The sequence below is a fragment of the Ambystoma mexicanum genome, chromosome 10 (assembly GCF_040938575.1).
Source record: "Ambystoma mexicanum isolate Mex_15411 chromosome 10, UKY_AmexF1_1, whole genome shotgun sequence".
Taxonomy (NCBI): domain Eukaryota; kingdom Metazoa; phylum Chordata; class Amphibia; order Caudata; family Ambystomatidae; genus Ambystoma; species Ambystoma mexicanum.
Genome location: NC_090932.1, coordinates 1,053,191,709 through 1,053,768,424, shown reverse-complemented (window position 1 = coordinate 1,053,768,424; position 576,716 = coordinate 1,053,191,709). Strand labels below are relative to the sequence as shown.

Sequence of the window (576,716 nt, the reverse complement as noted above, 5' to 3'; positions counted from 1 at the left end):
TAGGGACCTAACCAGTCTCTAGGGCACAATTGGACTGAGGGGGAAGTGTGTGGTCAACAGTACCATGTTTTAGTTATTTGTTGCGTTGACAGTGTTGAACCCAGTTCCAGATGCTTATGCAAGCAGATCAAGCTCAGTTTAGGTATGGTGTATCGTATGGGCCCAGCAGCAATTTGGCATGGAGCAGGGGTCTGTGGTTGAAGGGGGAATTTCAGCGATGCAGGTTGGGTGTTTCCATGATGCCTTTACTGTTGGGCCAGGGTGGTTGTAACTTCTGGGAAGGGATAAGGAGTGACTCTCCAGTGGTTCAAGTCGGTAGGTGATGGTCAATGAATTGGTGATCTGGGTGCTCCAATGTGCAAGTCGGTGATGAGGCCATTTGAGAGATAGTAAGGTCATAGATGTAACATCTGGGTAGGATCAGCATTTGATCTTCCAGTGATTTGAGTTGGGTCCTGGCGTTGAACATGGCAAGTGATGGGCTCAGCAAGAGCGCGATTATAATTATAATTATGATTGTTCATTTATAACACGCTTAATACCGGAGAACAGTTTCTAAGTGTGAGAGCGGGATTTGGACCTGTGTTGCTAAGCATTGTCTTGCTTCCAAGACAAACGTGTTGCCCCTGAGCTGTCCTCCCGGCACAATGCATTATTGAGCTGGTTCAAGATGCAGGTGATACAGTTCGAATGGGTGGAGGAGGTCAAAAGCCAGCACCAGCATATTCAATCTGGTTCTACGGGTGATGAACACGGGGAAACCAGTTTGGCAAGGCAGAATAGGGAGCTTCAGCTGGTCTGGTCCTCTGGAAGCTATGAGGCCCACTCAGGGGGACTTGAGGATAGTATGATTCAATTCAGGGTCTGCTCTCCCATTTTTAGGAGAATATGGCTCAGAGTGGCAGGTCCTGGTTCAAAGCAAAAGTCACCCTCAATGCGCAATGGGAGTGGGTAGGGGCAGGGCTCTCCTCTGCCTTGGGCAGCTTCTTCTTCATCTCAAACTGACTGATTTGGAAGGTATAACTCTTCCGAAATAGGTCCAGTGAATCCTTCTCAGGTGTTCCAGAGTGAGTCAAAGAAGTGGTAATAGACCTCTTGTTTTAAAGGTAAAAGTTACCAGGTGATTAGCCTATAGCAAGCCTGCCTTATTGGTTCAATCCCTTTTCTTTAAAGAAGTGGACTTTGCTCTTCCAATGTCACACCCAAAGTGCTTTGCTCCAGAGAAAGTAGCGGAGGAGATCAGGAAGGAGAGATAGAGACAAAGAGAAACAAAATGGTGGTACCCTCCTTCCTTTGGCCACAGCCCTCCTGTTTATTATAATGCCACCCCCTTCCCTTACCTCTATGAACAGAGGCCTTTACAGATGCAGCACCCTGTTGTGAGGCTACTCCTTTCAAATGGTTGTGCTCCTTTGATGCCTGGGCCCAGATAGCAGCCTGTTGTGCAGCTATTCCTGACAGATGTTGTTACCTCCTCTCCCAAAGTGAACCAAGAATAGGCATGGTCATTTGAATTCCTGTCTTACCATTTAGCAGCCTCAACCCGTCAGGCGAGAATAAACATCACCTTCCACAGCACAGCTGACTCATAGGTGATGACACATGGTGATATCCATTTGGATGCAGTGTCCATGGTCATAAGTAAGGCTTCCAGTTTTCCGTTTTTACTGATTTTTACACAGAAATACAGACGGAAATGTATTTGCTTTCTGTCTCTATTTATACAAATAGAAAAAAAAACTGAAAAACAGGTCGTTATGTCTGGCTCTCTATGATGTCACTCAAACATTGCAGGCCAATCACATTGCAGATTGGCAGCATGGAGAGTGTACAAGTTGTATAAAATAGCATTAAAGTTGTTTCAAATTGCTGACAGCATGCATCTTAATATAGTCTAATTTGGGTACTTATCACCTTTTTCTTAATATCGGAGGACCTGTATCAAACGGGGAAGAGATAAAAAATTCAAAAACCAAAAAGGCTACCCATAGCTTTTCCAAGTATTTAAATATTTTTATACTATGTTCAATCCACCATGGTTAAACAATCCACTGCCACCAGCCTGAACTCTGTTAAAAGCAGTTTAATATTTTAAGGAAACATTTCACATTACACACAGACAACATATCATATTGCAGACACCACATTGGAGGCGACCCTTTGTTGACTGTCATGGATGCCCCAATGTAAGGTACATCAATAGATTGGCCATGTGTAAACCACAGTTGAATTTGGTTCAGGACAAAGGCCATATCGTATTTCCTAAAATCCAGAAAGCCGACACCACCAGATTTTTGTGGATACTTAAGTTTATATATCAAAATTCTATGCTTCTTAGCTCCCCAGAGAAATGTTGTCAGACATGAATCTATGGATTTGAATAATTAGGATGTAAGCGGTAATGGTAGCATGTACAGCAGGTACATTATAATAGGAGATACCATCATTTTAATAGATTCCAATCTACCCCATCAAGACAGAAATAAGGGAGACCAGGAAATAGTGAGCTCTTTGATTTTTGACAATATAGATGTGGTGTTTAGTTTTATGATCTCCTTGATAGAATTAGAAATGTGGATTCCTAGATATTTTAAACCATATGGGGACCATTTCATTCTGATGCAAGGGTATGATGTTTAGTACAGTGTACATTTAGGGGTAGAATCTCTGATTTTTCTGCATTCAATGTATATCCTGATGCTAGGGATAATACTGAAATGTTGTTCAGAAGGTGTGGTATGGAGAGATCTGGGATGTATAATAGTAACAAAATATCATCAGCATAAGCTGCAATTTTAATTTTTACATTGCCACATTGTATTCCCATTATGTTTTCATTTTGCCTAATGCTTTCGAGGAATAATTCCAGAGCTAATATGAATAGGCGTGGGGAAAGTGGACAGTAAGGGGACATTTGTCTGTTAATGAAAATGGTAGTTCTGGGATTGAATAGAGTATTCTTATAAGGGAAATAAAACTAGAGTCAAAACCTTGCCACTTAAGGGCTTCAAACATATAACTCCATTCCACTTGATCAAATGTTTTCTCTGCATCAAGAGAAACTGCAGCAAAAGGGTCATTGGATTTATGGATATGCTCTAGTCACTGTGTTCAGGAAAGGTCTAATATTTGAGGATCACAGCCTACCCTAATGTAGCCCCCTTGATCATGTTAGACTAACTTAGGTGATAGGGGGAGAAGTCTATTCGCCAAGATCTTTGCAAAAATCTTGCAATCTGTATTGATGAGAGATATATGCCTGCAGCTTTGAGGCAGCTCCGGATCTTTATTTGGGTTTTGGAAAAGAAATTAGCATAGCTTCCAGAAAGGAGCCTTGTGCTTCATCATTTATAATGAAATGAGAGAAAAGTTCATTGAGTTTGGGCAACAACAGCTGTTTAAAAGAAAATCAATAGAAAAGCCATCTGGCCCTGGTGTGTTTCCTTTTTTAAGATCTTTGATGGCCTTTTTAATCTCCTCCAGGGATATAGGGTTACGAAGCATCTGCAAGTCAATCTTTGAATAGCTAGAGGGAGGTATGCATTGAAGAAACTCCTCTAGCAGAGTGTTATTTGGAGGTGCCTCTGACGTATATAACATTTGATAGAATTCAGTAAAGACTTTGATGATATCCTTGTCTGCGAAGACCCTATATTTAGCTAGATCTTCAACAAACGCAATTCTGGCTTTTTCCTTTTTAAATTTGAGGTATGATGCGAGAGACATACTAATATTGTTTAGAATAGCTTCCGAGTTGGTACGTGCAAATATGAATTCTTAGGTTTTGAGTTGTTTAAGAATATTTTTGGATTTTCTGATTCTTGTTTAAGTAACCTTTTCTTTCTTGCAGCAAATGATGTAATGGAGACACAAAGAACTGCTTTATAGCAATCCCAATTGTTGGTTACAAAAGTATCTCAGGTTATATTTTCTGCAAAGAAATGATTATGTTGTTGGGATATATAGGTTGTAAACGAGGCATCCATTAAAAGGGACAAATTTAACCTCCATCTATTGGATTTACATGGAAATTGTGGTTAAGTGAGTTGGATGTTAACCGGTGCATGATCAGACAGCATAATACACTCAATATTGTCTTGCGATAGGTAGCTAGTCATGGATTTCGATATGAATATGTAATTGAGTCTAGATAAAGTTTTGTGGGGATTAGAGACAAAATTGCAGTCTAAATCTTAAGGGTGAGTGATGCGGCAGGTGTCAGCGATTCCTAATTCAGATATACAATTAGTAAAGTGTGTGACGGATTTGGTCTTTTTTAAATAAACATTGGATTTTCTATCAAGAAATGGATCAACAATTGTGTTACAATCTCCACAAATAATTAAGTTGTTTGGATTAGATTGGAGAATATGATTTCTAAGGTGTTTCCAACATTGGGGCTCTGGCAATGTAGGACCATACACATTTAGAATAGTATATTCAACAGATTCAATAAGCAATTTAACAAGCACCCATCTCCCATGATCATCAGATTAATTTGCAGCAACCCTGCACTTAAACCTCTTATTTACAAGAATCGCTACTCCATTATTCTTACCATCGGCTGCACTGCAGAAAACATGCCCAACCCAATACGGTTTGAAATGAATATTTTCCTGCCATTCCAGAAGAGCTGCTTTCATAGCTTAACTTTCTCTATTATAAGTGTTACATGTGTGTAGTCTAGTAAAGCAAAAATGAGAGTCCTGGCCGGATTATTGGAAGGCTGTATTTTGTTGATAGGGCCAATGCGATGGGCTCTTTGAATGTAAAGCTGTGTCGATGTTGGCAGATCCAGGAGTTTGCTGAGCATTTAGGAATATGCTTGTGTTATCGCCTTCAATGCCCTCCAAAAGGAAAATGATGCAAAGGTTATTCCTCCTATTGGGGTTTTCAATATTTTCTGTCTGTTTTTGAGGGAGTTTGACAGAGCTCTCCAACATTTGGACTTTACTAGCAACACCTTCTGCTTTACCGACACGTCTCTCAACCTCTGTGATTCCTGAATCAAAGACGGACCATTTATCACTAGATTGTTGTAACTTAATATTTGTGTCTTCCATGAAAGGTTTCAGCACTCTGATTTTGCTGAGAATAGCTTGCATTCCTGGGTCTAAGGAATCATCATTAGGAGGTGGTAAATCACTTGTTTGAGTATTGGAGAGAAATGCTGTTATGTCTTTCTGCTGACCCTTTTTAGATGCCATTATAATTAAGTGCGTAGTAATGGTTCACACCTACTGAGTGAGGTGTATCGGCAATCTGCCCCCAGCCCAGAATAATATATCCGACAACAATAATAAATATTAAATTATAATTTCAGTGAAAAAAATCCTCAGTTTCTGTGAGGATTCTATGAATGGAAGTTTTCTGGTGAAAGAGGAGTAGAATTGCATAAAATTAAGCTACAACACAAACATTTTTCAAAAGTAAGCTTTTAAGCTAGTAGATAATGTAAAAAATCCTTACGTGTGTGTGTAAACCAGCATTTCTTATAAAATAGCACTTGTTGTCAAAGAAACGTGTTATCATTGAATTAGTGCTCTTCGCGCAGTACTTCTCTCGACCAGCTGACAGGAGACATCCACGGGTCTCCGCTGTACAGGCCTCGCCCACAGAAGTCCCCAGTCATGGGAGGTGAGTTCATCCAGCTCATCACAGAGACGCCACAGACCACCAGGCACACAGAAGGATGATGGCAAAACCTTAGTTAAAGGTTAGTTAAGCGCAGAAAAAGCTTTATGAAGCTTTTGAATATTATAGAAGCCGCAGGAGCGCACAGGTCAGGCTGCCACGCCCATTGGTGCCTAGCCACGCCCCCCATATTTGTTGCACTTCTTAAGCGTACGCACTGAAAAGAGGATTAGGAGTGTGGGGGTAATATCTTCATTACCCCTGGACCAGCTCTTCTTCGTCACAGTTCTTACAGCTACCTCACCTATCTTAAAGGAAATTGATATGCCCCATTGGGTATCCTACAGAATTAGTTGGTGCATGGTGGACACAATGTACATAGATGCGGGCGGGACCTTCGAGAGAGAAGAAAAGAACAGGTACATGTTGGAGAGACTTTGATTGGAAGACTAGATGCTTTCATGATAATAGGTACTGTTATGAGGAAGAGTGGGTAATGAAGGTAACCTGTATGTAATAAAGACATTATTTCGATGAATGCAAGGTATTTGGGTTCTTATTTCAGGATAAAGACGAACAATGTGTAGACTCTGTATGAAGTCATTTCTTTTCGCGCCCTGTAAAAAATGGTGTGTTCCTCCAGCATACATTTTCTGAATAACGGATGACATACACATGCCTTTCTTGTATGAAGTGCCCACAATGAGCAGATGCAACACTTCTCTGACCTGCTGTGTCGATTTTGTATCATTAGGACCCGCACAAAGCAGTCAGTAAACCCAAATGCAACTCATTCAGCGTATCTGATTTTCTAACCCTGGAAGTTTTCCCTCAATGTTTTTCAAGCCTGATCAGAGTTGGTAGTCAACGTTAAAAAACACATGACTCATTAAAGAGCGAGCACAGCGCCAAGCAGTGATGTAAAGCATCCATCTTTAAACGTACAGATGTTCTTAAATCTCTGGTTGGTAAATAAAATAGGGCACTCTCTGTGACATATTCCTATGATCTCTCTCTAATTTCTTACTCCACATTCCAGTATGCATGCACACAAATAAAGTTGGTGCTCAAGGGTGGCCTGTCCTCATCCATATTTATGAGGCCGTTTGTACCACAGCCTGTGCTGTCCTGGAAATTATCCAAATTCATGCCGGTGCCTTAGAGCAAACTTTGCAAGATCACTGGGTGATGATTGGAAGCAAAGTTGTTCAGTAACAAGTGACACATCTAATATCACAATCTGCATTCAGCACATGCCTGCAAAATATAAAGAACTGAACAGTCATGCTACCTAATACTGTTCTTTTGCTATTTCACCTTCTGCACCGGAGCCACAGTCTTCTAATTCATTAAATCATTAGCAGATAATGTGCTTCGCTTATGGTTACTGGCAAGGTCAGAAAGAGCAAAGATCGCATTAAAGTATGCATTTTTTAACTTTTACTCATGCTTAATGGAATCACATATCTTCTACGCTTTGGCAAATCTCATGGCCAATTCAACTCTGCATTTAGTGTGAATAACATACGATATGTTATAGATATCAGTGTGGTAATAAATGTGCACACAGACACACACACACACAGCCTAACACACACCACACCCCACTCACTATTAAGTCACTCAATCATTCAGCCACTTAACCATTCTTAGTTATTGCCCAGCCTTGTGTGAATAACATACGATATGTTACAGATATCAGTGTGGTAATACATTTGCACACACACGCATGCAAACACGTGCACACACACACAGACACACACACAACCTAACACACACCACGACCCACTCACTATTAAGTCACTCAATCATTCAGCCACTTAACCACTCTTAGTTATCCCCCAGCCTTCAGCCTTCAGCCAGACCTCAATCTGGGAGATCAGGGGAGGCGGGGGGAGGGGGAGATTACCCTGCATGAGGACATCTCTCAGTAACCTATTCTGAAATCCATACCCTTAATGGATTCGCCATACCTCCGCTCAAGCAGGCTGCATCTATAACTCAATTGGTCTATCCTGTAAAGACCTGCTCAAGTAGATATTTTCAAAATAATTCCAATTTAAAAGCAGAGTTGTTGCCAGCAGCACCAGAGTGATCGATCCCTTTAAAGAGCTTAGAGTACTCGGTTAGAGGGCATTGCTTTCATAGGCCCACTAATTAAATCACACCCTTGCCTTTAGATGAACCCAGATAGGCTGCTATGAAATCTGTGACTTTTGTGGAATTCAGGGTAAGAGAAGCAAGTAGGGTAGATTGTACTGTGATCCTCTACATGTTTCCTGGGCCCTCATTTTCTAAATCTCGACCAAAGACTTTCAGAGAAGACATTCAGCAAGACGTTGGGGTTCTTTGCGCTTAGAAAGCATGTCTCTGTCTGTTCTTGGTGAGGGCACACAGTATTGGCAGTTATTCTTTTTAAAGACAGGGATTTCTATTCTCCTTCGAACTTGTGATGTTAAATGCATTTGCCAACAGGATTCTCACCAAGGAAAATAGCTAGGTGATCCCAGCCTCTACCTTTACTGCCTTCCACGGTTGAACTTGCCTACTTAGTGGTCACAGGGAGAATTGCTTTGATCAACATAATACACCACTAAATAGGTTGAATCTAAGAATGTGAATGTGCAAGAGGATATCAGGATGGAAAAAGGTTTACACAGTCTGCACTAATAGACCACCACGATATGCTGCCTCCTCAACAAAGAAGTACAGGAGCTGTACGATCATCAGCCTCATTGATCCAAAACACTGAAAGCAGAACAAGGATCAGAGATTGTGGGATAAAAACAGAGGGTGACTGCATTTTTATGGATATAAGAAAAAATATATATATGTATATATATATATATATATATATATATATATATATATATATATATATATATATATATATATATATATATATATATATATAAATATATATATATATATATATATATATATATATATATATATATATATTATTCTGGAAAATATTGTGTATAATGAACACAACAGAACTCAACAAGATTGTGACTAGACAAAAATAACAAAAATGCAACCTGGTCAGAGGTTTCCAGACTGTGTATTCACTCCACTAAATTGTGTGCTGAAATCAGGATTGAAATCCATCCGATCAAACTGATCCCTGTCTTTGCATTGGTGGCCTGAACTTCAAAGATCTATGAATAGAGGGGTGCTGTTCTTAGTGAAGTGGGAGAATGGGAGAAAAAGCTCCCCCCAATCTCCTCGCAACCATGGTCTAGAGGATCGCGGCCCAGACACCCGCCAAGAGATGAATTCGTCTATCTACCAGACGACCAAATACCCTGGTTCAAGAACATAAGGATATGCCCACCAGCCTGCCCTACTCAAGCCGACACCTGCGGCATGTATGAACTCGACTAAGACCTCAACAACAAGCACCCGCATTGTTAGAGATGCCATGACGAGCCAACTGCCAAGAACACACGTGCCACCATGCACACTGGTCACTCACGCACCAACCCACACGAAGAATATATTCAGTGCTATGACGTAGGTGACGGATACACCCATTGATGCGCATCTTTATTATTTTTCACATAGGTCTTTCCGTAATGCAGAAACGCAAGACACATAAAGCACTCGTGTATACGCTTGCTGATGCTTCTCCCACCCCTCGCATCGTGATGAGAATATAACGAAGACGTAATACTGCCTATGAAGCCATGTCGCACCGCGACACAGGTGCCGTGCATCACACAACCCCACCCATGAAAGAGGTCCAAGTAGGCCGCAAGCAAGAACCGCCATGAACACTGAATGAGCGAGTGTACAAGTGCTGATCCTGCAGAACGAGCCCAGCGAGAGCTCACAGCCAAGGGGGCGATGTTGCAACTCGTATGCTACCAGCCGGTGCCAAGGTCACACCTGTAAGCAAAGCCAAGCACACAGAAGAAAAATACAACTTTAAATGTGCAGAATAATGCCCCAGCCACGGTCTCTCCACACGTGACCAAGCCAACCTGACAAGGTGCCAGACTCAGGAGGGAGATGTCGCCTGGGTCCCACGTCTGGGACACAGGTTGCAACAATGAAATGACCCGATGGACACCTACAGCGATGCGAATGGTCTGCTCTCAAGCCTATGAGCAAATCCGCACATTGTCTGCACGAACACATAGTTACACATTGTTGCTAGTGACAGGTACACCACGAGCTGGGAACAACGATGGTCCCAGACTGGGGGGCTCGCGGGTGGACCAATCAGAACATGGGGGCAGTAATCACTGATGCCACTAACATTAGCCAATCATCAGGGGTCATCGTGTAACAATTTTCAACTATCTAATAGAAGGGACAACCCAAGTATACCACCTGACTCACCCTCAACCACTAATATTGCTCTCTATATGTATACTATACTAACCCTACCACTCGAGGAACCAATCCGGAGTGGTAATAGGTTTTTCGCTAACTTTCCCAGGTGACGCAAGTAGCGCGTCATACTGAGGCAAAAAGGTCCTGCGAACCCCGCGAATTTTGAGAGTCTGGACGGACGCGTACGATCCTAGACCCATCCCTGCGTTGTTTAATAAACAGCAGAACCGCCTTGCTTCTTGTGTGTGTCTCATACTCATTTTTGGGGAACACGGGAGGAGTTGGGGCCTCAGCCGACCCTGGGATAATCACCCCGACAAGTCTTAGCGTCTCCGTCTACACCCTTCCAACCCCATTAACCGCATGTTCTTATATATTAGTTTTCGTTTTTTTTTCTTCTGTATCTATGTCACCTTGTTCAAGGTGCAAGGTTAAAACAACTCTAAAAAATATTACTTGTGACATTACAGCACATATCAGCATCAGAAACTGAAGAAACTATTGTTAAGTTATACATCATTAAAAAAACAGGGTTCCATACAAGAAACAATCATATGAAGCGATAAACAATTGGATTCTTTTTTGCAAATTAATTCTTTTCATGGCGGGACCATATACTGCAATTATGGTAGATACTACTCAAGTGACCCCAATTAGTCTGTGACTTGCAAGATGACATGCAAGAGCGTCTAGTTACCAGACGTGTTATTGAGAATGCTGCGTTCATGAGCAAGCACAGTGCAAATATAAAAGTCAGCAGTGATTATGTTTCAGTGTCTTTCGTTATGGTCAGATCCAAATGCACCATTAACCAATGTGCTCACACAAACGATGTGCCATATTGCAGTCTCCACTTTCTCAAGAAAAATGTCATAGGCCATCATTCCAAGTTTGCAAGTAACCCGCTGGTGCTACCGGCTGGTTACCGGCATACTCGACCTACCGTTAGTGGCGCTCAATATCCAAGGGTTAAATGTTAAATGTTAAATGTTAAAGGTATTTGTACCGTGCACCGTCACCAACGGAATTGGTCCCCAGGCGCTCTGGTGGATCTGTAAACGATAAGGTGGGATGGGTTAGTAAGGTAAAGAGGGAGTAGGATAGTGAGAGGAGTGGTGTTCTGTTGGCAGCTTCAGCTCGGTATACAATAGATACTGAGCTTTGGTGCAGGTATTGTATCTGTGTCAGTCCGCGTGTGCTGTTGCTCCGGCTTATGTGTTGTTGCAGTGTTGTGAAGTGCGTGCGGCTTGTGATGCGAGAGATGGTTGTGTGAGTTTTTGAGTGCGATAAGTATGCAGAGTTTGAGGTTATATTGGTTAGTGGAAGAAAAACAAAGATGTTCCCAGTCTCACTGCGCCAAGAAATTATAATTAGTTGTTTCTGCAAAGAGAAGCCTTTATTGTTTGTGCGAAGAGAAGCCTGACACGTGTTTCAAGCTGTGTAAAGCTTTTCATCAGAGGCTTAGGTTGCAGCAAGAACTCCACATTTAAAGTAGGACAATGCCAGATACAGTTCTCAAAATGCCTCGCAGTTGCGGAAAGCTCAATGACCGTGTGTTTCAGTCTACTCGTGTTACCATTGCACGTGCAATGGTAACACGAGTAGACTGAAACACATGGTCATTGAGCATACAGTTCTCAAAATGCCTCGCAGTTGCGGAAAGCTCAATGACTGTATGGTCACTAACTGTCCACAGTTCTAAGTGTGGCACATGCTATCCTTCAAGTTTCATCTGGGCGCGGGCATGCTATCCTTCAATCAAAACCTATCTGGATGCGATGCAGGCTAATGTTCACAATTCTGGCTAAGTGTGGACATGCTAATATTTACCAATCTGTCTAAATGTGGACATGCCAATATTCACAATTCCATCTAGATGCGACGTAGGCTAATGTTCACAATTCTATCTAAGTGCAGACATGTGTCACGATGCCCGCTCCCGGGGAGCCGGCTCAGGCCCTGCGTCCCCGAAAGCGGACATCAAGTCCCCAGGGAAGGTCCCAGCAACCCCTTATAGGGGCCCTTTGGACAGCGTCCTGGCACCTATGGCACCAGGCTCATAGAAAACGTCAGTCCTGGCACCATAGGCGTCAGGCACATTATGAAAGTGTTTGGGTGCACTTACCTGATGCAGACCCTGCTTCAGAACCCCGGCCTCCTTGAGGCCTGAAAGGAACTACTTTACCTGTGGGACTCATTTACCACCCGGGCGTGGTCGGGGAAGGATACATACCTGATTGGAGGAAGGACACATTCTAGGAACTTCTTCCAAGGCTATTTAAACCACACCCGATCAGCCACACGTGCTTCGCGTTGTTCTGCATCTAGCAGCTGAACGCTCACCGTGTCTGCTCCTGCATCCTGACTTCTGCCACACCTGCCAGCATCCTGAATCACCTGCAAAGGAAGGGAACAAGAGAACAGAAGAAGGAAAAGGCCTTACCTGCTAAATCTGCATCCCAGAGACATTTCGCCGACGATCCTGAAAAGGAAGACATTTATTTTTAAAAGCACATCGCATCGATCGCTGCAGCGCCTCATTCTACTCACCTTACAGGGTGCTTCCATGTTCTGCAGCGACCATCCGGATCCGCAGTCGCGCTCCAGCGCCTAGGAGAAAAAGACAATAACGAAGGTGAGAGAAAGAAGGGAAAGGGGAAGCTAAATCTCCATGTTAAGACTTACCTGCTGGGTCATTCCATTGTCATTTCGGGTACCGCGCCGCATCCAGGCATTTTCGGACCCCGGCCCCTAAGGGGAAAAAGACATCAGCGTTAATGAGCGAATGAAAAGACATTACCAAGACGCTCATTAAAGACTTACCTGATTTCCACAAGGATTTCACCTCTCATCTCGGGTCGGTGCCTGTTCCCCGGCATTCCGTACCCCGGCCCCTATGGGGAAAAAGACACTAGCATTAGAACATTAATGCATGGACACAAGGGGAACCACTTATCAAAAACTTACCTGGAAGCCAAGCAAGTTTGGTTCTCACCAATCCGAAAATCCAGTGAAGTAACAGGATACCAATGCGCCCCCGCATCAGAAACCACCAATCCCAAAATCCAGTGAAGTAACTGGATACCAGCGCGCCCCTGCATCAGAAGCAGGATGGAGAGCTCGTCCTTCCAGACCCTAAGGTTAGACGCTACGGGGAAGCACAGAAGGGTTTTGAGGAGGGTGAGAGGGGTAAGTGGGAGGCCGATTGCATTACCCCGCAGACAGTTAACCCCCTATTTTCACCTACAGAAGGATACTTCTGCGAGTCAGACAAGCCAGATTTGGGGCCCGGTCCAGTCCGTCTTCCGACCCCTGCGCATCACCTTAGACGAGGTCACAACAGCGCGAACCAGGCCAGCGCCTCCGTGGGAGTCAGGTGAGCGTTACAACATGCCAATATTCACAATTCCATCTAGATGCGACACAAGGCAGAATTACATGAAGTACCCTTGGGGAACACTACACACAATTAAGACTACAGGTGTGAGCACAATCTCACCTTTGGTACAAGCCTGTAATACACAGTTATATGGTAGCAGTGGCTGAACAGCCAGACTTATGTCAAGAGGGATGTGAGCAGTACAAGATGGGACTGCAAGGGACTTGCAATCACAGTAGTTTAAACAAACACTTACTCAAGGTTTCTTGGTAAAGGAATATACATTTATTTACACATTTAGTTAGAAAACATTCCACTGGTAATAAGCAGCTCAATATCACACTATAATACACTACAGTACTCAACCAATACGTTTCTGAACAAGTTAGGCTCCCCTGAAGTGGGAGCAAAATGGCACTTCTGTAACTTCCAAAAGGAGTAGAAAGACAAAGGTTATAAGAATCAAGGCACAGTTACTTTCATAGGCAGGGAAAATAGTTTCAGTTCACTACAAGAGGCAATTCAATTCAATAGGCCTGGGCCAAGGTCAATGGTTCAGTGTCTTGGATAGGATAGCACAGTTCTGGTAGTAAACAGTTAAGTTTTTGCCAATGTTCTTGGAAGTAGTTTGAATGGAAAAGAGTTATATGTCGGATTAGGAGAAAACAAGATTCCAAAGTTGGGAAAGTTTCACAAACTTTTATTGCAGCAAAGAGGATTTCTCTACCGTATTTGCACAGTAACTTATGGATGAAGAAAAGCTGTAGCTGAGGCAGTTGTTCCAGGCATTTCCTGCAGATCTCGCTGTTCTTGAGCATCAGTCGTGGAGACAAGAGGGAGGACGTCGGGAGGTTCCTGCACCGCACAGGGAAGAAGACACCAGCTTGGCAGAACATCGGTTTAAGTTGTGAGTGCCTTAAAGTCCACAATCTGGTATCTTTCTCACTGGCTATCCAGCTTGCAACATCACTCTGATGAAAATTCGACCAGTATGGAGATGGTTTCCAGGTGGCTTGCAAGTTGGTTGTTCCCAGCAGCTCAAGGAAAGAAGTCGTCCTTGAAGGGCTTCTCTGTCGAGGGAGTTTCAGGCAATTCGGACCTGCAGCAGGGCTTCACCAGGCAAACCAATGGTCCAGGAGTTGCAGCAGTCATCTTCCTTCTGCTCGTCTTCGGTTCTTTCGTTCCAGTGGTCAACTCTGCCTTCCAAGTCCCAGGGACCTGCTTTTAAACAGTTTTCTCCCATTCAATCCAGCTTTGCTGTCACTCACCCAGCAGGGTGGCTCTCCTTGCCGGATAGTCAGCCAGCCAATCACGCCAGAGTGCATTCAGGTCTCCTAGAAGCCTAAGCACAGGGAGTTTCGGGCACCTCCCTCACATCCTGTCCACCCCAGACAATCAGGTGCCAGAGGAGGGCTTCAGCACCAAAGCCCGCCAAAGGGCAACAAACAAAGGGACCAAACCTGGTTTGGTGCACAGAGACAAACACTAGAAGGACCTTTCCAAAAAGAAATGGCAAAAAAAGTAGATCAGAACCTGTTTTTACAGAGGGGGCTCAGACGCCATCTTGAAAAACATGGCTCTGGTGGATTTTAGCAACCAGAGCATTTAAACGGGTCGTGGTCGGGAAAACCATGTAACTACCATTACCACAAGCCATTCTAAGAGGAAAGGGTAGCTTTTGAGGGCTACATGAGTTTTCTAGGCCTAGGGAATACTAGGCATTCCCTCCAGCACTCTGCTGTAAGGCAGTGTGTGCTGGGTCTAGTAATGTAAAAGGACTACTAAAGTCAATTTAACTTTACATTCACTGGGAGACAGTAGTCAGTCCCAGAGAAGGGATCTGAAACTTGGGACGTCTAAAAGACATCCCGGTGCTACTGCACTGAGGGTGCTATGTGAAACACAAGGAAAAGATGATGCCTATGGAGTTGTCTAAAACTCCATATCCAAAGAACACAAAAGTAAAGCACACATCAAAATACATGAAAGAGTGGGAAAAAAGGCTCATACTCTTTCAAGATGAACATTAAAGTCCTAGAAATCCAGCAAAGTTGCTGGGAGTCACAAAAGGTAAGGGAAATTAGCACATTCCTGAGAATTCTCCCTAACACTAGGCAACAGCGGTAAGTTCCAATTCCATGGAGTCCTATAGGACAATATGTAAAGGTAAAGGAACTTTCGATAAAGGAACTCTCAAATAGAGTTTGTCAGTGGAACACAGCTCTTCTGGGCTTTAGAACACCCAGACATTCTCCCTCAGAAGTAAACCGGGAGTCCTCTGGCAACCTCATCCATTAATTCCTGAACTCCAGACCAACACCAGGGAATTCTGGTACACATGTGCTAAGATACCTGAGACAACCCCTGCTGAGTTAAAGCAGACTCAGCTTGTCTGTCTTTGGTAAAAGGGGTTCCAAATCAAGCAGTAAGACCTCTCCATTATAGAGAGAAAGTGTGAAAGAAATGTCCAAGCTCCCACACAAACTTCCTAAAGCAGCACAGGAGATGTAGAGCAGCCAATAGCAAAGTGAATATTCAGCTGATCTCACAACATACAGAGCATAGTTAAACCCATAGTGTGAGGTCTCAGTGCATGCTGGTGGGGGCGGGAGAGAGGGTCAGAAACCAAGGGTGGGAGATCGTGCAGGCAAATTTGGTGAAATCCTGCTTCACCTCCCTAAATTAAGATAGTGCCTTACATGGCCCCTAGTGCCCCAGGGAAGTACTATTGAGCAAAAGGGACTATGGCACCAGAGAAGATGGTGCCACTGACCTCCTACACCCAAGAAACCTGTGAAGTCCTGAGTTGGAGACATCCTCTCAGTCAGTCCACAGTGCAGGAGGGACCCCTACCGTAGGTAGCAACATATACAGTGCATGGGATAGCCACCTGCAGCCCTGAACACTGCATGCTTGCCCCCCTTCACTGCCAGTTGCACAGAGAACATTTTTTTAACATGAGAAAGGTGACAAAGAAGATTGCACCACCAAGCCGATCCCAGAACAGCTTAACAGGAGTGTTTGCATAGATATTGATTTTGACGGACAGACATACTTTACTGTTTCCGTCAACCTCTTCACACCTGCTGGAGGAAGGCAATGTGGGTAGCTGCACACCTGATTCTGTATGAACTTTGCACCCTTGGCCTGTGAGGGCTGGGTGACAAGTTGATAAAGAGCATGATAGTTGCCCAGTCTACTCCATACTGGAGGCAGGGAGAGGCTAGGTTGTTGCTCAGATAGCATTATCATATGCTTGACACTGGTCTGTTCATCAAGGTCCAATTGTGGGCCTCAAAATTGGCAACACCATCAACACAATAGATATTTCTAATGCTGGAGTACTCTGGGGGTAATCCACAGAGCATCAGATGCTCCTCCTACTATTTAATTTAATGTTGTAATTTGTTTAACGCCTTTACCATGGGTATGATCTGAAGGAAATGATGGTTGAAAGCACTCAGAGGGACCAAAGTCCCAGGTACGATAAAGTTAGGAGGTGCTAGTTTATGTGTGTGCATAATTCCCATGAAAGGTTAAGAGGGCTTGGCTGAATCCCTGCTACCCACCCATGTCTAATTGAAATGAGTATGGGTGGAGAGATGTACGCTAGGGAAGTAAGCTGGGGTGTGTGTGTAAGAGGATATTCAGTTATGTGCATAGCTACAGTTCGATTATCTTTGTCGTGACAGGTAGCTACATTCTCATGGCAGAGGTGTTGTGCATAGTGTCAATCATGTTGAATGTGAAAGTAGATGTGTGTGGATGTGTGGCCGCGCATTTGACTAATTCCAAAATCGCTGAGTGTTGTAGTATAATTTAGCGTGTTTTGGATAGCAGCGCCAATGCATGGGACCGCATTATAGCTGTAAGGTGGTACAGCAAGTCATGTGTTGCCAGGGTAACATATGGACAGGTATATGAAGACAGGCTATCTATGAACATCATTTTTTTCCATTTTTCAATACTTACTTTAAAAGAACACAATTTTTTTCTCAATTGAAAATGCCTCAATTACAGGAGACACATTAGATACTTGATTAATTAACTTAACTAACAAATACTAATCACTAATACTAATCAAATAACATCATAATGTGGTCTCCATGTGAAAATGAGGTAGAAAAAACAGGCTCTGAAAGTCATTTTAAACGTGCACTTGGATTCATTTTTTTTTTCTGTTCACTGTGTTAGCTGGATGCAAAATCTGTATGCCAGGAAATGAGTAGATACAGTTTCTAAACTGTATAAGCTAAGCCATTGTTGAAGAAGTAGGATAGATTATTGTGTATTTCGATTGGTGACACGTCACCTTAGGGGCTGTAACAGAGGTTTCCGGAAGCAGCTCGGGGAGCGGGAGAGGGATTAGACATTTGGCGGTACTGCAGTGAGGACTTGGCTGAAGCTGCAGAGGTCGCCTGGCTGGGCTGCTGACCTTCAGAGACTGGGGTTTCCCAGTTACTTGGCACCGGCTTGAGAACCTAAGATTGCAGATTGAACTGCATGTTCTCGCTGGGTGCTTTAAAAAGAAAACCCTGGGCCTTTTCTCGGAGGCGACAAGCCAGGAGATCGCGTGTGGGAGAGCTACAAATAGCTGGTAAATATTTGAATGGAGTGAGTTTGCTGTGACGGACAAATGATTTATTATTAGGCAGGCAGTGTAGCGATAGTCACTATTGGGGAATCACTGTGCTTAAATGCCACATTCTAATGTTGCCATCTAAATGCAAGTCAATTGATGTACTGTTCTTTTTATTGTTGCAAAGAATTTAATGAAATGCCTTGTATTTTTGCAATTGTTTCTCCTCTGTTTATTCTAGAAAAGGCTGCCTCGCAAAGCTGGTAATGTATGATTTTGAAATGAAACTGGTATAAATCACAACCTGTGTAAAGTTTTTTTTTGCTTCTGTCTTTCTCTGGTGCATCTAGCCCATATCACATAATAAAAGGGGAGGTTATTAGGTGATATATGTGCCAAACTGCCTATGTAGATAAAGTAATGTTATGAGCAATTATAAATAGCTGTGTGTGTGGTTCCACTCAGTGTATATGTATGTGTGTGTCTTCTGAGTGGAATATAATACAATAGTCTGCTGTGCGTATATGAATCAGCAGAGAGAGGCAAGGCCTCTGGAAACATAGTCTCACTAATGTAAATACATTAGTGATAACACCACATGTTATTGTGAATACTTTACGAAAGCATAGCTCACTGGTGTAGATAAATCAGTGATAACAGCCATAAGTGGCACTCCATATGAAAATGTGGTGTTATTGAATAATGTAGAAGCCTGAGGCTTCTAGAGATCACAAGAACAGTCTAAACAAAAGAAAGGGGTTTTGTACGTTGGGGCCACAAATAAAACAAATAAATGATGCTTACCACTATACCACAACGAAATGTATACCAACCAAATGTATCTGTGTACTGAAATAATGCATAGCCACTATACCACTATAATACCAAACCCAATCTAAATACAAGGAGGGGTTATTACTAAATTATTTTGTTTTTGGCGGTGAGAAAATACCGCTAGGTCCCAAATATACACAAAATACCCAACAATGTTTGAGGAAAAATGCATTGGTTATAGTCAAATGAAAGCCTAGAATCGGTATATTTGGCAACATGCTAAGATACCAGAATTGATAAATTATGGTTGAAACACAACAATGTATTCATCAATAGGCACCTGTGAAAGTTCCTACTCTGTAAGCATTAAATCTGATCCCAGAAAAAAGGTATCACGTTCCTACACACAATCTTATCGACATGATAAATCACACTTGCAGAAAGATATACAACCTTTTTTGAGGGAGATGAGCAATTCACGAACAACAATGAACTCTAGCTTCCACGAAAGTCATTAGCAACAAACCTCACAAGCCAATAGTACACTGACTATCTGATCATGGAATACTTGTGGCCATGTTCACTGATATCGAAGTAGCAGACCAGATCTAACAAACGCTGATATTATATGTCTACAAGAGACATGGCTACACTAGAAACCGGTGTGCGATGGTTTCACTACATATATGAACCCGGCCATCTGTGGATGTAACCGCATGATTACTTATTTTAATCAAGATGGGAGTGCAATTGAAGTAATTGAAACTCAGAACATTAACCCATAGATCCAAATAGTACTACTGCTGCAAGATTTGATGGCCAGTAATGCCAACCACCAAGGTCCCACAAGTCGCCGGAAACAGTACTTGGGAATGCTAAATACTTACTGGAATCCCCCAAAAATTCTAGATGAAATCTTCATTGACACATTTCTAACAGCAATGGACAAAGCCACAATTAAATATCCTGGCATCGCCTTCATTATATGTGGTGACCTGAATATTCATTTCTATTCCATAGATGGTCAAGAGCTTGAGGAACACAGGATAGAACAGCACGGTCAAAGATGTACTAAAGAAATGCTCTACAGAAATATGAAACGGCTTGATGCCATTAACGACACCACCAAGATCCCGACTCCGACTTGGTCACGCAGGAAGAGTACTGGGATCATTGGCTATATATATCGATCAGAGCTCATAAAAGAACCGTTACAATGGGCCGACAACCCAAAACATCAACAACTTGCAGGTCCAACAGAAAAACATGATGAGGGCTGCACTAAACATGCTGACATGAAATCATACCTCAACAGCCACAAGAAATGTGCATTGGTTGCCGATTCAGGAGCTCATTCTATTCAAAACCCCAGCTATCATGCGCAACAGATATCTCTCACAAAAGTGCAATAAAGACCAGTCTGCCGCACTCACTCAGACTTCCAACATGCACTGCCTCACTATCCCGAGATTTAGACTGCAAAGATCGGGTTGTCTGAGGTTCCTGGTAATTTCCACCAAGAATTGAAATGCCCTGCCGTTGACTCTAAGATCGGAACAATTTTACTGGGCTTTCCGTAAGCCTCTTAAGACACTGTTATTCTCCCAAGAGACCTTGGGGAGTTGTATCCCTTAGCAATGTGTCACTATGATACCCAATCGACTTCAGACTTTGCACTAAAATGTTTTGTGCTGTTGTAATGTTGTATGTAATGTTGTAACTCCTGTAACCAGTGTCTTGATGCCTCTAGTTTAGTGCGCTTTAGAAATGATTGAATGAATGAAATAAATAAATAAAACCTTTCATGTGCTATACATTGCCTATCACAAGAGATCCTCTGGTGCAAAGGCTACAATCTGTGCAATATAATGGCTACCCTCACACAATCCTCTGAGAGCAGCCCACAGATCGCCCTCCAGAATTATTCAAAATGCACACGTCTTCTAAGTGTAACATGTTGGCTACCCTAGTTTATATAGGACATAAACCTTGGCTACACTTATAAATCATCTAAGAGCAGAAGCAATGTTCACCCTGTAATTGTGTGGTCCAACAATTTGGCCACCATCAGAATACCTCCACTGCAATACATTGCCCACCCCCAAAATCCATCTAAGTGCCAAACATTGCCCACCTCCAAAATCCATCTGAGTGCAATACACTGCCCACCCCGAAATACATCTAAGTGCAATATGTTGCCTACCCCTGAAATCATCTAAGTGCAATACTTTTCCTACCCCTAAAATCCACATAAATGCAATACATTGTCTGCCCCGAAAATACATAAAAGTGCAATACATTTCCTGTCTCCAAAATACATATAAGTGCAACATGTAGCCTATGCCCAAAATCCATCCAAGTGCAATAGATTTCCTGTCCCCAAAATACATCTAAGTGCAATGCAGTATTCACCCCCACACTACATCTATATCCAATACTTTGACTACGCCTGAAATCCATCTATGCAACACATTGCCTACCCCCAAAATCCATCCAAGTGCAATACAGTGCCTATCCCCAACATTCATCTAAGTGAAATACATTTTCTGTCCCCAAAATACAATTAAGGGCAATACATTGCCCACCTCAAAATACATCTAAGTGCAAAATATTGCCAACCCCAACAAATACACTAAGTGCAATAAGTTGCCTACCCCTGAAATACATATAAATGTAATACATTACCGCCCCCAAAATCCACCTACGTACAATATATTTCCTGTCCCCCAAATAAATGCAAGTTCAACCAACCACCCGCCCTCAAAATACCTCAAGTGCAACACAATGTCTGCCCTCCAAAATACAGACACAGTGTTCTGATTTGAGAGTAGCAATGAAGAAGTGGCAGGGTTTTAATTGAGCACAGTAATGGCTGTGCTCGCCGCCCGTACCACCTTACCTTAACTTTTGCTACAGGGTGCTGTGTCAGGTGTCTATGTGTGAACACGGGCAAACAGGGAGGGGGCTGCCCAGAGGGGAGCTGCCAGTTGTATTGGACCCTTACCTGCTGCCTGGACAAAGGCTGCCCCTGGGGTTTTCTCTGATGTAGTGGTGCTCACTGCAAGGTGGAATACCTAATCGAGTTAGTACTGCGATGAGGAAGAGGGATGCACTGGTAATGGTTTTCATACCTGTGTGTCTTTTAACATATTTTAGAAGCAAAGTCTTTCCTGAATGGATGACTTAGCATGTTCTGCTCACTGAAAATTTAAGCAGTGCTACAAGGTCTATGATCCCATTGCTTGATTGTAATATAGTTCTTGTCAGATGTTATATTTACTGAGCAGTAGCTACATAGATGTCATATAGTGTGCTACTCTTGAGCACAATACAATGTTTGAATTCATGTTCAACTAAAAGGGCTTTCACATGTGTGCCTTTTGAGCAGCAGAGCATTTTGTTGATATGTCACGGTTGGTTGGACGGCCACTCTCAACCCATGGAGTTCCTTTCCCCCCCAACCAAGGTGCCGCACAACTAAGTGCTTAGCAAATTCAACTTTAGTAAGGCCTCTAACCTATATAATACCATTCAGCAGATACCCTCTGTACCACCGATATGCTAGGAACCAGGCCGGTGTAGAGCAATAATATATATATATATATATATATAGATGAACATGGGGCCGGTAAGTGAGCTTCTCCAAGCTAATTCAGTGGTCCTACTTCAAGAAACATGGGCCATTGAACCCCCACACCTCGATGGTTTTATCTCTTACGGTATTCTGGCGAAGAAAAAACCTAGAGGTAAATATTATGGCGGCTTGTGTATTATGATCAAGACAGCCCTCGAATGTAGGATAGAGGTGATTCCAACGGGGATGGATTTTTTGCAGGCGGTGTTATTATCAACTGCAAAGGGGGTTGCAATTTGTATTATTAACTTTTATAATAGCCCCCACATCTCGGAATTAGACAGACTAACAAAGGTTAAGAGGTTCATAGAGGACCTATTGTCCAAGAGCAGGAATAAAACTGTATCATACATTTGGGGGGGGACTTTAACATTAAAGTGGGAGGAGGGGTAGCTATGGATATTTTGGATCCCCTGGAGGATATGGTAGAGAATATCCCGCCCAGGCATATGAGGGACGAGAGAGTGTGCCCCAAGGGCCTCCAGTTAAATCACTGGCTGCTGGAATGGGGCTTGGGGATTTCGAATAGTTAATGGTCGCCTAGCCCCGGATATTCCAGGCGAGGTGACTTTTAACAATCATAAAGGCTCAGCAAACCTATGGGAATTTACTGAAAGCTTTGAGGTGATGGAAGACATACATAGTGACCACTTTCCCATCTGTTTGTCATTTAACGGTTTGCTGGGGGAAGGGGCCTCGAAGGTTATAGCCCCTTGTCCATTGATGGGCGTCCCCATTGGTTCAAGACAAATTAAATGGGGGACAATTTTAGAGGAGGAGCTACACTACAAATCGATCAGTGAGAATGAAGCTCTTGTGATGGAAATTTTGGGTGATCACCTACCAGCGAAGGGTAGTCATTGAGAAATTTGTAGAATTGTTGGCTGCCCTCACAACGAAATTCACTACAGCCACAAGGGCAAGGGGGAACTCAATGAAAAGGGGGTGGTTCGATGAGGCTTACAAAAGGGCAAAGAAAATTCTGTTGTTAACCCTCAAGGATCCTTCCAGTAGCAGAACTGTGAATGCTCAAGTCAGAAAAGCTTACCAGCAGGAGCTAAAGAGAAGGAAACTTGAGATAGAAGGGGTGGCCTGGGAAGGCTTTTTGAGTGCTGCCATGAGAGGGGACCAAAAGGCATTCTGGGAATTTGTAAAAAAGGGCCGGAGGAGTGTTGGTCTAACATGGGTAGTGGTACCCACTTGGAAGAAGGGGCATGGCTAACCCATTTCGGGAATTTGTTTGGGTCAGAAAACACACAGGCTCATGCAGACTTTACTGGGCCTTGCCTGAAGTTTGTGGTGGAGGAGACAGAAAAGGCTATTAAGCTCCAAGCACATAATCGAGCCCCGGGTCCGGACATGATCCCTTCAGATTTGTTCCAAGATCTGGTAGATATGTGGGCACCTCTTCTAACGATAGTGTTCAACGCCTCACTACAATCAGGGAAGTATCCATCCTCCTGGAAACAGGCGATCATCTTCCCAATCTTTAAAAAAGGGGACATGTCCAGCCCTGGCGCGTATAGGCCGATTTCTTTGCTGGACTCCTCCTTCAAGATTTTTGGGAGAATCCTGCTGGCCCGTGTAGAAACCTGGATTGGTGAACAGTCAATTCTTTCAGACATTCAATTTGGGTTTCACCCGGGAGTGGGTACAATGGAACAAAGCCTCAACTTGTATATTCTAGTGGCCAACTCAGTCTATTGTCGGGGTGAGGCAGTCTATTTGGCCTTTATGGACCTGAGCATGGCATTTGACAAGGAGGACAGATGTAAGCCCTGGGCCGTGCTTGGGTCCTTAGCGTGCCCGGGTGACATTCCATGGGTGTTGGTTGATATACACACAAATAGCGAGGCTTGTGTACGTAGAGGCCCAGGGGGGCATTGCACGGCCTGCTTTCAGGTAGGGTGTGGTGTAAGACAGGGCTGAGTGCTGGCCCCTATTTGTTTTTGCCTCTACATTAATGGCCTTTCCCAGGACCTTCTTCATATTTTTGCCGACTTCCTGGTTTTTGGGGGAAGGGGCTTCCCAGTATTGGCCTATGCGGATGACACAGTCCTACTAGCAAGAACGCCAAGGGCTTTACAGGCTCTGATAAATGCCTATTCAAGTTTTATGAGTCATTTGGGCATAAAAATAAATACTAAAAAATCAGCAGTAATGGCATGTGTAGGCAGAAAACGCTCGGTGCCCATGAAACCGATACTCTGTGCCGGGGAAATCATACCCAGAGTTAAGGTTTTCGATTATTTGGGAATTAGTTTCTCCGAAGCTCTAAATGGTAGGGCCCATGTGGCCAAACAATCTGTAAAGATGAGCCAGCAACTAGGTGGAATTTACAGATTTATGTCAAAGTGTAGGGGCCAGCCACTGGATGTGATTACAAAGATTTATGGTGTACATACTATGGCAACTACTACGTATGGTGCCCCCATTTGGGGCTTCCAGTTCAAAGTAAAGAGAGAACATTTTTCAAAAAACTGTTAGGACTTCCAACCTGTGCCTCTGGAATAGCAATGCATAGAGAATTGGGTGCTGAGTTCTGGGAAGATCAGTGGGCGACGGTACCACTTTTATTTTGGGTGCGGTTGTTGGCCAATGAACATGCCTCTTTCTGTCATTTTATTATTCGGTCTGTGTTGGGTAGAGCCGGATGGCAAAAAATCCCCTGGCTTGCTTATATCTCTAAGAATTTGGGGGAGGTTAATCTGAGTGTCCTTTTCCCGCCCGCCTCATTAATAACTTAGAGGGAGGGGGCAGCATATAAAATCACTCTGGGGGAGATTGCAGTGAGGAAGAGAATCCTCACGGAGTTTAGCCATAAAGCCGGCCAATTCCATAACAGCATAAGTAGGCCTACTGGAATACAACCATATTTAACATGGAGCCCGTACAAAAAAGTCAGGTGACTGATCACAAGGGCCCGGTTTGATTCCCTTCAGCTGCAAGGGAACACCTACGAATGGAAAGGATTTTCTGATTCTGCGGGCTGCCCGGTCTGTGGTCACTCTCGAGAAGACCTATACCACCTGTTGTTCTTTTGTATGTAGACATTCGAAGAGCAACTTTGATTCCTGCTCTTAAGAAGACAGAGATCCGCACTCATAAGGAAGCACTTTTGTTTCTTTTGAGTGCCGACACGCTCTACAGAGCCTGGGCACTACTTATGTTTCTGAAAAGGGCAATGGATTTTAGAAACAGTAGTTTAAAACTTCAAGGTGGTGCTAATCTAGCTATATGTCATTTATAACATCTGTAGTAATGGTTACAATATTTTTTAGCTCTGTATTTTTGTTTGATCTTATTATTGTTTTTATTGGGCCTCCGTATCTGAAGTATTGTGTGAATTGATCTTATTTTAGGTTGTTTTACTGAGTATGTCTATTGATTCTACTGATTCAGAAGTATTGATTTTTTTAATGAAATTGTATTTTTTATATGTGTAAAATAATGTTTTGTGTCGTTTAATGGATTTGTATATCCGAATAAACTTGTTTGACCTTGACCTATATATATATATATCAGTAAAAAAACTTTGTTAAAGGGATGTTATGGTTAAGTTGCGCTACTAAAAACCTATCAGATTCAGTAAAAAACTTTGTTAAAGGGACGCTATGGTTCCAAGTAAAACCAAAAAACCCCTGAAATTCGCCAGTTATGGTAAGCTAAGCAACCATAACTCGCGCCACCACCGTGCACTGCTAAGTACCCAGGACATCAAAGATGACATCACACATGTCATCGATGACATCACTGATGACATCACATCTCTGGCTCCCCCTTTTTTCCTTTACTGACATATCTAGGCCACATGGTTTTCTTCAGTAACAGTCAGGAATTAAATGTGGAAAAGGTAGTATATTTGTAGACGTATCCTTCAAGTATGTTCTTACAATAATTCCCATAGGGTTCCAGTCATATCATATGAAACATATACATAGGGGAAGACGCAAGCATGAAAGACAGCAATCCTTTCTGTGCATTAAAATTATCAGTAGAGTTATCAGCACTTTCTGATAGTTCTGTTGTTTTTTATTACTGTACTTTCCCTGTATATGCACCTATTTTTATATCTTATATTCACACTACTTTCCTTAGCGTCCAGTCACATCATGCGATATATACACATAGGATAAGTAGCAGCTTTGAAACAGAGCAATCATTTCTCTCCATAAAGGTAATCAGTTAGGTTATGAACACTTTTTGCTACTACTGCTGTTTTTTTTCTTACTTCAATTTCCTTGTATATACTCATATTTGTATGTGGTGTTGTCGCTTTGTGTTTTGTCTATAATAATGCAATTATGTAGTAAGTGGGTTTTATTATATACTTATCACATGTTTTACAGTATGCAAAAGTCTAATAAGAAAACAGTTATCATTTCACTATTCAACATGGCAAGCTTATGAATATTGAACAACCATCATGTATGCTGCACACAATGCCTATGTTTCTATATGAGCACCTTAGTATACTGGATGGACTAATTAGCCCTTGATATTTATTCCAATGATCCTTGACACTTTTTTTTATTAACATTACAATAAGAAACCCTTGTACAGACTTTTCATGAAAGATAAATGCACATGTGATGTCATCAGTGATGTCATCAATGACATTTGTGATGTCATCTTTGATGTTCTGGGTGTTAGTCTTAGCAGTGCACGGTGGTGACACGAGTTATGGTTGCTTAGCTTACCATAACTGGCGAATTTCAGGGGTTTTTCGGTTTTACTTGGATCCATAAGGTCCCTTTAACAAGGTTTTTTTACTGAAACTGATAGGTTTTTAGTAGCGCAACTTAACCATAACGTCCCTTTAACAACGTTTTTTTACTGAATTTCATAGGTTTTTAGTAGCGCAATTTAACCATAATGTCCCTTTAACAAATGAACAATGTTTTTTTACTGAATTTCATAGGTTTTTTGTAGCGCAACTGAACCATAACGTCCCTTAAACAAAGTTGTTTTACTGAATTTCATAGTTTTTTAGTAGCACAACTTAACAATAATAACTTTGACTTTATGTACATGTAATATGGAACATACTGAACCCTTTCTACTGAATTTGACTGTCCGCGGACATGTTCAGACAACAGTACCACCACCTAAAAACTCTGGGGGGTATGTGTGATTGTTATATCATAACATAGGAACATTTAACAAATTCACAAAGCAGCACACAAACAAAGTATATGTAGTAATACTTAAGAAATGTAATCCATATATGTAACATACTAACCATTCATTTAAATACAATATGTTCTAAAATGGAATATACCAAAAGAAGATAAAGTGGCTTCCAACATAATTGCCTCACAGACACTCCACAACTAAGAGCAAGACCAGACGTACAGACTACTCATCACATATCTTACCGGAAAAAGTAAGTGCACTTCATTTTACTCATATATTTATAAACTTTCTGTATTAGATAAAAAAAAATATTAACTTTTTGTTTTCTCACAGAAATGTGTAGTACTCTGGAGTGGCTAGAGGAGCATTTCCCACGAGAGGAAATGTCAGAAGATGCACCTAATGGTACACACTTTACTATATTAACCAGTTAATAAATATTATGTTGTATACATTTAGCATATACTTTTTTTTTTGTACAGACCATACAAAAATTGAACCTACTACAGAAAAAGAAGCGGTGGATAACACTCTGGAACACATAAACGAAAAAATTGACCAACTTATGGCAAATTTTACCAATTTAAAAAACTTTGTGGAAGATCACTTAAAACTAACAACAAGATACCATTGTCCCACCTGTACTTGTCCCCCCTCACCATATCCCACTCATTTAACCCCAAACCCTCTCCATGGACCAAAACGTTTTGATGACATTTCCATCCCTTCTTCACTTGATCCCAATTTATGTTGAAATCCCTAATTCTCCTGTTTTTGTTTCCATTTCTGCCCCACCTTCTCAGTCATAAATTGTTAATATATGTCAAATGAAGTAACTTTTTTATATTGTGTTGTAATTGGTTTCAATTCTTTTTGTTAAAACCAATTTAGGTGTCCATGGACAGCACGGTTGTTTGGAAATGTTCGTAAATAGATGAAAATGTAAGTGTCCTGAGGACACTGTCTGCCTGATTCATGGAATTATGTGCACCGAAAACGCAGATGTGCGCTACTTTCTGGCTGAAAATCCCTGTTTAAAGTATGGGGATTTTCGGCCAGAAAGTCGCGCAAATCTGCATTTTTGGCGCACATTATTCCATGAATCAAGTTGTATATCTGTCCGTAATGTTCTCATGCAAGTTGAAACTGTTCTAAGAACACTCGTAGTGTCCTGAAATGTTCGTAAATAAACAAAAATGGAGATGTCCTTAAGAACACTATGCCTGTTCGTAGTGTTCGCTAGCAAGTTGAAACTGTTCTAAGAACACTCGTGGTGTCCTGAATTGTTCGTAAATAAACGAAAATGGAGGTGTGCTGGGGACGCTATGTCTATCCATATTGTTCGCAAGTAAGTTAAACTGTGCTAAGAACAAACGGCTGTCTGCAACTGTTCATTTTGCATGTGACGCACTTTTAATTAGTTCAGGACCCGAACACTGTCCGTAGAACATCAACGCGCATGCGCAAAAGCAATGTCCGTACATTGGGTGTCCTGCGGACGGCCGCTTCCTTAGCGAACATGCTCACGAAGCAATCATGTGACCGCGCCCACGCTGATCGCGTGTTCTGAATGCGGACACTGTTTGTGTCCCGAACAGTTTAAAAGTACATTTCCAAGTAATCCACAATATTTCTCATTAAAAACTCACCATACCACAAATCCCACATACTAATCCTAAGTTTCCACATAGTTTTTGTGACTTTTTGAACCTTTTTTGGTGTTCGATCTGTCTTGCGGACGGCGCGCATGTCTGCGAACCGCGTACAAGCACCCCTATAAAAGACCACGCCCTAGAGCTCATTCTCATTGTGTTTCTGGCTATTCCACAGAGCACACTGCATTTTGCTGCATACTTTGCAGATTTTGAGATTTCCATCTCCAAGCCGATGACATCCATGGCTCCACTATTGCCACCTGGTGCTACATCTGCCTCAGCACCACCACCACCCCCTCCCCCACCACCATCTCCCCAAGGACCTGAAGAGGGGATCAGGAGTGAGGATACAGAGGAGGAAGAAGAGGATGACGAGAATGAGGTAGAGGACATCCCTACTACCTGTCCTTGGCATGATTCTTTGGTGTGGCGGTTGTTTACCGTTCATGGGAATGGTCCTAAGGCTTGTGCGAACCGTGTCACCTGCAATGAGTGCAAAATGGTACTCAGTCGCGGGAGGCATGGTTCGTACAGCTTTGGGACCACTACCATGAAGCGACACCTCAACTCATTCCACACTGGGACCTTTCACCAGGTTGTTCCTTTGCGAAGAGCGTAGTAGGTTGATTGCCTCTACTTCATCCTCCGTTTCTGATCCTGTCACCACAAGGAACACCTCTGTGGGACAGCGTCTTCCTCAAGCTGCCTCACAGGCCATACAGAATTCTGATGACCCTTACCTTTCGAGGGTCACAGTTGTATGTATGTACTGTGACACAGTACTCTGCAGGGGGGAGCGATTTCAGAGTGCTTTTGAGACTATCGTCTCACAGCACGAGAAGACCTGCTCACTACCCAAATAAAACCCACTCTACATCTTCCTCTCCCAGCTCGCCCTTTCTTATCCCTGTGGTTGGTCCCCCCCCTTTACCCTCCTTTTCCCTCCTCTCCTAGTGTGTCGTGTATAAAAAACCCAAAAAAATACAAAATAACTCAAATCAAAAAAATAAGGCTCTTTTCAGAGCCGCCTTTCACAGTTAAAAAATAGAAGTGAAGATAAATAAAGCAGGGCCCTTTGTATTTCTTGAAAGTCCGCGGACAGTTCGCGAACATTAAAAAATTTGGGGTACTACCCTATTGTAACCATTGCATTTTTCTCTGGGAGGAAGTGGTGGCTCTGAAAAGAGCCTTTAGGAGGTGTTTGTATGTCAAAAATTATAAATACTTAACACCTACTTCAAAATGGATGCTGTATTTCTAAAAAAGGTCGCAATGCATTTTGTACATTTCTCAGAAAAATCTGATTGGCAGCATAAGTAAGATGGACTCCATCTCTGCGAAAAATGTATGAACTACGAAACATAATATTTTCATTGTGAAAAGAGGACATGCCAAAATCTCTTAGGAAGGCACAAGCAGCCTTATTAACATTACACCTTGCTTTCTCCATTTGTGGACCACATGAGAAAGAACGAAGCCACATTTGTTTCTGCGCAATCCGTGAAAAAATTACTTTGGAGTTTGGAAACATGTCCATGATCTTCTGAAGTCCTTATTTCATTGCAAATGGCAAAGAAATTCCAGACACATGTCCTAAACTGTTCCCTCCATAATGAATTACAATTATGTCTGGATGTTCCTCTATCTTCAAAGTTGCACAGAGAGGTAGCAAGTCCAACCACTTCATTTCACTCACTCCATGCCAGCGCACTTCCACATGTGCAAATCCAAGATCTATAGATATTCCACAGCTTTCTGCATGCACCTTCAACCAATGTATCCACGAGTCTCCCAAAATCCACACAATCTGTTTTTTGAAACACTCAGCCATAGCTATCTGTTCTTCTCTCAGCAAAAAGAATATCTAAGAAAACCTCTCCTAGCACAACACACTCACTAAACTTCACTGACCAATCCCTTGTTACATTCAATCTCATTTGCATGCCTGCCCACCCCAAATTCCCCGGATGTAATACGCGGTGTCCTAGAACTACTGCCATGTCCGTGAACATATCGTAACATGGACAGCCCTTCTACCATTTCCACTTCACTTTCTGTGCCATTCCCTCATTGGATGTAGCTAAGAAATCACATGACCATCCACCAATCAAATCCAAGACCTCTACATGTAACTACATCATCATAGATCAGCACTGCAAATTTACGGTGAATCTCTCGGAGTACAAGTCTCATACCATTGGCAAGCACGATCTACGAGAAATACTATACAAGTCTCCAAGATTTCTACTTGCAGCTTCGTCCATATCCATATGCATGAACACAAACTACAGGTATGCATATTTTCTATACAGTACATGAACACATTTTCTAACCGACTTTTCCCTTGTATAATCTGTAAAATGAATCTACGATCATTTTTTCATTGAACTAAAATGAACTGTGACTTACAAACCTTTATACCGTTTAAATTCTTCATGCACACACACACACGCAAATAATGTTAAACTAACATTTTTGAAATAAAATATATAGGGCCTCATTCCGAGTACGGCGCTAACCAATGGCGCTATTAACGCCTTGGTTGACGCCGTACCCGGACCGGCAGCGCCTTGGTGGATGGCGGAATTACCGCCCCATTCCAAGGTTGGCGGGGCGGTAATTCCCCAATCCCCATTTACCCTTCCCCATTCCCATTCTTGCCCCATAGGGCATAATGGGAGTGGGGAAGGCGTCAATTACGCCACCGTAAATTACGGTGGCGTAATTAACATCAAGGTCCCTTAGCGCCATGGTTTTTAACACCTGCTAAAAGCAGGTGTTAAAACCACCATGGCACAAAGGGAACTCGGAGTATGGCGGTAAGGGATTTCCGCCACCGCTCTCGTTAGCGGTGGCCGCTATCCCTTACCGCCATACTCGGAATGAGGCCCATAGACTACATATAATCAAACAAAATTACATGCACACTCTATGATCAAATCTCAAACAATAATATTTGTACAAACACATAATTGGTTTTAATTTTTTTAATTTATATAATTACTTACATTTATATAGGACAAGCAGGCTATGACATTGACTCACTTTTACGTGGAAAAGCATGCTATAACATTGACTCACTATTACGCGGAAAAGCTTAGTTACAGTAATAGTCGTATACAGTGGTACATTAGATACTTTCTTTCCTACAGTTAGTCATAAGATAGTTTTAATGGTTTTGAGGAAGGCGCAGAGCATTTCAATTTAAAAAATCTATGTCTAAATTAAAAACAGTGCTATATACAAACCAAATTACTGATGTCTTTCTTTTACAATTGCAGTGAAGACCATTCTCCTGAAAAGAAGCAGCCAAATTTGAAGTACAAAGAACAACTAAGAAGCAAACTGCTCATTTTAGAAAAAAGTAATTAGAATGTTACCATAATATTTGAATTATTACTCAAACACACTGTAAGGTTAATTCATGCTATTTCTGTGCCTAAAAATAGAGATTCTGCACCATTCTGACCAAAAATCCCCCCGTCTCAAACAGTGATTTACTGGCAGAATGGCCCACAAATTCCTATTTTTCGACACACAAATTACCCAACTCAGCCGCTAGAATTTAGATGTTGTAGAACAAACAACTGTTTTAATTGTATAGCTTTAGATATACTATTTATACTTCTCCACACCACTGGCTTACATTTTTCTGTCATCTGAACCCCAGTTTAGTAACACATTAATTCAAGAATACCCATCCCTAGTAGTTGTACTTCCCAATGCACAATCACACACCATTACATACATCTTTATCATCTTACTCAAACACTCATGCACACAACACACATGCATTGCAGAACACCCCGACCCATTCCTTCTGTATTTCTTTCAACAGACCCTAAAGAATGCCTACCAAAAAGCAACTCCGTAGAAAGGAACGCAGAAGTAGAGCAAATGAAAAGAAAAGTCTCCAACATAAACATCCATCTATAGCAGAATTTGTAAATAAAGTTGAAACACAACAGCTAATACAGTCATGTCGTGAAACAGAAGAAGTTTCTAGTACAAAAACTTTGCCTCCTCTATCAAAAAGTAAAACAACCCAAAAAACAATTAACAGAAAATCAACTATCACTACAAATAAAACTTCTTCTATAAATCTTGATATAGTACAAAGTAAGCCAAAATGTTCCGTCACAAAGTCCTTCAAAATCTTATAAAAACAGGAGAGAAACCAGGTTCAACACTTCAAACCTATCATAGGAAAGTAATCTTAGAAGTGTTGATAGACAGTGCAATTCTTCTCAAAAGAAAGTTATTTATTTTAGTGTTAAACAGAACGAAACCACTAACAAAACTAATACCTAAATTACAAAAAAGACTTCTCAATAAACGAAATGTCAACAGAAATAACTTCTTAAATATCTGTGGAGGTGAATGAAGTCACACTACAAGCACAGAACCATACTTTAATGAAGAAGCGTACAAACAAAAGCAAACAAATACAATTGCCATACATAGCAGTGGTCGAGGTTATGAAAAAGTTAATAATACCATAATTGAATAAGAAGTACTCCTTACAAAAATATGCCCTGAAAACGTAGATTTACCCCTCCATTCAACTGAATCAGAACATCTAGTGTACAAATGGCCTTGCACGTCAATGTGTAACATTCCCAAAAAAAATGTCAAGTCTTTACGCCAATTCCTCAATCAATATGTGAAAAGCAAAGACAAAATCAAAATTAAACTACTGCAAAATATGGATGCTTGTCCAGTACGCAAGTACACAGGACTACAAGGACATTCATTGGCCTGCATTACAGGACCTACTTGCAAAACAACCTTCCATGATATCAAAAGGATATCAACACATCATGCAAGTATAAGAAATCTAGTTTATAAACTGTACTATGCTAAAAGTCCTGCTTTAGCACTAGCCAATTTAAATAACATTCTTCTACACTGTACAGCAAAAGAGCTACTAGAAGAAATCGACTATATCCAGACAAAATATTTTGGAAGTGAAACCCACTTACAAGATGAATTAGCTGTAATCCAACTTCGTAACAATTCTGCACATGGCAACCTTTCACTACACACATACAAAAAAGAAATACTAAAATTTGAAAGTACTTCAGCTGAAGTACCAAACCAACGCGTGTGTATGTTGCTGCAGAACTTTTTATAAAAGTAACACAAAAACTGTAGACCTATCATACAAAATAGAAGACAATGAAGATTCTAAATGGTTTGAATTAGCTCTCTACCTTGTAGCAGAAAACAAATGCGAAATAACTGACCCCATAACACTTTGCAGTTACTGCAAACTTGACAACAACCAAACTCCTTCACGTGCTATCACAAATAACTTGGAATTATATCCACTACCAAAACCCCTTCAAAAACTTAATTTATATGAGAGCATCATAATTAAAAAAGTGCACCCATTTCAAGCAATAATACGCCTTCAACCAAAAACTGCAAAATTACCTCCCTCTGAATTAGTGAAAGGTATTCGTGGAAAAGTAGTTTGTTTACCATTAGATCTAAAAGAAAATGTGCACACTCTAGGAGTGCAACGTCCAATGCAACAATCTTTAATTATCTTGGTAAATGGAGTACCTACAAAAGACAAAAGAATTTGGCAACAACTGGTAGATTTACATAAAGTTAGAGAAAACCTGCAATATCTTAAAGAGAATATTGAATATTACAAAGAAATTAATATTGAAGAAAACTTGAAAGATACAACTGAAATAATTCAAGAGACACAAGAAGCTGGTCAATTTGAGCTCCTAGATCCTGCTACAATATCAAACACTTTAGACCATTATACAATTCATCAATTGCACTCTATTGACACCATAGAAGATGCACTGGAAACGTACCAAATGCGTCAAACAAAAGGATCACCAATCAGCATATGGGAAAAAAGTATAGAAGCACGTGCTTTTCCTATACTCTTTCCTACTGGCAAAGGAGGAAGATACGATGATAGACCTATTCAAATATCAGCATCAGAATATTGCTCATTACGAATGTATTCTGAAGATCTCAGATTTCGACAAAATGTGGAATACATATTCCACCTACTCTTTGAAAGTGAACTAGCAACTTTATGTTACGGAGTTGCACACATATTAAAATCAGGATCACACTTTCAAAATATGACAGCTACACAATTATTACAAAAAGTTCAACAAAAAGATAAGGTTTTACAAGCAAATCTTACAAATCTATTAGCAAATATCGACGTCATGGAGATGTACTTTGTATGATCAGAAACCTTCGCCCAACCTCTTGGTTTGTTACATTAAGTTGTGCAGAATATGCATGGGAAGATTTACATGCTTTCCTACGCATATCAAACGAAAACAAAACAAACATAGATATACTAACACCTGGAGAACTTTGTTCTCAGGATCCTGTCAATGTTTCAAGATATTTTCACCATTGCTTCATTGCTATGCTACATTTTATTTGTAATAAAACTGTTCCTCGCCTTGGAGAAGTGCAACACTTCTTTTGGAGAAAAGAATACCAAGACAGAGGAGCACCACATGTCCACATGCTTTTATGGACTAAAGATGCTCCTAAATTTGATCAAGACAGTGATGCCACTGTTTTACAGTTTATTGAAAAATATGTCACTTGTGAAATTCCATCAGAATCCACAAATAGTGATCTTCATGCAAACATTTTACAATTCTAAAGACAGAAATGTGGCAAATACTGTCGTCGCAAATACAAAAACAAAAGGAAATACTACACCAAATGCTGATTTGGTTTCCCTAGACCAGTTACAAATACAGGTCAAGTGAACAACCTCATGTCTTCAGTTAGACATAGTGTTAAAGGTAAGTCACCTAAAAATACATATTGCATAAAAAGAAAAGAAGAAGAAAAATATATCCATGATTACAATGCAATCATTGCCCACTTATGGAATGCAAACATAGATGTGCAGTACTTTGCAGACAATTCTACTGCAGGTGCACGATATGCCACAGCATACTTAACCAAATCAGAAAAGACAGAGCTCCAAAACCTCTGGAATGACCTGTCATCAGATAAAACAGTGTCTCAGAAATTATACAGCTTGGGCATAAAAATGCTGTCCCATAGAGAATGTGGAACCTATGAAGCAGCTGATCGATTAACTGGTATGGTAAATCTGAAAATATAGTATGGCTAACTTTTGGTCCAGCTAAATCTAGAAAATGAGTTCTAAAATCATACGAAGATATAGAAACAATAGCCAAACATGATCCCAACAGCCAAGACATTTTACAAAACAAATTATTGGACACATACTACCCAAACAGGAGTACCACTTTGTAAACCATGTGTCTATACCACATAGCCCACAACTACACATACAAAAATAATATAAAACCTGATGAACAAAACCGTAAATACAAAGTGACAAACTGTGAAGGCAGCTTAGTAAAACTCACCAAACCAAATTTATTTAATCATATCAAATTGTCATTAAAGACTCCTCAACATAAAGAAGTATATTTCATGTCCCTGCTACAACTCTTTAAACCATGGAGAAAAGAAGAAGAAATACTAGATAACTATGACTCATATGAAGACGCTTTCAAAGCAAATATGAAGACGCTTTCAAAGCAAATGAAAGCAGTATAACTGATGTAAACTTTGCACAGTACAAAACAATGTTGCACAATGAACAGCAACACAAAGAAGAACTCCAGGCCCAACTAGATAAAGACACTCCTGACAGTAGTCAACCTTCTGTCACAGGAAGCCAAGAACCACTCGGAGACCCACTAATAACAAATGAGGCAGAATTAGCTATGATAGAAGTAGAAAACACCATGTGTCAGTATGAAGATAAAGAAGACTTAACTACACTACAATCAAAGCTAAACAATGAGCAACGTAGCATTTTTCAAGAAGTAACAAAAGAAATTGCACATGGTGTAAAACATGAAAACAAAGAATGCACCTATCAAAATTACAAACCTATACTATTGTATGTCAGTGGTGAAGCTGGTTCTGGCAAAACATTCCTAATCAAAATCATCAGTAAGTTCCTTCAAAAATTGACAAACAACAAACTGTCAGCTTTTGTCACTGCCTCCACAGGTTTAACTGCCTACAACATAGGTGGTGTCACTTTACACCGATTACTACTCCTGCCAGTAGAACACCAAAACAAATTAGATTATTACAAACTTTCTGCAGAAGCTGCAATGGAACTACGCAGAGTATTGAAACAAATGAAAATGCTACTAATAGATGATGTGAGCATGGTGTCCAACCTAATGTTGGCTTTGATTCACCTGAGATTACAAGAAGTACTCAAAACAAACTATGAAGAGGTCTTTGCAGGAAAACACATTATTGTTTTCGGAGATCTTCTTCAATTGACACCAGTGAAAGGTGAGCCTATTTTTAAAAAATTAGGACACAAACTCTGCCGTAAAACTGTTGGCAGCATTGGAAATGTCAACTTTGGCAACATTTCCAATACAGAGAATTAACAGAAAACGTGCCAATCTGCAGATCTCACTTATGCCAACATCTTAAAAAGTATCAGAGTTGGTATACTTTCTAAAGAAGCAGAAGCAATATTGAAAACCCGGCACATTCATGCACTTTATGGTGATAATGCATGTGCTACAGATGTTATGGTACAATTAGCCCACACAAATGTCAATTGTATGGCCTTAATGCCAAATCTTGCAAGCTGTTTCAAATTCAATGAAATAATGTTAAGTAAAGAAATGCAACCAATAATGGAAATTAGCGCCACAGACAAACTAGACGTACATGGAATGATACTACCCATGTGTGACCAAGCCACAACAAGACTAAATAGTTTAGAAAAATCAATCTCAAACACAGCAGGCTTGGAAAAGATATTAAAATTATCCTTAAATTGCAGAGTAATGCTGAAACGTAACCTTGACGTGGACCAAGGACTAGTTAATGGAGCACTGGGTACAGTTGTTGGCTTTCAAACATACCCACGTGACAACAAAAGTCAGTTTGTCAATATTCTCTTTGACAAACTTTCAGAAGTAAAAAGAATAGGACGCTCAACAGCTCGATTCCTTCTCATCAAAGACATGTATGTACGCAGAGAACAATTTTCTCTAACTCTTGCAAATGCAGTCATCATTCATAAATCACAAGGTCTTACCCTAGACAAAGCAATGATAGACATTTGTAACACAGTCTTTAAAGAAGGCATGAGCTTCATAGCACTATCACGCTTACGTACACTTGACGGTCTATTTCTAATCAACTTTGATGCAAGTAAAATAAACGCTGATATTCCTTGCATTTTAGAATGCAATAGACTTTGTTCACTATACACTCCCGATCTAAACACATATTCTGTTCCACAAAAAGTAAAACATTATGGGGGTAATTCATAGAATTCAGCGCACAAGTGGCGCACGCGGCTGGCGCACAGTGTGCGCGTGCGAATCCCTGCGCCAGCCGTGTGCGCTAAAATACATTTCCGCGCACAGCGTATTCATGGATTCCAGCCACCAAAACCAGCCGTGGCGCACAGTGGCGCAGCGATCCTGCAGCAGCGCCAGTTACGCCCCCAAGAACGCCCCTTGCGCAGGGAAAAGCCATCAAAATCCCCAATCCAGTGCAAAGGGCTGCGCTAACCCTGTACCAGCACAGCAAGCGGGCTACGTGTATCACTGGGGTGCGCGGGAAGTTTCTCACGTGATTTCAGCTGGGTACGTGTTTTACTGGGGTGCGCGGGAAGTTTCACACGCGATTGGCCCTGTGCGAGCGGGGTACGTGTATTACTGGGGTGCGCGGGAAGTTTCACACGCGAATTCAGCAGGGTACGTGTATTTCAGGGGTGCGCGGGAAGTTTCACACGCGATTTCAGCAGGGTACGTGTATTTCAGGGGTACGCGGGAAGTTCCACACGCGATTGGCCCCGTGCAAGCAGGGTACGTGTATTACTGGGGTGCACGGGAAGTTTCACATGCAAATTCAGCAGGGTATGTGTATTTCAGGGGTGCGCGGGAAGTTCCACACGCAAATTCAGCAGGGTACGTGTATTTCAGGGGTGCGTGGGAAGTTTCACACGCGATTCCATCAGGGTATGTGTATTTCCGGGGTGCGCGGGAAGTTCCACACGCGATTGGCCCCGTGCGAGCGGGGTACGTGTATTACTGGGGTGCGCGGGAAGTTTCACATGCAAATTCTGCAGGGTACGTGTATTTCAGGGGTGCGCGGGAAGCTCCACACGCGATTGGCCCTGTGCGAGCGGGGTACGTGTATTACTGGGGTGCGCGGGAAGTTTCACACGCAAATTCAGCAGGGTACGTGTATTTCAGGGGTGCGCGGGAAGTTCCACACGCGAAATCAGCAGGGTACGTGTATTTCAGGGGTGCGCAGGAAGTTTCACACGCGATTCCATCAGGGTACGTGTATTTCATGGGTGCGCTGGAAGTTCCACACGCGAATTCAGCAGGGTACGTGTATTTCAGAGGTGCGCGGGAAGTTTCACACGTGATTCCATCAGGGTACGTGTATTTAAGGGGTGCGCGGGAAGTTCCACATGCGATTGGCCCCGTGCGAGCAGGGTACGTGTATTACTGGGGTGCGCAGGAAGTTTCACACGCAAATTCAGCAGGGTACGTGTATTTCAGGGGTGCGCGGGAAGTTCCACACGCGATTTCAGCAGGGTACGTGTATTTCAGGTGTTCTGGGGAGTACTACACGTGAATTGGCCGTGTGGGTCCTCCCAGGTGTTTGCTCTACAACCTCCACGGCCCCTGCAGGCAGCCCACACCACGGGGGACTACCCTGCACCCCTGCTCATGTCCCGCAGGCATCCACCATGGGCATGCCCCCCAGCCAAGCCACATGTCACCTTGCACTACTGATCAACAATGCATGTCTCCCAGCACCCCCACCCCGCAGCAGTGCAGGGCACCCTCCACCATGCCCCCACCCCCCACCAGTCAGGGGCACCCTCCACCAGACCCCCACACATGTCTCCCTGCATCCCCACCCCCCAGCAGTGCAGGGCACCCTCCACCAGGCCCCCACTCCTGTCTCCCTGCACCCCCACCCCCCACTATTCAAGGGCACCCTCCACCAGGCGCCCACACATTTCCCCCTGCACCCCCACCCCCCAGCACTGTGGGGCACCTGCCAGCAGGCCCCCACTCATGTCCCAATCATGTCCCCCTGCACCCCCACCCCTCAGCATTGCGAGGCACCTGCCAGCAGGCCCCCACTCATGTCCCACTCATGTCCCCGTGCACCCCCACCCCCCAGCACTGTGGGGCACCTGCCAGCAGGCCCCCACTCATGTCCAACTCATGTTCCCCTGCACCCCCACCCCCCAGCACTGTGGGGCACCTGCCAACAGGCCCCCACTCATGTCCAACTCATGTTCCCCTGCACCCCCACCCCCAGGCACTGTGGGGCACCTGCCAGCAGGCCCCCACTCATGTCCAACTCATGTTCCCCTGCACCCCCACCCCCCAGCACTGTGCGGCACCTGCCAGCAGGCCCCCACTCATGTCCAACTCATGTTCCCCTGCACCCCCACCCCCAGCACTGTGGGGCACCTGCCAGCAGGCCCCGACTCATGTCCAACTCATGTTCCCCTGCACCCCCAACCCCCAGCAGTGCAGGGCACCCTCCACCAGGCCCCCACCCCCCACCAGTCAGGGGCACCCTCCACCAGGCCCCCACACATGTCTCCCAGCACCCCCACCCCCCAGCACTGTGGGGCACCTGCCAGAAGGTCCCCACTCATGTCCAACTCATGTTCCCCTGCCCCCCCACCCCCCAGCACTATGGGGCACCTGCCAGCAGGCCCCAACTCATGTTCCCCAGCCAACAGGTCATCACAATCTAGATCCCTGGTCCCTATGGTCAGCCTCCAAATGCAAAACACCCACCCGAGTATTGCATCCACCCACTTAGAAATGGCAATAACATGATAGAACACCAATTGCAAGTTTGGAAACAAACACATGTCCCTCACATACACTCAATGGGTGTCAGTGAATCTCAAAACCCATATCATGATATGCATGAAACCAATGAGATGATACTACACATTGAAGTTTGATCAAAAAATATGTATTAAAGGAAACATGAATTGAATCAAAAATAAACAAACAGAAATGGGAATGTAAAAAAATAAAAAGAAGCATGTCCGTGAAAAAATGCAAAACCAAAAATCATAATCCAAAGGAATGGTGTCCAAAGTCACAGTCCACAAAAGAAAATCCAATGGGAAATTATAATTGAAAGCCATTGCTCCATGGGTAAATTGTAAAATGAAAAGAAAATCCAACAGTGAACTATGTACATATGAACAAGCCAGGGTCCATGATCCAACAAAAGAAATGAAACCTATCTAACAACACTACCTAATAAAAAAAACTATATACAAAAATGTGGCCCATTGTCCAAAAGGTCCAAAAAAAATGCTAAAACAAAGGAAACCTAACACTAACTACATAACTATTTACAAGGGCAGCGGGCTAGTCCAACGGCTCACTGGATGTTGTCATGGGCCAGGGCATCATCGAACTCCTGTTCAATGGCTTGGAGGCGGGCATGTTCCCTGGCCCCGAGGTCTCGCAGGGATAAAGCAGTGTCCAGCTCCAACTCCCTGCGAAGACCCTCGAGGCACTCAGCCCGCCTCAGCGCCCTCCGCATGGAGTTCTCCGCCCTGACCATTGTGAGCCGTTCCTCCTCTGCCCGCTGCCGCTCCGCACCTATCTGCTTGCCCAACCGCTCACACACGGAAGCCACTCCCATTCCAGGGTTCTCCTGCCCTCCGGCCGATGCCTGCACCCCTGATGTTGATGGCCACGAGCCAGGATGCCTCCCACGTCGAGCCTGCCTCTGCCTCCGACGCAACTGCCTGTGCCAGCACGACGGCATCCAGGCTGATGGAATCCACCGACGCCGTCGTGCACGTGCCCTGCCCGATGATGCTGTCACATCCTCCATCTGCTGGGGTCCAGTTGCTGGTGTGTCCACCCCTGCTGGACCTCCGACTCCCGACTGTGGCAGGGATGGGATCCCCACCGAGCTAGCTGCATTGGTCGGGGCAGGTCCACAGGGGGCCCTGGTGGCATCTGGGCCGGAAGACGGCATGGAGAACGACTGGTGCATAATCTCCACAGAGGAGGAGAGGGTCGCCAGATTGGCCGACACATGTAGGAAACCCCCGACCATGGCCGATCCCAACTGGGCCACGTCGGCACGGTGCTCTCCGTGATGACGTGCATGCTACTCCCGGGAAGCACGCACCTCATCACGAATTGCACCTGTGCGCAACGCGACACCAATCAGGACTTTCTCCATACGGCCAGGGGTCCCCTCGTCCGCAGGTGGAGGGGAGTCAGATGACATGGACATCCCCCCTACCTTCGGACGGGCCTGTAATGGGGCATCCCTGCTGGTCCATGGTGGTGCAGTCACAGTGTCAGGGACAGTGACATGCACAGGCCCCTCCACGGCAACCTGTGCTGCCTCCTGCCTCTGCCCCATGTGCGCCTCAGTAGCGGCCTCCTCCTCCTCTGTAGAAACCACCAACCTGGATGGCTCCACCCCGTCTTCCGCCGTTGCAAGCCCCTGTGGGGGCTCACCCACCGCTTCCGCTGCAGCCGTGGGGGTATCCCCGCCGCTTTGCTCCACAGCGCCGTCTCCGCCCTCTTCTTCACGTGGCGCTGTGTAGAGGGAGACATAGAACACAAGCATCAGGGTACTGAACAATGGTCCCCTAGACAGAAAGCAATAGCAGATGAGGGCACTGTCAAAGATCACTTCCATCATGTCCATCCACAACACATGGGTCAGTGCAGGTAAAACACATGCGTTAACAGGCATGGCGCATGCTCTGGACATTAGCATACATGTCCAATGGATTCTTGAAACATACAATGTTGTTTTGGAACTTACATGCATCATGGGCCATGCCTATCACATGCACACACTTCACCCTAGTTTCATCCATCTGGCCTCGTACACCACAGACACAGTGGATACAAAGATGACTAGGCTGCATCAGTGAACCTGAACATTGCGACAGACATGTGTCATGCATCCCTGGCATTCACAAGTCACAGACACGCAGGTCAGACACACAGACATGGACAGCATACATGTACATGGCATCAGCACCCATCCCTCACCCCCACCCATGTCCAGGAACAGAGACTGGCATGCTTTCATGTGGCCATTCCACATAGGGCAACCCATGTTGCATTTGAACACATGCACCAACCGTGTGGTTCACACATTACTGGTCTCACATGCATGACGTCCCTGCACACACACATGCATGCATGGCCTATGTCACACATACAGGCAAGTATCAGACAACCAGCACACTGCGACATGCCCTGTCTCTCACAGCAATGCTTGGCCACTTACCGCTCAACTCCAGACGGGTCTGCCTCTCAAGGATCTGGGCGTGGATCTGGATGGTACTCATGCGGCCCCGGCCCCCCTCCACGAGGCGCCGGGCCTTCAAGAGGGTCCTGGACGTGCAGTCATCCCAGCGCTTCTTGACATGTTGGTAGTCGCGGACTGCCACCCCCTCCGCGTTGATGGCAGTCATGATGTCCGTCCAGATCCGCGTCCGTCCTTCCTTGTTGGCGCGCTTATTTCCGAAGAGGGCATCATACTGCCCCAGGACTTGCTCCACCAAGACAACAACTTCGGTGGTAGTGAAGCTGATGCCCCTCTGCCTCTCTGGCCGGGGTTTGCCAGTGGTGCCAGATGTTGCAGTGCCCGACATGGCAACCCCAGAGGCAGGAGTGGGTGGGCAACTGGGTCCTGGGGCTGGGCTGTGGAGCGATGGTATCCCAGTCGGGAGTCTTCTGTTCCAGCAGGGGTGGACACAGCAAATGGACCCCTGCAGATGGCTGATGTGCAGGCACCAAATGGCAGGGCACGGTGGCAACAGGCAGGCAGGCAGGCAGCAGCAGATGGCTCGTGGGAGGCTGCTCGGGGCTCTTGGGGGCAGTAATTCGGCCTTTTGGGCAGGCGCGTGGTCTTCCGTGTGCTTACGCGTGGCCAGCTTGATACGGAGTGATTTGGCACGTGAAAATCTTGCACGTCTGCGTGTAAATCGAGGAAAGGCCCTTAGCGCGTAAGCGCGTCAGCACTCATACGCAATTTCATTGGACCAAAGGCCCTTAGCGCATAAGTGCGTCAGCACGCATACGCAATTTCATTGGACCAAAGGCCCTTAGTGCGTAAGCGCGTCTGTGACGTTTCGCGCACGGGCGTTTCCCTGGCAGGGCTTGTAGATCCCACGTGCCTTAACATTGCTCTGTATGTGCTTTTCGTGGGGTGCGGTGCGTGTTTTTTCCAGCCGTTGGGGTTCACACGCTTTTACTTCACAGCGGGTGTTGGCTACGCATTGTTCTACACGCAAGGCAGACGGTGAGTGGTAGCCCGCTCCCCCAGGCCCGATCGCGTGAAAAAGTTCACGCGAACCCCTGTAATACACGTAGCCCGCTCCCCCAGGCCCTATCGCGTGAAAAACTTCACACGAACCCCCGTGATACACATAGCCCGCTCCCCCAGGCCGGATCGCGTGAAAAACTTCACGCGAACCCCCATGATACACTTAGCTCGCTCCCCCAGGCCCGATCGCGTGAAAAACTTCACGCGAACCCCCATAATACACGTAGCCTGCTCCCCCAGGCCCGATCGCCTGAAAAACTTCACGCGAACCTCAGGCACAATAGCAGTATGGGACAGTCATCATTGCTGTATATTGGCGGTTTTGTGATGCGCAGGGACGCTACCGCCTGCCTTCGTGTGGCGGACGTGTTTAGGCCTGTGCGTTTCTTTGGCCGTGCGCAGCTTTGCCCTATTCGATTCCATGAATACGTGTGGTTCGCGTGCGTGTGGGCATTGCGTCTGCTTCCCAGCAGTACATCCCAGTTACGCCCTTATTTTTGCACGTTGTTCCCCATTCCCCGCGTTACGCCCGGTGTTCCGCCCCCTTTTTGGTGTGTGCGCCGAGTTTGTGCGCTTTCACTGTGCGCGTCGCGCACGCCGTTCGGGATGTTTCAGTGACCTGTGCGCCATGCACGGGTTTGGCGCACATCCCGAGGAAAACACGCGCAGGGACTTCCATGAATCGCACGTGTGCGCGTGCGCCTGTTTTATCGCAATTGCGCCTGCTTGCGCATAGATTTTCGGCGCACGTTTGTTCCATGAATCGGCCCCAAAAAAAGAAAAATAAATCAAACAGAAAAGCAACAGGATGTCACTGCAATTCCTCCAAAGAGAGTAAAAGAAAGTAATACTTCATCAAGTGCCACAAGCAAAAAAGAATCAATTAGGGAAAGTAAACCAGGTACTTCTTCAAAGAAGGAAGACAAACTCCAAAAAAAGCAGTCAGATACAGAACTACCTGGTCCATTTAAACTCTCAAATATAGTTGGTGTAAGTTGCTACGCAAATGAAGCAATGAATATTCTATTTCAATTACCACCAATTGTTGAGGACATTTACTTACACAGTACAGACCCATTGTGTTTGCAAATGTTAGCACTTCACAGAAATGCAGCAAACAATCCTGACAAGTATAGTGTTTATGGAATAAGACAACAATTGGACTACACTGCTAGAATGGTGAAATTCACTATAAACTCACAGGAAGATCCACAAGAATTTCTAATGTACTTACTATTAGTACTGGAAAACAAAAACATAACTATAAATGAAATCTTCCAGATTTCATACATCTGGAAACATAAATGCACTCTCTGCAACAATGTGACACAAGAACAAATCCCCAATGAACGCTTTGTGTATATATCAATACCTAATTGTGAATCTGTTCCATTTCAGCAACTTGTAAAAAATGCAAACCATGGTAGATTATGTTTGACCTGCAATTCAGATAATCGCTCCACGTTAGTAATACAAACAAATAGTGAATACGTAATACTAATGCTTCTACGTTACAATGCAGATGGTACCAAAAACAACTGCAAGCTCACTGGATTCACACATGGTCAAATATCACTTGGTAGGAAAACCTTCACAACAATAGGTCTAATCTACCACGCAGGAGCCACAACCAATTCAGGGCACTACACTGCATATATAAAAAAGAAATGTGGATGGTTTGAATGTAATGATAGTACCATTACTCTAAAGCAGAGATTACCAGCAAATCTTACAAACGCTTATTTAATGTTCTTAAAACCAAAATTTGATAACTAAACTGTACTTAAACCTTAGGTACACTTGTAGTAAAATAATATTAACTGTCACAATATTCCAAAAGCTATCTAACTGCCCAAAGATGCTACAACAACTAATCAGATAAATTAATACCACTAAAATATAAAAATAGACAGTTAGAACACGCCAATTGTTATCTAACTGTCCAAAATTTAGAAATATCCAAACAAATAAATCAATACCACAAAATGATATAAAAAAATAAACAGTTAGAATACGCCTGCTGGTATCTAACTGCTCCAAAATTTTACAATATCCAAACAAATACCTAATATCTTACTGCTCCCAAAAACTAGAACAATCCAATGTATAAAGCATTAGCCAGAAACAACAAGTAAACACTGAAAACAAACAAACAAATAAACTGTAGCATAACAGAAAAAGTTTTTTTTTTAATCTACCATGGGTTTTTTTTCTCCCACAGACCCAATGATTTTAGCAACAAACACAGAAACTGAGCAAATTGCACAGTACTCTGGTTTGTCATCTACTAAATATGAGGGTAAAAAAAAGAAGAAAATGTTAATTGTACAATGTAATAAGTCTTTATAAAATACTAATACTAACATGCTATTTTCTTTTATCGCAGAAATGAACAAGAAAAACATGGACTCCCGTTACTAAACCAAATAGTAAGTATAACATGATAAATACAACCATCGCAGCATATCACACCCATACTGGCTTATAATATTGTTCCTTATAAATTTGTTTTTGACCCAAAGTTATAAGCCACTATGAGTGTGATATGCTGCGGTGCTTGTGGCCAGGGCATAGACTCTTGGGTGCATGGCATATGAGTTTGATATGCTGCGGTGGTTGTGGCCAGGGCATAGAGTCTTCGGTGCATGGCCAAATGGCCATGCACCCAACATTCTATACCCTGGCCACAACCACCGCAGCATATCACACCCATAGATTCAAGCATTGCAACCATTTTAATGTCCGTGGACACAAGGAAGTTCCTAGAACACATTCAACTTGCCAGAGGACGATACGGACAGCGTCCTCAGGACACCCCCATTTTCTTTATGTACGAACATTTCAAGACACTGCGAGTGTTCTTAGAACACTTTCAGCTTGACAACGAACAATACAGACAACGTCTTCAGGACACCCCCTGCGAACATTCCAGGACCCCACGAGTGTTCTTAGAACACTTTCAACTTGACACCGAATCCATTCTGTTTATTTACGAACATTTCAGAACAGCCGTGTTGTCCGCAGACAAATCGAACACAACAGAAGCGTCTAGCACATAAAAAAATACAACATTGCACCTATCTCATACTCCCCCACTCTCCCCAAACACTCTTACACACCAACACACTCCACTAAATACAATTTTTAAACCAAGTTTCACCTCGCTGTCTGCGGTCGTCCGCTAATGCAAGATGTCGGGCGCCACCAAAAATCCGACGTGCTCCACGCCCCACGCCGTCCAATCAGCGATCACGTCGGATGTCTGCGGACATCGCGCAAGCCGCTCGGCCAAACAGGCCACTGTCCGCAGAGTGAACCGGGAAGTTTGTCCGCGGAGCGAACAGAGATATCACTAATTTTTTTGCCTTACATTTTGGTCATTTAAAAAAAAAACTACTGGACGGATTTACACCAAATCTGCAAAAGCACGCTTTCGGGACCAAGCCCCCGCTCCTGCCGCACATTTGGTGTAAATCCGTCCAGCGGTTTGGGCTGTAGGCGTGCGCAAAGTTTTTTCCCATTATGTCTATGGGAAAAAATAAAAGTTTTGGGACCCCCCCTATAACTTTGCCCCCCCGGACCAAACCTCTCCAAACTTTGCAAAAATATTCAGAGTGGGCCATATACTTTTTTTTGCAAAGTCTGGTGAGGATTCGTCCAGAGGGAGCGAAGTTATAAGCCACCCAAAAGATGCTCTTCCTATGGAAACACTAACTTAACCATAACTACATGGACGCTACCGGGTCCATGTAATATATATATATTGTTTTTATTTCAATTGTATTACAATTAATAATAAATCAGTAACAAGGACAGCCACCAACTCCGTGGCACAACACAATAATCACAAATGCAAATTCATGGCATCAATTTACTGACTATATTTTCAGTTGCCACAACAAACACAGGTTGAATTTTAAGTCAAAACACATCTAGGATTTCTTTGCACATTAACAGATAGGACATTTTAAACACACAGTGGTTGATTGGGTTATCAGAATGTTTTTCATTCCCAGCAACCCACCACCCCCAGACATCAGTTATATATAATGCCTTAGTTTGAAGGCAAGCTACAGGGAGTGAGAATGTAATGGGACATTCGTTTAGGCTTTTTATTAGTAAGGAAAGCTCTGGGAAATTAAGTCAATGGGACAATTGTTAGGGGAACACACAGTCAAATCAAATGCAGGGTTTGGGGAATTTGGAACGAATGGGAACATTTGTTTGGAACAATTTGTTTTCACAGGGAATGCAGGGAGTTAGGATGTTTGTTTTGGTGACACAAGCACCTTCAAATGAACAGCAGGGTTACCCACTTACATTATAGACTAGGATCATTTACTGTGCACTGGGATAATCTTTTTCAGTTTTTTATTTTGACAAAAACATCATCCCGTAGTAGCTGACCCCATGGGAATTAATTACATTATATTTGTAGTTAAATAAGCTAAGGGTATAACGCTTTTATCCCCTTTCCTACTAATGGAAGAGCATCCATTAATGAAAAGGAATGGTTTAACACAGACAGCTTCCTCTCACAAATCCAGTTAATCGTATATGGTGTTTTTCTCAAAGGGAATTAATTAAGTGATATGTTTAGTCAAATATGGTCAGGGTCTACACAGTTTTGCCCCACCCCCACCAACTAATGGAAAGGGATTAAGGCAGCCAGCTCCCTACACACTTGATAGCTTTGGGATATAACTACTTTTATGGGAGATATCTGTTCTTAGCTCAGGGGGGCAGTCAGATTTTAGATCCTCTTTGAGGAATAGGTAGGCAGCTCACACCTCTGGTCTCTATTCACAACAAGGTTCATCCAGCCATATTTTAGACCTCTCTCTCAGATAGTGCTTCCAGCTTCCCCAGCAATTGTCTCAGGGTCTCCTATCTATCTTTTCTCCTGGGTGTCAGCCTTCCCTCTGCCCGTTCTTTGTTGTCAGTCTGCTCTCCTCTTTTCCCCTTCTGTCCCCTTTAGATTGAAAACTGATATTATATAGTGCTGATGACACTTAAATATTATGAATATTCCCAGGCTATGGATTGGACATCTCTCTTTCTCCCCGTCCTATTAATCTGCCCACTGCCAGCTAAAATGGCAAGAGGTTTAGAGGTCTGTATTATGGACTACTAACGCTCGGTCCGAGAGATCACATCTCCCCAGCCCTCAAAACTCTGCACTGGCTTCCGGTGTCTCGAAGGGTGACCTTCAAAACCTTATGCATTTCTCACCGAGCACTGCATAAAACCGGACCTCAATATCTTCAAGACAAGCTAAAACCCTATCACCCTCGACGTAGTCTAAGATCAAGCTCAGTCGGCCTCCTAGTCATACCTAAAACAAACTCAGTCAGGTTAGGCGGATCATCATTATCAGCCTTGGTCCCCACGCTGTGGAACACTCTCCCACCCCACATCCACCTAACTGAGGATCTAATGTCTTTCCGCAAATTACTGAAAACTTGGCTCTTCCCCTAAAACCAACCCTGTACTCAAACTAACTCAAACTGAATAACAGCATTGCAGTGACACCAACACAACAAACTACTAGATCTTGAATAACAAGAAGACAAATAACAATACAACATCAAGATCCAAGCGAGAAATCGACAACTAATAACCGCTAATGTAAACTAAAAGGTCAAACAGAATAGAATGAGTAAAGTAGATCAAAGTGGTGAAGTGGACAAAAAGAATAAATTGTACGAAAACAGTAATGCTGTTTAAATTAATGAAATGGATGTAATGATTGCAATGGACAAAATGAACAAAATGGACGAAATGAATAAAGACAAGAGGATGGAAATATGAATACAGGAGACTAATGAGTACACAGACAGATGGAATGGAATGTATGAGTGCATGGCATAAATGGAAAGTACAGAATAGACGATTCAAGTACATGAGACAGGTGTAGTGCATGAAACAGATAGAGAGCATGTAACGGATCCAGTGCGTATGGCAAGTGACATGGACTGAACCGATAATGCATGATGAATGAACGAAGTGAGTGGAGCAGACGTAATCGGTAGAATGGATGAAGCGCATGGAATGGATGAGTGCGCTGAGCGGATTAATGTGTTGAGCAGAGGAGTGTGTAGATCGGATGAGTGTGTAGAGCGGATGAGTGTATAGAGCGGATGAGTATGTAGAGCGGATGAGTGTGTAGAGCAGATGAGTATGTAGAGCAGATGAGTGTGTAGAGCGGACGAATGCATAGACCGTAAAGCAGAAGGGTGCTCAGAGCGGATGAAGGCATAGAGCAGACCATTGCGTAAAGCGGACAAGTGTGTTGAGCGGATGACTGTATAGAGCAGATGAGCGTGTAGAGCGGATGAGTGCGTAAGAGCGGAGGAGTGTGTAGAGCGGATGAGTGTATAGAACGGATGAGTGTATAGAGCAGATGAGTATATAGCTCAGATGAGTGTATAGAGCGGATTAGTGTATTGAACGGATGAGTGCATAAGAGCGAAGAACTGTGTAGAGCAGATGAGTGCATATAGCATATAAGTGAGCGGAAAGGACAAATGCATAGAGTGGATGAGTGCGTGGAGCGGAAGAGTGCATGGAGCGGATGGGTGCGTGGAGCGGATGGGTGCATGGAGCAGATGAGTGTGTAAAGCGGATGGGTGCAAAGAGCAAATGGGTGCATAGAGCAGATGTGTGCGTAGAGGGAAGGTGTGAGTAGAGCGAATGAGTGCGCTGAGCGGATGAATGCGTTGAGCAGATGGGTGTCTAGAGCGGATGAGTGCTTAGAGCGGAAGGGTGCTTAGAGTGGACGAGTGTGTAGAGCGGATGAGTATGTAGAACGGACGAGTGTGTAGAGCGGACGAGTGTGTAGAGCAGACGAGTGTGAGTGTGTAAGAGCAGATGAGTGCGTTAGAGCATATGAGTGCGTAAGAGCGGATGAATGCGTAGAGCGGATGGGTGCACAGAGCGGATGGGTGCGCAGAGCGAATGAGTATGCAGAATGGATGGGTGCGCAGAGCGGAAGAGTGTGCAGAGCGGACGACTGTAGAGCGGGTGAGTGTGTAAGAACAGAGGAATGTGTAGAGCGGATGAATGCGTAGAACGGACTAGTGTGTAGAGCGGATGAGTGTATGCAGCGGACGAGTGTATTGCGCGGACGAGTATATAGAGCAGATGAGTGTGCAAGAGCAGATGAGTGCGTAAGAGTGGATGTGTGCGTAAGGGCGGAGGAGTGCCTAGAGCAGATGAGTGTGTAGAAAGGATGGGTGCGCAGAGCGGATGGGTGTACAGAGCGGATGGGTACGCAGAGCAGATGGGTGCATAGAGCGTATGGGTGCATAGAGCGGGTGAGTGCGTAGAGCGGGTGAGTGTGTAGAGCGGATGAGTGAGTAGAGCGGGTGAGTGAGTAGAGCAGCCAAGTGCGTAGAGCGGGTGAGAGCGTAGAGCGGGCGAGGGCGTAGCAAGGACAAGTGCTTGGAGCGGATGAATGCATGGAGCGGATGAATGCCTCGAGCGGACGAGTGCCTAAAGCGGACAAGTGCCTAGAACGGACGAGTGCATAGAGCGGATGAGTATGTAGAGTGGATGAGTGCATAGAGCAGATGAGTGTGTAGAGCAGATCAGTGCATAGAGCGGATGAGTTCGTAGAGCGGATGAGTGCATAGAGCGGATGAGTGCATAGAGCGAATGGAACGGAGAAGTATGTGGATGGAATGGGTGATATATGTAGATAGAACGAGTGAAGTATGTCTTTAGAACGGGTGACGTATGTGGATGGAATGGGTGACGTATGTGGGTGGAACGGGTGAAGTATGTGGATGGAACGGGTGAAGTATGTGGATGGAACAGATGAGGTATGTGGAAGGTACTGGTGTAATATGTGAAAGGTATGGGTGAAATATGTGGAAGGTACGGGTGAAATATGTGGATGGAGTGCATAAATTAACTTAGAATAAACGGAACGGATCGGAGTACATGGAACAGATTAGAGTGCATGGAACGAATTTGAGAGCATGGAATGGATTGGAGTGCATGAAACTGATTGGAGTGCGTGGAACGTATTGGAGTGCATGGAACGGATTGGAGTGCATGGAACAGTTTGGAGCGCATAGAATTGCGCGACATACATGGAATGGTTTGGAGTGCATGAACACAGAGATACTATGAAACCATTCGGTATAGCTATTCTCATACCAACATCCGCCTCATACTCCCCATCACTCTAACTAAACACTGCTGGTTACACACTCTCCAGCCAGGAGGCATTCTCCTCAGGCCTAACGCAGCCAGAATCGGTCTGGATAAAACTTGCCAGAACAAACACATACTCTTGATCTCTCATCCACCACACCTAACGCTAAGAAGCAGCTATTACATGAATGCCACACCAGCTGCATACATATCCGGTGCTCACATGCACCTTTGACACTCTCTACTCTCTCAACTGACTTGAACTTCGGTTCCTGAGGGCATCCAACCTACCAGCACCTTGAGACCATACCAATGGTACATAAGGCACTATATAAATGCAAATTAACATAACATAACATAATGGGGGAGGAGGAAAATGCATCATTTCAAAATGACATGTTTTTACATTTTGTTTTTTTCTAAAAATTTCACTACATGGAAACTACCTTCTCTTTTCAGGTAACTGCATAAATATATATTTTTGAATTTTACATTTTATGGCCAGTCGAGGAATACTTATTTCACTTGGGCATGCCCTTCCTGGGAAGAGCTATTGGTTTTTGTAATTTTCTTCTGAGCCGAAATAGCGAAAAATATGCCACTTCACAATTACACAATTCAAACATTCATTTCACAATATATCACCTCACCAACTTTCCAGTTCCTCGGAATTATGAGAAGGTCAGGCTCATGGTTTTCTTCTTAACTCAAATTCTATACATCACAGAAAATTAAGAGACACATAGAACCAGCAGGAATTCAGTGATATTCAATAGGAGTCCTGGATGAGCTTGGTTATCCTATTCAAGAAAAGGTGGCCCAATGTTACTCAATAGCAATGCATACCTATGGAAGTTTGTAGTTTCGTATCCCAACAAATCCCCTCATGAGTTTCATTTCTCCCCAGTGACAAGTGACCTGAACATCTGCTTACCAGTAAATGTATGTTTCTACACAGTGTTCGAAGGTCCATTAAGGCTCTGAGATGCCACTCATTGAGTCAAGTCAGCCCTAAAAGTTCATTTCTGTTGGCAGCTTATCTGCAACCTCCACAATTCTGATCTAATTCTTTATATGACTTTGTATTTTAAATTAAATTGAAAACCAGGCCTGTCCTCCTACTGGGCCTCAGCCAAAGGTCTGGAGGTCACAGTTCCAGATACACAGCAGTTGAGGGGGGGGGGCAGAAGCAGACAGTTACATGCACAATTCTAAGAAAGACAGTGTTTTAAATCGAAAAGATGTGTTTACATGTAACATTTTACATGTCCATGTGCTGATATATTTCTTTAATCTGATGGTTGAAAAGACATGAGTGTTGCTCTTGACTTGTCCACACATAGGGCCTCATTATGACCCTGGCGTTAAGGGTTTAACGGCGCCGTAAAAGGGGTCGGCGCCGTTAAACCCTTAACGCCTGATTACGAGGTCCCTTTGCGGGACCCGACCTTAACGGCTGGTTTTACCAGCCGTTAAAGTAGGGTGCCATAAAGGGACCTTGGTGCTAAGTACGGTGCCGCAAATTGCGGCACCGTACTTAGCGCCTTCCCCATTCCCATTGAGCCCTATGGGGCAAAAATGGGAATGGGGAAGGGCCCATGGTGAATGGGGAATGGGGAATTACCGCTCCGCCAACCTTGGAATGGGGCGGTAATTCCGCCATTCACCATGGCGGACCCCGGCATGGACCATGGTGCTAATAGCACCATGGTTTAGCGCCGGGGTCGTAATGAGGCCCTCAGGCTATTATTTAACATGGGAAACCAGTGTCCATTTAAATCAAAGTAGGGCTTTTCATTTAAATGTCAATTTTTTGTCGAAAGTAAGCGCCTTTCTCTGTGTCAAATGAAATATGTCACTTGGCTTCACTTTTTAAATTTAAGGCACAATTCCTCCTTTTTATTTTTCAAATGCACAGCATTTCAAGGCACCCTTTCCCATGTGTAGTACTGCAGTTTTAAATCTGTCAAAATGTGCCTTTTCCCAGTTTTCACAAAGTCAGCATTTGCAGCACCACATGTCTTTTTGGAATCCATTGGACACAGTTAGCAATATTACAGTTCTGAGGCACACACTCCTTTCCATTTTGTCAAAGTTGAGGGAGGCCCATTTTCTTTCATTCACTAGGCCTCATGTTGGTAAAGAAGTGTTTTGGACTGGTCTGCATATTCTAATATGTATACACATCAGCCAGCTTCATTATTACAATGGGGCCTTGAAAGTCTGTCAATCACAGTGCCTCTGTGGCTGTATTTTCACCCCTACAAGTCCTACAATCGGGTCTTTCACTCAGGTGACCCATAGAAAAGAGCAAGGGAGATTGGGGTTTTTGTTTTCTTTTAGCTTAGTATTTTCCTGAATTTCTACATAGCAGCATGGCCGCTCTATTCCCCATCCTGAAGTAGTGGCACTCTGGCCTTCACTCCACCCATTTTTGGATCTTGGGGTTTGGTCCTGGAGTAAAATCGAGGTTAAGTATATTATACAGTGATTCTTTCCCCAGTATTATAGACATACAATTCAAAGACATAAAACAATATCACTTTCTACATAGACATTTATTAACCCTTACATGAACATTTCTATACATGTTATTTTCTCATCCTGATTTTCATACATTCTTTTTGAGTATACATTACTTTACTCTGAGTATATATGTAATATTCTCCATCTGGGTTTCCATTATTTCCTTTCATTCTTCAGATGTTCCTGTGCTCTACCCTACCTGGGGTCCTCAATCATTCCTAAAGTCTGTGTGGGGTGACAGCTCTTTAACTGATTGATATGGACCAATTTCTCTTCCATATGTTCTCCTTTAATGATGTGGATCTTATAGACAACAGAGGAAATGTTATAAATGATTTCAAAGACACCGCGCCAAGAGGGAAGGAACATCCGCTCCTTGGTCTGGTTACTTTGAAAATTGGACAGGTAGACCCTGTCACCTACTTCATACTCCTTCTTGGCAGTTTTTAAGTCATAGTAGGCTTTCATTTCTTCTGCTGACTTTTCTAAATTGTGAGGAGCATAAGCAAAAGAAAACTGAAGTTGTTTCCTGAAGTGTCATTAAATGTTCAATTTACTAATGGGCAGTGGACGTGTTTATCAGTGTCTGTTCTTGTGTTCTGTAGAGCAGATGCTGAGGTAGCCCCATCTTTCATCCAGTCATAAGCTCAAATGGAGACATTGTTGTTGCAGAAGATGGTGTGCACCTAATGGCCATCATGTCCCAACTAGGATCAGAGTCTGCCACAAACTTTTTCAAGATGCCCCCAATTGTCTTATTTTACCTCACAACTCCCCTGCTTGAGGCTGGGTAGGAAGCATATGGAGTTTTCGTTTCACCCCTACAATCTCCCACATCTTGGTTATCTTGGTCATCACCTCGCTGGTAAAATTACTTCCTTGGTCCGACTCAATACTTTGCGGGAGGCCGAAACGAGAGAAGATGTGGTTTATCATTCTACCCACTTCTACCCACTTGGTAAACAAGCATGATATATTCACCATGTACTTGTTTCCTCTAGAAAAGCGAATCACTGTCCCGATGAAACTGATTTGCAAATCAGACCAAGGCAGCGTCATTTCCCTTTTCTGTAGGGGCGCTCTGTGTGTGAGAGAACCTGGTTGAAACTGAGCAAACATAAGTCTACCCTTTAATTAGATGTCGAGGTCCTGACCCATGTGTACCAGGTCATCACTTAATTGGATTAATTTCCCATGCTTTAGCGGTTTATTGTTTGCAAACAGCATGCATCGATTTTTCCAGTTAATCATGTGTTCTACCAACCCTTTCTTGATATAATCAGAATCAGTGATTTGACCAGTTTGTTTGAGTTGGTGGTGTGCTGCAGAAAGGATGGCTTGATTTGCTGCCATCAACACTCCCACCTGACTACTTTAGGGACCTATTTTGTCCCCAGTAGAGTATTCTGGGCATCATTCACCCAGGCATTCCCAATGCCTGCAACTAGTCCTTTTCCTCATGATAGTCAACATGGTAGGAGCACCCATCCACATAAAATGTGGATATCCCCTGGCACGTGTCTTCCTCATAGACTTTGGGCATCATCATGAGTTGGGTGCTAACCATGGTGTTATTACCGCTCTGGCTATTAGCCCTACCAACAAACCTCTGGTGCTATTAGCACGGATCACGGGTTTGGCAGAACGATAAGTCCCCATTTCCCATTGAGCCCATTCGGGAATTTCCCATCCCCCATTGGGCCAAATGGGGAATGTTCAGCGCTATTACCACCAGCGATATCCCGTCGGCAGTAATAGCACTGAAAATTGGCAAAATCGCAGCAGGTCTGTCCCAGCTCAGAGCTGGGGGTAAATCTGCCAAGCCTGTGATTTGGCAGACCCTTTAATGCAGCAGTAATAGCATTACTGCTGCATCTAAGGGTTACCGCCAAACTCGTGATGAGGCAGTTTGTGCAGGGAAGTAATGTACACCTCCATATTGTCATTGGTCCTTAGATTTTTCATCCTTGAGACAGTTTTCTTGCGCACAGTCATGCAAGTCAACCTATACTTTCCTTAGGGGTATCTTCAGTTTTTAGCCATATCTGACCTCCACATAAAAGCCTTGCATGGACAGAATCCAGGAAGTTATTCTGGAATTACATACGTTCCCTGTTAGAATTTGGTCACTTTGTAAGTATTGCAAGGACTGGTCAGGAGTCTCCACAATTATGTGCTCTACCTGTATAAACAGGCAGTCATTTGTCAATGCCTACATCGTTGCCAGGAGTGCCTTTTCGCAATCTTTGAATTTTTCCTCTACAGAGGACAAGGTCTTCCTCCCCTACGAGATTACTTTGTTGACCTTGTCATGCTTTTGGTACAATACGTTAAGCAAGCATTGGAGAACCCTGTCTCCATGAAGAAATCCTTCTTCTTGTTGGGTAAGCCAAACAAGAGGCTTGTGAAAGGCTTCTCTTTAGTTGTTTTACTGACTCGGATTGTTTCAGACCCCACTCCCACTTGATCCCAGCCTTTAATATTTGGACCAAGGGTCGAGTGATATCTGCATAGTCTTCAATTACATTTCTACTATTATTAGTGAGTCCAGGAAGGCTTCTTCATTCTCGCAGAGTAGTAGGGTTTTCAATTTCAATAGTGCTTCAACATTTTTCGCCTGGGGACTGAGAGCCTCAGGAGTGATTTCGTGCCCTAAGACGTTCAGACAGGTCTTTCACCACTGTTACTTCTGTAAGGACAGTTTTTCTCCGGATTTCTGCATCTGGGTCAGAGTATTTCTGCTGTATGTGCCTCCCTAGTTAAGTTTTTGATTAAAACATCATCTGCATTGGCCAAGTTTCCCCTTTTGCCCAAATCAGGAATAGCCTCATGTAGGAAGATGTTACATTTGTTGCCTGTGTTTATGTATCCAAAGGGGGTTTGGGTCCACATGTATTGCTGCCTGCCAAAGGTAAAGGTAAGCTTGTACTGGTCTTCCTTACTCACGAGTACTATCCAGTAACCATTGGTCAGGTCAATGGTGGTGTACACCTTTGACCCTTGGATCTGTTCCAGCCCTTGATCTATGTAGGGAAGTGGCCATCTTACTCATTTGTTCTACTGCCTCAGGTCTGCACATAGTCTTCATTGCCCGTTGGGTTTGATAATCCTCAGCACAGGGTTGTTAAAGGTACTGTGGATTAGACAAATTATCCTACGAGATTCTAGGTTTTTAATAATCTCTGTAAGTGACTCCATGGATGCAAGAGGTAACCAGTATTGGTTCACAAATACTAGAGCCATCTCAGGGTCTGTGGGTATGGTGGTTGAATGTATATCTGTGTGTCCACAGTCATATAAGTCCACTGAAAATATATCCTGAAAATCAAGAAACATCTGTATTAGCTTCTCTCTTTGCTTCTTGGTCTCACAGGCATCAGCAAGATTGATCCATTCTTTGACCATCTGATTAAAACCTGGAAAGACATTGGGCTTGTCAATTTAAGTGGTATCCTCCAGTTGGGTGGAGAGATCTCTTGTTATGGTGTTGGCCTGGATGTGAGGTTCCAAGAATGGGAGCTATTTACTGTTGAGTTGGAATACTACCTCATCCTTCCTTGTGTCACATAGCAACTATTCCACCACATAAGGGCAGGAAGAGTACACCAAGAAATTACCCCTTGCCTGGTGAAAATATTTTCAGGAGAGATACTGTTGTTTATATTGAGGCAGTCCTGTGGGATTTGTCCAATGATCTCATTACCTTAATCAATAAAATAATTTTGGGCATTAACCGCTGTTCCAATAAAGGTGTCTGCACCCAAAGTGATACTTAACTGATGTTGTCGGAGATAATTCAAATTTATATAGCCATCCTGGTTTTTGAAGTTCTGTCCTCACTTAATTTTTAGGGTAATTGTAAATCGCTGCACCTGTCCTGGGATGGTAACCTTTTCTCTCACTTGAACTTCAACCACATAAGGCAGCAGTTGAGCTGACCGGAATGCTTTCTCAGTGTTGTCAAAGCCATGGGGTTATTAGGTCCAAATGAATTGTGAATTGATTGAGAATGTAAAAGGCAGAGTAACATCTCTCACGACCCAACAATTATGTTCTATGCTTTTGTTGCCAATTGAAATTTTTTTGCAGACACCTGCTAGACAGGATATGTTTGGAATTTTGGGTTTCCAGGCCTACTTCCAGGAGGTTGTCATTTAGGGTTTTCCAGGGGTCACACATGTGACCCCTGAGGTCTCCCTTGCTACCCCTGTGGTCTCCTCTGCTACCCCTGAAAAAAGAATGTAAAAACATTGAAGCTCCTTGACTGTGGCCAATGCCATGTGGTTCTTTGTGTCTAGAGTGGGTGGCTTTCTTTTTCAGGCTTCTTTAAAAAAAAACAGGCGGTTCCCGAAGTGTAACACTTGAGCTGTGACCCTAAATAAGAAAGAATAGTAGTTTCACATCATTTTTCTTTCTGGAATTCTATACAATAATTGCTACCCTCATTCAAGTTTTATTTCAGGCACACATCAGGGAGTGAGTCACTGATTTAGTCTGTTCTTAAACACCTCAAATTCACAATGCAAACAAAATCCTCGAAAAAGCATTTAAGAGTAGGATAAGCATTAATTTCGGACTATGGGCCTGATCACGACTTTGGCGGTAACGCCGGTGGTATTACCGTCGGCGGTATTAGCCCTACTGCCGTACTCCCCGGTGCTAATAGCGCCAGATCACGAGTTCGGCAGTAATGTAATTCCTCATTCCCCATTGAGCCCATTCGAGAATGCCCCATTCCCCATTGGGCTTAATGGGGAAAATTTGCGCTCTTACTGCCGGCGGATTTCCCGCCGGCGGTAATAGCGTGAATTTTCAGCGGATTTCCCCCACCCTAAAGCTGGGGTGAAATCCGCCAAAGTCCTGATTTGGCGGACCCTTAAATCCGGTGGTAATAGCGTGACCGCCGGATTTAAGGGTTACCGCCAAAGTCGTGATGAGGCCCTATGTATTTTGCTTTTTTGCAAATTGCAGCTATAACATGCTTTTTTTCTACCGATACATATGGTGATCCATTCTTGTATGAAATGTATATCACATTACAGGGATGAAGTAACTGTATTTTTAATAGTGTACTTTGGAACAATGCTATGTGATACCACTTTCTGTTTTGTCAAGGGGTACAAGCTTGCGTTCCATCGCATCACATTGGGGTGGGGTCAAATTACATCCCTTCTTGTGATGTCATCAGAGGTCAAGGGTCATGTGATGTCACTTCCACAACTCCAGGCATTTTGGTGAAATGACATCCCTGTACTTCCCATTTATCAATCAATGTAAATGTGGGAATGGTCTGATCTTTTGGGAGTTTCCAAATAATGATTCACTGATTATGCTTCTTCTGTTATTCAGGCATATTCTGGCAAGAATAGGCTCCTCACCCTCATTTTTCTGAATGAGGAAAAATAGCTATTCACCCTTTACCTGGATGTCAATCAGACTTTGAGCTGGTTTTTCATCATGTGTCATGGGATTTGGGTTGTCTTCTGATTTTGAATTTGTATATCATTTCGGAGTCTTCCCTTCCAGTGTGGAATGCCACATAAAATTGGGAGGGAGGTTGATTTTCAAGAATGGAGAAGGGTTCTCATCACCAGTTTGTTCTCCGATAGAGAAGACAGTGATGTCTGGGACTTGCTTGTTCCTGAAATGGAATTCTATTTTGTCAGACCGATGCTCAATCACATGGCATGTGCCATTCAAACTCACATCATTTGTGCTTTTACTTTAGTTAGATCAGCCGATTAGTCTGGGTTCAGAGGACCTTGTTCAAACAGTCAATCAGGGATGATAACCTCTGAAGGAGGTCATTCCCCAAGAGACAAGGTATCCCCTCGGGAGTCACAACTATCACTGGGTGTTTCACCCTATCTCGCCCAATTTTTATTTCCTGATCCATAGTCCCTTCGATATAAATATCATTCCCATCAAAGTTTTGGATTTGTCCTGGAAGAGGTGTCAGGGGAAGGATAGGAGGGTGGCTTGGGATCCAGTATCCACCAGCGCTGATAATACATGCTGACCCTGTGCCTTGTTAGGAGCATAAAACCTCCTTCTCTCCAGAAAGACAAACATGGAGTTGGGGATCCTCTTTCTCCCCTGATTCTCCCTTGTCCCCTTTTCCTGTAGACAGTTCCAAGAACCTGTTTGGGGTGAGGAGACCTCTGTGATTTCAGGCTCATCTCTGTGACATTGTTGGGGTTTTCTTCTTACTCTGGGTCAGTCTCCATGCTTACCCCATCAAAATCAGGGTCTTTTGGGACCCCCATTTTTTTGGAGGGATCCATCCATCCCTGAAAGAGAAGATTTGTTTTCCTGAATCCTCCAGGGATTCTTCTACTTCAAAAGGGATGATGTGGACTTCCTCCTCAAAATGAGTTTTCTTTTGTTTTCTCCTACTTACCCTCTGTTCTTTAGGTTCAAGCCTTTCAGGGGTAACAGATTCATATTCAGGCTCTGAGATTTCCAGGGGTTTTGTTCTGTCGGCAAAGGACACTTCCTCTAGAGCTTCATACCTTCCTTCCCTCTGAGCCCCCTTCTCAGGAACCTGTTGTTTGTCATAATTGTATTACAGTCACTGCCCCCCGCTCCTTGGGGCCACAGACCCAGATGTTAGGTTATTCTGGGCAGCAGGTTCCAGTTGAGGGTTTGGGGTTTGACTGAGTGTGCAGCATGCGACCCAGGTCTTGTGTTATTTGTTGGACCTTCTGCTCCAGTTGTGAGAGTTTTTCTGGTTGGTGTGGCGGTCTAGATTCATACCTTTGCTGCTCCCCGAAAGGGTAACTGTCAGTTCTCCTTGAGTAGCTCATGTGTTGGAAGTTTCCCTGATAACGTTCCATCCTAGGTTTCCCTTCTCCTGGGTTCAGAAATGTATTGTCCTGAAAGCAGGGAGAGAGAGGAGGATTATTCTGGAAATTAGAGTTCGGGGGTATCTGGGAAATACGTTCAAGTTGGGAAGTGGAGTATTACTTAAGTTTGGAGGGATGTTTCCTGGGGCAGTACTTACCAGATTGGACCCTACTCCTTGTGCCAGTTGAATCCATATATACCTGGTTATAGGTCTTGTACCTTTGTATTTTGGACTTACATAGGTGGCAGGATCAGAAGGGTCATTGGTTTGGTATAATTCCTGACTCCCCCTCGATTGGGTTTAATCCAAGCGTCTCCACTTCCTGTCATTCTGCTTGTTCACATAAAGTGATTTTTAGGCCCCCAATCTCCAAGTCCAATGGAGGGTTATTTTTCACCTACGCTACATTTGTAGCGGCAGGTGTGTTGGATGGTTTGGGGGTTTTATGGTTGTTTTTATTTTCAGAGGACTTTTGGACCTCATAGATCCTGGTGGCCTGTTCAATCACCCAATCCAGGGTCCTACGCTCATTAAAATCCCTTACTAATTGGGTCATAATATATTACAGGAGCGCATGGAAGTATGTATTGATGAACTCCCTGCCTTTGATGTTCACCCGCCTAGAAGTTTGGAAAAATGCTTGTTTCAACTCCTGCACAAACTATCTAGGTGCCAGGTCTTCGCCACACTGATGGTTGTAGCCACCTTGTGGGCCTCCTGTGGATTTCTATGAATGGAGACTTTTTTTTAAAAAGTGGCCACCTTGTAGGTGGATGATTTATGGTGATCTTCGCCCTCCAGCCCTGCAAAGAAGCTGGAGTACTCAGGGGAGAATTTCCACTTGACAAACTCCATGCAAGGTCAATCATTCTTAATTCCAAATGATGTCATAATTTGCTCATAAATCTGTAGATGCTTGCATACCGAATATTTGGCCTTCTTATGGTAGGATGTCATGAAGCTCTTTATGGCCTTTGTCTGCTGAATTGGGTCTTTCACAAGACCTTCCTTCTGTTTGGCAGACTTCCTTTTCCACTGCAACTGCATCCATTCAGCCTCTGACTCAGAGCTGCTACTTTTGGGGGTCCATTCCCAGTTCTCTAGGTGCTCTCTACCTCTGTGAGACTGGGAAAACCTCCCAGAATGACTGGGTCTGGACTATTCTCCCCTGTGGTGCTGTGAACTCTCAGGGTAATTTCCCTTGTAATCCCTTTTTCGTACAGGACAGTACTCATCCTCCTCATCCCTCCTTCCATGTATGCTGGGGAATTACGCCCATCTCCCTGAATATGTGGCGTTTAAAAAAAGAAAAACTGTATTAAGGCTTGAATTCTGGCGCTTCTGTCTCTGCAAAGCAGACCAGGTTGTCAGTTTGAAGCTTAATTTTCTGCCAGTCCAACTCCCTGATCTTTTCATCATAGGAGTCCTCCTGGTCAGAATTACTCGCTCGGGTATTTTTGATTTCTCCAATCCCACTGGTCCTGCCACCTTTCCTTCTGCTTGGTAACCCTGAATCCTCATTGATGTCAGATAAGGACTGGCCTTTTGGCTCAGTTTGGGTAGGCCTGGGTGAGTCAGCTGCCTCATGTTTCTCTGTTCTTGATAATTGGTACGCATGAGGTTAGCCACACTCTGGACATGTAAAGTGGTTAATTGGCTTGAGGTCCCCGGTAGAGAGGTCAACACTTCATGATCAAAGGGTGCTTTTCAATACCCTGACTGGTCATGGTGCCTCAAAGCCTATTTGTATTTGGCTTTTTCATATGCCATCCTCTCACACCTGTTTTTCTCGGTCCCTATATCTTGGTGGGATGCATGAGTTTTTAATGTTGACACAAGTGCTTGAGTGGCTTCTAGCACTTTATTTTGGGCCATTAATCTATCTTTTAGTCACTTGATTTCTGCAAGATTTTACTAATTTTTCCTTTTGTGAGACTTGCATTGTGTGCGCATATTGAGGGCATTTCTTTTTCAGAAGACTAATCTCTTTTTCTTGTGCATTTCTGCACTGTGTTGCCTGCACTAGGTCAATCTCTGCTTGCTTCGCATATCCCATTAATTGCACATTTTCTAGCCTAATGTCAATCAGTTCCTGATAACATGGCTCCCTTTTCTCCACATCCATCCTTAACTGGCGCACTTCGTGAAAAAGAGCACTATTCTCTTGGTTTAATGTGTCAATTTTTTTCCCTCAACTGTTTTCTCTACTTTTATAAAGTTATCGGATCTTGGTTTGTCTGATCAAATTGACTGTGAGAGTCAATCCCTTTGATAATTAATTGGCTATTTTTGGCTTTCAATTTTTTTATTTGCAATTGGACTGTGATCATGTCCTCCAACATAACTCTTTTATGAGTAACCTGATCAGTTAATTTGTGTTGCAGTAAGCCCATATTTTGCACACATTCCCTATGCTGCTCTCGCAGTGCAGAAAACTGCATTGCATACTCCGCATTTTCTTGTTGCTGAGTTTTTAACTCATTTATGAGCTGCTCAATGAGACTTTCTTGTTTTAACTCTAACATGTGCCTCTGAAGCACATTAGTTCCTAATTGTTTAAGCTCTTTCTGGGCTTTATTCAAAAGCTCAGCTTTTTTCTGCATAGAGGCCACACTATTTTGATGTCGTCCTCCCACTATCAGCAAATGGGAGTACATATATACTGTGAGCTGAGCCATTTTAGTCTGTTCATCTCTAGTAGTTTGCGTCATATAAAAGTCTGTTAGAGCTTAATGCAACAGACCCTTATCCTGCCACATGTCAACATTTTGTAATGATCATCTGGTATCCACAGGGACGCCACCCGTTCTGGCTGGACTGCTTCCGACCTGTATCCACCTCCCCCGGGTTCTCGTTCTGCCGAGGATCTAATCTGCAATACAGGGTTTCGATTTAGCCCACAATCTCTTCCTCACTGGGCCCACCTCCCTTATGAACCCAACAACCCCCTTAGAGCTTTCCTCACCTTGGATTTCGATATGGTGCGCTCTCTGTCCTGCAGTTCTGTGCAGGGGTGCGTCCTGGATGGGCGCTTCCCCACTGAGTTTGCCTTAGTGGCGCGGCCCCGTGAGTCCAGACCTGCTGTGACTCCGTTTTTCAGGTAAGTCTATGGTTTTGATAGTTTGTTCGTACTTGTAATTGCCCCTGTTAATGTCTTTCCTTCTCTCTTAGGTGTGGGAGGAATGATAAGATACCGAGCTGGCTGGGGCTGTGCTCAAGATGGTAAGTGAATACGTGGGGCGCGGCGCTATGTGCGTTTTTGCGGTGTGCTAACCTGTGTTATCCTTCTCTTACAGGCCGCCGTGATGTTCTGGATGGTAAGCTGCCGGGAGGATGCGGAGCGATGAGTAGATGTTGTCCAAATCACTATTGAGTAAGTATATGTATTAATCAGCCTTGGCAGGTTGATGGAAGGCCGGAACGGGAATAAACCAACAGCGAGTTCCGCTCAGGTAACCATGCTTCCGAATGTTGTTTAAATGAGAGATGTGAATGCTTACTAATGCTGTCTTTCTATTTCTTTCCCCAGGTTGCGGCTTTAAGGAGAGAGCGAGCATCCGCCGAGATGCTGGAGGTTCGGGACACTGGATTGAATGACAGGAGCTGGAATAACTAGCAGGTAAGGATGGCTAATGATGTTCTCCTTCTTCTTCTTGCAAGTGCAGGCCTGGAATGCAGAGGACAGACCACAGTGAACATCACGCTGCAACTGCAGAGCAATGCGAATTGTGGTCTGCAGCTCTGGCGTGGCTTAAATAGTCTGCAGGTATTGCAGGTGCCTTCAGGCCTGACCACACCCTCAATGCTAGATGGCATGGTTCAGTTCTGGAACTGAACCATGTGGGGGCATCCATGTTGTGATTGCCATTGAAAGCTCCAGGCCCCCTTTCTGCCATATGAGCCTGGCCCCAAAGGAGCCAGGAATGACTCCAAGAGAGTCTTGGGGGCCATGATTGGGCCCTTGGGCCCAAGTAGGGACACTGTGATGTGGCCCAGAGGCCCCGGGTGCCAGGGCCAGGAGCAATGGTCATGACAGCACTCCCCCCCAAGACCCCTCTCAGGGTGGTTTTACTGTCTGGTCCTGGCTTGGTGGGGTAATCATGGTGGAAATGTCGTATCAAACATGGTGCATGGATGTAATTGCTAGGTTCCCATGTTCTGTCCTGTGGACCATATCCCTTCCAGTCTACTAGGCAGTATAATTTTGTTCTGACGTACTTTGAGTCCAGAATGTCTTTGAATTCAAATTCCGGTTCTCCATTGACCATTACAGGTTCAGATTGTGTGGTTACTCACGTTCCAGGCTGAACTGGTTTTAAGAGAGATACATGGAACACAGGGCAGTTTAACTGCAGCTGGGTTTATGATGGATTCAATGACAAAAGGTCCTAGGTATCGTGGGCGGAATGTCTGGGTCCCTTTTAGAGGTACATGCTTAGATGCTAGCCACACTCTGTCTCCTACTTGGTAGTTGGGGGCCCTTTCACGATGCAGGTCTCAATGGCTCTTGTGAAGGCCTGAGAAATGATGGCGTGTAAGGTTTTGATGGCCGGCATTTCCAGAGTTGTAGGGACGTCCAGTTCGGATGTGCATGAGTGTGTGCCGTATATAGTATAAAATAGAGTCTGTCCAGTACTGCTGTGTTGGGAATTATTATAGGCATACTCGGCAATCCACAACAAGTCTTTCCAATCCCCTTCCACTTGATGGAGCATACAGCGCAAGTACTGTTCAAGTGTTTGGTTCATTTTTTCCGTTTGGCCATCCGTTTGGGGATGGTGGCTAGTGGATAGCCTAATGTCGATTTGGGCCATTGAACAACATTTTCTCCAGAAGTTGGATGCAAATTGGGTACCTCCATCCGAGATCATTACTAACGGGAACCCATGGAGCCGTACTATGTGTTCTAGGAATGTCTTTGCCAGGCTGGATGCATTTGGGAGACCTTTAAATGGCAAAAAGTGGGCCATTTTAGAGAACAAGTCTACGACCACTAGGATGGTATTGTATCCTTGACTAGAGGGTAGGCTGGTGATAAAGTGAAGGGATAGAGTGTGCCATAGAGCCAGCGGAAAGTCCAATGGTCGGAGGAGCCCAGCTGGTTTTTGTTTTGATGACTTATTCTGTGCGCAAATACCGCAAGAGATGATGAAGTGAATAATGTCCTTGGCCACGTGGGCCACCAGTAGATCCGGTTCACCTTGGCCAGAGTTTTGGGAATTCCAGGGTGGCCTTCCTGAGGGAGTCATGATATCCCGAGATTACCTGTTCCTGAAGCTCTTTCTTGGGCAGAAATAGACGGTTCCTGAAGTATGGTAGTTGGTCCTTGACTGCATAGTGTTCTCCCCGCAAATCCCATTCTTGTAACAATTCAGGAGTCATCGCATGTCAGATTCCTTGCAGAAATTCGTCTTGAGTCATGGTGGTTGTAATGCCTAGAAGTTTGTCACTCGGGATAATGGCCACAGGATCAGGGTCATGTATACCAGTTCATCTGTACTCATGTGCGAAAGGGCATCAGCTTTGCCATATCTGACCCCGGGTCGAAACTTGATTAAGTAGTCATACTCCACAAAGAAAAGGGCCCAGCGTAGTTGCTGTTAGGACTGAGCCTCCGCACTGTTTAAGTACTGTAGATTTCGATGGTCAGTTATCACGGTGATAGTGTGCCTGGCCCTTAGCAGATAATGTCGCCAGGCCTTGAAGGCTGATTGTATGGCCAGAAGCTCCTTGTCTGTGATGGCATAATTGAGTTTGGGTGGTGAAAACATATGTGACCAGAAGGCTACTGGATGTAACTGGCTGGTGTGTGTTTCAATTAGCGATAGAACAGCACCCATGGCCATACTGGAGGCACCCGTTTCTACCACATACGGAAGATCTGGGCGAGGGTGTTGTAAGATTGGAGCGGAAGTGAATCTCACCTTGAGTTCCTGAAAAGCCTTTTCAGCCTCTTCTATCCACTGGAATTTCTTATTGCACTTCCTCAATAAAGACGTGATTGGATGTACTATTTGAGAGAAACCCGGGATGAATCGACAGTAAAATTTTGCAAAGCCCACCATGCTCTGGACCCCTTTGAATGAACTTGGGGCTGGCCAATTCAGAATGGCGTCAACCTTGTGCACATCCATTTGGATTCCCTTTGGAGTGAGGATGAACCCAAGGAACTCTACCTCAGTAATAGGAAATGAACATGTTTCAAGTTTGGCATAAAGGTTATGTTGGCGAAGCTTGGTAAGGACGGAACGAACATGCTTGATATGGTCCTGTTTTGAGGCCGAATATACTTGGATATCGTCTATATAAACTAGAGCACAGATGTCAATCAGCTCACTTATGACATCGTTCAGTAAATACTGAAATGCGGCGGGGGCATTGCAAAGGCCTAATGGCATCACCTGGTATTCATATAAGCCATATTTGGTACGAAACTCGGTTTTCCATTTGTCTCCCTTTTTAATTTGAACAAGATGGTATGCCCCTCTAAGTTCCAATTTCGTTTAGATTTGGGCATCTTTGACTTGGTCTAACAATTCCGGAATAAGGGGCAAGGGGTACCGATTTTTAACGGTGACTTAATTCAGTGCGCGATAGTCAATGCAAGTCCTCAAATCTCCTTCCTTCTTCGGCACGAAGAATAGGGGAGATGCTGCAGGTGACTTCGAGGGGCGGATGAAACCGTTAGCCAGGTATTGTTCTAAGTAGGACTTCAAATGTTGATTCTCTGGTTCTGTAAGCGCATAGATTCAACCACAAGGGATTTGTGCACCAGGTACCAGGTTGATTTGGCAATCGTAGGGTCTGTGGGGTGGCAAGGTGTTAGCTTCTTCCTTTTGGAACACGTCTTGAAAGTTCTGATATTGGCTTGGTAGGGTACCAACCATACCTAAGGCACTTGGCGCCCCTTCCTGGACAGACTAGCCTGCGTTCATTGACTTACTTTCATTATAATAGCAAGTGCATGTACAGCCTTTGGAAAAAGTCAATTCTCTTGTACTCCAGTCCATTTGTGGATTGTGTGTGACCAGCCACGGCATCTCTAGGATCAACAGGAACTGAGGTGCATTGATGAGATCAAAAGCGATTGATTCCCGGTGGCCGTCCTGATACAAGAGGGTGAGAACAGTGGTACATTCAGATACTGGGCCGGAGGCGATTTCAGTACCGTCTACGGTGGTTACAATCTGGGTGGTTGATTTAGGGCAGAGTGGGACCCCCATCTTTGCTGCAAGATCCTGGTCCATGTAATTCCCCACAGCTCTGCTGTCGATGTATGCTTCTACCGAATGCATCCTTGACGGCTGCTGGTGGTTGATTAGGATCACAGGCAACACAAAATGGGAGGTCTGTAGTTGACATTCTTCGCTCGACAAATGGACCCCTACATTTGGCGGGCTTGGTAGTTTTCCACCTTGTCACTTGGTTTCTCCTTATCCGTAGCTCCTATGGTCCTTCTTGGTAGCTTTACAGGGCACTCTCTGAGGAAATTACCTGCTTTTCCGCAGTATAAGCATAACTGCTGTTCCCTCCTCTTGTCCCTTTCAGCTTTGGTTAAAGGGGGTCTTACCCCTCCTAGCTGCATTGGTTTGACGGAACTGTCTGTCCCTCGTTGAACATGGTCCTTGGAGTGAACAAACATGGGGCGTGCGTCTGGTCTGCTTCGATCCGTTTTTTGATCTTGCAACCTATGATTAAGTTGAACCACCAGGTTGATAAACTCAGCACAGTCTTTGGGTGGATCCACTACTTGGGCAAGAACATCCTTTAGCTCCCCCCTTAAGCCCCGGTGGAATAGCGTGGTCCTTTTGTCCTCCGGCCACTCTGCTTCAACCACAAGCCTGTTGAAGGTCACTATGTATGACAATAGGTCTTTGCTTCCTTGATGGAGGGACAAGAGTTCATTGTCTAAGACCTGTCCATGAGAACAACGGGCGAAGAGCTTTTCCATCTCCTGCTGGAAGCCCCCAAAAATCGCATAGCAGTGGGTCATCCCAGCTAACAAAAGGTACAGACCAATCTGCAGCACTACCACTCAGATAAGACAGCACAAAGGCCACTCGTGACTGGTCATTAGCAAAAGCCCCAGGTCTGAAAAGAAAATGGAGGCAACACTGATTCATAAAGGTTGCATACTTCCTAGGGTCCCCCGTCAAACGTTCCAGTGCGGCTAAAGGGAACTGCTCCAGGAAGGGTGATCTGCACCGGATTACTCGGTGGTGCTGGCATCGATGGAATGGCCCCAGCAATGGGGTTTGTCCGGCCTGCGTTTGTAGGAGTTGTCTACTTAGATCAACAGTGCGTTCTTTGGCCACTATTAGTTCTCTCTGCAAGGCATAGGTCTCCTGTCTGGCTGAATGCACCTTAGCGCGTAGCTGCCCCAGCATCTGAGCTAAGTGGTCGGTTTCCGAGGTTTCCATGCTGATCGCCTGGGAGGATTATAGTTGTGAGGCTTCGCATTCTGTAACGCTCACCTGGTATACACAGGGACGCCACCCAATTTGGGTGGACTGCTTTCAACCTGGATCCACCTCCCCCGGGTTCTCGTTCTGCCGAGGATCTAATCTGGAATACAGGGTTTTGATTTGGTCCACAATCTCTTCCTCTCTGGGCCCACCTCCCTTGTGAATGCAACAACCCCCTTAGAGCTTTCCTTACCTTGGATTTCGATATGGTGCGCTCTCCGTCCTGCAGTTCTGTGCAGAGATGCCTCGTGGATGGGCGCTACGCCGCCGAGTTTGCTTCACTGATGCAGGCCCGTGAGTCTAGACCTGCTGCGACTCAATTCTTCTGGTAAGTCTTTGGTTTTGATAGTTTGTTCGTACTTGTAATTGCCCCTGTTAATGTCTTTCCTTCTCTCTTAGGTGCGGGAGGAATGATGAGACGCCGAGCTGGCTGGGGCTGTGCTCGAGATGGTAAGTGAATGCACGTAGCGTGGCGCTATGTGCATTTTTGCCGTGTGCTAACCTGTGTTATCCTTCTCTTGCAGGCCGCTGTGATGTTCTGGATGGTTAGCTGCTGGGAGGATGCGGAGCGATGAGTAGATGTTGTCCGAATCACCGTCGAGTAAGTATGCGTATTAATCAGCCTTGCCTTTTCTTGCAGGTTGATGGAAGGCCGGAACGGGAATAAACCAATAGAGAGTTCCGCTCAGGTAAGCGTGCTTCCGAATATTGTTTAAATGAGAGATGCGAACGCTTACTAATGCTGTTTTTCTATTTCCTTCCCCAGGTTGCGGCTTCAAGGAGAGAGCAAGCATCCGCCGTGATGCTGGAAGTTTGGGACACTGGAGCGAATGACAGGAGCTGGAATAACTAGCAGGTAAGGATGGTTAATGATGTTCTCCTTCTTCTTTTTCTTGCAGGTGCAGGCCTGGAATGCAGAGGACAGACCATAGTGAACGTCACGCTGCAAGTGCAGAGCAACGCGAATCGTGTTCTGCAGCTCGGGCGTGGCTTAAATAGTCTGCAGGTATCCCAGGGCCTTCAGGCTTGACCACACCCTAAATGCTAGACCGCATGGTTCAGTTCTGGAACTGAACCATGTGGGGGCATCCATTTTGTGCTATTGCCATTGAAATCTCCAGGCCCCCTTTCTGCCATATGAGCCTGGCATCAAAGGTGCCAGGACTGACTCCAAGAGAGTCTTGAGGGCATGATTGGGCCCTTGGGCCCATGTAAGGACACTGTGATGCGGCCCAAGGCCCGAGTCCCAGGTCCACGAGCAATGGTCATGACACATTTGCAGAGGTAATATCCTGCATAATTCTGGCTTGTCACATTTCATTTTCTTCCTCCACCCATTCACCTTTGATAAACAATTTAGATAGGAGGTGCTTCCTGGCCAAATTCATGTCTATGGTGCTCATTCTGAAATGCGTTGTGCAAACATATATACTCTCTATGATGGGGCACAACCTGTGCCTGCTTAGTTTCCACTCACAATGACTGCTTAAAATCAACACTGTTCAATCTGTACATCTCCCTGTTACCCAGGCTACAAGTCTGAGGGCAACTTAACAATGCAAACACAACTTTCTATCCATTGCAATGCAATTACACCCAAATGAATAGTCTGTTGCTACCGCAAATGTCACAAGTGAAAACTCTAAACCAATTCCCAGCCAAGACCAGCCAATTTGCATGTGAAGGAAGAGTCAAAACTAACACTTCCTAATGACTGGCTCTAATTTAGTTAGACCTGTGCACACATTTCAACATGGCTACCTGCAGGTAACACAGCAAAAATGAATTACCTGAAAGAAGACAATGGGCCTCATTCCAAGTCCAGTGTTAACCCTGCTGGTGCTTCCAGCTGGTTGAAGCCAGATTCGCAACACTTTTCCAGCATCTGACTTCCCGTTGCCACCTGGACATTACAAGTCCCGGCAGATTGGGAAGTCAGGCGCGGGAAAATGTTAGTCCCCATTCTCATGGAGTCCCTTTGGACGCCAAGGGAATGAGAACTCGGAAGCACTTTGTAAAGACTGGAGGGGGGTACCTGTACTTCTGCCCTCTATATGGTAGGGTAAAGGCACAGAACACCCCAGCAGGGCTCTCAATTTGCTAACTATGTACGAGAAGCCAGGTTTAAGCTTTCAGGAGGTGATGCAGGCAGGTTCATTAGTACAGTGTTTCCCCAAAGCCCCCAGAAAGGAATGTCTGTACACTATGTTAGGTGACAACACAGCTTCTTTATATAAAATAAGGTTTGCTCCTTCTACTAAATATACATATAAATAATGTCACTTTGCACATGGAACACTTATTCAGAGAATGGTAAATATATACACTTTATGTGGTACCACACACTACTCAAACTCAGTAAGAACTGCACTAACTGCAGAACGTTTTAAATGGCAGGTGAATTATTAAGTAAGTTGTAACCAGCATAGAATAGGAAAGAAAGGCAGGTTAGTTATGAACAATGGCAGAATGTGTTCTTTAGACTAGACAAGCAATTCTGAGCTGGGATCCTCCTACCTGGGGAACCTGTAATAGAAAAGTTAGGGAGGAACTTGTGTTGTCTTTTACATACCCAGTCCAATATTGTTAAATTACTTTGTGCCTTCTTTAAAAAGGTTATACTACCCCAAAGTACCTGAGCGGTCACAGAACAGGATCCAACACATATCTGGGACCCCTGCGTGACTCCTGAGGCTAGGAGATGTTCTTCCTTGGCACAGTACCTTTGGTGCCCTGGCAGGCAAAGTTGCAGAGTTTCTTTGCTTTACACGACAATGCACTCTGAGGATGGACCCCCTTTGGAAGAAGGAGCCACTGGGATGCTGAGTCCAAGAATAGGGAGGAACCAAAGTCTTTTGGAAGTGCAGCAGTTTGACTTTTTGAGGTGCTCTCCTTTGGTCGATGATTTCTCAAACTGCAGAAGTCCTGTGGAGGTGAAACTTGCTGTGCGCTCCTTAATGGCTTGGCAGATGGGAGTAAGACCCCTGAGACCCTTTGATGACTTCTGGCAGAGACCGGTGCATATGTCACTTTTGGTGTTGGGTTTCGGAATATCACGTTTTTCCAACTTTTGATTCTTCAATACTGCAGCCGCAGCACAGACCTCTTGATGGCTTCTGGTGACCTGGGCTCGACCACTGGAGTGAACTTGGACCCTCACCAAGTCTGGATCCTCGTGTCAACTTCAATCGCTACTGGTGGAGGGAAATCCACCAGCTGACATTCCACTGCACCCAATGATTCCGGGTTCTCTCCAATAGGAACAAGTGGTCAGTGGGGACAACAAGCATGTCCAAATGTTCTTAGGCAGTTTGGAACTTGCGCAGCTATGGGTGTCCAGCAACACTATGCCAGGGTACCCTCTCTTCTGGGCAGTAGACAGCAATAGCTTCCAGCGCTCACAAAATGCACCTCCAGACCCTGGGTGACACCAATGGACTTCTCTGGTCTGAGATGTCTGGCACTCCTCTTCTGGACTTCAAAGACCACTTTTCCATCTGGCATGCACACGGGACTGGCCTCCAGGATGCTTTGATGAAGAATAGCAATTTTGCATGATGGTCCCTCGTACTCAGGAAGAGGTCTCCATTGCAGGTCCTCTCTGGATCAGTCCTTGGGAGACACGCCAACTTTCGGATTATTGAAGAAATGCATCAGCAAACTTGTGTTCCAGCTGGGCTTCAATGAAGAGCTTCTTCTTGCTAAACCTTGACTTCAGCTACTGAACAAATTGGTAAGTGAGAGGTCCCCAGATATACATATCTGTCCCTCATTCACTCTGCCTGAGCCAGGCTTAGTCAGCCAAACACACAGTAGGGCAATCATGCGGCAGGCAGCCAATCAGGCTCACAGGCATCCTGGTCACTCACTCCACCCAGACACCCATATCAAAAGATGTGGATTGGGGCAAGTACCCCGCCTTTCAGCACACTACACTGCATTCATGTCAGTTCCAGTCAGGGCTGTTTCATTCATTGGGCCTCATTCCGAGTATGGCGGTAAGGGATAGCGGCCACCGTTAAAGTCGAGGGCGCAAAGGGGCCTCCAAGCCAATAACGGTGACCGTAATGAACGGTCACAGTTATTTGCATCTTCCCCATTCCCATTGAGCCCTATGGGGGCTCATTTGGGAATGGGGAAGAGCCTTGGTGAATGGGGAATTACCGCCCCGCCAACCTTGGAATGGGGCGGTAATTCCGCCATCCACCAAGGCGCTGCCGGTCTGGGTACGGCGTCAACCAAGGCGTTAATAGCGCCATTGGTTATTGCCGTACTCGGAATGAGGCCCATTGTGTCACACACATATTATCCAGACACCCACAACACAGAATATGAGTTCACTTCAGACTGCATTCACACAGGTCCCACCCCTAGGGTGTACCCACAACACACAACACATGGGAAAGCTTCAGTCAGTCTGACAGAAGGCAGCTCCAGAGCCATATATGGTATTTCCACCCAACAGCCAGTCTGTGGGAAAGGGAACAACAAAGACATATATGGTGTTTCCACCCAATAGCCATTCAGGAGGAAGGGGCAGAGTCAGGGCTTCCCAGGACGTTGGGAAACAAGGCAAATGGCCATAGAAACCAAGAGGCCACAGTGACAATCCAGCCTTCTATCAGGAATCCATTGATTCCTATAGCAGGGTCTGGGTGTCCCACAAATGGAGGACGAACAGAGCCACTGCCAAGTCAGCATGTAGCTGCCCCCAGCCTAAACCCTGCTCTTTGGGCAACACATAGGGGCCCAAAAACACACATAAGGGGTACAAGTGTGTACCCCCACCCATGGGTGCCATAAGAGTATCCCATCAGTGATGTTCACCAACAAATAAAAAATGAAGTGCTACACTGCCAGAGGTCCAAGCAGAACCTCAGTAGCAGAAAACCTGGAGACACGCACAGAGAAGTGGTAGGACAAGGACAGGAGGCCCTGTCCGTCCATTAGACATTTCCAGCATCACACACCTGCACCGTTGCTAACAGTGCCAGTGCTTCGGTGACAACTCTGCTTTCCAGGGCCATTGGGCCTGGCAGGTCAGAACTGCCGGGTTTGCAGGCCCCAGAAAGCAGAGTTGTAGTCTGCCGGTCCCGAAAGTGTACCGGTACGTTGCTATCAGCACCCTTATTTCCAGACCGGCAAACTCGTAATGAGGCCCATTGTCAACCAGCAGTGTCACTCCTGGTGACAAGTGCACTGAAATACAGCCAGAAAGTCAACTATCGAAGTACAGGAAGAACTTGCCATCATGCGTGGTTGTGTCCTCATGGATTCTCCCCAACAGCTGCACATTTAGGTAGATTCCGAACAACCGTTCCCAACTATAGCTAAAGAGCCCCAGAATATGTGCTTAGGAAAGCAGCAGAATTAGATACTGAATGAATTCGGAAAAAAAATCAAAACATGCTGCTTCCCCTCTAGGGTGGTCTCTTTGAACACTTGACATGCAGGGCACGTCAGAATGAGAAACAGATCTCGTGGCATTGTTTGTCTCATTGTTCACAACTACAAATTAGTCAGGGGGAGCTGAGGTGAAGGCAGACTATTTATATTTGGGGTCTGACTTCACAGGAAGAGCAGAACTCAAATCAGGCATTCGAAAGTCAGTATTTACTGGGCCAGGAAATAAAGCGTGAAACCCAAGCATTGAGATGTGCTAGCGTTTCAAATATAGCACCCTTGCACATGTGAGAGTTGCACTAACCTCCCGGGCAGCACTTAAACACAAGCCATATCAGACAATGAAAGAATGAGATGGCCAATGCCCTGTTTGCAAACATATCACTGACAAAGGAGTGGCATACCGAAATCCTTACCCATGTGATAGCTACCTCGAATCCTCGGGATTGACCATGGCAATGCTCCGAGGATTGCGACTATTCTGTCTCCCCCTTAATTTAGGAGACATGTATGCACTTGTTTATTTATTTAATAGAGCCGTGTGTTTGTAGCACGCTGTTGAAAGCGCAGTTATAACAATACATTTAAATGATCGATAAAGCAGAGCCAGGGTGACATAATTTCTGGACAGTTCACTCATTATCTTTTGACGATTGCCTTCGGCAAAACACAGCCCGAACCCGTACATGTTGGGTTATTTGTGCAAGGAGCGAGTGTGGATGTGGATTGGAGATTACTGTGGGCTACTATGAACGGAATGGTTGATTGGCTATTTTCTATTGCTCGGTTTGGAGAATCGCCCTATTTCTATGCTGCCTGCTTCTGGTAGATCATGTTTAAGCCACTTGGTTGAGTTTTCTTGTTTTTAAGCAGGTGCCGTAGTTGATAAGCAATGATTTAAAGGTGGGTTGTAGTATGTGTCAGGTGATTGCTACTCACTGAAGGAGCGCATTTGGAAAATGTTTCTCACCTACCCGTGCTTGTTGTCGGCTTGCCCTTAGATCCTCATTAGGCTCCCCTTCTGTATCAAGCCACCATTGATCCTCGCCTTTCTATACCCTGGTAAATGCTGTTGACCTGCTGTTGAGAGATTGAGACATGGGCAGTGGTGTTGGCGACAGACGTAGAGCCAGCCGCACACAAGCAATATGCAACACACACGAAATCAAAGGTGCCTTTCGATGATACATTCGTGTCTGATTCATGGAGCGTTTTCCAAAGGGATTTTGCCATTAAAACACGATTCTGGGATCAGGCCCTTAGCAGCTAATGTCACTATTGCTCTGACTTAAGAAAGAGCAAGAGCAGTGCTTTTCAGTCCATCAAATGAATCTCTGGCACAATGCACTTGGGTTTACATGCAGTGGCAGAGGAAGCTGTTGGTGCCGGGGGTAGGGGGGCAGCTAATAGGGCACCAGCAGGAGTCTGAGGGGGGGCACTGGGCCGATGATCTCTTACGGTTTTGCAACTCACTAATATGTTATCTCTCTTAGGCTAATATCACGCCTCTTACACTGCTCTTACTTTGCTAACAGGACATAGACAGACCAAGTGGTAGTCTATACAAAACAATAGACGGAGGGCATAGCAGCGAGGGCAATAGTGCACATATCTTATTGAAACATATTGGGCGCTGTTCAGTAATAGTGCCTGGGGCAACGTAAATAAAGCACACATATGTCCTTAGCATGATCATGCATTGACACAGGATTAGAACACCCATATGCACAGTACACATATCTGTAGAGAACACCTAGTTAATGCATGCTTGGGCAAAGGAACTTCTGGGTTAAGAGCAGTGAGAACACACTCTTTTTGCGTTCCGCCATCAACAATGTGTTCTGCAGTACCACCCCTGCTCTGGTAAACAATGGGGGGGGGGGGGTGGAGGAGGGGTTGTGTGCATAGCACATTGCGAACAAACTCGTCTCTAAGAACTGAGTGAGCAAGGGGTCAAAAAGGTAGCAGGCTACTCGGATGCAAAACTTGCTCAGCAAAACGAAGCAAAGAACAATATTACGCAAACCAAGTATACAGATGAACATACCACACAAAACAATGGTATTTACATAAAGTGGTAAACAATGTCATGGTGCGAAATTAATATCAAAGCGCTGTATCCTTTATTACAAAAGCCGTCAGAAAAACACACAAAAAAATCTCGAGGTTTAACGGATAAGTATTGGAACTGTCATTATTCTGAAAGCACGAAAACAAGTGTCCTGAGAGTCTCGTGTCCTCATACCAACATCAGGAAGATATAAAGTCATACATGAGTATGGATTAGCATACCGCGGCGCAGCTCATCAGGGGGCTGCCATTTTGAACAGGATGCATATTTCCATTCAATGTGCGCTTCAAGCTGCGGGTGAACACGGTAGATGGATTGTCACTCAGCTGTTGAGGTGGCAGCCTCCGTGCGCCGCGGTGCTGCTCTGTGCGCAGACTGCAGATAATCACGAATGAATCAACATACCGATTTTCTGAAATGGCCACATCCGCGGGCTCACATCAGAGGTGGAGTTTATATCGGTGAGAAATAGAGGGCTCATTGCAACACCCCCCCCCTTGGTGCGTCAGTGCATACATTTAAATCCATATTCAATAAAAAAGGGCAAACAAAAGGAGAGGGAACACAGTGCACTGAACAGTTTATGTAAATGTTTAAAAAAAGAGTAGTACAAACAGAGCAAAGGATATAAGAGATACACATTTGGGGTATTTGGAAAGGGGGATTCCTGTTCACTCTGGATAAATGCTAGCATGCAGATAAGAACGGTCCTTCATTATCAATGCCTAAAGCTTGGTTGGTATCTTTTACTTGGTCCATGGCATTTATTGGCTGTGCATCTCATAGGAAAACAGAGGTCACACATGCAAGAAAGATGTTAATGTTCTCAAACTCGTGTCGACCTAGACAATGCTCCAATCCAAAGAAAACACGTATTGTGTGCTGACACTCATTAACTTTGTTCGAATACCCAATCATTTCCTGATGTAATCGAATTGAGTTGGCTAATTATTTTTGAAGGCACCACTTTTCTGTTACTTCCACTTTGTAACTTGCCAACCTTTTACTCCTTCCAGTGCTTCTGTTGACACACATTTGGAAATGTTCATCAATCACGGTAGATCTTAAATCTGCTGCTCTCTCTCTCTCTCTCTCTCTCTCTCTCTCTCTCTCTCTCTCTCTCTCTCACTCTCTCTCGCTTCCACTTTTTTCAAAGGTTGGACTGATGGAGGCGGTGGGGGGGGGAGGCATTACGCAGAGGATCCACCTTGGAACCTCCATCCTTCTTCTTCTTAATTATCAGAAGCGTGGGCGGACCCACGCAGGCGCTTCCCCATCCTATAGGATGATGTGCACCGCACCCACTAATTATTATTTGGCTCCATTTAAGCTCACAACTCCTCCCACCTCCCCGTCTGTCTCACAAAATCCAACATCACACTACTCCTCCTCCTGCCTCTCTCCCCATCACCACCCAGTATAATCCTCTCACTCAGCTCAGCCACTCCCAACGCATTCAACCGAACCCTCATCAATTCTCTCTCCGAAACATGTCTTTCACACCTAATCAAAAAATGTCCCACCGTTTCAGGTACCCCACACACCGCACAGTCCCTTGATTCCCGCTTCCCTATTCGAAATAGACAGTCGTTCAGCTCCACATGACCTATCCTCAACCGATTCAGCATCACCTCCTCCCCCCTCCTCCATTCTAAACTCCCTGCATCCACCTTCACCGACACTTTCCCACAAACACCGAACATCCACCTGCCCTTCACCCCATTCACCCACCTCTCCTGCCATTCATCCAGGACCCGTCTCATCATCACAGCTTTCACCTCATTCATACTCAAAGGCAACCTCACATCAATCGCTCCCCTCCTCATACCCTCACCCACCGCCAGATCCACCAACTCATTTCCCAAAATGCCAATGTGGCTATGAACCCACACCAACTCTAAATCCATACCCCCACGCACACACCGATCAATCTTCATCCTAATGTCCAAAATCACATCCTTCCTATCACCATCCCCTGCCACAATCGCCTGTAACCCACTCAATGAATCTGAGAACACCACCACTTTCTCATACCTCAACTCATACACCCTGTCAATCACCAATGCAATCGCCACCAACTCAGCCGTACAAATAGACACATCATTCGTCAGTCGTCCTATTTTATACTCCCCAATGTTTTCTATATAATACGCCATTCCCACTCTCCCAGACATAGGATCCTTTGAACCATCCGTAAACACCTTGTATCCTTCCTTTCCTGCCACATACTCCTGACCCAAAGCTTTGATCTCTCCCCGCATACCTCTCTTCTTCGATACCACATTTGCCAACTCCAAACACACCTTTGGAGATCTCATCATCCACCTCGGCCTTCTCTCCAAATCCGTATCTGTCACAATCATCAAATCACCCACACCCCACTGCACTCCCTTCACCCACATGTGAAACCCAAAAGTGCGCCCCTTCCTCCTCCACCGATCCCTGTAATAGTCAAACCTCCAGTTATACTTCAAACATTCACGCACCGGATGAGCCACACTCTTCGCACTACACTTCACCCACCATCTCATATTTAACGCATCCCTCCTCAACCCCAATGGCATCTCTCCCACAAGCACCTGAACCGCATTCACTGGGGAGGACCTCATCACACCCGAACGGGTTGATTCGAGCTTTGGCAGGAATTGGGTGTCAGGTGGATTTCTTCGCGGATGATGGTGTGGTCTGGATAAGAGGGCGGTGTTTGTTGTTGGTACAGAGACGGTTGCAAGCTACGATTGTACGCATGGAGGAGTGGTGTGGGAAATGGGGTTTCTCGGTGTCTGTGGATAAGAGTGAGAGTATGGTGTTCTCAAGGAAAAGAGTGCAGCAGGAGTTGAATTTGGTTTTGAAAGGTGTGAGTGTGAAGAGCGTGGAAGAGTTTCGGCACTTGGGGGTGATTCTGGATAGAAAGTTGAATTGGAATGTGCAAGTGGATGGTGTGGTGGATAAGTGTAAACGCAGGCTGAATTTGTTGAGGGCGGTGACTGGGAAAGAATGGGGTGCGCTACAGAAGTGTTTACGAATGTTGTATAAGGGGTTGATTTTGAGTGTGATGGATTTTGGGTGTCAGGTGTCAGTGGGTTATACGTCAAGTCAGAAGTTGCGGTTAGATAGAGTACAGGCGAGGGCATTGGGAACCTCCATCCAACTAGCCCACCTGGAATTCAAATCAAAGGAACTGCTGCCAGTATATGACTCCGAAGCTTCAGTGAGATAATACTCACCAGTATATGACTGAAGCTTCAGTGAGATACTATTCACCTCAATACCATTAACAGAATCTCAAGTGCCTGTCATACATTTCTATCAACAATAGACATGCTATGGCATTGCATGGAAGATTCATATTACGCATGTTCAAACCCTTGCAATTACAACAGATACACCCTTAACAATGGGGTTGCCGGAAATGATGTGAACAGCAGGATGATGTGAAAAGCATGCTTCTGAGACCGATCAGTTTACCAGAGAATGTGCTCCAGCCTGGTTCCTGACCAGAACACCTTGAGTGATATGGTATCAAATAGCTGATTGAGCTACATATATCAATACATTCATCCCTTCCTAAAATGTGGCCCCGCTTATCCCCCTTGCCAAGGAAGAAAATCCAGGCACGGTTTTTACTGTGGGATCCCGTATAGGTGGGTTCATACAGGTGGGTGTTTTACTCTCTGCTATAAACAATTGCCTCAAAGTACACCAGAATATTAATAATGAATACCTGGAAAATACCCCCGTTTCTCATAATGTTCCCAGCAAAGTATAAAATGTGCACACACCTTTTAAACCTAAACAAATGTCCAAACATGTTTCCTACATGTTTCCTGTAGCTTGAAATATTAACACAGGATTTCACAGCACTCTTCTGGGGCATTGTCTTGCCTCTGAACCTAGCGGAAACGGTTCAAACCACAGCACAACAGCATAGTTTAAACTCATTGCACCATTCTAAAATAAATGTTGGGCGCACATGGACTTCTCCATATTGGAGAGCTGACTGATGCCAGCACTGGATCTTGGTGCTTCCAGAAAAAAAATGAACTGCTGATTATTACCATTCACTGATTAGCTGTATGTCATTATGTTCTCTTGAACATCTTACTAGACTAAGATAAGAGGACCCCTTGAAATGAGGGAACTTGGTTATTTAGGAACAGCTCTTCATGCCACAGTTAACCTGAAAATAAACACAATCTGAAGTATATTATATGCTAGACATGTTCAATGACCTGTTATCTGAATCTCTCCTGCAATAATCTGGAAATATTTTAATCAATGTGTTTCAATCAAGAAATGCAGCACACAGAGACAATAACATTTAACCACAATAGAAATGAAACAGCAACTCAATGTCTCGAAAAAACCCACATTTCACACTGCCTTCTTAAATTAAGCACACGCATAAAGCTGCACACCGGGAAGGTGACATCAAAGGGTGGATACACCACAATCAGTGGGAGAACAGAGGGAAGATTGTGGGAGAAAAGTGGGTGAAGAGACGAGGAGAGGGGAAGTGGAAGTCGAACACAACCAAACTCACCCCTACAGATCACAGGGACCCCATGCCAACAGAAGGAGTCCTATCAGGCTATCAAGTGTGTGTTTCATTGATTTGATAGACCCTCAATTTCCCTCATATTCCCCCAGGCCATCATTCCACTTGAACTGAATCCTTGTCAACTTTGACTGAAGACGTAAAGCATCAATTCACACCGGGATCTGTGGCTTCACTACACCCTAACTATGATGAATTGGAATTTGGAAATTATTAAAACCATGATAAACCCAAACTTACTGTTCTTATCCAGCCTGAAAAGAAGCCTGTGTACAGGCAACATGACTGGCCCCTTGTCCAAAGGAAAGTCACCATTCAGCACCAAGGTAACCCTGTCTGGAAAGACTGGAGTGGGTTTGTTATACTGTCCAATGTGGTTTTGGGTGGAAGCACTGAGGTACCCCTGCCAAGGCTCTCAACGGGTAGCAATGGATGAGCAGCCAAGGCTGAGACTCACTGGGAGGTGAGTCAGGCTGGTTCCTAGGTACATTGACCCCCAAAGCCTCAACAAAGGAATGCCTATACACAATGTTATGGGCTAACAGAGTTATTTTATAAAATGTCATAAGATTTAGGTGGTTATTTACAAATGAATAAGATTACTTTGTGCTCAAGACACTCTACTCCAATAGTTAACACAATGTATACATTGCTATGTGGCACCGCAGTTATTCTTAGTTTCAGTAATACTGCACCAACTGGTACTGGTTCTAAAAATGTAGTAAGGTTATCAAACACTGTTTAACCACACAAGCATCAATGCAGAAATGAAGCAGCACTTTAAAACACTGGCATCATTTCTTTAGAGTCAAGATGGAATACTGTGTGGAGATCCCGACACCTGGGTGCCCTGTAAGAAAAGGTAAGTTATACTTTGCTGTTATGTTACTGCCCAGTCCTTATATGTTAATTAATTGTCTTCTTCTATCTTTACTGCCCCCCCCAAAGTAGCTTGGAAGCAAAACGGCAGCTGGGTCCAAGATAAATCTGAGACCGCTGGATGGACTGCTTCCTTGTCACAGTACTTTGCATTTTACTCAAGAATGTCCCTCGAGGATGGACCCACTCTGGAAGAAGAAGTCACTGGGTCATTGCTGTCGAGCAGGAGAAGGGAATCAAACAGTGTTGGAAAAGCAGCGATGATGGTCTGTCACAGTGGTCTCCTTTTTTGTCCTGCTGTGCTAGCTGTGGATGTCCCACAAAGACAAAACTCACTGCGGACCTCTAAAATGCTTCCAAGGTCACAATGAGTCCTTTGGTTTTCATCGATTGCCTTCAATGGGGACCGGTGCAGCAGCAGAATTCAGTGATTTGCAGTTAGCTGCTGTTTGATTCCACAGCACAGATAAAAGGATGGCTTCTGGAAACACTTATTCCATAACTGGTCTTGCCTACAGGCCCCTACCAAGTCTGGGCCCTCAGGACTCTTTCCCTGATGCAGAGTGGAGGGAAACCGATTGGGCAGGCCCTTATCTACATGCAGCAACACTGGACTTCCTTTGCGGTGGAAAAGTGGAATGATGTTCGGTCTTCAGTGCCACTTGATGATTTCTTTAGTTGGTTGGAACTTTGCAAGCTCCAGGCATCAAGCAGCACTATGCTAGGGTAACCCCCTCCTAGGCGATCAACTGCAATCTAGCTTCCAGCCATCACAAACAGCCTGCAGACGCTGGACGTTGCTGGTGGATGTTTGAGCACAAGATGTCTGGCCACTCGACTTCTGGAAACACAAAGATACCTCTTTAGGATGGCATGCACTCAGGACTGGCTTAATTGATTCCTATGGCAGGGCCCACGTGTCGCAAAATAGAGGAGATCCAGAGATCCCGAGAAACCCATATGTAGCTGTCATCAGCCCATACACACATTGTCCACAAAAACACACACTAATGGTACTATGGTGCAACCCTACCCCTGGGTGTCCAAGTGACATACCATGGGCCTTGCTCACTAACAATGGAAATTAAGAGCTGCACTGCCAGGGGTCCAAACTGGACTCCTGTGTGGAAAACAGACAGAAAACACAGGGTAGGGGAGCAGTGGATCAAGGATGAGGAGGCCCTTTCCCTTGAATGCATTTCCAGCATCACGCTGTCCATCACATAACTGTCATCACAGAACTGTGTGACTTATCGGCAGCTCCAGAATGTATGACAGAGAGACCATGGTGCTCACCCGCATTAACACCATAGGTAATTCTGCAATAAACAAAGCCAAAATATCCTAACCACCATTCACTAGAAATGAAGGCAATGGGCTGAGGCGTATATCTCAGAAACAGATCAATTCCAATGCATGGCCAAATGTGCAAATTACATTCCACTGCTTGATGGTCTGATGTCTAAGTCCTCGTTCCAGCCATCAGGTGTCCTACGCTCCCCATCTGACATCTCAGGATTCATTATGATCAAGTACATGAATATCAAAGTAGAGACACAGAAGTTCAGGATATAGTTTGAATAGATCCAGTATCTCAGCAAGTTCAGCAGGCTTTCACCGGACCACCCCCTTAAGAAGGAGCCAACGCTACATGTCTGTATGTATCTATCTACTTTCATACCTGCTATACCTGCCAGTTTGTATTTAAGTCTGAGGTACTTGAAGTCTACCATCCTCTGCCTTTTCAAAATCTTGCAGATACAGGTGGGCCAAAAGAGCTTGAGACTTTGCCAAGGAGAGGTTTATTCCAAATTTTCAATTATAATTAACACAGATTTCATGTATAGCTCTCTACGTGTGTTTCACCTTGTTACATTCACAAGGCTTGCCAGGAGAGACTCTTTGCTGCGTGCTTTCAAATAATATTATCAAGAAGTTCCAATTTAATTATTGTGCCTTGTTGTACTTTTTTTTTTGGTAATTGTTATACCATAAGTAAGTCCTAATCTTCCAGTCTGATAGAAAGGTTTGTAGAAAACGAGTGAGGATGGAATTGTCCTCATTCTGGTACAGCCGATCCGATGCAGAGCTATGCATGGAAACTATGTTCATTATCATTGGAAATTTTGAATAAATCACTCCTTGGAAAAGTATAAAGTGTGTTTATTATTCACTTTGGATATTAACTTGGAGGTACTCCAGAGTAAAACTATAGTAACACAAAAGGAGCCTAAAGCAGATAAAGGAGCAAAAAGGCGCAAAAGGATTAATACCATTTATAATAAAACATGTTCTACTATTAATAAATCAAGATAGAGGTAAATACCTGTGCAGACAACTCTCAAACACTATTCCCATCGCAATCTTTCAGAAAAGATGGTCGAAGGTACTGTGGACCTACTTAACATTGAAGAACATCAATACTACACTAAGGACATTTTCTTGGATGAAAAAGGCATATCAACATATCTAACAGAAGAAACTAGTCTTAAATCAAAATCAACCTTTGTACACATCACATCTTCAGAAAATGTCATAGACATCTTTCATAAGGTAATTAGTAGCAACATTAGGAAGAACTATCTCAGTAACAACTATACAAAATCAACAAATAATTTAACAAAGGAAGAACAACTGGCTATTAAGGAGCTGGCAGATGATAAATCAGTAGTAACAAAGGCAGCGGACAAAGGAGGAAAAATAGTTCTATTCAATAGAATTGACTATATTAAGGAAGGCCTCAAACATCTCAACATGACAGAATGCTATGAAAAGTATCTGAAAACCCTATACCGGACTTTGAAATAGTGTGGAATGAGACAATTAAATCATGGCATGAACAAGATCTTCTCAGTGACAAAGAATACCAGGTACTGATTTGTAAAAACTCTATTTTGGCAGCAATATACATTTTACCTAAGGTCCACAAAGCTTACCAAGACTTTCCACCACTACAACCAATAATAAATGGCATTGGCTCTTTAACAGAGAAAACCTCTCAATATTTGGACACGCACCTGAAACCTCTGGCATCAAGCTTAGCTTCATTTGTCAAGGATTCTAAGCACATAATTCATCAGATAAACCTCATCCCATGAGAACAAAACTATCTGTTTGTTACTCTAGACGTTGTTCAGCTGTACACCAGCATACAGCATTATAAAGGCTTGTAACGTACAATGTTTTTCCTAAAAACAAGATCAGTCTCTTACCTAGAGCAAAACAAAATGATAAACAATAACATCTTTACTTTTTATAACAACATCTTTAAACAACTCCAAGGCACCACCATTGGGTCTAAATTTGCTCTGTCATGTGCTAACCTATTTATGTTTTTTTTTAAATTACAACATGCTTGGAAACATCCTCTTTTTTGCAGCAACATCAAATTCTGGGGTCGCTTTATAGACGACATTTTGATTATTTGGGAAGGAAATACCAAACATTTAGACATTTATGTTACTCATCTCAACAACAACCCTTACAACTTATCTTTCACAAAATCAGTCAGTGCAACAAACATTGAATTTCTGGACTTGGAACTATTTATGGAAAATGCGTAAATCCAAACCAAACTGTTCACCAAATCGTAGGCTGGCAACAGTCTCCTTTTTGCTACATCACATCACCCTAAACATACCATCAATAACATCCCATATGGGGAGATCCTCAGAATCAAAAGGAATTGTAGTACACCCCTCAACTTTCTAGACAACCTTCAACAAACTTATCATACATTCAAACAGAGAGGCTATGGATCCAGGATCATCAAAACTGCTATCAGCAAAGCAGAGCAAATCTCAAGAGATTCTCTACTTATAGACAAACCAAAAACTGGTACATCAAGACCTAAAACCCAGTTTATTACTACATACAGCACAGAAGCCAAAAAAATCAAACAAATACTATCAGACCATTGGAATATACTTCTCACTGATTCAAGTCTACAGAAACATTTGGATAATTTCCCAAGCATTTCTCTCCGAAGAGCACCAACTATTAAAAATCTGATTAGTCCAAGCTTTCTTAGTCCAATTACAAACAAAAGAAAAATCTTCTTTCAAACTACTATCAAAGGCACATATAAATGTGGGCACTGCAAATTATGCCCATTTTTACAACAAGGAAAAAAGGACATTCTTCTTCCAAACGGAAAAACTAAATCCATCAATCAGATGATCAACTGTAACTCGACTTATGTTATATACGTAATGGAATGTATCTGTGGGAAACTATATATTGGGAGCACCATTAGAAAATTAAAGGTAAGCATATTTGAACACATACAAGCCATCTGAAATAAAGATCTTAGATCTCCAATCTCAGTTCATATCATCACGAACCACCCAACCTTTGATATTCCCAACTTAAAAATCTTTGGCTTGGAGAAAGTGATGCTACCCCCTCGAGGCGGTAACGAGGAACTGCTACGCAAACAGGAATGCAAATGGATCTCTATTATGGACACATGTGTATCAGATCTGAATTGTGACACTGAAATGTATAATTGGCTGTAGTTAACACTTTTGTTTTTTATTTCTATTTTTCTTTTCTGCATATTTCTTGTAGGCAGGTGATTTATGACCTTAAGGATATCTAATTGTATGTACCCAAAAAGTTGTTCTAGGTAACGTATGATGTAAATATCTAACCTGCCTGCAAATACCTCATCTATAATTTTCACAATCTACACAACAGGATATGTCTATACATGTTGAAAACCGTATTTCAAAATTATTTTCTCCATCTACTAACCACCACAAATGAAATCCCCAACAGGACACAATAACTAGATTTCTCTTTATTACCGATTTTTAGATTCCTATTTAAACCATCACTGGCCCTTCAAGCCTCAAATTCTTTTTTATGTATCTAACTATAGATGGTTAATTTGTTGAATTGTTAAGTAATAAATAAAAAAAGAAATAAAGTACTAATACACATGTTCCCACTTTAATGAACCCCCTTCATTCGAAAATACATCCAATACCAACTAGCATTTACTTAATTTAGCCCAAACCAATGTATTAGAAAGTTTAAATTACGTGCTCTAACATCACTTAAACAAAACAGCCGAATTATATTTTCACTTCGTTCTACCTGATCCAAAATGGGTGACAATCACGTGCCCATGTGTGATGATATCATCGCGTCACGCTAGACCAAGTTGGGCATGGTGTGATGACATCACTGCACCGCTCAGACAGTATACATAGCGCGCGCATTAATGCCTGCATTGTACACCCGCCCTGGCAACCTCTCCACAGCTTATCATGGCTAGAACAGGACTCATGCAACTATCAGGATTGAAAGAGATAAAGAGGTACCATAGATCCTATTTTTAAGATAAAAAGCAACCTTTTCTTTGCTCCAAGCCCTCTCTATGTATATATTTTTTCAACTTATTCTAAACAGAAGCTATCTGTTTTTTTCCTCTTCCCAGTAGCATTTTGACCTTATTGAATCTAAAAATAATGAAATCAGGAAATCTTGTTAAACTTTCTCTAAAGAGTATCTGTACAAACTAGCTATTTACCATTTATCTGAAGCCAGTAAAAAATCAATTGGATAGAAATCTAACCCCCAAAAATTGCATCACAATCAGGGTGAGTCAAATATTATGACTACTTGCTAAGGTTTATAAAGAGACTGCTAAATAACATGATTTGCAAAACTTACGCTTACCCCCTTTTTCTCAATTCTAAGTAAATTACTTTTGGTCCCCCCCTTCCCCTCTTTTTTCTTTGTCAGAAACAACTTTCCTCTCCCGGTGAACCATTGACAGTTTCAATGGGGAAACACGTGTCGAGCGTTAAGGACATAAAAATTGAAGTCTAATAAGGATCTGTGCATGTCAACTGATTTGAAAATCATAAGGTGTGAAGTAAGGTGTGAAGTTAACACCAGGCAGGATATGATTTGTTTGTTCTTTTTTAATTAAATTATGACAATAAAGAGGATTTCAAGAATACTACTAACATTGAACTGGACTTTCCCAAACAAACCACTATGGTGCAAGGACCCCCCCTTTGTTATCCAATGCATACCATTCCTGCAATATGAAATGTTGAGGAACCCAAACTACCACCTTCAACCTTTTAACTCATTGCCCAGTCTGCTTCCCATCTGTGCATAAAAGGGGTATTAAGGATCTGTTACACCGTAACCATACCCATTTAATAGATGGGTAAGAGAAGAGCTTGTAAGATATACATAACTTTAGTCAGAAAACACATCTTTACGGTATTAATATTCACTGAAACAGTAAGGTGATGCTTTTCCAGGGTCAAAATATCACAGATAATAATGTCTAAATCAGCAGTCAGACAGCTACTTTCTAACATTGTCTGTCATACTTATTGACAGGAGCATTAAGCAATTCTCGCACCATTTCATAACAGATTTTGCCAAAAGGGCTTGAAGGGATAAACCCTCATTATCTAGCCAACCCCTACATAATAATAACATCATGTTTAGATCCATACACATTAGTATCTAGGCTTAAGAGGAATGTAAATAATATACCCTCTGCACAAATGAAAAACTAGGGGATGACAACTTACTGGTCAAACGTCCAGCAACATTTCAAGGGAAAAGATAGGGAATCTGCACAAATTCACTGGAAGATAATTGAGGAAGATGTAATTTCAGCCAACAAGTTTACCACATGCAAAAAATTTGGCTGATTTGGGATTCAGCCATATTCTACAGCAACAAGGAATGCAGGTCTTCCAAGTAGATCCGTCAGACCTGATGGTACTAGAGCACATGGTTTGTTGATAAACTTTGAAGCCTGTAACAAAATGCCTTCTGGGAACAATCTGACTGTGAACGGATTTAAAGCCATGAGTGGAATGGGATCTGACATACTTAGAAGCTGCTGCTCTCCATGTACATTCAGAAGTGAACACCTCCAGTCGAGCAAAGGGATAGTATATGCCTAGTTATTGCTAGAGCCAGTTGAAATTTAGCTTGTGGGTACTAATAAGGTTTAATCAGTATCATGTTGCACTTCCTCTTCTGGCCATGGAGTAATGTTGGTATTCATTTTGTGAAGGGAAATGGCACAGTTGCTGCCTGGTCTCCAATCCTGAAAGAAGGCATCAGTCGCTTATGCATAGGTCCTATGCCTCCTGCTGAAATATCCCAGCAGATAATTGTTGAGTTTGGAGGCAAAAATGTCTACCCGGAAGACTCTCTGATGATGCCAAATGTGGCTAAAAATGTAACCCTACAATTTCCAACTGCTGCCATCCATAGACAGAAAGGAACCTAATCTGCCAGCAGATTGTGAATCCCCAGATGGTTCTGCTCTCTTACCTGTGTGTGAAATCTGACATAAAATTCTCAAAAGCTCACAGCCTGATACAACAGACTTTACCTTGTGTAGTCCTTAACTTGTTTATCAAATGCAATTCTGATACATTGTCCATGATGAAGCTTAACATGTAATAGGTTCAGTGTTGGTGAAGACTGTTTCCTGCAAAGAACCCAGCTAGAATCTCTAAATAATGTATGTGCTAAAGAGAAGCGTGTAATAAACAAGGACCCTCTGTCCTAACTAAATTGCATCTGGCATATAATCATATCAACTGGATATTCCACCTCAAAAGGCCTGAACAAAGAGAACCAATGGCACAATATGTCCACGATGCTATAGGCTCTTTACACACAGGGGGGACCCTCCATTGAGGAATATTTATATCTGTTCTATTCGTACAGGGATGCATTCCCCTTATGGCCTATTATGTGCGTAGGTGGGTATATGAAACAGTACACCCTAATGCCAAGGTGCCTTTTCTGCTGACTTGGCACCCAAAACTCAGATCATCTGGTGGCCTGACCTACTGCCACAAAGCACTGCCATAATCTTCACAGCAACATCTATTTTTAGGATATGCACCTTGTTGTCATATGCAGACATAATTTTTAGTTACATTTTTGGAAATACACATGCATCGATAATGTATATGGCACTGTCTCCATAGCATGATACTGTGCACCTGGTCCATCTCTGTGACCATAACACTGCAACTAAGATCTAACAACACCTGTTGCAACATAGTGCCCGCCAAAGAACAAGGATAGTGCATACTAGAATAACCATGCAAAATCCTGATTGGTAATCAGTGGGACTACATCTCCCTCTTTAAAGATTACTGTCTCCATATTTGGACCTACTAGAGAAAGATATATACACAATGACATCATAATACCAGCGCTGCCTTGCACAATCAGTTTGCTGGCGCCTACTTTTTATCTCGGTATTGTATCTACTTATACTGCGATTGTCTCATTACCCAGTGATTTCCTCTGAGTATACAGGTAGGCTGCGCTTTTGGACCTTCCATACTTATGTCCTGTGCATTATTAGCAGAAGATACCAGTTAAACCCTCTATTTACATGTGGGCCAGACATATACATTCAAATGTAACAGGTGTTATCCTGTGTTATCATGTACATGGCTCGATAGAAAGCACATGTGTGGATCTTAGCAGCTCTAATATGGCGCCCAAGTTGAAATGGGTATCCTGGTCCAGGCTCAGAATGGGTGGACTGAGGTCGTCAGGTGACCACGTTCACCTCTGATTCAAAGTAAATAGAATGACACGGGTACTAACATACTACTCTGCATTTCCTGCACCACTATCTGTAAGCAGTCTCCATCTAAAAATTACTGCTAAGCACGCAGGATCGTTGCATGGTTACAGGGAGGATCCTTCCCCATTAATGTGGGCACACCTCCCCAAAAAAAAACACCAGATGCTCCTACGTATAGTTACAGAAGGGTACGCTACAGATACAATTTGGAAATGTTCTATCATTCTTTCCAGCAGGTCGATTGGAAAGCATGTCAATACTACCTCTATCTCCATAGCAAGACATACATCTAACTCCAATTGGAAGGAATGTGGGTTGGACTTATATGGGAATGTGGCTACCTGTTTGGGCTGCATTTAATAACACCATCATTTTATTGTTTTTTTGTATTAACACACAAAAAGGATTATTGATGTGTTATTTTGGGGACACATGTCTAGAGGTCACAGGTCAGCTGTCATATCAATATTAAATTGAGCAATAGGTCTCTTTGCAAAAGCACTAAAAAGAAGCCACTGGTCCTGAAGAAGATGACGCATTAATAGATGGGTCATCAAAACCGGTCGACCTTAGTTCCTGTATATCCTTTCATTAATTCAAAATACAACATATACTTTGTAACCAAATGTTCTAACACTTCTCGGTATGTGCATTGGGTGATGTATCACATACACACCGCCAAACATTTTTATGGTTAGTTTGTTTTTTGTAGATACACGTTGCCCCACTTCTTCTGATCCCAGTACACTGTGGGTGAATAAAGGACTTTTTATGAAATTCCTCTCTGAAATGTTCTGAAATTTTTCATCCACACTTTTTCTTGCCCTGTGAGCTATTTGGTGTTTTATTTTAACAATATATATTATTGGTAGTTTAGTGGAAAGATAGCACTCTCTCCTTTTCTTTTTGATAGGAGGGACTACACCGTTGACCTAGGGACAGCCCCCCAGTCCCGCTCCCACTAATGATAACAGGGTGTTCGTTCATTTAGGGATAGCACTAGTTTTAGTTGGCAGTGGATTTATACCTGTAAATGTGTCCGCTCTTCTCTCCAGGCACCCCATGTGTGTTACCTTTGATTATGTTTATAGTGTTAGAGAAAGCACTTATATTTTGTCTCTGAACATTTTCCCTATTAGTTGTTTTGACATCATCATATCAGGTATGCATCATTCATGTTGCGAAGATCTGGGGACAAAGAAAACATGATTCTTTGGATTAATTCTTCCAAATTTGCAAGCCACCATTCTAGCTTTGCTTCTGCATCTGTGCAAAGTGGCACCCAGTTTGAATAATTGCTCTGGCAAACATTTGAATCTAGAATCTAGAAGAGATATTGGTCTATAAGAGGCACCATTTTATAAATAAGGCAAATTACCATCCGGGAATATACCCAACAATAGAGTTGAACCCAACAGTTAGGAGTGGGGCCCAAAGATCTTCTAAACCTGAGAATAAATAAGGCAGAATGCTATCTGGGCCTGGAATTTTATCAAAAGCCTGCATCCTTATAGCTTCCAGTATCTCCATTGTAATAAAACAAATGCACGTAGTCCCTTGCTGCCACCTCTAGCTAATACAACAAATGTTTTTAAAAAAAAATGTTTTATTAAATATACTTATAGCCTAAGCGGCTTTGTATATATACATGTTTACAATACAACCCATCATCTATATCAATTTATGCATTAGTTAATAATATCCTATATCACAAATCACAAAATGAAATCAGGTTTTGTAAACAGACACAGCTTCCAGAATGTTGCACCACTCTGTGGCACCACTCTTCATAATAAAAACAGTGATCAATGTTCATCAATGATGTAAAATAATTAAAAGACACCTCTTGACAGTTCTTCTAAAATCTCAATATATTGCATATCAAATCTCACCATATAATAAATACATTTGTTGTCATTACCTTCCACTAGTTTTTGCCACATATTGGTTATAACATCACAGTCAATTTTATTAATTTAAGATTTTATCCATTTACTTCTCAAATTATTTAGAATTTCTCAATCTACCAAAATGGGCTCCAGGGACTCAATTATGTGATTGCCGCATAAGCAACATAAGCAAGCTTCTCTATTTATTTGAAGACAAGCTTCCAGAATTTCAAGCACCGGGCACTTGTTGAATTTTTTCAATAGACATTGCCTGATTATCGGGGTACTAGGGTACACCATTAAACAGCTTGTCATAGTGACACACTGCATTCTATATGCAATATCTTGCCCACTGTTCACAATAGTCGCAAATTTGACTAGATGAGACTCATAGCTATAATTTGTCATCTTCTGTTTTAGCCATTTTTTGCATCACCAAGTTTGTGTCATACTACTGTCCCGACTATAACCAGTGATCCAGGTTGTGTGGATCTTCCTGATCTTTTTCATGGTACCCATGTATTCATATGCTTTGATAGATACAGAGGCTTTCAAATAGCTCACAATAATAGTGCAATTATCCAAGGATAACACTCTTTTGTACCATAGGGTAACTCTAGAAATGAACACAGCCATGGTTCCCCTTGATGTTAAAATCCAACTCAATGCGCTTACTATTCTCATGCATTTGTTTTTTGTCTAATTCCATTGGCCCTTCTGGGTAAGAGTGTCTTCAAAAATCACTCCCAAACATGTATATTACTTGACACATTCAACAGGCATGCCATCGTACTTAGACACATACCTTGAACCAGCTTTTCTGGATTTCCCCCTGAATATCACAACTAGGATTTACTGATATTCACTTTGAGGGCATTATCTTTGGCGCATATTTGTAAACTCTCTAGTAGTTTGTGAAGACCCTTTTGGGTTTTATCTAGCAGCAGCAAATCTTCTGCATAACCTAGACAGTTCATTTTCTGGTTACCAATCCTAATTGGGTAAGACTCCAAACTACGAAATGCTGCTGGCAGATTGGCTAAGTAGAGATTTAACAGGGTTGCTGCTTGTATAGAACCCTGTTTATCTCCTCTTCCACTGGGGAAAAACTCTGAAAGTTTACCTTCACCATAAAGACGGGTTCAAATACTGGTGTCCCGACAGAGGAGCATAATCATGTTTAATAGGCCTCTGGGGATATCCCACGCTGTCAGCTTTGACCATAACCTGTTGCACATCACCGTATCAAAGGCAGCACTAAAATCAATACAGGCTCCATTAACCGCTGATTGTTAATCACATTAACACATCGAACTGCTGATACTAGTATCAGCAGGTTATGGGTAGTGTTGGAATTAAGTTTAAAGCCAAACTGGTTGGGTGGCAAGATGTTATTGTCATTAATCCATTTCATAAAATTCATTAATAGAATGTGGTAAACATTTTAACAGAAATGTCCAACATTGCCAATATTCTATAATGAGCCGAATTAGCCCAACATCCTTTCTTGTAGACTGGCAAGATATGACTCTCCCTCGAGGACGTAGGGAGAATACCACACATACCAATCTCTGTATGTGCAAGGCCTGTGAACCAATCTCTTAGAGATATTTCCATTAAAATTACAATTTCCTTGTGGACCTGCCGCTCGAGATGCATGTAATTTAACAATAATACCAGTCAAATTGTCAACAGAGGTTTTGCAGTCCATGCATTCTCAGCCACAATATCACCCTTTTTGTCGACCATCTAATCACTGGCCAGACCCTGTTAGTGTTTCCAATGCGAGTATGATTAACCAACTGAGTCCAGATTTCTCTTTCACATGCTATTTGATGTGTTTTAAGCCCTCTATGATAGGTTCTTTTTCCTTTTTAAAGCTTGTGCTCACCTCATATTTAGAGGTGTTTATGCTAGAAAAGTTTAATATACTTCTCAGCAATTTTTTTGCGGCAGAAATGTTCAATTCGAAATGATCAGAATGAGTATTCCTATACAATGGCCCAAGGTTTTAGAGCAGGAGAGGTGGTAAAACAATCGAGCTAAAAAATCACTGGACATCCAGTCCAGCCCAATTACCCTCAACCCGCTCAAATCGACTCACAGATTGATTAGGTCAAAAGACACTGGCCCTCATTACGACCCTGGCGGAAAGTGACTGACCGGAGCGCCACAGCGTAAATAGCGTTTCCGCCATTGCACGAAGGAGCAAAGTGCGGCCCATTCCGACCCATCGGGCACGAGCACCACGCCACGGCGGAAGTGCAAAGTCCACGATGGCGGAAATGACCCCAAAACGGCCCACACCGCCGCCGTACGGCGCCCTAGGTGCAATACCGCCACCCCTCTTAGCGGTCACCGCAGTGTGCGCCTACCGGAAAGTACGGTGACCGGAAATATACGGAAACGGAAGTTAAAACATGGGCCCGGAACGGGAAACATCCCGGCGTACACCTATAAAAACACTAAAACCACACAACCACTAAAATCACTACCCTGAAACACACCCCAACCCGTCAACCACTCTAGCGAAACCAAGAAAAATGGGAAAAGTAGCGAAGAAAGCGTGCGACCGCAAGCGGCAGGTCCACTTCTCCCGTGAGGAACTCACCGTGCTAACAGAGACCCTCCAGGAGAATGCTGCCGTCGTCTTCTGCACGCAAATGACCAGGACGGCACTTGCAAACAAGAAGGCCATATGGGCTCTGGTGGCACAGCGGGTAAGTGCGGTGGGGACCGCACCCCGCACCCCACAGCAATGCCGCAAGCGATGGGACGACCTGCGGATCCGCGTCCGCAGCATACTCTCTGCCAACCGCAACATTGCCACAGCCACCGGGGGAGGTCCTGAATCACCCATCAAGTTGACCCCCTGGGAAGAAATCTGTGCCTCCACCATCGGAATGGAGAGCATAGAGGGAGTCGGAGGGATGGAGAAAGGAGTGCAGACATCCGAAGATTCAGGTAGGTGGGCCAGATAAAACAATGCCAAATCCACACAGTCCATCCATGTGAAGTACCATGCGTCCACATAGTGCAACAGAAACACATGTCCAGGAGAACGTCCACACACATCGGCCTGATAGCGCACGTTAAAACCCACAATAAATACATAAATAATTAAAAACCCCTAATACACGCACTACACGTGCAGCAGGCACACCCTAACTGCAGGCTGCCAAACAACTGCACCCTCACTCCACACACAAATCAAAGCACCTCCAAGGCCCCGACCCAAATCACCCTCAGGTACCACCCCAAAGCATGTGATACAATGCCATTCCAATTCCCACAGACCCATCAATAACCCTCGCCCTCCTTTACTCCACCACAGGGTCAGATCCAAACGACGAGCTACAGGACACCCCTACCAGCACACCTGCAAAGAGGGCCAAGACCAACGGCCAGAGACCCTCCACCTCAGCTGCACGCATCAAGACACGGCAGCAGCACAAATCAGGTGGCAGCACAGAGGAGGGAACATCAACAGGCACCCCAGCAGCCAGCATGCCCACAACACCACCACCACAGGTCCCCCCAATGGATGCCACAGAAGGCACTGCCTCTGGTGGCAGCAGCACCATAGGTGACACCCCATTGATGGCAGCATGCTCGGACACAGAAAACGGGGATGCCGAAGTCAGATCCATCCATGACCTGTCCCAATCCCCCTGTCTGTCCCATCCCGTACAACATGAGGATACCACGCAGGGGCACCCACAAGACGACGACTGGCCATCCCACACAAGCCCTGTGGCAAGGCAACATGAGGACAACAGCCCCTCTGTGACACCCCCGCAAATGGCCATGGCCCAGCAGAGGCAACAGTCCCTCGACCAGTTGATCGAACAACAGCAGCAACTGGCCACACTCCTCAAGGACCATGCCGATGAATGTGGGGGCACTAAGGCAGACATAGAAACATCAACTGAGACACTTAGGGCAGAAATGGAGAGAGGTACAGAGACGCTAAGGGCACAAATTGAGAGAAGCACCGAGAGCCTGAGGGGGGAACTGCATGCGACGTCCAAAGACGTATGTGCCGAACTTGCCGCAGTGCGCCGTGTGCTCACTGAGCTCTCGCAAACCCTTAGGGACATGCATGGACGTGAGCTGGCAGACACATCATCCGTTGCAAGTTCCGTCCAGGGCAGCCCCCAACGTAGATCTGGAAGGAACCTGCGCTCCACAGGCAGGGGTGCCCCTGATACCCGCAGAGGGGGCTTGCAATAGCGACAGCCCACTGACAATGAGCATCTTTGGACACTGGTGTTCGGGGGGGAGGTAGGAGGGTGGAGGGGGTGTGTTGGGCTCACTTGGGTGGCGGGTCGATAGGGTGTTCAACATGACATCACATATGCCATAAAAAGTGCACGATAAACCAATGAGATGTGTGGACATTGATCTTCGTGTACTAGGCCATCATAGGCGTAGAGTCCATATTGTGCATGTCCCAGACACACGCAGTGCCACGAGTCCCGTGTCCATGTATCAGCCACCAGGCATGAGTGCTAGAAGCATACATCAATGAGATGCTGACGAATGTCACGGGCCTCCGGTGCCTCGCAGACTCCATGAGGTGCTGCCACATCCCACCCTCATCATGACCATCATCAGGTGCTTGCAGTTCTGCGTCAGGGGGCATGGGCACATTTCTACGTACGCACATGTTGTGGAGCATGACACATGCCATGACCATCTTTGCAACCTTCTCATGGCGGTACAGGAGTGCCCCGCCAGACCTGCTGAGGCAGCGGAAACGGCCCTTCAGTAGGCCGAATGCCTGTTCTATGACTACACGGGTACGTGAGTGGGCATGGTTGTAGTCCTCCTCATGCTGGTCCCGTGGGTTCCGGACTGGTGTGAGGAGCCATCTCTTCAGTGGATATCCAGCATCACCTGTATGTGGACGAGAAACGTATGATGTGGAATGCCATTGATACGTACGCACACACCCCCCCCCCCTTCCTGCCAGGTCATTGCCAATACACATACCCCACATCATCATGCATGTAATGAGACTCACCGAGTAGCCAGGATCTGTTCCCTGCGTGTCGCTCCATGTAGCGTGGTATTGTAGAGTTCCTCAAGACCATAGAATCATGGGTTGATCCAGGGAATCGGGCACAACAATGTGTAATGATCCTGTTGGAGTCACACACCATTTGTACATTCAGGGAATGAAATTGTTTTCGGTTGCAGTACTGGGCCTCCATGGCATGTGGGACGACCAATTCAACATGGGTGCAGTCGATGGCACCAATGCGACCCGGTATGCCGGCAAGTGCATGGAATCCCACTTTTGTGTTGGTAATTTCCTGCTCCGAGCGTGGTAGAGAGATGTAGTCGTCTGCGTGCTGCAGGAGGGCATCGAGCACTTGCAATAGTGTCCGTGAGAACAGTGGCTGAGAAATGCCATGCAACTGTCCGACTGTGTGCTGGTAGGTGCCTGTGGCCAGGAAGTGGAGTACAGACACCACCTTCAGTAGGGGTGGGATGCCGGTTGGGCTATCTATCATGCTGACAAGGTCAGCCTGTGTCATGTCCACAATGGCGGCTATGGTGTCCCGGTCCAAACGGTAGAGGGTGTGGATCTGCTCATCAGTGAGGTTGAACGGATGTGCTCGGAGGCGTAGGATTGCGGGCTGCCTGCGTGGTGGTAGTGGCTGTGCTGGTGGGCCTTGCTGGCCCTGCCTTGGCCTCCTCCTCCTCCCGCGTCTCCTCCGTGCGGCTGGTTGTAGTTGGTGTTCGTCTTCTTCTTGGAGTCGGAGCACTTGCAGTGCTATCAGGTCCCCCAGGGCCAACATCGCGAGTCCTGCCGGTAGCATTTCGGTGTGGTTGTGGGAGGAGACTGGCTGTGCAATTTATGTGTTTCCAGGCTGTATGGCCTCCACCTGTGGTGATTAATTCCACCTGTGCAAACTGCTCTCCCCTTTGGCCGAGCACGTCCCGCGCACAACGCTGCAATTCGGGGAATGGTATCTTGCTATTGCAATCATGTATTTGTACCCGATGGCCGTGTAAGATTGGTTGATATGTTCATTCTGCTGTGGTCCCATTGTTTCCCATACTATCTGTGCAGTCGCGAACAGACTTGTGAAGGGTCAGTGGAACGTAGTACTCGAGTAACGGTGGGCCCTCATGCATCACTGTACCGAGTTGCAACGACGGGCGGGGCGTCCCATTTGTGGGTGAAGGCAGTTGCCATTTTCACACACAGCCGCACTCGATGGAATAATTAGTGATTTCAAACGGCCACAGATGCCTTTTCGACGTGATGTTGCAAATGAGGAATTCGAAGGGCGGCGCTTTCGGTTTCCAGCTAGCGGCGAGGAGATGCCCACAGGTCTGACTGCAAATATAACGTTCTATTGTTCAATGTCCTTGAGACAGGGCCCATGGCGAGGGAGCAATGATTGATATGAATAGTTTGGGATGCGCAATAGCTACGTGGGCGATGAGGCCGGCCGTTCCCAAATACATGTTACTTCACAACACTGGAATTACGGGCTGGGGCACTGTGGATTTAGCAGGCTGCATAACGCACAGACTCAATGGATGTTTCTAATGTTATGTGAGTAATTATTCAGGCGTTTTGATCCCGGGATGAGGGAATGATGAATGGATGCATGGGCAGGTGATTTGATACAGAGTTTGCCATGTACAGGGCTTCTTGGGATCTATCCGCCTCCCCTACGCTATGTGATGCAGGGCTGCCATAGTGGGACCATCGTCTATCTGGCCTTGTTGAGCCCTCCCTGTCTCGAGGCGCCCTCAGACACTTGTGTCCATGCACGTTAACATTCCCATCTGATGGATTCTGTTTTGACAGACGCATGCACAGGTACACTCGTTTGTGATGGTGTTTGCACCTCGATATAGATGGTTATGAGTCGCAAGTGGTTTTGGGGTGGTGATGATCCTTTGGAGTGGGCTAGCATGCATATGGCTGTGGATTTAGTGTGATCATTGAAGTGAGTTGTTCGAATGTAGTTCTGATGGCCATTCTGTTCTTGTTCTTTTCTTTTGGTTGACAGGTATCTCCTCCCCTTTTGCCACTGCCATCTGTATGCCACTCCTGCAGATGGATTTTACTCCCGACACCTGCTGCTTCGTGTTAATCAGTGGAGCAGCATTACGATCTTATGGGACGATCGCCAATGGCCCACATGCCCTTACGCAGTACTGGTGGCTCGGAGCAACATTTCGGCCTTTCAGCTGGACTAGTGCCTCCCCATTGGGTCGGCCCTGCGGTTCTGTGCGCTTCCATGTTGCCTTTTCGTACGTGAATGTGGCTCTGTGTACCATGGGGGAACAGGGCGACACACAGGTAGTGGCTGGTCATTTCTTGCGGATGCAGCCCACAATGGTGATTTGTGTTTTGGAGTTCATGGCCTGATGGCTGTATGGGCTTGGTGACTTTGATGTGCATAAAATTTCTATTCTGATTTGGCCCGTGTAGCGTTTTTCTTTGCAAGTGATGTGGCATATGCCTATTTGGGGGGCGATGTATTGTGAGGAGATCTGCATTGGGTTCCAGCTTCGGGGTTTAGTTGCGTGGTACTGTGCTGGGCGCGTTTGCCTACGAAGCCCAGTGAGGTCAGGGATGGGGGCTGCCAATATGACTGTTTGAATGTTGTCATGCTCAGGGGCGGGGGATTGGGTTTTGTGTAACAGATGCCGGTCAGCCAGGTGGACTGGTGGAATGATGTGATTTTCGGAATATTGCTGGTCACAGGTGCCTGTGTTTGCGTGCGTTTCTTGGTGGGGGACTGTGGTCATGTCCATTGGGATGGCTTCTGTATTCGTGCCATCTGTGCCCTGCAGCTCCCATTGGCCCCTCTTGTGTTTCTTTTGTTCGTTGCCATGCATGGGTGACTTGTACATTTCAATGGTTGCATTGTGACTTCATTGCACCTACGGGGAGTTGTACTTTGTGGGCAGGGAGCGGTGTACAGGCACTCAGTGGGGCCGTTTACGGTTGATTCGCGATGCCGTACTTCTCGCCATGGCGGAATGGTACATTACGCCATGCCTGATGGCGTTAGGTACATGTCCGCTAGGGTCGGAATTGGCGTACCCTTGCGCCATGGTGGTGTTTGCGGTTTGGCATGGCGCGCGCGCGCGTGCTTGGTGCAGTTAGCGTTGGCGTTCACTACGGTGTCGCTAATGGCTTCGTACTTTGCGGTGACGGGTCATAGTCGCACCGAGCGCTATTCGATGGCGGTATTGCATTTCCGCCATCGTTTTTCGATTTCCGCCAGGGTCGTAATGAGGGCCACTGTTAGACTGCAAAAAGTTAATGACATTAGTAAGCTACTGGTTAGCAATATTAGAGTGGATGAGTGAATAAGAAAGGGATAGGATGGAAAAAGAAATAGATTAGCTTATAGTCTATACAGCTACCCTGGTAATCTGTGAACAGCGAACAGCACTCGATGTGGGCTCACTTGATGCCAACGCGCACCTTTGCTCGTGGTCATCTGTTAAATACAAGTCCACGTCAAGAGTGGGTTTGGCTTATCGCTTGTGGTACTAAAAGCAAAACAAAGATAACTACTTAATACTAGTTCAGCATACTACGATCAGAGCACTTTGTTATGTACTGTTGTAGTCTATCCGTACAATTCACTTGTGTAGCATACCGCTCAGATAACAGAGTCCAATATAGTCCAATGTAAAGTCCAAGCAGAATTACAGAGCTTGTAATCAAATCTGGCAATTTCAACAACACATAGCAAAGCTTCCACAACACAGCGAGACACCATAAACAGCACTCAATGTGCTCTCGCTTGAGGCACGCACGCGGGTGCGTGCTGCTGTCTGTTAAATACAAGTCCGGGTCAAGAGGGGGAGTGGCTTGTCTCTTGCGGTACGCTCAGATAGCACAGTCCAATATAGTACAATCTAAAGTCCAAGCAGGATTGCACAGCTGGTAATCAAGTCCTGTGATTTCAACAAGGCAGAACAAAGATTCCACAGCACAGCGAGACAGAGCGAACAGCACTTGATGTGCTTGAAATTACAAGCCTGGATGACTATACCCAATGTTTTTGGCATCTAAATTGAAAAAATGACATATCTATTCAGAAACCTGGACAAGAGTTTCTACCAACTTATTTCAGTTTCTATATGTAGAGCCCTTGTGTACCAGTTGCCGGAAAACCCCAGAGTTAGAAATTCTGGCTGCGTTTTTCTAAGTGCATCCCTGACCCACTTGCCTAGTTCAGTTTACCATAGCAGTATAGCTTTTTGGGGGGTTAAACAGAAAATGCTTTCACAATAGTTAAACTGTCAGAAGAGGGATACTTACATAAATTAGCTCGGTTTTTAGGCACAGTGACAGTGTTCAGCGTCCTAGGAAGCCTACTGGCTTATAAAAACAGGATCATGCCAGTAAAGGTCGGAAGAACCCGAAGAACCTGTGTGTGTCTTACTCAAATGGGAAGGATTGCATATCAATTCAATCTTACCTTATACGCTGCCTCTTTAATTGCCAGTTATCTGGTGATTTGAGGTTGACTGTAATTTGTTCCATTCCTCTTCAGTGAATAATGTAAATAATGTGTTTAATATTCGTTTCACATTTCTCCATATGTATTCCCATTTGCTGTATCACTGCTCATATTTCATTTTTTTACAGGTCCGTTATTAGATGATTGATACCATTACGAGTGAATACCAATTTTTCAGACACTGTGAATTGTCTACATGTGGGTTGTCTAGTTCATGGTTGTAATACCTAAAGTATACACATAAGTAAATCTGTCCAATCAGTGGTTCAAACTGATTCCTTTCACTGTCAACATGTTTGAATGACTGTGCTAAACGTATCCCTTGTTATGTCACAACTACCCTGTTTGCATCTTTTTAAAGCTGGACCCTTCATAGTTGGTATGCATGTACGAGGTCCCACATGTTGAGCATGGTGCTCATAATGTTACTGGCATAGGCCTTGATAGTTTGGTCAACTAAAGAAGATGTTTCAAAGAAGTGTTCTGTACTAGATTTTCAATCTAAGCCTATTGTTGAGGGCGAATGTGATCATTCGCATATCTGCTGCATTACAATTTGTACCAAAGCTGGGGAATGGAAGACCCCCTCTATTCTTCAGAGGTTTTAAGAATGCATCAGAGAAACTCGAAGATTTCTTTCCCCAAAAGAATGATGCATTTCATTTCTGTGGGTGCATTAATAAAGATCAGGGACTCTGATAGGCAAAGCATCTAAGCAAACCATTCATTGTCAACGTTTCTGTAAGACCCAACCAACACTTGTTTAGATGAGATCCTTTGACGAAATTGTCCTTTAACTTAGAGAGAAGCCTCAGATAGTTTGATGCATAGAGTCTACCAAGATCATTATAACATTCGAACACCCTTATTTTATACTGCTCCCTGCAGGTTTGAATGACAACAATGCAGCAACGAAACAATAATTGGTCAGGAGGCACCATAGGTTGGATCAACAGCAACTTGTTAACATGTATTTTAAACCAGCTACAGAGTTATACTACTTTAGACTACTTACCAGATGTGGTAGAGAATGGAGAGGTCTGAGAGGCCTGAGAGGAAATCATCAGCAAACATGGACTCAGCAAAACTCATACCTTTAATGTGTTGGTTAATTCTAATATTATTAAATACTGGTTTCAATGAGAGCGTGAAAAAAAGGGAGGTAGAGAGCAACCCTGTTTGGCACGATTTAAAGGGTGGGAATGGGCAAGAGTTATGGAGTTAAAAGACATTCTAGCCACCTGGTTTTTGCAACATATTTAAAACCTCAGCCTCAAACCCCATAAACGTCAATGAGTTGAATAGGAAGAATCAGTCAACACAGTCAAACGCGTTTTTGGTGTCCACTGTTATGAGTACTGCTGAGGATTTTGTATGTTGTGACTTCTCAATCAAGCCCAAAAACTCTGGATATTTTCAAATGATTATTTGCCTTGAATTGTGCGATGTTGGTCTTCATCTCAAGTTTTTTGCTCACGTTGTTTGTGTAAAGGCAACCATCCATATGTATTAGCTTGAAGGGCCAATTTGAACTGCATTCCATGGCTCCTTCCACTATGTATGAACAAATATTATTTTGGATTCAGACATAATGGGAGTGAGAGAGCCTGTTGTGATAAAATAATGTGTCATTAAGCACCCGTTCTAAAGGCTAGAAGGGGTGGCAACAGCCTGGTGGCCAAAGGCAAAGGCCCCAGCAAAGCAAGGGCTTTTAACGTGGGTCCTGGGCTGTTACCACACATTTCAGCCCTTTCAAAGGGTCCTTAACACCATTAGCACCTGTCCCTTGAATGGGACGGGGCTAATTGAAAGGATTTTCATTCCGCGAATGTGTTGCTTTGCGGCATCCTGTTCAGGGAACGGAAAGACTGTTCAAAGATGACCACCATGGAAAGGGAAGGCAAGGCTCCATGCAGAGCCCCTCTTCCCTTTCCATGGTGGCCTCACGTATGAAGAAAGTAAGAAGGAAGCAGTAGCAGTGACAGCAGTGAGTGCCGCCACTGATGCAATGAGGTAAGTGGGGAGAGGGGTTATTTAAAAAGAAGTCCGGGGTGGGGAATAGATGGTGAGTGGGCGAGGCAGCCATCTGGTGGCTTGAAACACAGGAAAATATCGGAAGATTCAACCGCCTGATTGGTTGGGTCCCCTGCCAAGGGTGCTAATTGAACAGACATGGAAGGATTAGGACTGTCAATCAGTATTATATTGGAATAATTTAAGACATTAGAATAGAGCATACTGAGAACTAATATAGATTGTTCTACTCTTTTGTTATGAAGTAAATTAAGCTGTCCCTTAACATCAATAATGTATTGAAGAGTTTGCTTATTACAATTTAAGTTGTGTATTTTTTAAATATTGCAGTCCATACAACAGTTGGTGCTCCGCAAAATGAGATGTTCTGAGTGTGTATCCTACCATGGAGATATCTTACCATTGGATTACCATCCTGAATGAAGCCCAGCTGTTAGAGAGGCCCTCTGAGAATCATTTTCAGAGGTGAATTGATTAATGCAAGTCTGCGTTTATTCCTTAAGTATGGGATCTCTAAACAAATTTACATCAACAAACCAATCTGGAGTCTGGTCTCTTTGTAGGTCCAAATTAATTCATGCCTTCTAGGTTCATGATAAGAGATATCCACAGAGCGCCAATGTATGCATTCAACACCATACCACATAATCCGTAGTTCAGAAATATGACACCAAAATGTAACAGTGATGTATGTGAGAGTGAAAAGAGAAGCCATTGTCCTCAATGTAAAGAGATGGGCATGCTATTGTAAGATCCACTTGTGTGATGTTGTTTCTAAAAGGTTTTGACATTGCAATGGAGTGAGTATCAATGTGGAGTGCATGACTTTTTTTGTCAACTAAAGCATGTCTAAATCTCTTGGCAACATACCGTTGGCTTCTGTGAGGGAGGCCAAGGTGTCCAAAAAGCCAAACAGGAAATTATCCTGTTGGGGGTTTGGGACAGTATAAAGATGCCACTGTAAAGTCTAAATCATGCCATATGCCTTTAGCCGTAATACACCTCACTTCAGGATCACCAGTAACAATTGTCATAGTGAATTCGAAAGACCTTTGGAAATCCAAAGCAACTCAAGCTGTCTTATGTATTGCCAGGGACTGCCAAATATAATGGTAATGATCATGTTTGATTATGTATTGACTGTGCCGGCATAAGTGCCTCATGACCACATAATATGTCTGTTTGGACATCTAAGCCATGGGATCAAATGTTAACACTTTTAATTGGTGCATTTAGACTCACAAACAATGATAGGACTTCCACCATTGTGTAATTTATGGAACACTGCGGACAGAGCAAAGAACAATGCCATCAACATTCTATTTGGAACTATATGAGGAGCCCAGCAATAGATAAAACCTGGAGTAATTTCCCGAGAATATTGCCAACCCATCCAAGCACAAACGTGCCATTGTGAGTAGATCAAAGAATGTCAACATGTTTTTCATCCTTATCATCAACAATGATCACTCTCTTTGGCAGGGGCCTCTCTCTGGAACAGCTTCAGGGAACTTGCCTCCCTGAAACTCAAGGAGAACCATCTCCGGTTTCTGAAACACCTCAAAACCTTCCTCTTTGCTTCTGCTTTCTCTCCTCCCCTCCCTTGCTGAATTCCTGACTGAAATTGCACTGGTTACCTGGCCACCCTTTCTTATCTCTGGCCCAGGCCCCATCAATTGCCCACCTGCACTGCCTCCCTGGCAACCCCTGCACCTGGGGATCGTTTTTCTGTATCCCTATAGTCTCCCTACCAGCACTTATGTCTGCACTTCATTGCACTTGCCACTAGCTGGCTGTTTTATTTGTCTTGTTTATCTTATTTATTCCACTTTCCCATGTACTGCACTTTCCCCTTTCCCTTCCCCCCGCGCACTTTTCTTTTCCCCCTTCCCATGCACTTGTGCGATCTGAATGACACCTGGCCTAGTAGGATTGTTGTCTGTCCTCCCTTTGTCACCCCCCCTTGCCTCATCGCGCCTTCAACACTTGTGTATAGGCGCGTTATAAATGACATATCATATCATATCATATCATATCAATGTGGTGTGGCACCCAGTGTATTTGTCATTAAAAATGCAGAAACCATACTACATGTTAGAGCAAAGTATGTTAACTGTTAACATGTGCATTGTGTGACCAGTTGGACTAAGCATGTCTCCCGAGGTGGGTACCCCTGCCAGCAGAGAACGATGCAGGCAAAGTATTACAATGCGTGTTTCCTTTGCCACCTCCCTCCCATTATGAGCATAAACATATTTACTCAGAACATTCTGATTGGAGCCTGACAACCTTTGCAGCAATGAACAGAACCTAGTCAACATCGGAATGTCATGGGCACCTTTACAAGAAGCACAACACAAACAGAAAACAAGCACCATTCATCTTCACTGGTAATCATTAAGACCCATTGGGGAGAATATCAAGGAGAAATAAATACATGTATCGAGAAGGCCCCAATGTACATCTGTTTGTTTTAATGCATCAAAGGTAAAAGCAGACGTAATATGAGGGGAATAACAATGGTAGGATATGAATTTTCTCATGGAAGCTTTCCTTTTGGAACTAATGTTCCATTTCTATGGACTGAGTAGTTCATATTGTTCTGCTGCTCTCCGCTCTTCTTCTTTCTAAATTGTGACATGAAACAACCATGGGTAGCGGATTTGGAGTAGAGCTGCTAAGGATTAAGAACGTTATGGGAGGTAATAGCGAGCCCTGGCTAGAATGGGCTCTTACTATTCCATATTGTTTATACAATAAATCAATGACTAATTTTTAAGATGAAATCAGAAGCCTGCAGGAGCTGCAGAACCACACGATCGATAGGAACAGAGTCTGGGCCAGAATGTTTAAGGACATTAAGGACATTTTGTTATTTGAAAGTATTGACGATCTCCGACCAGTGTAAATTCCAGCACTTCATCAGACTCAGAAAAGTAAGGACCATGCCACACTCGAAGTGCATCATACATAAGAGCCAGGAACCAAATATAAATGTAGAAAAAATACTGAACTCATAGAGAAGGGGCAATGTGTCTATTGACTTCTTCTGTAATTTATTTTTAACCCACCTTCTACCCACGTCAACAATTTCCCATTTTTTTCGTAATATGCAACATATGGTATGATTTATTGGTTATTTATAATGTGCTTAATACCCAAAGATTTATAAACGGACCAGGGGATCGAACCTGTCTTGCTCCATGTCGTTTTTTTCCAAGGCAAGCATGTTGCTGCTGAGCTATCGCAGCATTCTGGTTCCTTGGGGCCTGTGATGCTGAGATGGTGTTAATTTCTCAGGTATTCTGAAAATGCACCATCAAGTACTTTCCACTTCGAGAGAAGGCCTGCCCTCACAGCATGAGACGAATGGCCTGAAGTCAGACTAGCAGCGACATGCTCAAGTCTTGTGAGATATGACACAGACAGGCAGCTTGGTGGTATATCGAATATGGTGAAACTAGGGAGCCACCTGAAAACTGCTGATAACTCAGTATCAGATTCTCGGATTTAATTAATTCCCAGGAATGTTACTCATGCCACTGATAGATATTATGCGTGAGGGCACCAGGTCACATGTGATCTCTCTAATGTAGACATCCGCATAGGAATACAGTGCACGCCACAGTAACAGGCTTTACATAGTGGCACAGCTTGGTTTCTACATGTTGCAGCCAGAAGCCAATCAAGCGCCATACGTGTAAGAATATATAACGTTGCTCGCCACGCACATGCCCCATCCTATTGCTGGGACGTGGCTGTTGCTCTTGCTTGTTGCATCCCTCCAGGGTAAAGACTCCAGATTCTAAAGAAGTCATATCATACATAATCTGGACCGGAAGCCAAGCCTCACATGAATGCGCCCACAGTAGGCTACCACCGTTGCGTCGAATTAGACTACAGGGCATTCACGAAATACAGGCCCAGCATACTAGTATGGGACAGTTCTTTGGCCAATGTGGATACTTTGATGAGGTAGTTATTTTTTTTATTTTTTTTTGACCAGTGTTACTGAACAAATATTCGTCGAAATGCACAATTTGCAGGCATTTTACCAAACAACTCTCCTTGGTTACTACTCTATCTTGTCATAGCATTGGCAGTTGTAATTGTGGGACACTTTTTCATTAGTGCCAGAGACCATTTCATGTACGACTCCTACGCTGACCACCCACACCAATACTCCTTATTTCTTGACCTTTCTGCTGAGGCTGACCACGGTTTGACAGTTCTGCTTTAGGGTGAAAAGAAGCAGGAAAGAGTGGTGCATTGCTTTACGGTTAGGCAGCTTAAGAGGGAGAAGAGAATGACATGCATGCCCTGCAGGTGGATATGGGTGAGGAGCTGCTGACTTGGGAGAGGAGGTGGGAAAGAGTGGACTACCGAATAGAGAAGCACCATTCTAAAAATGTAGACCATAGAGGGGATTGTTGTCATATTGTGTCCTTCATCTGATTCATGGAAATGAAGGTGCAAAACGTGATGGATTCAGAATGGTAATACATTTGAATTTGTTTAAACTGGAGATACTGGAAATATACTCACATACATTGTGAACATGGCACATTGAATTGTGTGGGAGAAAGCCACATCTTTTGGACAGTATCTGCTGTGACCTTTCCATTGAAAGACTGCAGTGAACAGAGGGGTTTCCTGTGCTTAGCACCTCATGTTTGTTTTCTCTATAAGATGACCTTGATAGACCTTATTGCCATTTCTAAGATTTGTGAACTCATTTCAACTGTTACTGTAGATTTGAGTATGTGCTGATCAGCAATTAAGTATTTTGTAGGCGTGCTGCTTAAAGAGGAAACAATGTCCCTTTGCAATGTACGCACTGTTAATAGTTCATATGTATTTAGCCTAATTCACCGATCAACTTCCTCATGTATTGATCATGAATCGAGGAAGATGGCTATATCCTTATGATCAGTAAACAGTGTGTGCATTGCAAAGGAGTAAAATGTTGCATGTTTGAGTAAAAGAATTATAAGAAATACAGTACTACAGTGATTTCTGCCCATTTTTATTCTTACCCTTTCATGTGTAGGGTACCAATCAAGCTGGGTATGCTGACAACATTCTGTGGGGGTTTGACCATCAAGAACAAGAGTGACATTAGAAACTTTACATGTTGTTTAGTGAAGTCCCACAATGCCTACATTTAGGACCCGATTCATAGAAAGTGTGCATTGAACCCGCAAAGTAGCTGCATCGAACTGACTTTGCAGGCTCTATGTGCACATTTTCCTATGTGCGCTCCGTGTATTCATGGAATGCAAAGTGCAAAGTAACCCGACCCGCAAAGAAATACGAGCTGCGCAAGGAACGTTCACAACACGCCCCCACGCAATCCAAAACCATTGTCAAAGACAAACGTTCATGCAAATCTTCACGTCCACCTCTGATACACCTTCTAGCACTCCTGCAAAACTGCACGCGCCCCCCGACAAGTCATGACCGCACCCCTGTGAAACTGCGAAAGGTCCCCTGTGAGCAAAGGATGCACCACAACAAAACTGCACAAGGTCTCCTGTAAGTAATGGATGCACCCCAGTGAAACCGCGCGAGGTCCACTGTAACTAATGGCTGCAACCAGCAAAACTGCACGAGGTGCCCCCTAAGCAATGGCTGCACCCCAGCAAAAAGGCACGAGGTCCCTCATAAGTAGCTGCTGCACCCCAGCAAAAGTGTTAGAGGTCCCCCATATGTAACAGCCACACCCCAGCAAAACTGTGTGTGGTCCCCCGTAAATAATGGCTGCACCCCAGCGAAACTGTGCAAAGTCCTCGGTAAGTAGCAACTGCACCCCAGAGAAACTGTATAGCATCCCCCTACTCCCAAGGCATCTTAACTGCTGCCAGATCCCCTAAACCATAGCAGCCCCAGTTGCCCCAACACCACCCACCAGCCCACATCACCACCGACACATCCCCCAGGCAGCCCAGTCAAGTCCCAACACCACCCACCAGCCACCCTCACCTTTGACAATACTCCCAGGCAGCCCTCTAAGTCCTGATATAACCCACCAACCTCTATAACCTCCAATACTACCCCCATGCAGTCCCCTCAAGTCCAGACACCACCCACCAGCCACCCTCACCTCTGACACTACCCGCAGGCAGCCCCCTCAAGTCCTGACACCACTCTCCAGTGCCCCCACACCTCTGAAATGACCCCCAGGCAGCCCCCTCAAGTACCGACACCACCCACCAGCCCCCCTCACCTACTACACTACCCTAAGGCAGCCCCTTCAAGTCCTGACACTACTCACCAGCCCCCCTCACCTCCAACACTACCGTCAGACAGTCCCCTCAAGTCCTAACACCACCCACCAGCCCTCCTCACCCCCAACACATGCCCCAGACAGTCCCCTCAAGTCCCATAGCCACCCATCAGCCGCCCTCACCTCTGACATTACCCCCAGGCAGCCCTCTAAGTCCTGACATAACCTACCAAACCCCCCTCTTTCGATACTACCCGCACGCAGTCCTCTCAAGTCCAGACACCACCCACCAGTCACCCTCAACTCCAACACTACCCCCAGGCAGTCCCTTAAGTCCTGACACCACTCTCCAGACCCCCTTACCTCCAACACTACCCCCAGACAGACCCCTCAAGTCCTGACACTACTCACCTGCCCCCCTCAAGTCTGACACTACCCCCAGGCAGCCCCCTCAACTCCTGACAATAACCACCAGCCTCCCTCACCTCTGACACTACCATCAGGCAGCCCCCTCAAGTTCTAACACCACCCACCAGCCCTCCTCACCTCCGACATTACCCCCAGGGAGTCCTCTAAGTCCTGACATAACCCACCAACCCCACTCTCCTCCAATACTACCGCCACGCAGTCCCCTCAAGTCCAGAGACCACCCATTAGCCCCCCTCACCTCCAACACTATACCCAGGAAGCCCCTTAAATCCTAACATCACTCTCCAGACCCCCACGCCTTGGAAACTACCCCAGGTAGCCCCCTAAAGTACAGACAGCAGCCACCAGCCCCCATCACCTCCAACACTATCCCCAGGCAGCCCCCTCAAGTCCTGACAATACCCACCAGCCTCCCTCACCTCCGACACTACCCCAGTCTGTCCCTGCCACATTACACCACTACAAGTTCAATGTTGACCAACAACTTACCTCAGCTCCACTGGCCTGCCTCCAACAAGAAATACACTGGCCACATATCCTCCCCCAGCCTCAACAACTGGGGACACTGCTGCAGAGTCCATGTCCGTAGCTCATCACAGGACTCCCTGATACATCACACTCAGTTGCATATCAACAGGATAGCAGAATGTAGCACTAGCTACACTGTGAACACACCATGTGCATGTGACATAGTAAAGCAATGTAATGCAATGTGATGTATGTTTGTGCAATAGCCTCAAAAAACTGTAGGTGAATGACCTTGGAAGATACAAGTCCAAGACATCACTGATAGGACAGAGTCACATATAATGTGTGTGTGCATAGTAGCCTGGGCAAATCAATGAATGAAGGGAGTCAGGTAGGAAGTCATAGCTGTCAAAGTCCCTGCAAGTAACACAAGTAGAAAAGGCATGTGTTTGAGTGATGTGAAGGCTGTCTGAGACTGTGTGAGCCAAATAGATGGATGATGTATACAGACAGACTTAAAAAATCAATCATGTGAAAATGTAGCATTTGAGTGGTAGATGTGCAACAAGACATGAGAGCATTTACTGATTACTAGCTGATGTATGTAGGTTGGTGGCTATGTATTGGGATGGATACACCTACCAAATGACGACTTCACCAGTGAACACATCCACAGTGAGACCCCCAACCCACGTGACAGTCAAAGAACAAATGCATTCCTAAACCAATTTTGGGATGGAAATGAGATATCCCACCAATCTAAGCACTTTCAGGTGAGGCAAATTCCCTATGAGACAATGTAGTGTATAAGGGGGAAAGAACCGCAGTATGAAACTCAATATGAAAGTAATATAGCGTGAACAGCAGATGCATGACACTAGAAGGCACATAGAAAGAAACGCTGCACCAGTCGAGCCCCATTGAAAGATTTCTCTAGGCCAAATCATTAAGGAAGAATGAATCTGCAGCACCAGTGCTCATGGAAGTTCACTGACCCCTGTCCCTTCACCGTTGTAAAAAATGTGTATCTTTGGGAGGAATGTGCTCTGCAAGACCATGTGACAGCAGCATCCTCCTCGCAGTGCCTATTCATCATGACCAAGCTGCTAGCAGGCCTCTAACCCCTACCCAGTCAACCCGGAGCCCACACCACTGACCTGACCCCCACATTCCTGCATTCCATGATAAGCTTGTGACTCCCCTGTCCTAGCATAAACCAAGTAACCATAAAAGAACTAAGCATGCACAACTGTTTCACCCCTCAGCATAAAACACATCCGTTACAACACAAGGCACAGGAAAGGATACATTATAGATCAAGGTAAGAGAGGAAGACTTGGGTGCGGGAGGTGCGGTATCAACATAGCCCTGAATGTGTGGGTTAGTATGACTGTATTTCTTCCTCCCTTCCCTCTGGCACTGAGTCCCAAACCGCCCAGGTGCATGCCATAGTGATGTAGTTAGAGACATAGGATGTTAGTTTAGCTTAGACAATGTATCTTGTGAGCAACCCGACATTCACTCACGGACAAGATGAGCCAGCGGACACACGTGGAGCCTGATAGCCTGGCATCCTCAATGGTGCAGGCCCATGTATATGGCTGCACTCCTTTTTACTGTATGTGATGGCGTCATACTGCTTTTTAAGCTTATACCTCCATGAATATTAACCAGAATGTTCTTGAGCAGCAGAGTCCGTTGCTGATTTTTGTATCTTGTAATATTAAAACCTTGTTATCCTTGCAAAGCTATCACCTGGCTTATTTCCCTAGAGGATTGGATTCACTCTGGAGTGTGCATGAAAATGGACTTGCCTTCATATTGGTGACCCTTGCAACATGACTCCATCTCTCCCGTACCTGTGTAGATATCCAGGCGGCATCTCCGGAAGGGCCGTGCCCACCTATGGTTACCAGTCCCAAAACGTGTATACGGAGTGGATTTGTGGCTGCCGTCTCTGCTGAATCCCATCTGCACATTGCAGCAGGGTGCAACCCCCAAGGAGAGGTGCAGACTTTTTGTGGATACCCCTTAACGGAGGCTTTCCTGAGAACGTAAACTATAGCCTGCAAGGGTTAACAAAGTAGGGTTGGTTGTATGGAGCAGTCTGAATAGTATGAACTCGTAGTGAATGAAATTGAGAGTGTGCGCAGTTCGTGGATTGCGTGGATTTTTTTCTGGCTAGTTTTTATTTAATTTTTAAGGATATTAAGGAAAAAGGATACGGGAACCCCCCCCGAGGAAGGGGGGAGGGTGGCGCCAGATGCACTCTCTCGTCCAGTGTGGGAAAAATATAAGGAGAAATATAGGAGCTCTGTATAAGTATAGAGGTTGGGAACAGTAGTGGTTGTTATTTTAGCCTGTTATTTTAGTTTGTTTTGTTGGATTATTTTAAATTGTCAGGAGGAGAAGGCCCAGGATGGGCACGTATGATGTATGTGGAAATACAAGGAGAGCATACAGTGAATGTGTGAAAAAGCTATATTATGGAATAACGGGTTCTGTACAAGTGAATTGATGTCTTTTTGTGAGCTCATTGACAGTATTTACACGTATTACAGACAAGACTGAACAGCATACATTTTAACAAATTGTCTTACATTGTGGCGCAATAGCACAGGTGTGGCCTCATTACAGGATGTACATGAGACACAACTATGGGGATTGACAAGCCCCTCGATCACATTCGCAAAGGCCCTGCCACTATACTGTGATAAGATTAAGAAGTATCACAATCAATGGGTGACTGAGACTAAAGGGTGAGTGGTGCCCCACTCCTGGCCAGAACAAGGATCTTTTGACAGATGTGCTCTGGAACACATGTCCACTTACTTGACTGCAAAGGATAAGGGGAGACCAGTGCAAAATAGAAGGGAAGGGCAAACTCCTAGAAAAGCTGGCCATCTCCCAGCTCAATCTCCACACTGAATCTGTTGGCTCCCTTCATGACCATCGGTCTGGCTTCAGAGCTGCCAGAAGCACGGAAACCTCCTCTTGAACATCCGTGAAGACATGCTCTCCAACCTTGATTCCAACACCCGCTGTGTCCTCATCTTACTTAATCTCTCCTCTGCCTTTGACAGGGTCAATGATGACATCCTGCTCAAATGTCTCTGTGATAACCTGGGGATCACCGGTCTGGCCCTGGTGTGGCTGACTTCTTTCCTCTCTGATCGACCCTCTCAGGTTCAACTTGTGTCCTTCCTCTCCTCTATCTCCATATCTACCTGTGGTGTTTCCCAGGGGTCTAACATCTCCCCCTGGCTGTTCAAACAATACCTGCCACCATCAGCCATCACATTGTCGCAGTCTGCCCCAACTTCCAGTGCTATGCAGATGACACTCAGCTCATTTTCAGGCTTCCCTCAGCCACCTCTTCTCAATCTATCATCTCTGACTGTCTGTCTGCCATCCAGGAGTGGTGTGCTGCCAATGATCCCTGCCTTAATGCCAGTAAGACTGAGATTCTCCTCATCGGCTCACCAGCTCCCTCCTTTCCTGTCACTCTCTGGCCGGCCTCTCTTGGCATTCTTCCTACTCCCACCTGTGAGGCCAAAAACCTCGGGATAATCTTCAACTGCACACTCTCCTTCTCTCCTCACATTTCTGACGTCTCTAAGAAGTCTCACTAGCAGTCGCACCTCCTCAGAGGTATTCTTCCTTTCCTCTCCATCCCCCGGAAGCTCACCATCTCCAGAGCTCTGGTTCTCGCTAGGCTGGACTATTGCAACAGCCACTTTCTAAATCTGCCTGATTCTACTCTCTGCCCTCTGCAACTCATCCAAAACAGGACTGCGAGACTTGTGCTTGGCCTCAAGCCCAGGGATCACATCTCTCATAGGACTGAAATCTGTGCATTGGCTCCCAGTGGTTGCGAGGATTAAGTCAAAACCCTCTGCATTGTCCCTAAGGCTTTTCTGGGGCCCTGGGCCTCAATACCTTCAACCCTCCCTTCCTAAATATCTTCCTTCTTGAGCTCTTCGCTCATCCACCTCCAACTCCCTCCGGGTCAGACGCTTCTCCAAGCAACGAGTTGGAGATAGATCTCTTTCTTCGGCTGGGGCCTCCCTCTGGAATAGCCTCCCTGCCTCCCTGAAACTTGAGGAGAATCATATCCGGTTGCGGAAGCAACTCAAAACCTTTCTCTTTGCTTCTGCTTTTTCTCCTCCTCTCCTCTGCTGACTCCCTGGCTGATACTGATACTGCACTGGTTACCTGGCCTCCCACTGATCTCGGGCCCAGGCCCCGCGCCCGGCAGTCACACTCCTACACTGCCCTCCTGCCAACCCCTGCACTTGGGGACTGTTACAGTATCCAAAAAGTCCCTTAGCAGCACTTGACGCCAGTTGTCTGCACTTACCCTTGCACTTGCCACCTGCTGGCTGTACTTTTACTTGGTTATTTATCTTATTATCCCATGTACTGCACTGTCCCCTCTCCCCTCCCCCTCTGCACTTCCCTCTTTCCCCTTCCCATGATCTGAATGATACCTGGCCTAGTGGGATTGCTACTGTCTTTCCTCTGTTCCCCCTCCCTTGCCTCACTGCGTCCTGAAACACTTGTGTATAGGCGCGTTATAAATGCTATATCATATCATATCATATCATATTGGACCTCTTGAGAATGTTTGAAGAAACAGAGGACCCAAAAGGGGACAGGGCGACACCCGTCAGTAATAAAAAATATGAGTACAGGGGAGACTGGGAAGAGTGGGGAGACAGAAAAGTGGATATATCCATTAGAGACGCTCCCAGCAGAAGGGTATACAAACCTGACATGTGTCGGCGGGCACTAAGGTGGCTACCCCAAGCACGGCCAAACCCCCACCATATGTCTCACCTCCTGAGGTTACTGCTCACTCGAGGGTGAGCCCAAGAGATCTAGAGGTAGCACTTGCATCAACACGCACTGAATTAGTAAGGTTACAGGCAGCATGTAATGCAACGAGGGTGGTATAAACACGGATGTTGCCCTCCGTAGCACCCCCACAACCACCCAGGGATAAGTGGAAGTACGGTGACTTCCTATTCAGAATAGACAGTGCGCCTATATGAACAGTCCAGATAGAGGGTGACGGGGATAACGGACAGCTAGGGTTCTGAGAATGTAGGGTCTCGAAGAGAGGACGAGGAGTATTGGAGTGATTTTGAAGACCTTGAAGAAGAGGGAGAGGGGGACTTCCAGACAAGCACCCCAGGCCACACCATCGCTAGGAAGCTTATGGGATGGAAGATTGGGGGAGGGATTTGGCAGAATAGCTTAGCGTGTAAAAAGGGAAGCGCAACTAGGGGCGGGAAATGAAAAATGAAAATGCATAGCCCCTAATACACAAAGGCGCAGTGTGACTGGCAAATATGGACAACAACAACCTCCTTAAAGCACTCTCCCAACTCACAGCGGGGCCTGGGAAGTGGATCTCTCCATTAAAAAAAAATATAGCAGGGGTACCCTTGGCAATAGGGAACATCAAGAGCTTGTTGGCAGCAGCAGTTGGAAACCAAGCAGACACTGTGTGGAGCAAAGCAGGGTACCCGGGTGTAACACTGAGTAATGATGCCCATGATGGAGCATCATTTAGCAAGATTAGAGCACAGGTATGGGATGCGTTGACGCGAATGTTCCAGACACCCCATATTCACAGTCGATTATGCAGTGCACAACTGGAGATGAGGAAGAAGCTGCATACTATATTTTTAGGGTTCAAGTGATGTGGAGAGCTGAATCTGGCAGCTCCTGGAATTAATCTACATCACTTTTCTATTTCATAGTCAAGCAAGGCCTACCCAAGGAGGTGCAGAAGGCACTCAAATAGATAGCTAGGGTAGAAGCTAAAGGGTGACCCAAGATTCAAAGTATTATAGTTCAACACTTTAGGAGGATCAAAGAGTGAGAGAAGGAAACAGTACAAAGGCGGCAGGCTGAGGAAGTGAAACTAGTTCAAAATAAACTAAGGAAAGTGGCTGCAGTATCAACAGCACCCACGCCAGAACAGACGGAAGAGGGAGGGTGCATTTCAAATGCAGTCCACACAACAATAGCGGTGGTATGGGCTGAAGGAGGACAAGGGCAGTGTGGAGGAAACAAGCAATTTTCAGGACCGCAGAGGCAAGGAGGACAACAACGAGGATGAGATGGGTTCTGAGGGCCTAGAGGAGGGGGATTTGGAGGACTGGGAGCGAGGGGAGGGGAACCAGTGCAGTGTTGGACATGCAGGGGTAGGGGCATTTCTCGAGAGAATGTCAGAGCAGACAGGCAGGGTGTTACAACTACAACCCGCAGAATTATGGCTCTCTCCATCCAGGTAGCTCCCAAAGGCCACCCCCCCAGAATGACTTTGATACCATATGAGATCCACAAGGCTTGCACACAGCTACCACCACAGAACCCCGGCCCTTGTTACCCACAGCATCAGCAGCAGGGAGTCTAACCCTACCAGTACCACCCTAACCCACAGCCAGCACAGAATAGGAATGCTTTTTCCAATCACCTAACGGCACAGCGGCGCATTTCAAGGCCCGACAGTTGTGGGGGGAAATGCTTTCACGTACCCTGGGACAGACACATATCCTGACAAGGACAGCCCACAGAGAGCACTTGCGTGTCCAGTCCTGTCAATGACCCTAAATCAAGAAGAGGAGGTATTGGTGGGGGAAGAGATAGGGAATTAACAATTCATCTTTATGGTGGATTCAGGAGCAGAGAAGTGGTGCATCAACAAAAGTGACTTCCCGCTATCAGGAAAGATCTCTACATGCAGCGATTCTCTGGGCTGTTTTACTGGTTCCATACACAACAGATCTATACGCTAAAGTGGGAAGGAAGGTCGTAAGGGCCCCCTCCTCTACTCTGAGATTTCTCCTATCAACTTTCTCAGTAGGGATATGCTTAGCAAGTTGAACATGACAATCTCATTTACAGATAGAGGCATTGCCTACACCCCACCTGGCATTTGTTGACTGAGAGCAATGCTCGTGATACATGCCTTAGTGGGTGAAGCAGCAGTGCAAGCTATCCCTGTTAACCATGACTTGTTCATTTATGGCATCAATGAGCTCAAATGAGCCGTTCCTCAGATTACAAAAAACTGCTGCAGAGTGCCCACTGACTTCAATGTTCAACCTGTAGTAGTCCCCAAGCTGGTTGCAAGTGCGATACTCTCATTAGACTTGGAGGGCCTACTAGTGTCCGCAAAAAGGATTGTAGTACTGAGTACTGAGCCCCATGGGTGCCAGTGGCGCACTGTGCTATGCATAGATCACACTATGCCTCCAAGGGAATTAACGGTTGAGGAACATTTTGAGGATGACAACATTGATGGGGAGATCATCCTCAAGATCTGTATACCCTGTGAGATCATGGTACAATTCAGAAAAGTTCAGAACACCCTCATGGCTGCTGTCACACCACCCCCATTCAGCCAGGCAGATCTGCAATATGTCACCACACATTTATGGACCACAAACCCACACAATATAGGGATGCTAAAGAAGTGACTCCAGTGAAAAACACACTTGAGCCAATGCAATACTCCTATGGGTGAAAAAATACCCGCTATCCAGAGAAGCAGAGGAAGGGAAGAGAGAAACACTACAGGCCTTGCTAGAGCAAGGGATCATAGTACTCTCCACATCACCATGCAATATGCCCATTTACGCCATTAAAAAGGCAACAGGGGCAGTTGGAGGATGATCCAGGATCTCTGCCCCTTAATGACATAGTACAGAAGAAATTCCCACTTGTCCCCAACCCGGCGTCCATTTTGTGTCGCTTCCCCAAGGAGGCGACCCACTTCACTGTAGTGGATTCAAAGAATGCCTTTGTCTCAGTATCTCTAAAACCAGACTCACAATACCTCACAGCCGTAACCCTGGGTGGAAAGTGCTACAAACACATTTGCTTGCCCCAGGGGTACTGGGAAAGCCCCGGAAACTGCACAAAGTTTCAGCCAAAAATGCATGTGCCCAGCACAATAATTCAATTTGTAAATGACCTACTGGTCTGCAGCGACAGCAATCAGGGTGGTCAGAGGGATTCTATTGCACTACTACAGTTGCTGGTACAGAAGGGGTAGAAGGTAGGCAAGTCAAAGCTCCATTACTTCCAGCTGGAAGTACTTTATCTGGGGCAGCTCATTTCCAAGGACGGAAAAAGAATAATCCCTGACAGGGCAGCAACAGTGCGTGTCACTCCCAAACCACTCACAGTAAAAGACATGCACACAGGTTTGTGCAATTATTGTAGAGCATGGATCCTAGATTATGCATCATTCACAAAAAGGCACCCCTAAAGGGCCTCAAGGAGGTACAAAAGGAAAACAACGAAATAGAGTGGACCCGAGAAATGATAACACGTTTCAATGACTTAAAAGAAGTGATCTCAACAGCACCCATTCTAGCCACCCCAGACTACACACAGGAATTGTATGTTTTCTTCCACTCCAATGGTACACTCATGATGGCAGTCCTCACACAGAGGAGTGCCATTAGCCACAGGCCACTGTCATATTAAAGTGGCACTTTAGACTCTGTCATGCACGGACAGTTCACATGCAAACAAGCTCTTGCAACTGCAGCCTTCACCATTGATGAAAGCCCCACAATTGTCATGTGGTGCTCCGTAACACTGTACATGGAACACTCAATGTTTGCAATCTTGGACCACTGAAAGTCAACACTCACCCTCTTTGTTGATGGGTCTGTGTCAATTGATCAAGAGACAGGTGAGAGGCATGTTGGGGCTGCAGTGGTACGCCAAGAAGAGGGTGAATATGAAACCCTCAAAATAAGGAGATTGCCCATATATTATTCAGCTCAAGCTACTGAATTGGTAGCACTCATTGCATCACTGCAGGCATCGAAGGGGTGCTATATTACCATCTACTCAGACTCTGCCTATGTCACCACAACAGTACACATAGGTCTGTGCCCATATGTGCTGAATACGTTGTAACTACATCACACACCAGGACAGATGCAGTGGCATACACTGCTCTCCCCATTGCACAGATAATTGAGCTAGAGCGTAGAGTGCCCTCAGATAAGCAGGAGATATGGCTTAAACCTGGGTGTGTGCAGTCACCCGCAGGCCTCTTATTGAGGCAACATCACCCGCAGGCCTCTTATTGAGGCAACAGAGTACAGGAAAAGCAGTAATGCCAGTGGAATTATTACACACAGCTTCTGAGCAATTACATTTCCCTTCTCATAGTTCTAAGCAACACATTGTGGTAGACATTCAAGAAGATTGGTTGATCCCCAATTTACAAGAACACCTCACTAACATGGTCATTCAATGCACCTCCTGCCAAGTGTTTAGTACAGGGATGACACTCAGAACATTGTGAGGAATTCTGCCCCACGCCATTGGCCCATTCCGTGAGCTGCATGTTGACTATTCAGACATGGGGGAACAATGCAATGGGGTGCGATATTTGATCGTGGTGGTGTGTCTTTTCTCAAGGGGGGTTGAGGTTGTGCCATGTGCCCACCCAAATGCCAAGTGTGCAGCAAAATTCCTCATCAGAGAGGTTTTCCCTTGCCGGGGAGTGTGTGACATTTTGAGAACAGATAATGGCAACCATTTCTTCAATGAGCTCTTCAAGGAAACAACTGCCCTCCTAGCATTTAAACATTGCATGTGTTCTATTTACCACCTACATGCAAATGGGATGGTAGAGAGAATAAACAGCATCCTTAAGAGCAGACAGACTCTCCAAGTTATCTAACACCCTAAAAAAGAACTGGGTGTATTGCTTGCCCCTGGCACTGTTTCATCTGCGCACACAATCCAGTATCCCCCACAGAATAGTGACTGGTAGGCGCATGCAGACACCTCTATAACCTGTAAGGACAGTATCAGATGATCATAGAGCAGCGGCAATCCTTGGGAAATAATTAAAACAATATCTGGCTCAACTGACACGTACGATAGTATGCTTTGAAAAACAAATGGCACAAAAAACACACAAACATCAACTGCCCCACAATCTGACGCCACACCCATGCAACCACTGTCACTGGGTGAACTGGTCTATGTCAGAAGCTTTGTGCAAAAATGGAACAGCCCGAGGTTCCATGGACCCTACAAGGCTATGTTTTCCACCCCCTTGCAGGGAAAGTGAGGGGGCTCAGATATTGGATACACCTCTCAGACATTTGCAGGGCCCCACAAGACTCGACACTAAGTGTCCAAAATGAAGACAACACCACCGACTCAGTTTGCATAGCTTCTTGCTGATCATATGAAGTGCATGTGTAAAAGTACAAAATAAATGCATTGCTGCTAAAGCACCAGTTACGTGAATTAAAACAATCTCTCTATCTCTCTTTCCCTCCTTCCTTTCCCTCTCCCCCTCCCCACATCATTTTTCCCTCCCTTCCCGTTCTTTCAAAATCACAGTAAAAACAACGACGAAAATGACCACGCCAAGATATTCTTCAACTGTTGATAGAAATTGTATTAGTAGCACCAGAATGTATAGCTAGGATTGTGGCCTCCACTGTGTGGCAATTTTGTACACAAAAATGATGTTTTTGTCAGGGATTTATTGGGGAACGGCTTTTATCTGGGTTGGCCATCTAAAAGAAGGGGGGAGGGGATCGCAGGGACCTGGAACATAAGTAGGCCATCAAATATCACTAAATGTCCTTCAAATGTCACTGAAGTTCCTTTGAATGTCACTGAATTACTGTCCAATGTCGCTGAATGGACCCCTGTACGGTCCAATGTAACTGAATTCACCCTAAGCCCTATACCCTCGATGGTAATGACACTGAGTTCCAGCCCTAACCCGAATGAAAGGACAAATGAAAGCATGCCATTCAATCCCTCAGAATCAAACAATATAACTAAAGCAGTAGTAATACATAATGTGACTGCTGCAAATAGTAGCAACTCCCATGCAACTGTATGGACAAGCAAAATGTTCCAAATACTAATGTCAGATGTAAAAAATCTCTTTGTGTAACAGCAGAAACAGCAGAAGTAAAGGAGTGAAAAGACACGCGCTATGTAGTAAAAGAGTGAAAAGACAAGCATGCCAACATAAATATGATGCATACCATGGTTTAGGCTTAGATGCAGTAGAAGATATTCATCATCCTGAGCACTCAAACAGTTGGTACTCCAACATGAGTGCAATAGGTAGACAAACTATTTATGGAAGCGGCTATGTCTGTTCCTTAATACTGCACGCATCTGGGGCCCCCAAGGTTTTAGTACCGCAGGAAGTATCAATGATAGAGAGACAATGTATAATTCATCTTGCTCTATGTAAGATCAAAGGCACTTTCCAGGCATGCAACGCCCACCTAGAACTCATTAATCCTGACACCTGAAAATGCAAAACAAGTTCAACTAATCCCAACTGTCTGAAAGAACCACATCTAGTGAATGAATGGATGAGATATGTTAACAACGCGTGGCAAGAAACAACACAAACATGCAAAGCTGAAGGACTTTTAGAGTTGTCCAAAAAGATTCTAGCACTCGTGAAGCAGACTTGCGCACAAACATGGACAGAGCACATCACCAAATTCCCTTGGATTGCAGCTGTTGAAAAACCAGTAAAAATACAACAAGAAAAGACTTCTGAAATATGTTTTTACAGTGAAGGAGCTGTTTCTGTCAGGTGGAATGAAAGGTGTAACCGAACACTCTTAATCCCAGACCTTAGATAAGGGACTACAGCCCTGATGGACTATTTATTGGATCTGCGGCCAGCAAGTGTACCTGCACATCTGGCATTCTTGGAGGGGCTTTTGTTCGCTAGGTACGATGCACTCCGCCCTGTTAGTAGTACCAGAAGAACACCTGAATGGGGGGCCCCTGCCTGATGAAGTGCTCACAGTACCTCCAACAACCGAAACGCAGCACACAATGTCACCACCAGACTTTTGTATCCTCCATGGAAAGAGCACTATGACCAGCTGCGAAGAAGAAAAAGATCCTCAAATTACCTATCAATAGACTTATCGGAAATGCTTGTGCAAATACCTGATGAATACAAACTCTTCAATTCCACAGAGACATTTTTTGCATCCCTAATACTCAGCATCCAGAAGCGAGCCAATGCAAAATGGCTCTAGATCATAGAATGGGAACTGATCCAGCTGGCTAATGACTCCAAACAAGGGTTCAACATCATAAAAGTGGAGCTGAGAGCCTTTAGTCTAATGACAATGCAGAACTGGTATTTGCTGGATCTCATGACAGCCATTGAAGAAGGTGTTTGCAAAACGATCAGGAGTTCATGTTGCACATTTGTACCTTCCAAAGACGGTGAAAGTGGGACATTGTCACACATCATTGCAGCAGTACTTGAACTAGGGGTGAAGATGTTAAAGGAAGCTGGTGTTCAAGGAGAAAATTGGATCACCATGGCCTTCAGATGGGCCACATCATGGCTTGGAGCAGTGGTGAAAATGATGGTGTTCATCATCATATTTACCTTAGTGGTATTCTGCACATGCCTATTGGGTCTCCAGTGTTGTGCCAAAGCAGTACCTAATAGCGCAATGATGATGGTTTCTGTTGGTCATACTAATGTACCTCGTGATGCAAAGGAAATACAAATACAAACTGACCACTACGTTCATCACATGATCCCAATGCCTGTTGGAGATATAGTTGATAACCTATACCACACAACCATTGTTCCTCCCCCCAACCCCGAGAATTACAAAGAAGTGTGGGTAGACCTGGATGGAGATGGGGTATGCATTTACATAACATGTACATCTGAGCAATACGCACAAGCAGGGGAAAGCTTAAGACATGTGTGTAGAGCCTCGATGCCAATAAAGTGAACACCCGCATGGGATGAAGCAGTCAGGCAGGCAAACAAGCATAAATATCGGGGGGGATTTGTTACTGTAGAAGTAACGAAAGGGGGGAATGTTGGAATAGAAATTAGCATATTCCACCCCATAAGCACATTCAGGTGAGGCAAATTCCCTATAAACCAATGTAGTGTATAAGGGTAGAGAGAACCGCACTATGAAACTCAGTGTGAAAGTAACATAGCGCAAACGCAGATGCATGACATTAGAAGGCAGATAGAAAGAAATTCCATTTTGTAATCATGGCAAAAGCACATGCTTGTCTAACCATGCTGTACCAGTCGAGCCCCATAGAAAGATTTCACTAGGCCCAAATCATTAAAGCAGAATTAATCTGCAGCACCAGTTCTTATAGAAGTTCACTTCCCCCTGTCCCTTCACTTTTGTGAGCAATTAGTAACTTTGGGAGGAGTGTGCTTTGCAAGGCCACAAGACAGCAATTTTTGTTGCATAAATTAACTTAGGGTCTAACCCTAAGTTACCAGGGCGATCCAGACGTGGACCCCTTGCTCGCTGTTCTTAGAGAGGCGCAGCTTCACCTCACTGATGATGCCCAACAAGGCTGAAACACGTGTATGGGGTTGCTGTGGTACTCTTGTTCAGAGGAGAATTGCCTAGCATTTCGGTGCTGGACTGCCCCTGGGCAGGACAAAGACTGATATGCGGGGAAATTTCTTCTCTGTGAAAAGAACAGTGAGCTAAAGACTTGGTTGAGACTCTCCCAGGGGCCATCCACCCAAGAACCAGTCAATGGGCTATGTTCGTGCTGGTAGAGAGTTTCCCAGACACCCCCTTTTTTTTGCATAAATTAACTTAGGGTCTAACCCTAAGTTACCAGGGCGATCCAGACGTGGACCCCTTGCTCGCTGTTCTTAGAGAGGCGCAGCTTCACCTCACTGATGATGCCCAACAAGGCTGAAACACGTGTATGGGGTTGCTGTGGTACTCTTGTTCAGAGGAGAATTGCCTAGCATTTCAGTGCTGGACTGCCCCTGGGCAGGACAAAGACTGATATGCGGGGAAATTTCTTCTCTGTGAAAAGAATAGTGAGCTAAAGACTTGGTTGAGACTCTCCCAGGGGCCATCCACCCAAGAACAAGTCAATGGGCTGTGTTCGTGCTGGTAGAGAGTTTCCCAGACACCCCCTTTTTTTTGCATAAATTAACTTAGGGTCTAACCCTAAGTTACCAGGGCGATCCAGACGTGGACCCCTTGCTCGCTGTTCTTAGAGAGGCGCAGCTTCACCTCACTGATGATGCCCAACAAGGCTGAAACACGTGTATGGGGTTGCTGTGGTACTCTTGTTCAGAGGAGAATTGCCTAGCATTTCGGTGCTGGACTGCCCCTGGGCAGGACAAAGACTGATATGCGGGGACATTTCTTCTCTGTGAATAGAACAGTGAGCTAAAGACTTGGTTGAGACTCTCCCAGGGGCCATCCACCCAAGAACAAGTCAATGGGCTGTGTTTGTGCTGGTAAAGAGTTTCCCAGACACCCCCTTTTTTTTGCATAAATTAACTTAGGGTCTAACCCTAAGTTACCAGGGCGATCCAGACGTGGACCCCTTGCTCGCTGTTCTTAGAGAGGCGCAGCTTCACCTCACTGATGTTGCCCAACAAGGCTGAAACACGTGTATGGGGTTGCTGTGGTACTCTTGTTCAGAGGAGAATTGCCTAGCATTTCGGTGCTGGACTGCCCCTGGGCAGGACAAAGACTGATATGCGGGGACATTTCTTCTCTGTGAAAAGAACAGTGAGCTAAAGACTTGGTTGAGACTCTCCCAGGGGCCATCCACCCAAGAACAAGTCAATGGGCTGTGTTCGTGCTGGTAGAGAGTTTCCCAGACACCCCCTTTTTTTTGTTGCATAAATTAACTTAGGGTCTAACCCTAAGTTACCAGGGCGATCCAGACGTGGACCCCTTGCTCGCTGTTCTTAGAGAGGCGCAGCTTCACCTCACTGATGATGCCCAACAAGGCTGAAACACGTGTATGGGGTTGCTGTGGTACTCTTGTTCAGAGGAGAATTGCCTAGCATTTGGGTGCTGGACTGCCCCTGGGCAGGAAAAAGACTGATATGCAGGGGAAATTTCTTCTCTGTGAAAAGAACAGTGAGCTAAAGACTTGGTTGAGACTCTCCCAGGGGCCATCCACCCAAGAACAAGTCAATGGGCTGTGTTTGTGCTGGTAGAGAGTTTCCCAGACACCCCCTTTTTTTTGCATAAATTAACTTAGGGTCTAACCCTAAGTTACCAGGGCGATCCAGACGTGGACCCCTTGCTCGCTGTTCTTAGAGAGGCGCAGCTTCACCTCACTGATGATGCCCAACAAGGCTGAAACACTTGCATGGGGTTGCTGTGGTACTCTTGTTCAGAGGAGAATTGCCTAGCATTTCGGTGCTGGACTGCCCCTGGGCAGGACAAAGACTGATATGCGGGAAATTTCTTCTCTGTGAAAAGAACAGTGAGCTAAAGACTTGGTTGAGACTCTCCCAGGGGCCATCCACCCAAGAACAAGTCAATGTGCTGTGTTCGTGCTGGTAGAGAGTTTCCCAGACACCCCCTTTTTTTTGCATATATTAACTTAGGGTCTAACCCTAAATTACCAGGGTGATCCAGACGTGGACCCCTTGCTCGCTGTTCTTAGAGAGGCGCAGCTTCACCTCACTGATGATGCCCAACAAGGCTGAAACATGTGTATGGGGTTGCTGTGGTACTCTTGTTCAGAGGAGAATTGCCTAGCATTTCGGTGCTGGACTGCCCCTGGGCAGGACAAAGACTGATATGCGGGGAAATTTCTTCTCTGTGAAAAGAACAGTGAGCTAAAGACTTGGTTGAGACTCTCCCAAGGGCCATCCACCCAAGAACAAGTCAATGGGCTGTGTTCGTGCTGGTAGAGAGTTTCCCAGACACCCCTTTTTTTTTGCACCAGGCTCCTCTCAGTGCCCACTCATCATGACCAAGCTGCCAGCAGGCCTCTAACCCCCACCCATTCAACCCAGCACCAGAGCCCCCACCACTGACCCGACCTCCACATCCCTGTATTCCATGATAAGTGAATGAACCCTGTGTCCTAGCATAAACCAAGTAACCATAAATGATCTAGGCATGCGCGACTGTTTCACCCCTCAGCATAAAACATGTCCTTTGTAACACGAGGCACAGGGAAGGATACATTATAGATCAAGGTAAGGGAGGATGGGCCTCATTACGACCCTGGCGGAAGACCATGGTGCTATTAGCACCATGGTCCATGCCAGTAAGTTACTGGGCCTCATTACGACCTTGGCGGAGGACCATGGCGCTATTAGCACCATGGTCCATGCCGCTAAGGTCCCAACTCCGCCATGGTGGATGGCGGAATTACCGCCCCATTCCAAGGTGAGTGGGGCGGTAATTCCCCATTCACCAATGGCCCCTTCCCCATTCCCATTTTTGCCCCATAAGGCATAATGGGAATGTGAAAGGCGATAATTACGACACCGTAAATTACGGTTGCCGTAATTATCGCAAAGGTCCCTTTGCGGCATGGTTTTTAACGCCTGCAAAAAGCAGGCGTTAAAAACGCCATCCCACAAAGGGCCCTCGGAATCAGGCGTTAAGGGTCGGCCCTATTTACGGCGCCGTTAACCCCTTAACACCTGACTCGTAATGAGGCCCACTGACTCCGGCATGGAGAAAGGGGGAATTATCACCCCATTACAAGGTTGGCGGGGTGGTAATTCCCCCTTCCTCCATGGCCCTTGCCCATTCCCATTTTTGCCCCATAGGGCTCAATGGGAATAGAGAAGGCGCTAAGTACGGTGCCGCAAATTGCGGCACCGTACTTAGCACCAAGGTCCCTTTGCGGGTCCCTATTTTAACGGCTGGTTTTGGGTCCCACAAAGGGACCTCGTAATTAGGCGCTAATAGGTTAACAGCGCCGAAGCCTTTTACGGCGTCGTTAACCCATTAGCACCTGGGTCGTAATGAGGCCCGATGTCTTGGGTGCAGAAGATGCAGTATCAATGAAGCCCTGAATGTGCGGTTCAGTATGACTGTATTTCTTCCTCCTTTACCCCTGGCACTGAGTCCAAACCGCCCAGGTGCATGCCATATTCATGTAGTAGGATGTTAGTTTGGCTTAGACAATGGGCCTCATTACATGGAAGGCGGTAAGGGTTAACGGTCACCGGTAAGGATACCGGTGACCGTTAACCCTTACCGCCTTATTACGAGGTCCCTTTGCGGGTTGGTACTTTAACACCTGATTTTAGCAGGCGTTAAAAAACAAACCCGCAAAGGGACCTTGGTGCTAATTACAGTACCGCAATTTGCGGTACCGCAATTAGCACCTTCCCCATTCCCATTATGCCCTATGGGGGCAAAAATGGGAATGGGGAAGGACCTTGGTGAATGGGGAATTACAGCCCCCGCTCACCTTGGAGTAGGGCGGTAATTCCGCCATCCACCAAGGCGGACACAGTAAAATACCGGCGGCAACCATGGCGCTAATAGCGCCATGGTTACCGCCTACCGTGTAATGAGGCCCAATGTGTCTTGTGAGCAACCCGACCCTCAACCACAGAAAAGATGAGCCCAACAGAGCCACATGGAGTCTAATAGATGGCAGAGAAACCAAAGATTTGTAGCCTGTCATCCTCTATGGCGTAAACCCATGTATATGGCTATGCCAATCAGTGGTGCTAATTTGTACTGTATGTGATGATGTCACACTTCTTTTTAAGCTTCTGCCTCCACAAATATTAACCAGAACTTTCTCGAGCAGCAGAGTCCTTTGCTGATATTTGTATCTTGTAATATTAAAAACTTGTTATCCTTGCAAAGCTACACCCTGGCTTATTTCTCTAGAGGGTTGTATTCACTCTGGAGTGTGCATGAAAAGGGACTTGCCTTCACCATAGTAAACCAAATTCAGCACCTGAACAAACAGACAGCAACAGGTGTGTGATCACGAATCAGAAATCTGTATTACAAACATATACACTACAACAACCAACTATGTGGAAGGAGTAAGGGCCTCATTACACGGACGGCGGTAAGGGTTAACGGTCACTGTTAATGGTACCGGTGACCGTTAACCCTTACCGCCTTACTACGAAGTCCCTTTGCGGGTTGGAGACTTTAACGCCTGCTTTTTGCAGACATTAAAAACCAACCCACAAAGGGACCAGGGAGCTAATTACGGTACCGCAAATTGCGGTGCCATAATTAGCACCTTCCCCATTCCCATTATGCCCTATGGGGCAAAAATGGGAATGGGGAAGGGCAATGGGGGAAGGGGGAATTACTGCCCCACCAACCTTGGAATAGGGCGGTAATTCCCCTTTGCTCCAAGGTGGTGCCGGTATTTTACCGGCATGGACCAAGCTGCTAATAGCACCTTGGTCCACTGCCATCCGTGTAATGAGGCCCAAAATGTCTAAGGATGAAAAATAAAAATAAAAATGCACATGAAGAACTATTTACACTGGCAGCTGGCTCAAATGTATCTTAACGCGTCCTCCAAGGCAGAGCCACATTCATCAGCCTCCGCCTGGAGGCAGGCCTCCATTCTTGCCTGGATGGCTTGTAGGCCCCCACCCATCTTCCTCTCCTCCTCCTCCACATCCCTGCCTATCTAGCCTGCTACCTCTCTGTCATCAGCTGCCACCGAAATTCCATCCTGACACACACCATATCCTGGAGTCAACTCTGTTCCTTCCTCCGTATGTCACCCCTGTCCTGTCCGACTTGCCTCCTCATTGAAGATTGGCCCTGCATGGATTGCCTCTAGACACTTCTCATCTACTGCTGCCTGGCTGAGTGTAGGCTGCACAGGTACCCCTGCCATATGGATGTAACATGTCGAGGGGCACAGTGCCAGCACTGTCCTGTTGTGCCAGATCTCAGTCTGATGCCTGTCCCTGTGTAGTGCCTGGGAAGCACAGTGACTACCTCTTATGTTGCACGTGGGACTTCCACCCGAGGCAGGGAAATGCTAACCACCAGACCGGCTGGTGCAGGTGGGATTGTCGTAGAGGAAGCCTTCATACTAACTGGCAAGGAAGGCTCCCCGGAGGAAGACTGGGATACAGAGGAGGGGGTGGAGGAGTGGGCAAGTTAAAGCGCCAGAGCACAGAGACCCCCCAAGAGTAGTGCATGTGCCAGCTGGCCCAGGTAGAGACACATTGAATCATGATTTTGAGCCAGCTCCTTACAAGTAGCTGTCACAGCATCACAAATTGTGCCTGTCTGCCTCACCAGGCCAACCACCAGTGTGCACACCAATTCTGGGCTGGTCTCCTCTGGAACAAGGTGGGGTATTGTCTGGATGGAGGCATCCATGATGGTGATCACTACTGCAGCAGATGGACCAAGAGCAGGAGGTTGTGCAGCTCCCTCCATGGTGCAAAATCTTCGGGTCGCTAGCCAAGGTGTGCAGCCTGAACACCATCCTAGATGCCCCCACCAGACCCCATGTGCTGGCCTTAACATACCTCCACCTCTGTCACCACCTCCATCTCCCTGGATGACTCCCAAGAGTCTCCCTCCTTTGTTGGCCCGTCTGTTCCTGCACCCTGGCCCACAGCCACTGAGGAGTCCCCCACCACATCCACCTCCTAGGATGTACCCCCCAGGAGCTTCGCCTGATGGCACTTGTGCTCCTCCAGCCAACTCTCCCTCAAATGAGGTGTTGTCAATGCTGACTCACAGGGGTGTGTGCTTGGGTCTGGTGGCCAGGTCCCTTTCCTTCTGCTGCACAGCATTGCCTCTGCCCTCTTCACGATCTGCAGCAACTCTTGAAAATGGGACAAAAGACATTGACATCAGTTATCTTTGTCAATGCATGTTTGGCATACACAACATTAACATCACCAATCATGCAGGATTTTGCAACCAGAAACGGACACACACACAACACACAGATACACAGACACGCCCATGAAAACTGCATGTCTACTGTCACATGAGCATTGTGTCAATGTGAATCACAGTCATGACAGTCACAACCAACACAAGTATGACATGCAGCCAGGGGCATGGGAACTGCCCAAGGGCACCAGCCATACAATCACTGTCACTAACACGAATCTCTGACAGCCTGACCTACAAGCAAGCAACATGTACCGGCACACATATCTGGGAATCAATTGCTCATGTTCTGTGGACCAGCATACACATACTGCATGTACACACTTACACGTGTGCTTCAAATGCAGTGGGATGATAAGTCACATCCCTGCCCCTGATATTATGTCAATGCAAAAACTTGATATTCACAGACGTCCATGCATATGTGTCACTCTCAGCTAATGTGTCTGCATGGACACACTTGCAGGTGTGCCACATATGGAGATGTCCATCATGCACAACCCTCACATGGCCACAACATACACTGCCCAAATCTGAACTGTCCCTGCATTGATCCATGATCTCACAAAGCATGTGCCTGATTCCAACAAGACATTGAGGAACAATTTCGCAAATGCCCATGCGTATGCCAGAATACAATGCCTGATGACAGATACACCCAGCATTGGCATGAGGCAGCATGCTGCTGAATCTCACACCACCACACATGGTGCATACGTAATGGGGACATTTGCAATCATGCATGCCACACATACACTGTAGCGAATTGCTCCACATGGGTTCTCACCAGCAGCTTCAAAACGACTTCTCCACACACAGATCTGGGTATGAAGGTCTGGGTAAAACCTCTCAAGGGTCCACAGCTCTATCCGGGGGGAGAACCAGTTGCAGCCTGCATGGTACACCTCCATGGTGGGCTCTTTGGCAAGGACTACCATCACTTTCAAATGTGCCTTTATTGGAGGGTCTGCCACCCCCTCCACATTGATGGCAGCCATGATGTCGTCCCAGATCTGTTCACGTTCGTCATTACCAGCTGTGTTGCTGGATTGAAGACAGCATCATAGGCTCCCAGGACCTGATCCACCAGGATGCCAACTTCGGTGGTGGTGAAGTTGGCAGCGCTCTGCCTCACTGATTTAAGGATGCTGCACTCTTCCGAAGAGGTAGATGGTCCAGACATGGCACCTCCCGAGGCAGGTTTTGCTTTGCTGGGTTCTGTATATGTGCTGTGGAGCTGTGGTGGTGGTGGCAGTGAGAGGTGGAAGGCCCACACACATAAGAGGTGGTCACAGGCCCAACACAGGAGTACAGGCAATAGGAGGACAGCTGGCACTCTGAGACAGTGCTGGAAGCGAAAAGGCCCTCACGCCAAATCAGGCAGCAACAGAGTTAGAGTGTGTGAAGCAACTCAGGGCCGGAGGAGGCAAAATCAATGGATGGCATGCAGGAGGAACTTTGATGTGCGTCTATCATCCGTAGCAGCCGAAAAACAGTAAAGGCCCTTACAGCGTAGATTACATCCCACGCCCTGGATGCAGAGCACGAATGTGGTCATGGTACTGATGGTGTAATTTAAGGAACACAATGTGCATCACTGGTTTTGCACACGAAGGTACCAGTCAGACAAGTATCGCACACACATATTTGGGGGTGCTACGCAAGCCGAGTCCTTCAGGTACCACATTTCTATTTTGGGGGTTTCCTCTGCGAATATGCACATGTATTATTTTTCCATTTTGAGGCATATGGAGTGTATTGTTCACATTTCTTGTATTTTCGGGTGCCTCTGCATATCGCATACTTCTTTTTTTCACATTTCAGAGCTTTCCAGGTATTGCATATGCAATTTCTGTTTTTATGTATGCCTCTGCATATAGCGTATGTATATTTATGCTTTTGTGGCACATTGGAGCCTTGTTGGACCATACATATATGTTGCATCACGTAGACTGTTCCCTGCACCATGATTGGAAAGGCCCCAAAAGGGAAAGTAAGTAGACACGGGTCGGGCACTATGTAGCTGATAACCATTGTGAGATGTTCCCGTAATCGGGGAGCAAGTCTACATTTGCACAATGAATGGTGCATGGTGGTATGTCACAGACCCCATCAATGAATTAGGTGTGGAGGTGCAAACTTCTGAACAGGACCAAGCATAAGCTCAGTGTCAACCTTGCCTCTGCACAAGCAACTGGAGGGTGCCAACAGAGCATGAGTAGCAGATGCCAATCAAAGAGACCACGAGTCAACTCATCAGCATTGAGCAGGTGCAAGGCGTGTGAGGTGTGGAGACCCATGAGGACACATCTGGTGAGTGGAATTTGTGTGCATTTTAAGTGTGGACAATCATGGTTGACCTACCCATATTTGTGTAGTAGTACAGCTGGCTGCATTTTTCAGCCATCTGTGGACAATGCATATTTGCTACTGTGAACAATTTTGTCACATGGTATGAGATTGGTGATTTTCCTGTGTGGTCCACATGTGTGGCACATATAAGCATGACTGTTCACATCACTGTCTGCTGGCTTACATAGCCGTGACAGTACTTGCATGCAGGGTTTCTAAATTCAAACATGTGCAAATTGCAACACCCTATGATGTGCCCTCCTGACATGCACACATCACCCAAAGGGCACACTTCTGTGTCATATCAAACAATGCTACATCCACATGGATCATTCATTTCCACATTACAAGGGCCTGTTTCATTGCACTGTACATCAATTGCATGCAATATACATCTACCACACACATACTTTGCTTGTTAGTTTCTTGTTTGTATTATCACCTGCTCTTATGGGATGTTTTCACAGGACGCATATCCTGCCATGGGACTTTGTGGTGTGAGCTGCCTGCCGGGGAATCAGCGCCCACCGACATCTGCCATGTGTAGCAGGCGTTCTGAAGATGCAACTTGACTTGTGTAATGGAAGGGGTAACACTACACAAAACATGGTGAATAATAGTTGAAAGTGGGTCATCATGGCAAGGTGGGCAGTCTGGTAATCTCCAATTGAAATGCCTGTAGACAGCCCATGCCAAAGGTCAGGGCTGTGAAAAATGCCAATGTGTGTGCCTGTCTGCATTGGATATCATGTAGGTGCATGGTCAAATTGCAAATGTGTTAACACATTTCAAAATGGTACCACGTGTCTGACATGATAGCCCTGAATGTGTCCATCAGTCAATGCATGACAGACACATGCCTTCTCACTTGCATTATTGTGTCTGCCACTTTAGTCCGCCTATATTTCCACTAACAGCATGGACAGGAGCAGGGGTGGGTTGGTGCTCCATGTCAGCAAATGCCATATATTCGTGGATTACATCTCACAGTGTACCAAGTCACGCAGTCAGATACATGGGTGCCCTGCCATTTCGTGTCTGGCTGCCCTTTGATGCACATGTGCATGTTTGCCAGGGCACAAAATGACAATCTCTGTCCATATGCGGGTGATGATGCACTGGATACAAAGAAGGAGCAGGAAGAAAAGGTGCTGGTACATCAGTCCAGCAGTGGAGACCATCGTGTACTTCACCATGAAAATCCACAGGTGCTACAGGCCATTATCAGTCATGCTCCTGCCTCTTCAAATTCTTCTGACTCTGCTAATTTGGATGTAGAACCAGAAGCGGAGGACTCACTGAGGGAGAAGGTGAGTGCCTCAATGAGCAGGTCAGATGAGGCCATTGAGTCTGCGATGGTGTAGCTGGCTTCACAAGGCCAGTCAGTCATGAGCCCCACATCCAAGTTGGTTACGGTTGCAAGGCCACTCTCCCATAAGTGTCAGGTTGTAGGGCTGATGTCCAATGGAGGGTTGCAGACCTACAGCCAATGACAGGGGCACCACAGCAGCAGGCCTTTCCCTTGCATCACACCACCATGGGCGCCGCCCATGTGGTGGACATGTGCAGGCTGGAGAGACAGTGTGGGAGCAGCAAATGTCACAAACATCTATTCGGCATGACAATTTGTTGGATCAAATTGCAGAGAGCATGGATCACCTGGCTGAGAACATGTCCACACCAGCTTCCCGGATTACGCAATAACTGCAGCACCTCAAGCCGCACCCACAGACTGGGCATGGGGGCCAACATCAAGGGCTGATGGGCTGGTATGAGGTCTCTGCAGGAGTCCCTGGATACAAATGCTAGGGCACATAGGGAGGTCCTGAGGTGTGAGTTGTTATCTCGCAGATCCAATTGCCATGAGATGGAGAGCTTGAGGACTGCACTGCATTATGAACTCTCAGCCACAAGGACACAGCTTCATGAGGTGATGGATGCCTTGAGGCAGACACTGCTGTAGCAACTCGATACTTCATGAGTCAGTGTGCATACGGATTCTGTGGCCATTAGTGATGAAGCGCATTAGGATCTCACCATCTTTGGGGTTCTGGTGTATGCATCCATGTCACGGCTGGCCCTGGCCAATGAAGACCAGGCCTTGGCACTGCATGGATTGGATCCACTGCCACCACCACAACCACCTGCAGATCAACCGTATGATGGGGGGCCCAGCATACTGACACCTGCTCAACTACCATTGCCATAATGTCCATGAGCCCATGGAGGGATTTGTTTTCTATTTTTTTTTGTTCTCTCACATGGATATTGCCACATAACCTCCCCCTGCCTCCTCCATGGTGGACTTGTTTTGTTTTCCCCCAGTCCAGCATGGATATCTTTTTTTTTTTTTACCTGACTGGTATGTTCTGATTTTTGATTTGTTTGACCTCTTGATCGGGATGGGCCCATTCTTATTTTTCCATATCCCTGTCCAGGGTGAAGGCATGTGTTTTCTTGTCACCTGTCCCCTATGGACTCTTTTTATTTTTTTATTTTGTACTTGATTGATGTGCTGTTGCCGTCTTAAAGGAATACTGAGTGCAGTAGTGGAGATGTGGCCATGTACAGTGGTGTAAACTGCCATGGTTGCCTTGAGAACAACAGTATGACATGTGCAGGTAATAATGGTTTGGTGGCCTTTTTGCACATATGCACAGTTATGCACTCCATGGGAGGTCCGCCATGCACCCTTTCCTCTCTAGTCCTCATGCCATCTGCTAGGCAGTGGCCCTCTTTATACAAATGTGGAGGTACGATTTCCAGTGGAGGTGATGATGGTATCACATCAGGGCAGCTCTGTCAGCTTGTAAGCATGAGCTCTGTCTTTCGTGTTATATCTATATTAGTGGTCACCACGATCTTTGCATGCATTCTCACACATTTGCTTTCTGTGGGTGTAATCATTGAGTCACAGCATCAGTGCAGATGTGTGTTTGTTGACATGCATGTGTGTGTATGTGCCCGTACCCTTTAATGCATGTGCATTGTTTCTGAGGTTGCACTTCCACAATTGCCTTCCAGAAATATGGGAATGGGCAGCACTAATCACACTTGAGCCATTGGCAGTATTTGCCACATTCTGGATGTCCATCCTCATTCACATCCTGCATTCTCTGTCATCTGGTGTTTGATTGTTCACCACTTGCCTCACTTAGCGTTATGATGTCTTCTTGCTGTCACTCTTCTCCTACCCCTACCCCATGTGTCCTACAGGGCCCTGCAGGTGTACTCCCTGCCCACACTACTATTTGACCTCTGCCAGTGCCTGTTCTACACCCTAATCCCCTCACATGGCCTGCCTTGCTACAATTCCAAATCTTACACACATGTCCATTGTCAGGTCTACACAACCTCGGCTTCTCACCTTCACAGCCTTGCCTCTGGTGACACCAATATGGCAATGTGTCTGTGTTGAGTCCACAGGACCGGTTTGTCACACTTGGTGCATCTAGGGTTATATAGCTATGCACATATGCACGCCTAGTGGACAGTACCTGTGTTCCCCAATCAAGTCACTTGTTGTTCATTGTTCATTTCAGTATGTTCCCTCCACTTGGATGTATTGCATGACTTCTTTTTTCCATTACTTGTTGTTCAAATGCAGCACTGTGAGTGAATGCACGTTGTGCGTGCACATTGTAGGCACATGCATGTGATACATCATCCACTCCCCCAACATATGTTCATCTGTTGACCCTGTAGGTGTTGCATGTGCACCATATGATCCCTGAAAACTTACTGGGACTGGCTTGTCCAGGGTCTGTGGTCTGTTGGAGGGAGAGTCAGCAGCTGGGTATCGTTGTCATGTTCATTTACAGTGGTATGCAACGGGGCGGGGGGTTGTTGGGTGGTTCTGGGTATGAGGCTGTGGTTGAAGGCACTTATTTGTGGGGATGTTGCAGACATGGGTCTCTTTCTGGTTTACATGGCATGGTGAGTTGAGCATGTTTTATCTGTGATGTGAAGCTGATGATTGACCTTTAACAGCTGGCCTTTGTTTTACAGTCTGCCCTTCTCCCTCACCCACTTTTGTCCTTCCTTGCCACAGGCATGTGCTACATTTCCATGTATGTACCTTCAAGGCTCTCCGACCATGCTTCTTTTTTCCAGTGTTTCTGTCTATATCTTCCTCTCTTGACCACCTTCTCTCTGCCCTCACTCACTGTAATGGCCACCATATCATCTCCCCACCAGCCAGTCTCCTCCTTGCTTTTCTCTGGCTCTCTCCCTCTTTACTCCACAGCTATTCATTCATCACTCTGTGTCCGGTCTCCCTCTTGCCCTCTGTCATCCTTCTCATAAGCTTCCACAATTGTACTTCCACTCCCGAGACCGTCCCCTCCTCACTTGATGTCCTTTTCCTGTCCTCCATCCATGGGTGACACAAAAGAATGCGTTAAGCCTGCAGGCATACAAGTCCGGCACACCCACTGACAATCAATGTTCCAACTTGTGGCCGCATCCCCGGGCTGACTGACACCTGTTTCCCTGAGTGCATGTTGTGTTGTGCTTGTAATCTGTTTGTTTAGTTGCCAGTGGTTTCTCTGTTTGTGAGTTTTGGCCATTGGGATGTTGATAGTTGCTCACCCTTGGTGTTTTGTACTTTTGGACATTGACACTTGGTGGTCCATGGCTATTTCCTTGTTCCATACGAGGTTGTCAAGGATGTGCAGTTTCTTTACATTGATGCAATGCATGTATTTGCAAGTTCAGAAGTTTGTTTCAGGTGGGATGTTGTGGATGCGAGACAGGTGGGTTCCTTGTGCAGCTAAGTCAAAGGCACTCAGAGTGGCACTCATTGTGGTGTTTTGGTGTCATGGTGTCTGGCAATGTGCGGGGTGTTCTATTTCTTTTACTTGTATCGAGGTAAGCAGGTCTGTTTCATGGGTGAGGGAATACATGGTAATGGTAGGCTGGTGAGTCTATGCTTGCTGTTTTTGCAAGGCAATCAGGGGGCACTGGTTGTGGGGGATTGTTGTGAGTAAGTTTGTTACTGTAGGGTATTTATTGCTAAGTTGTCATGAGGGTGGCCGGTTGGCCTGCATGGGTGTTGGAACACATGGTGATGGGAGTCTAGCGAGTGATTTGTTGCAGTTTTTGCATGTGTATTGCGTGTCGCAAGGCATCCGGTTCACTCATCTGTTCATGTCATGTCTACCCACGCTGGAAGTCCATTCTTGTTACTTCTGACCCTTCTGGAGGTGCTGTCCCCAGAAAAATCCACACACAGTAAAGCATTGTAGGCCATTTGGGGGATGCAATTTTCACCATAGACACCTGCAAACGCCATTGGCCTGGTGTTGTTGATTGCCATGGGGATATGTTCCATGCACACTGGTAGATATGTTGCTGCCTGTTAACTGCTATTCAGACCATCTCAATGCTCACTTCAGTTTCCAGAACATTCCACCACATTAGTCCCCATTCAGTCCAGTCCCTCTGAACTCTGCCTTCCCCTACTCTTGCCTGTTCGCTGCTCCCTTTTGTGTGGTAGACTCCTTGGTCTCCATTTCTCATTTATTCTTCTTGTCTGCTAATCCCGTTTGTGCCAGTTGCCTCTGTGCCCTGCCTTCCTGTATGAGTTGCCTCTTTGACCAGATTCCTTCTGCTGGATGCTGTCTTTACTACAATTGATGAAATGCTTGCATCCCATCATCTTGGACTTGCCATCATCGGCTTCCCTGCCATTGTTTACTGCACTGTCCTGATGCCATGTTAATCAGGGGATGCCATTTTGTGGCATTGAGAGTGCTTCCAAGGGGATCCTGGGTTTCCAACCTCTCAGTGATCGCTACTTGGGAGTCCTTGCAATGTCATTCTGACTTAAGCTGGATCATAGATTTCACAATGTCCCCTTACCAGAACAAGGGGCAAGTGGTACCTAGTCCTTCACTACATGGCACTCTGGGGGGCAGGCAGTGCAGGTGTTGTGGGTGGGGAGTGTCATTGTGTGGGGTGTTTTCATTGCATTTGCCTCAGGTGCGTGGATCTGGCTGCATGGGTGCAACAGCGCATGGTGGTGGGTGGCTGGGGAGTTTGTATTTGCCTTTGTTGCATGGCACTCAGTGGGGCACATATTGCAGTGTAATTGTGAGAATGGATGTGTTATCTGCCGTGACCCTTTGTTGTTGTTCTCCTCTGAGGTATTCTGCATAGGAAGTTGGTTGCTGAAATTGAAGGGGACATTATTGTTGGATGTGTGCACCCAATAGATCAGCAGAGTTGGGTGGTTTGCAGACCTATGGAGGGGATCATCGATGCATTCCATGGTATAGCTGGTGCAGGTTCAGAAAGGGAAAGATGTGTGGTGAGATGTGCATGATTCTTGCAGTGCACTTGCATTTCTCAAAGTCTGCATGACTATATTTATGTGAATATGTATTGTAAGCATACTTGTTTTCACATAATGGGGTGTCCACTCCACCTGTATATTGTTGTGAGACACGCATAGGGTGACCAGGGCAGGCCTGACATGTGTCAGTTGCTGTTTTCCATTTTGTGATGTTCCTTACCACATGTGTTGTTGGGGGTCTACATGCACAATTGTTGGTGGTGTCCATGTGACAGTGGTTGGGGACTTTGTTGCTTGTATTGTGTGCTTTGTTGTGGACAATGTAGGGGAACTTTACAACAACCAGACATTGTAATAACAGCCACTTGGGAAAAAGCCTTGGTCCACCATTTGTTGAGAAGAACAGACGCTTTATTTTGTATTCAAAAAGAAAAATGACAACTGCCGTTGTCTCAGTTTTCATCAAAGCAAGCAGCATGTTATTACCATGATAATCGTCATGTGTGATGCATTTTATATGCAGTGTTCATCCCCATCCACATTGGCTACCACCTATTTACATGCTAATATTCACATATAGAACCTTCTCCCTTTGGCCGTATCATCTTCTTCTCTAACTTCTTCACAGATGGGTGACTGTCTCTTCACCTTGGGTCACTGTAACATGATTAGTTAGGCTTTCGAATACACCACCCTATCTTAATGTCCAACCACATGATGTGCACCTGGCCGTCAACATGAGCTTGGAAGAGAACTTCGAGGTCAGCCTTGTCTGTGCAAACAAAGCAACTCTTTTCTCATACCAGACACACAGGTGGTAAGATCCTATCTTCCTTCCGCAATCTTATGAATTTTGGCATCGTCCTTTGCTCTCCCTGGTACAAATCATGGCCTTTGTTGGTCTTTGTTCCCACCTTAATCAGGTACTCCTCCAAGGGGTAAGCCTGGAGTTCCTGCATGTCCCCCAAATCCATCTAATTCATGAAGGATGTAGGAGCTTTATCCCTGGGAATCTGGTAGCTTAAATGGGATGACCATTATCCTGGGGTGAGCTGGTCTCCTAAATCTCAGCTTGTGTTTTGGCAGCTCATGACCTCTGCCGTGGTTCCCATGGGTATGGCCTTCAAAATGGGCCTCAGCCCTACTCCCATTTGACTGCTTGCATTCCTGTGTAATTGTATTAAGTTCTAACTTGATACATTAGTATGTATGTGTACGTGCATTTTCACTGCCTTGCCTATGGGGTTGGGATGTGATAGTCATGCAAGAGAAGAGGCCTTGTTTTGTGTTTCCAACAAGCCATGCAAGGATTCAGGCCTACATTTGATTACAGTGTTAGTTCATGTTATGGATATTATGCACATGCAATGTATTCTATGTGAAACTTCTGTAATGCTAGTGGTTTGCTTCCCCTGAATATGTATGTGCTTCTACAATACATATGTCTCCCGCCAGTCACCTCTATCCACAAGATTCCTCCCTCCCCCTATTCCCACCTATTTGCATTCCCCATGTGTTAGCATTCTTTCCACAGTCTGGATCATTTGGGAGGGGCTTGGATCTGAACGTGCATCCCAACGATGACATGGATACGGTTGTTTGCATTTCCTATGACTGTGTCAGTGTTTGGTGGCTGTTATTTTATGTCTAATGGACATGCACAGTTTGGCTTTCCAGGTAGGTTTTCATGTAAACTAAGTTTGTACCAGCTGGTTGTGTGCAGCCTCTCCCTGTGCCCTTTGGCGAACCAAGGGCAAGGGTGGTGCCTGTGGCTGAGGGCGATGTACCATCTTCATATAACTGGTATGCTTACAGACTATTGGTTGGCCATGTAGCAAAACCCCACCAGAGTGGTCTAGGGAGCTGAAACGTGACTTAAGCACCTGGAATGTGCACTCCAGTATGCCTCAAGTGGCTACATGTGCTGCATTATATCTTACCACAGCTGGTGTGGTATGATTCCTGTATGGCATCAGCAGGAACGGTAATAGCGGGCAGGCACTGTCCCCTGCAAATGTGTACATGTTTGTTATTGGCACTTATTGTCATTGTCTGTTGTTCAGAGTGTCACCTGCATGCATGCATGCATACATGTGCGTGACAGTTGATACTCACCAATGAGCCAGGTGTTGCCATATTTTTCCCGATGCCAACGACCGGTAGAGTGGTTACTGGCAGTAAATGTAGCTGTCATGCCTGCTACCAGGGAAATTTGGATTGACTTGCATGATCACTCCATTTTCAACACAGGCAACCTGCACACTGATTGAATGCCAGTGCTTGCGATTGCAGTACATGTGCTCCGTCAATCGGGTGGGCTGTAGCACAACATGTGTATAGTCGATGGCTCCAATTACATATGGAAAGTGTGCAACCTCATAGAAATCCTGGCATCCTCATTGCCTTTCCTCCAGTGTTCTCGGCATATATATGTGCCTACACACACACACACACATACACACACACACACACACTTCGGGCCAAGAATTGGTGGAGACAGCAGGATTGTGTTGCCTGAGATATCCCACCAACTAAGACAGTGGTGCACTGAAAGGAGCCTGTGGCAATGACATGTAGTGCTGTCATCACCTTTTAAAGGGGGGTAAGATCCTGGGAGCAGATGGTGAGTGATGGTAGGTCTTGCTTCCACTCCCAGACAAGGTCTAGGATAACATGGGGTGGGAACCGGTACCTAGCATACACCTAGTCATCAGTCCCAAACAGTGTGGTGCATGGTGCGAAAATCTGGGGCCTAGGCATCCTCCTCCTTATGTGTTTATGTACATGTCTCCCACTATTGCAGCATTCATTGTAGTTGTGCAAAGTTTGTATGGTGTGCTTTGCATGCTTTATACGCTTTGGTACTTTGCCCGATTGAACTTGATGCCTGCTATCATGTGGTGGTGGGATAACAGGGTTTCCGTGTGACTTTTCCAGATGTGAAGTTGGACGTTGGAATTCATTTATTCGGTTGATTTTACAGAAGATTGGGCGTGCTTGTTTCACCCCCTATTTTAATCTCTGTGCAGGCCACATGCGCACTCTGCGTGGAGTCTCATTCAATGCGATCGACTGCACACAGTGACATGCCAGACCACAACTGAGTCCCGCAGGGTCCCAAAAATGCCTTCAAAGTCGATTCCATGAATTGACAAAGGGGGGTTTGTGCACAGAATGATGATACAATTCAATGAATCAGACCCTTAAGGGGGCAACAGAACACTTTATAGTGTATCAAATAAACATGAAAACACACATGTTCAATTTCCCTTGAAACGGAAAAGTCAAAGGGAAAAAGAAGTGTCTCACAATGAAGGTGGAATAGGAACGTAGCTAGCATGCACTTTAGCTCATGGGACAGAGCATTCCCAAATCCTGCACCCACAATCTGGAAGGCACAGCAATCCAGTGTCGAACATATTTGCCTGGAACAGTGATACACATCTGAAGGCATGTGGTAAAGTAGCCCATTTCCATTGCAGAACCTTCAGGGACTTAATGCTTACCTTCTATTTCACGTGGAAAACAACCAGTAGCAGACACTACACATTGCACCAAGTGGGGCGGTTTACTCGAAGAACAAAGCACCTCATTGCATTCCAACAGAGCATTCTGCACTATGTAAATGTTCCAAATAAGAGACACCAACATCTTTGCATACAATGCATTCCTGTAGTCAAGATGCAATGTACCATAAAGGTGAACTAATTCATCAGGCTCAGCCAAACACATGAGGGTGCCTAAACCTCTTACTGTCCTGAGATTTAAAACAAAATATCCAGCCTTTACCATTGTTGCAACTTGTCCATGGAGATTAAGGCTAGGCTGTGCATTCGGAACGCGGTGGTATCATTGCATACTTATCGAGAATCAATTGGAAACAACATCATGAGTTAGAATTGAGGATAGCCAAGGCAAAGATTAAGGGCCTGATTCATGGAAGTGTTTTATAATGGTGCAATCTCATATGAAAACGTTCCAGGAATCAGGCACTTAGACGCAGTTAGACGAGGCACTTTGAGATGCAAGAGGTGGGAAAAAGAATTGGCGGGGTGTGGGGAGGGAGCTGTTTCTGTCTCCCACCTCCATGAAGCATGGTAAATGAAGCGTGCCTCATAGTACACATTGATTATCTTGCTCAGCTCACAGTCCTTCCTCCGGCACACTCTGCTTTGTTTACATGTCTGTTTTTCATGATTTTCGGTATTATTGTATGAATGCATTTATGACTATGGAGCCTCAGAGTACTGAACACAGAGATGTAAAGGGGCACGTTGGTGCTATTTTGAATGTATTGAACATTTGTATAGTGACTATACAGCAACAAGTGTTTCCAGGCACCATAAGACAAGAGGGTGTGGTGGGGGGGGGGGAGTGGAGAAAAGCAACGATTGATTCCTGCTAGGCCTTGTGACATTCTTATAATGCAGGTGCAGTGACACATGCATTCACAAATGCCTAGCAATTGTAACCACCCTGCTGAGCAATTCTGCCCTGAGCAACCATTGCAAAACACAATTTCCCTCTGTCAGTGTGCTCAGCACTACCAGACCCCGCCGAGTTTGCATCAGGAGGGAATTTATTATAATTTTCTGGTGTAGAAGCCTCCACACCTCTGAGCCACACTGAGCACAACTCAAGGCCATTGTACATCTATAACAAGATTTAAACTTGTAGCACAACGACACTATGCTAGTGCCTACCTTCAGGAAAGTTTTCCTACCTAAAATGGGCAGTCTTCTTTCTTCTCTAGATCATTTTCTTTTGCTTTTCAATCAAAGCACATTTTAATTGTTCATGCATCCTTTTTTGAAGTTCCTCCTCTTCCTTCACCCTCTTGCCCTTCCCATTCGTCCTTTCTCTATTTCCTTTTCATCGTCCAGACCATGGGTGGGTTCACAAATGTCTACCATTGGGACAAGGTTTGGGCTTTTAAACGAGTAGACTGGTGATGCGCACTGTTAGGGAGAATTCTCTGTTTAGGCTGAATTTCCTAACCTAGTGAGTCCCCCAGCAGCTTTGCTGAATTTCTGGAGTTTGTTTTTTTCCATCTTGCCAAGAGTGGGACTCTTTTCTCCCACTCTTGGACATGTATGTTTGTGTAATTCCTTTGAGATGGCAATGTGTTCGATGAGCTATGGGGTCTTTTACTCCATAGGGTCTCATATGTTTTTCTATGTGTGTTACACCGCACCCTTGGTGCCGTAACACTGGGGCGTCTTAGCGGACCCCCACCATAGACTCCATACCCGGGGACTGACTACTGTCTCCCCGGGCATGTAAAGTCACCATTGGCTTTACTAGACCTAAATTTACTAACAGGACTAGTACGAACCATCTTATTGTGGACGTACTAGTAGGGGTAATTCGATTACTCCTAGCCCTGTTACTCGAGGGGGCACTGTCCCGTCCCCCCTCGTCGAGTTTTGGCTGGTGGCAGTGGAAACTACTTGTTATGTTCGACCCCGAGAGGACCATGCGCGGAACTCTCCAGGAGATGATGAAGAAGGATATCACTCCTGCTCCACTGGAGTTGTCGGCCGCTGTCTCCAAGAAATCAGAAGCGAAAGGGAAACCTAAGACTTCTATCCCGAAACCAGCCGCCAGCATTCCAGTGCAGCCGACACAGACTTCCCCGCGGTTGTCCAAAGTCACACCCGTAACTCCACCTCCAGACGAGGCTGAGAGGGAGGTACAACCCTGCGTGGTAGAATTAGACTCTGAGGAAGAGCTAATGGAAGGCCAGGAACTCATTGGAGATCTGGATCCTGCTGACCATCCTGAGCTGCAGTCGTTACTGGTAGAAGGTGGACCCAGCAGGGCAGACTTCAGTAAGGGACAGAGAGAATGTCCAACTCTGGAAGGTCTTCGCCACCAGGCAGAAGCTCAGGCTGAAGGGCAAGAGCCTGGGAAACACAGGTTGCACTGGGAAGATGGCCTCTTCTACAGTGAACCGACCGAGTCTGCACCTGGAGACTACAAACGACTTGTAGTACCCCAAGAGAACAGACCACAGTTCTTGCAGTTAGCCCACGAGATTCCTTTGGCTGGTCACTTGAGTTTCAAGAAGACTAAGGAAAGGCTCTCTCTCTCCTTCAAAGATGGGGGCCGAAGTAGAAAAACACTGCAGGAGCTGCCACACCTGCCAGACCTCTGGTAAGGTTGGCTCCAAGAATGTGGCACCGTTAGTGCCTCTCCCAGTTGTGGGAGTCCCATTTGAGAGAGTAGGGATTGACATCGTTGGTCCCCTTGATCCTCCAACCTCCTCAGGCAACAGGTTTATACTTGTTTTAGTAGACCATGCTACTAGGTATCCGGAGGCAATTCCTATGAGAACTGTTACAGCTCCGGCTGTGGCTAAGGCCCTCCTTGGTATTTTTACTAGGGTCGGGTTTCCTAAGGAAGTAATCTCTGACAGAGGGTCAAACTGTATGTCCCACTACATGAAAGCCATGTGGAAAACCTGCAGAGTTACTTACAAGTTCTCAACGGCTTACCACCCCCAAACCAATGGGTTGGTGGAACGGTTCAACCGAACCATGAAGAGCATGATAGGTGCTTTAGAGGAACCCCTTAAGCGTAAGTGGGACCTTCTACTGCCATGCCTTCTCTTTGCTTATAGAGAAGTCCCTCAGGAGGGAGTAGGTTACTCTCCCTTCGAACTACTCTATGGTCATCCCGTCAGAGGTCCATTGGTCCTGATTAAGGAGGGGTTGGAGAGTGCTTCTTCCCCCAAGCCAGTCAGAGTGACTGACTACGTGATAGGTCTCCGGAGGAGAATGTCGCACATGATGACAGAAGCAAGCGATAACTTGAAAGCTGGACAAGCATTGATCAAGCATTGGCACGATCAAAAGGCTAACATGGTTGAGTTCGCTCAAGACCAGCTCGTTCTCGTTATGATCCCAACAAGGCAGAGGGCCTTGCAAGATAAGTGGATGGGACCCTTCCGAGTAGTGGGTAAACTCGGAGAGGTTAGCTATCTGGTGGACTTGGGCAATCCCAAGGAGGCTCCGACAGTCTTCCACACCAACCGACTTAAAGCGTATGTCTCACGACCTGATGTAGGAGCGTTGCTTCTAGCATCATCCGAGGAAGAAGAAGAGAGTGAAGCTCTTCCGGATCTCCTCAGAGGTTTACCTTTAGATGAAAAAATTGAAGGAGTGAATCTCTCCTCCAATCTGACACCCGAGCAACAAGAAGAGTGCAAATCTATGTTGAATCAGTTTGCCTCTCTGTTCTCGCTTTCACCAGGCTTGACCCCGTGGGGCCAGCACGACATACTCACTGGTGACTGTCTGCCTGTCAAGAGCAGAGGATACAGAATGTCAGAGAACGTACGAACCCACATCAAAGGTGAGGTCAGCAAGATGCTCGATCTCGGGGTAATAGAGCCCTCTACTAGTCCATGGTCTAGCCCAGTTGTGTTAGTACCAAAGGCCGGATCTAAAGAGCTTAGATTCTGCGTGGATTATAGAGCTCTTAATGCAGTCACCAAGACTGATGCCCACCCTTTGCCAAGAACAGATGAGTTGGTGGATAAACTTGGCGCCGCCAAGTTCCTCAGCACATTTGACTTGACGTCAGGCTATTGGCAAATAGCCCTGACAGACCATGCCAAGGAGAAAACTGCATTTTCTACCCCCGTTGGCTTATACCAGTTTAAGGTAATGCCATTCGGATTGAAAAATGCACCTGCAACGTTTCAACGGATGGTAAACCAGGTTCTGAATGGGATGGAGGACTTCTGCATGGCATACTTGGATGACATTGCAGTGTTCAGCAATTCCTGGGAAGAACATGTAACCCACCTGAGAGATGCTTTGCAGGCTCTTGGACGAGCCAATCTGACCATAAAGGCGAGTAAATGCCAAATTTGACAGAGTAAGGTAGTCTATCTTGGGCATGGGGTAGGCGGTGGAGAAATAAGGCCTTTGCTCAGTAAGATTGAAGCTGTGCAAAATTGGACAACACCGACTACTCAAACCCAGGTGAGAGCCTTCCTAGGCCTCACCGGGTATTACAGGAATTTCATAGAGAACTATGGGACCATAGCTTCTCCACTGAATGTCATCTCCTCGCCCAGATTCCCTAAAAAGGTTAAATGGAACGAGGAGTGCAATCAGGCTTTTGAAAACCTGAAAAAGGCTCTTTGCCAAGCCCCAGTACTCAGAGCTCCTGATTACCGCCAACACTTCATTGTGCAGACAGACGCTTCCAATGTAGGGATAGGTGCCGTACTCAGTCAACTGGATGGGAAAGGTAGGGAGCACCCCGTTTGATTCATCAGCCGCAAGCTGAAGGATCCTGAAACAAGGGTTTCATTTCACCATTGAGCACAGGTCAGGGTGTCACCACCAAAATGCTGATGGTCTCTCTAGGATGTATGTCATCGACTAGAGGTATGAGATTCATCCAGGAGTGGATTAAATCCTCCTGTCCCTTAGTCTGGGGGGGGGGCGAGTGTTAGGGAGAATTCTCTGTTTAGGCTTAATTTCCTAACCTAGTGAGTCCCCCAGCAGCTTTGCTGGATTTCTGGAGTTTGTTTTTTTCCATCCTGCCAAGAGTGGGACTCTTTTCTCCCACTCTTGGACATGTATGTGTGTGTAATTCCTTTGAGATGGCAATGGGTCTTTTACTCCATAGGGTCTCATATGTTTTTCTATGTGTGTTACACCGCACCCTACATGCCGTAACACTGGGGCGTCCTAGCGGACCCCCACCATAGACTCCATACCCGGGGACTGACTACTGTCTCCCCGGGCATTTAAAGTCACCATTGGCTTTACTAGACCTAAATTTACTAACAGGACTAGTACAAACCATCTTATTGTGGACGTACTAGTAGGGGTAATTCGATTACTCATAGCCCTGTTACTCGAGGGGGCACTGTCCCGTCCCCCCTCGTCGAGTTTTGGCTGGTGGCAGTGGAAACAACTTGTTATGTTCGACCCCAAGCATAACCCTATGGGATTCGTCCCATTGTTGGAGATTGATACTTTTTCTCGTTAATCTCTCACATACCACCAATCTACTTATCTTAAATAAGTTTATCGGATGGTATTTTCTGCCAGAACTCGGTTTGTAAAATGGCGTCTGTGTTCGTCTCTGTGACTCCTAAACCAAAGGTTGAGCCCTTTGTTCCACTTTTGGCGGGCCTCTGTACAGAGACCCTCCAAAGTGGTGTCATTCTGTCTGGGTTACCTCAGGGGTGTGGGAGGGGGTTTAGGCATCCTGGACCGAGTTGCCTTGCCAACTCAGGTCGCACTCTGGAGTGATTGGCCCAAGTAGTGAGCGTTCCCGCTCACCACTTAGCATGTGTTGATTGACAGCTAGGCTGAATGAATGGGGGTTTCTGCATAAAAGCAGGGCTTTTGGGACTGGATCTTCAGAAGTCGCCACAGTACCTAAGAATCCGACGAGGGTAACGCTGAGCCGACCTCCACGACGACACCTCCGGTGGAGCCCTGCGGAACCGACTCACCACTTCCCGATGACAGAGGAGATCTCCCTGCTGGAGAGTCTCTTCCCCTGGCTGGTGGGAACAACCAGTCCCCTTTGCTTTTTATTCGCCTCAGGACGCAGTGGTTGAATTGCCCGTGCAGAGCACCCCGGCAACCGGATAGCCACTAACCCTGTACCGCGACCAAAAGGTGGTGCCTTGTGACGGAGCACTCCGCGGCTGGTCTCTTCCCTGGTGGTGCACCGGACTTCATTTTCTTCGACGACGAGATCATCTCTACTCTTGGCAAAGACCCGACGTGCATCCACCACCAGGAACAACTGCCCCCGCCGGAGCTGCCCTCCACAACAAGGTACCGTGTCCGCCTGGCTTCCCTTTCGATCGGTTCGAGCGAGGTGTCTTAATCCTCTCCGTTCCGTTGGGTCGCCTCCAAGCTTTTCTCATTCATTGTTCTGAACGGGTTCAACCAGCCGATAACAATTTGCTACACAGACTTGAACGCATCTCTACTAGAGACTTTTTGGGACATCGCGCCTTGCCTCTCTCCGAGTGGGCCTGGCCTCTGAACTTTACGATCTATTGTGATTCTTGCCTTCCTGCCTTGCATTTTATCCGCTAGGATTGAACTGTGTTGACTTCATGACCTGCCTATCTTTTTCTCTCCCGTCCTAATTAATATTCGAGTGTCATCAGGGTTGAGGTATACACCTCTGTCTGAAAATAAGTGGTACCGGTAGAACCTAGAGTTGTCGATATTGCTAGGGGGATTGATCGTCTACTTCGTAGAGTAATTGTGTTTGATTTGTTTGCCGTGATTTGCCTTAGTGTTTTCCATAGATGTTCTGTTATAAATAAATGCCTTAATATCTTTACACTAAGCCTCGTTGCGTGTTTGCTTGTCTTGCTGTGAAGAATTGTCCTATTTTGTATACTCCACATACTGCTCAACTTTTCTTGAGAGAAGTCTGACTGCTCAGCCACAGCTACCACGTGAATCTGTGTGGTGCAGACTGCTACCAAGTGGGTTCACCGCCAACGCCTGTAGTCCTAAATCTTTTGCAGTGGTCCCAGAGGGAACTGCACAGGTTTCCGCCTAACACGCACAGTGCAAAAGACTAACAACATGCCATAACTTACTAGTCAGGGAAACATGAAATTGTTCTACTTCCAAAATGCTCGCACCAGTTTGGAATTGTACGGCACTGCTGCAATGTATGTGCCCAAGACCATAATAACAATGTGATGTAAAGGAAAAAGCACACACATAGTGGATACAATCAACCGCTAAGAGCAAGAGACATGAAACGTAAAATGGCAGCAGTTAGCACTGGCACCCTCATGGAAAAAATGCCGAATCCAATTATACTGAAAACTCCTCTAAATTGATGGGACTGACCTCGTCGCCCTCGCTGCCCAGTGTTTCGCAAGATTAGCAGAACTAAAAGTCATGAAAAACACAGACAGGGCCCATCAAAGGCGAGTTCCTCTTTCCAAAAAAATGGAAGCTTGATTGGAATAAAATTACCTGAATAATTACACCATCAAATACTATTCATCATAATGACCTTGAGCGAATGGAAATGCATTCTCTCTCCCTACGCACAAAAGCGCTACCATTAGGATTCCCGTTGGAGCCGAAACGCTCTGGGAAGCCATGGCGCAGCACAGGTATGAGAGAGGAAGTAACATTACTTTTCAATCTAATATTTTGGCTAGGCATTAGATCGTGTTTAATGCATTTCTTCAGTGACACCAATTCTCCAGAAGAATGACAGAAGAAAATACCCAAGGCTCTCATTATTGTCGTGCAATGTCATGAATCATCCGGCAGTACTAATTAAAACAAAGAGAGGTTTTAATGCTGGAGATAAATCTCTTAAGCCCAGGCCTTTTTTGACAATAAAGAGGGAAGTATTTCTCCTCTCTGACACTGCGATATTCAGTGGATTGGGAACATCAGCTTCTCTGGCCTAATATGTGAGCAATGGGGAGAGTGAACCAGGGCGATGAGACACAATCCACAAGGCCATAGTCATTAGGATTGCTCTTCAAATGAACATCACACAGAATTACTGCACTGGCAACTTGAGGATGAATTGGGTCGCAAGCATTTCAGGGACATCCACTTTACATGCATCAAAAAAGAGGCAGGTTGGCTGGGCACGTGAGAACTGCACCTTGCTTGGCTCTAAATCGACAGCCTGTTTCAAGTAATAGCGAATTGAGTTGCTCGTTCTGTTGGGACATGTTAAGTACCGAGCAAGTAAGGCCTAGTCATACATGGGCTTCTTCGCATTACTCACAGTTCTGGACCTTGTTTTGCAATAGAAACAGAAAAAATCCTTTAACAACACTCATTTGTATACCTGAGAGGACCCACCAAAAAGCACTTGACGTGATCCTATATGTCTTCATAACAAATCGTTTGAGGTCTGAGAATGTGAGCACATAAAAAGAATGATGACAGTAGAATAAAATGCAAACCAATGTAACACATGTATATTATGGTGTGTGTATATATACATTCTGTGAAAAAACTTTGTTAAATGGACGTTATGGTTAAGTTGCACTATTAAAAACCTCTCAAATTCAGTGAACATTTTTTGTTAAAGGGACACAATTGTTACAAGTAAAGCCGAAACACCACTGAAATTCACCAGTTATGGCAAACTAAGCAACCATAACTCGCGTCACCACTGTGCACTGCTAAAACTAGCACCCAGGACATCAAAGATGACATGACAAATGTCATTGGTGACATCATAGATGTAGTCCACTTTATTTTGTTCACTGGCAAATCTAGGCCTGGCGATTTTCTTTACTCGCAGAAATAATTTTAAAATTTTAAATATGTTTTAAATCTAGACATTTACCTTGTCCTATGTTGTTAAGGTACTTTCCTTATGATTTGCCCTCAGCTCATGGTGCACATAGATGGGGGAATAAGCCAACTCAAAAGCACAATTAATTTGTATACATGATAATAAACTATAATATTATTCCAATTTTCAAGTGATACTCTTTCTCTCCTTCTTACTGCAGTTTCACTGCATGTGCCTCAAATTCAAACGCATTATGTCTCTTTATATGTATTATTTGTACTTATACAAGTGTGTAGTGCATCTTCTATTGTAAGCCATTCATTTCAGGTTTAACAGTAGACAAAATTCTGATACCCTTGCAATACTTATTTTACTGACCAATATGACCAGAGTATAAATATTGTGCTTTTGTGGTGCATGCTGTCCCATTTCCTATGTGTTTCTATTATTAGGTCATTTTATTAACAAGACCCCTCCAATATAACGTTATATTCAATAAAAGGTTCATAAGAGGTCCCACAATCATGTGTAATATGTTGTTACCAACACTGTACACACAACCCCATCTACCGACTTTTCATCAGAATAAATTTGATATGTGATATTTTATGTCCTCAGTGTTAGTTTTAGCAGTGCATGGTGCAGTGCAATTTCAATGGCTTTTCGGTTTTACTTGTAACCATAATGTCCCTTTAACAAAGTTTTTTCACTGAATTTGCTAGGTTTTTTTTAGTGCAAATTAGCCATAACATCCCTTTAACAAAACAGTTTCACTGAATTTCATAGGTTTTTACTAGCACACCCATAATCTGCTACAAGATTCTTACATTATACTCACACCCAGTCTAGCAGACAGTATAAATGTCAGCGGACAGAAAGTAGCATTCACAAATCCTAGAAGCCCAGGGGAGAACAGAAAAAGTTCAGTCCCTCAACCAACAAACACATATACTTAAAGCAATGTTACTTATATTTACTGCACCCAAATATACTTTTTTGTACAAATGATTACTTGAAAATGTACAAATATTTTATTTATTTATAACACACAATATAATGGAATGCATAAACCATACGAGTACACCTCATATTATCACTTCAATACAACTGTTCACAGAGACTGATATACACCATGCACTTATTCTAAATCAATATCTCACCAAACAGTAAGTACACTGTATTTATTTCTATATTATTACCATTTATTATATAAACATGTATTATAAAGAAACAGCACTAGTTTTTCTTTTTGCCAGAAATCGCAAACACACGTGAGTGGTTAGAGGAGAACTTCCCAAAAGAAGAAATTGGTGACAATAACATCTCTAATGGTTTACAATACATCTTTTAATATAACCAAATATTGTAATTTGTACAGACCTCACTAATATATATATATATATGTTTTTCTTACAGTGCATAGCTTTCATGAAGAAAGCACGCTCCAGATTAATTATAAACAATCCTAATAATCACAACAAGAAGCCCTATCCCAACTGTGCATAATCAAATCATGAACGTGTGTACAACATTGGATGAACTCAGTAATGATTTTAAATAACTGTTACAATATGTGAATAATCAAGTCATTACAAAAATATTCCCTATCACTGTCTTTCTTGCACCTGTGCCAATATCCCAAGCAATCATCCCCATCAAATGCTGAACATTTACATCAAAGATACTTTGATGAAACTTCACTCTCTTCCTAATCTGATAGTTATTGTTCAGAAATTCCTAATTCTCCCCTGTATATTTCCCATCCCGATACCCCATACCTCTCATGAATAAATACATCTTGTTATACTATAAATGTATTGCATATTGTTGTGTGATATCTCTTTTTTTTTTAATCCCAATTATGAGTTTGCAGACACTATGACTGTCCGGGCTGTCCGCACTCAAACTGGAGGTCTCCCTGCACAGTTGCGATGTCCGGTTTCACATGACACACTTTTAATTAGTCAGCTGAGACCATGCCTGTTCTACGGACAACCAGCAAATGCACACTGTGATTTCTTCCCGATGGGTGTTCCCAGATGGCCGTTGTGGCGGCCAGGGATATCCCCAGATGTCATCATGTCACCGCACCCATTCATCATGACAGCTTGTCCACAAACATTGTCTGCGGTGACCATGGACAATTTGAAAAATGCATTTTCAGCTCGTTTAGGGTATTTGAAGCTGAAACATTACACTTGCTCAGCTCCCAGACCCATTTGTGATTCATCTGGCAAGTTTTTACAACTTTTCAAGACCTATTTTCTTGGCGTCTGTTACCACAAAGGATACTCCTTTGAGGCAGAGTATCCCAGGAGTGGCATCACTGGCCATACAAAACACTGTTGACCCTTACCTTTTGAGGGTCACATTGTTATGTTTGTACTGTGAAGCACCGATCGGTAGGGGGAAGCAGTTTCGGAGTACATTCAAGGCTGCGGTCACAGAACACGAGCAACTCTGAACCCCACCTTCAATTTAAGACCTGCCCAATATCTTCCTCTGTCCACCTGCTCCATTTTCTCTGTGGTTGGTTCCTTCCCTTACCTTACCCTGCCTCTCCTGGAAAAAAATACAAACAAGCTAAAAAAATACAAACCAAAAAACACAAAAAAAGTTTTCCTTTAGGAGCGGCCTTTCCCAGATAAAATATAGAAGTGAGAAAAAAAAAGTTACAGGCCCCTTTGCAGCCTGCACAGTCATTGGAGAGCGTGGTAGTCTGCAGACATCTACAAAATTCCAGCAGTGGGTTAGGGACATTAAACATTTTTTATTTGTTTTTTTAAAAAAAATGGTGGCTCTTAAAAGACCCTTTTTTGTCTTTTTGACTTTTATATATTTGTTTGACTATTTTGTTTTATATACTGAACTAACACAAATACTACACAATATAATTATGTGTCCACAAAAGCTGTTCAATGCATTTTGAACGTTTTCCAGAAAAAATCTGGTTGCCCACATCAGTTAAATGCACTCCATCTCTCTGAAAAATGTTCACAATATCAAATGTACAGGGTAATTCATAGAAATTCACACAAAAGTGGCGCACGCGGCTGGCGCACAGCGTGCCCGTGCGAATGTCTGTGCCAGCCGTGTGCGCTAAAATCGATTTACGCGCACAGCGTATTTATGGATTTTCGCATCCAAAACCAGCCGTGGCGCAGCGTGGCGCAGCGACCCTGCAGCAGCGCCAGTTACGCCCCCAAGAACGCCCTCGCGCAAGGAAAAGCCTTCAAAATCCCCAAATAATTGCAAAGGGCTGCGCTAACCCTGGACCAGTTCACAGGGCTGGCAAACAGCAAATGCCAAGCGGGGAACGTGTATTTCAGTGGTTCGCGGGAAGTTCCACACGCGATTGTCCTGTGTACGTGTGCATCAGGGGTGCGTGGGAAGTAACACACGCAAAAGCAGCAGGGTACGTGTATTTCAGGGGTGCGCGGGAAGTATCACATGCAAAAGCAGCAGGGTACGTGTATTTCAGGGGTGCGTGGGAAGTATCACACGCAAAAGCAGCAGGATACGTGTATCTCAGGGGTGCGCGGGAAGTATCACACGCGATTCCATCAGGGTACGTGTATTCCAGGGGTGCGCGGGAAGTATCACACGCAAAAATAGCAGGGTTCGTGTATTCCAGGGGTGCACGGGAAGTATCACACGCAAAAGCAGCAGGGTATGTGTATCTCAGGGGTGCGCGGGAAGTATCACACGCGATTCCATCAGGGTACGTGTATTCCAGGGGGGCGCGGGAAGTATCACACGCAAAAACAGCAGGATACGTGTATTTCAGGGGTGCGCGGGAAGTATCACACGCAAAAGCAGCAGGGTACGTGTATCTTAGGGGTGCGCGGGAAGTATCACACGCGATTCCATCAGGGTACGTGTATTGCAGGGGTGCGCGGGAAGGATCACATGCAAAAACAGCAGGGTACGTGTATTCCAGGGGTGCACGGGAAGTATCACACGCGATTCCATCAGGGTACGTGTATTACAGGGGTGCACGGGGAGCACCACATGTGAATTGCACGTGTGGGTCCTCCCAGGTGTCCCCTCTACACCCTCCACGGCCCCTGCAGGTGGCCCTCACCACAGGGGCCTACCCTGCACATGTCCTGCAGGCACCCCATCCACCATGGCCATGTACCCCAGCCAACCCACATGTCACCTTGCACTACTGCCCACCAACGCATGTCCCCCTGCACCCCCAGCCACCAGGGGCAGCCTCCACCAGGCCCCCACCCATGTCTCCCATCACCCCCACCCCCCAGCCACCAGGGGCAGCCTCCACCAGGCCCCCACTCATGTCTCCCATCACCCCCACCCCCCAGCCACCAGGGGTAGCCTCCACCAGGCCCCCACCCATGTCTACCACCACCCCCACCCCCCAGCCACCAGGGGCAGCCTCCACCAGGCCCCCACTCATGTCTCCCATCACCCCCACCCCCCAGCAGTGCAGGGGCAGCCTCCACCAGGCCCCCACTCATGTCTCCCACCACCCCCACCCCCCAGCAGTGCAGGGGCAGCCACCACCAGGCCCCCACTCATGTCTCCCATCACCCCCACCCCTCAGCAGTGCAGGGGCAGCCTCCACCAGGCCCCCACTCATGTCCAACTCATGTCTCCCTGCACTCCCACCCCCCAGCCACCAGGGGCAGCCTCCACCAGGCCCCCACTCATGTCCCCTATCACCCCCACCCCCCAGCAGTGCAGGGGCAGCCTCCACCAGGCCCCCACTCATGTCTACCACCACCCCCACCCCCCAGCAGTGCAGGGGCAGCCTCCACCAGGCCCCCACTCATGTCTCCCATCACCCCCACCCCACAGCAGTGCAGGGGCAGCCTCCACCAGGCCCCCACCCATGTCTACCACTACCCCCACCCCCCAGCAGTGCAGGGGCAGCCTCCACCAGGCCCCCACTCATGTCTCCCATCACCCCCACCCCCCAGCAGTGCAGGGGCAGCCTCCACCAGGCCCCCACTCATGTCTCCCACCACCCCCATCCCCCAGCAGTGCAGGGGCAGCCACCAACAGGCCCCCACTCATGTCTCCCATTACCCCCACCCCCCAGCAGTGCAGGGGCAGCCTCCACCAGGCCCCCACTCATGTCTACCACCGCATCTATGGCGTGGCCCAACCGCTGCCACACGGAAGACACTTCCCGTCCTGGGTCCTCCTGCCCTCCGGCCGATGCCTGCCCCTCCGATGTGGAAGGCCCCGAGTGTTAGGCGGAAACCTGTGCAGTTCCCTCTGGGACCACTACAAAAGATTTAGGACTACAGGTATTTGGCGGTGAACCCACTTGGTAGCAGTCTGTACCACACAGATTCACGTGGTAGCTGTGGCTGAGCAGTCAGACTTCCCTCAAGAAGAGTTGAGCAGTATGTGGAGTATACAAAATAGGGCAATTCTTCCCAGCAAGACAAGCAAACACGCAACGAGGCTTAGTGTAAAGATATTAAGGTATTTATTTATAACGAATCATCTATGAAAAACACTATGGCGGATTCACGGCAAACAAATCAAACACAATTACTCTACGAAGAAGAAACGATCAATCCCCCTAGCAATATTTCGACAAGTCTAGGTTCTACCGGTACCACTTATTTTCAGACAGAGGTGTATACCTCAACCTAGATGGCACTCTAATATTAGTTAGGACGGGAGAGAAAAAGATAGGCAGGTAATGAAATCAACACAGTTCAATACTTTGCGGATAAAATGCAAGGCAGGAAGGCAAGAATCACAACAGATCGTAAAGTTCAGAGGCCAGGCCCACTCGGAGAGAGGCAAGGCGCGATGTCCCAAAAAGTCTCTAGTGGAGATGCATTCAAGTCTCTGTAGCAAATTGTTATCGGCAGATTGAACCAGTTCAGAACAATAAATGAGAAAATCTTGGAGGCGACCCAACGGAACGGAGAGGATTAAGACACCTCACTCGAACCGATCGAAAGGGAAGCCAGGCGGACACGGTACCTTGTTGTGGAGGGCAGCTCCGGCGGGGGCAGTTGTTCCTGGTAGTGGATGCACGTCGGGTCTTTGCCAAGAGTAGAGATGATCTCGTCGTCGAAGAAAAGTGAAGTCCGGTGCACCACCAGGGAAGAGACCAGCCGCGGAGTGCTCCGTCACAAGGCACCACCTTTTGGTCGCGGTACAGGGGTAGTAGCTATCCGGTTGCCGAGGTGCTCTGCACGGGCAATTCAACCACTGCGTCCTGAGGCGAATAAAAATCCATATACGGTATGGCAACCCAACAGGCAGCATCATCAGAGATGATGGCTCAGGCCATGGATAGGGTGGCCACTTCCATTGTCCCCCCGAAAGGCTGATGGAGCGACTGCAGCAGGCAACCGACTCCATCTGCCAGTCACACAGGGAGGACATGTTGGCATCCAACAGGGACAGGCGGGCGGCACTGGCGACTCTGCAGGAAGCCATCTCCATAGAGTCCCAGGGCCACAGGGAAGCCCTGAGGGTGGAACTCCTTCACCTCAGGACGACTCTTGTTGAGCTTGAGGCTTCAACAAACAGAAGGACAGAACAGCAGCTGGAGCGTCTCACCCGTACGCTCTCAGCGGAGATGCAGGCAACTAGGGCGGAGGTCCGGGCATCCCGTGAGTTGTTGCATGGGGACCTCCGCACACTTATCCTCCAGAACGAAACCTACCACACCCGCATGCTTGCAGCCATGGAGGAACAGACTAGGGCTTTTCATGGGCTGCCTCCCATAGTGCCACCACCTCCTGATGCAGCTGCAGAGGGTGAGGAGAGCGACAGCAGTGATACTCCCACAATAGGGTAGCCGTGTTGGCCATGAGCCCATGGAGGTGTTTTTTTTCGCAAGATCCACACAGGTGGGTTTTGGTGTGCACCCTGTCCTCGGACCTCCTGGGTGGCCTCCCCCACCCCCGGGCCCATTAATGGCCATTTTTGATTTTTTTTTTTTTTTTGGGACAGTGTGTTGCCTTGTGTGGCTCCCGTGGGCATACGCTGCATTGTGGCTGGGCACATGCAGGCTTGTCATGGATTTGGTTCAGATGCTTTGGTTTTTGTCACACACACCCCTCCTGCTTTCCGTTTCCATGGGCTTGCAAAGGGTGTGCCCAAGTGACATTGACGTACATGGTGACATTGGACTCCCATGAGCTGTGTGGGCAGTCTGTAGTCAATACTGTGTATACATTCATAGTGCATATTGTTGTTGTATTGTACACTGCATTGTGTATTGATATGTGCCTCTGCATCCATCTCATCCTCCTAATTTGCAGGTCCATTCCTCATGTCTTCACAATGCGGTCCACCTTGGAACTGGAGTCCATGTTGTAAGCAGTGCACCTACACTCTTGCGTGGCGCTAACACTGTATACTTGGAAGTGTTCGGAGGGCTGTCATCATCAGGTAGTGAGGCTAGCAAATTTTTAAGTCTGTAATGTCATGTTTAAGGTAGGTTGGAGGTTGTGTAGGTGATTGGTATTCTTGGTAAGTATTTGGTAATGTGGGTTGTAGGTCCTGCATTACTGTGAGCATTTCATGTGTGGACATGTTTCCATTAGGCAAAGGGATTGTGGGGGTAGGGCCCTATTCAGGAGTGCGCACACCTGGAAGTCTAAATGGATGATCAGATCAGATATTGGTAGAGCTGCTGTCGTGTGGATGGTGAGGTGATCTCCCACTATCACCTGGACTAAAACAAATTGTAAGGGGTAACCATCTGCACAGGCTGCGCTTGTTACCTGTAGTATGCTCACTAGGTGTGATAAGTTTGAACAGAGTGGATGAGGAGTGTTCACAAAAAAAGACACAACTGATTTATGGTGCAATTGATTAGTGAATCAAAGAGCCCAGCTTTTAATTCCTCAAGTCAATACTAGGACATTTTGATTTAAAGTGCCCCAAAAACAAATGATACATTCTTGGTACACATGGGTACACATTTCATGTAAGAAGCTTAATACTAAAAACAGATCAGTGCCGGGCAGTGTCCTGCCGGGCAGTGTCCAAAACAAAGTACATGCATATAATGCCAAAAGTAGAGAAAATGCCAAACAAATGTCAAAAAATGCAGAAAATGCCTCAGATGTCAAGAAATACAGAAAGTGCCGTCAGGAAATGCGAAAAAATGCCAACACGTGTTTCAACCAATGAGGTCGTCATCAGGGCATATAGATACATATAGTACATTGGGCTATAGTGCTGATGCTAAATCCTGAACTGTGTTCATTTTAGAAACCTGCCAGGGGGGGGGGGAAGGGTGTCAAAGCAAGGAGCAATTGGAAATGGGAGAGAAAAGAAGAAAAAAAAAGAAAGACATACTGTTTAAATTACTGCGTGCATAGCATGACTCTGAAGGTAAATATGTAGGCTATGAAAAATAAAGCATACCTTATTGTAATTGTTCTCTGTCAAACTATAGAAAAAATGGAGCAACGGACGGTTCCAAAAGCATGTTACTGGTCAGTTCAGTGTACTGTGAAATATAAAGCATATAGAGCGTATTTAGTCTATTCAGAAAAGCTTGCTTAGGTAGATAATATAATCACCGATTGTTAGTATCATGTGCAATAAATGAAAGGCAAAGAGTTATTACCTTTACTTCTAGACAGGTCGTGGTATATTGCTCGGCAGAAAAGCCGTTGGTGTGGCAATAATGCAGTAAACAGGTTCGTGTTGGGTGTGCTGATTCCGGATATCTGGCCGTAATCTGTGAAATGAATATAACACCGTGTTTATGTGAGATGGGTTTAAATGCGAGCCGTGTAAGTTGCTAAATGCGATAATAAATGCTTACCGGCTTGTGAATTAGACATGCTCAGTGGCAGGCAGTTTCTCCAGTGCTGAAGGCAATCTCAGTTACGAGGGGTTACTATAGTAACCTCTGCAGGGTCAGTCAGGTGACATAGTCACCTGACCTGGTTGCTAAGACTCATGAACCAAGCCGGAAGGCAGAAAAAAGCTGGTCATTCCGTGAAGTGCTAATTCAAAGTTGTGAATGGTGCATCTGGTGGGACAATAAAGCTAACATGTGTGCCTGCTAGTGAAAACCCGTGATTGTTTAATATGCAAGTATTAAACAAAATATGACATGTTAGAGAACTGATACATATTCCAAACCGGCTTCAAATTGGTTTTTAACAAAAAGGTGCGTGTTGCACAGACTGTTGCACCTGATAAGCAATAAGTACTAAAAGAGTGCAAAGATATTGAAAGCCAATGTTGGCTTAAACGCAAAGAGAGTTGTTGCCACATTTATGATATAAAGGAAAATTATTGCCAACAGGCACCGAGCGCTGGGGTTTGTTTTGAGGGTGTTGGATATTCAGTTATCCGCTGAGAAGAGAATATATTTTTAGTGAACTGGAAGTATTGGTATGAAAAGTGAAGATTAGCTGTTGCGGGTAAAAATACAACAGATAAATCTATTATAGTATGTAACTTGGGCTGGGGAACCAATAAATGGGTTATGTGTAGGGTGCCATCACACTTGTGTCTTGTAGTATTAATTGAATTAGGCAAGGTACTTTTAGTAGTGTTGATATAAGAAATATGTATAAAAAATGTGTATAAGGACATGTCATGGGTGACAAAGTCAAAAATATATGATCAAGTGTGTTCTTGTTAGGCAGTGCGTTTGGATTCTCAAGAGTTACCCAGTCGGAGCACAGAAGTGGTAAACCTCTAAGTCTGAAAGTGTTCAACATTTATAGAAATTTGCATGGATTGCAAGTCATACCAGTAATCTAAAAGAAGCCACAAAGTTAGATTACTGTACCACCAGACCGACTCCTGATTTATAAAAACACATTAAGTTCGGAATCTTGGTTCAGACCAAGCGATAAACAGCGTAATTTGCAGATCATTCTTGCTTCCTGCTGCCGTAGGGTCAGTTCTCTGTTGCCACCACTCTGATGTTGTTTGATGTGTTGTAATCCAATAAATTTGATGTCTTTAGTATTGTCCAGTTGATGATGTTTCTGCCAGTGGGAGGCCAGGGGAAGTCTCATGTCCTGACTACTAAGATGATTAAGGTGTTCCCGGATCCTGAAGCGTACTTCTCTAATCGTACTCCCAATATACACTTTCTTACAAACACATATAATAGCATAAACAACATATTTCGTTCTACAATTGATAAAGTCAGATATTTTGGTTTGGAGGCCATTGTGACAACTAAAAGTTTGGGTTGGTGCTATGGCATGATAACAAAAATTGCAAGAGCCGCATTTATGGAAGCCTATTGGTTTGGACTTGGTAGAAAGCCAGAAATCCTGTCCAATAGGATCAGGTTTGAGGAAAGAGGGACTCAAGATATTTCGCAAAGTGGTAGCTTTGGTGAAAATGATATTCGGTCGACCCGTGATATATGGTGTCAAATCAGAGTCTAAATGCAAGATGTGCCAATGCTTTTGTAGTATATACTGAATGAATTTGTAATCACTAGAAAATTTAGTGATGAAGTTGACATGTGTCGGATATTGTTCTCGAGTTGATTTTGGCTTCTCGGTCAATAACTGCGATCTGGGTACTTGCATCGCTGCATTGGTTGTATTTCTGATTAGTGATATTGGATACCCTCTTTCCCGAAATCTGTGTCCTATAGACTTACATTCTGTTAGAAATGTTTCATCTTGGCTGCAGTTTCTCTTAGCTCTGAGTATTTCACCTTTAGGGATATTGCGAATAACACTATGTTTGTGGTTACTGCTGGCGTGTAAAATGGAGTTTACTGCTGTAGCTTTCCTAAACGTACAAGTTTCAATGGTATTAGAGACAATTTGGATTTTCAAATCTAGAAACGTGATTTCAAACGGGTCAATGTGGCCTGTGAACTTAATGTCAAAGGTATTATCATTGAGATAAAGCATGAATGCTTCAAAAACTTCTCTACTGCCATCCCAAATGGCCAGTACATCATCAATGTACCTTTTCCAACTGATAATATGATGTTTGTAGGGATTGTTCTGAAAGATATAACTTTCCTCAAAGTAGGCCATAAATAAATTGGCCAGAGAGGGCGCATACTTAGCCCCCATTGCAATCCCCCTACTTTGTGAGTAGTAATTACCATTGAAGAGAAACTGGTTGTGTGAGAGAGTAAATTCTAGGAAGTTTTTAATCATCTGAAAATGTGTGTAATGAGAAGCAGAAAAAGTTCTAAAGGTAAAGTCAATCGTATCCAAGGCCAGTTTATGTTGGATAGAAGTATATAGAGATGCCACATCCAAAGTCACTAAATAATAAGAAGGTTTCCAAGTGATCCCTTGTAATATTTGCAACGTGTGCGTTGTGTCCTTAAGGTATGCTGGAATCTCAGGTACCAAATGTTTGATACTGCTGTCTATATAGTCTGCAAGTGGTTCCGTGACACCTCCTGGACCACTCATAATTGGTCTAACCTGTGGGAGAGTCAGAAAGGGTTTGTGAACCTTCGGTAAAAAATAGATCGTTGGCATAAGTGGTTTAGCAGTCAACAGAAACATTTTTTCCTCATCTGATAGTAGACCTTGGTTGTACCAAAATTGAAGTAGGGTTTGTAATTCTTTTAGAGTTTGAGTGGTAGGGTTGGACGTAAGTGTCTTATAGCATCCTGGTGTTCCAAGGTGTTCCATTGCCATTTTGATATAATCTGATTTATTAAGGATGACAATATTGCCACCTTTATCTGCTTCCTTAATAATGATGGTACTGTCTTCACAGATATCTTGTAGTGCTTTTCGTTCCAATTTAGTTAAATTCTGTTTTTTACTGCTACAGTTTTGTTGGAGACCATCAATGTGTTTATGAATTTCTTTAGTAATTGTTTTATAAAATGTATCAATAACGTTGTCTCCCGTGATAGGTGGCAAAAATTTGGATCTGTTTTTGTGTTCCGTGATGTCCATATTTCGTTGATGGATGCCAAGTTCTGCCTGAATTTCACACAAACTTTTAGAGTCTTGCCCCATAAGGTTATGGAGCAGATGAAAATTTTAGTTAAACACGCCGAACGTGAACATGTTCGAGTAGTCAAAGAGATAGAAAAACTCAAAACTGAAATCAAAGAAATGAATAACCCGGCGAGTTCGAAAGAAAAAAACTTCGCTAAAATGAATGAGATCCTGGTCGAATACCAGGACGAGATCAAGTTGCGCAAATTTAGAAAATTCTATAGAGATGAAAAAGACTACCTGAATGATAGAGTCTACACCTATCAACCTAAATCAACGAAATATGGACATCACGGAACACAAAAACAGATCCAAATTTTTGCCACCTATCACGGGAGACAACGTTATTGATACATTTTATAAAACAATTACTAAAGAAATTCATAAACACATTGATGGTCTCCAACAAAACTGTAGCAGTAAAAAACAGAATTTAACTAAATTGGAACGAAAAGCACTACAAGATATCTGTGAAGACAGTACCATCATTATTAAGGAAGCAGATAAAGGTGGCAATATTGTCATCCTTAATAAATCAGATTATATCAAAATGGCAATGGAACACCTTGGAACACCAGGATGCTATAAGACACTTACGTCCAACCCTACCACTCAAACTCTAAAAGAATTACAAACCCTACTTCAATTTTGGTACAACCAAGGTCTACTATCAGATGAGGAAAAAATGTTTCTGTTGACTGCTAAACCACTTATGCCAACGATCTATTTTTTACCGAAGGTTCACAAACCCTTTCTGACTCTCCCACAGGTTAGACCAATTATGAGTGGTCCAGGAGGTGTCACGGAACCACTTGCAGACTATATAGACAGCAGTATCAAACATTTGGTACCTGAGATTCCAGCATACCTTAAGGACACAACGCACACGTTGCAAATATTACAAGGGATCACTTGGAAACCTTCTTATTATTTAGTGACTTTGGATGTGGCATCTCTATATACTTCTATCCAACATAAACTGGCCTTGGATACGATTGACTTTACCTTTAGAACTTTTTCTGCTTCTCATTACACACATGTTCAGATGATTAAAAACTTCCTAGAATTTACTCTCTCACACAACCAGTTTCTCTTCAATGGTAATTACTACTCACAAAGTAGGGGGATTGCAATGGGGGCTAAGTATGCGCCCTCTCTGGCCAATTTATTTATGGCCTACTTTGAGGAAAGTTATATCTTTCAGAACAATCCCTACAAACATCATATTATCAGTTGGAAAAGGTACATTGATGATGTACTGGCCATTTGGGATGGCAGTAGAGAAGTTTTTGAAGCATTCATGCTTTATCTCAATGATAATACCTTTGACATTAAGTTCACAGGCCACATTGACCCGTTTGAAATCACGTTTCTAGATTTGAAAATCCAAATTGTCTCTAATACCATTGAAACTTGTACGTTTAGGAAAGCTACAGCAGTAAACTCCATTTTACACGCCAGCAGTAACCACAAACATAGTGTTATTCGCAATATCCCTAAAGGTGAAATACTCAGAGCTAAGAGAAACTGCAGCCAAGATGAAACATTTCTAACAGAATGTAAGTCTATAGGACACAGATTTCGGGAAAGAGGGTATCCAATATCACTAATCAGAAATACAACCAATGCAGCGATGCAAGTACCCAGATCGCAGTTATTGACCGAGAAGCCAAAATCAACTCGAGAACAATATCCGACACATGTCAACTTCATCACTAAATTTTCTAGTGATTACAAATTCATTCAGTATATACTACAAAAGCATTGGCACATCTTGCATTTAGACTCTGATTTGACACCATATATCACGGGTCGACCGAATATCATTTTCACCAAAGCTACCACTTTGCGAAATATCTTGAGTCCCTCTTTCCTCAAACCTGATCCTATTGGACAGGATTTCTGGCTTTCTACCAAGTCCAAACCAATAGGCTTCCATAAATGCGGCTCTTGCAATTTTTGTTATCATGCCCTAGCACCAACCCAAACTTTTAGTTGTCACAATGGCCTCCAAACCAAAATATCTGACTTTATCAATTGTAGAACGAAATATGTTGTTTATGCTATTATATGTGTTTGTAAGAAAGTGTATATTGGGAGTACGATTAGAGAAGTACGCTTCAGGATCCGGGAACACCTTAATCATCTTAGTAGTCAGGACATGAGACTTCCCCTGGCCTCCCACTGGCAGAAACATCATCAACTGGACAATACTAAAGACATCAAATTTATTGGATTACAACACATCAAACAACATCAGAGAGGTGGCAACAGAGAACTGACCCTACGGCAGCAGGAAGCAAGAATGATCTGCAAATTACGCTGTTTATCGCTTGGTCTGAACCAAGATTCCGAACTTAATGTGTTTTTATAAATCAGGAGTCGGTCTGGTGGTACAGTAATCTAACTTTGTGGCTTCTTTCAGATTACTGGTATGACTTGCAATCCATGCAAATTTCTATAAATGTTGAACACTTTCAGACTTAGAGGTTTACCACTTCTGTGCTCCGACTGGGTAACTCTTGAGAATCCAAACGCACTGCCTAACAAGAACACACTTGATCATATATTTTTGACTTTGTCACCCATGACATGTCCTTATACACATTTTTTATACATATTTCTTATATCAACACTACTAAAAGTACCTTGCCTAATTCAATTAATACTACAAGACACAAGTGTGATGGCACCCTACACATAACCCATTTATTGGTTCCCCAGCCCAAGTTACATACTATAATAGATTTATCTGTTGTATTTTTACCCGCAACAGCTAATCTTCACTTTTCATACCAATACTTCCAGTTCACTAAAAATATATTCTCTTCTCAGCGGATAACTGAATATCCAACACCCTCAAAACAAACCCCAGCGCTCGGTGCCTGTTGGCAATAATTTTCCTTTATATCATAAATGTGGCAACAACTCTCTTTGCGTTTAAGCCAACATTGGCTTTCAATATCTTTGCACTCTTTTAGTACTTATTGCTTATCAGGTGCAACAGTCTGTGCAACACGCACCTTTTTGTTAAAAACCAATTTGAAGCCGGTTTGGAATATGTATCAGTTCTCTAACATGTCATATTTTGTTTAATACTTGCATATTAAACAATCACGGGTTTTCACTAGCAGGCACACATGTTAGCTTTATTGTCCCACCAGATGCACCATTCACAACTTTGAATTAGCACTTCACGGAATGACCAGCTTTTTTCTGCCTTCCGGCTTGGTTCATGAGTCTTAGCAACCAGGTCAGGTGACTATGTCACCTGACTGACCCTGCAGAGGTTACTATAGTAACCCCTCGTAACTGAGATTGCCTTCAGCACTGGAGAAACTGCCTGCCACTGAGCACGTCTAATTCACAAGCCGGTAAGCATTTATTATCGCATTTAGCAACTTACACGGCTCGCATTTAAACCCATCTCACATAAACACGGTGTTATATTCATTTCACAGATTACGGCCAGATATCCGGAATCAGCACACCCAACACGAACCTGTTTACTGCATTATTGCCACACCAACGGCTTTTCTGCCGAGCAATATACCACGACCTGTCTAGAAGTAAAGGTAATAACTCTTTGCCTTTCATTTATTGCACATGATACTAACAATCGGTGATTATATTATCTACCTAAGCAAGCTTTTCTGAATAGACTAAATACGCTCTATATGCTTTATATTTCACAGTACACTGAACTGACCAGTAACATGCTTTTGGAACCGTCCGTTGCTCCATTTTTTCTATAGTTTGACAGAGAACAATTACAATAAGGTATGCTTTATTTTTCATAGCCTACATATTTACCTTCAGAGTCATGCTATGCACGCAGTAATTTAAACAGTATGTCTTTCTTCTTTTTTCTTCTTTTCTCTCCCATTTCCAATTGCTCCTTGCTTTGACACCCTCCCCCCCCCCTGGCAGGTTTCTAAAATGAACACAGTTCAGGATTTAGCATCAGCACTATAGCCCAATGTACTATATGTATCTATATGCCCTGATGACGACCTCATTGGTTGAAACACGTGTTGGCATTTTTTCGCATTTCCTGACGGCACTTTCTGTATTTCTTGACATCTGAGGCATTTTCTGCATTTTTTGACATTTGTTTGGCATTTTCTCTACTTTTGGCATTATATGCATGTACTTTGTTTTGGACACTGCCCGGCAAGACACTGCCCGGCACTGATCTGTTTTTAGTATTAAGCTTCTTACATGAAATGTGTACCCATGTGTACCAAGAATGTATCATTTGTTTTTGGGGCACTTTAAATCAAAATGTCCTAGTATTGACTTGAGGAATTAAAAGCTGGGCTCTTTGATTCACTAATCAATTGCACCATAAATCAGTTGTGTCTTTTTTTGTGAACACTCCTCATCCACTCTGTTCAAACTTATCACACCTAGTGAGCATACTACAGGTAACAAGCGCAGCCTGTGCAGATGGTTACCCCTTACAATATGTTTCCATTAGGGACACTGTAGCTGGTGACACTTGGGGCATGTTGTGGGGATTAATTTCTTTCCTCTCACATTGCATGACATGCCATGGTGTGTTGTGTGGCCGTGCCGGGGAGGGGTTGGGTGACATGGCACTGTTTTCATGTAGTATTTTGCGAGTGGGCATTCATTTCTGCAGCATGGAAGTGTCTTTTGATGACACTGCATTGGTGGTGTTTGTGTAGGTAGGGATGCACACATTGTGACACTTCCACATGAACAATCTCAGGCTGCTATGGTTCTGAAAGTTGACTGTCCCTTTGTTCGTCTTAATTGTCAGGTCGAGTCATCATTGCTTATCAGATGGTATGTGCCAGGGCTGTGTGCACTCCACTGGGGTGTGATTTCTAAGTGAAGTAATTAGCCACCAGCTGCGTACAGGCTGCCTCACCCCGTGCCCTCTCCCCTCCCATGCGCAGCGGGCGTGCATGTGGTTGGGGATGTGGGGGCACCACCATGTCCACAGCCAGGCCCCGGCGTGTTGCAACATTGTGCAGGACACATGCTGCCACTATGATCCTGCACAATATTGGGGGCGCATATAACAGCTGCCCGCCAGAACGGTCAAGGGAGCGAAAGCTTGACTTGAGCACTCCGAATGTGCACTCCACTATGCTCCGGGTTGCAATATGGGCTGTGTTGTATCTTACCTCTGGAGGCGTGATGGGGTTCCGAATTGGCGTCATCATGTGGGTGCTCAGAGGGTAGGCACTGTGCCCTGGTGAGGAGGTGATGGGTATCATTAGTGGGGTAGTGACATAACTCTGCATCTGACATGCATGCATGTGCAGTGGCATTCATACTCACCAAGCAGCCATGTATCGCCATGCCGCCCAGCTTCTAGGTCCCGGCTTAGGGTAGACATTCGGTAAATGAAGCTGTCGTGGGTGGACCCTGGATAGTTGGCATATACTGAGGTGATGATTCCCTTAGCATTACATACTACCTGCACTTTGATGGAATGCCAGTGCTTGCGGTTCCTATAGATGTGCTCAGATGCCCTGGGGGGACGTAGTGCCACATGGGTGCAGTCAATGGCACCTAGCACTTTTGGGAATTGTGCCACACCATAGAAATCGAGGGTGGCAGCCTGCCTTTCTGCAGGTGTCCTGGGCAGGTATATGTGCCTACGGACTGATGGGTGTGCAGTGATGATGTTCAAGACCTGGTGTAGGCAGCGTGACTGCATGGCCTGTGACACCCCACCCACTATGGCACTTGTCCGCTGAAATGATCCTGTGGCCAAGAAGTGCAGTACTTTGAGGACCTTCTCCAGGGGGCTGAGTGCTTGGGAGCACAGGGTGGGTGATGTGAGGTCATCCTCCCACTCACTGACCAGGTCCAGTATTATGTGTGGTAGAAACCTGTACCTCCCATATACCTGGTCATCAGGCATCCCAAAAAGGCTGGTTCTGGGAGTGAAAATTCAGGCCCTCACTATCCTCCTCCTCCTCCTTTGGTAACCCACGGCCACTGCTGCTAGGAACGGTATATTCATCCTGGCGTATGAGCTTGTTTGTTGTTTGCGCGCACTTTTATGCTGCGCGGGTCGACGTACGCCTGCTTCATGCTGGCATACGTGTTTCAGGATTGGACCATTTATTTTTCGGCATGTCGTAGGCGAACGTGTGAATCTTCCCGCCCACACCAGGAATACACGTAGCACGCTCTCCCAGGCCCAGTCGCGGGTAAATATTCCCGCCCACCCCTGGAATACATGTACCCCACTCTCACAGGCCCAGTCGCGTGTGGAAGTTCACGCGCACCCCGAAGTACACGTACCCAGGCCAATCGCATGTGGAACTTCCCGCGCACCCCGAAGTACACGTACCCAGGCCAATCGCGTGTGGAACTTCCCGCGCACCCCGAAGTACACCTTACCCAGGCCAATCGTGTGTGGAACTTCCCGCGCACCCCGAAGTACACGTACCCAGGCCAATCGCGTGTGGAACCTCCCGCGCACCCTGTAGTACACGTACCCAGGCCAATCGCGTGTGGAACTTCCCACGCATCCCGAAGTACACGTACCCAGGCCAATCGCGTGTGGAACCTCCCGCACACCCCGTAGTACACGTACCCAGGCAAATTGCATGTGGAACTTCCCACGCACCCCGAAGTAAACGTACCCAGGCCAATCGCGTGTGGAACCTCCAGCGCACCCCGTAGTACACGTACCCAGGCCAATCGCGTGTGGAACTTCCCGCGCACCCCGAAGTACACGTACCCAGGCAAATCGCACGGCTGGGGGGTGGGGGTGGTGGTAGACATGGGTGGGGGCCTGGTGGAGGCTGCCCCTGGTGGCTGGGGGGTGGGGGTGGTGGTAGACATGGGTGGGGGCCTGGTGGAGGCTACCCCTGCTCTGCTGGGGGGTGGGGGTGCAGGGGGACATGTGTGGGAGCCTGGTGGAGGCTGCCCCTGCACTTCTGGGGGTGGGGGTGATGGGAGACATGGGTGGGGGCCTGGTGGAGGCTGCCCCGGGTGGCTGGGGGGTGAGGGTGCAGGGGGACATGTGTGGGAGCCTGGTGGAGGCTGCCCCTGCACTCCTGGGGGGTGGAGGTGATGGGAGACATGAGTGGGGGCCTGGTGGTGGCTGCCCCTGCACTGCTGGGGGGTGGGGGTGGTGGGAGACATGAGTGGGGGCCTGGTGGAGGCTGCCCCTGGTGGCTGGGGTGTGGGGGTGGTGGTAGACATGGGTGGGGGCCTGGTGGAGGCTGCCCCTGGTGGCTGGGGGGTGGTGGTAGACATGGGTGGGGGCCTGGTGGAGGCTGCCCCTGGTGGCTGGGGGGTGGGGGTGCAGGGGGACATGTGTGGGAGCCTGGTGGAGGCTGCCCCTGCACTGCTGGGGGGTGGGGGTGATGGGAGACATGGGTGGGGGCCTGGTGGAGGCTGCCCATGGTGGCTGGGGGGTGGGGGTGGTGGTAGACATGGGTGGGGGCCTGTTGGAGGCTGACCCTGCACTGCTGGGGGGTGGGGGTGCAGGGGGACATGTGTGGGAGCCTGGTGGAGGCTGCCCCTGCACTGCTGGGGGGTGGGGGTGATGGGAGACATGAGTGGGGGCCTGGTGGTGGCTGCCCCTGCACTGCTGGGGTGTGGGGGTGGTGGGAGACATGGGTGGGGGCCTGGTGGAGGCTGCCCCTGGTGGCTGGGGGGTGGGGGTGCAGGTGGACATGTGTGGGAGCCTGGTGGAGGCTGCCCCTGCACTGCTGGGGGGTGGGGGTGATGGGAGACATGGGTGGGGGCCTGGTGGAGGCTGCCCCTGGTGGCTGGGGGGTGGGGGTGCAGGGGGACATGTGTGGGAGCCTGGTGGAGGCTGCCCCTGCACTGCTGGGGGGTGGGGGTGATGGGAGACATGAGCGGGGGCCTGGTGGTGGCTGCCCCTGCACTGCTGGGGGGTGGGGGTGGTGGGAGTCATGAGTGGGGGCCTGGTGGAGGCTGCCCCTGTTGGCTGGGGGTGGGGGTGGTGGTAGACATGGGTGGGGGCCTGGTGGAGGCTGCCCCTGGTGGCTGGGGGTGGGGGTGGTGGTAGACATGGGTGGGGGCCTGGTGGAGGCTGCCGCTGGTGGCTGGGGGTAGGGGTGCAGGGGGACATGTGTGGGAGCCTGGTGGAGGCTGCCCCTGCACTGCTGGGGGGTGGGGGTGATGGGAGACATAGTGGGGGCCTGGTGGTGGCTGCCCCTGCACTGCTGAGGGGTGGGGGTGGTGGGAGTCATGAGTGGGGGCCTGGTGGAGGCTGCCCCTGTTGGCTGGGGGTGGGGGTGGTGGTAGACATGGGTGGGGGCCTGGTGGAGGCTACCCCTGCTCTGCTGGGGGGTGGGGGTGCAGGGGGACATGTGTGGGAGCCTGGTGGAGGCTGCCCCTGCACTTCTGGGGGTGGGGGTGATGGGAGACATGGGTGGGGGCCTGGTGGAGGCTGCCCCGGGTGGCTGGGGGGTGAGGGTGCAGGGGGACATGTGTGGGAGCCTGGTGGAGGCTGCCCCTGCACTCCTGGGGGGTGGAGGTGATGGGAGACATGAGTGGGGGCCTGGTGGTGGCTGCCCCTGCACTGCTGGGGGGTGGGGGTGGTGGGAGACATGAGTGGGGGCCTGGTGGAGGCTGCCCCTGGTGGCTGGGGTGTGGGGGTGGTGGTAGACATGGGTGGGGGCCTGGTGGAGGCTGCCCCTGGTGGCTGGGGGGTGGTGGTAGACATGGGTGGGGGCCTGGTGGAGGCTGCCCCTGGTGGCTGGGGGGTGGGGGTGCAGGGGGACATGGGTGGGAGCCTGGTGGAGGCTGCCCCTGCACTGCTGGGGGGTGGGGGTGATGGGAGACATGGGTGGGGGCCTGGTGGAGGCTGCCCATAGTGGCTGGGGGGTGGGGGTGGTGGTAGACATGGGTGGGGGCCTGTTGGAGGCTGACCCTGCACTGCTGGGGGGTGGGGGTGCAGGGGGACATGTGTGGGAGCCTGGTGGAGGCTGCCCCTGCACTGCTGGGGGGTGGGGGTGATGGGAGACATGAGTGGGGGCCTGGTGGTGGCTGCCCCTGCACTGCTGGGGTGTGGGGGTGGTGGGAGACATGGGTGGGGGCCTGGTGGAGGCTGCCCCTGGTGGCTGGGGGGTGGGGGTGCAGGGGGACATGTGTGGGAGCCTGGTGGAGGCTGCCCCTGCACTGCTGGGGGGTGGGGGTGATGGGAGACATGGGTGGGGGCCTAGTGGAGGCTGCCCCTGGTGGCTGGGGGGTGGGGGTGCAGGGGGACATGTGTGGGAGCCTGGTGGAGGCTGCCCCTGCACTGCTGGGGGGTGGGGGTGATGGGAGACATGAGTGGGGGCCTGGTGGTGGCTGCCCCTGCACTGCTGGGGGGTGGGGGTGGTGGGAGTCATGAGTGGGGGCCTGGTGGAGGCTGCCCCTGTTGGCTGGGGGTGGGGGTGGTGGTAGACATGGGTGGGGGCCTGGTGGAGGCTGCCCCTGGTGGCTGGGGGGTGGGGGTGGTGGTAGACATGGGTGGGGGCCTGGTGGAGGCTGCCGCTGGTGGCTGGGGGGTAGGGGTGCAGGGGGACATGTGTGGGAGCCTGGTGGAGGCTGCCCCTGCACTGCTGGGGGGTGGGGGTGATGGGAGACATAGTGGGGGCCTGGTGGTGGCTGCCCCTGCACTGCTGAGGGGTGGGGGTGGTGGGAGTCATGAGTGGGGGCCTGGTGGAGGCTGCCCCTGTTGGCTGGGGGTGGGGGTGGTGGTAGACATGGGTGGGGGCCTGGTGGAGGCTGCCCCTGGTGACTGGGGGGTGGGGGTGGTGGTAGACATGGGTGGGGGCCTGGTGGAGGCTACCCCTGGTGGCTGCGGGGTGGGGGTGGTGGTAGACATGGGTGGGGGCCTGGTGGAGGCTGCCCCTGGTGGCTGGGGGGTGGGGGTGGTGGTAGACATGGGTGGGGGCCTGGTGGAGGCTACCCCTGCTCTGCTGGGGGGTGGGGGTGCAGGGGGACATGTGTGGGAGCGTGGTGGAGGCTGCCCCTGCACTTCTGGGGGGTGGGGGTGATGGGAGACATGGGTGGGGGCCTGGTGGAGACTGCCCCTGGTGGCTGGGGGGTGAGGGTGCAGGGGGACATGTGTGGGAGCCTGGTGGAAGCTGCCCCTGCACTGCTGGGGGGTGAGGGTGATGGGAGACATGAGTGGGGGCCTGGTGGTGGCTGTCCCTGCACTGCTGGGGGTGGGGGTGATGGGAGACATGGGTGGGGGCCTGGTGGAGGCTGCCCCTGGTGCCTGGGGTGTGGGGGTGGTGGTAGACATGGGTGGGGGACTGGTGGAGCCTGACCCTGCACTGCTGGGGGGTGGGGGTGCAGGGGTTCATGTGCGGGAGCCTGATGGAGGCTGCCCCTGCACTGCTGGGGGGGTGGGGGTGATGGGAGACATAAGTGGGGGCCTGGTGGTGGCTGCCCCTGCACTGCTGGGGCGTGGGGGTGGTGGGAGACATGGGTGGGGGCCTGGTGGAGGCTGCCCCTGGTGGCTGGGGGGTGGGGGTGCAGGGGCCATGTGTGGGAGCCTGGTGGAGGCTGCCCCTGCACTGCTGGGGGGTGGGGGTGATGGGAGACATGGGTGGGGGCCTGGTGGAGGCTGCCCCTGGCGGCTGGGGGGTAGGGGTGCAGGGGGACATGTGTGGGAGCCTGGTGGAGGCTGCCCCTGCACTGCTGGGGGTGGGGGTGATGGGAGACATGAGTGGGGGCCTGGTGGTGGCTGCCCCTGCACTGCTGGGGGGTGGGGGTGGTGGGAGTCATGAGTGGGGGCCTGGTGGAGGCTGCCCCTGTTGGCTGGGGGTGGGGGTGGTGGTAGACATGGGTGGGGGCCTGGTGGAGGCTGCCCCTGGTGGCTGGGGGGTGGGGGTGGTGGTAGACATGGTGGGGGCCTGGTGGAGGCTGCCGCTGGTGGCTGGGGGGTGGGGGTGCAGGGGGACATGTGTTTGAGCCTGGTGGAGGCTGCCCCTGCACTGCTGGGGGGGTGGGGGTGGTGGGAGACATGAGTGGGGGCCTGGTGGAGGCTGCCCCTGGTGGCTGGGGGGTGGGGTGGTGGTAGACATGGGTGGGGGCCTGGTGGAGGCTGCCCCTGGTGGTTGGGGGGTGGGGGTGGTGGTAGACATGGGTGGGGACCTGGTGGAGGCTGCCGCTGGTGGCTGCGGGGTGGGGGTGCAGGGGGACATGTGTTTGAGCCTGGTGGAGGCTGCCCCTGCACTGCTGGGGGGGTGGGGGGGTGGGAGACATGGGTGGGGGCCTGGTGGAGGCTGCCCCTGGTGGCTGGGGGGTGGGGGTGGTGGTAGACATGGGTGGGGGCCTGGTGGAGGCTGCCGCTGGTGGCTGGGGGGTAGGGGTGCAGGGGGACATGTGTGGGAGCCTGGTGGAGGCTGCCCCTGCACTGCTGGGGGGTGGGGGTGATGGGAGACATAGTGGGGGCCTGGTGGTGGCTGCCCCTGCACTGCTGAGGGGTGGGGGTGGTGGGAGTCATGAGTGGGGGCCTGGTGGAGGCTGCCCCTGTTGGCTGGGGGTGGGGGTGGTGGTAGACATGGGTGGGGGCCTGGTGGAGGCTGCCCCTGGTGTCTGGGGGGTGGGGGTGGTGGTAGACATGGGTGGGGGCCTGGTGGAGGCTACCCCTGGTGGCTGGGGGGTGGGGGTGGTGGTAGACATGGGTGGGGGCCTGGTGGAGGCTGCCCCTGGTGGCTGGGGGGTGGGGGTGGTGGTAGACATGGGTGGGGGCCTGGTGGAGGCTACCCCTGCTCTGCTGGGGGGTGGGGGTGCAGGGGGACATGTGTGGGAGCCTGGTGGAGGCTGCCCCTGCACTTCTGGGGGGTGGGGGTGATGGGAGACATGGGTGGGGGCCTGGTGGAGACTGCCCCTGGTGGCTGGGGGGTGTGGGTGCAGGGGGACATGTGTGGGAGCCTGGTGGAGGCTGCCCCTGCACTGCTGGGGGGTGAGGGTGATGGGAGACATGAGTGGGGGCCTGGTGGTGGCTGTCCCTGCACTGCTGGGGGTGGGGGTGATGGGAGACATGGGTGGGGGCCTGGTGGAGGCTGCCCCTGGTGCCTGGGGTGTGGGGGTGGTGGTAGACATGGGTGGGGGCCTGGTGGAGCCTGACCCTGCACTGCTGGGGGGTGGGGGTGCAGGGGTTCATGTGCGGGAGCCTGGTGGAGGCTGCCCCTGCACTGCTGGGGGGGTGGGGGTGATGGGAGACATGAGTGGGGGCCTGGTGGTGGCTGCCCCTGCACTGCTGGGGCGTGGGGGTGGTGGGAGACATGGGTGGGGGCCTGGTGGAGGCTGCCCCTGGTGGCTGGGGGGTGGGGGTGCAGGGGGACATGTGTGGGAGCCTGGTGGAGGCTGCCCCTGCACTGCTGGGGGGTGGGGGTGATGGGAGACATGGGTGGGGGCCTGGTGGAGGCTGCCCCTGGCGGCTGGGGGGTAGGGGTGCAGGGGGACATGTGTGGGAGCCTGGTGGAGGCTGCCCCTGCACTGCTGGGGGGTGGGGGTGATGGGAGACATGAGTGGGGGCCTGGTGGTGGCTGCCCCTGCACTGCTGGGGGGTGGGGGTGGTGGGAGTCATGAGTGGGGGCCTGGTGGAGGCTGCCCCTGTTGGCTGGGGGTGGGGGTGGTGGTAGACATGGGTGGGGGCCTGGTGGAGGCTGCCCCTGGTGGCTGGGGGGTGAGGGTGGTGGTAGACATGGTGGGGGCCTGGTGGAGGCTGCCGCTGGTGGCTGGGGGGTGGGGGTGCAGGGGGACATGTGTTTGAGCCTGGTGGAGGCTGCCCCTGCACTGCTGGGGGGGTGGGGGTGGTGGGAGACATGAGTGGGGGCCTGGTGGAGGCTGCCCCTGGTGGCTGGGGGGTGGGGGTGGTGGTAGACATGGGTGGGGGCCTGGTGGAGGCTGCCCCTGGTGGTTGGGGGGTGGGGGTGGTGGTAGACATGGGTGGGGACCTGGTGGAGGCTGCCGCTGGTGGCTGGGGGTTGGGGGTGCAGGGGGACATGTGTTTGAGCCTGGTGGAGGCTGCCCCTGCACTGCTGGGGGGGTGGGTGTGGTGGGAGACATGAGTGGGGGCCTGGTGGAGGCTGCCCCTGGTGGCTGGGGGGTGGGGGTGGTGGTAGACATGGGTGGGGGCCTGGTGGAGGCTGCCCCTGGTGGTTGGGGGGTGGGGGTGGTGGTAGACATGGGTGGGGGCCTGGTGGAGGCTGACCCTGCACTGCTGGGGGGTGGGGGTGCAGGGGGACATGTGTGGGAGCCTGGTGGAGGCTGCCCCAGCACTGCTGGGGGGTGGGGGTGATGGGAGACATGAGTGGGGGCCTGGTGGTGGCTGCCCCTGCACTGCTGGGGGGTGGGGGTGGTGGGAGTCATGAGTGGGGGCCTGGTGGAGGCTGCCCCTGTTGGCTGGGGGTGGGGGTGGTGGTAGACATGGGTGGGGGCCTGGTGGAGGCTGCCCCTGGTGGCTGGGGGGTGGGGGTGGTGGTAGACATGGGTGGGGGCCTGGTGGAGGCTGCTGCTGGTGGCTGGGGGGTAGGGGTGCAGGGGGACATGTGTGGGAGCCTGGTGGAGGCTGCCCCTGCACTGCTGGGGCGTGGGGGTGATGGGAGACATAGTGGGGGCCTGGTGGTGGCTGCCCCTGCACTGCTGGGGGGTGGGGGTGGTGGGAGTCATGAGTGGGGGCCTGGTGGAGGCTGCCCCTGTTGGCTGGGGGTGGGGGTGGTGGTAGACATGGGTGGGGGCCTGGTGGAGGCTGCCCCTGGTGGCTGGGGGGTGGGGGTGGTGGTAGACATGGGTGGGGTCCTGGTGGAGGCTACCCCTGGTGGCTGGGGGGTGGGGGTGGTGGTAGACATGGGTGGGGGCCTGGTGGAGGCTGCCCCTGGTAGCTGGGGGGTGGGGGTGGTGGTAGACATGGGTGGGGGCCTGGTGGAGGCTACCCCTGCTCTGCTGGGGGGCGGGAGTGCAGGGGGACATGTGTGGGAGCCTGGTGGAGGCTGCCCCTGCACTTCTGGGGGGTGGGGGTGATGGGAGACATGGGTGGGGGCCTGGTGGAGACTGCCCCTGGTGGCTGGGGGGTGAGGGTGCAGGGGGACATGTGTGGGAGCCTGGTGGAGGCTGCCCCTGCACTGCTGGGGGGTGAGGGTGATGGGAGACATGAGTGGGGGCCTGGTGGTGGCTGTCCCTGCACTGCTGGGGGGTGGGGGTGATGGGAGACATGGGTGGGGGCCTGGCGGAGGCTGCCCCTGGTGGCTGGGGTGTGGGGGTGGTGGTAGACATGGGTGGGGGCCTGGTGGAGCCTGACCCTGCACTGCTGGGGGGTGGGGGTGCAGGGGGACATGTGTGGGAGCCTGGTGGAGGCTGCCCCTGCACTGCTGGGGGGGTGGGGGTGATGGGAGACATGAGTGGGGGCCTGGTGGTGGCTGCCCCTGCACTGCTGGGGCGTGGGGGTGGTGGGAGACATGGGTGGGGGCCTGGTGGAGGCTGCCCCTGGTGGCTGGGGGGTGGGGGTGCAGGGGGACATGTGTGGGAGCCTGGTGGAGGCTGCCCCTGCACTGCTGGGGGGTGGGGGTGATGGGAGACATGGGTGGGGGTCTGGTGGAGGCTGCCCCTGGCGGCTGGGGGGTAGGGGTGCAGGGGGACATGTGTGGGAGCCTGGTGGAGGCTGCCCCTGCACTGCTGGGGGGTGGGGGTGATGGGAGACATGAGTGGGGGCCTGGTGGTGGCTGCCCCTGCACTGCTGGGGGGTGGGGGTGGTGGGAGTCATGAGTGGGGGCCTGGTGGAGGCTGCCCCTGTTGGCTGGGGGTGGGGTGGTGGTAGACATGGGTGGGGGCCTGGTGGAGGCTGCCCCTGGTGGTTGGGGGGTGGGGGTGGTGGTAGACATGGGTGGGGACCTGGTGGAGGCTGCCGCTGGTGGCTGGGGGGTGGGGGTGCAGGGGGACATGTGTGGGAGCCTGGTGGAGGCTGCCCCTGCACTGCTGGTGGGTGGGGGTGATGGGAGACATGAGTGGGGGCCTGGTGGTGGCTGCCCCTGCACTGCTGGGGGGTGGGGGTGATGGGAGACATGGGTGGGGGCCTGGTGGAGGCTGCCCCTGGTGGCTGGGGTGTGGGGGTGGTGGTAGACATGGGTGGGGGCCTGGTGGAGCCTGACCCTGCACTGCTGGGGGGTGGGGGTGCAGGGGGACATGTGTGGGAGCCTGGTGGAGGCTGCCCCTGCACTGCTGGGGGGTGGGGGTGATGGGAGACATGAGTGGGGGCCTGGTGGTGGCTGCCCCTGCACAGCTGGGGCGTGGGGGTGGTGGGAGACATGGGTGGGGGCCTGGTGGAGGCTGCCCCTGGTGGCTGGGGGGTGGGGGTGCAGGGGGACATGTGTGGGAGCCTGGTGGAGGCTGCCCCTGCACTGCTGGGGGGTGGGGGTGATGGGAGACATGGGTGGGGGCCTGGTGGAGGCTGCCCCTGGTGGCTGGGGGGTAGGGGTGCAGGGGGACATGTGTGGGAGCCTGGTGGAGGCTGCCCCTGCACTGCTGGGGGGTGGGGGTGATGGGAGACATGAGTGGGGGCCTGGTGGTGGCTGCCCCTGCACTGCTGGGGGGTGGGGGGGGTGGGAGTCATGAGTGGGGGCCTGGTGGAGGCTGCCCCTGTTGGCTGGGGGTGGGGGTGGTGGTAGACATGGGTGGGGGCCTGGTGGAGGCTGCCAATGGTGGCTGGGGGGTGGGGTGGTGGTAGACATGGGTGGGGGCCTGGTGGAGGCTGCCGCTGGTGGCTGGGGGGTGGGGGTGCAGGGGGACATGTGTTTGAGCCTGGTGGAGGCTGCCCCTGCACTGCTGGGGGGGTGGGTGTGGTGGGAGACATGAGTGGGGGCCTGGTGGTGGCTGCCCCTGCACTGCTGGGGTGTGGGGGTGGTGGGAGACATGGGTGGGGGCCTGGTGGAGGCTGCCCCTGGTGGCTGGGGGGTGGGGGTGCAGGGGGACATGTGTGGGAGCCTGGTGGAGGCTGCCCCTGCACTGCTGGGGGGTGGGGGTGATGGGAGACATGGGTGGGGGCCTGGTGGAGGCTGCCCCTGGTGGCTGGGGGTGGGGTGCAGGGGGACATGTGTCGGAGCCTGGTGGAGGCTGCCCCTGCACTGCTGGGGGTGGGGGTGATGGGAGACATGAGTGGGGGCCTGGTGGTGGCTGCCCCTGCACTGCTGGGGGGTGGGGGTGGTGGGAGTCATGAGTGGGGGCCTGGTGGAGGCTGCCCCTGTTGGCTGGGGGTGGTGGTAGACATGGGTGGGGGCCTGGTGGAGGCTGCCCCTGGTGGCTGGGGGGTGGGGGTGGTGGTAGACATGGGTGGGGGCCTGGTGGAGGCTGCCGCTGGTGGCTGGGGGGTAGGGGTGCAGGGGGACATGTGTGGGAGCCTGGTGGAGGCTGCCCCTGCACTGCTGGGGGGTGGGGGTGATGGGAGACATAGTGGGGGCCTGGTGGTGGCTGCCCCTGCACTGCTGGGGGGTGGGGGTGGTGGGAGTCATGAGTGGGGGCCTGGTGGAGGCTGCCCCTGTTGGCTGGGGGTGGGGGTGGTGGTAGACATGGGTGGGGGCCTGGTGGAGGCTGCCCCTGGTGGCTGGGGGGTGGGGGTGGTGGTAGACATGGGTGGGGGCCTGGTGGAGGCTACCCCTGGTGGCTGGGGGGTGGGGGTGGTGGTAGACATGGGTGGGGGCCTGGTGGAGGCTGCCCCTGGTGGCTGGGGGGTGGGGGTGGTGGTAGACATGGGTGGGGGCCTGGTGGAGGCTACCCCTGCTCTGCTGGGGGGTAGGGGTGCAGGGGGACATGTGTGGGAGCCTGGTGGAGGCTGCCCCTGCACTTCTGGGGGGTGGGGGTGATGGGAGACATGGGTGGGGGCCTGGTGGAGACTGCCCCTGGTGGCTGGGGGGTGAGGGTGCAGGGGGACATGTGTGGGAGCCTGGTGGAGGCTGCCCCTGCACTGCTGGGGGGTGAGGGTGATGGGAGACATGAGTGGGGGCCTGGTGGTGGCTGTCCCTGCACTGCTGGGGGTGGGGGTGATGGGAGACATGGGTGGGGGCCTGGTGGAGACTGCCCCTGGTGGCTGGGGGGTGAGGGTGCAGGGGGACATGTGTGGGAGCCTGGTGGAGGCTGCCCCTGCACTTCTGGGGGGTGGGGGTGATGGGAGACATGGGTGGGGGCCTGGTGGAGACTGCCCCTGGTGGCTGGGGGGTGAGGGTGCAGGGGGACATGTGTGGGAGCCTGGTGGAGGCTGCCCCTGCACTGCTGGGGGGTGAGGGTGATGGGAGACATGAGTGGGGGCCTGGTGGTGGCTGTCCCTGCACTGCTGGGGGTGGGGGTGATGGGAGACATGGGTGGGGGCCTGGTGGAGGCTGCCCCTGGTGCCTGGGGTGTGGGGGGTGGTGGTAGACATGGGTGGGGGCCTGGTGGAGCCTGACCCTGCACTGCTGGGGGGGTGGGGGTCCAGGGGTTCATGTGCGGGAGCCTGGTGGAGGCTGCCCCTGCACTGCTGGGGGGGTGGGGGTGATCGGAGACATGAGTGGGGGCCTGGTGGTGGCTGCCCCTGCACTGCTGGGGCGTGGGGGTGGTGGGAGACATGGGTGGGGGCCTGGTGGAGGCTGCCCCTGGTGGCTGGGGGGTGGGGGTGCAGGGGGACATGTGTGGGAGCCTGGTGGAGGCTGCCCCTGCACTGCTGGGGGGTGGGGGTGATGGGAGACATGGGTGGGGGCCTGGTGGAGGCTGCCCCTGGTGGCTGGGGGGTAGGGGTGCAGGGGGACATGTGTGGGAGCCTGGTGGAGGCTGCCCCTGCACTGCTGGGGGGTGGGGGTGATGGGAGACATGAGTGGGGGCCTGGTGGTGGCTGCCCCTGCACTGCTGGGGGGTGGGGGTGGTGGGAGTCATGAGTGGGGGCCTGGTGGAGGCTGCCCCTGTTGGCTGGGGGTGGGGGTGGTGGTAGACATGGGTGGGGGCCTGGTGGAGGCTGCCCCTGGTGGCTGGGGGGTGGGGGTGGTGGTAGACATGGTGGGGGCCTGGTGGAGGCTGCCGCTGGTGGCTGGGGGGTGGGGGTGCAGGGGGACATGTGTTTGAGCCTGGTGGAGGCTGCCCCTGCACTGCTGCGGGGGTGGGTGTGGTGGAGACATGAGTGGGGGCCTGGTGGAGGCTGCCCCTGGTGGCTGGGGGGTGGGGGTGGTGGTAGACATGGGTGGGGGCCTGGTGGAGGCTGCCCCTGGTGGTTGGGGGGTGGGGGTGGTGGTAGACATGGGTGGGGACCTGGTGGAGGCTGCCGCTGGTGGCTGGGGGGTGGGGGTGCAGGGGGACATGTGTTTGAGCCTGGCGGAGGCTGCCCCTGCACTGCTGGGGGGGTGGGTGTGGTGGGAGACATGAGTGGGGGCCTGGTGGAGGCTGCCCCTGGTGGCTGGGGGGTGGGGGTGGTGGTAGACATGGGTGGGGGCCTGGTGGAGGCTGCCCCTGGTGGTTGGGGGGTGGGGGTGGTGGTAGACATGGGTGGGGGCCTGGTGGAGGCTGACCCTGCACTGCTGGGGGGTGGGGGTGCAGGGGGACATGTGTGGGAGCCTGGTGGAGGCTGCCCCTGCACTGCTGGGGGGTGGGGGTGATGGGAGACATGAGTGGGGCCTGGTGGTGGCTGCCCCTGCACTGCTGGGGTGTGGGGGTGGTGGGAGACATGGGTGGGGGCCTGGTGGAGGCTGCCCTGGTGGCTGGGGGTGGGGGTGCAGGGGGACATGTGTGGGAGCCTGGTGGAGGCTGCCCCTGCACTGCTGGGGGGTGGGGGTGATGGGAGACATGGGTGGGGCCTGGTGGAGGCTGCCCCTGGTGGCTGGGGGGTGGGGGTGCAGGGGGACATGTGTGGGAGCCTGGTGGAGGCTGCCCCTGCACTGCTGGGGGTGGGGGTGATGGGAGACATGAGTGGGGGCCTGGTGGTGGCTGCCCCTGCACTGCTGGGGGGTGGGGGGGGTGGGAGTCATGAGTGGGGGCCTGGTGGAGGCTGCCCCTGTTGGCTGGGGGTGGGGGTGGTGGTAGACATGGGTGGGGGCCTGGTGGAGGCTGCCCCTGGTGGCTGGGGGGTGGGGGGTGGTGGTAGACATGGGTGGGGGCCTGGTGGAGGCTGCCGCTGGTGGCTGGGGGGTAGGGGTGCAGGGGGACATGTGTGGGAGCCTGGTGGAGGCTGCCCCTGCACTGCTGGGGCGTGGGGGTGATGGGAGACATAGTGGGGGCCTGGTGGAGGCTGCCCCTGTTGGCTGGGGGTGGGGGTGGTGGTAGACATGGGTGGGGGCCTGGTGGAGGCTGCCCCTGGTGGCTGGGGGGTGGGGGGTGGTGGTAGACATGGGTGGGGGCCTGGTGGAGGCTACCCCTGGTGGCTGGGAGGTGGGGGTGGTGGTAGACATGGGTGGGGGCCTGGTGGAGGCTGCCCCTGGTAGCTGGGGGGTGGGGGTGGTGGTAGACATGGGTGGGGGCCTGGTGGAGGCTACCCCTGCTCTGCTGGGGCTGGGGGTGCAGGGGGACATGTTTGGGAGCCTGGTGGAGGCTGCCCCTGCACTTCTGGGGGGTGGGGGTGATGGGAGACATGGGTGGGAGCCTGGTGGAGGCTGCCCCTGCACTGCTGGGGGGTGGGGGTGATGGGAGACATGAGTGGGGCCTGGTGGTGGCTGCCCCTGCACTGCTGGGGGGTGGGGGTGGTGGGAGTCATGAGTGGGGGCCTGGTGGAGGCTGCCCCTGTTGGCTGGGGGTGGGGGTGGTGGTAGACATGGGTGGGGGCCTGGTGGAGGCTGCCCCTGGCGGCTGGGGGGTAGGGGTGCAGGGGGACATGTGTGGGAGCCTGGGGGAGGCTGCCCCTGCACTGCTGGGGGGTGGGGGTGATGGGAGACATGGGTGGGGGCCTGGTGGAGGCTGCCCCTGGTGGCTGGGGGGTGGGGGTGCAGGGGGACATGTGTGGGAGCCTGGTGGAGGCTGCCCCTGCACTGCTGGGGGGTGGGGGTGATGGGAGACATGAGTGGGGGCCTGGTGGTGGCTGCCCCTGCACTGCTGGGGGGTGGGGGTGGTGGGAGTCATGAGTGGGGGCCTGGTGGAGGCTGCCCCTGTTGGCTGGGGGTGGGGGTGGTGGTAGACATGGGTGGGGGCCTGGTGGAGGCTGCCCCTGGTGGCTGGGGGGTGGGGGTGGTGGTAGACATGGGTGGGGGCCTGGTGGAGGCTGCCGCTGGTGGCTGGGGGGTAGGGGTGCAGGGGGACATGTGTGGGAGCCTGGTGGAGGCTGCCCCTGCACTGCTGGGGCGTGGGGGTGATGGGAGACATAGTGGGGGCCTGGTGGTGGCTGCCCTTGCACTGCTGGGGGGTGGGGGTGGTGGGAGTCATGAGTGGGGGCCTGGTGGAGGCTGCCCCTGTTGGCTGGGGGTGGGGGTGGTGGTAGACATGGGTGGGGGCCTGGTGGAGGCTGCCCCTGGTGGCTGGGGGGTGGGGGTGGTGGTAGACATGGGTGGGGGCCTGGTGGAGGCTACCCCTGGTGGCTGGGAGGTGGGGGTGGTGGTAGACATGGGTGGGGGCCTGGTGGAGGCTGCCCCTGGTAGCTGGGGGGGTGGGGGTGGTGGTAGACATGGGTGGGGGCCTGGTGGAGGCTACCCCTGCTCTGCTGGGGGGTGGGGGTGCAGGGGGACATGTGTGGGAGCCTGGTGGAGGCTGCCCCTGCACTTCTGGGGGGTGGGGGTGATGGGAGACATGGGTGGGGGCCTGGTGGAGACTGCCCCTGGTGGCTGGGGGGTGAGGGTGCAGGGGGACATGTGTGGGAGCCTGGTGGAGGCTGCCCCTGCACTGCTGGGGGGTGAGGGTGATGGGAGACATGAGTGGGGGCCTGGTGGTGGCTGTCCCTGCGCTGCTGGGGGGTGGGGGTGATGGGAGACATGGGTGGGGGCCTGGTGGAGGCTGCCCCTGGTGGCTGGGGTGTGGGGGTGGTGGTAGACATGGGTGGGGGCCTGGTGGAGCCTGACCCTGCACTGCTGGGGGGTGGGGGTGCAGGGGGACATGTGTGGGAGCCTGGTGGAGGCTGACCCTGCACTGCTGGGGGGTGGGGGTGATGGGAGACATGAGTGGGGGCCTGGTGGTGGCTGACCCTGAACTGCTGGGGCGTGGGGGTGGTGGGAGACATGGGTGGGGGCCTGGTGGAGGCTGCCCCTGGTGGCTGGGGGGTGGGGGTGCAGGGGGACATGTGTGGGAGCCTGGTGGAGGCTGCCCCTGCACTGCTGGGGGGTGGGGGTGATGGGAGACATGGGTGGGGGCCTGGTGGAGGCTGCCCCTGGCGGCTGGGGGGTAGGGGTGCAGGGGGACATGTGTGGGAGCCTGGTGGAGGCTGCCCCTGGACTGCTGGGGGGTGGGGGTGATGGGAGACATGAGTGGGGGCCTGGTGGTGGCTGCCCCTGCACTGCTGGGGGGTGGGGGTGGTGGGAGTCATGAGTGGGGGCCTGGTGGAGGCTGCCCCTGTTGGCTGGGGGTGGGGGTGGTGGTAGACATGGGGTGGGGGCCTGGTGGAGGCTGCCCCTGGTGGCTGGGGGGTGGGGGTGGTGGTAGACATGGGTGGGGGCCTGGTGGAGGCTGCCGCTGGTGGCTGGGGGGTGGGGGTGCAGGGGGACATGTGTTTGAGCCTGGTGGAGGCTGCCCCTGCACTGCTGGGGGGGTGGTTGTGGTGGGAGACATGAGTGGGGGCCTGGTGGAGGCTGCCCCTGGTGGCTGGGGGGTGGGGGTGGTGGTAGACATGGGTGGGGGCCTGGTGGAGGCTGCCCCTGGTGGTTGGGGGGTGGGGGTGGTGGTAGACATGGGTGGGGACCTGGTGGAGGCTGCCGCTGGTGGCTGGGGGGTGGGGGTGCAGGGGGACATGTGTGGGAGCCTGGTGGAGGGCTGCCCCTGCACTGCTGGTGGGTGGGGGTGATGGGAGACATGAGTGGGGGCCTGGTGGTGGCTGCCCCTGCACTGCTGGGGGGTGGGGGTGATGGGAGACATGGGTGGGGGCCTTGTGGAGGCTGCCCCTGGTGGCTGTGGTGTGGGGGTGGTGGTAGACATGGGTGGGGGCCTGGTGGAGCCTGACCCTGCACTGCTGGGGGGTGGGGGTGCAGGGGGACATGTGTGGGAGCCTGGTGGAGGCTGCCCCTGCACTGCTGGGGGGGTGGGGTGATGGGAGACATGAGTGGGGGCCTGGTGGTGGCTGCCCCTGCACAGCTGGGGCGTGGGGGTGGTGGGAGACATGGGTGGGGGCCTGGTGGAGGCTGCCCCTGGTGGCTGGGGGTGGGGGTGCAGGGGGACATGTGTGGGCGCCTGGTGGAGGCTGCCCCTGCACTGCTGGGGGGTGGGGGTGATGGGAGACATGGGTGGGGGCCTGGTGGAGGCTGCCCCTGGTGGCTGGGGGGTAGGGGTGCAGGGGGACATGTGTGGGAGCCTGGTGGAGGCTGCCCCTGCACTGCTGGGGGGTGGGGTGATGGGAGACATGAGTGGGGGCCTGGTGGTGGCTGCCCCTGCACTGCTGGGGGGTGGGGGTGGTGGGAGTCATGAGTGGGGGCCTGGTGGAGGCTGCCCCTGTTGGCTGGGGGTGGGGGTGGTGGTAGACATGGGTGGGGGCCTGGTGGAGGCTGCCCCTGGTGGCTGGGGGGTGGGGGTGGTGGTAGACATGGGTGGGGGCCTGGTGGAGGCTGCCGCTGGTGGCTGGGGGGTGGGGGTGCAGGGGGACATGTGTTTGAGCCTGGTGGAGGCTGCCCCTGCACTGCTGGGGGGGTGGGTGTGGTGGGAGACATGAGTGGGGGCCTGGTGGAGGCTGCCCCTGGTGGCTGGGGGGTGGGGGTGGTGGTAGACATGGGTGGGGGCCTGGTGGAGGCTGCCCCTGCACTGCTGGGGGGTGGGGGTGATGGGAGACATGAGTGGGGGCCTGGTGGTGGCTGCCCCTGCACTACTGGGGGTGGGGGTGGTGGGAGACATGGGTGGGGGCCTGGTGGAGGCTGCCCCTGTGGCTGGGGGGTGGGGGTGCAGGGGGACATGTGTGGGAGCCTGGTGGAGGCTGCCCCTGCACTGCTGGGGGTTGGGGGTGATGGGAGACATGGGTGGGGGCCTGGTGGAAGCTGCCCCTGGTGGCTGGGGGGTGGGGGTGCAGGGGGACATGTGTGGGAGCCTGGTGGAGGCTGCCCCTGCACTGCTGGGGGGTGGGGGTGATGGGAGACATGAGTGGGGGCCTGGTGGTGGCTGCCCCTGCACTGCTGGGGGGTGGGGGTGGTGGGAGTCATGAGTGGGGGCCTGGTGGAGGCTGCCCCTGTTGGCTGGGAGGTGGGGGTGGTGGTAGACATGGGTGGGGGCCTCGTGGAGGCTGCCCCTGGTGGCTGGGGGGTGGGGGTGGTGGTAGACATGGGTGGGGGCCTGGTGGAGGCTGCCCCTGGTGGCTGGGGGGTGGGGGTGGTGGTAGACATGGGTGGGGGCCTGGTGGAGGCTGCCGCTGGTGGCTGGGGGTGGGGGTGCAGGGGGACATGTGTGGGAGCCTGGTGGAGGCTGCCCCTGCACTGCTGGGGGGTGGGGGTGATGGGAGACATGAGTGGGGGCCTGGTGGTGGCTGCCCCTGCACTGCTGGGGGGTGGGGTGATGGAGACATGGGTGGGGGCCTGGTGGAGGCTGCCCCTGGTGGCTGGGGGGTGGGGTGCAGGGGGACATGTGTGGGAGCCTGGTGGAGGCTGCCCCTACACTGCTGGGGGTTGGGGGTGATGGGAGACATGGGTGGGGGCCTGGTGGAGGCTGCCCCTGGTGGCTGGGGGGTGGGGGTGCAGGGGGACATGTGTGGGAGCCTGGTGGAGGCTGCCCCTGCACTGCTGGGGGGTGGGGATGATGGGGGACATGAGTGGGGGCCTGGTGGTGGCTGCCCCTGCACTGCTGGGGGGTGGTGGTAGACATGGGTGGGGGCCTGGTGGAGGCTGCCCCTGGTAGCTGGGGGGTGGGGGTGGTGGTAGACATGGGTGGGGGCCTGGTGGAGGCTACCCCTGCTCTGCTGGGGGCTGGGGGTGCAGGGGGACATGTTTGGGAGCCTGGTGGAGGCTGCCCCTGCACTCTGGGGGGTGGGGGTGATGGGAGACATGGGTGGGAGCCTGGTGGAGGCTGCCCCTGCACTGCTGGGGGGTGGGGTGATGGGAGACATGAGTGGGGGCCTGGTGGTGGCTGCCCCTGCACTGCTGGGGGGTGGGGGTGGTGGGAGTCATGAGTGGGGGCCTGGTGGAGGCTGCCCCTGTTGGCTGGGGGTGGGGGTGGTGGTAGACATGGGTGGGGGCCTGGTGGAGGCTGCCCCTGGCGGCTGGGGGGTAGGGGTGCAGGGGGACATGTGTGGGAGCCTGGGGGAGGCTGCCCCTGCACTGCTGGGGGGTGGGGGTGATGGGAGACATGGGTGGGGGCCTGGTGGAGGCTGCCCCTGGTGGCTGGGGGTGGGGGTGCAGGGGGACATGTGTGGGAGCCTGGTGGAGGATGCCCCTGCACTGCTGGGGGGTGGGGGTGATGGGAGACATGAGTGGGGGCCTGGTGGTGGCTGCCCCTGCACTGCTGGGGGGGTGGGGGTGGTGGGAGTCATGAGTGGGGGCCTGGTGGAGGCTGCCCCTGTTGGCTGGGGGTGGGGGTGGTGGTAGACATGGGTGGGGGCCTGGTGGAGGCTGCCCCTGGTGGCTGGGGGGTGGGGGTGGTGGTAGACATGGGTGGGGCCTGGTGGAGGCTGCCGCTGGTGGCTGGGGGGTAGGGGTGCAGGGGGACATGTGTGGGAGCCTGGTGGAGGCTGCCCCTGCACTGCTGGGGCGTGGGGGTGATGGGAGACATAGTGGGGGCCTGGTGGTGGCTGCCCTTGCACTGCTGGGGGGTGGGGGTGGTGGGAGTCATGAGTGGGGGCCTGGTGGAGGCTGCCCCTGTTGGCTGGGGGTGGGGGTGGTGGTAGACATGGGTGGGGGCCTGGTGGAGGCTGCCCCTGGTGGCTGGGGGGTGGGGGTGGTGGTAGACATGGGTGGGGGCCTGGTGGAGGCTACCCCTGGTGGCTGGGAGGTGGGGTGGTGGTAGACATGGGTGGGGGCCTGGTGGAGGCTGCCCCTGGTAGCTGGGGGGTGGGGGTGGTGGTAGACATGGGTGGGGGCCTGGTGGAGGCTACCCCTGCTCTGCTGGGGGGTGGGGGTGCAGGGGGACATGTGTGGGAGCCTGGTGGAGGCTGCCCCTGCACTTCTGGGGGGTGGGGGTGATGGGAGACATGGGTGGGGGCCTGGTGGAGACTGCCCCTGGTGGCTGGGGGGTGAGGGTGCAGGGGGACATGTGTGGGAGCCTGGTGGAGGCTGCCCCTGCACTGCTGGGGGGTGAGGGGTGATGGGAGACATGAGTGGGGGCCTGGTGGTGGCTGTCCTGCGCTGCTGGGGGGTGGGGGTGATGGGAGACATGGGTGGGGGCCTGGTGGAGGCCCCTGGTGGCTGGGTGGGGTGGGGTGGTGGTAGACATGGGTGGGGGCCTGGTGGAGCCTGACCCTGCACTGCTGGGGGGTGGGGGTGCAGGGGGACATGTGTGGGAGCCTGGTGGAGGCTGACCCTGCACTGCTGGGGGGTGGGGGTGATGGGAGACATGAGTGGGGGCCTGGTGGTGGCTGACCCTGAACTGCTGGGGCGGTGGGGGTGGTGGGAGACATGGGTGGGGGCCTGGTGGAGGCTGCCCCTGGTGGCTGGGGGGTGGGGGTGCAGGGGGACATGTGTGGGAGCCTGGTGGAGGCTGCCCCTGCACTGCTGGGGGGTGGGGGTGATGGGAGACATGGGTGGGGGCCTGGTGGAGGCTGCCCCTGGCGGCTGGGGGGTAGGGGTGCAGGGGGACATGTGTGGGAGCCTGGTGGAGGCTGCCCCTGGACTGCTGGGGGGTGGGGGTGATGGGAGACATGAGTGGGGGCCTGGTGGTGGCTGCCCCTGCACTGCTGGGGGGTGGGGGTGGTGGGAGTCATGAGTGGGGCCTGGTGGAGGCTGCCCCTGTTGGCTGGGGGTGGGGGTGGTGGTAGACATGGGTGGGGGCCTGGTGGAGGCTGCCCCTGGTGGCTGGGGGGTGGGGGTGGTGGTAGACATGGGTGGGGGCCTGGTGGAGGCTGCCGCTGGTGGCTGGGGGGTGGGGGTGCAGGGGGACATGTGTTTGAGCCTGGTGGAGGCTGCCCCTGCACTGCTGGGGGGGTGGTTGTGGTGGGAGACATGAGTGGGGGCCTGGTGGAGGCTGCCCCTGGTGGCTGGGGGGTGGGGGTGGTGGTAGACATGGGTGGGGGCCTGGTGGAGGCTGCCCCTGGTGGTTGGGGGTGGGGGTGGTGGTAGACATGGGTGGGGACCTGGTGGAGGCTGCCGCTGGTGGCTGGGGGGTGGGGGTGCAGGGGGACATGTGTGGGAGCCTGGTGGAGGCTGCCCCTGCACTGCTGGTGGGTGGGGGTGATGGGAGACATGAGTGGGGGCCTGGTGGTGGCTGCCCCTGCACTGCTGGGGGTGGGGGTGATGGGAGACATGGGTGGGGGCCTTGTGGAGGCTGCCCCTGGTGGCTGTGGTGTGGGGGTGGTGGTAGACATGGGTGGGGGCCTGATGGAGCCTGACCCTGCACTGCTGGGGGGTGGGGGTGCAGGGGGACATGTGTGGGAGCCTGGTGGAGGCTGCCCCTGCACTGCTGGGGGGGTGGGGTGATGGGAGACATGAGTGGGGGCCTGGTGGTGGCTGCCCCTGCACAGCTGGGGCGTGGGGGTGGTGGGAGACATGGGTGGGGGCCTGGTGGAGGCTGCCCCTGGTGGCTGGGGGGTGGGGGTGCAGGGGGACATGTGTGGGCGCCTGGTGGAGGCTGCCCCTGCACTGCTGGGGGGTGGGGGTGATGGGAGACATGGGTGGGGGCCTGGTGGAGGCTGCCCCTGGTGGCTGGGGGGTAGGGGTGCAGGGGGACATGTGTGGGAGCCTGGTGGAGGCTGCCCCTGCACTGCTGGGGGCTGGGGGTGATGGGAGACATGAGTGGGGGCCTGGTGGTGGCTGCCCCTGCACTGCTGGGGGGTGGGGGTGGTGGGAGTCATGAGTGGGGGCCTGGTGGAGGCTGCCCCTGTTGGCTGGGGGTGGGGGTGGTGGTAGACATGGGTGGGGGCCTGGTGGAGGCTGCCCCTGGTGGCTGGGGGGTGGGGGTGGTGGTAGACATGGGTGGGGGCCTGGTGGAGGCTGCCGCTGGTGGCTGGGGGGTGGGGGTGCAGGGGGACATGTGTTTGAGCCTGGTGGAGGCTGCCCCTGCACTGCTGGGGGGGTGGGTGTGGTGGGAGACATGAGTGGGGGCCTGGTGGAGGCTGCCCCTGGTGGCTGGGGGGTGGGGGTGGTGGTAGACATGGGTGGGGGCCTGGTGGAGGCTGCCCCTGCACTGCTGGGGGGTGGGGGTGATGGGAGACATGAGTGGGGGCCTGGTGGTGGCTGCCCCTGCACTACTGGGGGTGGGGGTGGTGGGAGACATGGGTGGGGGCCTGGTGGAGGCTGCCCCTGGTGGCTGGGGGGTGGGGGTGCAGGGGGACATGTGTGGGAGCCTGGTGGAGGCTGCCCCTGCACTGCTGGGGGTTGGGGGTGATGGGAGACATGGGTGGGGGCCTGGTGGAAGCTGCCCCTGGTGGCTGGGGGGTGGGGGTGCAGGGGGACATGTGTGGGAGCCTGGTGGAGGCTGCCCCTGCACTGCTGGGGGTGGGGGTGATGGGAGACATGAGTGGGGGCCTGGTGGTGGCTGCCCTGCACTGCTGGGGGGTGGGGGTGGTGGGAGTCATGAGTGGGGGCCTGGTGGAGGCTGCCCCTGTTGGCTGGGAGGTGGGGTGGTGGTAGACATGGGTGGGGCCTCGTGGAGGCTGCCCCTGGTGGCTGGGGGGTGGGGGTGGTGGTAGACATGGGTGGGGGCCTGGTGGAGGCTGCCCCTGGTGGCTGGGGGGTGGGGGTGGTGGTAGACATGGGTGGGGGCCTGGTGGAGGCTGCCGCTGGTGGCTGGGGGGTGGGGGTGCAGGGGGACATGTGTGGGAGCCTGGTGGAGGCTGCCCCTGCACTGCTGGGGGGTGGGGGTGATGGGAGACATGAGTGGGGCCTGGTGGTGGCTGCCCCTGCACTGCTGGGGGGTGGGGGTGATGGGAGACATGGGTGGGGGCCTGGTGGAGGCTGCCCCTGGTGGCTGGGGGGTGGGGGTGCAGGGGGACATGTGTGGGAGCCTGGTGGAGGCTGCCCCTACACTGCTGGGGGTTGGGGGTGATGGGAGACATGGGTGGGGGCCTGGTGGAGGCTGCCCCTGGTGGCTGGGGGGTGGGGGTGCAGGGGGACATGTGTGGGAGCCTGGTGGAGGCTGCCCCTGCACTGCTGGGGGGTGGGGATGATGGAGACATGAGTGGGGGCCTGGTGGTGGCTGCCCCTGCACTGCTGGGGGGTGGTGGGAGTCATGAGTGGGGGCCTGGTGGAGGCTGCCCCTGTTGGCTGGGAGGTGGGGGTGGTGGTAGACATGGGTGGGGGCCTGGTGGAGGCCTGCCCTGGTGGCTGGGGGGTGGGGGTGGTGGTAGACATGGGTGGGGGCCTGGTGGAGGCTGCCCCTGGTGGCTGGGGGTGGTGGTGCAGGGGACATGTGTTTGAGCCTGGTGGAGGCTGCCCCTGCACTGCTGGGGGGTGGGGGTGATGGGAGACATGGGTGGAGGCCTGGTAGAGGCTGCCCCTGGTGGCTGGGGGGTGGGGGTGGTGGTAGACATGGGTGGGGGCCTGGTGGAGGCTACCCCTGGTGGCTGGGGGGTGGGGGTGGTGGTAGACATGGGTGGGGGCCTGGTGGAGGCTGCCCCTGGTGGCTGGGGGGTGGGGGTGGTGGTAGACATGGGTGGGGGCCTGGTGGAGGCTACCCCTGCTCTGCTGGGGGGTGGGGGTGCAGGGGGACATGTGTGGGAGCCTGGTGGAGGCTGCCCCTGCACTTCTGGGGGGTGGGGGTGATGGGAGACATGGGGTGGGGGCCTGGTGGAGACTGCCCCTGGTGGCTGGGGGGTGAGGGTGCAGGGGGACATGTGTGGGAGCCTGGTGGAGGCTGCCCCTGCACTGCTGGGGGGTGAGGGTGATGGGAGACATGAGTGGGGGCCTGGTGGTGGCTGTCCCTGCACTGCTGGGGGTGGGGGTGATGGGAGACATGGGTGGGGGCCTGGTGGAGGCTGCCCCTGGTGCCTGGGGTGTGGGGGTGGTGGTAGACATGGGTGGGGGCCTGGTGGAGCCTGACCCTGCACTGCTGGGGGGTGGGGGTGCAGGGGTTCATGTGCGGGAGCCTGGTGGAGGCTGCCCCTGCACTGGCTGGGGGGGTGGGGGTGATGGGAGACATGAGTGGGGGCCTGGTGGTGGCTGCCCCTGCACTGCTGGGGCGTGGGGGTGGTGGGAGACATGGGTGGGGGCCTGGTGGAGGCTGCCCCTGGTGGCTGGGGGGTGGGGGTGCAGGGGGACATGTGAGGGAGCCTGGTGGAGGCTGCCCCTGCACTGCTGGGGGGTGGGGGTGATGGGAGACATGGGTGGGGGCCTGGTGGAGGCTGCCCCTGGTGGCTGGGGGGTAGGGGTGCAGGGGGACATGTGTGGGAGCCTGGTGGAGGCTGCCCCTGCACTGCTGGGGGGGTGGGGGTGATGGGAGACATGAGTGGGGGCCTGGTGGTGGCTGCCCCTGCACTGCTGGGGGGTGGGGGTGGTGGGAGTCATGAGTGGGGGCCTGGTGGAGGCTGCCCCTGTTGGCTGGGGGTGGGGGTGGTGGTAGACATGGGTGGGGGCCTGGTGGAGGCTGCCCTGGTGGCTGGGGGGTGGGGGTGGTGGTAGACATGGTGGGGGCCTGGTGGAGGCTGCCGCTGGTGGCTGGGGGGTGGGGGTGCAGGGGGACATGTGTTTGAGCCTGGTGGAGGCTCCCCCTGCACTGCTGGGGGGGTGGGTGTGGTGGGAGACATGAGTGGGGGCCTGGTGGAGGCTGCCCCTGGTGGCTGGGGGGTGGGGGTGGTGGTAGACATGGGTGGGGGCCTGGTGGAGGCTGCCCCTGGTGGTTGGGGGGTGGGGGTGGTGGTAGACATGGGTGGGGACCTGGTGGAGGCTGCCGCTGGTGGCTGGGGGGTGGGGGTGCAGGGGGACATGTGTTTGAGCCTGGTGGAGGCTGCCCCTGCACTGCTGGGGGGGTGGGTGTGGTGGGAGACATGAGTGGGGGCCTGGTGGAGGCTGCCCTGGTGGCTGGGGGGGTGGGGGTGGTGGTAGACATGGGTGGGGGCCTGGTGGAGGCTGCCCCTGGTGGTTGGGGGGTGGGGGTGGTGGTAGACATGGGTGGGGGCCTGGTGGAGGCTGACCCTGCACTGCTGGGGGTGGGGGTGCAGGGGGACATGTGTGGGAGCCTGGTGGAGGCTGCCCCTGCACTGCTGGGGGGTGGGGGTGATGGGAGACATGAGTGGGGGCCTGGTGGTGGCTGCCCCTGCACTGCTGGGGTGTGGGGGTGGTGGGAGACATGGGTGGGGGCCTGGTGGAGGCTGCCCTGGTGGCTGGGGGGTGGGGGTGCAGGGGGACATGTGTGGGAGCCTGGTGGAGGCTGCCCCTGCACTGCTGGGGGGTGGGGGTGATGGGAGACATGGGTGGGGGCCTGGTGGAGGCTGCCCCTGGTGGCTGGGGGGTGGGGGTGCAGGGGGACATGTGTGGGAGCCTGGTGGAGGCTGCCCTGCACTGCTGGGGGGTGGGGGTGATGGGAGACATGAGTGGGGGCCTGGTGGTGGCTGCCCCTGCACTGCTGGGGGGTGGGGGTGGTGGGAGACATGGGTGGGGGCCTGGTGGAGGCTGCCCCTGGTGGCTGGGGGGTGGGGGTGCAGGGGGACATGTGTGGGAGCCTGGTGGAGGCTGCCCCTGCACTGCTGGGGGGTGGGGGTGATGGGAGACATGGGTGGGGGCCTGGTGGAGGCTGCCCCTGGTGGCTGGGGGGTGGGGGTGCAGGGGGACATGTGTGGGAGCCTGGTGGAGGCTGCCCCTGCACTGCTGGGGGGTGGGGGTGATGGGAGTCATGAGTGGGGGCCTGGTGGAGGCTGCCCCTGTTGGGTGGGGGTGGGGGTGGTGGTAGACATGGGTGGGGGCCTGGTGGAGGCTGCCCCTGGTGGCTGGGGGGTGGGGGTGGTGGTAGACATGGGTGGGGGCCTGGTGGAGGCTGCCGCTGGTGGCTGGGGGTAGGGGTGCAGGGGGACATGTGTGGGAGCCTGGTGGAGGCTGCCCCTGCACTGCTGGGGCGTGGGGGTGATGGGAGACATAGTGGGGGCCTGGTGGTGGCTACCCTGCACTGCTGGGGGTGGGGGTGGTGGGAGTCATGAGTGGGGGCCTGGTGGAGGCTGCCCCTGTTGGCTGGGGGTGGGGTGGTGGTAGACATGGGTGGGGGCCTGGTGGAGGCTGCCCCTGGTGGCTGGGGGGTGGGCGTGGTGGTAGACATGGGTGGGGGCCTGGTGGAGGCTACCCCCTGGTGGCTGGGAGGTGGGGTGGTGGTAGACATGGGTGGGGCCTGGTGGAGGCTGCCCCTGGTAGCTGGGGGTGGGGGTGGTGGTAGACATTGGTGGGGGCCTGGTGGAGGCTACCCCTGCTCTGCTGGGGGGTGGGGGTGCAGGGGGACATGTGTGGGAGCCTGGTGGAGGCTGCCCCTGCACTTCTGGGGGGTGGGGTTATGGGAGACATGGGTGGGGGCCTGGTGGAGACTGCCCCTGGTGGCTGGGGGTGAGGGTGCAGGGGGACATGTGTGGGAGCCTGGTGGAGGCTTGCCCCTGCACTGCTGGGGGGTGAGGGTGATGGGAGACATGAGTGGGGGCCTGGTGGTGGCTGTCCCTGCACTGCTGGGGGGTGGGGGTGATGGGAGACATGGGTGGGGGCCTGGTGGAGGCTGCCCCTGGTGGCTGGGGTGTGGGGGTGGTGGTAGACATGGGTGGGGGCCTGGTGGAGCCTGACCCTGCACTGCTGGGGGGTGGGGGTGCAGGGGGACATGTGTGGGAGCCTGGTGGAGGCTGCCCCTGCACTGCTGGGGGGGTGGGGGTGATGGGAGTCATGAGTGGGGGCCTGGTGGTGGCTGCCCCTGCACTGCTGGGGCGTGGGGGTGGTGGGAGACATGGGTGGGGGCCTGGTGGAGGCTGCCCCTGGTGGCTGGGGGTGGGGGTGCAGGGGGACATGTGTGGGAGCCTGGTGGAGGCTGCCCCTGCACTGCTGGGGGGTGGGGGTGATGGGAGACATGGGTGGGGGCCTGGTGGAGGCTGCCCCTGGCGGCTGGGGGGTAGGGGTGCAGGGGGACATGTGTGGGAGCCTGGTGGAGGCTGCCCCTGCACTGCTGGGGGGTGGGGGTGATGGGAGACATGAGTGGGGGCCTGGTGGTGGCTGCCCTTGCACTGCTGGGGGGTGGGGGTGGTGGGAGTCATGAGTGGGGGCCTGGTGGAGGCTGCCCCTGTTGGCTGGGGGTGGGGGTGGTGGTAGACATGGGTGGGGGCCTGGTGGAGGCTGCCCCTGGTGGCTGGGGGGTGGGGGTGATGGTAGACATGGGTGGGGACCTGGTGGAGGCTGCCGCTGGTGGCTGGGGGGTGGGGGTGCAGGGGACATGTGTTTGAGCCTGGTGGAGGCTGCCCCTGCACTGCTGTGGGGGTGGTTGTGGTGGGAGACATGAGTGGGGGCCTGGTGGAGGCTGCCCCTGGTGGCTGGGGGTGGGGGTGGTGGTAGACATGGGTGGGGGCCTGGTGGAGGCTGCCCCTGGTGGTTGGGGGGTGGGGGTGGTGGTAGACATGGGTGGGGACCTGGTGGAGGCTGCCGCTGGTGGCTGGGGGGTGGGGGTGATGGGAGACATGAGTGGGGGCCTGGTGGTGGCTGCCCCTGCACTGCTGGGGGGTGGGGGGTGATGGGAGACATGGGTGGGGGCCTGGTGGAGGCTGCCCCTGGTGGCTGGGGTGTGGGGGTGGTGGTAGACATGGGTGGGGGCCTGGTGGAGCCTGACCCTGCACTGCTGGGGGGTGGGGGTACAGGGGGACATGTGTGGGAGCCTGGTGGAGGCTGCCCCTGCACTGCTGGGGGGGTGGGGGTGATGGGAGACATGAGTGGGGGCCTGGTGGTGGCTGCCCCTGCACAGCTGGGGCGTGGGGGTGGTGGGAGACATGGGTGGGGGCCTGGTGGAGGGCTGCCCCTGGTGGCTGGGGGGTGGGGGTGCAGGGGGACATGTGTGGGAGCCTGGTGGAGGCTGCCCCTGCACTGCTGGGGGGTGGGGGTGATGGGAGACATGGGTGGGGGCCTGGTGGAGGCTGCCCCTGGTGGCTGGGGGGTAGGGGTGCAGGGGGACATGTGTGGGAGCCTGGTGGAGGCTGCCCCTGCACTGCTGGGGGGTGGGGTGATGGGAGACATGAGTGGGGGCCTGGTGGTGGCTGCCCTGCACTGCTGGGGGGTGGGGGTGTTGGGAGTCATGAGTGGGGGCCTGGTGGAGGCTGCCCCTGTTGGCTGGGGGTGGGGGTGGTGGTAGACATGGGTGGGGGCCTGGTGGAGGCTGCCCCTGGTGGCTGGGGGGGTGGGGGTGGTGGTAGACATGGGTGGGGGCCTGGTGGAGGCTGCCGCTGGTGGCTGGGGGGTGGGGGTGCAGGGGGACATGTGTTTGAGCCTGGTGGAGGCTGCCCCTGCACTGCTGGGGGGGGGGGGTGTGGTGGGAGACATGAGTGGGGCCTGGTGGAGGCTGCCCCTGGTGGCTGGGGGGTGGGGGTGGTGGTAGACATGGGTGGGGGCCTGGTGGAGGCTGCCCCTGGTGGTTGGGGGGTGGGGTGGTGGTAGACATGGGTGGGGACCTGGTGGAGGCTGCCGCTGGTGGCTGGGGGGTAGGGGTGCAGGGGGACATGTGTGGGAGCCTGGTGGAGGCTGCCCCTGCACTGCTGGGGGGTGGGGGTGATGGGAGACATGAGTGGGGCCTGGTGGTGGCTGCCCTGCACTGCTGGGGGTGGGGGTGGTGGGAGACATGGGTGGGGGCCTGGTGGAAGCTGCCCCTGGTGGCTGGGGGGTGGGGGTGCAGGGGGACATGTGTGGGAGCCTGGTGGAGGCTGCCCCTGCACTGCTGGGGGGTGGGGGTGATGGGAGACATGAGTGGGGGCCTGGTGGTGGCTGCCCCTGCACTGCTGGGGGGGTGGGGGTGGTGGGAGTCATGAGTGGAGGCCTGGTGGAGGCTGCCCCTGTTGGCTGGGAGGTGGGGGTGGTGGTAGACATGGGTGGGGGCCTCGTGGAGGCTGTCCCTGGTGGCTGGGGGGTGGGGGTGGTGGTAGACATGGGTGGGGGCCTGGTGGAGGCTGCCCCTGGTGGCTGGGGGGTGGGGGTGGTGGTAGACATGGGTGGGGGCCTGGTGGAGGCTGCCGCTGGTGGCTGGGGGGTGGGGGTGCAGGGGGACATGTGTGGGAGCCTGGTGGAGGCTGCCCCTGCACTGCTGGGGGGTGGGGGTGATGGGAGACATGAGTGGGGGCCTGGTGGTGGCTGCCCCTGCACTGCTGGGGGGTGGGGGTGATGGGAGACATGGGTGGGGGCCTGGTGGAGGCTGCCCCTGGTGGCTGGGGGGTGGGGGTACAGGGGGACATGTGTGGGAGCCTGGTGGAGGCTGCCCCTACACTGCTGGGGGTTGGGGGTGATGGGAGACATGGGTGGGGGCCTGGTGGAGGCTGCCCCTGGTGGCTGGGGGGTGGGGGTGCAGGGGGACATGTGTGGGAGCCTGGTGGAGGCTGCCCCTCACTGCTGGGGGGTGGGGGTGATGGGAGACATGAGTGGGGGCCTGGTGGTGGCTGCCCCTGCACTGCTGGGGGGTGGGGGTGGTGGAGTCATGAGTGGGGGCCTGGTGGAGGCTGCCCCTGTTGGCTGGGAGGTGGGGGTGGTGGTAGACATGGGTGGGGGCCTGGTGGAGGCTGCCCCTGGTGGCTGGGGGGTGGGGGTGGTGGTAGACATGGGTGGGGGCCTGGTGGAGGCTGCCCCTGGTGGCTGGGGGGTGGTGGTGCAGGGGGACATGTGTTTGAGCCTGGTGGAGGCTGCCCCTGCACTGCTGGGGGGTGGGGGTGATGGGAGACATGGTGGAGGCCTGGTAGAGGCTGCTACTGGTGGCTGGGTGGTGGGGGTGGTGGTAGAAATGGGTGGGGGCCTGGTGGAGGATGCCCCTGCACTGCTGGGGGGTGGGGGTGCAGGGGGACATGTGTGGGAGCCTGGTGGAGGCTGCCCCTGCACTGCTGGTGGGTGGGGGTGATGGAGACATGAGTGGGGGCCTGGTGGTGGCTGCCCTGCACTGCTGGGGGGTGGGGGTGGTGGGAGACATGAGTGGGGGCCTGGTGGTGGCTGCTCCTGCACTGCTGGGGGGTGGGGGTGGTGGGAGACATGAGTGGGGGCCTGGTGGAGGCTGCCCCTGCACTGCTGGGGGTGGGGGTGGTGGTAGACTTGGGTGGGGGGCCTGGTGGAGGCTGCCCCTGGTGGCTCGGGGTGGGGGTGGTGTTAGACATGGGTGGGGGCCTGGTGGAGGCTGCCCCTGCACTGCTGGGGGGTGGGGGTGCAGGAGGACATGTGTGGGAGCCTGCTGGAGGCTGCCCCTGCACTGCTGGGGGGTGGGGGTGATGGGAGACATGAGTGGGGGCCTGGTGGTGGCTGCCCCTGCACTGCTGGGGGGTGGGGGTGGTGGGAGACATGAGTGGGGGCCTGGTGGAGTCTGCCCCTGGTGGCTGGGGGGTGGGGGTGGTAGTAGACATGGGTTGGGGGCTGGTGGAGGCTGCCCCTGGTGGCTGGGGGGTGGGGGTGGTGGTAGACATGGGTGGAGGCCTGGTGGAGGCTGCCCCTGCACTGCTGTGGGGTGGGGGTGCAGGGGGACATGTGTGGGAGCCTGGTGGAGGCTGCCCCTGCACTGCTGGGGGGTGGGGGTGATGGGAGACATGTGTGGGAGCCTGGTGGAGGCTGCCCCTGCACTGCTGGGGGGTGGGGGTGATGGGAGACATGAGTGGGGGCCTGGTGGTGGCTGCCACTGCACTGCTGGGGGGTGGGGGTGGTGGGAGACATGAGTGGGGGCCTGGTGGAGGCTGCCCCTGGTGGCTGGGGGATGGGGGTGGTGGTAGACATGGGTGGGGGCCTGGTGGAGGCTGCCCCTGGTGGCTGGGGGGTGGGGGTGGTGGTAGACATGGGTGGAGGCCTGGAGGAGGCTCACCCTGGTGGCTGGGGGGTGGGGGTGCAGGGGGACATGTGTGGGAGCCTGGTGGAGGCTGCCCCTGCACTGCTGGGGGGTGGGGGTGATGGGAGACATGGGTGGGGGCCTGGTGGAGGCTGCCCCTGGTGGCTGGGTGGTGGGGTGGTGGTAGACATGGGTGGGGGCCTGGTGGAGGCTGCCCCCTGCACTGCTGGGGGGTGGGGGTGATGGGAGACATGGGTGGGGGCCTGGTGGAGGCTGCCCCTGGTGGCTGGGCGGTGGGGGTGCAGGGGGACATGTGTGGGAGCCTGGTGGAGGCTGCCCCTGCACTGCTGGGGGTGGGGGTGATGGGAGACATGAGTGGGGGCCTGGTGGTGGCTGCCCCTGCACTGCTGGGGGGTGGAGGGAGACATGAGTGGGGGCCTGGTGGAGGCTGCCCCTGCACTGCTGGGGGGTGGGGTGCAGGGGGACATGTGTGGGAGCCTGGTGGAGGCTGCCCCTGGTGGCTGGGGGTGGGGGTGATGGGAGACATGGGTGTGGGCCTGGTGGAGGCTGCCCCTGCACTGCTAGGGGGTGGGGGTGATGGGAGACAGGAGTAGGGGCCTGGTGGAGGCTGCCCCTGGTGGCTGGGGGGTGGGGGTGGTGGTAGACATGGGTGGGTGCCTGGTGGAGGCTGCCCCTGGTGGCTGGGGGGTGGGGGTGGTAGTAGACATGGGTGGGGGCCTGGTGGAGGCTGCCCCTGGTGGCTGGGGTGGTGGTAGACATGGGTGGAGGCCTGGTGGAGGCTGCCCCTGCACTGCTGTGGGGTGGGGCGCAGGGGGACATGTGTGGGAGCCTGGTGGAGGCTGCCCCTGCACTGCTGGGGGGTGGGGGTGATGGGAGACATGTGTGGCAGCCTGGTGGAGGCTGCCCCTGCACTGCTGGGGGGTGGGGGTGATGGGAGACATGAGTGGGGGCCTGGTGGTGGCTGCCCCTGCACTGCTGGGGGGTGGGGGTGGTGGGAGACATGAGTGGGGGCCTGGTGGAGGCTGCCCCTGGTGGCTGGGGCATGGGGGTGGTGGTAGATATGGGTGGGGGCCTGGTGGAGGCTGCCCCTGGTGGCTGGGGGGTGGGGGTGGTGGTAGACATGGGTGGGGGCCTGGAGGAGGCTGCCCCTGGTGGCTGGGGCGTGGGGGTGCAGGGAGAAATGTGTGGGAGCCTGGTGGAGGCTGCCCCTGCACTGCTGGGGGGTGGGGGTGATGGGAGACATGGGTGGGGGCCTGGTGGAGGCTGTCCCTGGTGGCTGGGTGGTGGGGGTGGTGGTAGAAATGGGTGGGGGCCTGGTGGAGGCTGCCCCTGGTGGCTGGGGGGTGGGGGTGGTGGTAGACATGGGTGGGGGCCTGGTGGAGGCTGCCCCTGGTGGCTGGGGGGTGGGGGTGCAGGTGGACATGTGTGGGAGCCTGGTGGAGGCTGCCCCTGCACTGCTGGGGGGTGGGGGTGATGGGAGACATGGGTGGGGGCCTGGTGGAGGCTGCCCCTGGTGGCTGGGCGGTGGGGGTGCAGGGGGACATGTGTGGGAGACTGGTGGAGGCTGCCCCTGCACTGCTGGGGGTGGGGGTGATGGGAGACATGAGTGGGGGCCTGGTGGTGGCTGCCCCTGCACTGCTGGGGGGTGGGGGTGGAGGGAGACATGAGTGGGGGCCTGGTGGAGGCTGCCCCTGCACTGCTGGGGGGTGGGGGTGGTGGTAGACATGGGTGGGGGCCTGGTGGAGGCTGCCCCTGGTGGCTGAGGAGTGGGGGTGGTGGTAGACATGGGTGGGGGCCTGGTGGAGGCTGCCCCTGCACTGCTGGGGGGTGGGGGTGCAGGGGGACATGTGTGGGAGCCTGGTGGAGGCTGCCCCTGGTGGCTGGGGGTGGGGGTGATGGGAGACATGGGTGGGGGCCTGGTGGAGGCTGCCCCTGCACTGCTGGGGGGTGGGGGTGATGGGAGACATGAGTGGGGGCCTGGTGGAGGCTGCCCCTGGTGGCTGGGGGGTGGGGGTGGTGGTAGACATGGGTGGGGGCCTGGTGGAGGCTGCCCCTGGTGGCTGGGGGGTGGGGGTGGTGGTAGACATGGGTGGGGGCCTGGTGGAAGCTGCCCCTGGTGGCTGGGGGTGGGGGTGGTGGTAGACATGGGTGGGGGCCTGGTGGAGGCTGCCCCTGCACTGCTGGGAGGTGGGGGTGCAGGGGGACATGTGTGGGAGCCTGGTGGAGGCTGCCCCTGGTGGCTGGGGGGTGGGGGTGATGGGAGACATGGGTGGGGGCCTGGTGGAGGCTGCCCCTGCACCGCTGGGGGGTGGGGGTGCAGGGGGACATGTGTGGGAGCCTAGTGGAGGCTGCCCCTGGTGGCTGGGGGGTGGGGGTGATGGGAGACATGGGTGGGGGCCTGGTGGAGGCTGCCCCTGCACCGCTGGGGGGTGTGGGTGATGGGAGACATGAGTGGGGGCCTGGTGGAGGCTGCCCCTTGTGGCTGGGGGGTAGGGGTGGTGGTAGACATGGGTGGGGGCCTGGTGGAGGCTGCCCCTGGTGGCTGGGGGGTGGGGGTGGTGGTAGACATGGGTGGGGGCCTGGTGGAAGCTGCCCCTGGTGGCTGGGGGTGGGGGTGGTGGTAGACATGGGTGGGGGCCTGGTGGAGGCTGCCCCTGGCGGCTGGGGCGTGGGGTGCAGGGGGACATGTGTGGGAGCCTGGTGGAGGCTGCCCCTGTACTGCTGGGGGGTGGGGGTGATGGGAGACATGGGTGGGGGCCTGGTGGAGGCTGCCCCTGGTGGCTGGTGGGTGGGGGTGCAGGGGGACATGTGTGGGAGCCTGGTGGAGGCTGCCCCTGCACTGCTGGGGGTGGGGGTGATGGGAGACATGAGTGGGGGCCTGGTGGTGGCTGCCCCTGCACTGCTAGGGGGTGGGGGTGGTGGGAGACATGATGCGGGGCCTGGTGGAGGCTGCCCCTGCACTGCTGGGGGGTGGGGGTGGTGGGAGACATTGGTGGGGGCCTGGTGGAGGCTGCCCCTGGTGGCTGGGGGGTGGGGGTGGTGGTAGACATGGGTGGGGGCCTGGTGGAGGCTGCCCCTGGTGGCTGGGGGGTGGTGGTAGACATGGGTGGGGGCCTGGTGGAGGCTGCCCCTGGTGGCTGGGGGGTGGGGGTGCAGGGGGACATGTGTGGGAGCCTGGTGGAGGCTGCCCCTGCACTGCTGGGCGGTGGGGGTGATGGGAGACATGGGTGGGGGCCTGGTGGAGGCTGCCCCTGGTGGCTGGGGGTGGGGGTGGTGGTAGACATGGGTGGGGGCCTGGTGGAGGCTGCCCCTGGTGGCTGGGGGGTGGGGGTGGTGGTAGACATGGGTGTGGGCCTGGTGGAGGCTGCCCCTGGTGGCTGGGGGGTGGGGGTGCAGGGGGACATGTGTGGGAGCCTGGTGGAGGCTGCCCCTGCACTGCTGGGGGGTGGGGGTGGTGGGAGACATGAGTGGGGGCCTGGTAGAGGCTGCCCCTGGTGGCTGGGGGGCGGGGGTGGTGGTAGACATGGGTGGGGGCCTGGTGGAGGCTGCCCCTGCACTGCTGGGGGGTGGGGGTGCAGGGGGACATGTGTGGGAGCCTGGTGGAGGCTGCCCCTGGTGGCTGGGGGTGGGGGTGATGGGAGACATGGGCGGGGGCCTGGTGGAGGCTGCCCCTGCACTGCTGGGGGGTGGGGGTGATAGGAGACATGAGTGGGGGCCTTGTGGAGGCTGCCCCTGGTGGCTGGGGGGTGGGGGTGGTGGTAGGCATGGGTGGGGGCCTGGTGGAGTCTGCCCCTGGTGGCTGGGGGGTGGGGGTGGTGGTAGACATGGGTGGGGGCCTGGTGGAGGCTGCCCCTGGTGGCTGGGGGGTGGGGGTGCAGGGGGACATGTGTGGGAGCCTGGTGGAGGCTGCCCCTGCACTGCTGGGGGGTGGGGGTAATGGGAGACATGAGGAGTGGGGGCCTGGTGGTGGCTGCCCCTGCACTGCTGGGGGGTGGGGCTGGTGGGAGACATGAGTGGGGGCCTGGTGGAGTCTGCCCCTGCACTGCTGAAGGGTGGGGGTGGTGGTAGACATGGTTGGGGGCCTGGTGGAGGCTGACCCTGGTGGCTGGGGGGTGGGGGTAGTGGTAGACATGGGTGGGGGCATGGTGGAGGCTGCCCCTGCACTGCTGGGAGGTGGGGGTGCAGGGGGACATGTGTGGGAGCCTGGTGGAGGCTGCCCCTGGTGGCTGGGGGGTGGGGGTGATGGGAGACATGGGTGGGGGCCTGGTGGAGGCTGCCCCTGCACCGCTGGGGGGTGTGGGTGATGGGAGACATGAGTGGGGGCCTGGTGGAGGCTGCCCCTTGTGGCTGGGGGGTAGGGGTGGTGGTAGACATGGGTGGGGGCCTGGTGGAGGCTGCCCCTGGTGGCTGGGGGGTGGGGGTGGTGGTAGACAAGGGTGGGGGCCTGGTGGAGGCTGCCCCTGGTGGCTGGGGGGTGGGGGTGCAGGGGGACATGTGTGGGAGGCTGGTGGAGGCTGCCCCTGCACTGCTGGTGGGTGGGGGTGATGGGAGACATGGGTGGGGGCCTGGTGGAGGCTGCCCCTGGTGGCTGGGGGGTGGGGGTGGTGGTAGACATGGGTGGGGGCCTGGTGGAGGCTGCCCCTGCACTGCTGGGGGGTGGGGGTGCAGGGGGACATGTGTGGGAGCCTGGTGGAGGCTGCCCCTGCACTGCTGGGGGGTGGGGGTGATGGGAGACATGAGTGGGGGCCTGGTGGTGGCTGCCCCTGCACTGCTGGGGGGTGGGGTGGTGGGAGACATGAGTGGGGGCCTGGTGGAGGCTGCCCCTGGTGGCTGGGGGGTGGGGGTGGTGGTAGACATGGGTGGGGGCCTGATGGAGGCTGCCCCTGGTGGCTGGGGGGTGGGGGTGGTCGTAGACATGGGTGGGGGCCTGGTAGAGGCGGCCCCTGCACTGCTGGGGGGTGGGGGTGCAGGGGGACATGTGTGGGAGCCTGGTGGAGGCTGCCCCTGCACTGCTGGGCGGTGGGGGTGATGGGAGACATGGGTGGGGGGCTTGGTGGAGGATGCCCTTGGGTGGCTGGGGAGTGGGGGTGGTGGTAGACATGGGTGGGGGCCTGGTGGAGGCTGCCCCTGCACTGCTGAGGGGTGGGGGTGCAGGGGGACATGTGTGGGAGCCTGGTGGAGGCTGCCCCTGCACTGCTGGGGGATGGGGGTGATGGGAGACATGAGTGGGGGCCTGGTGGTGGCTGCCCCTGCCCTGCTGGGGGGTGGGGGTGGTGGGAGACATGAGTGGGGGCCTGGTGGAGTCTGCCCCTGGTGGCTGGGGGGTGGGGGTGGTGGTAGACATGGGTGGGGGCCTGGTGGAATCTGCCCCTGGTGGCTGGGGGGTGGGGATGGTGGTAGACATGGGTGGGGGCCTGGTGGAGGCTGCCCCTGCACTGCTGGGGGGTGGGGGTGCAGGGGGACATGTGTGGGAGCCTGGTGGAGGCTGCCCCTGCACTGCTGGGGGGTGGGGGTGATGGGAGACATGAGTGGGGGCCTGGTGGTGGCTGCCCCTGCACTGCTGGGGGGTGGGGGTGGTAGGAGACATGAGTGGGGGCCTGGTGGAGGCTGCCCCTGGTGGCTGGGGGGTCGGGGGTGGTGGTAGACATGGGTGGGGGCCTGTTTGAGGCTGCCACTGGTGGCTGGGGAGTGGGGGTGGTGGTAGACATGGGTGGGGGCCTGGTGGAGGCTGCCCGTGGTGGCTGGGGGGTGGGGGGGATGGGAGACATATGTGGGGGCCTGGTGGAGGCTGCCCCTGCACTGCTGGGGGGTGGGGGTGCAGGGGGACATATGTGGGAGCCTGGTGGAGGCTGCCTGTTAGGGAGAATTCTCTGTTTAGGCTGAATTTCCTAACCTAGTGAGTCCCCCAGCAGCTTTGCTGGATTTCGGGAGTTTGTTTTTTCCATCCTGCCAAGAGTGAGACTCTTTTCCTCCCACTCTTGGACATGAATGTGTGTAATTCCTTTGAATGTCAATGTGTTCTATGGGCTATGAGGTCTTTTACTCCATAGGGTCTCATATGTTTTTCTATGCGTGTTACACCGCACCCTCCGTGCCGTAACACTGGGGCGTCCTAGCGGACCTCAACCATAGACTCCATACCCGGGGACTGACTACTGTCTCCCCGAGCATGTAAAGTCACCATTGGCTTTACTAGACCTAAATTTACTAACAGAACTAGTACCAACCATCTTATTGTGGACGTACTAGTAGCGGTAATTCGATTACTCCTGGATCTGTTACTCGAGGGGGCACTGTTCCGTCCCCCCTCATCGAGTTTTGGCTGGTGGCAGTGGAAACAACTTGTTATGTTCGACCCCGAACATAACCCTATGGGATTCGTCCCATTGTTGGAGATTGATACTTTTTCTCGTTAATCTCTAACGTACCACCGATCTACTTATCTTAAATAAGTTTATCGGATGGTATTTTCTGCCACAACTCGGTTTGTAAAATGGCGTCTGTGTTCGTCTCTGTGACTCCTAAACCAAAGGTCGAGCCCTTTGTTCCACTTTTGGCGGGCTCTGTACAGAAACCCTCCAAAGTGGTGCCATTCTGTCTGGGTTACCACAGGGGTGTGGGAGGGGGTTTAGGCACCCTGGACCGAGTTGCCTTGCCAACTCCGGTCGCACTCTGGAGTGATTGGCCCAAGTGGTGAGCCTTCCCGCTCACCACTTAGCATGTGTTGATTGACAGCTAGGCTGAATGAATGGGGGTTTTCTGCATAAAAGCAGGGCTTTTGGGACTGGATCTTCAGAAGTCGCCACAGGACCTAAGAATCCGACGAGGGTAACGCTGAGCCGACCTGCACGACGACACCTCCGGTGGAGCCCTGCGGAACCGACTCACCACTTCCCGACGACAGAGCAGATCTCCCTGCCGGAGAGTCTCTTCCCCTGACTGGTGGCAACAACCAGTCCCCTTTGCTTTTTATTCGCCTCAGGACGCAGTGGTCGAATTTCCCGTGCAGAGCACCTCGGCAACCGAATAGCCACTACCCCTGTACCGCAACCAAAAGGTGGTGCCTTGTGACGGAGCACTCCGCGGCTGGTCTCTTCCCTGGTGGTGCACCGGACTTCACTTTTCTTCGACGACGAGATCATCTCTACTCTTGGCAAAGACCCAACGCGCATCCACCACCAGGAACAACTGCCCCCGCCGGAGCTGCCCTCCACAACAAGGTACCGTGTCCGCCTGGCTTCCCTTTCGATCGGTTCGAGTGAGGTGTCTTAATCCTCTCTGTTCCGTTGGGTCGCATCCAAGCTTTTCTCATTTATTGTTCTGAACTGGTTCAATCTGCCGATAACAATTCCCTACAAAGACTTGAATGCATCTCCACTAGAGACTTTTTGGGACATCGCGCCTTACCTCTCTCCGAGTGGGCCTGGCCTCTGAACTTTACGATCTATTGTGATTCTTGCCTTCCTGCCTTGCATTTTATCCGCGAAGGATTGAACTGTGTTGATTTCATAACCTGCCTATCTTTTTCTCTCCCGTCCTAACTAATATTAGAGTGTCATCTAGGTTGAGGTATACACCTCTGTCTGAAAATTAGTGGTACCGGTAGAACCTAGACTTGTCGAAATATTGCTAGGGGGATTGATCGTTTCTTCTTCGTAGAGTAATTGTGTTTGATTTGTTTGCCGTGAATTTGCCATAGTGTTTTTCATAGATGTTTCGTTATAAATAAATACCTTAATATCTTTACACTAAGCTTTGTTGCGTGTTTGCTTGTCTTGCTGGGAAGAACTGCCCTATTTTGTATACTCCACATACTGCTCAACTCTTCTTGAGGGAAGTCTGACTGCTCAGCCACAGCTACCAAGTGAATCTGTGTGGTGCAGACTGCTAACAAGTGGGTTCACCGCCAAACGCCTGTAGTCCTAAATCTTTTGCAGTGGTCCCAGAGGGAACTGCACAGGTTTCCGCCTAACACTGGTGTACAGCGGTGGGATTTGTATCGAGTATACAGTTTAGAGTGCTTTTCGACACTGTAGGATAACTAACCACAAAACTTTGCACAAAAAGCAACTTTCAAAAAACATGTCTACGATGGAAACTTACAGTCAAGAGTCCTTGTCAGGTGAAAATACTGAGAGTCTGCGAGCTCTCTGTAGGCAAGAGAATCTTCCTGTAAGAGGCAAGAAGTTAGAACTAATCGAGAGATTGCTGGCGAACCAAAGTCTGGGTACTGGTTCAGAGGAACCAATCTCTCCAGCGAATGTAGATAACAGTAATGGTGTTGATCTGAATCGTAATTCTGATGATAGCGATGAAGAGGCTGACGAGGACGGAGAGGCTAACGAAACTGTCTCCCCTGCTCCTCTACCTGCCTTACCAGCTGTGCCTACGGGGCCCATACCTGGTCCCACAAGTAACCCTGCTTATTTTGAACTTGAAAAAATGAAGCTCGAACTAGAATACAAACGGTTCTTGGCTCAATCTGAACGAAACCAAGAGCTCGGGTTCAGACGGATGAATGCCCAGGCTGAGCAGAAGCAAGCTGAGTTAAGACTCAGGGAAATAAAGAGGTTTAGAACCCTCAAAAAGCATGATGGTACCCCTTGGGCTACCTGGGTGAGTGAAGGGTTGAAAAACTTAGAGGGATGGATTAAGGGTTACAAAGTGAACACTTATGAGGGTATGAGGAATCTTTTTATGTTGGAGTCTATTTATGATGCCTGTTCTCCTGAGCTCAGACAGCACTTGGCTGATTCGAAGGAATTGGATTCCAGGGAGCTAGCTAAGGCTGCTGACTTATGGGTTGCCAACAGGGCTACTCATAAGGATTCTGGGGCAACTCAGAAAAAGGATGAGGGAAAACAGCTTAAAAAAGACTCAAAAGAGAATTCTAATAACTCACATTCCAAAGAGGGTCCCAAACAAAACCAGAAGGGTAAGCCACCGGGAAAACGACAGCAGAATAGTGTGTCTTCTGGTGCCAAACCGGAAGGAGGTCAGAACAAGCTGCCATTCCAGAAAGCATTCGGTAAATGCTTTGTTTGTGGCTCGACTGATCACGTGAAAGGAGATCCCAGATGTAAGGGTAAACCTTCAGGGGTCCAGCTTGTCTCCTTAGCCTTTGCTCCAGAGGAGGAAGTCCAAATGGCAAGTGGAAACTTTCTACTGCTAGCTGACGAACCCATTGGAGTCTCAGCCAGCATTTCTTTAGTATCTCTGGGGTTGTGGGAACAACAGAATTTAGATGTCTATAATTCTATCCCCGATAATACTAAAGAGTATTATAAGGACAGTGTCCAGGTGAATGGTCAGGAGACTCCTGCCATAAGGGACACTGGGGCCAGCATAACTGTGGTGGATAAATCGTTTTTTCAGGCTGAGGATGTTGCTAAGGCACCCAAACGCCTCACCAAGTTAGCTGGAGGGTCTGTGCAGATATTTCCCCAATTACCAGTTCTCATCCAGTGTAACGACATGACTGTGAAGATACCTGTCAGCATACAGAGTGAGGTACCAGGACGCGTACTGTTGGGTAACGATTTAAAAACTCTCGTAGTTGTATCGCATACTCCCAGACCTAGTAAACGGTTACAGGAGCTAACCAGACCTGCAAGAGAGAGGACCATGCACGGTACTCTCCAGGAGATGATGAAGAAAGAAATCACTCCTGCTCCACTGGAATTGTCGGCCGCTGTCTCCAAGAAATCAGAAGCGAAAGGGAAACCTAAGACTTCTATCCCGAAACCAGCAGCCAGCATTCCAGTGCAACCAACACGGACTTCCCCGCGGTTGTCCAAAGTTACACCTGTAACTCCACCTCTAGCCGAGGCTGAGAGGGAGGTACAACCCTGTGTGGTAGAATTAGACTCTGAGGAAGAGCTAATGGAAGGCCAGGAACTCATTGGAGATCTGGATCCATTTGACCATCCTGAGCTGCAGTCTTTACTGGCAGAAGGTGGACCCAGCAGGGCAGACTTCAGTAAGGGACAGAGAGAATGTCCAACTCTGGAAGGTCTTTGCCACCAGGCAGAAGCTCAGGCTGAAGGGCAAGAGCCTGGGAAATACAGGTTGCACTGGGAAGATGGCCTTTTCTACAGTGAACCAACCGAGTCTGCACCTGGAGACTACAAACGACTTGTAGTACCCCAAGAGAACAGACCACAGTTCTTGCAGTTAGCCCACGAGATTCCTTTGGCTGGTCACTTGAGTTTCAAGAAGACTAAGGAAAGGCTCTCTCTCTACTTCTATTGGCCGAAGATGGGGGCCGAAGTAGAAAAACACTGCAGGAGCTGCCACACCTGCCAGATCTCTGGTAAGGTTGGCTCCAAGAATGTGGCACCTTTAGTGCCTCTCCCAGTCGTGGGAGTCCCATTTGAGAGAGTAGGGATTGACATCGTTGGTCCCCTTGATCCTCCAACCTCCTCAGGCAACAGGTTTATACTTGTTGTAGTAGACCATGCTACTAGGTATCGTGAGGCAATTCCTATGAGGACTGTTACAGCCCCGGCTGTGGCTAAGGCCCTCCTTGGTATTTTTACTAGGGTCGGGTTTCCGAAGGAAGTAATCTCTGACAGGGGGTCAAACTTTATGTCCCACTACATGAAAGCCATGTGGAAAACCTGTGGAGTTACTTACAAGTTCTCAACAGTTTACCACCCACAAACCAATGGGTTGGTAGAACGGTTCAACCGAACCATGAAGAGCATGATAGGTGCTTTAAAGGAACCCCTTAAGCGTAAGTGGGACCTTCTACTGCCATGCCTTCTGTTTGCTTATAGAGAAGTCCCTCAGGAGGCCGTAGGTTACTCGCTCTTCGAACTACTCTATGGTCATCCCGTCAGAGGTCCATTGGCCCTGATTAAGGAGGGGTTGGAGAGTGCTCCTTCCCCCAAGACAGTCAGAGTGACTGACTACGTGATAGGTCTCCGGAGAAGAATGTCACACATGATGACGGAAGCAAGCGATAACTTGAAAGCTGGACAAGCATTGGTCAAGCACTGGCACGATCAAAAGGCTAACATGGTTGAGTTCGCTCAAGACCAGCTCGTTCTCGTTATGATCCCAACAAGGCAGAGGGCCTTGCAAGATAAGTGGATGGGACCCTTCCGAGTCGTGGGTAAACTCGGAGAGGTTAACTATCTGGTGGACTTGGGCAATCCCAAGGAGGCTCCGACAGTCTTTCACACTAACCGACTTAAAGCGTATGTCTCACGACCTGATGTAGGAGCGTTGCTTCTAGCGTCATCCGAGGAAGAAGAAGAGAGTGAAGCTCTTCCGGATCTCCTCAGAGGCTTACGTTTAGATGAAAAAATTGAAGGAATAAATCTCTCCTCCAATCTGACACCCGAGCAAAGAGAAGAGTGCAAATCTATGTTGAATCAGTTTGCCTCTCTGTTCTCGCTTTCACCAGGCTTGACCCCTTGGGGCCAGCACGACATACTCACTGGTGACTGTCTGCCAGTCAAAAGCAGAGGATACCGCATGTCAGAAAACGTACGAACCTACATCAAAGGTGAGGTCAGCAAGATGCTCGATCTCGGGGTAATAGAGCCCTCTACTAGTCCATGGTCTAGCCCAGTTGTGTTAGTACCAAAGGCCGGATCTAAAGAACTTAGATTCTGCGTGGATTATAGAGCTCTTAATGCAGTCACCAAGACTGATGCCCACCCTTTGCCAAGAACAGATGAGTTGGTGGATAAACTTGGCGCCGCCAAGTTCCTCAGCACATTTGACTTGACGTCAGGCTATTGGCAAATAGCCCTGACAGACAATGCCAAGGAGAAAACTGCATTTTCTACCCCGTTGGCCTCTACCAGTTTAAGGTAATGCCTTTCGGATTAAAGAATGCACCTGCTACGTTTCAACGGATGGTAAACCAGGTTCTGAATGGGATGGAGGACTTCTGCATGGCATACTTGGATGACATTGCAGTGTACAGCAATTCCTGGGAAGAACATGTAACCCACCTGAGAGATGTTTTGCAGGCTCTTGGACAAGCCAATCTGACCATAAAGGCGAGCAAATGCCAAATTGGACAGAGTAAGGTAGTCTATCTTGGGCATGAGATAGGCGATGGAGAAATAAGGCCTTTGCTCAGTAAAATTGAAGCTGTGCAAAATTGGACAATACCGACTAGTCAAACCCAGGTGAGAGCCTTCCTAGGCCTCACTGGGTATTACAGGAATTTCATAGAGAACTATGGGACCATAGCTTCTCCACTGAATGTCATCTCCTCGCCCAAATTTCCTAAAAAGGTTAAATGGAACGAGGAGTGCAATCAGGCTTTTGAAAACCTGAAAAAGGCTCTTTGCCAAGCCCCAGTACTCAGAGCTCCTGATTACCGCCAACACTTCATTGTGCAGACAGATGCTTCAAATGTAGGAATAGGTGGCGTACTCAGTCAACTGGATGGGAAAGGTAGGGAGCACCCCGTTTGCTTCATCAGCCGCAAGCTGAAGGATCCTGAAACAAGGTGGGCAACAATCGAAAGAGAGTGCTTTGCTATCGTGTGGGCTCTGAAGAAGTTTAGGCCGTACTTGTATGGTTCTACTTTTGTCATTCAGACTGACCACCAACCCTTGAGATGGTTAATGCAAATGAAAGAGGAAAACCCAAAACTATTGAGATGGTCGATCTGCCTGCAAGGGTTTGATTTCACCATTGAGCACAGGTCAGGATGTCACCACCAAAATGCTGATGGTCTCTCTAGGATGTATGTCATCAACTAGAGGTATGAGATTCATCCAGGAGTGGATTAAATCCTCCTGTCCCTTAGTCTGGGGGGGGCGAGTGTTAGGGAGAATTCTCTGTTTAGGCTGAATTTCCTAACCTAGTGAGTCCCCCAGCAGCTTTGCTGGATTTCGGGAGTTTGTTTTTTTCCATCCTGCCAAGAGTGAGACTCTTTTCCTCCCCCTCTTGGACATGAATGTGTGTAATTCCTTTGAATGTCAATGTGTTCTATGGGCTATGGGGTCTTTTACTCCATAGGGTCTCATATGTTTTTCTATGCGTGTTACAGCGCACCCTCCGTGCCGTAACACTGGGGCGTCATAGCGGACCTCCAACATAGACTCCATACCCGGGGACTGACTACTGTCTCCCCGGGCATGTAAAGTCACCATTGGCTTTACTAGACCTAAATTTACTAACAGAACTAGTACCAACCATCTTATTGTGGACGTACTAGTAGGGGTAATTCGATTATTCCTGGATCTGTTACTCGAGGGGGCACTGTCCCGTCCCCGCTCGTCGAGTTTTGGCTGGTGGCAGTGGAAACGACTTGTTATGTTCGACCCCGAACATAACCCTATGGGATTCGTCCCATTGTTGGAGATTGATACTTTTTCTCGTTAATCTCTAGCGTACCACCGATCTACTTATCTTAAATAAATTTATCGGATGGTATTTTCTGCCAGAACTCGGTTTGTAAAATGGCGTCTGTGTTCGTCTCTGTGACTCCTAAACCAAAGGTCGAGCCCTTTGTTCCACTTTTGGCGGGCTCTGTACAGAAACCCTCCAAAGTGGTGCCATTCTGTCTGGGTTACCACAGGGGTGTGGGAGGGGGTTTAGGCACCCTGGACCGAGTTGCCTTGCCAACTCCGGTCGCACTCTGGAGTGATTGGCCCAAGTGGTGAGCCTTCCCGCTCACCACTTAGCATGTGTTGATTGACAGCTAGGCTGAATGAATGGGGGTTTTCTGCATAAAAGCAGGGCTTTTGGGACTGGATCTTCAGAAGTCGCCACAGGACCTAAGAATCCGACGAGGGTAACGCTGAGCCGACCTGCACGACGACACCTCCGGTGGAGTCCTGCGGAACCGACTCAGCACTTCCCGACGACAGAGGAGATCGCCCTGCCGGAGAGTCTCTTCCCCTGACTGGTGGGAACAACCAGTCCCCTTTGCTTTTTATTCGCCTCAGGACGCAGTGGTCGAATTGCCCGTGCAAAGCACCTCGGCAACCGGATAGCCACTACCCCTGTACCGCGACCAAAAGGTGGTGCCTTGTGACGGAGCACTCCGTGGCTGGTCTCTTCCCTGGTGGTGCACCGGACTTCACTTTTCTTCGACGACGAGATCATCTCTACTCTTGGCAAAGACCCGACGTGCATCCACCACCAGGAACAACTGCCCCCGCCGGAGCTGCCCTCCACAACAAGGTACCGTGTCCGCCTGGCTTCCCTTTCGATCGGTTCGAGTGAGGTGTCTTAATCCTCTCCGTTCCGTTGGGTCGCCTCCAAGCTTTTCTCATTTATTGTTCTGAACTGGTTCAATCTGCAGATAACAATTCGCTACAAAGACTTGAATGCATCTCCACTAGAGACTTTTTAGGACATCGCGCCTTGCCTCTCTCCGAGTGGGCCTGGCCTCTGAACTTTACGATCTATTGTGATTCTTGCCTTCCTGCCTTGCATTTTATCCGCGAAGGATTGAACTGTGTTGATTTCATAACCTGCCTATCTTTTTCTCTCCCGTCCTAACTAATATTAGAGTGTCATCTAGGTTGAGGTATACACCTCTGTCTGAAAATAAGTGGTACCGGTAGAACCTAGACTTGTCGAAATATTGCTAGGGGGATTGATCGTTTCTTCTTCGTAGAGTAATTGTGTTTGATTTGTTTGCCGTGAATTTGCCATAGTGTTTTTCATAGATGTTTCGTTATAAATAAATACCTTAATATCTTTACACTAAGCTTCGTTGCGTGTTTGCTTGTCTTGCTGGGAAGAACTGCCCTATTTTGTATACTCCACATACTGCTCAACTCTTCTTGAGGGAAGTCTGACTGCTCAGCCACAGCTACCAAGTGAATCTGTGTGGTGCAGACTGCTACCAAGTGGGTTCACCGCCAAACGCCTGTAGTCCTAAATCTTTTGCAGTGGTCCCAGAGGGAACTGCACTGGTTTCCGCCTAACACTGCCCCTGGTGGCTGGGGGGTGGGGGTGATGGGAGACATGTGTTGGTGATCAGTAGTACAAGGTGACATGTGGGTTGGCTGGTGGACATGGCCATGGTGGATGGGTTGCCTGTGGGACATGAGCAGGGGTGCAGGGTAGTACCCTGTGGTGTGGGCTACCTGCAGGGGCCGTGGAAGGTGTAGAGGGAACACCTGGGAGGACCCACATGGCCAAATCAAGTGTAGCATTCCCAGGCACCACCAAAATACACGTACCCTGCTGAAATTGCGTGTGAATCTTCCCGCGCACCTCGGAATACACGTACCCAGGCCAATCGCGTGTGGAACTTCCTGCGCACCCCGAAGTACGTGTGGAACTTCCCGCGCACCCCGTAGTACACGTACCCAGGCTAATCGCGTGTGGAACTTCCTGCGCATCCAGGAACACCTGCACACGCTATTTTTCACACAGCGGGTGTCCGTGTTTGTCGGTGCCCCTTTGCACCTCATTTGTCCTAGAGGGCCACAGTATGGCCCATTCATCATGGCTGTAAATGGGTGCTTTTTGTTAGTGCACATTTTGGCGCACATTTTTTTCAGTCGCAGGGGCGCTACCACCTGCTTTCTTGTGGCGTACTTGTTTGGCCCTGTGCGCGGCTTTGACCGTGTGCTGGCTTGCCCTATTCGATTCCATGAATACGGGTTGTAGGCGAGCATGTGGGGGTTCCGCGCACTTGCCTCCTGTACTTCCCCCGTGACGCCCATATTTTAACGTGTTGTTCCCCATTCCGAGGGTTACGCCCCGTGTTCCGCCTACTTTTGTGATGTGCGCCGCGCTATGTGCGATTTTGCAGTGGCCGTGGCGCACGCTGTTGGATGACCTGTGCGCCGGCGTGCGTGGCGCACATTTTTAGCGCACATCCAATGTTTTTCTCGCGCACGGACTTCCATGAATCGATGTGCGCTGGTTTCCCTGCGATTTTCGCACTTGCACTGCGATTTTCGCACTTTTACTGCGATTCGCACGTTTTGGCACCTCTGCGCGGGAATTTTCGGCGCACATTATTTCCATGAATCGACCCCTTAATGTTCTCATTATGAAAAGATGTCATGCCAAAACCTCTCAAAAAGCACACACGGCTTTATTAATTTTGTACCTTGCTTATTCCATTTGCAGACAAAATACATAAAGCATCCACATTTGTCTTTCAGGGAATCGAGACCAAATTATTGTAGAATTTGGAAACATTTGCATCATTTTTTTCAAATGTCTCCTTCATTGCAAACTGCAATGAAATTCCAGAGACATACCCCAAACTGTTCCCTCCACAATGAAGAACAATGATGTCCAGATGTTTCAAGTGAACCATAGTCTCACAAAACAGAAGCATGACCGCCCACTTCATCTCTCACATTCCATACCATGACATTTCAAATTCATGAAATCCAAGATTTTCACCCAATCCACAGTGCTCAACATACACCTTCAGCCAATGGATGCAAGAGTCCCCCAAAATCCATACACTCTGCCTCCTCAAAGACATAGCCATAACCATTTTCAGTGCTCTCAAAACTCCTGTGAACAAAACTCCTGCTACCCTCTCTTCCTGTACACCACACCCAGTAAACATGATTGGTTAATAGCCACAATCCCCTTTACATGCCAGGCATCCTTAAAACGCCCAGATGTGCACGTGCCATCTGCAGACTATCGCAGTGTCTGCAGACATCACAGCCACTGAAAGGGGTGGGAGAGGGAGTTTAAACTTAATTCAGTTATTTTTTCTGTAGTGGTATCTCTGAAAAGAACCTTTTTTAGTAGTTTTTTCTGGGTTTGTTAACAAACACCTTTTTTTCTTTTTTTTGTTGCTTTTATGTACAGTAGAACTATACACTGTACATCTTCCCTTTCAATTTTCTTACAAGAACTTTTTCAAAGCATTCCTAACATAAATCAATTGCATTTCAGATATCAGTAAAATGAACTCCATCTTCACAAAAAGTATTGACACCATCAGACCTTATATTGTCATTCTCAAAAGATGACATTCCTCCAGAATATAAAACATCAGATACAGCTTTATTGACAAGCTGCCTCAATTCTTCCATTTCTCTACTGAACAAGTTTGGACATCTCCATGTTTGCCTCTCAGAAATAATAATCTTTGCATCAGGAAACCATTCCATTAGGCTTTTCAAGAAGTCCTCATGGCAACCTGCAAATACATTGGAGTAACATACCCCTAACTGACCCCTCCACAATGCACAATTACAATGTCTGGACATTTAAAGTGAGCCATACTCTGACAAAAAGAGAACCAGCTTGCCCAGTTTAAGCCACAAACTGCATGCCACAAAACCTCCACTTCTGCCAATCCAATACTTCCCAAGATGCCATGATTTTCAGCATACACCTTCAATGAATGAATTGAAGAATCTCTCAAAGCTATCTTTACTACACACAACAATCAAAACACCTACTACGCTCTCTTCCTGTAAACCACAACCAGTACACCTCATTGGCTAATCCCCACAGTCCCCTTTCCATGCCAGCCATCCTTAAAGACTTTGATGTAGCATGTGCCGTTTGCTTACTACGGCGGTGTCCATGTACCTCATAACACAGGGGCAGCCCTTCTACCCTTTCCACTTTCATGTTCTCAACACTCCCTCATTGGCTGCTTTCAAAGAGTCACGCATCCATCCACCAGTCACATCCAACAACTCTACACCTAACTCTGTCATATCAGTTCAACACTTCATAAGTATACTTGAACTCTGAGAGTACACATCTCCTGTTAATCATAGCCATCTACATCAGAACCACTGTAAAACTCTCCATTTATATTTCCAGATTCAACATCTGCATCCAATAATACATAGTACAGGTATGCTTATATTTATTAAAATATTTTCTGCAACTCTTTTACATATATATATATCCCGCTGTGGTTTTTGTGGGTTGATTTCTATTTTAACCTAATTTCTTTTCCTTATATGACACTCACACATAGGTTACAATTGAATATTCAAATTGAGATGCATTTTTATGTCGTGTGCTACATTAGCCAATATTTGTCTAACATGGAGATCCGACTGTAGCCACATAAGTTTATTCAAGCCTTAGTAGATTGAAATATTTATTCTGGTATGGTGGTCATGAATACTGTTAAGACGGATTTCTGAACTCTGTCCTGGTGGCGCAGAGGTTCAGAAGGCCAACCTAATTACTTGGAACAGGGTAACCTCTGGACAAGCCAGACCAATCAAGGTAGCGATCGCGGCGGTCAAGACTAGGTCTCAAGAGGGGTGAGGGTGACTGAAAGCCCGCAATGAGCACACAAAGCAAGAGCGCTTACAAACTACTCCAAACAGTTGTTTATATCAAAAATAGATACACATTTATTATAAGGCCTTGAAACTAATAACTACAGTAAAAGCAGCAATATACAACGATATTAAACCAACACATACACTATCCACCCAATATATATACAGAATACACAGTTTCACAGCATTAGCAGCACGAAATATGTTATCCACCTGCAGGGGAAGGAAAACAGGCAGTGCGAACCAATGCGAGTGATATGTCCGCCTTCTGAGGCCCCTAACTGGATGGTAGTCCAATCCCTACGAAGAGTGGAGCCTAGCGCTCAAAAGTACCTGCACACGCCGGTGCCAATGGGCAGAAGGTGAAGCTCTTCGGAGGACGTTGAACAGCTCTGTAGGGAGCTCTAATGAAGGAGAACACGGTCCGCGACTCTAGCGCAGCCTCCACTGTGAGGCAGAAGCAGGGCGCGAGTACGGACAAGGGGTGCTGTATTCACAGCGGGGAAAAGCAAGGGGCACTGCAGGAGGGCGACCAGATCCTAGCTAATCTACTCACCGGTCCCCGAAGCAAGCAGGCCCGAGCTTCTCCTCGATAGATGCAGCTTCTGGCAGGTTCTGAAGAGCAGGGAACGTCTCGTCGTCGTGCAGAGTAAAAAGACGTCCCGATCGAAGAAACAAGCACAGTTTTGTCGCCACAGCAGGGCAACGGAACGGCCGGGTGTATTCAAGCCAAACGAGCACTGCTCACCTCTAGCTTAGGGTTGCTAAGCAAACGAAGCGTGTGAGCGTGCCCCGGACTCAGAATACCACCCAACCTGTCGGCGATTACAGAGCAGGCCTCCTTAGTAAGCTGGTCAGTCAACTGGATGGCCCAGAGACACTTCCGAAGGCTTACAGCAGGAGTTGATGAAGGTGCCGGGAATAGCTGGTCCTGCTATTCCAATAGGTCGAAGCGCCAGTACAGGCCTTCTTGTTCGATCTTAGGTGGAAAGGGCTTCACCGGACGACAGCAATGAGGAGCAGAAGTTCTTCAGGGGGTCACCAGTGATTCCTCGGTCCAGCCTCGTGTTCGCAGGATACTTGGCTCCTGTATCCCTGGGTTCGTAAGAACTCAGGAGATCGACATGGTAGTGGTGTTTCCAGCTCCCTCTTATCCACGGTTCCCTTCGCGCCAAAACGGAGGGGAGCCAATGGGAGATCCGCTCATCAACACACATACCATACGTGGACCAATCACGGACCACAGTGGTCCCAGGCATTCACACCACCCTAGACTCTCTGGCACCCAGGATGTGTATTGGGACCAGACAGCCCAGCCCACATCCTGGGGGCACTCAAACGACATGTAGAAGCCCGCGAAAGCAACCGTGTTTCGCGGGAAACTACATGCCCAAATAAGGAAGGCCCCGGGTCGCCTGACCCGGGGGAAGGTAAAGGGAGCAAGACGGACAGTGGACGAGACAAAGGAGCCTCGTGGTCCGGCCATTTTGGGTAGCCGGGCCACCCTTTTGTGTTCGCGGCAAAAAGGTGCTCAGAACGGCAAAAGGAGCTCAAAATAAACCAAATGATCGCTGCCACCAGCCCAGTCCCTGAATGACTTGCACCGATCCAAAAACCATCCTACAAGAGTGTCTAGGGTCTGTAGAAGGCTAGAGACCCAAGAGAGCTGTAACTTAGCTTACAGTGCCCTCTTGTGTCGTGTTGCTCTAAAATGGCGACACGATAAAAGAAACTACGGGAAACAGCGTTCCCCGGTACTGACTGTCTTAAGGGCATGTCAGTTTCCCCGTAAGAAAGGAGCGAAAGCCCAGAGGAGTACAGCAGAAGGCTGCACTTCTCTGGCAAAGTCAAGAAAACAGGTTGAAAACAATAGCAAAAAGTTTAGGGGTTGCCACATGGAAGGAAAGTTCCCTACAATAACGAAATCTTTCCTAACACTCGCCCCTCCCAGACTATGGACAGGGGGAACTAATCCACCCCTGGATGAGTCTCTTGTTCAGGTCGGTAAAACATTCTGGACAACCCATCAGCATTGCTATGTTGGACACCTGGCCTATGCTCAATAGTGAAGTCGAAGCCTTGTAGACTTATGGACCACCTAAGCAACTTTGGATTCTCCCCCTTCATGTTCATTAGCCACTTTAACGGCTTATGGTCAGTCTGCACAGTGAAGTGGGTCCCATAGAGGTAGGGCCGCAGCTTCCTTAGGGCCCACACAACAGAGAAACATTCTTTCTCTACCGTGGACCATCTGAGCTCTCTGTCCTTAAGCTGGCGACTAATAAAACCGATAGGGTGTTCCTTACCCTTCTCATCTACTTGTGATAGTACAGCTCCTATCCCAGTGTCAGAGGCATCCGTCTGCACGATAAAAGGTCTTTGATAATCAGGGGCCCTGAGCACAGGGGCCTGGCACAAGGAGTCTTTCAAGCCATTGAAGGCCTTCTCACACTCGTCAGTCCAAGTTACCTTCTTGGGTTTCTTCGGAGTTGTGAGGGCAGTCAGAGGAGCAGCTATGGTGCCATAGTCTGCCACAAAATTGCGGTAATAACCCGTGAGTCCTAAGAAGGCTCTCACTTGGGTTTGCGTAGTGGGGGTAGGCCAGTCTTGTACTGCTTGTACCTGACTGAGTAGAGGCTGTCTCCTCCCTCCAACTACTTCATGTCCAAGGTAAACCACTGAGCCTTGTCCATTTTGGTGAGGGGCCACTCGGACACCCTCAAAAGAGCTAACTGAAGGACTGCTTGGGAACAGGTCGGGGAGAGGTTCAGACTCCTCTTCCCCAACATCTGAAGCCAGTAGCAGTGCTGCGATTTCGACGCTTGGGCCGAAAGCCTTCAGCCTATTCACGGGAAGCACTTTTGGAGCCTGTCCAGGCCTTCCAAGGTCCACTGAATAGTTAACCTCACCCAGGGGCTCCACCACTGGGTAAGGGCCTGACCATTTGTCCTGTAAAGCTCGAGGCCTTATGAGATTCATGATCAGGACTTGCTGACCAAGTGTAAAGTTGATGAGGGAAGCTTTCTGGTCGTACCAATGTTTCACCAGCGCTTGCCCTGCCTTCAATTTATCACTGGCCAAGCCCATCAGAAGTACCATCCGTTTTCTGAGCCCTAGCACATAGTCAACTACATTGGTAGTAACAGGGGGAGTGGGCATCTCCCATCCCTCCTTGACAATGGCTAAGGGTCCCCGTACGGGATGACCGAACAGAAGTTCGAAGGGGCTGAAGCCAACACCCTCCTGTGGTACCTCTCGGTAGGCAAACAGTAAGCATGAAACAAGAAGATCCCATTTTCTTCTCTGATGCTCCTCCAGAGCCCCAATCATGCTCATTAACGTCCTGTTGAGACGCCCCCCCAGACCATTGGTCTGGGGGCGGTATGCAGAAGAGAACCTGTAGGTGTCCCCACATTCTTTCCACATAGCCTGTCTATACTTCGACATAAAGTTGCTGCCATGATCCGACACAACTTCTTTAGGGAAGCCAACCCTAGTAAACATGCCGAGTAAAGCTTCTGCAACTGGCTTGGCAGTTACAGTTGTAAATGGGACGGCCTCAGGATACCGGGTTGCATGGTCGACCAGCACCAGGATAAACCTATTGCCTGAGGATGTTTGCGGGTCAAGGGGACCAACCATGTCGATCCCTACCCTTTCAAATGGTACCCCCACAACTGGGAGCGGTACCAACGGAGCTTGGATTGTCGCGCCAACCTTACCAGACAACTGGCAGGCGGCACAACTCCTGCAGTGACTTTCTACTTGCACCCCCATCTTGGGCCAGTAGAAGTGCATGGATAACCTTTGCTTGGTCCTCCTCATACCAAGGTGACCAGCAAGGTGAACGACATGCGCCAACTGCAGGAGGAAGGGCCTAACAGCAAGGGAAACCACCAACCTCCTATGGTCTCCTTCTGTAGACTCTGTGGGCTCACTATACAGGAGTCCACCTTCCTGGTAAATCCTTTGCAACCCAGGAGGTTCACCCTCAAGCTGGGAGCAGGCCTGTCTCCTTAGGCCTTCCAGAGATGGGCACTCACGTTGGCCCTTACTGAAGTCGTCCCTATCAGGACCTCCTTCAACTAACAAGTCTTTTAGTTCAGGATGGTCGTTGGGGTCGACCACTTCAGGCATCGCCACCTCCTCGTCAGGCTCGGGCGATTGACCAACTCCCTCCACCGCAGTGGTAGGCGAGCTCGGGGGAATATTCTCTTTCCCCCGTCGGGACTTGTTGACTCCTTTCGCCTTGGGTTTCCCCTTCGGCTGGGGCGGCGTATTGGACTTGGCCAATGCTGCCCGTGCTTGAGACCGTGTGTAGGGTCTTTCGGCAGTGTCTCCTACGAGCCCTAGAGCTCTGAGATCATTGCCCAACAAGACCTTTCCCGGGACGTTTCTCTGAATGCTCACTGGAATCCTAACTGCTGTACCATTTAAAGTTAGATTAACAGGGATCACGGGAAACATACGGAGGGGGCCGTCAGCCAACTTAGTGGGCATCAGAGTAGCTCTGGCAACTTCCTCTGAGTCTACCAAGGTAGAATCCACTACAGTTCGACTGCACCCACTATCCCTAAGAGCTGGAGTATCCACTCCATTGATCAGCACACTGTCTTTAAAGTAGTGCTTGGTATTATCCGGAATCCTAGCATACGCCTCTGCGACTTTAGGCTCCCAGGAACCCAGGGACACTAAAACTACCTCAGCCTCTATTCCGCTGGGAAATGAGTCTGAGGAGAAGGATGCTCCTGTAATCTCTTCTTCCTCGTAGGAGGAGAAGGCCAGATTAGCGGAGTGGACCCCCAAAGGTCTAACCTTACAACGGGGATCCCCCTTCACATGGTCAGTTGCTCCACAAGAAAAACAAGCCCCATTGGGTCTGTTTACGTAGGGAGGCTTATTATAACCAGAGTTCTGTTTCGGAGGCGAACCTCCACTACCCTGTGAGTTCTCGGATGGCTTACCCTTATTTTTCTTTTTGTGGCCCTTATGGGAAGAAGATTTAGCAGATTCCCCACCCTCCACATCTTTGGACTTTTTCCCTTCCTCCTGCTTACCAGGATGAGTTTTGTCCTTATGGGACACTCGATGTGACACCCATAAATCTGCTGCAATGGCCAGCTTCTTAGGATCTATCTCCTTCGAATCGGCCAAATGCTGCTTAAGCTCCGGGGAAGAAGAAGCAAAAATGTGTTCCAGCATGACCAGATTGATCATGCCTTCGAAGGTAGAAACCTTATAACCTTCAACCCAGCCAGTCAAGTTTTTCAGGGACTCAGCTACATACGACACCCAAGTACCACCTTCCTTTTTCTTATACTCTCTAAACCTTTTCAAATATTGGGTCGGAGTCTTCCCAAACTTTAAAATGAGAGTCTGCTTCAACATTGCAAAATCAGCGCGCTCAGCCTTCGACATTTCCATAATGGCACTGCAACCAGAATGGGGCAGTCTGCTGAGTAACCATGCAATCTTATCCGCATTATCAACCTCTTGAACCTCGCATGCATACTCAAACGCATTTAACCAGTCCATAATGTCATTTCGTTCCTCATACACACTGAGCAGATCTTTTGGAAACCGTGGATGAGAGGAAGCCCCAGAACCATGTCCAGGACCCTTGGACCCATTTGCGAACTGAAGCTTGGCCAGTTCCAACTGGTGATCCCTGTCTTTTTGTTTTTCTGCCTGGTCGATTTTCAGTTTGGCTATGCTGAATTCAAGCTCCTGCTGCCTAAACCGCAGCTCTTGCTTCTTGAATTCAAGCATAGCCTCCCCATCAACACTGGCAGAGGAAACGTTAGACATTACATCCTCCCTGTCCTCGTGGTCGTGATGGATCAGTGCAGCGGCAGAACCGTCGGTTCTGCCAGTGAGAGCAGCCCCACCACCTTCTGCACTGTCCTCGGAAGTTATAGCGTCAAGCTGCGCTTCTTGCCACGCCACGATTCTCTGGATCATTTCCAATTTAGTGCCTTGAGAGGAAACCCCTCTCTCCGCACACATCTTCTTCAATGTTTCAGATTTCGAAGCATTTAAGGTTAATAAAGTATTCGTTTCCATACTGTCGATAGGACTATGGCCTTTTTAACGTTATATTCAATACTTTACTGCGTGTCCTGGTTGGAATAACCTGAAAACGCCTTAGCTCGTGCGCAACACTGGATACCCTCAGTCGTATCCCACCGCTGTACACCAATTTGTTAAGACGGATTTCTGAACTCTGTCCTGGTGGCGCAGAGGTTCAGAAGGCCAACCTAATTACTTGGAACAGGGTAACCTCTGGACAAGCCAGACCAATCAAGGTAGCGATCGCGGCGGTCAAGACTAGGTCTCAAGAGGGGTGAGGGTGACTGAAAGCCCGCAATGAGCACACAAAGCAAGAGCGCTTACAAACTACTCCAAACAGTTGTTTATATCAAAAATAGATACACATTTATTATAAGGCCTTGAAACTAATAACTACAGTAAAAGCAGCAATATACAACGATATTAAACCAACACATACACTATCCACCCAATATATATACAGAATACACAGTTTCACAGCATTAGCAGCACGAAATATGTTATCCACCTGCAGGGGAAGGAAAACAGGCAGTGCGAACCAATGCGAGTGATATGTCCGCCTTCTGAGGCCCCTAACTGGATGGTAGTCCAATCCCTACGAAGAGTGGAGCCTAGCGCTCAAAAGTACCTGCACACGCCGGTGCCAATGGGCAGAAGGTGAAGCTCTTCGGAGGACGTTGAACAGCTCTGTAGGGAGCTCTAATGAAGGAGAACACGGTCCGCGACTCTAGCGCAGCCTCCACTGTGAGGCAGAAGCAGGGCGCGAGTACGGACAAGGGGTGCTGTATTCACAGCGGGGAAAAGCAAGGGGCACTGCAGGAGGGCGACCAGATCCTAGCTAATCTACTCACCGGTCCCCGAAGCAAGCAGGCCCGAGCTTCTCCTCGATAGATGCAGCTTCTGGCAGGTTCTGAAGAGCAGGGAACGTCTCGTCGTCGTGCAGAGTAAAAAGACGTCCCGATCGAAGAAACAAGCACAGTTTTGTCGCCACAGCAGGGCAACGGAACGGCCGGGTGTATTCAAGCCAAACGAGCACTGCTCACCTCTAGCTTAGGGTTGCTAAGCAAACGAAGCGTGTGAGCGTGCCCCGGACTCAGAATACCACCCAACCTGTCGGCGATTACAGAGCAGGCCTCCTTAGTAAGCTGGTCAGTCAACTGGATGGCCCAGAGACACTTCCGAAGGCTTACAGCAGGAGTTGATGAAGGTGCCGGGAATAGCTGGTCCTGCTATTCCAATAGGTCGAAGCGCCAGTACAGGCCTTCTTGTTCGATCTTAGGTGGAAAGGGCTTCACCGGACGACAGCAATGAGGAGCAGAAGTTCTTCAGGGGGTCACCAGTGATTCCTCGGTCCAGCCTCGTGTTCGCAGGATACTTGGCTCCTGTATCCCTGGGTTCGTAAGAACTCAGGAGATCGACATGGTAGTGGTGTTTCCAGCTCCCTCTTATCCACGGTTCCCTTCGCGCCAAAACGGAGGGGAGCCAATGGGAGATCCGCTCATCAACACACATACCATACGTGGACCAATCACGGACCACAGTGGTCCCAGGCATTCACACCACCCTAGACTCTCTGGCACCCAGGATGTGTATTGGGACCAGACAGCCCAGCCCACATCCTGGGGGCACTCAAACGACATGTAGAAGCCCGCGAAAGCAACCGTGTTTCGCGGGAAACTACATGCCCAAATAAGGAAGGCCCCGGGTCGCCTGACCCGGGGGAAGGTAAAGGGAGCAAGACGGACAGTGGACGAGACAAAGGAGCCTCGTGGTCCGGCCATTTTGGGTAGCCGGGCCACCCTTTTGTGTTCGCGGCAAAAAGGTGCTCAGAACGGCAAAAGGAGCTCAAAATAAACCAAATGATCGCTGCCACCAGCCCAGTCCCTGAATGACTTGCACCGATCCAAAAACCATCCTACAAGAGTGTCTAGGGTCTGTAGAAGGCTAGAGACCCAAGAGAGCTGTAACTTAGCTTACAGTGCCCTCTTGTGTCGTGTTGCTCTAAAATGGCGACACGATAAAAGAAACTACGGGAAACAGCGTTCCCCGGTACTGACTGTCTTAAGGGCATGTCAGTTTCCCCGTAAGAAAGGAGCGAAAGCCCAGAGGAGTACAGCAGAAGGCTGCACTTCTCTGGCAAAGTCAAGAAAACAGGTTGAAAACAATAGCAAAAAGTTTAGGGGTTGCCACATGGAAGGAAAGTTCCCTACAATAACGAAATCTTTCCTAACAAATACTTATTTATCTTTCATGAACTTGTCATCAATCATTTTAATTTCTAAAATCTTAGAGAGACTGTTTTACAATAAATATGACAACTTTATTTTGTTCACATTATATATCCAGTGTGAAACCTTATAACATAACACCATCACTTAGGTAATGCTGATTGGTGATAAATGTCATGATAAAATAGCTGGGGTAATGTTACGCTACGTAGAAATATCGGTTTTATTAAGTCTAAAGCACTTGCACTTTAATTGATGATGGAGATGTAAAAATCTGGTCAACTAACCAAGCTGCTATGTATGTTTTGCACTATGCACTAGCACTTTAATAATGGTTTTTACTTATATAGAACTACATAATGCCATACCATTACCTAGTACCTCTGTATCTCAGCCTGATGGTCTCGCTTTTGGTTTTGGAAAATTGAATTTTATTTATGCATATGTGATTATGTTAATTATATGCCAGTACATATAGCGTCACTAGGACGACTAGCACAATTCTCCCATTGCTCGAAAAATCATGTTGGTAACATTGAAACTTAGATTTTATAAATCATTATAAACCTTTACAGAATTTAGATTGAATATATTAGATATCTTTCTGTGAAACTTACCAGTGTTGGAACAAATCTCACTCATGTAGATACTGTGATATACTTGTACTTTGCACTTTCAAAGATGGCCGAATGTAAGAACAGCATCTCTATAAGTCACCTTTTCTATGTCTGTTGTAGTGTCATGGGTTAAAAGAGCTCCCACAACAGGGCGGGGTTACTGTGAGCAAGCCAGAGGAGTGTGGCAAAACACGTCAGTTAGTCTCCTTTGCGACTCGGAAGCCGCTTTTTTCTGCAATATTTCTTAAATAAAGCTGAACTTTTTAAGCAAACTCTTGCTGTTCAGTTGTCTGCTGTTGGTTCCCCACGATTGAATTCCTCGTTGGGCAGCTATTGCTGGATGCTATTGGATTTCGTAACTGAATGGGAGTACAGCTTCTAAAGAAACAAGACTCTGCAGTCTTTGTTTGCTTTTATTTCCATATATATATTATATATATATATATATATATATATAAAACACAGTTAAATTGCTGTTTCCATAGGAAGAACACTTTTTGGGTGGCTTATAACTTCGCTCTCCCTGGACGAATCCTCACCAAACTTTGCAAAAAAAAGTATATGGCCCACTCTGAATTTTTCTGCAAGGTTTGGTGAGGATTGGTCAAGGGGGGGAAAAGTTATAGGGGGGGGTCCGAAAACGGCTTTTTTTCCCATAGACTGAATAGGGGAAAAACTTTGTGCACGCCTACAGCCCAAACAGCTGGATGGATTTTCACCAAATTTGTGGAAGGAGCTTGGTCCCGAAAGCGTGCCTTTGTAAATTTGGTGCCAATCCGTCCAGTAGTTTTCTTTAAAACGACCAAAAAGTATGTCTCAAAAAATAAGTGATATCTATGTTCGCTCCGAGGTCACACTTCCCTGTTCACTCCGCGGACAAGATAATGATTGGCTAATGGGCTTGCGTCATGACCGTGGACACGTGACGTGTCCGTCGATTGGCTGGAGTGAGGCATGATCTGCATCAGATTGTTCGGATGCGCCCGACATCTTGGATCTGACGACAGCGTGGCAGCGAACAGAGGCAAAATGCAGTTTTGGGGAGTGTTTCGGTGTGTCAGAGTGCTTGGGGAGGTTTAGAGAGTAAGAGATGGGTGAAATACTGTATTTGTTTAGGCGGCAGGTGCTAATGATGTATTCGCCATGGCCGTGCTTTCCGGGATGTTTGTAATTACTGAAAATGAGGGGTCTCATAAGGATAGTATTTCAGTCCGTGCTATGCGCAGGCAAGTTGAAACTGTTCTAAGGACACGCGTGGTGTCAGCGGTCATTAAAATTGAGTTCATGCCGCAGTTAACATTTTTGATTCTATGGGTGTGGTACTGAGTTATAAGCCGCCATGGGTGTGATATGCTGCAGTGTTTGTGGCCAGGGCGTAGAGATTTGGGTACATGGCCGTAGGCCATACACCCAAGACTCTAGGCCCTGGCCACAACCACCGCAGCATATCACACCCATAGCTCATACCCATAGATTTGAATATGTACGGCCATACACCCAAGACTGTAGACCCTGGCCACAAACACTGCAGCATATCACAGCAATAGATACACTCATAGTATTGAATATCTATTAGGTGGTTGTGGGGAGCGCCTAGAGTCTTGGGTGCATGGCCAAAGGCCATGCACCCAAGACCACATTTTTAAGTAGTGAAGTTATAAGTCACAATGGCAGTTATAAGCCACAATGGGTGTGATATGCTGCAGTGGTTGTGGCCAGGACCTGGAGTCTTGGAAGTTTTAAGTAGTGAAGTTATAAGCCACTATGGGTATGATATGCTATAAGGAGTACAATTATAAGCCACCATGGGTTTGATATACTGTGGTGGTTGTGGGTAGGATGTAGAGTTTTGGGTGTATGGTCACAGGATGTAGGCCATAGGCCATACACCCAAGACTCTAGGCCTTGGGTGTGTGGCCGAAGGCCAAGCATCCAAGAGTGAAGTTATAAGCACTGAAGTTATAAGTCAGCATGGGTGTGATGTGGTGCGGTGGTTATGTGCACAACCTAGAGTCTTGGGTGCATGGCTGAAGGCCATACACACAAGACCAAAGTTGTAAGTACTAAAGTTATAAGCCACAATGGGTGTGATATGTTGTGGTGGTTTTGGCCAGGACCTACAGTCTTGGATGCATGGCCAAAGGCCATGCAAACAAGATCAAAATTCTAAGTACTAAAGTTATAAGGCACAATGGGTGTGATATGTTGCGGTGATTTTGACCAGAACCTACATTCTTGGGTGCCATGCACCAAGACCAAAGATATAAGCAGTGCAGTTATAAGCCACCATGGGTTTTTTATACTGTGGTGGTTGTGGGCAGGATATAGAGTCTTGGGTTCATGGCCAAAGGCCATGCACCCAAGACCAAAGTTGTAAGTACTGAAGTTATAAGCCACAATGGGTGTGATATGCTGCCGTGGTTGTGGCTAGGACCTAGAGTCTTGGGTGCATGGCTGAAGGCCGTAGGCCGTAGGCTATACACCCAAGACATTAGGCCCTGGCCACAACCACCGCACCATATTACAGCCATAGATCACATGTACAGATTGGAATATGTATGAAATGTTTGAAAATCTACCTACTGTTTCATTTGTTGAGATTCAATATTTTTTTTATATGACTTTAGTACTTGGAGGAAATATTCTTTTTCTATTTCTGTGATAAAAGAAAAGAGCATGTTAGTGTATGGCCCTCATTAGGACCCAGGCGCTAATGGTTTAACGGCTCCGTAAAGAGCGTCGGCGCCGTTAAACCATCAGCGCCTGATTACAAGGTCCCTTAGCGGGTTGGAGGCTTTAACGCCTGCTTTTTGCAGGCGTTAAAATCCAACCCGCTAAGGGACCTTGGAGCTAATTACGGCAACCGTAATTTACGGTGACGTAATTAGCGCCTTCCCCATCCCCATTATGCCCTATGGGGCAAAATGGGAATGGGGAAGGGCAAATGGTGAATGGGGAATTACCGCCCCCGCCAACCTTGTGATGGGGGCGGTAATTCCGCCATCCACCATGGCGGAGACCGGCATGGACCATGGTGCTAATAGCACCATGGTCCAGCGCCTGGGTCGTAATGAGGGCCTATGTATTTTATAAAGACTTATTACATTGCATAATAGACATTTTAGCTTTTTTTAACCCTCATATTTAGTTTACAAACCAGTGTCCTGTGCATTTTGCTCAGTTTCTGTGTTGGAAAAAAAAATTCTTGTCGGATTAAAAAAAACGTTTTTTGTTACGCTACACACGATTAGTTTGTTTCCTTTGAGTGTTCACTTGTTGTTTCTGGTTATTGTTCTATCTGTTGGTTTGTTGTACATTTTTGATGCAGTTAGATACCTGTTGGCGTATTATAACTGTCTATGTTTTGTTACACTTCAGTGCCATTCATTTATCTGTGTGGTTGTTATACAATCTTGGGCCAGTTAGATACCTGTTGGCGTATTCTAACTTTTTATAGTCTTTTAATTGCATTTTTGTTAATGTTGAAGTACAGATTAGTTATTACATTTTGGCTTTAAGAAGATTAAATAAGCGCTTGTAAGATTTGCTGGTAATCTCTGCTTTAGAGTAATGCTACTATCATTACATTCGAACCATCCACATTTCTTTTTAATACATGCAGTGTAGTGACCTGCATTGGTTGTGGCTCCTGCGTGGTAGATTATGCCTATTGTTGTGAAGGTTTTCTTACCAAGTGACACTTGACCGTGTGTGAATCCAGTCAGCTTGCAGTTGTTTTTGGTACCATCTGCATTGTAACGTAGAAGCATTAGTATTATGTAGTTACTATGTGTTTGTATCAGTAAGGTGGAGCGATTATCTGAATTGCAGATAGTACATAATCTGCCATGGTTTACATTTTGTACAAGTTGCTGAAATGGAATGGATTCACAATTAGGTATGGATACATACACAAATCGCTTATTAGGGATTTGTTTCTGTGTCACATTGTTGTAGAGAGTACATGATGTTTCCACATGTATGAAATGTGGAAGATTTCATTTATAGGTATGTTTTTGTTTTCCAGTACTTGTAGTAAGTACATTAGAAATTCTTGTGGATCTTCTTGTGAGTTTATAGTGAACCTCACCATTCCAGCACAGTAGTCCAATTCTTGTCTTATTCCGTGAACACTATACGTGTTGTCAGGATTGTTTTTTGCGTTTCTATGAAGGACTAACATTTGCAAACACAATTGGTCTGTACTGTGTAAGTAAATTTTGTTAACAATTGGTGGCAATTGAAATAGAATATTCATTGCTACATTTGCATAACAACTTACACTAGTTACATATGAACATTTGAATGGACCAGATAGTTCTGTGTCCGAGTGATTTTTTCGGAGTTTGTGTTCCTTCTTTGAAGAAGTTCCTGATTTACTTTCACTAATAGGTTCTTCTTTGGTTGTGGAAATTGATGAAGTATTAGCTTCTTTTACTCTCTTTGAAGGATTTGCAGTGAGATCCTGTTGGATTTCTGTTTGAATTAGTTTTCTTTTACAACATTTTCCTTTTTGTGGAACAGGATATGATTTCAGATGGGGGGTGTACAGTGAACGTAGTCTATTGTATTCTAAAATGCAAGGACTATCAGCGTTCAAAGTCCTTTGCCTGCATCAAAGTTGATTAGAAATAGACTGTCAAGTGTACGTAAGCTTGATAGTGCTAAGTAGCTCATGCCTTCTTTAAAGACTGTGTTTCGAATATCTATCAATGCTTTGTCTAGGGTAAGACCTTGGGATTTATGAATGGTGACTGCATATGCAAGAGTTAGAGAAAATTGTTCTCTATGCACATACATGTCTTTGAAGAGAAGGAATCCAGCTGTTGAGGCACCCTATCCTTTTTACTTCTGAAAGTTTGTCAAAGAGAATATTGACAAACTGAATGTTGTTGTCACGTGGGTATGTTTGAAAGCCAACAACTGTACCCAGTGCCCCATTAACTAGTCCTTGCTCCACGTCAAGGTTAAGTTTAAGCATTATTCTACAATTTAAGGATCATTTTAACAATTTTTCCAACCCAGCTTCGTTGGAAATTGAATTTTCTAAGGTATTTAGTCTTGTGGCTTGCTGACACAAGGGTAGTGTCTTACCATGTACGTCCAGTTTGTCTGTGGAGCAAATTTCAATTATTGGTTGCATTTCTTTTTTCAACATTGTTTCATTGACTTTGGAACAGCTTGCAAGAGTTGGCATTAAGGCCATACAATTGACATTTTTGTGCGGTAATTGTTCCACACCATTATTAGCACATGCGTTATCGCCATAAAGTGCATGGATGTGCCGGGTTTTCAATATTGCTTTTGCTTCTTGAGATAGTACACCAATTCTAATACTTTTTAAAATGTTGGCGTAAGTGAGGTCTGCAGATTGACACATGTTTTCTGTTAATTCTCTGTATTGGAAATGTTGCCAAAGGTTGACATTTCCCATGCTGCCAACAGTTTTACGGCAGAGTTTGTGTCCTAAGGTTTTAAAAATAGGTTCACCTTTCACTGGTGTCAATTGTAGAAGATCTCCGAAAACAATAATGTTTTTTCCTGCAAAGAGTTCATTGTAGTTTGTTTTAAGTACTTCTTGCAATCTGAGGTGAATCAAAGCCAAAATTAGATTGGAGACCATGTTCACTTCATCTATTAGTAGCATTTTCATTTGTTTTAACACTCTGCGTAGTTCCATTGCAGCTTCTGCAGAAAGTTTGTAATAATCTAATTTGTTTTGGTGTTCTACTGGAAGGAGTAGTAATCAGTGTAAAGTGACACAGCCTATGTTGTAGGCAGCTAAACCAGTGGGGGCAGTTACAACAGCTGACAGTTTGTTTTTTGTCAATTGTTGAAGGAACTTGCTGCTGATTTTGATTAAGAATGTTTTGCCTGAACCAGCTTCAGTACTGAAGTACATCAGTATAGGTTTGTAATTTGAGCAGGTACATTCTTTATTTTCGTGAACGAACACCATGTGCAATTTCTTTTGTTACTTCTTCAAAAATGGTGCGCTGGTCTTTGTTAAGTTTTGATTGTAGTACAGTTAAGTCTTCTGTATCTTCTTCATAGTGACACATGTTGTGTTCTACTTCTGTCATAGATAATTCTGCCTCATTTGCTATTAGTGGCTGTCCCAGTGGTTCTTGGCTTCCTGTTAGAGAAGGTTGACTACTGTCGGGAGTGTCCTTATCTAGTTGGGCCTGGAGTTCTTCTTCGTGTTGCTGTTCATTGTGCAACATTGTTTTGTACTGCGTAAAGTTCACATCTGTGATAGTGCTTTCATTTGCTTTGAAAGTGTCTTCATAGCAGTCATAGTTATCTAGTATATCTTCTTCTTTTCTCCATGGTTTAAAAAGTTGTAGCAGGGACATGTAATATAGTTCTTTCTGTTGAGGAGTTTTTAATGACAATTTGACATGATTAATTAAACTTCGTTTGGTAAGTTTCACTAAGCTGCCTTCACAATCTGTAACTCTATATCTACCTTTTTTTTCATCTGGTTTTATATTATTTTTGTATGCAAAGTTTTGGGCTATGTGGTATAGACACATGGTTTCCAAAGTGGTATTCCTTTTCGGGTAGTATGTGTCTAGTAAATTATTTTTCAAAATGTCTTGGCTGTTGGGATCATTTCTGGCTATTGTTTCTATGTCTTCATATGATTTGAGAACTCTTTTTCTAGATTTAGCAGGACCAAGACTTAGCCATACTATATTTTCAGGTTTTCCATACAAAGTAGTACCGGTTAAACGATCTGTAGCTTCGTAGGCGCCACATTCTCTATGAGACAGCATTTTTATGCCTAACCTGTACAATTTCTGAGATAGTGTTTTGTCTGATGATAGGTCTTTCCAGAGGTCTTCAAGCTCTGTTTTCTCTGCTTTTGTTAAGTAGGCTGTAACATATCATGCAACTGCAGTGGAATTGTCTGCAATGTACTGCACATCTATGTTTGCATTCCATAAGAGGGCAATGATTGCCTTGGAATCATTGATATATTTTGATTCTTCTGTTTTTTTTATGTAATACGTGTTCTTAGGTGATTTACCTTTAACACTATGTCGTACTGAAGACATGAAGTTGTTCACTTCACCTGTTTCTGTTCCCTTGGTTTTTGTATTTGCGACGACAATATTTGCCACATTTGTGTCTTTGAAATTGTACAATTTGTCCATGAAGGTCACTATGTGTCGTTTGTGAAGGGATTTCACAAGTGACATATTTTTGGATGAACTGCAAAACAGTGGCATCACCGTCCTGACCAAATGTATGTGCACCTTTAATCCATAAAAACATGTGGATATGTGGTGCTCCTCTGGCTTGGTATTCTTTTCTCCAAAAGAAGTGTTGCACTTCTCTGAGGGGAGGAACAGTTTTATGACAAATAAAGTGTAGCGTAGCAATGAAACGATGATGGAAATATCTTGAAACATTAACAGGATCTAGAGAGCAAAGTTCTCCAGGTGTAAGTATATCTATGTTGGTTTTGTTGTTGTTTTATATGCATAGGAAATCATGTAAATCTTCCCATGCATATTCTGCACAACTTAATGTAACAAACCAAGTGGGTGGTCCAAGGTTTCTGATCATACAACGTACATCTCTGTGATGTCGGAACCAGTATTCTTTAGTACCATGCATGTTTGCAAACAGATTAGTTATGTTTGATTATAAAACGTCATCTTTTTCTTGCACTTTTTGTATTGATTGCGTAGCTGACATATTTTGAAAGTGGGTTCCAGATTTCAATATGTGTGCAACTCCGTAACATAGGTTTGCTAGTTCACTTTCAAAGAGTAGGTGGAATATGTTTTCCACATTTTGTCTAAATCTGGGATCTTCAGAATACATTCGTAATGAGCGGTGTTCTGATGCTGTTATCTGTGTGGGTCTATCATCGTATCTTCCTCCTTTGCCAGTAGTAATTAGTAGTGGAAAAGCACGTGCTTCTATACTTTTTTCCCATAAGCTCATTGGTGAACCTTTGGTTTGTCGCATTTGGTAAGTTTCTAGTGCATCATCTATGCTCTCATTAGAGTGCAATGGATGAATTATATAATGGTCCAAAAGAGTGGATACTGCAGCAGGATCCAGAAGTTCAAATTGACCATTTTCCGATGACTCTTGAATTATTTCAGTTGTTTCCCTTAAACTTTCTTCAATATTTATTTCTTTGTAGTATTCATTATTGTCTTTCAAATATTGCAAGGCTTGTCTAACTTTATGTAAGTCCACCAGTTGTTGCCACTTTTTTTGTCTTTTGTAGGTACACCATTTACTAAGCAAATTAAAGAATGCTCTATTGGACGTTGCACTCCGACAGTGTGCACATTTTCTTTCAGATCTAATGGCTAACTACTACTTTGCCACAAATGCCTTTCACCAATTCAGAGGGAGGTAATTTTGCAGTTTTGGGTTGAAGGCGTATTATTGCTTGAAATGGTTGTACTGTTTGAATTATGATGCTCTCATTCAAATTGAGTTGTTGCAGGGGTTCTGGTAGTGGAAAATATTCCAAGGTATTTGTGATAGCACGTGAAGGAATTTGGTTATTGTCAAGTTTTGTAGTGCAGTAACTGCAACATATTAAGGGTTCACTTATTTCGTATTTGTTTTCTGCTAAAAGGTAGAGGGCTAATTCAAACCATTTGGAATCTTCACTGTCTTCTATTTTGTATGTTATGTCTATAGGTTTTGTGTTACTTTTGTAAAAAGTTCTGCGGCAACACACGTGGTTTGGTACTTCAGCGGATATACTATTAAATGTTCATATTTCTTTTTTGTATGTGTGTAACAGAAGGTTGCCATGTGCACAATTTTTGCTAGTCTGTTCTAAAGCTATTGCATTTTGTAAGTGGCTTTCACTTCCAAAATATTTTCTCTGGATACGGTTGATTTCTTCTTGTAGGTATTTGGGTGTACCATGTAGAAGATTGTTATTTAAGTTGGCTAGTTCTAAAGCAGGACATTTAGCATAGTACAGTTTATACACTAGATTTCTTACATTTGAATGATGTTTTGATATCATTTTGATATCATGGAAGGTGCTTTTGCAAATAGGTCCTGAAATGCAGGCTAATGAATGTCCTTGTAGTCCTGTGTATTTGCGCACTGGACAGTTATCCATATTTTGCAGCACTTTCATTTTGATTTTGTCTTTACCTTGCACATACTGATTGAGGAACTGGCGTAAAGATTTGAAAAATTTGTTCGGAATGTTACACATTGACGTGCACAGCCATTTGTATACTGGAGGTTTAGGTTCAGTCGATTGGAGAGGTAATTCTTTGTTTTCTGGTGATACTTTTGTAAGCAGTGTTTCTCGTTCCATGATGGTATTATTGATTTTTTCATATCCTCGTTCACTGCTATGGATGGCAATTGTGTTTGTTTGGTTTTGATTGTATGCTTCTTCATTAAAATATGATTCTGTGGTTGTGGTGTGACTCCATTCACCTCCACAGATATTTAAGAATTTATTTTTGTTGACATTCCGTTTATTGAGAAGTTTCTTTTGTAATTTAGTACTTGGTTTTGTTAGTGCTTTCATCCTGTTTAAATCTAAAATAAATCACTTCCTTTCGAGAAGGATTGCACTGTCTATGAGAGCTTCTAGGAATCATTTTCTACGGTAGGTTTTAAGGGTTATGGATGGTTTAGTTCCTGTTCTTATTAGATTCTGAAGGACTCTGTGGCAGAACATTTTTGCTAAAATCCTTTTTTTAGTATGGTTTCGTGCTAGTATATGAGGATTTATAGGAGCAGTGTAAGCAGTAGTGGTAGCCAAATTCTTGTTAAGCATTTTCTGCTTCGTTTCACATTTTGATAGAGGAGGCAAAGTTTCTGTAGTTGAAGCTTCTTTTATTTCGCTAAAAGACTGCATTAGCTTTTTTGTTTCAACGTTTTGTACAAACTCTGGTAGAGATGGATGCTTATTTTGGACACTTTTATTTTCATTTGCTCAATTTCTGCGTTCCATTCTACGGACTTGCTATTTGGTAGGCATTCTTTGGGGTCTGTTAAAAAAAAAAAAAGAAGGTATGGGTTGGTCTGTTTTACAATGTATGTGTGCTGTGTGCATGTGTGTATGAGTTTGATGGGGAAATTGTTTGTGGTGGTGTGTAAATGTGCATTGGGTAGTTACAATGAGTTGGGAAGCAACTTTTCTGTTTGTATGTTACTACACTCTGGTTGAGATGAGAGTAGAAAGTGAGCTAGTGGTGAGGAGAAGCATTAATAGTAAACATAATGGTATACAATTAAAATGGTTATTTGTTTTGTAGTACTAACATTCTAAGGCTTCAGTATGTTATTTGTGTTCCAAAAAACAGGGATTTCTGTGCCATTCTGCTTGTTAATCTCTGTTTACTAAATGGGGATTTGTGGGCAGAATGGTTCAGAAATCAATGGTTTTTTTTGTTGGTGCGCAAATTACATGAATGACCCACACAGTCTCTTTGAGGAGCAGTAAGAATATAAAGGTATTAATCCACTTACTTTTTTTGTTGTTGTAGAATGAGCAGGTTCGGGGATATGTTGTTTGTAGTTTAGATGCTGTTGATTTTCAGGAGAGTGGTCTTCACTGCAATTGTAAAAGGAAGTGTTTATAGCACAGATATTAATGTAGACCTTAACTTTTATGTTTTTGTGGTAGTATTCTCGTTTGATATCTGAACATAGTGTATGCAACAATTTTATTTGACTATGTGCAGCCTTTATATGTTATTTGCAGTATGTTAGTTCAACCTGCTTCGCAAATGAGTACAATTTTAAGTTCATGAAATTCACTTGTTTTGCAGCTGTGTTGTAGATAGCAGAGAGGTTTGGAAGTGATAGTTCATTATAGTAGATGGGAAAAATTTGAATAATTTCATATAATAACTAGACATGCAAACGATCGGGAGCACCTGAGAGGGAGATTTCACCACAGAAATCGGGAATGTTTATTTTTCTCATATGATCGCATTGGGATTAGCTTTAATTTAGGTGGGAGACACTAAAAAATTGTGACATTTTTTAAGGAAAAATTGAGTTTTGCGCCTAAATCGGGAGGGTTGGCATGTATGTATAGGTTATGGGGGGGATAGTAAAAAGTAGTGCGATTTTTTAATTAAAAATCGGAAGTCTCGTGCTTAAAGCGGGAGCGTTGGCATGTATGTATTGGCTATGTAGATTTAGTGGCATTACTTTTTTATATGGATTCATAAGAGTTGTACATGTACTCTGAATAAAATATGCATACCTGTACTTTGTAATAATGCATGTAGATATGCATGGAGCTGTAAGTAGAAATCTTCGAGACTTGCACAGTAGTTTTTGTAGTAGGTGCTTTCCAATGATATGAGACTTGTATTGAGAGTGATCAACAGTACATTTGAAGTGCGGATCTCTGATGCTGGAGTTAGATGCAGAGGTCTTGGATGTGAACAGTGGATGGTTGTGTGACTGCTTAGCTGTGTCCAATGAGGGAATGGATTTGTGAGTGATGTGGAAAGGGTAGAAGAGTTGGCTAAGAGTTACGTGCCGGGGGTAGGGCGCGCCACATACAGGGTTTTACATCAAATCCAGCATGGAAAGGGGACTGTAGGGATAAGCCAATCAGATGTTGACATTGTTGATTTGTGAGAGGGTGTGGAGTGAAGATGGCAGAGGTGGAGACAGTCAGGGTGTTGGTGCTTGGAGATATATTTGTCCATGGTTTACAGCACTATTCTCAATGCAGGCATGTTCGATATTAGAGGAGTGGAGGTGGTGTGGAGCGCTGTGACTGACTGCAATGTAGAGGCAATTCTTCAAGTTTGCAGAGACATGCGTAGGATGAATAGTCCCCATGTTATTGTTATTGTTATTGTTATTTTGCACTTATATAGCGCCTTATATACCATTGGTATGGTCTGAAGGCGCTGGTAGGTTGAACGCCCTTGGGAACCGAAGTTCATATCAGTAGAGAGAGAAGAGATAGTCAAAAGGTGCGCGTGAGCACTGGGTATGTGTACAGCTCGTGCGGCATCGGTGTGATAGCTGCTTTCTAGCGGTGGGTGTGGTGGTTGAGAGGTCAGGAGTATGTGTTCGTTCTGGCCGGATTTATCCAGATCGGATGTGGCTGCGTTAGGCCTGAAGAGAACGCCTCGCTGGGGGGGGTGTAACCAGCAGTGATTACTTAGAGTGATGTGGAGTAAGCGGCGAATGTTGATATGAGAACAGATATACCGAATGGTGTCATAGTATCTCTGTGTTCTAGTTGAATGGTGATGTAAGGACAGAGTAAGCGTGTTTGTGACATATGATGGGTTACATGCCCTTTCGGAGACTTCTAATTCATAGAGAGGCTGTTGGGCATGCTTCCAAAATTCACAGAGGGTACATTTCTGAATTCAACTTTCACAGAGAGGCCAATGGGGACATTTCTGAGTTCAGCTTTCCACAGAGAGGTTATAGGGCACACTTCTAATCTCGGCTTTCATAGAGAGGCTTTTCGGGCGCACATCTAAGTGCAACTTTCCACAGAGAGGCTATTGGGCACACTTCTAAATGCAGCTTTCTAATTGTACTTCTGAATTCAACTTTCACAGGGAGGCTATTGGGCACATTTCTGAGTGCAACTTCTAAGTGTACCTCTAAATTCAACTTTCATACTCTTCAAAAATTCATCATCTAACTGCACTTCTGAATTCAACTTTCCACGGAGAGGCTATTGGGCATACATTTAGATTCAACTTTCACAAAGAAGCTATTGGGTGTACTTCTAAATGCGACTTTCTATTTGTACTTCTGAATTCAACTTTCACAGGGAGGTTTATTGGGCATATTTCTAAAATCAACTTTCCACAGAGAGGCTATTGGGCATACATTTAGTTCAGTTTCACAAGGTTAATGGGTATACTTCTAAAATGCATCTTCTAAATGTATTTCTCAGTTCAACTCTCACAGAGAGGCTATTGGGCGTCCTTCTAAAATCGGCATTCGCAGGGAGGCTATTGGGAGCGCTTCTACGTGCAACTTCTAAATGTACTTCTAAGTTCAACTTTCACACTCTTCTGAATTCAACTTCTAACTGCATTTCTGAATCCAACTTTCCACAGGGAGGCAATTGGGCATATATTTAGATTTAGCTTTCACAGAGAATCTATTGGGTGTACTTCTAAATGCCACTTTCTAGTTGTACTTCTGAATTCAACTTTCACAGGGTGGCTATTGGGCACATTTCTAAAATCAACTTCCCACAGAGAGGCTATTGGGTACACTTCTGAATTCACTTCTAAGTGTACTCCAAATCAACTTTCACAGAGAGGTGCACTTCAAATGCAGCTTTTCCCAGAGAGGCTGTTAACAGTCAACTTTCTGTCTAGATGCGGCGCGAGCTAGGGTTCAGAGTCCTGAGTGAGGTGCATGCTAACAGTCACAGTTCCATTTCGATGCGACGCGGGCTACAGTTCAGATTTAAGTGCTAGTGTGGCACAAGCTAACAGTCACATTTCTATCTAGTTGCAACACAGGCTAGGTTCGGAATTCTATGTGTGGTGTATGCTATGAATCATATATGCTAACAATCACATTTCTGGCTAGAATTGGCGCATACTCAACTTGAGAAATTCCGTCTAACTGTGGCATAAGCTAACAATCACATTTCTGGCTAGATTTGGTGCAGACTAAACTCAAGAAGTTCCATCTAAGTGTGGCATATGCTAACAATCACATTTCTGGTTAGATTTGGCGCAAACTAAACTCAATTCCATCTAAGTGTGGCATAAGCTAACAATCACATTTCTGGCTAGATTTGGCGCAGACTAAACTCAAGAAGTTCCATCTAAGTGTGGCATATGCTAACAATCACATTTCTGGCTAGATTTGGCGCAAACTAAACTCAATTCCATCTAAGTGTGGCATCTGCTAACAATCACATTTCTGGCTAGATTTGGCGCAGACTAAACTCAGGAAATTCCATCTAAGTGTGGCATAAGCTAACAATCACATTTCTGGCTAGATTTGGCGCAGACTAAACTCAAGAAGTTCCATCTAAGTGTGGCATATGCTAACAATCACATTTCTGGTTAGATTTGGCGCAAACTAAACTCAATTCCATCTAAGTGTGGCATCTGCTAACAATCACATTTCTGGCTAGATTTGGCGCAGACTAAACTCAAGAAATTCCATCTAAGTGTGGCATAAGCTAACAATCACATTTCTGGCTAGATTTGGCGCAGACTAAACTCAAGAAGTTCCATCTACGTGTGGCATATGCTAACAATCACATTTCTGGCTAGATTTGGCGCAAACTAAACTCAATTCCATCTAAGTGTGGCATCTGCTAACAATCACATTTCTGGCTAGATTTGGCGCAGTCTAAACTCAGGAAATTCCATCTAAGTGTGGCATAAGCTAACAATCACATTTCTGGCTATATTTGGCGCAAACTAAACTCAATTCCATCTAAGTGTGGCATATGCTAGCAATCACATTTCTGGCTAGATTTGGCGCAAACTAAACTCAATTCCATCTAAGTGTGGCATCTGCTAACAATCACATTTCTGGCTAGATTTGGCGCAGACTAAACTCAGGAAATTCCATCTAAGTGTGGCATAAGCTAACAATCACATTTGTGGCTAGATTTGGCGCAGACTAAACTCAATTCCATCTAAGTGTGGCATCTGCTAACAATCACATTTCTGGCTAGATTTGGCGCAGACTAAACTCAGGAAATTCCATCTAAGTGTGGCATAAGCTAACAATCACATTTCTGGCTAGATTTGGCGCAGACTAAACTCAATTCCATCTAAGTGTGGCATCTGCTAACAATCACATTTCTGGCTAGATTTGGCGCAGACTAAACTCAAGAAGTTCCATCTAAGTGTGGCATATGCTAACAATCACATTTCTGGCTAGATTTGGCGCAAACTAAACTCAATTCCATCTAAGTGTGGCATCTGCTAACAATCACATTTCTGGCTAGATTTGGCGCAGACTAAACTCAGGAAATTCCATCTAAGTGTGGCATAAGCTAACAATCACATTTCTGGCTAGATTTGGCGCAAACTAAACTCAATTCCATCTAAGTGTGGCATCTGCCAACAATCACATTTCTGGCTAGATTTGGCGCAGACTAAACTCAATTCCATCTAAGTGTGGCATAAGCTAACAATCACATTTCTGGCTAGATTTGGCGCACACTTTGTGGTTCTCTCGGGGTATGGTACTGGTTAGCATTATACTGAAGGCCATTGAAGGGTAAGTTAGAGTGGCAGGAGCTTTTTGGAGTAGAGTAATTGCTCTACTCCCCACCTATGCCAGTACTTACAGTTTTGTTGGAGTCTGGTGGCTTCATTGGCTTCCCCTGCTGACACCTGCAGACACTCTCTGGAGCCGCCATCGTGGGAGCCGCCCTTGGCCTTGGGGCCCTTCACTACAGGGGCTGCCGGGCAGAGGGCTGCCCTGGGAGGGTTCAGGATATAGGCCCTTTGACCAATCAGGGGGCGATGGGAGGGTTGGGAGCGTAGGATTCCGGCACACCAGGCACCAGGAAGAGGGGGCAGCCAATCAGGGAGGGTGTGGGCGTCAAGACAACGAGGGGAGGCGGGCGGGAGAAAACAAAAGGGAAAAATTACCGGCGAGCAGCGAGCCGGGCCCAGGGGGCCACCGGAGGCACGCTGCGGGTCAGGATGGGGACCCAGGAGGGTCTCAGCCGTGTTGGAGACGCTGCAGCACCCGCTCACTCCAGGATGGAAATGGAGAGCGCGGTGCGCAGGATTCCGGCACACCAGGCACCAGGAAGAGGGGGCAGCCAATCAGGGAGGGTGTGGGCGTCAAGACAATGAGGGGAGGCGGGCGGGAGAAAACAAAAGGGAAAAGTTACCGGCGAGCAGCGAGCCGGGCCCAGGGGGCCACCGGAGGCACGCTGCGGGTCAGGATGGGGACCCAGGAGGGTCTCAGCCGTGTTGGAGACGCTGCAGCACCCGCTCACTCCAGGATGGAAATGGCATGTGATAGTTTTGCACTATGGTGCTTTCCATTTGGGGTACGTGAGTTCCCCTACTTTGTTGGGAGATTTGGAACAGTTGGTTGAAGCAGTAATCAACATCTCTACAACTGTGAAAGTATTTTTTTCTGGATTACTTCCTAGAGCAAAATGGGACAACAGTTCTGTTTTTTGTCCTGATCAAAGCATTGCTAGGTGTGCAATCCATCGAGGCATGCTTGCTTTCATACTAAGAACTGGTATGTTTTTCTGTAGCCACAAGAACATTGTTTCGAGTAATGCGGGTTATTTTGAAGCAGATGGTGTTTCTTTATCTTTTTTTTAGGAAATGCCATGTTTTTTTGGAATGTAAGGGTTGCTTTGGAACAGGTTATGTGAAGATTTTAGGAGTGAACTAAGAAGAAAAAAACCTGCAAAAAATACAAAATAACAGGTGTCTGTCAGACATTTGCAAAAAACCCCAAAAAAAGGCTCTTTTCAGAGCCCACCTTAAGGGGGAAATGGGGAACACTATTTAAATGTACATTCGCCATGCTCAGATCTTCTACATGTCCGGGGACATGGCGGTAGTCTTTGGACAGCACGTATTACATACAGGGATTCTGGGGTGGAGAGGCATGCAAATGAGAATGAGCGGAGCTAGGGATTGGTCAGTAAAGTTTAGTGGGTGTGTTGTGTACGGAGATATTTAGTGAGGATGTCTTTTTCCTTAGAGGAGAACAGACAGCTATGGCTGTGTGTACTCGAAAACAGATTATCTGGATTTTGGGAGACTCATGGATACATTGGTTGAAGGTGCATGCAGAACGGTGTGGTATATATGCAGATCTTGGATTCCCTCATGTGGAAGTGCACTGGCATGGAGTGCATGGAATTAAGTGGCTGGACTTGGTACCTCTCTGTGCTACTTTACAGACAGAGCATCACCCTGACATAATTATAATTCATTGTAGAGGGAACAGTTTAGGACATGTGTCTGGAATTTTTTTGCAATTTGCTATGAAGGAAGGATTTGTGAAGGTGATGGACATGTTTCCGAATTGCCAAGTATTTTTTTCATGTATTGCGCAAAGACAAATGTGGCTGCGTTCTTCTTCATTTGGTCCACAAATGGAGAAAGCGAGGCGCAATTTCAATAAGGCTGTTTGTGCCTTTCTAAGAGATGTTGGCATGTCGTCTTTCCACAATGAAAATGTTATGTTTCGCAGCACATTCATTTTTCGCAGAGATGGTGTCCATCTTACATATGCTGGCAATCAGATTTTTATTCAAAATGTATAAAATGCATTGCAACCTTTTCTGGAAGTATAGTCATCTATTTTGCATTACATGTTGACGAATCTAAGTTTTTGAAACACACAAAACACCACTAAAAGGCTCTTTTCAGAGCCACCACTTACTCCCAGAGAAAAGTGCATTGGTTTTGCTAGGGTTGCACCCCAATATTTTATCTGTCCTAGGACTGTCCGCGGACTTTTAAAAAATGTGCGGGGGCCTGCACCGTTTACATGATAGTTATATTTTTAAACTGAGAAAGGCGGCTCTGAAAAGAGCCTTTTTTAACACCTTTTGTTGTTTTATATATTTTTTGTGGCTCTTTGTACACCCGACACACTAGGAGAGGAGGGGAAAGGAGGGTAAGGAAGGGACACCAACCACGGGGATAAGAAAGGGCAGGTGGAGAGAGGAAGATGTAGAGTGGGCCTTATTTAGGTAGGTAGCAGCTCTTCTGGTGCTCACTGACCGTAGTCTCGAAAGCACTTCAAAGACTCTCCCCCCTGCAGAGTACTGCGTCGCAGTACATACACAATATTGTGACCCTCAAAAGGTAAGGGTCAACAGCATCGCGAATGGCCTGTGAAGCAGCTGGAGGGATGTGCTCTCCCACAGGAGTGTCTCTTGTGGTGAGAGGATCGGAAACGGAGGATGCTGCGGAGGAACTCAACCTACTAGGTTCTTTACATGGTACAACTTTGCGAATGTCCACACTGTTGAACGAAGTTAGGTGTCGCTCCATGGATGTCGTACCAAAGCTGTATGAACCACGTCTTCCACGACTCAGCACCAATTTGCACTGGTTACAGGTGACCTTGTTCGCATTTGCTTTCGGTACATTACCATGAACGGTAAACAACCGCCACACCCACGACTCCCGGCGAGTGCTGGTAGTAGGGAGTTCCTCAACCTCATTCTCTTCATCCTCGTTCTCTACATCCTCACGCGTATTCCCCTCTGCAGGCCCTTGGGGAGGTGGAGGTGGAGGGTTTGTGGGTGGTGCTGAGGCTGATGTAGCAACAGCAGTCATGGATGCCATTACGGTTGGTGAGGTAATCTCAGCAAGAGCACTAAAGGCAGCAAACGTCAATCTGCAATAGCAGATGTACAATGAAGATGAGGTCTGGGGTGTGGCCTTTTATAGGGGTGGAGGGGTGCACCTCTTGACCATATCAATCAATCAAAAGTGATCAAAAAAGTTCAAAAAAACCTGTGGAAAGCTAGGGCCAATGTCTGGAATATGTGAAATGGTGATTTTTTGCTGTACAATAATTTGGATTGTCTGCCTGAGTTCTTTTAAAATGTTAAAGCAGACAAAGTGCACAAATTAGGACACACGCTCAGCGTGGGTGCGGACACATGATGACATCGTGAACATGTCCGCGAAGGGAATGGGTGTCCGCAGGACACCAAATGCACAGGAACGGTTGTGCGTATGCGCGCGGCTGTTCTACGGACAGTGTTCGGGTCCTGAAACTAATTAAAAGTGCAGCACAAGTGACACAGACAGTTACGGACAGGCGCGATGTTCGCAGGATTTACGGGTATAGTGCGCATGTGCATAGATGTTCTGCAGACTGTACGGCCAGGTATAGTGTCCTTAGGACACCTCAATTTTGTTTGACTACGGACATCGCGGCCACCGCGCCTGTTCTATGGACATTTCCATCTTGGTTGCGAACGGTACGGATAGGTATAGTGTCCTTAGGACACCCCCATTTTGTTATTTTACGGACATCCCGGACACCTGGTGTGTTCTAAGAACAGTTTCATCTTGGTTGCGAATGGTACGGATAGGTGTAGTGTCTTTAAGACATCCATATTTTGTTAATTACGGACAGGTCGGACAGGTGCGCTGTGCGCAGCCATTTTAACTGTTTCTTAAAAAAAAAAATAGACACAAACAATTTCATTAAAACTAACATAACATTTATTTTATTGTACACATATACACAAATTATGAAAGAGAGGGGGAAGCAGAAACTGATACAAAAACAGAGGAATTAGGGGTTTGGAGAGGATGGATGGGAGGGGATGAAGGGATGGAAGTCTCATCAAAACGTTTATCTTGTTGTTGAGGGTTGGGGATAGTTCACTGGGACATGGAGAGGGGGCACAGGTACAGGTGGGACAATGGTATTTCATTTTTTCTTTTATGTGGTCCTCCACTAACTGTTTCAAACCATTGAAGTTTTTTCCTTGAGCATATCTATTTTTTGTTCCACGCATTCCAGAGTCTTTTCCAATGTGTCTTTTGGTGTAATATTTTCAATGTTTGTATGGTCTGTTAAAAATAAATATATATATGTTAAGTACGCATAAGGTAATGATTATTAATTTGCTTATATAGAGAAGTGTCTACCATTATTATCACTGTCTTCAGACATTTCCTCATGTGGAACATTTTCTTCAAGTCACTCCAAAGTACTGCACATTTCTGTTTGAAAATCAAAAAAATATTGATTGCACTGTACCTCATACAAAAAGTATAGCAATATATTAAAAAAATGAAGTTTACTTACTAGTTTATGGTAAATTGTATTTGTAGTTTTGTGTAGGTCTACTGTTGCTTCTAGCTCTGCAGTTTCTGTGAGGTAATTATGTAGGAGGCATATCTTTTTTGATGTGGTATAATCCATTTTATTACATATGGTATTTAAATAGATGGCTGATGTGTTAGACGTGTAGTTTGCACTGCTTATTTATTATTACTTACAATGCGTTTACATGCTGCTTTTTTTAAACTTGTCCAGTTTTTCTATGGTATGATCGAACAATTTCAGATACCCCCTGAGTGTTTGGGTAGTGTTGATGTCGTCCGCTCCCTTCCGCGGTCATAAGCACAGTCTGTGGCCTTCAAAAATCATGAGTGCAGGGGTTCAGTATGTTCTATGTTATATGTATATAAAGTAAGGGAATTCTAGTAAACATCTCCCAAATTCACATGATGCAAGTGTATATTCAGTAAAAAGACTTTGTTAAAGGGATGTTATGGTTAAGTTGCGCTACTAAAAACCTATGAAATTCACTAAAAAATTATTAACGGGACGTTATGGTTCCAATTAAAACCGAAAAACCCTTGAAATTCTCCAGTTATGGTAAGCTAAGCAAGCATAACTCGTGCCACCACTGTACACTGCTAAGACTAACACCCAGGACATCAAAGATGACATCACAAATGTCATTGATGACATCACTGATGACATCACATGTCTGGCTCCCCTTTTTTCCTTTACTGACATATCTTTGCTCAGTAACAGTCAGGAATTAAAAATTGAAAAGGTACTATATTTGTAGACTTATCCTTCAAGAATGTTCTTACAATAATTCCCTTAGGGTCCAGGCAAATCATGTGATACATATGCATAGCGTAAGTAGCACCTTTGAAACAGAGCAATCATTTCTCTGCATAAAGGTAATCAGTTAGGTTATGAACACTTTCTGCTACTACTGCTGCTTTTTTCCTTACTTCAATTTCCTTGTATATACTCACTGTGTATGTGTTGTTGTCTCTTTGTGTTTTGTCTATAATAATGGTTTTATTACCTACTTATCACATGTTTCACAGTACGCAAAACTCTAATAAGAAAATAGTTATTATTTCACTATTCAACATGGCAAGCTTATGAATATTGCACCTCCAACATGTATGCTGCACACAATGCCTATGTTTCTACATGAGTACCTTGTTTTCTGGATAGAACTTCATAATAGAATGCTATTTATATCAACACATTGCTTAATGCACTAATTAGCACTTGGTATTTATTCCAATGATCCTTGACACTTTTTGGTCAACATTATAATAAGAATACCTTCTACAGAGTTTTCATGAAAAGTAAATGTACATGTGATGTCATCAGTGATGTCACCAATGATATTTGTGATGTCATCTTTGATGTCCTGGGTGTTAGTCTTAGCAGTGCACTGTGGTGGCGTGAGTTATGGTTGCTTAGCTTACCATAACTGGCGAATTTCAAGGGTTTTTCGGTTTTACTTGGAACCATAACATCCTGTTAACAAAGTTTTTTTAGTGAAACCACTCCAGCAAAATCCATGCATTTTAGCATTCAGCACCTGCTCACACAAAGCAGCAACTGCTAACAATACATTTAAAAAAATATATTTTTAGGAGCAATATCATGAAAGTTACAAAATGCATATGTCCGTTTATCGCAGCACTGTGTGTAACATGTTTCAAACAGAAAGAAAAAGCAGCTGCAACACATTTGCAGAACATTTTTCAGGCGTACCCGCTCTGTGCAAGTTTAATATATTACCTGTACATGATTACCTGCCAACATAACCCATTCTAATCTGTAGGTGTTTATCAAGTCTTCGTTTATTCCTTTGCATGCTTTGACTTGTAATTCCACTTCCCCCATTATAAAACTCAGACTACAACTCCCACAATGCAAAAAAAAAACAATACAGGACTGAAATAAAATATCCAAATGTCTGACATTAATATCAAATTAAAATATAAATAAAAATATAAAATACTGTGTGCTTAAAAATGTGACTTTTTAGAGAATTTTCATGAAAATTAAAAAATGCATATGTACAATTATAGAAGCGCTGAGAGTAACTTTTTCCTAAAACAAAGAAAACGCAGATGCAAAATATTTGTACACGTTTCTAAGTGGCACTTGGTATGTGGAGGTATAATATGTTGGCAGTACTTGCATACTTGCTAACATAACCCATTTCAATCTACATGTGTTTATCCAGTCCTGTTTTTTTTCTGTACAATCTTGAACTACTAGTCCAAGTTTTATAATGGAAAAAGTGGAACTGCAAGTCCCACAAGGCAATCAAAATAACTAGGACGGTATAAACACCTAATGGAATGGATTATGTTGGCAAGTATGCATGTACTGCCAACATATAAAACTTACACACACCAAGTGCTACACATTTGTTTCATCTACTTTTCTTTTCTTTTACAAAACAGTTGCACATAGTGCTCCTACAAATGCACATATGCATTACAATGCTCCTAAATAGAAACATTTGTAAACGCTCAGCATTTTCTTTTTTTCATTCAATATAAATATCACACTTTGCAACCTCACTCATTACATCCCTTACACTACCACCATTCTCCATCTGCTCACACATATGTGTATACCGACAAAGTATCTATATATTGTTGAATAACCTTTATTCAACAAAAAGTTATCGGGTTCCAAACATCATAAAATACATAATATTACAATAGAAAACATAAGAAAAATTAGAGACATTCCGTATCTCACATTAGTAGATAAGAATCACTGTTTGCAAAAGTTAAAAGTCAAATAAAAACAAATCTAGGAGAGCCATGCTCGCAGCCTAGGACACTTAGTAATTTCAGAATAATAATACAAAAATGAGCATATGGCCTCATCACATTATTAGCATCTTCCTGCACTGCAGCCATTCTCTATGCAAATAACGGGCAACAGCATACATTACTGAAGATTTAAAACATTGGCTTAGAAATAGCTGTGTTGGGCTAAGTGTATAGATACCGGCCTCCAGCAGGCTAGGTCTCAAATACATCTGTCTAAGCCACAAGATCACCTTACAGAGGGGAAGATAATGTGAGGCTGTCTCATTTCCAGCACTGCACATTGGGCATTTTTCAGAATCTGGCCCTTGCATGTGTACTTAAAGGCATTGATGGGCAAAATTACTAGTCTAAGCCTTGCATATAGTGATCTTTCATAAGCAGGCATAATTACATCTCAGTATGCCTTAAAGCCAGACTCCTGCTCATGTTCCAAGTATTCCAGGGCCTGCTTTAGTCTTGAGTCATCGAGCAAAAGATTATCCCATTCTCTTTGCTTCAGATAATGTTTTAGCCAAGTCAGGCTTGAAGTACAGAGGCTCTGTGGGTGTTCCCAGTACTCACTCGCTTTCAGGTTGATCAATAGATTTTTCATATGGGATATCCATTTCAAACTGTTGCCTCCATCAAGGGACATAATGTGTAGCAATGCATCCTAACACTTCACCTTACATATAAAGTACTCTTCTTTTCCAACCTCTACTATAATACACCAAACAATGCTGCAACAACAATCCACCATTTCATTACCACTAGGCCACACTTTCCCTATTTATAAAAACACATTACAAATACATTCCCCACACACAGCACTTCTTTAATTGAAATCAGCAGTACTAAAGTAACCTACACATATTCCTTTTTCTTACAGCCATTTCTGCCCTATTATTTATAATCCCCAAACACCACTACTCATACTCCAATTGTTCTAAGAACATACTTAACATACGTATACCATCCATAACACAACTTTATTAACTCTTTCTCCAACAACTCCTCTTACCTTCATAAACAACAACCTCTCTTACTAAAAGTATTTCACCATTACCATATATACCTACCAACTTTCTTTTACAATTACAAGAAAGAAAACAATTCTTGAAAACACCTACCAAAAAAAAACACTCTTCACATCCTACAAAATAAGTACATTACTAAAGAATTCATCTCTGTACTATTGTATTAGCCTAGAGCATTATTTTCAAATTAACAACATTTATTTCACTCTTACTCATTATATTGTAACATGGACACCCTTTCTATTCCCATCTCAACACCACGGGTATAACACCCACTCTTTTCCTCAAAACATCACAATGTCCGTTCTTCCTCATTTGCACCACCACACTCTTGCTCACTAACTCAAACCCATCACACCTGTACACACTCTTACTCTTACAAACTTCCCAAGAACAATGTCATCCCATTACACAATCACACAACATGCTATTCATCTCTCCAATCACACAAACACACCCATTCATAATACTTCATATAAATTCCACATCTTTCAAACCCAAAATTTCTTTTTTCCAACAGACACAACACCATGCCTACTAAAAACTCCATTGGAAAAAAGAAAAACTAGAGCAGATTAAAATAAAAGCAAGACATATACGCATCTACCGATAACATAATCGATAATAACCTCACAAAAAAAAACGAAACCAGCCACGACTGAAAAAGTAAGGCCCCTCCTCCAGAAACTAAAAGTTAAAAAAGATGTACAAAGAAAGGCAGACCTGCAAATGAGCCTAACACTACACCTACCAGTGTTGATGTAGCCACTGTAAAGCAATCCAAAACATGTATGTTACAAAATAATTCCACTGTAGAGTTCTTCACAATCTTATCACAAAAGCTGAAAAGTCATGATGAACCCTTACAAACTACCACAGGAGACGAATCCTTCAAGCTCTAATTGAGAGCATATCTAGTAAAGAGAACATTGTTTACATTGATTTTATACAGAATGAAACGACTAACGAAATGAATTATTACATTATTTTTTAAAGTACTTTTAAACATGAGCAATGTCAATATAGACACCTTTTCAAACTTCTGTGACGGTGAATGAATTCACACAGGCAGCACAATACCATATTTCAATGAACAGGCTTATAAACAAGAACAAAAATAAACAATTGCCATTAACAATAACTGAAAAGTGTATGACATTTAGGATTTCTGTCAGGGTTTTTGGATGGGCACTGCTGTGATTCTGTTGTCTATTGTGGTGTTAGTTCTTATTTACTTAGTTATTTGGTCCTGTTGCCAGAAAAGGCTCCACTTGCACAATGGAGAACAAAGTGATTAAAGAAGATGTTTGTTTGGGTGAGATAACCCAAATGACTGGAAGGACCTGTGTGTGGTATCACCTATAATTCACATACATTTTTCATATTCATACAATTTAGTATATTTTCATACTCTTGTGAAGGTATTCCTTTTCACGAACACAGCAGTATATGCATGGTACATTTCAAAAATATTTCTTTTACAAAGACAAAAGTTCTCCTTTGCGTGTCCAATGCATTTCGGTCCTAATGAACATCTTCAGGGACAGTATCTAGAAAAAACTATTAATAAACAAATTGTAAACATTTGCCAAAAAGAAAATTCTGCTTTTTTCTACTTTGTTATTGTTCTGACATATTTACCAGGCTTTGTTTCCCGTTCTATATGCCTTTTTAGTGGTGCTTTTAAATTTAAATTGGTGCAAGTTGTCAATTCAGAAACCCCATTAAGTATCTGTAATTTAAGTGTGCAGTTAAATTTTCACCTTTAGTTCTTTAAATTCACCCTTTGTCCTTTCAATTCCTGAATGTTCTAAGAAAATGCTGAACTGGGTAAATACCATATATTGTTTTCCTTCTGCAGTTATTCTTGGGTTCTTGTCCTAGTGACCTCTCCTGGTGAATTGTGTCAGGGATATCTCTGGTTAGAGTGTCTATTCAGAGACCTATGTCTAGCATTGCTTAAAGACTACAATTACTTAATTGTATTACCTTCAAAGTATTTTGTAGCATTCTCACAGGACACCAGGACTGCAGTGGTGTATCACCCTGTGTTTCCAGTTTCGCTTTTATTTAAAAAATGGCACAGTTGATGTGTGTGTGTGAGGACTTTTAGAATTCTGCGTAGTTCAGTAGCAGCTTCTGCTGTTAATTTGTAGTATTCTAAATTGAATTGGTGTTCTACTGGGAGGAGCAGTAGTCAATGTAAAGTTACACTTCCTACATTGTAGGCAGGTAAACTTGTAGGGGCTGTTACAACAGCTGAAAGGTTGGTGTTTGTTAAGTCTTGTAGAAATGTGCTGATCCTTTTAATTGAGAACATTGTGCCAGAACCAGCTTCACAACTTCCATGAAGGAGCAAAGGTTTATAATGTGTACAGCTACAAGTTTTAGTTTCATATTTAAAACCATGTTACATTTCTTCAGTGACTTATAGATGTATGGTGAGTTGTTCATCATTTAGCTGTGATTTGATCACTGACACGTCTTCTTCAGAATGTTTAGATTGATGCATTTTTTTTCTACCTCAGTCATGGCTTTTTCTTGTTCATTTAGAATGAGGTGATCTCCAAGTGCTTCTTTGCTTCCTGTAAGGGAAGGTTGACTACCCTCAGGAGTGGCTTTATCTAGTAGAGCTTCAATGTCATCTTGTGGTAGGCGTTCATTGTCCAACATTTCTTTGTATAGCTTCAAATTTCCCATAATCCTTCCATTTGCTTTGACTGCAGCTTCAAATTAGTCATAGGGCCTCATTACGACCCAGGCGGTAAGTTACCGCCTGGGTCGTACCCTTACCACCATGGTGTAAACTACATTTACACCATGGTGGATGGCGGATTTACCTCCCCATTCCAAGGTGAGTGGGGCGGTAAATCCCCATTTCCCATTTTACCCTTCCCCATTCCCATTTTTGCCCCATAGGGCATAATGGGAGTGGGGAAGGCGCTAATTACGCCACCGTAAATTACGGTGGCGTAATTAGCACCATGGTCCCTTAGCGCCATGGATTTTAACGCCTGCAAAAAGCAGGCGTTAAACTCACCATGGCGCAAAGGGACCTCGGCATCAGGCGTTAAGGGTCGGTGCCATTTACGGCGCCGTTAACCCCTTAACGCCTGATTCGTAATGAGGCCCATAGTCTCCTACCAATTCCTCTTTTCTCCAAGGTTTATAAAGTTGCAGTAGCGCCACGTTATAAAGTTTTTTATTTTGCATATATTTAAATGATAACTTTATATGGTTAATTAGGCTGGGGTTGGTAAATTTCCGCAGGCTTCCTTCACACATTGATACTGAATATTTGCCAATTGTCTCATCTGGTGTGAGATTGTTTTTGTATGAGTAGTTTTGGGCCAGGTTGTACAGGCACATGTTTTGTAAAGCAGTACTCTGTTTGGTTAGTATGTGACAAATACATTGTTCTTTAAAATGTCCTGGCTTTTGCAATACTGTGTGGCTATTGTTTCTATCTCTTGGTAGGATTTTAGTACTCCTTTTTGGGATGAAGCTGTAGGAAGGTTTAGCAAGACTGTGGGCCTCATTACAGGTTGAGCGGTCTGGAATTAACAGTGGCGGTAAACCTGCCGCCACTGTTAATTCCGGACCGCCCGATCCCGAGTCCTGCAGGTGGGAGGTGATCTTCCCGCCAGGTCTGACCTGGCGGGTTGAACACCTCCCACCTGCAGGCATACGCGGAAACACCAGCACCATCACGAGATGGTGCCGGTGTTTCCACTTTCCCATTCCCATTGAGTCCTATAGGACTCAATGGGAATTGGGATTTACATCATTCTGCCTCAGGGATTCCCAGGACACCTGGGTCGTAATGCCCTGGTATTTCCAGGAGTCACGGAGGCGGAATGGTAATACGATTTTGGCGGTAACAAGGCAGTTTTACCACCGCGGTTACTGCCAGACTCGTAATGAGGCCCAATGTGTTCAGATTTGCCACATGAGTCTGTACCTGTTAAATGGTCTGCAGCTTCGTAGCACCCCCATTCTCTATGGGAGAGCATTTCTATATCGAAGCAGTACAATTTTTGTGACAGTGTTTTGTCAGATGATATGTCATCCGAGTGGTCCTTTACCTCTGTTTTCTCAGCATTGGAGAGATAGGCTTGACATAATTTGCAACTGCAGTGGAATTGTCTGCAATGTATGGTATGAATGTGTTTACATTGCACAAGAGGGCAATGATTGCATGGTAATCATTGATGTACTTGGATGCTTCTTCCCTTTTAATGGTGTATGTGTTTGTAGGGAATATGCATTTTAAACTGTGACATCAATCTATTGACTTGTCTTTTTTTTTAAACTGTCTAGGGAAGCCAAAGCAAAATTTGGTGTAGTATTTACCTTTGTTTTTATATCTCTGTCGGCCGTATTTGTCAATCTTTTGTTTTTGGAAGTGTAAAATTTGTGTATGTAGGTCTATTTGTGTAGTTTCTGAAGTTATGTCACAGGTAATGAATTTTTCAATAAACTGTAAAACAGTGGCATCACTGTCATGGCCAAATTTGGGAGCTTCTTTTATCCACAAAAGCATGTGGATGTGTGGTGCTCCTCTGGATTGATATTCTTTTCTCCAAAAGAAATCTTGCACTTCTCCTAGCCGAGAGGTCGTTTTATTGTAGATGAAGTGCAGCATGGCTTTGAAGTGTTTGTGAAAGTACCTTGATACTTTGACATGGTCAAGAGAACAGAGTTCTCAGGTATTTTTATATCTATTCCCTCTTTATTTTGGTTTGCAGTGCATCGGAAAGTCATGCAAGTCATCTCATTTGTATTGTGCACAACTTTAAGTAACAAACCATGTGGCTAGGCCTAGGTTCCTTATCATACAACATACATCAGGACCAGTATTATTTTGTGCCACGCATGTTTGGCAAGAGATTTGCGATACTTGACTGCAAAACATCATCTATGTCTTTTATTTTTTGAAGCAGTTGTGTAGCAGAGATGTTTAAACAATTAGAGCCTGTTTTTAATGTGTGTGCCACTCCATAACAGAGAGTTGCTAGGTCACTTTCTAAAACGAGGTGGAAAATGTATTCTACATTTTGTCTGAATCTGGGGTCTTCAGAATACAATGTAAAAATGTAGTTCTTTCATCATGTCTTCCTCCTTTTCCTGTAGGAAAGAGTAGAGGAAAAGAATGTGCTTCTATACTTCTTTTCCCATGTGGTCATTGGGGATCATTTGGCATCATGCATTTGAAATGTTTCTAAAGCTTCTTGTAAGGTATCTTTGGAGTGTAGAGGGTGAATGGTATACTAGTCTAAAATGTTGGCTGCAGTAACATGATCTGCACATTCATTTGACCAGTTGCTAATGAATCTTGAATTATTTGGGTGTTTTCTCTAACATTTTCCTCTTTGTTTATATCTTTGCAGTATTCATGGTTTACTTTAAGGTATTGTTGGGCTTTTTAAACTTTGTTTAAGTTGACTAGTTGTTGCCAAATATTTTTGTTTTTTGTTGGTACACCATTACCTAGTACAATCAAAGATTGGCCTTTGTACTCCTAGAGTTTTTAAATTGTCTTTAAGATTTAATGGCAAATGCACTACTTTGCTACGGTTGCCTTTTATTAACTCAGATGAAGGCAATTTGGCTGTTTTCGGTTGAAGGCGTATTATAGCTTGAAATGGGTGTACTGTTTTGATTATAATGCTCTCATACAAGTTAAGTTGTTGGAGAGCCTTTGGAAGTGGGAATATGTATACGTTATTTGTGATAGCACATGATACCTTTTGGTTATTGCTAAGCTTTCTATTATAGTACGTGCAAACTATTGAGCGGATAGTTATGTTTTATTCATTTTCTGTTATTAGATATAAAGCTAATTAAAAACTTTGGAATTCCTCATTGTTCTCTATTTTGTATGCCATATCTACTATTTATACTTTCAGATAAGATTAGGTTTCTCACATGATTTTCTATAAATGAAAATAACATTACCATTTTGAAATACTATTTCCCTCTCACCTCTGCTCTGTCTTGTTTTCTCTTGTTTTTTTTCTTCCAAATCATTTGTCTATTATAGGCAAACAAAACATAACACACTGAAAATATACTGTTAACTCAGCTAAGAAAAGTGTGAAATTGAGAATTATGTGGATACTTTTTCCTGAGTTAAGGAGTGATTCCCTTATTTTGAAAAGGGTAAGTGTTTTAATTTAGAACATCTACATGTCTTTCCTTTGTTTGTGTGACAAGCGGAATCAATTTAGATTTGCTTTGCAAAAAGTCCAATTTTACAAATGCTAATTGCAAAATGATTTTATTTTTTATTTGCAGATTCTATTTAATTGGAAATGTGTGTTTGAAACTAAACCTCTCCTGAAGATCCGTTCCAAATTGAATAGGAACGGTGAAACATGTGTAGAGAGGCAACATTTTGAGAGGCAAATCGAAAGAAAAGCATGTTATACAAACATATTAATAAATACATGGCATAAATAATAAAATTGTATGATCTCCTTTTTTCAAGTTGAAATGCAACAGACAAGGGAATTATAACATCTATAGTTGGCGCAAAAAACATTTTTGTCTAACCTACATTATTCTCAATTTGTCATTGTGTAGCAGCCACAACAAAAGGGATGAATAATATTTTGCTTGACAACTAACTTGCATTTACAATAATTATAAAACAAACAAGGAGCTCTTCGGGAATTGGATATCATCAACTGCTATTTAGAAAGTTAACTTGATCTCCCATTCATTCTGCTGTGTCGCACTCAAGCAAACAATCACTCAGAAGGGCATTCAGGCAGTCCGGCAGCCAATCAGGCGCACAGTGCATTCATGCTATTTATCTCCATCCAGACACTAGAATGTGTATTCAGACAACCTCATTACAAGTCAGGCGTCAAGGGTTTAACGGCGCCGTCGGCGCTGTTAACCCTTAACACCTGATTCACACTTTAACGCCTGCTTTTTGCAGGCGTTAAAGTCCAAGGCGCTAAGCGACCTTGGTGCTAATTACGGCACCGTAATTTACGGTGCCGTAATTAGAGCCTTCCCCATCCCCATTATGCCCTATGGGGCAAAAATGGGAATGGGGAAGGGCAAATGGTGAATGGGGAATTACCACCCCACTCACCTTGGAATGGGGCGGTAATTCCGCCATCCACCATGGCGGAATCCGGCATGGACCATGGTGCTAATAGCACCATGGTCCACCGCCTGAGTTGTAATGAGGGCCAATTACTCTGCCATTCAGCACTACACACTACATTCATACCAGTTTCGGGCAGGGCTGTCTCAGTCATTTTGTCAAACACCAGATATTAGACAACCATAACACAGAATGCGTATTCGTCACACACACTCCATTCACCCAGCTCCAACCCCACGGGCGTACCCACACCATACGGTCATTGGGAAGGATCTAGCCAGTCTGGTCAGCACTTCCCCACACTACCATATATGGAACTTCCACCTAACAGCCAGCCAGGGGGAAGGGACAGAGTAAGGGCTTCGTGGGACTTCAGGAAAAGCAAGGTAACAGGCGATAGAAAGCAAGAGGCCACAGGGGCCATATTGTTTTCTATAAATAATCCACTGATTCCAATGACAGGGCCTGGGCATCCCAAAATGGAGGACACTCAGGGCACCTGTCAATTCAGCACGGAGCTGCCACCAGCCCGTACCCTGTTCTGTGGGCAACACACATGTGCCCAAAAACATACTCTAGGAGTACAGGGTTGTACTCCCACCCATGGGTGCCATAAGGGTATCCCAAGGACCTGTTCACCAAACCGAATACAGGAAGAGCCGTACCTCTAGGAGTCCCACATGAACTCCTGCACGGAAAACAAGACAGAACATACATGATAAGGCAATAAAGGACAAGGATTTGGAGGCCCTGTCACTCAGATTAATTTCCAGTATCATAGTATTTAAGGGTAGACCGTGACTTTTCAACTGTCTTTATAAGATTGCGAATACATCTATGGTGGAATTTCTTTTTGTGAAATATTTTTTGTAGTGCTTTACTGTGGCTACATTAACCTTTGGTGATATAGTCTTAGGTTCATTAGTAGGTCTGCTTTTGTTTGTGCATCTGTTTTCATGTTTAGTTTTTGCAACAGGGGACCTAGATTTTTTTACTGGTGGCTAGTTTAGTTTTGTTGCGTGATGTCCATAGCTGTTTTGTTTTAATGTTTTCTATACATTGTTTTAGAAGTGGTTGACTATGTGGCTTTTATTTTTCTTATCTGCTCTATTTTTTCTTTGTTGTATTTTAGTAGGCATTCTGTTCTCTCAGTTGGGAAAAATGAAAGTTTGGGTTTGAAAGTTGTGGAATGTATATGCATGTATTGTACATGGGTGTATGGGTGTGATTGTAGAGATGAATAGAGTGCTTTGTGATTGTGTAGTGGGAAGATAGGTGTGTTTGAGAAGGTTGTAAGCATAAGAGTCTGTACCATTGTGATGGGATTGGGTTTAGTGAGTAAGGGAGTGGTGGTATGATTGAACAAGTGTTGACATTATGATGTTTTGAGGAACACTGTCATGATGCCTACTCCCGGGAAGCCAGTTCAGGACCAGCGTCCCCGAAAGCAGACATCATGTCCCCAGGGAGGGACCCAGCAACCCCTTATAGGGGCTCTTTGGACATTGTCATGGCGCCTTTGGCGCCAGGCTCATAGAAGGCATCAGTCCTGGCACCATAGGCGCCATGCTCATTATAGGAGTGCTTGGATGGACTTACCTGATGCAGACCATGCTGCCGGATCCAGACCTCCTTGAGGTCTGAAAGGGACTATTGTACCTATGGGACTATTTTACCACTCGGCCGTGGCTGAGGAAGAATACTTACCTGGAACTACTTTGGGGGCTATTGGTACCACGCCCAGACAGCAGCTCACGCTTCGCGTTGTTCTGCATCTAGCAGCTGGACGCTCACCGTGTCTGCTCCTGCATCCTGGCTCCAGCCACGCCCACCTGCAACCTGGAACACCTGAAAAGGAAGGAAAGGAGAGAAAGGTGAATAATTGAACTTTACCTACCTCCATCCGGAGTCCGGAACCATCACTCCGACGATCCTGAAAAAAGACATTACTTTTAGATGCGCATCGCATCGCTCGCTGCAGCACCGCGTTCCACTCACCTTCACGAGGCGCCCTCGGGCTCTTCAGCGACCATTGGCACCATCCGTCGCCTTTCAGCGCCTAAGGAGAAAAAGAGACAAAACAAAGGTGAGCGAAGGAACAGATTGAGGAAGGCCTGATTCTTCCACCTTAAGACTTACCTGATTATTGTTGGGACAATCTTTCCTCACCTCGGGTCGGCGCCACTTCTTTGGCACTTCCGTATCCCGGCCCCTAAGGGGAAAAAGACACACGCATTAGTGGGTGAAAGCAAGATCACTAAGGGAACCATCCATCAAAAAGACTCACCAGAGTTTACCTTCGGCGAATCCATTCCTCAACGCGGATTCTTCATCCTGCATCTGAAATAGAGAAAAGGACAACGGACAATTAAGGCTTGAACTTTTGCAACTGAATACTTACGGCCTCATATCGGAAAAGTCAAGCAGAGTTGAATACTCACCAAACCCGAGATCCAGTGAAGTAACTGGAAATCAACGCACCCCTGCATCGGAAGCAGGATGGAGAGCTCGTCCTTTCAGACTCTAACGTAAGACTCTACGGGGAATCGCGGAGGGGGTTTGAGGAGTGTGAGAGGGGGAAGGGGGGAATCCGACACATTATTCAACAGTCAGTTAATCCCCTTTTCCATCTACAGAAGGATTCTTCCACGGGCCAGACAGGCGAGGTTTGGGGGTCCGGTCCAGTCCGTCTTCCGAGTCCTGCGCATCACCTTAGAAGAGGTCATAGCAGTCCAGAACAGGTCGGGCCTCCGTGGGAATCAGGTGAGCGTTACAGAACGCGAAGCCTACCTACAATTTCCCACCCGGGTGCTATGGAGACTTCCGAGACAGACCAGCTGGAATTACGGGCTGAAGTTCATTCCGCTCGCCAGGAGACGAATGCCCTCAGGAGAGAGTTAATTGTATCTAAAGAATGAACTGATGATCTTGCCAGACAGCTATTACAAGGTCAGGCTGGTCAAACTCCTTTACCAGGTTCTGGGGGTAATTCCACCCCAGTGGTTTCAAATAACCCCGTGCAAATTAATCTACCTGGAAATATGCCACTGGCCCCACCGGAACGTTTTGCAGGGGACCCCAAAAGGTTTGCCGTATTCATGAATCAATGCCGATTGCACTTCCTCTGCAGACCTGGGGCCTTCCCTAACGACCAAACCAATGTCGCTTTTGTACTATCATATCTCAGCGGCAGTGCTGCGGATTGGTCAGTTCCACTGGTTATTCAAGATGACCCAATTCTTCGGAAGTTTCAAGCCTTCCAGACAAGCATGGAAAGACTTTTTGCGCGGCATTCTCAGGGACAGGCCCTGGACAACGAGCTTCTATCCCTACGACAGGGTAACCTGGACCTCTTAGCTTATATCGCAACCTTCAATAGGTTAATTGTGGAGACTGGATGGCCGGAGGAAAAAAGAATCACTTTATTCCATCGAGGTCTACGTGGAGAACTTAAGGATTTCCTGGCCCAGGTCGTAAATCCACCCCAAGATTGCTCTGAATATATAGACTTGGTGGTCCAATTAGATCACAGACTTCAAAACAGAAAGGCAGATCGGTCCAAGTTTGAGACCCGGGTTTTGGTCAAAACCCATGTTAACCCCAAGGGTGCCGATGTTACTGAACCTATGCAAATTGGAGGAGTTAAAGGACCTTTAACTCAAAAAGAGCGTGAACGAAGACGGCAAATGCAATTATGCCTTTATTGTGGGGCTTCTGGACACTTTTTACGAGATTGCCCTATAAAACCGTCTAAGAAGGCGGTAGGAGTCGCTGATAAGAACCTGATGGAATCTGAGTCGGGAAACGACCACGCCCGATAAGCGTAGGGGTCCGCTTGCCGAGCTTAAAAACTAACTCTCTAACCTCGCATTTCATCATGCCAATGATCCTCGTAAATCCGAAGCAGCCTGGGCGGTTACATGCCATTAAGGCATACATCGATAGTGGGGCTATAGGAAACTATGTGGATCGTGAATTGGCTTCCAGGATCAACCTCCCTCTTTGCCCTAAAACCAGTAAGGATGTCATCACCACATTGGATGGAACCGAATTCGCCTCTGGGCTGGTAACACACTCCACTACTGAAGTGACATTGTTGGGTCAAGATGGACATCGGGAGACAATTGTGTTTGATGTAATCAAGGCTCTGCAATTTCAAGTAATTCTAGGAATCCCTTGGTTGGAAACACATAATCCTCGATTTGACTGGCGAGCAAAGAGGATAACCTTTCTAGATTGTGCACAAACCTGTTATCCAAAGAATCCAAATATTGACCTAGCTACAGTAACCCCTGTCATTGTGCAAATACCGCCAGAATACCAAGAATTTCAAGACGTCTTCCAAAAGGAACAGGCCAACACTCTACCGCCTCACAGGTCGTACGATTGCCAGATCAATCTATTGCCCGGTGCACAACCCCCTTGCAGCAGGATCTATGCCCTTACCAAACCCAAGAATCTTCATTTACTACAATATCTAGATCAGTACCTAGCCAATGGTTTTATTCACCCTTCTAAGTCTCCTGCATCCTTGGCTTTATTCTTCGTGCCTAAAAAAGAAGGCGACCTCAGAACTTGTATTGACTACCACGCATTGAACCAGATAACTGTTAAAAAACCGATACCCTTTGCCTCTGATCCCTGAACTCCTTGACCAGGTGAAGGATGCCTGCATATACACCAAGTTAGATCTCCGGGGGGCCTACCATCTGGTGCGAATAAGGGAAGGCGATGAATGGAAAACTACCTTTCGCACCAAATATGGGCTATTCGATTACCAGGCGATATCTTTCGGATTGTGCAATGCACCGGCTGCCTTCCAATACTTCATGAACGATATCTTTCGGGAACTCATCGACGTTCGTGTTGTTGTATATATCGATGACATTCTTGTGTACTCCTCTTCAGAATCTGATCATAGAAAACATGTCAGGGCAGTTCTCGAGAAATTGCGCCAACACAAACTATTTGCTAAACTTGAAAAATGTGTTTTCCATGCCACAGAAGTCGAGTTTCTTGGTTTCATCCTGACACCTAAAGGAGTCCGCATGGACTCACGAAAAGTGGATGCTATCCTCAAATGGCCATCGCCTAGCTCCGTAAAAGGGGTTCAAAGCATGCTTGGCTTTGCCAATTTTTATCGCAGGTTTATCCCGGAATTTTCTCGTGTGGTTCAACCCATCACTGTGCTCTTAAGGAAAAATAAACGTTTCGAATGGTCTGAAGAAGCCGAGCAGGCCTTTCAGGAACTAAAAGCTAAATTTACCTCTGCACCTGTATTGAAGCACCCGTGCCCAGATCTCCCTTATGTCGTCGAAACTGACGCATCCAGCCTAGCCATGGGAGCTGTCCTGTCTCAAAGAGATCCCGAAACTAACCAACTGCATCCCGTTGCATTTTGGTCCAGAAAATTCTCGGCACCCGAGGTTAACTACGCAATCACTGACAAAGAACTGTTAGCCATTAAATCCGCCTTTAAAGCCTGGTGGCATTATCTACTTGGCGCTAGACATACCATCACAGTGATCACTGACCAACGGAACTTACAGTATTTAAAGACTGCCAAGGCTCAGTCATCTCGACAGCTCCGTTGGGCTTTGTTTTTTGCGGAATTCGATTTTGTAATCACCTACCGTCCTGGCTGTAAGAATGGCAAAGCGGACGCTCTATCCCGAATAGGAATGGGAGAAACTGATACTAACTCAGAACCTGTACCGATAATTCCCAAACAGAGAATTTTGGGCATGACTTCTTTACAAAAGTTTGAAGACATTCAAGCTAGAGTTAAACAACTCCTGGACCCTACAGACTTACAGGATTGGGTACAAAAGGGATCTGACTTTACTATAAATAATGATTTACCTTATTTCCAAGGACGCTTATTTCTGCCACATAAGGAATTACAAGAGTTCGTTATTTCTCGTTATCATGATACACTAATAGAGGGGCACCCCGGTATTGCCAAGACGGAAGAAAAGGTGAAACAACAATTCTAGTGGCCTTCTTGGCGAAAAGATGTTAAATCATTTGTGATATCCTGTGGTGTTTGTGCCCAAAATAAAGGCCAAAATAAAAGACCAGCCGTTCTCCTTCAACCTTTAGACATTCCGCCAGCACCTTGGCACACCCTGTCATTGGATTTTATTACGGACTTACCTCCTTGTTCAGGATATAACACTATTCTTGTTATTGTGGATTTATTTTCCAAAATGGCCCACTTCATTCCATTGAAAGGTTTACCTTCAGCTTCAGTTCTAGCCAAAGAATTCCTTGAAAATATTGTTTGTTTACATGGATTCCCGTCTGTACTAATCTCAGACCGGGGAAGCCAATTCATTTCCCACTTTTGGGGTAGATGTTGTCAATTGGCACAAATCGATGTAAGATTATCGACCTGTCACCACCCTCAGACCGATGGTCAAACAGAGAGGACGAATCAGACCCTTGAGCAATATTTACGGTGTATGTTGCAGCAATCTGAAAGTAACTGGAAAGACATTCTTTGGATAGCCGAATATGCATATAATAATTCGGTACACTCTGGAACTGGGCAAAGTCCTTTTTATACTTTATATGGGCATCACCCTCGAACCTCAGACCACGACTCGCCTCAAGGCCTCGGAATGCTCGCAGTGGACCATCTGCATTCTACAATTACCCAAGCCTTCAAAGAAGCAACTACACATTTACAACAAGCCAAGAGAAAATACAAGAAGAATGCTGACCTGCATCGGAGTGAAGCACCTCAGTACCAGATTGGGGACCAAGTATGGCTGGCTACCAGGCACTTATCGCTCAAGGAACCTCAAACTTTTAAGCCAAAATATCTGGGGCCTTACTCCATTACGGCCATAATCAATCCAGCAGCCGTTAAACTTGATTTACCAGCTAACATGCAAATTCACCCTGTTTTTCATGTCTCACTTTTGAAACCAGTGCAACCTGGAACCAGACTAATCAAGCCTCCAGAATCCATTCAAATAGATGGAGAACCTGAATTCGAGGTGAAGAACATTTTAGATTCAAAGATGTTAAGGTCAAAACTTTTCTATCTAATCGATTGGAAGGGATACGGGCCTCAGGAGAGGTCGTGGGAACCCAGTGACCATGTACATGCACTTCGATTAATTAAGAAATTCCACCGGATCTTCCCAAACAAACCAAAACCTCCGGAGGGAACAATCTTGGGAGGGGCCTTGGGGGAGAGTGCTGTCATGATGCCTACTCCCAGGAAGCCAGTTCAGGACCAGCGTCCCCGAAAGCAGACATCATGTCCCCAGGGAGGGACCCAGCAACCCCTTATAGGGCCTCTTTGGACATTGTCCTGGTGCCTTTGGCGCCAGGCTCATAGAAGGCATCAGTCCTGGCACCATAGGCGCCAGGCTCATTATAGGAGTGCTTGGATGGACTTACCTGATGCAGACCATGCTGCCGGATCCAGACCTCCTTGAGGTCTGAAAGGGACTATTTTACCTATGGGACTATTTTACCACTCGGGCGTGGCTGAGGAAGAATAGTTACCTGGAACTACTTTGGGGGCTATTTAAACCACGCACAGACAGCAGCTCACGCTTCGCGTTGTTCTGCATCTAGCAGCTGGACGCTCACCGTGTCTGCTCCTGCATCCTGGCTCCAGCCACGCCCGCCTGCAACCTGGAACACCTGACAAGGAAGGAAAGGTGAATAATTGAACCTTGCCTACCTCCATCCGGAGTCCGGAACCATCACTCCGACGATCCTGAAAAAACACATTACTTTTAGATGCGCATCGCATCGCTCGCTGCAGCGCCGCGTTCCACTCAACTTCACGAGGCGCCCTCGGACTCTTCAGCGACCATTGGCACCATCCGTCGCCTTTCAGCGCCTAAGGAGAAAAAGAGACAAAACAAAGGTGAGCGAAGGAACAGATTGAGGAAGGCCTGATTCTTCCACCTTAAGACTTACCTGATTATTGTTGGGACAATCTTTCCTCACCTCGGGTCGGCGCCGCTTCTTTGGCACTTCCGTACCCCGGCCCCTAAGGGGAAAAAGACACACGCATTAGTGGGTGAAAGCAAGATCACTAAGGGAACCATCCATCAAAAAGACTCACCAGAGTTTACCTTCGGCGAATCCATTCCTCAACGCGGATTCTTCATCCTGCATCTGAAATAGAGAAAAGGACAACGGACAATTAAGGCTTGAACTTTTGCAACTGAATACTTACGGCCTCATATCGGAAAAGTCAAGCGGAGTTGAATACTCACCAAACCCGATATCCAGTGAAGTAACTGGAAATCAACGCGCCCCTGCATCGGAAGCAGGATGGAGAGCTCGTCCTTTCAGACTCTAAGGTGAGACTCTACGGGGAATCGCGGAGGGGGTTCGAGGAGTGTGAGAGGGGGAACGGGGGAATCCGACACATTATCCAGCAGTCAGTTAATCCCCTTTTCCATCTATAGGAGGATTCTTCTACGGGCCAGACAGGCGAGGTTTGGGGGTCCGGTCCAGTCCGTCTTCCGAGTCCTGCGCATCACCTTAGAAGAGGTCATAGCAGTCCAGAACAGGTTGGCGCCTCCGTGGGAATCAGGTGAGCGTTACAAACACATTGGGTGTTATAATTGTTGTGTTTAGATGGGAATAGAAAGAGTGTGAATGTTGCAATGAAATGAGTAATAGTGAAATACATGCTGTTGATTAGAAAAGAATACTCTAGGCCAATATATAGTGAAGTACATTGTTACAATTAGAGAGAAACACATGCTATATTAATGTACTTACTTTGTCGGATGTGAAGAGTGTTCTTTTTTGGTAGCTGTCTTTGGCAATCTTCTTCTTTCCTGTAATTGTAAAGAACGTTAGTGGGTATAAGTGGTAATTGTCAAGTACTTTTAGTATGAGAGGTTATTTATGAAAATAGGAGGAGTTGTTGGGAAAATAATTAATTTGATCATGTGATGGGTGGCACACTAAAGTATGTTAACTATGTTTTTAGAACAATTGTATTATGAGTAGTGCTGTTTGGAACATTAGAAGGAAGAGGGCAAACATGGGTGTGAGAAAAAGGTGAGTGTCCAGGTTATTTTTGTGCCACTGATTGTAAGGAAAGTAGTACTGTGTGTGTGGTGCAATGTATTTGTTATGTCTTGCAGTGTTTGTAAAGAAAAGGGAAAACGTGGCCTAGTGTAATGCATTGGTGGATTGTGTTGCTACAGTGTTTGGTGTTTTACAGTAGAGTCTGGGAAATAAGTGTACTTTATATTTAAGGTGAAGAGTTGTATTTAGATACTTTGGTGTGTACACATATTTGTGTGCATGTGGAGAATAGTGGCAGTGTAAGAGATGTAATGAGTGAAGTTGGAAAGTGTGACATTTATATGGAATAAAAATGGAAAATGCTGAGTGTTTAAACATATTTTTCTTTTTAGGAGCATTTTCATGAATATTAAAACATGCATATGTGCGTTTATAGCAGCACTGTGTGTAACTTTTTTGTTGTTAAAGAAAAGCAGATGGAAATAATGTTGTGTGGAAGTTTCATATGTTGCATTACATGTGCACTTGCCAACAATATGCATTCCAATATGTAGGTGCTTTTCATGTCTTGGTTTTTGTCTTTGTATTGTAGGAGTTGCATTTGCACTTTTTCCATTTCAAAATATGGAAAACAAATCCAAGAATGCAGAGAAAAAATTAGGACTGGATAAGCAGCTACTGAATGCAATGGGTAATGTTTGCAAGTATGCATGTACTGCTAAGGAATTACACTTCCACACACTAAGTAGCACTTACAAATATTGTACACATCTTTTGCGCTTGCTTTTTCTTTTTTTTACAAATAAGTTATACCGGGAAGCCACAGGGACTATGCAAAGATCGAACAATGCAGCACTCTAGTAATTGATCATGGGGTTAAGGCAAGTATAAACCCCAATGTCTTAAAAACGGATATGGATGAAAAAGGTTCAAAAGGGACCAAGCTGGTCCCTAGGGCCCAATATGGATAAAGGGGGCAGTTATGCGAGTGGATCATGCTCAGTTTGTGTATGTTGGATCGTGTGTGCCCAAGCTGCAAGAGTGCATCGTTTTGTCACAGGTTGTAGTTCAAGGTCGAGCCGGGTAGGTTGGGGTTTTAACCACCAGGAAGGGTCGATGAGTGGTGCTCCAGTAGATCAAGTCAGTGGGCAACGATTATTGAAACGGTGATGCTGTTGCTCCAATGGGCATTTTGGTGATGCAGCAGGTCGGGTCAACTTGTTGCATAACACCTGGTTCTAGTCACCAAGAGACTTTCCAGCGGTTCAAGTTGGCTCTCGGTCTCGAGCATTTTATAAGAGCCTAGCAGGTGACAGGATAAATGAGGGCACAATGCTGCATTGGGTGTGATCAAGAGACAGGCACTTGTTTGAAGTTTTCGAGGAGTGCTGAAAAGCAGCGCTGGTGGCATTCCTCAGCGTCAGACGCGGCTCAGTGTCAGTTCTACTACCGTAAAGGCAGCATAACAGAGAGACTTGGCTAATATTGACTTCCAGATGCTGTGGGACACCCTTTGGGGCCTCAGGGATATGTTTTGGTCCCTGTTCTCTTCCCCAATTATTAGCAGGCTTGTCCACTATTGCAGGTGTCGTATAATGCTGTGAGATTCTTGTTAACGTTGAAGCTGGCAGAGAGGTAGGTCTTGTACCAGCAGCAGGTCACCCCCAATGGTCCCTGTGGATGGTTACGGGAAAGAGCTTGCCTTCAACTTCGATACTCAATATTCACCTCAATGGCAGGGGACTTTGGAGAGATCAACTCTCCCAACAGAGTTTCAAAGAAATCTGCTTGAAGGCTTAGAGTACAAAGGATGATTCAAAGACATGGTGTGAGACCTCTACTTTTAAAGGTAACAGTCCACATGTGATTGGACAAAAGCTAGCCTGATTTAGCTGTCCCTGTTCGTGAAAGAAGTGGACTTTGCCTTTCCAACATCACACCAAAAGTACTTTGTACTAGATGAAGTGGAGGACATGGGAAAGGGAGGCAGAGAGAAACACGATGGTGGAAACCTCCCTCAACTGTACAGAGCTCTCCCTGGCTACATTAATCCCACCCTTTCCCTTCTCAATAGGATCAAAGGCCTTTAGCTATGCAGTACCCTGGTGTGAGGCCTATCCTTTTGTGCATCAGTGTGCCCTTTGATAGGTCAGAATCTTGTGGAGTGGTTGTCCCTGGAAAAGTGTGCTACTGGCCCTTACGAAGGAACAAAGTGACAAAATACCAACTGGCTACCTTTCTACCAGTAGGGCAAAGTCCGACCTGTGTGAGGAGAATACACATAACCCTTCCACAGTTGAACTATACCTCCAGGGCTGACACGTGGGAAATTCAAATTGGGATGGAATGATAATGAGCAGTGCCATGCACCATGCAATATACCAGGCATGGAGTATGTTGAGTGTGCCCTTGGTCTGTGGTGTATCCTGGTGCCTAGCCAAGAGCTTTGTCTCCTGTAAGAAAGAAAAAAAAAACTCAGAATCAAATCGACGCATGGAAGCAATGAATTGTCTGGATTTGACATTATCATTTAACCCCATGACTTTCCAGAACGCAAACATTACACACAAATGAAACATGTGCAAAGATACAAGCAATGGCGGTGTAAATGTGGCGTGTGCACAAAGCCTAACTTCCTCAAAAATGAACTTTAATGCAAAAAGGTAGTGCTGTGATGTTCATATTGCAGAGCTGCAGATCTATACATGGTTGACAAAGTCATGCATACAATATGCGAACATTTTATACATGTTTTTATACAAGAATGCATACGTCCTGGTACTGTGGTAGAAGGATATAAAGGGTTTGTGTTGATATTACAGGCTCTCATGGATTACCGGATAATCATAGATCGTTGGCACCAAGGCAACACAATGTACAACAGGAATTCCTACTTTAGCAGTACATGAAAGAACACGTGTATTATAATGGGCATGGAATTACAATTTTAATTTAGAAAAAGGTTCACTAATGGAAACCTTCAAACTATCATTGTATATCTCATTAAAAAAAAAAATATATATATATATATATATATATGTATATATATATATATATATATATATATATATATATCCAATTATATATTATTATATATTATTATATATTGTCCAATTTAACTAGACAAGACTCTTCTGTTTAGTTGTATTGATTGTTTTTGTTTGGAGATAAACATTTTTCTGTTCTTTTTGACGCGGTTAATATTGTGTGTTCTTTCCTAGACGACATATGAAGACACATCCCACTTCCCAGGGGTGCATGACATTCTGCTATGCCTCATGTGTTGACTGAGATATAGAAGACACAACCTGGCAAGCTGAAGCACACTCTGCAATGGCATAGACAGCAGACTTTCTTGCATATTCTAATTGCCAGACACATTGGTGCTTGGTCCACACATCTGCTGCCTCTAATCTGCACTTGTAGTGCACAACATTTTAATTTTTCTTCTCAACTAAGCGTATACGACCAAGACCAGTGCAAAGAGGCATGCCAACACTTTCGAGTCTCAAAGTGCAAAATGGGGGCAGAATCCAGATATAAAAGTCGGAAAAGAAATGAGATAATACGTGGGGAAGATGAAATCTTGTAAATTTGAACGTGGATTTTTTTTTTTTTTAACAGAGGAATGAAGGCATCGCCATCATAAACAATATCAAACAACAAACGGTGCACTGATTGCATGACTAGAGACCACACACTAGGATTTTAATGTGTTTAGCCAAATGCAATCCACATTATCTTTCTTGATCACGCCTGCATGCCAGCAAGCTAAATATTTTGAGCTAGTTAAAAGAACCCGATGCGTGGTTGGGATAACACTGCCTTGCAATCTGAAAGTCCAGCTTCTGGAATTATCCTGACTAGCTTAGTCTGTGCGTTGTCCCCCCCTCACAGTATTGTGTTTGCTCTAAGACATCTCCAAACAATGAAGTGCATGTTGAACGACTGTAATGTGGTCTGGCTGAAAAGGGAAATGCTCTCACCAGTCCCTCAATTGCACATTGATATTGATATTTTGGGGCTGATTCATGGAATTTGTGCGCCCGAAAAAAAGGGTATTTGTGCACCATCCTGCCCGCAAATCCCTGTTTCACAAATGGGGATTTGCGGGCAGAATGGCGCCCAAATCCCTGTTTTTCGGAGCACAAATTCTATGAATCAGCCCCTTTATGTCTATCGCGCTCGTACACAAGTGTTTCAGAGCGCGACAAGGTAAGGGAGTGGAACAGGGGAGAACAAAACAACGATCTTACTAGGCCCAGTGAGATTGAGAACACGTAAGTGCATGGGAGAGGGGAAAAGTGCATGGTAGGAGGTGAGAAGTGGAAAGTGCGAAGCAAAGGAGAAACAGATAAATAATAATAAATAAATACATAAATAATAAAGGCAACAAACATTTGTAGTGCAGCCAGCAATTGGCAAGTGCTAGGTTTAAGGCAGCAGACAGGGTAGGTCTGACAAGTGCAGGAAGAAAAATGGGGTGGAGGGGCTGTATGGGTACAGATACAGACCCCAGTGCAAGGGGTGGCCTGGAGGCAGTGCGGGAGGGTGGCAGGGTGAGCAGGTACCTGGGCCCGGAGGACAGTAGGTGGCCAGGTGCACGGTGCCAAGAGAGAACAGATCAGCAGGGGAAAGGGGGAGCGACGGCAGACAAAAAGAGGAAGGTCTTGAGGTGCTTCCGGAACCAGAGTTGGTTCTCCTCAAGTTTTAGAGTGGCAGGGAGGCTGTTCCAGAGGGAGGCCCCAGCCGAAGTCAGAGATTTACCCCCAGCTTGCTTCTTTGAAAAACAACTGACCCTGAGTGAGTTTAAGGTAGAGGAGCGAAGAGCTCGAGAAGGGAGGTATTTGCGGAGGGATAACTGAAGGTAATTTGGACCCAGGCATCAGAAACCCTTGTGGACAATGCAGAAGGTTTTGAATTTAATCCTTGCATCCACTGGGAGCCACTGGAGGGATTTCAGAGCTGGAGAGATACGATCCCAGGGTTTGAGGCCAAGGACAAGTCTCACAGTCCTGTTCTGGATTAGTTGCAGAGGGCAGAGAGTAGAGGAAGACATATTTAGAAAGAGGCTGTTACAATTGTTCAACCTAGAGAGAACCAGAGCTTGGGAGACCATGAGCTTCTGGGGGAAGGAGAGGAAAGGCAGAGTACCTCTGAGGAGGTGCAGTTGGAAGTTTGACTTTTTGGAGACATCAGAGATGCGGGCGGAAAAAGGAAAGTGAGGAATCAAAGATGACACTGAGGTTCTTAGCCTCGCTGGTGGGTGTAGGAGGAGGGCCAGGGCCTTAGACATATATACATTTTCCCCACATCATGGTTGGCCATAAGGGTTCATTATATAATGCCAAGGATGTCTACTGAAAAACACATTTTCAAGCCAATTGATGAAACGAGTCAACTAAGGTTTCAATAAGAACTTCTGGTCTAGTGAGAACTTCTGGGTCCCTTTGTAAATAGTTGGGCGGGTGAAGTTTATTAATCACTAGATTAGCCCACGGGCTACCGGCGCTATATAAAATAAAATACAATACAATACAATACAATACTACTGCTGATCCTTGTCTACATGTACAATCAAATCTGCCAAGAATGTGGCAACATACATTCACGGGTGGATTATTTAGCAGCCTTCTATCACTTACCAGAAAGTCTGCAGCTCTAGCTTTATGGTCTAAGAAAGAAAACGCCATATTTTAGAAGATTGCAAGACCCTTCACTGGAAATCTATTCAACAAGTAATCAACTTTCAAGTGGACAACAATTACTCAATTTGTCTCCATCAATATGTTCTGTCCCAAGGCACAGCTCATAATTCTCAAAGGTGGTTGAGATCCTCGGAGATAATGCTCGGATTAATCTGGGCTAGTGTGTATGTAGGGAAATTCAGGGGGTACTTAATGAATGGGCATGTTTTCTATCCCTTACTGCCCTATTGTCTGTGCTCAACTCCAGAGTCTAGAAACTTAATGACAACTTAATTAACTAAACAAGTATCTTTATTCAATAGTTCATTCACCTCAATCTTGGATGCTTAGGTAGAATTTAGCTTCCCAACAGGTGGTCGGTCAAAAGACCGAAAAAAAAATCTCGAAATACAATAATCTCGAATCCTAAATCCCGAAAAAAAAAAAGTCGAATTTTTTATTTATTTAATTATATGCTTTTTTGGGGTCAGGTAAGTAAAAAAAATGGGTTAAAATAAAAAAAAAATAGAAAAAAGGGGGGTTGGGGGGGGAACCCCCCCATTTCGAACAAAAAACGTCATTAAAAAAAAATTCGACTTTTTTTTTTTCGAGATTTTGGATTCGAGATTATTGTATTCGGGATTTTTGTTTTCGGTTTTATTACTATAAACCTTCCCAACAATTGACTCCGCCCACAGAAAATAAAGGGATACTCAAGGTTATCTCAATTGTAATTAGAGTGCATTTTTGATCATTTCAGTTGTTTTTTAGGAATGTTATGAAATGTACTAGTTAGTTTGCCTGTCATATTCAGATCACAATGATGTTCCATCGCCACTGCTGCGCGAAGCAACACCCCCTGCCTAACTTTATTTTTGTTTGATTGATTCACACAGAGGGATGTGGGGAATTGTCCACATAATGCCTTACCTTCAGTAGAAATAAAATAGGGAACTCTTCGAAGCCCTTTTTAAGCACCACAGTCCTATGTGCTCTTATGGGTGTACAAAGAACACAACGGGCCTCCTTATGACCCTGCCAGTCTGGTAAAAAGTGCTGGTATTTATGTATACCAGTAGTTTTTCTGGATCAACAGAGTACAAGTATGCCATTGGGGGTAACCTGACTTTCCACCAGCCAAGAGTTGGAGGTAACTCAGACCCCACTAGTATGAAACAGCCAGTATTTTCGCAACTGTCATTGCCGGTGCCGAAAATATCATCAAATCCCCCTATAGAATGGGGATTTACGGGTGGTTCTGGGGCCTGTAATATCCCGGTATCACCGGGATATCAGGCAGCAGAAATGGTAGGTGCATATGCCAGTATCCTGTACAATTTTCCGCCAGGATACCGGCAAACTTGGAAGGAGGCCAAATATTTCTAAATGCAAAGTGTTTTGAACCTGATAAAGTGCTTCTGACATTTTCACACTGCAGACCCTGGTAGCAACTAATTATCCAGTGATTCTGCAGTGGTGTACTATGGTCTTTGATGCGCTAGGGCTAGATTGTTGGGAATCCACAGACCATGCTTCAAGGATTTCCTTCCTGAAGCAACTTGGGGAGGAGAATGATACAATTAGGCTGGTGGGGATCTACAGAGTATGTTTTGGGTGCTGTATAAGGACAACACTGTCAGAGAAGAGAACACAGGATGGTTGTGATTCAAGTGCATAGTATGTTAGACAATCACTACAGACATATGAAAGAGAAGGTTAGTGGAAGGGCAACACCTTATATGAGAGAGATCCAGATGACAACCCTATGAATGCAAACCAGTGCAATTCGGAATACTGTGTGGGCCATGAGGATATAGGGTTGGGACCCCTATTAAATATAAAACAAATAAAAATAGTTGAATTCATGTCAACAAAAAGTGGACAAACAAACTTCTGGATTTAAACAGCATTTTATGAAAACATATAGAACGATAGAGAGCATGCATCAAGGTTGAGAAGCTTCAAGAAAGAGGATGTTCCTTCAACTACACTGGACAGACTTTGGACAGGGATCATTAAAATGGAAATGAGTTGAACGAAGATGTAGAGGAGCAGGTAGACGCTATGTCAGAGGTTCCCTCCGCCTAACCGCTGGTATACTGGAACAGTCAGATAAGAGCAATACATCGGACCTTCTGCATTGTTCCAATACCGCATCAACTGTATGATAGATGGTATGCACTCAGACAGCCATATAGAATGTACCCTTGCACTGAAAGTGTGAAAAAATGCTACATTGAAGGCTGTTGCCTGCCAAGTTGTCAGAATGTGTCAATGAATATTTTGGACGGACGTTAAAGTGAAATCTGGAGAGGACCAAGTGAAGTCATAAAGAGGATATATGAACCTATGGTGAAACAATATGAGCATACTTAGGAGTAGCAATGTAACTGAAGCACTAAGAGTAACATTTACCTAAAGCTAAAGTAATCATGGATCTAAGGAAGGTGAAATAACTTAGTAATAACTGTAAATATGCAGTAACAGAGGGTAAAAATAAAACGTATAGAAGCTTGCTATAGGAAATATATAATATGGCAAGGACGGCCATAATAAGAAAATTGATGCTGGCTCACAATGAACTTAACCAAGCTACCTCAGAGACAGGCCAAGCCTGTAGAATCTGGAGATGTGAAAAAACAACTCCATGTGGCGAGCTGACAATGAGTCAAGTTTGGCCCAGAGTTAAGGGTGCTATTTTTAAAGGATAAGTACAGAGCACAAAGGGTCTACCTGGATAAGCTCTGAATGTGGGTCATTCTTCATAGATTAAAGAAGAAGAAAACATCTGTGAGAGCCAAACTGTTGGTCAATTAAAAGTATACAAAACTAGAAATAGAGTGTGCATTTTTCTAGAGGCGAAAAGGAGCAACACCACCGTGCATAATGAAATCAAATAGCAGAACATAGAAGCCTGAAATTGACACATTTGTGGTCTCTTCACATGTGACTGAGAAATAAAAAGCAAAAGCTATTCCTTAGAGCCTCAAGTTAAGATAGTGTTGTGCCCACACTTCTTTGGATGTTCCAGGACAGTGAGCAGGCATCAAAGTCAACTACAAATGGAAGACTTTGGCTTATGGCCTATCAATAAGAGATGATAGACAAATAGGTAACATGGGGAGTAGTCTGACGGGATTGAAACACCTAAGTTGCGTTTCATGTAGGTGCTGCTAAAGAGTCAAAAGTCCAAGGATGGGATAGCATGCCAACCAATCAGTGAAGTTGAGGGAAAACCTAACATGCATAGTAGCATAGCCCAATTGACTTCTTTAGAGGTAGTTAAAGATGTGCCCTACAGATAAGGGGTAGCCAATGATTTACTAACCCTTATATGTTGTATAAGTAGATATGTTCCCTTAACCAATCCCTTGCCTTGATAGGTTTTGTATTTCACCACATAGAATGACATCATAGATGATGCAGAGTGGGGTAAAAGACTTCCATGTAATCAAGGTGCAATGCTAGTGTACATGCATCAGTCCGATGTCTGTGAGATCTCCCCACTTTATTAATTGAAAATAAAGTAGAACTTTGCCATATTCTTTGAGACTGTCAGATTATTTGGTTTGGGATCATTATTGTAATTAGATCTAGCACAAACAGAAGCTTCAAGGTGCAAGAGCACAAAAAGATTAAGCAACTCTATATGAGTGCAACATATTGATTGCAAAGTGACAACTTCTAGGGGAATACACAAATCTAGGTTTGCATGATACTCGGATGCAATAGTCTAAAAGCAGGATCAGTAGTGTGGGATACCTTATGAAAACACTCCAGGCTGAAGTTCAGAAGGAGAAAATCATTTCCAATACTTTGGAAGGTAAGATGTAATATGTGGAAGGAATTTCTGGGAGGTAGTTGAACAGGACGTTTGCATGACCAGAGGACAGTAACGGAGTTATGAACTACTCATGTATTAATCCAAGGGGCTATGCAAGTCATACATCACCAAAATAGCATGTGAGGTTAAAGTGTATATAGTGTGTGTACACACAGAGATGGCCTTAGTAGAACACAAACACAGGACATCATTTGATGAACCCATGAAACCTTTCCTCGTGACCAGACTAGTACCCTCCTCCGAATAATTAACTAATGTCCGGTACAACTGGAGTTCTTCCGTAGCCATTGTCCAGTGGCATAGGCTCACTTTGTTTGCTTTCAGAACCCTCTCCCATTCTTCAATCCACCCTCAAACATCTCATGGTGTACTTCTCCCCTCAAATTTAGCCAATCCACTTGCAAGGTGTATATAGTGTGGTAACACAATCAACCAGCTCTTCCTTTTCCCATGCAACCAGAACACTCGGCACTGCCTGATGATTCTCACCCTTGTAGCTGTACACCTGACCGCTTATATTGCAACTTCTGTTATGGAAACATGTTGCAATTCAAGAGCTCTTCTTAACTGGGAACAAGAGACCCTATAAAAGAAAACACTACTGGAACGCCACTCAGATGAGGATATTTCCATGAATGTTTTAGCTCTGTTTCCCTTAGTTTCTACAGTAACAATTGAGCGGCCAGTCCTTCAGTGGGGGCAAAAGTGCCACACCCTATAAAGATTTCTCTGATTGCACTTCAACATTACCACCTTCATCTCAACCAGTGTCCTTCGCCTTCTCGAATGCTGGCTTTGGATTTGAAACATTACTTGTTACATCAGCCATTTACGGATGCCTGGGATCCTACTTCATGCTGCACCCTCAACCAATCACTGTGTGTCCTTTCACACCACCTCCAGCTGAAATATCTCAAGAATACAGCCTATTTCAGAGCAGTAAACTCTGAGTATTTTCTGCTGCCTAGTCATCTGCAATCTCCAACCTGACCAATTCCATGTTAGCAAGAACCTCTGCTTGCTGTTGACACACCTCTATACGTTTCTTTATACATTATTTAAGCAATCTACTTCCCCTTGCCTGTCACACGTAACAAACTTTCAGCTACTGGGGGTGCCTGTTTCACTTCTTTCTACTTCCAAAATCTACATTAGTTCTCATCAGCCACTACTTTGCCACACATCTGTCCCATGATCCTACCTGGCCTGCCTCCTACTTATGGTACATACTTTGTCACTGCCCTACATGTCCTCATAGAATTGTTCTAGAAAATGCATGTGCACCTTACACAGCTAATTCGTAGCAGAGTAGTCACGCCCAAAGACAGAACCCTATGCATTGCCCACTCTCCTTACTATAGGAACTTCCTCAACCAGTACTTTCACATTTTGGACTTTGGACTTGCATCCCAACACCTGGCTATGCCCGAAACTGACTGGTAGTCTCTACATTTGCTGTGCTCTTCTCAGGGGCTCCTGAGAAGAGTTTAAACACTATGGGATTTGTTTAAGGATATGGCTACTAATTCTTTGATAGACATCAAAGCAGTTAGTTGCCGCTGCCTGTGATGGATCAGTTACTGGACACATCTCGCCCAACTCTGTAAAATTCAACAGGACCTCCAGAAGGGCCAATTTACATACTTAAAGCTCTCTTTGTTTTTGGCAGAGAATTTAAATGTGAAGCTCTTATGAATTGTCAATTCCTGGTTGATGACTGGGTGCATTTGATTCTGAAATCACACATGAATCACCTGTGCACAAACCAAATTCATACCTTTTTTTAAGAAACACAAAGATATACACTGCTTGTTAGTTTTATGATGTGGGCTTATTGAGACACTGAGAAATTGCTTTGTTTTTTTGGGAACATCAACATTTTCGTTAGAACATGTAAAACAAGAAACCTGGGTGTCAAACAATGACTACAAAGAAGCAACCTTTTCAGACCATATTTTTGTTATGTGCCTTTAAGTGTTAGAAGTACACATACTAAACCAAGTTGACCTCTTTATGCTCGCATTACTTTTCTTTATGATATTTGTTCTATTTCCTTAAGGGGGAAAACACAGCTTAAATCATACACTTTTTGTTTAAAAGGTTTCTATAAGGATTTACATATGTGTACATTTGTATTAACATGTATTGTGCACTTTTCTAGTTATCTCTATAAGTGAACTCGAATGTAACATATTAACAGACAGTTCTTCCACCTAGACTTAAGAAGATGTTTGTGCAAGTGCCAAAGCATCAGACTGCCTCCAATCTCAGCTTCTCCATTTAATTATAGTGTGGGATCCTCGACAATTCAGTTTGTCTCACTGTGCATTAAATAGGGACTTCTAACAATACCTTGTTAAATTCTGATTTTCCAATTAATAGATGATTATATAATTACTGAAAAGTGAGAATGTGTGCATTTCTTTAATTTCTAACAGAGCAGTGATGCAAATGATGATGTAAAAAGAGATGTCATAATTGATGTAATCAGTGATGTAAACAGGGATGTCATTAGTGTGCTCATGGAGTGTGCAATGAGGTTAAGGTTGCATAGCTTCTAGCACTTGGGGAGTTTCAGGAATTTTGCTTTGTTAATGCATCAACATTTTTGCTGCAACTCATTTTCATCCATTGAATTTTAATGGGTCCGTTGAGTTACAGGTTTTCAAGTAAAATCTCTCTCAACTTATATTATATTATATTATATTATATTTTATATTATATTATATTATATTATATTATATTATATTATATTATATTATATTATATTATATCATATTATATATGTATATATATTACAGGATCCATGATAGTGACCCTGTAGTTGTGGTTAAGTTGTCTTTCCCACAGGAAGAACATTTTTTGGGAGGCTTATACATGCGTCACCACTTGATAACTGCTCACCAAACTTAGCAAGACAAGTATAGACCAAACTGGAAATGGTGTTGCAAAGTTTGGGGCTGATTCATCAAAGGGGGCATAGCTCTAGGGGGGTTCCTGACTTTAATTGGAAACATTTTTGCTTCCAGCGACAGCCTGTACCGCTGCATGGATTTCCACCAAACCTGTGTACAGAGTGGCTCTCTGGTCCTGAAAGCATGCTTTTCAATTTGGTGTAAATCTTTTTATTACTTCTTTTTTTATTGCCAAAATAGAGGTTAAAGAAATGTGTGATATCTGAGTCCAGTCTATGGACACGCTTTGTGGTTCAGTGTCTGCGGACGCCTCTCTGCCAATCAGGCAGCCGCATAATCTTCTTGGACATCGCACGTGGCCACTGATTGGATAATTGAGAAAGGTGAAATGCGCCAAAACATTTGAATCCATAAATATTGCCCTTTGTTTGCGGACACTGCAGTATGAAAAAGCTTAAATACAACACATTTCTTACTATGTTGAAGATAAAAGAGTGCTTGAGGAGAGTGGGGGAGAAAATAAAGGGAACACTGTGTGTGTTATTTTATGTAAAGGTGGCAACATGGTTGTCTCCATGCCCGGAGTCATGTTTACTGTCTGCAGATGTTATGGACAGCCATAAGTGTTCACGGACATCCATTGAGAATGGTGGTGTTATGATGGATGCTGCGACAATAAATAATGTGGGTTTAATACTTTTGTAATGCAACTAGTAAGTGTGACTGAAGATTGTTTGGGGCATGGCCACAACAGTAAATTTACTTTGGTTTAATGCACCCAACAATCTGGCCCCTATGTATGCTGAGAAAGGTATGCTTACTTTGGGTTTAATAGTTATGTATTGTTAGCTATGTAACCCCTGCCTAGAGGAGGGGTGCCAAACCTGTAGTTCACAAAGTGAGAAACATACCAATAGAAACAAGAGAAGCTTTACAGAAGGAGTTGACGAGATTGTGTGAACAAGACATAATAGATCCAATTGAGTGTTCGGAATGTTTGTTCCTGATTGTCATTGTCCAGAAGCCAGACAGATCAATCAGGATGTGTGTGGACTTCAGAGACCTTAATAATAATATATGGGTAGATTGACACCCATTGCCGAACTTAGGAGAAATGCTCACTACGATGAAACCAGCAAAAATGTTCATGACACTAGACCTGTCTTCAGTTTACCATCAAGTAGTACTGGATGAAGAGTCGAGACATCTAACCTCTTTCATCACACTGATGGGTGCATTCCAGTATAAGAGGATGCCATTTAAGCTGGCATCAGTAGCTACCATATTTCGAAGTTTGATGCACCAGCTGTTAAGAAGCCTCCAAGGAGTGTATTTTTTCCAGGATGACATACTTATATCGGCAATGTCGGAGGATGAACATAATGAGAAATTGTTAGGCGTTTTGCAAGTTATTCAAGAAAAAGGTCTTACTCTCAAGATAGAGAAGTGTAAGATAAAGAAAAGTGAAGTGACGTACTTGGTACATTGCATAAATGCTGATGGGATAAAACCCAAGGAAGCTTTAGTGAATACCATTTTGAACATTCCAGAACCCAACAATAAGGATCAGCTTTGCAGTTTTTTGGGTTTAACTGAATATTACTCGAAATTCATTGATCACTACTCTGACAGGAGAAGACAATTAAGAGAGTTGATGTGCAAAGGAATGAGGTTTACATGGTCGGATGGATGTAAAATGGAATTCGACCATATAAAGAAACTAATAAACAAAGCCCCAACTTTGAAAATGGTTGATCGTAATGCTAAAACCATAATATCAGTGGATGCCAGCAACATTGGCTTAGGGGGTGTACTTGAGAAAGTTCAGGATTGGAAACAGTGGTCCCAATTGCTGAATTTAGAAAGGTGCTGAAAAAAATTATTCAACCATAGAGGGAGAAGCACTGGGAGTTAAATGGATATTGAAGCATTTTAGAGGACTCATTTGGGGTATTCCTGTTGACCTAAAGACTGACCACAAACCACTCATTCATGTCTTGAATTCAAAGTATCCACATCTGACATCACCACGAATAAGGAGGTGGACATTAGATATTACGCAATATAATATAAGGGTGAAGCACACACCAGGAAAGACCAATCTAGTTGTGGATAGTTTTTCTACTCTATCGTGGGATTGTGAGGATGATGATCATTTTAGTAATGATATGATATGATATGATAGGTTATTTATAATGCGCTTAATACCCAGAGGTTTCTAAGCGCGGACCCAGGGATCGAACCTGTGTTGCTCCGTGTCATTTTGTTTCCAAGTCGAGCACGCTGCCGCTGAGCTATCCTCCTGAGCGATGAATGATGATGAATTGACAGAAGAACAAGGTGCAGCATGTATCATTGCACACATAAATCCAGGTTTTTCTAAAGAAGAATGGGTCATAGCTACAAAAGATGATGCTGAACAAGGATATCTAAGTACGGATATTGAGAGCAATTGGAAAAATGTTGATGCGTGCATTAAGTCGTGGGAGAAGACAAAAGACGAGATTTCTAGCTACAACACATGCGTTTACAGAGGTGATCACATAATCCCACCATCAATATTGAGAGAGAGAATAATGGGAGTCGCCCATGAAGGCCATGTGGGAAGAAGTCTCAGTAAGAGAAGAGTGAGAGAGGCATACTGGTCGCCCAACATGTGGAATGAGTTAGAAATATTAGTTAAGGATTCCACTGCCTGTGCAGTGAGTGATAAGGGAAAAAGAACACAAAACACACTTTTGCAACCTGTGGCAGTGCCAGTTTCTGTATGGTCTAATTTAGCCATTGAGATAAGGTGCCCGTTTGAGGTTCTAGAGCCTCAAAAAATCTACTTCATAGTATTAATGGTCTACACATCAAAATGGGTAAAGTGGGGAGTTGCAGAAGGAACAGTTAAAGCATGGAAGGTGGTGAAGTTCTTGGAGGAAGTTTTCAACAGGGAAGGTGATCCACAAGAATTGTATCAGACATGTCTTCTGATGTACAACATTTCTTGAAGGAAAGAACCATCACACATAGAATGACAGCATTATACCATCCTATGGCCTATAGTTTGGTCGAAAGGATGAATGGTTTTATAAAAGGTATCATGTAATTGGCAGTAATCAACTATTTGCCTGGGAAATAAACACTCAAAGAGGCATTGAATACGTAAAGAATCACTCCACATTCAGTGACTGAGGATGAACCGTTTATGCTAATGAGAGGAAGAACAGCCACCAACAGACTTAGACCTGCTGGATTGTATTGAAAAAGAATAAAAGAATCAATTTGTAGCAGATTGTGGAGAAAGTAAGGAAAAGGCAAGTTGAATATAAGAGATACTATGATGCCAAGAAACATGTGTCAGAGAACAAAGTCAAGGGAGGAGATTGGATCAGAGTAAAGAGCCGAGGAAGGTAATGAAAGGTGAATCCATGTATCGACCTCCACAAAGAGTGGTGAAATGTTCAGACAAATCTGTATTTTTAGAGGACGGCAAGAAGTGGTCTTGTGATGACATAATACCGGCAGAAAAAGTGGACAACATAGAAGAAGAAGTGGTGCAAGAGTGTTCCGGGGAGAGGTTGGGAAGCAACCGTATGTCATCAAAGAACAGACAAATTGTGCGGAAGTTCAGGGACGATTTCATTTACTACTTGTAAAAGATGTTACAGAGTAAGAAACTGATGAGAACCAAATGGTTTAAGGAACTTATCGACAATTATTATATCCTTTGCAAAATATTTGTATTAGCCATATTCATGTACAATTTTGTGTAATTGAACTCTAAGTTAAGTGTGGGGTTGCCCTCACAATTGTTCAAAGTTGCAATTGATAAGATGCTCATTCGTTATTCGATTGTTCATTTACTTTCACCCACATGCTTTCCTCTCCTCTTGTTTATATTCCACATTTTCACTTTCTTTTCTAAACAGTGTAGTGTGGGAGATGTTATGATGTATAGTAATCTATGCCCGTGCTAGCATTCTGTATGATTCTCAGTGTTGTGTTTTGAGAATCATACGAGATGTGAGTATGCGAGAGAAGGTCCATCCACCTGGGGACTCCTTTATTACCAATAAACTAATTAATATAATGAGCTAAACTGTGTGAGCAAGCGATATATGTGCACAACAGTCCTCTATATAAAGAGGAGGTTATTCCCCTGAGAGAAGAATTATGCAACACTTGAACTTGAAGCCAGTGCTCTCCTCCCATGTGGCCAGTGGAAGGCAGCCTCTATCTGATTCTGATGCTGGGTGCAGTATTATGAATAAGGATTACATGGAACGAGTCAGCTGTCGGGGAGATGTGTTGAACTCATCAGGAAAGAAGCAGTTTTCTTCCCTTCCCAATGAAGAAGACCCTATAATTCCAAGATTCTTGATGGCCTGTTGTCACTATACAAATCCCTCCCTTTGCAAAACAATAAATCCCCAAAACATTCTAGACAGAATACCGTTCACACCTCATTTGTACATGACACACACATGACATCTCCTGTCTCTGATGTTTTTGCGCTAACCAAAAATCCCAAACACAATGACCCGAGAAGTTCGATAAATCCTATGAACTCCAATTCCCATAAAGCCTCAAGTACTGAGAAGAGGAAGAGGAAGATGGAGTTAATATGGATCTAGGGAAATACTAAGCTGAACATGCAGGCTAGTTGTTGTAGGCCCACATGTGCAGGACATTTAAAAATGGTGTCAGCATTGGAGGAAAGGAGAGAAGTCAAATGGAAGAAGAAGGTAGCCCAACCACAGGAGCAGAAGCATTGGAGGTTCCGTTAGCTTGGGCCATCACATTTTACCACATAGCAGCAGTCTAGTCCTCCTTTTGTTCCAGCGCTATAAATAGAGGCCACGCCCCCTGCTCCGAGGGTTGCAACTCATGTTGTCGGAATGCTCGTAGTTTGCTTGTACTCTTGTGTGCTTGTGCTACTTTGTTTCCCTCTGAGCACCCTCTGCATCCGGCTTGCCAGTACGCTGCTCCTTTTTCTCTTTTCCTCTCAACTACGGGCAGTGTCTCTTCTCGCATCCCTCCACTTTGACTCCTATGGGATAAAAGGACTCCCGTTCCTGTGGAAGGAGTGGATGGTTCTCCCCTTACCTCAGGACCCATTGTGCAGGAGTCCAATCCCATCACAGTATCCATGTTTCAACACAAGGAGCAGATTGTTTTTGATGTCATTAGGGTGGCTATCTTCCCTGTTATACTGGGCATGCCCTGGTTACGGAAACACAACCCCAGGATCGACTGGGCAGCCAATACGATCTGTTTCCTCTCACCTACTGTGGCCAACATTGTCTTTAGCATCCTCTTCAGGCTCCCAGATATGGGACTAAGGTATCCTTATCCACTTCTGTGGTGAAGTCTATACCCTTGCACTACCAGCAGTTCTCGGACATATTTGAGAACAATATCCCTCGTACCTTACCACGCCATCGGCTAGAGGACTGTTCTACAGAATTGATTACAAGAGTTTCTGTACCTTTCGGAAGGATGTACCTGATGTCATTACCCAAACGGAGAGCCCTTAAAGAATACCTTGATGGCAACCTCCAAAACGGACTCATACAGGAATTGTGGTCTTTAGCAGGGGCGTCTATGTTCTTCATACCCAAGAAGGGTACCCTGGAACTTAGACCTTGTATCGACTACCGCAGATTAAACAGCCTCACTGTGAAAGATCAATATTCCATGCCGCTGATCAAGGAAGTCCTAGAAGCCGTGCAAGGGTCCTGCGTCTTCACCAAATTAGACCTTAGGGGAGCATATCATTTGCTGAGAATAAAAGAAGGCGATGAGTGGAAGACGGCTTTTAGAAGCACTTTAGGGTACTTTGAATACAAGGTCATGCCATTCGGTTTGGTGAATGCCCTAGCTGTCTTTCAGCACTTCATGGACAGGGTGTTCGCAGATATGTTGTTTTCCTCAGTGGTAGTCTATTTGGATGATATTTTGATATTTTCATCCATGGTTTCCCAACATCGGAGACATGTCTGCGAAGTATTGCTGTGTCTATGTAACAATCAGTTGTTGGTTAAGCCCGAAAAATGCGCCTTTGAGTCTACTACGGTGTCTTATCTGGGCTTAATCCTTTCCAATGATGGGGTTCAGATGGATCCTGGTTAGATAAAGGCTGTATTGCAATGGCCAACACCATTTAATACTTAGGATATTCAACATTTCCTGGGCCTAGCCAACTTCTATAGGAGGTTCATACCGGGTTTTTTGGACATTTTTTGCCCATCACCACACTACTGAAGAAGGGAAGGACATTCGAGTGGAACAAGGAAGTGGAGGCTTCATTCAGGTTGCTCAAACAAGCCTTTACTTCGGAACCAGTCTTAGTCCAACCTAACCAAACACTTCCGTTTGTAGTAGAGACAGATACTTCAGGGGGAGCAGTTGGTGCAGCTTAATTACATGTAGGAGAAGGCGGTCTTGAGCACCCTGTTGCTTACTATTCCCAGACTCTCACCCAAGTGAGAGAAATTACTCTGTTCTTGAGAAAGAATTACTGGCCATCCGTCAGGCTTGCGAATAATGGAGACATCTACTGCAGGGTGCTGCTCATCACTTTTTGGTGTGTACCGACCATAGTAACCTGCGTGTTTTACAACAAATGGAATGCTGCAACTCACGTCACGCCTGCTGGGCTTATTTCTTCTCCCAATTTGACTTTGACATTACTTACCTGGCCGGCAAGGAAAACAACCTTGCTGATGCCTTGTCTTGAAGTTTGGGAGCTGATTCCGACGATTATCAAGGACATTAAGAGTTAATAACTGGTAAACGGTTTCTGGGAGAGGTCTGCACCTTCTTACAGGAGGTAAGGCAAGCGACCCATCTCATGTCTATTCCCCACAAACAAAGGCAGTCTATGGAAAGAAGAAAGGATCTATACTTTCTTGAAGGGAATCTGTTCTTTCCTTCAGAAAAGCTACAGACACAGGCCATCTCTTGATGTTACAACCTCCCATCTGCCAGACGCAAGGGCCAGAAGGCTGCCCTGGACCTCCTTGCTAGACATTTTTGGTGGCCGACCATATATAAGGATGTCAAGGCATAAGTGTCTGTCTGTCCCATTTGTGCGTGGAAAATATATTCCACCTAGAGGCCCATCGGCTTGCTCCAGCAAGAGCATCCACTGTCAAGGCCATGAGAACCCATATCCACAGACTTTATAGTTGACCTCCCACCGTCACAAGGTTACACAGCCATAATGGTCACGGTTGATTCCTTCAGCAAACTTGCGCATTTCTCTCCCGTACAAGGACCTCCTTCAGCACTAGAGACCGCTTCAGTGTTTCTCCGTGACATAGTTTGCCTTCATGGCATACTGTGTACCATAGTTTCTGATTGAGGAGCAAAGTTTACCTAAATGTTTTGGTCTACACTGTGTAAACAACTGGGCATTCAACAGGCACTGTCTTCGGGTTATCACCCCCAGAGCAATGGCCAGACTGAATGTCTTAATGCCACCGTCGAGAAATATCTCGGTTGCTTCTGCATAAAGGAACAAGAGGACTGGGCAGAATTCTCCCCATGGTCCGCATTCACGTACAACAATGCTAAGCACTCTGCTATCGGAATGAAGCCTTTCTTTTTTACTTTTGGGTATCACCCCAGACACATCCCTTTTTTTTACGGCACCCACTATAGACCCTCATCTAGAAAGCTTCAAGCACACCCAAAAGGAAGCTCTCCAAAACCTAAAACCAGTAAGAAGATATACAAGGAATGTGCTGATAGAAGGAGAAGACAAAAACCCCTGTGGGATATCGGTACCTTAGTGCGGATGTCCACCAAGTACCTGCCTCGGTGGGTACATCCAGGAAAGTTCTCCCCTAAATAAATTGGGCCATATCTGATCCAAGGTGAACCCTGTTGCCTTTCTCTTACGCTTACCACAAAGGCTGAAGAAGGTACATCCTGTGTTCCATGACTCCCTCCTGAAGACTTATTTACCATACCATCATGGACAATGATTACCAAGTTTGCCAGTACCCAGGAGTCAGGAGCCGGAGGAGTATGAGGTGGCCAGGTTGATTGATTCCAGATACAAGCACAGTACTCTACAGTACTCTACAGTATCTAGTGCATTGGAAGGGTTATTCCCGGCTGAAAGAACTTGGGAACCCAAATTTCATATCCATGCCCCTCGTCTCATTCGCCTGTTTTACAAGCAACATCCAGGCAAACTTGGGGGTACACTGATGAAGAGGGGACATACTGTCACGCTCTGCCCCTGGAAGGTATGGCTGCATTGGTGGCTCAGTTAGCTTGGGCAGTCACGTTTTCACCCATAGCAGCAGTCCAGTCCTCCTTTTGGTCCAGCGCTATAAATAGAGACCACGTCCCCTGCTCCGAGCGTTGCAACTCTTGTTGTCGTAACTCTCGTAGTTTGCTTGTTCTCTTGTGTGCTTGTGCTACTTTCTTTCCCTCTGAGCTCCCTCTGCGTCCAGCTTGCCAGTACGCTGCTCCTTTTTCTCTTTTCCTCTCAACTACGGGCAGTGTCTCTTCTACTGTCCCTCCACCTTGAATCTTACTACAGAGCTAACTCTCAAGGGTCATTATATCTATTGCTTCCCCCTTTGCTGCCTGTTGCACGGCTCGCGCTCCCCGCTTTGGTCACCCTGCGGAGCCGGCAACGACTACAGCATCTCTCTTTGGACCACCCCTTTTGTTGCTATTGCACGGCTCGCGCCTCTAGCGTGGTTTCCAAGTCTGACTTGCACCCTCTCTGCTTCCCCGGCGGAGTCAGCTGAGTCTGCATTGCTTTTCTGTGGTTCTCCTTGTCACGGGTTGTAGTGGGGCTTGCCCCGCTCTTTTCTTTCAGACTCACTTTACCACTGCAAGCACACAACTCTTTCCTTCCCTTTCTCTATTGTTGGTTCTGCTTCACTTCTGCCTCTCCCATTCTTCCTCGAAGACTCACTCTCCCCCTGTTGCTGGCTCAGGCAGTTGCTTTGTCCTGCCGGTTCAAGTGCCTTCAAGACAGCACTTACTTGATAGACCTGTAATACCTTCCACATCAATACAGGGGTTGTTCTGCCTGTTGTATTTTTCCTTGTTTGGGGCTGTCTCTTCTGTGTCCCCTCTTGTCTGTAGTGTATATACTCACTCAAGGTGGCCTCTGGGGGAGCCCACCCTTACCTCTACAAATGGAAGAAGGAGAAGAAGGATAAGAAGGAAAAAGAGACTAAGAAAGGCTGGAGAAAGAAGAAGACTGAGATTTAAGACAGCTCTACCGACTGTCCAGGTGAGGAGAGTCAGTGGGAGGATACCACCGAGTTTGAGACTTTCAGCCTGCCGCTTACTAGTAGTACTTACCAGAGTGGCATGAGTCAACAGAAGACCCTGCAGGCACCGTAAGAGAACCACTTAGGAACTGGCAGCAACAGCAAAGCTACGGGGAGCATGGTCATGTCCAGAAGCAACAGGCTTACTGATGGACAAACACGGAGCTGGCAGAAAAGCTGAAAGTAGATCTGCAGTGTGGAGAAAGAACACCATCCCAAAGTGAAAGCTTCACCTCAGCAACATGCCACCAGTTGGGAATGCTACAAGACAATGGCAAGTCTGCCTAGAGATGTTGGAGACTCCAGGGCATGCCAACAGGCATGTGATCCATTAAGAACTTATTTTGAATACTGACCCAGTTGAAAACAAAGACAGAATTTGCACAAATCATCATGCATGAAATGTCAATATGAGGAAGGTTGGAACACGTATTGCCACAAACCAATGAATACTAATGAAGGAATTAAAAAATAAAACTTGAGAAATCCTCCATATATGAATGTGGGGAAAGGTGGAAAAATTACTACCTTAAGCCAAGAAAGTATAGACAGTAAAGGAATACAACTGTGCTATCCTGAAATACAGCAAAGGCATTAAACAATCCCTGGTGAAAGAAGCACATCAGGCAGTATGCATTTGGGGAGACAATAAATGGCAGAAAAGCATACCGGGGATCTCCAGGCCCCATATGGGGATTCCTGGCAGGGAAGTATACCAGGTATTCCATTTTAAATATACAGAGGAATAAGACATTGTGGACAGATACCTGGCAGGAGAGTATACCAGGGGATCTGATGAACTTACTAAAGGCTTCTTGGCAGGGGAGTAGCAGGAGGTTCTTCGTAAGAAGTTATTACTTGAAAGAAACATTTTTGCGATCTTTAAGAAGTGGTTTCTTAATTGAGACAAGTTTTTCATCTCTAAGTAGTCATTATTGAAATTGGACACTGTTGCCATCCGACCTGAGACATCCCAGGGAAGGGAACCTCCCTCTGGATCCAAGGATTATTTTGTTAGATTTATCTATTTCTTTTTTAACAATTTTTACGAACCCTACACCAGAGACACTCTCCTTATATCTTTAGTTGTTCCGTTCTAGTGTGTGCGTCAGATGAATGTTTTGGACATAAGTACATAAGTACATTGTATATCATTTTGATGATGAGACACAGAATGATCATTAGTTTTATTTTCCTAGGGAAACACTCTTGAGGATAGGGGACAGATAGCCCTTTATCTAAACCTTGTACTTTTAATAAAGATGTCTGATTTTGAAAATACTACCATTTTGTGTCTGCCTCTAAATTCTGACCTCTCACAGGCGGAAGTGATAAATAAAAAAGGATGTAAATGTTGTCACAGCAGTACAGGCATTATCATAATGGATACATAAGGACAGCATGGCAGAGGATGTGAGGGCTTATTGGCAAGTCCGATAGGAATTGTGTATTGAAAATGAGACACTATATTGGTCTGGAAAAGTAGTATTCTTGTTAGATTACAGGAAAGATTGGTAGAGGTGGTGCATGTTGGCCACGTTGGAGTTTCCCAAACCAAAAGGGGTTTTGAAGACAGATTATTGGTGTGCAGGTTTGGTTAGAGTGGTGGAACAAAATGTGGATGTGTGTTTGTAGTGTGAGTGTAATATGCTTTGTGCAAGGGCAAGGCCAATGATTTGTTCTGCAGTTTCTCAGAATGTGTGGTAGGAGTTGGCCCAGTTGATGTACCTGGTGGAAGTGGAACATATGTTATAGTTTTGGTAAATATGTTATCTTGGTGTGTGGAGATAAAGTTTGCACATGAGGCAAGTGCAGAAGCAATTGTGAAATTTATCAAAGTTGTATTTGGAAAGGGTGCCTGTTAATGGCTACAGTTCACAGTTTTGTGGAAAGGTGATGGAAGAATGTTCAGGATTTGTGGGGTTAAGCATGTGAGGACTTCTTTCTATAATCCTGATTGTAATGGTACTGTGTAAAGAGTAAGTAGGAGTAGAATGGCTGATGCTTGTGGGTGAGCAAAGATTGAAATGAAGGACGAGAGGATAAGAGGGCTGAGCAAGTCAGCTCATGCTGTGACTGCGGAAGTATGTTATGTTATGTTAAGGGAATTTCTAAAGTGCACAGTCAGCCTAAGATTTCTTGGCACTAGAGGGCAAGGTTACAGGAAAACCACTCGGCCTAAAACAGAAAAGTACCATTTGAACACATGAGCGGAAGGAACGGAAATTCTCATGCTTGTCCATCCTTGCTGGGGTGGGATGAAGTTAAGTAGGTGAATTTTGATCAGATGAGGAGAAGGTGTGTTTTATACAAAGGTAAAATGAAGAGAGGAGTGATGCAGGGAGGAGAGTGAAGGAATCTGAGGTGAGGAAGGGCGATTGGGTAACTGTGAGAAAGGGTGTTTCAGAAGAAAAGGATACGTGTTGTACAGTGATCCCAAGTAGATGGAAAGGGTCTGTGCAGGAACAATGAGGCTTAACGATGGCCAAGTGTGCAATTTTGGGAGTGTAGTGAAAGTAAGAGGGCTGTGGTTGAAGTAAGGTTATATTTAATACAATCTGGAAGGTATGTGTGTGGTGTAGCTATGTGTTTATAAAATAGGGTATAGGTTCTGGATAAGTTGGATGTGAGTGTTCTAGAAGGGCAGAGTTTTGGGAGAAGGACTTTCTGGTAAGAGTATTTGAGCGGTGGAGGAATGAGGAGGGATGAAGCTGGTGGGGGCACTCTCCGTGCATTTTATTTAAGATACAGATTTTCAATAAACGTACCTAAAACAGTTGCACCTGGCTGAGGATCTGTATTAAACTTATGCTCCTCAGAATCAAATATATAAGACACAACATAGGTCTATGAGTACATAGACTTTTCCCAAAGTCCTTTTGCTATTAACTTTTGACTCGCGTGAGGGATATGGATGACATGTTTTACCCCAAAATTTTGGGAACATTTGGTTAAAAGGTGAAAGTTTTTTTAAGAAAAAAGCTGTTTTCAGTGTAGTCCAACTCCCTTTCCCAGAGAAACAAAGTTCATTGATTGAAAACCTATAGTGTGAAAAGTGCTGGACTGAGCAACTAAGAAAGAACTTGGGCAGAAATGGCCTCAGCTGGTATGGGGTGAACAGAGGTGGGGATGCCTTCTGCTCCTGAAAATGTTTTATTTATCGCTCATGGAGCTTTGTGACAGAGGGGCTGAGCAGCTATTCAGCAATGAAAGCCTACATTTTAATTGTGCTCTTTACAAGCAATTCTGTTGATAATACCAGGGGAAACTGAAAATGAAAAGTGCTCACAATGGTTATTTGGGGGAGGAAAAAGGGTCTAATCAAACCAGGGTAGAAGTGGGGAGGGGGAACGAGGGCAAAATGTGAAGTGGTGGAGTTAGAGGTGGGCTGATGAGCCCATTTTGGTTAGAGCATGTTTGGCTTATTTGGGGAATACTTGGGGAATCTCTCAAGATTACCAAGGTAAAGTTGAAATACGAGCTCCAAAAAGAAAGTTTTCTACATGAAACGAGGAGAGACATCATGTGTCCTGGGGGTAATGGGAGAGGGTCAGAGAAAGAAAACACAATGGAGAGTGGCGGAGGCACCAATAAAACAGGGGAGGAACACTTGATTAAAGCCAATGAGGACAGGAAAGACTTTGTAATTTTGAAAATTATCGGGGAATTTCAGGGGAATTTTGTGAGATTACTGCACAAGGGAGTGGGGGAAACAAGAAAAGAGGTGGCGGACACACAGGGAGTGCCAATAAGGACAGTAAAGACATTTTAATTTTCAAGCATTTTCCTGTTACCGAGGGAATCAGCGAACATAACATTGCCATGTGAACCAGCATACTCGGGCATGGTTATCGCAGAAATAGCAATAGGGGAAACAAAGGTTCCTCAGGCTGTCTTTTACACCTGGTCATGTAATATTGTCTAGGCAGGAGGAAATGTGTTTTTGGTAATACTAGCTGCAACATGTATATTGGACACAGTTGTGGCCAGTGGAATACAATGGAAAAAGCCATGGCAAGTGGAACCTGAAGCCATTGGGCATGGCTAGTGGCCACTGGAAATGGCCAAAGGCAGTAGCTAAGGGATTTGGAGACTTGGCTGGTAATTCGGGGCCAATAGCCAAAGCCATGGCTAATGTATTTCCCCCTTTTAAAACCATAGTTCCAACATGTACAGTGGCCACATCCAAAGACCATATCTATTGGTTCCCAAAGAAACTGTAGTATAACAATAACAAATGCCTTGAGATTCATTGAAAAAATGTTTGCTAAGAGAAAGTTAAGGTGCTCAGATTCATCACAACAAAATGCTTCTAATTCAGATGGGTTGAAAAGTGATGACAATTCCCGTTCAATTCCGCCCACCCTCCCCGAGTTGAGATGGTCATCACCTTCTATACCAGCTGAATTGCACAAGTGTTGCTATGATATAGATTAAGCACTGTGCTCTAATCTTTAAGTTTTAGCATATATGCACACTCCCTTCCAACATGGCTGCCCCTGTTCCCTTGGAGTTGGTAACAGTCGTTGCCATCGACATAGTTGAGGGACTATCATTGATGATGTATTCACACTGTCCAACCCTCTCCCCCTTACGTGATCAAGCGCTCAGTATAGCGCGAAACGCGTTGTTTGCAGGCTGCTGCCCCTAGGCGTCCTGTTGTTGTTCTGTCTTCTATGTGCTGCTATGTGTCGTGCATTTGTTTTTTGCACGATGCTTTTGTTTTTTAACTTATTAAAACATTAAAGACATCAGTAATTCCTATACTGTGTCTGTTTGTTTTTTCCGAACCTTTTTGAACCTGGCATTCATGTTTGTGCCTGCGTCAGTGCGATTCGTTCTTTCCTCCCTTTTCTCTCTCTCTCTCTCTATATATATATATATATATATATATATATATATATATATATATATATATATATGTATATATATATATATATATGTATATATATGTATATTCAGTGAAAAAACTTTGTTAAAGGGACGTTATGGTTAAGTTTCACTACTAAAAACCTATGAAATTCATGAAAAAACTTTGGTAAAGGGACGTTATGATTAAGCTGCGCTATTAAAAACCTATGAAATTCAGTGAAAAAAAACATTGTTAAAGGGACGTTATGGTTCCAAGTATAAGCGAAAAACCCTTGAAATTCACCAGTTATGGTAAGCTAAGCAACCATAACTCGTACCACCACTGTGCACTGCTAAGACTAACACCCAGGACATCAAAGATGACATCACAAATGTCATTGATGACATCAAACTGCTTCTTTAAATTTTGATATAGTGCAAAGTAAGCATACCAAGAAAAGTATTTTAGCCAAAATGTACCGTCACAAAGTCCTTCAAAATCTTATAAAAACACGAGAGAAATCAGGTTCAATGCTTAAAACCTATCGTAGGAAATTAATCTTAGAAGCGTTGATAGACAGTGCAATTCTTCTCAAAAGAAAGTTATTTATTTTAGTGTTAAACAAAATGAAACCACTAACAAAACTAATAACTAAATTACAAAGAATACTTCTCAATAAAGGAAATGTCAACAGAAATAACTTCTTAAGTATCTGCGGAGGTGAATGGAATCACACTACGAACACAGAACCATACTTTAATGAAGAAGCCTACAAACAAAAGCAAACAAATACAATTGCCATACATAGCAGTGGTCGAGGTTATGAAAAAGTGAATAATACCATAATGGAACAAGAAGTACTCCTTACAAAAATATGCCCTGAAAACTTAGAATTACCCCTCCATTCAACTGAATCAGAACATCTAGTGTACAAATGGTCATGCAGGTCAATGTGTAACATTCCCAAACAATTTTTCAAGTCTTTATGCCAATTCCTCAATCAATATGTAAAAAGCAAAGACAAAATCCAAATTAAACTACTGCAAAATATGGATACCTGTCCAGTGCGCAAGTACATAGGACTACAAGGACATTCATTGGCCTGCATTACAGGACCTACTTGGAAAACCACCTTCCATGATATCAAAAGGATATCAACACATCATTCAACTATAAGAAATCTAGTCTATAAACTGAACTATGCTAAAAGTCCTGCTTTAGCACTAGCAAATTTAAATAACATTCTTCTACATGGTACAGCAAAAGACCTACTTGAAGAAATTGACTATACCCAGAAAAATATTTTGGAAGTGAAAGCCACTTACAGAATGAAATAGCTTTAAACCAAGATAGCAACAATTCTACACATGGCAACCTTTTACTAAACACATACCAAAAAGAAATACTAAAATTTAAAAGTACATCAGCTGAAGTACCAAACCATGTATGCATATGTTGCCGCAGAACTTTTTATAAAAGTAACACAAAAACCATAGACCTATGATACAAAATAGAAGACAATGAAGATTCTAAATGGTTTGTATTAGCCCACTACCTTGTAGCAGAAAACAAATACGAAATACAAAACTTGACAACAACCAAACTCCTTCACGTGCTATCACAAATAATTTGGAATTATACCCACTACCAAAACCCCTACAACAACTTAATTTATATGAGAGTGTCATAATTCAAACAGTGCACCCATTTCAAGCAATAATACTCCTTCAACCAAAAACAGCAAAATTGCCTCCCTCTAAATTGGTAAAAGGCATTTGTGGAAAAGTAGTTTATTTACCATTAGATTTAAAAGAAAATGTGCATACTCTTGGAGTGCAACGTCCATTGGAGCAATCTTTAATTATCTTAGTAAATGGAGTACCTACAAAAGACAAAAAAATATGGCAACAGCTGGTAGATTTACATAAAGTTAGACATGCCTTACAATATCTTAAAGAGAATAATGAATATTACAAAGAAATTAATATTGAAGAAAACTTGAAGGAAACAACTGAAATAATTCAAGAAACACAAAAAGCTGGACAATTTGAGCTCCTAGATCCTGCTACAATATCAAATACTTTAGACCATTATACAATTCATAATTTGCACTCTAATGACACCATAGAAGATGCACTGGAAACGTACCAAATGCATCAAACAAAAGGATCACCAATCAGAATATGGGAAAAAAGTATAGAAGCACATGCTTTTCCTCTACTCTTTCCTACTGGCAAAGGAGGAAGGTACGATGATAGACCTATTCAAATATCAGCTTCAGAATACCGCTCATTACGGATGTATTCTGAAGATCCCAGATTTCGACAAAATGTGGAATACATATTCCACCTACTCTTTGAAAGTGAACTAGCAACTTTATGTTACGGAGTTGCACACATATTAAAATCAGGATCACACTTTCAAAATATGACAGCTACACAATTATTACAAAAAGTGCAACAAAAGGATGAGGTTTTACAATCAAATATTACAAATCTATTAGCAAATATGCGTGGTACTAAAGAGTACTGGTTTCGACATCATGGAGATGTACGTTGGATGATCAGAAACCTTGGCCCACCCACTTGGTTTGTTACATTAAGTTGTGCAGAATATGCATGGGAAGATTTACATGATTTCCTACACATATCAAACAAAAACAAAACAAACATAGATATACTAACACCTGGAGAACTTTGTTCTTTGGATCCTGCTAATGTTTCAAGATATTTTCACCATCGCTTCACTGCTATGCTACATTTTATTTGTAATAAAACTGTTCTTCCCCTTGGAGAAGTGCAAAACGTCTTTTGGAGAAAAGAATACCAAGCCAGAGGAGCACCACATATCCACATGCTTTTATGGATTAAAGATGCTCCTAAATCTGGCCTAGATAGTGATGCCACTGTTTTACAGTTTATTGAAAAATATGTCACTTGTGAAATTCCATTAGAAGCAACAAATAGTGAACTTCATGCACACATTTTACAATTTCAAAGACACAAATGTGGAAAATATTGTCGTCGCAAATATAAAAACCAAGGGAAATACTACACCAAATGCCGATTTGGTTTTCCTAGACCAGTTACAAATACAGGTCAAGTGAACAACCTCATGTCTTCAGTTAGACATAGTGTTAAAGGAAAGTCACCTAAAAATACATATTACATAAAAAGAAACGAAGTATAAAAATATAGCAATGATTATAATGAAATCATTGCCCACTTATGGAATGCAAACATAAATGTGCAGTACATTGCAGACAATTCTACTGCAGTTGCACGATATGTCACACCATACTTAACCAAAGCAGAAAAGACAGAGCTTCAAGACCTCTGGAATGACCTGTCATCAGATAAAACAGTGTCTCAGAAATTATACAGCTTGGGCATAAAAATGCTCTCCCATAGAGAATGTGGATCATATGAAGCAGCTGATTGTTTAACTGGCACTGCATTGTATGGTAAATCTGAAAATATAGTATGGCTAAGTGTTGGTCCAGCTAAATCTAGAAAAAGAGTTATAAAATCCTACGAAGATATAGAAACAATAGCTAAACATGATCCCAACAGCCAAGACATTTAAAAAAAAACAATTTCTTGGACACATACTACCCAAACAGAAGTAATACTTTGGAAACCATGTGTCTATACCACATAGCCCAAAACTACACATACAAAAATAATATAAAACCTGATGAAAAAAAAGGTATATACAGAGTGACAAACTGTGAAGGCAGCTTAGTTAAACTCACTAAACCAAATTTAATAAATCATATCAAATTGTCATTAAAAACTCCTCAACATAAAGAAGTATATTACATGTCCCTGCTTCAACTCTTTAAACCATGGAGAAAAGAAGAAGAAATACTAGATAACTATGACTCATATGAAGATGCTTTCAAAGCAAATGAAAGCACTATAACTGATGTAAACTTTACACAGTACAAAACAATGTTGCACAATGAACAGCAACACGAAGAAGAACTCCTGGCCCAACTAGACAAAAAACTCCTGACAGTAGTCAACCTTCTGTAACAGGAAGCCAAGAACCACTGGGAGAACCACTAATAATAAATGAGGCAGAATTAGCTATGACAGAAGTAGAAAACACCATGTGTCAGTATGAAGATAAAGAAGACTTAACTATACTACAATCAAAACTAAACAATGAGCAACGTAGAATTTTTCAAGAAGTAACAAAACAAATTGCACATGGTGTACAACATGAAAATAAAGAATGTTCCTGCCATAATTATAAACCTATACTACTGTACGTCAGTGGTGAAGCTGGTTCTGGTAAAACATTCCTAATCAAAATCATCAGTAAGTTTGTTCAACAATTGACAAACAACAAACTGTCAGCTGTTGTCACTGCCCCCACAGGTTTAGCTGCCTACAACATAGATGGTGTCACGTTACACTGATTACTACTATTGCCAGTAGAACACCAGAACAAATTAGACTATTACAAACTTTCTGCAGGAACTGCAAAGGAACTGGTATTGAAACAAATGAAAATGCTACTAATAGCATGGTCTCCAACCTAATGCTGGCTTTGATTCACCTCAGATTACAAGAAGTACTCAAAACAAACTATGAAGAGCTCTTTGCAGGAAAACAAATTATTGTTTTCGGAGATCTTCAATTGACACCAGTAAAAGGTGGCCCTATTTTAAAAACATTAGGACACAAACTCTGCCGTAAAACTGTTGGCAGCTTTGGAAATGTCAACCTTTGGCAACATTTCCAATACAGAAAATTAACAGAAAACATGCGGAACAATTAGCCCACAAAAATGTCAATTGTATGGCCTTAATGCCAACTCTTGCAAGTTGTTTCAAATTCAATGAAATAATGTTAAGTAAAGAAATGCAACCGATAATGGAAATTAGCGCCACAGACAAACTAGATGTACATGGTATGAACCTACCTATGTGTGACCAAGCCACAACAAGACTAAATAGTTTAGAAAAATCAATCTCAAACAAGAATATTAAAATTATACTTAAATTGCAGTGTAATGCTTAAACGTAACCTTGACGTGGACCAAGGACTAGTTAATGAAGCACTGGGTACAGTTGTTGGCTTTCAAACATACCCACGTGACAACAAAATTCAGTTTGTCAATATTCTCTTTGACAAACTTTCAGAAGTAAAAAGGATAGGATGCCCAACAGCTCGATTCCTTCTCTTCAAAGACATGTATGTATGCAGAAAACAATTTTCTCGAACTCTGGCAAACGCAGCCACAATTCATAAATCACAAGGTCTTACCCTAGACAAAGCTATGATAGATATTGGTAAAACAATCTTTAAAGAAGGCATGAGCTACGTAGCACTATCACGCTTACGTACACTTGACGGTCTATTTCTAATCAACTTTGATGCAAATAAAGTAAACGCTGATATTCCTTGCCTTTTAGAATACAATAGACTTCACTCACTATACAACCCCCATCTAAACACATATTCTGTTCCACAAAAAGTAAAATGTTATAAAAGAAAAATAAATCAAACAGAAATGCAACAGGATGTCACTGCAAATCCTCTAAAGAGAGTAAAAGAAACTAATACTTCATCAAGTACCACAAGCAAAAAAGAATCAATTAGGGAAAGTAAACCAGGTACTTCTTCAAAGAAGGAAGACAAACTCCAAAAAAAGCAGTCAGATACAGAACTACCTGGTCCATTTAAACTCTCAAATATAGTTGGTGTAAGTTGCTACGAAAATGTAGCAATTAATATTCTATTTCAATTACCACCAATTGTTGAGAAAATTTACTTACACAGTACAGACCCATTGTGTTTGCAAATGTTAGTACTTCACAGAAATGCAGCAAACAATCCTGATAACACATACAGTGTTTATGGAATAACACAACAATTGGACTACTGTGCTGGAATGGTGAAATTCACTATAAACTCACACGACGATCCACAAGAATCTCTAATGTACTTACTACAAGTACTGGAAAACTAAAACACATCTATAAATGAAATCTTCCAGATTTCATACATGTGGAAACATACATGCACTCTCTGCAACAATGTGACACAAGAACAAATCCCCAATGAACGCTTTGTATATATATATATATCAATACCTAATTGTGAATCCATTCCATTTCAGCAACTTGAACAAAACGCAAACCATGGTAGATTATGTTCTACCTGCAATTCGGATAATCGATCCACGTTACTAATACAAACACATAGTAAATACGTAATACTAATGCTTCTACGTTACAATGCAGATGGTACCAAAAACAACTGAAAGCTGACTGGATTCACACATGGTCAAATATCACTGGGTAAGAAAACCTTCACAACAATAGGTATAATCTTCCACGCAGGAGCCACAACCAATTCAGGGCACTACACTGCATATATAAAAAAGAAATGTGGATGGTTTCAATGTAATGATAGTACCTTTACTCTAAAGCAGAGATTACCAACAAATCTTACAAATGCTTATTTAATGTTCTTAAAACCAAAATTTGATAACTAAACAGTACTTAAACCCTAAGTAAACTTGTAGTAACAAAATGTAAACTGTTAGAATATTCCAAAAGCTATTTAACTGCCCATAGATTCTACGACAACTAATCAGATAAATGAATACCACTAAATTAGAGCAAAAAATAGACAATTAGAATATGCCAATTGGTATCAAACCGTCCCAAAATTTAACAATATCCAAACAGATAAATCGATACCACTAAAATATATAAAAAAATAAACAGTTAGAATATGCCAATTGGTATCTAACTGTCCCAAAATTTAACAATATCCAAACAAATAAATCAATACCACTAAAATATATAAAAAAATAGACAGTTAGAATACGCCTACTGGTATCTAACTGCTCCAAAATTGTATAATATCCAAACAAATAAATAATATGTTACTGCACCAAGAAAATGCAACAAGCCAATGTATAAAACATCAGCCAGAGACAACAAGTGAACACTGAAAACAAACAAACAAATAAAATGTAGCATAACAGAAAAAGTTTTTTTTTTAATCCAACATGGATTTTTTTTTCTCCCACAGACCCAATGATTTTAGCAACAAACACAGAAACTGAGCAAATTGCACAGTACTCTGGTTTGTAATCTCCTAAATATCCAAAAAGAAAAAAGAAAAATGTTGATTATACAATGTAATAAGTCATTACAAAATACTAATGCTAACATGCTATTTTCTTTTATCACAGAAATTAACAAGAAATACATGTACTCCAGTTACTAAACCAAACAGTAAGTATATTATACACTCTATGCCCTGGCCACAACCATCGCAGCATATCACACCCATAGTATCTTATAACTTTGTTCCTTATAAATTTGTTTTTGACCCAAAGTTATAAGCAACTATAAGTGTGATATGCTGCGGTGGTTGTTGCCAGGGCATAGAGTGTTGGTTGCATGGCCAAAGTACTCATTTGATCTCTTTTTGCCCTCAGCCACCGCCCACTGGAAAGCCCAGCCCATCACCATTGGATTCACCCGGGGAGAGGCACTGGTCTTCCTTCCGAGTGAGTACACTAAACTCTAGCAGTACTAGTCAAAAAGCTGAATCATGTTTGAGAACATTTACACACCAACACACTCTACTAAATAGTATTTTTTCCACCAAGTTTCACTGCACTGTCCGCGGACGTCCACAAATTCAACATGGTGGGCGTTCCCGAAAATCTGACGCGCTTCACGCTCGTCACAAATGGCCATGCACCCAACACTATATGCCCTGGCCACAACCACCGCAGCATATTACACCCATAGAGTCAAACAATTCAGCTATGGTCTATGGAAACTTTTAATGTCCGCGGACATTGTGAGTGTTCTTAGAACACTTTCAACTTGCCAGCGAACAATACAGACAGCGTCTTCAGGACACCCCCTACGAACATTTCAGGACAACGCGAGAGTTCTTAGAACTCTTCCAACTTGACAAAGAACAATAAGGACAGCGTCCTCAGAACACCTCCATTTTGTTTTTTTACGAACATTTCAGGACACAGCGAGAGTTCTTAGAACAGTTTCAACTTGACAACAAATTCAGGACACCGCGAGAGTTCTTAGAACACTTTCAACTTGACAACGAACAATACGGACAGCGTCTTCAGGACACCCCCTACGAACATTTCAGGACACCACTAGTGTTCTTAGAACACATTCAACTTACCATCGAACAAAACGGACAGCGCCCTCAGAACACCCCATTTTGTTTATTTGAGAACATTTCAGGACACCGCGAGAGTTCTTAAAACACATTCAACTTGCCAGAGAACAATACGGACAGCATCCTCAGGATGGACAGCGTCATCAGAACACCCCCTACGAACATTTCAGGACACCACGAGTGTTCTTAGAACACATTCAACTTGCTATCGAACAATACGGACAGCGTCTTCAGAACACCCGCTACAAACATTTCAGGACACCGCAAGTGTTCTTAGAACACATTCAACTTGCCATCGAAAAATACGGACAGCGTCTTCAGGACACCCCCTACAAACATTTCAGGACAACGCAAGAGTTCTTAGAACACTTTCAACTTCACAACGAGCAATACGGACAGCGTCCTCAGGACGGACAGCGTCATCAGAACACCCCCTACGAACATTTCAGGACACCACAAGTGTTCTCAGAACACATTCAACTTGCTATCGAAAAATACGGACAGCATCTTCACAACACCCCCTAGGAACATTTCAGGACACCGCGAGTGTTCTTAGAACACATTCAACTTGCCATCGAACAATACAGACAGCGTCTTCAGGACACCCGCTACGAACATTTCAGGACAACGCGAAAGTTCTTAGAACACTTTCAACTTCACAACGAACAATACGGACAGCATCCTCAGGACACCCCCATTTTGTTTATTTGCGAACATTTCAGGACACCGCAAGTGTTCTTAGAACACATTCAACTTGCCATCAAACAATACAGACAGCGTCTTCAGGATACCCCCTACGAACATGTCAGGACAACGCAAGAGTTCTTAGAACATTTTCAACTTGACAACGAACAATACGGACAGCGTCCTCAGAACACCCCCATTTTGTTTATTTACGAACATTTGAGGACACCGCGAGTGTTCTTAAAACATTTTCAACTTGACAACGAACAATACGGACAGCGTCCTCAGGACACCCCCATTTTGTTTATTTGCGAACATTTCAGGACACCGCAAGTGTTCTTAGAACAGTTTCAGTTTGCTTCCAAACAAAACGGACACATATTGAGTCCTCAGAACCCCCATTCAGTTTATTTAGAACATTTCAGAACACCCGTGATGTCCGCAGACAAATCGAACACAACAAGAACGTCTACCACATGAAAAAACACAACTTTCAACCTATCTCATACTCTCCCACCCTACCCAAACACTCCTACACACCAACACACTCTACTAAATACAAATTTTGAACCAAGTTTCACCGTGCTGTCCGCGGACGTCTGCGAATCCAAGATGGTGGGCGCCACTGAAAATCTGACACGCTTTACGCCCCACACCGTCCAATCAGCGAACACGTTGCATGTCCGCGGGCATGACGTAAGCCGATCGGCCAATCAGGACACTGTCCGTGGAGCGAACAGGGAAGTGTGTCCGCGGACCGGACACAGATATCACTATTTTTTTATGACCCACTTTTTGGTCATTTTTTTAAAAAAAAGTACTGGACCGATTTTCACCAAAGTGTGCTTTTGCAAATTTGGTGAAAATACATCCAGTAGTTTTTTTTTAAAAATGACCAAAATGTAGGTCACAAAAAATGTGTGATATCTATGCTCGGTCCGCGGACACACTTCCCTGTTCGCTCCACGGACAGTGTCCTGATTGGCCAACCGGCTTGCGTCATATCCGTGGACATGCAATGTGTTCGCAGATTGGACGGTGGCGAGCGTGAAGCGTGTCAGATTTTCGGGAACGCCCACCATGTTGAATTCGTGGACGTCCGCGGACAGTGCAGTGAAACTTGGTGGAAAAAATACTATTTAGTAGAGTGTGTTGGTGTGTAAAAGTGTTTTGGGGAGGGTGGGGGAGTAAGAGATGGGTTAAATGTTGTATTTATTTAGTTGGTAGACCCCCCTGTTGTGTTTGCTTTGTCCGTGGACAACGCGGATGTTCTGAAATGTTCTAAAATAACGAAATGGGGGTGTTCGAGGACACTACGCCTATACGTATTGTTTGCAAGCAAGCTGAAAGTGTTCTAAGAGCACTCGCAGTGTCCTGAAATGTTTGAAAATAAACGAAATGGGTGTGTTCTGAGGACAGTAAGCCTGTCTGTTTTGTTCGCAGGCAAGTTGAATCTGTTCTAAGAACACATCATGTGTCCTGGGATGTTCGTCAATAAAAAAAATGGGGGTGTCCTGAAGACGGTATGCCTGTCTGTACTATTCGTAAGCAAGTTCAAATTGTTCTAAGAACACATGAAGTGTCCTGGGTGTTTGTAACTAAATGAAATGGGGTGTTTTGAGGACACTACGCCTGTACGTATTGTTCGCAAGCCAGTTGAAACTGTTCTAAGAACACTTGCAGTGTCCTAAAATGTTCGAAAATAAATTAAATGGGTGCGTCCTGAGGACGGCATGCCTGTCCGTTTTGTTCGCAGGCAAGTTGAAACTGTTCGAATAACACATGCAGTGTCTTGAAATGTTCGTAAATAAACAAAATGGGGGTGTCCTGAGGACACTATGCCTGTCCGTACTGTTTATAGGCAAATTGAAACTGTTCTAAGAACACTCATCATGTCCGCGGACATTTAAAGTGCCAATATGGCATAGTTAAAATGTTTGACTCTATGGGTGTGATATGCTGCGGTGGTTGTGGCCAGGGCATAGAGTCTTGGGTGCATGGCCATATGGCCATGCACCCAAGACTCTATGCCCTGGCCACAACCACCGCAGCATATCACACCCATAGTGTCTTATAACTTTGGGATCCAAGAACAAATTTATAAGCAACAAAGTTATAAGCCACTATGGGTGTGATATGCTGCTGTGGTTGTGGGCGGGGCTTATAGTCTTGGGTGCATGGGCAAGACCAAATTTATAAGCACCAAAGTTATAAGTCACTATGGGTGTGATTTGCTGTGATGGTTGTACTTATTATAATATACTTACTGTTTGGTTTAGTAACTGGAGTACATGCATTTCTTGTTTATTTCTGTGATAAAAGAAAAGATCATGTTAGTATTGGTATTTTGTAACGACTTATAACATTGAATAATCAACATTTTTTTTTTACCCTCATATTTAGTAGATTACAAACCAGTGTACTGTGCAATTTGCTCAGTTTCTGTGTTTGTTGCTAAAATCATTGGGTCTGTGGGAGAAAAAAAAATACATGTTGGATTGAAAACAAACCTTTTTTTTATGCTACAGTCTATTTGTTTGTTTGTTTTCAGTGTTCACTTGTTGTTTCTGACTAATGCTCTATATATTTCCTTGTTGCAGATTGGAGCAGTTAGATACCTGTTGACATATTCTTACAGTCTATTTTTTGTTATAATGAAGTGGTATTGATTTATCTGTTTGGATATTGTAAAATTTTGGGGTAGTTAGATACAAGTTGGCGTATTCTAACAGTCTATTTTTTGTTATAATGAAGTGGTATTGATTTATCTGTTTGGATATTGTAAAATTTTGTGGCAGTTAGATACCAGTTGGCGTATTCTAATTATCTATTTTTAGATATGATTTGGTAGTATTGATTTATCTGTTTAGTTGTTGTAGAATCTTGGGGCACTTATATAGCTTTTGGCATATTGTAACAGTTTATAGTTTTTTAATAGAAGTTTAGTTAATGTTTAAGTACAGTTTAGTTATACATTTTGCTTTTAAGAACATTAAATAAGCGTTTGTAAGATTTGCAGGTAATCTCTGATTTAGTGTAATGGTACTATCATTACATTCGAACCATCCACATTTATTTTTTATATATGCAGTATAGTGACCTGCATTGGTTGTGGCTCCTGTGTGGTAGATTATGCCTATTGTTGTGAAGGTTTGCTTACCAAGTGATACTTGACCATGTGTGAATCCAGTCAGCTTGCAGTTGTTTTTGGTACCATCTGCATTGTAACACAGAAGCATTCGTATTAGGTATTTACTATGTGTTTGTATTAGTAAGGTGGAGCGATTATCCGAATTGCAGGTAGTACATAATCTACCATGGTTTGCATTTTGTACAAGTTGCTGAAATGGAACAGATTCACAATTAGAATTGATATATACACAAAGCGCTCATTGGGGATTTGTTCTTGTGTCACATTGTTGCACAGAGTGCATGTATGTTTCCACATGTATGAAATCTGGAAGATTTCATTTATAGGTATGATTTTGTTTTCCAGTACTTGTAGTAAGTACATTAGAAATTCTTGTAGATCTTCCTGTGAGTTTATAGTAAATTTCACCATTCCAGCACAGTAGTCCAATTGTTGTCTCATTCCATAAACACTATACGTGTTGTCAGGATTGTTTGTTGCGTTTCTATGAAGTACTAACATTTGCAAACACAATTGATCTGTACTGTGTAAGTAAATGTTGTCAACAATTGGTGGTAATTGAAATACAATATTCATTGCTACATGTGCGTAGAAACGCACACCAATTACATTTGAAAGTTTAAATGGACCAGGTAGTTCTGTATCTGAGTGCTTTTTTTGGAGTTTGTCTTCCTTCTTTGAAGAAATACCTGGTTTACTTTCCCTAATAGGTTCTTTTTTGATTGTGGTACTTGATGAAGTATTAATTTCTTTTAATCTCATTGGAGGATTTGCAGTGACATTCTGTTGCATTTCTGTTTGATTTAGTTTTCTTTTAGAACATTTTACTTTTTGTGTAATAGGATATGTTTTTAGATGGGATGTATAGTGAAAGAAGTCTATTGTATTCTGAAATGCAAGGAATATCGGCGTTAAATTTACTTGCATCAAAGTTGATAAGAAATAGACCGTCAAGTGTAAGTAAGCGTGATAGTGCTGAATGTTGTTGTCACATGAGTATGTTTGAAAGCCAACAACTGTACCCAGTGCTCCATTAACTAGTCCTTGATCCACGTCAAGGTTACGTTTAAGCATTACTCTGCAATTTAAGGATAATTTTAATATTTTTTTCCAATCCATCTGTGTTGGAGATTGAATTTTCTAAACTATTTAGTCTCGTTGTGGCTTGTTCACACATGGGTAGTGTCATACCATGTATGTCTAGTTTGTCTGTGGCGCTAATTTCAATTATTGGTTGCATTTCTTTTTTTAACATTGTTTCATTGAATTTGAAACAGCTTGCAAGAGTTGGCATTAAGGCCATACAATTGACATTTGTGTGGGATAATTGTTCCATAACATATGTAGCACATGCATTATCACCATAAAGTGCATGAATGTGCCGGGTTTTCAATATTGCTTGTGCTTCTTGAGATAATATACCAACTCTAATACTTTTTAAGATGTTGGCATTAGTGAGATCTGCAGATTGCTGCATGTTTTCTGTTAATTATCTCTATTGGAAATGTTGCCAAAGGTTGACATTTCCAATGCTGCCAACAGTTTTACGGCAGAGTTTGTGTCCTAAGGTTTTAAAAATAGGCTCACCTTTCACTGGTGTCAATTGAAGAAGATCTCCGAAAACAATAATGTGCCATGAGTAGGTCAATTTTTTCTTCTATGTGCTGAAGAGTCTTATCCAATACTTCTTTTTCTTTAGCATTTTCAATTTTTGTATGGTCTGTACAAAAAAATGTAAATGTGAAAAGTATATAAAAAAATATTTATTAATTGGTTTATATAGTAAAGTGTCTACCATTAGGTTCACTATCTTCATACATTTCCTCACGTGGGAAATGCTCCTCTAGCCACTCCAGAGTACTAGACAATTCTGTGAGAAAAAAAACATAATATCACTTTTTTTGTATCGAATACAGCAAGTTTACAAATATATGAGTAAAATGCAGTAGACTTACTAGCTTCTGGTAAGGTGTGTTCTTACTGGTCTGTAGATCTGCTGTTGCTCTTAGTTGTGGAGTTTCTGTGAGGTAATCATGTTGGAAGACTATCTTTCTTCTTTTGGTATATTCCATTTTAGAACATATTGTATTTGAAAAAATGGTTAATGTGTTATATATATGGGTTACACTTCTTATTTATTACTACATATAATATGTATGTGTGCTGGTTTGTGAATTTGTAAAATGTTCACATGTTATGATATAACAATAAAACATACCCCCCAGACTTTTTGGGTAGTGGTGCTGTTGTCCGCATATGTCTGCGGAAATTAGAAGAGTTCGCAGACATCAAATTCAGTAGAGGGGGTTCAGTATGTTCTATGTTACTTGTACATAAAGTCAGAGATATTATTGTTAAGGTATGCTACTAAAAACCTATGAAAAACAGTAAAAAAAACTTTGTTAAAGGGACATTATGGTTAAGTTGCACTACTAAAAACCTATGAAATTCTGTAAAAAAACTTTGTTAAAGGGATGTTATGGTTAAGTTTCGCTACTAAAAACCTATGAAATTCAGTAAAAAAAACTTTGTTAAAGCGAAGTTGTGGTTCCAAGTAAAACCAAAAAACCCTTGAAATTCGCCAGTTATGGGAAGCTAAGCAACCATAACTCGCGCCACCACCGTGCACTGCTAAGACTAACACCCACGACATCAAAGATGACATCACAAATGTCATTGATGACATCACATTGATGACAAGAAAGTGCGCAAGACACAATAGCATTGGACTTTAAAAAAAGTAATGAACATCAGAAAAATAATCTGAGGGAGAGGATGATCCAATAAAAGGTGAAACGAGATATGGCAGCACAGTGCACACCTTATCTAATTCAATTTAAAGTAATATTTTTAGATGAAATAATAGTGAAAAATGTTCAAATTCAAGGTGCAGGGGAAGGAAAAAATTGGTCCTGGCACATGGACCACACAATGATAGAAAATAGTCAAAGTTCCCAAGATAAGGGAACTCCCGTCCCGCACACTATCACAGGCCTCTCAAAAGCAATGTATTTAGAAGTCAATCAATTTTTAACAGATTATGCATATGTAAAATAACTTTGAATAACCTTGGTATGAATTCAATGTAAAGCAGCATTTCCTTATGTATTCAATATCAATTTATATATCACAATGGACATTAGTATTTTAGTAAAACATATGTTTTTATTCACATGTGGCCCAACACATTTCGAGAAATCTTTTCTTCATCAGGGTTCTTGACACACTTTTATTATCTACAAGTGATCAAAAACAGAATCATTTGTCTATCAGTATTGTTGTAAGCATTATCATACAATACAAACCAGAGTAATTATAGACATGGCTAATTGTTGAAAAAACCCTAATTACATAAGGTTATTATTTCTCACAATAAGAATCTAAATGGAATTACAACTTTCACTTAAAAATAACATACATTGTTACACAGTACCCCATATCCCTGGCATTTTGCTAATTAATATGTATAAATATGAACTTTTAAGATGTCCACGATCCTGATGGACTTAATTTTCTGCATAGTACAAAGTAATATGCATTTTCAGCGTACCATTTTGGCACCTTAAATAAATTATGTGGATATCATAAGGTGTAAGGACACTCAATTAAACATGCACTTGCCCTTACTAATTAGTTATGAAATCCAATACTTCTGTACCTAGCCTAATGGCGGTGAGAATGTCAATTCCAAAATGAAAAGTTGAACTGATTGACAGTCTCTGGGGGACTCTGGGTAGACAAAGGGTCTATCTGCAAAGAAATACGTTCACCATTGAGGTGTGCCAGTATGGGTGAAGTCAAAGTATTCACATACTTTATGAGTAACAAAGCTCACCACAACTGAGGTATATCTGGTGTTCAGATAAAGATGTCCAGGAAATATCCAAGAAGGGGGCCTCCCATGCTACAACTAAGGAGTGAACTACAGATTTTCAAGGTAAAGTGTGTCATAAGACTCCTAAAAATAGTGACTCTTCTGTGATTCTCTGTAGGTCGAATGGTCTTGTATAAAGCTAAAAGCTTACCAATAATGTTTAGTCAGGGTTGCTAGTAAACGCTGCATTTGGCTGCTGTCTCAATTCTCGGTCTTCAGTGTTCAATATGTGACTAAAATGTCTGCTTAAAGTGTTAGCGTCTCTTTTGAACGTGATGACATCATGCCGTGGTGACGGCAAAGACGTCATACATGTAAAAAAAAGCGGTGGCCGCATAAAGCGATCTTGTGAATGCTGGAAATTGTGTCCAAATGTCGCCAATGCGAAGGAGGTAACCTTTGTAATAAAGATAGTCACATGACTAAATGTATTTCTGTAAAGAGTCCAAAAAGAGTGTAATGAAGATAGTCAAATGCCTAAATGTGTGTCTGTGATGAATACAAACATTAGGACACCTGCAGCGACCCTCAATGTGAGACCATCAGTGCCTGTTCATATATTGCTAGACTATCCTAAAAGATGTAGTATCAGAAGCGGATGAAAGAAAGGTCAACTAGAGAAGATGTGGCTAATAGTCCTCAATAGGGTGTTATACACTAAATGAAGTGTAATTAGATCCGCCATGGTGGTCTCTACCCAAATGAAGTAGGGTGCACATTCCGGAATTCCAACACCATAGGTCAATCCTTCCAACACATATTACCATGGTATGAGTCTTATTCTTAAGAGTGTACAATCCCGTAGTCTATGCTAGTTGTAATCTTCTCAGAAATACAATAGATGGTGTCCTCATTTCTTATTAAGGGATGTACATACTGCTGTTTATTATTCTCGTAATACATAGACCAACAATAAGGTACTGTCAGCAGTGACTAACTACCTCAATGTATGCACTGGACTCAATTGTGTGATTAGTGATGACATAGTATAACCCATCATGCAGTTGTTATAGTTAAAGGATATCAAACCCCAGTTTGTAGGCCTAATTGATAGTGACGCCCTTTTGTCTAAAGATATGGACCCACATAAAATTCTTTGCTCATGCCAAGAGGAGCCACGGCTTAGAAGAAAGTGTGCAAGACATAATAGCATTGAACAAAAAGTAATGAACAGCAGAAAAATAACCTGAGAGAGAAAATGTTCCAATAAATATACTGGCCAAGTATAAAATGTGCTCAGCTTTTAAACTCAGCAATGTTTGCATGAAATATTTCCTGGAAAACAAAATCCCAATTAGAAACAAGTGCTTGTGGTCTTGTGGGTAAGAGTCTGCCCTGGGAAAATGACAACGTGAGTAAAATCCTGGTAGCCACATACTTGAGCAAGCTTGCCAAGCTAAACAAAAAACAAGGGGTTGCGTCCACCCTCTGAAAAAAAGTTACGCTGTCCACATACATGTGTCCTTTACTTGTGTCCTGAAAATCAGCCACAATCAGGGTAAAATAACTGCACCTGTGTCCACGATTGCAAACTTTCTTGCCACATTCTGGACAAATACTCAAGACTCACTTCCCTCTCATCATTTCCCCTCCTCACCCCCATGTCTTGCTTTCAACAATACGCTGCTTTATAAAGATAACTTGAAAAGTACACATAGCATAGTGTCACTCAAACATATAAATCCTTATAGAACTGTGTAAGGCAAAACGTGTACAAATGGGCATTATTCCCCCCATTGTGACTGGGAGACTACAAATACCAGAACGCAAGCCAGCAAAAGGCAAAACAACAGTGTCTGAGTGCAAAACATTCAAGCACTGACAGTAGCATGGTTTACAAAATTATAATTATAATGCAGCTTCTGTGTGTTATGAGATATGTAAAACTAAGAAAACACACAGCATTTGGGACTGTGGACTGTCTCCCATCCATGCAGTAACCAGGACCAACCCAGCTTAGTTTCAAAGCAAGGTAGGATCCACCCCCCCCTTAGGCCACGGTGCTCTAGGTGGTCTTGTAACGTGACCTCATTTGTAGGTAACATGGCCTTAGGGGGTTGGTGCCTTTTAACATGGCCTTAGGTGGTTGGCGTCTTTTTTGCTTTCAATCTGTGCAGGTTTGGTCCTTGTTTCTGCATGGATTTGAAACATACTGGGGGTCATTATGAGCTATTAGCGCCATAACTACCCCCATACCGCATACCGGGTCCAGGTTTCCTGAATGGGGAAATCCCGTGCCATTCCAACCTTGGAGGACCCGGTATTTCCCCATTCAGGGAACCCGGACACTGTACTTCCCTATTCCCATTTGAGCCCCCATAGGGCTCAATGGGAATGGGGAACATGCTAACAACGGCCCCATCAATAACGGCCATGTTTTTTAGCATGCTGGTTTGCTTGCTGGACCTGCTAAGGGTGCCTGGTTTTACCAAGCGTCCTTAATGGGTCCCGCGAGCAAACCTCGTAATGAGGCGGTAGGGATTTAACGGGGCCGGAAGCTCTACCGGCCCCGTTAAACCACTACCGCCAACCTCATATTGACCCCCACTGTAGCTTTAAAAATATCATTCTTTTGTTATTATTGACCGGGAGACTACAAATACCAGAATGCAATTCAGCAAAAGGCAAAAATAATTGGTCTCTGAGTGGAAAAGATTCAAGGACTATCAGTAGTACAGTTTAAAAAAATAATAATTTGTATGCCCATTCGGTCGCCTATCCATGCAGTAACCGGTACTGACCTTGATTAGCTTCAAAGCAAGGAAAGGGCCGACCATTTCTCTAAGTGGTATTGTAACTTTTGCTCATTTATAAGCCAACATTGCACTTTGAAGCTAAGTAAGGTATGTCCTGGTTACTGCATTGATGGGAGATGACTTACTCTCAAACCAAAACTCTAACTCTCCTTCGATTCTCATCCTCCTCGATCTGGCCCACTTGATCTCCACCTTTTCTCCTCATTTCTAGTGTTACGTTGTTGACACATAGCTATCCTTTAAGATTTCCTCCACTACCTCCTTGCCTTCCTCTCTCATTTCTCTCTGTCTGGCTGCTGTTCAGGCATGGTGTGCTGCTAATAATCACTGCCTTAATGCCAGTAAGGTTGAAATACTTTTCATTGGGACTCCTGTTGCATCCTTCCTTCCAACTCTCTGGCTGCCCCCGAGGGCACCCTCCCCACACCTTCCTGTGAGCGAATAAACCTGGTTGTCTTCTTCAACTGCTCTCTCTCCTTCTCTCCTCATATCGCTGACCTGCCAAAACATTCCACTTTCAGCCTTACCTCCTCAGAGGCATTCTCCCATTCCTCACCTTTCTCCAGAAACTCAATGCCTCCAGAGTTCTGGTTCTCTGTAGGCTGGATTACGGCAACAGCCCCTTTCTTCATCATCCTCTTTCCTCACTCCGCCCTCTTCAACTAATACAGAATAAGAATGCAAGACTTATCCTTGGCCTCATGCCCAGGGACCACATCTATGAGCTCTAAAAGCTCTCCATTGGTTCCCATTGGTGGAAAGGATAACATTCAAAACCCTCTGCATCATACACAAGGCTTTCTGTGGCCTGGGACCTCGCTATATCCTACTTTCTCACCCTACATATCTCCATGCTGGAGTCCTTCAGTCCTCTAACTACAACTCTCTGCTGATCAGACATTTCTCGAAGCAGAGAGTGGGTGGTACATCTCTTTCTTAGACCGGAGCCTGCCTCTGTAACAGCCTTCCAGCCCCTCTATGACTTAAGTCGATCTCCTTAAGTTCCGGAAGCTTCAGACCATCATTTTCTCCTCCTCCTTCCCTTTCCCACTCCCTTGCTAAACTCCACCTGCCATTTGTGACTAGTTGCCTCTGTCCCTTATGAGTCTTACTGCCAACAGGTCCCCTTCAACCAGTTTTTTCCCCTTCACCCCTTACCAGTGCTTGCCCTTGGGCACCCTTCCCTGACAAGTCTACTGATTCTGGTCCTCCCCTATCCTCGCGCTTGTTGACCACTACCACTGTTTCCCTTGTCACTTACAATCTTGGGCTACCTTTAGCACTTGCCCAGCCCCTGAGGCAGCATCCTCTTGCACTTCTTCCTCTTCCCCCCTAGTCCATCCCTTCTCCTTGTCCCCCCTCCACCTGCACTTTTGTTACTGCACGTGCACAATCCAAATGTCACAAGGCCTAGTAGGACTGTTATTGTTGTTAACGCCTCTGCTCCCCCACCCCCACTTTTTTGTCTGTTGGCGACTGGAAACACTTTTTGCTGTATTGGCACCATACAAATGTTCAATAAAGAAAATAAAGAAATACATCCCAAGAAGGCGGCTCCCTATTCTCTGTCAAATGTTTAAATAACTACTGCACGGAATAACCCCAAACCACAAACAGCACTCTTTTGAACGATTCATGCCCAACTTGTTTTGGATATGGTCCAAATCCATTCAGTGGTTTGGGCTGTGCACTTTGGCAAATCATGTACCTTGTTTTTCTATGGGAAAATGAATGGGAAGTAGGCCACAACTTTGTAAACAAATGATTTATTGTTTTCTAAATAACTTTTTTAATGGTTTAACAATAATTTACTAAACTTTGCATTCTGGGGCAGAGGCGCAAATCCCTAAATCCCTTTGAAATTTTGCCCAAATCTGTTACTCGAATCAAAAGCTATTAACAATATAATTATAAGGTATTCCTATGGGAGTCCGACTTACCTTAACTATAGGACTTCCCTGTGGTTATGGTTAAGTCACTCAACACATAGAAAGAGCAATTGTTGGGTGGCTTGTAAGTTTACCCTTCCTGGATGAATCCTTAACAAACATTGCAAAAAAAGTATATGGCCCCCTCGGAATGATTTAGCAGTTTCATCCTGGGGGGAGGGTAAAGCTGTCGGGGGGGTCTCAAAATGTGTGGAAATCCTAAAACGCAATGGAAAAAAGTTTCGCTTGTGCCTACTGCCCAATCCACTGTACTGATTTTCACCAAATTAGTGCCAGGAGTGGCAGCTTGGTCCCAAAAGTCTGCTTTTGGAAATGTGGTTTAAATCCATAAAGTAGTTTTTGTTTTTAAATGGCCAAAAAGTAAGTAAAAAGAAGCTTTTGATATCTGTGTTTGGTCCGCTGACTCACTTCATAATGTGTGTCTGCAGACATGTCTGGGCTAATCAGGGGCGCCGTGAAGTCCACTGACATCGTACATGCTCGATGATTCGATGCTCAAAAGCATGAGGTGAGTTATATTTTTTTTAACGGTCATCATGTTGGATCTGCAGACATTCAGCTGTGTCCGCATATAGCGGAATGGGGAAAAAGAATGATAAACACATTTGGGGTTATTTGGTGGCCGAAAGAGCGGCTGAGAAGGGTGGGGGAGTGGAATATAGTTCATATGGAAAAATGGTTTGCCGGGGCCGCCGAGTCCGCGGTTACTTTTGGTGTCCGCGGACATCATTTGGTGTGAAGGGTGTTCAGGATGAGTTTTGTTGTGATGGTGTATTGTACATACAAGTAATTTGGTTTAATTCTATTCTGGTGGTTGTGGCCAGTGGCCAGAAATCTGGCCACTGGCCACTGGCCACACACACCATATTAATATGTGTGTAGTAATTATTGGTAATGTACTGCGAGTATACAGAATGTGTAATATGGTGGAATTATATAATTGAAGTGTATATGACATTTAGGATTGTAGTACAATTGAGGATAGTGCTTATGGAATACTTATTTGTTTATACTTGGTATGGTTACTCATTTGCATACAATAATAAAGCTGGCATCTCTCGTTCTTTTTCTGTGAAAAAAACCTAATGTAATTTGTTCAGCAGGATAGTTTAAAAGCTTTAATTACACACAAATGTACATATACATTTACTTTTGTTGACCCTCATAAACAGTACATGTTATGTACTGTGTTTGGTACAACATTAGTGTGTGCTACACTATTGTTGTATTGACATGAAATAATCATTTGGTCATTGGAAAAAACCTATTACAATTATGTGAGTATAAGTGTGATAGTATGTTTGTTGGAAATGTGTTGTAATTGAGGAAATGTTTAAAGTAGTTAGATACCTGTTGGAGTATCTTAACTATTTAATACTTTACAAGAAGTTTTGCAGTAACAGTAACTGTGATGGCGTATTTGTAGTGTATTGCAATGCAGGGTTTTTGAAGTAGTTGGATAGCTGTTGGTGTATTCTAACTATCTAGACTTTTAAAAATACTATTGCAGCATTATGGATGTAGTTCGATACCTGTTGGAGTTTTCTAACTGTTTATTGTGCTACAATTTAGTGAGTAAATTTGGGTTGAAGAAATATTAAATAGACATTTGTCAGAATTGCTGCTAACCTATGTTTTGGAGTAACAGAGTTACATTCAAACCAACCACTTCTTATTTTGACGTATGCGGCACAGTGCCCTGAAGTGGTTGTGGCACCAGTGTGGAATATTATGCCTACTGCTGTGAAGGTTTTCTTGCCAAGAGATTCTTGGCAGTGTGTAAAGCTAGTTAGCTTACAATTATTTTTGGTACCATCTTCACTGTACCTTAGAAGCATTAGTATGACATATTGGCTATGTGAGTTTATTTGTATGCTGGAACAATTGCCTGAATTGCAAAAAGGGCATAATATGCCATGATTTACATTCTACATAAGCTGGTGAAATTGAATGGATTCTCAATTTGGTATGGAGACATATACAAATTGTTCATTACAAATGTGCTCTTATGAAACATTGTTACTGGGAGTGCATGTATGTTTCCACGTGTATGAAATCGGGAAGATGTCATTCATAGGTATGTTTTTGGTTTCCAGTACTTGTAGTAAGTACATTAGGAATTCTTGTGGATATTCCTGTGTGTTTATGGTACATTTTACCATTCATGCAGGGTAGTCCAGTTCTTGACTTATACCTGAGACGCCGTGAAGTCCACTGACATCGTACATGCTCGATGATTCGATGCTTGACTTATACTGTCAAGTGCTGTCAATATAATTAGCGGCATATCTATGAAGGACAAGCATTTGCAAACACAACTGGCTTGAGCCTTTTAAGTAAATGTTGTGAAAAATTGGTGGCAATTGGAAGAAAAGTTGAATGCTACATCTGCATAGCACTTTGCTCCAGTTGTTTTGTTGAATTTAAATGGACCAGGGAGTTGTGTCTCTGCATCCTTTGATGGGCCTGCAGTTCTTTTTTGAGAAGTGATATTTGTTTGTTTGTCTTCTGATGGATGTGTAGTTGAGTTTGTACTAGACAGTGTTGTGCTTGTATTATTCGATAGTGAAGCATATCATAGTTGTTTCTTTGGTTGTATTGTTGGGAGATCTGTTCTAGGTGCTGTTTGTATTTGTTTTCTTTTTAAAGGTTCCCTTGTTTTAAGTAGAGGTTACATATCGAGATGGGGGAGTGTACAGTGGACATAGCCTGTTGGATTCTAGGATTCAAGGAATGTCAGCATTGACTTTGTTTGCATCAAAGTTAACTAAGAATAGACCATTGAGTGCAGGCGGACATGAGCAAACTTTGTAACTCATACCTTCTTCAAAGACTGTGCTGCCAATGTTAATCAATGCATGACGTAGGGTTAGGCCTTGCGATTAGCATATGCAAGAGATAGAGAGAATTGTTCTCAGCCTACTTAAGGGGGTAATTCATAGAATTCGGCGAACAAGTGGCGCACGCAGCTGGTGAACAGTGTGCGCATGTGGCAGTCTGCGCTAGCCGCGTGCGCCAAAACCCATTTCAGCGCACAGCGTATTCATGGATTTCAACATCCAGAAGCAGCCATGGCGCAGAGTGGTGCAGCGACCCTGCAGCAGTGCCAGTTACGCCCCCAACCCCGCCCCGTGTGCCATGACCAGCGCACAAATCCAGTACATGGCGCAAAGGCCCCCCAAACACGAAAACGCATGTAAAACATCTCACGCACACCCAGAATACACGTACCCCTCCAGCGGCAGCAAAAACACGTGTAAAACTCCTTGTGCACCCCTCAGAATACACATACCCCTCCCGCGGCAGCGAAAACATGTGTAAAACTCCCAGCGCTCCCCTCTGAATACATGTACCCCGCTCGCGCCAGGTAAATAGCGTAGAAAAAGCATCCCCCCTGTGGCGTGGGCTGCCTGTGGGGCATGCCCAGGGTGGATGGGGTGCCTGCGTGTATTTGGGGGGTGCGCATGAAGCATCACATGCGATAGGACTTATGCAAGCAGGGTACATGTATTCTGGGGGTGCGTGGGACGTTTTACACGCGATAGGCCTTGGCCGAGCGGGGTACGTGTATTCAGATGGGTGCGCGGGAGTTTTACACATGATAGGCCTTGGCCGAGAGGGTTACGTGTATTCAGAGGGGTGCGCGGGATGTTTTACACGCAATAGGCCTTGTGCGAGCGGGGTACGTGTATTTCAGGGGTGTGCGTGAAGTATCACACGCGATAGGCCTTGGGCGAGTGGGGTACGTGTATTCAGAGGGGTGCGCGGGAGGTTTTACACGCGATAAACATTGTGCGAGCGGGGTATGTGTATTTCGGGGGTGCGCTTGAAGTATCACACGCGATAGGCCTAGTGCGAGCGGGGTACGTGTTTTCTGAGGGGTGCACGGGGAGTTTTACATGCATTTTTGCTGCCGCGGTAGGGGTACGTGTATTCTGGGGGTGCACGGGATGTTTTAGATGCGATAGGCCTTGTGCAAGTGGGGTACGTGTATTCTGAGGGGTGCGCGGGGAGTTTTACATGCGTTTTCACTGCCGCGGGAGGGGTACGTGTATTCTGGGGGTGCGTGGGACGTTTTACAAGCGATAGGCCTTGTGCGAGCGGGGTACGTGTATTTTGGGGGTGTGCGGGACGTTTTACATGCGATAAGCCTTGTGAGAGCCAGGTACATGTATTCTGAGGGGTGCGCAGGGAGTTTTACATGCGTTTTCGCTGCCGCGGGAGGGGTAAGTGTATTCCTGGGGTGCCCCAATGCAAATTGGCAGTGTGTGTCCTCCCAGGTGTGCCCTCTCCCCCCTCCCCAGGCCCTGCAGGCAGCCGACAACACAGGGGACTACCCTGCACCCCTGGCGCCATGCCCCGCAGGCAGCCCATATACCCTGCCATGCCCCCCAGCCAGCCCACATGTCACCCTGCACAAGTTAGCACCGACACATGTCCCCCTGCACCCCCACCCACCCAGCAGTGACAGGCACCTGCCAGCAGGCCCCGACTCATGTCTCCCAACCCACTCACCCACCCAGCAGTGACAGGCACCTGCCAGCAGGCCCTGACTCATGTCCCCACACCCACTCACTCACCCACCCAGCAGTAACAGGCACCTACCAGCAGGCCCCGACTCATGTCACCCCAACACGTCATCACAATCCACAATGATGGGCCTTATGGCCACCCAAATCACACCCCACGCCATCCCAGTCCAAACACACAACCAAGTATTACATCCACCCCACATTGAAATCCCCATCACATGATACATCCCAAATGGCAAGTATGCACATCAACACATTTCCGTCATACACACACAATGAGTGCATGTGATTGAGAAAACACACATTGTGACATGAATGAAACCAAAGAGAGAATACCACACATTGAAGTATGAATAAAAATGTATTAAACACAAAAGCAAGGGAATGAAATGAAACACACAGTAGTGGAAATAATTAAGAAAAAGCTGCATGTCCAAAATATAAAATAAAAATGTGTGAAAGCAGAATCCAAATCAATCCAAAAGCACATGGGTCCAAAATGTCTGTCCATCAAAACAAATCCAAAGTGAAAAAATAAGACAAAACCATTGATCCATAAAAAAAAAGAAGTGAAATCCAATGTTGAGCTATATACAAAGTACAAATCCAGGGTCCATGAGCCCAACCATAGAAAGCAAACCTACAAAAATCCCTACCTAATGAACAACTATATACAAAAAGGTGGGGCATTATGCAAGCGCCCAAAAAGAAATAAAAACAGAAAGGAAACCTAACACAATTAACTATATACAATGGTGGCGGTCCAGGACATCATCGAACTCCATCTTGATGTCCCGCAGCCGGGCCTCTCCCCTGGCCCCGAGGTCTCGCAGGGATGCAGACATGGCCTCTTCCAACTCCCTGCGAGTTGCCTCAAGGCACTCAGCCTGCCTCAACACTGTGAGCATGGAGAACTCTGCCCTGACCATAGTGAGCTGTGCCTCTTCCGCCCGCTGCCGCTCCGCATCTATCCGCTGGCCCAACCGCTGCCACACAGAAGACACTCCCATTCCAGGGTCCTCCTGCCCTCCGGCCGATGACTGCCCCTCTGATGTTGATGGCCCCGAGCCATCATCGCTCCCACCTTGAGCCTGCTGCTGCTGTCCATGGGCCCTGCCCGATGATGCAGGCACATATTCCATCTGCTGGTCTCCAGTTGGTGGGGTGTCCACCCCTGCTGGACCTCTGACTCCCGAATGTGGCAGGGATGTGATCTCCACCAAGCTGGCTGCATTGGTCTGGCCAGGTCCACAGGGGGCCCTGGTGGAATCTGGGCCAGAAGACGGCAGGGAGAACGACTGGCGCCTTGTCTCCACAGAGGAGGAGAGGGCCACCAGAGTGTCCGACACATGTAGGAACCCTCCGACCAGGGCCCCTCCCAACTGTGCCACGTTGCCACACAGCTCTTCATGATGGCGTGCGTGGTCGCCCCAGGAAGCATGCACGTCATCACAAATGTCACGCGTGTGCAATGCGACACCAATCAGGACGGACCCCATACGGTCATGGGTCTCCTCGTCCGCAGGAAGTGGAGTGCAAGATGACGTGGGCCTCCCCCCTACCCGCGGATGGGCCTGGGACAGGGCATCCCTGGTGGTGCATGGTGGTGCAGTCACAGGGTCAGGGACGGTGACATGCAGAGGCCCCTCCGCAGCGACCTGTTGTGCCTCCTGCCCCTGGCCCTGGACTGCACCACTTGCACCAGTGGTACCACCCCCACCAGGCCCCATGTGCGGCTCAGTAGCGGCCTCCTCCTCCTCTATGTAGACCACCAACCTGGATGGCTCTGCACCGTCTTCTGCCATCGCAAGCCCCTGTGGGGGCTCACTGACCCTTCCGCTGCAGCCGTAGTGGCAGACGCGGCACCAGTCCCCTCGCTCGGGATGATGGTATTTCCTGGGAGGGTTGCTGGGCCTTGCATCGCCGGCCGTTGGAGGCATCCCTGCCGCTTTGCTCCACAGCACCGTCTCCACCCTCTTCTTCACTTGACGCTGTGTGGAGGGAGACATAGAACACAAGCATCAGGGTACTGTACTATAGTCCCCTAGACAGGAAGCAATAGCACATGAGTGGCACTGTCAAACGTCACTTCCATCCTGTCCCTCCACAACACATGGGTCAATGCAGGCAACACACATGCAGAAACAGGCACGGCGCATGCAATCAACATTAGCATCCTTGTACAAGGGCCTCTATTGACATAAATGTTGTCTTCAAACTCACATGCATCATGGGTCATACTGATCCCATGCACGCACATCAGACTGCATCAGTGAATCAACACATCATCACGGACATGTGTCATGCATCCATGGAGTTTCATAGTCACCCACATGCTACTCAGACACACAGACATGTACACCATACATGTCCATGACAGCAGCACCCATCTCTCACACCCCATCCATGTCCAAGAAAAGAGACAGGCATGCATTCATGTGTGCATTCCGCATGCTGCTCCCCATGTTGCATTGGAACACATGCACCATCCATGTGGTTCATGCATGACTGGTCTCACATGCAGCACCATGATGTCCCTGCACACACACATCCATACATGGCCTATGTCACACATACAGGCAAGTAGCTGACTACCAGCACACTGCAACATGCCCTGTTTCACACAGCAATGCATGGCCACTTACCGCTCAACTCCAGACGGGTCTGCCTCTGAAGGATCTGGAAGTGGAGCGCTGGGTTTATGTGTTCCAAGACCCTCGTCTAGATGTTGGTCAGGCTGACCTGGCACTCCTTTGCATCCTCTGCCTTCAAGAGGCGCCGGGCCTTGCTGAGGGTCCTGAACCTGAAGTCCTCCCAGCGCTTGCGGACGTGTTTGATGTCACGGGTTGCCACCCCCTCTGCTTTGATGGCAACCACTACGTCCTCCCAGATCCTCTCCTGCCCTTCCTTGTCGGCGCGCAATGGTGTAAAGAGGGCATCATAATGCCACAGAACTTGCTCCACCAGGATACCAACTTCCTTATCGCTGAAGCTGGTAGCCTTCTGCCTCTCTGGCTGGGGGTCGCCAGTGGTCTCAGATGGTGTTTGCCCAAACATGGCGACCCCTGAGGCAGGTGTGGGTGGGAAACTGGGTCCTGGGGCTGGACTGTGGAGTGATGGTATACCAGTCGGGAGTCTTCTGTTCCAGCAGGGGTGGACACAGCAACTGGACCCCTGCAGATGGCTGACGTGCAGGCACCAAATAGCAGGGCATGTGGGTAGCAGGCAGGCAGCAGCAGATGGCAGGTGAGAGCGTGCTTGGGGATCTGGGGGACGGGAAATGGCCTTCTGGGCAGGAGCGTGGTCTTCCGTGTATTGTCGCGTGGTCAGCTTGATACGGAGCGATTTGGCATGTGAAGAAACTGCATGTCAGCGTGTAATTCGAGGAAAGGCCCTTAGTGCGTAAGTGCAACTGTGACGTTACGCGCACGGGCGTTTCCCTCGTGACGGGTGCATAGTGATTCAGCACGTGAAAATACAGCACGTCCGCATGTTAATGCGTGTAATCTGGGGAAAGGGCCTAAGCGCATAAGTGGCGTGACACACGCGGGCGTTCCCCTGGCACAGGTTGAAGATCCCATGTGGGTTTCCATCACTCTGTATGTGCTTTTCGTGGCAAGCGGTGTGTGTGTTTTCCAGGCATTGGGGTTCACATGCATTTACTTCACAGTGCGTGGGTGTTGGCTACACGTTCTTCTTCTGCAGCAAGGCAGACGGTGAGTCGCACATGCTATTTTTCCCACTGCGGAGGTCCATGATTGTCACGCAACCCCTTTTTTTACGGCCATGCTAGCCTGCGTATTGATCGCGTACATATTTTTTGTGTTCCTGGCTGCCACAGCATACTGCGTGTGTTTTGGGAAACAGGGGTCGATTATCTCTTTTTCTTCCTTTTCTGGGATGCATCTGTGTTGCGTGACATTTCATTTCTCCTAGGGGACCACAGAATGGGACATTCATCGTAGCTGTATATACATGTTTTTTCTTTGTGCACACTTTTGTAATGCGCAGGGACGCTACCGCCTGCCTTCGTGTGGTGGACATGTTTAGGCCTGTGCATGTCTTTGGCCGTGCGCGGATTTCCCCTATTCGATTCCATGACTACGTGTGCTTCACAGCAGTACATCCCCAGTTACGCCTTCTTTTTCACACGTTATTCCCCATTCCGTGTGTTACGCCCCGTGTTCCGCCCCCTTTTTGGTGTGTGCGCCAACGTTGTGCACTTTCCCTGTGTGCATCGCACACAGCTTTCGGCATGTTGCAATGACGTGTGCACACGTGTGCGCCACGCACGGATTTGGCGCACATCCAGGGGAAAACACGTGCAGGCCCTTCCTTGAATCGCACGCATGCACGTGCGCTTGCTTTTTCACACTTGCGCCAGCTTGCGTTAAGATTTTCGGTGCACATTTGTTCCATGAATCGGCCCCTAAATGTCTTTGAAAAGAAAGAAACGTGCAATTGTGTGGCAGTTAATTTTTTGGAAGCCAACAACTGCTCCAATTGCTCCATCGACTAAACTTGTTCTACGTCAAGGTTATGTTTTAGAAATACTCTACAGTTTAGACACACATTTAATACTTTTCCTAATCCATCGGAGCTGGAGAGACATTTTTCTAAGGTATTTGGACGTGCTGTTGCTTGTTGACACATATAGAGTGTCATGATATGCACTTCTAGTTTATCTGCGGAGCTGATATGCAGTATGGGTGCATTTCTTTTTTTAACATTGTCTCGTTGAATTGACTACAGTTTGCAAGGGTTGGCCAATGTTAATCAATGCATGACCTAGGGTTAGAGCTTGCGATTAGCATATGCAAGAGATAGAGAGAATTCTTCTCAGCCTACTTACATGTCTTTGAAAAGAAGGAAATGTGCAATAGTGCGGGCAGTTATTTTTTTGGAAGCCAACAACTGCACCAATTGCTCCATTGACTAAACTTGTTCTATGTCAAGGTTACATTTTAGAAATGCTCTACAGTTTAGACACAGAGTTAATACTTTTCCTAATTCAGTTGAGCTGAAGAGACATTTTTCTAAGCTATTTGGTTGTGCTGTTGCTTGTTGACACATAGAGGGTGTCATGATATGCACTTCTAGTTTGTCTGCGGAGCTGATATGCAGTATGGGTTGCATTTCTTTTTTTAACATTATCTTGTTGAATTGACTACAGTTTGCAAGGGTTGGCATTAAGGGCATGTGTATTATATTTTGTTAAGTTAATTGTTCCATGACATCAGGAGCAGATGGGTTTTGCCCATATAGCACCTGGATTGCTTTAATTTTTAAGATGGATTTTGCATCTTTAGTAAGCAGACCAGTTTATTTCTTTTTAAAATGTTAGCATAGGTGAGGTCTGCAGACTGACACACGCAAGGTTTAAGTTTGTTCTCTTTAGTCAAAATGTTGCCCGAATTCTATATTTCAAATGCTGCTGAGTGTGTTCTGGCATTGTTTGAGTCCTAATGTTTTGAAAATAGGTTGACCTTTAACTGGTGTTAACTAAAGGAGGTCTCCAAAAACAATGACTTGTTTTCCTCCTAACAGTTCATCGTAGTTCTTCTTTAGGACTTCTTGCATTCTTAAGTGAATTAAAGCCAACATGAGGTTGGAAACCATGCTTACTTCATTTTACAGGATCACGTTCATTTGTTTCCGAATTCTGTGTACTTCAGTAGCAGCTTCTCCTGATCATTTGTAGTATTTTTTTTGGGGTAGTACTTCTGTTTGGGTAACATGTGTTAATTACATTGTTTTTAAAATGTAGTGGCTGTTTGGATCATTTGTGGTTATTGCTTGCAAAGAGATTTGTGATACTTGACTGCAAAACTAATCTTTGTCTTTTATCTTTTGAAGCAGTTGGGTAGCAGACATGTTTAAAAGATGATAGCCTGTTTTTATTGTGTGTGCAACTCCATAACATAGAGTTGCTAATTTACTTTCACTTTCAAACAGGAGGTGGAAAATGCATTCTAAAGAATACATTTATAAGAGTGATATTCTGATGCACTAATGTGTGTGGATCTTTCATATCTTCCTCCTTGTCATGAAGGAAAGAGTAGAGGCAAAGAACATGCTTCTACACTTTTTACGCCACGTACTCATTGGAGAGCCTTTGTCTTGACACATTTAATATGTTTCTAATGCATGTTTGATGGTGTCTTTGGAATGTAGTGGGTGAATTGTATACTGTTTTAACATGGTGGCTGCAATAACAGGATTTACACATTCAAATTGTCCAGTTGCTGGTGAATTTTGAATTATTTGGGTGGTTTCTGTTATGTTTTCCTCTATGTTTATAACTTTATACTATTCATTGTTTTCTTTCAGATATGTTAGGGCTTGTCTAACTTTGTTTAAGTCAGCTAGTTGTTGCCAGATTTGTTTCTCTTTTGCTGGCACCATTACCTAGTTCAATCAAGGACTGATCATTGTACTCCTAGAGTTTCTACATTTTCTTCAAGATCTAAAGGCAAATATACTACTTTGTCACAGAGTCCTTTTAGTTACTCATATGGATGCAATTTGACTGTTTTCCATTGAAGGTGTGTAATAGCGTGAAATGTGAAATGGGTGTACATTTTGGATTATAATGCTCTCATACAAGTCAAGTTGTTGGAGAACTTTTGCAAATGGGAAGCACGTTTAGGCATTTGGTTATTGTCAATCTGTATAGTGCAGTACGTGCAAACTAGGTATGTTGCTAACATTTTGATCTGGTGGAAGGTGCTTTTGCAAGCAGTTCCTGAAATGCAGGCTAATGAATTTCCTCAAGTCCAGTGTGGCTGCGGACTGGACAAGAGTCCATAGTTTGTAAAGTTTTCATTTTAGATGTGTCTTTTAGTGTCATATAGTGATTGAGTAATTGTCGTAAAGATTTGCCTGCTGTCTGCAGACTTATTCTCTATCCGCGGACTCTTCGGCAGCTACACTGTGGATAAGTGTGAGTTATTAGGTGTACTGATTAAATTAATCAGTCTGGTAAAAAGCTATGAAGTTCACTGAAAAAAAACCTTGTTAAAGGGACATTATGGTTAAGTTGCACTAATAAAAAACAATCAAATTCATTTAAATTACTTTTTTAAAGGGACGTTATGGTTAAGGTGGACTAACAAAAACCTATGAAATTCAGTAAAATACTTTGTTAAAGGGACATTATTGTTACAAGTGAATTGAAAACCCCCAGAAATTGTCCGGTTAGGGAAAACTAAGTAACCATAACTCACGCCACCACAGTGCACTCTTAAGACTAACACCCAGGAAATCAAAGATTGCATCACAAATGTAATTGATGATATCACTGACGCCGTTGGGCGTGCCCTGTCCTCGGAGTCAGCCTTTTATTGAAAATTCTGGCGGATGTTTATCTCTGGTCTATTCCTGGTGGGGTTTTGCTCCCTCGAGCCGCTGCACACTCACTCCTGGGAGTGTAGGTAGCCCCACTGAAACTGGGAACCAATCTCTGTGCTCATCACTGTCTGCCTCGGGAGGGGGGGGGTGCAAGTGTCCTCTGAGTCCTGTGTGTGTCCTCTCCCCCTTTGGCAGCTAGGGGGTAGGTTACTAGAGATAGTGGAGTTAATTTACTTCACTAAAGCCTGTAGCCTGGAAACCCACTCATGTGGTGGATTGTAAGAAAATTAGATTCCTGGAAATGTTAATTTCCCCAGCCCTTTTTGTCCTCTGTCTTTTGACCGTTCAAATCTTTACATTTTCATAGACTTTTGGTAACTTCTGGTAATCGGTGCTTCAGGCCTTTTGATGAAGTTATGCCCTGCTTGATTAATTCTGTTCTTTTGATATATTAGTAATTCATCATCAATTAATTGTTTTTTTATCTTGTTTTTTTTAACTGAATCATCTGTTTTGATCTTGTTAATCATTTCAATGTGTGTTTTTATGTTATTTTTATGTATTTTTATGATGAATTTCTAAGAACGTGCCTCTGATATTATTTGCACTTGGACTTTATTTAGTATTTAGGTTGTGCCTACATCACCTGTTTATATTGTTTACCAAGCAGTTCCATATTCGCAAACACTATGGGCCTTATCACAAGTCTGGCTGTAACCCTTAAATGGGGTGGTAGTGCTATTACTGCCGCATTTAAGGGTCTGACAGATCATGGGCTTGACGAATTTGCCGATTTTCCGTGCTATTACCGCCGGCGGGAAATCCACCGCTAGTAATTGTGTGAAAATTTCCCATTGGGCACAATGGGGAATGAGGAATTCCTGAATGGGCCCAATGGGGAATGGGAACCAACTGTTCCACCAAACCTAATAGCGCTGGGGACTTGGGGGTAGCACTAACAGCCCCAGCGGTGATAGCGCCGGGCTACCACCCAACTCGTGATGAGGCCCTATGTCTAAACGCAAAGCCAAAGACCTACCTCTGGCTGTGAACAAAACTAAAATAAGTAAACCCAGTAAGGTGACTGTTGGGATGGACCCGCTTTTGGCCACAAACAAAATAAAAAATAAAAAAAAGTAGTCAGGACCCCTCTGGGTCTGGTTTGATTTCCAATCAGCCAACTTTGAATGATTATCTTAAACAGATGGCAGGGAAAATAGAGGAACGCATTCAGAACAATGAATCAGCAATTGGGGTTGCCATCTGTCATACAAGCGATCGTGAGAGTATATTGCTACCAGTGTGTAACGAAGTAGACCATGTAACTAAGTGGTCTGTATTCTCGTGTGATTAAAGCACCTTTATTAGTTCTTAGTGCAGATTTCTGATATGATGTTATAGTTCATGACCGAGCATAAGGACACACCAGCCCCCATCATCAGCTCACTCCAACAGTCACTTCCAGCACCTCAAGCACCAACATTCCACACTACAAACACATTCCAAACAGGATGACATCACATACAGCCAACCTGAACCATGGTGCAATAAGCAAGATAATCATGCCAAGTCACTACATAGACACAGAGAAACCCTTGAATCAAAAACAACCTAAAGTAAATAACTTCCAAGCTTCCCTTACACTAAGCTCAACGTAGATGCACTCCAAAAACCAAACCCTAAACTAACTGTGGGCCCTGCAGTAAAAAACAAAACATATAGACCAGGTCCATCCTCCTCCAAACCAAACCAAACTCACTACTTCCACCCCAACTTTCAATTGATTCATAACAAATGCCACCCTTCTCTACACACAGTAGCAAATGCTAGAGAGAAGCCCACGTTCTCTCACACAAATCTCCACTTAACACCATGGGGCTGCCGAGATCCCTCATAACACCAGGAAATGTCAGCAGACAACCAAACAGCATCCGACCTCCACCCTGTGCCCAGAGAAACTCACCCCAATGTCTCCAGAATGTGTTAACCTAACATCCTGAACTTCGGAACAATTATAGAGACAACTAGCCGGAGTAGCCTATTCCCCAAAACACATGTGGCCCCAGCCGGATTACAATATTCCCTACAACTCAACAACAACACTTGGCAAAATGCCAGAGATCCGAAATCCCTTCCCCATAAACTGCTGCAGTTCGCAACTCTCATCCACATAAACCACCGGAGTTCCTAACTCCCTTCCCCATAAACCACTGAAGTTCCCAACTCCCTTCCACATAAAATAAGACACTCAACCCCTCAGCAACTCCCAATAAAACACTTAGCCAAACTTCAGAGGTCTAAAATCCCTTGAACACTTTTCACCTCTACCAAATTTCAGAGGTCCCAAATCCCTAGAACACATTTCACTTCTATCGTTAACCAAAGACCACCATCATTCACAACCACACTCCTACATAAAACGGTCCATACACACAGAACCCTGTGACAGCCTCACCTGACAATCAACAAACAGACAGTCACATAACATTTCCATAGAAAATTAGCACATTTCTAATGACTGTGAGATAACAAATATTAAAAGTTGCATAACTTTTCGCTCAAAGTCGTTGAATTCCCTGACAACCTGAAAGAAAAAGGGATTAAACATAAACCCAATTCCACAAAAGACAGTCCTTGAATTGCTCGACGATCTGTTAAAACAGTATTAACAAAAGAATTGCATAAAATGTGGCAAACTGTGTAAATGTGTACATGCTAAAAGACACCTATCCTGTCTAAACATCCGACTAACAAAGGCCACGGCATACTCCCATACAAGCTATTTGGTCTCGCAAACATACACAATTACCATTCTGACATTACAGAACAAAGGCCTCACATCACACCTCTAGAACCTCACTAATACTCTGTGTCATAACAGGACAAGTTCCTGAAAAATCTCAAAAAATCAGGATCAAACTCCTCTAGGACTAATATAGAGATGTAGAAACACAAGAGGCAGACTGACTACCCCTCTCTCTAGGTCTGGTAACACAACAGGTACAGGTGCTGAGAAGCTGGCATATGAATCTACAGCTATTGTCTTTTAAGAGAGACAGTTGGTATACAGAAACCGTAATACATATATCAAAAAATCTCTTTAATAGTTAAAAATAAAATAAAATTTAGTAGAAAAATATACACTTAATAGGCTTTATCATATCTCACTCATTCCATTCATACCAATTCACTCGTTCTGTGACATCCGGGTTCAGCAGTTAACATTTTCTTAGCACATATTAGTTATTATTAATATGTATGACAATTGGAAAACACACAATTGGATTTTCTATAGGTCGACATATGTTTCGGCCCCTTTTCAATAGTCCCATCGTTGTCTACGGTGGTCTAGATAGTCAGTGTTGGGCCATCTTCAGGACAGTGATGATTTAGTAAAAGCTTAACGTCTTCACCCTTTTTCCGTATGAAAAGCCAAATCTGTGGCGGAGAACGTAGTTGTGGACCACGGAGAAGAAATAAGAAATTGGAGGGTATTTTCTGTATTACCCTAGTCTATGACCCTTTTCGCAAGTGGGTGGAGCTTCAAATCTCTTTATCTCCATCTCATTTCATGGGCGAGTTTCAAGAGGGAGTTGCTTCCTTCGACACTTGAACACGTAGTGTCTTTATAGTTAGTTGGGACGAAGCAGCGAGGTTGCTCGAGCGGCGTCTGCTGACTTGATAGTGAGACAATAGATCTATAGAGATGTCCACAACTTCACCTAATAACTCCCCACACAATCTACAATGTCCACAAGCTTCCTCCCAATGGACTTTGAACTCATGAAACAAACCTAAACAGTAATTACACAGTGCAACTCTCCTGTCCCGATAGTCCCAACAGCTTCCGGGATGCCCACATCTCATTGGGCCTTGAACTCTCCCCACCTCTCTCACTGGTGTTGTAGACACTCTTCCAAAATATCTACTGGCTGAATAATGGATTCCCCATGCTGCACAGAAATCTCCTTCAGCTGCACATCCTCCAGGCGAACTTCAAACTCATTCCCTTCGCCGCCAGCCAACTTGATCTTTTTGCCATACTGAAAGGTGTCTAGTAACCTAAGTTGATTTGCCTTTGCCGCAACACCCTCTGTTTCCGTGAGTTCAACTGCCTTCACAGCAGCACTATTGCTTCCTGTATCAAGAATAAACCAAAATTAATCCATGCTTCCTTTACGCTTTCCCAGCATGGCGATCTTCCCTTCATTAGATGAAGGCACCTGCACAGCGTCCTCTGAACACTCAACCGGCATCGTCACGCCCTCCGTTGTCATCACTTCTGCTGCGACCTCCACGTTAAACAGAGCTCCGTGCCCCAACCGCCAAACCAGATTCTTGTACTCACCTTGTGTACTAACATAGACTGACCTCTTACTGTCTGTGCCACACCAGACACAGCTACACATACACGCTGTGTGTACTGACAGGCACAAACTCCTGTCCTCCTGAGAATCACTGGCCAAATTGCCAGCTGAAACGTTTGCTCGGCTCTATCCCCCAGAGGTTTAAAACATGCACACCCTCCAGATGTCTCGTCTTAGTTGCGTCCCAAAATGATAAACTCAAAAGAACCTCTGGCCTCGCACAGCATCTAATTAGCAGAATCAGCCCCGAGCCAAATACAAAACTAGTACACAGTCCCCTCTCACCCGGGACCCCTGGGGGTGGGACTGGTGGATGTCTCCTCAATGCTCGTCTCTACAGTGTATTTACAGCATTCTGGCTAGCAGCAGCCTCTTCATAGATACGTATTTATTTATTTATTTATGTTATTTATTTATATTTATATAGCGCGCAGACAGCCCAGGGGCATTGTGGCGCTGTTACTTGCAGGAACTTAGTTACAGGGGGTACAGGATTGGTAGCAGTCGTTGGCACATTATGATTGCTACAAACAGATTAGTCATTACAGCTCATGCATCTTTGGTTATTACAATACAGGCAGTTTATTGGCAAACATGGTGCTGCGAGAGACCTTATGTGAAGAGGATGGTTTTCATAGCTTTCCGGAAGGCAATGAGGGAGGGCTCACCTCGGATTTTGGGAGGTAGGGCATTCCAGTGTGTTGGTGCGAGATAAGGGAAGCTGGATCCTCCAGCACTGGCTCTTTTTACTAGTGGCACACAGAGCATGTTGGTATATGGTGACCTGGTTGGCGTTGTGGAGGAGACGGGGTGGATTCTTTGTGAGAGGTGGACCGGGGCGTACTTAGTCCAGTCATGGTTGGCTGCCTCCACGGTGTAATTATAGCGCTCTGGCCAGCAGCAGCCTCTTCATGGACTCCTACTTAGTCTTGTCTTGGTTGGCTGCCGAGGCCACCACTGTCTCCCTTTTCGACAGCTGTCCACTGAACTTTCTTAGCAAGCTGCTGCCGCTTACACCCCAAATCTCTACACCCATTGCATGCATTGCTGCAGACAGTTGAAAGGCATCCTCGTCGCCAATTGTAACGAAGTGGACCACGTGCATAAGAGGTCTGTAGTCTCATGTGATTAAAGCACCTTTATTAGTTCTTAGTGCAGATTGCAGATACAATGTTACAGTTCATCAGCTCACTCCAACGGTCCCCTCAAGAACCTCAAGCACCAACATTCCACATTACAGCCACATTCTAACAGGATGGCATCACACACATCCAACCCGAACCATGGTGCAATATGTAAGATAATCATGCCTGCCTTCGCCAAACAGTAGCCCTTCCAGTTTATCCCAATGCCTCAACCCTAGTGAATAAGTGATGATTGGAACACCCTCCTCTCTGGGCACTCTGGGCCAAGAACATGTGTTTTCTGGACAGAATCTGTTGACACGGGGCAGGGAGGGTATACAGCCACATCCTCCATTATCAAGTTTCATTCATAACTCATTGGACTCGGTTTACAGTGATTTTAAAATATTAGATGAGGTTCTGGATAAAAAATGTGTCACTATCTTTTCTGGGATCGCTTCACTTAAAGACTCTCCAAAACATATCTCTTTGTATTATTGATGATTTAATCAGGGGGTAAAGAGTGATGTGCAGGAGCTTAAGAAAATTGTGGACCTACGAAACACATCCACTTTGGCTGGCACTGTCATCACTGTAAGGAATTAAATCCTTAACCGAGTCCTGACAGAGAGTTGTGGAACTCAACAGCCCGAACCTTCGGTAGCGCCGGTGCATATTCATCAGAATAGGGAAGGTTCAGAAGGACCTGCCATGATATCTAGCAATGGACTAATGTTAACATCTATCCCTGGACCACATCCTTTATGGAAATCCACTGCTCAGGGCAAAAAACAAGTAGTTATTTATCTCCCGCCAGAAATAGCACCTCTGGTAGGAGTTATAATGGGATTGTCATGTTTAGAAAAAGGTATGGAAGAAACAAAAACCTCCTTCATTAATAAAACTTCCCAAAGAATTCATTCTCGCCTAGCGGGGATGAAGATCAATCCCAGGGGCATTTTGATGGCAAGAAGGGTGTCCTGGGTAGGAAAGACCAACAAATGGACAGCGGGGGATTGTGTGGTAGTCTCAGTGATTGCCCGATGATGCTGGACTATCTTGTTTCTTTACTTAATCCAGCTTTGCGGACCAAGATGGCCAGCACTCATACAAGTTCATTCGTCCCCCTAGTTGCTGTTTATCCATCCCACACTGACCCATTAACCCAGCACCAGGAGTGGGATGTTCCTAAAATGAGAGGGGTTTAAGGGCAATGTCAGGTAGGGCCAGGGAGGAGTATGGGCAGGGAGATGGGTAACTGTTGATTATATGTGTATGCTTGTGCAATAATGGCCCCTAATTGTGGATTTTTAAGTCATAGATTAGATCCATAGTGACCACTTCCCTTTGAGCTTGGTGCTGAGTCTGGGACATCCTGGGATTTTTGACAGCTAATCACCCACACTTGGACTTCTGTGATATGAATCCCCTATGTAAACGCAGGGTAAAATGGGCCATGATTGACCCAGTGTCTACAAAGTTCAAGGAGGTCCAACCTAACCTGGATCATATTGCATATATCCTCTCTAATGACGCAGAGCTAAGGGCAACCATACTTGCATCACACAAATTATGGAATTCCCTTACCAATCAATTCCAGCATGATTTCAAAACTGGTAAACCAATATGCACAGATGCTTTGATGAAACATGTAGGACAGCACAGAATAATCTGAAGGGGATCGTGCGGGATAAGGCTAGCACTGGGACATAGGTAATCAGTGCAAGGGCACAGTACAATACTGCTCTGGATTTTAGAAAGAACTGCCTAGAAGACCCGGCATGGGAAGAAGTCCTTTTAGCAGTCTCAACTAGACTCCAAAAAATGTTGGGAATTTGTAGCGGGTGGCCCAGTTTTTAAGAGGGGTAAGACCCACAGATCAAACCATGTAAGTGCTAAGGTTTGGTCAGACCACTATGAGTCTTTGTTTAGAGGTCAAGTAGTCAGATTTCAGGACGGGGAGCTCCACACTCCGCTTACCTATGAAGGAAGTGCAAACCGCAGTTAGTCGGCTATTGCATAACCGGGTTCCTGGACCAGATTCAATACCTGCTGACCTATTAAGGAGGAATTGGAACTGCGGGCCCCATTACGTGCTAACTGTTTTAACTCCTATCTGGAACTGGGGGAATACTTTGCATTCATGGACCTGAGCACAGCATTTGATAGAGTGGATAGAGCTACACTATGGCAGGTGGTCTGGTCCATGGGGTGCCCAGTTGAGCTGGTAAAGGTATTACAGAGTATCTGTGAGGATTCTAGAGCATGTGTGGGATTTGGGAACAGGGTCAATGATGTGCCTACAGGCTCACCCATGAGCTCCCCACAAGACCTGCAGTGACCCCAGGTTTCCTCCCAATGAGTGTCCAACTGCTGTAGTGCACCAATGCAGCAATTGCAGAGTGCAACACCTCTGTCGCGATAAACCCAGCAGCCTTTAGAACACACAGACTTCATCAATCCTTGAGCAACCCCAACATCCAATTGTGAAAAATGCAGCTCCTCCTGAGAATGGGTTTGCAATTGAGAAACTTCCCCTCGCTGGATTTTAAAGTCATTAAAAATAACATGTGTCTCATTACAGGGCTCAGTACCCTCCTCCCCACACACCAACCTGATTCTCTTGCCATACTGCAACGCATCCTGTGCCTGCCGTTCGTTGTCTGCTATCCCGTTCTTAAACCTGTGGCCAACATCACCAGTATCTCCCTGGAAACTACTATCCTTCGGCCAAAACAAAACTGCGCCACCGGCCTCTTTCCGCTTTCCTAGCTCAACCTTTCCTTGTTTGGAAAAGATAACCTTATCGACACTCTCTGAACGCTCCACAGACGACACGCCTCCTGATGTCAATCGAACTTTGCCATTGTTCAGTAATGGCTCCAAAACAGATGACACGCCCCTTGACATCACCATTACGCCTCCAACCTCCAGCTGAGCAGAGCTCCGAAACCCAACTGCCACCTGCTCTGCATACACGCCCTGTGTACAAACAAAACACTTGCTGCCCTTTTTATAGCCCGATACAGCTATCGAATATGTCGCGTACACACTATGTGTACATTAGATACAAAATCCTGCCCTCATAATAGCCCTATGAAGCTATCGTTTATGGGCAAGATTTACAGCTTCCAGGACTCCCAGGATATCTCCAGAGTCTTAATGGTTGAGCATACCCATTTCTCCAGAGTCTTTAGAGTTGCGCACTTGCCATTCTGTGTCCTATCCACGCTAGGGGACCTCTGATGCTGCGTTGCTTCCTCCTCTTATTAGCACTACGAGCCTCACCAGTGTCTTCCTCCCGGGCACCCCCTGACACAGAATCCAAACAGGGTTTTAGAGAGTCCCCCTCATTCTAATGCCAGGTTTTGTGAGCAGTGTGTTGGTTTTTGATCTTTTCTATCTTCATTTTTATGTAAGGTATGGAAAAGTTTTACTGCATACGAATGATTTTGGGCAGGCTCGATAGTTATGCTAAGGGTGGGCCGATTTAGTTGCAATATGGCTCTCTATAGAAAAGGTGGTAACGAGTTGTTAAACTGTTCCAAGATAATCATTTCTATTAACTCCTTCAGAGTTGTAATCCTGCCCCCCGGGAAACAGTGTTTTTAATTTGCTCCCCTACTTCAAGTGGGTTCTGACCGGGGTTTAATCTGATGGGTCTTAGTTTTTATCGTTAAGAATTATTGGTCTGGCCTCCTCTTTTAAGGAGTCCTTCCTTGATGGATATGAAGGAAGCTCCCAAGCCCCAAGCCTAGATTAAGTAACTGGTAAGAGGTCTGTAGCTCACCTTTTAATAGAAGTCCCAAGTAGCAATTCTTTAAGTTTTTTACCCATACCAGATGTTCAGCAAATGGCTAAAAATTCAGAAAATAATTCCCTACGTCTCCTTCCTGGTAGGGTTGTAATATCCCTTTAGTTAATAGGGGACTGGCTTGTAATTAAAACAAATTTGTTAGATTTTCTTGAGGTCGGGCTTCGGCGTGCATCTGATGAGCGGCCAGTTGAGGTATGGCTGTTTCAATATTGCTAATATTTTCAGGAGGGGTGAAGGGTCCCTCTGTTGGGGTTTCAGACTCAGAAAAGAAGGGTCTAAACCTCTTCAGAGAGGGTTTTGAAGTCGCTTGACCTTCTGAACTTGTTTTTGATGGGGGGTTTGGTCCCCAAAAAAAAAGGTACAGGAAAAGGGGGATTTGAGGCATTAGGTCTAATGAATATATGGGAGGGTTTTATTTTTAAGATGATTCAGCTCCACTGTCACAATTGATAGTGGGCTATTGGTAGGGTGTCTAATAGTATCACAAGTATGACCCTGACACAATGGGTATAATTTGTAAAACCTTTAATGAAATTGTTGGGGCTGGAGAAACTCCTATTTTGCCTTATAACTAATATGGGAGTAGTCTCGAAAATCAAATAATAAATAAAGCATTCCTAGTGGAGTCTGTACAATCAAAATGTCCTATGCTAACAAAATATAATGCCTACCCTATCTCTTGTACAAAAAAGTGTAAAAAGGAGAAATATATGAAAAAGGAAAAATCACTGTTCAAAAGAATAAATTTGGTTGAACCAGCTCTCCTCTCCACAATAGACCTTACGGAGTAAGACTGTCCCTGTAGGCAGGATGACCCACTCTGACTCAGCTTCCAACATAATAAACATTTCCAAAACGTCTATCAAGACTTGCCTGTCCATCCACTTTTTAGTCTCTTTTCTTGACTTCCAAAATAATGTTTCAACCAAAAGTTCACAAAGGGACCCCTCTGTCATATTCAGACCTTTCACCATACAGTTCTCGAAGGTCCCCCTCTGCCAGGCTCAGATCTTTCATGATGAAGTTCAACACAAACTTCCCCAAGCGTATTTCACTTTGGGTCTCACTCTATCGGGATCAGACCACCATCGGTAATTGAAGGCTTTTAAATGTGTGTAGATTTCTTTACAGGCTACTACAGGCCCACTTTGACTCAGCATTTCCAGTTCAATTTTCACTTTCCCCTTCTCTAGGAGGTACATTTTGTTATCTCACTTTAGCTAGTCACATGTTTTATTGCTTCATACAATTTACTTTTCACAGAGACTTTCAATTGGGCTACTTTCATTCGTCGTACCACTCTGTTACTTTTAGTTTATTCATGGGTCTGCCTTTCCTCACGTTACTTTCTCATGCATGCAGCCTCCACTTGTGATAAAATGTTGCTACTTCAAACTCTAACAAACACTGATATTTCAAGTTGCTTGCCAACTCACCGGCTGTGTGTGTCTCTTCTTAGTTTTGCAATTCCCAATTCACAAGTTAAGGTTAGCACAGACTTGGCCTCGCCTCCCCAACTCTATTGTTCACCCGGGAGTGTCGCTGGCATCCTTGAACCACAATGCAATCTTCACTTGTGGATTCTGGCCTTCTCCACGTGTCTTTTGTGGCCTGTCGGAGGCAACAACCTCCAGTAGGAAACTCTTGTGGTTTTCTACCCGCTTCTCTCGTCCCTTGGTCCGTTGCTCTTCTTGCGTTCAGCCTTGCTCAGAGTGTGTCTTTGGGTTCTGACTTTTATTGATGTGAGGAGAGCTAATTGGTATAATGTGTATGCACTTAGAATTAAGTGCCTGACATTGCCTGACCCAATTAGAGGGATATGTCCATTACGATGTGTGAAAGTTAATGTTGTTACTCTCAGTCACCCTCTTCCTCTGTCCAGTGTTTGTATAAAAGGGGGACTGTGGTGGGACTTCAGAGCATCTTAAAACATAGGATGGGTTGGATAAACAAAATAGGGGGAATACCCCTTCTCACCATCGGCTACCCCATTCACCGCAGAGCCCTCACCCAGGTGATCCTCGGCACTGGTCCACCCCCAGGTTCTGGATCCAAAAGTGATGGCTGTGTTCTGACCACTGGGTTGACAAGTCTCCAAGGACTAGTGGGTGATGCACCCTTTGGTTTCTCACAAGAGTAAGCTGGGAGATGGCCAAGAGTTTTCCCAGGAAAGGAGTGATAGAGATCGGGCAGTAGTTTGCAAGACAGGAAGGATCAGCAGAAGGCTTTTTCAGGAGGGAGTGCACAAGGCAGTGCTTTAGGGGAGAGGGGAAAGTTCCAGTGGCAAAAGAGCGATTGCAGAAATCAGCCAAGTCTTGAGTGAGGGTATCAATTTGGTCCTTGATGGTTTTGGAGGAGCAGGGGAGCACCTGCTTGGATGACACTTTCATAGATCAGACTTGGCTAGAAACATTGTCTGGTGTGGTTGGGAAGAAGAAGGAGGGGAGGGAGAGGTGGCTATAGAGGGGCCAAGAGAGGTAGAGGAAGAGGAAAAGGAAAGAGTTGACAGGATGTACTGAATTTTAGAAGTGAAGTGAGAAGCCAGAGTTGTGCAGATGGCCTGGGAGGAAACAGGAGAGGTGGAGACCAGAAGGCTTGGCCAACTCCTTGCATATTTTCAAGTGTTTGTGTTTTTAGAGGCTGCAGAGAAGCTGGCTTGTTTGTGCGCTCTCTTCTTGGACAGGACATAGAATCTGTATTGTCTTTGGAGCAGGCGGCAGGCCAGTTTGTCAGAGTATGTGCTCAATGCCTGCCACTTCCACTCAGCCACCCTACACTTGTGTTTCAGGGTGGTGAAGTTGGATTCATACCAAGAGTTGCACTTGGAGGTAGGCTTCAGGCATATTCACATGACAGGGGCAAGGATGCCCAGACTGTTAGAGATAGAAATATGCAGGTCTGAGAGGGATGTGTTAGAGTGTGAGTCGGTCACGGGTATAAAATGAGCATAGAAGGTAGCAGCAATGGCATCCACTGACACAAGCTTCATGGACTGGATGACCGAGAATGTAGGTAGCAGTGTCAGGATCGGCTTCACCTGGGGGACAAAGAGCTTCAAGTGAGAGGAGAGCAGAAATTGGTCATTCTAAGAGAGAGGAGTGGTGAGAGGGTTCAAATGTTGCATGCCTGAGGAGATGAGAACATCCAAGGTGTGCCCGGCTGAGTATGCCGAACCCGGCTGAGTGTGTCAGGCCAGAGGATAGAATGAAAAAAGAGAGAGTATCTCAATGATTGTGGGAGAGCTCTGAGGCAGGATTATAAGCATCCAAGTGGATGTTGACGTCTCCAAGGAGAAGTTTGAGAGGTAGAGGCAAGGAGAGAAGAGGAGAGGTCAGCCCACTCTGAGAGGAAGAGGGTGACCTGGCCAAGTGGTCTGTAAATGGTGGTCACAGTCAGAGAGGGGAGAGGAGAGATAGAGAACCTGCAGGCCAGGCATTCATAGGAGGAATATGCCTCAAAGGAAGGACAGATGCAGGAACCCACTCTGGAAAGATCAGAGCTACTCTACTTCCAGGATGGTTGGTTCTGGGTTTGGAGAGGATTTTGAAGCCATCAGGGAGGAGAGTGTCAAAACTTGTGACAGAGCTGGCCGTTAACCATGTCTCAGTGAGTTTGAGGATATCCAGATCCAATTCTTCAAGGAAGTGGCAGATGTCAGTGGAGTGTTTGACAGCAGAGCAAGAGTAGAGAGTAGCGATGGGGAGCCAGTTGCCACATTTCAAAGACTTCTGTGGAGGGTGCAGGCCTGAGGTAAGCCCTGCAGAGGTGGTAAAGGGGTCCATGAGTGGGCAGAGGAGTTAGAAGGAGATGGCAGAGCTGCCAGAGAGGATGAGGAGGGTGCCAGAGAGGTGGCAGAAGAAGGAGGTGGCAGAGGAGGCCGAGAGGTGCTGTTAGGAGTGGCAAAAGAAGGAAAGAAGTTAATGTTATGTGTAGTAGGCGCATGTGTAATAAGAGTATGTGTTGTAAGAGTGTGTGTCATAGAATCATGTGCTATAGGATCATATTTCATAGGAGCACATGTCGAAGGGACATGTGTCCTAGAAATGTGCTTGTGTAGTAGGAGTAAGTGCAGTAGATGCATGTGCCATAAGAACAATTGTGTAGGAGCATGTGTCATAAGAATGTGTCATAAGAGTGTATGGTAAGTGTTCATCAGAATAGTGTGCATCATAAGAGTGTGTTTCATAAAAGTGTGTGTGGTTGGATCATGTGTGGCAAGAGCATGTGTTAAACATCCACATATCATGTGGAGTAGATGTGTGTGTAGAAGCATATTATAGGAACACATTATGGGAGTTTGTGTCATAGAGCACATGAAGGAGTGTGTGTCATTACAGTCTGTGTCATGAGAGTGTGCCACAAGAAGTGTATATTAAGAGTGTATTTGTGTCATAGGAGCATTTGTGGTAAGAGCATGTGTGGTTGGAGCATGTGTCATAGGTGCATATTAGAGCATGTGGTGTATGCCCACATGTTATGTGAAGCAGACAAATGTGAGGAAAGAGCATGTGTCGTAGGAGTGTATGTCATAGGAGTGACTGTCATTAGAGTGTGTGTCATAAGAGTGTGTGGTAAGGGTATTTCACAAGGAAGTTTGTGGCAGGAGCATGCGTCATATAACCATGTATCATAGAAGCATGTCACATAGACACATGTGTCGAAGGAGCATGTGTCATAGGGCATGTGTCATAGGTGCATGCTCTTTGTACAGTTTGTATGGAAACTGTATGTTTATTCCATCAGCTAAAAAATCACATTAAAGTCAGTTGGGACTTGTCTTTAATGTGAGTTTTTAGGAGATTTTAATTGTGTAATATAAGTATTGAAAAACTCATACTGACAAAAATGTTAACGCATATGCTCAGTGGACAGTTAGAGTTGAAAGTATACATTTATTCCAACACCTTAAAACTCACATTAATGTCAGCTGAGACTCGAAATTAGTGGGAGTTTTTAGAAACATTAATTGCATAATGTAGTTATTATAAAACACAAATGCTCTGGGGACAGTGTATATTGACAGTGTACATTAATTCGATCACCTTAAAACTGGCATCCATGTCAGCTTTACATGCCTTTGATGTGAACTTTTAGGAGATGCTAATTTTGAAATGTACCAACTGTGAAACACATACACTCTGCACCATGATGAGCGCATCTTGTTGATGCCTCTCTGGTAGGAGTATGTGTTGAAAGAGTGTGTAGATGGACCAGGCGTTTTAGGAGCCCATGTCATAGGATTGCATCATAAGACATGGCAGTATTGTAAGAGTGAGTGTGGTAGGAGTGTCTGTGGTAGGATCATGTGTGGTAGGAGTGTGTGGTAAGTGCATGTGTCATAGGTGCATTTTCCAGAGCACCTGCCATATGTCCACATCTTATGTGAAGTAGGTACATGTGTAGTGGGTGCTCATGTCATAGGAACATTTATGATAGGAGTGTGTGTTTAAGAGCCCTTGTTAGAACAGCATGTGTATTCATTCCAGATGGACCCTCGGTGCTTGCAAGAAGATTTGAGAAACAATGCCAATTTTGAGTTACTTGGGATCAAAACATATTTTCTTTCCTATAGTAATTTTCTTGTAACACGCAATTTGAAATTGTGCATACTTGGGCGGCAAGCTTGAAATATTACTCTCGAGTAATTTCAGATGTTTCATTAAAGCATTCTGATGTTATTGAGAAAACCAATTTTCTGAAATGCCGTAGAAATTTTGTGTTAACCTTAACTAAGCATTGCGCTAGCATGAAGGCATGATATATATTACTTGTTCATGTTTTTCTTTTTTTTTTTGTTTGTAAAGCATCTCAACCGCCGGGCATCAGGGTGTTGTTGTGGAACCACTTACATACATGCATCAAAGCAAACAAACTTATGTCAACGTATTACACAGACCAAGGATCGCCATCCTCCCTTCTGGTGAGGGTACTTATCCAGCTACAGTTCAACCTTGGGCCTAGGTCTACTCAACATGTAGCGTCTTAGGTGTATAGCCAGGTTTTTTGTGCTTTGCAGAACAGTAAATAAGATGTTTCTGCTCTTAGTGCAGGTGGGAGAGCGTTCCAGTTTATCGTTGGCACAGTCGGGAAGCTTGGGCCTCCTAATCTGCTCTTTTTTTTACTATTGTTAGGACAGACGGTGAGCGTGGACGTTTCTGACTGGTCTATTGGATTGGGATCGCGCAATCTTTTGTGACAAGTATTTGTGTGTGACTAATAGGATTTTAAAGATGATCCTTTCCCGAATTGGGAGCCAGTGCACTTTTTTCCTCATGGCCGAGATGTTGTCTCTTTTTGAGATGTTGATAGCAGCTCGTAGGACATTGTTTTGGATTGTCTGTGGTTTGTTTAAGTTATGTTTGGAGGTTCCTTCAAATAGGGAATTTCAATAATCCAGTCTGGCCCGTGTGTTTGATGTGACGATTGTTAGGCAGCTAGACAGTGTCAGAAAGTGGCTGGCAGCATTGAAATGTTTGGCTGTATAAGCCGCTGATGAAACCATTGTATTCACTTGTTTGGTAAGGGAGAGAGAAGCATCTAGGTGGACGCCCAGAGTTTTTACTGGTGCTTAGATGATACTTAGGTGGGGGTCAAGATGCTTGAGCAGGGCTGGAGGTCTTACCAGTAGGATCTCTGTCTTGTTTTCATTTAGGCACAGGAAGTTTTCTGCCATCCATGCTTGGATCGTTGAGTGTGCGCTGTTAACGGTACAGGAATCTTCCTGGTAGCTACCAAACACGGAGAGGAAGATTTGGGTGTGATCGGCATAGTTTGTGTAGGATATGCTGATGTTGTCAGAGATCAAAGAGGGGCTTGGTGAATATGTTGTAGAGGGCAGGAGAGATGCAGGAGCCTTGTGGAACTTCACAGGGAGTTGGTATAGGTGTTTCAGTTGTCAAGTCAGAGAACACTCTCGTGGACCTTGCCTCCAGGAAAGAACCTACCCATGAAGTCATTTCAGTTGAAAAGTTGGCTGCATCTGTGAGGTGTTGGCATAGGGTTTTGTCATTTACCTGGTCAAAAGCGGCTAAGAGGTTTAGAAAGAGGATACGCGCTGGTTGACCCTTGTCTTTGAACATGTCCAGCTGTTTTTTTTTTTAAATCAAGGAGCGCTGTTTTGTACCATGGCCCAGCCTGAAACCTGATTGGCGCATCCCAAGGACGTGGCTGTCTTCTAGGTAGGATTGCATTTGGGTGTATGCTGTCCTGTCTAGAATGTTTAATAGGAATGTTACTGTGGTAATGGGGCGGGAGTTGTTTGGGATAGACGGGTCAAGTGTTGTTGTTTTTTATTGCAATGGGAGGACCAAGGATTCTTTAAGGCTCGCTGGGACTCAGAGACTTGCAAAGGAGGTGTTGATGAATTTGGTTGAAGGGTAATAAGGTTTTTTCACAATCTTTAATAATGTTAGCTGGGCAGATGTCCTCTTTACACCTGGAAAGTTTTACATTTTTGATGATGTTTGCCGTTTCTAGTTCCGATATCTCTCTAAAGCGGAATTGAAGTGTCTTCAGCGATTTGGTTTGAATAGAGTGGCAGGGAGAACTCTAGTGAAGGCTTGTTTCTTCTCAATTTTCTGCTGGAGGGTGCTGATTTTCAGGTGCATGGTGTTCTGGACCTTACAGCACCCATTCTTATCTTTGGAGATGGTGGCAAGGTGGATGAAGGTGATTCTAGTTCCCTAAGGATTATATATAGTTCATCAGGGTTGGAGTTAGCTGTTGTAAGAGTCTGCTTTGGTAATAATAATCGCCTGCTTGTATTCTCTAGCTATCTTGTTGATTTGGAATTGGCTGATGGCAATATATTCAATATGGCTTCCGTCTGTCCTTTTTTACTGCAAAAAGCCTGAAGGTCTTCAGTGAACCAGGAGTTGATATGACTTGCTGGTTTGACTTTTCTCAGGAGTAGCAGAGTTACCAAGTTTACTGCTTTGGTAAGAGTACAGGTGTAGATATTGACTAATACATTTGGGTCTGTGGATTTAAGAAGTTCTGGGCCTATCAGAGTGAGAAGGGGGTATATGGTTTCTTTTGATATCTTCAGGGTGCTTCGTGTCAAGGATTGGGACATGACAAAGCTAGGGGTCTGTTGTCTCTGTGGGGGAAAGGTGAAGCTGATGATATGGTGGTCTGACTAGGGGCATCAGGAGTTGGCTATGATGGTGATTTGGCTGTTTTAGTCAGCTATCCAGTCAGGAGTTCTGCCTTTAATGTGTGTAGGGGTAATCATGAAATGGTTGAAACCTAAGTCTGATGCGTTGGCCATGGCAGAGGAAGTTGCATCAGTGAGCCATTGAGGCTTAGGTTCATGTCACCCAGGTGTATGATCCTGGAGGTAGGTTTGGAGTTCTCCCCTATCATGTGCATGAGGTCTGCTTCAAAGACTGTGTTGGGCTCTGGGGGTCGATAGATAATATGAATGTTGATACAGTCAGAATAGGAGGAGGTGAGTTTCATAGAGAGAAACTTGCAGTTCCTGTCCATATGCCTGTCAATAGGTCTGATGTGGAGGGAGTCGATGAGTGCTACGCCTCCGCCCCTCATGCTCATCCTGTCACATCTCAGGATAGTGAAACATTCAGTGAGAGCTAGGCATAGGGCAGGGCCAGAGGCTTGGTTGAGCCAGGTTTCGGAAATGGCATAAATTGTAGTGCTTCCACCACACTGTATTTAATTTGAGTATCAAGATACATAGGAAACCAGAAAAATGAATTGCTGATAACATTTGACTCCTATGATGGATTTGGCTGAAACTTTTCAAACAAAAATGTTGTCACGGGATACCCACACTGGACATTTTGGGAATGATCCATACAAAATAATGAAAATTAAATTATTAAGAGAGCAATAAAACACTGTTTCGGCCTACTCTCCATGTTCCCATAGAGAAAAAGTCCAAATTTTGCTCCAGCTGGACGGAATTTGACCAGGTACGAAACAACTTGGGATCGAATCGTTGACTCGATTTTTGGGATGGGTATGGGGTTATTCCATCTAGCAGATGTTAAAATATTTGACCGAGAAGGGTGTGCCCGCTTCTCCCAAAAATAAAACTATATCTCCCATGGTACTTTGCAGCAGAGAGGCTTTTCAGAAATGGAAAAGCCGCCTTTTTTTTCAGTGCGAGAGATGTTCACAGACGTTTTTGAATTATTTGTGAATATTTGAAAACACAAAGTAGAAAAATAATTTTCAGAGGAGGAAAAAGGAGGGAATTCCATCAGGCTAGAGGTGGGTAGGAGGAAAGAGAATACCATGTCAAATTGCAGATTTCGGGGAGGGACTGGGGACCATGTTTAGAGCGCAAACGGTTTTGCATATTCAGGGTTATTTATAATATTCAGCTTTATTTTTGCATATTCAGTGTTATGGTAGAAAACGCGATCAAGAAGGAAAGTGTGTCATATGTATAGTAAATGTGAATATTTAAAAATGTTCACAGTTATTTGCAGTCCATTGCTAATATAACCGTGGTTATGGGAAAAAGGGTTTTAAAAAAAGAGAAAGAAAAAAAAATGTGGTGAATACAAAAAGAACAGAATTGTAAAGCTACAGTGCGGTGTGAGGTAACCTATTGGGGCAATATGTCAAGAGGTGCAATCTGGCCCTGGCCAGTGAGCATGAAGGCCATGTTCATTTCCAGGGTCAAAGGCACTGACCAGTTGGCCTGAAAGACATGTATAGTGGCCATGGCCAAAGGCAGTGGCCACCTAGTGCGTCCTAAAGAAAAATATTGCGGACCATGTACAGTGGCCATTGCCGAAGGTCGGGGTTAGTGGCCCTTAAGCAGCCAGGGGACCAAAAGACATGCACAGTGGACAAAGCCAAAGGCCATAGCCACCTAGTGGGTCCAAAAGGAGCATATTGGGGGAACATGTACAGTGTACATGGCCAAGGGCAATGGCTAACAGCCCAGTAGTATTTTAAAATATACAGTGGCACGGCTGATGGCCCTTGCTGGTGGGACCAAAAGACATGTTTTGTGGCAGTGACCAAAGGTCGTGGCCACCTAGTGGGTCCAAAAGAAACATATTGGGGGAACATTATTTATTTATTTATTTATTTGTTTGTTTATTTATTTATTACATGTGTTATACGCCCAGACAATGGGGTATCACAGCGTTGTTACAGTCAGTTATAAGCAGACGATTTAGGCATTAATTACATTGTTATACTTATAAAGGCATTAATTACATTGATTACATTGATATACATATACTTATATAGAAGGTGTAGATTGTCATCAGAGAACAGTCATGTCATATGTACAGATAGATTCCTGTCAGTGGTCAGTCGTGACAGAAGTAGCTACCACATTGAGAGGAAGCAAGAAAAGCTGAGTTAATCTGTGTTAAATAGCCATGTTTTTAATTATTTCTTAAATATGGGGAGGGAGGTTTCATTTTTCAGATAAATGGGGAGGGTGTTCCAAAGTTGAGGTGCCAGTACTGGGAAACATATTCCTTCAGCCCTGCTTATTCTTGTACCGTGGGGTGGCCAGGAGAGATTTAGTATTAGATCTTAGAACTTTGTTTGTTACTGTTTTGTTAATGTTTGGTAATGTTTGGTACTGTTTTGGTATTGGATTTGCTCAGGTATGTGGGTGCAAAGAAGTTAATACATTTGTGTGTAATGCAATGTAATAGGCAGCCAGTGGGTCACTCTTCTGATATGGGAGATATTGTCATGATGCCCGCTCCCGGGGAGCCGGTTCAAGCCCTGCGTCCCCGAAAGCGGACATCCAGTCCCCAAGGAAGGACCCAGCAACCCCATATAGGGGCCCTTTGGACAGTGTCCTGGCGCCTATGGCGCCAGGCTCATAAAAGACATCAGTCCTGGCGCCATAGGCGCCAGGCTCATTATGGAAGTGCTTGGGTGCACTTACCTGATGCAGACCATGCTGCAGGATCCCGGCCTCCTTGAGGACTGAAAGGAACTACTTTACCTGTGAAACTAATTTACCATCCGGGCGTGGTCGGGGAAGGATACATACCTGATTGGAGGAAGGATACATACCTGGAACTTCTTCCAAGGCTATTTAAACCCCACCCGAACAGCCACACGTGCTTCACGTTGTTCTGCATCTAGCAGCTGGACGCTCACCGTGTCTGCTCCTGCATCCTGACTTCTGCCACGCCTGCCAGCATCCTGGATCATCTGCAAAGGAAGAGAAGAAGAGAACAGAAGAAGGAAAAGTCCTTACCTGCTAAATCCGCATCCCGGAGACATCTCGTCGACAATCCTGAAAAGGAAGACTTTTATTTAAAAGCTCATCGCATCGATCGCTGCAGCGCCGCATTCCACTCACCTTTACAGGGCGCCTCCATGTTCAGCAGCGATCATCCGGATTCGCAGTCACGCCCCAGCGCCTAGGAAAAAAAAGACCAGAACAAAAGGTGAGAGAGAGAAGGGAATAAGGAAAGCTAAATCTCCATGTTAAGACTTACCTGTTGATTCATTCCCTCTTCCGGGTCCGCGCCGCATCCTGGCATTTCCGGACCCCGGCCCCTGAGGGGAAAAAAAGAGACATCAGCGTTAATGAGCGAATGAAAAGACATTACCAAAAAAAGCTCATTAAAGACTTACCTGATTTCTACAAGGATTTCACCTCTCATCTCGGGTCGGTGCCTGTTCCCCGGCATTCCGTACCCCGGCCCCTATGGGGAAAAAGACACTAGCATTAGTACTTTAATGCATGGACACAAGGGGAACCTCTTATCAAAAAACTTACCTGGAAGCCAAGCAAGTTTGGTTCTCACCAATCCGAAAATCCAGTGAAGTAACTGGATACCAACTCGCCCCTGCATCAGAAGCAGATGGAGAGCTCGTCCTTCCAGACCCTAAGGTGAGACGCTACGAGGAATCACAGAAGAGTTTCGAGGAGGGTGAGAGGGGAAAGAGGGAGGCTGATTGCATTACCCCGCAAACAGTTAATCCCTATTTTCGCCTACAGAAGGATACTTCTGCGAGCCAGACAAGCCAGATTTGGGGGCCCGGTCCAGTCCGTCTTCCGAACCCTGCGCATCACCTTAGAAGAGGTCACAGCAGCGCGAACCAGGCCAGCGCCTCCGTGGGAGTCAGGTGAGCGTTACAGAACGCGAAGCCTTCCTACAAATTCCCACCCAGGCGCTATGGAAAGTTCTGAGACTGATCAGTTGGCCCAATTACTGGGGGAATTACGGGCCGAAGTACATGCCGCTCGTCAAGAGACTAATGCCTTCAGGAGGGAATTAATAATATCAAAAGAAAGAACTGATGACCTGGCCAGACAGCTTTTGCAAGGTCAAGCTGGGCAAACTCCTCTACCCGGTTCCGGAGGGAACCCCGCTCCTGTGGTTTCCAGTAACCCTGTGCAGATTAATCTACCTGGAAACATGCCGCTGGCCCCACCTGAACGCTTCGCTGGGGACCCCAAACGATTCGCTGTACTCATGAATCAGTGTCGTTTGCTCTTCCTATGCAGACCTGGGGCCTTCCCTAATGATCAGACCAATGTAGCCTTTGTATTGTCATATCTCAGCGGCTGCGCTGCCGATTGGTCAGTTCCACTGGTTACTCAAGATGACCCGATTCTCTGTGATTTTCAAAGGTTTCAAGCAAGCATGGAAAGGTTATTTGCTCGACACTCTCAGGGGCAAGCTCTGGAGGACGAACTTCTATCCCTGCGACAGGGCAATCAGGACCTCCTATCCTATATTGCAACCTTTAATAGACTAATTGTGGAAACGGGATGGCCAGAGGATAAAAGAGTCACGTTGTTTTATCGAGGCCTACGCGGAGAACTTAAAGAAGTCTTGGCCCAAGTTGTAAATCCGCCCCAAGAATGCACAGAGTATATAGACTTAGTGGTCCAATTGGATCACAGACTTCAAAACAGAAAAGCAGATCGGTCTGGTTTGAGACCCGGGTGTTGGTCAAGACCCATGCTAATCCCAAGGGAGTTGATGTCTCTGAGCCTATGCAAATTGGAGGGGTTAAAGGACCCTTAACTCAAAAGTAACGTGAAAGGAGGCGGCAGTTAAAATTATGTCTTTATTGTGGGAATTCTGGACACTTTCTACGAGATTGCCCGGCAAAACCGTCCCGAAAGGCGGTAGGAGCCGCTGATAAAAACCATGAAGACTCTGTTTCGGGAAACGACTCCGCCCGGCAAGTGTAGGAGTCTGCTTGCCGAGCTTGAAAACTAACTCTCAGACCTCGCATTTCATTGTGCCAATGGTTCTCGTAGATCCAGAACAGCCTAAGCGGTTGCATGCAATAAAGGCATACATCGATAGTGGGGCTATTGGAAACTATGTGGATCGTGAATTGGTCTCTAGGATTAACCTCCCTCTCCGTCCTAAAACCAGCAAAGATGACATCACCACAGTCGATGGAACTGAAATTGCTTCTGGACCGATAACACATTCCACTACTGAGGTGAATCTTATTGGTCCCGACGGCCATCGGGAGGGTGTTGTGTTTGATGTAATCAAGGCTCCACAGTTTCAGGTTATTCTTGGAATCCCTTGGTTAGAGACACATAATCCTCAAATTGATTGGCGAGCTAAGAGAATAACCTTCCCGGATTGTACACAAACCTGCTACCCAGAAAACCTGAAGATTAATCTAGCATCTGTAACCTCTGCCTACATGCAACTACCTCCGGAATAACAAGACTTTCAGGACATCTTCCAAAAGGAACAGGCCAACACGTTACCTCCTCACAGATCGCACGATTGCCAAATCGATCTGGTGCCCGGTGCACAACCCCCTTGTAGCAGGATTTATGCCCTTACCGAACCTGAGAATCTGTATTTTAGACAATATTTGGATCAATACCAAGCTAATGGTTTTATTCGCCCGTCAAAGTCCCCGGCATCCTCGGCTTTGTTCTTCGTGCCCAAAAAAGAAGGCGACCTTAGAACTTGTATCGATTACTGCGCATGGAACCAGATAATGGTTAAAAACCGTTATCCTCTGCCTCTGATCCCTGAACTCCTTGACCAGGTGAAGGACGCTTGCATATACACCAAGTTAGATCTCCGGGGGGCTTATCATCTGGTACAAGTTAAAGAAGGCGACGAATGGAAAACTGCCTTCCGTACTAAATACGGATTATTCGAGTACCAGGTGATGCCTTTCGGATTGTGTAACGCGCCGGCTGCCTTCCAATACTTCATGAATGATGTCCTTCGGGAACTCATCGATGTTTGTGTTGTCGTATATATCGATGACATTCTGGTGTACTCCTCTTCGAATCTGATCACAGAAAACACGTCAGGGCAGTACTTGAAAAACTGCGCCAATACAAACTATTTGCTAAATTGGAGAAATGTGTTTTCCATAGTGTGTCGAGTTTCTAGGTTTCATCCTGACACCCAAAGGACTCCGAATGGACTCAAGAAAAGTGGATGCCATCCTCAAATGGCCATCACCTAGCTCTGTAAAAGGGATTCAAAGCATGCTCGGCTTTGCCAATTTCTATCGCAGGTTTATCCCGGAATTTTCACGCGTGGTACAACCCATTACTGCACTCTTGTGGAAAAATAAACGTTTTGAATGGTCTGAAGAAGCCGAGCAGGCCTTTCAGGATTTAAAAGCTAAGTTTACCTCCGCACCTATATTGAAACCCCCTCGTCCGGATCTCCCTTATGTCGTCGAGACTGACGCATCCAGCCTAGCCATGGGAGCTGTCCTGTCTCAAAGAGATCCCGAAACCAACCAACTGCATCCCGTAGCATTTTGGTCCAGAAAATTCTCGGCACCCGAGGTTAATTATGCAATCACGGACAAAGAACTGTTAGCCATTAAGTCCGCTTTTAAAGCCTGGCGGCATTATCTGCTTGGCGCTCGACATACCATCACAGTGATCACTGATCACCGGAATTTACAGTATTTGAAAACCGCCAAGGCTCAGTCATCACGGCAGCTCCAATGGGCTTTGTTTTTCGCTGAATTTGATTTCGTGATTACCTATCGACCTGGCTGCAAGAATGGCAAAGCAGACGCCTTATCCTGAATTGGAATGGGAGAATCTGATACAAACTCAGAACCAGTACCAATAATTCCCAAACAGAGGATTCTAGGCATGACTTCGTTACAGACGCTTGAAGACATTCAAGCAAGAGTGAAACAACTCCTGGACCCTACAACCTTACAGGATTGGATACAAAAGGGATCAGACTTTACCATAGATAATGGTTTACCTTATTTCTAAGGACGCTTATTCCTGCCACATAAGGAATTACACAAACTAGATATTTCCGGTTATCATGATGCATTAATAGAGGGACACCCCGGTATTGCCAAGACAGAGGAAAAGGTGATACGACAATTTTGGTGGCCCTCCTGGCGAAAAGATGTTAAATCTTTTGTGATGTCCTGTGGTGTTTGCGCCCAAAATAAAAGTTAAAAAAAAAGACCAGCCGGTCTCCTTCAACCTCTAGACATACCGCCAGCACCCTGGCACACCCTATCAATGGATTTTATTACGGACCTGCCTCCTTGTTCGGGGTACAATAATATTCTGGTAATTGTGGATTTGTTTTCCAAAATGGCCCACTTTATTCCTTTGAAAGGTTTACCTTCAGCTTCTGTCCTAGCCAAAGAATTCCTCGAAAATATTGTTCGGCTACATAGATTCCCATCTATACTAATCTCTGACCGGGGAAGCCAATTCATTTCCCACTTATGGCGCAAATGTTGTCAAATGGCGCAGATCGACGTAAGATTATCGACCAGTCACCACCCTCAGACCAATGGTCAGACCGAGAGGACAAATCAGACCCTTGAGCAATACTTACGGTGTATGTTACAGCAATCTGAAAGCAACTGGAAAGACATTCTTTGGATAGCCGAATACGCATATAATAATTCGGTACACTCTGGAACTGGCCACAGTCCTTTTTATACTTTGTTTGGGCATCACCCTCGAACCTCAAACCTTGACTCACCTCAGAACCTCGGAATGCCTGCAGTAGAACATCTGCATTTTACAATTACCCAAGCCTTCAAAGAGGCAACTACGCATTTACAACAAGCCAAGAGAAAATACAAGGAGAATGCTGATCTACATCGGAGTGAAGCACCTCTGGATCAGATTGGGGATCAAGTGTGGTTAGCTACCAGACATTTAACACTCAAAGGGCCTCGAACTTTTAACCCAAAATATCTGGGACCTTATTCTATTACGGCAATAATTAACCCAGTGGCTGTTAAACTTGATTTACCAGCTAGTATGCAAATTCACCCTGTTTTTCATGTGTCACTTCTGAAACCAGTGGTACCCGGAACCCGACTACTCAAACCTCCAGAACCTATTCTAATAGATGGGGAGCCCAAATTCGAAGTGAAGAACATTTTAGACTCAAAAATGTTTAGGTCAAAACTGTTCTACCTAATTGATTGGAAGGGGTACGGACCTCAGGAGAGGTCGTGGGAACCCAGCGACCATGTGCATGCACCTCGATTAGTCAGGAAATTCCACCGACTCTTCCCAGACAAACCAAAACCCCCGGAGGGAACAACCTTGGGAGGGGCATTGGGGGGGAGTGCTGTCATGATGCCCGCTCCCGGGGAGCCGGTTCAAGCCCTGCGTCCCCGAAAGCGGACATCCAGTCCCCAAGGAAGGACCCAGCAACCCCATATAGGGGCCCTTTGGACAGTGTCCTGGCACCTATTGCGCCAGGCTCATAAAAGACATCAGTCCTGGCGCCATAGGCGCCAGGCTCATGATGGAAGTGCTTGGGTGCACTTACCTGATGCAGACCATGCTGCAGGATCCCGGCCTCCTTGAGGCCTGAAAGGAACTACTTTACCTGTGGGACTAATTTACCATCCGGGCGTGGTCGGGGAAGGATACATACCTGATTGGAGGAAGGATACATAACTGGAACTTCTTCCAAGGCTATTTAAACCCCACCCGAACAGCCACACGTGCTTCGCGTTGTTCTGCATCTAGCAGCTGGACGCTCACCATGTCTGCTCCTCCATCCTGACTTCTTCCACGCCTGCCTGCATCCTGGATCACCTGCAAAGGAAGAGAAGAAGAGAACAGAAGAAGGAAAAGTCCTTACCTGCTAAATCCGCATCCCGGAGACATCTCGCCGACAATCCTGAAAAGGAAGACTTTTATTTAAAAGCTCATCACATCGATCGCTGCAGTGCCGCATTCCACTCACCTTTACAGGGCGCCTCCATGTTCAGCAGCGATCATCCGGATTCGCAGTCACGCCCCAGCACCTAGGAAAAAAAAGACCAGAACAAAAGGTGAGAGAGAGAAGGGAATAAGGAAAGCTAAATCTCCATGTTAAGACTTACCTGTTGATTCATTCCCTCTTCATTTCGGGTCCGCGCCGCATCCTGGCATTTCCGGACCCCGGCCCCTAAGGGGAAAAAAAGAGACATCAGCGTTAATGAGCGAATGAAAAGACATTATCAAAAAAAGTTCATTAAAGACTTACCTGATTTCTACAAGGATTTCACCTCTCATCTCGGGTCGGTGCCTGTTCCCCTGCATTCCGTACCCCGGCCCCTATGGGGAAAAAGACACTAGCATTAGTACATTAATGCATGGACACAAGGGGAACCTCTTATCAAAAAACTTACCTGGAAGCCAAGCAAGTTTGGTTCTCACCAATCCGAAAATCCAGTGAAGTAACTGTATACCAACGCGCCCCTGCATCAGAAGCAGGATGGAGAGCTCGTCCTTCCAGACCCTAAGGTGAGGCGCTACGAGGAATCACAGACGGGTTTCGAGGAGGGTGAGAGGGGAAAGTGGGAGGCTGATTGCATTACCCCGCAGACAGTTAATCCCCTATTTTCGCCTACAGAAGGATACTTCTGCGAGCCAGACAAGCCAGATTTGGGGGCCCGGTCCAGTCTGTCTTCCGAACCCTGCGCATCACCTTAGAAGAGGTCACAGCAGCGCGAACCAGGCCAGCGCCTCCCTGGGAGTCAGGTGAACGTTACAGATATGATCTGATTATTTTTAGTCATAGGGAAGCTTTTAAGGCTTTATTTTGGATGAGCTGAAGTTTGGCAATGTTAGTCTTTGAAGTGCCTAGTAATAATACATTACAGCAATCTACTTTAGAAAGTATTAGAACTCTGGCTAGAAAATGTTGGCTGTGTGCTATACGTTTAGCTGTTTAAGATGTGGAGGAGGCAAGGCATTGGTGTGCTTTGTCATAGATAGGTTGGCATCAAGGTAGACACCAATTGTTTGACTTCTTTAAGGACGGGTATAGTTGTGACATCAATTGTGATGGAATTAGGTGGAGAGAGTTAATTTTGGAGGGAGAGCCCAAAATGAGAATCTCAGTTTTCTCATCGTTAAGACAGAGGCTGTTGAGGGCCATCCAATTTTGAATATTTTAATAGATGTTATTTATTAGGTGAGTGTCTGATTCATAATCAGCGGAGAGAAGAATGAGGATTTGCGCATCATCAGCAAAGTTGGTGTAGATAACACCCAATATGTCTAATGCTGCAAATAGAAGTTTAGTATAGGCATTATATAATGTGGGAGGGAGGCACGAGCCTTGCAGGACACCTATTGGTACTGCAAAAGGGATCAGCTGCTACTTTAGAAATACATTAGAAATGATTTGATCCGGCAAGTAGCATTGTTAGAAAAGCAGAAATCATTCGCTAGAGTAGTACAGAGTTTATCATGGTCCACGAGATCGAAAGCTGCGGACAAGTCTAATAGCAATAGGACACATAATTTCCCTCTGTCTCTAATACTGTCCATCTGGATTTTAAGATCAAGGAGGGCTGTTTCTGTGCTATGGTTTGGGCAAAATCCTGATTGCCTAGTGCCAAGAAGATGGTTTTGTTCTAAGTGATCTTGAAATTGTAGGTAGGCAATTTTGTCAATTATTTGGAACAAGAAGGGGACAGTGGTGATGGGGCGGTAATTGGTGGAAACGGTAGGATCTAATGTGGGTTTCTTTAGAAGCAGGGTAACCCAGGCTTCTTTGATACTGGTTGGTACTACGGTAGAGCTGAAAGAGGTGTTGATGAAATCAGTGATGATAGGGGTCAGGGTGGGTGCGCAGAGTTTGACGAGGTTAGTAGGGAATTCATTGCCTTAGCAATTGGATGATTTAAGTTTAGTTATGGTTTTTAAAACTTGATCCTGGGAGACTAATGTAAAATGGAAGGGGGTGATTTTGTTGTTGGTAGTTACATTGGGAGTAGTAGTGGGGCTGTTCTTATCTGATAATAGATTCCTTTGTTTGTAAATTTTGGATTTTTGGAATTATAGTTGTTTGCTTTATGTTTAATGATTGCTGATTTGTAGGTTTTATTAGCTGATTTAAATACTTGTTCAGTGTCTAAGTTGTTTTTTTCTTAAAAATGTGTTCCTGTGATCGTTTAATGCGTCTGAGAGTTACTAATTCATCATTAAACCAGAAACACTCGCTTTTTCAGATTTACGAGTTTTTGTTGTTATGGGGGCCACCATGTCTATGGTGATGGTGAGACAATTCTGGTATATATCTGCACGTTGTGTGGGGTTATTGGTATTGACTATATTGGTTTTAAAGGTTAGTGATGATAATGGGGGAAAGAGATTCAGCTGTAGGTTTGCGGGTCTTTCTTGTCTCATAGGTCACCAGCTTTTTTTCTGTGTTTTTCTACTGTCCTGACAATTTGTAGTGAAGTTGATGTTATAGTGATTGTAACGCTCACCTGATTCCCGCAGAGGCGCCGGTCTTGACTGGGTGAATGCCGTATCTTCAAAGGTGATGTGTAACACACGGTTGGCTCTTTGGGCTGGACCTCTGTGCACTGTATGTCTGACTCGAAGAATAAGATGTCTGCAGATAGAAAATATGGGATTAATGAACTGGGGTTATTGGGTGGCTCTCTCCTCTTCCCTTTCTCTTCTCCTGTAGAACCCCAAAGGTTAACGCCCTCACCTTAGGTAAGTGAACGCCGAGCTCTCTATCTGCCTCGGGGCAGGGTGCCGTAACCAGTTTCTTCACTGGATAAGGGTGCAGGCCTCTTGACCTCAGAGGACTGCTGTCCGTCGTTAACTGCACGAACGGTAAGTTCTGGGCACTTCAAATGTCTTAAAAGTCTTTTGTAATGATATCTCTTGTTTTGCAGGGTTCCGGCGATGGCGGATGGCGGGCTGATGAGAGTTGAGGATCGAACCCGCGTGAGGAATAGAAGCGCCTGGAAGCACGTAAGTAAGCGCTTGTAGCCTGCTTCACGATGCGCACTAACTGTCCCTTTTATCTTGCAGGTACAAGTTCGGAGCTTTAGAGAAGCTGAAGGGTGCTGGAATACCCACTGGATTCGGCGTGGGAAGGAGTATTGGCACGTGAGTAATAAAGTTGCCCAATGTCTTTAAACGCACCTTCTTTTGTCTTTCAGATGCGGGATGCAGCGCCGAGGCCTCCGGAGCGTGTGAAGAGCTGGTAAGCTTTTGTCTTTCAGATGCCGGAATGCAGCGCGAGGCGTTGGTGACAGCCGATGGACCAGGTAAGAGATGCGCTGCCACTGAAGACCGTAGTGCTAACCTGTTCTTTCTTTGTCTTTACAGGTGCTGCTGAAGACTGGATTCCAGGATGGTAAGCCTTTGTTCCCTTAGGCCCAGGATCAGAAGCAGACGACACGATGAGCGTTCTGCTGCAGAGAATGCAGAATAACGCAAAGCAAGATTCATCCATCGGGTGTGGTTTAAATAGCCTCCTGTAGTGCTTAGGTGTCTCCTTCCACAGCCACGCCTAGGTAAGAAAAGAGTTCCTGCTTTACAGAAGAGTTCCAGTGTTCTGAACCTAGGGAGTGGCTCCTGCCCCACCCAATAGGAAAAGTAGTCCCAAACAGAAGAGGATCAGGGGTTCAACTGGCAGGTAAGTAAGCAGCATGGTCTGCTGCAGGTAAGTCCACCCAAGCATTATGAGCCCGGCGCTTCCAGCGCTGGGACTGGGCATCTTTATGAGCCTGGTGCCACTGGCGCCAGGACAGGGTCCAAAAGGTCCCAATTGGGATTGGCTGGCACTCGGAACCGGGGTTATGGGTCTGCTTCCAAGGGAGTCGGGCAAGTCCTGATCTTTTGGAAGCAGAGATCATGACAGTGATCTGACCAATCTACTGGGAGGATTGAGTCTATGGTTATAAGCATATTAGCTGTGAGTAGCCAGTCAAGGGTTCTACCAAATCAGTCAGTTGTGGCATTAATGTGTTGAGTGAAATTCATATCGGTGAGTGATTCACAGAAGGAAGCAGCTTTCTTGTCTGTTTGGTCATTGAATCCTAATTTTATGTCTCCAAGTACCATGCATTTGGTATTTGGTTTAAGATGCGGAGTGAGGAGGAAAGGGATATCAGTGTTGGGGTTTTTATTGGGAGATCTATAGATTAGCAGGATATTGATGGTGGTGTTTGAATATTGATGTGTGGTGGACATAGATGAAAGCCATAGCTAGGAGGCGTAAAAAAAATATGGTATAACAAATCCCTTGAAATTCACTAAAACATACATTAGTTAAGGTGCAGTTAAGATGAGCAGATTTAACGCAAAAAACATTGAAATTCAGCAGATGTGGGAAGCCATGCCCAGCTTAACTTGGAACATTAAGGTTGCAAAGCCCTTGATCACATAAATATTATAAGAGAAAGGATTCACAATGACATACAAAATGGCATTATGGGAACACAGGATTATAGGGCACATCAATGAGAGCTCGCCGAGTTAAGCTGGTCATGACTTCCCAAATTTCAAGGGTTTTATTGCTTTAAATATATGCAACATAACTACACCGTAACTAATGTTTTTTTAGTGACTATATATTACAGGGCCTGCAGTAGCGGCCCTATAGTTATGGTTAAATTGCTCAACCCATAGAAAGAGGACGTTTTGGGGGGCTTATAACTTTGCACCACCTAGATAGATCCTCACAAAACTTTGCAAAACAAGTATTTGGCCCTGTTGGATAGATTCAGCAAAGTATGGTGAGGTTTCTTTCAGGGGACGCAAAGTTATAGGTGTTCCCAAAATGTGTGGTATTTCTCGTAGACACAATGGAAAAAGAAATGTTGCTCACTCCTACATCCCAAACAGCTGGATGGATTTTCACCAGATTTACAGCAGGAGCAGCGGCTTGGTCCCAAAAGCGTGCTTTTGTACATTTGGTGTAAACCCGTCCAATAGTATTTTTATAAACGGCCAAAAAGTAGGTAGAAAAAGAATGTGTGATATCTGTGTTTGTGTCTGCAGACTCACGTCCCTGTTCAGTTCGTGGAAAGGCCTCCGATTAGCCCAGAGTGTGAGGTCCACAGACATCAGACGCACCCGCTAATTGGATGGTGAAAGGCGTGAGGTGCGTCAGATTTTTGGAAATGCCTGCCATGTTGAATTTGCCAATAAACCCTGGTGTGTGCAGACAGCCAGATAAAAACATATTAAAAAACACAGCAATGCACTTGTCAAACTAATAAAACAGTTTCTGGGGAGGTGAGGGGTGAGGACGTTAAGGATTTCAATCAGGCGATACACCCTGGTCTCAGTCTAGTATGCAGCGCACAACTGAAATGCTTATTTTGTTATATATAGGTTCAATATTTGAGAGATACACCACTCATATCACACCCCCTTTTCAAATGCCCCTGGTCACTATGGAGTAGGAACCAGGGTGTTAGGTAAAAGTAATATATTTTTTTTTTAGAAATTCAAAAAATTCTCACAATTTTTTATATATGGGGCAGCAATCACCAATGTGGTGACAATAACAAATAGGAATGTGAACAATGAATTTAAATTAACCCTATAGCACCACAGATAGAAAATACCAGAGAATAAAGATACTTTTGAATTTTGGGAAAGATAGCACTCAAGTCAGGATTTACCCTGCAATATTCCTCAACCCATAAATAATCAATTCTAAATAGATATAAGGAAGCAGCAGGTAATCAGGAATGAGGAATAAGAATCAGAATTCGAATCCAACCTTCCCTCCTAAACAAGAGAGACAAACAGATTTGAACCCTTCCAAGGTTAAAGTGACACTCGGAAATGGCTGAATAAAACAATGAATGTGTGCAAAAATCCTTAAATAAGTACAATTCTCTACAGGAGCAACACTGGAAAGTTACAAGCAATCATAAGCAATAGATTGAGCCAAAGCATACAATTGGAAAATTAATGGAAGTTTTAAAACAATTGATAGTAAAAATAACACGTGTAAAACTTTGCAAAAATGCTCATTCCCTCCTGAAATTAACCAACCGGTTTTTAATAAAAACAAGTGAAATATAGTAAATCTGGGTTGGCTGGTAGCTGTGGATCCTAGGTACCATATTAAATCGAAATGAGGTCTCTAGCTGTTAAATTGAGTGAGTAATGCAGGATCTAGTGAGGTGCATTTTTGGAAAATAAAGGAGCAAAAAAAGAACAGAAATCAATTTTGACAAGGACAGTTTTACTTTTCACTACGGCATTCAGGCTAGTCTACCAGCTTGAGACACAGTAAGCTCTGTAGTTGATCTGCCGAATAAGCCCTAGCACCTCCGCGCTCACCTTGGCGGACCCAGTCCGATTACCTGAGGGAGGATTAAGGGTTTAGTATTTCACAAGACAAAATTATTAAATAAGTTATCACTAGCACAAGGAATCAATGCAGGGTTCAAGAATGATTGTGACAATATTACAGTTATCAAGATGAGCATTGGAAGACTTAGAGATTGGGATGGAACCAAGCAAGGCAAGATTTACTATGTTTCTATGGTTCCTATTCATACTCACAGTCCACTTTTAGTTTGGATTTTGGACAGTCAGCGGTTCTGGTTGCCACATGGGTCTGGTCTAACACAAGGCAGCTGGACAAACTGAGCAGGGCAGAGTCAGCTGGGCAGGGACTGGATACCAAAGGATAGTTCTTCTGGAATTGCAGTTCTTCTGGACTTGCAGTTCTATTTACTGGATTTACTGGGCATCAGCCGGATAGCGGTATAGCAGGATAGCAGTGAGCGGCAGCAAGCCAGGTACATTCAGGATGCTTCCCCAAAACACCACAGCGCTTTACTTGGTTATGGAGATTATTTTAGATTGGAGGCCTATCTGAAGCAGGATCAGCAATTGCATAGCCTTGTGGTTGGGATCTGGAGTTTAGATGGATAGATGCAAGATCAAGACAGGAACAGGATGCCTGGGTAGGAATCAGGAATCAGTGTGTGTGTGTGTCCTGAGTGCTAGTCAGGGGCCCCTATTTATAATGCCAGATGACATCATTACAGTATATGACAGGGGTAGGTTTCACTACCCACACCCCTAACAATAGGATTGGGCAAGGGCATAGTCTCCACCTTATTCACAACTGGTTGGATATCAGAAAAGTGATGTCATGTTTATGAGGTGATTTTTACTGTATCTAGAAACTCCCAAATTTCCTTTACTGCAAATATGATTTTGCCAAAAACAGATATTTATGCAGTTTCCACCTCTTAGTAAATCAGATACACAGATTACATATTTTGTGCAGCACAGATTAGTCCAAACCTCCAGTCTGTGTGACCTTGGTTCATCTTTCTGACCCATGCTGGTAATTTTACACATTAAAGATTTGGCCCATGATTCCCCAATTTTATACACAGATGCAAATTGTCGACAGGGATGTATGTACAAAATTTGACATTTGCAACATGGATGCTTTTCTGGTAATACAACGTATATCACTGTTTCTGTCCAACTTATGTCACAACAGTCTACCAAGTTTTCCAACACAGCCCACAATTCCACTTTTACGCTGTGAAAATTCCACCTTTTCACCAATTTTGACAGCTGAAATATGTCTTTTTAAAGTTCTTTCTACAGTAGTACAATAGTCTTAAGACAAATGGGAGTCATTGTCTGTCATTTTTTTTCTTCCCAGCTAACACCAACTGGCAGTTTCTTTGAAGCAGGATGAGGGGCCTCTCTCTTGATTGAAGGTTTTATTGTCCTTCACACTTGACAGGGGAGATGCCCAGGACTGCTATTGTCCTAGCTTGAAGCAAAGACAATTGTCTGATGAGCATGTGAAATCCTGTTGTCCTGGTCCATTCAAAGTCTTTCAAGCAGGCAATTAGTGTTTTCCTGTGCCATCTGTTTATGGTGTGCCTCTCTTCCTGAAGGAAGTAACAGTGCTGAAACTTGAAGAGTATTTTTTTTTATAGCTTTCCAACTTAGCCTTGGAGTTTTAGCCTTCATTCTCTCATTTTAAATATTGACTTAAACAAAGTATGTGGAATCAAAACAGCTCATAGGTGTACGTTTACCAGAAACAAATCCTTTACATTGTTAAGTATGCAGGCATTCACCCAACAATTTACTTTAAAATAGGCTAATTTTTCTTCAATCAGCAAAAGCACATTTTGCAACATGTGTTAACAGCTAATAACATGTCTTTCTTTTTAAATTCGACTTGGCAGCCCCATCTGCCTTTGCAAACACTGCCTTTGCAACCAAGGTCATTTTCCTGGAAGCATGAGTTTTATCAGCACAATGATACATACACTAACCAGGCACAGAGAGTTAGAAGTTCTTTGAAGACAGCTGATGTTTGATACATTGTAGAAAAATACACACACTTTTCCATACGAGTGAAAGCAGAGTCCTTGGTTGATTTTTCAAAGTTGCTTTTTGACTGGAGCTATCCTTCAAATGAGGCCCGGTTCCTCTGAGACATAATTAATGATCCTGGACATGCAGGGCTTTTTCAATCACAGTAGTTTCACGCGAAATTGATACATTTAGTGCCAAGCATCATTTTTAAGGTTGAAAAAGGTGTCATTTTTAAATGGGAATTTTGAGATTTCCAGCAAGGCAATGCTGCCTCTTTCACTTAATTTGTATAAAAATATTGCAGAGCACACTGGCACCCTCCTGTGGTTTGAGATTTCCAGCAAGGCAATGCTGCCTCTTTCACTTAATTTGAATACAAATATTGCAGAGCACACTTGCACACTCCTGTGGTGTGCACTCTGTTCCTCCCCACCTGAAATGTGTGTGGCAGGGTGATGCAGCCATTATTTCTGTGGTTGTAAAAATGCAATTTTGAGATCCTGGCACGCACAGGAGTTAGCGCAGCCATTTTGCTGTTGCTTGCACCAATGCGGCAAGTGATGTGGTAAGGCACATCTGAGTGGGTCAGTATATCCGACAATGAGAATGGCATATGACCTTAAAAAGGCCAAGAAATGGGTTGCTTTTCAACTCCAATGTCTGCACACAGTCTGGATGTCCGGGGCAGTCCTGTGATGTTCATGAAAATCAGAGATGTTCAGGGACATCTATGCCTATTTGTGCATTACAGGGTTGATGAAAAGTAGTTTTTGGATGGCTTATAACCGTGGTGACACTCAATGAAACTACATGAAATTTTAGAATGTCATTCTAGACCTGGCTCTGAATGGTTCAGTAAAGTGTAGTGCTCTGTTATCAAGAGGGAACAAAATTAGAGGGGGGTCACAAAATATTTTAAAGGCTTATAAATGAGCTGCCATTTCACAAATCTGCACAAACATTTACAAAACGATTTTATATGTAGATATGAATTGTATTGCAAAGTCTGATGGGATTTTATCAAGAGGGGACAAAATTAGAGGGGGGTCTGAACATGTTTAGATGGCTTCTAACTTTGTTGCCGTTCAACGAATTTGGATAAACGTTTTCAGAAAGATTATATACCCAACCTTGAATGCTTGGGCGAAACGTGAATGGATTTTGTCAAGTGGGGTCTAATTTACACGGCTATATTATTTATGTACTTTTTGGCACTTTTCAAAATATAAAACATGGCAGATTTGCAGCAAACTCGTTTAAGGAACATTGGCAAGGACATAACATGGTTTTGCAAATGTGTCCATGTTATATTTTTTGAAAAGTGTCATAATGTAGGTACAAAAAATAGTGATCTACTTTTGGTGACTGAGGTGTAGTCTGTGGCCAATATTGTGGCCATTAACTGGACAATATGGCTACTGGCCGTGACCACGAGGGAACAGCAATGGTGTTAAAGTGTGCATGGCCACTAGGGACCAGCAATGTGGTAAAATTGGGATAGGTTTGAATGGGAAAAAAAATATCTGCTTGTGGTTACAGGTTGAAGTGCTGGATGGGATTACAGCAAATATGAATGAGGAGAGTCAGCAAGAACTTCAAAGCATGGTTTTGCAAATGTGTTCTGCGTTTTATTTTTTGTAAAGTGGGACAACGTAAGTACACAACACAGTGCTATAATATTGGTGTCTCTTCAATGGGACCTGGCCGTCAGCAAGGAGAAATGTGTACTGTAATTTGCTTATTGCGGCACACATCTTGGCTGAATCAGTAGGTTTGAATGGGAAAAAAATATTCTGTTTGTGATTACATCCTCAAGTGATGGACTCGATTACAACAAACTTGCGTGACAAGCATTAACAAGGACCCGAAGTGTAAGAATGTAAATGGAAAAACTAGTGATGTACATTAAGTGTCTGGGTAGTGGGCCTGGACCTCGACAAATGCAAATGTGTTCTCTGATTTGCTTATTGGGGAATGCAGCATGGTCGAAGCCCGTGCCCCATGGATTTGGAGACTGGCCATGGCTGCAAGCCATGAACAATGTCCATTGGTTACATTTTTAGGGTTTAGCGGACACTGATCTAGGATGCAGGGTAGGTTCAATGAATAATAGGGGTGGTTTGGATGGGCTTAGGTCATAGTTGAGCCTTATGCCGTATGCAATTGAACAATGATTTGTATCCCCAGCGTCCGCTGATGATAATGACAGAGATAAGTTAAAACTTTGTTAAAGGGATGTTTTGGTTAAGATGCACTCGGCTCGTGTAGTTACACAGTGGCATCTCGCCTTGTAATCCCTTGGCATTTCCCTCCTGGGTTCTCATGAGCACTTACCCATCAGTACTGCCTCTCCTATGTATGCATTTTTCTCACTGCACAATGCATATGTGCATTTATAGGAGCACTTTGTACAATGTTTTTGTAAAAGGAAGGGAAATGCAGATGCAAAAGAGTTGTAGAAGATTAATTGGCAGTTGATGTGTGGAAGCTTAACATGGTCACAGGGTTATTTGTACAGTTTTTGGAAGTGTTTGGTGGATGGATCTGTGACTGTTTGAAAGCAAGCATTGAAAGAGTGTTACAAAAATAAAATTGAAAAGGGTAGAAGGGTTGCCCTGTGCGACTGTGTGCATGTGCTATACAGGTCTTTTAATGATCCATGGCCTGGTAAGGGACTGTGGAGACTTTGGATAGTTTTAAAGGTCCATTGATTATGGTCCTTGTTATATGCTAGAGAAAAGTATTTGGGACAGAAAACTGTTTCTGTCTTTTTATATTTTTCTCTTGTATACAATTGTCCATTATTGCCATTAGAATAACACAACATGTTAATTGAAATTTTGGAGAATCTTATTGAGTCAAACTACTTTACTGAGAAATGTAAAGTAGATGGAGCCTATAAGATACATTATTTTAGTTCTATTTTTTAACTGTGAAATGTGGTTCGTAAAGGAACCTTTTTTTGGTATTTTTTTATTCATTTAATGTTATTTTGCAGGAGAGGTCAGGAAGTAAGGTGGCAAGGGAAATGAGGGAAGAGTCACCAACCACAAATATGCAGGGGAAGGTGGACAGGGGAAGATGTTTCACATGTGTTACACTTAAGGCAGGGGGCAGTGTTTCTCATGCTCCTTGATTACAGCTTCAAAAGCACTTTTAAATTGCTTGCACCTGCAGGGTGGTGTGTTGCAGTATATACAAAGTACTGTTTTCTTCAAAAAATGTGGATCAACAGCCTCTTTTATCCCTTGCATGGTAGCTGGTGGGATTCTGTGTCCAACAGAAATAGGCATTGTGGTTACAGTATTGGTTGAGGTACATGAAGTGGAGTAAGACAGCCTATTACTAGCTAAGAAAGGAACAACCTTTTTGAGAGCATTGCAGTGGTGAGATTTGGTGTGGTGGTGCATGGAGGTGGCCCCATTAGAGTACTGTCCAGGTAGTCCGCGACTGAGTACAACGGTTCACTCTGTGCATTTCACTTTGGTAGCTTTAGCCTTAGGTACATTCCATCAGTGCCACACCGATGATTCTCTCTGGGTTGCGAGAGGTAGGCACTTCCTCTACCTCATCTTCTTGGTCCTTGTCATTGTCTTTTGAAGTACTGGGCATTTTTGTTGTATAGGTCCTCCAGCTGATGGTGGCATTGGCTATTGGGGAGGAGGGATGGCAATAGCTGACGTGATTTTTAAGATAAATATGTGTAGGAGCTGTGCAAAGGTACATTTTGAGGTGAACATTTGTAATGCAAAGTGGTGGTGCGAGTTATGGTTGCTTAGCTTAGCATACCTGGTGAATTTCTGAGGTCTTTCAGTTTTACTTGTGATCATAATGTCCCTTTAACAATGTTTTTTCACAGATTATCATAGATTTTTATTTTGCAACTTAAACATAACGTCGTTTTAACAATGATTTTTCAGTGATATAAATATTCAAGGAAAAACCTTTAGTTGCAGCGACGTTAAGGTGAGAACTTAATGCAACAAAACCATTGAAATTCTGCTACAGCCTCCTTAACTTCACACCCCCTGTTGTGCAGCTTAATACCACAATGATGACATCACAGATCACATCACTGATGACATCACATTACAACAGTAACTGCATTAAGCATGGCCTTCAGCATGGTTAATGTGCATGACCAAATATATTTTAACACATGAATGGGTACTAGTCATGACCTTCAGTTATGGACAGGGTCACAAACTTCACCCATGTGCACTACACATTTTACAACACTAACAGGCTACCAACCATAGCTTTTGGACTTTAACAGTGGATACAGCTATCGACCGTGCCCACTGTGTATTATATACACTAATCAGACACCAGCCATGGTATTCAACACAATATTAGCCAGTGTTCACAGCCTTTGGCTGTACCGACTTTATATTCTTATATTTTAATGGGTACTAGCTTTGGCCTTTAGCTATGGCCACTGACAACAGCTTTTATATGTTGTCCACTGTATATTTTAAAACACTGATGGGCTTCTAAGCATGGCTTTTAACCATACACATTGGTATTTCTGAACACTAACTGCCACTAGCTTTGGCCTCTGGTGCTGGCCAGTGACCTCAGCCTTTGTCATGGCCAAGTCCATGGCCTAAATTGTTATTAAGGTAGTCAACGATTGAATGTATGTCTAATTCCATAATTTATGTAATCAGTTATTATAACAAAAAGGTAACTAGTGTTGTCACCAGTAGTGGCATCAGTGACATGATTTGTAATGTCATTTGTGTTGTCATACACATGTATTTAGTGATGTCACCAGTGATGTGGTCTGTGATGTCCTCATTGTGGTCATAGGCTGCGCAACAGGGGGTGCAAAGTTAAGGTGGTTTTAGCTGAATTTCAGGAGTTTTGTTGCATTCAGAATTTTCCTTGAATTTCATAGGTTTTGTTACTATGTATTGCTCACCTTAATGGCTGGTGGGCACTGCCAAACACTAGTAGACCATAGCTACTCTATATTTTAAAACAATTGCAACCCGTCTCTCAAAGAGGTTAATCAATCACAAACTGATTTTGTCCTGTTTTAACAGTGGTATTGATATGTATAAAAGATTGTTGGCTTTGAGAACTCACAATGTTTTAAGGCAATGCACAGAGAGATTACATTATTTGCCATGGACCACACCCTTTGCTTAAGCTGCATTCTCCAAGCCCCTTGTTTTATGGCTGGTCTCTTGGTGACTGTTGCGATACATCACACAACACCAAATAACCACATTTACTCAGCACATAAATGGGACAAAAATGACCAGCTGCAAGAATAACATATGACCAGGCACTCATGAATATATGCACAGTAAGTGAACATATATCTTAAAGTGAAATGCAAAAGACAAAATAGCATTGGAATTTTGCAAAAAGTAATAAAGACCATAAATATGCTGGCAAAGTAAAAAAGGTGCACACCTTTTAAACCCATCAATCTATCATGAAATATTGTATGGGAAAAAAATACCAATAGTAAACAAGTGTTTGTGGTCTTGTGGGTAAGCGTTGTAAGAGCCCTCCCCGTCTTACTACGTGCAATACAAATAAATGAGACACACCCCAGATGGGGAATGAGGGTAAGAGGACAGGTTGCGAGAGTTCAAGAATTTATATAGAATTGGCATCCATAGAACTCTGCTGCCTGAGAGCGCTCTGGCAAACATTACATGTACACGACAATATAAAGTGAAACATCATCATAGATGATGCAACTAACATAGGGTACTACAACAGTGCAGGATAGGCTGAAAGGTGACAGCACATATGTAGGTGTAGGCGCTGTTTCTTCCGGATTGGTTGTCCAGTTGGCGGGAGGGTGAACATCACGTGATCCGGCTGCCAGTGTCCAGGAGGGGTGAGGGTCAGGTCGCTGCGAGGCAGGGTGGTCACTAACTAAGCTAACATAATACAACCTAATAAAACATGCACTAAATAATAGTCATTGCAATTCCTTTGAGCAAATCATTATAAACCTATAAACTTAATTTGTGTATTTACATCATCACTGATTGAGACGTGTATGGGGTATTAGGTTAAGGGTCTTGACCAATATGATAACATTGATTACGCCGAGGGTCTGGACTCGTAAAAAGGCTGAGGCAGGTTGACATTTGTTAGTAGTGGGAGACAATATACTGCGACAAGGGTCTGATGTTAGCTAAGGGCATGCTAGGTGGGCATCATGGTTGGGTCACGTATCTGGTACATCAAGAGAATACCTTGCAAGGTCATAGGGTTACATTGGCAGTAATATTCCAATAGCGAGGGTGAGGGGGCATGAGCAGGTTTGTGGATATGGATGAGCTACAGGGCCTGGCTCACGCCAGTTCACACGCAGGACAGTGATCTCAGAGGAAGAGTGAGATGTTACATTTGTTTTTGTTGCAATTACCTCTGGCTTGAGCGTGAGAATGGAGCTGCAAATTTTTCCAGACACAGTGAGAGAAAAGGTGGGGGCCATGTGCGCGGTGTGCATGGCGCTGCTGGGAGAGAAGCTTTCTCATATTATTGCAGTGAGGCCTAGTTACAAAGATGGAGTCAAGGGGGCACAATATGGATGCCGCTTGTCCTGCTCAACGGCCCCATCTACGCAAATACCAGCTGACGCTGGTATTACATAAGGGCGATGGGGGCATTCCCCACCATTGGAGGCACATGGTCCAAGTTGTAATAAAGGAAAGAAGGGACGGGGGCCTACTGGCCCCTCACTCCCACACATTCCCCCCTTTCATTACATTTAAAGTAACAAACTATTAGCTCTTTTGTTCTCGCTTCGATAGTACTCAGCTTCGGCTACCGCTTCATCCCAAGCATGTGTACCTTTTATGGGAATCCATGCCCTACATACGCTTTTCAGACTGTGCCCTCTCCTTGCGTATTCATCAGGGGTGCATGTCATATATATTCCTCCATACCCATCTAGGTCCACCCACACTACCTTGTACCATTGCAGCTCTATTGGTTCTTTTATGTTGGTGTGATATAAGTTGTCAACCCTATCCCCATTGTGGTGGTACACCGCTGTCATGAGATACTTTGGTGGGTTGGGTTCCCCAGTTTGAATTTGCACATCTATCATAGTTGTTACTGTTGCCTGTCGTCCCATGGTTACCATCATCATAGTTGAGTTAGGCATAGATTTTGCACAACATCGGATACCTAGTTGGCACACACAGCAAAATAGCATGATAAAGAGGATGACAGGAATGAAAATTTTCATTGCGGTGTTGAACCAGGATGGTATCCAGCAGAACATGTTGTGAAACCAGTTGCTCGGCTCTATTCCTCCCTCTTTAGACATTCTCTCTCCCAGGCTGTGTACTGCTGAGATTAAGTGGGAGAGGGTCCCATTATCTGCATCTTCAGAGGGTACGAATGTACAGCATGCGCTCCCGATTTTTTTGGCAAACACCACTGTCCATTGCTGTGAGGAGATCTAGGACGTACCGGTTATGCATTGTCATTAGGCGCAAAGCACAAAGTTCCACCTTGAACACATTGAACCCTTCTTCAGTGTCGTTGACAAGTTGGATCTGCTCCCAGCGAACTATTTGTAACCACTTGGCGTTAGTTCGAGCCTGGATTCCTGGCGTTAGGAGGGAAGCAAAGAATGTCTCTGCGGAATTGAAGAGTTTGTACTTTGCTGGGATCTCGGCAAGAAGAGCAGATGATTCAGAGGAGATATAGTTTGATGATCTCCTTTTGCGAGAGAGTCTGTCTTTTAAGTCACTTTCTGATAACAGGTCATAAGATGGAGGCTCTGTTATTACTACTTGGGGCGCTGCCGATGTGCCAGCTGATTGTCCTGTTGCCGATATATCAGCCAATCTCCCTGCTGCCGATATGCCAGCCGATCCTTCACCTCCTTGGATATGACTCTTATCATCAGGGCCGAGTGTAGAGTGGCTACGGCACAAATACCTTTCCATGATGCCGGGAGGTGCAGGTATGCTTGTTTGCCGCAGACCCAGTACATATCCATGAGCGCAGCTGTGCCCTTCCTAATGTCTGGAATTATGATTGTCTTGTTTTACTGCTTGTTGACACCCATAGGCACCTTTCCGTCTCTGCGAAAGCAAAGCTCATGTGGTATTTTTTTTGCGTCTTGATGGGCTTTTCTAGTGCAGTGACCCAAGCAAGTTTTGCAATGTGCTGGGACCAAACAGGGGCACATGTTTCTTTTACCCATTGAAAGTTCCCTTCAGTGAGTCCTATGAGTGCCTCAGCTTTGCACTCAATCGTTTCGCCATGCCATTTGTTTTCTGTGAATCTTGTTCTTTTTATTATGAAGAATGCTTCTTTAATGCAAATTACTCCTTGGTGCATGCTTGTGCATGTTCTCTCATTCTGCAGCAGCTCTATTGTAACTGTGTGTGCCTGGAAGGTGCTCTGTATTCTACACAATACGAGATGAGTTAAGCACTGGGCTTCTGACAAGAGTACTTCTTGTGGCACTAGTATTTTGGGTGTCCCTTATGCGTGTTGTCTGAGCGAGCAGACATTCGTGGCTTGTTTTGCTGTGGCACTTATGTCAGAGTACCATTTATTTGATTGATCAGGGTGGCGGGGGTCTTCTATTTCATCTAATCCCAGGCCGTGGTAAATATCATATCTTTGGAGAAAGCAAAAAGAGTGGGCACCACTGTACGATGTTCACGTTTCTCAAATATTTGTTTCTGTGAAGAAGTTTCGTTTCTCTGAAGATTCCTTGTTGACAAATTATAAAAAGGAGCTGGCTGTGACGAATAAGGAGACACCCTAATTCAAAAATACACAAGAAGCCAAAGACCAAGTGGGATACAAGGTCACACAGCCGCTCTCTCAGAAGACCCAATAAGGGTATGAAAGTAATGTAAACTCTCCAAAGCTTGGTGAACTCCAAAGTAAAATGTTCACATATTCAAAAATAATGATAATAATGAGTTCAGTGGTATTTCATAACGACTTTTATCAATCAATGGTTTTGTGAAAAAAATCTGTCTCTTGGTATGAGGCGTCATTAATATCTTCTTAGTGAGGAAGAAAAAAGCCACTAGCATTTTACATCAGACCAAAACAATTTTTTGCCAATGCATTTCGGATTTACAAATCCTTCGTCAGGGCAAGTCTGTAATTAACATTTACGTTTACATAACATCCAAAAGAAAGTGTATCACAATGCACATTCACATAAAAAATGTAAATAACATACCAATCATTGTAGTTTTAGAAGAAGTCGAAATCGATTGATACATAAAAGAAAAAATAGAAAAAAGAAAAAGAAAAAGAATGAGCAATAAGAAGTCTGTTAGTAATGGGATTAGCGATGACAAGAGATGCAGAACGCATTTACCTGAGAAAATGGCAGAATGCTTGCATGGGAAGTGGCTTGGAGAACCAGAACCATGAGGTGGGCAGAAAGCTGCCCGGACAAAATCAGCGCCAAGGCGCAGATAGGCTGAAATGTAAGAAAGACATTGTAAGGAACCCGGGTGGGATCCGTGTGAACAGTACGTGTCATAACGTCAGGGAGGCTTACCATAAGACCAGCGAGGAGTAGGACTGTTCCTCTCGCTTGCCGGCGTGTGACTGCATTGTTCGCATCGGAGCGTTGCCCAGACAACGCTCCTTTAATAAACCACGTGATCGCGACCTGGCGAGGCGCGCGCTCTGGGACAAATGACAGCAATTGGGTTCATGAGTAATTATTCAGAGCTATAAATTAATTATCAGCCTTGATGGGAATATGTCAAGAATTGTGGAAACAAAATGATAAAAACAAGGAAACTGAAAGCATAGATATAAAAGAAATACTTCAACGCAGGAAAACATCACAAGCGAGCAACTAATAACAGGAATGGAACAAGTAAAAGAAAGATGAGAGAGTCATAAAAGAGAAATAGCGAATACAAAAAGAGCCCAAAGGAATGCTGGCTGCTTAAAGGAAGTTGCAAAGTAAACACATGGTAATAACATCTATATCAACATTAATATATATATATGTCCTCACTGGACCGTGTCGTCAAACGACGGCATCTGGGGCTGTTTTATATAGTCATAGGAAAAATCAGAGGGTAGGTTAGAGGCATGGGTCATACTTCAAGTGCCACCCCACTGTAATGGTGTCGTCGCCAGACGGCACCTTGGGTCCCAGACAAAAGTCCAGGGAACACAGCGGGGTGGCCTAGGTCCATAACACATAAGGTATAGCGCAGTATATAGTAGCTAGAGATATATACCTTAAAGCAAAGAAATTACAAAGTTATAGAAACATTGATAATTCATCTCCTCGTTGATCCCATTGGGAACCAGACTCCCAAGTTTGTCAATCCAGAATGACTCCCTGCGATTCAACCGCTGGTTAAGGTCTGCATGTGGATTGTTTCTTGTGAGTACCTCTAAAACCACAAATCTAATCTGAGTCAAATTATGTCCATTCTCCAACCAGTGCCGTGCTACGGCAGAGTTGGTGTTAGCATTACGAATACATGAACGATGCTCATTCCACCTTGTTTTGGCCATTCTTGTGGATTGGCACACATAGAATTTTCCACACAGGCATTTAATGCCATAAATGATGTTGGTGCTGTCACAGTTACCATAGTTTTTGAGCAAAATCTTTTTCCCTGTTCTGGGATGGTTAATGGAATTTCCCTTGATAACTAAATTGCAGTTAGTACTGTTCAAACAAGGGTATGTGCCCGTCCGTTGGGTTATCGGTTCCTTAAGGGGTGGTCTTGTGTGCACAAGTTCATCTCTCAGATTCCTGCTACGTTGGTAAGCAAACACAGGTAATTCTGTGAATAAAATTTGTACTCTGATGTCATTTTTAAAGATCCCCCAGTGCTTACTGATGGTTTTCTTAATTCTGTTGCTCTGGATAGAGAATTTAGATACAAATACAGGTGTTTTCAGTTCTCTCTTCTTTATAGGATTTTAGGTAGATAACAAGGTCTCTCGTGTCAGGCTCTTGACCCTAGTTGATGCTGTATCCAGATCTGCTTGTTTATAGCCCCGGGCTAAAAATTTCTCTTTCATGATCTGTTGTTGGGCTAAACAGTCATTGGGGTCGCTAACAATCTTCTTAACCCTTAGGAGTTGACTATATGGGAGATTTTTGAGTAAACTGGGCTGGTGAAAACTCAGACGATATAAAAGGTTGTTGCGATCAGTTGGTTTACGGAAGATTGAGGTACTGTAACACGTGGTCTCCTTTTAAATGAGAACATCCAAGAAGGTGGTAGTGTCATATGAAATTTCTCTCGTGAATTGGATCCGTTTGTCTATATTGTTGAGATATTCAAAGAAAGTGTCGAAGGATATCCTTGTGCCCCTCCACACTCCAAAAATATTGTCGATGTACCGAGTCCAAAGGTGAATGTCATTCTTCCAAAGCTGGTTGTTGAGTACATTATCAGTCTCAAACTTATACATAAAACCGTTGGCTTATGAGGGTGCCATTGTTGCTCCCATAGAGGTCCCCGAGGTTTGGAGGTAAAACTGATTGCGATATTGAAAGTAAGAATTTTCTGAAATGAATTGTAGGAGGGCTAGTATGAACTCTTTCTGTGCTCGGATTTTGGATGCTTGTAGCAGTAGCCATTCCACTGATTCTATTCCGAGGTCATGTGGTATAGACGTATAAAGGCTTTTAACGTCTATAGTGAACATCAAATCATCCTGTTCGGGAGTTATAGAGTTAAGTTTCTGTAGGAAATGTGTGGTATCGCGAGTATATGTTGAAGTTTTTTGAATCAGAGGCTGTAGAAAAAAATCAATGTAAATACCCAGCGGTTGGTTGATGCTTTCCATGCCTGCAACAATGGGTCTTCCTGGTGGATTAGTAGTATGTTTGTGACTCTTTGGTAAAGTGTAGAAGTTTGGAATCCTCAGAACCTGAAGACTTTACTAGATAAAGCTCTCGAACTTGAATGGATAAACGAACATACCCAAAAATGTTTGTTTAACGACCACCCAAGGATTCCAAACTTCTACACTTTACCAAAGATACGTACTGTTCACACGGATCCCACCCGGGTTCCTTACAATCTTTCTTACATTTCAGCCTATCTGCGCCTTGGCGCTGATTTTGTCCGGGCAGCTTTCTGCCCACCTCATGGTTCTGGTTCTCCAAGCCACTTCCCATGCAAGCATTCTGCCATTTTCTCAGGTAAATGCGTTCTGCATCACTTGTCATCGCTAATCCCATTACTAACAGACTTCTTATTGCTCATTCTTTTTCTTTTTCTTTTTTCTATTTTTTCTTTTATGTATCAATCGATTTCATCTTCTTCTACCACTACAATGATTGGTATGTTATTTACATTGTTTATGTGAATGTGCATTGTGATACACTTTCTTTTGGATGTTATGTAAACGTACATGTTAATTACAGACTTGCCCTGACGAAGGATTTGTAAATCCGAAATGCATAGGCAAAAAATTGTTTTGGTCTGATGTAAAATGCTAGTGGCTTTTTTCTTCCTCACTAAGAAGATAATAATGACGCCTCATACCAAGAGACAGATTTTTTACACAAAACCATTGATTGATAAAAGTCTTTATGAAATATCACTGAACTTTCATTATTATCATTATTTTTGAATATGTAAACATTTTACTTTGGAGTTCACCAAGCTTTGAAGAGTTTACATTACTTTCATACCCTGATTGGGTCTTCTGAGAGAGCGGCTGTGTGACCTTGTATCCCACTTGGTCTTTGGCTTCTTAAATATCATATCTTTCCCAGCACCCCCCTTTTTAGTCTCCTCCTCCCTCCTTTCCAGTAATTCATTGCTTTAACTTTTCGATAGTGTATAGGGAACACCCCTACCCATTTTGTGTCATTGAACTCATTCACAGTGTACGTAGCTGATAGGTCTGGGGCTTTGTGGGTAGCAGCAACATGGAAGCACATTATCGATCCTTGTGAGGTAGGTTCTCTGGTTGTCTGTGTATTAACATTCATCTGGTTAGGTTCATTTTCCCAAAAGTAGTCACCATAATACTCGTTTGTTTCATTATCATTATTCGGGCTTATAGCAGTAAATGGAAGGAGGGGTGCTGTTGTATCATTAAAGTGCACCACGGTGACGTTTGTATCAGCAAAATAATTATTTGCAGAATCATTATCTCTCCACATTGTTTTTACCCCTGTCCATATAACTTAACTGATGAAGAATTGTTCACTGACAATGTGAGTGATGGGGAGATAATAATGCAAATAAGTATACCATGCAACATCATGATCAACTTGTATTAGCTGAGCCCCACTCCCCCCTTTTTCATATCCTGTATGATACAGACCACAGTGTAATACGAGGACTTAAAGAATAGCATTATAGAAAACAATATAGCAGAATACTTCAGTCCACACTCAAGATTATTGTACTTATTGGCTCTATTAACAACCCTACCGCTAACTAACATTACGCCATTATCTGTGAGCACGCTCCTTTTGGCCATTGTGTTACCTGAAGGGGTTATATAAATTAGTTAAGTGACAAGCATTTATTCATTCATTTCATTAATTGGTTCATTACACTTTTCGTCATATCATTCTTAGTAGTCTCTTATTGGTTGCACCATTTCTTTTCAACAATTAACATTTCTTCTATACACACATAGTTTCTTTTACTTTTCATTGGTGCCGATGGAGAGGCAGAAAGGGAGGCTATGGATAAAGTTATGGAGAGAAACTGAGGCGGAGAGAGAGAAAGATATAGAGAACAAGATGTAGACAGACTCATGTTCATTGTCATTTTATGCTGTTTTTGTAATTACTTTTCCATCCCACTGGCAATTTCAGTGCTGTTTGTTTGCTCACATTGAGGGAGTGTGCTATTGCGTGCTCTTCTCACGTCTGAGAGATGCACCCAATATTTCAGTCCCTTTACTTTCACAGCTGTAGGTGTACAATAGATGATCTCATAGGGGCCATGAAATCTTGCCGAGTTCCACAACCGAATAAAACTCTGTACATACACATTTTCACCTGGCATTTATGGGCCCTCTGGACTGTCTTGGGCTGGCATTGCAGTATCTTTCGCAGCGTTCTCAGTAAAGGGTGGTACAATTTGTCGCGCTATGATACGTACTGCATGCGTCAGCTGTGTAAGGTATTCCTTAAATTCCTCCCCCAGCACTGTGGCAGCCCTGTGCACATCTGATGCTTTTCTTATTGAGGAGAGTGGCGCATGAATACGCCTGCCTGTCAGTATTTCGTGTGGGCTCAAATGATGGTCCTTGCTTGGCTGCGTTCTGAGTTGGAACACTGCTAGGGGCTGGCAATACACCCCATTTTTCTTGAGTGTGTTGCACAACTTTGACAATTTACTTTTAAGCAGGCCCTTGATCTTTTCCACCATCCCGTTAGCCATTGGATCACCAACAGCGGACACCAACAAACTTTTCACATCCCCTATTGCTAGTGGGACTCCTGCTGTGTTCTTTTCGAATGCATGTATCCATTTCCCTGCCCCACCCGAAAGTGGGGGGAGAAGTTTCAACAATTTGTTCTTATCCATTTGGACCCACAGAATGTAGTGCGGCCTTTCTGCCCCTTTATATATTAGCAGCATTTGTATTTTATGTTTTCTTCCTGTCTTACGTATCGTTCCCTTCTTTGTCTTACTCACCAGCATGTTTTCTACTCGTTGTCTTAATCTCCCTTGCCACCTGGTGCCGCCCTTTCATCTTCTTGATCGAATGGGAATGGCAGCGGAGACCCCGTCGCCACTACCCCTTCTTCATATTCATCTAAATCGGTCCATACCTCTTCTAATTCCTCTTCTAGCTCTTTCTCTTCGTGCCCCTCCCCGCGCTGGATATCTGGGGTTGTTGGGTGTATTATTCTCAGTGGCTTACCATTTAAATGGAACAGAAACTCCCCTGATTGCCACTCCTACTCTTGCCTTCTTGGTATTGGCGCCGGCTGTGGCGGCGCTGGCGTCGATTCTCCTGCGACACTTGGCGGAGGCATGAGGTCTGCCGCCACCAATGGTGGCACCTCCCCTCCCCCTGGCAGAATCTGGCTCCTATCACATAACGCTCTTAATCGTGTTATTTCCAATTGTGCATGTGCAAGTTGCCTGTCTAACTCTCCTGTTAGTCGTGCTAAATTCACAGGAGGGGCACTAGTTGGGCTGTAGAGCCCCCCTTTGTCATACAGGGGCGGTGCAGTGGCTGATACTCTTGCTGGAGTGGTTGGGGTGGGACTCATGGGCACATACTGGGCTTGCTATATCCCACTGCAGGCCTCATCATCAGCGGGTATATTTTAGTAGTGTCATTTTCTGTTGTTGTCGTACATGCTCCTCCCGCAGCCCCACTTCCCTCTTCCAGCGCTTTCTCTTTCTCGGCTGTCATATCCTTACTTACCTCACCTGTGGGTGTTATTTCCTCGAACATTCACCACAGATCTAACACTTCCCTTATTATCTGTAACTGTTTTCCCTTGTACCTTGCTAGCAGGTGTGCAGACACTAGATCCAGTGCCCTCTTATCAAACGACCCTCCCTCTGGCCATATGCGTGTTGTGCTGTCTCCCTTTATCTCCGCCACCCACTGATCGTGATATTTTTTTATCTTTTTACTATACAAAGGGAGGTGTTGGCAAATATGTGCTAGTCGTGTTATTCCACCCATAGTTGTATATTTATTGCCCTTGGTTGTGGTCACTTACTCTCCCGCGTGCAGCTGCACAGACCCTCAGTTAACACTCTGCTTGTTTTGATGTTTTGCGCAACCTTCTATTTACCTTTTGGTACCAACACTTTTTCAACAACCTTCTCACTTTCACCACTTTGCTCAAACCGTAAATGATTTCAACTATGAATATTCGTCATTTACCATTATCCAAAACATTTTAATTTACGTACACATTGCATCATCAGTTTTTCTTAATCAACGTTAGCTTGTTTTTCAACTTACAGACACATAAGCAGTTACTAACAGACCAACATGTAACACCTTACTGCACGTGAAAGCATAAACATATAACATGTAACATATACACCCTACGCACTTTACTCCCTCTTTTAATAACTTTAGTTTGTTAATCCCTACTCTAGCTTTCTCATGCACTCCCCACCTCTTGCTCCCCTCTCGCTACCTCACCAAGAATTTTACTCACGGAAAAAGAATATTCTAAATTACTACTCCGAGCCTACTACATATACAAGACTCCTACTGTTTTCTCTTTATCTTCACTTATTTACCTGCACTGGATGAGACAATGCTATGCGGCGCTGCCTTGTACCCCGTTCTGACTAGCATCCCTTACTCTTATTTTACCTCTTTTATCTCCACATAACCTAATGGCGACATAAAGGATAGATCAGAAAAAGTCTGAGTATCATTCACACAGACCCTAACTTTTTTTTGCCCACTCTGTTACCTGCTCCCTTTTTTCCTTACTCCATCCCTTACCTCTTGAGAACTTTCAAAACCATTACTCACGTGTTCAGTCGGGTGGTCAGAAAGTCACCGTTCGTGGTCTATCCACAATCTGTTCCGCACCCCAACCAAGCCGTGGCCTGCCTCGGCGAGCAGATTTTTTAGTTGGGTATTCGGTAAACGGGAACCGTTGGACCCTTCTCGTTGTGCGCACAAATTGGTCGACCACGGATGCAATGGTTTTGCTGGGGGGCATCACGTATCTCGCCGCACGGCACGGACCTCGGGGCACCTGTCCCAAATCACGTCACGGGGGGTCACCAAATGTAAGAGCCCTCCCTGTCTTACTACATGCAATACAAATAAATGAGACACACCCCAGACAGGGAATGAGGCTAAGAGGACAGGTTGTGAGAGTTCAAGAATTTTATATAGAATTGGCATCCAGAGAACTCTGCTGCCCGAGAGCGCTCTGGCAAACATTACATGTACACGACAATATAAAGTGAAACATCATCATAGATGACGCAACTAACATAGGGTACTACAACAGTGCAGGATAGGCTGAAAGGTGACAGCACATATGTAGGTGTAGGCGCTGCTTCTTCCGGATTGGTTGTCCAGTTGGCGGGAGGGTGAACATCACGTGATCCAGCTGCCAGTGTCCAGGAGGGGTGAGGGTCAGGTCGCTGCGAGGCGAGGTGGCCACTAACTAAGCTAACATAATACAACCTAATAAAACATGCACTAAATAATAGTCATTGCAATTCCTTTGAGCAAATCATTATAAACCTATAAACTTAATTTGTGTATTTACATCATCACTGATTGAGACGTGTATGGGGTATTAGGTTAAGGGTCTTGACCAATATGATAACATTGATTGCGCCGAGGGTCTGGACTCGTAAAAAGGCTGAGGCAGGTTGACGTTTGTTAGTAGTGGGAGACAATATACTGCGACAAGGGTCTGATATTAGCTGAGGGCATGCTAGGTGGGCATCATGGTGGGGTCACGTATCTGGTACATCAAGAGAATACCTTGCGAGGACATAGGGTTACATTGGCAGTAATATTCCGATAGCGAGGGTGAGGGGGCATGAGCAGGTTTGTGGAGATGGATGAGCTACAGGGCCTGGCTCAAGCCGGTTCACACGCAGGACAGTGATCTCAGAGGAAGAGTGAGATGTTACATTTGTTTTTGTTGCAATTACCTCTGGCTCAAGCGTGAGAATGGAGCTGCACATTTTTTCAGACACAGTGAGAGAAAAGGTGGGGGCCATGTGCGCGGTGTGCATGGCGCTGCTGGGAGAGAAGCTTTCTCATATTATTGCAGTGAGGCCTCGTTACAAAGATGGAGTCAAAGGGGCACAACATGGATGCGCGTGTCCTTCGCAATAGCCCCATCTACGCGAATACCAGCTGATGCTTGTATTACATAAGTGCGATGGGGGCATTCCCCACCGTTGGAGGCACATGGTCCAAGTTGTACTAAAGGAAAGGAGGAACAGGGGGCCAACTGGCCCCTCACTCCCACACAGCGTCTGCACTGGGAACATGACAACCTGAGTAAAATCCTGGTACCCAAATACTCGAGCAAGCTTGCCAACAGCAAACAAAACAAGGGCTTGACTCCACCTTCTGAAGAACAGTCACACTGTCAACCCACATGTGTCCTTTACTTGTGCCCTGAAAAGCAGCCACAAAAAGGGGAAAATAACTGCACCAGTCTCCAGGATTGCAAACGTCCTTGCTAGATTGTGGGTAAATACTCATGACTTACTTGCCCTCTCATCATTTCCACTTCTCACCCCCATGTCTGACTTTCAACTCTACATTATAAAGATAACTTGAAAATTACATATACAATAGTGTCACTCAAATATATAATTCCTTATGGAACTATGTTAGGCACAATGTGTACAATCTTTGCATTATTCCCCCCATCTCAATGGGGAGACTACAAATACCAGAACCCAATACTTCAAAAGGCACCAAAAGCACTGACAGTAGCACAGTTTAAAAAAATATTGCAGACGCTGTGTGTTATGAGATATTTAAAACTAGGAAATTACCTGGCAGTTGGGACTGTGAACTGTCTCGCATCCATTCAGTAACTGGGTGCGACTTTGCTTAGCGTCAGAAGTCATTCTGCTCTAACTGGTCTTCTAATGTGTGGTCATTTATTAGACAAAATGCCCTGAGGAGGCTGCCCCTATCCTCACTTTGAAGATAAGCAGGGTCGATCCCGGTTACTTCATGGATGGTAAACCCACTGTAGCTATAAAATTATCTATTTTTTTCCTATGCATAAAAGATTGCAGGCTTTGAGAACTCACATTGTTTATAGTCAATGTGCAGTGAGATTAAGGGGGTAATTCATAGAATTTCGCGCACAAGTGGCACACGCGGCTGGCGCACAGTGTGCGCGTGCGAATGTCTGCGCCAGCTGCGTGCGCTAAAATCGATTTCCGTGCACAGCGTATTCATGGATTTTAGCCTCCAAAACCAGCCGTGGCGCAGAGTGGCGCAGCGACCCTGCAGAAGCGCCAGTTACGCCCCCAAGAACACCCTCACGCAAAGAAAAAACATCAAAATCACCAATCCAGCACAAAGGGCTGCGCTAACCCTGGACCAGTTTACAGGGCTGCCAAACACCAAATGGCAAGCGGGGAACGTGTATTACTGGGGTTCGTGTGAAGTTTCACACGCGAAAGGGCCGGTGCGAGTGGGGCACGTGTATAACTGGGGTTCACAGGAATTTTCACACGTGATTGGAGCAGGGTACGTGTATTACGGGGGTTCGCGGGAAGTTTCACACGCGAAAGGGCCTGTGCGAGTGGGGTACGTGTATAACTGGGGTTCGCGGGAAGTTTCACATGCGATTGGAGCAGGGTACGTGTTTTACGGGGGTTCGTGGGAAGTCTCACACGCGATTGGATCAGGGTACGTGTATTTCGGGAGTGTGCGGGAAGTTTCACACGTGAAAGGGCCTGTGCGAGTGGGGTACGTGTGTAACTTGGGTTCATGGGAAGTTTCACATGCGATAGGCCCTGTGTGAGTGGGGTACGTGTATTACTGGAGTTCACGGGAAGTTTCACACGCAATTTCAGCAGGGTACGTGTATTTCGGGGGTGCGCGGGAAGTTTCACACACGAAAGGGCCTGTGCGAGTGGGGTACGTGTATAACTGGAGTTCGCAGGAAGTCTCAAACGCGATTTCAGCAGGGTACGTGTATTTCGGGGGTGCGCGGTTAGTCCTACACGTGAATTGGCAGTGTGGGTCCTCCCAGGTGTTCCCTCTACACCCTTCACAGCCCCTGCAGGCAGCCCACACCACAGGGGACTACTCTGCACCCCTGGTAATGTCCCGCAGGCAGCCCATCCACCATGGGCATGCCCCCCAGCCAAGCCACATGTCAGCTTGCACTACTGATCACCAACGCATGTCCACCTGCACCCCCACCCCCCAGCAGTGCAGGGCACCTGCCAGCAGGCCCCCACTCATGTCCCCCTGCACCCCACCCCCCAGCAGTGCAGGGCACCTGCCAGCAGGCACCCACTCATGTCCCCCTGCACCTGCATCCCCCAGCAGTGCAGGGCACCTGCCATCAGACCGCCACTCATGTCCCCCTGCACCCCCACCCCCTAGCAGTGCAGGGCACCTGCCATCAGGCCCCCACTCAGGTCCCCCTGCACCCCCACACCCCATTAGTGCAGGGCACCTGCCAGCAGGCCCTCACTCATGTCCCCTGCACTCCCACTCCCCAGCAGTGCAGGGCACCTGCCAGCAGGCCCCCACTCATGTCCCCTTGCACCCCCACCCCCCAGCAGTGCAGGCACCTGCCACTAGGCCCCCACTCATGTCCCACTCATGTCCCCCTGCACCCCCACCCCCCAGCAGTCAGGGGCACCTGCCAGCAGGCCCCCACTCATGTCCCACTCATGTCCCCCTGTACCCCCACCCCCCAGCAGTGCAGGGCACCTGCCACCAGGCCCCCATTCATGTCCCACTCATGTCCCCCTGCACCCCCAACCCCCAGCAGTGCAGGGCACCTGCCAGCAGGCCCCCACTCATGTCCCACTCATGTCCCCCTGTACCCCCACCCCCCAGCAGTGCAGGGCACCTGCCAGCAGGTCCCCACTCATGTCCCACTCATGTCCCCCTGCACCCCCACCCCCCAGCAGTGCAGGGCACCTGCCAACAGGCCCCAACTCATGTCCCCCTGCACCCCCACACCCAGCTGTGCAGGGCACCTGCCAACAGGCCCCCACTCATGACCCACTCATGTCCCCCTGTGCCCCCACCCCCCAGCAGTGCAGGGCACCTGCCAGCAGGCCCCCACTCATGTCCCCCTGCACCCTCACCCCCCAGCAGTGCAGGGTACCTGCCAGCAGGCCCCCACTCATGTCCCACTCATATCCCCCTGCACCCCCACCCCCCAGCAGTGCAGGGCACCTACCAGCAGGCCCCCACTCATGTCCCACTCATGTCCCCCTCCTCCCAGGTCATGGCGATCCTCAATCATGGCCCTTATGGCCAGCCTCCCCAGCCCAAAGACCCAACCAAGTATTGCATCCACCCACATAGAAAAGGCAATTACATGACACAACCCCAATGACAAGTATGTAAATGAACACATGTCCGTCACACACACACAATGGGTGCAAGTGAATGTGAAAACCCATATCATGACATGCATGAAACCAATGAGATAATACCACACATCGAAGTATGAAGAATAAAATGTATTAAACACAACATGAATGTAATCAAAATCCAACACACAACAATGGGTATAATAAAAGAAAAGCTGCATGTCCGTAAAAGAATAAAAAACAAGAAATCGTAATCCAAAGAAATCCAAAAGAAATGATGTCCAAAGTCACAGTCCAACAAAGCAAATCCAAGGGAAAAAAGAAAGTGAAAATCATTGTCCATGGTGAAAATAAAAAAAAAGAGAATAATCCAATGGTGAACTATGTACAGATGAACAATCCAGAGTCCATGAGCCCAACTGATGAAATGAAACCTATCAAAAATACTACCTAATAAAAAACTATATACAAAAACGTGGTGCATTGTCCAAGCGCAACCAAAATAAAGAAAAAACTAAAGGAAACCTAACACTATCTAACTATATACAATGGCGGCGGGCAAGTCCAGCGGCTCACTCTGTGGTGTCCCGGGCCAGGGCATCATCGAACTCCATGTCTATTTGCCGGAGGCGGGCCTCTGTCCTTGCCCCGAGGTCTCGCACTCATGGCCTGTTCCAACTCCCTGCGAGTTGCCTTGAGGCACTCTGCCCGCCTCAAAGCCCGACGCATGGAGAACTCCGCCCTGACCATCGTGAGCCGTGCCTCTTCGCACGCCGCCACACCGCACCTATCTGCTGGCCCAACCGGTGCCACACGGAAGACACTCCCAATCCTGGGTTCTCCTGCCCTCTGGCCGATGCCTGCCCCTCCGATGTTGATGACCCCGAGCCATCATTGCTCCCACCTAGAGCCTGCTCCTGCTGCTGCTGTCCATGTGCCGTGTCTGATGGTGCCTGCACATCCTCCATCAGCTGGTCTCCAGTTGTGGTGTCAACCCCTGCTGGGCCGCCGACTCCCGACTGTGGCAGGGATGTGAGCTCCACCAAGCTGGCTGTGTTGGTCGGGCCAGGTCCACAGGGGGCCCTGGTGGAATCAGGGCCGAAGACGGTGTGGAGAACGACTGGCGCTTAGTCCCCACAGAGGAGGAGAGGTCCGCCAGAGTGCGCGACACATGTAGGAACCCACCAACCAGGGCCCTTCCCAGCAGTGCCATGTCACGATGCTGCTCTCCGTGATGGCGTGCATTCTCTACCCAGGAAGAACGCACGTCATCACTAATGACACACGTGCGCAACGCGACACCAACCAGCACATTACATTACATTACAAGGTAGTTATATAGTGCACTATAGATCCTCAGGCATGAAGGCGCGGACAACAGAAAAAGAAAGAACCAAATAAAGTCCCCTAGTGCCCTAGAAATACCAGAGCCGATATGGGTGGTACTGGAGTTAAGAATCAGAAGAGGAAGGTTTTAAGAGCCTTCTTGAATTTAACTAGGCAACCAAGATTACGCAGATAATCTGGAAGATTGTTCCATAGACTTGGTGCCTTAAATGCAAAGGCCCCATGTTCGGCCTTAGATGTCCTGGCTCTAGGTTGCTCCAGGAAGCCCATACATTCATTGGACCCCTCGTCCGCAAGTAGTGGAGAGGCAGATGACATGGCACTCTCCCCTACCTGCGGACGGGCCTGGGACGGGGCCTCTCTGCTGGTGCATGGTGGTGTAGTCACAGGGTCAGGGACAGCGACATGCACAGGCCCCTCCGCGGTGACCTGTGCTGCCTCCTGACCCTGGCCCTGGACTGCACCACTTGCACCAGTGGTACTACCCCCAGCAGGCCCCATGTGCGGCTCAGTAGTGGGCTCCTCCTCCTCTGTGGAGACCACCAACCTGGATGTCTCCACACCGTCTTCCGCCATTGGAAGCCCGTGTGGGGGCTCACCCGGCCCTTCCGCCACAGCTGTTGTGGCAGACGCAGCACCAGCCCCTTCGCTCCCGGATGATGGTAATTCCTGGGAGGGTGGCTGGGCCTTGGGCGCCGCCCAGTGGAGGCATCCCCGCCGCTTGGCTCCACAGCGCCCTCTCCACCCTCTTCTTCACTTGACGCTGCGTAGAGGTAGACATAGAACACAAGCATCAGGGTACAGTACAAAATACCCTAGACAGGAAGCAATAACACATGAGTGGCACTGTCAAATGTCACTTCCATCCTGTCATTCCACAACACATGGGTGAATGCACACAACACACATGCAGAAACAGTCCCGGCGCCTGCAATCAACATCAACATCCATGTAGAAGTGCCCCTGTAAACCAAGATGTTGCCTTCAAAGTCACATGCATCCATGGCGTTTCAAAGTCACACACACACTTCTCAGGCACACACACACACACACATGTGCACCATATATGTACATGACATCAGCACTCATTCCTCACCCCTCCTTCATGTCCAGGAACAGAGACAGCCATGCTTTCATGTGTGCATTCCGCATAGAGCTACCCATGTTGCATTAAAACACATGCACCAACCATGTGGTTCACACATAACTGGTCTCACATGCATGACCATGATGTCCCTGCACACACACATCCATACATGGCCTATGTCACACATACAGGCAAGCATCAGACTACCAGCACACTGCAACATGCCCTGTCTCACACAGCAATGCTTGGCCACTTACCACTCAACTCCAGATGGGTCTGCCTCCGAAGGATCTGGCCGTGGAGCACTGGGCCTAGGTGTTCCAGGACCCTCATCTGGATGTTAATCATGTGTGCCCGACCCCCCTCCGCGAGGCGCGGGGCCTTGTGGAGGGTCCTGGACCTGACGTCCTCCCAGCGCTTCTTGACGTGCTTGATGTTGCGGGTTGCCACCCCTCCGCGTTGATGGCAACCACTACGTCGTCCCAGATCCTCTCCCGTCCTTCCTTGTTGGCGCGTGATGTTCCGAAGAGGACATCATAATGCCCCAGGACATGCTCCACCAGGACACCAACTTCGGTGGCAGGGAAGCTGGTGGCCCTCTGCCTCTCTGGCTGGGGGTTGCCAGTGGTGCCAGATGGAGATGTGCCCGACATGGCAACCCCAGAGGCAGGAGTGGGTGGGCAACTGGGTCCTGGGGCTGGGCTGTGGAGTGATGGTATCCCAGTCGGGAGTCTTCTGTTCCAGCAGGGGTGGACACAGCAACTGGACCCCTGCAGATGGCTGATGTGCAGGCACCAAATAGCAGGGCACGTGGGCAGCAGACAGTCAGGCAGCAGCAGATGGCAGGTGGTAGCATGCTCGGGGCTCTGGGGGGCAGTAATTCGGCCTTCTGGGCAGGAGCGTGGTCTTCCGTGTGTGAACGTGTGGCCAGCTTGATACGGAGTGATTTGGCACATGAATAAATTGCACGGCAGCGTGTAATTCGAGGAAAGGTCTTTCATTGGACCAAAGGTGCTTACCGCGTAAGCGCGTCTGTGACGTATCGCACACAGGTGTTGCCCTTTCATGTGTAAAACTTCACGCGAACCCCAGGAATACACGTACCCCACTCGCACAGGGCCTTTCGCGTGTAAAACTTCACACGAACCCCAGGAATATTGGCCCTGTGCGAGTGGGGTACGTGTATCCCTGGGGTGTGTGGGAAGTTTCACACGCGATTTGAGCAGGGTACGTGTATTTTGAGGGTGCGTGGGAAGTTTCACACATGATTTGAGCAGGGTACGTGTATTTCAGGGGTGCGTGGGAAGTTTCACACGCGATTTGAGCAGGGTACGTGTATTTCAGGGGTGCGCAGGGAGTCCTACACGTGAATTGGCAGTGTGGGTCCTCCCAGGTGTTCCCTCTACACCCCCCATGGCACCTGAAGGCCGCCCACACCACAGGGGACTACCCTGCTCCCCTGGTCATGTCCCGCAGGCAGCCCATCTACCATGGGCATGCCCCCCAGCCAAGCCACATGTCAGCTTGCACTACTGATCACCCACTCATGTCCCTTTGCACCCCCACCCTCCAGCAGTCAGGGGCACCTGCCAGCAGTCCCCCACTCATGTCCTTTTGCACCCCCACCCCCCAGCAGTCAGGGGCACCTGCCAGCAGGCCCCCACTCATGTCCCACTCATGTCCCCCTGTACCCCCACCCCCCAGCAGTCAGGGGCACCTGCCAGCAGGCCCCCACTCATGTCCTTTTGCACCCCCACCCCCAGAAGTCAGGGGCACCTGCCAGCAGGCCCCCACTCATGTCCCACTCTTGTCCCCTTGCACCCCCACCCCCCAGCAGCCAAGCCACATGTCAGCTTGCACTACTGATCACCCACTCATGTCCCTTTGCACCCCCACCCCCCAGCAGTCAGGGGCACCTGCCAGCAGGCCCCCACTCATGTCCCACTCATGTCCCCCTGTACCCCCACCCCCCAGCAGTCAGGGGCACCTGCCAGCAGGCCCCCACTCATGTCCCACTCATGTCCCCCCCTACACGAAATAAAGATGCACAGTCATGGCCCACTTCTACACCAAAAAATACCACATCACGCCACCCCATTCTTGAGACGCAATGATTTCCCAATCCACCCTACACTTACATGCCTATCTCAAGACACAAACCAAAACTCAACTATGTACATCAACACATGTCCATCACACACATACACTGGTTGGCATTGCCTGTGTAAACCCACAATTTCACATGCATCAACTCAATGAGCAAATCCCACACATGGAACTAAAATATGAAAATGTATTATGTACATAAATAAATAAAAGAAATGAAAGCATACCAAAATATCAAACATGAAATGAAAAGCATGTGAAAAAGATGAAAGAATGAAAATGATAAGCAATGCAAAAAAATTTGAAAGAAAACCAGTCCAAACTCTCCCTCCACCAACGCAAATCCAAAAAAGGTAAAAAAAAAGATATCCATTGTTTCATGTTCATAATGATAAATAAAAATGCAAAATCAGTCCATAGTCCAACTATTTACAATACATTGTCCTGAAAAAAAAAAGCATTACTCCATGTCCATAATGAAAAAAAAAAAATCCAAATGAATCCATGATGTAACTATATACAATCCATTGTCCAAAATAAAAATCCATTAATCCATGTGCAAAAATCCCAAAAATAAATCAATATATTGTCCAACGATGTAGAGGGTCCATGAGCCCAACTAAACAAATGAAACCTACCTCAGAATCTACTTAAAAATATATCTATATACAAATGTGTGTGGCATTGTCCATTGACCACAAATAAAAGGAAAACGAAAAGGAAACCTAACTCTAAAAACTATTTACAATGGCAGCGGGCTAGTCTGACGGCTCACTTTTGGATGTCCCGGGCAAGGGCATCATCGAACTCCTGCTCAATGTCCTTGAGGCGGTCCTCTTCCATGGCCCTGAGGGTTCGCAGGGACGACAACATGTTCTCCTCCAACTCCCTGCGAATTGCCTCGAGGCACACGGCCCGCCTCAGGGCCCTCCGCATGGAGTTCTCTGCCCTGACCATTGTGAGCCGTGCCTCTTCTGCCCGCTACCGCTCCGCATCTATAGCATGGCTTAACCGCTGCCACATGGAAGACACTTCCAGTCCTGGGTCCTCTTGCCCTCTGGCCGATGCCTGCCCCTCCGATGACGAAGGCCCCGAGCCATCATGGCTCCCACCTTGTTGCTGCTGTGCCTCTGCCTGTGCCCTGGCTCTTGCTGCCTGCACATCCTCCTCTGGCTGGGGTGCAGTTGTTGATGTGGCCACCCCTGCTGGATGTCCGACTCCCAACTGTGGCAGGGATGTGTCCTCCACCAGCCTGGCCGCAGGGTCAGACGCAGCTCCACAAGGTACCCAGGTGATACATGGGTGGGAAGATGGCATGGAGTACGACTGGTGCATAGGGAGTTCAGTTGAGGAGGGGGTCGGAACAAGGTCCAGCAAACGGAGGAATCTGGCCCTGGTGAGCTGTCCCAGTAGGTCAACGCGGTCAACGAGCCATTCGAGATGACGTGCAGTCTCCTCATGAAAAGACTGCAGGTCACCTCGCATGGCCCGTTGACGCAACGCTACCCCACCCAGGACTGGTCCCGGATAGCCACATCCGCAGGGAGAGGAAGGCCAGTTGTTGTAAGCGGATCCCCTCCCTGAAAACGGGTCTGGACGTAGGCATCCCTGCTGGTGCGGGATGATGCAGTCACAGGATCGGGGACAGGATTACACACAGGCACCTCCACAGTGGCCTATGCTGCCTCCTGTCCCTGCCTCTGCACTGCACCACTAGCACCAGTGGAATCCCCACCTCCAGACCCCGTGTCTGTCCCTTGCATGGCCTCCTCCTCCACCAAACCCCTCACCAACTTGGATGACTCCTTGCCATCTTCCTCCGTCGGACCCTGTGGGGTCTCAGCTGCCCCTTCTTCTGCCGAGGAGTCCAACTCCGACCTCCGCCTCTTGGACCTTCCCTCGGCAGCTGCGGCCTGGGACGCAGCACCAGACTCCTCACTCCTCGACAAGATGACAACCTGGGAGGGGAGCCGGGCCTTGCGTCTCCGGCTGGTGGGATGATCCCTGCCGCTGTGCTCCACAGCACCCTCTCCACGCTCTTCTTCAGTTGACGCTGCAGACAGGGAGAGATAAAACACAGGCATTAGGGCACTGTACAATGGACTGATACACACATGACAGTTGCACATGAGTGGCATTGTTTAACTACAGACACGGCATCACACTCCACTACATACATGTCATTTTAACTCACACACATGAACATTTCACCAGCAATATTGACCAGGCAGCACCATCCATACACATACAACAGCATGAACAGCCAAAGGTGAGCCTGACATCACATGAAACACAAGGAGTGCACTAGACATGCACACACGCCACCACACTTACATGCATGTCTAAATCTACTCCAACTGTTGCAGTGATGAGATCGACATACATGTCACATCTGCCATTCATCCTTCTACATATCAGTGTCACGTGCATCCATGTTGCATCACAGTTGCACACTTGTCAGATACACATACATGCACATGTACACAGTGCAGATACATGCATTATGAACCACCATCCATGCCACAACCATGCCAATGTACATACACAGAAATTCAAACATGTGTGCTCCCACACCTGCATTTGCCCAGCATGCTTACCAACACAACACCATCAATGTGTCTCACATTGAGAGGACTCACATGTGGCAGCCTCACGCCCATGTTCATACAACTCCCTACATGGCCCTACATAAACACATGTGCAACCTGCACATTACTGGCACACCACAACATGCACAGCGTACTATCAACATGCATGTACACTTACCGCTCGACTCCAGATGGGTCTGCCTCTCAAGGATCTGGACGTAGAGCGTTGGGCATATGCGTTACAGCACCCTCATTTGATGGTTCGATAGCTGGCCCCGGCGCCCCTTGGCATCCGCTGCCTTAGCGAGGGTCCTGGACCTGAAGTCCTGCCAGCGCTTCTTCACATGATGTAAGTTGCGGACTGCCACCACCTCCTCGTTGATGGCAGTCACGATGTCCATCCAGATCCTGGTCCGTCCTTCATTGTCAGCGCGCCAACTTCCAAAAGGGCATCATACTGCCCCAGGACTTGCTCAACCAGGACACCAACTTCGGTGGCAGTGAAGCTGGTGGCCCTCTGCCTCTCTGGCTGGGGGTTGCCAGTGCTGCCAGATGGTGTTGTGCTGGACATGGCAACCCCAGAGGCAGGAGTGGGTGGGCAACTGGGGCTGGGCTGTGGAGCGATGGAATCTTAGTCGGGAGTCTTCGGTTCCAGCAGGGGTGGTCACAGCAACTACACCCCTGGCTGACGTGCAGGCAGCAAATGGCAGGGCACGTGGGCAGCAGGCAGTCAGGCAGCAGCAGATGGCAGGTGGGATTGTGCTTGGCGATCTGGGGGGCAGTAATTCGGCCTTCTGGGCAGGAGCGTGGTCTTCCGTGTGTTTTCGCGTGGCCAGCTTGATACGGAGTGATTTGGCATGTGATAAAATTGCACATTAGCGTGAGCGTGTAATTCGAGGAAAGGGCCTTAGCGCGTAAGCGCATCAGCACAAGCACGCGATTTCATTGGACCAAAGGCCCTTAGCGCGTAAGCGCGTAAGTTACATTACGCGCACGGATGTTTCCCTCATAGCACGTGATGACAGAGCACACGTGGAAAAACTGCACGTCCAAGTGTCATCGCGTGTAATTGGAGGAAAGGGCCCGCGTACATGCGTATCTGACGTGTATGTGTGGGCCGGTATAAAAGCTACGTGTAGGACGCCATTTCCTTGTACGTGCTTTTTGTGGAGAGCGAGTGGGTGAAATCTGTACTTCTTGTCGGTTCACACGCAATTACTGCACAGCGTTTCCAGTTCGTACTCCCTGTTACCTCTGACAGCTCTTTTCTGATTTTTTGTTGGGCCTGTTTCCTCAAACAGAGTTCACTTCTCCTTTTGTCCTGTCTCCTCAGACAGCGTACAATTCTTCTTTTGGCGGGGGTGTTGCCAACGCGCACACGCGTGTATTTTTCATGTTCTTTTTCCAGGCAGAAGGTGAGTTCCGCACATAGGTTATTGTAGACTGCATGTATCACGAGTACGCTTATTTTTGTTTTTCTGGGTGCCACAGCGTAGTGCGGGTTCATTTTTTCACGCACATGGTCTACAAGGGGTTGCGTGCACGTTTATTTTTCATTTTGGGCTGCCTGTGCGTTGCGTGACCCGTCATCTTCCCCCAGGGGTCACAGACAGCCTTGTTAGAGCACTAGGGTACGAATTCCATCTAGTATCCTACCCCTTTGACCCCCAATTGCCCAGGACAATAGTTTACTGCAACTCCCATACGCACAACGACATTAGTGCATTGGTTGGGAGGCAACCAAGCGGTAAGGGAGGCAAAGGTGGGCAAGCTTCAAAAGGTGGGCGTGGTGGGCGCGGTAGGGGACGTGGCCCGGATTTGCAGGGTGCCCATATACCCCCATCTGTGGAGGAACAATCAGGGACACCCATGCCCCCCCCATGGTTGAGGGAAACGTGGCTGACACCATCCCAGCTCAGCCCCTGTTGGACCAGCCCATTGTGGCACCTGACCTGGCACAGGATGACTCCCAGGCTGACTTCCAGGTCAGCAAGTCTAGGCCACGTGTGGCGGTGAAAGTTGTTGTCACCAAGCCACGTGGATCTGGGGCAGCTATGTCATCTGCTGCCCCAAGTATGCAGGGTGGGGAGGCTGCAGGGGCAGCTGCAGCTCCATCCGCCCCAGCTCTAACTCTCCCAGCCAGGACAGTGTCCGTACAGGTCCATCAAACTGACGTTCCCCCTGCCAACATTACCCTGCAACCAATGCCTGCATCAAGACCTATGGTCATTGTGCATTCCCACACTCCTACTACCCAGTCCACCAGTGATTCTGCCCCTACTGACCAGAGCGGCGTTAGCCACTCTGGCTCCGCTCCACCTTCTAAATAGAGGAAGAAGGGTGCTCTGGCACGACAGGCTGAGACCCCAGGCACGGCTACACACTCCGGTACCTCAAAGAAGCCTTGCTTCAATGATTCGGAACCTGATGCACTTGTGAGCTATGTGTTGCAACATAGCCACGAAATGGTGGTGATGCAGGGTCCAAGACCACACCTGGTCAATGTAAGGCACACTGGCAGACCATCGCCAACCACATAAGGGCCCTTGGATTTGTGAGGCGCTCAGCTGATGATTGCTACAAGCGGTGGAAGGACCTGAAACGCAGAGCAAAGAACAAGCTGGCCTCAAGTCATGCCGCTACTCTGGTGACTGGCGGTGGGTCTCCACAAGAGGACAACAAACTCACTGAACATGAGTCTGTTGCTGGGACCTTCGACACAGAGGAACAGATCCGAGGTGTGGGAGAAATACCCGATTATGACACATTGTCCGGTGAGTGCCCATGCGTGTGTGTGTAATGCATGTGTATGTTGTTTGGGTGACGGGTTCTGATTGAGTGCCAGGTGAGGGTGTGTGTGCCTGGGTGGTATGGGTCACCCATGTGCTTCATCCAAAACATTCAGCGGCCTTGGATTTGGGTGTGACAGTATCCCTTCTGCCCACAGTATTAATTTAGCGCAACATTACGGCAGTTGCCCTTGAAGTGGCATCTTGCAACAACATTGTTTGTATTTTTCAGTGTTCATTCAGGCTGATTGTTTCAATTCTTCCACTTTTGCTAAGCATTCCTCGGCCCTATTGTCACATTTGTGACATGCTTCTGTCATTGATGAACCCCACATTAGCCCACATGTGTTACCTTGTTAGGTGAATGATTTGACCATTCAGGCTGATTGAGTATTGGCCTGATCACATACATTTTTGGGGCCTGTTTGAATGTGGAACATGATAGTTGTTTCCTGTCATGTTGAAGTGCACAACCATTGATGTGTACATCGGCCTGCAATCATTGTATTTTTGTACACTGGATGTGTTGCAGTGTGTGGCACATGCGTATTTTGTCACACTATGTAGCATTTTTCATCTCATCATGTCCATCTCACGTGGATGGCTGACAGTACTCATTCAATGACATATGGATGTACTTGTGGAATGTACCATGGCTATGGTACATGCCATCTGTGTGATGGCATGCGTCATGTATGTGTATTGGACATGCCACTCACAGGCCAATGTGTGATGGCAGTGCTACCCAGCATGCAGCAAATGTGTTGCTCTTCCATCTTGGTGATATGATATGATATGATATGGTATTTGTAACGCGCCTATACACAAGTGTTTCAAGGCGCGACGAGGCAGGGAGGGAGGGAAACAAGGGGAAGACAGACAAACGATCCTACTAGGCCAGGTGTCATTCAGATCGCGCAAGTGCAGAGGTAAGGGGAAAAGGAGGAAGTGCAGGGGGAGGAGGTGGGGGGGAAAGTGCAGTACAAGGTAAGTAGCGTAAGAAATAATAATTAATAAATAATAAATAAAAAGGGCCAGCTGGTGGCAAGTGCGAGGTAAGTGCAGAGCAAGTGCTGGGAAGGGGGCTGTAGGGTACAGTGACAGTCCCACAGTGCACGGGGAGCCAGGGAGGCAGTGCAAGTGGAGAGTGGCTGGGCCCTGGACCGAGGTTGCTGAGAGTGGCCCAGATGCAGGTTTAGTGCTGAATTTAGTGGGGGGTTAAGCAGGTTTAGCAGGGGAGAGGGAGAGAGAAGGCAGAAGCGAAGAGGAAGGTTTTGAGGTGCTTCCGGAACCGGAGATGGTTCTCCTCAAGTTTCAGGGAGGCAGGAAGGCTGTTCCAGAGGGAGGCCCCTGCTGCGGAGAGAGATCTACCCCCAGCTCGTTGCTTCGAGAAGCGGCTGACCATGAGGGAGTTGGAGACGGATGAGCGAAGGGCTCGTGAAGGAAGATATTTAGGAAGAGAGAGTTGAAGGTATTTAGGTCCCTGGCACCAGAAGGCCTTGTGGACAATGCAGAGGGTTTTGAACTTAATCCTCGCAGCCACTGGGAGCCAGTGAAGGGATTTCAGTCCTGGAGAGATACGGTCCCTGGGCTTGAGGCCAAGGACAAGTCTCGCAGTTCTGTTCTGGATAAGTTGCAGAGGGCGGAGAGTGGAGGCAGGCAGATTAAGATAGAGGCTGTTACAGTAGTCCAGCCTTGAGAGAACCAGGGCTCGGGAGACAGTGAGCTTCGGGGGGAAGGAGAGGAAGGGAAGAACACTGGTGTCATCAGTGTCTGCCTTTTTCCTCCCCTTCCAAATCAGTGACAGTGCATGCATGGGAGGGTTTTAGTCATGTGGGACATGTGTAAATCTGGTTCTGTAGCTTGTCAGGTCTATTTGTGTGCTATGGTGCTAATGCCTGTTTCCATTTTTTGTCTTTCATGTTTTTGCAGAGGATGACGCACTTGATGCTGTTGAGGTTGAGGAGATGGTGCAGACCCAGGAGCAATCTCAGGCACGACCGGGCACCAGTGGGGGATGTGGTATGGTGGTGAGTGGGAACCCAATCTTGCTGCAGACAATTCTGTCCAGGGGTGTCTCTGGGTGCACCTCCCCAGACCTCTATTCAGGCGCTGATTCGGATGATGAGACCTATGTGCCGTAGCAGGTAAGTGTTTCTGGCAGGGATTCTATTCTGTCCAACCCACCTGCACCAGGGGTAGAACCCTCTATGGGGATGTCAGTGTTGGTAAGTCCGCCTTTAGCGGTTACGGATGCAGGGTCACACTCCACAACATCTGATCCTGTTCCTGGGCCAGCAGATCAGAGAGGGAATGCAGTCCTGCAGCCTCAGGCAGTGCTGGCACAGCAAGGCGCAGATCGCCTTGCCCCAAACAGATGTGGTGCCCGCCGACGCGGTGTCCGTACGCCACCAGGCAATACCGTATGGGAACAATCCATGTACGGTATGGCAACCTAACAGGCAGCATCAGTTGAGATGATGGCTCAAGCAATGGAGAGGGTGGCCACTTCCATTGTCCCCCCTGAAAGGCAGATGGAGCAACTACAGCAGGCAACAGACTCCATTTGCCAATCACACAGGGAGGACATGTTGGCGTCCAACAGGGACAGACGGGCGGCACTGGAGACTCTACGCCAATCGATATCAATAGAGTCCCAGGGCCACAGGGAAGCCCTGAGGGTAGAACTCCATCACCTCAGGGAGACTCTTGTGACCTTGAGACTTCCACTAACTTGAGGACAGAACAGCAGCTGGAGCGGCTCACACGTTCGCTCTCAGCTGAGATGCAGGCAACTCGGCAGGAGATTCGGGCATCACGTCAGGTGCTGCATGGGGATCTCTGCACTATAATCCTCCAGAACGAGACCTTCCACACCCGCATGCTTGCTGCCATGGAGGAGCATACCAGGGCTTTGTGTGGGCTGCCTCCCATAGCATCACCACCTCCTGATGCAGCAGTAGAGGGTGATGAGAGCGACAGCAGCAGTTCTCTCACATTGGCATAGCCATGCAGGCCATGAGCCCATAGAGGTGGCTGTTGGTGCACCCTGTCCTCAGACCTCCTGGATGGCCTCCTCCTCCCCCCCAGCCCCCACATGACCATTTTTGATTATTGATTTTTGATTTTAGATTTTTTTTTACAGGGTGTTGCCTTGTGTGGCTCCCGTGGGCATCCACTGTATTCCGGCTGGGTACATGCAGGCTTGTCCTGAGTTTGGGTTAGATGCTTGGGTTCGTGAGACACACACCCCTCCTGCTTCCCGTTTCCATGGGCTTGCAAAGAGTGTGCACAAGTTACAGTGACTTACACAGTGACATTGGACTCCCATGAGCTGTGTGGGCAGTCTGTAGTCAATGCTGTGTATACATTCCTAGTGGATATTGTTGTTGTATTGTACACTGCATGGTGTATTGATATGTGCTTGTGCATCCATGTCTTCCTCCTAATTTGCAGGTTCATTCCTCATGTCTTCACAAGGCCGTTTACTTTTGAGATGGAGTTCATGTTGTAAGCAGTGCACTTACACATTTGCGTGGCAGCAACACTGTACAGTTGGAAGGGGTCGATGTGCTGTCATAATCAGGTTGTAAGACTAACACTACTTTAACTTAGTACTGTCATGTTTTTGCTATGTTTCAGGTTGTTTAGCTGCATTGTATTGTTGGTAAGTATTTGGTCATGTGTGTTGTTAGTTCTACATTACTGGGAGCATATTGTGTGTGGCCAGTTTCCATTAGGGACACTGTACTTTGTGACACTTGTGTCAGGTTTTGGGGATTGCTTTGTTTGCTCTCACATAGCATGACATGCCATGGTGTGTTCGGTGGTGGTGCTGGGGAGGGGTTGGGTGACATGGCACTGTTGTCATGTTGTATTTTACAAGGGGGTAATGAATTTAGCAGCATAGAAGTGTGTCTTTTGATGACACAGCATTGGTGGTGTTTGTGTAGGTAGGGATGCACACAATGTAACACTTCCAGGTGACCAATCTCAGGCTGGCATGGTTGTGACAGTTGACTGTCCCTTATGTCATCATCATTGATTGTCAGATGGTATGTGCCAGAGCTGGGTGCACTCCACACGGGTGTGATTTTAGGTGAAGTAATTAGCCACCAGCTGCGTACGGGCTGCCTCACCCCGTGCCCTTTCCCCTTCCAAGCGCAGCGTCCGTGCATGTGGTTGGGGATGTGGGGGCACCACCATGTCCACGGGCAGGCCCCGGCGTGTTGCAATGTTGTGCAGGACACATGCTGCCACTATGATCCTGCAGACTACTGGGGGAGCGTCTAACAGCTGCCTGCCAGAACGGTCAAGGGAGCGAAAGCGTGACTTGAGCACTCTGAATGTGCGCTCCACTATGCCCCGGGTTGCAATGTGGGCTGTGTTGTATCTTACCTCGGGTGGCGTGGTGGGGTTCTGAATTGGCGTCATCATGTGGGTGCTCAAAGGGTAGGTATTGTCCCCTGGGGAGGTGGTGATGGGTATCATTAGTGGGGTTGAGACATTACTCAGTATCTGACATGCATGCATGTGCTGTGGCATTTATACTCACCGAGCAGCCATGTATCGCCATGCCGCCCAGCTTCTAGGTCCCGGTTTAGGGTTGACATTCTGTAAATAAAACTGTCGTGGGTGGACCCTGGATAGTTGGCATATACTGAGGTGATGATTCCCTTGGCATCACATACTACCTGGACGTTGATGGAATGCCAGTGCTTGCGGTTTCTATAGATGTGCTCTGATGCCCTGGGGGGACGTAGAGCCACATGGGTGCAATCAATGGCACCTAGGACTTTGGGGAATTGTGCCACCCCGTAGAAATCCTGGATGGCAGCCTGCCTTTCTGCAGGTGTTCTGGGCAGGTATATGTGCCTGCGGACTGATGGGTGTGCAGTCATGATGGCCAAGACCTGGTGTAGGCAGCGTGACTGCGTGGTCTGTGACACCCCCCCCACTATAGCACTTGTTCGCTGAAATGATCCAGTGGCCAAGAAGTGCAGTACATTGAGGACCTTCTCCAGGGGGCTGAGTGCTTGGGAGCACAGGGTGGGTGATGTGAGGTCATCCTCCCACTCACTCACCAGGTCGAGTATTATGTGAGGTGGAAACCTGTACCTCCCATACACCTGGTCATCAGGCATCCCAAAAGGCTGGTTCTGGGTGTGAAAATTCTGGGCCTGACTATCCTCCTCCTCCTCCTGCGGTATCCCACGACCACTCCTGCTAGGAACGGTATATTCATCATGGCGTCTGAGCTTGTTTGTTGTTTGCGTGCACTTTTATGCTGCATGGGTCCATGTACGCCTGCTTCCTGCTGGCGGACGTGTTTCCAGATTAGCACGTCTTTTTTGGCGCACGCGCAAATGTGTATATAAGATTTTAGAAAGATTATGGACTCAACCTTGAATGTTTGTAAAAAAGTCTGTATGGATTTTGTCAAGTGGGAGCTAAGTTATATGACTATTTTATTTACATACTTTTTGACACTTTAAAAAAATAAAATGTGGAGGTATTTGCAGCAAAGTCTTGCAAGGAGCATTGGCAAGGACCTGAAAGCATCATTTTGCAAATGTGTCTCTGTTTTCATTTTTGAAAAGTGCCATGATTTAGGTACAAATATACTGCTATTCTTTTGGTGACTGAGGTATAGCCTGTGGCCATGGGCAGTGGCTAGATTGTATGAGTCAGGGAGTGTGGCTGTGGGCAGTGGCCAGATTGTCCGAATCATGGCCAAAGGCATGACTCGGACTATTTGGCTACTGGCTATATCAACGAAGGACTGGCACTGGGGTTAAAGTGTGCATGGCCCCCAGGGAATTGCTATGTGGGCAAGTTTTTCAAAATCAAGATAGGTATGAATGTGGATAATCTTTTCTGCTAGAATTCAGCCCGTGGCTACAGCTCACAGTGCTGCCCAGGATTGCATCAACAGAACGCCATGACTACCGCTGCATAAACTGAGAGACAATGCTAATCAGCAGATAATGATAATGATAATAATGATAATGATGTTTTTTTATATAGCACCTTTATTCAAAATAAGCATTGTTTCTGAGTTTATGCAGCGGTAGTTTGAATGTGGAAACTTGCAAATTACAACAAACGTGCATGAGCAGTTTCAGTAAGGACCTGAAAGCATGCTTTTGCAAATCTATTTTGGGTTTTATTTTTCCAAATGTGAGTACAAAAAATAGTGATATAAGTTTGGTGTATGAACCATAGGTCTAGCCTTCAGCAAGGACCAATGCCTACTCTGATTTACTTATTGGGGCATGCAGCATTATCAACCAATATATGGTTTTTCAAGACTCCCACCTTGGCATCCCTTGGCACTTTCTTCCTGGGCTCCCATGAGCAGTTGTCTATCCGTACTACTGTTTTTATTTATGCAGTTATCTCACTGCACAATGCATATGTGCATTTACAACAGCACTATGTATAATTGTTGGGTATACGTATGGGATATGTAGACGCAAAAGATTTGTAGAACACAGTTAAGTGGCAGTTGGTGGTTGGAAATTTAATATGTTGATAGGCCATATATAGAGTATTTTTAAGTGATTAGTGGATATTTGTGTGAATTGATCTATGTGAGTATTGCGACGTCCGAAAAAATGCTGATTTTTTTTAAACCCCTTTACACCAAATATATATGTGGGGGAGACCCCCACAACACCCCCATATTAATTTTATATTCTATACCCCCCCACATATATATGTGATGTAAGGGGTCATCCAAAAAAAAGAGTCAGCATTTTCGGCCATCATAATTGTGAGGGCCACATTTTGGTACAATTCCTGTGTGAATGGTTTAAAGCAGGCGATGAGGGAGTGTTACAAACATAAAAGTAGAAAGAGTAGAAGGGCTGTCTTGTGTGATGGTGTGAATGTGCAATCTGGGTTTTCTAATATGGCATGGGCTAGTCAGGGGAATGCAGAGACTGGATAGTCATAACAGGCAATGGATTATGGCTTTTATTGTATACTAGAGAGAAGAATTTCAGACAGAAAATTGTTTCTGTGCTTTTTTTCTATTTTGCTAATATACATATGCTCATCATTTCCATTAGCATGGTAGCAAATGCTAATGGGAATGTTGGAGACTCATAATGAATCTAAATACTTCACTGAAAAATGACATTTGTGATGTCATCTTTCAATTCCTGGGTGTTAGTCTTAGTATTGCATGGAGGTGGCACAATTTATGGTGGCTTAGCTTACCATAACTGGCACATTTCTGGGGGTTTTCGGTTTTACTTGTAACCATAACATTCCTTTGAGTTTTTTCATTGATTTTGAAAGGTTTTCATTAGTGAAAAGTAACCATAATGTCCCTTTAACATCATTTTTCAGTGAATATACATATATATTATATTATAATATATGTATAATATTTTCTGTGAAAACAACTTTGTTCAAGGGACTTTATGGTTAAGTTGCGCTACTAAAAACCTATGAAATTCAGTGAAAAAAACATTGTTAAAGGGACGTTATGGTTCGAAGTAAAACCGAGAACCCCAAGAAATGTGCAAGTTATGGTAAGCTAAGCAACCATAACTCGCGCCACCACCGTGCACTGCTAAGACTAACACCCAGGACATCAAAGATGACATCACAAATATCATTGGTGACATGACATAACACCTACAACATAACTTTCTGGGGTTTTTGGGTTTTTTCTTCGAACCATAATGTCCATTTAACAACGTTTTTTTCACTGAATTTCATAGGTTTTTAGTAGCGCAACTTAACCATAACGTCCCTTTAACAACGTTTTTTCACGAATTTCATAGGTTTTTAGTATCGCAAGTTAACCATAACGTCCCTTTAACACTGAATATAAATATAGATAATGGAAATGTGACAAATGTTTACCAAGACTCCCTTACCTTACATTTATATAACATAGAAAATACTAAACCCCCAGCCCTGCTAGTGACTTTGATGTCCGTGGACCAAACGCATGTCTGCAGGTGCACACGGTCACCAACAGCACTATCCAAAAACTTAAAGGGTATCTTCCATTATTGTATCATACAATAAAAACACACACACATATTCAAAATGCACCACATAAATACATTACATTTAATAATAAATAATAAGTGCAAAGTGTATATGTAAGACACCAACCATCCACTGAAGTTGCATTTCCAATATAATGGAATATACCATAACAAAATAAATATGCCTCCAACTGAATTACCTCACAGAAACTGCACAGCAAAAAGCAAGCACATACTTACATACCAGTAACAGCAAAAGTTTGTCAAAAAGTAGTAAGTACACTACATTTATTTCATATACTTATACATTTCTGTATTATGCACACTAAAACTTTTATTTTTTTTAACACAGAAATGTCCAGTACTTTGGAATGGCTGGAAGAGAATTTCCCATGAGACGAGATGAGTGAAGAGAGTGATAACAATGGTAGACACAACATTTCTCTATATAAGACAATTAATAACCATTACTTTACATGTACTTAACACATTTTTTTAACAGACCAGACAACCAATAAAAGTAATATACCACATAATATAATAGAAGATCCTTTCAAACGAATGAACTGAAAATGGATTTATTACTACAAAACTTCAATCAACTAAAAGAGTGTATTGTGGACCACATTAAAGAAAACATTAAATACCACCATCCCACATGTACTTGTTCCCCTTCTCCATGTCCCAGCCAACTATCCCCAAACCCTCCCCACCAAGAAAAACAGTACGATGAAACTTCCATCCCTTCTTCCCCTCCCATACATCATTTCCAAACCCCTAATTCCCCTGTATATGTTTCTGTTTCTGCATCCCCCTCTCTTTCCTAATTTTTCTACTGTTAAACAATAATAACATTCTGAATGTTTTCTTAGTATATACCTGTGTATTATGTTCGTTTTTTAAAAGGCAGTCAGGGTGTCCGCGGACAGCACAGCTGTTCGGGGTGTCCTCAATTACCCAACATCAGGGTGTCCTAAGAACACAATACCCGTTCATACTTTCCGTAATTAAAATGGAGGTGTCCTTAGAACAGACACGATGTCCACCTCCTGTCCTTAATTAACCAAAATGGGGTGTCCAAAGGACAACATACCTCTTAGTACTGTTCTTAATTAAAATAGAGGTGTCCTTAGAACACACAAGATGTCCGCCTGTCTGCAATCACTCAAAATAGGGGTGTCCTAATAACACCCCCGCTGTGCGTAATGTCCACAACCAGAATGAATATATCCGTAGAACACATATCCCATCCACCTGTCCGCAAAGTTTTGACGCACATTTGTTTTATTCAGGGAGTTCAACATTGTTCGTAGAACACCCGCGCACATGCGCATCACACACTTGGGTCCTACGAACATCGCGCCTCTCAGCAACTGTCCGCCGCACGTGTGTCGCAATTTTAATTAGTTCAGGGACCCGAACACTGTCCGTTGAACACCTGCACACATGCACACAACCGCCACTTCGCATTTGGTGTCCTGCGGACAGCCGCCTCATTTGTGAATGTATCCGCAACGTCATCATGTGACCGCACAGATGCTGGGCATCTGTCCTTATTTCCAGACACTGTCCGGGTCCTCGGACATTTAAAAAATTTGCTTTTTGAGCAATCCAAGGTATTTTACAGTAAATGTTCACCATTGCACATGTTCCAGACAATGGGCCTCATTACGACCCAGGCGGTAAATTACCGCCTGGGCCGTGACTTTACCACCATGGCGTAAACTACGTTTACGCCATGGTGGTTGGCGGATTTACCGCCCCATTCCAACCTTGGCGGGGCGGTAAATCCCCATTTTCCCATTTACCCTTCCCCATTCCCATTTTGCCCCATAGGGCATAATGGGAGTGGGGAAGGCGTTAATTACGCCACCGTAAATTACGGTGGCGTAATTAACTCCATGGTCCCTTAGCGCCATGGATTTTAACACCTGCTAAAAGCAGGTGTTAAGACCTCCATGGCGCTAAGGGACCTCGTACTCAGGCGGTAAGGGTCGGCGCTGTTTACGCCACCGTAAAACCCTTACCGCCTGAGTTGTAATGAGGCCCAATGTCCCAACCGATCTACATACTTTTTGGAACTTTTTGAGCCCGTTCTTAGTGTTTGAAGTGTTCAGGGAGGGTGTGGGTGTCCGTGAAGCATACCCCAGCACCCCTAGAAAAGTCCACACCCCAGAGTTCATCCTCATTCTGCTTTTGAATTTCCAAGATTTACAACAAGACAAAAGTTGCTGTTCTTGGTTCCTGCTTCCTAGTTCCTGGTTATTAACCTTCCAGACGGCATCGCAAATTGCTTCTGCACTACTGCCTCCGCATCAGCAACCCCGCCCCCTCCACCACCAACACGTCCCAAAGGGTCGGCAGAGGGGAACAGGCATGAGGATGCAGAGGAGACAGATGAAGAGGATGAGTTAGTGGAAGTCCCTACTACTAGCACTCATCGTGAGTCTTTGGTGTGGCAGTTATTTACCACCGTTGATGGAAAGTCAAAAGCTCATGCAAACAAGGTAATTTGCATAGTGGTGCGTCGTGGCAGGCCTGGTTCGTATAACTTTGGAACTACATTAATGAAGCGACACATAAAGTCATTCCACGGTGGGGCTATTTGTAAGGTTGTACCTTGCGATACACGTAGTAGGTTGAATTCCTCTACAGCATCCTCCGTTTCTGCTCCTGTCACCACAAAGACACTCCCGTGGGACAGTGCATCCCTCCAGCTGCCTCACAATCCATTCAAGATGCTGTTGACCCTTACCTTTCGAGGGTCACAATATTGTGCATGTACTGCGACACAGTACTCTGCAGGGGGGAGAACCTTCAAACTGCTTTTGAGACTGCGGTCAAGGAGCATGAGAAGGAATGCCCACTACCTTAATAAGGCCCACCCTACATCTTCCTCTCTCCACCTGCCCTTTCCTATCCCCTTGGTTGGTCTCCCTTCCTTACCCTCCTTTCCCCTCCTTTCCTTCTGTGTCATGTTTAAAAAATCCCAAAAAATATAAAACAACAAAAACAAAATCAAAACAAAGGCTCTTTTCAGAGCCACCTTTCACAGTTTAAAAATAGAAGTCACAAATAAATAGTGCAGGCCCCTGTGTTTTTTTAGATGTCTGCGGACAGTCCGTGAACACCTAAAATCTGTGCAGTGCTACCCTGTCACAACCATTGCACTTTTCTGTGGGAGGAAGGGGTGGCTCTGAAAAGAACCTTTTTGGGCTGTTTTTTGTGTTTCGAAAACTTCAAATGGTCGACACCTACTGCAAAATGGATTGCTCTAATTCCAAAAAAGGTTGCAATGCGTTTTGTATATTTTGCAGAAAAATCCGATTGCCGGCATAAGTGAGATGGACTCTGCAAAAAATGTGTTTGCTACAAAATATGTTTTCATTCTGAGATCCATCTGTTCGGGAAACCCATTAGATTGCTTAGCATGGCAGAAGGACCATAGAGCTTAAAGAAACAAGTCCGTTTTTGATTGGTTTAACCTATAAATTGGAACAGGAGGAAATCTCTTTAAAACAATTATCAAGCTAAAATTTGGACCTCAAATTGACCATTTACTTGAACTTGCCAAAACTATTTGGATGAATGTTAAAATCTTCTGAACAATTCTACATTATAGATTGGAAAGCATTACCTCTCCTGATGAACCATTGTTAGTAACAATGGGGAAACACATGTCAAAACACCAAATAGAAAATTATTTGCTTGTTCATCCTCTAATATACTGTGATAAATAAAAGAAAAAACTTCAAACACAGAAATGGTATGACTCACCTTTGAACAATTTTTGTATAAGGTTGGTGCATGTGAATAACCTCTCTAAATCCCTCTCTTACTGAAAAGAGGACGTACCAACATCTCTCAAAAAGGCACACACAGCCTTGTTAACATTGCGCCTTGCTTTCTCCATTTGTGGATCATATGAAAAAGAACGCAGCCACATTTGTCTCTGTGCAATACGGGAACAAATTACTCTGGAGTTTGGATACATGTCCATGACTTTCCCAAATCCTTCTTTCATTGCAAATTGCAAAGAGATTCCAGACACATGTCCTAAACTGTTCCCTCCACAATGAATAATAATAATGTCTGGAGGACGCTGTGTCACCAAAATAGCACAGAGAGGTACCAAATCCACCCACTTCATTCCACGCCAGTGCACTTCCACATCAGAGAATCCAAGGTGCAGCCACTCCAAAGCTATCTGCATGCACCTCCAACCAATTTATCCACGAACCTCCCAAAATCCAAATAATCTGTTTTCTGAAACACACAGCCATAGCTACCTGCTCTTCTATCAGGAAAAAGACCTACTGACACACTCTCTCTGGACACAACACACCCAGTAAACCTTATTGACAAATCCCTTGCTCTGCTCAGTTTCATTTGCATGCCACTCAACCCCGAAATCCCCGTATGTAATACGCACTGTCCTCGGACAACCACGCTGTCCGTGGACAAATAGAAAAATCTGAGTGTAGGGAATGAAAAATTAAATAGTGTGCCACATTTCCCCTTTGAGGTTGGCTCTGAAAAGAGACGTTTTTTAGGGGTTTTTTGCAGGCGCTTCAGAAACACCTTTTATTTTCTATTGTTTTTTTTTCTTATTTTCCTCCAAAAATCTTCACATTAGCTTCTACAAAGCAACCCTTCCGTTCCAAACAGCATGGCATTTCCATAATACATAGAGAAATGCCATCTTCCTAAAAGTAATCGACATTACCAGAGTCAATGTTGTCATTTTCGCACAACAACATGCCCAATCTAGTCATAAAACCAAACATGCCTCGGTTTACTAAGCACCTAGCAACATTTTGCTGAGCACGAAAAACAGACTTATTGTCCCATTTTGCCCTAGAAGTCAACCCAGAAAAAATAATGTTGGCATTCAGAAGGACTTTCATGATTGCCTGAACCAAATTTTGCAAAGCTTGCAACAAAGTAGAGCCACTGACATAGCCCAAATGCACAGTACCACAGTGTAGTACAACTACATGTGGACTATGAAACCTAGCCACATCCTGACAAACTACTGGAATTGCCTGCATATTCAAATCAGGCACAGTGCTCCACACTACATCCACTCCTTTTGTGTCAAAATGGTTAGCCACATTCCTAGATTTTGCACACTGCCCCAAACCATTCACAAACATATCTCCAACCACCAACACCCTAACTTTCTGCACCTCCCCCATCTTCACTACACACAGCCTCTCTCAATATGAAGCAGAATCTCAACACCTGATTGGCTAATCCTCAAAACACACTCCCACTTCATGCTCGGAAACCCCAGTTGTAGCATGTCAAGCCTCCAACAGAGGAGTTGTCCACGGAGCGTGCAAGTAACACTAAGGCAGCCCCTCTACCCTTTCCACTATACTCTCTGCACCATTTCCTCATTGGTTACTGTTAAGCAGTCACACAATCATCCGCCAATCTCATCCAAGAACTCTATATCTAACTCTGTCATCACAGACCAGCACTTTAGATGTACTACTGATCACTCTCAGTACAATTCGGCTGTCACTGCAAAGGACCTATAGCAACAACTACTATAAAACTCCCCAAGATTTCCACTTGCAGATTCATGCACATCCACATGCATGAACGCAGACTACAAATATGAATATTTTTGACACATTACATGTACACCTCATCTAGAAATACAATACATCCTGAGAGCATAGGTCAGCGGCAACGAGCGAGCCTTGAAAGCATGACGGCACGAAGCAACACAGATTCGATCCCCGGGTCTGCGCTTAGAAACCACTCAGTGTTTAAGCGTGTTATGAATACACAACTAAGACAAAATAATTATGCAACTAAAAAACAAACAATTCCTGTATCAGCACCTCGATACGCGCGGGCTGTGTAAACACTTTAAAATTGTAAAACAAAATAAATAAAAATGTGTACAGAGTAAATGCCACTGACCCTGTACAAACTGTAAAATGAACGTACAGTCATTTCTCCCATCTGCTATGATGAAGTGTCACTTGCAAAGCTTTCAGCTCTCCAAAAGTTTGTTTACACACACACCTATCTAAAAGAAATATTATTTCAAATTATAAGATGTGAAAAATAACAGTATAATTATGAAAAAAACTGTCTAGTATGTTATAAAATTACACGCAAGCGGGATGAGTACAAACATCTTCATTCAAGCACACACACAGAAAATATCATTAGAAAAGCTCCCCGATCAAACAACACCACTGCCTCTATATCAAATCCGTCTGCTTTATTACCCACACCTTCACAAAGGCATACATTACATGCTTTTATGTACAATCTCTTCCATTTAACCTGCAAAAATAGCACAAAATGCATATGATTATTTCTTCTATCTCTTAACATCCATTAACATACCATTAAAAAAAACAACTGTGCTCTATACGTTTACTATTAGACTCATTTGAAAAACATATTCAACTAACAGATACTAATTAAATATACAGGATTCACATAGGAAAATAATAGTGCAAAACAATGTCTACATTAACAAAACTGCTATAAACACACATATGCACTAACTTCTTTCTTTTACACTTTCAGTGAACACCACCCTCCTGAAAAGCAGCAGTGTCTGAAGTACGAACAAGGACTTCGAAGAAACCAACTCTTTCCATACAAAAAAGTAAGTACAAAACTAACATAATGTTCTAACTGTTACTCAAACACACTAGGATTTTACTGTTGTAGAAGAAACCAAAATAGTAACCCTTTACCATTAGATGTAGTATTAGTGCTTCCCCTTAACAGTTGCATACTTTATATTCTCATCTGAAGCCCCTTATAGTAACACACAAATACAAAAATAGCCTTCCCAACTTGATTTACCTGCCCATTGCACAATCACACACCTCCACAATCATACTTACCATCATAATCAAACACTCATGCACAAAGAATGCATACACTACACAACAGCCCAACCCACACATTTCTCTAAAAGCCTACCTAAAAGCAACTCCATAGAAAGCAATGCAGAAGTAGAGCAAATAAAAATAAAATTGTCCAAAATAAGCATCCATATCTAACAACTTGTGTGCAAGAAGTTCAAACAAAACAGCTAATACATTCATTAAGCAATGTATTGCTTAGTATTAAGCAATTAAGAAATCATGCACAACCTACCGTAGAAAATTAATCCTAGAAGCTCTTGTAGACAGTGCAATCCTTCTCAAAAGGATGTTATTTATTTTAGTTTTAAACAGGATGAAACAACTAACAAAACTAACTACTAAACTACAAAGAAGAATTCTCAATAAATGGAATATCACCACCAAAAATAGCTTCTTAAACATCTGTGGAGGTGAATGGAGTCACACCACGACCACAGAACCATATTTTAATGAAGAAGCATATAAACAAATGCAAACAAACCCAATTACCATACATAGCAGTGGACGAGGGTATGAAAAACTTAATAACACCATTATGAAACAAGAAACTTTGGTCACAAAAATATTCCCAGAAAACTCAGGATCACCTACCCAATCTACTGAACCAAAATGTCCAGTCTACAAATGGCCGTGGAAAAAGAGCAAAGACAAATTCAAAATGAAACTACTACGAAATTTGGATGCCTGTCCAGTGAGCAAATACACAGGACTACAAAGACATTCATTAGCCTGCATTTCAGGACCTATTTGCAAGAGCACCTTCCATCATATCAAAATTATATCAACACATCATTCAACTATAAGAAATCTAGTCCAAAAACTCTACTATGCTAAAAGTCCTGCTTTAGCACCAGCCAACTTAAATAACAATACTCTACATTGTATGGCTAAACAACTACTTGAAGAAATAGACCATATCCTGAGAAAATATTTTGGAATTGAAAGCCACATACAAAAGGAAATAGATGTACAACAAACTAGCAACTACTGTACAAACAGCAACCTTCTATTAAACACATACAAAAAAGAAATACAAAAGATTAAAAATACCACCGCTGAAATACCAAACCATACGTGGGTGTGTTGCCGCAGGACTTCTTATAAAAGTACCACAAAAACTACAGACATAACGTACAAAATAGAAGAAATTGAAGATTCCGAATGGTTCCAATTAGCTCTCTACCTTATAGCAGAAAACAAATATGACATTACTGACCCCTTAATACTTTGCAATTACTGCACTACAAAACTAACTTGGAATTATTCCCACTACCTAAACCCCTGCAACAACTAAATGTATATGAGAGCATCCTAATTCAAACAGTGCACAAATTTCAAGCAATAATACGTCTTCAACCAAAAATAGCAAAATTACCTCCCTCTGAATTAGTCAAAGGCATTTGTGGCAAAGTAGTTTATTTACCATTAGATCTCACAGAAAATGTACAAACTCTAGGAGTGCAACAGGCAATAGATAAATCTTTAATTGTCTTAGTAAGTGGCGTACCTACAAAAGACAAAAAAAATTGGCAACAACTCGTAGGCCCTCATTCCGAGTAGGGCGGTAACGGATACCGTGCACCGGTAAGGAGACCGGTGCCGGTAATCCCTTACCAACCTACTACGAGGTCCCTTAGCGGGTCCCTTCCTTAACGCCTGGTCTGACCCCTATCTCACAAATTGTACAGTCTAGGCATAAAAATGCTCTCTCATAGATAATGTGGCTGCTATGAAGCTGCAGACTGTTTACTGCCTTGTATGGAAAATCTGACAATATAGTATAGCTAAGTCTTGGTCCTGCTAAATCTAGAAAAAGATTTCTCAAATCATTTGAGGACATAGAAACATGATCCCAACAGCCAAGACATTTTGAAAAACAATTTACTAGACACATACTACCCAAACAGGAGTACCACTTTGGAAACCATGTGTCTCTACCATGTAGCCCAAAACTTCACGTACAGAAATAATGTTCAACCAGATGAAAAGAAAGGTAGATACAGAGTGGTAAATTGTGAAGGAAGCTTAGTGAAACTTACCAAACGCAGCTTAATTAACCATATCAAATTATCATTAAAAACTCCTCAACATAAAAAGCTGTATTACATATCCCTACTACAACTTTTTAAACCATGGAGAAAAGAAGAAGAGTTAGTGGATACGTATGACTCCTATGAAGATGCTTTCAAAGCAAATGAAAGCACTATAACACAGTACCAAACAATGTTGCACAATGAACAGCAAAATGAAGAACTCCCGGCCCAACTACAAGTGGATACTCCCGACAGTAGTCAACCTTCTGTGACAGGAAGCCAAGAACCACTTGGACAGCCACTAATACCAAATGCGGAAGAATTAGCCATGACAGAAGTAGAAAACACCATGTGTCAGTATGAACAAGATACAGAAGACTTTGCTGTACTGAAATCACAACTGAACAATGAACAGCGTTGCATTTTCCAAGAAATAACAAAACAAATTGTACATGGTGTGGAACATGAAAATAACTGTACCTGCCAAGACTACAAACCTATACTGCTATACGTGAGTGGTGAAGCTGGTTCAGGCAAAACATTCTTAATCAAAATCATCAGCAAGTTTCTTCAACAACTGACAAATAACAAAGTGTCAGCTGTTGTAAATGCCCCCACAGGTTTAGCTGCCTACAACACAGGCGGTGTCACTTTCACCAATTACTACTCTTTCCAGTAGAACACCAAAACAAATTAGACTATTACAAACTTTTCACAGAAGCTGCAATGGAACTATGGAGAGTTTTCAAACAAATGGAAATTCTGCTAATAGATGAGGTGAGCATGGTCTCCAACCTAATGTTGGCTTTAATTCACCTGAGATTACAAGAGGTTCTCAAAACAGGCTACAACCAGCTCTTTGGAGGAAAACACATTAATGTTTTTGGAGATCTTCTTCAATTGACACCAGTGAAAGCTGAACCTATTTTTAAAACCTTAGGGCACAATCTGTGCTGTACAACTCTTGACAGCATAGGAAATGTAAATCTTTGGCAACATTTTGAATGCAGAGAATTAACTGAAAACATGCGCCAGTCTGCAGACCTCACATAAACCAACATTTCAAAAAGTATTAGAGTTGGTGTACTATCTCAAGAAGCACAAGCAATATTAAAAACCAGGCACGTCCCTACACTCTATGGCCATAACTCATGTGCTACTGATGTGATGCAACAATTAGCACACAAAAATGTCAATTGTATGTCCTTGATGCCAACTCTTGCAAGCTGTTCCAAATTCAATGAAACAATGTTGAAAAAAGAAATGCAACCACTAATTGAAATTTGCTCCACAGATAAACTGGACGTACATGGTATGACACTACCCATGTGTCAACAAGCCACAACATGACTAAATACCCTAGAAAACTCTGTTTCCAACACAGCTGGTTTGGAGAAAATATTAAAATTATCTTTAAACTGTAGAGTAATGCTTAAAGGTAACCTTGACATGGAGCAAGGACTAGTTAATGGAGCAGTGAGTACAGTTGTTGGCTTTCAAACATACCCACGTGACAACAACATTCAATTTGTCAATATTCTCTTTGACAAACTATCAGAAGTTAAAAGGATAGGATGCTCAACAGCCCGCTTCCTTCTTTTCAAAGACATTTATGTACACAGAGAACAATTTTCACTAACTCTAGCATACGTAGTGACCATTCACAAATCACAAGGTCTTTACCCTCGATAAAGCATTAATATATATTGGTAGCACAGTCTTTAAAGAAGGCATGAGCTACGTGCACTATCACACTTACGTACCCTTGACGGGCTATTTCTAATCAACTTTGATGCAAGTAAAGTAAATGCTGATATTCCTTGCATTCTAGAATACAATAGACTATGTTCACTCTACGCCCCCATCTAAAAACCTATCCTGTGCCACAAGAAGCAAACAGTTGTAAAAGAAAACTGCTTCAAACTGAAACAATACAGGATATCACTGCAATTCCTCCAAAGAAAAAAAAAGAAACTAATACTTCATCAAGTACCACAATCAAACAAGAATCTAGTGGTCAAAGTAACTCAACTACTTCTTTAAAAAAGCAACACAAACTCCAAACAAATGACTTCCACACAGAACTATCTGATCCATTCAAATGTTCAAATGTAACTGCTGTAAATTGCTACGCAAATGTAGCAATACATATTCTATTCCAATTGCTACCAATTATTGAGAACATTTACTTACACAGTAGAGACCAATTGTGTTTGCAAATGTTAGTCCTTCATAGAAATGCAACCAACAATCCTGACAACACTTAGGCCCTCATTACGATACTGGCGCTAAACCATGGCGCTATTAGCACTATGGTTGGTGCCGGTATCGTAACAAGTCCGCCAATGTTCAATGGGGAAGTACCACCCCATTCCAAGGTTGGCGGGGCGGTTATTCCCCATTGAACATTGGCCCTTCCTCATTCCCATTTTTGCCCCATGGGGCTCATAGGGACTGGGGAAGGTGGTAAGTATGGTACCGCAAATTGCTGTACCGTACTTACCTCGAGAGTCCCTTTACGGGTCCCTACTTTAACGGCTGGTCTAGACCAGCGTTCAGGTCGGGTCCCGCAAAGGGACCTCGTAGTAAGGCGCTAAGTGTTTAACGGTGCCGCAGCCTTTTACGGTGCCGTTAAACACTTAGCGCCAGGGTCCTAATGAGGGCCTTACAGTGTTCATGGAATAAGACAAGAATTGGACTACTGTGCTGGAATTGTCAAATTCACTATAAACTCACAAGAAGATCCACAAGAATTTCTAATGTACTTACTACAAGTACTGAAAAACAAAAACATACCTATAAATCAAATCTTTCAGATTTCATACATGTGGAAACATCCATGCACTCTCTGCAACCATGTGGCACAGGAAGAAGTCCCTAATGAACACTTTATGTATGTATCCATACCTAACTGTGAATCCATTCCATTTCAGCAACTTGTGCAAAATGCAAATCATGGCGAATTATGTGCTACCTGCAATTCAGATAATTGCTCTACCTTACAAATACAGACACATAGTAAATACGTAATAGTAACGCTTTTATGTTACAATGCAGATGGTACCAAAAACAACTGTAAACTGACTGGATTCACAGATGGTCAAGTATCACTTTGTAGGAAAACCTTCACAACAATAGGTATAATCTATCATGTAGGAGCCACAACCAATGCAGGTCACTACACTGCAAATATATAAAAAGAATTTTGGATGGTTTGAATGTAATGATAGTACCATTACTCTAAAGTAGAGATTGACAGCAAATATTGTAAACTTACTTAATATTCTTAAAACCAAAATGTAATACGTAATCTGTGTATGAACATAAGTAAAACTTCAACTTCAAAACTGTGCACAGAGTACACCAACATGTATCTAACTGCCTCAAGATTCTGCAACAGGCAAACAGATAAATACATACCACTAAAATCAAATAAGAAATATACAGCTAGAATATGCCATCAGGTATCTAACTGCCCTAAGATTCTGCAACAAGCAAACACATAAATACATACCACTAAAATCAAATAAGAAATATACATTTAGAATACGCCAACAGGTATCTAACTACACCAAAAATCTGCAACAAACAAACAGATAAACAAATACTACTAAAATCAAACAATAAATATACAGTTAGAAAACGCCAACAGGTATCTAACTGCCCCAAAAAATCTGCAACTACCCAACAGACAGATGAATAGCATAAAAGTAAAAATAAAAAATTAGAATACGCCAACAGGTATCCAATTGCCCGACAAATCTACAACAATTCAAAGACAGAAGATTAGCAAGAAACAAGAAATAAACTGTAAATAAATGAAAGAAATGTATTGTACCACACCATAGAAGGTTTTATTTTAAACCAGCATGTTTTTTTTCCCACAGACCCAATGATTTAGACAACAAACACAGAAACTGAGCAAATTGTGCAGTACACTGGTTTGAACTATAGTACTCGTAAAGTACTAAATATGAGGGTAAAAAAAATACAGAAATGTCTATTATGCAATGCAATAACTCATTATGAACTACCTGCTCTAAAATATAATATTTTCTTTTATCACAGAGATCAAAAAAATATGTCTGGTCCAGTTACCCATGTCATGAAAAAAACTGCATACAACCAGAAAAAACTCAACCAGTAAGTATCCAAAAAGAAAACTCCTAAACACTGCACTCCTTGTTACAAACTCTACAATCAAAATGCATAACCTAGCCAAAACTTCACATACAAACTCTACAAATGAAACAGCACAAAGACATTTGTGTTGTGGATATTTGATGGGTGTTTGATTCTATGGGTGTCTTATGCTCCGGTGGTTGTGGCCAGGGCGTAGAGAATTGGGTGCATGGCCTACGGCCTACAGCCTTCAGCCATGCAGCCAAGACTCTAGGGCCTGGCCACAACCACCGCAGCATAAAACACCTATAATACCAAACATTTTGATTGTGGTATGTGGGTATGCTGCGGTGGTTGTGGCCTGGGCTAGAGTCTTGGGCGCATGGCCTATGGTCTACGGCCTTCAGCCATGAACCCAAGACTCTAGGCCCTGCCACAACCACCACAGCATAACACAACTATAATACCAAACATTTTGACTTTGGTATGTGGGATGCTTATAGATGATATCAATTATAATCGATTCTGGACTAACAACCCAAAATCAACATCATATTAAACTAAAATAGCTAGTAGTGCATTCATTATGTCCGCGGACAGCTGTTACGACCGCAGGCATGGCAAACATATCAAGAGCACCTGCCACCTAATAAACAAATACAATGTTTGACCCATCTCTTACTCCTCAACCCTCCCCAAGCACTCCTGCACATCAACACACTCCCCTTAATAACATGTTGCCTCTGTTCGCTGCCGTGCTGTCGGCAGATCCAAGATGGCGGGCAGATCGAAACAATGTGAAGCGCATTGCGGTTCACCCCAGCCAATTGGCAAACACATTCATGTCTGCGGACAAAACGCAAGCTGATCAACCAATCGGTGTCCTGTCCGCGCGCGAACAGGGAAGTGTGTCCGTGCAGCGGACATAGATATCACTAATTTTTTGCATAACCTTTTGACCATTAAAAAAAAAAACTACTGGGCGGATTTACACCAAATTAACATAAGCACACTTTCAAGACTAAGCCACCTCTCCTGCCACACATTTGGTGGAAATCCGTCCAATGGTTTCAGCTGTACGGTGCGCAAAGTTTTTTACCATTATGTCTATGGAAAAAAAAGACAATTTGGGACCCCCCTAATTTTGCCCCCCCCGAACCAGACCTCACTAAAATGGGCAAATAATGTATACAAACAAAGAAAACAGCTGCCAGATGCAGTGAGACCACAATCCAGGGTGAAGAAAATTAAAAAACAATAACAAAAACCCACGATGCCATAACATGGAAGTGTTTTGATTATATACACAGCAGAGGCAGGACAAAAATAGCAACAGGGTCCTAAATGACACGTTTTGTGCTCAGAGAGCACTTGTTCACATAAGAGTAACACAAAATGAATGGGGTTTATATTTCAGGTGAATTCCTTTCTTGATAGTGGCAGCGAGGCTGGGCGCAACAGGGAAGTTGTGATATGCAGACAGACATATTGAAACAGAGGAAATTGCACGATGTAAACAGCAAACCACTCAGAATACCTTAAGAAGCAATGTAGAATGAAAATCTGATCACATATAAAAGAAATGCAAAATGCATTACATTAGAAACATATTAAAGAGGGAGCGCACACTGGAAATGACCTGGTTTTTAAAAAGATCTAAAGTGAACGTGCTAGCAGCAATATAACAAGCAAAATAAACACCCATGCATCAATGAAGATACTCAAGCAGCATACAAAGTAAAGTGCAAGTTCATATGAATATTCAAGACCACTGTACTGCCAAATACGGAATGTGCGTCAAGATCAAAGACATTACGAATAAAGTGCAAGTGCCTACAACAAATACAATAGTGCATGATGAGCATCGACTGTAATATTGTGCTAATGCAAACAGCTACCACTTCAAGTAAAAGTGCATAACATTGTCTAAATGCAACCCTCAATAGCAGTAGGTCATGGTGACAAATAAACATCTGCATGAGACAACAGAGCACATGACATCACAATGAATAATTCAAATGTTCAATTCATGAAAGGAACAATAAAAAGTGATTCTCCAAATAAATGATTTACAATCTATAAGCCTGCAATTCTGTTACGACAAAATTCCCTGCACATTGGACATTATAGAAAATGCCCACAACTTACATAATTTAAAAATTACTATAGATGTAACAAATGCAACCGTGATCCCTTGTTGATGCAATGAAAGGGGATGTATGGGAAATGGTAGATCAAGTGGTCAAAAACAAAGACACCCCACGGTTAACCCACACGCAGGAACCAATTCAATGAGTAAAAATTAAACTCAAAGAACTACACAGCTTAAAAGAGCAGCAAAACATAAAACAAATGTGCATCATGTGCGGCACGGAATATAATGATTTTTCATGAAACAATGTAAGGATAAATTGTAAAGAGAATAACTGATTAAATGTCAAAAATGAACATAACTATCAAAAAGTGATTTAAAAATATAATGGAGATCCGTGTACATGCATAAAAAATTTTTTAAAACCAAAATATGAAAACATATGAAAAAACAGAGGCAGTTATATATATATATATATATGTAGTCAAGTGGATAAAAGTGCTGACCAAATCTGTGCACCATCACACCCACTCAAGGACATGAATGGACACAGAAAAGTGGGGACAAACGCAAAAGAAAGCCATGAACAATATTCAAAGGGTTAAAACCCTATGAAAGTATACAATTCTTCATCTATATTATGAACAATGGGTACTTTGGTATCAAAATCAAATATATTATTCAGTGAAAATCTGTTGTTAAAGGGACATTATGGTTGCAAGTAAACAACCCAAAAACAGACATTCACCAGCTAAGCAACCATAACTCTTGCCACTACAGTGCACTGCTAAGACTAACACCCAGGACATCAAAGCTGACATCACAAATGTAATTGATGACATCACTGATGACATCATATATCTAGGCCACTTGTTTTTGTTCAGTGATATATCTAGGCCAGATGTTTTTGTTCACTGGCAGACAGAATATGGGAATTGAAAAGGTGATATATAACTAGAAGTGAAGCTTGTTTCTTAAACTACTTTCCTTACGGTTTGGTCTCAGCTCATGGTGCACATACACGGGGCAATAAGCAGGCCTCAAACACACAATTAATTTGTATACTTGAAGATGAACTTTAATGTTATTGAGGTTTTTCTGGTGATGTTGTTTCTCTGTATGTGCCTCTGATTTATATGCATTGTGGTTCTTCATATGTATGGTTTGTAGTAACCCAAGTGTGTATTAAGATTTGAATTGTTAGCTATTTATTCCATGTTTAACATTACTCAAAACTGATAAGGTAGCATTAATTATTTTACTATCCACAATTACCTGATTAAAAACGATGTACTTGTATGGTGCAGGCTGCAGGCATTGCCTACATGAATGTGAGATTAGGTTCCAGTATTAACAACAACCCTCCAATGTAGTGTTTTGTTTAGATGAGTAGATTCTCATAAACTACAATCAAGTAGTCCATGATAGGTCTCCCGATCACCCCTGACATCTTGTTACCAACATTATAAACACAACCCCTTGTAGGGACTTTTGATTAAAATTAATTTCATATATGATGTCATCAGTGATGTCATCAATGACATTTGTGATGTCATCGTTGATGTCCTGGGTGTTAGTCTTAGCAGTGCACAGTGGTGGCGCAAGTTATGTTTGCTTAGCTTACCAGAACTGGAAAATTTCTGGGGGGTTTCAGTTTTGCTTGTAACCATAACGTCCCTTTAACAAAGTTGTTTCACTGAATTGCATAGGTTGTTATTTCTGCAACTTAACCACAACATTCCTTTAACAATATTTTTTCTCTGAATTTCATAGGTTTTTATGAGTAAAATGTTTCATCATGTTACATCACTGTATATAAGTTATTAATAATTCCTCTTTTAACATATATAAAAGAACTGTAAACCTGCTTTAAAAGACATATTATTGCAACACATACTGATTTTTGTGGTTTTCAGCAGTTCATGGTGGGGATGCAAGTCATGGTTGAATTGCCTCAGGCATGAGGCTTGACCATACACCCAGCCCCACCAAACCCCCACCAAACCACCCCCATTATCCACTGCACCTACACTGCATCCTAATTCAGTGTCCACTATACCCTCATAATGTGATGAAAGGCTAGTGCTCATTGATTGCAGTCATGAGCAGTGTCCACAGTCCATTGGGTATGGGCTATGGGTTTGGCCATGCTGCCTAACCCAATAGGTACATTATAGTCAACATTGGTCCTTGCCTAGGGACAGGCCCACTAGCCAGGCAGCAAAGATATTTCACAATTGTTTGTACATACTTTTTGACATTTTCAATAAAGTAAAACACAGGACAGATTTGAAAAAGCATGCTTTCAGGTCCTTGCTGATGCTCCTTGCACATGTGCGCTGCAATCCTGTCGAGCACTTCAGGCCTGCAGCCGTAAGCTGATTTTCTATTCCCATGTAAACATAGGGCTTCGGCCATGCCGCATGCCCCAATAAGTAAATCAGAGTGGGCATTTGCCCCTTTTCTGAGGGTTATGCCCACTGTCCATGAAACAAAGTTAAATCACTATTTTTTGTACTCACATTTTGACACAGATAATCTGCCCACTGCCCATGGCCACAGGCTATACCACAGTCCCCAAAGGTCTATAGCTATTTTTTGTACCTACATTATGACACTTTTAAAAAAATTGAACACAGACACATTTGCAAAACCATGCTCCCGGGTACTTTGCAAAGCTCCTTGCACAAGCTTGCTGCAAATGCATCCATGTTTTAATCTGTCTGAAAATATTTGTGCAGATTCGTCAAACAGCAACAAAGTTATAATCCATCTAAAAATGTAGAGCCCCCCCACTAATGTTGGCCCCTTTTGACAACATCCAAGCAAACTTTGCAAAAATATTGACATTTGCATATAGAATCTTCTGTGCAGATTCTTCAAACGGCACCAAATGTATAAGCCTTTCACATTTATATTCCTTTCAAATATTCGCTCTTGGCAAAACAGTACCAAACATTCCAGAACCATTCAGGATCAGGTCTCAAATGTTAATGCAAAATGTCAGGCTGTTTCATTGAATGGCATCCAATTCATAAGCAATCCAAAAACTGAATTTCACTAACCCTTTAATGCAGAAATATGCACGGATGTCTTGAACATCTGAGATGTTTGCGGACTTCATAAAAAAAAAAAACACCAGATGTGTGTCTCTTTCTGGCCATATCCCATCCTCATCAACCATCACCTTCCCCCTGGCCAAGGATTGTTTCATTAGTTTGATAAGTGCATTTTGTGAATTGTAATATGTTTTTACCACGATGTCTGTGAACTACGGATGCAGTTTTTGAATCCAGCATGGCATCTGTTTCAAAAGATTTGACACCCCTCACATTTTTAATTCACCAATCAGTAGCCATGTATGATGTAGGCAAAGGTCACGCCGCTCTCTCATTGGTCCAGAAGTGTCAGTAGACTGCGAATCAGCAAATGAGTACATGAACTGGACCCAGATATCACTTATTTTTTTCACATACTTTTTGGCAATTTTAAAAAAGATTACTGGATGGAGTTACTCCAAATTTGCAAAAGCACGCTTTTGGGACCAGGCTGCGCTCCTCGTGCATGTTTGGTGGAAATCCGTTCTGCAGTCTGTTTTTTGGGTGTGAGCAAAAGGTTTTCTCCATTGTGTCAAGGAGGATTTCAAAGGTTTTTTGGAACCACCCCTATAACTTTACCTCATCTTGATGAAACTGCACCAGACTTTGCACAATCATTCTGAGGTGACATATACTTTTTTTGCAAAGTTTAGTGAGGATTCGTCAAATGGCACCAAAGTTATAAGCCACCCAAAAAGTGTTCTTCCTATGGGTTGAGCATCTTAACCATAACAACACTAACTCTATCGCAAGCCGTGTTAATTTGCTCGCCTGGGGATAAATTTGGATAAAACTTTGCCGAAAAAGTACATGGTGCCCGCTGAATTTTGTTGGAAAGTTGGGTGAGGTTTTGTGGAGGGGGGCAAAGTTATAGGGGGGTCCCAAACATTTTTTGTTCTCCATAGACTGAATGGCCAAAAGCTTTGCGCATGGCTACAGCCCAAACAGCTGGATGGATTTTTACCAAATTTGCAGCCAGAGCGGGGGCTTGGTTCCGAAAGCGTGCTTTTGTGTGTTTGGTGGAAATCCGACCAGTACTTTTGTTGCTAAGAACTCAAATGTATGTCTGAAAAAGTAGTGATATCTGGCTCTGCTCTGCGGATCCTTTTGCCTGTTCACTCCGCAGACAAAAGTCCCATTGGCTTGCAGTATGCCATGATGTCGGCGAACATTGGACGCGGACGATGGTTTGCTGGAGGGAATCACATTTTTGTGCTGTGCATCACATTTTTGGGGAAATGCTGCCATGGTGTATTGGAGGACTGTGCGGCGCCGAAAGGGCCTGGCAAACATACTTTACGCCATGTGGTCATGGGAAGAATGGATGGAAAGGGTGGGGGAGTGAGAAGTGGGTCATCTGAGACATGTCATTAGCTGGAAGAATTATGGAAGTATGTTTATGTTTATGTTTATTGAATTTATATAGCGCTTTAAGCCAAAGCGCTTTACAATATAGCAACAGGTACAAAAGTGAGAGAAGCATATTTACAAACATGAACAGGTCATTAGAACAATAAGTAGAACTATTTACAAGGGGGGAGAGGGAGGAGGAGGGTAGAGGAGGTGGTAGGTGAAGGGAGTTACGGTGTAGAATTTGAGGTAGGGGGAGGGGAAGGAAGGGGGGGAGGGGAAGGGAAAGGGAGTGTCTGGTGTCCTCATTGCCCTTAAGTAGTATTTGTTACCAATTTAAGGTCAGAAGGGGAAGGTGAGAGGATGGGGGAGGAAGGGGGGAGGGGAAAGGAGGGTGAGTGATCTGGTGTCCCCAGTGCCCTTAAGTAGTATTTGTTACGAATTTAAGGTCAGAGGGGAAGGAGAGAGGATGGGGAAGGAGGGGGGCAAGGGTAAGAGGGGAGGGGGTAGGGAAAGGAAGTTGGGGAGACTGAAGAAGATGGGCTTTCAGGGAGTGGCAGAAGGATGAGTAGGTAGGGATGGAGCGGATGGAGAGCGTGAGGGAGTTCCAGTGTAGGGGGGCCAAGTGTTGGAAGGAGCAGAAGCGTGAGGAGGCACATTGGGCTGGGGGTACAGTGAGGAGGTAGAGGTTTGCTGAGCAAAGAGAGCGGGAGGGGGAGTAAAATGAGAGGAGGGAGGAAAGGTAGGGGGTGCCAGGTCATGGAGAGATTTGAAGACAAGACAGAGGAATTGAAATTTCAGTTGTGAGAGGAAGGGAAGCTAGTCAAGTTGAGAGAGAGAGGAAGAAATAGAGTCTCGAGGGCTGAGGAGACATAGAGTACGGATTGAGGAGTCACAGATGGATTTTAGGGGAGTTAGGCGAGAGAGTTGGAGTCCGAAGAAGAGATAGGAGCAGTAGAAGAGGCGGGAGAAAATAAGAGAGGAGCTTAGGAGTTTGGAAGCATGGAATGTGAGAGAGGGGCGGATCTTGCGGATGTTCTAGTGGCGACGAGCTCGAGAGGTTAGTGAGATGTGGTTGGAGAAGGAGAGAGAGGAGTCGAGGTGGAGCCCGAGTTGCGTGCATGGGAAGACATGGGGAGGTTGGAAGGGGGAAAGTGGATGAAGGGGGGGAGGGAGAGAGTGTTAGGAGGGAAGAAAAGCACCTCAGTCTTGTCAGTATTGGTGGAAAGAAAGTGGGATGACATCCAATCTTTTATGGCCGTGAGGCAGGAAGAAAGAGTGAGGTGGGGGTCAGATGTGAAAGAAGAGAAGGAAAGAAAGAGTTGGGTGTCATCAGCGTAGAAGTGGTGGGAAGTGCCGAAGGAAGAAATGGCTGGGGAGAGAAGGGAGGTATAGAGAGAGAAAAGAAAGGGTCCCAACACTGAACCCTGAGGGACGCCATAGTTCAGGGGGAGGCTGGAGAAGGTGCGGCCGCCCCAGGAGACAGTGAAGGATCGATTGGAGAGGTAAGAGGTGAGCCAGGAGAGAACAGAGTCTTTGAAGCTGAAGGAGGACAGAGTGCTAAGAAGTAAGGGGTGTTCTACGGTATCAAAAGCTGCAGAAAGGTCAAGGAGGATGAGAATTGAAGATTGCTTAGCGTAGCGAGCAGTGAGGAGAGAGTTGAGGACAAAGGTGAGGGCTGTCTCAGTGGAGTGTTTAGGGTGGAAACCAGATTGAGAGGTGGGGAGGAGGGAGTGGGATGAGACAAAAGCAGAAAGTTGAGAGTAGGCAAGGCGCTCGAGGAGCTTAGAAATAACGGGGAGAAGTATCCGTGCATGGTGCGCCAATTCACGGGTCCCTCCACAAGTGACTACCATGTGTGGTGAATACTGAAAGCCTTTGTTACGGCATGATAGCTTGTGCAGAGACCTCTTACCGTGGTAAGTGGTGGCAGCTAAATTGCAAAAGGAGAGTGCATTGCACATGACATGAACATTGTAACATAGCGTGTACTATGGTGTGTTGCGTGTGGTAAGGCCATATCCCATTTAATGCATGGGTGGAGGCCTTGCACTGTCAACTATGTGTCCTGGTTGCAAGTAGGTTTGACATTGCTGCCTTGTGTGTGTGGTTCGTCAGCATTGCATACATTCTTGGTTCCATGGGTGTGGTGATTTTTAGCACATCCTACAGTGTTTAGTCCATGGCTTCAGCTAATGGAGTGAACAGTCCTGCAGTGTGTGCACTGGGTACAATGTTGAAGTACCGTGTGCATAGAAGTGGATAGGGTTGAATTACATATTTTACCAGCTTGGGTAGTGTCCATTGTGCGGAGTGCTGAGTACTGTACTGCACTATGCAATATTGGTTTTATTCACTTAATATAGTGCTGGGAGCATGGCCACTGTTGTGAAGATGTTGTGGTTTGTTTCGCAGTAATACAATGCTACGTGAATGGAAGTAGGTAGGACTGCCGGACCGTGTGGTATGTCTTTGGATTCTTCTCATTGTTACATGTTTGCATGCATCACTGTATTATGGTTTCGGGGTTGGATAGAAGTGCTACTGCCTATGTTACATTTGTGGATTGTGGTACCTGGCCAAATTATCACCTACATGGCTCTGTTATGATGTACTGGGTGTGGGCAAGGCCTAGACTGTTGGGTGTATGGCCAAAGGCCGTAAGTCATGCACCCAAGAGCCTAGGCCTTGAAGACAGCCACCGAAACATAAAGAAGCCATGCAGTCTTAACTGTGCATCTCTCTGAAGGTGGTGACCTTTAAATAATGGTTGTGGAGGACATTTTACACTTGGTAGAACACCCGAAGTGAGGTGATATGCATACATTACCTTATGGTGTATAGTTATTGCACGTGTTGCACATTAGGGAGCCACATACGATCATTTGCATTTGCTATGGTTTGCCCCTTATAAGAATCTTGCTTTAGGAAGTACTTTATGATATTGCAGCATGCAAGGTAGTCATCAGCATCACAAATTTAAAATATGTACAATGTACACCGACACCCACATACCGTCCACCACACCTCATGCAATGCCATGCAGCCATGCATGCAAACATGTGGCCAGGGTGAAAGTTGGCACGCTCAATTGCAGATGATATGTGCATTGCATATGACATGAACATTGTAACATAGGCCCTCATTACGACCCTGGCGGAGTGGGATACCGCCAGCGGTAATCGCGGCGGACCCGTCCGCCCTACTACGAGTTCCCTTAGCGCCATGGAGGTTTTCTCCGCCTGGTTTTACCGGGCGGAGAAAACCATGGCGCTAAGGGACCTCGTTGTTAATTACGCCGCCATACTTTACGGCGGCGTAATTAACTCCTTCCCCACTCCCATTATACCCTATGGGGCAAGGATGGGAATGGGGAAGGGTAAAATGGGGATTGGGGATTTACCGCTCCGCCAAGGTCGGCATGGGGTGGTAAATCCGCCAACCCCCATGGCGCTATCGGCGGCTTTCCGCCATGCTCCGCGGTGCATTTTGCACCGCGAATTCCGCCAGGGTCGTAATGAGGGCCATAGTCTATTGTGTGTTGTGTGTGGTAAGCTCGTAGCCCCTTCCATGCATGGCTGGAGGCCTTGCACCGACAACTTTGTGCCCTGGCAGCAAGTAGGTTTGACATTGTTGCCTTGTGTGTGTTGTGTGTCAGCATTGCATACATTGTTGATTCCATGTGTGTGGTGATTGTGAGCATATTCTACAGTGTTTAGTCCATGTCTGGAGCTGATGGAGTGAATACTCCTGCAGTGTGTCAACTGAGTGCAATGTTCAAATAGTGTGTGCGTAGAAGTGGATAGGGTTGAGCTGCATATTTTATAGGCATGGGTAGTGTCCATTGTGCGGAGAGCTGACTACTGTACTGCACAATGAAATATTGGTTTTGTGAAATATTGGTTTTGTGCACTGAATAGAGTGCTGGGAGCAGGGCCACTGTTGTTAACAATGTTTTTGTTCAGTTGGCAGTACCACCATAGTTTGTGAATGAAAGTGGTTAGGGTGTCGGAGGCTGTGTTATGTTTGTAGATTCTGGTTCCATGCATAGCTGCATTACGGTGTGGAGGTTGGGTAGGAGTGACAGTGGCTGTGGTATGTGTGTGAATTGTGCTACTTGGTCACATGTTGGCATGCATTGCTGCATTACATTGTGGTGGGTGTGGCCAAGGCCTAGACTTTTGGGTTCATGGCCAAAGGCCGTGGGCCACAGGCCATGCACCCAAGAGCCAAGGCCTTGACCACACCCACCGCAGCACTGCAGTTTTGACTCTGCATCTCTCTGAGAGTGGTGACCTTAAAATAATGATTGTGGAGCACATTTTAGACTTGATAGAGCGCCAGAAGTGAGCTGACATGCATATATTATTGGTTCCATGGGTGTGGTCATTGTTATAACATCCTACAGTTTTCAGTGTATGGCTGGAGATGGTGCAGTGGCAAGTCGTGCAGTGTGCCCACTTGGTGCAGTGTTGGAATACTATGGAAGAGGGTAGGGTTAAAATGGATCTTCTATGTGCTTGGATACTCTGCTTTGTGCAGATTGCTGGGAGTAGGCCCAATGTTGTGAAGATTTTGTGGTTTGGTTGGCAGTGACACAATACTTTGTGAATGGAAGTTGGTAGGGGTGCTGGAGGCTGTGGTATGTTTGTGGATTCTGGTAACTGTTACATGTTTCTATGCATCGCTGTGTTATGGTGCAGGGCTTGGGTAGAAGTGCTGCTGACTATGTTATGTTGGTAGATTGTGGTATCTGGCCACATGTTCGCATCCATGGCTCCATTGTGTTGTGCTGGGTGTGGGCAAGGCCTAGACTCTTGTGTGCATGGCCACAGTCATGCTGAAATTGTTGGTTCTTCTGCAGAACTTTCTGCTGGAGGTGCTTTGGAAGCACACACAACGTGCACCCGGAGTATTTAATGGTAAATACGGAGTGCTGAACAGAAATGATAGTGTTAGATGCAGAGGTCTTGGATGTGATTGGTGCATGCGTGTGTATATATTTCACAGTACCCAATGAGAGAGTGCTGGAAAAAGAACAGTGACAAGGGAAGAAGGACTGTCCCTGCTTTATTAGAGTGTGGCCCTCGCTGTAGCTGGTAAAGCGCACATGTCGCATCTTGCCATTCTGAGCATGGTGGGGATGGAAATGGAATTGTGGGGATTATCTAATCAGATGTTCAGGTGAGGTTCACAGGAAGGGGTACCACTATTTTTTCCCAAAACTCTGTGTAATGAGTTTGGTGGAGATGGGGAGACACACAGTGCTGATCGTGGGTGATATCTTTCTGCAAGATCTGCACAGGTATGCCGTGCAAAGAGGCATTTTTGCTAATTTTGGGTTGGAAGAAGTGGACGCTTTGTGGGGCAATCTCTATGAGTGCAGTTTCGGAGGGATGGTTCAACTTTGCAGATATGTGTCCTTGGTGGCTACTGTTAATGTTGTCGAGGTACATTATGGAAGTCTACATTTGGGTTAAATGTTGTGTGGACGTTTGCTCGATCATTTGAAGAAGTTGAGGAATGCAGAGATGCTCATTTTTTCCCACTGCCAAGGACATTTTCTCATGCATACCACCAAGAGTAGTACGGGACCATGCCGGTGTAATTTGTCCCCAGCCAGAGCGCAGAAGGTTTCTTATAAACAGAAGCATGTGTGAATTTATGAGCACTGATGGAATGTTCTCCACCCACTATGAGATCATGAAGTCGCAAATAATGTGCACTGGTTCCATGCAAATGGCATTTCTTTGAACGCCATTGGCAATGCCATTTTCTTTTACACTGTGCAAGAAGTGTTGACCATAATTTGCTAAAGATGTGAGGATAGAAGCAAACAGAAACTCAAATAAATAGAACGAACAAAAAAGGTTGATTGCAAGCATGTTAAAATAAAAACACGAAAAAAAAATAATAATAATAATCTTTTCAGAGCCACCACTAAAGACCCATCCCCTACTCTGTTTCAAACCCCCCCCCCCTGTTTCTAGCACAATAACTCAGCGGATTTCCGCAGTAGTTTCAGGATTACACGTCCCACATCCAGGGCTTTTCAAGATGGCATGCATGGAATTGAGACTGGTGGTCTGTATGGTGTGTATGCAAAAACTATGGCAGAAGGTCTATTTGTACAGAGAAATGCTGATGGCAAGGGATAGCACCAGAGTACCTAAAAACCAAAATCCACCTGTATGCACCCAATTGCACGCCCAGGTCTTCAGATCAAGGAAACAACACAGTACCCACTCAAAAGCGCTAATTTGGCTTAGGGAAATCTTTCGCCATATTATCCGCCGGCCTATGGAACAACCTCCCCGCCACTATAAGAAGGGAATCCATCTACTTGCACTTTTGTAAACTAGTGAAGACCCACATTTTAAATGATCCACTACTCTCAACAGACCTCCCATCTGTAATTGCACGTTGAGTCTTGTCTCGCGGTAATTGTTATCGTACCTTGTGTCCATGTTTCTGCTCCCCAAGACTTGTGAGGTACCGGTGCAATACAAATAAGCAAATAAAATCAAATAAAAATAAGGCTATTGTTGAAGTGTGCAAGGTAAGGGGCAGGCATCCTGTTTGCATGCATGCACTGTATGTACTGGTTTAAAGTTGATAAGATACATTCAGTGGTGCTTTTTTGCAATATGTTTTCATGTATTTTTAGGAGAGGGGTTACTTCGAAAAATAATTCTGTGAAGTATGCAAGGTAAGTGGCAGGCATCCTGTTGTAATACATGCAATGTGTGCATGATATGATACAATATGGTATGATATGGCATTTATAATGCGCCTACACACAAGTGTTTCAAGGCACGATGAGGCAAGGGAGGGGGAACCGAGGGGAGAGAGAGACAACAATCCTACTATGCCAGGTGTTGCTCAGATCGCGCAAGTGCATGGGAAGTGGAGGGTACAGTGCAGTACATGGGAAGAAGAATAAATAACAATAAGTAAAAATACAGGCCGCTGGTGGCAAGTGCAAGGATAAGTGCAGAAATCAGGTGGTGGTGGGACTGTTAGGGATACAGAAAACTGTCCCCAAGTGTGGGGGCTGCCAGAAAGGCAGTGCAGGGATGCATTTGGTGGGTGGAGGTGGCCTCGGCCCGAGATCAGAAGGGGGCCAGGTAACCAGTGCAGAATCAGTTTCAGCCAGGAAGTCAGCATGGGAGAGGAGGAGAAAAAACAGAAACAAAGAGAAAGGTTTTGAGGTGCTTCTGGAACCGGAGATGGTTCTCCTCAAGTTTTAGGGAGGCGGGGAGGCTGTTCCAGAGGGAGGCCCCAGCCGAAGAATGAGATCTACCATCAACTGGTTGTTTGGAGAAGCGACTGGCCCTGAAGCAGTTGGAGGCAGATGAGCAAAGAGCTCGAGCAGGGTGATATTTAGGAAGTGAGAGTTGAAGGTATTGAGGCCCCAGAGCCCAGAAGGCTTTGTGGATAATGCAGAGGGTTTTGATCTTGATCCTCACAGCCAATGGGAGCCAGTGCAGATATTTCTGTCCTGGAGAGATACCATCCCTGGGCTTGAGGCCAAGGAAAAGTTGTGCAGTCCTATTCTGGATGAGTTGCAGAGGGCGGAGAGTAGAAGCACGCAGATTTAGAAAGAGGCTGTTGCAATAGTGCAGCCTAGAGAAAACCACAGCTTTGGAGACAGTGGGCTTCTGGGAACTTGGTTTAGGTTGGTAAGATACATGCAGTGCTGGTTTTGGTGCCATATTTTGACGGTTTATGTTGGAGATGGGTTAGTGCGGAAAAAAATGTGTAGCGTTGTCTAAAGGAAAGAAGAGAGTTCCTGTTTGAATATTACAATGGGTGATATGGGTAAATGAAAATCTTGCAAGCATATACCATTGAAGTGCCACTTGATGGTAGATGATGGGAGAAAAAAAAACAGTACGTTTTTTTAAGTACATAATGGACATTCAGTGCGAGTAATCATGTTCAGAGGCACCTATAACAGAGTTGTAAACATACTGCAGAAAAAAAAAATATTCATACCTCTACTTTGTAGTGATGGGTGCCCATGTGAATGAATGTGGATGCAGAAATATTGCATAGTTTTACTGAACTTTCTACTGGTCGTGCTTTCGAATGACATAACACTTGCAATCTGAATGTGCAACGGCACATATGAAGTGTTGTACAGAACTGACAGATGCTGACATCTTGTATGTGATTGGTAGATGTGTGTGTGACTATTCAACAGTAACCAATGAGGTAGTGCTGGATAAAAATAGTGGAAAGGGAAGAAGGACTGTTCCTGCTTTACTGGGGCGGAGCCCTTGCGGTACTTGGGGAAGTGCACATGCCATATTCTGCGCTTCTCACCATGCTGGCCAATGGAAATGGGACTGTGGGGATTATCCAATCAGGTACTGAGAGTGTTGTTCACAGGAAGGGGTGGTAATACTGTTTTCATTACTGTGCATAGTGAGGCAGTCTGACATGGAGAAACACATTGCCCCCAGCCACATACACTACCGGATCTGTTTCCCCCCCCCGTCGCACTGTCCTTCAGGCATCACCTCTCCTTTGGTGCACCTCGCTCCTTCAAATCACGTCCAAAAGAAACGCCTAGGGGATCAAATAGCAACCACCCCTAGAGCTAGTACCAATCAGACAGCTACACATAGCACCCACAAGCCCACTAAGCCCACCTCCCAGCAGAAGTACACCATTAAATGTCTTCCTGGCCAGCAGACTGTGCACATACCCACGTTACCACTAACATCTGCTCTAATCAATGCAAGGTCCATCCCTGCACACGCCCCTGAAATCAACTATCTGATCACCACCCTAAACCCCGACATCCAAGCAACCACAGAAACATGGATGCATGCTCCGTCTGCCCTGCCCTCTCTATTGCCCTGCCCCTGATACACCATTTTCTGCTCTGACAGATCAAAAGCAAGATGCGGAGGAGTAGCACTCATAGCATGGGCCTCACTGCCCATTAGAGAACTGAATTCTACCTTGCCCGAGAACAGTGTCATTCTGTCAGCTAAACTGACCCTCTCTGACTCTGACACCATGACTCTTCACACCATACACTGCCCCCCAGGCCCAGCCACATCCTTTGAAGAGAATCATTTGCCCATCTTTGGTGCCTACATTAAGCCCACCTCTAAAATGATTCTCCTGGGAGACTTCAACCTAGGTGATAATGACCCTGAAGATCCAGCAGCCACATTGATCTCCAATTCACCTAGTACTCTTGGTTTCCAACAATGTATCAGCACCCCTAAACCCAACAAAGGTTGCATCCTAGACTGGAGTGCGGACCTCAATTATCAGGGGTCTATCCACACCAACAGTCCCTGCCCATGGTCTGACCACAACATATTGCAGTTTTCCCTCTCACCAACTGGACATGCTACACCCATCCCTATCCTGCTGCTTCCTGCTCTTGCAAGCAGCTCCAGAAAAATCACCAAGGAACATCTTGCTCCCTTGCTCATCTCACTCTTATCCAAGCCCCCCTTCACCAATGACCACAACACACTTATGGATCTGTATGCCAAAACCTTAACTGCTGCTATTGAAACCCTTGTCCCGCTCAAGCCACACAAGCTTACACCATCTGCACATACTAACTTTTGGTTCACCCCACAACTCCACATGCTCTGCTCTGACAAATGGTTAGCAGAAGCTAGCTGGAAGAAATCACCGTCAGAAGCTAAGAAGCTATTGTACAGAGTAGCTGCTAAACACTATAAAAAAACATCCTCTCTGCCAAATCTTCCACCTATAATGTGTGCATTACAAATGCTAAATGCAATACTTTTGAGATCTTCACTTTTCTCATGGAATTGGAAACCGCACTATCCCCCCACTCACTATAACCAAAGATGATGCGTAGTGCACCAATATCCAAAATGCCATGCTTGCCAAAATTGAAAGTGTGCATGGAAAAAGTTACACCAAACAATCCCTGATAGATCCCTTGCAACCATATCTGACAGCCTTATCCACCTCCACCATCAGCCCCCAAAATCTTCCCAAGTTCTACTTCACCAATGTATGTGAATAGGAAGTTAAAACCATTTTAGAAGCACTTACCCCATCTTGATGTAGAGGAGACGCCAGCGAGTTTTATCAAAGCATGCTCAGACATCCTAGCACCTCTAATTTCTCCCTTTATCAAAACCGCCTTCTACACTGGCACAGACCCCACTAGCCACAAGGAAGCTTGGGTACTCCCTCATATCAAAGAACCTTTGCTAGAGCCTACAATCCCACCAACTGCCACCCTATCACAACTGTTGCTTTCTTGCTAAACATTTTGGATAGAGCAACATATCTGCAAATCCAGCGATACCTTGAAGCCAACCATATCCTGGATATGCGTCATTCAGGGTTCTGACCAGGACAGAATCAGCAATAGTCAACCTAAAGATCCAGATGGACAAAATCATGGATGAAGGCAAGCCTGCTCTGCTGCCTCTCCTAAAACGATCAGTGGTGTTCGACCTGGTGCGCCACAAAATCTGAGGTCAGCACCTATCCTCTTCAGCTAAATTCTCTCCTGAAGCCACATCCTGGATTGCCTCCTTTATATGGGATAGATCAATCAGAGTATTTGCAGAGAATGCCAGTGCCTCCCCAGCACCTATCAACTGTGCACTGCATCCAGGATCTTGTTTATCCCCACATTTGTTTAGCATATTCACAATACCACTATTTGCCCTAATGGACTCAATTGGCATATCTTATACAAACTATGCTGATGATGCAAAAATTCTACTCCCTCTCTCCGGCAACTACCATGAGGGCTCCTCCAACCTAAACTCTGTTTACATGACCATCCAGGCCATGATGGCCCCACACTGTCTTTGCCTGAATGATGAGAAGACAGAGATATTTTTGTTGGGCCTCCATCAGTAATTAAGAGGCTTGATCCCTAATACTAGTCCTTTAACATTGATGGTAACCAGATTCCAGACTTGCATTTTGAAAACACTTGGCGTATATCTGGATGCTACCCTATCCCTCTCTCAGCAAGTTAGTGTCACCGCCTCCTCTACCGTTTACATGACTAAACTAATCACTGCATCCAGACCTTTTCTCCCCCCAGATAGCTGCCTTAAATAGCCCAAGCAATCATAGAATCTAGGCATGGCTATTGTAATGCCCTTTCTGCAGGTACCACTCATAACAACATTCAGAACACGCAGGTTATTCAGACCAATGCACATAGAGCTGCACCAAAGCGGAACATATCAATGCAGCAAGGAAAAAAGCCCACTGGCTCCCTATTCATGAATAGATTCTCTTTCAAACACTTTCCATCACACATAGATGCTTGTCCAAGCATGCCCCACCTTACTTATCTCAAAAAATCACCAACGCTTGCTCTTCTAGACCTACCAGGGAAGCCTATCCTCACTGCTTCACTCAGGGCAAATTTAAACATGCTAAATAAAGCTGGAGACTCTAACTTCCTGGCCATTGCCATTCTCTCACCTAACTTGTGAGTTGAACATTCTCACTGGACTTTCAGAAGAGTGATAAAAATTGATGTTTACTTAATTGTGAACTGCCTAGTGCCTCCTCTCTCTTGGGGCATTGAGTAAAACCTTTGATGCCTGATTAACACTGTATTTAATGTAATGCCTGTATTGTCATGTGAGTAATTGTTTATGTCATAGTGTCTTGATGCCTCGGAGCTTAGTGCACTCTATAAATGTGAAAATAAATAAACATAACTGTATCAGCCTGCTGGGGGCTGCATAATAATCTGAGGTCCCAAGATGCTTCTATGTTAAGCTGTAAACTGATAAAACAATCTGGCATATAATTGACTTTTCAATCTGACCTGCACAGAGGACTTTCTGAAGCTGGACCGGTCCGATTTAATGGTATATTGCATGGCGGTGACTTCATTGCATACCCCAGATATCAGGAATTTGGGGCGGGGCTACACTGCTTAGCATTCAGGCTCACATATGCTAATGATTGCACTTCAGTTCGTTGTGAGCTTTTGAAGACCGGTCCCAGATAGTACATTTACTAGTTGGTCATTAACTCTGAGAGATGTAGAAGAAAGGTGTCTGTGCTCGATAGTTTAAAAATGTTATTGAAAACCTCTGATACTGTGGTTAGTGAGAGCTGGGAGAGAAACCTGGGATATGCCAACATAGATATTATATGGGCTAACAAATCGTACTAGTTATGAAGGTCTCACAGAGTTTACGGATTGTGAGGAATTCAACCATCCACACGGGGAGTGTGTGCTCACCTGGGCTTTTTTTAAATTTTGTAAGAAAAAGAATGATGGGGGATCAACCTCAGAAAATGTTTGAGGCTAATCCGCACACATTTTCTTATGCTCGCTGCACAACAAGCACATAGTCAAGTGTATTCTGGGGGACACAGCCTACAGGCAAAGTCCTCCCTGTCACATTTCACTGGAATGTGACATCCAGGGGTACCTCAAAGCATCTCAGGAAGGAGGAAGGCAACAGCTTACTACTGCCATGGCTAGTCTAATTAAATATTAAAGGCTCCATGGATATCTGGCATGTGCTATTGTCAAAGTTTGGTGTTTTGGCAGCACATACTGATGAGAGTTAAACCAAAGCAGACCTGTGAAGATGTATGGTCAATGGACTAACACAAGGGACAGGAAACTAACACCTCTTTGATATGCAATGTATCAACTTGAAGATAGCTCCCACCCCTCTGCATGAAGGGCAGTGAATGTCATGTCTGGGACAATTGTTTACAGTATGTAACCCCTGCAAGGGAACCCTTTCAGAGGGAATTATTATGTGATTTGATGGAGACAGAAAGTCTGTTGGTGCCAAAAACTTCAAGGGAGACCTGCAATTTGATCAACAGTCACAGCAAACTCAATTAACCAGAGAGACATTTTGATCCATAACAGAGAGGAATATGCCACTCCTTACCTTTCCTGTTGCAAAGCACTTTGCCTATGACCTCACGCATAACAGCAGCCTGTTGGTGGGGAATCAGGATTGGTTCATTAAGGAAGGCTTAGCCTTCATCAATCACTGGGTCCCATTTGGCTTTAAAAGAGGGCTGAGCCCATCACTTAGTAGATCATCCAAAGACTTTGAAAGGAGTAAGAAGAAGGACTCATTTGACCCTGGCTGAAGGTACAGTCTGCCTTACAGCTTCTGCTAGTGAAGGAAGGCCAGGATTTCCAAGAGGGAAGCAAGATCCCTCCCCTAAACATCTCTCAGGGAACAGAGGGAGATGCTGTATTGAGAGGCCCCTTCCAGCTGCTCCAGAAATGGGTACCCAGCCAGCACACAGCATGCCCTGCTATGTTCTCCCAGCAAGCTTCCTAGATCGGAAGTGCCAGAGAGTCTCTGAAAAAAGGACAAGGCTGTTGCCTGCGAACACTCTCCTCAGCTTTTGGACGTCTGCCTTAAAGTACAGCACAAGCTCTGCGAAGAAAAGTGCCACAACGAACGTTAACAAGCATCCATCTTTTAAGGAGAATTTTGAGGCAGTCGAACCCTTGAACCGCGACTGGCTGCACCACTGACTGTTGTCATGCTGCAGTCACTAAAGCCATCCGAGACGCCTCAACCAGGGATCCAGATCCACTAACCAGCAAAGAGACAATGATTCTTGACCCAAAGCCAACGTGTAGACCATCCTGCAGCCGTCCATCCTGCCTCGCTTGCCGAACTGCCTACTGCTTGATACATGCAGCTGTCTCCCATCTTGAACTCTGTTGCAGGAGCTGCAAAGCATCCTGGAACCGACTCAATGCTGTCGAGCATCAAGATCATCTCAAGCACCTGGTACATTGTGGTTCTTTCCCCTTGGTCTTTCTCCGGAGGCCCCCAGTGACATTCATGACCCCTTGCTCCCTTGGTACTGAAACCAAATAACCTTATTTATGTATTTATTTATTTATTTTGGATTTGTAAAGTGCACTGCAGCCCTCTGGGCAACGAGGCTTGAACAGTTAAGACAGATTGCTTTACCAACTACCCTCCTGTAAGTATCCAGAGTGCACTGTGTCCTCTGTGTTCCTTAACAGGGTGTGCTGTATTTTTTAGTGTGCTAAAACTGTCTATTGTAATAATAATAATAATGTAGATATTTTTATGCAACCTTGACTTGGCAGTCCCTTTTATCATTGGGTAATAATTGTATTTTCGCTGTGTGGTAACTAACCAATTTACCACGACCTTGCAGAGGTAAGCCTGCCATTCCATCCAAGCTACCAAAATTGGGCAAGGAGGTGTATAATCTACTTGTGTTTCCAATCTGTTTGCATCCTTTCTGGTGTCGTAGAGGTGTGGATCTGATTGATTAACAAACATACAAGCCCTCCAAGTTACCCAGAAAAACGCGGTACGCACTATCTTCAAGCAATCACACCGTTCTCACATCTCCTCTTTCAGGAAAAAATTACATTGGCTTCCCGTAAAACACAGAATTACACATAAAGCGCTCACATTAGCGCACAAATGCATGTTGCAATCAAGCCCCACATATCTATCAGATTGTATTAAAGACAAACCTAACAACAGAAATCTTCACTCCTCTGAAGCCACGATTCTTGTTTAGCCGAGATCCAAACTAATCATGTTCATGAGGTTCTAGTTTTGACTCTTAGGCCCCTATACGCTGAAATTCACTTCAGATGGCTATACTTCAAATCCAGAACTACCCTCTTTTCAAAAAGGGAGTAAAAACTCATCTTTTCAATATTGACTAAATAACTATATGCCTTAGGATCGACAAAAACAAAATATTATGTGTTATCTTCCCTCTTCTGACCTGCTGTTTTAGTATGTCCTGTCTCTGTTCTATGTTGGCCCTGAGTCCTGCGGGCATGTGGCGCGTTACAAAAATTAAAATAAATAAATTGATGGTTTAGAAACCGATATTCATCCCTGGACAACCAGTGACCCGTAAATTGATTCATCACATGCATAAAATGATTCAGTTTAACTATCCCAAACAATTCCATTCTACTCCGGCCTCTAGTGGAAGCTGTCTCCAATGTGGCTCTGATCAAACCAGCTTTCTGTATGTTTACTTTATACAGCCCACTCGGTTACGACATCTGGATTAAAACGTGGATAAAAGTTTAAATATTGCAAAAACTAATTCATTGCCAATTTTCACACTTGAGTTATGTTTATTTTGGATGCTTGGGTCCTATAGATAAATATGTCATAGATGTGTTGTTACAGAATGCTTCATTGCTGAAACGTCCACCCTACACTACTCAGGAATGGCTTTGAGAATTGAGTTGTTGCAATGAACAAGAATTAGAGTTTTGTTAACCCGCACCCATTTGTGAGAAAACTAAACATGCTTCCAGCATTACCTCGCACAGGTAGTGCATTGCACATACAGGACTCTGAATGATCGACTACAAGTGTTGTAACTTCTTACGATGTATGTATACCTTCTCTAATGTTCAGACTGCAATACACACCCCTTTCGTTCTGCAATAGTTACCGTGCATGAAATTTGATACCCATTTGACTCTTGCTATTATTATATTTTATGTGTGTGTTATATCTACGTCATAGAGCCAAGGGGGTGCATACAAAAGTTGCAATGTGACCCCGGATAGGAATTCAGTCGCGGGCAAGCTGACAGCAAGTGTGAGCATATTTGTTTGCGTGGCGCACACCTCATTACTTTTCAGCTGGAGAAACCCAACACTGGTGACGAGGGGGCAACACAGCCCAGGTAGCAGGGGCTCTCAAAAAGAAAAAAAAAACAAATTAAAAGAGCCCAGCAGAGCACAGAGCCCACACAGAGCCAACAGGCACGACAAAACCACGTGTGGTCCTAGGAGGCCACCAAAGGCGAGATTCCAAACCGCAAGTGTGTCAGAAACGCCCACCTACAGCAGAAGAAAGAAAATAAAGAGCATTAATGTTATGTTATGTTATGTTACCTGAACTTGTAGAGCGCACGGTCGCCCAAGGGCATCATGGCGCTGGTTGAGGAAGCTACCAAACAGGAAGAACAGTAATAGTCAAAAAGCTAAAATAAAGTAGTTTTCAGAGCTTTCCTGAAAGCCAAATGGTTAGAGGTAGACTTAAGTGGTAGTGGGAGGGTGTTCCACAGCCTGGCCGCAGCAATGGAAAAGGCTCTGCCACCGAGTCTTTCCCGGTTATACCTAGGAACCACCAAGAGGTTGGTGTTCAGGGAACGAAGATTGCGTTCCGGGATATAACGGACAAATTTGGTTTGAAGAAACTCAGCACCTAGGCCCTGGATTGCTCGGTGGACAATACACAGTGACTTGAACTTAACTCGCTGGGCCACTGGGAGCCAGTGGAGTTGGCGAAGCACTGGCGAGATATGTGCTCCATAGGGAGAACCTGTGGCCAGTCTGGCTGCCAGGTTCTGCATGCGTTGGAGACGTTGGAGAAGGCCCGCCGGCTGAGCGAGGTATAGGGAGTTACAATAGTCCAACCGTGAGAGGACTAATGCAGCCACCACAGGAGGGCGCATAGCCTCTGGGATCATAGGGAGGACCCTCTTAAGTACCCTAATCTGGTGGTGGGCGGATTGGCAGACCGTTGAGACCTGATTTGTCATGGACAGGGAGGTGGAAAGAATGACCCCTAAGTTCTTTACTTTGTCCACTGGGCAGGGCAGGGGGCCTAGTGAAGTAGGCCAAAAAGCAGGGGTCCATAATGATGGGCTGGGAGGACAACCCACCAGCATCACCTCAGTTTTATCGCCATTGAGCTTGAGCCAGTTTTGGTCCATCCAGACACCGACTGATGTCAGACAGTCATGAAGAGAAGCTGAGACCTTGGTATGATCCTGATCCAAACGGATCAGGATTTGAGTATCATCCGCGTAGGAATAACAATTAAGTCCATACGAGCGGATAAGGCAGACCAGTGCCCATATATAAATATTGAATAAAATAGGGGAAAGAGAGGATCCCTGGGGGACACCACAGGTGAGGGCACAAGGGACAGAGAGGAAAGGGGGCATAGCAAGGGTCTGAGTGCGGTCTGCAAGAAAAGAGGTAAACCAAGCCAGGACTGATCCAGAAATCCCGATTTGTGCTAGACGTGAGAGAAGGATAGGATGGTCCACCGTATCAAATGCGGCGGACAGATCCAGCAAGATCAAAGCTCCAACTCCACCTGCGTCCGCAAGTCTGGACATATCGTCTTGCACTGAGACAAACACACTCTCCGTCCCTCTTCCTGGCCTAAAGCCTGCCTGGGCAGGGTTAAAGATCTTAGAAGATTCCAGAAAGGAGGACAGAAGGGGCGTGACCAAAGATTCCAAGAGTTTAGACAAGAACGGGAGCAGGGATATGGGGCGAATATTAGAAGGGATAGTGGGATCAAGAGACGGCTTCTTAAGCAGGGGAATAACCCTAGCAGATTTGAGTTCCGGCGGAACCAAACCAGACTGGCAGGAGTTATTTATAGCCACTGTGACGTCGAACAGAATGTCTGGGGCAATTGTCTTCATCATACTTGCCGGAATAGCATCCTCTGGAGAGGAGGATTTAATTTTAAGGATAGCTGCTAGAACCTCTGCCTCAGTGAATAGAGGAAAGGTAGACCAGCTGGCAGGGGGGTCAGTGAGGGTGAGTGGCACAAAGCTGGTAGTGCCGGAAGAATGCATAGCGGGAGATTTGGCGATGTTAGATCGTATCACATCGATTTTCGTGATAAAAAACGATGTCAGGTCATTGCATAGCTTTTGCGATGGTTTAACCGTAGAAGTAAGGGGTTCAGAGGATCGGTTTCAGAGGTTAATGCCCTGCATCGACCCCTACAAACTAGGTGAGTCTGGGCCACAGAACGATCTTTAGAAGTGAGTTACTGGATGATCCCCCCACGCACTGACAATGGCTTCCATGACGGGTCATCGACCCCCGCTGAACTGTTGCCCACATTCGAGCCAAATTTCACTCCATGCACACAAGGCCACATGGGCATGGCCATAGCCCCCTTCAAATATACCACAGTCCCAATTATCCACTGAGGATGAAGGAATCAAATGCCTGCCCTGCATAGCCCTCTTCAACCCATACTGAGTACCATCGTCGGTCAGACCCAGGTGGGCTCTATGGATACAGAAGTTTGAAGTGACCATGGACTGCAAAGAAAAAAACACGCCAAAGAAAATACGGTCCCACCTGCTACTGAATGTAGTGGATGACACAATGCAGTGGATGCAGTGGATGACACAATGCACATCTTCAACTCACTCCCATGCGTGCTCGGAGAGGATGATGAATACAAGGTAACAAAGGACCCTCTCACTCAACATTTCATGCCCGAGCTCAAACCAGATTATGAGATTTTCAATTTCTGCACAACAGTGCAGGGGAGACAGAAAAGCATGACTCCTACCACACCCAACTACGGCAACTAGCACTGTCATGTGAGTTCAAAAATGCTGACAAGGAGAACAGACATAGCTCACAAACAGAATGTATTCAGAGAAGCTACAGAGAATCATACTTTGTGAGAAAAGCATCTCCCTATCAGACATACTAGAATATGGTCGCCAAAAGGAGCTCTCACATGGGAGGGCTGCCCATATGAACGCAACCCTGGCGAAGCTACAGCTGACACCAATTCCCACAATTGTGGTGATCACCAACCAGCCATAACCATGAGGGGATGACAATGGACCCACCCATACCACTTGGGGGGTGACCCAGGATTCTGGGGCCCAACGACTGCAGATAGTGGGGTGGACAATAACACATGGCAAATTAAATTGCCCAGCACAGGGTACCACGTGCAGCATGCATGGCCGACTGGATCACTATGCCAAAATGTGCCGATAGTCGGGTACCCCACTAGGCCAATGACCACCAGCCAGGAATATGACACCCAAGAACAAGAAGCAGGGAATGCACGACAGGTTGAGGTCAAGAACGACTACTCGCCGGTGTATTCAGAGGATTAAGATGGGAGGACAATGGTGGCGATTGAGGCACAACAGACCAGGAAAAGGAAAGGGAAGGTACATTTGATATATGCTTTAGAACCAGGGTATCAGCAAACAAAGAGGAAGAAGAGAGACCCTGATGCAACATTCTTGTAGGCAAGCAAGAAATGACAATGACCATCAATACTTGAGCATCAGTGGACGTGATGCCCTTTGATACACTCTGTCAAGTGACACCCCAACCAACGCGGAAGGACACACACATACAACTGTATGCATACAGCGGCAGAAAGACACTACTGGTGGTAGGGTGGTTTTGCACGGCACTCAGTAGGAACGGGGGACCAAAAATGTAGTCCCAAATATACGCTGTGGTTGAAGGAATCAAATGCCAGCTCAGCTGGAGGTCAGCTGAAGATTTCAGACACCACATATTATGACAAAATCCACAACCTCCTAGCAAGACACCCGAGGCTACTCCAGGGGATCGGGTGTTTGAAGGAGAAATTAATCAAACTACACATCAACCTGACCATACAACCGCAAGCAGTACGGCACCAGAAGACAACATCCCACATGAGGGACATGGATGTGAAAGAGCTATGCAAATTGGAGAAAGTGGGCATAATTGAAGAGTTACCAGAACCCTGGGTCTCCTCCATGGTAGTAACAAAGAAACCCAAGCAACCGGGGAAGATTCGAATATACATTGACATGCATCCACATGACGCAGCCATCATTTGGGAGAGACACTTCACCTCATCACTGGACAAAATAATTGCAGACCTCACAGAGTCCAATATTTTCTCCAAAATAGACTTAAATGCAGACTGTCACCAACTCAAGTTACACAAGGACTTAAGATACATAACAACATTTTCAACGCACCTAGGGCTGAGGAGAGATAAAGGATTGAATTTAGGAATATCATCCACTGCAGAAGACTTCCAACAAACCATCCAGACCATCCTACAGGGCCTCCCAGGGGTCCTCAATCTCAATGATGAAATACTTGGTGCATTCCAAAAAATAGCCAGAACATCTGAGCAGGTTAGCAGCATTCCTTGACAGGATAGATGAAGATGGTCTGACCATCCACAGGGACAAGAGTGATTTCCTTAAGGAAGAGCTAATTTTCTTTGGCTATGCGTTCAACAGCAGTGGCATGTCAGCAGACCTCCTCAAAGTAGCCAATATCAAGAGAGGTGCACTACTGACAACACCCACGATGCGTAGTTTCCTGGCCACCTACTGTGGGAGATTCATCAACAACCTGGCCACGCTCTCAGAACCACTGTGATCCCTGACCATATCATACACCATGTGGCAGTGGGATGGATAAGATGAGCCAAGTTACTTTTGGGAGCATCAAATAGTTGCTGTCAGCTGATATCACCACGGCCTACTATGATACCCACCTGCAAACACAACTGTACGTGGACGCAGGCCCTGTTGGCCTAGAGGCCATACTAGTGAAGACACCCCATCGGGAGGAACGCGACCAGTGGCCTATGCATCCAGGGCCCTCACTGCCACAGAACAACGCTACTAACACATTGAGAACAAAGCCATCTCTGTTCTGTGGTGGTGCAGGCACTTCCACTAATACCTGCATGGGCAGACGTTTAAAACTTGCATAGACTACAAACCACTCTCCCCTATCTTCACAGGCTCAGTGTCACACCCCCTGGCATGAATTGGGAAAATGGTTGCTGCGGCTGCAGCAATATGACTTCGACCTCACATACGGACCAGGAGCAGACAACCCTGCAGAATTTTTTTCCAGGCACCCTCAAACCACCACAGTGCAGAAATTACAGAGTCCGCAGAGACAGAAGAACACATATGCCTGCTCATCCAGGCAGCAAAACCAAATTCCATGAGCATTTTAGACTTAGGATAAGCCGCAACTTGCGACCCCCTGTTGCAACCTGACAAAGTATGCCATCCTGGCAGGTGAATGGAACTCTTTCCTCCAAACAATCATAACCACACCATGGATGCAAAGAACTTCCTGGCAGGGGTGTTCACAGTCCCCCATGAACTATCCATCATAGATGAAGGCATTATCTAGAGAGCGGGCGATTCTGGTAATGCATTGCCTGCTGGGCAGAATAGTGGCGTTAGATCACAACAGCCACCAGGGCAGGGTAAAGACCACAGCACAGATAAGAAACCGAGTGTGCTTCCCACAGATCGATGCAAAGGTCGAGGAAGTCATATCATCCTGCCTCCCGTGCCTGATCACAACCACACCCCCACTACCGGGACTGATCCAATCCACACCAAGGGGCAAGTCATGCTGGGAATCAGTGAGTATCGATTTCTGCATAGTACAAGAGGGGACATATCTCCAAGTAACAATCTCCAAACACGTGCATACCAGGAGGTAGGCGTTGTCCAATCGATGGTGCCGGAAGCAGTATTGCCAGCAATGGAGAAGATGTTCGCAATACACGGGCTACCCAAGCATATAAAAAGCGACAATGGGGCCCCATTCCAATTGGGTGAATTTGCCAAATACATGGATGACCTTCATATCACGCACCACCTCATCACATTGCGGTGGCCTCAGGCGAATAGGACACAGAACATTTCCTGAGAACAATTAACAAGGTCCTCAGGATTGGAAAGGCTCAAGGAGCCCCATGGGAGTTTGAACAAAAGCTATTCCTCCAAAATTACCGGGTGACCCCACATGCGTCTACTGACATTCACCCTGCAGACATCATGTTCGGAGCGATGTTATGCTCCTTCATACCTCATCACTGCCACCATAAGGCAAAAGCCATGAACAAGCAGAGGACACACACCAAAAGAATCTGAGGAAACAAACACACGAGCAGCAAGCAGTGAGCCAAGAAGGCTCACCAAAAAATTAGGAATCTGCTATTGGTCCTCTGGAACCCATCAAGGAGCAAGCTAGTGAACTCTTTCAAGACCACCCCTTGGAAGGTGACCAGAGAAAGAGGAACCATGATCACAGCAGGCCGGGATGGAAAGTTAATCACTAGGAACGCATCTTGGTTTAAGATGTTCCCCAGGCCGCGTGGAGAGAAGAATCGGACCAATGGAATGACAAAGAGACCAGGGAGGTAGAGACATCAGAGGCGGAACCAACTCAAGAAGCAGGTTGTCAACAGACCCCGGGGCAAACTAAGTAAAAGCCAAAGTGGACAGTCCAGACCAGCAGCCCAGAGGGATGCAGCCAACCAACAAAGCCGAGGACCCCTGGGCTCAGCAGCACAGTAAGTACCACTTGAGGATGGCTGTTAGCATGAGTGACAGCTTTGTAAATGCGTTGATGTTTGTTTTATTAAGGGAAATGAATAGGGATGTTATCTCTACGTCACTGCGTTGAGATAGTGTGTAAATTAAAGGTGACAACATGACCCTGGACGGGGATTCAGTCGCAGGAAAGCTGAGACCGTGTGTGAACATATTTGTTTGTGCGACGTGTGCCTCATTACTTTTCAGCTCCAGCTCTCACAGCCCCCTCACCAACACGGACTGGAGAGTCAGACAGCTGGGGAAACTCAACAGTACTGTGTTGTTATGAGTAATACAGTCAATAAAACAATTGGAACTAAATGGGACACTGCTTATTTTTACTGCCCGTGAACTAATATATGCCAGGAGCTATTTACTGGTATTCCAAGAAATACCCTATGCAGAAACTAGAATGATTGTGAAAATATCTTGCAAACACATGATGCAATCTATGCTACCATCCAAAAGATGGAGGGAAACCCCCCAAAAGCCCACAACACCCGCATTTAAAAAACCTGTTCCCCTTTTGTGACGGGATCCATGTTTTTGGAGGAGCCCCTTAGGATGTGAGCAAGTGTGCATTTCAGATGTATATAAGTAATAACCTGCTGAATCTTTCCCAGTATTAAACTACAAAAATGTACAGATAAAACATTTTTTTACCATAAACAGTCCCTTGTCAAGTGCAGCAGTGACAGCAGGAGTTCTGCTATGTGCTGGTTCAAGCAGCAGTCATTGCCAGCGACGTCATAACTGATTAGAGAGCTGTTGTGATGTCAATTTCTTATTGCTGGTCAGTTGTGATGTCACAAATAGCCTGTAATAAGAACATTATTTCCAGGCTTTTATACAGATGTTGCAGGATGCTATGTATTATATTCAGCATCATCTGGAAGTATCAGACCTGAACATCAAAGAAGATTGTTCCATCGCAGCTGGCCTGTGAAAATGCAATTATTTAATGTCAATGTTTTTAAGTAGACATCCTAATGTTGCTTCTGCATATTGAGTATGGCAATCTTTTATGTCAAAGACTAGCAGTTATCTGAGTCCTCTTGGAGAATGCAATGCGGGGTAAGAGTTTCAGTACATCAGTTGTACATCGCTTCCTGTGCAGTGAGCACAGTGTCTGCATGAGCAAGGCTCCCCGTTGTGGCAAACTGTAGCACGTGATCAATGGCCTGCCACTGTGTGACTCGGCACAGCTTCATGCCAGCTCCTCTCAGCTAGGGATCAATAATGGAAATTCCATTTAAATGCACTTTGAGTATCTTTGAAACTCAATTTGACTCAAAGCAGGACTGGTGACCTCTGCGCTTGCTAATTGATGAAGCAGTTATCATATATTTATTTCATAAAGGAATGACGTATGATCCATTTGCGTAAAAGTTAATTCCTGCAATTTTAGAGCAACACAAATAATAATACATCTTGAAAGTCACTTAGCAGATTCCTAAGCTTATTTATTGCTTGTTTTTTTCTTTTTTTTTTTTATAACACTGCAGGTATGTTGTAATGGCTCTACACATTATCTCTGGATTAAAAAAAAGATTGTCACTGACAATATAGGATACCGATGTCTAAGGGAATTACATTGTGAATTAAGTGAAACAATTATTGAAGAACAATGGTTTCTTCAGCACTCGAATATAAATTGTATTTCTCAATTGTCTCAGTGCTTGCTGTTGCAATTGAAGGCAAGCCCCTGTATACGCACAATCCAGAATGAATACAACCCTCTAGGGAAATAAGCCAGGAGATAGCTTGCAAGGATAACAAGGTTTAAATGTACAGAATTCAAAATATCAGCAAAGGACACTGGTGCTCAAGAAAGTTCTATCTGCCAAATACTGGTTGGTCCCTTTTGAGGGGATGACCAGTATTTGATAGATGACATCACATATAGGGTCTGAACCCAAACAGTTGATTAGAACAACAGTATACATGATCCTGATCCATAAGGGATGCCAGGCTACGAGTTGTTGGTTTCCTCACTCTCTATCAGGCTCCATGTGGGTCAGCTGGGATCATCTCTCCATGGAGTGAAGGTCAGGTCGCTCATTAGCTACAGTGTACAAATTATGTGAGCATACTAGCCTACTACTATATCACTGTGGTATGCACCTGGGAGGTTTGGGGATTTGTGCCAGGGGGAAGGGAGGAAGAAATATAGTCATACCGACCCACACATTCTAGGCTTTGTTGATACTGCTCCTCTTGCACCCAAATCCTCCACCCTTGCTTGATCTATAATTTATCCCTCTGTGTACCTCGTGTTACAAAGGATATGTTTAATGATCAGGGGTGAAACAGTTGTGCATGCTTAGATCTATCATGGTCTCTGGGTTTATGTTAGGGGCTGGGGGGTCGCTCGCTCTCATGGATTGCAGGCGTTTAGGGGTTGAGTCAGTGGTGTGGGTTCTGGCTTTGGGTTGGCTGGGTGGGGTTAGAGGCCTGCTGGCAGCTTGGTTGTGATGAATGGGCACTGCGACGATCCTGAGGTTGTCTCACAGCCTTGTCAGGGTGCATTCCTCCAAATGATGCTAAATGTTTGCAACAGTGAAAGGACAAGGGGGAAGCAAGCTTCCGTGAGAACTGGTGGCACAGACTCAGTCTGCCTTAGTGATCTAGGCCTAGTGAAATCCTTCCATGAAGCGTGACTGGTGCAGTGCGGCCATGCAAACCTGCAAATACTGTAATGGTGTTTCTTTCTATGTGCGTTCGAAGGTTATACGCCTGCTATTTATGCTATATTATATCCGCAGTGAGTTTCATAACGCAGTTCTCTACCCCTTGTACATTACACTATTTATTAGGGGAATCGCCTTACCTGAAAGCATCTAATTTCCATCCCAACATTCCCCCTTTCTTTACTTCTACAGTAACAAATTCTCCTCCCCCATATTTGTGCTAATTTTCTCGCCTTAGTGCTTCCTCATATGCGGGTGTCCCCTTTATTGACATCCAGGCCCTGCACACATGTCTCAAGCTTTTTCCTGAACGTGTATACTCCTCAGTTGTACATGTCATATAAATGGAACACCCATCCCCAGCCAGGTCAACCCATACTTCCTTATCATTTTCAGGGTTCGGGGTAGGGACAATGGTTGTGTGGTATAATCGGGCAACTATATCTCCAACAGGAATTGGTACCATATGGTAAACGGGATGGTCAGTTTGTATTTACTTCTGCTTCCTTTGATTCACGAGATACCGTAGGACGGCCAAGAGAGAAAGCGAGGGCAGTAGTTTTAAAGTACTCGCTCCCAGACAGGAATGTTCTACCCACCAATATCAAGAATGAAAAATCCTACCCAAAATTCAAAAAATCATTGAAAACCTGGTTATTCAACCAATAATAAATTGAGCCAAGACCCTTTCCCACTCTGTCCAGACCTCCACCCTTCCATTGTATAACAATAATAATAATAATAATAATAATAATAATAATAATAATAATAATCATAATAATAATAATAATGTATGTAATTTATCTTATGTTTTTTCAACAATGTATGTAATTTCACTTCTGTTTTCACTGTGTTCATTTAGAATGTAAAGATTGTACTTAACCATTGTCTTTAACTACGCCGTGATACTTCCGAGTCTGGGCGTATAATAAATGTAATAAATAAATAAATAAATAACAAAATAAATAAAGACCATCATCATTGTACTACTAGGCACTGGTTTGGCACAACACCGGAGACCCACTTGGCATGTGCAGAAGATCAGCAAACACGATGATGGGCACCAACATTTTCACCAATGTTCCAATCCATGCTAGAGCCCAACTAAAGGCTAGGGAGAACCAGTCTTCTTTTTGAACGCCAGCTTCTTTTTTCATCGCCACCCCCATTTCGCGCACTGAAGGAAGGACTGGAAGAGGCCAAGGTGGGTAAAGGGGGCAGAGAGGAGGGTATGGAGGAGCAGGACCTCTGGGAGGGGGACAAGGAACGTGTTGGAACTGTGGAAGATGGGGACATTCTTCAAGGAGTGTCGCGCATGACCCATGGAGTACAGTCAGAATGCACAACGATTTGGTAACAAACAACAATTTGGTCACCCTCACCCAGGCAGCCTGTATGGGTTTGCAATAGGAGGTTATGGACCAATGGACCACAAGAACAACATGGCTACAGTTACCAACAAGGGCCCCAAGTAATACAACAAGGGCCCCAAGCGGTACAGCAAGGGCCACAAGCACCACAGCAGGGCATACAACAGTGATTAACATGTCAAAACACAATGGGAAACACACATACATGTCCCTTTGCCACCACAGTGAATGGCGCTCCAGCACCGTTCAGTGGAACAGCCATGATCGGGGAAAGCGTTTTCACCTACCCAGGTAGAAATACCCACCAAGACTAGGCCAGCGCACAGAGAGCACTTGTGTGTCCAGTCCTACGCACTACCCTACGTCCAGACAAGGAACCACTGGTGGGGGAGGAGATTGGAAACAAGCAGTTCATCTTCATGGTGAACACAGGGGCGGAAAAATCCTGCCTCATGAAAGGTCGGTTTCTGCTTTCGGGCCAGAATTCTGGAAATGCAGGGATTCTCTGGGACAATTTTAAAGGTTCCCTACACAAACGATTTGGACATAACGGTGGGAGGGAAGATGGTGTGAGCACCCTTTTTATACCAAGAAGACTCACCCATAAACTTGCCAGGGAGGGACCTCCTCAGTAAGCTCAACATGACCATGTCCTTTACAGAATGAGGGATAGTGTGCTCCACTCCTGGAGTGTGCCCACTCAGAGCTATGCTACTGATCAGTACCATGACAAATGAAGTAGCAGTGAGGGGGGTTCACACAAATGATGACATGTTCATTTATGGTATACAGGTACTAGCCAGAGTGGTGCCCGCAATAACACAAACAGAATGGCGGGTACCCTCTGATTTGATTTTTCACCCAGTAGCAACCCCAGAGATTGTGCCAGGTGCCATCCTCTCGCTGGACCTACTGGGAGTGCAGTGTCAGCTAAACACATTGTGGCAATAGGACTGGGCACGCATGGGTGTGAGTGGAGAACAGTGTTGTGCATAGACCCGAATGTAGCACTACGCAATCTTACTGACAAAGAGCTGTTCACTGACAATGACAATGATGGGGACATAATAATGGAAATGTGTATGCCATGTGACATCATGATTCAAAACGTCAGAGTGAATAACCCCCTCATGGCCAGTGTCAATGCACCACCCTCAATTTTTGATGAAGACATGAAACAGGTGCCCTTAGGCTTATGGACTACAGGCCCCCACGATGAAGGGCTACTACAGGAAGTGACGCCAGTAGAGATAAAATTGAAACCAGGGGCAGTATTGTGGAGGGTTAAACAATACCCCCTATCTAGAGAAGCGGAAGAAGGCAGAAAAGTAACAATACATGCACTACTACAACGAGGTATCATTGTGCCATCCAACTCACCTTGTAATATGGCCATTTACCCTATTAAGAAGACAAGGGGCAGGGCTTGAAGAATGATACAGAACTTACGCCCACTTAATGATGTCATACAGAAGGAGTTCCCCTTGGTCCCAAATCTGGTGTCCATCTTATGCAGCGTTCCGAAGGAAGCCACATGCTTCACAGTAGTGGACTTGAAAAATGCTTTTTTCTCTGTACCACTTGACCCCATTTCCCAATATTTTATGGCATTTACCCTAGGGGGGAAAATGTTTGAGCATTGCAGATTGCCCCAGGGATATTATGAGTGCCCCAGCATTTTCAACAGAATTTTGCATGAAGACCCCAGTAACATTGATGTAAAAAGTACAATAATTCAATACATAGATTACCACTTAGTTTGTAGTGTAAGTGAAGAGCAGTGTAGAACAGACTCAATAACCCTGTTGAATTTACTAGCCCCAAAGGGGTACAAAGTAGACAAAGGAACGTTGCAATACTGACTAGCAGAGTTATTGTATCTAGGACAGTTAATATCCAAGGATGGTAAGCGAATAATACCAGACAGAGCAGCAGCCATACACACAACACTTATGCCCAAAACTGTAAAGGATATGCAGAATTTCCTCGGCATATTTAATTACTGCCATGCATGGATACTTGATTACTCAGCATACACACGTCCCCTACTTCAAGCCCTGAAAGAAGCCCAAAAAGAAAGCATGCTAATTAAATGTACACGAGATGATCAGAGTGTTCTTTAAATTAAAAGACCTTATCCCAGCAGCACCCGTTCTAGCGACCCCAGACTATGATCAGGAGTTCTACTTATTCTCCCACTGCAACGGCACATTGATGATGGTAGTGCTCACGCAAAAAACATCAATAGGCCACACACCATTGGCCTATTACAGCAGCACTCTAGATTCTGTGATGCCAGGGCACTTTGCTTGCGAACAAGCTCTTGCAGCAGCAGCCTTCCCAATTGAAAAAAGTGCCACCACAGTGAAGGGATGCTCAGTGACACCATTTGTTGAGCACTCTTTGTTTGCCATACTTGAAAGATCAAAATCCACGCTCACCACACAACAGGCCAAGAGCATATGGAATTATAATTTCAAGCCCAAACATACACAGAGTGCGTTGTAAAGCTATCAACCCAGTCACCTTCATCACTGAGCCATGCACAGTGAAAGACATTCAGTCACACGATTGTGCCACCTTTGAGGGGGAAGGTGACAATATTCCCAAAGCTAGTGAAAACGCCCTACAAGAAGGTGAAGTGTACTTTGTGGATGGATCTGCATATATTGATGCAGAGACAGGGGGAAACATGTAGGATCAGTGGTAGTAAGATTAGAAGGTGATGAATATGAGGTACTAGTGCAAAATCACCTCCCCTCTCATTACTCAGCACAAGCAGCAGAGTTGATAGCATTTATTAAAGCGCTACACACAGCAAAAGGATGTGCAATGACAATCTACTATGACTCGGCATACGTGACAACCACATTACATGCCGGGTTGTCACGGTGGCGGAGATGAGGATTCAGAAGAGCAGATGGATCGCCAGTACAGCATGTGCAGTTATTGAATGACATCATAGAAGCGATAGCTGAGTCCTCAGTGGTTGCCTTGGTAAAATGCCAGGCCCACACTAACAATAATGATGTCATTGGGAAACGCAGCAGCAGAAGCTGCGGCAAAGGAGTTTTCACACTTTAACAAACCGCAGGTTGTAGAATGTATACTGAAAAACAACATGCAGGGAGAGAAGGAAGAGGGGTACAACTCAAAGCCCATTGCACAAATGACAGACCTCCTCTGGTGGCAGGAAATAACAGGAAAAGTGGTAATGCCAGTAGAATTCTTATACATAGCATTTCAGCAGCTCCATTTCTCTGTGCACATAGCCAAACAACATTTAGCAGCAGACATCAAAGAGGAGTGGTTTGGTCCAATCCTTCAGGAGCATCTGACAAAAATGTCAATAGAGTGTATCACATGCCAAACATATATCTCTGGAATGACCCTCAGAACATTGCGGGGAACACTTCCTCTCCCCGTAGGAACTTATAGATTGTGCTGACATAGGCAAAAGGTGCAACGGAGCAAGGTACCTCATAGTTGTGGTGTGCCCCTTTTCTTGCTGGGTGGAGGCAGGACCTTGTGCACACCCAGACGCGAAATGCACGGCACAATTTCTGGTGAGGGAGGTATTTCCAAGGTGGGGAATTTGTGACATCATAAGCTCAGATAATGGGATTCATGTTGTAAATGACCTTTTCAAAGAAGTGGCATCTCTGCTAGGGGTTAAGCATAAAACATATTCAATCTACAAACTGCAAGCATGATGCAGTTTGATGCAGGATGTTTGAGAATATAAATGGCTTCCTTAAAGGCAGACTCTCCAAACTGTGTCACACCCTAAGAAAGAATTCGGTGTATTGCCTGCCCCTGGCACTGTTCCAACTCATAATGCAGCCATGCAAGGACCACCATTTGTCCCTGCAAGAAAAAGTGACAGGAAGATGCATTCAAACTCCATTATCTCCATTGAGATGAGTCTCAGATGCTCATAGAGCTGCCGCAGTGCTGGGGGATGAAATTAGTGAATACCTAACCCAAATCACGAGAGCAGTAAGGGGCATAGCCAAACAGATAGCACCCCCATTTATGCGGGAAGGAGAAACAGATACAAATACCCCAGCAACAGACAGTCCAATGTCCCAGTTAATGCCCAGAGAGTTAGTATACACGTGCATCGTTGTGCGGAGATGGAATTCTCCAAGATTTCACGGCCCCTATGAGGTATTATATTGCACCCCTTCCGCAGTGAAGGTTAAGGGCCTGAAATATTGAATACACCTCTCTGATGTGAAAAAAGTACACAGCAGCAGAGCACCCCATGGAGAACAGCCACAAGAGCAGGAAAGTGCGGTGCCATGAGCAATGAGTACAAATAGAATGTGAGAAGTGAAAAAAGAATGCAAATTCCGCCACAGTGCACAGTATTATGAAGAACGTAAGAAATGTACAAGATGTTTTAGTAGATAAGCTCTCTCTCCCTCTCTTTCTCTCTGTCCCTCTCTCTCTCACTTTCTCTCTCTCCATCTCTCTTCCTGCTTTAAGATCTTCCTTTTATTTTTCATCTTTCTCTTCCTCATTGAACATTTTTTGAATATATTGCCTGACAAGGAAAGAAAATGACAGTTTATTTTTATGTGTGTACGTAACCCATTTATATCGCCCCTACAGGTTCAAACATGGTGGAAAGGAGGGACCTCACTAACAACACTACAAATGTAGATAGCAATAGGGGAAGTGTTAGTGCCACTAAAGCATATAGTAATGATTGTGGGTTGTATTTTGTTGCCATAGTTTTCTCTGTCATATTGTTCTGTTTGGGAATGTATTGGAATAGTTATTTTATTTTGGGTGACATAAAAGAAGCGGGGGCAAGGTAAAATTGATACAAGAAGGGACAAGTCATATTTCTCATACCTCAAGAAGCGCCTTTGTCAGATGCTCAGTGTCTTGTTCATCTAACACTTTGTAGAATTCGGAGTACCTTCCAGGCACACACTGTAACAGTACAATTGCAAAACGAGAAAACCTGTAACAGCAAACCTCATGTTATAATTTGCGTCAAAGAACCATGTTTTATCATCAAAGGGACAATGTTTGCAGAGAACAAGTGGCAAGAAGAGACGATAACGTGCAAAGCAGAAGCACTGCGAGGACTGTCCAAAGAAAAATGTCAATGGGTCGAAAAAACATGCACTCCAACGTGGTCTCAACACATCGCTAAACTGACCTGTGTGACAAGGTCAAAGTTTACGAGGTGTTTGTAGAGCTTGGATGCCCATAAAAGGAACACCTGCTTGGGGCGAGGTGGTATTGGAGGCGGAGCACTACAGGAATGCTAATAATAAAGAATGATTTATTACGTAAATGTAACAAAAGGGGGAATGTATGGAAGGAGGGGTCGTTTTGCCCCCCATGCATTCCACTTGAAGGAAATCATATGCTCTTGCAATAGTGGGGGAACGCCTTCCTTGCCCTTCGCTGGTTCCAATGGAAAGATACCTGGTGTCAATGGAAGAGGGGCTACTGCAAGATACATTTGGTCTCCATCTTGAGCACCCCAGACTCCATTTTGGACTAGGCTGCATTCAAGTTACTGTGAAGCCTCCTCTCCCCTCATCTGCCCCGCGCACAGCGAACCCTGACAGCCCCATCTCCTCCTCCCGTCTTCACGTGGCCCAAGCTCATTTCTCACGGATGCTCTTGTGTGAATTGTTGCAAGCAAACAGTGTATTCTTTTCATCCTTCCTCTGAGGTCGCTGCCCTGTGTGTGACCAGGCCGAGTCATGACTTGTGGCCCATCCGTCTCCACAAACCTGCTCCAACTCCTCTCATCCCCACCTATGGAGAGTTCAACACTGCACCCCTCTAAACTTTCAGCAGAAGAGTGACCCTTCTTCACTGACCACCCTAGAGTGTCCCCAATATAACTGATCTCATGTTGTCATATAAGTCTGCCTTAAACCAACACAATTCAATCGATCCCCTCCCGCTCTGAAGTGCCAGAACAAACAACTGTTAAACCCCCCCCAGGAAGGCAAGACCCCCACACCCTTCACCTCCACAAAGGTCTGAGGCGGCATAATGTAAATAAGTGTGTACAATTTATAGGCCTCTCTCCATATCAAGGTATAGTTTATGGGTTATTATTTACTGCATGTTATAAGATAGCATGTAGATTAGTTATACAGAACCAGTCACCTCTTCCGGACCCAAACTGACCTTCACCTCACACGGACCGGCCAGCTGATCCACGTGATGCCTACCAGACCACCAAGCTGCCAGCCAATCTCATGGAGCCTGCCCCTCCATACTGTGTCCCAATCGCTCACCAATCCAAATGTAACTTGTATACTCTATAGAAAACGTAATCTATGATGCTGTAACACTTTAAAATGTAAAGTTTTTGTATTGTTTGCCAGAGCGCTCTCAAAGCAGCAGAGTCCTCTGGATGCTGAATCTTATATAAAAACCTTTATCTCTCTCACAACCAATCTTCTGGTCTCATTCCCTAATGGGATGTGTCCATTATTCTGAGTTCTAGTTGTCTTGTGTGGAGTGACCACCTTCAAAGTAAATTAGTTAGAAGACAGCAAGATATTGATCTTCCATTCCAATCGGCTCTCACCATTCTCTTTCATCTTCAACCCCATCAGATTCTATGCCATTCACCTTTCATCCACTTCCCTAAGCAATATTCCCACTCAGCACCAATCCCAAGCATTACGCACAAACCCTGACCTTGTCATTTTGGCATGGCTCGGGAGAAGCAGGGATGATACCCCTTTCTGGAAATGTAATCAAGATCCTCTAGGGAAGCCACATATTTGGAAACAATTCATCCTTTTTTGTTTGGTGATAAGTGGTACCTATTATTGTATCACACACTGCGAGGGCAGAACACTGGGAACCCCCACGCCCTTCTCCATCTCAGTTTCAGTATGTTCCTCCAACACCTCCCTGAAAACTGTGATCACTACCAGGAGGCTGCAAAGGAGACATAAGGGGACCTGATATCTTGTTGTAAAAGGTAGGCCCTTCATCCTCACAATGATATTTAAAATTGCAATGGGGCATATAAAATGTCATTTTGCAGCACCAAATTCAATTTTTATCAAGGTTAGTACTGGGGGAGGAGGTTAAAGGATGCATGTGAATGATCTATGGTGTAAGAGCAAAAGCATATGGAAATGTAAACAAGATCCACAAGGTAACCCACATATTTGGAAACAATACATCCTTCTTTGTGTGGTGAATATGATTGGTCAATTATTATATATTAAGCCAAACTAGTCTAGTCAACATTCAAATATTTATTATTGTTTAATTTCTTAATAGCATACTGCAAACTGAATACCTAATAGGGATTTTTGGATTGATAAGCACAGTGACATAAACTGATTTTCAAAGGATGACACACTTTAGAGGGATGATGCTGGGATTTGAGTATTGCCTGAAATGTTGGTCGTCCCTGCTCAGGGTTGTGTAAATATTTGCTCACATTTGGGTGTGAAGAAGTAGAGGAGCAGGTGGATGTCTTTTCTCTAGTCCCCACTCCCTCATGACTGTCTTATTGGAATAGCAGACAAAGAGCTACATTCAGGAACCCATGCACAGGTTTATGTAACATGTCCATACCACGTAGATTGTATCAAAGAATATATGCACCCAAACAGCCATTAAGAAGATACCCTCATGTTGATACAGTAGAATGAAGTCACCAAGAAGGATGCCAAAGTGGCAGAATGTGAATATCGGAATCATGGATGAACCCTCAGAAAAAGTTAGTTCACAACATGTGGTCATAAAGAAGATATACAAACCTATGCTGAAACGATATGAAAATACTTAAGAATGATGATGTAACAGAAGCACAAAGAGAAACACGTAGCTAAAAATTAAGTAATTGTGAAAATAAAAAGATGAAATAACTTGCTTACCAATAACTGTAGATATCTTGTAAAGCAAGGTAAAAAGCTTATAGAAGCTTTCTAAAAAGAGATATATACATAACGTTTAAGATAGCTATTGGAAAGAACCCAGACTTAGATGTAGGTTTGAAGCCTTTGAAGTTGGAAAGTATTTTCTCAATGAAAATGCTGCCTCGGAGTTCTGCTAAGATTCCGACCATTAAAGTATCTAAGGACTTGATGTCGTGGTGGGTGCTTAACTTTGAGGATAATATATTATTATATCATACTTCTTCGATTTGGCATAATTCAACGATACAGATAAATAATAAACCTTTGTATTGGCGGAGTTGGATCTCAAAAGGAGTGTTGACATTGGGAGATTTATTGCGAGATGGGGTCTTAAAATCCTTTGAGGAACTTCAAGGTGAATTTCATTTAAGTGGTCGGGAAGTGGAACGATATAGGGATCTTGAATGTTGCCTGACCCAAATGTTTGATATGATGGGTTTGCAGTTGAAAAAAGAACCGGTGGGTTGGACTATTTTCCACCTGTTACCGCATAATGTCTCCACGTATCTAAAACTCATGCGTATAGATGATTCAGTATTACGGTCCTGGGACACATTGAAGCAGAAATGGGAAATGGATTTGGGTTTCACTATCAGTGATGGTGTTTGGAAATATATATGGCAGACTGGTCATAGTAGTAAGATGGATCTCAAATTGCGTCTTGTGCATCAGAAAGTTTTGGGGATGTTATATTGGACTCCAGTGCGAATGTTTAGTTTGGGATTAAGTGCAGAGGATGTTTGCTGGGGGCGTGGCTGTGAAAAGGGGACACTGATTCAAATGTTATGGAATTGCTCGAGAGTGTCTACTTTTTGGTCGGAGGTGCTGGATAGATTAAACGTTACTTTGTCGATATCCTTTCCGAGAGGGCCCTTTCAGGTTTTATTGTTGGCAAAGAGAGGATGTTGTTTGACAACCCGTTTATATGGGTGTTGGATAGAAAGGTGTTAGTAGTGGCAGTGAAACAAATCATGAAAGTATAGAAGTCTAGAAAAAAGCCAAATGTAGAGGACTGGATTAATGATCTGATTATATTGTCCAAGAAGCAGGGTAAAGAAAAAGAATATTGTTTCTTGTGGAAACCTTTTACTGATTTGTATGGTGATATAACACAAGATGATGGAAGTGAGGTATGAGTGTATTTGGTTGATGGTTTGTTTGTTTGGTGTGGATTGTTTTTTTTTTGTTTGTTTTTTTTTGCTTGTTTGGTTGTCTATTAGTTTATTTTATCTGTGGTTGTTTTATGGATTTTGGGTCATTTTACTATGCGAGTATCTTTGTTTAATGATCATTTCTTATTGATTTATTTACTCTGTCGTATTTCTTATTTGATGCTCATTTTTAATTAATTATTTTGGAAAATACTTCATGTGGTCATCTTTATAATGCTTTTATCCTTTCTTGTTGTATTTGTTTGAAAATTTTAAATAAAGATGTAAAAAAAAAAAAGATAGCTATTGGAAGAAAATGGACAACGGCCCTTGTTAAAAGAGTCAACACAGCCACCTCAAAATATGAGCCTTGGGTAGTACATTGAAGAATTCATGAAGAAGCTGTTTTTGCGTGCAGAATATGGGAGTTGATTGGCCTGAAGTCAAGGAGGCTATTTCAAGAGCTGGTTCAAGGCACAATGTGAGTCGAATGAACAGACAATGTGCGGAAGACATATTTCTGCTAAGATTAGGAAGGAAAAGGACATTTGAAGATGTCAAGTGTTGGACAACCATGAAGGCAAAAGCCTATGGGCCTCATTAGGACCCAGGCGGTAAGGGGTTTACGGCGGCGTAAACAGCGCCGACCCTTACCGCCTGATTCCGAGGTCCCTTAGCGCCATGGAGGATTTAACACCTGCTTTTAGCAGGTGTTAAAATCCATGGCGCTAAGGGAGCTTGTTGTTAATTACGCCACTGTAATTTACGGTGACGTAATTAACGCCTTCTCCACTCCCATTATGCCCTATGGGGCAAAAATGGGAATGGGGAAGGGTAAATGGGGATTGGGGACTTACCACCCCGCCAACCTCGGAATGGGGCGGTAAGTCCGCCAACCACCATGGCGTAAACGTAGTTTACGCCATGGTGGTAAAGGTACGACCCAGGCGGTAACTTACCGCCTGGGTCGTAATGAGGCCCTATGTGTGGTGGAGTGGGCAAGTCTCTAAAGGCCAGAAGGGGAATTACACCATGTTTAATTTTTTAAAAAAAGCAGTAATTGAGAGGTTGAAATCAAAACCAAGACTATTCATTATAGCATGAGATAAGATAATGATGTGTTCACACTCCTTCGAATGTCCCAAAACAGTGAGCAGAATACGAGGTCAACTACAAATGATATAACTTGGCTAAGGATCAGGTCAATCTTGCTGTTTTGGCTTTGTGCTAAAAAGTCAAATCTTGCTGTTTTTGCTTTGTGCTAAAAAGTTAAGTCATGATGTTTTTGCTGTGTGCTAAAAAGTCAAATAATGCTGTTTTTGCTCTGTGATAAAAAGTCAAATCTTGTTGCCCATTGCAGAAGTCTCTGTATGTTGCTTGTATACTGATGCTTCTCTGTAACTTGCCAGCCCAGTGAACTCAACACTCTCTTTTGTCTCACACCCACCTGCTTTAGCTCCCCCCAGTTTCTCCACCCTCTCCTCACTTCCACCCCCATGGCGCTTTCTGTTTCTCCTATCTTTTCCAACTGCTTCTCCATTGACTATCCTTCCCTTCTCACTAAAAATGGTAGGAAGAAGTTCAAAAAGTATATCTTGGCCTCTTCCTATCGCAGACACCTACTCCAAAGCTTCCTCTGGACAGACACTGACTGAAATGCTCTTTGTAGTTCCTTTGCCAGATCTATGGACTCCTCATATGATCTCTGTGCTCTGTCATATCTCCTCCTCTCCCATTAATGGTGGTACTCACTGGGAAGTTCTCATGGCTTCCTTCGACTCCTCTAAAGTCATCATTAATGTCTACCTAATGGCACTGTCATGGTCCAGGCCCTCAGGCCAATCTCCTCCTCTTTTATAGGTGCTTCCCTCGCCTCATCAATTTCCTCTCATCTCATCTCCAGCTGTCCCCTCCTCTCCCCCCTTGGCTACCTTGTCCTCTCTCTCCTCCTCCTCCTCTGCCCCTCCTAGGGCTCTTTCTCCTTTGCAGGGTGTACCTCTGATTTGTACCCCTCCCTGAAAGGTCTTTAAGGCCGGCAACCTTCTTCATACTGCCACTCTCAACTCTCGTTCTGCTGTTAAACAATCAACTGACATCTGCCACCTCCTTGAAGAACTAGACCTTGATGTCCTTGGTCTTACTAAGACATGGTTCATGGCCAGCTCTGTCACGAGCTTTGACACTCTCCTTCCTGATGGGTACAAGATCCTCTCTGCACCCAGATCCTCCCGGTCCGGTGGGGGTAGCCCTGATCTTTCCTGAGTGGATTCCTGCCTCTATCATTCCCACTCAGACCTACTCCTCTTTTGAATGCCTTGTCTGTAGGCTTTCTCTCTCTCGCCTACCCATTCTCTTACTCTGGCTACCATCTACCGGCTTCCTGGTCAAATCAGCTAATTTCTCTCTGAGTGGGCGGACCTCTCCCCCTCCCTCCTGGTCTCTACCACGGAACTCCTCCTCCTTGCTGACCTCAATATACATTTAGACTCTCCTTGTGCCTCCACTGTACTCTTCCATGACCTCTGCAAATCCCTCTCCCTGTCCATCCTCCCCTCTGGCTTGACTCTCTTTGCAGGACACACCCTTGATGTCTTGATCACCTCTGACCTCCCCCTCTCCATCCATCTTACCACTCCTCTCTCCTGGAGCGATCACCCCCTCCTCTTCTCTCACCTCTCCCTCGCTTCCCCCAAGCCAAGCCTGCCTCAACACTGCCACCTACCTTCTCGGACATCCGGCCATGAAGCGTTTGTCAGTTGAGGCTTTTGCTGCCACTTTCTCTCCCACCCCTTACACCTCTGGCTGTCTCACATCCTGACACAGCCCTGTCTCCGTTCTACTCTTCAATTTCTGATACTGTTGATGCTCTTGCCCCTGTTATGATGATCCATTTGAAGTCCAAAGCCAAGTACAATTCCTGGTATGACTCTGACCTAGCTACACTTAAACGTAAATGTAGGGTGGCTGAGAGGAAATGGAGGGCTTCCTGTTCATCCTCTGACAAAATGGCCGGTCGCCTGCTATAAAGGCAATACGGACTCTCTGTCCTCACCAAGAAGAGAGTCCACATTCAAGCTTGTGTCTTTGCAGCATCTAACAACTTGTCCAAACTCTTTAAAATCTGCAAGGACTGGCCAACCCTGTTGCAGTTTGTGCCCCTCCTGTTGCCTCCGAGGCTCTTTGCAATGCCCTTGCCTCTCACTTCATGTGAAAAACAGAGGGCATTCTGTCAGCCCTCTTAACCCCTGCCCCTCCTCTCCCCTATCCATATGTGCTTGCTGATGCTCCTTTAGCCACCCCCCATCATCCTTCTCGTCCTTTCCTATTTTCTCCCCTAACGAGAACTCTAGACAAGTCCGATCTTTGAAAGCCTCGTCAAAACAGGTTCATACCTTCCACTGAAACCATCAAGGACCACATTGACACCATCGCTCCGGCTTTTTTGCGAATTTTTGCAACCACCCCTTTGCTTCAGGATCCTTCCCCTCCCCTCTGAAGCATTCCCTTGTGCATCCTTTTCTCAAGAAACCCACAGCTGATCCTTCTTGTCCAGCTAACTATCTCCCAATTTCCATTACTCCCTTTCTGGGCAAACCCCTGGAAATGTTGCCCATCTCTCAGCTTAACCTTCAATCCAATTCTGTTGGCTGTCTCCATGACCACCAGTCTGGCTTCAGAGCTGCCAGAAGCATGGAAACTGCTCTCCTGAACATCCGTGAAGACCTGCTCTCCAACCTTGACGCTAACATTTCCTCTGTCCCCATTCTCCTCGATCTCTCTTCTGCTTTCAACACAGACAACCATAATATCCTGCTCAACCATCTCCGTGAAAACCTGGGTATCACTGATCAGGCTTTGTCCTGGCTGACCACTTTCCTCTCTGATCGACCCACCCAGATCCAACTAGGGTCCTTCCTATCATCTATCTTGCCCAGGGATCTAACCTCTCACGCTGGCTTTTCAACCAAAACCTGGCAACTGTCGCCCACTGCATTGCCATTTCCTGCTCAAATTTCCAGTGGTACGCTGACGACACTCAACTCATTTTCAGGCTGCCCTCGGCAACCTCCTCTCCCTCTCTCATCTCTGATTGTCTAACTGCCATTCAAGATTGGTGCACCGCCAAAAAGCGTTGTCTGAATGCCAGCAAGACAGAGATCCCCCTCATCGGCACACCTTCACCATCCTTTACCCTAACTCTCTTGCCGGCTTCCCTTGGCCCTCCTCCTACCCCCACCTGTGAGGCTAAGAACCTCGGGGTCATCTTTTACTCCACCCTTTCCTTCCCTGCCCACATCTCTGAGGTCTCTAAAAAGTCAAACTTCCTATTGCACCTCCTCAGAGGTACTCTGCCTTTCTTCTCCTTCCCCCAGAAGCTCCTGGTATCCCAAGCTCTGGTTCTCTCTAGGTTGAACTATTGTAATAGCCTCTGTCTAAATCTACCTGCCTCTACTCGCCTCCCTCTGCAACTAATCCAGAACAGGACTGCAAGATTTGTCCTTGGCCTCAAGCCCTGGGATTGTGTCTTTCAAACTCTGAAATCTCTCCATTGGCTCCCAGTGGATGCAAGGATTAAATTAATCCTTATTAATTAAAGGGGCCTGGGTCCAAAATACCTTCAGCTAACCCTCTGCAAATACCTCCCCTCTCAAGCTCTTTGCTCCTCTACCTCTAACTCCCTCAGGGTCAGTTGTTTTTGAAAGAAATTAGCTGGGGGTAGATCTCTGTCTTCGGCTGGGGCCTCCCTCTAGAACAGCTTCCCTGCCACTCTAAAACTTGAGGAGAACCATCTCCAGTTCTGGAAGCACCTCAAGACCTTCCTATTTTCTTCTGTCTTCGCTCCCCCTCTCCCCTGCTGATCTTTTCTCTCTTGGCATAATGCACCTGGCCACCCTTTGTCCTCCGGGCCCAAGTACCTGCTCACCCTGCATCCCTCCCGCACTGCCTCCGGCCCACCCCTTGCACTGGGGTCTGTGTCTGTACCCATACAGCCCCCCTTTTTCTTCCTGCACTTATGAGACCTACCATGTCTGCTGCCTTAAACCCAGTGTAAAAACAAGGAAATATCGAGGCTGAGTACCACAAAAGGAAATACACCAAACACGGGCTATAAAGATTCACAGATCTATATTCCACTGTACAGTTTACAAAGAAACATAGAAACAGATAGCTATCTGGCTCTCAACACCTCGCAATGAGTACCAGCCTGTCAGAGAGAGGAGAGAGCGTGCTGGACATCTGAACATTCATGTTTATATACATTTCTAACAATATTGTCTAGCCCCTCTACATGTTAATAATCTGTGGTCTAGAGTTTGTGCCGAGTTCACATACCGCTTATACAATAATATGCACACAAATTACATGAGTTTGCATTTCCACAGTGACACAATGACAACGTATACTCTGAAATCCTACAACAAGCATCTTTTACAACTATGTTACAATTGAGTTTGGCCTGTGTCCATGCTTGGCGTTTACTCTGCATTGTCCCAGACGTGTATTCGTGGATTAGTTTTGCCAGCACAGGCAATCCTAGGACAACAGTTCGTGCTCGGTACAAGGCCTCATTACCTAGTCTAAACAGTCGGTTCGTGGACAGTCTAACCATTAACAGAACTCAAAGTTCGACAGGCTTGGTTACAAGTTGAAAACACAGTCCACCATTTTAGAACAGAGAATATACGAACAGAAATCAAAATGGCGGATGATTCTAAAATGGCAGCGAATTCGATCAGAAATCGGAACTTTGCAACACGGTTTTCTTCGCAGAGCGACTAGGCTTAGGCCAATATAAATGGCAAAGGAGGCACGATATGATTTCCCGTTTAACAAACCCTCCTTTTGGCCTAAGCCAAGCACTAAACTACACTAGTCACTTTACGAGTAACTACACGTCTCAATGTCCATACAACCTGAATCCCATTCATCAGATATATCAATTGCCATAACATCTGCAGCGGAAATTTCCTTTAATACAAATTCATTGGTCATTCTTTTTGGTGCGTGTACCTTTGGCCCTAACGTTCCATAGTCTGTGCACAACATCCCCCTAACATTGAACATACGGCAGGAAGACATTGTATACAGCAACAACAGAACAACAAAATACCCAGAATAATTAATAAGACTAAAAGAAACTTCTTTCCCCAAGATCGTAAGAAGTCCCAGAACCAAGCACTAAGATCCCAATTTTCCTCGGGAACATGCACTTCTGAACTTAACACGTGAAGATTTTGTATAGCCTTAAACACTGTTGGGGAGGAATCTGGTATGAAAACGCAGCACGCGGACCCCACTAATTTCAATACTCCACCACTCTCAGCCAAGATGATGTCTAATACTATCCGGTTTTGTAACGCCACTAATCTGATTGCTTTCTGTTCTAGAGTCATGTATTAGAGTATGTCAGTGGTCCGGTTGATGGTTTTCTCCAGTACTCTAGCTAGTCTCCTATTATCTTCGGAATTCATAATCTGCCCCCAAAAGGTACAAATGATTTTGCTACATTGCCCATAACTTGTGACGAAGTATCACTCGCCGTGGACGAGCCCTAGAAATTTCTGTGGTACTGGCTATAAATACCCCTGGCAGCAGGATTCCTAAATAACAAGGTCCCTGCCAATCCCTAGGTAGCCATGGGAAAGCTTCATTACAGCAAACGAAGTAGACAGGTTCGCCTACATACAAAGGTCTGTCCTCACTGGTCAAGTTTGCAACACTAGTGCAATCCTTGAAATCACACATTGACTTAGTACCATTCCTCTGTATGCAGGAATAAACTCAGTTGGGGCTATGGTTAACAGTATAGGAAGGTCGTGTGGCATCCTTATTGCCTATAGGAGCCATCTTGAAAGAGATCAAAGATTGGAATGGTCAGGACAGTGTATCAGAAGGACTAATAGAAGCAACATTAAGCTTGCTCATATTTGCGAAGAGTGAGCATCCCAGAGGCGTTAGAACTCACCTTTCAAACTCGTTCAAGTTCGTTCCATCAAAGTTTCCCGAGATGCTATCATTCCATCAGCCGAAGAATAGTGCCTGTAGAGAAGCATAACATGCAGTAGTTAGAGTCAAAGGATGAATATACCAGCCCAATCCTTTTTTCCCATGTTGCAGTAAATGAGAGCAAGCCCAACAGTTAGATCTGTTCAAAATAGCATGAGTTGTGTTCATTATAAGCAGTAATGTGTTGTTGTGATAGCTCTGTCTATTTTGAGAGTCTCTAGGAGATAGAGTGTGCAGATGCACGAAAGATGTAGATACAGTCAGAACATTCTCAGTAGGCAAGAATGTTTCAAGCGGATGTACTTCTTCTATGTACCAAAATCCTAAGGCAACTAATATTGTGAAACCGGTTAACATGATTACAAGAAAACAATATTTTTTAAAAGACCATGTATTCGATCGTCCATTGTCATTGTTGGCCACACAGCCACTTGTTTGTTCCGTACAAGTAGGGGCGATAACAGGCATTGTTCCTTTGAAACGAAAACGTTGTAGTCCGTTTGCTGGTGATCTCCTGATCACATGTTTTCTTAGTCTTTCCCTATCCCCAGCCAATTACTTTCCTTCAGATGCAAAAGATGGGGCGAAGGACAAACCCTATCATTACTTTCCTTGGGGGCACAGCCGAACCGTGCAGTAAGTCTAGTTTCGTGGATGCAGATTGTACATTGTGACTCCTGGTACAGTGTGATCTGCGAACAGTGTGTCGTTGCTTCCTGATGGATGTGATGAATTTGCAGCAGAACCAGAAAATGATGCAAAAGGATCTGTAGGAGAGTGTGGAGATTAAGCAGCTGTTTCCCCAGGCCCTGCAGGCTCAGGGAGTGTCTCCGAAGCACTCTCACTACTGCTCAATGCTGAATGATCGCTGGGAGCAGAGCAAGTAAGTTTCTCCTTATCTTCTTCGTCGCATGGCAAAGGGGAAGGTATCCTCTTGACATGTGAAGCATGTATCCAGTGTTTTCTGCCCATCACTCGTACTGCCATCTGTCTGGCCAGGAGGACCTGGTGGGGCCCTCTCCACCTCGGTGCGAGACAGGATGCACTCTCAAATGCTTTGACGGGTATCCACTCTCCAGGTCGATACTATGACCTGGCCCCTCGTATTTTGCTGGGAGGGCTTCTCGCACCTGTTGATCAATCAAATACAGATTTTTAGTTAACCGGTCACAATACTCTGAAAGAAGTACATGTTCAATATCCCTTAACACTCTAGGTTTCGGAAGATTCCAAATATAAAACGGCCTATCCATTACCACTTCATATGGGGAGAGCTCAGTCCTAGTATGTGGGGTGGTGCGCATTGAGAGTAACACTATCGGTAAGGCGTCCGGCCATTTCAAATTGGTGCCGGCACACGTCTTAGCGAGCTTGTTCTTCAAGATTCCATTGTGTCTTTCTACCAACCCAGCACTCTGAGCATGTCTGTCCGAATGGAACCATTTATCGATCTGTAATCCAGCACATATCTGTAGAATTACAGCAGCGATAAAATGTGGACCATTGTCCGACCAGCTGACCCTTGGCCATCCAAACCTAGGAAAATATTCCATTAGCACGGTTTTCGCTGTTGTCATTGCTGTGCCATCTTTTACAGGAAAGGCTTCAACCCATTTACTAAAAGCGCAAATAACAACTAAGACAAACTTAAAATTATTACAACGCTCCATTTCAATAAAATCAAAGTGGATCACCTCAAAAGGGACAGAAGGTGGACCAAAACTACCCCTTGGTGTCCATGTACCCTTCCCCATATTGTGCTGTAGACAGACCATGCAACTCTGAACAAAGCGCTCAGCAGTTTTCGGGATGTTGACATTGACCCAGACAGTTTCTAACATTTTACAAATCTTCCTAGCACAGATATGAGTGGGACCATGAGCCATTGAAACCATCATAGTGATGTATGCATCTGACAGCATCCATTTTCCCTCTAGGTTATCCACCCAACACCCATCATCATTCAACCTCGCCAAACCCTCAGCCCATTGCTTAGTTTCTTCTTAGAATGACATTGGCTTGGATATTCTTTATAGACTCAATTCCTTCATCTATGGTACAGATATTGATGGCTTCCCTTGTAGTAGACATATCTGAATAAAGATCAGTAGCAGTTTGTTTGGCTATCTGGTCAGCGAAAGCGTTCCCTTTTCCTACATCATTTATGATTTTCTGATGTGCCGCGCACTTCATAATTGTTAGCTGACTGGGAAGTGCAAGTGCTGAAAGTAACCGAACTATGAAGGTGCCATATTGAATCTTTGTTCCATGTGAGGTCAAGAAACCTTGTTCTGCCCAAAGTCTACCGAAGTTGTGAACTACCCCAAAAGCGTACTGACTATCAGTATATAGGTTTACTCTAAGCCTTTCAGAAAGTTCACAAGCTCTAGTCAATGCTCTGCGGCCTGCGTGGAGTTATGCGCAATTCTTTTGGTTTCCACAATTGTGCTCAGTGTAGTGATGGCATAAGCAGCAGTGGATGTGCCATCTGGAAGTTTGAAACTGGAGCCATCACAAAACAGCTCCCCTTGTGTATCATTCAATGGTGTATCTTTTAAATCAATTCTACCTTTAGTTTCTTGTTCTGTGGCATAAAGGCAATCATATGACATTTCGTCACCACAAGCAGTACCTTGCAGAAGAGGAAATAATTCAGCCGGATTCAGTACACAACACCTCTTAATTTTTACATGCGGTGCAAACAAGAAGAGTTCATATCTCGTTAATCATGCGGAGGTGAGGTGTTGTGTTTGCGTTCTATTTAATAGAACGTCTACAGAGTGAGGTACCAACAAGGTTAAAGCATGGCCTAGGACCATACCCTTGCTCTGTTTTACAGACGCAGCAGCAGCAGCAACAGCTCTCAGACATCTCGGCAAAGCGCATGCAACAGGATCAAGGGCAGAGGAAAAGTAGCCGCATGGCCTATTCTTCCCCCCATGTTCCTGAGTTAACACAGCCAAAGAACATCTGTCACATTCATGCACATACAACTCAAAGGCCTTTTCATAATTTGGTGTGCCCAAATCTGGTGCTGAACAAAGTGCAGTCTTGAGAAGATCAAAAGCTTTCTGCTGTTCCAGGTTCCATGGCAATGGCAAAGAAATGCCCTTCTTTGTCAGAGCCAACATTGGTTTAATCACTAGTGAGAAGAGTGGGATCCACTGCCTACAGTAAGAAGCCATTTCTATCAAGGCTCTGACATCCTTCTGCGTATTTTGGACAGACATGCCAGTTATGATTTTAATATGTTCAGGCATCAATATTCTTCCCTCCTTTGACAGGTGATAGCCTAAATAGGCAACCTCCTGTCAACAATTTTGAAACTTTTTCAGGGAAGCTTTATGTCCATGCTTTGCTAGGTGAATAAGCAACAACACGGTGCCCTCCTTACAGGCACCTTCTGAATCTGCAGATAAAAGAAGATCGACGACATTTTGAAGCAATGAACAAGTAGCAGGCAACTCAAGTGTGTAAATCTGTTCTTTCAAAGCCCTACTGTAGATGCTCGGACTTTCCGTGTACCGCTGTGGCGCACGGGTGAATGTAAATGAGAGTCCTCCTAGGGTGAACCCGAACAGCTATCTGCTATCTTTGTGTATAGGAATGCTAAAGAAAGCATTCTTTTGATCTACGACACTAAAATGAGTAGCAGAAGCTGGAATCATGGTTAATAATGTTGTCACATCAGGCACAATAGGAAATTGTGGTGTGACAATCTTTTTGCGATCGTGTAAATCGATGATAAAATGAAAGGAATTGAATTATCCCCTTTCTTATACACTGGTAAAATCGGACTATTGCACAAACTACCTGCAATGTCTTCAATTACTCCACGGTGTACAAAATCAGAAACTATACAATTCAAAGCTTGCTCACCATCTACCGAAATCTTATACTGAGGAATACGCGGCAGCTTTACTCCTTGTTTCAAAATGATTTTAACAGGCTCAATTTGTGACACACCAACATCATTATCATCCATCACCCATAAACACTACGGAACATCACTAAACTCCGGCGGCAAAGGTCTAGTCAGAAACTTTGAGGCAGAAAATTGCTGTGGTGAAATCGTCAACCGCGCTCCATCCGAAGAACAATGAATTACCGCATTTAATTCCTTCAACAGATTCAACCCCAGCAAATTCTCGCTACAGTTCGATGTCAAAAGAAACGGACAGTGATCCGTGAATAGACCCAGTGAAATCGGTACCAGCAGAGAAACCGGACTAACCACTGGTGTACCAGAAAACCCTACAAAACATTAGTTTGCCCTGACAGTGGAATGTCTGGAACCCGTGAATGGTCAATGGAACACTTATATGCTCCTGTATCTAACAAAAATAGATGTTTTCTATTACCCACTATCATTTCAACATAGGGGTATTTCTGATTAACGGGAATAGGTATAGGTTCCAAACCGTGCTTCGGGAAATCCTAGCAAAACAATATATCATCAAAAGGAAGGTCTTCAGAGAGATAAGCAGTAGAAGGATGATCAAAAATGTTTTGATTATCCATACTCAGTGACTGATTGTCTTGCGAAAAAGACTGAGGATTCTGAGAAAACTGGCTTCTACCAGGACCTCCTGCCCCAGGGCGGCCTCTGGATCGTCTACCCATGATCCCAAATGTGTTATTCGACCTCTGCTGGAGGATCAGGCATTGTGCTCGCCAATTACCCTCTTGTCTGCAATAAGCACATTGGTTTGTGTGTACAGGACCCAACGGCACATTTCCTTGTGGAACATACTGTCCCCTAAACTGTGTACTACCCCCTCTAGGACCTCTAATGATCTGTTGTAGCAACACCTTAGTTTTCAGGTCTCCCTTTTTCTTTTCTATCCTTTCTTTCTCATTATTGACTCGGTTTTCATAGTACTGAGCCATATGCAACACTTCAGACTGAGACTTTGCTTGCCAAGCGCTCTCAGAAGTAATAATTGGCGACTGGATGTCAGGCAACCATCCATGCACAAATGTATCTACAAATAATCGTTTTCGAGACTCTGTGCTTAAATCTTGTCCACTGAAATCTGAAAATACTTGTTCAAACCGATTAAAGAATTTGGTAGCACCCTCTTCTCCTTGAACACAAGCAGTAAGTTTGTCCCAAATGATCCTTTCTCAGGAATTAAGGCTTTCAGTTTTGTCACTATTCTATAAAGCAAAGTCAGTATTACCTGTGGAGGTCTCTCACCGGCTGGTCTACCTCTATCTTGTCTTACCAAATTATCCCATGTGTCCCCTAACCCTGGTACATCATCTACTGTCCTAATCTGTTTCCGCAAATCGGCAGCTAGGGGTACAGGAAATAACAAATCTATATCACCCAGAGTGAATACTGACGACTTCAAGACAGATTCTATCTCTTTATAGAACCCTGTCTGATTCTTTCTAATATCTGGGATGGATTGTCTGATGGTTTTCACTTCCTGTCTTGAGAACGGACGTGAACAAACTGTGATACATAGTGTGAATCAATGTCATAGGCGGCTACACCCGTTGCAGCATTAGCCGGAACCTCAACTTTAGGGACAAATGTCAGAGGAAACTCTCTCATAGGCAACTGAGAAGTAGGCAACTCCGAACGCTTACTGAGCAACAGAGCTAAATTGAGCACTAAAGCAGCTGAAGGAGTGTCAAACGAAAAAGCTCTCTTATAGATATTCAATAATTCTGCGCGACAACAAATCTTTCTTTTTATACATTCATCCTGCAGATATTCTAATATTCTACCATAACCTGTATCACTTTCCTCTGCATTTCTGGCGTATACTGATTATATGTGTCACACACTTCTACGGGAGATATTGACATGTCTGAAATCCATCTAACTGCATCTCTCGTGCAAGTTTGCATTTCTTCACTCATCGACTTACAAAGAGGAAGGAATTGTTTCTTTATAAACATAACCTCCAAACTATCACCATCTATTTCTTCATTCCGTAACCTTTCTAACTCCCTTCTATACTCAAAAACCCTCCTGACGTGCTCATATACTTTCTCTGCAGTATCTCTTGAATATGCTAAAACATTCAGATACCTCAACCCTTGTGGGAGATCTACATCATTCAGTCTGTTCCACATTACGGATAAATTAATTCCCAGTCCTTCAATAAAAACATTTTCTCAGGGAAACTTTCTATATTAGAGAGTGTAGCAAAAACATCAGATTGTTCACCCTTCTCCATGCACTGTCTAGCCCATGCATTCAAATCTCTCTTTTTTTCTTTAGAAACTGTATTACGAGTTACAATCTTTGATTCCGCTCCCTTATCAAGTACAAGTGGAACAGAACCACTTGGAAGAGAAAGAGTAGATAAATCTTGTACAATCAGTAAAATGGGTACTAACACTGGTGCAGAAGACAAATCCACCAAACAAACCTATGGCAGCGGGCAAAGACAGAGGTACAGGTGGAGGAGCAACAATAGGAAGAGAAGCAATAACTGGAGGTAGAGTAACAATAGGAGGAATGGTAGGAGGAGCAGGAGTTGCTACTGAAGGAGGAATGACAGCAGGAAGAGGTAAAGCAACAGGAATAGGTACATACAGAGGTGGCGCAGTGGCACCAGGCCTTTGTTCATTTAAGAGCTTGTCAATTAATTCATCAGACACATGAAAATCCTTAGACGGATATATTTTCTGAATACCAAGTTGAAAAGCCCTATACATATTTCTAACTGACTCTGACTGTTTCTGTTGAATGTATAATAACGGTTTCTCTGCGTTCGACATATGTCGTCGCGCATGTTTCTCTCTACTTTTAAGCTATTGCATAGCTTCTTTTTTCCAATCTTGCAATACATCAAATGCTGCAAGTCTAGATTTTTTCTTTAACAATATAGATTCTAAATATTCTATACGAGAAATCTCAAAGCTATTATTGATTGGCCACTGAAGTTCTGAAGCATGCCTGGTCTGTCTGTGCCAAATATCATTAAACACTATACTACCAATGCTGTGCTTACAGTACATAGTACACGCCAGCGACCCCTCCTGTGGTGCTGGACGGCCAAATTCCAAAGATTGTCTGTCTCTGAGGAATAATGCCCTGAAACAGGCAGACAATTTCTCAGGCATTTCAGATTTATGGTGTTACCTAGTCAATAATTGTGCTCGCGAGTACAATACGCCAAATCAAATTATGAGGATACTTAGGAATCGGGGCACGACTCACCTGATCAAAGAACTAAGGGAGGTCCGATCGGATTACTAAGGTCAACAAAGGACCCTCGTGGTTGGTGATTTTGGCAAAACTGCCCACCTCGATATATGGACCCTTGTCAAGATGCCGTCTCAGATCACTTGCTCACCATCCGGGGATCGGGTCATGCTGTACTGTTGAGGTATCGCATCTCATCCAAGAAGGGGCACACTTTCTCATCGGCTGATCCCGGTCCGATAGTCATGTCAACTCTTCAACGAGATGGCATCAATATTGAGAGTCCCTATTCGGGCGCCATCTGTAAAAACAAGGACATTTCGAGGCTGAGTATCACAAAAGGAAATACACCAAACATGGGCTATAAAGATTCACAGATCTTTATTCTACTGTACAGTTTACAAGAAACATAGAAACAGATAGCTATCTGGCTCTCAACACCTCACAATGAGTACCAGCCCGTCAGAGAGAGGAGAGAGAGTGCTGGACATCTGAACATTCATGTTTATATACATTTCTAACAATATTTTCCAGCCCCTGTACATGTTAATAATCTGCGGTCTAGAGTTTGTGCCGAGTTCACATACCGCTTATACAATAATATGCATATGGTTTACATGAGTTTGCATTTCCACAGTGATACAATGACAACATATGCTCTAAAATCCGACAACAAGCATCTTTTACAACTATGTTACAATTGAGTTTGGCCTGTGTCCATGCTTGGCGTTTGCTCTGCATTTTCCAAGACATGTATTTGTGGATTAGTCTTGCAAGCACAGGCAATCCTGGGACAACAGTTTGTGCTCAGTGCAAGGCCTCATTACCTAGTCTAAACAGTCGGCCCGCGGACAGTCTAACCATTAACAGAACTGAAAGGTCAACAGGCTTGGTTGCAAGTTGAAAACACAGTCCACCATTTTAGAACAGAGAATATACAAACAGAAATCAAAATGGCGGATGATTCTAAAATGGCAGCGAAGTCGATCAGAAATCGGAACTTTGCAATACGGTTTTCTTCGCAGAGCGACTAGGCTTAGGCCAATATAAATGGAAAAGGAGGCACAATATGATTTCCCATTTAACACCAGCACTTGCAAATTGCTGGCTGCACTACCACTGTTTTTTGCCTTTATTATTTATGTATTATTTGTTATCTGTTTCTCCTCTGCTTCGCACTTTCCACTTCTCCCCCTTCCATGCACTTTTCTGCTCCCCTCTCCCATGCACCTGTAATAGTATGTGTACAGAAATTGACAGGCCCTCAGGCGCCTGCCTTATGTGTTTGACTTGTGACCACTAGCCAGATTCTTGGGTTTATGGCTGTATTCTGCGGTGGTGGTTGTGGCCTGCCCCTAGACTGTTGGGTGCATTAGAGTCTGCCCATTGGATACAAGTACTGTAATAGTATGTGTACAGAGTGGACAGGGCCTTGGGCACCTGGATTGTTTGTGTGGGTTGTGGGCACTGGCCAGATTCTTAGGTGATGTGCATGGGTGCATTATGCTGCAATGGTTGTGACCTGCCCATGGAGTCTTCAGTGTATGGCTGTATTATGGTGTGATGCTTGTGGGCTGCTCCTAGACGTTTGGTTGCATGGCAGTCTGCAGACTGGTTGTAAGAAGAGTAATTGTATGTGTACAGAAGTGAATAGGGGGTTGGGTGTCTGGATTCTTGGGTGCATGGCCATATTATGCTGTGGTGGTTGTGGCCAGGCCCTAGACTCTTGGGTGCCTGACCGGAGGCTCTAGGCCATAGGCATGCACCCAACAGTCTAGGGGCTGGCCACAACCACCAAAGCATAATACAGCCATGCACTGAAGAATGTGCACACTGGCGTAAGCATTGCACATATATTAGTATAGAAATGCAATTTGCCCATTACAAAGAAGCATGACACCAATAAGCGTATACTCACTGTACATATTTGGTGAGGCACTGTATACCTTGTTTGTAACACAGTGACAGAATACCATTGAAGTGGAAACAGCACATTTGAAAATTGTAGCACTGCAGGCACACATTTTCTTTGTTGCATGTGGAAATGCAGGAGGAATCTTTGTTTCATTATCTGTGATAAAATAAAACATAACATTTTAGGGAAGGTACTTCATAATGTATTGTACACAATTTCAAACATTAATGTGGACCCTCATACTTAGTTTATTACTATTACTATGCTTCAAACAAGTGTACTATGCAATGTGCTCAGTTCATGTGTTTGGTTGCATAATCATTGAGTTTGTGGAAAAAAAAATCCATGTATGATTAAAAAAACAACTTTCTACATTCATTAGATGTGACGTGGCACACTATGCTTCATTGAAGTGTGCAGTACTTACATGAATGTTTAAGGTGCACACACATCTATGTGGTCTTGCTGTTATAAGCACTGTTGCAGTAGGAGTAATTGAAATGGTGTATGTGTTTTGATTTTCAGAAGTGATGGTGCTATGGTTGAAGTCAGATACCAGTTGGCGTATTCTAACTGTTTATCTGTTTCCTCTTTTTAAAGTATCCCTTTTTGCTGTCGGATTGCTGTTGGTGTTTTCTAAGTACTGTGCTATCGACAACTAATATTGCTGTATTGTGGGGGCAGTTAAATACCTTTTGGCGTATTCTAACTGTTGGTAGTTTGACAGTTCTTGAAAATGTTTTGTAGCAATTTGATTGGTGAAGGTCGATTTTAGCATTTTGACCGGTGGAAGTAACATTGTAGTACTGTTGGTGTACTGAGATACCAGTCGGCATATTCTGGTTGTTGATACTTAATAAACCTTGAAGGGTTTCCTCAGAAGAACTTTCATTTTTGCTGGTGGATTTGAAATTGTGGAATAATGTGAAGTAATATTGCATTATTATGGTTGCAGTTAGATACCAGTTGGCATATTCTAACTGTTTACAGTTTCAGAGTTTTGCAGGGTATGTTTTCAAGCACCTTCATTCGGTTTCATGTGTTAATATCCCTGCAAAAATATCGCCATACAAAAATATTACCATATTTTTGCAGCAATATTAAGGCATGGAACCTGCGGGGGACAACACCGCAAATCCTGCATTATTTTTAAAGGAGCGGGGGACACCCTCGCAAACCCTACTCCCAAAACCCCAAAAAATTATCCCCCCCCAAAAATATTGCCTATGGCCGTTCCAACCGACAACATATCTGGCAATATTTTTGGTGGGGATAATATGTAGTGATACCCTTTATTCTTGTTGGCAGATTTCCATTTTCCACTATTGCCAAGTACCATTGCAGTATTATGGGTGCAGTTAGATGCAGTTGTGTATTTATTGCAGTAGTATGGGCATAGTTAGACAGCCATTGGCTTATTCTAACAGTTAGTAGTTTTGCAGGTCAGTGAGGACATTTTGTAGACCCTCATACTCAGTACCGTTCCTTTAAGTACTATTGGTGAAACAAAGTTAGTGTGTGTTTTCCATAGTTGTTTCTTTGCCTATAATCATTGGGGAAAAACTGTATGGCAGAACAACTGATGTACTCATGGGCCAGTTGGTGTATTCTAAGCTGTTACAGTTTCACAGGGCAGAAGGTTATTTTTTGTTTGCAGTTACATACCTGTTGGTGGATATTGGGAGTAGGCTATGCTACTTTTGTAGGTCAGTGAGTACATTTTGGTTTCAGGAATATTAAGTAGTCATTTGCAAGATTTGCTGGTAATCTCTCTTCAGAGTAATGGAAGTATCATTGCATTCAAACCACCCACATTTCTTTTAATGTATGCAGTATAGTGACCTGCACTGGTTGTGGCACCCATGTGGTAGAATATGCCTACTGTTGTGAATGTTTTCTTGCCAAGTGATACTTGCCCGTGTGTGAAGCTAGTAAGTTTGCAATTGTTTGTGGTACCATCTGCATTGTCTCATAAAATAATTAATATTGTGTATTGGCTATGTGACTGTATCTGTAAGGTGGAATGATTGTCTGAATTGCAAGTAGAACATAATATGCCATGATTTGCATTTTGCACCAGCTGCTGAAATTGAATGGTTTCACAGTTCGGTATAGATACATACACAAAGTGCTCCTTAGGGACGTGTTCCTGCGCCACATGGCTGCATAGAGTGCATGTATGTTTCCACATGTATGAAATCTGGAAGATTTCGATTATATGTATGTTTTTGCTTTCCAGCACTTGCAGTAAGTACTTTGGAAATTCTTGTGGATCTTGTGTGTTTATGGTGAATCTCACCATTCCCGCACAGTAGTCCAATCCCTGCTTTATTCCTGAGACATTGGCCCTCATTACGACCCTTGCGGAAATTGACTGACCGGACCGCAACAGCGTAAATAGCGTTTCCGCCATTGCACGAAGGAGCAAAGTGCGGCTAATTACGACCCATCGGGCACGAGCATTACGCCATGGCGGAATCCGAAAGGCTGCGATGGCGGAAATGACCCCAAAACGGCCCTTACCGCCGCCGTACGCTGCACCAGGTGCAATACCGCCACCCATCTTAGCGGTCACCGTAATGAGCGGGCACCGTAATGAGCGGGCACCGCAAATTACGGGCACCGTAAATATACGGAAACGGAAGTAAAAGCATGTGGCCGGAACGGGAAACAGCACGCCGCACAACTATAAAATCCGAATCCCAACACAACCATTAAAAATCCGACCCTGACACACATCCCAACCCGTTAGCAACCCCAGTTAAAAAAATAAATATGGGAAAGGTAGCCAAGAAAGCGTGTGATCGCAAGCGGCAGGTCCACTTCTCCCGAGAGGAACTGACCGTGCTGACCGAGACCCTGCAGGAAAATGCCGCCGTCGTCTTCTCCAGTCAAATGACCAGGACGGCCCTTGCCAACAAGAAGGCCATATGGGCCCTTGTGGCACAGCGCGTAAGTGCGGTGGGGACAACACCCCGCACGCCACAGCAATGTCGCAAGCGGTGGGACGACCTGCGGATCCGCGTACGCAGCATACTTTCTGCGAACAGGAACATCGCCACAGCTACCGGGGGGGGATCAGAGTCGCCCATCAAGTTGACCCCCTGGGAGGAGATCTGCGCCTCCACCATAGGAATGGAGAGCATAGAGGGAGTCGGAGGGATGGAGAAAGGAGTGCCGACATCCGGAGAATCAGGTAGGTTTGCCAAGAGAAACAATGCGAAATCCACAAACCACGAACATGTGCAGTACCATGTGACCCCATAGTGCAATACATACTTTGCCCTGACAGCGCCCTCTAAAAGTCAGAATGAATAAACAAATTAATCAAGATGCCATAAACAACCCCTACATGTGCAGCATGCACCCCCTAACTGCAGGCAGCCAAATGAATGCATCCTCAATCCACACGAAAATGAGACCACCTCCAAGGCCCAGTCCCATATCAGCCTCATGTACCACCCCAATGCATTTGATACGTTGCCATTCCAAATCCGACAGACCCATAACTAACGCTCGCCCCTCTTTACTCCACCACAGGGTCCGATACCAACGACGAGCTGCAGGACACCCCTACCAGCACGCCTGCAAAGAGGGCCAGGACCAACGTCCCAAGAGCCTCCACCTCAGGTGCAAGGATCAAGACACGGCAGCAGCAGGAATCAAGTGCCAGCACACTGGAGGGGACTGCAACAGGCACCCCAGCAGCCAGCAAGTCCACAACCCCAGCACCACAGGTCCCCCCAAAGAACGTATCTGATGGCACTGCCTCTGGTGGTAGCAGCACCATAGGTGACACAGCTGTCATGCCAGCATGCTCCGACACGGAAAACAGTGCTGGCGACGTAGGTACCATCCATGACCTTTCCCAATCCCCCTGCATGTTCCATCCCCTACACCATGACGAAACCACGCAGGGGCACCCTGAAGACGACGACTGGCCAACCCCCACAAGTCCTGTGCCAAGGCAACATGTGTTGAGCAGCCCCCCTGTCACACCACCGCAAATGTCCATGGCCCAGCAGAGGCAACAGTCCCTCGACCTGCTGATCGAGCAACAGCAGGAAGCGTCCACGCTACTCAAGGACCATGCAAATGAATGCGGGGGTTCCAGGGCAGCCATGGAAACATCCACCGAGACACTCAGGGCACAAATAGAGAAAAGTAGTGAGAGCCTCAGGGGAGAAATGGAGAGAAGCACCGAGAGCCTGAGAGCACAAATGGAGAGAAGCACCGAGAGCCTGAGAGCACAAATGGAGAAAAGCACCGAGAGCCTGAGGGGGGAACTGCATGCGACGTCCAAAGACGTTTGTGCTGAACTTGCTGCTGTGCGCCGTGTGCTCTCGGAGCTCTCACAAACCCTCAGAGACATGCATGGACGCGAGCAGGCAGAGACGTCATCCGTGGCAAGTTCCGTCCAGGGCAGCCCCCAACGCAGATCTGGCAGGAACCTGCGCTCCACGGGCAGGGGTGCCCCTGATACCCGTAGAGGGGGCTTGCAATAGCGTCTACCCACGGGCAGCATGCATATCTGGACACTGGTGTTGGGGGGGGAGGAAGTAGGGTGGAGGGGGTGTGTTGGGCTTCACTGGGTGGCGGGTCCATAGGGTGTATGAATCAAATCACATTAACAATACAGCACTTCATTATCATCCAATGACATGTGTGGACATTGATATTTGCGTACGAGGCCTTCATAGGCGTACAGTCCACTATGTGCCTGTACTACACACACACAGTGCCACAGGTCCCCTTTCCGTGTAATAGGCACCATGCGTGGTTGCTAGAAGCATGCATCTATGATGCTCTGTCGGATTGCACGTGCATCCTGTGCCTCATGGACTCCCTGGGGTGCCTCCACATCCCCACCCTCATCATCATCATCTTCAGGTGCATGCAGTACAGCGTCAGGGGGCATGGGCACATTCCTACGTATGCACATGTTGTGCAGCATGACACATGCCATGACCATCTTAGAAACCCTCTCATGGCTGTACATGAGTGCCCCGCCAGACCTGCTGAGGCTGCGGAAACGAGCCTTCAGTAGGCCGAATGCCTGTTCAATGACCACACGGCTACGTGAGTGGGCATGGTTGTAGTCCTCCTCATGCTGGTTCTGTGGGTTCCGGATTGGTGTAAGGAGCCATCTCTTCAGTGGATACCCGGCATCACCTGTATGGGACGAATAAAGGGTGTCAGTGGAATGATAGTGCTAAGTAGCCCCCCCCCCCTCCTGCAAGGTCATTGACGCATCAAATGGGCCACGATGTCATGCATGGAATGAGACTCACCGAGTAGCCAGGATCTGTGCCCTGCGTGTCGCTCCATGTAGCGTGGTATTCTTGTGTTCCTCAGGACCATAGAATCATGGGTAGATCCTGGAAATCTGGCACAACAATGCGTAAAGATCTTGTTGGAGTCACACACCATTTGCACATTGATTGAATGAAATTGTTTCCGGTTGCGGTACTGGACCTCCATGGCATGTGGGACAACCAATTCAACATGGGTGCAGTCGATGGCACCAATGCAACCCGGGATGCCGCCAAGTGCATGGAATCCCACCTTTGCGTTGGTAATCTCCTGGTACGTGCGTGGTAGTGTGATGTGGTCGTCGGCGTGCTTCAGGAGGGCATCGTGCACTTGGGAGAGTGTCCGTGAGAACAGTGGCTGTGAAATGCCATGCAACTGTCCCACTGTGTGCTGGTAGGTGCCTGTGGCCAGGAAGTGGAGTACAGACACCACCTTCAGTAGGGGTGGGATGGCGGTTGGGCTATCTATCATGCTCACGAGGTCAGCATGTGTCATGTCCACAATGGCGATTATGGTGTCCCGGTCCAAACGGTAGAGGGTGTGGATCTGCTCAGCAGTGAGGTTGAACGGATCAGCTCGGAGGCGTGGGATTGCGGGCCGCCTGCGTGGTGGTAGTGGCAGTGCTTGTGGGCCTTGCTGACCCTGCCTTGCCCTCCTCCTCCTCCTTCTCCTCCGTCTCCCCTGTGCGCCCGGTTGTTGTACCTGTTGTTGTTCGTCGTCTTCTTGTAGTTGTAGCACTTGCAGTGCTATCTGGTGCCCCAGGCCCAACATCGCTAGTCCTGCCGGTAGCATTTTGGAGTGGGAGTGGTTGTGGGAGGGGTTTGGGTCTGCTATATATGTGCTGTCGGCCTGTATGGCCTCCACCTGTGCTGATTGAATGAATCTGTGGCAGATGCAATCCCTTCTGGCCGAGCACGTCCCGCACGTAAGGCTGCATTTGGCCGCATGGCATCTTGGGATTGGAATCATGTATCAAATCCCGATGGCAGTGTGATGTACTTTGACTGATTTTCATGCTATGCTCCCATTGTTACACATGCTATGATTGCAGCCGCTTACATACCTGTGAAGAGTCAGTGGTATGTAGGGCTCGATCGATGGCCGACCCTCATGCAGCACAGTATCGTACTTCACCGACGGGCGTGGCGTCCCATTTGTGATTGCAGCCAGTTAGCATTATGACACACAGCCGCACTACATTGATGTAATTGTGAATGCAAGCGTTCACAGAAGCCTTTTCGACGTAATGTTGCAAGTGAGGAATTCGAAGGCCAGGATTTTTGGTTGCGAAGTAGCGGTGAGGAGACGCCCACAGGTCTGCCTGGAAATGTAACGTTCTATTGTTGAATGTCCTTGGGACAGGGCCCATAACGAGCAAGCAATGAATGACATGAATTGAATGGGATGCGCAATAGCGTAGTGGACGATAAGGCAGGACGTTCCCAAGTCCATCTAGCTTCACGACACTACAGATCCGGCCAGGAGCACAGTGGTTTTTGCAGACTGCATTACGCACAGACGCGATGGAAGTTTCACATATTATGTGAGTGAATGTTCATGCGTTTTCATTGCGGGATGAGGGAATGATGAATGGATGCATGGACAGATGATTCCATTTAGGGTCTGCCATGTACATGTGTTTTTTGATTCAATCCCCTTCCCCTGCGCTATGTGATGCAAGGCTGCCATAGTGGGACTTACGTCTATCTGCCCTTGTCGGATCCTCCCTGTCTCGACGCGCCTTCATACACTTGTGTCTAGGCACGTTACTAATCCCATGTCATGGGTTCTATCTTGACGGACGCATGCACAGTAACCGACGTTGCCAATGGTGTATTAACCTCGATTGGTTTCGTTATGTATCGATACTGATTTAGGGGTGTGTATATTCCTTTGGAGTGGGCTAGCATGCATATGGGTGTGGATTTGGTGTGTTGAATGAAGATAGTGATGCATCATGTGTCATGTAGTGCAATCGGTTAATTTGTGTTTCATTTTGGTGACAGGTATCTCCTGCCCTATTGCAGATGCCATCTGTACGCCACTCCTCCAGATGGTTTTTACTCTCGACACCTGCAGCTTCGGGTGAATCAGTGGAGCAGCATTACGATCTTATGGGACGATCGCCAATGGGCCACATGCCCTTACGCTGTTCTGGTGGCTAGGTGCAACATTTCGGCCTTTCAGCTGGACTAGTGCCTGCCTCATGGGACGGACCTGCGGTTCTTGCCGCTTCCATGTTGCCTTTTGGAACGTTGATGTTGGCCCTGTGTGCCATGATGGTACAGGGCGTCACACAAGTGGAAGCTGGTCAATTATTGCAGATGCAGCCCTCGGTGATGATGGATGTTTTGGTGTTATTTTACAAATTGCTGTGAGGCCTTTGTCATTTGGATGTGCATTTAAATTGTATTCCGATATTTGGCGTGTTGCGTTATTCTTTGCAGGTGATGTGGCGATTTTCGATTTGTGGCGGTATGTATTGCGAGATGATCTGCATTGTGTTCCGCCTTCTGAGTTGAGTTGTGTGGTACAGTACTGGCCGCTTTTGCCTACGTAGCACAGTGTGGTCACGGATAGGGGCTGCCATTGTGACTGTTTACATGATGTGCTGTTCAGGGGCGGGGGATTGGCTTTTGGCCGACTGGTGCCTGTCAGCCAGGTCGATTGATGGTATGATGGGATGTTCAGAATGTGGCTGGTCACAGGTGCCTGTGTTTGCGTGCGTTTGTTGGAGGGGGACTGGGGTCATGTCCATTGGAATAGCTTCTGTATTCATGCCATCTGTGCCCTGCAGCTCCCATCGGCCCCTCTTGGGATGTGCCTGGCTGCTCAGTCACTCTGCCAACTTGTGTGGTACATGCTTCTGCTGATGGTTGGTTTGTTTACTGGCAAGAGTACAGGTCTGGTGCAATCCCCCTCAGGATGCTGTTTTGGATGTTGCCTTGCGCTGGTGGCAAGCGATGGGGGACTACTGTTGTTTTGTGTCATGTGTTCTTGATTTCCATTTTGATGTCTTGTACCTTCACATGCCTGTGCTGCATCAGTACGGCTATGGTGAAATGCCGTACATGGATGCCCACTCACGGGGCGCTTCGAACACCTGCATGCATTTCTACGTTGGCATGCATGGGTGAATTGTAGATTTCACTGGTTGCATGGTGTGAGTACATTGCGCCTGCCAGGAGTTGTGCAATGTGGCCAGGGAGTGGAGTACAGGCACTCAGTGGGCCATTTACGGTTGGTTCACGATGCCGTATTTCTCGCCATGGCGGAATGGTCCATTCCGCCATGCCTGATGGCGTTAGGTACATGTCCGCTAGGGTCGGAATTGGCGTACCGTTGCACCATGGTGGTGTTTGCGGTTTGGCATGGTGCGCGCGCGCGTGCTTAGTGCAGTTAGCGTTGGCGTTCACTACGGTGTCGCTAATGGCTTCGTACTTTGCGGTGACGGGTCATAGTCGCACCGAGCGCTTTTCGATGGCGGTATTGCATTTCCGCCATCGTTTTCCCCTTTCCGCCAGGGTCGTAATGAGGGCCATTGTAAGTGTTGTCAGGATTGTTTGTTGCATTTCTATGAAGGAGTAGCATTTACAACCACAACTGGTCTGGGCCGTTCAAGTAAATGTTTTGAACAATTAGTGGCAATTGGAATAGAACGTTCATTGCTAGATTTGTATAGCAATTCACACCAGTTGTGTCAGAAAATGTTCATGAACCAGACAATTCTGTGTCTGAATCATTTGATGGAACTCCACTTGCTTTTTTTTTAAGAGATACTTTTCTTTGTTTGTGCAGTTGGATATGCATTTCCCTTTTCACTACATCCTTCCATGGTTGTGCTAATTGATGGAGTAACAGCTGCTTTCAATTTCTTTAGTGTTACTGGTACTGTTGGGAGATCTCGTATAGGTTGTGTTTGCATTTGTTTTCTTTGACCTAGTTTTCCTTTTTGAGGAACAGGGTACATTTTGAGATGGGGTGCGTAGCGTTCACATAATCTTTTGTTAATTTGCACTATTGGTTGCATTTCATTTTTCAACATTGTTTCATTGAATTGTGCACAGCTTGCTAGGGTTGGCATTAAGGAAATACATTTTACATTTGTGTGTGCTAATTGTACAATGACATCAGTAGAAGATGTGTCATGCCCGTATAGCTCATGGATGAGTCTGCTATTTAAGATAGACTGTGCATCCTTAGAAATCACACCAATCTGAATGCTCTTCAAAATGTTAGCATAGATGAAGTCTGCAGACTGACACATGTTTTAAGTTAGATCTCTGTATTGGAAATGTTGGCAGAGATTTACATTTCCTATGCTACCAAGTGTGTTACGGCACAGTTTGTGTCCTAAGGTTTTAAAAATAGTTTCACCTTTCACTGGTGTTAATTGAAGAAGATTTCCAAAAAACAGTAATTTGTTTCCCTCCAAAGAGTTCTTTGTAGTTCGTTTTAAGGACCTCTTGCAATCTGAGGTGAATCAAAGCCAACATAAGGTTGGAGACCATGCTCACCTCATCTATTAGGAGCATGTTCATTTGTTTCAGAGTTCTGTGTTGCTCCATAGCAGTTTCTGCTGAAAGTTTGCAGTACTCTCATTTGTTTTGGTGTTCTGCTGGAGGGAGCAGCAATCAGTGTCAACTAACACCAACTATGTTGTAAGTAGCTAAAGTTGTGGGGGTAGTTACAACAGCTGAAAGCTTATGGTTTGTCCATTTTTGGAGGAACTTGCTGATGATTTTTATCAAGAATATTTTCCCTGAACCAGCTTCACCACTTACATACAAGAGAACAGGTTTATAGTTTTGACAGGTACAGGATTTAGTTTTGTGCTGCACACCATGTTCAGTTCTTTATTTACTTCCAGAAAAATGCTATGCTGTTCATCATTCAGTTGTGATTTCATTAAAGTTTTCTTCAGATTCCTCATACTGACTCATGGCGTTTTTTCGACTTCAGCCATAGCTAATTCTGCCTCATTTACTATGGGTGGCTCTCCAAGTGGTTCTTGGATTCCTGTAAGAGAAGGTTGACTGCTTTCAGGAGTGCCTACTTTTAGTTGTCCTTGAAGTTCTTCCTCTTGTTGGTGTTCATTGTCCAACATGTTTTTGTACTGCTTGAAATGTATATCTCTTATAGTGCTTTCACCTGTATTTAAAGCATCTTCATAGGAGGCATGGGTGTCCAATAAATCTTCTTCTGTTCTCCATGGTTTACAATGTTGCAGTAGGGACATGTAGTAAGTTCTCTATGTTGAGGCATATTAAATGATAGCTTCACATGATTAATCAGGCTGTGTTTGATAAGTTTAACCCAGCTGCCCCCAAAACCTTTGACTATGTATTTACCTTTTTTTCTCATCTGGTTTAATATTATTTTTGTATGAGAAATGTTGGACTACGTGGAATAGACACATGGTTTCCAAAGCAGTACTCCTCTTTGGGTATTATGTGTCCAATAAATTGTTTTAAAAAAATGTCCAGGCTGTTGGGATCATTTTTGGCTATTGTTTCTATGTCTTGGTTTGATTTGAGAACTCTTTTTCTGGATACAGCAGGACCAAAGCTTAGCCAGGCTATGTTTCAGATTTTCCATATAAGGCATTGCTGGTTAAATGGTCTGCGGCTTCGTAGCAACCCAATTCGCTATGGGAGAGCATTTTTATGCCAAGGCTGTATAATTTTAGTGACAGTGTTTTATCAGATGATATGTCACCCAAGAGGTCTTTCAGCTCTGTTTTCCCAGCTTTGGTTAAGTAGGCGTTGACATATCATGCAACTGCAGTGGAATTGTCTGCAATGTACTGCACATCTATGTTTGCATTCCACAAGAGGGCAATGATTGCATTGTAATCATTGATGTACTTTGATGCTTCACTTCTTTAAATGTAGTATATGTTCTTAGGTGATTTGCCTTTCACACTGTGTCTAACAGAAGACATGAAGCTGTTTACTTTTGCTGAAACTGGTCTATGGAAACCAAAGTGGCATTTGGTATAGTATTTGATTGTGTTTTTATATCTGTGTCGACAATACTTGCCACATGTATGTCTATGAAACATGTGCATGTAGCTCACTATGTGCGCTTTCTGGAGGGATTTCACAAGTGACATATTTGCGAATGAACTGCAAAACAGTGGCATTACTGTTCTGACCAAATGTAGGAGCATCTTGTATTCACAAAAGCATATGGATGTGTGGTGCTCCTCTGGATTGAAATTCTTTTCTCCAAAAGAAGTGTTGCACTTCTCCGGGGGGGGGAATTGTTTTGTTACAGAGGAAGTGCAGCATGGCAATAAAGCTGTGATGGAAGTATCTTGACACATTTACAAGGTCAAGAGAGCAGAGTTCTCCTGGTGTTTTCATGTCTATCCCTCCATTGTTTTAGTTTGCTGTGCATAGGAAATTGTGCAAGACTTCCCATGCATACTCTGAACAAATTAAAGTGACAAACCATATGGGTGGGCCAAGGTTGCGTAGCATACACCGTACATCTGCATGACTTCAGAACCAGTATTCTTTCATACCACGCATGTTTGCCAAGACATTTGTGATACTTGACTGCAAAAATGCAATTTTTTTCTTGCACCTTTTAAAGTAGCTGCATAGAAGACATGTTTAAAAAATCGGAACCTGGTTTCTATGTGTGTGCAACTCCGTAACATAGAGTTGCTAGTTCACTTTCAAACAGGAGGTGGAATATGTATTCAATATTTTGTCTGAATCTGGGGTCTTCAGAATACATTCGTAAAGAGCGGTATTCTAATACTGTTATTTGTGTGCATCTTTCATCACACCTTCCACCTTTTCCAGTAGGAAAGAGTGGAGGAAAGGCTTGTGCTTCTACACTTTTTCCCCATATGCTGATTGGAGATCCTTTGGCTTGCCGCATTTGATATGTTTCTAGTGCATCATCTATGCTGTCCTTGGAGTGCAGTGGATGAATCGAATTCTGGTCTAAAATATTGGATGCTGTAGTAGGGCTACATGTTCAAATTTACCAGTTTACGAGGAATCCTGAATTACTTTGGTGGTTTCTCTCAGGTTTTCTTCAATGTTTATTTCTTTGAAGTATTCATTGTTCTCTTTAAGATATTGTAGGCCTTCTCTAACTTTGTTTAAGTCTAATAGTTGCTGGCAAATTCTTTTGTCTTTTGTAGGTACACCATTCACTAGGATAATGAAAGATTGATCCATTTGCCATTGCACTCCCAGAGTGTCTACATTTTCTTTAAGATCTAATGGCAAATAAACTACTTTGCCACAAATGCCTTTCAGTAATTCAGAAGGAGGCAACTCGGCTGTTTTTGTTTGAAGGCGTATTATCATTTGAAATTGGTGTACTGTTTGGATTGTAATGCTCTCATTCAAATTCAGCTTTTGGAGTGTAGAAGATGGAAGAGGGAATGTTTAAAAGTTATTAGTGATAGCCATTGAAGGCATTTGGTTATTATCAAGCTTTGCAGTGCAGTATGTGCAAAGTATTGAGGGGTTTGTGATTTTGTATTTGTTAGGTACAGAGCTAATTGGAACAATTGGGATTCCTCATTGGTTTCTGTTTTGTATGCTATGTTTACAGTTTTGGTGCTCTTTGTATAAAAAGTTCTGAAACACCACACGCATACTTGGTTTGGTACTTCAGGAGATGTGCTTTTAAACTTTGCTATTTCTTTTTTGTATGTGTGTAATAGAAGGTTGGCATCTGCAAAGTTGTTGCTACTCTGTTCTAAATTTGCTAGATTTTGTAAGTGCTGTTCACTTCCAAAATGTTTGCTATGGATGTGGTCTATTTCTTCCAGGAGTAATTTGGCTGTGCCATGTAGGAGAATGTGATTTAAATGCTCCAATGCTAAAGAAAGACTTTTTGCGAGATTCCGGATAGTAGAACGGTATGTTGCTAACATTTTAATGTGGTGGAAGGTGCTTCTGCAAGTAGGCCCGGAAATGCAGGCTAATGAATGTCCTTGCAGTCCTGTTTTTTTGCACACTGGACAGGCACCATGGTAGGTAATATTTTCATTCTTAATTTGTGTTTGGCTTTCACCTACTGATTGACGAATTGCCGTAAAGATTAGAAGGATTGTTTATGTACGTTACACATTGTGGTGCACAGTAATTTGTAGACTGGATGGATTGGTTTGGTGCAATGGAGAATTGATTGTAAGTTTGTTGGGGATATTCTTTCAATCAGCATTTCTTCTGCCATAATGGTGCTGTCTACCTTTTCATACACTTGGCAATTGGGTTTCCTTGCTCTTGTTTGTATGCCTCTTCATTGAAATATGGCCCTGTGATGGTTGTGTGAATCCACTCACCTGCACAGAAGTTTGCAAAGGTATCTATGTTGATATTGTGTATGTTGCGAAGTACTTTTTGTAGTTCAATAATTAATTTTGTCAGTGGTTTCATTCTGTTTAACATTAATATAAACTATTTCCTTTTGAGGAGCATTGCACTGTCCATAAGAGCTACCAGGATAAGTTTTCTGCTGTAAGTTTTAAGGGTTGAGCGTGATTTCTCCCCTGTTTTTATAAAGTTCTAAAGGACTCTATGGTGCACCATTTTATGAATAATTCATTTTTTGGAATGCTTACCTGTGGCAACGTTAACATTGGCTGATGCAGTATTAGCACTACTGGTAGTTGCATTCTTCTTAATACATTTCTTTTTAGTTTTACATTTTGGAAGTGGGGTCATACTTTTTTTTCCTGCTACCTCGTTCAGTTTTGCTCAGTGACTGTATTAGCTTTTTTGTTTGAACTTTTTGTACAAACTCTGCGAGAGGCGGATGGCTCTTTTGCAGGCTTTGAGTTTTATCTGCTCTATTTCTGCATTGTTTTCTACAGAGTTGCTTTTTGGTAGGCATTCTCTTGTGTCTGTTGGAGAAAAAAGGAAAGTGTGGGTTTGGAAGTTGTGCAATTTATTTGTGTACACTATGCATGTGTGTCTGAATATGAGGGTAGGCATACATGGAGTGGTGTGTGATTGTGGAAAGGAATGTTACGTTTTGGTTAGGAAGTTTGTACTGGTATGTGTGTGTGATGCTGTGTGAAAGGTTTACTTCAGTGTGTATGACAGTGTACTGTGCCTGAATAAGTAAGGACATTAAGAGGTTTTCACAAAACTAGTAGGTGTTACCATACTGGTGTTCAGATGACAAACAACGAGTGGGCCTGCTAAGGTGCAATGAGTAAGAGTGAAGCAAGTGATGCTTGGTTGGATAGAATTTTCTAGGCTACATACAACAACACTGCACTGTCTGAGTAACAGGCAGCACACTACCATTGTACTGCACTTACTTTGTTGGATGTGAAGAGTAGGTTTATTCTGGATTTTATCTTATCTTCCAGTAGAAACGTCACTGGCTTTAAGGAGGCTGTTCTTCACTGCAATTGCAAAAGAAGGAAGTCAGTGGGTATGTGTGTTGATGGCACAGTAATGGCACTTGGAGAACACATTATTTAAATTGTAGGAGTATTTGTTGGCAGGAAGAGTTAGTGTGTGTCCAATTGTACAGACTGCATAAGAGTGGGGACTCGGGAGTATCAGCATTGTTGCCCTGGGTGTCAGTGGTGTAGTAATAACTGTACCCTATGGGGCTGAACTTTGGCAAATGTGTGTGAGATGCTTTTGCACTACTTGCATTGGAAATGGATTAGTGCAAGTCCTAGTAGAGTGAGAAAAATGACCAGAAAGATGGAACAGATTATGAAGGAGAATGTTACCATGTGTGGAATTCCATTAACGTTTCAAACACATAGATGCTTGCTACATGAGTGTAGAAATCCTTTCCCGTTCTTGCATTTATTTATTAAAATTTACAAATAGCACTGTTGCCAATGGACATATGCATTTCTTTGCTTTCATTCCAATGGTGCATTTTGGTAATGTTACAATGTATTTACTTGCCATGGTTTGCTAACATACATGCAGTTTACCTTTTTTGTGTGCATTCAGGGCATTTCAAATAGGACCTGCACTTGAATTTGGTGTGCAAATGTTCCCAATGTGGTTTTCCTTTTTTGTTTTGCAAGAAAGACAGAGAGAAAGAGTGCTGACAACATTGAAATATGTAGTTTGCAGCTCTTTTGCAAGTGGGCATTAAAAACAGCTTTAAAAGCACACAGTATTGTAAATAAATAACACTTGATGTCAGGAGATGGGACACATGAGAGTAAAATTATTCAGTAGGGTATACAGGGTAAGTGGCAGGCAGCCTGTTCACATGCATTTGTGACAGTACTCTACAAAATATATGCATATATGCAGTTTGTGCTGATGGATGCAGAGGTGGATGCATCTGGAAGCAGAAATCTTGGAGAGTTTTGCAGTACTTTTTGATGGAGGTACTTTTGAATTACACGAGATCTGTACTCTGAGTGCTCAACAGTACATCTAAAGTGTTGAACTGTGATGACAGAATTCGATTTAGAGTTGTTGCCTGTGATTGGTGGATGGTTGGGTGACTGCTTAACGGTAGCCAAAGAGGGAGTGCTGCAAAGAGTGAAGTGGAAATGGAAGAAGGGCTGTCCCTGTGTTACGGGGTCCGCGGACACCGCAGTAATTCACGGATAAGGCGTGTCACATCCGGGGCTTCTCAGCATGCCTGGCATGGAAATGGAACTGTGGGGATTAACCAATCAGGATGTTCATGTTGTGCTTTACAGAAAGGGGGAAATACTATTTTTCATTGCTTTGTTGGTTGTGTAGTGAAGATGGCTGGTGTTGTAGAGAGGCAGAAACTTAGTGTATGGTTAGTGGGAGATTCATTTGTGTATCATCTGGAGAGGTATTTCTGGTGATCTTGGACTTCCAGGCATGCAGGCTTCATGGTACGGTGTGCCTGGCTGCAATGGGCAGGCACTGCTTGCCCTTTGCAGAGACATGGTACTTTCGGTAGTCCTGATGATTTGGTGGTACACTGTGTAGAAGAGCATTTGGGCTACATCAGTGCTCCAAGTTTTGTTTCTGTACGGAAATTGTTGGTGGAAGAACTGATGCTGCTTTTCCCTACTGCAAAGATATTTTTTTTTCTGAAAATACGACCTAGAGCTCAATGGGACAACCCCAATGTCCTTAATCCCAAGCAAAATGCTGGAAGGTGCCTTGTTAATAGAGGCATGGGTGTAGTTTTGCAAAGTGCTGAGATGTCTGTTTTCTCTAATGACAACATTGACTCCCTTAGTGTGTACAATTTTACCCCAGACAGCATTTGTTGTCCATTTTTGGAAATGTTAATTTTTTTTCGCAATCTAAGGGATGCTTTGCAGAGGTTGATGTAAGGCAGTAAAGAGGAAAAGGTGGGAACCCCCAAAATACAAAATAGAATACAAGGTGTTTGTTTAGTGACACCTAAAAAAACAAAACAAAAAGGCTCTTTTCAGAGCCATCACAATAGAGGAAATCTCATAGCCTGAGTTATATTCCTCTCCCCACCTCCTTGATTTAGCCGATTTAGCCGATTTATCCGCGAACAACATGGTAGTTTGGGGATCGCACATGCCGCATACGGACTTTTAAGGATGGCAGGCATGGAAATGGGACTGTGGAGGTCAGGTGATTGGCCAATAAGGTTCCCTGGGTGTGGTGTGCAAAGAGAGAGTGTTGCAGAGACTCTGTTTGCTGAGAGGACTTCAGATGGCTATAGCTATGGCTGTGTATTTTAGGAGGCAGCATGTCTGGATTTTGGGGGACACTTGGATACATTGGTTGCAGGTCTAGGTAGAGCACTGTGGAGTGGCTGCACATCTTGGATTTCCTCATGTGGATCAGCACTTGTATGGAGTGCATGGCATTAAGTGGCTGGATTCGGCTCCCCTTTTTGCCACTTTGGTGACATAGCTACCATATTATTATTGTTCATTGTGGAGGGAACAGTGTATGTCACGTTACTGGAATCTCACTGCAGTTTTCAATGAAGAAGGCACTTGGGAAAGTCATGGACATGTTTCCAAACTCCCGAGTAATTTTTTCACGCATTTCCCAGAGACAGATGTGACTGCGCTCGTCTTCATTTGGTCCACAAATGGAGAAAGCCAGGCGCAATGTCAACAAGGCTGTTTGCAAGATGTTTGCATGTCTTCCTTCCAAAATGAAAACATTACATTTCGTAGCACCAACATTTTTCACAGAGATGGCGTCCATCTTACTGATGCTAGCACACTCCTTGAAGCACTGTATAAGCACCCGCTTCGCTGCAAGCTATTTTGCTGTCCCGGACTCTGCCTGGATCTTGCTACGGACTTTGCTTCTGTTTGTGCTGTTTTTGCTGTGGACTTCAGCAACCAAGGTGACTTTGCTCTGCTGACTTTATCCATTCCCAGCCAGCCTGCCTTGCAAGCCCCTGTTACAAGCCCTTTCCTCTGTTTCATTGTATTTCAGATGCTCTGTTGGCCTGCCCATTGCTCATGTGGCAGGTGAGGCTTCCACTATAATATGAGCATGCCTGCCCACAACATGAGCACACTCGTGGAAGCACTGTATAAGCACCAGCTTTCCTGTTTAGCTGAGAAGCTGCAAGGCAGCAAGAGCTTTCTCTGCATTACCATCTGGCCATTCACAACCAAATAGAAGTGCTAAGGTTAGTGACCCCCTTTTTTGCCGCTCTATCCCGAGTAATCCATGGGATATGGCTTTCACTGCTTACTCACTAAAAACTGACATGCCTGCCATGCAACCGCCAGTTTTCAATGGCCCCACAGGAACTTCACAGATATATCAGTCTGCTATTACATCACCCCTGTTTTTTCTACGCATTTACACAATAAAATTGGTAGTATGAAACCGGCAACCTCCTCACAAGCGTTTATGGCTACAACGCCCATCTGAGATTACCTCTATCGGACTCGACGAATACCCCCAGGACAACTGGCATGCATATGCCCAAACCATTATGTAAACAGTCTATGACTTATTGTGAGCGGCAACACCCCCTACCACTATCAGATAATACAATCCTGGATTCAGTCAAGGGACATGGCACACCTCCTATATCAGGTGGCCAATTATCACCCATTTAATTCTCAATATTGAGCCGAGACTCTAACGGCATTTCTATTTATGCCAGCCAATGTGAATCCCCAATCCCTATCATGGATAAGAGGGACGCTTACACTTTGCAATCGATCAAATTGAACTCCAGTGTGGCGGAAGTCCATTCTATGCTGCACTTCTTTGCACATCCGACCCCAAGAACTCACAGACCAGTCTCTAATGTGGAACATTCAAACCACATATCTATGTTACAACCTGCTCTAGTACCAATCAACACCACAATCTTGAGTCTAGTCAAATTGTTTGAGACCCTGGACGAAAGGTTAACTAGACAAACTCGTCAATTTGATGATTTAGTTAAATAGCTAAAAGATAAATTGTCCAATGTCAAAGAGCCGCAAAGAACATGACACCGCAGTTTAAAGAAGACTCGGTTATAGCAGTGGGAGAATACATCCCACAAGAGAATACAGGGGAGGGGAGGCTCTGCCGGCACCGTCAATCAGACCAGTTTTCCAACTACCGGCTATTGCCGGGAATATTCGACCCATTGCAACTCCGCCGATGCAAGAGTCAAACCAACAACTGACGACTCTTGGCTTTCCTCAGTCTCACGAACCCCAAGCACCATCCATCCAGCCATGGCTGAAAGAGTTGCACCTTTGGCTCAGGGGCCCGTGACAGTGTGCTCTACAAATGCCACAATTAAGCATGCCAATCCTTCGATTAAAGGGCCATGCATGTTTCCAAAAGAATTGAAAAACATGGCTGACACCAAGATAGCGAAGAGCACCCCACGTATCATGACCACTGTGAGGGGGCACAAGTTGTGCCACAAGCAGTCTCCCACCAGAACTCTGAGGGCCTTAAAACCACTGTAAAATGGCAACTGGAGCCAATCCTGGTGCCTTTGGCACGAGGCTCACATGTAGGAAGGAAGGGCTCTTCAATCTAGGTCACATTTATGTACATGGGCCTTTTAATCCAACATGGAAGCACCCACACAGTCTAGTCCTAAGAACCAAGCCATGCAGTCTAGTGTTTTGGGTGTGGCAGGCCTGGAACTACTTTCCCTGGTACTACTTTACCTGGACTATATAAACCACACCCTGACTGACAGAACACTCTTCAGGTTATTCTGCAACCAGCAGCTTGACGCTCACTGTGTCCAGCTCCTGGTCTTCAGCATCTTCCTGTAATCCTGCAAGAACAAGATTGTTCTGTCTTACCTGAGAAAACACTGTCCAGCACTCAGCATCTCAACTGGGCTGCAATCTGTGTAAACCGAGAGAAGAAGAAACATCACTCACCTGTGAATACGAGCTTAAGGACTTCCGGCGAACCGCTCCCAAAGCTGCTGTTCAGACATTGCCACCTGCAATAATGAGAATGGGAAAAACAATAGTAGAACGCGCACTTCCAAAACATCGAATTCCTGCAGTCTTACCTGAATTCCATTGTGCTACGCCACGTTTCCATCCGGAGCACCACAGCAACATCTGCAAAGGAAAAGAGACATATTCACGTTTGCTTGCAATATTAAACAACCGCACAGCGCTGTACTTACCTTAACGGATTCCGGGGGCCTGTTTTTCATCGCGCTCTCATCCACTTGCAGCACCACAGCGGCCTGTGAGGGGAAGAAGAAGAAAACACAGGTTAGCTTTAAAAGGCAATAAAGGTGCTGCTCTGCGCGCTTTCTCTTACCTAGAAAACGTGCGTTTCCATCCGGCACACCAGCATCAAGACCTTTGCACCTGAAAAGAAGGAGATAAAGACATTAACAAATGCCTACCAGCAGATTCAGGTTCACAGCAGGCCTGGGCCCAAGGAAGGCGTACTGCACCAGTGAAGCAACTCAGGCAGCTTGCCAACAAACGTCAAGCGCCCCTGCACAAGAAACGCAGAACGGATAGCTCACCCTACAAATAACTAAGGTGAGAAAATAACCCAGTGGGAAGGGAATCAGTCAGAGAGAGGTGGGAGATTCACCTATTAGAGACAGTTATCACAAATCCTCCCTTCTGTAATTGCAGATTCATTATTCAGCAATGGGCAACTACGCATCCAGGGTTCCAGATCTCAGAGCCTTCCAGACGCCCCTGGGGATATCAGGTGAGCGTAAGGCACTAAGTGCCTTTTTTCAGGTCCTGGAAACACCACTAAATCCAAACTTGTGCCAGAAACAAAGATCCAACGAAATGCAATCGCACTATCCACAAATTGTGCCAATCTGCACCCTCGACCCACCAGTCCGCAGAGGAGAAGTGACCCAATTTCACCAGTCATCTCCCATTCTCCACTTAATGACCTGGTCCACATCATAGAACAAAAAGAGAGTACAGGAAGTATACCAGCTCTAACTAAGCCTGCCAAGAAATCAGTCACATTCCCTGATGTGGACTTGTCCTCTTCGGAAGGTGCACAAAACCAAATACTTCTGTCAGAACTGAAACAGATGGTTGACACATACTTAGCTGCCTGTTTGCCCCCTAAAAAATCTGCACAGGGAGATTGCACACAAATCACGAAAAATGACTACACACATCCGCCGATGACTGCACACCCAGTAATGACAGAGCGGGTCCTTGCAGGCCCAGTGGAAGTACCATCCTTGATGGAAGATCATATGTCTTATAAGCTATCTTCACATATGCCTCAGCAGTCAATGAGGAGCGCTCAGGACAAACCTCTTAGCCATAATCAAGAAACATATTCACAAGCAATGAACACACCACCCCATATAGATCAACAAGCAATGAGATGGGAATCTTGCAAGCCTTGCCCGCAATCTTTATTAAAACCAGCAGCCCCACCAGAGTCATCCTATCACACTCTAATTTTGAAATGCCATGAAGGTGGTTTTCCAAAATACAATCTCAATAGGTGCAGTATTTTGAACATCTATAGTGATGTGGTGGCACTTGAGGACGTCTCTTCAAGACATTGATCAAATTGAATTCATATCTGAAGAAACGCAATCCATAGTTAGGTTTTGGATCCCATCAGGGGTGGTCTTGAATACAATCTGGCAATCAAAAATGGAGTTATTTGAATTGGGATTTGTGCTTGCAAAAGACCCAGCTCAACTGGCAGGGAGATCACTATGCAACAATCAAAGGCCTAATATATATCTGGGGTCACATGAAACAATTGGTAGTGGTACACGGGGCCCATTCTACACCACTAATTAACCACCAATCCAGCAGTTAAATTGGCTCTGAAAATTACGAGTTAGAATACTTGAGAGCATTCACATTTGCAGCTTTCCATCAAACAATTGCCATCTACTCATCATAGCGTTACAGGAAACCTGGCTGGTCACCCCTCCTGTTTGGGATGGCTATGACTGTGTTCTGCTGCCTGTACTATAAAGCAAGGTCGAGCCTCATCAGGCCTCCTAGTTGGCGTCAATAAGAGAATGGGCTTATCTATCGTCCCATGGGACTCTGAAAGAGCCTATATTCAATTGCTAAAGATATCTACCAAAGACCATACATTAGCACTGGTCACCCTATACAGAAACATAGTAGGCATGTCTGAGGAAGCCTTCTATGGTGGTTTAGCAAGAATCCTTGATCTGATATACATGAATGATCAGATCACTAACACTATGATACTGGGTGACATAAATTTGGATTGTTGGAATACCAACCGTGCAACAAAACAAGTGCGTAGATGGGTCACCTTCATGAAAGCTCGCAATTCTTATATGGTAAATAGATCTGTGATGGGAGATATTCCAGTCCAGCAACCTGGCAAAGGGGCATCTCCACCAGCCTAATCAAGTATATTTATTTCATTGTGCCCCTGTTTCAAAAGGTAGTCAAAATGATTGTCAATGACCATGAACAAAGCGATCATAGGATACTATCTATGGACATCGCCTGGGATACTGTCCAGATAGAAAGGCCCCTACTCATTCAAAAGTTAATCATGAACATCTCCAGGATTACATTACGGTTGAATACAGTGACATTAGCCCCCTATTATCAATCCCTAGAAAGCAATTGGCTTCATTACGAGTCACCCGGTATGGAAATAACGGTGACGGTAAACCCGCCGCCACCATTGTTTCCATACCGGGTGATCTCGAGTCCTGCAGGCGGAGGTGTTGTTCCCGCCAGGTCTGACCTGGCGGGTTTAACACCACCCGCCTTCACTGCCCCATTCCCATTGATTCCTATGGGACTCAATGGGAATGGGGATTTACCGAATTCTGCCTCCGGAATTCCCAGTTCACCGGGGTCATAATGCCCCATTAATTCCAGGAATCACAGAGACGGAATGGTAATACAAGTCCGGCAGTAACCTGCCGGAATTTCAGGAACGGTTGCCGCCGGACTCGTAATGTGGCCCAATAACTTGACCACCTGCCCAGCACAATATACTGATTTACTATACACATTTGTCAACACTATTATAACCCAGCCTAAAAATAATATTAGTCACAAGCATTAATTGGATCCAGAGATCAAACTTAAACATGCTGAAAACAAGCATAGAAAAAACGGAAATTCTAAAGATGAACTCACAGACCTGTTGGCAAGACCAAAAAACTACCAAATTCCAATACACAAATTGGCTGTGCAGTAGGACATCTTTCATGTTCCAACATGACAGTGAAATGATGGAACGCGCCATGACAAATAAAAACTCTGCTGAAATGTGGCAATTGCTGTCCAATCATTCCTAGCACACACAAGCATATGCCCAAATTGATGGTGTCCAGGAACACCAATGGATAAAATATTTTTCTCATTTATATGCTGATAATTGTTTTGTCAACTCAAACTATGCACACATGTCAGAAGGCCCATGGAGTGTTGACTATACAATTACAATCCTCCAAGAGTTCATAATGAAAGCTAATTCCTCATGAGCAGCTGGCCCAGATGGCCTAAATAATCTGATGTTCAAGGCAAATCCACACAAATGGGCATTGATCTTGGATAATATATATCGCCAAGTTTTAACGTCATGCATGGTTCCAGAATTGTGGAAGACTTCTATTATAATTCCAATCTTTGAAAAAGGAGATCATAGTCTTCCCCGAAACTATCGCCCCATAGCATTACTGGATGCTCCAGGAAATATCTTTACAAAATTGACCTTACAAGATTTGAATGCCTGGACACAGAATTATCAGCTGCGTGATCCTCAACAGACGGCTTTTGTCACTGGCATGGGCCCCAACATTAACCTACTTTGCCTTAATGCGATCAAAGCACAATGCCAGTTGACAAAACAGCCAGTCTTTTTTGCATTCATAGACCTTCACACAGCCTTTGATTCCATCTCCCGTGGTATTTTGATATGATATGATATATGATATGGTATTTGTAACGCGCCTATACACAAGTGTTTCAAGGCGCGACGAGGCAGGGAGGGGGGTACAAGGGGAGACAGAAAACGATCCTACTAGGCCAGGTGTCATTCAGATCGCGCAAGTGCAGGGGTAGGGGAGGGGAAAAGTGCAAGGGGAAGGGGAGGGGGGGAAGTGCAGTACAAGGTAAGAGGCGTACGTAATAAATAACTAAATAGGGCCAGCTGGTGGCAAGTGTGAGGTAAGTGCAGAACAAGTGCTGGGGGAGGGGGGACTGTAGGGATACAGAGACAGACCCGCAGTGCAAAGGGGTTCCAGGGCATCAGTGCAAGTGGAGAGTGGCAGGGCCCAGGACCGAGGCCGTTTAGAGTGGTCCAATTGCAGGATCAGTGCAGCTTCAGTGAAAATTAATTAGCCGCTCAGCAGGGGAGAGGGAGAGGGAAAGCAGAAGCAAAGAGGAAGGTTTTGAGGTACTTCCGGAACCAGAGATGGTTCTCCTCAAGTTTCAGGGAGGCAGGAAGGCTGTTCCAGAGGGAGGCCCCTGCCGCGGAGAGAGATCTACCCCCAGCTCGTTGCTTCGAGAAGCGGCTAACCCTGAGGGAGTTGGAGGCAGATGAGCGAAGGGCTCAGGAAGGAAGATATTTGGGAAGAGAGAGTTGAAGGTATTTAGGACCCAGGCCCCAGAAGGCCTTGTGGACAATGCAGAGGGTTTTGAACTTTATCCTCGCAGCCACTGGGAGCCAGTGTAGAGATTTCAGTCCTGGAGAGATACGGTCCCTGGGCTTGAGGCCAAGGACAAGTCTCGCAGTTCTGTTCTGGATGAGTTGCAGAGGGCGGAGAGTGGAGGCAGGCAGATTAAAATAGAGGCTGTTACAGTAGTCCAGCTTCGAGAGAACCAGGGCTCGGGAGACAGTGAGCTTCTGGGGGATTTTGATGGCAAAACTAGCCAGAGATCAATGCCCTGCAACTTTGAGTGACATCATCTATGCCTTACACTCTAATACATCTGTCAGAACAAGACTGACCCTCGATGGTGTTTTATCAGAACCCATTCAAACTGCTAGGGAACTTAAGCAGGGGTGCCAGCTAGCATCCACAATATTCAACGACTTTATTCAGGATGCCAGGGCAATCTTTAACAAAGTAATATCAGATTCTCCCAAGTTTAATGATTGTCAGATAAAAGCACTAATGTATGCAGATGATCTGGTGTTGATCTCAAAGACCCAGATGGGCTTGCAAAATCTGCTATCGGCCTTTGAAGTTTAGACCACTCAAAATGAACTCAAAGTTAACACCACCAAAACCCAAGTATTGATGTACTTGCCGAAAAGACTTGGAAACAAAACATTTGTCTGGTCCATTAACCATATTTCTTTGTCAGTGGTTCCTCAGTATATATATTTAGTTATAGCCCTTGAAGGAAACATACACGCCAAAAAGGCCAGATTGAGCGTGTTGAAGCCAAATTAGCCACTGCTATCTCTCAAGCAAAAATTATGATGTACAAATATGGTAAATTATCAATTAAACCGGTGCAGCATTTCTGGAACATGAAGGTGGTACCAACCCTACTATATCATCTTGAAACATTACCAGTAAACCTGTCTTTCGAATTTCACAAATGGGAGGCCAAATTTTGGAGACATATTTTGCATTTACCACAATGCACCCCAGCAGCCTGGTTGAGATTCGATTTGGGATTGGTTTCCCTTCAAGGACTCTATCGCTGTCGCATTACCGGACTATTTAGGAAATGTTTAGTGTCCACAAAGCCTTTGGTTATTTTAAAAACTCTAATTCATTACATATTTTCTGTAAAGCATGCTTTTGTGACTGCATGGACACTGAGGGGGTAATTCATAGAATTTAGTGCACAAGTGACGCACGCGGCTGGCGCACAGCGTGTGCGTGCGATAGTCTGCGCAAGCCGCATGCGCTAAAATCCATTTCAACGCACAGCGTATTCATGGATTTTAGCCACCAAAAGCAGCCGCGGCACAGAGTGGCACAGCGACCCTGCAGCAGCACCAGTAACGCCCCCAAGAACGCCCCTCGCGCAAGGAAAAGCCATCAAAATCCCCAATCCAGCGCAAAGGACTGCGCTAACCCTGGACCAGTATACAGGGCTGCCACGCAGCACACGGCAAGCGGGGAACGTGTATTACTGGGGTTCGCAGGAAGTTTCACCAGCGATTTCAGCAGGGTATGTGTATTTCTAGGGTGTGGGGAAGTTCCACACGTAATTTCAGCAGGGTACGTGTATTACTGGGGTGCGGGGAAGTTTAACACGCGATTTCAGCAGGGTATGTGCATTTCTGGGGTGCGCGGGAAGTTCCACATGCGATTTCAGCAGGGTACGTGTATTTCTGGGGTGCGGGGAAGTTTAACACACAATTTCAGCAGGGTACGTGTATTACTGGGGTGCGTGGGAAGTTCCCCACGCAATTTCAGCAGGGTATGTGTATTTCTGTGGTGCGGGGAAGTTTAACACGCAATTTCAGCAGAGTACGTGTATTTCTGGGGTGCGGGGAAGTTCCACACGCGATTTCAGCAGGGTACGTGTATTTCTGGGGTGCGGGGAAGTTTAACACACGATTTCAGCAGGGTACGTGTATTTCTGAGGTGCTCGGGAAGTTCCACATGCAATTTCAGCAGGGTACGTGTATTTCTGGGGTGCGGGGAAGTTTAACACGCAATTTCAGCAGGGTACGTGCATTACTGCGGTGCGCGCAAAGTTCCACACGCGATTTCAGCAGGGTACATGTATTTCTGGGGTGCGGGGAAGTTTTACACGCAATTTCAGCAGGGTATGTGTATTACTGGGGTGCACAGGAAGTTCCACACGTGATAGGCTCTGTACGAGTGGGGTACGTGTATTTCGGGGGTGCAGGGGATTTCTACACGTGAATTGACAGTTTGGGTCCTCCCAGGTGATCCCTCTACACCCTCCACGGCCCCTGCAGGCAGACCACACCACACGGGACTACCCTGCACCCCTGGTCATGTCCCGCAGGCAGCCCATCCACCATGGCATGCCCCCCCAGTCAAGCCACATGTCACCTTGCACTAGTGATCACCAACGCATTACCCCCTTGCACCTCCACCCCCCAGCTGTGCAGGGCACCTGCCTGCAGGCCCCCACTCATGTCCCGCAGCACCCCCACCCTCCAGCAGTCAGAGGCACCTGCCTGCATGCCCCCACTCATGCCCCCTTGCACCCCCACCCCCCAGCAGTCAGGGGCACCTGCCAGCAGGCCCCCACTCATGTCCCACTCATGTCCCCTTGCAACCCCACCCCCCAGCAATCAGGGGCACCTGCCAGCAGGCCCCCACTCATGTCCCCCAGCACCCCCACCCTCCAGCAGTAAGGGGCACCTGCCTGCAGGCCCCCACTCATGTCCCCCAGCACCCCCACACCCCAGCAGTCAGGGGCACCTGCCAGCAGGCCCCCACTCACGTCCCACTCATGTCCCCTTGTACCCCCACCCCCAGCAGTCAGGGGCACCTGCCAGCAAGCCCCCACTCATGTCCCACTCATGTCCCTTTGCACCCCCACCCCCCAGCAGTCAGGGGCACCTGCCAGCAGGCCCCCACTCATGTCCCACTCATGTCCCCTTACACCCCCATCCCCCAGCACTGAGGGGCACCTGCCAGCAGGCACCCACACATGTCCCCTGCACCCCCAACCCCAGCAGTGCGGGGCACCTGCCAGCAGGCCCTGACACATGTCCCCCAGCCAACAGGTCATCACAATCTAGATCCCTGGCCCTTATGGGCAGCCTCCACATGCCAAAGACCCACCCAAATATTCCATCCACCCACATAGAAATGCCAGTTACATGATACAACCCCAATGGCAAGTATGTAAATGAACACATGTCCGTCACACACACACAATGGGTGCAAGTGAATGTCAAAACCCATATCATGACATGCATGAAAACAATGAGATAATACCACACATCGAAGTATGAAGAAAATAATGTATTAAAAGCAACATGAATGTAATTAAAATCAAACAAACAACAATGTGAATAAAAAAGAAAAAATGCATGTCCGTAAAATAATGAAAAACAAGAAATCATAATCCAAAGGAAAGTTGTCCAAAGTCACAGTCCAACAAAGCAAATCCAAGGGAAAAACAAAAGTGAAAACCATTGCTCCATGGGGTAATCCGAAAAAAAAGATGAATCCAATAGTGAACTATATAGAGATGAACAATCCAGGGTCCATGATCCCAACTGAAGAAATTAAACCTACCAAAAAATACCTAATAAAAAAACTATATACAGAAACGTGGTGCATTGTCCAAGCGCAACCAAAATAAAGAAAAAAACAAAGGAAACCTAACACTATCTAACTATTTACAAGGGCAGCGGGCAAGTCCAACGGCTCACATGTTGATGTCCCGGGCCAGGGCATCATCGAACTCCTGCTCGATGTCCCGGAGGCGGTCCTCTTCCATGGCCCCGAGGGTTCGCAGGGATGATGACATCTGGATCTCCAGGTCCCTGCGAATGGCCTCGAGGCACTCGGCCCGCCTCAGGGCCCTAAACATGGAGTTCTCTGCCCTGACCATCGTGAGCCGTGCCTCTTCCGCCCGCTGCCGCTCCGCATCTATCGCATGGCCCAACCGCTGCCACACGGAAGACACTTCCCGTCCAGGGTCCTTGTGCCCTCCGGCCGATGCCTGCCCCTCCGATGATGAAGGCCCCGAGCCATCATGGCTCCCACCTTGTTGCTGCTGCTGCTGTGCCGCTGCCTGTGCCCTGGCTCCTGCTGCCTGCACATCCTCCTCCAGCTGGGGTGCAGTTGTTGAGGTGGCCACCCCTGCTGGACGTCCGACTCCTGACTGTGACAGGCATCTGTTGTCCACCAGCCTGGCCGCAGGGTCAGAGGCAGCTCCACAGGGCACCCAGGTGATAAATGGGTGGGAAGATGGCATGGAGGACGACTGGGGCATAGGGGGTTCAGTTGAGGAGGGGGTCGGAACAAGGTCCAGGAAACGGAGGAATCTGGCCCTGGTGAGCTGTCCCAGTGGGTCACCGTGGTCAACGAGCCATGCAAGAAGACGTGCAGTATCCTCATGAAAAGACTGCAGGTCAGCTTGCATGGCCCGTTGATGCAACGCCACCCCACCCAGGACAGGCTCAATCTGGTGACGGATAGCCACATCCGCAGGGAGAGGAAGGCCAGTTGGTGTAAGACAATCCCCTCCCTGAGAATGGGTCTGGACGTAGGCATCCCTGCTGGTGCGAGATGATGCAGTGACAGGATCAGGGACAGGATTGCACACAGGCACCTCCGCCGCGGCCTGTGCTGCCTCCTGTCCCTGGTCCTGCACTGCACCACTAGCACCAGTGGAATCCCCACCTCCAGACCCGGTCTCTGTCCTTTGCACGGCCTCCTCCTCCACCAAACCCCCCACCAACCTGGATGACTCCATGACATCTTCCTCCGTTGGGCCCTGTGGGGTCTCAGCTGCCCCTTCTGTTGCCGAGGAGTCCAACTCCGACCTCCACCTCTTGGACCTCCCCTTGGCAGCTGCGGCCTGGGACGCGGCACCAAACTCCTCACTCCCCGACGAGATGAAAACCTGGGAGGGGAGCCGGGCCTTGAGTCTCCGGCTGGCGGTGCGATCCCTGCCGCTGTGCTCCACAGCACCTTCTCTGCCCTCTTCATCAGTTGACGCTGCAGACAGGGAGAAATAAAACACAGGCATCAGGGCACTGTACAATGGACTCATACACACATGACAGTTGTTCATGAGTGGCATTGTCAAACTTCAGACATGGCATCACAATCCCCAACACACATGTCATTTCGACTCACACACATGAGCTATTCCACACCCATATCACAACAGCCAGCACCATCCATACACATACAACAGCATGAGCAGCCAAAGGTGAGCCAGACATCACATGAAACACAGGGAGTGCACTACATATGCACACACGCCACCACACTTACATGCATGTGTACACTTCGCCAACTGTCGCAGTGTTGAGATCGGCATCCATGTCACATCTGCCGATCAGTCTTCCACATATCAGTGTCACATGCATCCATGTTGCATCACTGTTGCACCCTTGTCAAATACACACACATGCACATGTACACGGTGCAGATACATGCAGCTGGAACCAACATCCATGTGTGACACCACAACCATGCCAACTGACATACACAGTAATCCAAACATGTGTGGTCACACATCTGCATTTGGCTTGCATTCTTACCCACACATACACCATCCATGTGTCTCACACATGAAATGACTTGCATGTGTCAGCCTCACAGCCCTGTACATACACATCCATACATGGCCCTAGAAATCCACATGTACAACCTGCACACTACTGGCACACCACAACACGCACAGCTTCCAATCAGTATGCATGTATACTTACCGCTCAACTCCAGACGGGTCTGCCTCTCAAGGACCTGGATGTGGAGCGCTGGGCATGTGCATTTCAGGACCCTCATCTGATGTTCCGACAGTTAGCCCCGGCGCCCCTTAGCATCCGCTGCCTTCAAGAGGTGCCGGGCCTTGTTTAGGGTCCTGGATCTGAAGTCCTCCCAGCGCTTCTTGACATGTTGGAAGTCGCGGACTGCCACCCCCTCCGCGTGGATGGCAGTCACGATGTCCGTCCAGATCCGAGTCTGTCCTTCCTTGTTGGTGCATCTTGTTCCGAAGAGGGCATCATACTGCCCCAGGACTTGCTCCACCAGGACACCAACTTCGGTGGCAGTGAAGCTGGTGCCCCTCTGCCTCTCTGGCTGGGGGATGCCAGTGGTGCCAGATGGTGTAATGCCCAACATGGCAACCCCAGAGGCAGGTGTGGGTGGGCAACTGGGTCCTGGGGCTGGGCTGCGGAGCGATGGTATCCCAGTCGGGAGTCTGCAGTTCCAGCAGGGGTGGTCACAGCAACTGCACCCCTGGCTGATGTGCAGGCAGCAAATTGCAGGGCACGTGGGCAGCAGGCAGTCAGGCAGCAGCAGATGGCAGGTGGGAGCGTGCTCGGGGCTCTGAGGGGCAGTGATTCGGCCTTTTGGGCAGGAGCGTGGTCTTCCGTGTGTTTTCGCGTGGCCAGCTTGATATGGAGTGATTTGGCACGTGAAAAATGTGCACGTCAGCGTGTAATTCGAGGAAAGGCCCCTAGCACGTAAGCGCGTCAGCACTTGTACGCGCTTTCATTGGACCAAAGGCCCTTCAAGCGTACGTGCCTCTGTGATGTGACACGCGCGGGCGTGCGCGGTGTTTCCCTCGTGACATTAGCATAGTGGTTCATCGCGCGTGAAAAAACTGCACGTCCGTGTGTGAATGCGTGTAATCCGAGGAAAGAGCCTATGCGTGTAAGTGACGTGACGCGCGCGGGCGTTTCCCTCAGCACGGCTTAAAGGTGAGCGGGCAGCAGTTCGCTGTATGTGCCTTTCGTCGAGACCGACGTGTGTTGCTGCATCCAGTTGTTTCGCGCGCCATCACAACTTCACAGCTATCAAGGACGTATCTGAGGGGCGCCTCAGCTGGGCATACTCCTTGTGGCGGGCGTGGTCGAGGACGTGGCCGTAGTGACCAGGGAGTAGGGGGACTCCAGGGTGTCCAGGGCGGCCACAGAGGGGGAAGAAGCAGGGGTGCGCCACTTGAGCACAATGTTGTGCCATGTGTCGGTGCAGTCATGCCACCACCCCCTGTGGTTCCGGGAGATGCAGCTTCTGCATCTGGCACTGGCGCCCGTGTGACCCGGCAGTCCGTTCCATCGACTGCCACGGGCCCAAGGGTAGTGGTAGCTGCAGGTGACACCACCACCCAAGCTCAGGGTCTGCCAGCACAAGCTGCGTTGGCACTTGAGGAGCCCTTTGAAGATTTCCAACAGGCCAGGAGGGAAACCGTAGGGGCACGCAGGGCTGCTCTGACCAAGACACGTGTCCCTGGGGCAGTTATGTCATCTGCTGCCCCGAACAGCCGGGTGTTGGCAAGTGCAGGGGCAGATGCACCCAACAACACCCTGGTTGTGAGTCTGCCAACCAGGACCGTTGCGGTCAATGACTCTGCCACAGCGGCACCCAGCTGCCACTGACACAAGTCAGGCCTTTGGTCGTCCCTCCACCTGCCACTCCCTTGGCTCAATCCACCGAACCCACTGGCCATACTGGTCAGGGCAGCATTAGCCAGCCAGGGTCTGCGCCACAGTCCAAGAGGAGGAAGGTTGCACCAGCACCACAGGCTGGCACCCCACACACAGCCACAACCTCCTGCACGTCGTGGAAGAAGCCTTTCTGCAAGAAGGAACTGGACTTCCTCGTGGACTACGTGCGGGGCCACAGCTGTGACATGGTAGTGGGTGGCAATAGTCAGACTACGGCTGCCCACCGTAACACCCACTGGAAGCAAGTTGCGGAACATGTCAGTTCATTCGGCCATGAGGTGCGCATGACGCAAGAGTGCAAAAAGCGTTGGAATTACCTCAAACGCAGCGCTAAGGCTAAGCGTGCCTCAAATTACAACTTGACTCTGGTGACTGGCGGTGGGCCTGCACCAGAGGAGGAAGAGCTCACTCCGCATGAGTCACTCGTTGCGGAGTTCATACCATCTGAATCGGTCAAAGGAGTGGGAGAGATGCTGGACTTTGATGCCCAGTCCAGTGAGTGTTGATGCGTGTTTGTTGAGGACGTGTGTGTTTTACTCGTGGGATGTGTTGTGCATGATTGCCACTACATGTGACGTGTACATGGATGTCATGTGCAAGTAATGCAATGCTTCCGTGATGCATGTCTGCTGTGCTTGATGGTGGACAAGTGGAGCAGACGGGGAGTGTCCGCATCACCACTATTGCACCCTACTCACATGCTGGTTACCAGTATACCCCTCCGGTCCATGTTCCAGCTCTCTGGCCCTTCAGCATGTAGCGTGGGGTGACCTTCCTCTCAGCCCAGGCACAATGTCATAGCATGACTGACATGCATGTGTCCTCTGCCTGCATGCAGGTACTCCATGTAGGCATGCTCCCATGCCCCTCCTCTGCCACTCTGCAACCCAGTTCCACCTTTGCACTGGTCTGCTTCAATCTTGCCATTGGGTACTTTCCTTTTCATGCGTCCTGTGTACATGCTAACTTCCAGCGGACGATCTGCCAGACATATGCTTTGTGGTACAGCCTTAGTACTTGATGCAGGGTATCTCACTTGTAATGTGCAGAGGTCAGATGCCCTGCAGGGACATGAGTGCCCATTCATTCTACATGTGAATTGCATGCATGCCCCTATGTGTCCTTGACTGGATGATCACTGTAATACAAGTCCTGGGTGACATACATTGCATGGCATCTCATCAGCCTTCCCATGTCAACTGTGGCTCAGTACTGCGTTGCACATATGTTTAGGGTCTGATAATCTGTGTGGGTCACAGACCTCAGCCTGTTTAATGGCCAATGACTCTGTCCGACTGTTGTAGTGTCTTCTTCACAGGTGGGCAGCCTCCAGAGGTTTCATCATGTGTCCTGCTTACTGTCCCATCATCATTTGCAGTGTTGTCACTTGAATCACATTAAGCTGTCGATGCCAGTCAACACTGCCTGTCAATACACAGGTCTATGGTCAGCCTGTTGATACCATGCTAGGCATCCCTGCTTTTGCACTTGGGTGGAGGGGTGCTTTGCTTGTAGATATGCTACCCATTGAATGCACATTGCACGTGATGCCTGAAGTTGACCTTGCACTGCCTTCACATTTCCTGGCACACACCATGAAGTCCTTGTACATGTAGGTAGTGAGTGACATACATATTTGCTGCACTGCATAGACCCACTTCACTGAGGGGTCAGACAGTCTTGGAACCTCCGCCCGTGGTGGATCGGGACGCAGGGTCACCCTCCACACCAGTCACTGATGTGCCTGGGACATCACGTCGACGGGGGCATGTAGTCGTGCAGCCGCGGGCGGTGCCAACACAACGAGGACACACAGTCGTTGGGTCCCGCAGGGGTCAAGCCCAGCAACGCGGTCACCGCACGCAACCGCAGTATACTGAGTGGGAGCAAGACATGACTGCCAATTCTGAACAGAAGGGGGCAACAATGGAGAACATCGCTGAGAGCATGGAGCGTGTGGCCCGATCTGTGCTCCCCCCTGCTAGGCAGGTGCTTCTCCAGCAGCAGGCGGCACGGTCCATGGCCCGCTTGCTCAGGCTGGGCATGGCGACCTCAGACAGGGCACGCCAGGCTGAAATGTAGTCTCTGTGTAAAGCAATTGCTGCTCACGCAGAGGCGCACATGGAGGCCCTGAGGGAGGAGTATGCTTCCCTCAAATCTACTCTGGGTGTCCTTCTGATGTGCCAGAGGCAGCGGGCAGAGGAGAGGTTTGCACAGCTTGAGCGTACCATCTCGGCTGAGCCACAGGCTTGCCGGGAGGTGCAGCGGTTGTCCAGCCAGGCCTTGCAGGAGGAACTCCGTGTTACACGTGCTACCTTGCAAGAGGAAGCACGTGTATCACGTGAGGTTCTGCATGCAGACCTACGTCACATCGCCACACAGAACCAGGCTCACCCGTCCGGCAGACTTGCTGCCGTCGAGGGGCAAGCTGCAGCTAGGCATGGCCAGGCTACTGTGCCACGTCCTCCTTTCCAGGATGAGCAAGACTAGGACGACCATCTATCTCCCACATAGGTCGGGCTGTGCAGGCGTTGAGCCCATGGAGGTTTTTTTTTTGGCTCAGCATCATCGCATGTGGGTGTTGAGCAGCACCCTGTACCTCCCCCTCCTGGGTGCCCTCAAATCCACTCTGGGTGTCCTTCTGATGTCCCAGAGGCAGCGGGCAGAGGAGAGTTTTGCACAGCTTGAGCGTACCATCTCGGCTGAGCCACAGGCTTACCGGGAGGTGCAGCGGTTGTCCAACCAGGCCTTGCAGGAGGAACTCTGTGTTACACGTGCTACCTTGCAAGAGGAAGCACGTGTATCACGTGAGGTTCTGCATGCAGACCTACGTCACATCGGGTCGTATGTGGCCATTTTTGATTTTTCTTTTTGTTTAGTTAGTTAAGTTTCTGTTTGATAGTTAGTTTAATTAGGTAATGTAGGTTTTTCATAGTTAGTGTAATTAGTTAATATAGTTTAAAATTGCTTGTCTATTGTGCTTTCATGTGACGGTGCGGTGCTTTGTGGCTTTTGAAAGCATCCACTGTCTGTTCCACCTGGGCCCTTCCGGCTTTTCTTGTGTATGTGTTTGCTGCTTGGCGTCCTTGACTCACATATGCCACTCCTGCTTCCCTTATCCATGGGCTCGCAAGGATGGTTCGGTGTAACAGCCTAATACACAAGGGCTTTGGACTGTCATATCTGTGGCATGTCTGGTGCTGTGTAACCTGTGTTAGCACCCCTAGTAGGGATAATTGCAGTATTATTGACCACTGTTCTGCTTTTGCTAGATGGGGTGTTTCATGATTAATGTGTACATTCATTGCTATGCATTGTGTAGTATGTTTCTTATCTTTACTCTACACATGCTTGTTGCAATTCATGCCGTAGATAGTGTGTTCCACACTTTGGATGTGAAAGACGGACTGTTGGTGTGATTTCTGATGTACGTCTCTGACATGGTCCAGTAATGAGATGCCTGAAGAGACACACACAGATGACTCTAAAGCATTAATCATGTGTTTCATGACATTTCTGCAGGGGGATGAGCCTCCAGACCACCTTTGCCAGCAGACATGGCCCATTGGACGTATGGATTCTGGACACGTTTGGTGGTGCCCACATGCACATGTGTGCGAAAGCAGAGGCACAGGGATTGCAGACATACATCCTAGAACTGCTGACTTGTTTCAAGGGACTCCAGGCAAGGTGAGCAGCACAGGGGGGCCACAATACAGCAAAGCTTCCACTAGGCCAGTTGCACATGCATGCTTAGTAGCAGCACTGACAGTGAGCTTGGACGAATATTGATGTTGAAGTGCACAATACAGCTCAGATGTGTTGGTGGACTGATGGCTAGTTGATTGTAAGGTTGTCTGGGGCACCTGCAGGGGCAGTGGCACATACCCTCCGGTCAACCATGGGCCATTGAGGCACTTGTTTCACCCATGTAGCCTTCCGAGACAGGGAAAGGAGCAGCTCACAGGGACATACAGCAAGGGACAGACTAGGGTGCAGTGCATTTCATTTCCATGTACATTTTGAAGCATGCACTGCCTACTTTGTTTCGGTCATGGTGGAACACGACTTTTTCTGAAGTCATACCTTGACTTACTGCATTGACTGTGTATGAACCATCACAGGGGTAATGTTACGTATGGGTATGGGTACGAAGCATCCACACCAGATTGTCTGTTTGTAGAGTAGTTTGTTGCTATGGGGCATATTTGGTGGTGTGTTTGTGTGTTATGGGCACACACAGATTATTAACTGTGGCTCTCTTTGCAGCATTGAAGTGCTCCTGTAACCGGACCCGAGCGTGCGCAGGCAGGAGGCCGGCACTCAAAACCAGAGCTAAGTGTCTTGTTTTTTTTCTTTCAAACTGCTCTGCATAGGCTTGCTGGGGGGTGCACTAATGCATGGATGAATGTGTAATTCAATTTGGTATGTTTTTTTTTCCCTAATCACCCCGAGTCCTACCAAATTATAAACCCTGTACCCTCTGCCCGGTGTTCCTGCTTCCCGTACCTATCCAACCAACGTTCCCTAACCCTCTTTCCCCGCTGGGGTTGCGGATGCCTGTGTAAGCCCCAAGCTTGCAGGCACCAAAACCCTAGAGGGGGTGGTTGGTTCGTGCTACTCCTGCGCCTGGACTCCGGAAGGCCCTGACAATGATGTACAAGTTTGTTATGATTGTGTATATGTGAATGCAAGTACTACATTTTAGTGCATTCCCTACTTTCACGTGTCATTCCTACTCCCCTCTCCTGCCCCTCATTCCAGTTATCCAGTATACCAACGCCTGTCCCGACTGCATATCCCTGACCCTCCTTCCCCACCAGGGTCTCAGAGGCCTGTGTGAGTTTGACCTTGCAGGCACCCAGGCCACGGTGGAGGTGGTTGGTTTGTGCCACTCCTGCGCCTGTACACGGGAGCTGTGACAGTACACATCCGTTCGTGGTGCATCATTCTATGTTATGTACCACACATGGTTCACATCCTGTTGTGACATTGTTTTACTGTGCTACCTTGGTTGTTACAGCATTGTGGTAGTACTTGGCCTTTGGGAGGTACTGCTACTTCATGTCATCTACTGGAGGCTGTTCTGGTTCATTTTCTGCCTTGGATTATGTGCTTTTGCAAATGAAGGTGGACTCTGAGGGTGCAGGCAACTTTTTACACACAAGGTGGGAGATGGTGACGAAGGGGAAGGGTGATCCTGTGGCTAGGTGAAATTGAGGGTTGAAGGCTCCATGACCCAGGTGCAGTTGTTCAGTGGGTCATGGTCATTTGTGAGGGAGGGGAGGTGTTTTGTTGTTGATAGTTGCCTTGCCCTGCATTGTGATGGGAACCCTGACATTGTAATTGTGGTATGCTATGTACATGATGTGTTCTGCTGATCAACGCCTGTTCATGTGTTGTGTTTACCTTTCAGGTGTGAGGGGATAGTTGTGGTTTGACATGCTGGGTGTACACATGGTGAATGTTCACATGTGATGTGTAGAGGACACTGATGGTCACTTGATTGCACATGCATATGTTGAGTGAATGTCCTTACTGACCCACACACTCGCACTATGATGCACTACATGTACAACCACCCTTCGATATCCACGTGCACACTCTGTTTGCCTTCTGCTGCCCACTGTGTCCCTGCAGCACATGTTCTGTGACCCATTATGGATCCTGTGCATGCCTAATTTGCTTTTTGATGTGGTTTGTCGCTTAGATGTGATGCTCAGGGTGTGCATCACACACAATGGCTGTTCACTGTGCTGTGTGCTGAGCAGTGTGTTGCAGGAGTTGGACACAGCACACAGAAACTGCAGTGTTGATTTTGCAATGCACAATGTGCATGTAGACAGGCATTCATTGTTATGTTACGGCTACATCTTTTGTAATGCATTTGGGAATGACTAATTTGGGTGGGAGGTTGTTGGTCAGTCATTTCATCTGATTCCATATCAGGCATCATTGTCTGATGCCAATTTACATTTTTCACATGGTACTGTGTTGGTGTATGGCTATTGCTTGCCATGTCATGTTGTGGTTTGGGAGGGTTTGAGTGACATAACAGTGATGGTCATGGCCTGTTTTGCAGGTGTGTGTGATTCAAACCTTGCATGTCAGGGTCAGCCGCTTCTCGAAGCAACAAGCTGGGGGCCGATCTCTATCCGTGGCAGGGGCCTCCCTCTGGAACAGCCTTCCTGCCTCCCTGAAATTTGAGGAGAACCATCTCCGGTTCCGGAAGCACCTCAAAACCTTCCTCTTTGCTTCTGCTTTCTCTCTCCCTCTCCCTTGCTAATTTCTTCACTGAAACTGCACTGAATCTGCAACTGGGCCACTCTCACCGACCTCGGTCCCTGGCCCAGCCACTCTCCACTTGCACTGCCTCCCTAGCAACCCCTGCACTGCGGGACTGTCTCTGTATCCCTACAGCCCCCCGCCCCTTCCCAGCACTTGTCTGCACTTACCTTTGCACTTGCGACCAGCTGGCCTATTTATTTATTTTTTATTCTACTTACCCTGTACTGCACTCCCTCCTCCCCTTCCCCTTGCACTTTTCCCTTCCCCCTACCCCTGCACTTGCGCGATCTAAATGACACCTGGCCTAGTAGTATTGTTATCTGTCTTCCCTTGTTCCCCCCTCCCTACCTCGTCGCGCCTTGAAACACTTGTGTATAGGCGCGTTACAAATGCCATATCATATCATATCATATATCATATGTGTGCCTTTTGGTCACACAGGATAGCTTGTGTTTAAGTAGCTAGGGATTCACACAATGTGGCACTTCCATGGCAACAATATCAGGGTGGTAAGGTTGTGACAGTTGACTGTCTCTTTGTCATCATCGATTGTCACCTGGTATGTGCCAGGCCTGTGTGCACTCCGCAGGGGTGGGAGTTTAGGTGAAAAATGTGGCCACAAGCTGGGTCAGGCCTTCCTCGCCACGTGCCCTATCCCTATGCAACTCCAAATGTGCGCTCCACTATGGCCCTGGTTGCAATATGGTCTGCGTTGTATCTTACCTGGGGTGGTGTGGTGGGGTTCCGGATTGGCGTCATCATGTGGTTGCTCGGAGGGTAGGCACTGTCCCCTGGGGAGGTGAAAATGGTTGTGATTATTGGGGTTTGTGTATTTGTGTGTGTGTGTGTGACATGCATGCATGTGCAAGGGCATTTGTACTCACCTAGGAGCCATGTGTCGCCATGCTGCCCAGCTTCCAGGGCCCGGCTCAGGGCGGACATTCTGTATATGAAACTGTCATGGGTGGAGCCAGGGTAGTTTGCATAGACAGAGGTGATGATTCCCTTTGCATCGCATACTGCCTGTACATTGATGGAATGCCAGTGCTTGCGGTTTTGGTAGATGTGCTCAGTGGCCCTAGGTGGACGTAGGGCCACGTGGGTGCAATCTATGGCACCGAGCACTTTGGGGAAGTGTGCCACCCTGTAAAAATCCAGGGCATTGGCCTGCCTTTAAGTGGGTGTTCTGGGCATGTATATGTGCCTGCGGACTGAGGGAAGCGCTGTCATGATTGCCAGTACCTGGTGTAGGCAGCGTGACTGCGTGGCCTGTGAGACCCCCCCCACTATGGCAGTAGTCCGCTGAAATGACCCAGTGGCCAAAAAATGCAGGACATTGAGCACCTTCTCCAAGGGGCTCAATGCTTGAGAGCAAAGGGTGGGGGATGTAAGGTCATCTTCCCACTCCCTGACCAGGTCTAGGATGATATGGGGTGGAAACCTATACCTGCCGTAGACCTGGTCGTCAGGCATCCCAAAAAGGCTTGTCCGTGGTGAGAAAATGCGTGCCCTGGCTATTCTCCTCCTCCTGCGGTGTCCCATGATCAGTGCTGCTACAAATGGGGCATTCATTGTAGCGGTATATACGTGTTTGTTGTTTGCGCGCACTTTTATACTGTGCGCAGGGACGCTTCCGCCTGCCTTTGTGTGGCGGACGTGTTGACGCCTGTGCACGTCTTTTGCCGTGCGCGGGTTTCCCGTATTTGAATCCATGGATACGAGTTGTTCGTGTGCATGTGGGCGTTCCGTGTAGTTCCCTGCAGTACTTCCCCAGTTACACCTTCTTTTTCACACGTTGTTCCCCATTCGGTGTGTTACGCCCACTGTTCCGCCCATTTTTGCTGTGTGCGCCGTGCTATGTGCGTATTTGCTGTGCGCGTAGCGCATGCCGTTTGATGATGTGTGTGCCCATGTGTGACATGCATGGATTTGGCGCACGACCAGCGGGAAACAAGGGCAGCGCCTTCCTTGAATCGCACGCGTGCGCGTGCGCTTGATTTCTCACGCTTGTGCCACCTTGCGCCTGCTTGCGCTGGGATTTTCGGCGCAAGTTTGTTCCATGAATCGACCCCTGAATGTTTATCAAAAACTGGCTAATGCGCAAGTTTCCATTGAACTATTGATTACCAACCCAGACAAGGCAAAAACCAGGATATATAAGATAGACTGGATCAGTGCAAGAGAATTGTGTATCCAGTATAGAGATGGCGACGTGTGTAGATTTCCTCATAAAAAAGTCTGCACTTTAACACCATATCTGGTGAGAACACCAGCACCAAAATATCGTGCCGGCATATTACGCCTACGCTTTAATTTGTGGATCACCAAAGATTTGCAAGCTAACATAGCTTCCACCAGCACTCATTTTTTGTCGCTTTTGTCTGAAACATGATATACCTGAAACTCTATGTCATTTGATTACAGAGTGATAGATCTTAGAGTGATTCATTTTTCTAGACATTGCAAATCATTAGGGCAATTGGAGGTCGACCAATGTTGGTCAGCTATTTTGAGTTCTATACATATATGCTGATACAAATGGCAACAATCAACATTTTGCTAAGTTTGAAACTAGAAACCTTGGGGGACTCTTGAAGCCCATGATCAGCAACTCATGAATTGTAAAAGTATTATCTTAAAAGAAACAATGAACGAAGTATGGAACTCTTTTTTCTTCCTGCCTTTTTTCTGTTTTCTGTTCTCTTCCTTTATTGTTGAGCTATACAATTGTTTATATTTGTAATATATTGGTACTGTTATTTTTATGTATACATTTTGAAAGGTTGAATTAATTCAGCTAAATCAAAAAAAAAAAATAAAGATGCTGGCAATCACCTTTTTTTGCGAAATATCCAAAATGCTTTGCAGCACGTCTTCCAAGTATAGCAAGTATTTGTACAGTAGGTTTTGGCCACTTCAAACCTTCAAAAAAAAAAATATATATATATCTTTTCAGAGCCAATACTTTCTCCCAGAAAATAATGCAATGTTGTTGATGGCTCTACCCCCTACATATTTTAAAAGTGTTGTCACGCTGTCCACAAACTTCACGGACTGTGCAGGGGCCTGCACCATTTCATTGGCACTTCTATTTTTAAACTGTGAATGGTGGCTCTGAAAAAGAGCCTTTTTTGTGTGTGTTTTCTTGTTTTATACTTTTTTGGGTATTTTTTAACATGACACACAAGGAAGGGAAGGGAAAGGAGGGTAGGGAAGGAGCACCAACCACAGGGACGAATGGGCAGGTGGAGAGAGGAAGATGTTGTGTGGGCCTCATGGAAGTAGGGAGCACTTTCCTATGTGCTCTCGGACCATCGGAGTACATGCACAATACAGTGACCTTTGAAAGGTAAGGATAAGAGTCAGCTGGGGTTCCGTATGGCCTGGGATGCTGGCTCAGGGATCTGCTGCCCCATAGGAGTGTCCCTTGTGGTGACAGGAGCAGATGCCGAGGATGCTGCAGAGGAACTCAACCTACTACCCTGTTCCAAGGGTACAACCCTCCGAACTGCTGCCTTTTCGCTCAAACTCAGGTGTTGCCACATGGAGGTGGTCAGTAGCTGTACTGCCTAGATTTGCAGTGACTGAGTACCATGTGGCCCTCAATGCAGCGAACCTCGGCCGCACATGCCTTGAGTACCCCCCCGATGGTGGCAAAGAGCCTCCACACTCAAGACTCACATTGGCAGCTGGTAGTGGGGACTTCCACTACGTCATCCTCTTCCTCTTCTTGTTCACCCTCTAACTCACCATGCCTGTTCCCCTCCCCAGGCCCTCCAGTAGATGGTGGTAGTGGGGCTGATGATGAGGAGGCAGCAGAGGCATCAATGGATGCCATCCTTCAGGAAATTAGAGGTCTGCAAACAGAAACCAGGAAGCAGCAATCTGGTGCAAGCAGCAATCCGACACAGTGCTCTGTCCTGGAAATCCAAAAACAAAATGAGGAGCAGCACTGGAGAACTCTGCAAACATGTGTGCACTCCGTGAATACTTTGCAGCCCAAGCTGGGCTCAAAAAGTTGCAAAAAGTCTCTAGATCTCCAGGGGCATGGTCTGGGACCTCTGTATGGGTGAGAGTAAAACACCTTGAATTGCTCAAAAAAGCACTTTTTAGGTATCTGGGAGCCTGGACAGTGTTCGAGAATAAGTGAATAAGGACCGACATGAAGTTTGGGTGTGGTCACATGGTGACGTTGCGAACGTTCTCGAATAGGACACCTATTGCATGGGATGAGATTTGCGCATGTACCTATGTGTCTGCAGGACAGGGCCTGGATTCCCAAATTAATTAAAAGTGCAGGTGTGGGGTTCGGAGGACATAGGGGATCAAATGCGAATGCGCCCAGGTGTCAGTAGGACAGGGGCGGGTTCCCCAAACTAATTAAACTTGTGACACAACTTTACGAAACTTGCTGAGAAGCGCAGTGTTTGGAGGGCACATGGGATCAGATTTGCATGCGCCCAGGTGTCCCTAGGACAGGGGCAGGACCACCGAATTAATTAAAATTGTGACACAATTTTACAGAACTTGCGGACAAGCGCAGTGTTCGGAGGGCACTGGAGATTGGATGTGCATGCGTCCAGGTGTCCGTAGGGGAAGGCCTTGGCACCGAATTATCTAAAGGTGTGTCATGATTTTGTGGACATTTCCAGACAGGTGCGCTGTCCTTTGGACACCTACATTTTGATTGTGCCCAGCTGGGACAGGAGCGGTGTCCATAGGACACCTCCATTTTGATTATGAACTGCCCGGACAGTCACACGCTCCACATACTCCTAACAGGCTTTTTATTTTGAAAACACACATACACACAGCAACAGTAAATACATACAATTTATTAAGCCACAATAAAAACATTCCATTAAGAAAGGGAAGGGGTAGCGGATTGGGAAATATACACAGGGGAAGTGTGGTTTTCCATATGTTGGTTATCAGGGGAGGAAGCAAAGGAGATCTCATCATAGCCTCTCTGAGTGCAGGACATTTGAGGGGATGGTTGGCTGGGACAGGTGTAAGGGGTACAGATGCAAGTGGGGCAGTCTTACTTTACAGTTCAAATTATATGTCTCTCTACAAACACTTTCAAGTTGGCAAAACTGTTGTTTAATTGGTCAATTTTTGCCATCAGGCTCACTAGTTCATGTCCCACAGTGGCAGTTTGGGTTTGGATGTGCCCATCCACTTGTGAAGCAGATGGCGAATCCCGGCCATTCTCTTCATGCATAGTTTCTACTGTGTAAACAAAAAAGAAATGTTTCAGTTACATGTGAAGCAATTTGCATTAATTGTCCTACTTTTTAAATTGCACTGTGTACTATTACAGTTACTATCTTCACTCATTTCATCAAGAGGGAAATTCTCCTCAAGCCACTGCGGGGTGCGTGCCATTTCTGGGTACAAAACGAGAATTTCAATAGGCATGTACACAGAACAAACTGCACAGTTACAGGAAGAAATATAGTGTACATACCACTTTCTAGTATGGTGCTGCTGTTGCTAGGCTGTACCTCTCCCATTGCCAGTTGATTCTCATTGTAAATCCAAAGCAGCACTGAGATAACACTGTTGGATGCACAGGTTATTTTCCTGCTTGGTGCATTCCATTATGTTGCACTGCAGCTTCTATGAGTATAGAGTTTGTAGACCTACTACATGTTCCTTATAATACACTTATGTGTTGCTCTTTAAACATGTTCAGTTTCTTTGATGCACGCTTAAACAATGTAAGACAACCCCTGAGCTTTTGGGCAGCCTGGATGTCGCATAGACTTCAGACTCTGTGGCTATTACATTGGGCCAGGTGGGTCTGTATGCTGTATGGTACACAAATACAGATTAAGGGTATCCTGGTAATAACCTGTTAAAATCAGTGAAAAAACTTTGTTAAATGGACATTATGGTTAAGTTGCACTAATAAAAACCTATCAAAACCAGTGGGAAAAGTGTGTTAAAAGGATATTATTGTTACAAGTAAAATTGAAAAACACCAGAAAATCGCCAGTTATGGTAAGCTAAGCAACCATAGCTCGCACCACCACTGTGCACTGCTAAAACTAACACCAATGACATCAAAGATGACATCACAAATGTAATTGATGACATCACTGATGAAATCACATGTGCATTTACTTTTCATGAAAAGTCCCTACATGGGGTTGTGAGTATCATGTTGGCAAAAAAGTGGCAGGAGTGATTGGGAGGCGTATCATGAACTACGCACTTCAATAAACAATGTACTGGTATAAACAACATTCCATTGCTGTGTTCTTTTTAGTACAGCAACCTACTCATGCAGAAACATAGGCATTGGCTGCAACATGCACCATAGAGGTGGAATATATATAATGTTGCAATGTTGGATAGTAAAATGGTGAATGCTTCTGTATCAGACTTTTACATACTGTGCAGCATGTAATAACTAGCTAATAATGCATCACTTACTACATACTTGTACTGCTACAAACAAAACCTAAAGAAACCACACTGCATACAAATCTGAGTGATACAGAGGGAAAATAAAGTAACCCAAAGAGAAGCAGTATCATCAGAAATTGTTCATAACCTGCATGGTTATCTTGATGTACAGAAATGATAGCTGCGTTTAAGGCCTGCTTCTTCCTCTACGTACATGCATCACAAGATGAGACTGAACCCTAAGGAAAGTACTGTAAGAACATATGAGAAGGATAATGTCTGCAAATACAGTACCTTTTCTTTTGAATTTTCAGTTTCTGACTGTCGGTTAACAACACTACCTGGCCTAGATAAATCAGTGAACAAAAAGCAAGGGGCCAGGCATGTGATGTCATCAGTGATGTCATCTATGATATTTGTGATGTCATGGGTGTTAGTCTTAGCAGCACTCGATGGTTACCAGCGCTATGGTTGCTTAGATTACCATAACTGGTGAATTTATGGGGGTTTTGATTTGACTTCTAACCATAATATCCTTTTAACACACTTTTTCCACTGGTTTTGATAGGTTTTTATTAGTTCAATGTAACCATAACGTCCCTTTAACAAGGTTTATTCACTGAATTTGATAGGTTTTTATTAGTGCAACTTTACCTTAACATCGTTTTAACAAAGTTCTTTAACTGAATATGAATCTATAAGTAGATATGTTCCCCTAATTCAATCTATCCTGGCAATATTTTTTATGAAATGCGCCGTAGGATTATGTCATAAATCACATATGTGAAAGTACATAAACTCTGCACAAGCAAAATTATGTGTGAAAATTGTGCATCTATTTCATAGCTCTCAGATCGCCATGCTTTCTTTCATTGAGATGAAAGCAGTATTTTACCATCTTCCTTTGGTATGTCCGGTTATTTGGTAGATGCTATTTACTGGTCATTCCATCTAGCACATAGGAGACGGCTCAAGGTGCTAGAACACAAAGACCTTCAATAATACTCTGTTTAATTGTGATTACTTTGAAAGAAGACAAGTCACATTATAAACCAGCCTGACAACATGTAATCACAGTGTGTGTTTTCCTAATCATGAATGGAAACCTCAAAACTCCAGAATGTAAACCTACAGAGAATATCTGACAGACACAAAGTGAATCAAAATGCAATAAAAAGGTCCCCCATTCATTTGTAATGAGCCAAAAGTCATACTGAGATTGATGTAAGTATGTGGGAGCTGTGCTAATATCACTGGATCAGGGCTCAGGACATGATCTTTGAATATTAGGACCGTCATTTATTTCCTAAAATAAAGAGAGAAAGTAGAAGTAACACTTTCTCAAGCCTGGCCATGTTTAGATTGATTGTGTTGTACTGAGCTACAGAGATAGAGAGTTTTTTTTCAGGCTGGCAGTAGGAGGCTTTAGCTGCAATTGATTTGTATTTATGGCTCCTTTAGGATGGACATGGCATAGCTGATGTAGTTCAATTAATTGTCAACTTTGATGATATGACTGCAGTATGCTAGGTCGATTTCAGGGATGCTAGGAGGAAGGCTGCTTCAGTTTAATTAAGGTTTTCCTCGTCATAAAGAAAGTTCTATTTCTCACTGATAACTTGGCAATTATGGAGAAGCAGAACGCTTTCACTTCTGCCAAAAATAGTTTGCTGTATGCTGAGGGGTGGGCCTTTAGGGTTGTGTGATGAATCTGATGATGTCATCACTCCTTTCCCTGAGGTAGTCTCTGCTCATGTGGCCAGTAGACAGCAGACGCTACCTGATGCTGAACCTGGGGGTAGCTATCTGAGGGAGGACCACATGGGGGAGGTGACCTGCAGAGGTATGACACATGCCCCCATTCCCTTGTAGGTATGTTCCCTCCCTTGGTCATGCCTTGATGGCATATTGTAACACTCTCCCTCAACCACTTGCATAGTCTACTCCAAGCATTCCCCAATATCACCTAAAGAATAGTTTGCCAACAACTGAGAAGAGGAAGTGGCAGGGATCAGTAATCATTACTCACAATGAGATCCAACATCAGCATCCCCAATCCCACATACGGAACAGTTTGACAAGAACTGAGATGAGGAAGAGGCGAGGATCAATAATGATAACTACTAATGAAAGCCACTGCCAGTGGTCTACTCGTTGGAGCAATTCAATTGGATCAACAAGGTTTAAAACCATGGTGGGAAGATAAGGGATTCTCCAGCTCAGGACTGAGTAAGGCACCTGTGGCGGAGCGGGAATCCAAGCAGCTTCACGGAGCAAGAGGGCAGCCTCATAGAGGCTTTGCAAAAAGAGAAACAAAGTATGAAAAAGCAAGTTGTGTTTCCTGTCTGCTGCAGTGACTGAAAAGCTGACCCAGGCCCAAACACCTACTGGAGGTGCCAGCAAGGGCAGAGAGAGATGCAGGAGCCAAAAAAACAACTGACTTGGAGTTGGGAAAGATGAGAAAGCACAAGAAAAGAACCAGTGAGTACAGGAAAAGGGTTGGGATGATGAATCACTGTTGGGCGAGATAACAAAACCCCTAGACAGTGAGATTGAACTCTGGGACCCTCAGTATGAACTTGGGGGGAGACAAAGAAGGGAAACCAGAGAGTCACTATGTGTTGAAACCTGGTAGAAGAAAATAGCAAGTGTTTGGAAAGCGAGCTGAATGAATAAAGGTACCAAACACACATTGTTGAGAGAAATCACATGGAAGTCCTGGCAGGAGAGTTTACCAGGCAAAGCTAAGTGTTTGAAAGAAACTGCATAAAAGTCCTGGCAGGAGAGTAAACCAGGCAAAGCCAAGTGTGTTTGATAAACAACAGTAAAACAATCTCAAATTACGATTGTGATTTGTTGTAAATGTGGAAAAGAGCCTGCCAGGAAATTATACCAGTTGACCTGTGAGTCTGGAACCCACACCCAAATTGAAATTAGCAAAACCAGAATCCCAAAGAAGGCATATGCCCTTTGAGATTTTAACTGTCCTGAGTGTGAAGAGAAATTTCCTCTGGATCAGTGAACCCAACTAGAGGAGGGAGTTATCATCTTTGATTACAAGGAACTTGGTTATTCTTTGTTTGAACGTTTTGCTGCTTTGAAGAAAAGGAATCTGGGGAAGGGAGCCATTACCTGGAACTGTGAATATTGTCCACTTGGATCCTTTTGGTTGTGTGTATACTCTTGTGTTGGATTTGAACATGTGTGCACTTTGGGAAGCAGAGACAATGGGCCTCATTACACGGAAGGCTGCATGGGTTAACGGTCACCGGTAAGGGTACCGGTGACTGTTAACCCATACCGCCTTACTACGAGGTCCCTTTGTGGGACCCGACCTTAACGGCTGGTATAGACTAGCCGTTAAAGTTGGGACCCGCAAAGGGACCTTGGTGCTAATTACGGTACTACAATTTGCAGTACCGTAATTAGCTCCTTCCCCATTCCCATTATGCCCTATGGGGCAAAAATGGGAATGGGGAAGGGCCATGGAGGAAGGGGGAATTACCGCCCCGCCAACCTTGGAATGGGGTGGTAATTCCCCTTTTCTCCATGGTGGTACTGGTATGGTACCGGCGGCAACCATGGTGCTAATAGCACCATGGTTTACCGCCTACCGTGTAAAGAGGCCCAATATCTTTTGCACCTTACATTTTGTCTTAGATTGTGGGGGACAGAACAGGATTTTGGACACAGCATATATTTTTGCTTTGTACATCTTCACAACAGACATTCCCATTAGCTGTGGTTGTAACCATGAGTCCTCTGTGTCTGTGTCTCTTTCCTGGCCCCTCACAGTTGTGAGACCTTCCTTTTTTAAATGATTTCTGCTAGAAATCTTCTTACCTGAGGCTCAAGTGTTCACTGTCTTTGAGTTCTTTGCAGTAACAGGTCACAAATAGTTTTGGACTGTTTAAGCATAGCTTCATTTGGGTATCTGTGTCAATTGTGTCTCTTTTGGTGTGGTTGAGTGCACTGAAAATGTTGTACAGTTTAAGTGCGGTGGCCAGTGAGGTGATGCTATTTTGTAGTGAGTCAAGGGATAGGTTCTTGTAGGCAGCTAATGTTTGAAGATGAAATTCCCGGGTAATACCTACATTGCTGGTGGTTTAATTGGCTGTATCTGATATAATCGCTGGAATTAACAGCAGAAGTGATTCAATATTTCTTTTTAGAGGCACTGAACCCCCTCCCCAACATAGTTTATGACTGGTGCAATTATATAAACACACTCCAGTCCTAGAATATTTGGGGAAAGTGTTGGATACAGTCGCCCTCAATGTCATTTCCAGCGACTATATCACTAGATGCTGTTTCATTGGCAAGATGGTTAATTTCATAGGAATCCAATAGCTTGGAGAATACGTCATTGTTTTCTGTGTCTCTTGGTTACCTGAAAGCTATAACACTCAGAGAAAGATGTTTCAGTGGATGATAGATGCTATGGTAACAACATCTATGACTTCCTTGAAAATGGATGTTAGTCTGGCATGATCTGAAAATAAGGTGGCAAGTGCTGGTTGTGTGCAAGTTAAAGTGAGGGTTTTCAGGTAAGATTCTCAAGTCAACTGATTTGGTAGGTTTCTGTTTAGCATTTGACATGAGTGCTTGTTGATGTCTGAAAGATCCCCCCTGGAGTTCCTATTGTGACCAATGCTTTGTTGCGGCTTGTTCATCAAGCACATGTGTGGTCTTGTGCTGTACCAAACCACTGTTTTATCAACGTGTAACCCATGCACTTGTATGGAATGTAGCTGTAATGATGAAAATAGGAATATGACATAAATAATGTGTCTGGTCGTGAATACTGCAACTTTATATCCATAATATGTATGGTACCCTTTGCTAGAGGCAAGTGAACCTTTTGCAAATCTGGAACCTTTAATTAACACCCCTCATAGTAGATACAGAGGGGGTGAGGTTAGTGTTCTTTGAAATGCACTGCGCTGTAGGTAATAGACTTACTCTCATTAAACAAGTTTTTCACACACACTTTCTTCTTTTTATGTTTTTTGTAGAACATTTGACACACTGAAACACATGGGTTGTAGCGAAGGGGGCATTATGCCAAATAACATTCTGTACTGATGAAGGCTGGGTATCATAACATTGAAGGAGGTTGCATGTGATGGGCGCACCTACACTCTATGTGCCGAAACAGAGGTTTTGACTTAGCTGGAGTGCACATCCTTGATGTGGGAAGTTTGGAAATCCCTGGAGAAAACCAGATCAGGGGAACAAAATATATGCTTCCCTGAAAAGAACAGGCAGGCCAACAATTTGTTAAAAATTGCTGATTGATTACTTTGTGCCTGGGAATATAACAACTTGAAACTGCAGCATCGTATGGTTTCTCTCTATATATAAAAAGACTCGAAATAAATATTAGTTTTTCTAAAACATAACTTATTTTTGTTGTTACAGAAGCATTGAATGTATGCAGACATTTTGCACTCTGTCACTAATCTCTATGCACGTAACTGAGCGTACATTTTGTTTTGGAACAATGGTGGCAAATTATGTTTTTAACATATAGAGTATAACATGTTGTATGTGGTTTTTGATAAATAACAAAATTAAATAGTGATTTTGGATAGAAATGTGTGCGTTTCGAAATGCATATACTTGAGGAAATGTTCACATATATATATATATATATATATATATATATATATATATATATATATATATATATATTCGCTAAAAAAACTTTGTTAAAGGGACGTTATGGTTAAGTTGCACTACTAAAAACCTGTAAAATTCGCTAAAAAAACTTTATAAACGGGACATTATGGTTCGAAGTAAAACCGAAAAACCCCTGAAATTCTCAAGTTATGGTAAGCTAAGCAAACATAACTCGCGCCACCACCGTGCGCTGCTAAGACTACCACCCAGGACATCAAAGATGACATCACAAATGCCACTGATGACATCACAGGTGTGTTTACTTTTCATGAAAACTCTGTACAAGGGATTCTTATTATAATGTTGACCAAAAAGTGTCAAGGATCATTGGAATAAATATCATGAGCTAATTAGTGCATTAAGCAATGCATTGATATAAATGTCATTCTATTATGAAGTTCTATCCAGTTTACTAAGCTACTCATGCAGAAACATAGGCAGTGTGTGCAGCATACATGATGAAGGTGCAATATTTATAATCTTGCCATGTTGAATAGTGAAATGATAACTGATTACTTATTAGAGTTTTGCGTACTGTGAAACATGTAATAAGTGGCTAATAAAACCCACTTACTCCACAATTGTATTATTACAGACAAAACACAAAGAGACAACAACACATACAAATATGAGTATACACAGGGAAAGTGAAGTAAGCAAAAAAGCAGAAGTAGTAGCAAAAAGAGTCCTTAACCTAACTGATTATCTTAATGCAGAGAAATAATTGCTCTGTTTCAAAGCTGCTTATTACTCTATGTATGTGTATCAGAAGATGTGACCGGACGCTAACGGAAGTAGTGTAAGTACAATGTATAGAAATATGAGCATATACAGGAAAAGTACAATAATAATCTTCATGCACAGAAAGGACTGCTGTCTTTCAAGCCTGTGTCTTCCCCTATGTATATGTTTCATATGATGTGACTTAACCCTAAGGGAATTACTGTAAGAACACACTTGAAGTATAAGTCTACAAATATAGTACCTTTCAATTTTTTGTTCCTGACTGTTACTGAACAAAACCATGTGGCCTAGATATGCCAGTAAAGGAAAAAAGTGGGAGCCAGACATGTGATGTCAATAGTGATGTCATCAATGACACTTGTGATATCATCTTTGATGTTGTGGGTGGTAGTCTTAGCAGTGCACGGTGGTGGTGCGAGTTATGGTTGCTTAGCTTACCATAACACGCGAATTTCAGGGGGTTTTCGGTTTTACTTCGAACCATAATGTTACGTTTATAAAGTTCTTTTTAGTGAATTTCACAGGTTTGTAGTAGTGCAACTTAACCATAACGTCCCTTTAACAAAGTTTTTTTTAGTGAATTTAATAGGTTTTTATTAGGACAACTTAACCATAACGTCCCTTTAACTAAGTTTTTGGAGTGAATTTCATAGTTTTTTAGTAGGCAACTTAATTATAACATCCCTTTAACAAAGTTCTTTTATTGAATATACACTTTCAGCATGTGAATTTGGGAGATATGTACTATAATTCCATTACTTTATATACATGTAACATAGAACATATTGAACCCCCTTGCTAATGATATTTGAAGTGCAAGGACTGAGCGCCTGTCTGCGGAAGGGCGCGGACGAGATCAACCCTACCCAAACAGTCAGGGGATATCTGAAATTGTTCTATTATGCCATATGAAAAATGCACAAGTTTAAAAAGGAGCACATGAACACATTATAAGTAGTAATAAGTAACCATTTGAACCTACACGTCTCACACATTACTCATTCATTTGATTACCATGTAGAATAAAATGGATTATACCATAACAAAAAAAGATATGCCTACAATGTAATTACCTCACAGAAACTGTGCAGCTAGGAGCTACAGTAGACAAACATAACACAACGAAGACAAATTACAAGAAAGGAGTAAGTGAACTTCATTTTTCTTATATGTGAGTATACTTTTTGTATGAGCCGCAGAACAAATAATGTATTTCGGTTGTTTTGACACAGAAATGTGCAGTACTTTGGAGTGGCTGGAGGAGAATTTTCCACATGGCGAAATGTCAGAAGATAGCGATAATAATGGTTCACACTTCTCTGCATAAGCAAATTAATAGTCAGTATATTATGGGCATTTAACATATATATATGTATTTTTAACAGACCAGTTAAAAAAATGAAGAAAGTCCACCAAATGACACAGTGGAAGACACCCTGAAATGAATAGAAGGCAAAGTGGACATGTTAAAGGAGAATTTTAATGGACTAAGGCAATTTGTGGAGGAATTCCTGAAAGGAAAAATCAGATATCACTGTCCCACCTGTACCTGTCCCCCTTCTCCATTTCCTAGTGAACTATCCCCAAACCCTCAAGAACAACATAAACGTGTTGACGAAACTTCCATACATTCATCCCCTCACAACCAGCCTTTGCAAAACCGTAAATCCCCTATATTTGTTTTAGTGTCTGCTTCCCCCTCTCTGTCTCTTGATTGATGTTTATGTGTTTAATTAAAAAAAATGTTAGGTTACTTTTAGTGGAGTGGTTTGGATCAAATTTATTTTTAAAAGAGTAAAAATGACTGTGGACAGCCCGCCTGTTCTGTCTGTCCATAATCAATTAAATATGGATATTCTCAGGACAATATACCTATCCAAGATGGAACTGTTGTTGGAACACACCAGCTGTCCAAGATGTCAGTAAATCAACTATATGGGGGCGTCCTAAGGACATTATACCTCTCCGTACTGTTCACAACCAATATGAAACTGTTCTTAGAACACACCAGGTGTCCGGGATGTAAAAATGAACAAAATGGGAGTGTCCTAAGGACACTATACCTGTCCGTACCATCCACAGCTAAGATGGAACTGTCCATAGAACAGGCGCGGTGGCCGGCATGTCCGTAGTCAAACAAAATGGAGGTGTCCTAAGGACACTGTACCTGGCCGTACAGTCAGCAGAACATCTATGCACATGCGTACCGTACCCGTAAGTCTTGCGAACAGCGATCCTGTTCGCAACTCTCTGTCTCACTTGTGTCGCACTTTTATTTAGTTTCAGGACCCGAACACTGTCCATAGAACACCCGCGCGCATGTGCACAACCGTTACTCTGAATTTGGTGTCCTGAAGGCACTCATTTCCTTCACAGATGTGTTCACAACGTCATCATATTACCGCACCCACGCTGAGCGTGTATCCTAATTTGCGCACTTTGTCCGCTTCCGCAACATTTCAAAAGATCTCATGTAGACATTACAAATTATTTTACAATACAAATTCACCATTTCACATGTCCCATACAATGGCCCTAGCTTCCTACATATTGTTTAGAACTTTTTCAATTCTTTTGAGTGATCAATATGGTCACGGGGCGCACCCCTCCACCCCTATAAAGAGCCACACCCCCGAGCTCATCTTCCCTGTACTTCTGGCTATAGCAGATTGAGTTTTGCTGCCTTTACTGCTGTAGCGAAGATTATCTGACCAACCCTAATGGCACCCATGGCTGCTGTTGCTTCATCAGCCTCAGCACCACCCCCAAACCCTCCACCGCCACCACCTCCCCAAGGGCCTGCAGAGGGAAATATGCATGAGGATGTAGAGAGCGAGGAAGAGGAGGATGAAGAGAATGAGGTGGAGGAACTCCTACTACCAGCACTCGCCGGAAGGCGTGGGTGTGGCGGTTGTTTACCATTTTTGGAAACGTACCAAAAGCACGTGCGAACCAGGTCATGTGTAACCAGTGCAAAATGGTGCTGAGTCGCGGGAGACCTGGTGCATACAGCTATGGTACAACAACAATGAATCGACACCTAACTTCGTTCCACAGTGCGGACATTCGCAAGGTGGTACCATGTGATGAACGTAGTAGGTTGAGTTCCTCCGCAGCATCCACCAAGTCTGATCCTCTCACCACAAGAGACACTCCTGTGGGAGAGTGCATCCCTCCAGCTGCCTCACAGGCCGTTTTCGATGCTGTTGACCCTTACCTTTCGAGGGTCACAATATTGTGTATGTACTGCGATGCAGTACTCTGCAGAGGGGAGAGTCTTCGAAGTGCTTTCAAGACTACGGTCACGGAGCGCCAGAAGAACTGCTACCTACCTAAGTAAGGCCCACACTACATATTTCTCTCTCCACCTGCCCTTTCTTATCCCCGTAGTTGGTGTCCCTTCCTTACCCTCCTTTACCCTCCTCTCCTAGTGTGTCGTGTGTAAAAAAATCAAAAAAAATAAAACAACAAAAATTTTAAAAAAGGCTCTTTTCAAGTGGCCTTTCTCATTTTAACAATGGAACTATCAAGTAACCGGTGTAGACCCCCGCGCATTTTTCAAAAAGTCTGCAGACAGTAGTTGGACGTACAAAAATGGAGGGTGCAAGCATAGCAAAACCAATGCACTTTTCGCTTGGAGAAAGTGGTGGCTCTGAAAAGAGGCTTTTGGTGGTGTTGTGTGTGTTTGAACAACAGTGGGTTTGAAAAAATGTAATGCAAAATAGGTGACTATGAATCCAAAAAAAGTCGCAATTTCGAAGAAAAATCTGATTGCCAACATATGTGAGATGGACTCCATCTCTGCGAAAAATGAATGTGCTGCGAAACAAAATGTTTTCATTGTGGAAAGAGGACATTCCAACATCTCTTAGAAAGGCACAAACAGCCTAATTGACATTGTGCCTCGCTTTCTCCATTTGCAGCCACATTTGTCTTTCTGCAATACGGGAAAAAAATTACTTGGCAATTTGGAAACATATCCATGACCTTCGCAAGCCCTTCCTTCATTGAAAATTGCAAAGAAATTTCAGAGACATGCCCTAAACTGTTTCCTCCACAATGAATGATAATTATATCAGGATGACGCTCTGTCTGTAAAGTAGCACAGAGAGGTACCAAGTCCAGCCACTTCATTCCACGCACTGCATGCCAGTGTACTTCCACATCAGAAAATCCAAGATCTGCAGATATACCACAATGTTCTGCATGTACCTTCAACCAATTTATCCATGAGTCTCCCAAAATCCAGAAAATCTGTTTTCGAGCACACAGAGCCATAGCTGTCTGGTCTCCTCTCAGGAAAAGGACGTTCTCACTAAATCTCTCCGTTCAGAACACACCCACTGAACTTTACTGACTAATCCCTATCTTCGCTCATTCTCATTTGCATGCGTCTCCACCCCAGAATCCCTGTTGGTAATACGCGCTGCCTGCAGACTACTGCCATGTCCACGGACAGGTAGAGGATTTGAGTGTGACAACTGTACATTTAAATAGTATTCCCCTTTTCCACTTAAGGTGGGCTCTGAAATGAGCCATTTTTTTGCAGATGCCTGACAGACACCTGTTATTTTGTATTTTTTTTTATTTTTTCCTTCTTACTTTACTCCTACAATCATCACAGAACCTTACATTCCAAAAGAACATGATATTTCCCAAAAAAAGATAAAGAAACACCATCTGCTTCAAAGTAAGCCATATTACTGGAAACAATGTTCTCGTGGCTGCAGAAAAACATTCCAGCTCGTAACATGAAAGCATGCATGCCACGATTGATGGTACACCTCCCAATACTTTGATCAGGACAAAAAACAGAACTGTTGTCCCATTTTGCTCTAGGGAGTAAGCCAGAAAAAATTACTTTCGCAGTTGGAAAGATGTTAATGACTCCTTGCACCAACTGTTCCAAATCGTCCAACAAAGTAGGTGACCTCACGTAGCCCAAATGGCAAGCACCATTGTGTAAAACTACCACATCGAGACTGGTCATCCTACGCATATCTCTGTAAACTTGGAGAATTGCCGCTACATTGCAATCAGTCGCAGCACTCCACACCACCTCCACTCATCTGACATCAAAATTGTTTGCCAGATGCCTACTTTCGGAATAGTGCTGTAAACCATGGACAAACATATCTCCTAGCACCAACACCCTGACTGTCTTCACCTCTGCCATCTTCACTACACGCAGTCTCTTTCGACACAAATCAACAATGTCATCATCTGATTGGCTGATGCCTACAGTCCCCTTTCCATGCTAGATTTACTGTACAACCCTGTTTCTGGCACGCCTACCCACGGACAAGCGTGGTGTCCGTGCGGCACGTAACTCTTAGCCAGTCCTTCTACCCTTTCCACATCACTCGCAAATCCATTCCCTCATTGGACACAGCTAAGCAGTCACACAACCATCCACCAATCACATCCAAGACCTCTACATCTAACTCCGTCATAAGAGTTCTGCACTTCAAATGTACTGTTGATCACTCTGAATACAAGTCGCATATCATAGCAAAGCATCTACTTCAAAAACTACTGTGCAGGTTTCGAGGAATTCTACTTACAGCTCCACGCATACGCACATGCTGAGTACAAAGTACAGGTATGCATATTTTATTCAGAGAGCATGTGCAACTCTTATGATTCCATTTAAACAAATGAATGCCACTAAATCTGCATAACCAATACATACCAACGCTCCCACTTTAAGTGCAAGACTTCCGATTTTTCATTTAGAAATCGCACTACTTCTTACTGTCTCCCGCATAACCTATACATATGTACCAAGCCTCCGGATTTACGTGCCAAACTCAATTTTCCATTAGAAAATGTCACATTATTTTACTGTCTTCTGCCTAAATTAATGCTACTTTCAATGCGATCGTATGAGAAAAATAAACGTTCCCGATTGCTGTGGTGACATCTCCCTCTGAGGTGCTCCCGATTTTTCTCATTCCTACTTACAATATGAAAGTATTCACATTTTTCCCATCTACTATAATGACCTATCACTTCCAACCCTCTCTGCTATGGACAACACAGCTTAAAAAAAACAAGGGAATTTCATGAACTGAAAATTGTACTCATTTGTGAAGCAGGTTCAACTAACATACTGCAAATAACATATAAATGCTGCACATAGTGAAATGAAATGCACACATACATGTTGAGATACCAAACGAGAATACTCCGACAAAAGATGCAAAATGAACGTGTACATTAAGATCACTGCTTTAAACACACAAAGTTATTAACTTCTTCCTTTTACAACTGCAGTGAAGACTACTCTCCTGAAAAGCAACAGTATCTACACTGCAAACAACATATCCGAAGAAACCTGGTCATTCCAAAAAAAAAAGCTTCAACTACAGAAATTTTGGCTCCACTATCAAAATGTGGCACAAAACAGAAAATGCTTTACAAGAATTCGGCTACAAGTATTGCTAACAATGCTCCTATAAATCCTGATACAATAGCAAGAACCCATAGTAAAAAAAGTATTTTATCAAAAATATTCCGCCACTGACTCCTTCAGAATCTAATAAGAAGAGGAGCAAAATCATCCTCAAACCTTAAAACATAGCGTAGAAAATTAATCCTACAAGCTCTCGTAGACAGTGCAATCTTTGTCAAAAGGATGTTATTTATTTTAGTGTTAAATAGAATGAAACCACTAACAAAACTAAGTACTAAACTACAAAAGAAACTTCTCAATAAACGGAATGTCTACAAAAATAACTTCTTAAATATTTGTGGAGGTGAATGGAGTCACACAACAACCACAGAACCATATTTTAATGAAGAAGCTTATAAACAAAATAAAAAAAAAACAATTGCCATCCATAACAGTGGACGAGGGTATGAAAAAATCAATAATACCATCATGGAACAAGAAACACTGCTTACAAAAGTATCCCCTGAAAACTCAGAATTACCTCTCCATTCGACTGAACCAGACCGTCCAGTATGCAAATGGCCGTGCACATCAATGTGTACCATCCCTATCAAATTTTTCAAATCTTTACGTCAGTTCCTCAATCAGTATGTGAAAAGTAAAGACAAAATCAAAATGAAAGTGCTGCAAAATATGGATACCTGTCCAGTGCGCAAATGCACAGGACTACAAGGACATTCATTAGCCTGCATTTCAGGACCTATTTGCAAAAGCACCTTCCAAGATATCAAAAGGATATCAACACATCATTCAAATGTAAGACATCTAGTGTATAAATTGTACTATGCTAAAAGTCCAGCTTTAGAATTAGCCAATTTAAATAACACTCTTCTGCATGGTACAACCAAATACCTACAAAAAGAAATCAACCGTATCCAGAGAAAATATTTTGGAAGGGAAAGCCACTTACAAAATGCAATAGTTTTAGAACAGACTAGAATATATTCTGCTCATAGCAACCTTCTATTACACAGATACAAAAAAGAAATAGTAAAATTTAAAAGTACATCGACTGAAGTACCAAACCATGTGTGTGTGTGTGTTGCCACAGAACGTTTTACAAAAGGAACAAAAAAACTATAGATGTAACATACAAAATAGAAGACAATGAAGATTCCAAATGGTTTGAATTAGCTCGCTACCTTTTAGCAGAAAACAAATACCAAATAAGTGAACCCCTAATATGTTGCAGTTACTGCACTACAAAACTGGACAACAACCAAACTCCTTCACGTGCTATCACAAGTAATTTGGAATTAATACAACCCCTGCAACAATTCAATTTGTATGAGAGCATCATAATTCAAACAGTTCACCCACTTGAAGCAATAATACGCATTCAACCAAAAACAGCAAAATTACCTCCCTCTGAATTGGTGAAAGGCATTTGTGGCAAAGTAGTTTATTTGCCTTTAGATCTGACAGAAAATGTGCACACTCTAGGAGTGCAACATCCAATAGAGCATTCTTTAATTGTCTTAGTAAATGGTGTACTAACAAAAGACAAAAAAATTTGGCAACAACGTGTGGATTTACATAAAGATAGACAAACCTTGCAATATCTGAAAGACAATAATGAATACTACAAAGAAATAAATATTCAAGAAAGCTTAAGGGAAACAACTGAAATAATTCAAGAGTCATCAGAAACTGGTTAATTTGAACTTCTTGATTCTGCTGCAGTATCCACTCTTTTGGTCCATTACACAATTCATCAATTTCACTCTAATGAGAGCATAGTTTATGCACTAGAAACTTACCAAATACGACAAACCAAAGGGTCACCAATGAGCATATGGGAAAAAAGTATAGAAGCACATGCTTTTCCACTGCTATTTCCAAGTGGCAAAGGAGGAAGATACAATGATAGAGCTACTCAAATAACAGCATCAGAATACCGCTCATTACCAATGTATTCTGAAGATCCCCGATTTAGACAAAATGTGGAATACATATTCCACCTACTCTTTGAAAGTGAACTAGCAACCCTATGTCACGGAGTTGCACACATATTGAAATCTGCAACCCACTTTCAAAATATAAAAGCTACGCAATTAATACAAAAAGTGCAAGAAAAAGATGAGGTTTTACAATCAAGTATAACAAATCTGTTTGCAAACATGTGTGATACAAAAGAATACTGGTTTCGACGGCACAGAGATGTTAAATGTTAAATGTTACAGGTATTTGCACCACGCACCGTCACCAACGGAATTGGTCCCCAGGCGCTCTGGCGGATCAGTAAATGATAAGGTGGGGTGGGATGGGTTAGTAAGTTGAAGAGGGAGTAGGATAGTGAGAGGAGTGGTGTTCTGTTAGCAGCTTCAACTCGGTATACACCAGATGCTGAGCTTTGGTGCGGGTATCGGGTCTGTGAAAGGCGCATGTGCTGTTGTTCCGGCTTGTTGTGCGAGAGATGGTTGTGTGAGTTTGAGTGAGATAAGTAGGCACAGTTTGAGATTATATTGGTTAGTGGGTTACCTGACCTTTGGCATGCTAGCCTTTGTATGATCAGAAACCTTGGACCAGCCAATTGGTTTGCTACAATAGGTTGTGCAGAATATGCATGGGAAGATTTACATGATTTCCTACGCATATCAAACAACAACAAAACCAACATAGATATACTAACACCTGGAGAACTTTTCTCTCTAGTTCCTGTTAATGTTTCAAGATATTTCCACCATCGTTTCATTGCTATGCTACACTTTATTTGTAATAAAACTGTTCCTCCCCTGGGAGAAGTGCAACACTTCTTTTGGAGAAAAGAATACCAAGCCAGAGGAGCACCACATATCCACATGCTTTTGTGGCTCAAAGGTGCACCTACATTTGGTGAGGACAGTGATGCCACTGTTTTGCAGTTCATCCAAAAATATGTCACTTATGAAATCCCTTCACAAAGGACACATAGTGACCTTCATGGACAGATTGAACAATTTCAAAGACACAAATGTGGCAAATATTGTTGTTGCAAATACAAAAGCAAAGGTAAATACTACACCAAATGCTTTGGTTTCCCTAGACCAGTTACAGAAACTGGTGAAGTGAACACATTCATGTCTTCAGTTAGATATAGTGTTAAAGGTAAATCACCTGAGAACACGTATTACATAAAAAGAACAGAAGAATCAAAATATATCAATGATTACAATGCAATCATTGCCCTCTTATGGAATGCAAACATAGATGTGCAGTACATTGCAGACAATTCCACTGCAGTTGCACCATATGTTACAGTCTACTTAACAAAATAAAAAAAAAAAAAAACAGATCTTCAAAATCTCTGGAATGACCTATCCTCAGACAAAACATTATCTCAAAAATTGTACAGACTAGGCATAAAACGGCTCTCCCATAGAGAATGTGGCACCTATGAAGCTGCAGATCGTTTAACCGGTACTGCTTTGTATGGACAATCTGACAATATAGTATGGCAAAGTCTTGGTCCTGCTAAATCTAGAAGAGTTCTCAAATCATATGAGGACATAGAAACAATTGCCGAAAATGATCCTAACAGCCAATACATTTTAAGAAACAATTTACTAGACACATACTACCCGAACAGGAGTACCACTATGGCAACCATGTGTCTATACCACATAGCCCAAAACTTTGCAACCAAAAATTATATAAAACTCGATGAAAGCAAAGGTAGATATAGAGTGACAGATTGTGAAGGGAGCTTAGTGAAACTTACCAAACCAAGCTTAATTAATCATGTGAAATTGTCATTAAACACTCCTCAACAGAAAGAACTATATTACATGTCCCTGCTACAACTTTTTAAACCATGGATAAAAGAGGAAGATAAACTAGATAACTATGACTGCAAATGAAAGCGCTATCACCAATGTGAACTTTACGCAGTACAAAACAATGTTGCACAATGAACAGCAACACGAAGAAGAACTCCAGGCCCAACTAGATAAGGACACTTCCAACAGTAGTCAACCTTCTGTAACAGGAAGTCAAGTACCTCTAGGACAGCCACTAATAGCAAATGAGGCAGAATTAGCTATGACAGAAGTGGAAAAAACTATGGGCCTCATTACACGGATGGCGGTAAGGATTTACCGGTACCGGTAAATCCTTACCGCCTTACTACGAGGTCCCTTTGCGGGTTGGGGGATTTAACACCTGCTTTTTGCAGGCGTTAAAAACCAACCCGCAAAGGGACCCAGGGAGCTAATTACGTTACCGCAATTTGCGGTACCGAAATTAGCGCCTTCCGCATTCCCATTGAGCCCTATGGGCCAAAAATGGGAATGGGGAAGGGCAATGGTGGAAGGGGGAATTACCACCCCGCCAACCTTGGAATGGGGCGGTAATTCCCCTTTCCACCAAGGCGGTGCCGGTATTTTACCGGCATGAACCATGGCGCTAATAGCGGCATGGTTCTCCGCCATCCGTGTAATGAGGCCCTATGTGTCACTATGAAGAAGATATAAAAGACTTAACTGTACTACAATCAAAACTTAACAAAGATCAGCGCACCATTTTTGAAGAAGTAACAAAATAAATTGCACATGGTGTACAACACGAAAATAAATAAGAATGTACCTGCCAAAATTAAAAACCCATACTGCTGTGCGTCAGTGGTGAAGCTGGTTCAGGGAAAACATTCTTAATCAAAATCATCAGAAAGTTCCTTCAACAATTGACAAACAACAAACTGTCAGCTGTTGTAACTGCCCTCACAGGTTTAGCTGCCTACAAAATAGGCGTTGTCACTTTACACTGATTACTACTCCTTCCAGTAGAACACCAACACAAATTAGACTATTAAACAACTGTCTGCAGAAGCTGCAATGGAACTACGAAGAGTATTAAAACAAATGGATGTGCTACTAACAGATGAAGTGAGCATGGTCTCCAACCTAATGTTAGCTTTGATTCACCTCAGATTGCAAGAAATACTTAAAACAAACTACAAAGAACTCTATGCAGGGAAACACATTATCGTTTTCGGAGATCTTATACAATTGACCCCAGTGAAAGGTTAACCTAGTCTTAAAACCTTAGGACACAAACTCTGCCGTAAAACTGTTGGCAGCATAGGAAATGTCAACATCTGGCAACATTTCCAATACAGAGAATTAACAGAAAACATGCATCAATCTGTAGACCTCACTTACACTTGTAAAAAGTATTAGATTTTGTTTACTATCTCAAGAAGCACAAGCAATATTGAAAAACCGGCACATTAATGCACTTTATGGCGATAACACATGTGCTACTGATGTTATGGAACAGTTAGCGCACAAAAATATCAATTGTATGGCCTTAATGCCAACTCTTGCAAGCTGTTTCAAATTCAATGAAGCAATGTTAAAAAAAGAAATGCAACCAATAATTGAAATTTGCTCCACAGACAAACTGGACATACATGGTATGACACTACCCATGTGTCAACAAGCCACAACAAGACGAAATTCCTTAGAAAATTCAATCTCCAACACACCTGGGTTGGAAAAAATATTAAAATTATCCTTAAATTGTAGAGTAATGCTTAAACGTAACATTGACGTGGAGCAAGGGTTAGTTAATGGGGCACTGGGTACAGTTGTTGGCTTTCAAACATGCCCACGTGACAACAACATTCCGTTTGTCAATATTTGCTTTGACAAACTTTCAGAAGTAAAAAGGGTAGGGCGCGCAACAGCTCGATTCCTTCTCTTCAAAGACATGTATGTACGTAGAAAAGAATTTTCTCTAACTCTTGCATAGGCAGTAACCATTCATAAATCCCAAGGTCTTACCCTAGACAAAGCATTGATAGATATGGGAAACACAATCTTTAAAGAAGGCATGAGCTACGTAGCACTATCACGCTTACATACACTTGACGGTCTATTTCTAATCAACTTTGATGCAAGTAAAGTGAACGCTGATATTCCTTGCATTTTAGAATACAATAGACTACGATCACTGTACACCCCCCATCTGAAATCATATCCTGTTCCAGAAAAAGGAAAACATTGTAAAAGAAAACTAATTCATACAGAAATGCAACAGAATCTGACTCCAAATCCTTCAAAGAAAACAAAATAAATTAATACTTCATCATTTACCACAAGCAAAGAGGAACCTATTAGGGAAAGTAAATCAGGTACTTCTTCAAAGAAGGAACAGAAACTTCGAAAAAATCACCTGGAGACAGAACTAGCTGGACCATTCAAATTTTCAAATGAAACAGGTGTAGGTTGCTACGAAAATGTAGCAATGAATATTCTATTTCAATTGCCACCAATTGTTAACAACATTTACTTACACTGTACAGACCAATTGAAACATAGAAACGCAACAAACAATCCTGACAACACGTACAGTGTTCACGGAATAAGACACGAATTGGACTACTATGCTGGAATGGTGAGATTCACTATAAACTCACAAGAAGATCCTCAAGCATCCCTAATCTACTTACTACAAGTACTTGAACACAAAAACATACCTATAAATGAAATCTTCCAGATTTCATACATGTGGAAACATACATGCACTCTCTGTAACAATGTGACACAGGAACAAATCCCAAATGAGCGATTTGTGTATGTATCCATACCTAATTGTGAATCCATTCCATTTCAGCAACTTCTACAAAATGCAAACCATGGCAGATTATGTACTATCTGCAATTCAGATAATCGCTCCACCTTACTGATACAAACACATAGTAACTACGTAATAGTAATGCTTCTACGTTACAGTGCAGATGGTAACAAAAACAACTGCAAGCTGACTGGATTCACACACGGTCAAGTGTCACTTGGTAAAAAAAAAAACTTCACAATAATAGGTATAATCTACCACGCAGGAGCCATAACCAATGCAGGTCACTACACTGCATATATTAAAAAGAAATGTGGATGGTGCGAATGTAATGATAGTAGCATTACTTTAAAGCAGAGATTACCATCAAATCTTACAAATGCGTATTTAATCTTATTAAAGCCAAAATTTAATAACTAATGTGTACTCCAATATTAACAAAAATGTAGGTAAGAAAGTATAAACAATTAAAATACGACAACAGGTATCTAACTGTCCAAGATTGTATAACAACAACACAGATAAATGAATACCACAGAATCGTAACAAAAAAATGCAGTTAGAATACGCCAACAGGCATCTAACTGTTTAAAAAATCTGCAACAAGCCAACATACATAACATTAATCATAAACAACAAGTGAACACTCAAAGGAAACAAATAAATCGTTTCTAGCATAGCAAACAAAAGTTTTTCTAATCCTATAAGGATTTTTTCCCCCATACTCAATGATTTCAAAAACAAACACAGAAACTGAGCGAAATGCACAGTACACTGGTTTGTAAAGTAAATATGATGGTTAAAAAAAGCTAAAATGTCTATTATACAATGTAATAAGTCTTTATAAAATGCAAACACTAACATGATCTTTTCTTTTATCACAGAAATAGAAAAATGATATTTCCTCCAAGTACTAAAGTCATGTAAGAAATATATTGAATCTCAACGAAGTAAACAGTAAGTATAATTTCACACATTGCATACATATTCAAATCTATACTTTGATCTATGGCAGTAATATGGTGCAGTGGCTGTAGTCAGGGCCTAGAGTCTTGGATGCATAACCACGACCTACACCCAGCAGCCATGCAACCAAGACTCTAGGTCCTGCACACAACCACCGCACCACATCACACCCATGCCTCTGGCCATGCACCCAAGACTCTACAGCCTGGTTGATCTAGAGTCATATCTGATCGATATGCGATACTACAGGTGTATCTATTGCTGTGATATCCTGCAATGGTTTTGAGCGGGGCCTAGAGTCTTGGATGTATGACCATAGATAATCGAATCTATGAGTGTGCTCTATATAAAACCCATGTTGGCTTATAACTTCAGTGCTTATAACTTTGTTCTTGGGCGCATGGCCATCGACATGCACCCAAGACTCTAGGTCCTGGCCACAACCACCACAGCATATCACACCCATTATGACTTGCAACTTCACTACGTACAAATTTGGTCTTGGCTGCATGGCCTTCGGCCATGCATCCAAGACTCTAGGCCCTCCCCACAACCACCAGATCCATGTTCGATACTATGAGTGTATCTATAGCTGTGATATGCTGCAGTGGTTGTGGCCAAGGCCTAGAGTCTTGGGTGTATGGCAATAGGTGGTTTATAACTCCAGAGCTTATAACTTTGTTCTTGGGTGCATGGCCTTCGTCCATGCACCCAAGACTGTAGGCCCTCCCCAAAACTACCTAATTGATAAGCTATACTACGGGTGTATCTATTGCTGTGATATGCTGCAGTGGTTGTGGCCAGGACCTAGAGTCTTGGGAGTATGGCCTACGGCCATGCACCCAAGACTTTAGGCCCTGGCCACAACCACTGCAGCATATCACACCCATGGTGGCTTATAAATCCTTAGCACACCCATAGAATGAAACATTTGAACTGTAGCATATATTCAATTTGCACCCACGACTCTAGGCCCTGCCCACACCTACCAGATAGATATTTGATTGTGTGGGTGTGATGTATGAATGTGACATGCTGGAGTGGTTGTGGGCAGGGCCTAGACTCTTGGGTGTATGGCATACGGCCTGCAGCCATGCACCCAAAATGCTAAGTCCTGCCCACAACCACTGCACTATATGAAACCCATGGTGCCTTATAACTGCAGTGCTTATAACTTTGCTCTTGGATGCATGGACCCAAGACTCTACTTACTGCCCACAACCACCACATCATATCACAACCATTGTGGCTAATAACTGCTGTACGTATACATTTGATCTTGGGTGCAAGCCTTTGGCCATGCGCCCAAGACTCTAGTCCCTCCCCACAACCACCTGATCGATATGCAATACTACTGGTGTATCTATTGCTTTGATATGCTGCGGTGGTTGTGGCCAGGGCTTAGAGTCTTGGGAGTATGGCCTACGGCCTACGGCCTACGTCCTACGGCCATGCACTCAAGACCCTAGGCCCTGGCCACAGCCACTGCAGCATATCACACCCATGGTGCCGTATAAGTCAGGAGCACACCCATAGAAACAAAAATTTTAACTACGGCATGTACTCATTTTGAATATTTGCTAACACCACATGTGTGCTTAGAACACTTTCACGTTGCCTGCGCAGAGCACGGATGGAAGTACTATCCTTATGAGAGCCCTCATTTTCGGTAATTACAAACATCCCGGACAGGGCGGACATGGCGAATACATCATTAGCACCTGCCGCCTAAACAAATACAGCATTTCACCCATCTCTTATTCTCTGAACCTCCCCAAGCACTCTGACACACCAAAACAGTTTCCGGAACAGCATTTCGCCTCTGGTCGCTGCCGCGCTGTCGGCGGATCCAAGATGTCGGGCGCATCCAAACAATCTGATGCACTTCACGCCTCACTCCAGCCAATCGGGGGACACGTCGCATGTCCGTGGTCATGAATCCAGCCCCTTAGCCAATCGGTATCTTGTCTACCGAGCGAACAGGGAAGTGTGAGCGCGGGGCGGACATAGATATCACTAATTTATTTAGACATGCTTTTTAAAGAAAACTACTGGACATATTGGAACCAAATTTACAAAAGCATGCTTTCAGAACCAAGGTCCTCCACCTGCTGCAAATTTGGTGAAAATCCGTCCAGCGATTTGGCCTAAAGGCGTGCGCAAAGTTTTTTCCCCATTCACTCTATAGGAAAAAAAGACGTTTTGGGACTCCCCCGATAACTTTTCCCCCCTGGACCAAACATCACCAACGTTTGCAAATAAAATCAGAGTGGCCCATATACTTTCTTTGTAAAGTTTGGTGAGGATTCATCCAGGAGGAGCAAAGTTATAAGCCGCCCAAAAAGTGCTCTTCCTATGGAAACAGCAACTTAACCATAACTACACAGCCACTACCGTGGCTGTGTAATATATATACTATATATATAGTTTGATGAGCATTGTGTACCCAATCCAGTGCTAGTACTAATAACTTAGACATGAGAGATAGGAGTTGCCTACTATCATTGTGTATATATGTGCGAAACCACTATGGTACATAGTTGTGGCACTTATGAGTTCATCAATATCAGTGACATGGACTACCTTAGAGTGTGTATTGGTGAGCATAAGCTTTTACGACTGGCTGCTGGAGTGTATGAGGGGGTTAGTATGATGTGAATGATGTGAATGTGCATAGGAGGTATGTGTTTCCATATGTGTGCACGTGTGTTGCATTTTGCGTGTTGGGAGTGGTGGTATGAAAAAGATGGCTTACCTGAGGTTATCTTATCTATTGATGCTCCTGGTCCAAACAAGATACATTTCTTTTCAGACGGAGTCTGTTTTGCATTATCTTGGGTGTTGGGATCCTAGTGATTGGCTTTTGGATTGCGGATGGTGGGTTAGTGATGTGACTAGTAGCTTTCGTCTGCTACTGAGCCTTTTCTGCATATTGTCCACATTTCTCTGAGATGGGTCCCAAGAGAATGGTGCAGCCTCCTGACTGGTTAGGATTCCAAGCCCATAATGCAGCACTCCTGGCTGCCTGAAGGACCACCTCAAATGGCTTTTGTTTGTAGACAGCTTTAAGAGTCAGTGAAATAGGTTGCCACCTGCTCTCAGAAACCACATTGTTTAGAGGAAATAATCCTACACCGCGAGCGGGCTGTATCACATCCTTTAGAATGCTTCCACTTTGGAATCTTTAAGGATTCTTGTCAGTAAGTGGAAGCAGCAAGCTCTCCCACCTGCTGACTATGCCTGTAGATCAGCACCCAGCACCCTGTGTCTCTGTGTCTGCACCTGATCTGTATGGTCCGCATCACCTTATCTCCCACCATGGGTTACTTCTTTCCAAACAACCCTGCATCACATTTTCCATATCTGACAGCGCCAAACAAAGCCACCTGTCACTTTTCCCTTATCGAAAGGTTCTTTCTCCTCGGTCTCACTTGTCATTCCGCACTAGATAACATTCCCATTTATTTTAAGCTGTTTTTGTGTTTTGTTTTGTGTTTAATGTTTGCTCTCAGATAATTACACAACAAACCAGTGCACAGATGCATACCTTCGGCAGCCACTATTTATGGAGCAGATAGGACTTGCAGAGATAACCAAGCTTTTTCTGTCCACATTATGGCATTATAAAATATGAGAGGTGCATAAATACGAGGTTTATTAATAACGCAGATCTTTGCCGAGATGAACTAGGGCTTTCTTTCTTCTTTCTTCTCCTTAAGTGCTAATGAGAAGGCGCCTGCTGAGAGGAGGACGGCGCCAACAATTTATTTAGATATATGGGGTAGATTTACTGATTAAGTACAGAAGCGCAACTGCACACAAAATGCATATGTTCGCGTATGCTGTTCTTGCAGAGACTTGTACACGAAGGCTCGATTTTGGCATAATAATGTAGATCTACCTATGAAAGCTCTTGCATTTTTTCAAGATATCCAATGGTCAAGTCATGATTTTATGACATTTTTGGGGTCATTATAAGTTTGACTTTAAAAGTTATATTCGGCAGTATGTTCAAAATAGCATTAGAATTACTCCACACCAGATTCTGTTTTTGGAGTTATTCCTCTGGTGGTATATTCTATAGAATACCGCTAGAGGAACAGTCCACTGGGAGACTTTGAGCCTGAGAGGTGGCGGTAAACATTTTAAATTGGCCCCAAACGTGGTTTTAACTTGTTACCTGCACAGTTGTGAAGCAGAGATGCTTCCCTTGAATACAGTGAAGTTATGTACATTGGGACGTTGAAAGGAGGTGAAAACGTGGACATCTCAGATTTCCCCTTCTCATCACCTTAAATATGTAATACAGAAAAAGGCCAGAATTGACACTTGTTGTGGACTGAAAACATGCACAGAAGTATTTTGTAACACTACTTTACATTATTAATTTTAAATTTGCATTGAAGATGGAAATTGATGAATACCATATGACTACCACAGGAAATAACTCTTACCATAAGAACAGCACCATAGACAACACATCTTCACACTGAATCTGTTGGTTGTCTCCATGACCATCAGTTTGGCTTTAGAGCTGCCGGAAGCACGGAAAATGCTCTCCTGAACATCCGTGAAGACCTGCTCTCCAACCTCGATCACAACACCCCCTGTGTCCTCATCTTACTTGATCTCTCTTCTGCCTTTGACACAGTCAACCATGACACCCTGCTCAACCATCTCCATGATAACCTCAGTATCACTGATCAGGCCCTGCTTGGCTGACCTCTTTCCTCTCCAATCGACCCTCCCAGGTCCAACTTGGGTCCTTCCGCTCTTCTATCTCTATCTCTACCTGTGGTGTTCCCTAGGGGTCTAACCTCTCTCCTTGGCTGTTCAATCAATACCTGGAACTTCTTGACAACCACATTGCCGCTCTCTGCCCCACCTTTCAGTGCTATGGGGATGACACTCAACTCATTTTCAGGCTCCCTTCTGCCACTTCTTCTCCTTCTCTCATCTCTGACTATCTGTCTACTATCCAGGAGTGGTGTGCCACCCATGATCTCTTTCTTAATGCCGGTAAGACCGAGATTCTCCTCATCAGCACACCTGCTCCCTCATTTCCTGTCAATCTCTGACCAGCCTCTCCTGGCCCTCTTCCTGCTCCCACCTGTGAGGCTAAAAACCTAAGGGTCATCTTCGGCTCGACACTCTCCTTCTCTGATCACATCTCTGATGTCTCTAAGAAGTCACACTACCAGCTGTACCTCCTCAGAGGTATTCTTCCTTTTTTCTCTGCTTTCTCCCAGAAGCTCACTGTCTCCAGAGATCTGGTTATCTCTAGGCTGGACTACTGCAACAGCCTCTTTCTAAATCTGCCTGCTTCTACTCTCCGCCCTCTGCAACTCATCCATAACAGGACTGAGATACTTGTCCTTGGCCTCAAGCCCAGAGATCATATCTCTCCAGGACTGAAATCTCTGCACTGGCTCCCAGTGGCTGCAAGGATTAAGTTCAAAACTCTCTGCATTGTCCACAAGGCCTTCTGGGACCTTGGGCCTCAATACCTTCAACTCTCTCTTCGTAAATATCTTCCTTCTCGAGCTCTTCGCTCATCCGCCTCCAACACCCTCAGAGTCAGTCGCTTCTCCTAGCAACGAGTTGGTGGTAGATCTTTTTCTTTGGCTGGGGCCTCCCTCTGGAACAGCTTCCCTGCCTCGCTGAAACTTGAGGAGAACCATCTCTGATTCTGGAAGCACCTCAAAACCTTCCTATGTGATTCTGATTTCTCTCCTCCTCTCCCTGCTGATATCTTCTGGCTGAAACTGATACGACACTGGCCACCTGGCTACCCTCTGTTCTCGGGCCCCTGTACCCTCCCCTGTCAGTTGGCCCCTTGCACTGACTCCTTGGCATCCCCCGCACATAGGGACTGTTTCTTGTGTCCCTACAGCCCCTTACCAGCACATAACACCTGATGTCTTCACCTACCCTTGCACTTGCCACCAGCTGGCTGCACGTTTAATTTTTACCTATTTATCCATTTATTTTGAATGTCTTTCCCATGTACAGCACTACCCCCTCCCCCTTGCCACCTGCACTTTTCCCCTGCCCCCTTCTCCTGCACTTGCGTGATCTCAATGTCACCTGGCATAGTAAGATCGCTCTCTATGTATTCCCTCTGTTCCCCTCCCTTGCCTTGTCGCGCCTTGAACCACTTGTGTATAGGCGCGTTATAAATGCCAAATGATATGATATCATATCATATCATATCAATGCAAGGACTGTAGTGATAGAAATGTTGTTTGTGTACTTTTTCGTTTACATGGCATTGGGTTGACTTAAATATTTGTGAGCAAAAGTTCATAAACATTGATTTTACTGCTACTATGCTACATAGTATATATATCTTACGTATAAAAAAACATCTAAAAACAAAGTGTTTTGACTTATAAGTATAGGTATTATGTAAACGGATTCTAATCTGCACTTTCTTGATAAATAAAAGATGCCTCTTAGCTCCTAAGCAGAAAACAAGGACCCGGGGAGAATGTGACCCACAGTCTGATGTTTGGAGCTGAATGTTTTTTGTTCCCTTTTTAGGCGTCAATAGACAGCTACTATATCCCACAAGAACAGGAAACCCATAAGCGTTGTCCTAATCTCCTCATGAATTGAAGAGAGTATTTTCTCTTGGAGGGACTAAAACAGGAACAGGAAGCAGGGGAGGATATTCATCTTAATGGCCACCAAGCACGCTGCCCATGACAGTGTGAGTGGAGAGCATTTGTGGAGGTCTTTCATCATTTCATCATCGCTTTCCAATGCGGTACCATATTGGCCTCATACAGTTTGCTTAAATATGCTGTGATATTGACTCCCAAATATTTGATTTTTCCCTCCTAGATCTGAATGCTGAGTCCCTGAATTTCACTGATCGAGTGGGCCAATGTTCCCAGGAGCGAAGAGCCATTGTTTTTGCTATGCTTACTCTAAACCCAGAGAGGTCTAAAACGGTTGACAAGAAGGATGCTACTGACGGGCCGAGGGAGCTTAAATATGCCAGGATGTCATCGGCATATAGTGCCAACTTATATTCCTTAGTGCCATTCATCAGGTCATGAATCTGGTAATTCGCACAAATAGTCTCCCCCAGGGGCTCAAAGGCGAATGCAAACATTAACGCCAACAAGGGGCATTCCTGACTCGTCCCTTGACTCAGCTGGAAATCTGGGGAGGGGACGTTCTGATACAAGATCATCACCCCCACCCTCCATCTGGGACCCATGACGGCTCTCCACAATGTGGATTCCATGAATCTCCAATCCACCCTATGAAATGCCTTTTCTATGTCCACCAACAACAACACTGCATCAAGCAAGGTCTTTTGAATGTTGTCAACTCCTTGTCTGCCCCTAAGAAAGCCCACTTGTTCGGTATGGATCAGAGAGGGGAGGACAGGGCTCAACCTACCCGCCTCAACACTGGCATATATTTTTGGCATCTGTATTGATTAGGGATATGACTCTATATGACCCACACTCCAGTGTATCCTTACCTTCCTTTGGGATCACAATTATGCAGGCCTGCTTAAATGAGTATGGGGCAGCTCCCCATCCAGGGTGTCATTGAAGAGTTTTGTTAACATGGGGCAAGTTCATGTGCATGGCTCTTGTAAAACGCTGGTGTATAGCTGTCCTGACCCAGCTGACCCTACTCTCAGCCTAGAGATGGCCAATTGTAGTTCTTCACCCATAATGGGCGCTTCCATTGCTTCCCGTTCTTCTGTCCCTAGCGCTTTGAGTAGCAGGGAGTCCAGATAGCCCCCCATTGAGACCTCCTCCCCTTTACCCTTGGTGGATTAGAGCCAGGCTGGAATTCCTTCTGGGTCCACGATCACTGCACCCTCCCCATCTCTGATTTTAAAGACCCCCCTCTCTGCCCTTTGATGACGCAACTCAATGCTAGCAAAGTGTGTTCCTTGTCTCCCTTTTCAAAGAATCTCTGCTTGAGGAATCTCAACAGCAGTATTGCCTTACTCCTCCAGACTTCTCCCAGTTCCTGCCTCAAACCTCTTATGACCTTCATTTCGTCTTCTGATTGACTCCAAGTGGACTGCAATTACTCCTCCTTCCTTTTAATCTGTTGCTTTAATTTGGTCTTGTGCAATATTCTTTCCCTCTTTTTGGCTGCTCCTTCAGAGATAAGAGGGCTGCAGAATGTGACCTTTGCTGCTTCCCAAACTGTGTGTAGCGGAACCTCCCCTGTATTGTTGTGCTGGAAGAAAACTACCAGATCCTTCTGAAAGGATTCCATGAAGACTGAGTGCCTAGACAGGGTATCATTGCAAATCCATTGTCTATCTATTGGGGCTCTTGGTCCTAGGTCCAGGGTGACCATGAACATATCATGCTCCGACCAACTGACTATCTGGATGTTTGCCCCAGTTATGAGGTGTTTGCCTGCTGCGCCTATGAGTATGTAATCTATTTGAGTGGAGGTGCTGTGCAGGGCCAAGAAAAATGTGTAGGCTCGTGATTGAGGGTGGGCTGCACTCCACATGTCTCCAAGACAATGCTCCTGTAACAATGCTGTCAGGGCCCTTCCTTCCTGTGATGGGGGGGCATTGCTCCACCTCTCAACAACAACCAATGCCTGGTGGGGTCCCTCATTTGTTTCAGATCTCCCCCGCATACCATCAGTCCCTTTCCCCAGGATTGCAACAGGGCCAAGGCTTTCGTGCTAAGGCCAACTGCCCCTTATTGCGGGCGTAGAGGAAACATAATGTGAAGGCAGTTTGGCCAAACCTGCCATTCACCATTAGCACTCAGAATTCCATCCCCCTCTTTACCTGCATTGGTTCCACCCTCCTCTTTTTACTGGGCCCGAGGACCGCAATGAGGCACCCAACAATCTGCCCCTCAATGTGTACTCCTCCCCCACCTTGAATTTGGTTCCCTTCAAGAAAAGTATATCAAGGTTAGATTTTTTTAATGATCGTACTACCATAGAGCATTTCAGTTGCGAGTTGAGTCCCTTTACATTTAGGGAGCCCACATTGAGCACCTTACTATTCATGTACCTTATTTTAATTTATAATGCTTATGGATAGGGTGACCTTCTCGCGGGCCCAGTACAAGGCGGCGTCCCTGTCCCTGTAGTTGAGCAACCTGGCTATTATGGGTCTCGTGGAGTGCCCAGGATTGGCTGCTTTCCCCCAGGGATCAGATGTGAACATTCAACCACAAACACTGAGGAGAAGACCTCTGTGCCCACCACCTCGATAAGGATAGATTCCCGCAGGAGGTCCACTGACCCAATATCAGTTTACTCAGGGATCCCAACCATTCACAAGTTATTTCTCTGTGATCTGGACTCAAGGTCGTCCTGCTTGTCCATAAGGTCCTTCAGATATTTTTTTTAAAAAAAGGTAATCTCTCTGGCGGCAGCTGCTGCAGTGTCATCCTCTACCATTGAGAGTTTTGTTTCATCTTCATGTAGTCTATCCTCATGTTTGTTCAGAGTAGCTTGCATATGATCATCCTTGTAGTTTAAAGATATCAATCGAGTTAAGGCTTGCCTGCAGCTGTTCAAAAAAAAGCTTTAACGTCCTGCATGTTGTCTGATATAGCCGAACGTACGTGGTGAACATTCACTATAGTGCCGGCATCCCGAACCAGAGGTGAAGTGTTTTGAGATGGGAGAGCAAATTGAAGATTGGATTGGCGTTTTTCCACTCTTTCCATCTCGTCTTGGTGTTATTCCAAGGTCACTCTGATACCGCAATTTGGAAAAAGAGTAGGTTTGTAGACTGCAAGATGTAAGTTGAAAAAACAGTAAGTGGGGGTTATGAGACAGCCAGCCCTAACAGCCCACTCGGATCCGCTGCAGGCTGCCTCAGCCCCTTAACCCAGATAGGGTAAACGAACTGGACGATGTGACTATCACCGCCAAGGCCACCAATCTCGCATTAAAGGTAGCTGGTCCCCTCAAATCAAATCCCAGGCTCCTCTGGGTAGTCCTTAATGTGGCTCGCAGGAGAAGAGTTTGTAATCATTTTAATGTGCAGGACCACTCCAGTGTGCTCTGAATTAACTTCAAGCAAGGTGAGCAGAACAAACATTGCCTCCCATCCAGCACTGCAATCAGCCACAACAGTCAAGTGTGTCTTCCAGGATCATCTGACCCCCCTTGAGGAGCGTTGCGGGTAGAGGGTCCTCCCCTAACACCGGCTGATTGACAAGTATCCACCTCTGCAGATGATCTAAAATGTGGTATCTGTATGCCGGGGACTTTGCTGCCTACTCCTCCTATCACTCCAATCGCAAATCATTTATTTGTAGGGTCTCTGTGCATATGGGTCGAGCAAGGCCCCTCAAAATGCAACTCAGCGCGGGCTCGCACTATCAGATCCCTGCTGTGTGCAGGTCATTGCATTCAAGGAATGTAGTCATCAGCACTGGGGTCCTCTTTAACCGACTGTCTTCTTCAATCAGGAATGGAATCCTCCATTAACATGGCGCTATCATGCCTCAGTAACTGCCGGGGAGTCAGAAGAGGTAAAAACACCATGGGGAGTGAAAGGTTCAGTATTATTTCACCCACCGGGTTTCCCAGTATGTAAAGGGGTCAGGTGCCTTCGATAAACACCCCAAGGGTGCCGTTTAGAAAAGGTTTAATACTGGATTATTTCTGAGTAACCGGGAGCTCATGGAAATGAGCCCATCACACCCGGGCTCTCAAGCTCCACCAAGATTGAAAGAGTACTAAAGAGGAGATAAGGTGATTGGCACTGCTGTAGGGAGAACTTGTGAGATAGGTAAGAGATGACACCAAGATTGTGAGCAGAAGCATTTTAGCGAGGGTATAATTGAGAGAAGAATAGAACAAGGGGGAGAGTAAGAGATAGCCTGTTTAGATGGAAAGTAGAGAACTTTAGTCTTAGTGGGGTTGAACATGAGCAAGTGAAATACCATCCAGTTTATGATGGCAGAGAGACAGTTAGACATGTTTGACCATAGCTCATCGGATAATGAGGGAAAGGAGAAGATCTGAGTGTCATCAGCAACAAGTTCATACAAGACCCAGTAGGAGGAGATCATGGGAACTAGAGGAGACGTATAAATAATGAAAAGAAGTGGACCTAGGACTAACCCATGGGAATACCAACAATAAGGGGGATGAGTGTGAAGGTCAGGCTGTTCCAGGACACCAGGAAGTATCTGGGGGTGAGATATCAAGTACACCAAGTAAGAGTCCTGTCCCTGAAGCCTACGAGAGATAGGGCCTCATTACGAGTTTGCTGGTCTGGATACAACGGTACTGGTAAGCTTCCCGGTACTGTTGTATCCGGACTGGAAAACTCTGAGTTGTGCTTGCGGGTGCCTTTCATTCTGTTAGGTCTGACCTGGCAGAATTAAAGGCACCCACGAGCAAAGCATTTCGGATGCACAGGTACCGCTGATAACGGTGCCTGTGCATCTGGCTTTCCCATTCCCATTGAGCCCTATGGGGCTAAAATGGGTATGGGAACGATTTTTTTCCAGGCTAAGGAATGGGCAATTAATGGGTCCGAAAAGGCCATAATGACCTGGTAATTGCCCATTTCTGGGCGCCGGAAAAAATGCAACTCTGGCGGCAGCCATGCCTGTTTTATACGCACGGCTACCACCAGGGCTGTAATGAGGCCCATAGTGTTGAGAGAACATCAGAATGGTTGATGGTATCTAAGTCAGCAAAGAGGTTGAGAAGAAAAAGTCGAGATGAATGGTTAGCAGGACGAGAGGAAGTGATGCAGTTGCTGACATTAAGGAGTGCTGACTCGGTAGAGTGCAGAGGTCGGAAGCAAGATGGAAGAGGATCACAGAAGTTTTGTGTGTTAAAGAACCCAGTGAGTCAGTTGAAAACTACACACTCTAGGATTTTTGAATAGTGAGGCAGAAGAGAATCAGGATGCATGTTAGCAGGACAGTTGGATTTCTTAAGGATAGGGATGACAGTAGCTGACTTGTAGGATGATGGAAAAGGGACATTGTCAAGGGAGGAAGTGAAGAGCAAAGTAGAAATGGAGCAACACTGGAAGCTGTGGGTTTCACTACGTGTGGGGATATAGGATCGATGCAGGCACATGAAGGGTTAGATCTGCAAAGAAGTTCAAGAATCTCGTCATGGTTAGAGGGTTGTGGGAAGACATTAGGCTTCATTACAAGTGTGGCAGTCCAGAAACAAGAGTGCCGGTAATCTTAGTGACACCCTTGTTTTCCCGAGCGCCACACTACAAGTCTACCTGCTGGGGCCACTCCACCCGACTGGACTGACCCTGCCGGGTACATCGGCCCCGGTGGGCAGAGTTGTAAAAGAAGCACCGTTAGCAACAGTGTCGGGCTTCCATCTCCCAGCTCCCATAGAGTCCTATGAGAGTCTATGGGAATGAGGATTTAAGAAATCCAGCGTCTGACTTCCTGCGCCGCCAGGACTTGTAATGTCCCGATGTCACCGGGAAGTAATGCGCCAGATTTGGTGTTACAGGGTTGGTGGTAACCCAGCAGTCAAAATGGCAGCTTACCGCCAACCTCGTAATGAGGCCCATTGTTGCAGGAGAGGAGGGGAGAGGTGGTGGAGGAAAGTGAGTATGTAGGGGATAGGAGGTCATTTGTAAGGCTGTTCTGAATGTTGGACATTTTTTAAGCAAAGTAGAGAGCTAGATTGTTAGCAGAAAGAGTAAAGGAGATAGAGTAGAGTTTAGGAGAGCATTGAATTGAGCGATTTTAGGAGGTACCTAAGTTGTCAGGATTGAGGTGAAGTGGTAGAGAGATAGAAGTCACATTTGGCAGAGTGGAGAGCAGTGGAGAAATTTTGAAGAACGGTAAGGTAGAGTTGGAGATCTATGGAGTGTAGATCTTTGCTAAGTGCAAACCTTTTTCCTCATTGTTGCTTTCCGGGTGTGAATACTAGGAGTAATCCAAGGCTGTGGAGAGAAGGGTTTAAGAGTGAATGTAGTAAGAGGGAAGTGAGAGGAGAGGGGGGAGTTAAGAGCAGTATTAAAGTTAGTGACATTTTCATCATTTAATGGAACAGTGAATTTTGCATTGGAGGAGAGAAAATGGTGTAGGTCAGAGAGGTAGATAGGGAATTTGGTGGAGGGAAACCTACGCTTGGTAATGGAAGTGGTAGATGGAGAGAGAGAGAGAGAGAGAGAGAGAGAAAAGGAGAGAGAGAGAGAAGTGGAAGTAGGAGTAGAGATAGCGACAAAGACAATGGAATGACCAGAGGGAGAAGGAGCGGTGGAGTTGTTAGAGGTGAAGAGTTGTGAGGAGATGACAATAAGGTAAAGGGAGTTATAATTTTAATGGGTGGGCAGAGAGTGGAAAGAAGAGTGTGAGTGGCATGTACCAATTCTCTGACACTGCATGATCTGGGCTTGGGCCATTCCTTTCCCTATGAAATTCTAGGTTACCTCTAAAAAGACACATGTTGGTGCTTCACACAATGTCAGAGGTACCCATCGTTCTTAAGCAGTAGTGCTAATAAGTGCCACTTCACTTTCTGTTGTGTACATGCATCACTTTGGATAGTCAGCTAGTGAATGTGCATTGTGGAATGGCAGCTGTAGTACAGGCGATTTTCACGTTGTTCATCCATGTCTAATTCCAAATGTTTAAGGGGATAACCAGTGCTTAATTTGTGGTGGTGTTTGCCAGGTCTCAGCCCTGCCACTTATTGTTGAGCCCCGGCACTTATTTTCCAAGACTCAGTTCAATAGTGATGTGTTGTTTTAACTACTTTATTACTTTAACTGTCAATCAGTATTACTCACAAAACAAGCAACAACAGTTCCCCTGGTCTCATGTCTCTGCATCCTGAGCTGGCTAATTGTAACTCATGAACATGATGACCCACACTAAAGCGGCAGTGGTAGTTATTCATTTTCATAAAAAGCATTGAGGTGGAATATGACAACGCCATGCACTCATGCTGCTCATGCCTGTGCACTGCGCCAGTCAGCCTGCACAGCACTGATGAAGCTCCACTACTTTAATAACCAGCAGCAATGCTACAGCACGGTGGGTTGACAACAAAAGGAAAGCCAGCAGGACCATCTTCAGGGAAACACCAGGGAAAGAAGCTTATTGCCGAGGAAGAATGCCTTTCCTGAGTGCCAAACTACACAAGAAGATCGTGCTGCAGCGTTGACAGAAGAGTTCATTTGAAGTTTTGCCTTCATTTGTACATCAATTAACCATAGGAGGAAAGCATGTTTGGTGTTTTCTGTGGCTAGGCAGTCAATAAGTTCCTTTTGCCCCCTAAAGAATCTTTGCAAGTTGTTAACCATGATGTGTTTAAAGAAGTATTTAATTGTGTGTCTCATTTCAAGACATAACTAGCATGTGATCATGTTTGCTGATTTTTTATTTGCAAATCTCTTATCTGCCATAGTCAGTGCATCAACAGTGTGCCGGTGTGACTTGCAGCTTTAACCCCAAATATGATGGAACTTTGGGGGGAAGCCGTGGGGCCGTGGTAACAGCGGTGCATAGCAGCCTGCCTCAATGTGTCACAGGCATGCTCGGAAATATGTGCGTCCTGACACTTATTTATTTTGTTGCACATTAAGTACTGGAGCCCTCTCATGTTATTGCACAATCAAGACTCGTTTTAAAGTATTTTAATATTTGTCTCATCCTGGTCCCTAATCACCAGCATTACATTGCCATTCTTTTGTATTTCTCTATTTCTAAATTTACAGAAAAACTGTGGTTCCCCATTGTTTTACCATGGTCAAACAAGGACAAAGTGCATGGGTGACCATGGTTTTGCCATGATTTTGACCATGGATAACCATTGAAAACAAAGCATGGTAACGAGTGCAGGGGTAGACCATGGATAGCCATCGTCTTTTGGTGCACATGGTATAATAGACATATGTGATTGCCAGAAACCATCATAGATAAACATGAAAGTATAGATGGTCTGCCTTTTTTGTTAGTATTCATCGTTTGTTTTAGCTGTGGACTTCCATCAATTTGTGGTTTAAAATTAAAACCCCTGGCCTAGAAAGTAATGCATGGCAGACACAGCCATCTCCACTGAAACAGTAGCCTACCAGAAATACAGGGAATTCCATTCAGTCCAACTACCACTGGAAAAGCAGACACCATGTAAACACGTGGGAAACACACTTTTAATGAAAAAAACAGGTTTTATTGGTGAATAACTAAAGGCTGCTTACTGCAGTTTAACACCTTTGAAGAATCCTAGAAATATAAGGATAACTGGCATGAATTGTGTAGTCAAACAATGTAATCAGTTTTACACATAAATGGGTGTATCTGGAGACAGGAATGTTAGCACACTGACTGGAATGCCTCAAATGTCAGCCAATGAGAGGGGAGGACCAGTGTGATTCCCTGAACAACACCTATGTTCATGCTTAAGGACAACCTGCAGATTCAGCCAAATCAGTGAATGATTTGGGGTAGGGGCTGTCTTCCTAGAATTCCACACCTGGAAACGTATGTCAGGTTTACCAATACTTCCAGCATCCACTTCTGCTTTACTATGAAGTGCACATGTTCCTATCTCTTATCATGCATGAAATGTGCTGTAAAGTGGCAATATAAGAGACAAAGCGCCTCATTCCGACTGTGGCGGTCACGGTATGAACGGTGCCGTAAGGGACCGGCACTGTTCATACCGGGCCGCCACATTATGAGTTCTGCAGCGGGTCCCGCTCTGTATGCTTAGCCAGACCAGACATGCAGAGCAGTACCCGCTAGCAGAACAGGATGCTAACAACAGACCCATCATTAACGGGTCCGTTGTTAGCATCCTCCCCATTCCCATTAAACTCTATGGCGACTCAAACGGGAACGGGGACTTACCGGGTCCAGGTCCCGCAAATGGGAATTACCGGGCCATTATGACCTTTGCAGGACCCGGACCTGAGTTTGGGGGTAGCCATGGCTACCTCCAAAGTCGTAATGAGGCCCAAAGTCACATTATAATATAATAAAACAACAAATGAAACATCACATTCCTAGCCAGTTATGTTTTCCTTTAATGACAGCATTATCAAAAGAAAATGGGCCCAATTCACTAGAAAATCTTTTTGGGTGGTTACAGCTGGCGGATGGTTCAAGTACGTATGTCGTGGCTTGCACTTCAACATGTTATACACTAAGCTTCATGGAGAATACTCACAAAACTTTAATTTGCACTTTAAATGTCCAATGTGGATTGTCCTTAATCTTTTTAAGTCCACCTATGTATTGCCCTGGGCAACTGTTCCATGTAGTCCCCTCCACAACCTGGTCAGAATGTCACTCAAACTTCCCACATTGTTAGAAATTCGCTGCTTCCTGTGAAATCTGGTTTCTTATCGATTGTACGTTCCTTTGTGATCCAAATATCATTGTTCCTTCCTGTATATGAATAATTAAATAAATAAATAAATACACTTGGCACACGTAGGGCTATAGATTGCTGATGAATCATCAACGGGTGAAAATTGCAATGCCAACATGTGAGGCATAATTCAGGTTGTAACAGAACAAATGCCATACAGCTTTTTGTCCCAGGAACATATTTTCCCACCCACATTCTCACTCCATCTAGCAGTCTCACTTCTAGACCCAGATGTTCACTCTTACACCAAGCAACCAACATTGCACTGTGAATATAAAGTACCTTTTTTGAGAGTGCCAGGTAAGTTACACCGTTCTAGGTGTTTACTTGATTAGCACTGACACATTCTTCGAACACATCTACAAACTCTAGTACGTTCTGCTCGACGTGTTGTGGAATCCGACTCCACAAAATGAACTCGTCCTAAATTTTACTGAGACGTCCATTCAATAAACACTAGTATGTCTTACTGTGAGATGCACGTCCCTTCTTGAATCAGCCATAACCTACGCCAGTGTAAGTTACACATTTTTTTCAGGAGTAAGTTTCACTTATGCATTGAAACACGTTTTTCAATCGGCCCCAATGTGTGGCAATGTTCTATACAAATAGAATAGGGCCCCACAAGAGAAATCAGACATTGTCAGATGTCACAAAAATGGGCTCAGGAAAAAGAGAAAAAAAACAGAGGACTTAAGAAAGCTGTAAACAAAATGGATGGATTTAAAAGCCCATCGCTTAGAGAAGCAGGTTTTCTGAAGTGCTTCTACTGTCAAACCGAAAGTCTAAAGGCAGCCACTACACCTGAAGCCTGGCTTTCTCCTGAAAGATTCTGCACAGTGAAGGGCCTGGCTGGAAGGCCAACAGGCATGAATGACAGCCCAGGAGCTCAAAATCATAAAAACGGATTTACAAGATAATCAAACAAGTGCCCCCACAGCCCCATGGATATAAGTCGTGTGGATAAGATCACAAAGCCTCTTAGCTTGAACTTTAATTACTGGATTAGAGGTTCATTTAAGGCTCCTGCACAGAAAGGGTCTAGTCAATCTAATAGTCATTTGTTTAAAGAGAAAGTAGTTGCTCTCGGCTTTTCACAAATTGCTGAAATGCACGGTCCCTCTGGTTCACTTACAGACATAATTGAACAATGCGGGGATTCGGCCAGCCTGAGAGTTGAGGCAAGAACTCAATGCTCCTCAAGCATGCTTTCCATCTGAGAATGTGCAAGGCTGATGGGATTTCATTCAAGCAATACTGTTTAGCAATACTGCACGTGCAACATATTATATTGTACCAATATGCTCTGATTAATTTACACCCGTCGGCTCTTTATATGCATCCTAAATAGAGAAGGGTGGGAGACGTTTTGTGGAGGCATGCATGTATTCCTGTTCTCCAACTCACCCACCTTAGTGTAAAGTAGTGAAAACATCCACAGGTGTAAGGGGTGACTCTAAAATGTTACTTTAGAAGGTATGATTTATTTTGAGATTTGCATAGGAAGAGTGGTTGAAAGGGGAAACAAAATAGACACAGGTATGTGGGAGAAAGAAAACAATAAGTGGTATGAACATGAAATCTGGAGTTCCAGCACACACACAAAAAAAAACGCACGCCTGACATATGGTATTATGGTAGTAGCTACGCCCTGGTGGAATTAGTGTTACTGCCGTGTGTTGCCACTGAATTTCTGCTGAATTAAGACCTGGCGGTCGCGCGCACCTAAAAATGGCAGTAAAGGTAGTTCCACCCAGTGGAATTACTGCCGAACAACCCATGGTACGACCTAATTTTGCCAAACCATGGCAGAATTGACGTCATCGCCATGGTGGTCAGTGGAATTTCTGCTGGTGGAAATTCCGCCAGTGGAAATTCATCATCCCTATAAAATGAAGCACTACAGTGGGCATTTTGGAAATCACAATCCATCGAATATCTCGAGATAGGAGTGCCATCCAGACATCCAGCTAAGGTCAAACATGTCCTCGGGAAAATGCAGAGTCCCGATATGAGGCAGCATAAATCCAAATTCACAGAGCAGGAGCTCACTGTGTTGGCAGAGCAAGCTGTTGCCCAGTCTGAGGAGCTGTATAGGGCATTGCATAGGAAGATCAGCCAACAGCGGAAAAACAACATTTGGACAGAAATCAGGAACAAGGTGGTGGCCATGGGGCACATCCAACGTGAGGTTGAGGACATGAAGAAGAGCCCGAATAACCTCAAGGCCAGGGTCAGGAGTCTCATCTCTAACCACTGCCGGGAGACAGTTGCCACTGGAGGTGGCTCAGTGGAGTCCTTGCTACTGATACCGTGGGAGGAGATGGTCAGTGGGATACTGCACCTGGTCGGGATTGAGGGCGTGGGCACGGCAGAGCTAAGAGCCAGGAGCCAAGCTGAATCTGGTAAATTCCACAGTGACACATCCACTGATTAATGGACAACCCTGCAGGCATGCACAAACCCCCCACACTCCATGCAAGTAAGTGACGTGACCCCCAGCAAGCAATCACCATCCATGTGATGCACCAGGCCACAATGACAGCAACCAGTGGCCATGGGACCCCCCTGACATAACACCCATGCATAGTCAACATAGCCCCCATGCAAACATGCAACATGTCTCTCCCCATGGATGCAAAATTGTTGATAGTTGCTTTGCAGCCACTAGCACCTCGGCTACTATGGACCTCGTACAGACATATTGAGGACTACACACTTGACACCATGGTCATCTGACCCACTCACAGCCAAATGCACTGCACCCCCGGGTACTTGAAACCTACAGGCATGATGCACCACTGGACATGACAACCGAAGCCAAACACATCCCCTAGATGCTCACAAAATCAAGCTAGCCAACCCACACCTGGGCCCAGACGTGTATACCTTGTACACAGTGGCTGACGCATGATGCCAGCCCCTCCAGGAGGCCCAACACACAGTGACGACAAAGAACATGTGACAGTGAATGTTGGTTTCACAAGCACCTCATCACCAATGTTTTAACGCACATATTAATTTGTCCCAAGAGGAATGTAAGACTGTTAGGAAGGGACCGAGGAGGCTGGCCCCTCCACAACACCAGCACCAACTACTTCCAGCAAGCAGCCAGGCCAAGGCAGCACTACCCCAAGCATGCAATCAGTTCCACCAGTGACAAGCCAGGACACAACCACATCGGGTCCGACTGCAGATGCACAGGTGGGTCAGAGTGTGGACAATAGCCTCCAATCAGAACAGGCCAATGCAGGCATGGGTGCCGAGGAGTATCAGGGTGCCTCCCCGACATCCAGCCACCTACATTCCACATCCGCCAATTCACACATGAGTCCTCACCCCTACGCAGCCTCTCCAAGCTGCACACACCACAATTCCACTGTGACTCCCGCCATGCCCTGCGATATGCAGGGGACTCATCTGACAATCAGGCCAGGAATGCCACCGTCAAAGGCAGCATGAAAAACATGACCAAGGCCAATCACCATGAGCAGTGCCTGCCCCCAAACTCCAGGCCATCTGGGACCATCTGAACTGCATGGAACAGAGGCAGGCAGAAATCCACGCCATTTCTCAGGAACACTTGGGACATGCAAATGTCATGTATGACTGCATCCAAGGGACATCGAGACGGATGTCTAAATCAGTTAACCATCTCTGCAGGAGCACAGTGACCTGCAATGCCAGCCTATGCCTCATAAGCCAGAGGGTGCAAAATCTGACTGAATAAATGTCCTCGTCACATGATACCATGGCCAGAGCCATACCTCCAGCATGAACCATCTACGAGGGAGTGTGCAGGTGAATTCACGCTACCCCTACTAAGGGGTCATTGGTGAGCACCCCGCCCAGGTGCACTGATGGGCGCTGTTTTTGGTGTTGGGGATGGGGGTGAGTTGTGGGAATTGGTGTTTGGGTGGGGATGGGAGTTTGTGTTTGGGATGGGGTCCCCTTGTTGCCATAAATAAACACACTTGAATCTTTATCAGTGTGACGGTTTTCATTAGATGAAATTCTAACATATGCATTCATTGCATATATGGGTGTCACGTCTCTAGAGTCAGAAATAATCATCCATGAGCTCCTAGTGGACCATCCGACCTTCACTTGCTTCCCCATGTATGGGTTGTGGTACCCTGTTCCCTCCTCCATCCTCTTCCTCATTAGACCTAGATGGGACATTGCCCTCATCTGCTGCATTTTCGACATTCCTGTGTATGCACATGTTGTGCAGCATGGCGCCGACCACTACGATTTTCCCTACTTTTTCAGGGCTGTACATCAGTGCACTGCCTTTGTGATGTAGGCACCTGAACCTGGATTTCAGAAGGCCAAATGTCCACTGAATACATGCTCTTGTTCTCTTCTGTGCCTCATTAGAGACTGTCTCCTGTGGTGTAGCAGGGTTTCTCACGGGAGGTCATTAGCCATGCCAACTCTGGGTATCCAGCATAACCTGTAGACAGGAATGGACTATGTGAGACATGGCAGTGTGAGGGGCGTGGAACAAGTCAATGGTCCTGATCTGTGTGCCCTAATGTGCATGACTCAGTGGATGGGCACAGTGTTCCTTGTGTGCATAGGGGTAGACGGGACATGGGCTACATGACTCTCTTGCAGTCATACATGTTGTGAGAGTCGGAAGTCATGTGGTGTCATTGGCATTGCACTGGTCAACTATTGTGTGGCAGTACACCATGTGGGGTATGTGGGAATGCTTACCTGGGTTGCACATTGGCTTAATTTTATGGTGATGCCTAGCATGGCTCTATGTTCTATGTCATCACATGTTGTTCATTCAGGGTGCCTGCCCTATTCTCTGAATTGTTGTTGGTGCATCATGGTTCATTCACTTTGCTACTGCTAATGTGTCCCAGATGTGTGTCAGTTCTTCTGGCAGTAAGGCCTGAGTTGTACTTGCCCATGAGCCTGGTGTGCTGTCCTATGTGCCTCTCCATGTACGTGAATCCATGTATGTGAATCATGTGTGGCCCGAGGATATCAGGCACAGCAGTGACTGATAGTGAGGTTGGCATCCCAGGTCATCTGCACATTCTTTGAGTGATGTTGTTTCTGGTTGTGGTATGCCTGTTTTGTTGTCTGGGGTGGTGCCAACTCCACATGGTATCAATCCAGTGCCACAATGGTGTTGGGGAAATGTGCAATGCTGTAGAACCTTGGCTTGGCTTTATGCACCTGTGCCAGGGTGAATGGGATGGAGATTTACTGATGTGTGTGCATCATTACGGCAACCAGGACTTGCCATGCAGTGTCCTTATTGTGTGCTCGAATGAACCTGTGGCACAGAAATGTAGGACTGTAACCAGCTTCAGCAGGAGTTGTGGTGGGGGGCGAGGGGTAACTCTGCCTGTGTCAGGGTGAGAAGTTGGCAATGGTTGCATGGGCCATTTTGTATAAGGTGACTAATTGGCTGTCCATGAGCGTCCATGGGGATGGTTGGACATGTGGCATTGGTGCCCTCTGCAGCACGTGTCTCCTACACCTTGGTTGTGCCTGTCTCCTCCCCTGCTGTGGTCCAGCATGCTGCTGTAGCTTGGAGTAGAGGAGCAGGTTGTGGAGCCTGTTGTCTACATCTGCTTGTGGCTGCATGTTGCTCAGATCTGTGTTGGGGGGTGGGCCTTTTATAGGAGGAATTACTGATTTTTGGAAGAAATTCCACTGTTTTTGTTCTTGTAATCCTGCGTTAATGGGTTTTTGGTATTTGGTGGAAATTCTGTAGGTGGAATTAGCCCAGCACTGTTTTTGCTAATTTTTTGGCAGATTTACCACTGGTTCTGATTCCACCGGACGTCATTCTGGCAGTGGAATTACCGCTGGTTTTTGTGACACTCATAATTTGGCATAGTGGTAAAGTTCTTGGTAACAGAGCTACCACCAATGTCACCAATGTCACCAAACTCATGATGAGGCCCAATGTCTTTATGAGTTGCCCTTGTGTCTTTTTTCTTTAATTTGCATTGTTTTGTGCTTTTGTATTCATGATTGCAAAAAACAAAAACAAAACGATTGACAATATTGGATTGATTCGTATGTAACACTGGAGCAGCACGTGACCATGTGGCTTGAAGGCCATGTCGGTCAGTCTGTGTACTCAGGAGCTATAAACGAGGTTCCTGTCATAGTGTTAAATGGTAATTATATAGTGCCTCCTTAGTATTTATATTGGCCTAAGCCATTTTGATTTCCACTTGTGTGTTCTTCATTCTAAAATGGTGGACTATGTTTTCGACTTGCAAGCAAGCCTTCCGGCCTTTGAGTTCTGCTAATGTTTAGGCTGTCCGAGAGCCGACTGCTTAAACTGAGCAAAGAGACATTGCGCTTCATATGAACTGTCATCTAAGTGTCTGCACTCACAAAGCCTCATCCTTGAATGAACGTTGGGACAATGAAGAACAAACCTCGACCGTATGCTTTGGCTGAACTACATTGTGAAGGAATGTGGAACAAGGCTTACCGTGGGATCCGAGAACATACATCGAAATTGTGTCTCCATGAAAATACAAACCTATGTAATCCTTTGCCTAAATTTGTATAATCTGTATGTGAACTAGGCACAAACTCTAGACCACAAATTATTAATGTGAAGAGAGGCTGGACAATATTACAAAAATTGTATAAAAGCACAAATGTTTCGATGTCCAGTACCTCACTCTCCTCACTGTGTTGGCTGGTACACACTGCGAGGTGTTGGGGCCAGATAGCTATCTGTGTTGCTTTGTAAACTGTACAGTAATAAAATATCTGTGAATCTTTTAGCCCGTGATTGGTGTATTTCCTTTGTGGTACTCAGCCTCGATATTTCTTTGTTCTTTCTGATGGCGCCCGAATAGGGACCCTCAGAGTTGATGCCACCTCGTTGAAGAGTTGACACAGCTATCGGACCGGGATCGGACAGTGAGAAAAGGGGGCCCTTTTGGATGAGACGCGACACCTCAACAGTACTGCACGATCCGATCCCTTTACGGTGAGCACGCGGTCCGAGATGGCATCTTGATGAGGGTCCATATATTGAGGCGGGCAGTTTTGCCGAAATCACCAACCACAATGGTCCTTTGTCCTTCGTAATCCAATTGGACCTCCCTTTGTCACAAGCACAATTGGTGCCAGGTAACACCAGTAATCTGACATGCCTGGGAAATTGTCTGCCTGTTTCAGGGCGTTATTTTTCTTAGAGACAGACAATCTTAGGAATGTGGCCATCCAGCACCACAGGAGGGGTCGCCGGCATGTATTGTGTACTGTGGTAGTATAGTATTCAACGATATTTGGCACAGACAAACTAGAAATGCTCCCGAACTTCAGTGGCCAGTCAATGGTATTATGGTAGTAGCTACGCCCTGGTGGAATTTGTGTTACTGCCGTGTGTTGCCACTGAATTTCTGCCGAATATAGTCCTGGTGGAAGCGCGCACCTAAAAATTGCAGTAAAGGTAGTTCCGCCCAGTGGAATTACCGCCGAACAACCCATGGTACGACCTAATTTTGCCAAACCGTGGCAGAATTGACGTCATCGCCATGGTGGTCAGTGGAATTTCTGCTGGTGGAAATTCCGCCAGCGGAAATTCATTATCCCTATAAAATGAAGCACTACAATGGGCATTTTGGAAATCACAATCCATCGAATATCTCGAGATAGGAGTGCCATCCAGACATCCAGCTAAGGTCAAACATGTCCTCGGGAAAATGCAGAGTCCCGATATGAGGCAGCATAAATCCAAATTCACGGAGCAGGAGCTCACTGTGTTGGCAGAGCAAGCTGTTGCCCAGTCTGAGGAGCTGTATAGGGCATTGCATAGGAAGATCGGCCAACAGCGGAAAAACAACATATGGACAGAAATCAGGAACAAGGTGGTGGCCATAGGGCACATCCAACGTGAGGTTGAGGACATGAAGAAGAGCCCGAATAACCTCAAGGCCAGGAGTCTCATCTCTAACCACTGCCGGGAGACAGCTGCCACTGGAGGTGGCTCAGTGGATTCCTTGCTACTGATACCGTGGGAGGAGATGGTCAGTGGGATACTGCACCTGGTCGGGATTGAGGGCGTGGGCACGGCAGAGCTAAGAGCCAGGAGCCAATCTGAATCTGGTGAATTCCACAGTGACACATCCACTGATTAATGGACAACCCTGCAGGCATGCACAAACCCCCCACACTCCATGCAAGTAAGTGACGTGAACCCCAGCAAGCAATCACCATCCATGTGATGCACCAGGCCACAATGACAGCAACCAGTGGCCATGGGACCCCCCTGACATGACACCCATGCATAGTCAACATAGCCACCATGCAAACATGCAACATGTCTCTCCCCATGGATGCAAAATTGTTGATAGTTGCTTTGCAGCCACTAGCACCTCGGCTACTATGGACCTCGTACAGACATATTGAGGACTACACATCTGACACCATGGTCATCTGACCCACTCACAGCCAAATGCACTGCACCCCCGGGTACTTGACACCTACAGGCATGATGCACCACTGGACATGACAACCGAAAGCCAAACACATCCCCTAGATGCTCACAAAATCAAGCTAGCCAACCCACACCTGGGCCCAGACGTGTATACCTTGTACAGAGTGGCTGACGCATGATGCCAGCCCCTCCAGGAGGCCCAACACACAGTGACGACAAAGAACATGTGACAGTGAATGTTGATTTCACAAGCACCTCATCACCAATGTTTTAACGCACATATTAATTTGTCCCAAGAGGAATGTAAGACTGTTAGGAAAGGACCGAGGAGTCTGGCCCCTCCACAACACCAGCTCCAACTACTTCCAGCAAGCAGCCAGGCCAAGGCAGTACTACCCCAAGCATGCAATCAGTTCCACCAGTGACAAGCCAGGACACAACCACATCGGGTCCAACTGCAGATGCACAGGTGGGTCAGAGTGTGGACAATAGCCTCCAATCAGAACAGGTCAATGCAGGCATGGGTGCCGAGGAGTATCAGGGTGCCTCCCCGACATCCAGCCACCTACATTCCACATCCGCCAATTCACACATGAGTCCTCCCCCCTGCGCAGCCTCTCCCCGCTGCACACACCACAATTCCACTGTGACTCCCGCCATGCCCTGCGATATGCAGGGGACTCATCTGACAATCAGGCCAGGAATGCCACCTTCAAAGGCAGCATGAAAAACATGACCAAGGCCAATCACCATGAGCAGTGCCTGCCCCCAAACTCCAGGCCATCTCGGACCATCTGAACTGCATGGAACAGAGGCAGGCAGAAATGCACGCCATTTCTCAGGAACACTTGGGACATGCAAATGTCATGTATGACTGCATCCAAGGGGCATTGAGACGGATGTCTAGATCAGTAAACCATCTCTTCAGGAGCACAGTGACATTGCAATGCCAGCCTGTGCCTCATAAACCAGAGGGTGCAAAATTTGACTGAATAAATGTCCTCGTCACATGATACCATGGCCAGAGCCATACCTCCAGCATGAACCATCTACGAGGGAGTGTGCAGGTGAATTCACGCTACCCCTACTAAGGGGTCATTGGTGAGCACCCCGCCCAGGTGCACTGATGGGTGCTGTTTTTGGTGTTGGGGATGGGGGTGAGTTGTGGGAATTGGTGTTTTGGTGGGGATGGGAGTTTGTGTTTGGGATGGGGTCCCCTTGTTGCCATAAATAAACACACTTGAATCTTTATCAGTGTGACGGTTTTCATTAGATGAAATTCTGACATATGCATTCATTGCATATATGGGTGTCACGTCTCTAGAGTCAGAAATAATCATCCATGAGCTCCTAGTCGACCATCCGACCTTCACTTGCTTCCCCATGTATGGGTTGTGGTACCCTGTTCCCTCCTCCATCCTCTTCCTCATCAGACCTAGGGGGGACATTGCCTTCATCTGCTGCCATTTTCGACATTCCTGTGTATGCACATGTTGTGCAGCATGGCGCCGACCAATATGATTTTCCCTACTTTTTCAGGGCTGTACATCAGTGCACTGCCTTTGTGATGTAGGCACCTGAACCTGGATTTCAGAAGGCCAAATGTCCACTGAATACATGCTCTTGTTCTCTTCTGTGCCTCATTAGAGACTGTCTCCTGTGGTGTAGCAGGGTTTCTCATGGGAGGTCATTAGCCATGCCAACTCTGGGTATCCAGCATAACCTGTAGACAGGAATGGACTATGTGAGACATGGCAGTGTGAGGGGCGTGGAACAAGTCAATGGTCCTGATCTGTGTGCCCTAATGTGCATGACTCAGTGGATGGGCACAGTGTTCCTTGTGTGCATAGGGGTAGACGGGACATGGGCTACATGACTCTCTTGCAGTCATACATGTTGTGAGAGTCGGAAGTCTTGTGGTGTCAGTGACTGGAGTGACATTAGCATTGCACTGGTCAACTATTGTGTGGCAGTACACCATGTGGGGTATGTGGGAATGCTTACCTGGCTTGCACATTGGCTTAATTTTGTGGTGATGCCTAGCATGGCTGGATGTTCTATGTCATCACATGTTGTTCATTCAGGGTGCCTGGCCTATTCTCTGAATTGTTGTTGGTGCATCATGGTTCATTCACTTTGCTACTGCTAATGTGTCCCAGATGTGTGTCAGTTCTTCTGGCAGTAAGGCCTGAGTTGTACTTACCCATGAGCCTGGTGTGCTGTCCTATGTGCCTCTCCATGTACGTGAATCCATGTATGTGAATCATGTGTGGCCCGAGGATATCAGGCACAGCAGTGACTGATATTGAGGTTGGCATCCCAGGTCATCTGCACATTCTTTGAGTGATATTGTTTCTGGTTGTGGTATGCCTGTTTTGTTGTCTGGGGTGGTGCCAACTCCACATGGGATCAATCCAGTGCCACAATGGTGTTGGGGAAATGTGCAATGCTGTAGAACCTTGGCTTGGCTTTATGCACCTGTGCTAGGGTGAATGGGATGTAGATTTGCAGATGTGTGTGCATCATTACGGCATCCAGGACTTGCCATGCAGTGTCCCTATTGTGTACTCGAATGCACCTGTGGCACAGAAATGTAGGACTGTAACCAGCTTCAGCAGGAGTTGTGCTGGGGGCCGGGGGGTAACTCTGCCTGTGTCAGGGTGAGAAGTTGGCAATGGTTGCATGGGCCATTTTGTATAAGGTGACTAATTGGCTGTCCATGAGCGTCCATGGGGATGGTTGGACACGTGGTATTGGTGCCCTCTGCAGCACGTGTCTCCTACACCTTGGTTGTGCCTGTCTCTTCCCCTGCTGTGGTCCAGCATGCTGCTGTAGCTTGAAGTAGAGGAGCAGGTTGTGGAGCCTGTTGTCTACATCTGCTTGTGGCTGCATGTTGCTCAGATGTGTGTTAGGGGGTGGGCCTTTTATAGGAGGAATTACTGATTTTTGGAAGAAATTCCACTGTTTTTGTTCTTGTAATCCTGAGTTAATGGGCTTTTGGTATTTGGTGGAAATTCTGTAGGTGATATTAGCCCAGCGCTGTTTTTGCTAATTTTTGGCAGATTTACCACTGGTTCTGATTCCACCGGACATCATTCTGGCAGTGGAATTTCCGCTGTTTTTTGTGACACTCATAATTTGGCATAGTGGTAAAGTTCTTGGTAACAGAGCTACCACCAACGTCACCAATGTCGCCAAACTCATGATGAGGCCCAATGTCTTTATGAGTTGCCCTTGTGTCTTTTTTCTTTAATTTGCATTGTTTTGTGCTTTTGTATTCATGACTGCAAAAAACAAAAACAAAACGATTGACAATACTGGATTGATTCGTATGTACAACTGGAGCAGCACATGACCATGTGGCTTGAAGGCCATGTCGGTCAGTCTGTGTACTCAGGAGCTATAAACGAGGTTCCTGTCATAGTGTTAAATGGTAATTATATAGTGCCTCCTTAGTATTTATATTGGCCAAAGCCATTTTGATTTCCACTGTGTGTTCTTCATTCTAAAATGGTGGACTATGTTTTCGACTTGCAAGCAAGCCTTCCGGCCTTTGAGTTCTGTTAATGTTTAGGCTGTCCGAGAGCCGACTGTTTAAACTGAGCAAAGAGACATTGCGCTTCATATGAACTGTCATCTAAGTGTCTGCGCTCACAAAGCCTCATCCTTGAATAAACGTTGGGACAATGAAGAACAAACCTCGACCGTATGCTTTGGCTGAACTACATTGTGAAGTAATGTGGAACAAGGCTTACCGCGGGATCTGAGAACATACATCGAAATTGTGTCTCCATGAAAATACAAACCTAAGTAATCCTTTGCCTAAATTTGTATAATCTGTATGTGAACTAGGCACAAACTCTAGACCACAAATTATTAATGTGAAGAGAGGCTGGACAATATTACAAAAATTGTATAAAAGCACAAATGTTTCGATGTCCAGTACCTCACTCTCCTCACTGTGTTGGCTGGTACACACTGCAAGGTGTTGGGGCCAGATAGCTATCTGTGTTGCTTTGTAAACTGTACAGTAATAAAATATCTGTGTATCTTTTAGCCCGTGATTGGTGTATTTCCTTTGTGGTACTCAGCCTCGATATTTCTTTGTTCTTTCTGATGGCGCCCGAATAGGGACCCTCAGAGTTGATGCCACCTCGTTGAAGAGTTGACGCAGCTATCGGACCGGGATCGGACGGTGAGAAAAGGGGGCCCTTTTGGATGAGACGCGACACCTCAATAGTACTGCACGATCCGATCCCTTTACGGTGAGCACGCGGTCGGAGATGGCATCTTGATGAGGGTCCATATATTGAGGCGGGCAGTTTTGCCGAAATCACCAATCACAATGGTCCTTTGTCCTTTGTAATCCAATTGGACCTCCCTTTGTCACAAGCACAATTGGTGCCAGGTAACACCAGTAATCTGACATGCCTGGGGAATTGTCTGCCTGTTTCAGGGCGTTATTTTTCGCAGAGACAGACAATTTTAGGAATGTGGCCATCCGGCACCACATGAGGGGTCGCCGGCATGTACTGTGTACTGTGGTAGTATAGTATTCAACGATATTTGGCACAGACAAACTAGAAATGCTCCCGAACTTCAGTGGCCAGTCAATAGTAGTTTTGAGATTGCTCGGATAGAGTATTTAGAATCTATATTGTTAAAGAAAAAGCTAGACCTGCAGCATTTGATGTAATACAAAATTGGAAAAAGCAAGCTATGCAGCAATTTAAGAGTAAACAGATGCATGCCCGTCATCAGATGTCAAATTCAGAAAAGGCATTATTGTATGATCAACAAAGACAGTCAGAGTCTGTTCGAAACATGGATAGGGCTTTCCAACTTGGTATACAGAAAATATATCAGTCTAAAGATTTTCATACCTCAGATGAGCTAATTGATAAACTCTTAAATTAATGTAGGCCTGGTGCCACTGCACCACCTCCTTATGTACCTATTCCTGCTGTCTTACCTCTTCCTGCCGTCGCTCCTCCTCCTGTAGCAATTCCTTTTATTCCTGTTGTTCCTCCACCACCACTTATTGCTTCACTTCCTATTGTTGTTCCCCTGCCTGTACCTTCGCCTTTAGTGACTGCTACTGTTCCAGTAAATCCGTCTTTCTTGCCAGTCGTAGTGTCTCCACTACCTGTTGTACAGGATTTATCTACTCTCTCTTTTCCAAGTGGTTCTGCTCTGCTTGTAGCTGATAAAGGGGCGAGTGCTGAATCAAAAATTGTAACGCGGAACACAGTTTCCAAAGAAAAGAGGAGAAATTTGAATGCATGGGCTAAGCAATGTATAGAGAAAGGTGAAAAATCTGCTGCCTTAGCTACACTCCTTAATCTAGAAAGTGTTCCTGATCAGAATGTCTTTATTGAGGGGATGGGGATACATTTGGCTGTAATGTGGGATAGATTGACAGACACAGATGTCCCACAAGGGCTCAGAGATTTGAATGTTTTAGCTTATTCAAGGGATACTGCGGAGAAAGTACATGAGCATGTCAAGAGGGTTTTTGGGTTTAGAAGGGAGTTAGAATGGTTGCAGAATGATGAAATACATGGTGATAGTTTGGATGTTTTTTATGTGCAGAAACAGTTCCTTCCTCCTTGTAAGTCAACAAGTGAAGAAATGCAAATTTGCACGAGGGGTGGCTTAGATGGATTTCAGATATGTCGATCTCTCCCATAGAAGTATATGATACGTATAGTCAGTATAGTCCAGAAATGCAGAGGAAAGTGTTACAGGTAATGGTAGAATGAATGTGTAAAGAAAAAGGTTTGTTGTCCCGCAGAATTATTGAATATTTTTAAAAGAGCTGTTGTTTCCGATACTGCTTCCACCACTTTAGCGCTCGATTTGGCTCTGTTGCTTAGTAAACTTTCGGAGTTGCCTACTTCTCAGCTGCCTATGAGGAAGGTTCCTCCGACACTCGTTCCCAAAGTTGACATTCCGGCTAATGTTGCAGCAGGTGCAGCAGCCATCGATATTGAAGCTCATTATGTATCACAGTTTGTTCACGTCCCGTTCTCAAGACAGGAAGTGAATGCTATTCGACAGTCGAGTCCAGACATTAGGAAGAATTCAACAGGGTTTTACAAAGAAATAGAATCTGTCCTGCATTTGTCAGTTTTTTTTTACTTTTCGTAATATAGATTTGTTGTTCCCCGTGATCCTACCTGCTGACTTATGGAAACAGATTAGCACTGTAGATGATCCAGCGGGGTTAGTTGACACGTGGTTTAACTTGGTTTGGTTCGATGGAGAAAGGAAAGCTGGTGAAAGACTACTGCAAGTGATACTTACTTTGCTAGATAGAATAGTAACAAAATTAAAGACTTTGGTTCCAGAAAAGAAGCATTGTTTGGGACAAACTCACTGCTTGTACCCAAGGAAAGTCTGAGGGTGCTACCAAATTCTTTAATCGGTTCGAACAAGTATTCTCAGATTTTAGCAGACAAGATTTGAGCACCGAGTCAGGGAAAAGATTGTTTGTGGATAAATTTGTGTGTGGATTGTTGCCTGATATCCAGTCACAAATTATGACTTCTGAGAATGCTTTGCAAGCCAAATCACAGGAAAGGATTGAAAAGAAAAGGGTAGATCTAAAAACCAAGGTATTATTACAACAGATGGTCAGAGGGCCTAAAGGTGGAAGTACACAGTTTAGAGGTCAATTTGTTCTACAAAGTAATACGACGTTGGGTCCTGTACATGTGAACCAATGTGCTTATTGCAGACAAGAGGGTAATTGGCGAGCACAATGCCCAATCCTCCAGCAAAGGTTGAATAATGCATATTGTGTCATGTGTAGACGATCCAGAGGCCGCCCTGGGGTAGGGGGTCCTGGTAGGAGTCAGTTCGCTCAAAATTCTCAGTCTTTCTTGCAAGATAATCAGCAACCTAGTGTAGATAGCAGAAATATATTTGATAATCCTTTTATTGCCTATCTTTCTGTAGATCTTGTCCTTGATGATATATTGTTCTGTTAGGACAGCCCGAAGCACGGTCTTGAACCGATGCCTTTTCCCTTTAATCAGAAAGTTCCCTACATTGAGATGATGGTGGGGAATAGGAAGCATCTATTTTTGATTGACACAGGAGCACAGAAGTGTTCCATTGATCATTCACAAGTTCCAGACATTCCACTGTCAGGGCAGAATAACGTTTCTGTAGGGTTTTCTGGTAAGCCAGTGGTTAGTCCGGTTTCTCTGCCGGTACCGATTTCACTGGGTCCATTCATGGATTACTGTCCATTTCTTATGACAACGAACTGTGGAGAGAATTTGTTGGGGTTGAATCTGTTGAAGGAATTAAATGCAGTAATTCATTGTTCTTTGGATGGAGTGCGTTTGACGATTTCACCTTTGTACATCGGGGAGTAATCGAAGAAATTGCAGGAAGTTTGTGCAATAGCCTGATTTTACCAGTGTATCAAAAAGGGGATAATGCGATTCCTTTCCGTTTCATTATCGATTTGCGCGCTATCAATAAGATTGTTGCTCAACAATTTCCAATTGTGCCTGATGTAACAATGATACTAACAATGATTCCAGCTTCTACTACTCATTTCAGTGTGGTGGATCTTAAGAATGCCTTCTTTAGCATTCCCATACACGTGGATAGTAGATATCTGTTCGCATTCACCCTAGGGGGACGCTCGTTTACATTCACCCATGCACCACAAGGGTACACGGAATGTCAGAGCATTTGTAGTAGGGCTTTAAAAGAGCAGCTCAATACATTTGAGTTGCCTTCTACTTGTACATTGTTACAGTATGTGGTATGACCTTCTCTTAGCTGCAGATTCAGAAAGTGCTTGCAAGGAAGGCACTGTGTTAAGGCTTATTCATCTAGCAAAACAAGGGCATAAAGCTTAATTGAAAAAGTTTCAGTATTGTCGACAGGAGGTCACCTATTTAGGCTATCTCCTGTCAAAGGAGGGAAGAAGATTGACACCTGACCAAATTAAGAGCATTTCTGGCATGTCTGTCCCAAATACACAGAAGGGAGTCAGGGCCTTGATAGGAATGGCTTCTTACTGTAGACAGTGGATCCATAACTTCTCACTAGTGATAAAACCAATGTTGGCATTGACAAAGAACGGCATTTCTTTGCCACTACCGTGGAACTTGGAACACCAGAAAGCTTTTGATCTGCTCAAGACTTCACTGTGTTCAGCACCAGTTTTGGGCACACCAAATTATGATAAGGCCTTTGTGTTGTATGTGCATGAACATGATGGATGTGCTTTGGCTGTGCTAATGCAGGAACATGGGGGGAAGAATAGACTGTGCAGTTATTTTTCCTCCACACTTGATCCTGTTGCATGTGCTTTGCAGAGATGTTTGAGAGCTGTTGCTGCTGCGTCCGTAAAGCAGAGTGAGGGTATGGTTCTAGGCCATACTTTAACCATCATGGTACCTCACTCTGTAGATGTTCTATCAAATAGAACACAAACACAACACCTCACTTCCGCACAATTAACAAGATATGAACTGATCATATTTGCACCGCATATTCAAATTAAAAGGGGTTGCGTATTGAATCCGGCTGAATTGTTACCTCTTCCACAAGATATTGCTTGCAGTGACGAATTGTCACATGACTGCCTTTATACCACAGAGCAAGAAACTAAAGGCGGGATTGACTTGAAAGATACACCTCTGAACGATCCACAAGGGGAGCTGTTTTGCGATGGCTCCTGCTTCAAACTTCCGGATGTTACATCTACTGCTGCTTATGCCATCACTACATTAAGCACGATTGTGGAGACCAAGAGAATTTCGCATAACTCTGCGCAGGCCAAAGAGATTATTGCACTGCCTCGAGCTTGTGAACTTTCAGAAGGGCTTAGAGTGAATATATTTACTGACAGCCAGTATGCCTTTGGGGTGGTTCACAATTTCGGTAGACTTTGGGCAGAAAGAGGTTTCTTGACCTCACATGGAACAAAAATCCAACATGGCACCTTAATAGTTCAGCTACTCTCAGCAATTGCGCTTCCTACTCAACTAGCAATCATGAAGTGTACCACACATCAGAAAGTAGTAGATGATGTAGGGAGAGGAAACGCTTTTGCTGACAGGATAGCTAAACAGACTGCTACTGACTTATATTCATAAATGTATGTTATGAAGGAAGCCACAAACACCTGCACAGTAGATGAAGGCATTAACTCGATAAAGAATATTCAAGCTGATGCCACTCCAGAGGAACTTAAATGCGGGGCTGAGGGTTTGGCAAGGATGGACGATGAAGGGTGTTGTGTAGACAGTTCAAAGGGAAGATAGATGCTACCAGATGCATATGTCATTGCTATGATCACAATGGCTCATGGTCCCACTCACATATGTGCTAGGAAAATTTGTAAATTGTTAGAATCTGTACGGTGAATGTCAATATCTCAAAAACTGCTGAGTGTTTTTGTCCAGAGTTGTATGGTTTGCTTACAGCATAATGCGGGGAAGGGTACATCAACACCTAGGTGTAGTTTTGCCCCCCCCCTGTGCCTTTTGACGTGATTCATTTCAACTTCATTGAGATGGAGCGCTTTAACAACTACAAAAATGTCTTGGTAGTCATTTGGGCCTTTAGCAAGTGGGTTGAAGCCTTTCCTGTGAAAGATGCTACAGAAATGACAATGGCAAAAACCATGCTTAAGGAATATTTTCCTAGATTTGGTTTGCCAAGGGTAATCTGGTCGGATAATGGTCCACATTTTATCGCTGCTATTATTCTGCAAGTGTGTGCAGGATTACAGATCGATAAATGGTTCCATTTGGCTAAACAGGCTCAGAGTGCTGGACTTGTAGAACGTCATAGTGTTATTTTGAAAAACAGCCCTGCCAAGGTCTGTGCCAGCAGTAATTTGAAATGGCCAGACATCTTACCTATAGCACTACTGTCCATGCGGACAACCCCACAGACTAGAACTGGGCTCTCCCCGTAGGAGATCATAACGGGAAGGACAGATAACATTTGGAATTTCCCTAAAGCTAAGAAATTGAGAGATGTGGAGCATTTACTTCTATCTGAATACTGTGGCCAGTTAACTCAAAACTTGTATTTGATTTACCAACAGGTGCGAGAAACCCTCCCAGTTAAATACGAGGGGCCAGGTCACAGAATTCGACCCTGTGACTGGGTGCTCACAAAGTCATTTCAGAGAGCATTCAGCCTCGCACCATGCTGGAGAGGACCGTTTCAGGTTCTGTTAGACACACAGACTGCCGTACGAGTAGCTGGCTGATGACACTGGATACACGCTACAGATATAAAGAGGATACCTTTCCCTTTGCCACACGACGGAGAAGAAAATAAGGAAACTACTTGCTCTGCTTCTGGTGATCAATCAGTCTTGAACAACACCAAGGGTATTTCGGAGATTCTTCCTGAGCCCGTGGGGCCTGGGGAGACTGCTGCTTTGTCTCTGAATTCTTCTTCGGATCTTTCTGTACCCTTGAACGACATTGCCTCTGTTTCACCACTTCCATCAGGAAGCAACGACACATTGTTCGCAGACCACGCAGTACCTGGAGTCTTAAGGTACGATCTGCATCTACAGCACTAGACTTACAGCACAGCACGGCTGTGCCTACAGGAAACGACTGTTGAGATCGTGCTTTGCCACTCTTTGGCTGAAACATAAGTAAGTGGCTGGGACTGGCAAAAGCTATCTTCAATCAAGGAAAATCACGTGATCAGGAGATCACCAGCAAACGAACTACAGTGTTTCATCACAGAAACTTTTCGGGAAAGAGCTTTGAGGAACAATGCTTGTCACTATCTCTACTCGTACGGATCAATCGATCGATTGTGTGGCTAACAAAGACATTGGACAGAAAAATACATGGTCCGTGATGACGTACTGTTTTCTTATAAATACGTTAACCGGTCTAACAGTAGTAATTGCTCTTAGGTTTTGGTATATTGAGGGGGTGGTCCACTTGAATCTTTTATACCCACTGAAAGTGTTTCCACTATGTCTTCTCCTTACATGCATCTGCACACTCTATCTCCTAGGGATTCCCAACACAGACAGAGTTATCACAACAATACACTTTTGTTAATTATGAATGCGACCCATGCGATCATGAACAAAACTAATTGCTTGATATGTATGCATCTGCCACAATACGGGGAAAACGGGTTGGGCTGGTATATTCATATTCTGCCTCTAACTACTGCATGCTATGCATCTCTAAGGGCATTATTATTTGGTTGTTGGAATGATAGCATCTCAGGGAATTTTGACAGGACTAATTTGAATGTATTTGAAAGGAGAGTCCTGATGCCTCTGGGATACTCCCTTTTTGCAAATTGGAGCAAGCTTAATGTTGCTTCTATTAGGCCGTCCGATAAACTTTCTAGACCTTTCCAATTGCTAATTTCTTTAAAGATGGCTCCCATAGGCAACCATGATGCCACGCCTCCTTCTTACATTATTAATCACAGCCCCAACTCTGTTTTCTTCTGCATAAAAAGGAATGGTTCTCAGTCAATGTGTACTTTTGAGGGTTGTACCAATATTGCAAATTTGACTAGTGAGGACAGACCCTTCTATGTAGGAGATCCTGTCTATTTCGTTTGTGCAATGAAGCTTATCCTTGGTTACCCAGGGATTGGCAGGGTACTTATTATTTGGGTATCTTGCTACCAGGGGTATTTGTAGCTAGCAACTCTGAGGTCTCTAGTGCTCATCCAAGGTGGGACGAGAATGGTGATACTCCTTCACAAGTCATGGGTGATGTAGCAAAATCATTTTCTGCCATTTTGGGGACAGATAATGAATTCCAAGGATATTAGGAGACTAGCAAGAGTATTGGAGAGAACCATCAACCAGACCACCGACATACTGTACAATATGACGTTAGAACAGAAAGCGATTAGATTAGTGGCTCTACAGAACCAGATGGTGTTAGACGTCATCCTGGCTGAGCGTGGTGGAGTATGTAAATTGGTGGGCTCCACTTGCTGCGTTTTCGCATCTGACTCCTCCCCTACCTTATTTAAGGCAATACAAAATCTGCACGTCCTAAGTACAGAAGTACATGTTCCTGAGGGAAACTGGGATCTTAGTGCTTGGTTCGGGGACTTTTTATGGTCTTGGGGATGGAAACTCTTTTCAGTTTTAATGGTAATCCTTGCTATTCTGTTGTTCTGTTGTTGTTGCATACAATGTCTTCCTGTCATATGTTCGATGTTAGGGGGATGTTGTGCGCAAACTGTAGGAACATTAGGACCAAAAATACACGCACCTTAGAAGATGACTAATGTATTTCTAATGGAGGATATTACTGTCAAAGATTTGATGCCAATTGATATTTCTGATGAATGTGATTCAGGATGTACGGACATTGAAACGTGGAGTTACGAGTAAAGCGAACATTTTTAGTAAGGCTCTTGGCTTAGGCCAAAAGGAGGGTTTGTTAAACAGTAATTATATAGTGCCTCCTTAGTATTTATATTGGCCTAAGCCTATTCGCCCTACACGGAAAACCGTGTTGCAAAGTTCCGATTTTTGGGTTAACTTTGCTGCCATTTTAAGATTCATCCGCCATTTTGATTTTCACTCGTGTGTTCTTCGTTCTAAAATGGTGGACTATGTTTTCGACTTGCAACCAAGCCTTCTGACCTTTGAGTTCTGTTAATGTTTAGGCTGTCCAAGAGCCGACTGTTTAAACTTAGCAAAGATACCTTGCACTTCATATGAACTGTCATCTAAGTGTTGTCTGCGCTCACAAGCCTCATCCTTGTATAAACACTGGGACAATGAAGAACAAACCTCAAACGTATGCTTTGGCTGAACTACATTTTGAAGGAATGTGGAACAAGGCTTACCGTGGGATCCGAGAACATATATCGCTATTGTGTCTCCATGGAAACACAAACCTATGTAATCCTTTGCCTAAATTTGGATAATCTGTATGTGAACTAGGCACAAACTCTAGACCATGAATTATTAACGTGAAGAGAAGCTGGACAATATTACATGAATTGTATAAAAGCACAAATGTTTTGATGTCCAGTACCTCACTCTCCTTACTGTGTCGGCTGGTACACACTGCGAGGTGTTGGGGCCAGATAGCTATTTGTGTTGCTTTGTAAACTGTACAGTAATAAAAGATCTGTGAATCTTTTAACCCGTGATTGGTGTATTTCCTTTGTGGAACTCAGCCTCGATATTTCTTTGTTCTGTAAATAGAGCAGTGCAAATAGAAGACATTTGGAACACCTTGATGTCAACAATAATTTTGAATTCTTTCACAGCTCTAATAATCATTGTTAATTAATATATTTCTTTGAAGTTAAAGTTGACTTTTCGCTTACATTATTCTAATTGTCTCAGAATTCGGGAAGTCCCACCATGTGTTTGGCATAGCCCAGTGCACGGTGAGATAAGGGGTGAGGGTGTTAATGCATTTCTTCTCTCCTAACGGTTTTGCATGCTTTGATGTTGGATTGAGAAGTGGTAATAGAGCAGGCCTTCAAATGAAGTGAAGTTATGGGAGCTGTGCTCACATGTTGCATTCGCCAACATTCTATTGAATGTTCCTGTTTGTATAATATTAATAATAATAATAATAATAATAATAATAATAATAATAATAATAATAATATTAATAACAATAATCATTTGTATTATTATTATATTTTTGTTATTATTATTATTGTTATTATTAATATTATTTTTTTATGTTATTATTGTGGAAGCACTTTTGTGTACCATACAATAATGCAGTTGAATTGTCAGCTGTGTATGAGCAGCAATTTATAGCAGGTTATTACTTTATTTGAACATGTGTACCAAAGCGCTTTACTCAAATCACACTACTGTACTGGATCTAATTAAATTCTTCATTAATATTACTCATTCTCAAACCATGTTTTAAAATGCTTTTTGCTCTAACTTTTTACGCTTTCTGCTGTCGCTCACTGCAGTTTATGACCATGGACAAAAGGAGGAGTTCTGCCAGCATGTATTTTCGTCATTTCTAGGAGAGTTATTGTGTGTTGCCTGACATGCTTTTGACTGACACCTGACTGACTAAATAGATGGGGGAAGCAGGCATGATAGGATATGAGTGGGGGCACAAGAGTTCAGTGATTACATTGGTTCAACAAAAATGTGTTAATCTTGTCCGTTATGTTCTGGGTGTGATCACCCATGAAGTGTACACAAAGCAAGGCCGGTATGATGGACCTCAGAGTAAGAGTCAGTAATGCCTTGTTGTCTGAGTCATCAACTTGAATTCTTATCGCAATCTGGATACTACTCAAATAGGGTTGGGTGTTACTAAAGCTAAAGATGAATAATGCCCTGGTCATCCTCTGGATATTGGCACCCACTGGGCAGTCAGGCAGGAGGGCACCAGTGCCATTTTTTGTTAGAAGAATTGATGTGGGCTCCATGCTACCAGAGCAGCAATATGGATTAAAAGGCTTCCAATCTCCAGTAGGGGGATGTAAAGTGTTTTGGGTGTAGTTGCAATGCACAATGAAGTCAATGACATATGGGTCATTACGACTTGGGTGGTAAGGGATACCGGGCACCGGTAAGGAGACGGTGTCGGTAATCCCTTACCGCCCTATTTCAAGGTCCCTTGGCGGGGACCGTAAGGAATGTGTGGTTTGACCACACGTCCCTTACGGGTCCTGCTAAGGGACCAGGGCGCTAATAACAGGCTTGCAAGTCACAAGCCCGTTATTAGCGCCCTCCCCATTCCCATGGAGCCCTATGAGGGCTCAAATGGGAATGAGGAATGGTTTGTTCAATGGGGACTTACCGGTCCTGCCAGGGTCGGACTCCACTGGTAAGTCCACTTTGAACAAGACCGGTGCCAGTCCCAGTATTGGAGGCAGCCATGGTAAGCCCTCGCTGTGAAAGGTCGAGCTGATCCTGTTGGGCCTTTGTGCGCAGTGGGCGCGGTTGGCGTGGCGGTCTGCCATCCCTTATTGGATCGGAAAGCTTTAGTTCCATGTCGCTCAGGGAAGCTCTTCGCCAAGTGGGGCCGGCTTCCTCCAATGTGTCTGCTGAGCCGAAAACGCGACCCCAACTTAAGAGCTGGAGAGCCCCGCTTGGATTCGCAG

At 46.1% G+C, this 576,716-nt stretch overlaps 1 long non-coding RNA gene across 1 annotated transcript; it reads left to right on the top strand.

The window, feature by feature from the left end:
* The first annotated feature begins 168,459 nt into the window (after positions 1-168,459).
* Positions 168,460-168,928, top strand: LOC138493277 (uncharacterized). Its single transcript, XR_011276349.1, has 3 exons — positions 168,460-168,521; positions 168,609-168,722; positions 168,843-168,928. It is a non-coding gene; the product is annotated as an uncharacterized lncRNA (long non-coding RNA).
* The last annotated feature ends 407,788 nt before the right edge of the window (positions 168,929-576,716 follow it).